Source organism: Bombina bombina, chromosome 2 (assembly GCF_027579735.1).
Source record: "Bombina bombina isolate aBomBom1 chromosome 2, aBomBom1.pri, whole genome shotgun sequence".
In the NCBI taxonomy this organism is placed as follows: Eukaryota; Metazoa; Chordata; class Amphibia; order Anura; family Bombinatoridae; genus Bombina; species Bombina bombina.
The window spans coordinates 993,100,912-993,605,911 of NC_069500.1; the positions used below are offsets into that span (position 1 = coordinate 993,100,912).

The following is a 505,000-nucleotide window of genomic DNA, read 5'->3' on the forward strand; positions in this document are numbered from 1 at the left end:
AAAATACTAATTTGCCTAATAATTCTGCACTCCCTGTATATATATATATATATATATATATATATATATATATATATATATATATATACATACACACAAAAACATACATACACATATTTAGACATGTGTATGTATGCATGTATCTATATGTTAAAGACCTCTGCAGCCCTTCTTAGACCTCATATATTTGAGCCCTTATAACTTTTTATTGCAATTTTTTAAAATTATTTTTATTAGATAGGGCTATTATAAGAGTAACTGTACTATTAAAAGTAATTTTTAATGTTTTATGTGCAACTTTTTCGTCTCGCGTAAAAGTTAACCAGAGCTCTGAAATAGCACAATCCTGACACAAGTTAAAAATTTTATTTTGCTTGAGCGAATGTTTTACTTCCAACTCGTAATACGCACGCTATTTCCGACACATGCAAAAAGTTTCTATAAACCAGTTTTTGCTTGCGCGCAACAGTTAACACACAACTTGTAATCTAGCAAATAATAAATGTTATAAAATTATCAGGGAATGTAATAAAATACAAAGTGATCAACATATGCTGAATGAGAAATGGTATTTTAAAAAACTTTAACTGGCGTCCATAAAAGGATTTTTGTGATATATTATGGCATAATGGAATATTGGGATTGATTAATGAGGTAAAGTTTTATTTTTCTATAATGCGGGCCAAAGTTTCATAGTAATAGCAAGCCTTGTATTCTGATCTGTTGCAGTGCTCACATCTTAATAAAATAGTCACTTTGTACTACTGCATGGCATAAATAATAAATGTATCTCAAAAAGTAATTCAACTAAGAAAATCAGTGTTGTGGTGTAAAGTTCTAAGTTCCTGTTTTTCTAAGATATGAAGAAGAATATAAAAAATGAAAAGCCTGAAAACAACTAAGAGGGAGTTATTTAAAGGAACATGAAACCCCCTTTTTTCTTACATGATTCGGACAGAGCATATCATTGTAATCTATTTTACAATTAATTCTATTATCATTTTTTATTCATTCTCTTGTTATCCTTTATTAGGCACTACTGGGAGCTAGCTGAACATATTGGTAAACCAATTAAAAGAGGCATCCACCAATCAGCATCTAGCACCCAGCTCCTGAACCTGCCTAGGTGTCATTTCAACAAAGGATACCAAGAGAACAAAGCAAATTAGATAGTAGAAGTAAATTGGGAAGTTGTTTAAAATTGTATGCTGTATCTGAATCACAAAATACATTTTTTGGGGTTTCATGTCTCTTTAAGAGAAAAGAAGGTGCAAGTCAATTAGATAGCTAATTGATCACAAGCGGGACAATTTTTATGATAAAATGAATAACTTTTAAATTGTAAGACATTTATATTATTAGATAAATCATTTTCAGTTGGTGGAAACTCATTTGATGACGTGAATCAAGTTGGAAATGTATCTAAAAAGGTGAATTATTTTACAATTGTAATATAACCAACATGGTTATCCCTTTAGAGTGTCAGGAAAAGAAAAAAAAAGAACATTAATAAAGACTGCACAGAGTGTGAGCAAGAGAATGGTTTATTGAAGCCCAAAGATCATTTTTGGTGCATAAAAATGAAAGCTTTTTTAAACACTTCCATTAATTTTCTTTAATCTCTGTCTCAAAAAATTTGGCAACTTGTGTTGTTAGCTCTTGATAAATACGTTTAGCAAATACTAGTGGCATTTCTGTATAAGAGGTGCAGGAATATCACTATAGATTTTTTGAGATATATTGCTTTGCCAAGGGAAAAAGTGGAAGTTGATAACAAAGAGAGAAAGTCATATTGACTTAGAAATGTCAAGGCATGGTAGGAGTCTAAAACAATTATAGACTCTTAAAAGTTTGAATTGAAAAACTCTGAGGTATTTCAAGAGGGTGAAGGAAAATGCATTATAGAAAAGCCGAGGAGGCATTTTGTGACATGAATTATTGCTATGTTTGCCATAGTCAGACATATTTCTAGATTATAGTTATGCATTTTTCCCTGGAGGAGACAGGAACATGGCTGTGCAACTGTGTGGACACTTGAAGTCTAATACAATGCATTTTTACTGTATATAAAACTCCTTTGTTAAAACAAGGCATAAAGAGTCTCCTGTCAAGCAAACTGTTATGTTTTTATTTAGCTAAAAAAAGATGACTCATAGATATCAATAAAAACATCTTACTGTCTACTAGAAAAAAGCTACAAAAATACATTTATGAAGAAAATCTTTAGATAGAAGAAGATTCTTTCTTTATGTATTTAACATTTTTTTAAAGGGTAGTTACGGGTTGTGTAAAACATATACACTAAATTTATATCAGAAGATCACTATTACATAATACAATATGGACATATTTTATCTTATATAATGTCTTAAATTTGAACTGAGTTCAGTTCAGTTGTTAAAAAGAAGGTTTAGCTAGCAATCACATTATTTTAAAGTGTTAAAAGAACATTCTGTCACCAAAATGAAAAAGCTGCATTCAAACATATTGAGTAATTTTGCCTGAATAAATGAGAAGAAAATTTAAACTGATACAGTAATAATGGTGATTCCTACGAATGCTCATCGGTTGCTAGGTACAATGAACACAATTAATTATTAGCGATTGAGTATTAACAGGAACAACCTATCAGCCAGTGAGCATTAATAAGAACTACCTATCAGCCAATGAGTATTAAGAGGTATACAACTAATAATGCTGTATTAGTTTTAATTTATAACATTTACACGTCTTTTACTAAAAAAAATTAGCTAAAAAAAAAAAGTTTAAATGCTCATCTCATATGGATGGTATCAAATGCCCCTTTAAGTGTTGGTTGTGCATATGTATTAAATACTTTAATTTTTGTTTTCTAACTATACATATAGAACAAATTACTTAACCATGTACTCACCATCAAGCCTTGTTCCCCTGGTTTTCCTGTCTCCCCCTTAAAAAAAGTAATCAAGTTAGTTCAATATATTCATTGATCAAAATACATTTGCACAATTCTAGCTAGTCAAGAAATAGTTGGCAACTCTGCCTGACAAAAGTTTTATTAGATTTTAGGTCCCTTTAAATTTAATAGACCAATTATTAAAATGGCTACAAATCTAAGAAATAGCTATTTGTGAGGTCTTAAGCCACTTGTGCAGAATGAACAAACATTATAATGATCTGTTTAAATACACCACAATTTTACACAGTACATAAAACTTTGTGCATGGCAGCCCTTCATTAAACAATATTCATTAGGGCCACATAAAAGATACAAAAATACTTATCTATAACATATGTATAAAAACAGCCTGTTTTCTTTCTTTCCTTTTTTGTTTTTATATCTTAAAGGGACATGAAACCCACATTTTTTCTTCCATGATTCAAATAGAGAATACAATTTTAAACAACTTTCCATTTTACTTCTATTATTTAATTTGCTTCCTTCTCTTGTTATCCTTTGCTGAAAGGTTTATCTAGGAAATTTCAGGATCAGCAAAGAACCTAGGTTCTAACTGCTGATTGGTGGCTGCATATATATACCGATTGTCATTGGCTCACCCATGTGTTTAGACAGCAACCAGTAGTGCATTGCTGCTCCTTCAACAAAGCATACCAAGAGAATGAAGCAAATTTGATAAAAGAAATAAACTGGAAAGTTGTTTAAAATTGTATATTCACCTAAATCATGAAAGAAAAAATGTGGGTTTCATGTCCCTTTAACATTGCTTTTATTACATGCACCTTTTAGGTGTTACTGCTGAACTGAAATTTTGCCTTACACAATATACATGAACAAATGGTTTATATATCTGCTGTTATTTTTAATTACTTTATAGCCCAAATTGATCAAACTGGGAAAGAGCAGTTACCTTGTGTAGTCATATATTTATCAAAAATCATTCTCACACGGCTCAATTTGAGAATGTTGTAGTTATCATATGCGTCATATCAAAGTTAGAACAATTTCGAGCAGGTCTCAGTGTGTACGCCAAAAATAACCTATTTTCTGGCTCTATACATTTGTCAATACTTTCTTTTTGGGACAGGGAAGTGAGTGGTTTTTATCCTATTTATTTTGCTGTGGCCAATTATAGACAGATAAAAATGAGCTCCAGTACATATCAAACAATCTCTGTGTAACATGCAGGAGGGTCAGGATTCTAAATTCCATATAATGAACTTCGGATCTGTATTAAAGAATATTTAAAATTACAGATATGACACACTCACAAGGCCAAAGACAATGCTGAACTTACAGGTACCCCAGATAATCCTCTAGGGCCATCTTTTCCTGTGTCCCCTGGAGGTCCTCTGGGGCCAGGAGGACCCGGAGGACCTGGTGGGCCTGGGGGCCCTGCTTGTCCTTGATCACCCTTTAAAAAAAAAAAGGAAATTAGATTATTCAGTATAACTTTTGTGTGTGTGTGCGCATGTGCATGCACATTTGCATGCATGCTTTTGCATGTATGTATGTCTGTGTGTGTGAGAGAGCGTGTGTGTGTGAGTATGTGCGTGTCTGTGCTTGTGTTAGTGTGTGCATAAACGTGTGTTTGTATGTGATTGTTTGTGTGATTGTCCATGTGTATCAGTTATAAGGCTATTGCAAATCTTGTGGAAAATGTGAGGCTGTATAAACATTAATATTAAACAACCTACTTCTCTGTAAAGTGATATAATTTCAATATATTATCTACTTGGTGAGAAAATAATAATTTGCTGGGGTACAGTTAAAAAAACATAAAATAACTCTTGCTTTTGTCCCACACTCCCTTGAGAGGTCTACAAGCAAATTCTGTGAGTAGGGAAGGGTGAATGTTTTGCAACATTCGAAAACTGTAACAAATTTAAACACATTCGTTGATTTGTTTAAAATGTCTAATGTTTTCTTTCAATGTAATATTAGATTCAAATTTTTCTAATAATTTGATTCGAATGATGCAATATTCAAATTTGAAAAATTCAAATCAATATATTTCGAATAGCATCTCTAATGCTCTCTTTAAATTTAATAAATGAATTATTCAATATTCAAAACAGAAAAATTAGAAACACAAATTGGAATTCCCTTACACATGAACTATTGAACTTCTGAATAGTATTTGTAAATCGAATGCTACATTTGAAATTTCGAATGTGGATATTTGATAACACTATGGGTCCGATTTATTAATGTGCGGGCGCTAGCAGGGGGTGTCAGTCATCCTGATCGTATCTGATCGGGATGATTGCTGTCCACCACCTCAGAGGTAGCGGACGAGTTAAGGAGCAGCGATCTTAAGACCGCTGATTCTTAACTTAAGTTTCCGGTGAGCCTGAAGGCTCGCGAGGAAACAGCAGCATACGCTGCTTCTTAAATCGGCCCCTATGAATATTTGATAACAAAAGTAACATTCAAAAAATGAATTTTACTGGATATTCCACCAAACAAATTGCACTTTAACCACATTCGACAATCCTTATCTGTGAGCTCTTTTTTCAAAATGCTGCAAATTGCCGAAACCACCTACTATTTTGCAGTTTACAGAATTTGTTTACGGCATCTCTTGGGACTGTGGGACAGGCACCATTTGTAGACCAAAGCAACAAGTCTTTAATGCCTTTTTAAGATATCTTGCCAAATATTTTGCACTTTTTTTACCCAACTGGGTATATTCTGAAAAAAAAAAGCCAAAGGTTAACTGACAGCCAACCTTTATATTTTGTAGAACAATTTAGCGATAGATTCATAATAGATTGAGAGCATGCATTTTACAGTGATTTAATACAGCAGGCCAGCCTTAGAATGCAAAGAATTGGCTGCAAGGAAAGACAGTATTTTAAGAAATCTCACATCAGTGTTTACTTCTACTCAGGAGATTAAAACGTTGGATATAGTTTATGTGCATATTACACCTTTTTCATCAAAATATGTACTGATATTTTTTTAATGCCATATATATATATGTACTATGACACAAAAAGTGTTTCATCTCTAGAAGAAACATAAAGGGTTTAAAAATCTATTTTGTAGAAAATAAATGTTTTTATTTCATAAAAAATATTTAAAAAAAAACTCATGGGAAAAAAAATCCCTCTTAAAAGAGCAAACACTACCTTAATCAGACGGCGCTTAATGAGCTGCTGATCAGCAGAGAGAAAGCCATGATTGATCTTAGGAAACACCATCTGATCAGTGAGATGAGGTCAAAGGTTGAAGTTCAGAGATGAGAAAATTGAAGCATAGACATCAGAAGGCCCCAAGAAAGAAATAAAGACATAAGCATTAGATATAAAATATCAAGCGGTTTACACACCGGTAATCTTTGCCTGGTGTGGAACCTTGTTGAAGAATAACAATAATTAATAAAACTAAATATAAAAAATATCACTTTGCAGTGCCATGTGAAATGTCTGGCCAATCACTATGTTTCAGATAATTTAATTTAATAAAACTGTACATAAAATAGATCTTGTTTTAACAGATTTATTTTATCAAAAGTATATTCTTCAAATGCAAGGGTTCCCATTACAAAGTACCAGCAGTGCTTCACATTCAGTCAGAATTTCCAAACAGCATTATGAGACATGTGGTTCTTGAGGCAGAACTGGAGAATATGTTACCATATACTATTATGATTGAATCAATAGAATATAAAAAATGTATATATGTATTTGCCTTCTTGTTAACTGTACAGTTTTTATTGGGGGGTTTTCCCCATTTATTTTAGCCAGCCATGCCCATTCACCAAATGTTCATGTCTTACACCCTTGGAAACTTGACTGAATACAATCACCTGTCATACACAAACCTTTACGGTGAGGATCTGATTACTATGGAGAGCGGCCATTGTGGGGAAGCTTGGTAAACCCTAGAGACACAACATAACATAGCACCAAAACATACCAACACAAACCACAAAGACAATATATAGATAAACTGGACTATAGACAACTTAGTCAACAATACAACTGAGAAATTAATGTTTGTGTTAGAAACATAACATGATAAAAAAAAGCAACAAACAATAACATGACTTGACATCGGACTAAAACTCTGGATGACAGTGATTGTAATGATCTTTGATGTTGGGTTTATGTAATCTCTTTATATCATAACAAGAGAACATATATATATATATACCTAATTGTACTGCTTAATATGATAAGGTCAAAATAGCGTATAGTTTTTGCTAATAAATTATGCAACTAATATATAGTTGAAAAATAGCAATTTCATCAAATTGGATTTTAAGGCAGTTTAACTTATCTCAGGTTACAGTCAATGAATACATGTGTATCGCTGTGAATGTACACATTAACTAAAACCAAAACTAAATCATGTCGCCTATCAAAACAACGGTAGCAACAATGCACATTTTTTCACAACTTTAAAATTTGGATTCATGTAGCTATGATAATTAATTGGTAGAAATAATATTGGAATGTTCATGTTTAGGTAAAAACCTTGGTATTAACAAAAGTGCGTATCTATCTATCTAGTCTCTTTTTACGAAATAGCTACCACTTCACGCACACGTGTTTATTATGTGTTTTGGTTCATTTATGGAAAGTAAAACTGCTAAGTGAAATTGTTACATCAAATGCAAATTGAGCATGTACATAAAACTTTTGGATGACTTCCATAATAAAATGGAGCTGTTTAATAATGAGGAAAATACGTTTATAAAAGGTTTATTGATAAAAATACGGGTTTATGGTCCTTCGTAATCAGAAAATACTGCAAATAGCAGTTAGCATACTGGTGTGTCTATCTTGAAACTGAAAACACTATACAGGTAAAAATAGTGTAATATTCTGTTTTAAAAAAACAAAACAAAAAAACAACAACTATTGACTGTATTGGTATCTCGACAAATGAAAGCTAGATTGACTCATCTGCATAATTAACCACTGGCCTGTTCATTAGTCTCTATAACATTTGTCCACAAAAGTCTTCTGTGCATGCAGACCTTAGTATTCAACTGTAACAGAAAGCAACAAAGAAAAACATGGCTAAAGATGCACAGATTAATTCCATCTATTATCCTATGTTCTCCGCTCCCTGTAGAGCCTAATAGGGACAGAATGAACAGCAATGAATTTTAATGTATTCTTGTTCCCTGACTGGAAGTTGTAAACCACTATACTAGTTGAATTTTCTAAACCTGACAAATGGAATTTAAAATGTTAAATTATGCTAGATTATTACTAAAATGCTTGCTAAATTCATTGTTCAGTATCACATTTCCATAGACGCACTTAAAAACAGGGACTGCTCTTGCTAATCGATGAACATTTTAGTAGATTTTATATTTTGAAAAAATAGAACAACCTATGGTGACTAACATTACTTTATCATCATTAATTTGCAAATTGCTGCCAAATTCTGTAGCACTGGGTACATGCATAAGGGTACACCATTATTATGTATTGTATGAAAACAATGTATACAAAAAGCATACTAAACAAAACAAAGGTTAATACAGGAGTGTATCTCATGTATCTCCAAAAGTGCTGTCACCACTAAGCAACTAATTCACTCCCTGGTAATTTCTTGATTCTACTACTGTAATAACCTACTAACTGGCCTTCCTCTCTCCTACCTCTCCCACCTTCAATCCATCCTAAATGCCTCTACCAGGCTAATTCACCTTTCCCACAGCTCTGTATCTGCTGCTTATGTTGCTGAGTGCCTTCACTGGCTCCAGATTCACAGCAAAATAACATTCATAATTCTCACCCTGACCTACAAAGCCCTTACTAATGCCGCCCCCTTACCTGTCCTCACTAATCAACAAATTTACTCCAGCCTGCCCACTAAGGTCAAAAAATGATCTACTCCTTGCACCTTCTACCATCACCTCCTCCCATGTTAGACTGCAGGACTTCTTTTGTGCAGTATCAACCCACTGGAATGCACGTCCTCGCACTGTCTGATTTTCCCCTAATTTGTCCTCCATTAAACACTCACTAAAGACATTTTTGTTCAAGGAAGCTTACCACCCAACTCAATAACAAATTAATTCCACTTACCTAATAATTGCCATCATCTAACTCTGTACTAAAATCATCTCACCCTTGCATTCCCCACTTACTGTTTCTTACTCTCCTACTCTTCTAGATTGTATGTTCTCACAGGAATAGGGCCCCTTAATTCATCCTGTATTTGTTTGATAAATTTTGCCCTGTCTCTTAAAAATATTGTATCATTGTACTTTGTACACATGATAAGGTATAAATTTCTATATATATACTGTATATAAAATAAAGAACTATACTTTGTATTCAGTATTTTTATTTGTATATAAATGAAACTCTTTGGGGGTTGCTACAAACATTTAAAATGATGATAACAAATTAAATCGAATGGAGAGAGATGTTTATTGTGTGTATTTTTTCCCCTCATTCTGTGGCTAAGTGGCCAATTTAAAAAAGTGCAAGCGGACATGATACGATCTAGCGTATCATGTCCGCCGCACATCGATAAAAGCAGACAGCATACGCTGTCTGCGTTTATCATTGCACAACCAGTTCTTGTGAACTGCTTGTGCAATGCCGCCCCCTGCAGATTCACGGCCAATGGGGTATCAATCAGCCCGATCATATAGGATCGGGCGGATTGATGTTTGCAGCCTCAAATCAGGTGGACAAGTTATGGAGCAGCGGCCTTTAGACCGCTGCTTCATAACTGCGGAAACAGGGGCATCAAGCTCCATTCGGAGCTTGATAATTTGGCCCCTAAATACAAATGTAATCCCATATATGTATTCTCTTATTCTCTGGTAGATGATTAACATAATTGTATTTGGTCTTTTATATTTTGGGACTTATAATGCTAGTATCATTTTTTTATTTTTTTATTTATTGATGTATTTATTTATTGTGGAAAATTAGTAAAAACTTTTAAAAGAAATTTACCACAACAGCTGAATCGCATTCACCGAGATTACGAGTTTTGTGGTAACAGGGGTTACCTGCTCACCACTCACCTAAAGTAACGCTGGTATTACAGGTTTTTTTGAGCTCGCATTCTATTGGCTGATTGGAACAGCCAATAGAATGCGAGCTCAATCCTATTGGCTGATTGGATCAGCCAATAGGATTGAACTTCAATCCTATTGGTTGATTGCATCAGCCAATAGGATTTTTCCTACCTTAATTCCGATTGGCTGATAGAATCCTATCAGCCAATCGGAATTCAAGGGACGCCATCTTGGATGACGTCATTTAAAGGAACCGTCATTCGTCGTGTAGTCGTCGGTCTGGATGGATGCTCCGCGTTGGCTGGCTTCAAGATGGACCCGCTCCGCTCCAGATGGATGAATATAGAAGATGCCGCCTGGATGAAGACTTCTGGCCATCTGGAGGTCCTCTTCTGCCCGTATCGGATGAAGACTTCTGCCCCTCTGGAGGACCAATTGTGCCCGGCTGGGTTAAGACGTCTCACGGTAGGGTGATCTTCAAGGGGTTAGTGTTAGGTTTTATTAAGGGGGGATTGGGTGGGTTTTAGAGTAGAGTTGGGTGTGTGGATGGTGGGTTTTAATGTTGGGGGGGTATTGTACTTTTTTTTACAGGTAAAAGAGCTGATTACTTTGGGGCAATGCCCCGCAAAAGGCCCTTTTAAGGGCTATTTGTAATTTAGTATAGGGTAGGGATTTTTTTATTTTGGGGGGCTTTTTTTATTTTATTAGGGGGATTAGATTAGGTGTAATTAGTTTAAAATTCTTGTAATAATTTTTTTCTGTAATTTAGTGGGGGGGTTTCCGTACTTTAGTTTATTTTATTTAATTGTAATTAATTGTAGGTAATTTAGGTAATTAATTTAATGATAGTGTAGTGTTAGGTAGGTGTAATTGTAATTTAGTTAATGATTTATTTTACAGGTACTTTTGTATTTATTTTAGCTAGGTAGTTATTAAATAGTTAATAACTATTTAATAACTATTGTACCTAGTTAAACTAAATACAAAGTTGCCTGTAAAATAAAAATAAATCCTAAGCTAGATACAATGTAACTATTAGTTATATTGTAGCTATCTTAGGGTTTATTTTATAGGTAAGTATTTAGTTTTAAATAGGAATAATTTATTTAATTGTAGTAATTTTATTTCATTTTATTTAAATTATATTTAAGTTAGGGGGGATTAGACTTAGGGTTAGACTTAGGTTTAGGGGTTAATAAATTTAATATAGTAGCGGCGACGTTGCGGGCGGCAGATTATGGGTTAATAAAAGTAGGTAGGTGTCGGCGATGTTAGGGACGGCAGATTAGGGGTTAATAATATTTAACTAGTGTTTGCGAGGCGGGAGTGCAGTGCTTTAGGGGTTAATATATTTATTAAAGTGGCGGCGATGTCCGGTTAGCAGATTAGGGGTTAAAAACTTTATTTAAGTGTTTGCGATGTGGGGGGGGGGGGCTTGGTTTAGGGGTTAATAGGTAGTTTATGGGTGTTAGTGTACTTTTTAGCACTTTAGTTAAGAGTTTTATGTTACAGCGTTACCCCATAAAACTCTTAACTACTGACTTTTAAATGCGGTAGGAGTCTTGACAGGAGAAGGTCTACCGCTCACTTCTTCCAAGACTCGTAATACCAGCATTAGGCAAATCCCATTAAAAAGATAGGATATACAATTGACGTAAGGGGATTTGCGGTAATAAAAGTGAGTGGTACACCTGTACCTGCCAGACTCGTAATACCAGCGGGCGTTAAAAAGCAGCGTTGGGACCTCTCAACGCTGCTTTTTAAGGCTAACGCAAGACTCGTAATCTAGCCGATTGTGTTTAAACTAACTAAAAATAGAAGAAAAATGTACCAGCTAAAAATAAACTATTAACAAAATAACTTTACATTCCCTTAGTAATAACATTAATTTTTATAAAAATTAATATTTGCACATGCAAAAGATCACAATATTCAAATAAAAAAATAAAAAATACTTTATCACCTATTTTAAAGCCTATGGGGTAAATGTATTTAATGGAGAGCGGACATGATTTGCTACAGTGAATCATGTCCGCACGACATTGCTAAATGCCGACAGCATATGCTGTCAGCATTTATCATTGCACAAGCATTTCTAGTAAAATGCTTGTGGAATGCTGCCCCCTGTTCACTTGCAGACAATCAGCCGCTAGCAGGGGCTGTCAATCATTCATAAATGGAGCCCCATATCTGTTGTCTCTTACTTTATTGATTGTGGTATTGCAGCATTGCAGTTTCAATACAACATGGTAATATCTGCATTAAAGATATACAAATAGAAGATGCAAAAATAGTTAGTTTATCTAAAATATATGGCATATTTCTGCTTATAGATTTTTTATCTGATTGGCTGATTAAGGTAGGAATATTCTGATTGGCTGATTGGGTAAAAGAGCTTTGAACTTTTTTAATTTAGAATAGGGTAGGGCATTTTTTTATTTTGGGGGGCTTTGTTATTTTATTAGGGGGCTTAGAGTAGGTGTAATTAGTTTAAAATTGTTGTAATATTTTTCTAATGTTTGTAAATATTTTTTTATTTTTTGTAACTTAGTTCTTTTTTATTTTTTGTACTTTAGTTAGTTTATTTCATTGTATTTATTTGTAGGTATTGTATTTAATTAATTTATTGATAGTGTAGTGTTAGGTTTAATTGTAGATAATTGTAGGTATTGTATTTAATTAATTTATTGATAGTGTAGTGTTAGGTTTAATTGTAGATAATTGTAGGTATTTTATTTAATTAATTTATTGATAGTGTAGTGTTAGGTTTAATTGTAACAGGTTAGGATTTATTTTACAGGTAATTTTGTAATTATTTTAACTAGGTAACTATTAAATAGTTATTAACTATTTAATAGCTATTGTACCTGGTTAATATAATTACAAAGTTGCCTGTAAAATAAATATTAATCCTAAAATAGCTACAATATAATTATAATTTATATTGTAGCTATATTAGGGTTTATTTTACAGGTAAGTATTTAGATTTAAATAGGAATAATTTATTTAATAAGAGTTAATTTATTTCGTTAGAATAAAATTATATTTAACTTAGGGGGGTGTTAGGGTTAGGGTTAGAATTAGCTTTAGGGGTTAAAAAATTTATTAGAGTAGCGGTGAGCTCCGATCGGCAGATTAGGGGTTAATACTTGAAGTTAGGTGTCGGCGATGTTAGGGAGGGCAGATTAGGGGTTAATACTATTTATTATAGGGTTATTGAGGCGGGAGTGAGGCAGATTAGGGCTTAATAACTTTATTATAATAGCGGTGAGGTGCGGTGGGCAGATTAGGGGTTAATTATTGTAGGTAGATGGCGGCGACATTGTGGGGGGCAGATTAGGGGTTAATAAATATAATATAGGGGTCGGCGGTGTTAGGGGCAGCAGATTAGGGGAACATAGCTATAATGTAGGTTGCGGTGGTGTACGGAGCGGCAGATTAGGGGTTAATAATAATATGCAGGGGTCAGCGATAGCGGGGGCGGCAGATTAGGGGTTAATAAGTCTAAGGTTAGGGGTGTTTAGACTCGGGATTCATGTTAGGGTGTTAGGTGCAGACTTAGGAAGTGTTTCCCCATAGGAAACAATGTAGCTGCGTTAGGAGCTGAACGCTGTTTTTTTGCAGGTGTTAGGTTTTTTTTCAGCTCAAACAGCCCCATTGTTTCCTATGGGGGAATCGTGCACAAGCACGTTTTTGAAGCTGGCCGCGTCCGTAAGCAACGCTGGTATCTAGAGTTGCAGTGGCGGTAAATATGCCTGTACGCTCCCTTTTTGGAGCCTAACGCAGCCATTCTGTGAACTCTAAATACCAGCGGTATTTAAAAGGTGCGGGAGAAAAAAAGCACGCGTAGCTAACGCACCCCTTTGGCCGCAGAACTCTAAATCTAACCGTTAGGATTTATATTTATTTTACAGGCAACTTTCAATTTATTTTAACTAGGTAGAATAGCTATTAAATAGTTATTAACTATTTCATAACTACCTAGCTAAAATAAAGAGAAATTTACCTGTAAAATAAAAACTAACCTAAGTTACAATTACACCTAACACTACACTATCATTAAATAAATGAATCCAATTTAAAACTAAATACTTACCTGTAAAATAAACCCTAAGATCGCTACAATGTAATTAATAATTACATTGTAGCTATTTTAGGGTTTATATTTATTTTACAGGTAACTTTGTATTTATTTTAACTAGGTACAATAGCTATTAAATAGTTAATAACTATTTAATAACTACCTAGCTAAAAGAAATACAAAATTACCAGTAAAATAAATCCTAACCTAAGTTACAATTAAACCTAACACTACACTATCATTAAATAAATTAAATAAATTAAATACCTACAAATAAATACAAATAAATACACCAACTAAAGTACAAAAAATAAAAAAGAACTAAGTTACAAAAAATAAAAAAATAATTTACAAATATTATAAAAATATTACAACAATTTTAAGATAATTACACTTACTCTAAGCCCCCTAATAAAATAACAAAGCCCCCCAAAATAAAAAAATTCCCTACCCTATTCTACATTAAAAAGATAACAGCTCTATTACCTTACCAGCCCTTTAAAGGGCCTTTTGCGGGGCATGCTCCAAAGAAAACAGCTCTTTTGCCTGTAAAATAAAAATACACCCCCCCAACATTAAAACCCACCACCCACATACCCCTACTCTAACCCAAACCCCCCTTAAATAAACCTAACACTACCCCCCTGAAGATCTTCCTACCTTGAGTCGTCTTCACTCAGCCGAGCCGAATTCTTCATCCAATCCGGGCGATGTCTTCATCCAAGCGTGGCGCTGAAGAGGTCCATCATCCGGCTGAAGTCTTCATCCAAGCGGGGGCTGAAGAGGTCCATCATCCGGCTGAAGTCTTCATCCAAGCGGGGGCTGAAGAGGTCCATCATCCGGCTGAAGTCTTCATCCAAGCGGGGGCTGAAGAGGTCCATCATCCGGCTGAAGTCTTCATCCAAGCGGGGGCTGAAGAGGTCCATCATCCGGCTGAAGTCTTCTATCAAGCGGCATCTTCAATCTTCTTTCTTCCGGCTCCATCTTCATCCCACCAACGCGGAACATCCTTCCTCCACGACGAACTCCCAACGAATCACGGTTCCTTTAAGGAACGTCATCCAAGATGGCGTCCCTCAAATTCCGATTGGCTGATAGGATTCTATCAGCCAATCGGAATTAAGGTAGGAATAATCTGATTGGCTGATTCCATCAGCCAATCAGATTCAAGTTCAATCCGATTGGCTGATCCAATCAGCCAATCAGATTGAGCTCGAATTCTATTGGCTGTTCCAATCAGCCAATAGAATGCGAGCTCAATCTGATTGGTTGATTATTCCTACCTTAATTCCGATTGGCTGATAGAATCCTATCAGCCAATCGGAATTCGAGGGACGCCATCTTGGATGACGTCCCTTAAAGGAACCGTCATTCGTCGGGAGTTCATCGTGGAGGAAGGATGTTCCGCGTCGGCGGGATGAAGATGGAGCCGGAAGAAAGAAGATTGAAGATGCCGCTTGATAGAAGACTTCAGCCGGATGATGGACCTCTTCAGCCCCCGCTTGGATGAAGACTTCAGCCGGATGATGGACCTCTTCAGTCCCCGCTTGGATGAAGACTTCAGCCGGATGATGGACCTCTTCAGCCCCCGCTTGGATGAAGACTTCAGCCGGATGATGGACCTCTTCAGCGCCACGCTTGGATGAAGACATTGCCCGGATTGGATGAAGAATTCAGCTTGGATGAGTGAAGACGACTCAAGGTAGGAAGATCTTCAGGGGGTAGTGTTAGGTTTATTTAAGGGGGGTTTGGGTTAGAGTAGGGGTATGTGGGTGGTGGGTTTTAATGTTGGGGGGGTGTATTTTTATTTTACAGGCAAAAGAGCTGTGTTCTTTGGGGCATGCCCCGCAAAAGGCCCTTTTAAGGGCTGATAAGGTAATAGAGCTGGTATTTTTTTAATGTAGAATAGGGTAGGGAATTGTTTTATTTTGGGGGGCTTTGTTATTTTATTAGGGGGCTTAGAGTAGGTGTAATTAGCTTAAAATTGTTGTAATATTTTTATAATGTTTGTAAATTATTTTTTTATTTTTTGTAACAGTTCTTTTTTTATTTTTTGTACTTTAGTTAGTGTATTTATTTGTATTTCTTTGTAGGTATTTGTATTTAATTTATTTAATTTATTTAATGATAGCGTAGTGTTAGTTTAATTGTAACTTAGGTTAGGATTTATTTTACTGGTAATTTTGTATTTCTTTTAGCTAAGTAGTTATTAAATAGTTAATAACTATTTAATAGCTATTGTACCTAGTTAAAATAAATACAAAGTTACCTGTAAAATAAATATAAATCCTAAAATAGCTACAATGTAATTATTAATTACATTGTAGCTATCTTAGGGTTTATTTTACAGGTAAGTATTTAGTTTTAAATAGGATTCATTTATTTAATGATAGTGTAGTGTTAGGTGTAATTGTAACTTAGGTTAGTTTTTATTTTACAGGTAAATTTCTCTTTATTTTAGCTAGGTAGCTATTAAATAGTTAATAACTATTTAATAGCTATTGTACCTAGTTAAAATAAATTGAAAGTTGCCTGTAAAATAAAAATAAATCCTAAAATAGCTATAATGTAACTATTAGTTATATTGTAGCTAGTTTAGGGTTTATTTTACAGGTAAGTATTTAGCTTTAAATAGGAATAATTTAGTTAATAAGAGTTAATTTATTTAGATTTAAATTAGATTTAATTTAGGGGGGTGTTAGGGTTAGACTTAGCTTTAGGGGTTAATAATTTTATTATAGGTTGCGGCGGTATAGGGGGGCAGGATAGGGGTTAATAAAAATATTATAGGTGGTGACGGTGTAGGGGGGGCAGATTAGGGGTTAATAAGTTTAATATAGGTGGCGGCGGGATCCGGGAGCGGCGGTTTAGGGGTTAAACTATTTATTTCGTTGCTGCGGGGTCTGGGAGTGGCAGGATAGGGGTTAATACATTTATTAGGGGTGGCGGCGGTATAGGGGGGCAGGATAGGGGTTAATAGGTATCATGTAGGTGGCGGCGGGGGCCGGGAGCGGCGGTTTAGGGGTTAACAGATTTCTTAGAGTTGCGGCGGGGTCCGGGAGCGGCGGTTTAGGGGTTAAAATGTTTAATATAGGTGGCGGCGGTGTAGGGGGGGACAGATTAGGGGTGCTTAGACTCGGGGTATATGTTAGGGTGTTAGGTGTACACACTTCCCATAGGAATCAATGGGATGTCAGGCAGCAGCGAACTTGAACTTTCGCTATGGTCTGACTCCCATTGATTCCTATGGGATCCGCCACCTCCAGGGCGGCGGTTTGAAAACCAGGTACGCTGGGCCGGAAAAGTGCCGAGCGTACCTGCTAGTTTTTTGAAAACTAGCAAAAGTAGTCAGATTGTGCCGCACTTGTGTGCGGAACATCTGTAGTGACGTAAGAATCGATCTGTGTCGGACTGAGTCCGGCGGATCGAAGCTTACGTCACTAAATTCTACTTTTGCCGGTATCTAGGGCTTGATAACTAAGGCAAATCAGCCTCGCCACAAATACGCTGCGGAATTCCAGCGTATTTGAGGTTGACGGCTTGATAACTAGGGGCCAATATATCTTCAAGTGGTGCAAATCTGTCAAAGGCTCCATACCATCCCTTCAAAGATACAATCACAGTGCAATAAGACAGCAGCACTCACCAAATCTTCATAGTCACAATTTATTGGGACACCAAGGTGAAAAAAAGACATACACATATATATATACCTTCACACATTTAAACACACACACGCCCAAATATACACATGCACATGTAAACACACGCTCACACAAATATATACCCTCATACATTTAAACACACATAAACAAACACACACTCACACATACATATACCCTCACACATTTAAACACACACACATTTACATGTATACACACACACACACACACACAAATCCAGACATTAATGCCAAAATTTGCAAAATGAAATATGAAATTAGAAAATGATTATTAACTTTAGATCATTAGTACCTTTGTGGGATCTGTTCAGTTTAAAAATTGTATTTTTTCATATGTGTGGTACCAGGAAACCTGAAGTTCTTACATCAGTACCCTCATAAGAAGTCAAGTCGACAGTGATTGCCACCTGCTACTTACTGGCACTTCCTAAGGTTACAGCCAACTGCTTCTATTTTGTGAAGTGTCAAATGGACTCCTGGACAGAGCAGTTCTGATGCTGGGTGGATGCCAGCTTCACACACTCTGGCTTTAAATCATAATTATTTTGCATCTCTTTTTCTTAGCTGCTACTGAATGTAATGGTTGATGACTTAAAAGGAAGATTTTCCTATTTTCTTTAAAGGTGTTGTCCAAACATAAGCTATAGATACATATACACACATAATCAAGCAAACACACGCATGCTACACACAAACACACAGGCTACACACACTACACACAAATACACACATCCCATACTAGCTGCTGGCGACATCTCCCCTAATCCTGGTCCCCCACAACTTCCTTGCCCTGCACACCCTGAAGTGTGCCCTTCAATAGACTTCAAAAACAAAACTCTGGTAACCTTAATCTCATTCCTCTTGCATCTAAAGCCACCACCCCCTTCACTTGCGCACTTTGGAACTCTCGCTCTGTTTGCAACAAGCTCACTTCTATCCATGACCTCTTTATATTCCACTCTCTCAATCTTCTGGCTGTCACAGAAACCTGGCTCTCTCCTTCAGACACTGCTTCCTCTGCTGCACTGTCACATGGGGTTGTCCACTTCAGCCACACTCCTAGGTCTGACAATAGACAAGGAGTTGGTGTTGGTATTTTACTTACCTCTCGTTGTACCTTTCAACAAATACAGCCCTTCTCTTCCCTCACATTTTCTTCATTTCGAAACACACATGATTTGCTTATTCTCTCCCCTCTCTTTATGCGTTGCAGTCATATACCGCCCCCCTGGCTCCGCAACTCTATTTCTAGATCCCTTTGCCGCCTGGCTACCTTAATTCTTTTCCTCAGATATCCCTGACTCTCCCACTCACAAAGATGGTCACTCCCTTGATGTGATTTTCAGTTATCGATGCACTTTCTCAAACTTCCCAAACTCACATTTTTCCTCTTTCTGACCACCATCTCCTCACTTGTAACATCAGCTCATTCCCTACAACTCTCCCTGCATCTACCCCTCGCACTAAACTTCACAGAAATATCAAGTCATTAGATCAGCAACAGCTCGCTAGCTCTCTCAAACCTCTTCTGTCTTCCATCCCCTCCTTTTCCTGTCCTGATAAATCTATATGCCACTATAACTCCACCCTTACATCGGTCCTTGATAATCTGGCCCCACATACCATAGCTCGAAAAACATACACTCATCCTCAGCCCTGGCATGCTCTTCTGACACGGTACCTACACAGATGTTCCCATACTGCTGAGTGACACTGGAGGAAATATCGGAGTTCTGCTGACTTTCTTCACTATAAGTTCATCTTGAACTCTTACTATTCTGCCCTTAATCTATATAAGCAACATTACTTCTCTACTCTTATCGCTACTCTTTCTTCAAGCCCAAAACATATGTTCTCCACATTCAATACTCTTCTCCGCCCACCCCCACATCACGCCACAACTTTTCTCTCAGTTCAAGATTTTGCAAGCTACTTTAACAACAAAATCGACTCCATCAGAAATGAAATCAGCTCTCAACATACTACCGGTCTCCCACCCCCTCAAAAGCTCACAATCATCCAAAACCCACATAGCCATAAATTTAGCTCTTTTGCCCCTGATACAGAGGAAGAAGTTTCTGCCCTTATACTATCCTCTCACCTCACTACCTGTCCCCTAGACCCCATCCCCTGACAACTACTCCACTCCCTCTCTACCCTTACCCCTATACTCACACACATCTTCAACCACTCCCTCAGCACTGGTATAGTCCCCACATCTCTTAAACATGCATTAGTCACACCTATCCTCAAAAAACCTTCTCTCGAGCCAACTTCCCGATCCAACTACTGCCCTATTTCCCTACTACCTCTTACCCTAAAGCTTCTTGAAAAGCTAGTATATGCACGTCTATCCCATTTCTTTACATTAAAATCCCTCCTTGATCCACTGCAATCTGGATTTCGCCCCTTCACTTAACAGAGACTACTTACAGCAAAATCCAAAGGCCACTTCTCTCTACTTATCCTCCTTGATCGGTCTGCAGTCTTTGATACTGTCGACCACCCTCTTTTGCTCCATACCCTCCAATCCTTTGGCATCTGCGAAACAGCTCTCCCTTGGTTCTCTTCCTATCTGTCTAACCATACCTTTAGTGTAGCCTTCTTTGGGGCATTCTCTGCCCTGTTACCTCTTTATGTTGGGGTACCACAAGGCTCTGTCCTTGGTCCCCTTCTCTTCTCAATCTACAAGTCCTCACTAGGTTCCTTAATAAAGTCCCATGGGTTTCATTATCAGTTGTATGCTGATGATACCCAAATCTACACCTCTGCACCAGAACTATATCCTTCCTTGCTATCCCGTGTCACTAACTGTCTCTCTCATATCTTATCTTGGATGTCCTCTCACTACCTCAAGCTAAATCTCTCCAAAAACTGAGCTCCTTATTTTGCACCCTTCTTCCAAAATTTCCACCCCCCATGTCTCTATAACTGTTGATAACTCCATCATTACCCCAACCTCACATGCCCGATGTCTTTGGGTCACACTTGACTCAGATCTTTCTTTCACTCCTCACATTCAGTCCTTGGCTAAAGCTTGCCGCTTCCACCTTAAAAACATCGCTAAAATTAGACATTTCCTTACACAAGACACAACTAAGATTTTAATCCACTCTCTCATCCTTTTCTGCCTCGACTATTGCAACTCCATCCTCTCTGGTCTCCCTAGCCTCAACCTATCTCCTTTTTACAATCCATAATGAATGCCTCTGCCAGGCTCATCTTCCTTACACATCGCTCTTCATCTGCCGCACCTCTCTGCCAATCCCTTCACTGGCTTCCTCTTGCCTCCAGGATTAAACACAAAATTCTCACTCTGACACACAAAGCCCTCAATTGCATTGCTCCCCCCTACATTTCAGACTCCAGATACTCTCCCTCCCGTCCCCTTCACTCCGCTCATGATCTCCTACTCTCCTCCTCTCTTGTTACCTTCTCACATTCCCGTTTACAAGATTTCTCCAGACTGGCTCACAACTCTCTGCCTAGCTACACAAGACTCTCCCCTAGTTTTAAAAGCTTCAAGTGCTCCCTGAAGACTCTACTATTCAGGGACGCATACAACCTACACTACTCTTCCTATCTCCACTGCTATCCCCTTAAACCCCATAGCATGTAAGCCTATGAGCCAAGCTGTTTGTAGTCCACCTTCATAAGAACCGACTACAACAGTGCAACTCTCGGCAGGACCCTCTACCCATTTGATCCCTGTAATTGTTTTTATATACCACCTATGTTCATAGCGCTGCAGAACCTGTTGGCGCTCTACAAATACCTGATAATAATAATAATAATGCTACACACAAACACACACTACACACACAGGTTAGACACAAGCACGCACATATGCACACACAGGCTACACACAACTATAAGCACGCACACATGCACACACATGCTACACACAAACACACACATAGGCTACACACACAAACACACTACACACTACACACAAGCGAGCACATGAACACATACACACACAAAAAGCTGGCACTGATAACACATTTTGCAGATACCTTTTACCCCCAAGATGAACGGGGACCGCATCATGCACTTGAGAAAAATATGAGGCACTTGAGAGAAATATGAGGTCACATAATCTATTGTACTCTGTTAAATGTTTGCCAGCTCTAAGCTAATACACAAATGAGTTAACACATAAGTACACTATTCCTATAACTTTTAAAGACAGATATGAAATTCTAAAAGTGTACATTTCATACCACAAAAAATATATTTAAAAGGACATATTAGTCAAAATTGAATTGTGCTTAAATGCATTATGGGCCAGATTACAAGTTTTAGCACTTTCGTTCACAAACACCACCACTTTTAATACACGGTTAGCGTGCATATTACAAGTTAAAAGTAAAATGTTTGCACATGAGCGAAAGCCAACATGCATTCACTTCAGAAATTCTGATATTGTAACTGCACTAACTTCTTCTCCCCATAGACTTCAATAGAGAGTGCAAAATGTGTGATAACCCGACAGGAGTTAAACCTACAGTGCTAACCCGGAAGTAGTTATGAATATTTTACAATCCATTGTTCTTCACATAGAAGAAAATTTATATTTATGATGAATTGTTTGTAATATATATATATAGGAATATCACATTTCCCCCCATGTAAAGAACATTTACAGCACATACACAGTAAACCACAATATTAAATATTAAAATGTTCTTGTTGGGGGCGGAGCCGACTGCCGAGCCGGGCAGACGTACAAGTGGGGGGCTCTCTGTCTAAGGACTTCAAATTAGACATTTCCCCCATCTAAAAGATCAGAAGTCACCCACAAATACTAAGATTTGCTAATAGGCAAGGGTAAATTCATTATCTGCAACCACTATCTACCAGCTATGGACGCCGTGGACACAGTTGCTGAGGTGCTTGGGATCTTAGGGCTAGCACCGGCTGACCGCTAGTACCTACAGCATTTCAGTAGAAGTCTGGCTGCATTCTGAGGGTCGCATTACTAGGTATATCTTACTAGGTATATTCTACTAACATTAGAGCACTACAGAGGGAATTGTCTCGCTGAGATGACCGCTCAGCAGTGGCGCGAGTCGCCATCTTGGATTCTTGGCGCTTCGCTACATGTTATGTGAGCCCTACTATTCAGCACTCTGCTCACTTACTGGAACATCACACAGCCTAGACATAATCCTTCCTTGATATACTGGGGTAAGAAACATCCAGCCTACCTTTTATGTCACTAAATATGGAAGTATACATAAGCACAGCGATACGCAATTTAATTGCCACATTAGAGTTCCAGTACAACGATCTAATACAGGAGCTGAGGTCTGATCCCAGTCCAGTCAAAAACTACTACGAGGAACATGGGACAGATATTGATCATGAGCCTCCACCTGATACTTCGGCCTACTCTTCCGATATGATTCAGCCCTCAGGAAATATTATATTAGAGGATCAGCTGGGGAAAGAAGAATATCTTTCTCCGTTGACTCAGGAGGTCTCTTTGAATGAGTCTGAAGCCTTTCTTACATCAGACTTTCCTTGCAAAGCATACAGCCACTGGGACCTGATAATCTGGGACTTTTTCAGGTTAATGTCGTCACTGGGTTTACTGCAGCATTTACACTGATCAGCCCTGTCTGTATCACCACTGTTTATATGTTGCCTCAAGACGGGCATTGGGTGATATTTTTTTTAGGGCACTTTGTTTTCTTTTGGAGTTACGCCCCTATGACACTGTTTCCCTAACGATTATATTTTTTTATTTTAAACATAGTGACTGAGATATTGTGTGGACCTTTCAGTCATTAATCACAGTTACCCCTCATCATCCCATGGGTTACATAGCTTCACATGGACTATATGATTTCATATTTTCTCACAAATGATCTCTAATATATTGAATACATGATTTATGTCTGCATAGCTTGCCTAGCATATTTTTGGTCCTAAATGTTATGTTGTATAGATCCAGTTTTTATTATTGCTTATATGTGAGATATATAGATATGTGCTTATTCACACTGATACAGACGCATAACCCTTTTTCACAGGCCTTTAGAATGCTAGAGATGGGATTACAGAACTATGTTTTTGAGTAAGAGAGCCCAAATGCTCACATATACAAGCACTATGGAGAGAATTTCTCTTTAGATAGATATTAACATGTCTTACCTAGGACTGTTTTTAGCATGCACTGGCAATGTAGGCACAGACATTCACCCCAGCTTCTTGTCTATTATATACTAATCTATTTAGGTTTCATGTTTATGTTTATTACACATTTGTTTGCATTTTATATTTGGTATAGTTATACCAACCCCATAGATGTATAAGGGCAAAACACATTATAATCCACCTCATTCACTGTTAAATACTTTATATCTCAGTTATGGTTTGTTATAAGCTTCTACGTGGGTGATACATAGCTTTTCACATTTATAATGTCTTTTGGATCATGACATGTATAGTTATTACTCGCAGTCTATGGGTATTATTATGCAAATAACTCCTTGAAAAGGTGTAATACTAGTACAAATCATCTGTTTCTGTTGGGCCCCTCTCCTCCCTTTCCCGCCGGTACTGGTTGCCTGCGGGTCATACCCACATTCCCTTTTCCCACATCGCCTATAGCTGGCACTTTCCTAGGAGAGGGACTCACCCAGAAGTCCCCTTTACTCCATATTTACTGATGCCTTCCCCCTCCACATAATGTTGTTGAGAGCTACTCTTCTTAATCTTATTGAAGGCTAATTTGCTTGTACTTCGTGTTGGATTAAGACTCAATTGCCTTCTACGTAACTATGACCCCTCCCTTTACAATAGCACTTGGTTAAGATATATGGTATGATATGTGGGTCAACTTGTATGTATGACCATGTTCCTGGCGTTAGATTAGAGCTCCTGTAACTATCAAGATCATTTGCCCTATGGTCTTTATTATCCCTGTATCCTAGTCGGTTCCGCCCTCCCCCTCCCCCTCATTGATCTCTTCCCTTAATGTGCTACCAAGAAGTAATTTATAGTTAATGTTATGAATGGGTAATTCCTGCATTTTCTGAATAGGAAACTGTTTTCTCTCATATATCCAGAACCTAACAAATGGTTGACCACACTTGGTATTTTAAACCCTCATTATAGATACAGTCAAGGTACCGTAGCTGTACCTCTCTTGCAACTGTTTATATAGTCATGTAATTTGGTACATACGTAGAGACATTAGCACCAATGGTATTGTGGCATCCTTATATGTATCACTAGGGACTGCCTCTTCATTAATATAACACAGCCAGCTTTGGGTATAGGGCCCGTACCCGGGGGGTAACATTAATTTTGCATATATCTCATATGTATGATGTGTCTATGCTGTAATACTATATGTATATATACTATGGGTACGACTGTTGATAAATAGCCTCTAACATAAGTCTGAGTTGGTCATAGTTAAGCAGCTTGCAGCGACTCATGGGTTGAGTTTCCTAGTTTAAAGGGTTCTGTCCTGGTTTTGCCCCCTCCCCCCCACTTCAACTTTCAGAGGCGTTGATTTGATGTTAAACACTATATCGCCCCCCCCCCCCCATAGCTATAGCTATATTTATCTAGCTACCGTCCACCCTTATTTTAGGTGGACAAATAAGCGGTATTCACTCGCTATTGATATTGTACTGTTATAAGTTGCTCTTATCCTTCTGTCTACAAAGAAAATGAGGCAATTTGCCCTCCAATTACGTGCATTTAGTAGGAGCAACTTGTCATGACTCCCTATAATTTGTAAATTTTCAGATAATAAATACATCTACTTCATAATTAACATATCACTCTATGGCCTAGATTTGGAGTTCGGCGGTAAAAGGGCTGTTAACGCTCCGCGGGCTTTTTTCTGGCCGCACCATAAATTTAACTCTGGTATCGAGAGTTTAATCAAATGCTGCGTTAGGCTCCAAAAAAGGAGCGTAGAGCATTTTTACCGCAAATGCAACTCTCGATACCAGAGTTGCTTACGGACGCGGCCGGCCTCAAAAACGTGCTCGTGCACGATTCTCCCATAGGAAACAATGGGGCTGTTTGAGCTGAAAAAAAACCTAACACCTGCCAAAAAGCAGCGTTCAGCTCCTAACGCAGCCCCATTGTTTCCTATGGGGAAACACTTCCTACGTCTGCACCTAACACCCTAACATGTACCCCGAGTCTAAACACCCCTAACCTTACACTTATTAACCCCTAATCTGCCGCCCCCGCTATCGCTGACCCCTGCAAATTTTTTTTAACCCCTAATCTGCCGCTCCGTAAACCGCCGCAACCTACGTTATCCCTATGTACCCCTAATCTGCTGCCCTAACATCGCCGACCCCTATATTATATTTATTAACCCCTAATCTGCCCCCCTCAACGTCGCCGACACCTGCCTACACTTATTAACCCCTAATCTGCCGAGCGGAGCTCACCGCTATTCTAATAAATGGATTAACCCCTAAAGCTAAGTCTAACCCTAACACTAACACCCCCCTAAGTTAAATATAATTTACATCTAACGAAATAAATTAACTCTTATTAAATAAATGATTCCTATTTAAAGCTAAATACTTACCTGTAAAATAAATCCTAATATAGCTACAATATAAATTATAATTATATTATAGCTATTTTAGGATTAATATTTATTTTACAGGCAACTTTGTAATTATTTTAACCAGGTACAATAGCTATTAAATAGTTAAGAACTATTTAATAGCTACCTAGTTAAAATAATAACAAATTTACCTGTAAAATAAATCCTAACCTAAGATATAATTAAACCTAACACTACCCTATCAATAAAATAATTAAATAAACTACCTACAATTACCTACAATTAACCTAACACTACACTATCAATAAATTAATTAAACACAATTCCTACAAATAAATACAATTAAATAAACTAGCTAAAGTACAAAAAATAAAAAAGAACTAAGTTACAGAAAATAAAAAAATATTTACAAACATAATAAAAATATTACAACAATTTTAAACTAATTACACCTACTCTAAGCCCCCTAATAAAATAACAAAGCCCCCCAAAATAAAAAATTCCCTACCCTATTCTAAATTAAAAAAGTTACAAGCTCTTTTACCTTACCAGCCCTGAACAGGGCCCTTTGCGGGGCATGCCCCAAGAAGTTCAGCTCTTTTGCCTGTAAAAAAAAACATACAATACCCCCCCCCCAACATTACAACCCACCACCCACATACCCCTAATCTAACCCAAACCCCCCTTAAATAAACCTAACACTAATCCCCTGAAGATCTTCCTACCTTGTCTTCACCATCCAGGTATCACCGATCCGTCCTGGCTCCAAGATCTTCATCCAACCCAAGCGGGGGTTGGCGATCCATAATCCGGTGCTGAAGAGGTCCAGAAGAGGCTCCAAAGTCTTCCTCCTATCCGGCAAGAAGAGGACATCCGGACCGGCAAACATCTTCTCCAAGCGGCATCTTCGATCTTCTTCCATCCGGAGCGAAGCGGCAGGATCCTGAAGACCTCCAGCGCGGAACATCCATCCGGACCGACGACTGAACGACGAATGACTGTTCCTTTAAGGGACGTCATCCAAGATGGCGTCCCTCGAATTCCGATTGGCTGATAGGATTCTATCAGCCAATCGGAATTAAGGTAGGAATTTTCTGATTGGCTGATGGAATCAGCCAATCAGAATCTAGTTCAATCCGATTGGCTGATCCAATCAGCCAATCAGATTGAGCTCGCATTCTATTGGCTGTTCCGATCAGCCAATAGAATGCGAGCTCAATCTGATTGGCTGATTGGATAGGCCAATCGGATTGAACTAGATTCTGATTGGCTGATTCCATCAGCCAATCAGAAAATTCCTACCTTAATTCCGATTGGCTGATAGAATCCTATCAGCCAATCGGAATTCGAGGGACGCCATCTTGGATGACGTCCCTTAAAGGAACAGTCATTCGTCGTTCAGTCGTCGGTCCGGATGGATGTTCCGCGCTGGAGGTCTTCAGGATCCTGCCGCTTCGCTCCGGATGGAAGAAGATCGAAGATGCCGCTTGGAGAAGATGTTTGCCGGTCCGGATGTCCTCTTCTTGCCGGATAGGAGGAAGACTTTGGAGCCTCTTCTGGACCTCTTCAGCACCGGATTATGGATCGCCAACCCCCGCTTGGGTTGGATGAAGATCTTGGAGCCAGGACGGATCGGTGATACCTGGATGGTGAAGACAAGGTAGGAAGATCTTCAGGGGATTAGTGTTAGGTTTATTTAAGGGGGGTTTGGGTTAGATTAGGGGTATGTGGGTGGTGGGTTGTAATGTTGGGGGGGGGGTATTGTATGTTTTTTTTTACAGGCAAAAGAGCTGAACTTCTTGGGGCATGCCCCGCAAAGGGCCCTGTTCAGGGCTGGTAAGGTAAAAGAGCTTGTAACTTTTTTAATTTAGAATAGGGTAGGGAATTTTTTATTTTGGGGGGCTTTGTTATTTTATTAGGGGGCTTAGAGTAGGTGTAATTAGTTTAAAATTGTTGTAATATTTTTCTTATGTTTGTAAATATTTTTTTATTTTCTGTAACTTAGTTCTTTTTTATTTTTTGTACTTTAGCTAGTTTATTTAATTGTATTTATTTGTAGGAATTGTGTTTAATTAATTTATTGATAGTGTAGTGTTAGGTTAATTGTAGGTAATTGTAGGTAGTTTATTTAATTATTTTATTGATAGGGTAGTGTTAGGTTTAATTATATCTTAGGTTAGGATTTATTTTACAGGTAAATTTGTTATTATTTTAACTAGGTAACTATTAAATAGTTCTTAACTATTTAATAGCTATTGTACCTGGTTAAAATAATTACAAAGTTGCCTGTAAAATAAATATTAATCCTAAAATAGCTATAATATAATTATAATTTATATTGTAGCTATATTAGGATTTATTTTACAGGTAAGTATTTAGCTTTAAATAGGAATCATTTATTTAATAAGAGTTAATTTATTTCGTTAGATGTAAATTATATTTAAGTTATGGGGGTGTTAGTGTTAGGGTTAAACTTAGCTTTAGGGGTTAATCAATTTATTAGAATAGCGGTGAGCTCCGATCGGAAGATTAGGGGTTAAAAATTTTAATCGAGTGTCGGCGATGTGGGGGGGCCTCGGTTTAGGGGTACATAGGTAGTTTATGGGTGTTAGTGTACTTTAGGGTACAGTAGTTAAGAGCTTTATGAACCGGCGTTAGCCAGAAAGCTCTTAACTCCTGCTATTTTCAGGCGGCTGGAATCTTGTCGTTAGAGCTCTAACGCTCACTTCAGAAACGACTCTAAATACCGGCGTTAGAAAGATCCCATTGAAAAGATAGGATACGCAAATGGCGTAAGGGGATCTGCGGTATGGAAAAGTCGCGGCTGAAAAGTGAGCGTTAGACCCTTTAATCACTGACTCCAAATACCAGCGGGCGGCCAAAACCAGCGTTAGGAGCCTCTAACGCTGGTTTTGACGGCTACCGCCGAACTCCAAATCTAGGCCTATAAGAAGTATAAGTTTTTCAGGCTGTTCAAATTCTTTCACTTTATTATGCGTATATATAGGAAACAAAAGGAAAAAAGAGGTAATGCTTGATTATATGCATTTGATTTTGTACTCGCATACAATGTCCTTTATTTTCATTATGTTCTTCTGGTGAGATTAATATATGATATCTGAATTAAGATTTCTTTATTATCTTATATGAAAAGGTTTCATTGTCCAATGGATAAACAATGTCTTGTATGCAAAATTTACCAAAGTGATGCAAAATGTATATTATGTTTATGTTCTTTCTTTTTCTTGTGTTGCCTCAATAAAAATCTTTGATTCAAAAAAAAAAATGTTCTTGTTTTCAGGTATTTGAGTGGAAATATATATATACACACACAGTCACACACACATATAAACATAAATACACATGTATATACATATGCATATATACATACATACACATGTATATGTACAGTATGTATATATATATATATATATATATATATATATACATTATAGTCATTTCCATTCAAATACCTTGTCATATTGTCATATACCTTATACCTTTTAACCCTTATAATTTTTTATATGATTAATTGTTATCTGATAGTGTTTATATGAGTGTAACAGTTTATTGTAATGTATTTATTTTGTGTTTAATACAACTTTTTCGTTTGCCCTAACCCTTTATGCAAAGTATTCAGTCGTTCTAACCCAAGAATTGCAAATTTAGTTTGCTCTAGCGCAGTCTCATTTACTTTCAACTTGTAATATGGGTGCAAGTTATGGCACCACTTGTAATCTAGCCCTCTGTTTTTTGTTAGAAGAACCTGTGTTGCATTATACTTAAATTAGCAAAAATGCTTCTGGTAAAAACTATTACTGATTTAGCAGCATACACATATATGCTGGTGTGCCCAGTGCATACTGCATCTGCACAGAGAGCTAGTGGTGTGTCATACAATCAGCAGTGGTGTGTGAATGATACTGCATGTGGCATGAGCAGGTTATGTGCCAAAGCCTTTTAGTAGAAGCAGTTTTGCTAATCCTATATAATAAAAGGCCAAGTGTGTTTGTCCGAAGCTGTCATGCACAGTAGAGACAGCACAAGGACAAACACACCTGGCCTTTGAGTCCCTAGCTGATCTGCGCTCTGCGGCAGAAGTGGGCATGGCCGGGCGTGAGCGGGGGCGTGGTCAACGTGAAGGGGCATGGCCGGACGTGAATGGCCATGGCCGGATGTGAAGGGGGCATGGCTGGGCGCGGTTGCGCAATCGAGGGGAGAGAGATAGAGAGGGGAGAGAGAAAGAGAGGGGGGAGAGATAGAGAGGGGAGAGAGAGAGAGGGGGAGAGAGGGGAGAGAGGTGAGAGAGAGGGGGGAGAGAGAGAAGGGGAGAGAGAGAGAGAGAGAGAGAAAGAGAGAGAGAGAGGGGGAGAGAGAGAGAGGGGGGAGAGAGAGAGAGGGGGAGAGAGGGGGGGAGAGAGAGGGGGGAGAGAGGGGGGGGAGAGAGAGAGAGGGGGGGGGAGAGAGGGGGGGAGAGAGAGAGGGGGGGAGAGAGAGGGGGGGAGAGAGAGAGAGGGGGGAGAGAGAGAGAGAGAGAGAGAGAGAAGGGGGGAGAGGGAGAGAGAGAGAGAGAGAGAGAGAGAGGGGGGGGGAGAGAGAGAGAGGGGGGGGAGAGAGAGAGAGGGGGAGAGAGAGAGAGGGGGGGAGAGAGAGAGGGGGAGAGAGAGAAAGAGAGGGGAGAGAGAGAGAGAGAGGGGGGGGGGAGAGAGAGGGGGGGGGAGAGAGAGAGAAAGAGAGAGAGAGAGGGAAGAGAGAGAGTGAGGGGAGAGAGAGAGAGGGGGGGGGGGAGAGAGAGAGGGAGAGAGAGGGGGGAGGGGGGGAGAGAGAGAGGGGGGGGAGAGAGAGGGGGGAAAAGAGAGGGGGAGAGAGAGGGGGGAGAGAAAAAGCAAAAGAGAGGGGGGAGAGAGAGCGCAAAAGAGAGGGGGGAGAGAGAGCGCAAAAGATAGGGGGGAGAGAGCAAAAGAGAGGGGGGGAGGGAGAGTGCAAAAGAAAGGGCGGGAGAGAGAGTGCAAAAGAGGGGGGAGAGAGCGCAAAAGAGAGGGGGGAGAGCGCAAAAGAGAGGGGGGAGAGCGCAAAAGAGAGGGGGGGAGAGAGCGCAAAAGAGAGGGGGGAGAGAGAGCGCAAAAGAGAGGGGGGAGAGCGCAAAAGAGAGGGGGAAAGAGCGCAAAAGAGAGGGGGGAGAGAGCGCAAAAGAGATGGGGGAGAGAGCGCAAAAGAGAGGGGGGAGAGAGCGCAAAAGAAAGGGGAGAGAGCACAAAAGAGAGGGGGAGAGAGATAGAGCACAAAAGAGAGGGAAGAGAGGGGGAGAGAGCGTAAAATAGAGGGGGAGAGAGAGTGCGCAAAAGAGAGGGGGAGAGAGAGAGTGCAAAAGAGAGGGGGGAGAGAGTGCAAAAGAGAGGGGGAGAGAGAGTGCAAAAGAGAGGGGGAAGAGAGCTCAAAAGAGAGGGGAGAGAGCGCAAAAGAGAGGGGGAGAGAGAGCGCAAAAGAGAGGGGGGAGGGAGAGAGCGCAAGGGGTGGGACCGCTATACTGCAAAAAATGGCCCGTGTGAACGGGCTTTAGGACTAGTACAAGTATATTGCACAAATGCTTCTATTCAAAACTGAAATACACTGATGCACATTTAAGTTTTGACTATTATGAACCTTTAAACAAGACATAAGAGTTGCTGTCTCCTTAAAATAACTTGTATGAAATATTTCTGTCTTGATATTGCATTAAACTCATCATCTTCTACTTTTGTGGTAAATGGATTATTATTTTTCTCTCACTACGTGGTTTTTTTTTTTTTGTCTTCATTTATCGAAACCTCACAGTTTAAATATCAACCCATTTAAGTCATGAGGGGGAAAGGTTGTTTCACACATATTAACTGTACCTCAAAATGTATTATTAAGTAGAAGTGAAATGCTAAGAGGTCATTGTTAGATCAGTTTATCAGTGCAGAGAAAGTCTTTGTAAAGCCAGTGACAGTACAGAAATCCATTAGTTACAGTAGATACAAATTAAATTACATGCTAATTATGGCAAATTCACTTTGTTCCACACTGCATTATGTATAGGTACATGCCATTTACTGACATGTCGGAAGCATTATTCTTCTATGCCTACTGCTTCTGTTCAGAAAAAATTATAGCTTCCGTAATTACAATATGATGTCCTGAGCAAAGGCTGAACATCCAAAGTTGCTTATGTACAATAAGGGAAAACAATTGTAATTATTTTAGGAATACTAATTATTCTCAGTATGTGTGTATATAAGATGTATTGGCATATCTGTCTGTCCAATTGTCTATCTATCTATCTATCTATCTATCTATCTATCTATCTATCCATCTATATCTCTTTGTCTATCTATCTATCTATCTATCTATCTATCTATCTGTCTGTCTGTCTGCTGTCTATCTATGTATTTATCTATCATCTATCTATCGATCTATCTGTCATCTATCTAGTATCTATAATCTATCTCTCATCTATCTATCTATCTATCTATCTATCATCTATCTATCTATCTATCTATCTATCTCAGTCTTTCTGTCTGTCTCTCAGCTTATTTTCATAGAACAAGCTGGTAATTTATTATTTTTAAATATATCTACTTATACATCTACTTTTATCATTAAAACTTATTTAAACTGGTTCTTTTACCTTATCCCATATTTTTAGCAGTGAATTATGTAGCTGTTCATAGCTATTCTTACATCCAATCATCAACATCAAATTCTAGCTAATTTCTAGCAAGTGTCAGTTAGCATTACAGTGGGTTTTACTAAGCAAGACTGTGGCTTTATTTTTGTTATTTTTCATCTATTTTATTCAGGAGCGAAGTGTTGCTGCAGTTACTTAATGAAGGACAGCAACTCTGTTTCACTCAATAATTGAATTTATGTTATCTCAAAATTATACGTATTACATTAGTCAGTCAAAGAAGATATATGCCAGTGTAATAGATAAAAACATCAAATATAGGTTTAACTTATTTTAATTTACTTCAATGTTTTGCCTGATTTCCAGTGTATTAACAGTATAATATCTGTAATGATATCAAACTAGACAACTGCATTATATTAGGCTAGTTGCAGCATAAAACAGTAATATGGTGCCTCATGTGACAATGTTTAATGGCCTGCAGGCCATTGTGCAAAGTTTAAACTACAGTATTTAACGTGAAAGTCAATCCTAGCATTTTACAAACGCTAGGATTTACTATTGAAACAAATAAAAGGGACTTTTATTCATGAAGTATAAGATACTTCATGTAGAAAGTGCCTTTATTTTTTTCAATCGATCGTCGTTTTTAGCTGCTACAGCAGCCCACGGCTAAAAAATTTTTTGCTAAGAGGTGACGTTTTCACCTCTTAGCCAATAGCCATGCGGTAAATCTGTCTCCCAAGGGCACCAAGCTGGATTTACCACATGGCTACTGGCTAAGAGGTGAAAACGTCACCTCTTAGCAAAAAAATATTTTTGGTAACTCATAACTGTCCAGGTGGCAACCCTACACAGAACACAGACTTGTATACACTTACTAGAACAAGTATACAATTGTGACTTATTTCAATAAATATATTTATTTCAAGTTTTTTTTCTTTATGCCTTGTTGAAGAGCTGTCATTTGTGTAACATGGGGAATCGTCAATGCTGGAAGTGATCAGCACTCCCCTTGATGCTGATGGGACTTTGCAGTGTGATGATGATTTTATAAGGACTAGGGTTGCCACCCGTCCAATAAAATACAGAACACTTATAAGTTATACATGCTGCAGGGTGTGCCGTGAGGAATATGAATAGTGCTGTCCAGAAACACAATACATGTTCCTCCCAGCACACCCTGCAGCATGTGTAACTCATAAGTGTCCAGGAAAACATGGCTGAGGTGGCAACCCTAATAAGGACGTTACATGCTGCTACCATTTATATCTGTTATAAACAACATATCTGTTTTGTTAAAGGACCGCTGTATTTTTTAGCTTTCATATGAAAGAGCAACATTTAAAACAGTATTTTCTTTTGCTGGTTTTCTCAAAAAAATGTAAGGTAAAAGCATTTTAAATTCCACTTGTAACATATAAATATATTAGTTGTGTACTTCCTGTTAATGTTTATTGGCTAAGTAATTCCTGCTCATGCTCATTGGATGATACTTCCTGTTAATGGTCATTGGCTGATAAGTATTTCCTGCTAATACTGGTTGAAACATAATTCATGTTATGCTCATTTTGCTGACCATGAGCATTTGTACCTAACAGCTAACAATATTAGCAGGCACTGATACAGATGTATTATTTTAAAGATTATTTTTAACAGTTTTTTGAGTACGGGTGCTCCTTTAAAAGAACATTAAACACTTTGAGATAGTAATACAAAATTGTAGACTTTCCAGTTTCCCTGAGTATTATAATGTAATAGATACTACCATGGTGTAACTTAGTTATCCTAGATTTAAAGAGACAGTCCACGCTTTTTTTAAAAGATAGATAATCCCTTTATTATCCATTACCCAGTTTTGCATAACCAACACAGTTATATTAATATACTTTTTACCTCTGTGATTACCTTGTATCTAAGCATCTTCTGACAGCCCACTGATCACATGACTTTTTATTTATTATCTATTGACTTGCATTTTATCCAATTAGTGCTGTGTTGTGCCGAGTCTTAAATAACTCAATGGGTGTTAGCACAATGTTATCTATATGGCCCACACAAACTAGCAGTCCCCTGTTATGAAAAGCAAATAAAAAAGGATGTGATAAGAGGCTGTCTTTAGAGGCTTAGAAACAGGCAGAAATATAGCGGTTTAAATGTTATAAAGTATTTTAATATAACAATGGTGGTTGTGCAAAGCTGGGGAATTTTATTACATTTTCACAACAGGGGAGTGCTAGTTCATGTGAGCCATATAGATAATATTGTGCTCACACCCATGAGTTGTGGCAGACACTGCACTTATTGGATAAAATGCAAGTCAATAGATAATAAATAAAAAAACATGTGATTAGGGGGTTGTCAAAAGAGGATTAGATACAAGGTAATCAAAGAGGTAAAAATTATATTAATATAACTGTGTTGGTTATGCAAAACTGGGGAATGGGTAATAAAGGGATTATCTATCTTTTTAAACAATAAAAGATTTTGAGTTGACTGTACCTTTAAATTGAAACCATGTGTTGCAGAATCTGTTGGCCCACTAAAAATAAATTATAATAATAATAAAATTAATAACAACCCTGATCCGGTATTATTCGAAATTGGCCACAATATACTAAGTTATAAGTCTATGATGCTTATATTTTAATACAGATAATAATTCTGTAAATCTGATGTGCCATTAACGGGACATGAAACCCAAAAATGTTCTTTTGTGATTCAACTTACTTCTATTATCAAATGTGCTTCGTTCCCATGACATTCTTTGTTGAAGAGATACCTAGGTAGATGTCTGGAGCAGTGCATGGCAAGAAATAGTGCTGCTATCTAGTGCTCTTGTAAATGGATAACATTTTTGCAAAATGTCTGTCAAATAGTGCTCCAGACACCTGTAAGCTCCTGAGCTTATGTCCCTGCTTTTTAACAAAAGATACCAAGAGAATGAAGAACATTTTATGATAGAAGTAAATTGGAAACATTTAAAGGGGCATAAAGGAACAATAATAAAATGCTCTCACCTGAGATAACAGTGCATTTCTACAAATGATGCATTTCTATCCTACACAGCAAGAACACAAATGCTGTTTGTCAAGATACAGAAATAACAGGGAGAGGAGGGTTAGGAAAATGGATCTGAGTGATTTAAATGTTTTAGCAGAGCAAAGGTATCTGGTGAATTGTTCAATTTACAAAGGTTAAGATATTACAAAAAGCTGCTGGATCATTACGCTTTTTTTTTAAGGAAAATGTATCCCTTTGGCGTGAACATTCTTAAGATATTATCTACTCTTGTTCAGACCCAGCTGTTAGGAACATTTTCTTGAAGACACCGTGAGGAGAAAAGAGTTTTAAGAAATCGCCTAAGCGGGTGTCCTATGTGGATTATTACCACAGCAATGAGACCTGGGAAATAATTAAATGCCAGCTGTTGGCTGATGATTTTATGATAATTATTAATTTCTTTTTGTTTGCACTGAGTAGATGCATGATCACATGATACTCTGCAATAGCTCCCTTGGTCAGGAAATAGCTTTCTTGCGTTAAATACATGCTGCTAAAAGAGGTTAAAGTCAAAATTACTTTTTTATTATTCAGATAGAGCATGTCATTTTCAACAACTTCAAATTTCTTCTGTTCACTTTTTTTTTTTACTCTTGTTATCCTCTGTTGAAGAGTTAACATATTTAAAGGGACAGTCTAGTCAAAATTAAACTTTTATTATTCAGATAAGGCATGTAATTTTAAACAACTTTCCAATTTACTTCTATTATCTAATTTGCTAAATTCTTTAGATATCCTTTGTTGAAGAAATAGCAATGCACATGTGTGAGCCAATCACACAAGGCCTCTATGTGCAGCAACCAATAAGCAGCTACTGAGCATATCTAGATATGCTTTTCAGCAAGTGATATCAAGAGAATGAAGCAAATTAGATAATAGAAGTAAATTAGAAAGTTGTTTAAAATGACATGCTCTTTCTAAATCACGAAAGAAAAAATGTGGGTTTCATGTCCCTTTAAGCTCTGGAGCAGCAATGCACTACTGGGAGCTAGCTGGTTTTAGGTGACTGTCAATATATGTCCTCTGTCATTGTTCACCTATCTCCCATTAGTACATTGTTGCTCCTTCAACAAAGCAAACAAATTTGATAATAAAAGTAAATTGGAAAGTTGTTTAGAATTTGTCTGTTCTATCTAGATCATAAAAGAAAATATATGGCTTTCATGTACCTTTAATAAATTAGGTGCTTTCTAAGAGCATACTTTGGCCTAGGCAAACAAGGCACTTGCCTCGGGCAGCAGATTGAAAAGGGGGCAGCACTTTTGTGGTGTATATATATATATATATATATATATATATATATATTTTTTTTTTTTATTTATTTATTTATATATATATATATATATATATATATATATATATATAATTTTGCCTCTCTGCTACATGGCTCCAACATAATATTGTAGGTTCACTAAGAATGAAAAGGATCTCCAGCAAGAAAAGCTCTTACATGTAAGTCAATATTACAATTATGTGATTTCGAGTGTGCAATTTAAATTTAAATATATATATATATATATATATATTCAAATTTTCTGCTTTCTCTTGTCATCCTTTGTTGAAACGTTGCTCCTCTCCACATTTTGAGGTAGGCTTAGAAGTAAACACATCTTGTGCGCTATATGGCAGCAGTGTTTGCAACAATGTATAACATTGTTACAAATGCTGAAAACTAGACATTGGATATAAGACAATAAATCATTTCAAAGAAACTTTGAGCAGCACTTTTGGTATTACATCTAGTGTAGAAATACATTTATTTGCAAAACAAATAGCAAAGTCTGATATTTTGCATACTTATGATAAACACTGTTGCCTTATAGTGCTTAAGATGTGTCAGTGTTTATAAACCTACTATACAAAGAGGATGTGGTAAACTGCACAATCAAGGTACAATTTCAGGAATAGTTTGCTAATAGAAAGGTTGGCTGCTCTATGGAATAGTCTTCCAGTAGAGGTGGTAAGGACAAACACTGAAAGGAAATTTAAATGGGTAAATGAACATAGATGAATTACATATTTTAAAACAAACATATTTGTAATATACACATATTGGCAAAAATGCTTCTAGTAAAAATTATCACTGTTTTTGTGTTAACATTTTTCTCTGCAGTGACGTGCAGTAATAGGAGGCAGGGGAGGCACCGTCGGTTCCCCTATCAAATAATATAAAAAGTTTTTAATGATTAATTTTGAAAAAAATAGTTAAGTGTTTTTTTGTGTTTACTTTTTTTGAACACACCCCCAGGTACCCCCACACCCCCCTTACCCCGCCGGCGCCACCATAACAGGATCCCAATCAATGGCAGAATCCTTATCCAACAATCATCCATGTTGCGCAATCAAGGGGCAGTGAGACGTTCAGCTGCCCTCCATTGATTGCGCAATATGGATGCTTCATAGTGTTACTAGCTCACTATGAGCTAGCGCCATCCAGTGGTATCTCATCGGGCACATACCACACTCCAAACTGCCTCTATGATGGAGCTAATCCAGACAGCCAATCAGCTGTCAGCGCTGCTGGGGAGGCGTGCCGGGCATGGAGTTGAGGTAGTGACATTGGTTGGACTGAGTCTGACTGGCAATCTGGCATTGGCGGGAACTGCTGCCAAGTACCCACTGCCGAGTCCTCACATGTCAGTCCAGTCACTGTGAAAGTAGCTGCGGACCGCAGGTAAGTAGAGCAGTCATTGCATTGCAAAGAAGTTAGGGTATGCGAGTGAGGGAAGGAGCCAAAATGCTTAAAATAGGGGAAGTCTAACAAACTGTGTAAGTCAGATAATTTACCTGGCAGTGATAGAGCAGGCAAAGCAGTTGACTGATAGTGCAACTAATCCACCTTAGTGTGACAGTGCTTGCCCAGTTGCCCACACAGCGTAAGGCTGTGAAACAGAGACACAGATGACGATCAGATGTCCAAGCTGAGTGGCTGAAACTTAAGGAGAGGGTAAATTCAGGGGGACTTCCCAACTGGTGATTTGCTGTGTTATATATTTAATCCGGTGCGTAGATGATTTATTTTAAGTGTCTTAATTATTGTTAGCAATAAATAACTACCTTGAGTCTAGGTTGCACTCTGACTTTTTCTGTTTTTGCTATAGAACTTCTGTCCTGGGAACATGTGTGATACAACCCATAGGAGAGCTGCACCTGACCTTCCATTTGTAATTACAGGCATAAGAGATGTTGATTTTCTTCACTCATTAAAAAAATATTTATTTATTGCTTGACAGGGATTGACAGAGATATACTGAGTATGAGTAAGGGAGTGACAGGGACCCACTGACTGGGGACATATTGAGTAGGAGTGAGGGTGTGACATGAACCCACTTACAAGGGAGATACTGAGTGAGGGTGTGACATTATGATGGACCCACTGACAGATAACACACTGAGTGTGACTATGACAGAGCTCACTGGCAGGGGACACACTTAGTTTGGCTGTGAGAGGGCTCACTGACAGGAGACACACTGGGTGTGAGTGAGTGTGACTTTAACAGAGCTGACTGGAGACACTGAGTGGGACTATGAGAGGGATCACTGCTGCGGTGGGGAGCGTACTTCGGAGCTTAGCTGACCAGTGCCCATTTCCAGCAATTTGAGCAAAGTATGCCTTATTGCCTTTTAAGCAGCACTGGCACTCGTGATTAATAATAGCTGTTGTTGTTACTATAGGCATTGGCAAATAGGCAGCAGTATAGCAGCTTGCTTAATAAAATTATATAATTAAATTATTATGGATATCAAAGGTTGATGCTGTGATGTTAGAATATATCACATCACAGCATGAACCTTTGATATCCATATATTTACTGTATAATGGTGGCTGATTTACTTATATATTTTTTATTAAGCAATCTGCTAATGCTAACAGCTATTATTAGATACCATCATTTAAATGTTAGAATATCTCACATCATGATCATGTGAGCAGATATTCTAACATTTAAATTATGGTTTCTAATAATAGCTGTTAGCATTAGCAGATTGCTCATTACTTAAAAAAATTATATAAATCAATATCAGCCAACGTTAAATAGAGATATTATATACAGCTGTGCACCTCTAGGGATATGTATATAGCTGTGTACCTCTAGGAATATTATATACAGCTGTGCACCTTTAGGGATATTATATACAGCTGTGCACCTCTAGGGATATTATGTATATAGCTGTGCACCTCTAGGGATATTATATACAGCTGTGCACCTCTAGGGATATTATATATAGCTGTGCACCTCTAGGGATATTATATACATCTGTGCACCTCTAGGGATATTATATACAATTGTGCACCTCTAGGGATAATATGTATATAGCTGTGCACCTCTAGGGATATTATATACATCTGTGTACCTCTAGGAATATTGTACATATAGCTGTGCACCTTTAGGGATATTATATACAGCTGTGCACCTCTAGGGATATTATGTATATAGCTGTGCACCTCTAGGGATATTATATACAGCTGTGCACCTCTAGGGATATTATATACAGCTGTGTACCTCTAGGGATATTATATACAGCTGTGTACTTCTAGGGATATTATGTATATAGCTGTGCACCTTTAGGGATATTATATGCAGCTGTGCACCTCTAGGGATATTATATACAGCTGTGTACCTCTAGGGATATTATATACAGCTGTGTACTTCTATGGATATTATGTATATAGCTGTGCACCTTTAGGGATATTATATGCAGCTGTGCACCTCTAGGGATATTATATATAACAGTCCACCTGTTGGGGGTACTTGCGGCCCGCGGTATATGTGTTTCTCCGGCGTATCCTAACTAGTGCCTCACCAGACTCTGTCCTCAGCGCACGTCACTGCTCTGCACGTGCATGTGAAGAATAGCTGAATTTTCTCAGTGCACCAGCATTTTAAATACGGCAGCTGCTCAGATCACCAGTGGGGTTTGTATCATATCAGCAATTAACAAATTGAGTAATTACCAGATGATACAAGCACCTTAGGCTCTCTGAGCAAGTGCTGTGTTTAAAATGCTGGTGCATACTTAAAGGGACAGTCTAGGCCAAAATAAACTTTCATGATTCAGAAAGAGCATGTAATTTTAAACAATTTTCCAATTTACTTTTATCACCAATTTTGCTTTGTTCTCTTGGTATTCTTAGTTGAAAGCTTAACCTAGGAGGTTCATATGCTAATTTCTTAGACCTAGAAGCCCATCTCTTTTCAGATTGCATTTTAACAGTTTTTCACCACTAGAGGGTGTTAGTTCACATATTTCATATAGATAACACTGTGCTCGTGCACGTGAAGTTATCTGGGAGCTAGACTGCAAGTCTGTCAAAAGAACTGAAAAAAGGGGCAGTTTGCAGAGGCTTAGATACAAGATAACCACAGAGGTTAAAAGTATATTAATATAACATTGTTGGTTATGCAAAACTGGGGAATGGGTAATAAAGGGATTATCTATCTTTTAAAACAATAAAAAATTCTGGTGTAGACTGTCCCTTTAAATACACATTTGACACAGCTATAGCTTTTATTAGAAGCATTTTTGCTAATACATGTATGTTACAAAAATGCTGCTATTCAAAACTGAAATGCATCCATGTGGATTCCAGTTTTGGCTGGAATGTCCCTTTAAGAAAACCTCTTCTGGTTCTTACTTTCTATAAATATCTATCTTACAATGTTATCTTATTGAGCAAATTCAATAGGGCTTCTTGCAAAACTTCACAAGATAAAATATTATTTTTTATTAATGAAGGTTACACCATTGTTATCTATGAATGAGGTGGATGAATAAATAATAATCAAGAAACTTGAAAGATTTTTTTTTTTTAAAGGGTCATTTAGAATTATACATTAATTTAAACTACACATAAGGATATTATAGTGGTTTACATCCTCACTATATATAATTTATTTTGACTTAAAGGAACATAAAACAGCTTGAGATCTATGCATATCCTAAAAGGGCTAATTAATTAAAAATAGTTTGCATAAAAAAAAAAAAATTGCTGGCAAGTATTTTAAAATAGTTTTCACAAATAAGCAAAATGAATTACATAGCTAAACTGCCTGGAGCAGTCTGCTCTGCCCACCCTTATCAGTGTTTAGACGCAGGCATTGTATTTCAACTGAGGTCACAGCTTCTAGGCACGCTCCAGCAGATAATCCCTATTCACTTTTGCATTCTACCAAAACAACAATATATATATAGATACAGTCATAGAAGGAAATGTGTGTGGGGGGGGGAGGGGGGGGGAGTTAGAGCTTTACAAGTGAGGCACTGAAGTATACATTTACAGGTAAAGTAATTAAAGTACATATTATTATATTTTGTCTCTATCCCAACTTGTTTTATCTCCCTTTAAATCCTAAATGACACAATTCATTGCATCACAAATTCTGAAGAACCTATAGATGCTTCCTGTTTTGCTTTCAGCAAAAAAATGTAGTAATTCAAACTAAGGACAAACTTGCTTGGGGTTTCTTATCTGAAAACCTTTTAAGTGCTCATAGGATTAGGTGTTATACATTTGTGTACTTCTCACTGCATTTTACATTTGAGTTCATTTGTTTATTTATTCTAATGAATATTTCTTCTATTTAATTTGAATAAATATAGCCTAATCATGCAGAACAGTACACCTTATAGTGATAGGAAAACTTTTTTGGGTATGTGGTATTTTTTTTAGTGATGCTTAATTTACATAAAATTTAATTAACTGGTCCTGCAAATAAAATTTGGTTTTGGAAATAGGGAATTCAGTAAATGACAGAAATACATTTGAGGGGAAAATGTGTCATGTCCTACAGCTGAGGAATTAAAAGAACAATTACTTTCCCAAAAAAGTTACCATTTTAGCAGTAAAATGTAGAAAGGGCAATCCTGAAGAATTAAGTTCAACAAATGTCAGTTATGGTCTTAGAATTTGACCCATGAAGAAGAGAAGCCTACTTCAAAAGGCAAAAAAGGAATTCTAAATTACTCTAATGACAAAATCCAATTAAATGCATTATTTAAGAATAATTAAGAATAAATAAAAAATATATCTGCATTGCAACCATTCTTTTTTTTTAAATTCTATGTCAAAGCAACCTTTTTTTGAACATAAGAATCCTGTAACAAATCCTGATTATGATTATGTAACAAGACACATAAATAAATGTTTAAAGGGACATGAAACCTACATTTTTTTGTTTCATGATTGAGACAGAAAATACAATTTAAAAAAAGTTTCCAATTTACTTCTATTATCAAATTTACTTTGTACTCATCTTATTCTTTGTTGAAGACATATCTAGATAGGTAGTATGCTTATGTCTGGAGCACTGCATGACAGACAATATGGTGGTGACGTTGGTGTTCTTCTTCAGACCTTCAACACGGACGTCCTCTTCATGCGGTCTCCAGCCGCACACACTGAATAGTGAATGCAAGGTACCCTTTTATATAGGGGTACCCGTGCATTCCTATTGGCTGATTTGAATCTTCAAAGTAAAATTAAAAACAGCCAATAGAATGAAAGCTTTTTCCTTTAATTCTATTGGCTGATTTGAATTTGAAGATGCAAAATAGCGATATCCATTAAAAGTATAGGCTGCACTCGAGTGAAGTCTGCCACGCTAACCCTTTTCTGTCTTGTTATATCAAAGTGGTGCACTAATGGTAGCACAGGAAGTGAAACTGGTAATCACACACGGTTTCATTAGCACACCACTTGAAACCTAGCCTTTTATAGGGGTGTGATTTAGGGTTTAATATCCCTCTAAAGCATTAAAAATCAAGTGGTTATATGCAAAGTGTATTTATATTATTTAATAGCACAACTTCCTTTGCTTTTACTCTTCCTCCTCTTTTACCAGCGTTATAGATATAAATAAATACAGACATTGTGTTGGGATAAATGGGTACATGTCATCGTAATGGGAAAATGATGTAATGGTATTATAAGAATTACAGATAACAAATACATAATAAGCGGAAGCTTTCTATTATATTATTGTGAGACATATTAAATGAAACAAAATCTGACAACATTCTAAATGGTAAATACGTGTTTTAGTAATAATATACGACTATCTAGCCACACATGATGCACAAACACACATTACATTATGAACACAGTACAATTCAGACTTGAATATTACTGCTGAGAGATTGTGTTTAATGAGAGGATTATTTCCTGTCACTTTCTCAGCATGAATAATAAAATTCACATTACACTGCATGACATCACATGTAATATTTATACCATAAGGGGGAAATGGCTCCTTGTGTATAAAATAATACAATTTCAAGTGTACTCTGTTTTTAATTATGAAGCATGTATAATCTAAAATACAAAACAGATATAGAACTTCATTAACAGGGCAAGTGAGATCATGTTATTTTATTATTTTTATTATTGAGGGAAAATAATTATATCAGGTATTCTATGCTAATATATAAAAATGTATTTATGCTGTATTGTATTTTACTACTTCATTTTTTTATTGCCCCATTAATAATATTTAAAGAGGTTTTTTTAAATAAAGAAAACATTTTGCATATAAAAAGCAGCATGATTTAGATATGTTTAAGATGTTTTTTTTTTAAACCATATATTATTATGAATGTAACAGGAATGCATCTTTTTGCATAACTGACACTTCAATACATGGTCTTTGACAAATTGAATGCCTCACAATTTTACAATATTTCATTCAGGAACCCAGTGTGTTCAAGGTGGGTCTCATGGTGTGGAGATGTATGGAGCGTTTTGATCAGAGGTGGAATCAGGATGATTCAAATGAGGAACTGAGGTGGTCAGGGACATAATCGGGCACTTGAAGATGGGGGTTTATGTGGCCCAAAGTATAAAGGAAAGGGAAAATGGTAGAACAGGGCAGCAGGACAGAGCTTTCAACTGGATCCATCCCTTAAATTTTGAGATGGGAAGAGATCCCAGTTTTATTGGTGGAAAGAGATGATGGCTCCACAACCATGATTGTCTCTTTTATCCAACCAACAGCTAGTTGTTGTGCTCCTACCTAGGTATGCCTTTCAACAAAGGATACCAAGAGAATGAAACAAATTAGCTATAATAGAAGTAATTCGAAAAGTTGTTGAAAATTGTATGCTCTGAATCATAAAAGTTTCATTGTGACTTTATCATTTGAAATAGGGTATTTTAAAATTTGCAAAATAGATGTTATATTGAGAGAAAAAAAGTGTCTTTACCCACTAATAAAGTATCTGCTTATTTGGCAAACAGTCCTTATAGCCCAGTTGTGCACAGACATACACTTCCTGTTAGCTTCAAAAGTTAAATACATAGCTTTAACTTAACTTGTTTTCTATTCAGAACTACTGTTAGCATATTTAAATACAACCTATTTGTATACATGGAGATGTTTTTAGTTTTCTTTACCTTTAAATAAGTTACACTACAAAAGGAGTGTGTGTGTATTCCCTACTCAAATGGTATAAATATGTATAGAGGTTTACAGGAACATATTTGTCGTACAACAATGTACATATTACACTGTCATTACACAATTAGTATACATACAACAAGCAACTAGCAATGAAATCTCCCCACTGCTTCTCATTTTAAGCAATTTATTGAAAACTGAAATTACATTTTCTCATTGAATAAACTTGCTACATAATATTTTATAACTAGTTTTGAAGTTAGAAATCTTTATTAAACGCACTCATTAATTTGTCACATACATTCTGCTATGATATGTCTGCGCAGCTGCACACCAGCCAGCACAAAATGGGACTCAGTTAAATTGTTTCGCTGATCTAATGTTGAAGTATTGTCCAGAAGTCATAAGGTCCCTCACTAGCTGAAAGGAGATAGCCTTAGATATATCAAAAATGTTAACAACTGTATTAACATTGTATCCACTATTTTATTGCTATTTTATTTCAAATTAATTGCAGGAATTGTATGTAGGCAACATTTAATTTATATCTGCTATGTACACCACTAATCATTGATGTGTCAACTGATTTTGTAACTTAAAAACTGTCAGGGAAGGGACTTAAAGGGACACTCAATAAAAATTAAACTTTCATTATTCAGTTAGCGCATGCTATTTTAAACAACTTTCCAATTTACTTCCATTAACTAAATGTGCACAGTCTTTTTATATTTAAACTTTTTGAGTCACCAGCTCCTACTGAGCATGTGCAATAATAAGTGTGTATGCATTTGTGAATGGCTGATGGCTGTCACATGGTACGTGCATGCATTTGTGATTGGCTGATGGCTGTCACATGGTACAGGGGGAGTGGAAAAAGACATAACTTTTAAAATTGTCAGAAAAAAAATCTACTACTCATTTGAAGTTCAGACTAAGTGCTATTGCATGGTCTTGTTATCTTGCATTTGTTGATTATGCAAATCTACAGTGTTGACTGGTCCTTTAAAGGGTCATGAAACCCACAGCGTATACAATTTTACAAAATAAGTTCTATGATCAAATTTACATTGTTCTCATGATATCTAGATAGGTAGCGTGCACATGTTTGGAGCACTACATGACAGGAAATAGTGTTGCCATCTAGTGCGCTTGGTATAACATTGTTGCAAAACTGCTGACATATAGTGCTGCAAACATGTGCACGCTTCTGAGCTTACCTTCCTGTTTTTCAACAAAGGGTAACAAGGAAACGACAATTTGATAATAGAAGAAAATTGGAAAGTTGTTTAAAATTATAAGTTCTATCTGAATCTTGAAGGAAAAAAGGGGTTTATGTCCCTTTAAGTCTAATAAATAACAGATAGCAAAGAAGATTATGTAGCAAATAAAAATTATATCTTTTAAAATCTCAGCTTTATTGAGAAATATATGTTAAAAAAAAGGGTTGCATTAAAGGTGAAACTTCTTGAGTAACCACAACATGAAAGGAAAATTATACCTGCTGACTTTATGTACGTTTTAATAAGTCAAAGGTCAGGTTGTTGGCTGCTAATTGGTTGAAACGCACACAGTTCCAACAGGGGAGTTCACCACGTAATTGCTTACATAATTTTTTTTTTTTTTTTTTACATTTAAATACATATCTGTGGACCTGATTTGTCAAAAAAAAAATACACATTATATATTATACATGTGATGTTCTAAATCAAATAATTTACAATCTATAGGAGAAGTGCAAATGCTAATAAGATTGCACATTTTGCAATGCAATTCAATTATTGTATTTGGTGGGCAAAAATAAACCACTCTACATATCGTTTAATGATATATTAATATCAATAATGATAATTTTATCACAGGATACAGGGAGTGCAGAATTATTAGCCAAATGAGTATTTTGACCACATCATCCTCTTTATGCATGTTGTCTTACTCCAAGCTGTATAGGCTCGAAAGCCTACTACCAATTAAGCATATTAGGTGATGTGCATCTCTGTAATGAGAAGGGGTGTGGTCTAATGACATCAACACCCTATATCAGGTGTGCATAATTATTAGGCAACTTCCTTTCCTTTGGCAAAATGGGTCAAAAGAAGGACTTGACAGGCTCAGAAAAGTCAAAAATAGTGAGATATCTTGCAGAGGGATGCAGCACTCTTAAAATTGCAAAGCTTCTGAAGCGTGATCGTCGAACAATCAAGCGTTTCATTCAAAATAGTCAACAGGGTCGCAAGAAGCGTGTGGAAAAACCAAGGCGCAAAATAACTGGCCATGAACTGAGAAAAGTCAAGCGTGCAGCTGCCAAGATGCCACTTGCCACCAGTTTGGCCATATTTCAGAGCTGCAACATCACTGGAGTGCCCAAAAGCACAAGGTGTGCAATACTCAGAGACATGGCCAATGTAAGAAAGGCTGAAAGACGACCACCACTGAACAAGACACACAAGCTGAAACGTCAAGACTGGGCCAAGAAATATCTCAAGACTGATTTTTCTAAGGTTTTATGGACTGATGAAATGAGAGTGAGTCTTGATGGGCCAGATGGATGGGCCTGTGGCTGGATTGGTAAAGGGCAGAGAGCTCCAGTCCGACTCAGACGCCAGCAAGGTGGAGGTGGAGTACTGGTTTGGGCTGGTATCATCAAAGATGAGCTTGTGGGGCCTTTTCGGGTTGAGGATGGAGTCAAGCTCAACTCCCAGTCCTACTGCCAGTTTCTGGAAGACACCTTCTTCAAGCAGTGGTACAGGAAGAAGTCTGCATCCTTCAAGAAAAACATGATTTTCATGCAGGACAATGCTCCATCACACGCGTCCAAGTACTCCACAGCGTGGCTGGCAAGAAAGGGTATAAAAGAAGAAAATCTAATGACATGGCCTCCTTGTTCACCTGATCTGAACCCCATTGAGAACCTGTGGTCCATCATCAAATGTGAGATTTACAAGGAGGGAAAACAGTACACCTCTTTGAACAGTGTCTGGGAGGCTGTGATTGCTGCTGCACGCAATGTTGATTGTGAACAGATCAAAACACTGACAGAATCCATGGATGGCAGGCTTTTGAGTGTCCTTGCAAAGAAAGGTGGCTATATTGGTCACTGATTTGTTTTTGTTTTGTTTTTGAATGTCAGAAATGTATATTTGTGAATGTTGAGATGTTATATTGGTTTCACTGGTAAAAATAAATAATTGAAATGGGTATATATTTGTTTTTTGTTAAGTTGCCTAATAATTATGCACAGTAATAGTCACCTGCACACACAGATATCCCCCTAAAATAGCTATAACTAAAAACAAACTAAAAACTACTTCCAAAACTATTCAGCTTTGATATTAATGAGTTTTTTGGGTTCATTGAGAACATGGTTGTTGTTCAATAATAAAATTGATCCTCAAAAATACAACTTGCCTTATAATTCTGCACTCCCTGTAGAACAATACTCAAACAAATAAACTCCCATTTGATTTGTTTTTATATTAAAATGCAATAAAAAATATTTTAAATTGCCCACCCTCTGGGAGACATAGGCCTAGATTTGGAGTTTGGCGTTAGCCGTGAAAACCAGCGTTAGAGGCTCCTAACGCTGGTTTTAGGCTACCGCCGGTATTTGGAGTCACTCAAAATAGGGTCTAACGCTCACTTTTCAGCCGCGACTTTTCCATACCGCAGATCCCCTTACGTAAATTGCGTATCCTATCTTTTCAATGGGATCTTTCTAACTCCGGTATTTAGAGTCGTGTCTGAAGTGAGCGTTAGACATTTAACGACAAAACTCCAGCCGCAGGAAAAAAGTCAGTAGTTAAGAGCTTTCTGGGTCTGCCGACTGCCACCTACGTTATACTTATGTACCCCTAATCTGCTGCCCCTAACACCGCCGACCCCTGTATTATATTTATTAACCCCTAACCTGCCCCCCACAACGTCGCCTCCACCTACCTACACTTATTAACCCCTAATCTGCCGACCGCAAAGCGCCGCCACCTACATTATCCTTATGTACCCCTAATCTGCTGCCCCTAACACCGTCGACCCCTATATTATATTTATTAACCCCTAATCTGCCGACCGGAGCTCACCGCTATTCTAATAAATGTATTAACCCCTAAAGCTAAGTCTAACCCTAACACTAACACCCCCCTAAGTTAAATATAATTTACATCTAACGAAATTAATTAACTCTTACACCACTAATTACACCTACTCTAAGCCCCCTAATAAAATAACAAAGCCCCCCAAAATAAAAAAATGCCCTACCCTATTCTATTGGCTGATCGGAACAGCCAATAGAATGCGAGCTCAATCTGATTGGCTGATTGGATCAGCCAATCGGATTGAACTTGATTCTGATTGGCTGATTCCATCAGCCAATCAGAATATTCCTACCTTAATTCCGATTGGCTGATAGAATCCTATCAGCCAATCGGAATTCGAGGGACGCCATCTTGGATGACGTCCCTTAAAGGAACCATCATTCGGCTAGTAGGCGTCGGGAGAAGAGGATGTTCCGCGTCGGAGGTCTGCAAGATGGATCCGGAAGAAAGAAGATTGAAAATGCCGTTGATAGAAGACTTCATCCGGATCATGGACCTCTTCAGCTCCCGCTTGGATGAAGACTTCATCCGGATCATGGACCTCTTCAGCTCCCGCTTGGATGAAGACTTCAGCCGGATCATGGACCTCTTCAGCCCCCCGCTTGGGCTTGGATCAGGACATCGGAGGAGCTCTTCAGGACGGATCGGTGAACCTGGCAGGGTGAAGATAAGGTAGGAAGATCTTCAGGGGCTTAGTGTTAGGTTTATTTAAGGGGGGTTTGGGTTAGATTAGGGGTATGTGGGTGGTGGGTTGTAATGTTGGGGGGGGGTATTGTATGTTTATTTTTACAGGCAAAAGAGCTGAATTCTTTGGGGCATGCCCCGCAAAGGGCCCTGTTCAGGGCTGGTAAGGTAAAAGAGCTTTGAACTTTAGTAATATAGAATAGGGTAGGGCATTTTTTTTATTTTGGGGGGCTTTGTTATTTTATTAGGGGGCTTAGAGTAGGTGTAATTAGTTTAAAATTGTTGGAATATTTTTATTATGTTTGTAAATATTTTTTTATTTTTTGTAACTTAGTTCTTTTTTATTTTTTGTACTTTAGCTAGTTTATTTAATTGTATTTATTTGTAGGAATTGTATTTAATTAATTTATTGATAGTGTAGTGTTAGGTTAATTGTAGGTAATTGTAGGTAGTTTATTTAATTAATTTATTGATAGTGTAGTGTTAGGTTTAATTGTAACTTAGGTTAGGATTTATTTTACAGGTAATTCTGTAATTATTTTAACTATTTTAGATATTAAATAGTTCTTAACTATTTAATAGCTATTGTACCTGGTTAAAATAAATACAAAGTTACCTGTAAAATAAATATAAATCCTAAAATAGCTATAATATAATTATAATTTATATTGTAGTTATATTAGGATTTATTTTACAGGTAAGTATTTATCTTTAAATAGGAATAATTTATTTAATAAGAGTTAATTAATTTCGTTAGATGTAAATTATATTTAACTTAGGGGGGTGTTAGTGTTAGGGTTAGACTTAGCTTTAGGGGTTAATAAATTTATTAGAATAGCGGTGAGCTCCAGTCGGCAGATTAGGGGTTAATAATTGAAGTTAGGTGTTGGCGATGTTAGGGAGGGCAGATTAGGGGTTAATACTATTTATTATAGGGTTAGTGAGGCGGATTAGGGGTTAATAACTTTATTATAGTAGCGCTCAGGTCCGGTCAGCAGATTAGGGGTTAATATGTGTAGGCAGGTGGAGGCGACGATGTGGGGGGCAGATTAGGGGTTAATAAATATAATATAGGGGTCGGCGATGTTAGGGCAGCAGATTAGGGGTACATAGGGATAATGTAAGTAGCGGCGGTTTACGGAGCGGCAGATTAGGGGTTAATAATAATATGCAGGGGTCAGCGATAGCGGGGGCGGCAGATTAGGGGTTAATAAGTGTAAGGTTAGGGGTGTTTAGACTCGGGGTACATGTTAGGGTGTTAGGTGCAGACGTAGGAAGTGTTTCCGCATAGCAAACAATGGGGCTGCGTTAGGAGCTGAACGCGGCGTTTTTGCAGGTGTTAGTTTTTTTTTCAGCTCAAACAGCCCCATTGTTTCCTATGGGAGAATCGTGCACGAGCACGTTTTTGAGGCTGGCCGCTTGCGTAAGCAACTCTGGTATCGAGAGTTGAAGCTGCGTTAAAAATGCTCTACACTCCTTTTTTGGAGCCTAACGCAGCCTTTATGTGGACTCTCAATACCAGAGTTATTTTTATGGTGCGGCCAGAAAAAAGCCGGCGTTAGTTTTTCGGGTCGTTACCGACAAAACTCCAAATCTAGCCGTAAGTGAATCAAGTCTTTCCCATTGGGCTTGCAGTCAGTCACTGAGAAGCTGCATGATAACATTTCAGCATATGCAGATACATAGATTAAAAGAAAAAAATAAATCCCTTTTTAATGGGGCAAATAAGCAGAATTTGAAATGCACAGTACAGCATTGTAAATTATATTAGAAGCGTCTTTAAGTATAAAAATGTTTCCAAAAATGCCTTTTTAGGTTTTCACGACTTTTGTGATACCTTCTATGGTGCATGTCAGTATCTGTCAATACGCAGGTAGGCGATGTGCACAAACACGCACAAAACCTCCCACACATATGGTTACAGTTTGCCTATTTAGCTCATAATCGAAATTTTGTGCAATGCATAGTCAGCTATGAGAAAAAAATAACCTCATATGTTCAGCTTTACTTTAAATCTCCTTACTAATTTTGGGCCTTTAACTTCCACAACGAAATAATGTATTTTATACTAACTCTTTCTAAAGGGAAAAGCTGATACAAGTTATGGAGGGGACAATTGTTGTTGCAGCTGCCTGGATAGTAATGTTTTGCAGACATCAAAACAAATGTTTTTTTTTTACATATATATATACTTTTATGGGCACAACAGATGCACATAAACTGACTTTGCTGAGGTAGTGGCTGGAACATGCAGAGAAAATGTGACAATTAAACAAAAATACACATGGGGGAGAGGCTGTGTTAATTGGTACTATTGCTAAAATAAAAGATTAACTGTTGTGTTTATCAGTGTAACATTTTTGAAAATGCTTACCCGAGGGCCCTGATCACCTTGATCTCCCTGCAAAGGGGAAAGATGAAATGATTTAACAATGGCTGCCCTGTGCCTCTCTCACAAACAGATTTTATAATGCATTGGTTTGCTCCAGTTGCACATTAGTATGGTGTAGCAATTCAAATGATACAACCATTTTATTAATAGTAATGACACTGACCTTGTCACCCTTGGGACCCTGGGGACCCTGAAAGATAATAAAAATAGAAAATGTTATTGTTTGCAAGTATATCACAATGCTGTTTAAAATTAAATTACAAAGTGAATTACATGATCAGAAGTAAATTGGGTGCAAATGATTCATTACAAAGACTCATCCACAAAGTATATTTGTATAGACACCATTAACCTTGATACGGCCAGAAAATGGTGAACTGTAGGCAAGTTAAAATGACAGTGAACACAAAACTCTTTATTTTTCTTTTTATAAATATATAAGTTTAGTTGAATAAACAGCTTTTTGTCTTTTAATGTGGAGCAGCAGGAGTGCACTCTTCTTGGATGAAGGGGTTGGAGGTATGGCTTCTAATTGGCTGCACTGTCCGAATAGTGAAGAAAAAAAAAAAGGTTCACAGCCAGAGGCAGCTGGGCGACTAAGCAAACCAGCAACCTGTGGGTTTATAAACATCAGTTTGGAAAATAACCCCTTCCCGATGTTAGGACGTTCCATGCCGTTCCAACTGTGCTGGGCTTTAGGGCCTTTAAGAAGGTATGGAACATCCTAGCCGTTTGGCTTTTCCTGAAGCCATCACGGCTTGATAAATGAGATCACAGGCTGGAGGGAGTGCCTAGCATCATAGGCACTCCCACCAGACCCGATCCCATCATTGAAATCACGTGATCACACAAACAATCACGTGATTTCAATTTTTACTTATTTGTTTACATCAGAACTTTCTTCCAATGTAGACAAATAAGTCCAGTCAGGAAGGGGTTAAAGATTTCAGATTGAACTTTTATGTTACTACAATAAACACTTGGCATTTACTGTCCCTTTAAAGTAAGAAACACAGAAACAAGAGTTCTAAAGCTGCATCTGAAGCTTCTTAAATGGAGCCCTTTAGTTAGGGCTACTACGTTGCCCATGTGTTCCTGGACAGTGATAAGTTACACACAATGCAGGGTGTGCAGGGATATGAATAGTGTTGTCTAGCAGTACTATCTGCTTTCCAATGGCACAAAACATGCTTCTCCCTGCACACCCTGAAGCATGTATAATTCATAACTGTCCAGGAAAACATGGCTGAGGTGGAAACCTACCCATTGCCTTCAAATTGACAACCTCATTATAGTGCTGGGAGCTAATATATTAGGATAGATAGAAATGTAGGGATGCAGGCAAGCCCTTTAATTCCTGTGAGTTACGTGAGAAACGTAACTCATTTGGAAAAGCAGCATTTAAACAATTTGAAAATATTTTGCCTGAAAAAAAAAATAAGTTAAAACAAATTTACACTACCCTTGAAGATTTGATTGTACTACAAACACAAAACAAAAAAAAAAAACAAGTTTTGCAACCCCAAAAAAGTAAACCACTTTGTCATAGCATTTGAGTAGAGAGGGACATATTGCCTCACAATTGATCACTCAGCTCTGATGATTATGGTGTTAGTGAAAAGAAATTATTATTGAAAAAAGCAAAATGGACAAATACCTTGAAATAAATGAAATAATTGAGTTACAATGGTTCTTTTGAATATTTGTATGGATGGATACTGTATTTCTAGACATTTTTATGTGGAACCCAGTAGATAAAATTGAATAAAAGTTGATCAAAATGAATATAGACTGTCAGATTTCTCCTGGTAGTGGAATCTAATGGTTGCAGTGGTCATGAAAGAGTTATTGGGGTCAATTTATTAATGTGCCAATTGGCCACTAGCAGGGGGTGTCAATCAGCCCGATCATATTCGATCAGGCGGATTGCTGTCCGCCACCTCAGAGGTGGCGGACGAGTTAAAGAGCAGTGGTCTTAGGACCATTGCTTCTTAACTTCCGCTTCAGCCGGAACTGAAGCGGAGTGGGTCGGAGGCAGCATCTGCTGCTTCATAAATAGACCCCATTGACTCAATCCCTTATTCTAGATAATAATTTGTAAGACCTTATATTTGAATATATCAGTGTAGAATTTGCAATACGTACACAAATTATTTTTCACAGATATGGAATCAGGAATTGTATAATAACATAAGATGTATGTGAGATAATGTATTGTGATATACCTTTAAGGTATATCCCGCCTACCTTTCCTCCACCCTATATCAGGCACACCTGAACCATCATTCCTTGCCTGAAAATTGTTTTCTCTTTGGAGCTTATCTGATCGCATCCCTCATGTTGTGATTCTACTTTTGATATTACCTAACTTGCTTCATTTTTACTTTCTCTCTGAACAGCAGTAGTAAGCGAGGATCTTTTGTTGTACACTTTACTTTCAAAATTATTTCATTATTTCTCACATTCTACCGGAATCCTATTATTTCATCAAACCGGATCAAGGAGCCACCGGATCTACTTGCAGCGTCCCGGAAGCCGCACTCACACCAACGCAGTATACCGGTCACAGAGGTAAAACCGTTCTCCTCAAACCTAAGGTAATATTTAATCCATTTACAAAGGATCTGTTCTTAACTTGTCACTCTCTGAAAGCATCCGCATTACCTTGCTGAATCTACCGGTTACTACCATAGTCTGACTGTGCTGTATATATTTTATGTATGAGTGTGTGAGTGCGTGAAGTCATTCCTGAGAATTGCTACAACAAGAATCAACTACTGATGTTTTACTAAGTGTATCAAAATACATAATTACTCCATCATTTCTCTGAACTGTTTGCTTTATGTTCCTTACCTATATTGCAACAATTGTTTCTACTCAAATATTCCTTGCTTCTGCTTGGCATCTACAAAGTTTTCTTTCAGTTAAAGTCTCACCAGTGATTTAACAGGTAGTTCAAACCATACTGCCTGTTTTATTCATTAAAAGAGCAACAAACCCTTAGCTTAAAAACACTGCATAAGTTCCTGCATAAAACAGGACATCACATGTATACTTATTTATATATATATATATATTGTATTTGTTATAGTCTTACATGTTTATTTATAAAGATAATTGTCAAGGTTACTTGTTGCAAATGGTGATGCACAGTGCCACCTTGGATGATATTGCATTAGAGTGGTGAAAATATTTAGGCCTTTGTTCTTTATTGTTTGCATTTGATAGAAGTGTCAGGTGGACACAGAAACGTCATGGACTTTTAATATAGATTAAGAATGAATGCTAGGTTTTATATATAACCATATAATAATATTCTAATATATAAATTGGACCCTGGGAGCTGCTTTAAAAAAGTGAATGCCTATCTTTTTGAGTACTTTTATAGATGAATGATAGATAGATAGATAGATAGATAGATAGATAGATAGATAGATAAATAGATACATAGATAGATAGAGATAGATAGATAGATAGATAGATAGATAGATAGATAGATAGATAGATAGATAGATACTGTGTAAGGGCTTAGAATAATCCAATTTTTTTCATGGAAATTATTTGAAAGAAAGATCTTATTTGTGTTGTCTATCTTTTCATTTCATTGGACTTTGTTGAAAAACCAAGTCTCCTGAGGTCTCTAGCACTACAGTAACTCTGTACATAGCACACATTCTGTTGCTATTTAGATCTTTGTTTTCTGTTTCTATTCGTAAATATTAAGAAAAAGGATGAATTGTGCAAAATCTGATTAGTGTATTGATTTAAAGAGAGGATAACATTCCTTTTCTCAATACATTTTTTCCTATGTCAAACATGCTTTTATCAGAGCTTGGCTTGCAATCATGTTGACATAGGTAACACCACAGAAAATCACAAACATATGTACAATTTGCATTTGTAATTGGATACTAGAATACAATGCGTGAAAATGCTTTCAATCAACTGACTGTCTAAGTTATTCATTTTTTGACATGCACTGTTCCGTAAATACAAAACCCACTCAATAGGTTACAGGGATGAAAGATAAGCTAGTTCTCTCAGTTGCTTTGAACAAAACCACATTTCTTTCTTATAAACGCAACTAATTCATACAACGGTATTAAAGGGACAGTCAACCATAGAATTGTTATTGTTTTAAAAGATAGATAATCCCTTTATTACTCATTCCCCAGTTTTGCATAACCAACACAGTTATATTAATATACTTTTTACCTCTGTGATTACCTTGTATCTAGGAACCTTCTTCCAGCCCCCTGATCACATGACTGTGACTGTTTATTATCTATTGTCTTAAATTTAGCATTGTATTGTGCTAGATCTTAAATAACTTTCTGTGCCTGAACACAGTGTTATCTATATAGCCCACATGCACTTTCTGTCTCTTTGTGTTGAAAAGGGATTTAAAAAGCATGTGATAAGAGGCAGCCCTCAAAGGCTTAGAAATTAGCATATGAGCCTACCTATGTTTAGTTTAAACTAAGAATACCAAGAGAAAAAAGCAAATTTGATGATAAAAGTAAATTGGAAAGTCGATTAAAATTAAAAGTCCTATCTGAATAATGAAAGTTTAATTTATACTTGACTGTCCCTTTAACTCTGTAAATTTGCTATCAGAAAATAAAGGGTGTAATCAACTTTCAGAAAGTAAAGGTTAACTACTTGGATTTAAAGGGTCATCGTTTTGGAATTAATTAAATATTTATTCCTGAAAATAGACCTTATTTTGCATCAATGAATAATATTGCAAAGATGTAATTACAAATGATATTAATAAAGGATTTGTACTGATAATGTATAGATAATTGCTACAAAGAGTGTACAAACAATATATAAAGTGTATAGTTAGAGTTAGACACTTAGGGCACCGTGATCTACAGTTCAAATAAACAAAGCAAACTGAGAGTAGCTGTTAGGGGGAGCTCCAACACCATAATATATTGTTACAATATTCCAAAAAAATTAACAACTTATAAAAAAAGCATCAATAGTATAAGTCCCAATAAGCAAATATCAACAGATATCCTTTGCTTGGAAATCGACTGCTCTCCTCTTCACACTTCAAGTAACAAAAAGATATAGGAGAGCCTCATCTGCATATCAATCAGTTTTCTAAAGAACAATGATGCAAGCAATAAGAATTGGTACTCACATTTGACTGAAGCACCCTTGTGTGCTTGAAGACACTGGCTGATAGATTTAGGTGTATCAGCTCACCTATTCCCAGCAAACTGGAACGCTTCACAGGTTTAGTAATGAACCAAAGCAAGTAATAGTGTGTAGAAAACACTATTTCAGCACTATTGCATGTTTTACTTAGCATATTCTTTAGCCATGACATATATAAGCATGTATCAAATAACACAAATTGTTACAAATGCTTTGATACGAACTAACATATTTGTTACAATCAGCAATTTTCCCCTTAATTACGGTGCTGTGTATCAAGACATCATAATGCCAGTTTACTTGCTGTATTGATTCTCTGTTAAAGTAAGATTGTCTGTTTAAGTATTATAGTTAGCTAACCAAGGTAGTTAGGCAAACAAGGTTTTGGGGTAACCAAGGGGAAATATATTTTATGCTTTTAAGTTAAACCTTTTATTAAGAATGTGTGAGAATCTCATTCAGTGTACAGCTTGCCACATGTTTGCATCACTGGAGCAGCCGCTTCTGGGATTATATGTTTGTGGCAAGTGTGAGCATATTGTCTCTTTAGAAACTCGTATTGGGGAACTGGAGGAACGAATTGCAACACTACATGAAATTCAGACACTTGAAAGGGAAATGGATAGGACTGAGCTGGTTGTTAATGGTTCCAGCAGTGGGAAAGGGGAGGATTCAGATGAGGAGACTCCAGGATGTAGCTGGGTCACAGTCAGAGGGCGAAGTAAAGGTAAGGGGAAGAGATGGGCCAGTTCTGAGCTGGTACACCCCAATAGATTTGCCAGATTAAGTGAAGATGTTGGGGATATCAGTTCAGGGGTGGCAGTGTCAGAGAGGGCTGTGTTGCCTAGTATAGTGAACAGTCCTTTAGCTGTGGAAGAGGAGCATACTATGGTGGGCAGTCCTTCAGTCATGGAAGAGGGGCATACAAGTCAGGGCCAGAGGCAGATGTTGGTGGTAGGAGACTCTATTATTAGGAAGGTTGATAGGGTAATTTGTCATCCAGACCCTTTACATAGAACAGTTTGCTGTCTTCCAGGGGCTCGTGTTAGGCATATTGTGGAGCGTATTGATAGATTGTTAGAGGGATGTGGGTCTGATCCTGCAGTCATGGTGCATATTGGTACTAATGAAGGAATCGGTGGGAGATGGAGAGTCCTAAAAAATGACTTCAGGGAATTAGGTAGCAAGCTTAAAGCAAGGACCTCCAAAGTAATATTTTATGAGATATTACCAGTGCCGTGTGCTAATTCAGTAAGGCAGAAGGAGTTAAGGTCTGTTAATTCATGGCTAAAAACATGGTGTAAAAATGAGGGGTTTGACTTTTTAGAACACTGGGCTGATTTTTCACTAGGGTACAATTTGTACAGTAAGGATGGATTGCACCTGAATGACATGAGTGCAGGTGTGTTGGGGGAAAGGATGGTAGCATGTTTAGAGAACCTTTTAAACTAGGCAAAGGGGGGAGGGTCAGTTAGAACAAAATAGAACAGAGAGATCAGTCTGTGAATATGACAATCCCTTAATATCTCAAGGAAGGGATGACTTAAGAAATGTCACATTAGAAAATATAGAGGAAAGCACACCAAGTAGCAGCAGAAAGCACATGAAAATTAAATGTATGACAACAAATGCAAGAAGCATGACAGGTAAAATGGGGGAGCTGATGCTCTTAGTTGCAGAAGAGGACAATGATGTTATCAGTATAACTGAAACTTGGTGGGATGATTCACATGACTGGGCAGTTAACTTAGAGGGGTATACATTATTTAGAAGGGACAGGAATAACAAAAGGGGTGGAGGAATCTGCATGTATATTAAACCTAACCTTAAACCTACAATAAGGGAAGATATTTATGATACAAGTGACAATGTAGACACCCTGTGGGTTGAAATAAAGAGTGGGGGGAAAAATCCTAAAAAAATATTACTAGGAACATGCTACAAGCCTCCCAACATTAGTGACCCGGAGGAAAATCAACTACTTATCCAAATAGGTAAGGCTGCTAATAACAGTGCTGTAATTATGGGTGATTTTAACTACCCTGATATAAACTGGGCCAATGAAACTAGTAATTCAGCTAAGGGGGATAGATTTTTAAATGTTCTCAGGGATAACTTCTTGTCACAATTAATAGAGGAGCCAACTAGGAGTAAAGCTATATTGGATTTAGTGCTATCAAACAATACAGATATAATATCAAACATAGAAGTTAAAGAACATTTGGGTAACAGTGATCATAACATGGTCACATTTGAAATCTATTTTCAAATGCAGTGTTTTAAAGGCTTAACTAAGACTTTTAATTTCAAGAAAGCAAAATTCAACGATTTAAGGAAATCATTAAATAATATAAATTGGGACAATGTATTTTCTAATAAAAATACAGAGAATAAATGGATAATATTTAAAAATGTGTTAAATAAATATACATATCAACACATACCATATGGTTATAAAAATAAAAATAAAAAAACAAAGCCGTTATGGCTAAATAAAAATGTGTTAAGAGAAATTAGGAAAAAAAACGTAGGGCATTTAAATTATTAAAAGAAAATAGTACAGACTCAGCATACAATATTTATAAGGAATGTAACAAAGCATGCAAAAAAGCAATCAAATTAGCCAAAATTGAAAATGAAAAATTAATTGCCAAGGATTCTAAGTCTAACCCTAAAAGGTTCTTTAAGTACATAAATAGCAAAAAATCTAAGAAGGATAATATAGGTACATTAAAATGCGTGGAGGGTAGCATGATAAATAATGACAGGGAGAAGGCTGAGGTACTAAACCAGTTTTTTTCTTCAGTATACACAAGAGAGGAACCATTGAATGCTACTTTGGAACAGAATAGAACATGCCAGTCCATACCACTAACTGGGTTTTGTTTAGAGGATATCAGGAAAAAACTGGAAAATATTAAGGTAAATAAAACTCCAGGCCCAGATGGAATACACCCAAGGGTGTTAAGGGAACTTAGCACTGTTATAGACAAACCTTTACTCTTAATTTTTCAAGACTCATTATCCTCAGGCATGGTACCCCAGGATTGGCGTAAAGCTGATGTGGTGCCACTCTTCAAAAAGGGAAGCAGGGATGATCCAGGAAGCTATAGACCAGTTAGTCTGACATCAATAGTGGGGAAGATATTTGAAGGGATTATAAGGGATTATATTGATGAGCATATTCGTGTAAACAAGATTATGAGTTCTAATCAGCATGGCTTTAGGAGAAATAGATCATGTCAAACTAATCTAATTAGATTCTACGAGGAAGTAAGTAAAAATATAGATAAAGGGGAATCAGTTGATGTGATATACTTAGATTTTGCAAAGGCATTTGATACAGTGCCACATGAGAGATTAATGCACAAAATTAAGGGACTGGGAATAGCTGAAAATGTTAGCTCATGGATAAATAACTGGATAAAAGATAGGGAGCAACGAGTAGTAGTAAATGGATCATACTCAGATTGGACAAAGGTAATCAGTGGCGTCCCCCAGGGATCAGTACTGGGCCCTGTTCTTTTTAATATTTTTATAAATGACTTGGAGCAAGGATTAAATAGCGACATCTCTATTTTTGCAGATGATACTAAGTTAAGTAAGGTCATAAGGTCAGAGCAGGACGAACTCTCTTTACAAAGGGATTTGCTAAAATTAGAACTATGGGCAAGTGAATGGAAAATGAGATTTAATACGGAAAAATGCAAGGTTCTACATTTTGGAAGTAAAAATAAGCAGGCTACGTATTTTTTAAATGGGACAAGACTTAGCCAAACACAGGAGGAAAGGGATTTGGGAGTAGTAATAGATAACAAGCTAAAGATGGGTGCACAATGCAGGGCAGCGGCTTCAAAGGCTAATAAGATACTAGCATGTATTAAAAGAGGCATTGATTCAAGGGAGGAAAGCATAATTCTGTCATTATATAAAGCCCTGGTAAGACCTCACCTTGAGTTTGGAGTGCAGTTCTGGGGACCAATTGCTAAAAAAGATATTGCAGAAGGGCCACAAAGCTAATAAGGGGATTGGAGAAATTAACCTATGAGGAGAGGCTAGCCAAACTGGGTCTGTTTTCTTTAGAAAAAAGGTGCTTGAGAGGTGACATGATTACTTTATATAAATATATTCAAGGCCCATATACAGAGATGGCAGAAGCTCTGTTTATTCCAAGAAAATTGTTTCTGACAAGAGGTCATAATTTAAGGTTGGAGGAAAGGAGATTTAATCTCCTGCAACGGAAACGTTTTTTCACTGTAAGAGCAATAAAATTGTGGAACTCATTACCAAAGGAGGTAGTGAATGCCAATACCATAGATACATTTAAAAATAGTCTGGATACATTTCTGTATATAAACAAAATTCATGGATATGATTGCTAGTATTAAATGGGTCACATTTTAATGGGGTTATTTAAGCTTAACTGGAGCTTTTTGTAAGTATTTTAGATTTGTATAGGTTGAACTCGATGGACTTCAGTCTTTTTTCAACCTTATCTACTATGTTACTATGTTACTATGTTACTAAGTACGTCAATTGGTCACATGATCAAGTGTATCCAATCAATCAGTGATGTGGATGTATGTACAGTATATGTTTCCATCAACGATGAAGTTATCCCTGTGTCTCCAAACCTATAAGGCTAGGGGAGGAAGTGTGGGGATGCATATCTGCCCTCAATATGAGCTATAATCTATAAGATATCACTATTCTAATATATTGTGACTGTGCACTAGTGCATGGGTGGTTGAGTGCATGAATGCACAAGAATATATGTGTGTGTGTATATATATATATATATATATATATATATACAGGTCCAAGCAGGTGCACTCACTATAGTCAAAACGACAAATGCCGGGGTGCTACGTCCAAAATATGTAACTGTCTTTTAATCCTCTTGTAGAAGAAAAAACACTGCACTCACCGGTCTTGAAAATTATACCTTTAATACATCAGTTCATCATCACATGAAAACCCCAAACGTTTCGGTACCTCACTGGCACCTTTCTCAATGGGCAATATCAAAATGTGCAAATGTTTCCATTTTGATATTGCCCATTGAGAAAGGTGCCAGTGAGGTACCGAAACGTTTGGGGTTTTCATGGGATGATGAACTGATGTATTAAAGGTATCATTTTCAAGACCGGTGAGTGCAGCGTTTTTTCTTCTACAAGAGGATTAAAAGACAGTTTTATATATATATATATATATCATAAAAACAAGTCTCTTAAAGTAGAAAGGTGCGCACTAGATGGAGTGAGCATCTCCACAACATCAAGAAATGTTCATTGAAACCAAGTGTTTCAAGACACAATACAGTAAAACACGATAAAGGCCAATGCTCTTTCACAATCAGCCCCCTTGAAAATATTCCCATTTCTACTCTATATAATAGGTACACCAGATTACGGCTACAGGAAACATATTGGATATTTAGATTCCAGTCCCTCTTCCCTTCGGGTTTGAATGAGGTAACTGATTCTGCTGTATTGTAAAACCATACGATTTCATATACACTTAGAGGGTATCATTATTATTTGTATGTATGTAGAATCACACCCTGCATGCCCTTGTTGTTCTTATCCACTATTTATTTTAATGATATTGTTATAATAATAATGTTATTATAAAATGTATTAGTTTCCCCTTCACTCCAAGGCACACTATTATGGAGTTACTCATTAAGAAGCTCGTTTTATGAGCAATATATATATAAACATACATTCATGCACTCAACCACCCACGTACTAGTACACAGTCACAATATATTAGAATAGTGATATCTTATAGATTATAGCTCATATTGAGGGCAGATATGCATCCCCACACTTCCTCCCCTAGCCTTATAGGTTTGGAGACACAGGGATAACTTCATTGTTGATGGAAACATATACATACTGTACATCCACATCTAATATTTAGTCACTATCATACACTAATTACACATTATTTACAATATGTATAGTGGTATCACATGTTTTCACATTTAGCGCTATTTAGCACAGACACACCAATAGATCTTATAGTGTACAGTTTCCACAACTATTTTAGATTTCATACATCATGCTATATAGAATTATATATCATGTAGAAATCTCCCTTAAAACACAAGGATAATCATTTATGTCCCTCCCTAACTAACACACATAGAGACAGTGAGGCCGAATTATCAAACTGAATGCGGAGAGCAATACACTCTCCGTATTCAGCATTGCCCCAGCAGCTCACAAGAGCTGCTGGTGCAACGCCGCCCCCTGCAGACTCGCGGCCAATCAGCCGCCAGCAGGGGATGTCAATCAACCCGATCATACTCAATCGGGTTGAATTCCGGCGATTCCTGTCCGCCAGCTCAGAGCAGGTGGACAGGGTTATGGAGCAGCAGTCTTTGTGACCGCTGCTTCATAACTACTGTTTCTGAAGACTCACCAGAAACACGGGTCCACAAGCTCCTTATGGAGCTTGATAAATGGGCCCCAATGTCTGTATTTGCAAATTATTCGTAATGATTTTCTTATTCTCATATATATACCTCCATTTAGATTGCGAATAATATAGATCAATATCGGCTATAATGCATTCATCTATAAGAAGGATTTAAATGTCACAACACTAATTACTCTAAAACTGTTGACATTACCAGTTACTATGACAACACATTCTGATTGGACACACTTGATCATGTGACCAGTTGACGTACTTAGTACGGAAGTAAACTGGAATTATGATGTCTTCTATCTATCTATCTATCTATCTATCTATCTATCCTACTATCTATTAGGTACTTATAGAGCACAAACTAATCACCAGTGAGGGTCTCAAAGTGTTATGGGAAAGCAGATAGGATGAGGGGGGAGGGGAGGAGGGGATGGGTGTTTAATTGAAGAGCCAGGTTTTGAGGTCCTTTCTGAACTTTGTAAGGGAGTCGGATTGTCTGAGGTGCAGCGGGAGGGTGTTCCATATCTTTGCTGCCATGTGGGAGAAGGATCTTCCACCCGCTGTGGATTTGCTGATGTGGGGGATGACTGCTAGTGCTTGGTTGGCCGATCGGAGTTGTCCGGGGGGGTGTAGAAATTTATGCAGTGGTTGATGTATTCAAGTCCAATGTTGTGTAGGGCCTTGAACGCGTGGGTAAGGAGCTTGAAGGTGATTCTCTTGTTGATGGGGAGCCAGAGAAGGTTCCTTAGGTGTTCGGTGATGTGGCATTGGAGAGGGATGTCGAGGATGAGTCTGGCTGAGGCGTTCTGGATACGTTGGAGTCTCTTTTGGAATTTGATGGTGGAGCCGGCGTAGAGTGCGTTGCCGTAGTCCAACCGGCTGCTGACAAGGGCGTGGGTGACTGTTTTCCTGTTTTCAGTAGGGATCCACTTGAAGATTTTTCGTAGTAGGTGGAGGATGTAGAAGCATGTTGAGGTGATGGCATTGATTTGTCGGTTCATGTAGAGTGAAGATTGCAGGATGAAGCCTAGATTTCATGTGTGGTTGGTTGGGGTTGGAGGGTGACCGAGGGCTGTGGGCCACCAGGAGTCATCCCATGCTGATTTATTGGGTCCGAGGAGGAGGACTTCGGTTTTGTCTATGTTCAGTTTGAGCCGGTTGTCATTCATCCAGGCGGCGACTTGATACACGGCACCGTAATTAGGGTGAAAATTGCTGATTGTAACAATTATGTTAATTCGTATCAAAGCATTTGTAACAATTTGTGTAGTTTGTTACATGCTTATATATGTCATAGCTAAAGAATATGCTAAGTAAAACAATACACCACACTTATGCAATGAACACACATGTGTAATCATGCATTTTAATAACGCTTTAGAAAGTTACATAATGTACAATGCTTTATTATTGTCATATATACAAAAATGAATGATGTTTTGTTTTTATCCTTATGTCAATATGTAATAAGTCTCTAATAGGAGATATATGTTTCACATAACCAATGATGAATTTGATTGGACCATGCTGTTTTTAAATAGACCATTACAACTGTGTTTGATATGCCTGATGAAATGGCCGTTTGACAAGGGCCGAGAAACGCGTTGTAATAATAAGGGAGCACTGTTATTCCGCTTCACTCTTTATGCTGGTTTTTAACTTGTTTTTATTATAATATGTTTGCTATTACAAGCATAGTGTTAAAAAGGTGTTTTCTACACCGCATTACTTGCTTTGGTTCATTACTAAACCTGTGAAGCGTTACAGTTTGCTGGGAATAGGTGAGCTGATACTCCTAAATCTATCTATCAGTGTCTACAAGCACATAAGGGTGCTTCAGTCAAATGTGAGCATCCATTCTTATTGCTTGCATTGTTGTTCTTTGGAAAAACTGATTGATATGCACATGAGGCACTCCTCTATCTTTTTGTTACTATGATCTACAGTTCTCTGCTCTGGCGAGATTATCTAAGAAGCCTTGTGAGTACTGTGATGCCCCTCAAAGAATTTTATAAAGGCACATTTTAGCTTGATAGCTGTTTATCTTACTATGCAGGTTCTTGATGCGAAGGAAAGACAAATGCTCAATAAAATTAGTCACTAATCAGCAAGCGCAACCCAGGTGCTGAATCAAAAATGGCCCGGCTCCTTAGCTTAGATTCCTGCTTTTTCAAATAAAGATAGCAAGAGAACTAAGAAAAATATCATAATAGGAGTAAATTAGAAAGATGCTTAAAATTGCAAGCTCTTTCTGATTCACGAAAGAAAAAATAAGGTTTTAGTATCCCTTTAAGAAACATCTATTATCAAATATTGCATAAATTGCTTAAACTATCTATTATAAAATGCAAGGACTAAAGGAAATAGCTCAGCGATAAGCACCAGAAATTATGCCCACTATTTTTAGCTAATTGTAGAGCATCCTAGACATGTTTTGGTAACCCACTCATTATAACAAAGCTGAACAGACACGCAGCACAATGTCCCAACGTTCCCAACAGTATATAATAGCTCTGAATATAATTTATACATTAGTAATTTAGAGAAAATGATTCTTTGCTTAAAAATTGTGAAACGAAAAAAGGTAATAATCTACAATAATAGTTATTGCAGAGAATGAAAACCTGTGTATGTAAAAAGCAATTGGAATATAAAAGCTAAAAGATACTAAAAGCATTTTTCATTTTTACATAAAAATATTGTATATTTAATATCTAAGAAATGATTTAAAAAAAATAAAAACAAGAATTAAAAATAAATAAAAAATAAAGCAATAAAATAGCATTTAAAATTAATACACAATAATCATAATTTCAAAGTGCAATTTGTATTCCCTAGGGACCAGGCCTGTAATTTTTACACATCTGTGCTGAAAAGGGTAGAGTACATGCAATGGGCTAGATCTCACTCTATCTGCAAACTTAACAACTGGTAGTAACAGAGGTGCCTGTAGAAACCACTGCTTTCTGAGGAAAATCTGCTGCTGTAAGGTGTCTGGTAGATGGAGAACACTGTAGGCAAGGCGGAAGTTAATCTGTGTCCCAGAGTTAAGTAGTTTAAAGATTGTGGGACCTGCTAATGCTCATCTAGACATCTTGAGGCCCATTTATGGAGCTTGTGGGCCCATGTTTCTGGTAAGCCTTCAGACTCGCCAGAAACAGCACTTATGAAGCAGCTAGAGACCGCTGCTCCATAACCCTATCCGCCTTTAGTTTTTTTACAGGTAAAATAGCTGATTTCTAGGGAGCAATGCCCCACAAAAGGCCCTTTTAAGGGCCATTGGTAGTTTATTGTAGGCTAGGGATTTTTTTATTTTGGGGCAGCTTTTTTATTTTGATAGGGCTATTAGATTAGGTGTAATTCTTTTTTATTTTTGATAATGTGTTTTCCCCCCCGCAATTTAGTGTGTGTGGGGGGGGTGTAACTTAGTGTTTACTTTTTTTGTAATTTGTAATAAGGTTTAATAGTATTTTTAAATAATTTTAGTAGGGTTAGTATTTTTTAATATGTAATTTAGTTTATTTAATTGCTAGTTTAATTTAATTGTAGTCTAATAATTAGGGTAGGTTAATTAATAGTTTAAAATTAGTTTCTTTTAATTCTACAGGTAAGTTTCAATTTATATTAAGATCGGGATGTTGCAATTTTAATTTTAAGATAGCGGGTTGTTAGGTTTAGGGGTTAATAACTTAATTTAGTTATGGCGATGTGGGGGGCTGACAGTTTAGGGGTTAATAGGTTTAGTTAGTGGTAGTGATGTGGGAGGCCAGGGGTTTAGGGGTTAATAACTTTATTTAGTGGCGGTGGTGTCGGGGAGCGGCGGAATAGGGTTTAATACATTTTATTTAGGTGGCAGCGATGTTGGGGGCTGCAGATTAGGGATGTTTAGACTCTGGGTTTATGTTACGGTGTTAGGTGTAAACGTAACTTGTTTTCAACCATATAAATCAATGGGATATCTGGCAGCATCGAACATAAGCTTTCGCTGCTTTCAGACTCCCATTGATTTTTATGGCATCCGCGGCCTCCAGGGTGGCAGGTTGAAAACCAGGTACTCTGGGCCAGAATAGCCGCGAGCGTACCTGTTAGAAATTTGATAACTGGGAAAAAGTGTCAGATAGAACTGAATGTGTATTCAAAACATCTGTAATGACGTAAGCATCGATCTGCGTCGGATTGAGACTGGCGGATCGTATGCTACGTCACAAATTTCAACATTTGACAGTGTGTAGGCTTTGATAACTAGGTCGGATCAATTTCGCAACATTTATGCTGCGGAATTCCGGTGTATTTGCGGTTGACGGCTTGATACATATCCCCCCTAATCCACCATTAACCCACAATGCAATAAACCTAATAAAACTAATAACCCCTAATCCACCAAACCCCCACAATGCAAATTACTAATTAAATTACTAAAACCCCTAACCTAACACCCCCTAAATTAACCCCAATTACCTAAATTAAAAAATACTAAGTTACAATTAAAATAAAAAAGCTAACATTACTTAAAAATAAAAAAACCTGATGGGGCGGAGCTGACCGCTGCTAAGATGACAGCATAACTCCATAACTCCATATACCAGCATGCTATAAATTATAAAAATAAGCATATAGCAACAAAACAGGTTCACTTCATTTAGCATTTATAAGCCAGAGCTCTCAGTCTTTGGATAGAAGCCTGAGGAAACAGACAGAGATCTGAGAAACTAGTTGCTTGTTTATCCATTGTTATGGTCACATTTGTGACATTTTATATTGTATTTTACTGCACCATTAAACTATGGTATTTTAACTCTTTGCTGAGAGCCTGAGCTTGATTGAAATCTACCCTGGAGTGATTTGTTGCACTGCCTTGGTCAGTGAACTGGGACACTGTGAACTCCCAGTCTGCCTCTATAAGCACAACAGAGTGCTGCTTTACTTGTGAGTATAAAATCTGTATTCACCTATTTTTACATTTGTCCAAACTATATCACACGAGGAGGCACCCTTGTCTTTGTGATTTTCTTTGCACAGAGAGAGTATTTAGCAACAAAACAGATGGTCCTAAGATCGATGACTTAACATCGGAGCACAAAAAGTTCCATCCCAAACTGACAGAGAGTTACGTAAAGTATGAAAAAGTGGCTTAAAAGCTAAGTGCGTGAGCGGAAGCCAGGCACCATTGCGAAAGAGAGATATAAATACCGGGCGCAGACAACCTAAAAGAAAGACGTCTAAGGAAACGGCAATCCCTGTGTGCTGGATGAGGATCGGCAGACAAACACAGGCTACTAGAAAACGGCCAGATAAAAGTTTTAATATAGGAGACGTCAATTGGTAACTGCATAAGCTCCAGACTAGTCCACGTGGCCTCATAGCACTCAATTGTGTAGAAAAGGCCAAGAAGGAGAATACAACACCTTGCACAGGTATTATATATCTATTTTACCTACTACAAAACCTCTCAAAACAGATATTTGTCTAAATAGAAAGCAATTGGCCATAATAAAGACTGCTGATAATGGACAGGAATAAAAACCTTGAAACGATTGCATTCAGACATATATTCATGCAATAATCCATAGCATGCCTCATTCCTAGTATATTGGGATATTCATTAAGTATAACATTTGTGGTGTTTGTATACTCACAACATACTACAATGGCCTCAAGGAAACCTACAAAACCTATAAAGTTGGACAAAATAACAAGTTTTAAAGATACCACTGTTGATTTTTTTTTCCATCGACTAGTCAACACTCTATGACATCTGAGCATGATTCAGTGGGTACAGCTTCACCATCCTCTCAATCACCTCTCATGCCAGACAAAACAGCTGGCACACTCTCTCAAATCACAACTTCTCTACTACTGGACATAGCAGAGATAGTCAGAACCCGCATGAGGGAAGAGATGGCAGACCTCAAGCAAGAGATGCATACAATAGGATTTAGAGTGGACACTCTAGAAGAATATACAGATAATATACAAGAATAGGTTAATGAAATACAAGTTTTGACCACACAGCAAGCAGACCTGATTGAGGTCCTCCATGATAAAATTGAGGACCGTGAAAACAGAAGCCGGAGGAAAAACCTATGCATAAGAGGAATACTGGAGTCGTTCTTACCAATATATCTTTCAACTTATTTACCAGCACTGTTTGCTCACCTTAGAGGCGAAAAATCCTCAATGGAATTCACATGGGACAGAGCTCATAGGGCATTAAGGCCCAGACCAGCAGAGAATGCTCCTCCTAGGCACATAATTATTAAACAGTTTAGAGAAAATGAAGAATTACTAAATCTTTAACGACGAAACCAACCGGTTAAATTCACAAGGAACGTCCTCCAATTCTACACAGCTTTATCTCAACGAACCCTACAAAGACGAAAAGAATTGGTACCTTTAACAACCCTTTTAAGAAGCAAAAAGATTCTGTATAGATGGGGATTCCCCTTTCATCTATATGTTTTACATGGCAACAGGAAAATTTCATGCAGGACATTTTCAGAGGTCCCAGACTTTTGCTCATCACTGGATATTGAACCTCCTGCTACAATGATCACTTCTGAACCAGTGTCAACACCTAAACGGAAAAGCTGCCAAGATGGCAATTGCAGGTGGCAGACAATACGATTATCGGCTGGGAAGAATCCCTCAACAAGGTCATCACCTCCACAAAAAAATAAAATGGCAAACCATCTGCAGAGCACAACAACTGACAAAGTTCACAAGAGCTGCTGGTGCAATGCTGCCCCCTACAGATTTGCTAGCGCTAGCAGGGGGGTGTCAATCAACCCGATTGTATTTGATCGGGTTGAATTGCGGCAATTTCTGTCCGCCTCCTCAGAGCAGGAGGACAGGTTATGGAGCAGCGGTCTTTAGACAGCTGCTTCATAACTGGTGTTTCTGGCGAGCCTGAAAACTCGCCAGAAACACAGGCCCTTAAGCTCCATATGAGTGTATCGGATACAGTAAACTGTTGAATTATAAAAATGTAAGATGGAATGGATCGCTTGATAACATCCTGAGACAAAACTGTTCTTAATTTGTTATACTATTAGTTTGAAAATAGTAAAATAAGCTATATGTTATAAATATGTCTTTAAAAAGGCTGGTTATCACCCCAATGTTTAACATAAAAGTGATTATAAGATCTAAAATATATTCTTATGTGCACCATCACAAATTAATTTAATAACACAAAATGCAAAAGGATTAAACTCCCCCCAAAAGAGGTCAATAGCATTAATAGATCTTCATAAGGAAAGAGGGGACATAAATTTCCTTCAGGAAACTCACTTTAGAAAGATTTCCATAGCTCGGCAGACTCACAAAAATGTTAGTATATTGATACATAAACATCTTCCTTTTAAGTATATACAATCCACTATGGACAAAGAGGGTAGATTCCTGGGAGCTTTTGGACTTCTCTATGGGATCCCTATAACCCTAATCAATATTTATGCACCTAATACAAAACAGCTACCATTTTTCAAGAAAACTTTCAACAAAACTTTAGATTTTTCGAGGGGGGGGGTAGTTTTTCTGGGAGGAGATATGAACATCCCATTAGACCCTCTTATGGATAGCTCTAACCCTACTTCTAGAACTTCCAAACACACAATCAAATATTTATGGAAATTAATGAGAGATTATAATTTATGTGATTCATGGCGATTTGTGCACCCCACTAAAAGGGATTATACATTTTTTTTCAGCGCCCCATCACTCATATAGCAAAATTGATTACATCCTTATGAATCAATGCGAGAAAGCAAATATACAGACGGCAAAAATCTCACACTCTGCGTGGTCAGACCACTTGGCAGTTCTGGTCCAATTTCAATGGCCAAATACCCCCTACACCCATTTGTGTGGAAACTAGATGATTCAATTCTAAATACCACTATCTTTGCTGAGAAATCTGAGGAATCCCTTAAAGAATACTTTTCATTTAATGCACAAATAGATAGTGACCCCTTTATGGCATGGGAGGCTCATAAATGCTTTATGAGGGGTGAATTTATTAAATTTAAATCACAAATAAAGAAAAGCATTAGACAAAAGTATAAAGACCTTCATGAATACCCTATAACAAATAGAATATGCACATAGAATATACACATAAACAAGATCCTACTAACGACCAAATATAACACCAGAAAATCCCTACAAAATCTCCTAGCTAACGAATACAATCTAATCGCAATAAAACTCAAAAAACGTTTTTATTATGATAGTAACAGAAGTAGGAAACTGTTAGCAAGAGCTTTAAAACTTAAAAAACTCAAAACATATATACATGAATTAAAAACACCTACCACCGCGGAGCCATGGAGCGGGGAGGATCCTTTTCATACGATCGCCACCGTACACTGAATACTGAATTAAAGGTACGCGTTTAAATATGGCGTCCCTTGCATTCCTATTGGCTGATTTGATTTTTCAAATTCAAATCAGCCAACAGGATGAGAGCTACTGAAATCCTATTGCTGATATAAAGATTTCGCCGCCTTCTCCGCCAGACTTTAAGAATGGTGAGTACCTATTTGGGGGTTAAAAGGGCAGTAAAATAGCTGAATGCCCTTTTAAGGGCAATACCCATACAAATGCCCCTTTAGGGGCAAATGGGTAGTTTAGGTTTTATTAGTGTTAGGTTTATTTATTTTGGGGGTTTGGTGGGTTTTACTGTTAGGAGGACTTAGAATTTTTTTTAAATGCAAAAGAGCTGTTTAGCTTAGGGCAATGCCCTACAAAAATCCCTAGGCTATTGGTAGTTTAGCATTAGATTAGGGGGTGTTTTTATTTGGAGGGGCTTTTTTATTTCCATAGGGATTATGTTTACTTTTTTAATTTTGGATAATTTTGTTTATTATTTTCTGTAATTTTAGACTTTTTTATTTTTGGTATTTTTAGATTAATTTATTTTAATTTAATCTTTGGTTTATTATTAGTATTAAGTACTGTTAGGATTTTTTATTTTAATTATAATTCAGTATTTTATTATTTTATGTAATTTGGGTGTTAGGTTAGGGGGCTTAGTAATTAAATTAGTTATTTGCGTTGTGGGGGTTTGGCGGATTAGGGGTTAATAGTTTTATTGGGATTACTGCGTTGTGTGGGTTTGGCGGTTTAGGGGTTAATAGTTTTATTAGGATTATTGCGTTGTGTGGGTTTGGCAGATTAAAGGTTAACAGATTTATAATGTTTGTTGCGATGTGGGTTAATGGCAGATTAGGGGTAATAGTTTTAATAGGTACTTTGCGATGTGGCTTAATGGCGGATTAGGGAATAATACATTTACTAGGTAGATCGCGATGTGGGTTAATGGCGGATTAGGGGTTAATAGATTAATTAGGCATATTGCATTGTAGGGGGTTGTCGGTTTATTTGGTTAATACAATTATTATTAGTTGTGATGTGGGGGGATTGCGGATATAGGGGTTTTACGTGTCGGGTTTATTTTTGGGAGGCGGATTAGACTTTTATGGAAATTTGATATATATTTTTTTTATTTTCTTAGGTGCCGGCAGTTTCTAAAGTGTCGTAAGTCCCTGGCGACTCCAGAAATGTGTATTTACGCACATTTCTGGAAATTGCTAGTTTATCAGACTTACGGCACTTTATGAACTGCCGGCACCGTATGTGATACCCCTATGTGCGAGGTGAAATTACAGGTAGCGCGGGTTTCAGCAGTTATGCTGAAACTTACGCCGCATATGTAATCTTGCCCCAGAAGTGATAGTGAGCTTTTCTGTGCATCCATGAAAACCTTTTCTATGCTTACCAGATAAATTCCTTTCCTTCCTGGCAGGGAGAGTCCACGACTTAATTCCTTACTGTTGGGAAATATAACACCTCCACCACTCATCTCCACAAATGAAGGAGACATCAGCTGAAAACCCCCAAGGGAACAAGGCAAGGGAGAACCAAGGAAACCGTATGGTCCCCTAATACAAAAAAGAACACCTCCACGAGTGAGTCCAGCTCACAGAGGCCCAAAAAGGCCCAAACAGGGAAAGGAGGTCACGCCTATAACAAGCGAAACCCGGGATAAGACCGGGCACAGAGACCGAACAGATGTCTCTACAACATCCTGCAAGTATGGGTTGCAACTGAAAAGTTAAATTCCTCCCAGTGTCAAGAATAGCAAGGCATTCGACCATGAAAAAATGTGTAATGCACCCAGGAGAGAACCCCAAGTTTGAAACACAGAGTCCATAACAGGACGACACAGACGATACTTGCGAGGAAGAAGAAGCAGTTAGGCAAGAAACAGACCGCAAAAGTAACCCCAGACAGAGGGCACGCTCCAGGCAACCTAAGTCATCAGACCTGCACACAGGTCCCTGAAAAGGGGAATACAAACCTCATCCGAACCAGAAGGAAGAGTAAACTCTCTTCTGAAATCAATGGAGCCAGTTGAAAGGAAAATCTATACCCTAGCAGTCTAAGCTTACAGGATAGACTCAACAAAGCTCACACATCCAAAGGAGACTGTGACCAAATGCAGCTCCATAGACCGCTCAGCCATCCTGACCCGCAGACCCACAGTCAGCTGGACCAACCCAGCTTCAGGGATCCAAAACAGGGGAACAAAGAATCCCAAAACAGGTACAGGAACTAGCGTAAGGATAGCACAGCCATCCCCACAGAGTACAACCCGACTCTGAAAACAGACAACAAGGCCATAGACCTAAAGATCTATCAAAATAAAGGCCCAACAAGTCTGCTTGGAGCCAGCAAGACCCCCGGGGGAACCAATCCGACCTTTCTGCCTCCCATCCAGGAGAAGCCCCAAGCAAGGGCTCTATTGCCATAGGGAGGAGAATATCCCCTAAAGAAAAGGGATGATGCCGGAAGAGCAACAACTGTCCCAACACAGATGATGAAATTCCCAACACAGATGTCCTAGAAAAGGACCCCCTACAAGTAGCTTGCCAAGCAGAGGCATAGGTAAAAAGGCCAAGCGAAGCTTCAGCAACCGGAAGTCTCAGGGAGAAAAACAGGTCCGGGTACCCAATAGTTCAGGCAAACCTTACCCTAGAACTAAACACCCCAACTGGCCAAAAGGCCAGACACAAGGGTATGGATGTATATCGAGAAATTCCAGATAGTGAGAGAACTCGAAAGCCCGCAGGGAACAACCATCACCCGGAAACACTGATCCCTAAAAGGAGATCCACTCACCCGGAGGCAATGGAAGAAGACCCCAAAGGCCTCATATAACTCAGTCAAGAGTAAGAGCTGCATCTATATACACTAGAAAAAGCTTACGCGTACACCTGCAAAGTGTTAAGAGCGGCAACAGGTTTCAAACTGCAAACCTTCCGCTTGCTATACAGCTGTCCTGTACAAGGTGTTGAATCAAGCCCAAAAGGAGAAATCCAGAGGCCTAGAAATAAAGGCCAAACCGCTTAATAGCAGCAAGGGGCATTAAGCACTCCCACCCTCCACCACATGGGGGAGGAAAACTCTAAGTTCTGATGAAATCAGATGTCAGATAGAGTAACGCAGCGGAAAAACTCCCCTGCCCGGTCATTTATGACTGAAGGCTATAAGGACTGAAACAATCCTTCCCACCTCACGGACCCACAGGTCCTCTCAAATGCTTAGCTTAACATGAAAAACAACATTGATAACCTGAGCACACTGCGCTTCTACCGAACCAGACGAGCAGAACAGCGCCACGTGTCTGAACAGCCACAAGACCTTTCTGCCTTAAGAGCTGCAACAGGTTTCAAACTGCAAACCTTCCGCATGCTATACAGCTGTCCTGTACAAGCTGTTGAATCAAGCCCAAAAGGAGAAATCCAGAGGCCTAGAAATGAAGGCCAAACCGCTCAATAGCAGTAAGGGGCACAGAAAGAAACTCCCTGCATCTCCGGACTCTAACTTTCAACCAAGCCCTCTCTGAGAGACTGACAGGACTACTTAAAACTCCTGTACCATGCCAAAGAGTTCTACCCTCCATAAGAGACAAAAACAAAAATTAAGTATTCTGACACTTCTCTGCCATCCTCCTGGGATGAAAGGCAAAGAATGACTGGGGGATGAGGGGAGTGGGAGAAGTATATTAAGGCTTTGGCTGGGTTGTCTTTGCTTCCTCCTGGTGGCCAGGTTCTTATTTCCCAAAAGTAATGAATGCATCTGTGGACTCTTTCTATTTAAGAAGAAAATAAATAATTGAAGTGTATTGTTACTTATAATTACTATTAAACATTTTAAATTATAATGTCAAAGTGTTTCATGCCCCTTTTAAGTCAGAAAATAAACTGCTCTAAATTCCTCACCTTTGTAAAGCTACTGACCATATAAAGTATGTATTCTATGAAAAGTGTAAGCAAGGATACTTTGTATGTTTATACATCATGCTTGCATGAATAAAGATGTAAGGGTAATTCTAATTTAACAATTACAAGCAGTAAATCATACACTATCTTACAAACAAGGGGATTAAACCCTTGCATACGGGGGTTAAAAACATAGGTGAAGTCCTGTTGGGAGCTCCTGAGCACAAAATGACTTGATGATAAGTGGCTACAGACATTAATTGCCTCACCAGCTGAGTAGTACTATACCTATATGTTAAAACCCCTTTTTAACAATTTAGAGCATGCCATTTTTGTTAAAGGTACCCTTTAATATGGATTTGTGCATGGGAAAAGGGCCAGTGATGATAGTAGGAGACTGCAGCAAATAAATGGATGTCGTAAACTGGTTTGTCTAGTCATGCATAAATATATCTGGTGTGTTTTGTATTTATAAAATACTTGAGGCCTAAATGAGTTAATAATACACGAGGAGTAGACAAGGTAAACAGAAAAAACTATGCAATAGTTATTATAAAAGAAATACTACATGCTCTAATTCATTAGAGTATATAATCTTAGCACATCACATCTTTCGGATGGTTAAACACATAGTTAAAGTGCCACCCAGAAACCTCAGAGAACTGCTAGCAGACCCAACCAGTGGCCTAATCAGCAGCGGCAGTCATGCACCCCAGCTGGGTATTTGCGGCTGCTGATTGGCTCATTGGCAGTTTCTGTTTGGGCTCCAGAGCAGTGATTTAACTATGCTATTTAAAACCGTTGAGGGGGTTACGTTTTAAAAACACAGACTTACAGGGTTGCTAGTGCCAACATTAGATGCTTATAACAAATTAAATCATGTCATTCTTCCATTATAATGGTTCTTTAACATGACTGTATGTAATATTATGTGCAATTATATTGCATATAGTCTGTGAATCCACATTCATTTTAAATACTTTTTTCACAACATTTATCAGCAAGAATAAAAACCCACTTTAGAATATCTGGTTTACATCATTCTGTTAATGGGACACTAAAGTCAAGATGAGACTTTCATTATTCAGATAGAGCATGCAGTTTTAAGAAACTTTCAAATTTACTCCCATTATCAAATTGTCTTTTTTAAATGCACACTTACTGCAGCATCATCTACTACTGGGCATGTGAGTTTTCACTGTATACCTATATGAATCTGTGATTGGCTTATAGCTGTCACATGATACAGGGAGCCAGCAAGTTGAATTTAATTTTTAAATTTGTCTGAAAAAAATCTACTGCTTATTTAAAATTCAGAATTGTTATTGCATTGTCTTTTCATTATTATGTAATTCTACTGTATTTAATGGTCCTTAATATCCAGCCAAAAAGAGATAGCATTAGAAATTATACATGAGCTTTTAAGTTAAATGTATAATGTATTTAGTCATGCTGTCTGGTGTACCCATATTTACAACATATTCAGGCTTAACTTTTATATATTCCAGATGTTCATGATGTCACAAAGAAAAAATACACAAACAGTACCCAGAAGAATAAATACTGCTTTCCTGTTTAAGAGATAAGTTTGTATAGCTAAATATAAGTGTGTTTGAAGAGACTTTTTTGCTTACAAGATAACCACATTACAACATCAGTTATGAATAGGTTTTTGTAAAATTAAAGAAAATAAAAGATCATATGAGATTTAGGTAGTAATCCTTCTAACAGATGGAACAATCTGCTCTAAGAATAGCAGGAAAAACAAACAGACATAAAAATAAATAAGGCAATACTATAAATATGTTCTTTTTTATTCAAATAAATAGGTGGTGCTAAGAAAAGTATGTTATGAGTAAACCTGTAAGGAAAGAAGAACAGCAGCTGTGCTGGGTCTATAGTTCTGCAAATTCTCTAACAGAATTTTCCGACAGAAATTTCTACAACTTCAGATTGCTGTAGTCATTTTTGCCCTCCATTTGGTATTTTGACCCCTTATGTTTAATACAATGTTTATGTTGTGAATGTCTTGTGAAGTAATATCTGCTCTGCACACTAACATTGTGAAATGTGGTTTTGTAAACTGATATGGAATTTAGAATTTACATTATGGGGTTGATTTATCAACCCCTTCAGCAGGCTTTGCCTGCCTACGACTGCGGGTTTTCACAAGAGAACCTGCAGTCCGTATTTAACAAACAGCAGTCATCAAACTGCTGCTTCCCTACCCTTTTGCCACCTCTCAGGTGGCGAATTTCAATCTCCCCAGTCTCGTCTGAGCGCAAAATAGTGCTTGTGTGCAATGCTGTATTCCGGCAACGGAATTCAGTCTGCCAGAGGCGAGCTGCGGCGGACAGGGGCGCGTATGTGCACCCCTGTCCGCCTCAGCTTGATAAATCGACCCTTATATATCAGTGGTGATAAAAACACGGCACACATATTACTATAGTTTACTAGTCAGGGGAGAACTGTTACAAATCCAGAAGTAAAAAGTTAATAGTCTATTCACACGCAATTTTTTTATTGTTTAAAAAGATAGATAATGCCTTTGCTACCCATTTCCCAGCTTTGCACAACCAACCTTGCAGTGGTGTATTACTGCCTAGACAGACAAGGCATTTACCGAGGGTGGCAGATTGGGGAGGCGGCAGCATGCATCAAGAATTAGCCCTTTACTGCTCCTAGATTTAGTCCACTCCTCTTACTACCTCCACTGTGCTGTCCGATAGGACCTGCAGCTGCAGTTAGGTTCTGAATGTAGCTGCAGATCCTACCTGGGGCCAGCAGCAGTGGAGCACTTTGGAGTCCCTGCCAGGGATGATGTGTGCTATGAAGACTCTGGAGGTGGGTGGTGGGGGGTGTGGGCAGCAAGATTTAAAGTGCAAAGGCCAGCACAAAAGCTAAAGACGCAACTGCAACATTGTAATATTAACATACTTTATAACCTATAAGTTTGCCTGTTTATAAGCCCCTGCAGGCCGCCCTTATCTCAGTGCTTTTTATTAGCTTTTTAAATGTTGCAAAACAGCCAGATAGGGCTAGTTCATGTGTGCCATATAGATCACATTGTGCTCACTCCCATTAAGAATGATAATGGTTATGCAAGAATCAGCACTGATTGGCTAAATTACAAGATTGGAAAAAGCACCAAGATAAGGGGCAGTCTGCAGGGGCTTAGATACAGGTAATCATAGAGGTAAAACTATATTAATATAACAGTGTTGGTTGTGCAAAACTGGGGAATGGGTAACAAAGGGATTATGTATCTTTTTAAACAATAACAATTTTCAAGTAGACTGTCCCTTTAAGATTACGTTGATATCCCTTTAAATGTTAAAAAAAGGTACTGCAGACACTAAAGATCATTTTTTGAACACACATTGAAAAATGTTTGCTACCTCTCTATTATAGATTACATTTTTTGTAAATCATTCCAATTTATCCAGCTGTCATTTGAATTAGAAAAAAACTCAAATTTGTAAATGTCAAAACAGGAAATTCTTGTTAAACACACAAAAAATCATTACATGTTTTGAAGAGTTTTCACTAATATTTTCATCCAACTTCATGAAACCATTAATTATACAGCAAAGCAAAAGCAATACATGAAAGGTAATTAAATGGACATATAAGTAACAATACCGCAATGCAGGGGTTCTCAAACCTGTCCTCGGGCCTCCCTAACACAAGACAGATTTTCAGAATTACCTTGGGTGAGAGCAGGTTAATAATCATGTTTACTAGTCACCTGATTCTTGCCCCTGTGTTCCAGTTCAAATGTCCTGAAAATCTGGCCTGTTAGGGAAGTCTAAGGACAGGTTTGAAAACCCCTGCCTACTGGTATGTAGCTGAACATTTTTTGTGAGCCAATGAGAAGAGACATATGTGTGTAGTCACCAATCATCAGCTAGCTCCCAGAACTTTTCAACAAAGGATACACAGGCCTCTAGTTATCAAGCTCCGTAAGGAGCTTGATGGCCTCTGTTTCTGGCGAGTCTTCAGATTCGCCAGAAACAGCAGTTATGAAGCAGCGGTCACAAAGACCGCTGCTCCATAACCTGTCCGCCTGCTCTGACCAGGCGGACAGTCATCGCCGGGAAATCAACCCGATCGAGTACGATCAGGTTGATTGACACCCCCTGCTGGCGGCCCATTGGCCGCGAGTCTGCAGGGGGCGGCGTTGCACCAGCAGCTCTTGTGAGCTGCTGGTGCAATGCTGAATACGGCAAGCGTATTGCTCGCCGTATTCAGCGAGGTCTGGCGGACCTGATCCGCAGTGCCAGACCTTAATAACTAGAGGCCCAAGAGAAGAAAGCAAATTTGATAACTGAAGAAAATGTATAGGTTTCTTAAAATTGCATGTTCTAATGCAATATTGATGATGGCTTTCCAGTTTCAATGAAGATTTCTCTCATTCTTATGAAAGAAAATCATCTAAACTTATTTTGTACCCAAACATTTTAAGTAAAATTGTTTATTTTTAAATTGAAACTAATATCACAATATCAGTTGCGTACTTCCTGCTAACGCTCATTGGCTGATTGGGACTTACTATTTATTTTTATTGGTTTACAGATGCTTTTTTTTGCTAATATTCACTGACCATTAATAGGAAGTACCTATAAGCCAAACAATTTAAAAAGCTTTTACTTCATATCTTTAAGCAAAAAATGTCTACATATTTAAGGGTATTTAAGGACCGTCCCACATACGACTCGTCTTGTCAAATTTTTAAAAGCACATTGAGAAAGGCCGCTACTCGGCCGAAACGCATTTGTGCGATGGTGTGAATGGTTGTTGTTTTTAAAATTTAAGTATATTAGTAGTTTCCGTATTTTCTAGCTTGCGGCTACTTAAGGAACTCAGTGCTTTTGGCCATCTCTGTCACCTGAAGCCGGGGTATCCTGATACCGGCCAGGAATACAAGGGGGTGGTTGCACTGTGATCTCCTTCTTTCTATAGTGGCCGCATTATTTGGTCTTTTGGAAACCTAATATATTAGAATTATTTACTAGTGGTTATACCAATTATATTTTAATAATGTGTACAATAAAAATAAAAATTTTTAAATTTCTTTATCTCTTTAGTTGAAATATTTATCAACAAGTATCACAATATATATCGCAATGAGTGCTATTTAACCCCTTCTTGTCCCATCTCCGCCTTTTTCCTTTAATATACTATACATATTAAAACCTGCCATAGGTGACAGAAATGTTTGGCTAAGTTGTCAATTTAAATGAAGATTTAATTGTAGTAAAAAAAAACATTATATCACTTGGACAGTAAATTAGATGCTTTTCATTCTCAATTCCATGATGAAAATGAAAGCTTTGCTAGTTATTAAAACAACAACAGTGTAAATTATGACATGATTTATGATATACTCTGTTGTGCACATTAATATTTTTATCAGTAATGAACAAGCATGAACGTATTTTCTGTCATAAATAATCACTACCTCAGATATGCAAATATTGCTTCAACAAAAGCAAAGATGGAGATAGCTGACTGAAAGCAGATAGGCAGCAACAATTTTGCATCACCTTTTCACTGTTATCTACTAATACAAGGGCATTCAGGAGTGCTAGACCTTTCAGTCTAGCAAAAAGGAAAGTGCTGACATTTCTAAGGTAAAGTTATTACAAAGAAATGAATAGACGTCCATTAACTGTGAGGCGTATTACAGGCTTCACAATGAAGTCAACAACTGTCAATGAAACCATTTGACTCCCTAGAAATCTTGATATTATTGGCAAAATAAATGAATCAGTAAATTTGCTAGAGTCATTTACAAAGCCTTGATTTATCCCCACAGTTCATCCATATAATGTTTTTTTATTTGCAAACAAGGTGATTTCAAGACAATATAGGACTCTATAAACACCATAAAACAATTGTACAAATCATTGACTGCATCCTCATTATCTAATCCAGTCAACTGAAAGACAGAAAAGAGAATTCCATTATAATGTAACTGTTTAAAGGGACAGTTTACTCAAAAATTTTCTCCCCTTTAATTTGTTCCCAATGATCCACTTTACCTGCTGGAGTGTATTAAATTGTTTACAAGTTGCTCCTTTACCCTTATATTGGCATTTGAAATTGTTTATTTAGCATGTGGTATCCCCACCTATTCTGAAAGTTTGTGGCCGCGCGTACCAGCTATAGATAAGCTTTGTAAACACAGCCAGCAGAAGAAATTACACTCCCAGTGTGATAAAGCAGAGATAAGGTAATAAAATGTTGATTTTCCATTGTTCTCTCCAAGTACTGGTGATTGTTTTATGGACAGATATAAGATAAAGAAGCAGGTATATGTGATACAGTAATGAGATCTGATTATACCTACAAGCTCAACCTATTTTATTAGGCTGTGGCTTCAAAACACAAAATCAGAGCTTTAATATACAGAAATAAACCTTAAAAAGCTAATTTTCATACATTTTTTACTCTGCAGTTGGTAAAAAAAGCAATTGTAAACACATTAAGGGAAAAACTATTTTACAGTATACTGTCCCTTTAAGCCAGGGGTGTCCGATTCTTTCATATGAAGGATCACATTACTTTTTTTTATTTCCACTGGTCAATGATATTTTAGAAATTCTAGTATTGGAGGCAAAAAATTGTTTCTGTGTAAACAAACTTCAAACTATCATTTAGCGGTTAATCACATATTGGAAGTGTTATATGTTTTTTCCAGCAGTCACAATCCAAAAATGTTTCTGCTGTGTTAAAGGGACATTAAAAAATAAGGGCTAGATTACAATTGAAGCGCTAACTAGCACTTACGCTAGAGTGTTAATTGCCTTAGCGACAAACATTTTGCGCAAGTCGGTTGCGCTGGTATTACAAGTTGAAAGTAAAAAATTATTGCTAATTCACGCTAACCCGAATCACTATAAGCCCCTACTCTAATAACCCCTAAACTGCTACATAGCCCACCGCAAAGTCACCACTACACTTTTAACCCCTAAACCGCCATCCCCCCACATCACAAACTACCTATGTACACTATTAACCTAAACCACCATCTCCCCACATCAGAATATCTAAACTATACTATTAACTCCTAAACCACTTTCCCCACCACCACAATATCTAAACTATAATATTAACCCCTAAACCTTCTTCACCCCACATTGCAATATCTAAACTATACTATTAACCCCTAAACCGTCTTCCCCCACATCACAATATCTAAAATATACTATTAACCCCTAAACTGCCTTTCCCCCACATCACACTATCTAAACTATACTTTTAACCGCTAAACCGCCATTCCCCCACTTAGCAAAGTAATAAACCAACATCTAAACCTCTAAACTAACACCCCCTAACTTAACCCAAATTAAACTACCCCAAACTTTACAAAAAAACTAACTGCTTTACCAAAAATAAAAACTTACCTGTCAATTTAAATAAAAACCTAATCTTACCTTTAACAATTAAAAAACCTAAACATACAACAAAATAAAAAACCTCGAATTACTAAAAATAAAAAACTTAGCATTGTTAAAAAAAATAAACCCTTACATTACAAAAAAAACTTACATTACAAAAAATAAAAAACTCTAACATTACAAAAAATAAAACCCCCTAACATTACAAAAAATAACAAAGTAATTTCCAAACAAAAAAAAAAATTACTCCTATTCTAATACCCCAAAATAAAAACCCACCCCAAAATAAAATAAAAAGTACAAATAGCCCTTAAAAGGACCTTTTGTAGGGCCTTACTCTAAAGTGAATCAGCTCTTTTTCAAATAAAAAAACATTAACCCCTCTAATCTGAAATAACAATTCCCAAGTCTCATTCCTCATTTGTAACAGTCAGTAAAGTGTCATTGGGTCTGTAATTAATGTCTGCATTTTCCCCCCTAATGCATAACTTTGCACCTTGCAGTGTTAAACTGGATCTGAGTAATTTGTCCAATCCTCCAATTTTTGTATATCACTCATTTTGTCTACCCCCTGGAACATCTACTTTATTACATATTTTTGTATTATCGTCAAACTTTCCCCTGTATCCCATGTACATACATGTTCTTGGCAGAGCTGTGCCAGGATGGAACGAGTCACAGGGACGGTGCTACAGATTATGGGCAGGATCAAGGGGTTTGGTGCTTACGGTGGACAGAACCAATGGCACATTTCACCTTACAGCGGAAACTTCAGGAGGGACTAGTTGCCAACCTGTGCCAATCATGCAATATCTGGGACAGATGGGAGTTCTGATGAAATAAGCACAAGCTGATGTAATGTGCCATGTAGTGTAAAACTATGTCCATGCATAGTCTATTATATAATAATGGTTTTTGTACTAATCTACTAAATGATCTCAGAGTATATATCACTGAGTATAAAATATACAACACAAAATGTGAAATTGCATATACAAAACAATGATACAACTTAAATTCATATATATATATATATATATATATATATATATATATATATATATATAATGCATATATATGTGTTTATCTATAGAGAATGTCCAGACTATTAAGTCCAAGAATGTTAATAATAAGTGTCTATCTATGACACTGATACCAGATAGTAGTTTAATATACAATCTTCACCATGTAGCATATCCGTTTCTAGGGGGTGTTCAATTGCTGGGGCTGCTTTCCTCCTTATACACAGAAGGTACCAATTCATCAGTGTTTCAGGAGGGACAGTGCCACAGGTGTGCTGTGGGTTGGTCGGTTTTGGGTAGGGCTGGTGAAAATCTCTTATCATGGGTAGGTCCAAAGCAGTCCCTGGAAGCTGGGACATTTTTCAGGATAACCCTTCTATTCTGAATCTGTCCACAAAACATCAGAGGGTTCAGCCCACAACTGCTCTTCCCCTTTCTGTCCTAGAAAGACTCTGGCGAATGTTGAAAAAATTATGCAAAAATATATACCGTATGTTGCCTTTTCTCTCATAATGTGTAATATAAAACACTTTCATAACTATTTTTACTCCATTTTTTGTCATTTGAGTCGAAAATTATGTTTTTTCTATGTTCACAGAGGCTGGAGTTTTTTTTACAGGATCCATAACCCTGACCCTACAACAAGCTACACAGTAATTGCTTTAATACAAGAGCTCATTTATATCTGTTGCTAACTGACCAAAGCAGAAGAGATAATATACACATATTCAAGAGGTTTTCAAGTTGTATGTCCCTGACCTGTATAACAATTAAATTTTTTGAGAGTTTTAAATGATATTAAGACATCTTTTGCACATCTTTTAAGACAAGCAAAGGGTTTCATTCTAATAAAGTTAAACCAACTTCTCTTCCAGTTCTATGCACTGATTAATGCACTTGGGAAAGACTCCCATAAATATTGTCAGGTTTCATTGTGCTAATGACTTTCACAGAGAAAAAAAATCAAACAGCAAAAAACACTAATGTAACATAACAATGTTTAGTAACAGCAGTCTAAGGAGAGGAATCAAATTTTGGAGAAATAATAAAAAAAATATCTGTTAAAGAGACATTTTGTTTGAAGATAGACAAATGTTTTCTTCTGAATGTTTCATGATTCATTTTCATGGGATAAACACACCTGTCATGCGATAAAATAAAAACATATTTACAAGAAACTATTTGACTTGATCAGTTGATGTACTTCCTAGTCTTTAAATTGTGCACATGGACCTTTCTCATCAAAACTTAAAACCGATAACAATGATCCATGAAATCGGCGTGACTGTCCGGGGGGGGGGGGGGGATGACAAACTGCCCAGAAAAGGGTAGGGTTGTACACGTTTTAGGGATAACAGAATCATCCTGCAATTTTAAAATTCAGGTGTCTTTGTTATTAAATCATTTTGCATTATATGTGCTGCCGAGAAATGCACCCAACATGGATAAAGATGACTATCTAACAAGGTTATTTCTTAATCACCATTGTATCTGGTTCCGCATACAAGAAATAGCTAAGCAGAAAGCACATTTTTCAGGGGAGGATGGGTATCAACCGCATTTTTTATGTCTGTTATATAGTTTACCACTATAATGTAGGTGGATGTGACTTTACTTTACAATACTATTAAGCTGCAGTATTGCTCTATAGTTTGATGAAGAATAATGATATGGGACTTTAATAGAAGATTTTGGCCTCAAACACAATCTATTGGCTGCAGCTTTATCGGGTCTTTTTCGAGCTGAAAAAGCTACTTTTCAATTTGGCTCGATCACAATAGCCCATTTATAGTTCTTTCTTACAATCTCCAATGGTTTTCAAATCCTCAATAAACGCCCTTTTTCTCCTATGGGGCTGAAAAGTTCTCGACAATTACAATACTTTTTCAAGTCACATTTTAACATCTCTTTGACTTTTTTTAAATTCAACACTTCTAGGCACTTGAAAATACCTCAAAAGGGCATTTTGGACAACTTTATAACTATTTAATGGCTATTTGCAAACAGTTTGTTATCTTGCACATATGTAAAACACTCTGAAACAGCCACAGGATACATTGGAATATAGGGCTCCATTTATTAAGCTGCGTATGCAGCTTTGGAGCATTGATAGTTAAAGGACCAGTTAATACACTAGATTTGCATAATCAACAAATGCATGATAACAAGACAATGCGCAGGCAATGAGTAGAAGATTTTTTTCTGACAAATTTCAGTTATGTCTATTTCCACTCCCACTGCATCATGCGACAGACATCAGCCAATCTCAAATGCATATACGTATATTGTGTGAATTATTGCACATGCTCAGTAGGAGCTGGTGACTCAAAAAGTGTAAATATAAAAAGACTGTGCACATTTTGTTAATGGAAGTAAATTGGAAAGTTGTTTAAAATTGCATGCTCTATCTGAATCATGACAGTTTGATTTTGACTTGAGTGTCCCTTTAAGAAGCAGAGGTCATCAGACCTGATTTTAATAATGCCAGTGCTGTTAGTGACAGACTGACAGTCACAACAGCACAAGTGTGACTTTTAATCAAAAATGAAAATTTTAATTAAATACACGTCATTTGTAGATGTCAGTGTCCTGAAGTGACCATACAAGTATGCCCATCATGCCAAAGTACCTATGGCATTCATAGAGTTAATGAGTGTTGAGGATATATTATGATGACAATAGGTTAACGTCACACATACAAATGAGTATTTTCCTTGCAGAGTGAACAAAGGGGTTACATGAATAGACCTATACTGTAATCTTAAGAGTTGTGAATGGGCTATTGTATCAATCAGTTTCAGCACACCACCTAGTTTCTATTTTAGGAATTAAACTTTCATGATTCAGATAGAGAAGGCAATTTTAAGAAACTTACTAATTTAATCCTATTATCATTTTTTCTTTGTCTCTTGGTATCTTTATTGGAAACAGCAAGAATTTAAGCATAAGGGCCGGCCCATTTTTGGTTCAGCACCTGGCTAGCACTTTCTGATTGGTGTCTAAATGTAGCAAGCGCTATCAAGGTTCTGAACCAAAAATGGGCTGGCTTCTAAGCTTACCTTCAAATAAAAATACCAAGAGAACTTAGAAAAATTGATAATAGGAGTAAATTAGAAAGTTGCTTAAAATTGCATGCTCTATCTGAATCATGAAAGTTTAATTTTGACTAGAGTATTCCTTTAAGTTAATACACTTAACACACAAAAAGGCTTTTTCTGGAGCTTTTTGTTTGAAAAACTTATTTAAAGGGACAGTCAAGTCCAAAAAAAAAAAATCATGTTTCAAATAGGGCATGTTATTTTTAAAAAACTTTCCAATTTACTTTTATCACAAATTTTGCTTTGTTCTCTTGGTATTTATAGTTGAAAGCTAAACCTAGGAGGTTCATATGCTATTTTCTTAGACCTTGAAGGCCGCCTATAATCTAAATGCATTTTGATAGTTTTTCACCACTAGAGGGCATTAGTTCACGTGTTTCATATAGATAACATTGAGCTCATGCACGGGAATTTACCATGGAGACAGCTCTGATTGGCTAAGATGCAAGTCTGTCAAAAGAACTGAAATAAGGGGGCAGTCTGCTGAGGCTTAGATACAAGATAATTACAGAGGTAAAACGTGTATAATTATGAATGTATTGGTTATGCAAACTGGGGAATTGGTAATTAAGGGATTATCTATCCTTTAAAACAACAAAAATTCTGATGTTGACTGTCCCTTTAAATGGAATTTTAGCAAATGATCATTCAAGAAACTCTGTGACCAATTCGGTCAGAAAGTAAAAAGCCTTTTTCGGCAACCAATCACCAATACATTGTTAAAGTTTTGAGTTTATTATGAGCAAAAAATAGTGTAGGATATTTTCAACAATTGTCCATTACATATTTTGTACAATAAAGGACAAATAAGGTCAAGAACCCATTAATCATATTAATCATAAAAATAATTATTTTAACACCTGGGTCAAAACTGTATAGTCATTAAGTAAACAAAAAAGGCGTTGGCAAACTTGTGTAGAGAGTTATATTCCAAAACATGAACAATACGTTTCCCTTTGCTTTAACATTAATAAATTGATTGATTGTGAGATGCTTTTTTATTGGCACTTATTCACCTTTTAAGAGTATATTGCTTTGGAAAATAGTTTGGCTACTTCAACTGGCCTGTATGATATTAGAATCTTTCCTGAGGAAACGGCCATAGCAAAGCTTATTAAAATTCTTTTATATTTTGACATACTACGGATGTGTCTTTTCGCTTTTAATTGATCTTAAAAGTGTTCACTAACGTTGCCGTGAATGGTTTCAATTGTCACAATTAAACCGCAACCTAAGGATCCATGAGCACAAGCTGTCTTTAGAGTCAGTTTCAAGAGGAGCTGCCTGCCTTGATTTTGACTGCTATCACCAAAGGACAATAATCAAACATATATCTTTTTTCCCCAATTTATCTATATTGTTCTTTTTGCACACAGTTGATTTATATATTGTTTTCTGATTTATGCATATCAAAATTAGATAGCTATCTTGTCCAGGTGATTTGTCAGACATCGCTAATACTTGATAAACCCATTATTATTTTTTAAGATATCTCCATATCTTGCCATTTAGGATTTAAGCGCCCCCTATTTTATGATTATTTTATTATTTTATCAAATTAATAGGGAAAATGACTCCATGGAACATTGCTGTATCCTCAAGCTGCAAACCAGGAGACAGTACGGCTATAAATAATACTCAAGAGAATGTTAAGTAAGAAAGCTATTGTTCAGAAAAATAAGCTCTGTTATTCATTATCATCATGTTCCAATTAGCGTCTGCTACTCCTTGCATATCCTTATAATTAGCATTCCCTTATATTAATCATTAATAATAGTCAAATGTGTAACATCACAGCTTTTTGTCAATGCTGCTTGTATTTATCAAGGCAATGAAGTGAATACAGGAAGCCCTTCAAAGAAGATTTTCTTATCAGCTACTTCAAAAAAGTCCCTTAAGACACAAACAATCAAAATGAATTCAAGAACAAACCATGTACATTGTATTAATGAGAATGCTGCAAGTGCCATAGTGTGTCAAAAAGTTACAAAAGTGTGAGTGTGAAGCAAAGATTAATATCAAAATCATTCTCTGTATCATGTTTCTCATGAGACTGACAATGTTTTCTCTGTATTCAGGTATTGATTTAAAGGGACAGTCTACCATAGAATTGTTATTGTTTTAACAGATAGATAATCCCTTTATTACCCATTCCCCAGTTTTGCATAACCAACACAGTTATATTAATATACGTTTTACCTCTGTGATTACCTTGTATCTAGGAACCTTCTTCCAGCCCCCTGATCACATGACTGTGACTGTTTATTATCTTTTGTCTTAAATTTAGCATTGTTTTGTGCTAGATCTTAAATAACCCCCTGTGCCTGAACACAGTGTTATCTATATGGCCCACATGTACTTTCTGTCTCTTTGTGTTGCAAAGAGAGGATTTAGAAATTAGCATATGAGTTTGTCTAGGTTTAGTTTAAACTAAGAATACCAAGAGAAAAAAGCTAATTTGATGATAAAAGTAAATTGAAAGTTGATTAAAATTAAAAGTCCAATCTGAATAATGAAAGTTTCATTTATACTAGACTGTCCCTTTAAAGGGACAGGAAACCCAATTGTTTTCTTTTTATGATTTTAGAAAGAGTATTTTGCTTCTATTATCACATTTTTTTTTTGTTTTATGTCCCTTTAACTTAAAGGTATATTAAAACCATGCGTATGCATAGTATAGATCTGTATTTATCAATAAACCTTTTAAACTGTTTAAATAGTAATTTTGTTAGCAATATCCACAGTGTTTTGCTCTTTCAGATTAGTCCAGGGATGCAGCCCCTGGAAAAAGTAAATAGTATGTATAAATTACCACATTTGCTCTGGACAGTTAGCACTAAATTTTAATAGTGCACTTTATTTAATTACAAAAACTGTTGATAACACCTAGGTGTCCAACTGTAGGGGGCGCTATAATGAGGCTATTAGTATGTTAGGCATATAGAGAGTACAGAGTGTGTGGATCTAGCACAAGTATAACAATCTGTAAGTGAGGTACAATGCAGTTGGAATAAATGAGTGGTCACAGTGTGACCTGTATAATTAATATACATAAACATACAATACAAACAGGCGACTAAAATCATCAGTCATATCATATATCACTCCAAAGTGTATAAATAACTTAGCTGAGTCTTTATAAGGTGTTGTAAGACAATAATCGGGATTGTCCTTGTACTTTCAGTAGTTAAGGTGACTCGTCTGTGTATGGCAATCCAAATGTGGCTAATGGAAATCAGTTGAACAATGGTGAGCAGCTCCTCTCATAGATATACAGCGAAAAACCAGGAATCTGTGAAAGGATCACAAAGAAAGAGGGCGCCTCCTAGTGCAACACTGTGAGATTGGTAAAATAGCAAATCTTGTGATATAATAAATACTCACACACGAAGCAGCACCAATGTGCTAATTGACACAGGCTGGGGAATCACAGTGACCCAGCTACACTGATCCTGCAGCAGGATGATGGGATCCAGGATATCCAAGCAATGAGGTGGAAAGGATAGGCTCAGGCTTCCATAAAATACAGCATATTTATTAAAATGTATAATAAAAACAGAGGGGTGTATAGACTTCACCCAAAATGTAAAAACAAATGTTGAGACAGAGCACAACGCGTTTCTCAGCCAAACTGGCTGTTTCCTCAGGCATCTATCTAACTAATGGAAGCTCTGACCTTTTAAGACTGTGGGTATACCTAACAACCCCTCCCACCACATATTAAAGCAATTAACACTTAACTGATGACAACACAGTCCAGCATATGTTGAATATAATCATTTACATGTATCGGATGAAGCTATATTATCTTTTGATCTCAGCCAACTTTAAAGATTGCATATAAAAATATATATTTTTTTATAAATACGAATATCAAGGCTTTGATCCTTTCATAGAGAATGGAATAAGATATGATTTGCAATGATGTGCACAGACATTCACCCTTATGGAGCCAACAATTCTTTGATTGCTCAAAGCTGTAGGTCATTGTGTTTTTATACTACTTATTTTTATTTTTTATTTTTTATTGTTTTATTAGATGATAGCAACAAAATGATAACCTTTTATTTTGGTTTATGTTAACATGTACAATAATTATGTATTTATTTGTGTAAATTATTATATTCAGCAAATGCTGGACTGTGTTGTCATCAGTTAGTTATTAATTGCTTTAATATGTGGTGGGAGGGGTTGTTAGGTATACCCACAGTCTTAAAAGGTCAGAGCTTCCATTAGTTAGATAGATACCTGAGGAAACAGACAGTTTGGCTGAGAAACGCGTTGCAATCTGTCTCAACATTTGTTTTTACATTTTGGGCGAAGTCTATACACCCCTCTGTTTTTATTATACATTTTAATAAATACGCTGTATTTTATGGAAGCCTGAGCCTATCCTTTCCACCTCATTGCTTGGATATCCTGGATCCCATCATCCTGCTGCAGGATCAGTGTAGCTGGGTCACTGTGATTCCCCAGCCTGTGTCAATTAGCACATTGGTGCTGCTTCGTGTGTGAGTATTTATTATATCACAAGATTTGCTATTTTACCAATCTCGCAGTGTTGCACTAGGAGGCGCCCTCTTTCTTTGTGATCCTTTCACAGATTCCTGACTTTTTTAATTACAATCATTATGTAGTATTGCAGAATACATTGTATTTTCTTTGCCCAAAAACCCCCAATAGATAATACATTTGTATTTGGACTAGTTCAACTTGATAAACTGACAATTTTTTTCACATTTATTGCATTCTTCGGAAAACAATAGACAAGCAGACCATTTCATGAACAAATAAAAAAACAAACAAATGCATGCAACAAAAAATTAGTTGAATGTATTCACTTTTATTACATTAAAGGGGGAACAAGCATTTCTGCAGCTGAAAAAAGCTTTGAATTTACACGATTTAAATATGTCAGCTAATAAGTTTGAAAGCTTTACTTTTTTTTTGCCATTCCCAACCTCATAAAAAATGCTGCTGGCTTGTAGCAGTAGCACTAGGAACTAGTTTAGCATTGTTTAACTCTGCTGCTCTAAAGAGGAATCCCATAGAAAATAGCAGACATAGATTTTCATTAAGAATTGAAAACGACTATCAGTCTGAAACCTTTATGTCTGTAAACATATCTAAAAAAACTGAATTTAAAGATGCTGAATTTATCCCCTGACAAAAAATATAGTGAAGAAAAAAATTGCGGAGTTGCCAGTCAATAGTGATAAACTACATGTTCTAACAAATTAAAGCATGTATGTTTTTTTCATTATAAGGGCCCTTTAAAGGGACATGAAACCCAAAATGTTTCTTTCATGATTTAGATAGAGAATACAATTTTAAACAACTTTCCAATTTACTTATATTATTTAATTTGCTTCCTTATCTTGTTATCCTTTGCTGAAAGGTTTATCTAGACAAGCCCAGGAGCAGCAGAGAACCTAGGTTCTAGCTGTTGATTGGTGGTTGCATATACTGTATATATCGATTGTGATTGGCTCACCCATGAGTTCAGTTAGAAACCATTAGTGCATTGCTGCTCCTTCAATAAATGATACCAAGAGAATGAAACAAATTAGATAATAGAAGTAAATTAGAAAGTTGTTTAAAATTGTATTCTCTATCTGAATCATGAAAGAAAAAAAAATTTGGGTTTCATGTCCCTTTAAGGAAACCTGATACAGGAAGGTAACTACAATATGATACCGAACACTTTGATCGATAAGGGCTTCTAAATCCAGACTTTATCAATAGTATTTTTTTTTTTAAAAACTAGAGCAGTGATAATAATGAGCATTATCAGGCATTCTTTAGTATTTATCACATTGTAGGATTGTTGCACTAGGAATTCTGGTATAATGCTCTGCGTGTATTTTGATATCCTTTATTTAATTAATTGATTTTCACTTTTTAATAAAATAAAATAAGCTCATATCATGAAAAGGTAGCCTATATTAGTAATGGTCTCGTGGAGAAAAATATATATGTAGTAAAATAAATATTTAAGAGGTATTTATAAAATAAAATATAATTGCTACATGCTAAGTAGATGATGTGGTTGCACTAAAATCAAAATTAAACTTTCAGTACACAGATGGAGCACGCAGTTTTAAGAGACTTCCAAATTTACTTTCATTATCAAATTGTTCACAGTCTTTTTAGACGCCCACTTTAGGAGAAACCAGCTCCTATTGAGCATGTGCAAGAATTCACAGTGTATGGTTATATGAGTCTATTATTGGCTATTGGTTGTCATGTGATACAGGGTGCTGGTAAATTTAAATAAATTCTGAAATTTGTCAGAAAAAAATCTAATGGTCATTTAAACTTCAGAGCTATTACATTGCCTTTTTATTATTTACTTGTTCATTATACATTTCAACTGTATTTAGTAGTCTTTCAAGGTCATCTTAATTATACTTAATATTGCACAACTTACTCCATAAGAAGGTACAAATTAGTTACTAATTTATGCCAGCTAAGACTTCACATTGTGGGCATTTGTGTCTTGAGAACTTTAGTGCCAAAAGGCATTGCCTGGATTAGAAAAAAATAGATAACACTACCAAAAATGAGTCAGGTAAGCATTACTTTATTGCAAGGTTCATCCAATACTAAAAGAATATTTGATGCTCTAACACAGCTGGAAAAATATCTTCTTCTCCAAGCTATGATGTATTAGGTTCTTGATAACCATACAAAATACCTGATTCCAAAGCACAACAGGAGATTAGTTCCAGCAAATCAGGTCACTTGCAATTAAGATGCAAGTATATACCAACAAAATTAGTCATGTAACCTTTAGGAAACAGTTTTTATATTCATTGTATTACATTGCAATCTGATATTTTGAGTTTTTAAACATTTCAATTAACTTTTCTTGATGTTGTTGGTTATTAACATAATACAAAAAAGCATTGAGCACATGGTCTTCATAATGAAAAATGTTATTATTAGCACTAAATAAGGCAGAGGCATATTAAATGTGATAATTAAACCAATGAATCCTGTCCATGAATATGTTATAACATTTTGATAAACAGATATGGTGTAATATGTTTTATTGTATCTTTTGGCCATTTTAATTTGAATCAGATTGTTTTGTTTCTTTTATATAGTGGTTCATTTAGCATTACCATTGTATTTGTTGTTCCCCCTTTTTTTCTTTTTGCTTTCATTTCCTTGGATTTCTTAAACCGGACAGGTGGACACATTTTTTTAGAAAAGGCAAGTAGGCAGTAATATTAAAATATCTTATATTTCCTCTTTTTTATTTAAAACTAATACAAGTATTATCAATTATGAAATATCACACCGGAAAATTATAAATGTAGTTGTAAATATTTATTTTAATTAAATAACAATTAAGCTGTAATTTAAAAAAAATAAAACAAAATGTTAACACATATACAATGAAACAAAACAAAAAGTTTACACTACTTTTATAATTCACTATATAAAATAATCTTTATAGCAGGTTAGTGGAAATTTACAGTAGATATATTTTATTTTGTTTCATTGTATTTTGCGACAACAGATATGGGAGATAATAAATTAAATGAACACTCAAGTCAAAATTAAACTTTCATTATTCAGATAGACAATGCAATTTTAAACAACTTTCCAATGTACTTCCATTAACAAAATGTGCACAGTCTTTTTATATTTAAACTCTTTGAGTCACCACCACCTACTGAGCATGTGCGAGAATTCACAGAATAAATGTATATGCATTTGTGATTGGCTGATCGCTGTCACATGGTATGTGTATGCATTTGTGATTGGCTGATGGCTGTCACATGGTACAGAGTGAGTGGAAATAGACATAACTTTTAAAATTGTCAGAAAAAAAAATCTACTACTCATTTTAAGTTCAGATGAAGTGCTATTGCATTGTCTTTTTATTATGCATGTATTGATTATGCAAATCTACTGTGTTTACTAGTCCTTTAATATTTCTATTTAAAAAAAAAAGTCACAAAAAAAAAATTCATGTTTTAAAAAAAAAAGAAAAAAAAAGAAAGAAAATGCCACATATTGTTTTCTGTAAATATTGTCAATGGATACAAAGGAATATTCTCCACTACAGAAAAAAAGCATATAGATTCAGTATGTGAATAAAACACTATACAGGAATTGTAACTAGTTCATGATGCTGTTTAATAAAGGTTAAATTTTATAGTCTACCCAGTACAATGAGGTGACAGTAGCCAGCAGCGTACTGAAAATTGCATGTTTTTGTCAGTGTCTTACTGAATCTATTGATATAGTCAACATTTGATTAGAACAAACACATTTGACCAACATCCATTACCTTAAAATTATTGTTTATAAACGTTCACCAGTTCCTAGCAGCACACACACTTAGGAATAGTTATTAAATTCCATTCTATGTCAACAGTCTATGTAATATAATTATAATCTGCTATGCCATTTCATAGTTGCTATATGAATCGGTTATATAGTGATATAATACATTTCCATATCCAGATCTGATAGTCACAATATGCTGTAAATAAAAGTGATATAATACATTTCCATATCCAGATCTCATACACACAATATGCTGTAAATAAAAGCTGTGGTCAGTGTCTAAAGTGGTATCATGGACAAATTGCCAAGTAAAATCTATGCATGAAACTCAAAAAAGCACTAAATATTTTTTTGTTATGTTTTTTTCAAAGTATATAATATTCCATAGCAATATGAAAATGCCAAAGATATGTTGCAGTTCAGAGTTATTTATGTATAAAATATTAAATAAAAATGTTTGGTTATTTAGTTAGATCATTTCAACTAACAAAATATATGATCTGCATTAGAATATTGAGAGAATAGAGATGTTTTATTTGCATTGTGTATACTGTACATGTACTGAGTGATTAATTTATTACTGTGAATAAAAGTGTTTTGTGAGTATAGAATGTCATCCTGTGATGCTAAACAATAAGGTCATTCCTCAATCTCATTGCTTGAAAGGTCAGTGATTATGTGAATTATTTCTGTTATGTTAGTGCTGCTTCGTGTATTGAAAATAAATTGTTGTTTCGCTGCAAATGGTTTTGTTAGATCTATTTTACATTTTCAGTATTGTTGTTCCTCTAAACAGTGCTCCACTTATAAGATTTTTTTCATTTAAATTGATGTAATTTCAGAAATTTTCCTGAAAGCATATTAGCAAAAAGTAGCACAAGTACATAATGTTGTCTTGTATTTAATTTATTGTTGATCAAGGGGTTACACTGTAATTTCATTGCTATATATAAAATGTATTGCTGATCAGGATTTGCTTAGTAGAATACAAAGATGGGATGAGCTAAGAGATTGTCTTGATAAGCCTAAATATTGTTCTTTTTAATCACTAATATACTGCAAACATTGTAAAAGTTGAATTATAGGGACAATTCACCCAAAAATGTTCTCCCCTTTAATTTGTTCTCAATGATCCATTTAAAGGGACAGTCAAGTCCAAAAAAAACTTTCATGATTCAAATAAGGCATATAATTTTAAACAACTTCCTAATTTACTTTTATCATCAATTTTGCTTTGTTTCTCTTGGTATTCTTAGGTGAAAGCTAAACCTAGGAGGTTCATATGCTAATTTCTTAGACCTTGAAGGCCACCTCTAATTGAAATGGTTTTTCACCACTAGAGGGTGTTAGTTCATGTGTTTCATATAGATAACATTGAACTCATGCATGTGAATTTACCGAGGAGTGAGCACTGATTGGCTATAATGCATGTCTGTCAAAATAACTGAAATAAGGGGGCAGTCTGCAGAGGCTTATATACAAGGTAATCACATAGGTAAAACATGTATTATTATAACTGTGTTGGTTATGCAAAACTGGGGAATGGGTAATAAAGGGATTATCTATCTTTTTAAACAACAAAAATTCTGGTGTTGACTGTCCCTTTAACCTGTTGGAGTGTATTACATTGTTTACAAGTAGCTCCTTTACCCTTATTGCAGCATTTGAAATAGCTGATTTATCCTGTGGTATACTCACCTATACTGAAAGTTTCTATACTGAAGTCTAGACTATTGACAAGCCTATGTAGACGCAGCCAGCTGAAGAAATTACACTCTCATTGGGGTGCAGGATAGGTAAGCAATAAAATGATAATTTTCCATTGTTCTGTCTAAGTATTGAGCTTTGGTTTACAGAAAAATATAAGATAAAGATGCAAGACTGTGTACACAAATTTATAACATAATGATATGATATTAGCACAAAACCAGCTACTTCATATATACAAATAAACCTGAAAATGCAATTGCTCATACATTTTATACTCTACAGCTCGTATAACAAGTTATTGAAAATGCATTAATGTAAAAACTATTTTACAATGTACTGTCTTTTTAATATGAACTTTGCTCATTTGATCCCTTAATCAATTTATAAACTGGAAAATGGTAGAATGTTCTTCCCTTAAAAAGGGAAATTACACAACAGCCATGAGATCTATTAGTGAACAATTCTTCTGGTAGATCCTGTTTTACTTTGGGCGCACATATAATATATGATGAAATTTTAAAGGGATATTAAACTCATAGCATATAATAGCACTTAAATACTGCATTGCATAAGCGCCAGATTATGAATGGCGCGTTAACAGTTACATGCAAGCGATAAGGGGTTTACTATTGCTGTTTGTGCAGAGTGCAGGGTTTTCTGCATGTATTACAAGTTGAAAGTAAATGCGATCACTTGAGCTCAAATGAAGTTAATGCGCGTCAGGTTAGCACAACCTCAGTACTCTGGTTAACTGTTTCGCGAAACAAAAAAGTCTCACAAAATACATTAAAAATACATTACAAAGTACAGTTACACTCATAATAACACCACCTAATAAAAAATATAAAAAAAAAATATTGCAGAAAAGGTTATAAAGGCTCAAAGATATGAGGTCTCAGGTGTTAGGGAAAAAAAGGCAGGCAAAGGGCTTTAACATAGAAATACATACATACACATGTCTAAAGATTTATATGTACAGGCGTACCTCGAAAATATTGCAGGGTCGGTTCCAGACCACCACAATAAAGTGAATATAGCAATAAAGTGAGTCACACTAATTATTTTTGTTTCCTAGTGCATATAAAAGTTATATTTACACTATACTGTAGTCTATAAAGTGTGCAATAGCATTATGTCTAAAAAAACAATTACATACCTTAATTAAAAAATAGTTTATTGCTAAAAAATGCTGGTGGTGTTTATCTATAGGTGTGTATATATATATATATATATATATATATATATATATATATATATATATATATATATATATATATATATATATATATATATATATATATATATTCATATGTATGTGTGTGTTTATGTGTGTATATATGTTGGAAAATGGCTCTGATAGACTTGCTTGATACAGGGTTGTATACAGTGGGTATTGAAAAGAATCACCTCCCTTGAAAAGAATCACATTTTGTTGCTTTGCAGCCTGAAATAAAAACAGATACAGTTTGTGTTTATCCAGTTGTAATTGCTCAGTGCAACTCATAACGTCCAAGTGAAAGATCTAACACCAACATGTCAGGCAAAAATAAAGACAATTCAAAAACAGAATCACTGAGTTGGTAAAAGGATCACCCCCTCCTAAAATTACTTGTAAACTCAATCAGGTGTAGCTAATCACCTTCTCAATGGCAGACACAAAGCCATTTAACCTTCAACTGTGATCAGCTGTGGGCATATTGATTAGCTCAGCAGGAAAAGTGCTTTCCTGGAGCATCTCAGTCCCTGGTAGTGCAACTAAAGCAAACAATCAACTATGGGTGGCAAGGCACTGTCAAAAAATCTCCGGGATAATGTTGTGGACAGGCACAAGTCAGGAGATGGATTCAAGAAATATCAAAGGCTTTATCAATGCCTAGAAGTACAGTGAAGTCTATTATTAAGAAGTGGGAGGTATTTGGTACAACACAGACCCTCTCTGGATCAGGACGTCACTCCAAACTGGATGAAAGAGCCAGGAGGAAACTGGTCAGAGAGGCTACCAAGAGGCCCACAGCCACTCTGAAGGAATTTATGACAAAGAGTGGTCATTGTGTGCATGTGACAACAATATCAAAAATTCTTTACAAATGTGGCTTGTATAAGAGGGTTGCAAAAAAAGCCACTCCTCAAGAAAGGCCACATGCAGTCACGACTGAGCTTTGCCATAACACACCTAGGAGATCCTGAGGTGTTATGGTCAGATGAGACTAAAATTTAATTATTTGACTTCAACACCAAACGATATGTCTGGAGGAAATCCAGTACAGCTCACCATCCAAATAACACCATACCTACAGTAAAGCATGGAGGTGGTAATAAACTGTTACGGAGGTGTTTTCTCTGGAGCACTTGCCAGGATAGAAGGAATAATGGGTGGGGCAAAATACCGTCAAATTCTTGAGGAAAATCTGCTGCCCTCTGCCAGGAAGTTGTCAATGGGAAGGTTTACCTTCCAACATGACAATGCCTCAAAGCACATAGCAAAAATGACCACACAGTGGTTGAAGGAGAAAAAAGCTGAATGTCCTTGCATAGCCTAGTCATAGCCCAGACTTAAACCCCATTGAATATCTGTGGCATGACTTGAAGACTGCAGTCCACAAATGGTCACCATCAAATGTAACAGAACTAGAGCAGTTCTGCAAAGAAGAGTGGGCAAATATTGCACAGTCTAGATATGCAACATCCCAACAGACTAAAGGCCGTAATTAAAGCAAAAGATGGTTCAACAAAATAATGACACAAGGGGATGATACTTTTTTCAACTCAGTGTTTCTGTTTTTGAATTGTCTTTATTTTTGTCAGACATGTTGGTGTTATATCTTTCAGTTGCATGTTATAAGTTGCACTGAGTAATTACAACGGGATAAACCAAAACTGTGTCTGTCTTTATTTCAGGCTGCAAAGCAACAAAATGTGATTATTTTCAAGGGGGGTGATTATTTTCAATACCCACTGTAAACCTTCAATTTAAAAAAGAAAGCAATATCTGAAAAGCGCAATAAAGCAAAGCACAATAAAAGGAGGTATGTATATACAGTATATATGTATATATATATATATATATATATATATATATATATGTGTGTCTATATATGTGTATTTATGTATTTATATATGTATATATGTATTTACAGACATAAAGTATATTCACATATAAACACATATAATACATATGTACACTAGGGATGGGCGAATGTGCAAATTTTCGAATTTCGAATGTAGAACGAATGTTATTACCGAAATTCGAATTCTAAATTTGAATGTTGATAAGAACGAATATTCTTAAAAATTCGAAAATCGAATGTTATTTACAGTTTTCGAATGTCACTTTCGAATTCGAATGTTTATAATTATATCAAATGTCTACATTCGAAATTCGATTTTTTTTAATTTGAATATAAATTTGAATTTTTCGAATTCAAATATAAATTCGAATTTTTCGAATTCGAATATTGCATAATTCGAATATTACATTTAAAAGCATTAGAAATACTATTACAATCTAAATTCGAATTTTTCGAATTCGAATACACGTTTTGCATAATTTGAATATTACATTTAAAGAAAAAGCATTAGAAATACTATTACGATCTAAATTCGAATTTTTCAAATTCGAATACACGTTTTGCATAATTTGAATATTACAGTTAAAGAAAAAGCATTAGAAATACTATTACAATCTAAATTCAAATTTTTCGAATTCGAATACACGTATTGCATAATTCGAATATTACATTTAAAGAAAAAGCATTAGAAATACTATTACAATCTAAATTCGAATTTTTCGAATTCGAATAGTGCATAATTAGAATATTACATTTAAAGAAAAAGCATTAGAAATACTATTACAATCTAAATTCGAATTTTTCGAATTCGAATATTGCATAATTCGAATATTACATTTAAAGAAAAAGCATTAGAAATACTATTACAATCTAAATTCGAATTTTTCGAATTCGAATATTGCATAATTCGAATATTACATTTAAAGAAAAAGCATTAGAAATACTATTACAATCTAAATTCAAATTTTTCGAATTCGAATATTGCATAATTCGAATATTACATTTAAAGGAAAAGCATTAGAAATACTATTACAATCTAAATTCGAATTTTTCGAATTCGTATATTGCATAATTCGAATATTACATTTAAAGGGACACTGTACCCAAAAATTTTCTTTCATGATTCAGATAGAGCATGGAATTTTAAGCAACTTTCTAATTTACTCCTATTATCAAATTTTCTTCATTCTCTTGGTATCTTTATTTGAAAAGCAAGAATTTTAAGTTTAGATGCCGGCCCATTTTTGGTGAACAACATGGGTTGTCCTTGCTGATTGGACAGCACCAATAAACTAGTGCTGTCCATGGTTCTGAACCACAAATTGGCTGGCTCCTTAGCTTAGATGCCTTCTTTTTCAAATAAAGAAAGCAAGAGAACGAAGAAAAATTGATAATAGGAGTAAATTAGAAAGTTGCTTAAAATTGCATGCTCTATATGAATCACAAAAGAAAAAATTTGGGTTCAGTGTCCCTTTAAAGAAAAAGCATTAGAAATACTATTACAATCTAAATTCGAATTTTTCGAATTCGAATACACGTATTGCATAATTCGAATATTACATTTAAAGAAAAAGCATTAGAAATACTATTACAATCTAAATTCAAATTTTTCAAATTCGAATACACGTATTGCATAATTCGAATATTACATTTAAAGAAAAAGCATTAGAAATACTATTACAATCTAAATTCGAATTTTTCGAATTCGAATATTGCATAATTCGAATATTACATTTAAAGAAAAAGCATTAGAAATACTATTACAATCTAAATTCGAATTTTTCGAATTCGAATATTGCATAATTCGAATATTACATTTAAAGAAAAAGCATTAGAAATACTATTACAATCTAAATTCGAATTTTTCGAATTCGAATATTTTCAAATGTAATCGTAAAATTCGAAACCGAATATTCGGAAATCGAATGTTAGAATGTTATGTAAACATTCGAAATTCGATTCGAACGAACGAATGTGTTAAAATTTGTGCCGTTTTTCGAATGTTGCGAAACATTCGCCCATCCCTAATGTACACACATTTAGATATATATATATATATATATATATATATATATACACAGAAATAAATACCTTGCACCCGGTCAGCACTGAGGTATTTATTTTTGTATCTGTTGGGGACTCTGCACAGGCAAATTGACTGACAAGGGTGTGCAAAGGTGTGTATATATTATATATGTGTATGTGTGTGTGCATTGGAGCCCTTTGTAGTTAAGAAGATGAAAACATGTCAAATTATATTAATTAAATATTTATATTTAATAAAGTGTTATACTGTGTATTTACATAGCAGAATGTTTTTTGTATTTATAAATAGATGTTCCTATATGTTGAAACACTTGAAAGTGATGCAGCATAGCTGTAAAAAGCTGACTAGAAAATATCACCTGAACATCTCGAAAGATATTTTACCTCAAAATGTCTTAAGTATTCACACCCGATTGTAAAGGACTTTAAGCAGCAAATCAGTATGCCTGTCCCAGGACTTGCAAGGCAGAGTGCCTCATGCACACTCATGTTATTTTCTTATTCAGTTTAAAGGGACAGTCAACACCAAAATTCTTATTGTTTAAAAAGATATATAATGCCTTTACTACCTGTTCCCCAGCTTTGCATAACCAACATTGTTATATTAATATACTTTATAACATTTAAACCTCTAATTTTCTGCCTGTTTCTAAGACCTACATCCAAGAAGACAGGAGAGCAAAACCAGAGCCAAGAAGCTTGAATCATATTAGTTTATTCGGCAAAGTTACACAGATGTAAAGAAGGCAATCAAAAACATCTGACGCGTTTTGTGCATTTACACATGCGCTTAATCAGAAGCATGGAATCCTAAATAGAGGCTGGTAGCCAATCACCATCACAGGTACTTATTCAAATAGTAAAGTGTCAAATAACCACTGGTTTCTAAGTGTTTCTAAGACACTACGGACAGCCTCTTATCACATGCTTTTTTTTTTAGCTTATCACAACAGGAGACTGCTAGTTCAGGTGGGCCATATAGATAACATTGTGCTCACACCCATGAAGTTGTGCACAACACAGCACTAATTGGCTAAAATGCAAGACAATAGATAATAAATAAAAAGTCATGTGATCAGGGAGATGTCCTGGTCTGAGCAGGACTAATTGCGAATATAGCAAGTAGTGACATATTTGGTGCAAAGTGGAGAAGCAGCGGTCTTAAGACAGCAGCTTCATAACTGCTGTTTCCGGCAAGCCTGAAGGCTCGCGCGGAAACAGGGGCATCAAGCTAGCTCCTTTTAGCGCATTGCATACCTAGAGAGCAAAGTAAACTTGAGAGGAGAAGTAAAATGAAGCTCCTCTTTAGATTATATGCTCTGTCTGAACGTTTAATATTGAGTTTCATGCGCCTTTATTAACAGAAAAACCTGGCAATGTAAATAATAATGATGGTGCATCACGTTGTATTAAACATTTTACAGGAACTACACAGTAATGACAAATACTAACATCTCTAATAAAATTACATACCTGAATGCAAAATCTTCTTTCCTGTTAATGCATTGTACCCTGACAATAAATGAAGCATGAATATGTCTACTTACAGTTAGATAAGCTCATATGGTTGATTATTCATATAATGTTTGGAGATTTAAAAAAATGTGTTTAACCAATTTGAAAAGATGCAGGATACTTACTGGAGGTCCTGTAAAGAAAAAAAAAACACAAACAAGCTTGTTAGCAGTGGCAGAAACAATGTAATACAAATATTCATGTGAATAAAGCAATATTAGTAAAAATGCAATATTCATTTATTTTTTTATTCTTATTAAGCAACACTTTTAAGGTAAGAACTAATTAGAAAATATAGCAACATAATAATTTCATAAGAGTTTTAACAAAATTAATTATACATTAAAATTCTGGTTTCCTTAATAGCTCATTAAGAAACCTACAATTTGCGTGATCACACTCTGGGGCATATTTATCAAAGTGCGAGCGGACATTATACGATGTAGATTATCATGTCCGCTGCACATTAATAAAAGCCGACAGCATACGCTGGCAGCATTTATCATTGCACAAGCAGTTCGCCAGAACTGCTTGGCAATACCGCCCCCTGCAGATTCACAGGGAGGTGTCAATCAACCCAATCATATTCGATCGGGTTGATTTCTGTCCGCCGCCTCAGAGCAGGCAGACAAGTTATGGAGCAGCGGTCTTTAGACTGTTGCTTCATAACTTATGTTTCCAGCAAGTCTGAAGGCTCGCCGGAAACAAGGGGCGTCAAGCTCCATTCGGAGCTTGATAATTCGGCCCCTCTAATTGCAGTTTGATTCAAGTTCAAGGGCAATTAATTTAGAGAGCTAAGAAAAATTATATGAATGTTACACAGATACTCCAGAGCATTTTTTCCCCATAGGACCTTAGCCCCTAAAGGTTAGGATTCTGTAAGTGTATTTGTATTGTTTGTTGAATGTGCAATTAGAAATATCTATAATCTTCATAGTGGGTAATTTTACGCAAATAAATGTGCTTGCAAAAAAGTGCAATTCGTGTTGTAAATCATATACATAAAGATAATACAATTGGTTTATACTGTATATTTATTTTTGTGTATAATATTTATTTATAGTAGACTAATTGAAAGTAAATTGGTTGGTTATCTAGCTGTTAAAGGGACATGATACACTAGATTTTTCTTTGCATAAATGTTTTGTAGATGATCCATTTATATAGCCCATACATTTTTTTTTAAAATATATAGTTTTGCTTATTTTTAAATAACATTGCTCTGATTTTCAGACTTTTAACCAAGCCCCAAAGTTTTAGGAGAATACTGATGTATACCTACTTCAGCTTGCTTCTGTTTGTGTAAAGGGTCTTTTCATATGCAGAGGAAGGGGGAGTGGGGAGTGCCTGCTTTTTCCCACTTGCAGTGGGTGTTCCAGTTACCTTTTAAACAGTTATCTCTGTCTCTTTAAATGTGTATATGAGAGTGCTGAATTCCCTATCTTTTTATAAGGATTACTTCTCCTTATTTTCTCCCATAGTTATATAGGGTCTGCACCTCTAGTTTGATTTTACTACACAGAGCTAAAATATTGGTAAATGGCTCCCTTATCTCCATTTTTTATTACCTTTTAAACAGAGCTAAACTGGAAGCTTCTAAGTAAGTTTTTAAATAGTTTTATACTGGATTTTTATATCAGTATCTGTGCATATTATTCTTTATAGTAGTGTCTATTACATGCAGTTATATGCAAATTGGTGTATACTGTCCCTTTTAAGAGATATATCTAAAGATAATATGTGCACTATATAGTATGGTTATTAACTGTAACAGTTAATATTTTTTATTAAAATAATAGTATATATTATATCATTATTATTCATTGTGTATTTTGTTATACACACACTTAAATTTTACATAATGCATCCTACTAAATTTCATAAATTACAAAAATTTTAAAAGGGCTATAATAGTCAAAAAATTACATGTTCTAATTCATTATAGCATGTCATTTTAAGGCTATCGACCCTGCACTACTATGAATTTAACCCCCCCAGTCGTTAAACACACAGTAGAAACACCACTGAGAGTCAGCCGAGCAATTCTAGTCCCAAGCGGAAAACCACTGGTGATCTAATCAGCACCATTAGTTACACAGATGGGTTGTGCAACTAGTGCTGCTGATTGGATCAGTTGCGGATTTCACTGCAGATAGTCTTAAAGTGACATACTCTAAGAAATTAGAGCATGTAAGTTTTCCACTATTATGGCCCTTAACATGATCCAAATTCTCTTCACAACACATTGCAAAGATGCAAAAGGGAGCATTCCATGGGCATTTCAGGTGATGCCTCGCAAGTATAATTCACAAAATGACAACAGGGGCAAAAAAGAAGCGCTTCTTCAAATTAGTATAAAAATGTAACAGTTAATCTTCCCAAAAATAGAAAGTGGCAATGAAACAGTCTTGCTTGCTGCTACACAGTAAGGTTGTTAGTTCAAATTCAAATAATAATCCAATGTTTTCTCTATATGTTACACTCTGGCAATCTTCAAAACTGCTGCTCTCATGAACAGGCTGCTTGTCCTACAGCTGAAGGAAACAAATCGTGGTGGGGGAGATCTGGAGCGCAAGATGAAAGAGACAAATATAGTGTCAAATCACAACACACTATTTTCTAATTAATAGTGTGTTGTGATTTTACACTTTATTTTGCTTGTTCATCTTGTGCTCCAGATCTCCCTCACCCCGATAATTTACAAAATGCTGTATGATTTGGTACCAAAATAGTACATTCTCATACACATTTGTCTTGATATTCTTTCATCAGGGAGATAAGTTTTCCCCTTAAATGTCTCTCTCTCTCTCTCTCTCTCTAATTCTTACTTGTCCACTGGTATACTTTATGTATTGAAGTAGTGGACTAGTAGAACTTTACAGCCCTACTCATAGATACCCTGAAAAACTGTACTTTACAGAGAGGGTAGCATATCAGTCTTATTATGGATTTAAAGAATTCTAGACAGTGTTACAATATGCACAGAATTACTTATGTTTAAAATGTATAGGTTTATAGAAAATAGTCTAATTGAATCATTACGTCAAATGTACCATGAAGCTTGAATTACATAGAGAGACAGTGTTTTTCTGAAGTGAAGCATGCTGGGAGATACTTAGTGGCCCACTGTACGCTATAGGTGTGCTTTGGCATCCAGCTGTGTAATTTATACAAGGCCACAGTTAGTTTGGTCATGGACCACCAGGTAGCAAGTTTAACAGGATTGAATTCCGCCGTGGAGAAGGACTTTAGAGAGCTTCTTAAAAAGTGAGGTGTTTGGGTCTTAAATCCTCTGCTGTTAGAATTGCTTTTGTGTATATAGCAAATGTATATGTAGGCACAGTATCCTCTAGAGCTTTCCCTTCATCACCTGCACCACCAAGCCTTCTATAAAAAATGCAGCTATTCGCTTGCTGTGAAATATGTTCACCTTGCACTGATTAGCTTAGTCTACATAAAGCATACCTTCAGGGTACTATGAACTAAATGCTTGGCCAATCAAACCCCATATTTTGCAACCTTATTAAACCGAGTGGCTACAGAGTCCCAATCAATGCTTTCAATTAGCTTTTCTGACTTGCTCTGATATCTGAGTAATACAAGATGCTGCGACAGCATAAAAGCGCTAACAGATGTATCTTTAATTCTTTTTTGATATTGGATTTCTTTTTTTGCAAGGCTGATTCATAGCTAGTAAACACTTTTTCTTTTGTAGAAAAATTGCCTTAGTATGCAAAGTCTGTTTTATGAGACTTAACAGGTACATTCATTTTGTATTTCTTCTCGCAATAAATGATTGTATTTATTAGATGTGTGCACAGCACTATTTTTTAAGCCCAGTACGGCAGGTGCAGATCAAAAGCTGGCAACACATTGCCAGAAATGTTAGTGTAAAACACTTGCCTCTGTAGGAGTATGCAGACATTGCAATATTTCTTTATTGAAAACCCTGGAGCTACAAATATAATTAAATAAAATATCCCATTCATCTCAATGGTGTAATATTTAGCGAAGTGAAGGTGTTCTGTTTGCAAGCTTTTCTAATTTAAAGGGACACTGAACCCACATTTTTTCTTTTGTGATTCAGATAGAGCATGTAATTTTAAGCAACTTTCTAATTTACTCCTATTATCAAATTTTCTTTATTCTCTTGGTATCTTTATTTGAAATGCAAGAATTTAAGTTTAGATGCCAGCCCATTTTTGGTGAACACACTGGGAGGTAGTTATCAAGCCGTCAACCTCAAATACGCTGGAATTCCGCAACGTATTTGTGGCGAGGCTGATTCGCCTAAGTTATCAAGCCCTAGATACCGGCAAAAGTAGAATTTAGTGATGTAAGCTTCGATCCGCCGGACAAAGTCCGACACAGATCGATGCTTACGTCACTCCAGATGTTCCGCAAACAAGTGCGGCACAATCTGACTACTTTTGCTAGTTATCAAAAAACTAGCAGGTACGCTCAGCACTTTTCCAGCCCAGCGTACCTGGCTTTCAAACCGCCGCCCTGGAGGCGGCGGATCCCATAGGAATCAATGGGAGTCTGACCATAGCGAAAGTTCCTGTTCGCTGCTGCCAGACATCCCATTCATTCCTATGGGAGATGTCTACACCTAACACCCTAACATGTACCCCGAGTCTAAACACCCCTAATCTGTCCCCCCTACACCTCCACAACTAAATAAATGTATTACCCCCTAAACCGCCGCTCCCAGAGCCCACCGCCACTCTAATAAACTGATTAACCCCTAAACCGCCGCGCCCAGAGCCCACCGCAAGCTATAATAAATATGTTAACCCCTAAACCGCCGCTCCCTGTCCCCGCCGCAACTATAATATATGTATTAACCCCTAAACCGCCGCTCCCAGACCCCGCCGCCACCTACATAATACCTATTAACCCCTATCCTGCCCCCCCTATACCGTCGCCCTCTATAATAAGGTTATTAACCCCTATCCTGCCCCCCCTATACCGTAACCCTCTATAATAAAGTTATTAACCCCTATCCTGTTGATCCCGGACCTCGCCGCAACTAAATAAATAGTTTAACCCCTTAACTGCTGCTCCCGGACCCTGCCGCAACCTATATTAAACTTATTAACCCCTATCCTGCCCCCCCTTCACCGCCGCTACTTTAATAAAATTATCAACCCCTAAACCTAAGTCTAACCCTAACACCCCCCTAACTTAAATATTAATTAAATAAATGTAAATAATATTTCTCTTATTAAATAAATTAATCCTATTTAAAACTAAATACTTACCTTTAAAATAAACCCTAATATAGCTACAATATAAATAATAATTATATTGTAGCTATCTTAGGATTTATATTTATTTTACAGGCAAATTTCAATTTATTTTAACTAGGTACAATAGCTATGAAATAGTTATTAACTATTTAATAGCTACCTAGCTAAAATAAAGAGAAATTTACCTGTAAAATAAAAACTAACCTAAGTTACAATTACACCTAAAACTACACTATACTTTAATAAATTATTCCTATTTAAAACTAAATACTTACCTGTAAAATAAACCCTAAGATAACTACAATATAATTAATAATTATATTGTAGCTATTTTAGGATTTATATTTATTTTACAGGTAACTTTGTATTTATTTTAGCTAGTTAGAATAGTTATTAAATAGTTATTAACTATTTAATAACTACCTAGCTAAAAGAAATACAAAATTACCTGTAAAATAAATCCTAACCTAAGTTACAATTAAACCTAACACTACACTATCATTAAATTAATTAAATAAATTAACTACAAATAACTACAATTAAATACAATTACATAAACTAACTAAAGTACAAAAAATAAAAAAAGCTAAGTTACAAAAAATAAAAAAAATAAGTTACAAACATTTAAAACATATTACAACAATTTTAAGCTACTTACACCTAATCTAAGCCCCCTAATAAAATAACAAAGCCCCCAAAATAAAAAAATGCCCTACCCTATTCTAAATTTAAAAAGTTCTAAGCTCTTTTACCTTACCAGCCCTTAAAAGGGCCTTTTGCGGGGCATGCCCCAAAGAATTCAGCTCTTTTGCCTGTAAAAGAAAAATACAACCCCCCCCAACATTAAAACCCACACCCACATACCCCTAATCTAACCCAAACCCCCCTTAAAAAAAACTAAGACTACCCCCTGAAGATCATCCTACCTTTAGTCGTCTTCAGCCAGCCGACCCACCGATGGAACCGAAGAGGAGATCCGGAGCGGAAGAAGTCATCATCCAGGCAGTGCTGAAGAAGTCTTCTATCCGATGAAGTCATCATCCAGGCGGCGCTGAAGAAATCTTCCATCCGGGCGATGTCATCTTCTAAGCGGCGTCTTCAATCTTCATCCATCCGGAGCGGAGCGGAGCCATCTTCAGACGAACCGATGTTCCAATCACCCAATAGAATGCGAGCTCAATCTGATTGGCTGATTGGATCAGCCAATCGGATTGAACTTCAATCTGATTGGCTGATTCAATCAGCCAATCAGATTTATCCTACCTTAATTCCGATTGGCTGATAGAATCCTATCAGCCAATCGGAATTGTAGGGACGCCATCTTGGATGACGTCATTTAAAGGAATATCTATTCGTCGGTAGTCATCGGGAAGAAGAGGATGGCTCCGCGTCGGCTCATCTGAAGATGGCTCTGCTCCACTCCGGATGGATGAAGATTGAAGACTCTGCTTGGAAGATGACATTGCCCGGATGGAAGATTTCTTCAGCGCCGCCTGGATGATGACTTCATCGGATAGAAGACTTCTTCAGCGCTGCCTGGATGATGACTTCTTCCGCTCCGGATCACCTCTTCGGTTCCATCGGTGGTTCGGCTGGCTGAAGACGACTAAAGGTAGGATGATCTTCAGGGGGGTAGTGTTAGGTTTTTTTAAGGGGGGTTTGGGTTAGATTAGGGGTATGAGGGTGGTGGGTTTTAATGTTGGGGGGGTTGTATTTTTCTTTTACAGGCAAAAGAGCTGAATTCTTTGGGGCATGCCCCGCAAAAGGCCCTTTTAAGGGCTGAAGGTAAAAGAGCTTAGAACTTTTTTAATTTAGAATAGGGTAGGGCATTTTTTATTTTGGGGGGCTTTGTTATTTTATTAGGGGGCTTAGATTAGGTGTAAGTAGCTTAAAATTGTTGTAATATGTTTTAAATGTTTGTAACTTATTTTTTTTATTTTTTTGTAACTTTGCTTTTTTATTTTTTGTACTTTAGTTAGTTTATGTAATTGTATTTAATTGTAGTTATTTGTAGTTAATTTATTTAATTAATTTAATGATAGTGTAGTGTTAGGTTTAATTGTAACTTAGGTTAGGATTTATTTTTCAGGTAATTTTGTATTTCTTTTAGCTAGGTAGTTATTAAATAGTTAATAACTATTTAATAACTATTCTAACTAGCTAAAATAAATACAAAGTTACCTGTAAAATAAATATAAATCCTAAAATAGCTACAATGTAATTATTAATTATATTGTAGCTATCTTAGGGTTTATTTTACAGGTAAGTATTTAGTTTTAAATAGGAATAATTTATTAAAGTATAGTGTAGTTTTAGGTGTAATTGTAACTTAGGTTAGTTTTTATTTTACAGGTAAATTTCTCTTTATTTTAGCTAGGTAGCTATTAAATAGTTAATAACTATTTAATAGCTATTGTACCTAGTTAAAATAAATTGAAATTTGCCTGTAAAATAAAAATAAATCCTAAGATAGCTACAATATAATTATTATTTATATTGTAGCTATATTAGGGTTTATTTTAAAGGTAAGTATTTAGTTTTAAATAGGATTAATTTATTTAATAAGAGAAATATTATTTAAATTTATTTAATTAATATTTTAAGTTAGGGGGGTGATAGGGTTAGACTTAGGTTTAGGGGTTAATAATTTTATTACAGTGGCGGCGGTGTAGGGGGGCAGGATAGGGTTAATAAACTTATTATAGGTGGCGACGGTGTAGGGGGGCAGATTAGGGGTTAATAAGTTTAATATAGGTGGTGGCAGGGTCCGGGAGCAGCGGTTTAGGGGTTAAACTATTTATTTAGTTGCTGCGAGGTCCAGGATCGGCAGGATAGGGGTTAATAACTTTATTATAGAGGGCCACGGTATAGGGGGGGCAGGATAGGGGTTACTAGGTATAATGTAGGCGGCGGTGTCCGGGAGCAGCGGTTTAGGGGTTAATACATTTATAAGAGTTGCGGCGGGGTCTAGGAGCGGCGGTTTAGGGGTTAATAACTTTATTTAGTTGCGGGGGGCTCTGGGGGCACCGGTATAGGGGGTAGAACAGTGTAGTTAGTGTGGGTGCTTAGTGACAGGCTAGCAATAAAGCTGTGAAAAAGCCGAAGAGCAGTGAGATCGGATGAGTGATAACTCTTACAATCCGCTGCTCATCGCCCCATACTTGGTGCGCAGCTTTTTGACAGCTTTATTGGTAACTTAGGCGAAATTTTGCAGGTCTGCGGCGGCGATGGTAGGCGAGCTTAGGCGGGCGTATTGAACTGGCGAAGACAGGTAAAGTAGACGCGTTGATAACTACCCCCCCCATATGTTGTTCTTGCTGATTGGTGGATAAATTCACCCACCAATAAACAAGTGCTTTCCATGGTCCTGAACCAAAAAAATAGCTTAGATACCTTCTTTTTCAAATAAAGAAAGCAAGAGGATGAATTAAAAATGATAATAGGAGTAAATTAGAAAGTTGCTTAAATTTGCATGCTCTTTCTGAATCATGAAAGAAAAAAATTGGGTTCAGTGTCCCTTTAACCTTATGGATACTTAGGGCTAGATTTATCAAAGCTGAGGCGTACAGGGGCACGTATATGCGCCCCTGTACGCCTCAGCTCGCCTGTGGTGGGGCAAAATTACTGCAGGTAATCAACATTGCACACGAGCACAATTTTGCGCTCGCGTGCAATCCCGCCCCCTGCCTGCGCGCATCCAATCACGTGTGGGAAGGAGCTGTCAATCTCCTCGGTCGGACTCGAAGAGCTTAGGGAAGCAGCGGTCTGGTGACCGCTGCTTGATTAATTATGGCGAGCCGTAGGGGCTTGATAAATCGAGCCCTTAAAATAGACTGCAACAAGACAGGGGATATGAAGGATACACATTTTCTATGTTATCCTGCAGTACAAGTATTTGCTCAAAACTAGCGTTGTTCAGACCTACTCTAGTTTAATAGTTTACACAGAACAGCTAAAGCACTTTTTTGAAAGCAGTCTAAATAATGATGTAGTATAAGTCCTAAATGGTTTGATAAAATATAAATATTTCATGAAACAGAGACATGGTGGAGCAGTGGAATGCTGGAATGTTAACAGAAAAATAAATGTTTTTTGTTGTTTTTTTGCACACAATAAAAAAAGACAGTTGTAAGGTCTGAACTATTTTAAATGCACAATACAAACATAGGATTTTCAAATCACATTAAAGGAATATTAAAGGGACATAAAACAAGTTGGGATAGAGACAAAATAATATAATATGTACTTTAATTACTTTACCTGCAAATTTATACTGCAGTGCCTCACCATTAACCCTTTCTTTTTAGTTTCTGAATTGTAAAGCTCTAACTCCCCCCACACAATTCCTTTTATGGCTGTATCTATGTTTATTGTTCTTTTGGTAGAATGCAAAAATGAATAGGGATTATCTGCTGGAGCATGTCTAGAAGATGTGAACTCAGTTGAAATACAATGCTTGTGTCTAAACACTAATAAGAGGGGTGTTAGCTGCTCCAGGCAGTTTAGCTATGTAATTCATTTAGCTTATTTTTGAAAATTAGTTTAAAATACTTGCCAGCAATTTTCAAACATTTTTTTTATGCAAACTATTTTAAATAAATTAGCTTTTTTTTAGGATATGCAAAGATCTCAACCTGTTTTATGGCACTGTAAAACCCACATTTTTTTCTTTTATGATTCAGATAGAGCATGCAATTTCAAGCAAATTTCTAATTTGCCCCATTATCAATTTTCCTTCGTTCTTCTTGTATATTTATTTGAAAAGCAGGAATCTAAGCTTAGCAGCCGGACCATTTTTGGTTCAGCATCTGGATAGTGCTTGCTGATTGGTGGCTAAATGTAGCTACCAATCAGCACGCGCTACCCAGCGTTCTGAGCCAAAAATGGTCCGGCTCCTAAGCTTACATTTCTTCTTTTTCAAGTAAAGATACCAAGAGAATGAAGAAAAATTGATAATAGGAGTAAATTAGAAAGTTGCTTAAAATTCTCTCTGTCTGAATCATGAAATAAAAAATGTGGGTTTAATATCCCTTTAAGAAAAATGTAATTGAAGTTTTACATCAAAGAATACAATGACATGTAAACCCACCGGCTTCTCCTCTTCTGCCCCTCTTGCCTCGTTGTCCTGGAGGGCCTAAAAAAAAAATATATATATTCAGTTTTTTCTGGCATGTATTTACAAATGAATCATTTTTAAACTGAACACATGTAGAATTTTCTCCATTAAGTTATCTTTGGCTGTGCACCTACAATACACATTTCATCCTTATATTTCAAAGTGCTTTGTAAGAAAGGCCTTGGTTTACTTAATTTATCTCAATTAAAAAAAATATTTCCTATTTTCTCTACTTTGAAGGGAAGATGCTTAAAGGCTGAACTGACCTTGTCAGCAGTTTTAACCTTTGACCTGCACGAGCATAGCAAATAGAAAGGTTGGAGCCTACAAAATTATATCTAAGCCCATCCGTGATTTTACTATTACTGCTTACGACAAGCAATTATTCATCTGATTAATGAATATAAATGAAATGAAGAGTGAAATCTTAGAAACAATGAAGGTAATTTATTAAAACCGTGTGACTTTTCAAGAGTTGCTTTTAAGTAGGCCCATAGCTTAGACTGGTTAAGAAATACTAAATAGACTTTGCTATGATTGAGATGTGTGGTATCAATATCACCTCAGTGCTTGCAAACACTTATATAGTCATATCTTTATGTGCTTATATAGTCATATAGCTCATATCTATGTTATCATTTCTACAGGGAAGGTATTGCATACAAATAGTTATTTACTCTATCAAAATTCATTAAATCTCCTCCTCTCCTCTTGAGAAACCACAACAAGTTCATGTGTACAGTAGCTCCACTCCTACTGTTGCCCCCAATACCTGTGTTATTCACTAGCACCTATTCACTAAAGTTCTCGATTCTTGGTGAATAGGCATCTTATAACATAGGAATCAAGATTCTCCATTCCAGATTTAATGAATAAAGGGAGCAGTCTTGTAGTTGAAATAGTTTTTTTTTCAGTTTTGACATAAAAGGATAATGTTTTGGGTGCTTGTAGCTAATCATAATACTGTTTTCATTTGGTATTTCACAAGAGTTAGAAATGCCCTACTTAGCACAAGAAACTGGCAGCACATAATCCAAGGGCTAAAAGAAGCTTTCAAAGCAGCCTTGTGAAGGTCCTGTATGGTCCTTTGATATAAATAGAGCCACAATTAGCCTCTACTCTTGTATCCATATCACACATTCCCCTATATTTGTCTGTGATACATATTATCTCATAGTGGGAATAATCACAAGTCTTTAGAAGCATTTATCTAACGATAAAGAATGCCATTTTGAGGGCAATGCGCATACAAATGCCGCTTTAGTTGCAATTGGTAGCTTATGTTTTTTAGAGTTAGGTATTTTTATTTTGGGGGGTTGGTTGGGTGGTGGGTTTTACTGTTGGGGGGAAGTATACCCCGAAGTATACAAGAATCTTCCTTTCTATTGTTTCATAAACAGGAGCAGGTATACAAATAATTTATCATTTTGTCATAGTTAACCTGCCACATATCTGTATTTATTTGTGTATGTTTTTAATGAAATAGAAAATTCACTCTTCTTCCAACAGAGGGAGCTTGAATGACCTAAGAGTAAAGCAGAGAAGAAAGAGTTGAAGGGGAGGAGTTAGTCCACCTGGTTAAGGTATTTAAAAGTGTTAGGCCTAGATTTGGAGTTCGGCGGTAGCCGTCAAAACCAGCGTTAGAGGCTCCTAACGCTGGTTTTGGGCGCCCGCTGGTATTTGGAGTCAGTGATTAAAGGGTCTAACGCTCACTTTTCAGCCGCGACTTTTCCATACCGCAGATCCCCCTACGCCATTTGCGTAGCCTATCTTTTCAATGGGATCTTTCTAACGCTGGTATTTAGAGTCGTTTCTGAAGTGAGCGTTAGAGCTCTAACGACAAAACTCCAGCCGCCTGAAAATAGCAGGAGTTAAGAGCTTTCTGGCTAACGCCGGTTTATAAAGCTCTTAACTACTGTACCCTAAAGTACACTAACACCCATAAACTACCTATGTACCCCTAAACCGAGCTCCCCCCACATCGCCGCCACTCGATTAAAATTTTTAACCCCTAATCTGCCGACCGCCACCTACGTTATACTTATGTACCCCTAATCTGCTACCCCTAACACCGCCGACCCCTATATTATATTTATTAACCCCTAACCTGCCCCCCACAACATCGCCGCCAGCTACTTAAAATAATTAACCCCTAATCTTCCGACCGCAAAGCGCCGCCACCTACGTTATCCCTATGTACCCCTAATCTGCTACCCCTAACACCGCCGACCCCTATATTATATTTATTAACCCCTAATCTGCCCCCCACAACGTCGCCGACACCTGCCTACACTTATTAACTCCTAATCTGCCGAGCGGACCTGAGCGCTACTATAATAAAGTTATTAACCCCTAATCCGCCTCACTAACCCTATCATAAATAGTATTAACCCCTAATCTGCCCTCCCTAACATCGCCGACACCTACCTTCAATTATTAACCCCTAATCTTCCGATCGGAGCTCACCGCTATTCTAATAAATGGATTAACCCCTAAAGCTAAGTCTAACCCTAACAGTAACACCCCCCTAAGTTAAATATAATTTTTATCTAACGAAATAAATTAACTCTTATTAAATAAATGATTTCTATTTAAAGCTAAATACTTACCTGTAAAATAAATCCTAATATAGCTACAATATAAATTATAATTATATTATAGCTATTTTAGGATTAATATTTATTTTACAGGTAACGTTGTAATTATTTTAACCAGGTACAATAGCTATTAAATAGTTAAGAACTATTTAATAGTTACCTAGTTAAAATAATTACAAATTTACCTGTAAAATAAATCCTAACCTAAGATATAATTAAACCTAACACTACCCTATCAATAAAATAATTAAATAAACTACCTACAATTACCTACAATTAACCTAACACTACACTATCAATAAATTAATTAAACACAATTCCTACAAATAAATACAATTAAATAAACTAGCTAAAGTACAAAAAATAAAAAAGAAGTAAGTTACAGAAAATAAAAAAATATTTACAAACATAAGAAAAATATTACAACAATTTTAAACTAATTACACCTACTCTAAGCCCCCTAATAAAATAACAAAGCCCCCCAAAATAAAAAATTCCCTACCCTATTCTAAATTAAAAAAGTTACAAGCTCTTTTACCTTACCAGCCCTGAACAGGGCCCTTTGCGGGGCATGCCCCAAGAATTTCAGCTCTTTTGCCTGTAAAAAAAAACATACCATACCCCCCCCCAACATTACAACCCACCACCCACATACCCCTAATCTAACCCAAACCCCCCTTAACTAAACCTAACACTAATCCCCTGAAGATCTTCCTACCTTGTCTTCACCATCCAGGTATCACCGATCCGTCCTGGCTCCAAGATCTTCATCCAACCCAAGCGGGGGTTGGCGATCCATAATCCGGTGCTGAAGAGGTCCAGAAGAGGCTCCAAAGTCTTCCTCCTATCCGGCAAGAAGAGGACATCCGGACCGGCAAACATCTTCTCCAAGCGGCATCTTCGATCTTCTTCCATCCGGAGCGAAGCGGCAGGATCCTGAAGACCTCCAGCGCGGAACATCCATCCGGACCGACGACTGAACGACGAATGACTGTTCCTTTAAGGGACGTCATCCAAGATGGCGTCCCTCGAATTCCGATTGGCTGATAGGATTCTATCAGCCAATCGGAATTAAGGTAGGAATTTTCTGATTGGCTGATGGAATCAGCCAATCAGAATCTAGTTCAATCCGATTGGCCGATCCAATCAGCCAATCAGATTGAGCTCGCATTCTATTGGCTGATCGGAACAGCCAATAGAATGCGAGCTCAATCTGATTGGCTGATTGGATCAGCCAATCGGATTGAACTTGATTCTGATTGGCTGATTCCATCAGCCAATCAGAAAATTCCTACCTTAATTCCGATTGGCTGATAGAATCCTATCAGCCAATCGGAATTCGAGGGACGCCATCTTGGATGACGTCCCTTAAAGGAACAGTCATTCGTCGTTCAGTCGTCGGTCCGGATGGATGTTCCGCGCTGGAGGTCTTCAGGATCCTGCCACTTCGCTCCGGATGGAAGAAGATCGAAGATGCCGCTTGGAGAAGATGTTTGCCGGTCCGGATGTCCTCTTCTTGCCGGATAGGAGGAAGACTTTGGAGCCTCTTCTGGACCTCTTCAGCACCGGATTATGGATCGCCAACCCCCGCTTGGGTTGGATGAAGATCTTGGAGCCAGGACGGATCGGTGATACCTGGATGGTGAAGACAAGGTAGGAAGATCTTCAGGGGATTAGTGTTAGGTTTATTTAAGGGGGGTTTGGGTTAGATTAGGGGTATGTGGGTGGTGGGTTGTAATGTTGGGGGGGGGGTATGGTATGTTTTTTTTTACAGGCAAAAGAGCTGAAATTCTTGGGGCATGCCCCGCAAAGGGCCCTGTTCAGGGCTGGTAAGGTAAAAGAGCTTGTAACTTTTTAAATTTAGAATAGGGTAGGGAATTTTTTATTTTGGGGGGCTTTGTTATTTTATTAGGGGGCTTAGAGTAGGTGTAATTAGTTTAAAATTGTTGTAATATTTTTCTTATGTTTGTAAATATTTTTTTATTTTCTGTAACTTAGTTCTTTTTTATTTTTTGTACTTTAGCTAGTTTATTTAATTGTATTTATTTGTAGCAATTGTGTTTAATTAATTTATTGATAGTGTAGTGTTAGGTTAATTGTAGGTAATTGTAGGTAGTTTATTTAATTATTTTATTGATAGGGTAGTGTTAGGTTTAATTATATCTTAGGTTAGGATTTATTTTACAGGTAAATTTGTAATTATTTTAACTAGGTAACTATTAAATAGTTCTTAACTATTTAATAGCTATTGTACCTGGTTAAAATAATTACAACGTTACCTGTAAAATAAATATTAATCCTAAAATAGCTATAATATAATTATAATTTATATTGTAGCTATATTAGGATTTATTTTACAGGTAAGTATTTAGCTTTAAATAGGAATCATTTATTTAATAAGAGTTAATTTATTTCGTTAGATAAAAATTATATTTAACTTAGGGGGGTGTTAGTGTTAGGGTTAGACTTAGCTTTAGGGGTTAATCCATTTATTAGAATAGCTGTGAGCTCCGATCGGAAGATTAGGGGTTAATAATTGAAGGTAGGTGTCGGCGATGTTAGGGAGGGCAGATTAGGGGTTAATACTATTTATGATAGGGTTAGTGAGGCGGATTAGGGGTTAATAACTTTATTATAGTAGCGGTGCGGTCCGCTCGGCAGATTAGGGGTTTAATAAGTGTAGGCAGGTGTCGGCGACGTTGAGGGAGGCAGATTAGGGGTTAATAAATATAATATAGGGGTCGGCGATGTTAGGGGCAGCAGATTAGGGGTACATAGGGATAACGTAGGTTGCGGCGGTTTACGGAGCGGCAGATTAGGGGTTAAAAAAAATATGCAGGTGTCAGCGATAGCGGGGGCAGCAGATTAGGGGTTAATAAGTGTAAGGTTAGGGGTGTTTAGACTCGGGGTACATGTTAGAGTGTTAGGTGCAGACGTAGGAAGTGTTTCCCCATAGGAAACAATGGGGCTGCGTTAGGAGCTGAACGCTGCTTTTTTGCAGGTGTTAGGTTTTTTTCCAGCTCAAACAGCCCCATTGTTTCCTATGGGGGAATCGTGCACGAGCACGTTTTTGAGGCCGGCCGCGTCCGTAAGCAACTCTGGTATCGAGAGTTGCATTTGCGGTAAAAATGCTCTACGCTCCTTTTTTGGAGCCTAACGCAGCATTTGTTTGAACTCTCGATACCAGAGTTAAATTTATGGTGCGGCCAGAAAAAAGCCTGCGGAGCGTTAACAGCCCTTTTACCGCCAAACTCCAAATCTAGGCCTTATTTTGCACATGTAAAATTGACATGACTAAGGGTATGTGACCCGAAACATAGTCATTTGTATACCTGCTCCTGTTTATGAAACAATAAAAAAGAAGATTCTTGCATACTTCGGGTGGTGCTGCCTATTCATTTTATTGTGAATACATAGATAACAAATCTATCCTTGAAAACACTACAGAACAAAAGCATTTTTTTCAGTGTATGATGCAAGCTTTAAGGATATCATCCTCTCCAAAATGAGACATATTCCATTGGTTCATACATACAGACACTTGTTTCAGAAATGTATATCAAAAAGTGAATATATATTTTAAGATTAATTATTAATGGAATTATTTTGTACAACTCATTGTAAAACATTTTTAATTTTTTGGATGCATCACACAATACTAGACACCCCACAATAAACAAATACACACATACAGACATGGGTAATGGCAGCAGCTAACCTTATTAACAAATACATACAAAATAGTTTTAACCACCTTTAATAACTTATAAATATAACATCAAATAATTGTTTACCAGAGGTACTGTCCCCGAATTTAAAAGCAGCTGTGCCCCCCAGACCAATGTGTCTCCCATTATCGGAGAGGTACGGCTTCAGACTCCATTTAAAGGGACAGTCTAGTCAAAATAAAACGTTCATGATTCAGATAGGGCATGCAATTATAAACAACTTTCCAATGTATTTTTATCATCAAATTTGCTTTGTTCTCTTGGTATTCTTTGTTAAAACCTAAACCTGAAGGCTGCCTCTTATCTGAGCGCATTTTGACAGTTTTTCACAGCGCTAGTTCATGTGTGCCATACAGACAACGTTGTGCTCGTTCCCATGGTGTTATTTAGCACTGATTGGCTAAAATGCGAGTCTGTAAAAAAAGAACTGAGATAAGGGGGCAGTCTGCAGAGGCTCAGATACACAGTAATTACAGAGAGAAAAAGAGTAATAACATAACCATGTTGGTTATGCAAAACTGGGGAATGGGTAATAAATGGTTTATCTATATTTTTAAACAATAAAGATTCTGGAGTAGACTGTCTCTTAACTATCAAAAGCAAGCTCTAATCCCGCAACGTGCAACAACCTAACATCCATTGAGGGAGGAAGCTACTTCACTTTCTCTAATATCCCTAAATCCAACCCCTCCCTAACCCTACCCATTCCCTCTCCTAGAACTACACCTCACCTGCTTTGGTGGGGGGGCCATATACCCTTTCCTCAAGTTCTGTTGAGGAACTTGCATTTCAAAAATACAAAATAAAATTATAAAGCCAGGAGGGGTATCTCCTATTTGGCATATACCTGAAGAATAGATGTTGTAACTATGCAAAATTTCAATTCCACAATACTGAACATTAATTTTAGAATAGAAAACAAATGTTGTATGGTATTTAAGAAAAACATCTAACAATATTAAATTAAAATATATTCATTTTCTTGAGTACACTAAGAATGAAATGTCCTTAAAAAGAGATTTATCTTCTTTTTATCTTCATGTTGGTCTTGTCTTTCACTGCAATGTTAATTTCTGCAGTCTGCAGGAAGTAATGCGTTGAAAAGAGCGACGGGACACCTTGTACAAGGTAGTGATGTGAAGTTTTGGCATTCACTGTTGAAAAGATTAGGCTACTTCTCTTTGCATCTGAGAGAATTGAGCAGACATAGCTCAGTGTTCAAAAAAAGCTGCCAAAGGTCTTAAAATGTCACTGGAAGAAAAAAAAATATACACAGCATTTGTGTGTGGGCTAATGAAGTCTGTCTCTGGCAATCAAAGGATTATTTTTTCGAAGAAAAGCAGCAGCACACTTTCGAAAGGACAGCTGAACAGAGAATCTCTCATCAATGTTGATACTGTTTCTTAATGACCGCTTGCACCAGCATGCTCTTGAAAATGTCATCATTTCTTGCAGAAGGCAGAATTGAATGAAATGAAAAAGCTTGTTCCTCTTTTTTGAGCTAATTTGTTAATACATTTGAGGGTGGCCATTAAAACACACACACACACACGTTGTTATGATGATATCACTTCCTTCCATGCTGAAAATAGTTATAACCCATTAATAATTTTCTTTAATTCAGATGATATGTAGGCGTCTGCAAATATCAAATACAAGCTTTATTTCTTTTAGTGACAGAGCTACTTATAACATGGACTAGCCTTCACAATGACTTATTGTACTACTGCTACTTGCTTGACAAAAAGTCAAGGTTGTAAGGAACAGTGTCACTTGTATTAGCCTCATGGAATTCCCAGACAAGTATAATACATTACACATAAACCCAATCTACCAATAAAAACATAAAACCAATATGCACTGTTGTCAATTTTTGCAGCATTTCATTGTATTTTAAAAATGTAATATAAACGCTGAGACTTATAAAAATGGACAATGACATTTATTTAAAATGCTGCATGAAATAATAACCAATAGTTTTCTTGTCAGGATTGGGAGGTTTCATGGGGAGTTATTGATGTCTGCTGCCATGACTGGGATACGCAGGGGTGGAGTTGGGTATTTATGGACAGGAATTAGCATTTCCCTGACACTGCACCATATAATGTTTAAGGAAAGATATTGGTGAGGTTCCAAAACTTTGACAATCCAGTAAAATGGGGGGCTGTTGAGAACTCTGCATCAAGAAAACTCATCCTGACTGTGTTAACTTCTGTTTTTTGTTTGTTTTCTCAAAAAAGATTTTAATCAATCAATTGTGTATCAGTTTGCAAGTCATGACCAGCCATTTTGTAAAATAAACATTAAAAAAAGTATTGTGATTCTGAAAGAGAGAATTTGCCAGGTAGTGCCCTCTTATACATCCACATAAATGCAGGAATAGCTTGTGGAAGATGAGGTCTCTTGCAAAGTACTACATACACCCTTGATTCTTATTGTGGTCCTCTTTTTGAACTCCTAAATATTAGGGTTCAGAGCCACTCTTGAGTAACAGCTCCATTAGGCTAAAAATTATATTAATTATCGCCTAGATTTTAGGTTCTCCGGCCAAAGGGGTGCGTTAGCTACGCATGCTTTTTTCACCCGGCACCTTGTAAACAACGCTGGTATTTAGAGTTCACAGAAGGGCTGCGTTAGGCTCCAAAAAGGGAGCGTACAGGCATATTTACCGCCACTGCAACTCTCAATACCAGCGGTGCTTATGGACGCGGCCAGCTTCAAAAACGTGCTCGTGCACGATTCCCCCATAGGAAACAATGGGGCAGTTTGAGCTGAAAAAAAACCTAACGTTCAGCTCCTAACGCAGCCCCATTGTTTCCTATGGGGAAACACTTCCTAAGTCTGCACCTAACACCCTAACATGTACCCCGAGTCTAAACACCCCTAGCCTTACACTTATTAACCCCTAATCTGCCGCCCCCGCTATCGCTGACCCCTGCATATTATTTTTAACCCCTAATCTGCCGCTCTGTACACCGCCGCAACCTACGTCATCCCTATGTACCCCTAATCTGCTGCCCCTAACACCGCCAACCCCTAAATTATATTTATTAACCCCTAATCTGCCCCCCCAACGTCGCCGCCACCTACCTACAATTATTAACCCCTAATCTGCCGACCGGACCTCACTGCTACTCTAATAAATGTATTAACCCCTAAAGCTAAGTCTAACTCTAACCCTAACACCCCCCTAAATTAAATATAATTTTATTCTAATGAAATGAAATAATTCTTATTAAATAAATTAATCCTATTTAAAGCTAAATACTTACCTGTAAAATAAACCCTAATATAGCTACAATATAAATAATAATTATATTGTAGCTATTTTAGGATTAATATTTATTTTACAGGCAACTTTGTATTTATTTTAACTAGGTACAATAGCTATTAAATAGTTAAGAACTATTTAATAGCTACCTAGTTAAAATAATTACAAATTTACCTGTAAAATAAATCCTAACCTAAGTTACAATTAAACCTAACACTACATTATCAATAAATTAATTAAACAAACTATCTACAATTATCTACAATTAAATCAACTAAACTAAATTACAATAAAACCCCACTAAATTACAAAAACAAACAAACACTAAATTACAAAAAATAAAAAAAGATTACAAGAATTTTAAACTAATTACACCTACTCTAAGCCCCCTAAAAAAATAACAAAGCCCCCCAAAATAAAAAAATGCCCTACCCTATTCTAAAATAAAAATTTAACAGCTCTTTTACCTTACCAGCCCTTAAAAGGGCCTTTTGCGGGGCATGCCCCAAAGAAAACAGCTCTTTTGCATTTAAATAAACATACAATACCCCCCCAACATTACAACCCACCACCCACATACCCCTAATCTAACCCAAACCCCCCTTAAAAAACCTAACACTAAGTCCCTGAAGATCTTCCTACCTTGTCTTCACCACGCCGGGTATCACCGATCCGTCCAGAAGAGGGTCCGAAGTCTTCCTCCTATCCGGCAAGTAGAGGTCCAGAAGAGGCTCCAAAGTCTTCATCCTATCCGGCAAGAAGAGGAGATCCGGACCGGCAAACATCTTCATCCAAGCGGCATCTTCTATCTTCTTCCATCCGGCGCGGAGCGGGACCATCTTGAAGCAGCCGACGCGGATCCATCCTCTTCTAATGACGTCCTAAGTCCGAATGAAGGTTCCTTTAAATGACGTCATCCAAGATGGCGTCCCTCGAATTCCGATTGGCTGATAGGATTCTATCAGCCAATCGGAATTAAGGTAGGAACAGCCAATAGAATGCAAGCTCAATCTGATTGGCTGATTGGATCAGCCAATCCGATTGAACTTGAATCTGATTGGCTGATTCAATCAGCCAATCAGATTTTTCCTACCTTAATTCTGATTGGCTGATAGAATCCTATCAGCCAATCGGAATTCGAGGGACGCTATCTTGGATGACGTCATTTAAAGGAACCTTCATTCGGACTTAGGACGTCGTTAGAAGAGGATGGATCCGCGTCGGCTGCTTCAAGATGGTCCCGCTCCGCGCCGGATGGAAGAAGATAGAAGATGCCGCTTGGATGAAGATGTTTGCCGGTCCGGATCTCCTCTTCTTGACGGATAGGATGAAGACTTCGGAGCCTCTTCTGGACCTCTTCTTGCCGGATAGGAGGAAGACTTCGGACCCTCTTCTGGACGGATCTGTGATACCAGGCGTGGTGAAGACAAGGTAGGAAGATCTTCAGGGGCTTAGTGTTAGTTTTTTTTAAGGGGGGTTTTGGTTAGATTAGAGGTATGTGGGTGGTGGGTTGTAATGTTGGGGGGGTATTGTATGTTTATTTAAATGCAAAAGAGCTGTTTTCTTTGGGGCATGCCCCGCATTTTTTTTATTTTGGGGGGCTTTGTTATTTTTTTAGGGGGCTTAGAGTAGGTGTAATTAGCTTAAAATTCTTGTAATCTTTTTTTATTTTTTGTAATTTAGTGTTTGTTTTTTTTGTAATTTAGTGTTTGTTTGTTTTTTTGTAATTTAGTTTAGTTGATTTAATTGTAGATAATTGTAGATAGTTTATTTAATTAATTTATTGATCGTGTAGTGTTAGGTTTAATTGTAACTTAGGTTAGGATTTATTTTACAGGTAATTTTGTAATTATTTTAACTAGGTAACTATTATATAGTTATTAACTATTTAATAGCTATTGTACCTAGTTAAAATAAATACAAAGTTGCCTGTAAAATAAATATTAATCCTAAAATAGCTACAATATAATTATTATTTATGTTGTAGCTATATTAGGGTTTATTTTACAGGTAAGTATTTAGATTTAAATAGGAATAATTTATTTAATAAGATTTATTTTATTTCGTTAGATTTCAATTATATTTAACTTAGGGGGGTGTTAGTGTTAGGGTTAGACTTAGCTTTAGGGGTTAATACATTTATTAGAGTAGCGGCGAGGTCCGGTCGGCAGATTAGGGGTTAATACCTGAAGTTAGGTGTCGGCGATGTTAGGGAGGGCAGATTAGAGGTTAATACTAGTTATTATAGGGTTTGCGAGGCGGGAGTGAGGCGGATTAGGGATTAAAGGGACACTGAACCCAAATTTTTTCTTTTGTGATTCAGATAGAACATTCAATTTTAAGCAACTTTCTAATTTACTCCTATTATCATTTTTTATTCGTTCTTTTGCTATCTTTAATTGAAAAAGAAGGCATCTAAGCTTTTTCTTAGTTCAGAACTCTGGACAGCACTTTTTTATTGGTGGATGAATTTATCCACCAATCAGCAAGGACAACCCAGGTTGTTCACCAAAAATGGGCCGGCATCTAAACTTACATTCTTGCATCTCAAATAAAGATACCAAGAGAATAAAGAAAATTTGATAATAGGAGTAAATTAGAAAGTTGCTTAAAATTTAATGCTCTATCTAAATCATGAAAGAAAAAATTTGGGTTCAGTGTCCCTTTAATACATTTATTATAGTAGCGGTGAGGTCCGGTCGGCAGATTAGGGGTTAATAATTGTAGGTAGGTAGCGGCAACGTTGGGGGGGGGCAGATTAGGGGGTAATAAATATTATGTAGGGGTCGGCAATGTTAGGGGCAGCAGATTAGGGGTACATAGGGATAATGTAGGTTGCGGCGGTGTGCGGTCGGCAGATTAGGGGTTAAAAAAATTAATAGAGTGGCGGCGATGTGGGGGGCCTCGGTTTAGGGGTGCATAGGTAGTTTATGGGTGTTAGTGTACTTTAGAGCACAGTAGTTAAGAGCTTTATGAACCGGCATTAGCCCAGAAAGCTCTTAACTCCTGGCTTTTCTCTGCGGCTGGAGTCTTGTCGTTAGATTTCTAACGCTCACTTCAGCCAAGACTCTAAATACCGGCGTTAGAAAGATCCCATTGAAAAGATAGGATACGCAATTGACGTAAGGGGATCTGCGGTATGGAAAAGTCGCGGCTGGAAAGTGAGCGTTAGACCCTTTCTTGCCTGACTCTAAATACCAGCGGGCGGCCAAAACCAGCGTTAGGACCCCCTAACGCTGGTTTTGATGGCTAACGCAGAACTCTAAATCTAGGCGTATGTTTTTCATGATTAAGGTTGAATGCACATTCAAAAATATCTGTTTACTTATAATATCAAATTTACTTGGTGATCTTTGTTGAAGATCATACTTAGGTGGGCTCAGGATTCAGCATGCAAGTGACTGGAGCACTATATGTTAGCAGATTTGCAACAGTGCTTTACACAGTGTAACACATTTTTTAGCACTACAATGGGTATTGAAAAGAATCACCCCCTTTGAAAATAATCACATTTTGTTGCTTTGTAGCCTGAAATAAAGTAAAACACAGTTTTTGTTTATCCAGTTGTAATTAGTCAGTGCAACTTATAACATCCAAGCGAAAGATATAAAACCAACATGTCAGGCAAAAATAAAGACAATTCAAAAACAATCACTGAGATGCAAACAGGATCACCCCCTTACTTGTAAACTCAATCAGGTGTAACTAATCACCTTCTCAACGGCACACACAAGGCCATTTGACCTTCAACTGTGATCAGCTGTGGGCATATATATTATCTCAGCATGAAAAGAGCTTTTCTGGAGCACCTCAGTCTCTGGTAGTGCAACTAAAGCAAACAATTACCTATGGGTGGCAACGCACTGTCAAAAGATCTCCGGGATTGTCAGGGTGCCAGGAATCAGACTGAGATGAGAAGTGCAAAAATAATCACACCTTTATTAATAGCAAAAAATAATAAAAAGTCCACAAGTCAAATAACAAGCCAGGAGTCAAAACCAGAGCTGGTAGTCAGACGAGCCGATTCAGGAGCCAAAGCGAATAGTCAGATGAGCCGGAATCAGGAACAAGAAAAACAGCAGAGTCAGGAACAAGCCAGGGATCAGGAACCAGGAAGGACATCAGGCAGCCAGGTAATACACAGGAACTCTCACAAACAGGTCTGAGACAACGCAAAAGCAAAGCATACTGAACAGAGGCCCTTTAAATAATAAGTGATGACATCACAATTCTGAGACTGCATCCTGTCTCACATGGATGATGCACACGAGTCTGGCCATAAAAGGAAGTGCAGGAAATGAGCAGCATCCCCCACAATGCACCATAGTCAGGAAGAGAGGTGATTAACATGGCTGCCAGCAGCACATGGCAAACACAACAGGGAAAAAACCCTGACAGGGATAAAGTTGTGGACAGGCACAAGTCAGGAGATGGATACAAGAACATATCAAAGGCTTTATTAATGCCTAGAAGCACAGTGAAGTCTATTATTAAGAAGTGGAAGGTATTTGGTACAACACAGACCCTCTCTGGATCAGGACTTTGCTCCAAACTAAATGAAAGAACCAGGAGGAAACTAGCCAGAGAGACTACCAAGAGGTCCACAGCAACTCTGAAGTAGTTGCAGGAATTTATGTCAAAGAGTGGTTATTGTGTGCATGTGACAACAATATCACAAATGTGGCTTGTATGGGAGGGTTGCAAGAAAAAATTCACTCCTCAAGAAAGGCCACATGCAGTCATGACTAAGCTTTGCCATAACACATCTAGGAGATTCTGAGGCCACATGGAAAAAGGTGTAATGGTCAGATGAGACTAAAATTGAATTATTTGGCCTCAACACCAAACAATATGTCAGGAGGAAATCCAATACAGCTCACCATCCAAATAACACCATACCTACATTAAAGCATGGAGGTGGTAATATCCTGTTATGGGGGTGTTTCTCTGCAACAGGCACTGGGGCACTTGTCAGGATAGAAGGAATAATGGATAGGGCAAAATACCGTCAAATTCTTGAGGAAAAGCCCTAAACCCCTAAACCCCCAGCCCCCTACATCGCAACAACCTAAATTAAACTATATTAACCCCTAAACCTAACCCTAACATAACCCTAACACCCCCTAACTTTAACATAATGAAAATAGATCTAAATTAAATTTACAATAATTCCTATTTAAAACTAAATACATACTTACCTGTGAAATAAAATCTACGCTAGCTACAATATAACTAATAGTTATATTGTAGCTAGCTTAGGTTTTATTTTTATTTCACAGGTAAGTTTGTATTTATTTTAACTAGGTAGACTAGTTAGTAAACAGTTATTAACTATTTACTAACTACCTAGTTAAAATAAATACAAACTTACCTGTGAAATAAAACCTAACCTGCCTTACACTAAAACCTAACATTACAAAAAATAAAAAAAAACTGTAAAATTACAAAAAATAAAAAAACCTACCATTACAAAAAAAACCCCGAAATGATCCCAAAAAATAAAGATTATTCCTATTTTAATACCCTTTAAAAAAAATACCCACCCCAAAATTAAAAAGCCTAATCTAGAATAAACTACCAAGGGACCTTAAAAGGGCCTTTTTTTTTGGGGGGGGGGGGCTTAAAAAGGGCCTTTTGTAGGGCATTGCCCTAAGTTAAAACAGCTCTTTTGCTACAAAAAAAACACCCCCCTAAAAAAATACATTACACAAAATAACAAACAAATTTTTTTTATTCCTATTCTAATACTCATAAAAAACCTAATCTAGAATGAACTACCAATGGCCCATAAAAGGGCCTTTTGCAGGGCATTGCCCTAAAGATAGCAGCTCTTTTAGTGATTGTTTTCAATACCCACTGTATATGGCAGCAATGTTTGCCCAGTGTGTCATATTTTTAAAAGCATTGTTGCAAAGCTGTTGCCATATAATGATCCAGACATGTGCTGGCTCTTGAACCAACGTAAGTATGCTCTTCAACAAAGAATACCAAGAGAAGAAGAGAAAGTGCATGTAATAATAGCAGTAAATAGGGAAAATAAATGTTTTATTTAAATTGAGCGCTGAATCTGAATAATGAATACAAAACATTTCAGTTTCAGGTCACTTTAAACTAATGGAGCTGTAACTCAAAGGTGGTTCTTGAATATAACATTTGGGAGTTTTAAAAAGATGACCACAAAGCTAAGAATCAAGGGTGCAGGGGGGCACTTTGCAGGAGACATCCTATTTAACTAGACATTCCAGCTTCTGTTTTTTTCCTGCTCTGCGTACAGCGCTGGACAATGTATAAAAGTGCGCTATTTTGCAACTTCATGGCAGCTGACATCTATGAGGTGTGGGGGTGCTACAGTAATATATGGGGGAATTAATATCCACCAAACTGCTCAGAATGAAAGAGAAAATTACATTTAGTGAAGCTATTCATTGTGTCTGAAGAGGAGAAGTGAATAAGGATATATTTTTTCACTACCAAATGTGCTGCTTTTAATTTTTCAACTGAACTTTTGCAAAACCGCGACATACAAGGAAAATAATATGTTAACTACTCACAGACCGAAAAATGATGTTGATTCCATTTCCTTATACTGTCTTTTAAGACCAGGAAGCAGACTTTGGCACATCGTATTATAATCTTACTGTACATTTCACTATGAATTATTTTGTTCTTTACCTGTCTGCTTCAATTTTTAAGCACTTACATTAAGAAACTTGCTCTAAAGGGAATGAACTGTAAAGATTAATGATTGCAAGTTATACAAAAGACAGCCAAAGAATAGCCTTATAGTCTAGCTTTATTTAGGGCCATCTTCTTTCAACAGAAATGGCAGCATTGTTATACAAAGTATTCTAGAAACAATTTTAAAAAGTACATTTAATTCAGGCAACCCAAAAACTTATTATTGTACTTATGACCAAAACATTTTTAACATTTCCACTTTGTAAAAAAGGTTCAACATCTTCAAAAGTAAAAAATAAATTGCCCATACAACTGGTTTATTAAAATACAGACAACTTTTAAGTAAAGACAAAGGGCAGGTGATCAGAAAACTGGCCAGCATGGAGGAAAATCAAGCAAACTCTTTGGGTTTCATTTATTAGGCAGCGGAAGTTAAGAAGCAGCGGTCATAAGACCGCTGCTCCTTAACTTGTCCGCCACCTTTTAGGTGGCGAATATAAATCATCCGGATCCAATCAGGATGATTGACAGTCCCTGCTAGCGGCCGATTGGCCGCCAGTGAGCAGGGTGCGGCGTTGCATAAGCATTTTACTAGACTGTACATATACGGCGCAGGCTTCAGTGCTGAAGCCCGCGCCGCCCGTAATTTCACCTTGCACATCGGGGTATTACATATACGGTGCCGGCAGTTCATAAAGGGTCGTAAGTCGGATAAACTAGCGATGTCCAGAAATGAGCGTAAATACAAATTTCTGGATTCGCTAGTGACTTACAGCACTTTAGAAACTGCCGGAGCCTAAGAAAATAAAAAAAAAACATAAAATCTGCCATAAAAGTCTAACACGCCTCCCAAAAATAAACCCGACACGTAAAACCCCTATATCCGCCATCAAACCCACATCTGAACTAATAATAAAAATATTAAACCCTAAACCGACAACCCCCCAAACGCAATATGCCTAATTAAACTATTAACCCCTAATCAGCAATTCACTGACATCGCGATCTACCTAATAAAAGTATTAACCCCTAAATCCGCCAACCCCAACATTGCAAACTACCTATTAAAACTATTAACCCCTAATCCGCCATTAAACAACAACACAATAAACCTATTAAACTATTAACCCCTAACCCGCCAAACCCACACAACGCAATGCTAATAAAGCTATTAAACACTAAACTGCCAAAGCCCACAACGCAAATAAGTAATCACTAATCCCCCTAACCTAACACCCCCTAAATTAACCCCATTACATAAATTAAAATAAAACTAAATTACAATTAACATAAAAAACCTAACATTACTTTAAAAAAAAGTTTAAGTTTAAATTAAACTAAAATTACAGAAAATAAAAAAGTCTAACATTACAGAAAATAAAAAACAAAATCATCAAAAATAAAAAAATTATACCTAATCCCTATGAAAATAAAAAAGCCCCCCAAAAATAAAAACTCCCCCTAATTTAATACTAAACTACCAATAGCTCTTAACATGACTTTTTGTAGGGCAGTGCCCTAAAGAAATCAGCTCTTTTTCTTAAAAAAAATACTAAGTCCCCCCTCTAACAGTAAAAGCCCCCCACCCACCAAACCCCCTAAAATAAATAAACCTAATACAAAAAAAAACTAAACTACCCATTGCTCCTAAAGGGGCATGTGTATGGCCATTGCCCTTAAAAGGGCATTCAGCTCTTTTACTGCCCTTAAAAGGGCATTCAGCTCTTTTAAGAAGGCCCATAACCCTAATCTAAATTTCTCCATTTTCGCCACGTAAGTCCTTGCGCTGAATATGTGATACCGATTTGCAATGCGGTTCTATGTTAGCTAATGTGAGTAAAAATTGCGAGCAACGGGGGAAATATACGTTCCGTATTTATATGCGACGCCGTATATGTAATGCCAAAATCGCGTAAAAAAAACGGTGGTGCCAGCGAATCATGTCTGCTCAACTATTAATAAATCTACTGCTTTGTTTTGTTTTTAGTATTATAGTGTAGTACAGGTGTCTCTATTTCACGCCCAGAACCCTGTACAGTGAGATAAACAGCTGTCAAGATAATCTTGTCAGACTAAGACTATAGGGCTTTAGATAATCTGGCTCAAGGTCTTTAAAGGGACAGTCTAGTCAAAAATAAATTATTGAGATACGGCATGTCATTTTAAACAACTTTCCAATTTACTTTTATCATCCATTTTGCTTTATTCTCTTGGTATTCTTAGTTGAAAGCTAAACCTTGGATAGGCTCATATTCTAATTTCTTAGCCCTTAAAGGCCGCCTCTATCTGAATGCATTTTGACAGTTTTTCACAACTAGAGGGCGTTAGTTCACGTGTGCCATATAGATAACATTGTGCTCTCACTGGTGTAGTTACCTAGGAGTCAGCACTAATTCGCTAAAATGCAAGTCTGTCAAAAGAACTGAAATAAGGGGGCAGTCTGCAGAGGCTTAGATACAAGGTAATCATTGAGGTAAAAGTCTATTAATATAACGTTGAATATGTAATAAAGGGATTATCTATCCTTTTAAACAATATAAATTCTGGTGCAGACTGTCCCTTTAACTAGATACTTTGTTTTATAACAGCATGCCTACAAATAATTGACAAATTATATAACAACTGTGTTAGCAATCTATTTATGTTTAATTTCAGGTAAAACAATTATGTGCTATAGTTTCATGTCAGTTAAAATTGTTTTCAATTTCTACTTAAAGGAACAGAAAACCCCAACATTTTATTTCATGATTTGGATAGAAAATACAATTTTAAACAACTTTCTAATTTACTTTTATTATCAGATTTGCTTCATTATCTTGTTATCCTTTGCTGAAGGAACAGCATTGCACTACTCGTAGATAGCTGAACACATCTAGTTAGCCAATCACAAGAGACAAATTAATGCAGGCACCAATCAGCAACTAGCTCCCACTAGTGTAGGATATGTGCATATTCTTTTTCAACAATGGATACCAAGAGAACAAAGCACATTTGAAAATAGAAGTGAATTTAAAAGTGTATTAAAATTACATGCTCTATCTGAATCATACAAGTAAAATTTTGACTTTCCAGGTATTATTTAAAGGGACATGAAACTCAAATGATTTTCTTTCATGATTCAGACAGATCATACAAATTTAAACAACTTAGTTCTATTATCTTATTTGCTTCATTCTCTTGTTATCTTATTTTTTGTTGAAAGAGCAGCAATGCACTACTATTTGTGCAGCCAACAATCAGCAGCTTCTGAGCCTACCTAGGTATACTTTCAACAAAGGATACAAATAAAACATAACAAAATAGATAATAGAAATAAATAGGAAAGTTGTTTAAAATTGAATGCTCTATCTGACTCATGAACGAAAAATTAGGCTTCATGGCCGTTTAATGTAATGTCATCTCTGTTAAAACAAATCTGCAGAGCTCTACATAAAGCGTACAATATAAAAACAAAATCAAATGTACGTTTAGTATCACATTTAAATCTTTCTCTTGAATGCAACTTGTTCCCTTTTCATGAGGGCATACTGATATAGGCTCAGGGACATGCACATGTCTTGATCACTATGTGGCAGCAATGTGTATAACAATGTTATACAAGCAACCTGTAGAGGGAGCTTGTATAACACCAGGGAACACTTACATCTATGTCTTTACTTATTATTACTGCACTCCCTGTTTTGATGTCCCCTTTTAAAAGGTAGATGCACTCTGTGTGCACAAATAGGGGCATGTTTATCAATGTGCGAGCGGACATGATATGAAGTATCAGCATATGCTTTCGGCATTTATCATTGCACCAGCAGTTTTTGTGAACTTCTGGTGCAATGCCGCCCCTGCAGATTCGGGGCCAATCGGCCACTAGCAGGGGGTGTCAATCAACCCGATTGTATTCGTTATGGAGCAGTGGTCTTTCCATACGGAGCTTGATAAATATGCCCCATAGCCTTTTTTATTTAACAGTGCTTCTAGTTATACAGAGGCCATGCTCAATATGTTATTTTACCTTAAAGGGACATTAAACCCAAAAAATGTATTTCATGATTCAGATAGAGAATACAATTTTAAACAACTTTCCAATTTACTTCTATTATCTAATTTGTTTTATTTTTCAGACATCCTTTGTTGAAGAAATAGCAATGCACATGGGTGAGCCAATCACACGAGACATCTATGTGCAGCCACCAATCAGCAGCTACTATGCCTATCTAGATATGCTTTTCAGGAAAGGATATCAAGAGAATGAAGCATATTAGATAATAGAAGTAAATTTGAAAATTGTTTAAAATTGTAAGCTCTTTCTAAATCATAAAAGAAAAAAATATGGGTTTAATGTTCCTTTAATATTTTACTATAAAGTGTCTGAAGCTACTGTCCTCTAAAGATTACCTACTTTCAGACATTATAAAGACAATTGACTAAGGCAACAAGATTGACTTAGACTGGATATAATCCAACAAATGTAACTACTCCTATAGTTGCTCATCAGTCAAGGGTATTACAAGAATGCTACAGATAGCAGTAAAGATATGACAGCACCGCAAACCATACCTTACTGATAGATGGGTGTTAACCCTTTACGTGTCAACAATTTTACTGCTGCTAAGTAGATATTATATGCCCCCTAGTGGTATAATCCAAGTGGTACATCTACACTTCAACACAAATAAAAGATAATACAACTAGGAGGGTATTTCAACATAAGTCACAATAATTTATCCTATTTATTTTAGGAGAAAATACCAGTCAACCCACGTGCAGTAATATATAAACCCACCTCACCAATATTTCTACATACAATGCACACAATATAGTATTGGTTGCTATCTATTTCAATACTAGATAGCAACTGTATTGGTGGTGTTATATATCTGCTATACCCAGTAGTATTAAATACGCTATTGATTAAGAAACTCAAGGCTCCTAAGTGTGATTTTAAGTGTGTGTTTTCCAATTTTAACTTGCCTCAATAAAAGTTAATTTTTGCCTTCAATCTTTGCACAATTTTGTTTGGACTACCTCTATATAATCTCAATCAATCCCCCTGAGTGCTTTATATGTAGTCTTTTCAAGATACGGCTACCCAGCCTATCTTGTAGTCTGTTTGTTGCAAGTTCTTACTACATAGCACCAACTTTCTACGATTTGATGAATGTGAGTAATTTCACACTCTATATCAGAGAATACAGGGGAAATATATAAATTGTTAAGGTGTAGTGCCATTGGTAACTCTCCCCCTCTTCTAAAATGTCCTCTAAAGATCCCTCTATATGCTGCTTGTATAACTCTTCTTTACATACTGCTACCATGGAGTGGTAAAGAAACAATCCCCTGAGCCTACTTTAGAATACACTCAATGAAAGGGGCCAGGCTTTAACAATAAAACAATTAATAAACAGGGATACCAGTGTACATTTACTAAAACTGATTAAGTAATAAGAAAATAAAATCATATAGATTTTCTTGTAACCCTATGTCTAATGATTATCTTGTACGCCCAGGACACCATCTTGCAAAAAGGTCTCAGAATTTGAGGCTTAAACTGATTATCTCTGCATGAATTATATTTCACAATAATAAAAACAACTTTGGGACAGACAAAACTAATATTATCTCAGCATAGATATATTAAAAGCTTGGCCAACAGTAATATTATTTATGGTATTTAATTTAATCTTAGACTGAATTACATGTGAGATAAAAACATCAGACATAGAGCTTCAATTGTGAAAATAACTGGAAATATTGGAGCCCTGAAGTCTAAATATCATTACACTGGAAGAATATGTGATATAGAAAGTTGGCTTTCTGCAAATCTGTCTTTGTGATTTTAAGGTCAGCAGGTAATCTGTCCCTTGGCACCCATGTAAGAACAGTATAAGCAAGACATGTAGAGAATATGGGGCCGAATTATCAAGCTCTGAATAGAGCTTGATGCCCCTTGTTTCCGGCGAGCCGCTGCTTCATAACTTGTCCGCCTGCTCTGAGGCGGCTGACAGAAATCACCCAATCGAATACGATCGGGTTGATTGACACCCCCTGCTAGCAAATCTGCAGGGGGTGGTATTGCACCAGCATTTCTGGTGAACTGCGTGTGCAATGATAAACGCTGACAGCATTTGCTGTCGCAATTTATCGATGTGCAGTGGACATGATACGCTACATCGTATCATTTTTCGCTCGCACTTTGATAAATATGCCCCTATGGCTTTAAATGAAGTAGTCAATATTGAGTTTGTTTACTGGCCATAGGTATATTTAACCTAGGATTTGTACTAACAACATCTGTTGGCGCTCTACAAATAACCAATAATAATAATAATAATAATAATAACTACAAAGACTAAACTGAACACGTTACATGCATAATAATACGTGCATATATATATATTTCCACTAAGCAACTAGTTATATACAATGATATAGTCAACAAATTATTTCAAAGGATGAATTCCTGTCAGTGTAGTAGTGTATTCTTGTATTAAAGGTTTTCTTGAAACTGATTACTTATTTGTTACCCCATATCAAATTAGCTTTATTGTCTTGGTATTCTTTGAGTAAGAGCACAGCTCATAGGATCTCAGGAGCATGCACGTGTCTTTCCTATGGCAGCATTTTTATACATTGTTGTGAACGCTGCTGCCAAAAGATGCTAGACATGTACATGCATCTGAGCTCCAATGAGCCTCCCAAGGTTTACCATTAAACAAAGGATACAAAGAGAATAAAGAAAATGTAATAATAGAAGTAAATTGCAAAGTTGTTTAACTCCTTAACTGCCCTCAACCACACTTGGTCGTCAACCACACTAGGCGTTAAGTGCATATGACAACCATGTGTTGCTTCCGGGAAGGGGATGCTTTTGGACCTCATCGCGGTCCTCCCTGCATTTTAACCGATTATAACTGCTTTGTGCAGTTTTTTATTAAAATAATAAAGATGCTCATATTTTTTTTAATGTTTTTTATTAAAAAAATAAAGATGCTTATATTTTTATTTAATTTTACTCTACTGTCCTCTTTATTTTGAGGACAATTGGGGCTACTTTTTTTCCTTAACCAGAGATCTGATATCTGGTTAATGATCTCTAGTGCAAAGTGAAACCGCGAGCTTGGGGTTACTTTAACCAGCCACTTGTGATGGCTGAGTATTTAACGTGTGCCCATAAGCTTGCCCCTTTATAGGCCTACGCTAAGATAGCTCTAAGCGCCCCACACTTAAATCAAATGTGTAAAATTAAGTTAAAAGGGCCTAAATATTTTCTTTCATGATTCAGATAGTGCATACATTTATTAATAATAATAATAATAATGTTGCTTTGTTCTCTTGGCATCCTTTAATGAAGGAGCAGCAATGCACTACTGGGAGCTAGCTGAACACATCAGGTGAGCCAATGACAAGAAGCATGTGTAGTCAAAATCAGCAGCTAGCTCCTAGTAGTGCATTGCTACCCCAGAGCTTTCTTAGGTATGTTTTTCACCAAAGGATTTCAAGAAAATGGTACTAAATAAGAAAGGTTTTTTTGTTTGTGTTTTTCAATTGCATGCTCTGTCTGAATCATGAAAGTTCAATTTTAGCATTACTGTCCCTTTAAGGTAAGATTAAGACTATCTATTTTTTTGAGCAAAACAATGCAAGTAAATTTAGTGCAATGTGATACAGTCTCAGTACAAAATAAGGCTGCATAATATCAGGAACTGGACTCTGTGGAAAAGTGCTACAGCCCTAAAAATCCTAGTTTTGAATGGGGTCTGATTATTTCTGTTCCCCTTGATTACCAAGTGCTTTTGCCCCACATAAAGCAGCAAACGCTCTTTACAGTCTACAAAATGTAAAAAAAGATGATTAACAATATTATTAGAGAGTAAAAGTGTGTATAGGTGTTGTATGCATATCTACTGAGTTGACTCACTCAGATATTAACAGTCTTAATCATAGTCTCATCATAATAATAAATATTATATATAATTTACCGGTTTTTCACATAAATGAAAATGTAACCTTATAGTATAGTATTTTGAGTCTGAATTTCCTATGTTTAGCTATGGTAGTTATATTTATTAGCTAATGAGCAGTTAATTACATAAGAATTTATAATGGATGAATATCCTGTTAGTTTTAATATAAATGTACATTTTTATAACTTGATGTTAAAAAAAACAACCTAGCTTGAAACTAAACCAGTTTTGTCAGTAGTGTACTTCCTGTTAAGGCTGATTACCTTATAGTTACGTCCTCCTAAGGGTCATTGGCTGATGGATATTTTTTGCTAATGCTCATTGGCTGACCTTAAGCATTTGTATCTAACAACTAATGAACCCTAGCATGAAGCCCACAACTGATACACCTGTATTAGTCTCAAGTAACATTTATATAACTTACTTCACATTTAAAAAAAAAAATGACTATTTTTAAATATTTATCTTTTATATAATTGATAGAAAAAAATAAACACAGTGTCCCTTTTTAAAAGGACAGTAAAGTCAAAATTAAACTTTCATGATTCGGATAGAGCATGCAGTTTTAAATAACTTTCCAGTTTACATCTTTTATTTAAATTGCTTAATTATCTTTGTATCCTTTGTTGAAAAACATACCTAGGTAGGCTCACTGGGAGCTAGCTGCTGATTGGTGGCTGTACATACATGCCTAGTGTCATTACCTCTCCTGATGTGCATGCCTAGCCTCCAGTAGTGGGTTGATGCTTGTTCAGCAACAGAAAACCAAAAGAACAAAGCAAATTAGATAGAAGTAAAATGGAAAAAAAAAATGCATTCTCTTTCTAAATAATGAAAGACATATTTCATGTCCATTTAAGCACTTCATCATACATACAAAATATATATTTTAAAGATATTTAAATAGTTTTCTAGTGCACTGAAATATGAATGAATTATCCCCATGCAAGGGACAGGGGGTGTCATCGACCCATGAAAAACTTTTGATAACTGATTTATTGCACAATATTTTCAAGTGGATTGGAAAACCTTAGACTTTAAAAGCTTAAAATTTGAAAATAAGTAAACAGTAATGATAAAAACAGGAAGTTTTGGCTTCCTCCAAAAACTTTTGGGGACAAAGGGACAGTGTGTTAAAACGGGACAGTTCTGTTAAAAACAGGACTTATATATAGTGCCTCTTACACAATACGTGACTTCTGAGTTGGTGACACATTTGAAGCATACCGTGCCAAATTATTATCAGAATTCATCTAAATGGTATATATTTTTTTAACCATATATAAATGTTCCCTCCTTAGAGGTTATTCAGTATCAACACAGTGTACAAAAAAGCAAGCACCTGTACACCTCTCATCAAGCTACTCTGCAGAGTCAGTAAGCATTTCCATGTTTCCATTCATGAAGTGTTCTGAAAAAAATTTGGCTTTGAACTGAAGTATTTTTCTGAGCATTAGTTACCTGTTAAGGATTGTGAAAACAGCAGTCACATTACAGTGATTATTCTTCCAAGTATTCCCCTGGAAGCATATCTTAGAAAGCTAGTCTCTATGGTCATATCTTAGGCTTTTAAAGTCTAAAGTTTTGCTCTGTCAACATTTGGTTCTTATAACAGACATAAGAATATTATTTGCAGGCCTAATGTGAATTTACAAAAATGTTGACTGACTTATGTGAAAAGTGGAAAAGAAAGTTCCCCCAGAAGGATATCTTATAATCTCTGTGTTATACATTAGGCTGAGCACATCCTGAAAGATTTTAAGCAGTTAGTTGGCTATCTTCAGCGGAAGCAGTAGCACCTACCAGCAAATAAATCATCTTATAGTGCATTAATCGACAGCAGGAAACACATAATATCTACATAAAAGAGAAGTCCAACCTAGACAAAATATAACAAGGGACATCTCAAGACCATTGGCTATTACCGAATATCTCGCCAGACTCTTAACATAGAAATCATATTTTCTTCTTGGGGAAGTTAGCACATCAACATTCAGAGAAATTGCATGTGAGGATCATTATAACCTCATGACTACTTTCAAGAGATTACAGTACCAATTTCCTATTTAAAAACAAGGTTGATTCTGTATTTCATAATAACTGAGTGTAGATGCTGTGCTTTTTAAAGGGACATGGAAGTCAAAGTCCAGGAACTACGTTTAAACAAAGGATACTAAGAGATAGAAGTACATTTGAAAACAGAAGTAAATTGGAAAGTGCTTACAAGTGTGTCCTTTATCTGAATCATAAAACTTCAATTTGGACTTAAATCCAGCACTGTCTGGTTATCAGCACAGCAGGGATATTTGGCTGAGTAGGGAGTCGAACTCTCAGTGATCTAAGATTAATGGGGATGGGCTTGATCAGATCTTAGCTGCCCCCTTCTCCTCCTTAGCGGCACCATTTCTCATTTAAATTTAAATATCTAGCTGCTGTGTCTTTATGCCAACCTTGCTCTTACCTCTTTTCTCCCTTCCTTCTTTTTTTCATTACCCCATGTGCTGTATACAGTCTCATATGACAAAGCACTGCTTACAGGGACAGTGAAAGGGAGGAGAAAGCTTAAAGGGACAATCAATCGAAATTAAACTTTCATTATTCAGATAGAGCATGACATTTTAAACAACTTTCCAATTTACTTCCATTAACAAAATGTGCAGTCTTTTTATATTTAAACTTTTTAAATCATCAGCTCCTACTGAGCATGTGCAAGAATAAATGTGTATGCATTTGTGAATGGCTGATAGCTGTCACATGGTACGTATATGCATTTGTGATTGGCTGATGACTGTCACATGGTACAGGGGGAGTGGAAAAAGACATAACTTTTAAAATTGTCAGAAAAAAAATCTACTTCTCATTTGAAGTTCAGACTAAGTGCTATTGCATTGTCTTGTTATCTTGCATTAGTTGATTATGCAAATCTACTGTGTTGACTGGTCCTTTAAAAACCTAACTGCCGCATGTATGCAGATCTTTCTCAATGCTAATGTATGTGTTAGATTTATTATATACTGACATTATAGTGGCTTAATATGAATCTGTTATTAATAAATGAATTTGCTCAGTTACTATTTGTCAAATGGTTCATTTTGCCTAATATCTTGGTATCATATTCAGTGGTAAACCACTTTTAAAGATGCAGAATTATGAACTTCGACCCCAGTGCATCCTGGGGATCCAATAAGTGGAAATGGGTACAGCATGGTGATTGGGAGGACAAATTGAAATACTTAGGCTCTGGCTCTACCGACTCCTTGGAATGCAGTTAATCTGATAGTTTAATATTTTCTTCTAGAAAGAACACAGACAAAAATGTATTACTAGAATATAACATTTTAGAATAATAATGTTCATTACAATTTAAGTTTTATTTTTAGTTTACAGAAATATGGCTATTTGTATGAGTAGAGTGACCTCAATAACATTATACATTTATTTTTATTGTTGCATTTTAGAACAGGTAAAGGAAACCATCCTAAAGAATGGTATAAGTATGACTTCCACCAAGAGAGATGATCTACACACTTGACTCCTTAACAGACTTGGCAAGCTTTCATGATTATGATGACAGATGAAAGTATTCACTGAACTTCAAGGTTTTGCATTTCAGTTGTGACGGCATTGAATGAGCGAGAGGGAAATGTAATACTGAAAGATTAAAAGCGGCACATTACAAGTCAGGAACGTCGGTCTAGTCAATAATCTGCTTCTGCAACACATGCCTCCCCGTTTTTTTTACACATAAGTCCCTTCCTTAGCTGAATGTATTCTGTTCAAAGTCTTGTCAGATGTTCCACTAAAACAACAAATATATCATTTCAAGAAGCCCATTATGGCAGGTGCATGGGATGATTTTATCACAACACAGGAACGAGAGAAGCAAAATCGTTTTATAATACATTGAGCACGGTGTGCATAGTCAGCTGTTTCCATTATAAGGCCTCATTACAATCCATCTTAAAAGTGCTATGTGACAACAATGAGTACACGCCCTGGTGAATTGTTAACTTTTTTATAATCCATTACTAATGCCACCTTTTGAGTTAGTATAAAACTCCTCAAGTTACATACACAGAATAGCAGAGACATCTAGTCAAAGGGACATAAAAACATCCATGTTTCAAATTGAGCATGCAATGTTTAATATACTTTTCAGTTTACTTGTGTCATCAAATCTACCTCATTCTCTGGGTAACCTTTGTTGAAAAGCATACATATATAAGCTCAGGAGCAATGCACTACTGGGAGCTATCTGTGAAAGATGACTACACACATATGCCTCTTGTCATTGCCTCAGATAGCTCCTACTAATGCATTGCTGCTCTAAAGTTGACTTTATAGCTAGCAACAGTACAATAATAAAATGCTCTATCACATTAGAGCATTTTCGTTTTACACTTTTAAGTCCCTTCAAATGGACGAAAAACTGTAAGAAACAGGTTTATGACTGACTCTTTAGGGTTTTCACAGATTTTCAGCGATACGTAAGTAAACTAATATAATAAACTAGGAGAAAGAGAGAAAAATAGAGATAATACTCTCTCTTTAAAACGTAAGGGAATACAGCACTCTTTTCATTAGTAAAATATAATATAATTTATTGGTATACAAATTTAAAAAAAAAGTCATAGTAATACCTACACCACAGTGACGTGCAGTGAGGTCAGAGGCTGGTGAGGCACTAGATATGATACGACAGAGAAACACATGTACAGAGGGCTGCAAGTACCCCCAACAGGGCAGGTTTAAATGATAGCTGAACCAGTGTACAGATGACATAATCAGGTGATGGGTGAGAGCAAGTTAGTAACCACTGAGTTACTGATCAGCTGATTACTTCACATGTGCACTGATTCAGCTATAATGAAAACCTGGCCTGTTGGGGGTACTTGAGGACCATTGTTGAGAAACACTGCACTAAAGCACCAGCTCATCGGAAATGTATTGATTACCTGGAGAATAAAGCACACATACTCTGCTCACTGACACCCACACACTCTGCTCACATACACACTCACACAATTCTGTGGCACAGTGCCAGTTACTAAGCAATTAGAATGGTACACAATCTCTTCTCTACTCACTACTGTATTGTAAAAATAGAAATAATTTACCATACAAATTTTACACAAAGGACAAGTTATCAATACTGCCAACACAGCTGCTGCTGCAATATGGTGTTCAAGAAATGCACGTGCACATCCCACTTAGGTATGCTCTTCAACAAAGGACACCAAAGGATACCAAAAGAATTAAGTACATAATAAAAGTAAAATAGAAAGTTTATTTATTTATTTTTTGTGTGCAATTTCTATCTGAATGATGGAAATGTAATTATGACTTCCATGTTCCTTTCAAAAACTTATTTGATTTGCTGACATGGGGCCAGTAACAGTTGATGCTAATTCTCAAAATATAAATAACTAGAAAAGTCTATTAAAAAAGCATGCTCTACATCAATAAAAGTTTAATTTTAAATGTCTCCCTTTGACTATGTGTTTAACCAGTTACTTTACAGTGGCATTATTTCTAAAAACATTTAATTGCAATAATTACATATATTTTTTAAATGACTCATCTCCTTTTTATTAATATAAACTTGTATAAAAGCAGCACATATTAAAAACACAATGCAACAGCTTTCAAATGATTTGTGAATTACAAGTTAACAGCAGTCTTTAAATAAATGGAGACACAGAGAAAAATAAAAATAGATACTGCATCCTCTGACTGAACAGACATAACATATATGGAGTTTGTACCTAATTAAATCAAATAACCATGAAAAAGGGAGGCTTAGCAATATTCAATGTCAAAAACTTTAATTTAAATAATGTGGACACTGCACACTTAACTTCAAACTCTGGGTTTTAAATTATGGATTTAAATTTGAATTGACCCTTTGACTTCCTGTCAGTATTGGGTTATGCTTACTTACTGCCCCCCCCCCCCTGTTAATGAGCTGTATCTGAACATAATTTGTGAATCACAAGAGATGTACAATACTACTTTACTCTTCTGCTTGGGTTATGCTTACTTACTGCCCCCCCTGTTAATGAGCTGTATCTGAACATAATTTGTGAATCACAAGAGATGTACAATACTACTTTACTCTTCTGCTTGGTGTCATCTGTCCTTAGGTTACCTCAGCTTCCAGTTGTGTCACATGACCCTGCTCACTGCATCCTCCTTCTGATTAATCTATATATTCTTAACTTGCTAGGAGGCATTAAGAGGGGTGCCTCCTATTGGTCCCAATTTTTGCTGCTAATATATTGACAGAAGACAGGTGGCGCTGCAGCACAGCTTTTCCATTGACCCATGTACTGCAATGGAGAGAAGCATTCCTGTACCTGCCTCTTCATAGCATTACATGGGGGGGAAATATTTTTTTTTTGTTTTGTTTTTTTGTTTTAATTAAAATTTAATTAAGCTTTGGCCACATATGGCAGGGTAGGCACTGCCTCCCCTGCCTCTTATGAGCGCACGTCCCTGCTACACCATGGCACCACATTCAGACGTTTTTGGAATTTGTATAAGTTAATTATTTTATATTTTACTAATGAAAAGAGTGCTGTATTCCCTTACTTTTTTTTTTTCTAATTTTTTATTATGAGTCAATGTTCAATAACATCATATTAAGATCAATATAACATTACATACATTAAAAAAGAAGAAAGATAAGAAATAATACAGCATATAATATCCCTTGCTTTTTTAAAGGAAAGCACTATATATATATATATATAATTTTAATACTCTTTATCTCTCTTACCTACTATTTTTAAGGGAATAACATTTTAATAATATTTGAAGTGTCAGATTATTTAACCTTTTGTGAGCAGACCGTTTTTCAATTTTCTTTACCGTTAGGGACCAGGGTTATTTTTACATTTCTGCAGTGTTTGTATTTAGCTGTAATTTTCCTCTTACTCATTTACTGTACCCACACTTATTATATACCGTTTTTCTCGACATTAAATGGACTTTCGAAAGATACCATTATTTTCATCATATCTTATAATTTACTATAAAAAAATATAAAATATGATGAAATAAATGGAAAAAAACACACTTTTTCTAACGTTGACCCCCGAAATCTGTTACACATCTACAACCACCAAAAAACACCCATGCTAAATAGTTTCAAAAATTTGTCCTGAATTTAGAAATACCCAATGTTTACATGTTCTTTGCTTTTTTTTGCAAGTTATAGGGCAATAAGTACAAGTTGCACTTTGCTATTTCCAAACCATTTAAAAAAAATAGCGATAGTTACATTGTAACACTGATATCTGTCAGGAATCCCTGAATAACTCTTCACATATATATATATATTTGTTTTTAGTAGACAACCCAAAGTATTGATCTAGGCCCATTTTGGTATATTTACTGCCACGATTTCACCGCCAAATGCGAACAAATAAAAAAAATCGTTAACTTTTTCACAAACTTTATGTTTCTCACTGAAATTATTTACAAACAGCTTTTGCCATTATGGCACAAATAGTTGTAAATGCTTCTCTGGGATCCCCTTTGTTCAGACATAGCAGACATATTGGCATTACTTTTTGGTAATTAGAAGGCAGCTTAAAGACGCTGCGCACCACACTTGTATTATGCCCAGCAGTGAAGCGGTTAATTGGGTAGCTTAGGGAGCTTGTAGGGTTAATTTTAGCTTTAGTGTAGTAGACAACCCAAAGTATTGATCTAGGCCCATTTTGGTATATTTCATGCCACTATTTGACCGCTAAATGTGATTAAATAAAAAAAGTGTTAACTTTTTCACTAACTTTAGGTTTTTCACTGAAATTATCTACAAACAGCTTGTGCAATTATGGCACAAATGGTTGTAAATGCTTCTCTGGGATTCCCTTTTGTTCAGAAATAGCAGACATATATGGCTTTGGCATTGCTTTTTAGTAATTATAAGGCCGCTAAATGCCGCTGCGCACCACACTTGTATTATGTCCAGTAGTGAAGGGGTTAATTGGGTAGCTTGTAGGGAGCTTGTAGGGTTAATTTTAGCTTTAGTGTAGAGATCAGCCTCCCACCTGACACATCCCACCCCCTGATCCCTCCCAGACCCCTTTCAAACAGCTCTCTTTCCTACCCCACCCCACAATTGTCACCGCTATCTTAACTTAAATACTAGCAGAAAGTCTGCCAATACTAAAATAAAAGCTTTTTTTTTTTAGCATTTTTTTTTTATATATAAATAGTTTCTGCAGTGTAGGTTCCCCCCCTTACCCCACAACCTCCACAATCCCCCCAAACAGCTCTCTTAAGCTTCCCCAATTCCTATTTGTGGCCATCTTAGGTACTGACAGCTGTCTGCCAGTACCCAGTTTTTGATCAAATTTGCTAATTATTTACATTTTATTTATTATAACCCCATGTTTCCGTAGTGTAGCTGGCCCGCTCAATAGCCTTACCCCTCCCAGGTCCCTTTCCCAACAATTATTCCCACTTCCTCTTCAGCCCCCCCCCGTGCACCCCGTCTACCTCTGAGGATTCCCGGAACGGTGGCAAGAACTACTCCAGCGATGGCCCACCCACCCACCTCCCTGCTATGAATCCCACCCATCAATGATCTGCCCCATCGCTGGCCGATGCAGAGAGGGCCACAGAGGGGCTCTCTGCATGGGTGGGTAAAACAAAGGTATTGCATTGATGTCTCAATATCAAGGCATCACTGCAATACCTTGAAAGGGGCTGGAAGCGATCACGATGGCTTCCACCGCTTGAAACCCATGAGGACGTACAGGATACGTCCTTGGTCATTAAGTGACAGTTTGTGTAGGACGTACCCTGTACATCCTTGGTCATTAAGAGGTTAAATATTGTTGGATTTGTTATTTTTCATAACTATGATTATTTTTATGCTTGTGTTGTATTTTATAATATGAGAGTCATGGTCCATACATTTGGACTTTTCTCTCTTCTCTATACAAAAAAAATGCTTTTAAATAAATACCAGATAATTTAATGGAGATTAAATATTGCAGAAAGTATAATAACGGAATAACAGAATTCAACCAAATATTCCTATTTTGTTTTAATATATATAAATTAGAATCAAATTTAGAGAAAATAAAACTCTCATAAATCTAAACGATTTAAAGGGATATTGTAGTGCAAAAATGACATGCATGAGTGTGCAATTTGTGCATTTTTGACCCTAACTAACAAATGTCCCATTTGTGAGTGGCAACTATTGCAGCTCCAAAGCAGAACAGGGTCTGTGATTGGCGAATGTGTGACACTCCTAGATTTCTGTTTAGGAGCTGCAGTGCTTATGGTTCCCCAGCAATACTTTACCTGTGCATTTACATGTGTGATTTTTACAATAGAACACTTCTGTCATTTGGTTCTGCTGTGATCTTGTGAAACAATGATATGCTCGTAATATAGGCTTACACCTAGCACACTACCTTGGGACACAATAAGCTGTACTCAGAAATTGAATAACGCTCATTGTTATTCAGCAAAAACACTGCTGCAGGAAACAATGTAGTTTTATTAGGTTTTATTGACCTTTGTTTTCACCTACGCTGATAAGATTAGACTTGAAAAGATTTCTATTTGCATCACATTCAGACTCCAAAACAAGACAGGTGATATTTGCTAAAACCATACAATTTAATTTTAATATATTCAGTTCTTAAAAAGGCTGCTGGGAAATCTAAAGTGGAATTTTTAGATATCAAGACTACCAGTTAACCTTTTCTGTCCAATATATATATATATTATATTCAGTATGCTGTATTGGTTTAACCCAGTAATTTGGTACAGCTGCTGTGTTTTGTTAAAAAAATAAAAGTTCAAGAAAAAATAAAATCCATAAAATAGCTTCTTTAAAAGAAATCTTTCTAAACGTTATATTGTTTAAGCTATTGCTATGCTCCATAAACTAAGCACAATAGTTTTAAGCTTTAAGTGTAAAGCCTATGTTAGACATAGCTATAAATTTAGCACGTTAAAGAAAAGTACTTCAAAGCTAGAACTGATCAAAATGTTATTTGTAGCTTGTGCAGGTTTGCAAAATGTCCACCACAAAAATACTAGATAACTAGCAACTGACAAGAGAGGGGCCTACTGCATACCTCCCAACATTTCAAAATTCAAAAGAGGGACCCCCCCCCCCGCGGCAAAAAATTTAAATGTGGTGGGCGGGGCTTATAAAATCATAAGACCAAAGTAATATAAATAAAATTCTAAATAAAGTCATAGATTTTAATACACTTAGGCAGCAAATCAAACACAAGCTCAAACCACTGGTATGGCTATGTGAGCTATGTATTTAATTATCCTTTGCAAAGACAGTGCTAACGATTTTTATCTTAATTGGACATTTAATAATAAATTCTTTAAAACTGCTCTCTGCATTCCCCATTAATATTCTAGATTCTGGCCTTTAAAGTCAGCAAAAATGCACAGTAGCACACTACATAGCATACACTTACACATGCAGATACACACACACACTACATAGCATACACTTATACTTGCAGGTACACACACACTACATAGCATACACTTACACATGCAGATACACACACTACATAGCATAAACTTATACATGCAGATACACACACACTACATAGCATACACTTATACATGCAGATACACACACACTACATAGCATACACTTACACATGAAGATACACCCATTACATAGCATACACTTACACATGAAGATACACACACACTACATAGCATACACTTATACATGCAGATGCACACACACATTACATAGCATACACTTATACAGGCAGCATACACGTATACAGGCAGATACACAGACACTACATAGTATACACTTATACATGCAAACACACACACACTACATAGCATAAACTTATACATACAGATACACACACACAGTTATGGATACAGATAGACACACGCACTACATTCATTGTATCGGGTCCTGGGGTTGGCAAGCACATTAGCTGGCAGTCTGCAGCTGCCACTGTTCGTTACCCTGGTATTAGCACTGCTCATTGTATAAAACTGAAGGCATGCTAGTATTATCCCCAGGGGTTAGACATCATCACTACCAGAGGTAGGTTAGAGAGGTCACCATTAACCGTGGTCAGAGTGTATACAGCATTCTTACTCCTGCTTAACCCACACACCATTCCTTTTCCACAGGGAAACAGGTATCTAACCCTGTGAAAGCAAAGCCAGCTGCTTCTTAGTATGGGCCCAACAGAATTAAAAAAAAAAAAAAAATCGGGACAGATGGCTAGCAACTCGGGACAGAGGGACAGACCCCTAAAATCGGGATTGTCCCCCGAAAATCGGGACAGTTGGGGGGTATGCAGTAGATAATGATCTAGCCATGATTCTGCAGAACCTGCCACCCACATGCCCATAGCAGACTTCAGATTTGACCCCGTCCCCATGGCTCCTGTCCGTCACATGCTCACATAAGCCAAGACCCTTGCCCACATAGTTTCTGTCATCCATGTGCTCACATCAGACCAGACCCCTGACCCTGCAGCTCCAGGCAGCTACAAGTTAAATCATATATCAGATCAGACCCCTGATCATGCACCTCATGCCAACTATACTCTTACATCAGACTTTTAGTTGACAGCAAAAGACCATAAAAGACCTGCTCTTATCAGATATCAGGCAAGATCCCTTGTCATGCAAATTTTGACAACCTCATGCTCACATAAAACCTCTGATAAGATCCCAAGATCCCGCAGAACTGTTGCACTACATTCTTACATGCAAGACCCCTTATCTTGCAGTGCAAGTCACATGATCATATCAGACCGCAGACTTGAATACATGGCTCTGCTGACCTTGTCAGCAACATGTCTACATCAGATACCAGTAACCTCCCAACATTTATAGTTAGTTATTGTGTAGTTGGGACTGTGTCAGGGATGGGGTCATGGGCAGATAATGGACAGGATCATGGATGTGCCTGGCAGGATGGTGGGTGTGTCTGGATGGTCTATGGGTGGGGCTAAGGGAAATTCTGAAAATCGGGACAGAGCTAAGAATTAGGAACTGTCCCTTTTAAATAGGGACAGTTGAGAGGTCTGTGTTAAAACTATAAATTTCCTGTTTACTTTTATTTACCAAATTCGCTTAATTCTTTTGGTATTCTTTCTTGAAGTCGCAATACACTATTGGGAGCTAGATGAACACATTGGCAAGCAAATGATAAGAGGCATATATGTACAGCCTTCAATCAGCAGCTAGCTCCCAGTAGTGCATGGCTGCTCCTGAGCTTACCTAGGTATGCTTTTTAACAAAGGGTACAGAGAAAACAAAGAAAATCAGATAGTAGAAGTAACTTAGAAAGTTGTTTAAAATTGCATGCTATACATGAATCATGAAAGTTAAATGTTTACTTTAATGTTCCTTTAAGAAAACACACAATATAATGTACATTCATTATTTTTGCATGCTGTATGTATGATTTGCCTTTGAACTGTACTTTTCCCATTCCATCTGGAGGGAAAGATCATACTTAAATATACTGCAAATTGTCTGACCCTGCTACATACTACACAGTGATTGATTATATCAGTGCAGGGCCTCTTTTATACATAGCCTTAACCAGCCATGATTTTCAAGATGTGTATCTTTATGGTGTTCTGAAAAGAGAAACTTTGCTTTTCTTTCCATTAAAAAGACAATTTTAAGCACATGCCAAACATCTATATTCTTCAAAGGTATTCATGTTTAATATTAATGTAATATCCCTTTAAGTCATATATTCGACCATATGGCCATCACATGAAGAACAAAAGTAAATTCATATGTCATTCACCCTTTGTTTACCAGAGTGCTCCAACACCTATGGTTGCAGCTACCAACAGCCAATTGGTTAAATAAATATATATGTTTATAATATTCTATATTTTAATTAAATTATATTAACTCTTTGCTTGTACATACATACATCTAAATATGTTCTATCTAGCAATTACCCTTTATTTACTTCATATTCCTATTTATAGCTATTGCTCATTCATCAAAAGGTCAAATGGGTCAGAGATTATGAGCATTCTATTGTGTGTGAGCTACTTTGTGACAGCTCTCCCCACTCAGGAAATTTATGCACTAAAATGAGAATTGTCCAGTCTGTCTTTAACTCATAAAGAGGCTATTAAGTTTAAGATCCTGCTGTAATTGTCATTGTGGTCCGCATTTACCCTTAATGGCAATTCCCATTGACATTACTAGGAGTTATACATGTCATTCCCCAACCAACCCCAATGGAAACTAAATTTAACTGTCTCGACAGTGAGTCAGAAAGTAAAAACTGTAGTGTGCAGCACAATATAGATGTCTTAGCTTTAGATTTTATAATATGTGTCTTAATATACCTTTTTTTTTTTACCACCAGTTGTGTAAGTGCTTAAAGGGACATTAAACCCAATTTTTTTCTTTCATGATTTAGAAAGAGCAAGCAATTTTACACTACTTTCTAATGTATTTTTATTATCTAATTTGCTTCATTCTCTTGATATTCTTTGCTGAAAAGCATATCTAGATAGGCTCAGAAGCTGCTGATTGGTGGCTGCACACAGATGCCTCGTGAGATTGGCTCACCCATGTGCATTGCTATTTCTTAAACAAAGGATATCTAAAGAATAAAGCAATTTAGATAATAGAAGTAAATTGGAATGTTGTTTAAAATTGTATTCTCTATCTGAATAATGAATGAAAAAATTTGGGTTTTACCAAAAATAACAGGTAAAAAAAAAACGAAAATGAAATAACCGAAAATGCCATTTTTGGCTGAAACATTTCTGCGGCCGAAATTTTGGTGCATCCTTTATCCAAACCGATTGGGACCAGAATTTGTTTGGGTTTCAAAATAGTTTGGATTTGAATATATTTGTATATTTACATCTGTAAAATGGGACAGTGTGGAAAGGGGATGGGACCAAGTGTTTACAACAATATCTTATGTCACTTAGGCAATATTTACATGTCATTATATAGCTTATACATGCAACCTAAAGGTAGATTTATCATTTGTATACAGTACATGAGGAAGATAGTACAGTATTGTAATCAGAAAGGTCAACTACAGGTAAATTGTTTCAGTACATACAGCTATTTAATTTGTATTTTTAAAAATATGTATAAATTGAGAGAAGTTTCACTAATTTATCAAAGTTTTAAATTAACAATAATAATGGTGCAGACCCTATAACAGCCAACTTTGTATATTGACAAAAGAAAGTATGGAAATTATATTGTATTCCATAAACATAAGGGGATTTATTACTCTTTTATAATAACAATGTTATTGTCAATAAAACCTGGACACAAAAATCGACATAGCTAAAAATATTATAAAGAGTGCTGAATCCCCAATACGTTGTTTATATTATAGGTTTTTCTGTACAAAAAATAGGCTTTATGTAATGGGCAACAAAGCATTGAATTTGGTTACAGGTAAATAAATAAATTAATTTAAAAAAAATGGGGAGGGAACTTATTGCTTAACTCCAAACTAGGAACATTCATCTAAAACAATATACCCTGTTTCTGGTGCAGAGCCTCTACAAAATCTTAGTTTAAAAATATAATCAAGAAAATGTTGTGTTCTCTCACCACTATTAGAAAAGAGAGGGAATACAGCTCTCTACTTTTATTACAGGGTACTTATATAATAATGTCTCAACAAAGAGTTGCAAAGGCCACTGATAATCAATTACCATATATATATATATATATATTTGCTTTATTTACTTACAATAGCATAGTAAGATAATACACATACAAGCTGACATTGATTGGTACCTGATAAATACAACAAAAAAGAATGTGACATTGTTTGTAGCTGACAATAAAATCATTACATAGGTTCAGAAAACAAATTTAGAAGCTCCTTCAAATCCTCAAGGACACAAATAAAAAATGTCAAAAGTCTACACAATACATTTTTATACAGTTTGATTAATGTAAAAGACAAATCTTTCAACAAAGTCAAACAAGCTAAAACATTTTTGTGATGGTTTTCTGTTTTGAATGTCTTAAAGGACCAGTAAATACAGTACATTTGCACAATCAACACACGCATGATACAAAGACAATTTAATAGCACTTAAAGTGTCAGTAAACCTAAAAAATAATGTTATATAATTCTGCACATAGTGCAGAATTATATAACATTATTTTAGTGCTAAAGTTATTAAAGCCTTTTTTCCCCTTGAATATTTTAAAAACATGCCGCTTTTACAGACCCGCTCTCTGCTGAGCGGGTCTTTTTTTTTACTCAGCGCATCGGGCCAGCTGTATAGTCACAGCCCGGCCCGACTGCGCCATAAGACTAAGTGCAGCTCGCTCCTGCTCTGTCTGACAGCAGGAGCGAGCTGCACTTAATGTTATGGCGCGGTCGGGCCGGGCTGTGACTATACAGCTGGCCCGATGCGCTGAGTAAAAAAAACAGACCCGCTCAGCAGAGAGCAGAGAGCGGGTCTGTAAAAGCGGCATATTTTTAAAATATTCAAGGGGAAAAAAAGTCTTTAATAACTTTAGCACTAAAATAATGTTATATAATTCTGCACTATGTGCAGAATTATATAACATTATTTTTTAGGTTTACTGTCCCTTTAAAGGCCGATTTGTCATCGGTCTGTCAGACATGATCCGCTCAGCGGATCATGTCTGACAGTCATGGATGAATACTGACAGCGTCATTGCACAAGCAGTTCTTGTGAACTGCTTGTGCAATGCTGCCCCTTGCAGATTGGCCGCTAGCAAGGGGTGTCAATCAGCCCAATCGTATAGAATTGGGCGGAATGATGTCTGCAGCCTCAGAGCAGACGTACCGAAACAGGGGCATCAAGCTTGATAATTCGGCCCCTTAGTCTGAACTTCAAATGAGTAGTAGATTTTTTTTCTGACAAATTTCAAAGTTATGTCTATTTCCACTCCTACTGTATCATGTGACAGTCATCAGCCAATCACAAATGCATATACATATATTCTGTGAATTCTTGCACATGCTCAGTAGGAGCTGGTGACTCAAAAAGTGTAAATATAAAAAGACTGTGCACATTTTGTTAATGGAAGAAAATTGGAAAGTTGTTTAAATTTAAATACTCTATCCGAATCATGAAAGTTCAATTTTGACTTGAGTGTCCACTTAAGTAAGAACTAATGGGATGTTATTACAAATAAAGCAAGCATCTACTATTGCAATGCAAACATAAATGATAACGAAGCTACAATTAAATATAATTCCCTATTCATAAGAATATAAACTTTGGAGCTATCCTTCTGACATAAAAGACTCATGCAATGCTATGAATTATTAGATTGTATAAATGTACCAAAATTAATTATATTTCTATCAATAGATTTGCCCGCAACATTATAATAATGAAAAATAAACATAAAAGAAAATTATACCATGAATAGAAAAGCAGAAAACTCTGCAATAAACCAAAACCATTTATTTATATTGAGAAAACATGATAAGACATAAGATAGTAAATTTAATGAATAGACACACGTAATGTGCCTTCTGTATACACACATTCAAATATATAAAATAATAATATATAAGGATTTACCAAGGACAAACTAAAAAAACTAATCATCAGCCTATTAGAATGATTTGTTTTTATACAGTTGCACAGTTCCAGTGTCATGGATTCTTTTACCTGCTGGAGTTTCTTCTATTAACCCACTACAACAGCGGTAATGAACTTTCATTATTCCCAGCAAGGCTAGTCACTATTGTGTCCTGACAATCTATTAGAGAGTTGCTGTTCTAAAATCATTCTAGTACAAAGGAGCAGCATTCACTCAAGTCTATTCATATAAGCCCTAACGTGCAACAAGGTTACATTTTATTGTAACCCTGTGCATATATAGAAATGATGAATTATAAATATTTTTTCACATGGAAGAAGGATTCTATAGTCATATTTGAAGAGTTATTTGTGAATATCTCATAAATCAACCTTTATCCCCAGTACTAATATTTGTGTTGCAGTTAGCAAGAAAAGAAGAGGCATTATTTGGTTATTGAATAAAGACCATGCAAGGGTTTTTATGTCAAATGGCTCAAAATAGATTCAATCCCCTCACTGACTTCCTCTTGCCTCCAGGATTAAACACAACATTCTCACTCTGACACACAAAGCCCTCAATTGCACTGCTCCCCCCCCTACATTTCAGACCTTGTCTCCAGATACTCTCCCTCCCGTCCACTTCGCTCCGCTCATGATCTCCTACTCTCCTCCCCTCGTTACCTCCTCACATTCCCGTCTACAAGATTTCTCAAGACTGGCTCCCATCTTATGGAACTCTCTACCTCGCTCCACAAAACTCTCCCCTAGTTTTAAAAGCTTTAAGTTCTCCCTGAAGACTTTACTATTCAGGGACGCTTACAACCTACACTAACCTTCCTATCTCCACTGCTATCCCCTAAAACCCCATAGCATGTAAGCCTATGAGCCCAGCTGTTTGTAGTTCACCTTCAAAAGAGCCGACTACAACAGTGCAACTCTCGGCAGGACTCTCTCTCCCCATTTGATCCCTGTAATCGTTTTTTATATACCACCCATGTTCATAGCGCTGCGGAACCTGTTGACGCTCTACAAATACCTGATAATAATAATAATAATTTTAAGCTATGTTCTGCATCTTGCAAGCTCAATCATGATTAAGATCTATTCTCTGACACCTTACATGGCCAACATTCCAAAATGTTTAAATTTGTATACAAATTGCATAGCATATTGGAGTTTTTTTTTTTTTTTTTTTTAAAGAAAAGCCACCAATTGAATTAGGGAAAAAAATAAAGTAAATTTAGTTGAGGTTATTTAAAGTGTAGGTTATTTCAAGAAGACATTTATGGAACCAAAAGATTTCGGGTAAAAGCAAAGGTAAAACATGATAGAAAATTAATTCAGTTTTGATGATAATGATTATGGGGTTTTTTTACTTAAAGGGGCATTTTAAAACAACTTTTCATTTTATTTGCTTAATTCTTACTAATAGGAACTAGCTGAACCCATCTGGTAAGCCAATGACAAGAGGCATATATGTACAGCCACCAATCAGCATCTAGATCCTTGTAGTGCGTTGCTACTGTTAAGGATAAGTACATATTTATTTTTTTCTATGTGTAGAACATTGGAATGTAAAATATGTGAAATGTGCTTCGGGTTCCACGTTTTAGGTCTAACACAGTGTCGTTTTAGCGCACATGAAGAATTTGTTATTTTAAGGTGCGTTATGTAAATATTAAATATAAAATATTTAAAAGTATTAATAATAATTAAAGTTACTGTAAAATATACAGATATATAACTATTATTACTGTTTTTAACATAGAAAAAAATATACTTTTTATTTCTATATATATATATATATCTGATAATGTGAATGTAAAATATATATCTATATGAATTAATATATATGTATATATGTATATATATATTTGTTTAAAATAAAAATAAAAATCTGCATCTACATTGGAATGTGAATTATTAATAACTCCTGTCAGGTTAATGCACAAGTGATAAGTGTTAGGTTTTTTTCTTCTTCGCTCTCTATTAAAGGGATATGAAACCCAAAACTGTTATTTTGTGATTTAGACAGAGCAAACAATTTAATTTTTTTTTCCAATTTACTTCTATTATCAGATTTGCTTAGTTCCCATGATATTCTGTGTTGAAAAGATACCTATGGCATCTGGGGCAATACATGGCATAGTGCTGCCATATAGTGCTCTTGCAAATGAATAACATTCTTGCTAAACTGCTGCCATATTGTGCTCCAGAAAAGAGCCGGCTCCTAAACATACAATCCTGCTTTTCAACAAAAGATATCAAGGGAACAAAGAAAAACTGATAATAGAATTAAATTGGAAAGCTTTTTTTAACATGACATGCTCTATCTGAATCATGAAAGCTTTTTTTTGGATTTCATATCCCTTTAAAGTCTATAGGAAGAATAAGTTAGCTCCTTCATGATATCCAAAGACCTTAAATTAGCGCCCATCTGGTTTTCCATCACACTCAAAAGTTTTACTTCCAACTTACAAGCACTAACACCTGCACGCAAAATCTTTACTTCTGGCGGTGTTAAGTGCTACATTTTATAATTAACATAAATAATCCTCACTCCCTAGCAATCATAAAAGAAAACTGAGATGATTGTATTTAATTTGTGTGCAAGTTTCACAGAAATGTTTATAAACTTTTAACTTTATTTTAGATTTTTTTATTTAGCCAAAATAATATGTGATGTGATATGTGAAGTGTGCATGCAGACGAACATTAACATTTAAAAAGCTGTGCAATCCCATTTAAAACAGTCAACAAATCCAATGTAGAGTACAGGTATTTAAAAAGTCAAAACATTCATTGAAAATATGGTGAAAATATGCTTTCTTATTAACTGGAGTATGTGTGGATTGCTGAATTGCGTTTAAAAAGCCTAAAAGTGGAGTTAAAAGGACAGTCTAGTCAAAATAAAACTTTAAATTTTACTTTAATTAGAAACTTTGATTTGTTCTCTTGGTATTATTTGTTGAAAGCTAAACCTAGGTAGGCTCATATGCTAATTTTGAAGCCCTTGAAGGCTGCCTCTTATCTCAGTGCATTTTGATAGTTTTTCACAATTAGGTAGTGCTAGTTCATGTGTTATATAGATAGCATTGGGCTTACTCCCGTGGAGTTATTTATGAGTCAGCACTGATTGGCTAAAATGTAAGTCTGTCAAAAGAACTGAAATAAGGGGCAGTCTGCAAAGGCTTAGATACAAGGTAATAACAGAGGTAAATAGTGTATTAAAATAACTTTGTAGGTTATGCACAACTGGGGAATGGGTAATAAAGGGATTATTTTATTAAACAATATAATTCCTGGAGTAGACTGTCCCTTTAAAGATTTAAAGGATTTGAAATATGTTCAAATTTGAAAATCCAATGAAACCCCTAAAAAGAGCAACTTATGTGACTGGCTGAAACTTTTACACCAAGAATGCCATTAATAAGAGAAACAAAATAATTTAAATACTTTATTCTGCTTATTAGATTTTACTTTTGATAATGAAATATTTGCAAAGTGCTATATAATCAATACACAAAATAATTGCTTTGCTAGATCTATGTATCTAAGGGGGTTATGTGACCATTTTCCAGGACAATTTATCAAATGAAATTATTGTAAACTCTCAATACAAGGCACTGTTGAAATAACAATTCTTCAAACTAGACCTGTCAAATATTTTTTTTTCTCAACATGAGATATAAAACGGACAAATCTAAATGGAAAGGTTGATATCTGTGTCCCAGATGTCTCTTGCTATATTTATTTTCACATCATATGCTTTGTCTCTGTAAAACTGTAGAGACGCATGAAACATTCAGAGTCAACTGAATTTCTCATGACTTTTTGCCAGTATCTCATACTAAAATCAAGGCCATGCATAGAGAAGCACAACAGGATTCTTATCCCAATATAAAAAGACCCATCTGTGGTTTGGCCGAATGCCCTGCATGGTAAATGAACTATGTCCATCAGTTTAAATCTCCTGGCACAGTTTGATGTTTTCTTCTCTGGCTGTTTAAACGTATTGGAGCAAAAAGTGTTTGTTTCCATCAAACAAGTAAAAATGGCAGTGCATTTTGTGCTTATTCAATACATGCATTAGAATTAGGCTTTTATTTTAAACAAAGGTATGGAAACATTACCTATGGAAAGCTAAATGTAGCGTATCTATACTCTAATCTTGCCATGCTCAGCTTTTTTGACTTGTGCATGAAAGTCATTGTAAAGTTTGGGGAGTTCTGGCAATGAGTTAAAGGGACACTGAACCCAAATTTTTTATTTCATGATTCAGATAGAGCATGCAATTTTAAGCAACTTTCTATTTTACTCCTATTATCAATTTTTCTTCTTCTCTTGCTATCTTTATTTGAAAAATAAGGCATCTAAGTCTTTTTTGGTTCAGACCTCTGGACAGCACTTTTTTATTGGTGGATGAATTTATCCACCAATCAGCAAGGACAACCCAGGTTGTTCACCAAAAATGGGCCGGCATCTAAACTTACATTCTTGCATTTCAAATAAAGATACCAAGAGAATAAAGAAAATTTGATAATAGGAGTAAATTAGAAAGTTGCTTAAAATGTCATGCTCTATCTGAATCACGAAAGAGAAAATGTGTCCCTTTAATAATAAGTTAGGTTCTACTAGTATGAATGCAAAAAAAAAGCTCTGGTGAATTATTATTGCTGGAAAACCCAACCCAACAAAGTGCAAGAACAGGAAGTTAAAAACCTATGGAAAGCAAATTAACTATGTTATACTTGTTAGAACTTACTACTCAATGTATGTTTTTTATGTTTCTTCTTTATTTTAAATTGATGGATGATGATTGAAGCTCTGGTGTTTACGTATCAAAACTGCCCTTTTATCTCTGTTATATGGGAGTTTATATTAGATACCACCACTGTTTTCTTGACTATCATCCTTTATCCCTTTCTTTTATGGCTAGTGCCCCAGCTGAGCTTTCTATTAATCAGTATTTACAAATCAAAGAGAAGTCAGTTGTGAGCTCCTCTTCATTATTTAACAACAAATTTAGGCTTAGAGAGATTCATTCAGATGCATTTAATTTTATGTGATATGAAAATTTCAAGATTTACAAAGCTTAACTTCTTCAAATTCCCCAACCCAAACAATATGTCTGTCATTATTGATGATCTAGCAGGTTGGAATGTTAGCAGAAATTCAATCACAGCATATGAGAAGGAGGACTGGCTAAACTTAATAGAACTGACTGGCTAAACTTCACAGGCAAATAATTTTCATAGGGCATAATTTAGCAACAATGTTTACAATGCCTGAGATAAATAATGGAAAGTGGAAGAGAGAACAGGGAAAAGAGTGAGGCCTTGATATTCAAAACCTCTCCGCTCAGGTGAGATATTCTAAAATTATCCTCCAGCACTGCTAGATCCCTAGTGAAATATTCAAAAGGCAGATTTTGCTTTGCTTCTCCAAGGGGCATTGCTTGCAATTCTGTATGTGAAGGAGAGGCAAGCCCAGTGCAATATAGCATTGCATGACATGACAGTTGTCCTGCATTTACACTTTGTGCTTTCTATTTTACATCAATTTACACTTCAGATTAAATTTTATTACATTTCAACTTTCTACTTTCTTAATACAGCAGTGTATTAAGAATTGTGATTTTTAAAATTCTGATTATGCCTTCACAGTTTCTGTGTAACTAACAAATTAGGCTTATACTTTGTATGTATGTACTGTATGTGTGTGTGTATATATATATATTATAAACAGTATATGTGTGTGTGTATGTGTGTATCTTTTATAAATTACATTGTACTTTGCATGTCTTTTATTTCAATTAAAACAGAAAAACTGTCAGCTTCAGTTTCCCAGAGAGCGTCATTACTTTCTATGGGCCAGATAATCAACCATTCTCTAGTTTGGAGAGAGAATATAGTGCTGACTTCACAGGGGCAGAACTCACTGAATTTTCTAAGAAAGGGGGAGGAACCTGGAAATCTCAGAGAGATGAGAGATGCCTTCCATAGAAAGCAATGAAGCTCTCTGGGATACAACATTTTACATGGGAGAGAGAAAGTAACTGGAGAACCCCAGAGGCTGATATAAAAGCTCTGTTTGAATCAATTCCAAATTAAACTAAAATGTTTTCACTACAACTTTACTTGCTTTTGTCTATATTTTAGTATATATTACTTTTATGTTATAAGTGTATTGTGAATTTTGAGCAGACTTCGCCTGCATACAACTGGCGAGACAAATCAGTGAGACCAGCTTGTTTAAAATGCTTAGAAAATTTCACAAGACTGATGAGAGAGCTTCAGACATACCCAGGGAACTGCCCTGTCCCTCCCACTTTCTGGAACTGTCAGTTTACAATGGAGAAAATACAATGCAATGTAATTTGTAAAAGATACACAAAATATACAAATAATGATTCTAATCAACAGAGAAAGAAAAAAAAGAAAGCAATAATAGAGAGAGAGAAGAACAGAAAGAGATATATATAGAGATATATGACTTCAACTGCCCAAATTTAACATTGCACAAATTTATTACTTGTGCAGCACTGCCCCCTGCTCCCAGGACTGTCAATCACCCCAAGCAAACAAGTTGGATGACCACCACCTTTTAACTTGCTGCAAACAGGCCCACAAGGGCTCCAACGTAGCTTCTACTGTTTGATAAATAAGGCCTCTTATCTTCCCCGTTGCACATTCCTCCTAGAATAGAAACATAGAAACATAGAAACATAGATATTGACGGCAGATAAGAGCCATAGGCCCAGCAAGTCTGCCCCACCTTACCTAACAGTATAAACTTATCTAGTTCGTAGGATAGCCCTATGCTTGTCCCATGCATTTTTAAAGTCCCCCACAGTGTTTGTTGCTACTACCTCTTGAGGAAGTTTATTCCATAAATCAATCACTCTTTCTGTAAAGAAGTGCTTCCTCAAATTACTCCTGAATCTACTACCCTTTAGCTTGAGCTCATGACCCCTTGTTCTTGAATTTTCCATTTTATGTAAAATACCCACAGCCTCAGTTTTACTAAACCCTTTAATGTACTTGAAAGTTGCTATCATATCACCTCTTTCCCTTCTCTCCTCTAAGCTATACATATTTAGGTCATTGAGCCTATCCTGGTAAGTTTTATTTTTTAGACCATGTACCATTTTGGTAGCCCTCCTTTGCACAGATTCAAGTTTGTTAATATCCTTCTGAAGATATGGCCTCCAGAACTGCACACAATACTCAAGATGAGGCCTAACTAATGATCTATAAAGTGGCATAAGAACCTTACTATTTCTGCTGCAAATACCTCTACCAATACATCCAAGCATTCTGCTAGCCTTACTCGCTGCCTTACTACATTGTTTACTAAGTTTTAAATCATCTGAAATATTAATTCCCAAGTCCTCTTCCTCGTCTGTAACAGTCAGTAAAGTGTCATTGAGTCTGTAATTAACATTTGGATTTTTCTTCCCTAAATGCATTATTTTACACTTTGCTGTGTTAAACTTTAGATCCCAGTCGTTTGTCCAATCCTCCAATTGTTGTATATCACTTCTCATTTTGTCTACCCCCCCTGGAACATCCACTCTGTTGCAAATTTTTGTATCATCTGCAAAGAGACATACTTTCCCCTGTAGCCCTTTGCTGATATCGCAGATAAATATGTTAAACAAAACAGGCCCCAGAACTGACCCCTGAGGAACACCACTAGTAACAGCCCCCTCTGCTGAATGAACTCCATTTACTAAGACACTTTGTTTTCTGTCCTTAAGCCAGCATTCCACCCAGTTCACAATTTTTGAATCTAGACCAAGGAGATATAGTTTGTGAATAAGTTTATTGTGTGGGACGGTGTCAAATGCTTTGCTGAAATCTAGATATGCTACATCAACTGCTCCTCCCTTGTCTAATACTTTTGTTACATAATCAAAGAAGTCAATTAGATTAGTCTGACATGATCTCCCTGAAGTAAAACCATGCTGATTTTGGTCCTCTAAATTGTTTGTCTTTATGTAAGTCATAATTCTTTCCTTTAAGAGGCTTTCCATTAATTTCCCTACTACTGAAGTTAAACTAACTGGCCTGTAGTTGCCAGATTCTTCTCTACTGCCCTTTTTATGAAGAGGTATTACATTTGCTATTCTCCAATCATCTGGGACAGCTCCTGTTAATAGTGACTGATTAAACAGATCAGTTAATGGGACAGTTAGCACTGAACGAAGTTCTTTTAAAACCCTTGGATGAATATTATCAGGACCCACTGCCTTTGTAACATTTATTTTTGATAATGCTAACAAAACCTCATCCTCTGTAAAAAGATTACTGTTAAGCTTGTTTCTATTTTGCATAGCATCCCTTAATGTAGACATTGTATCTTCACAATCTTTAGTGAAAACAGAACAGAAGTAATCATTGAGACAGTCTGCAATCTGCTTATCTCCTTCTATTATTCTACCATCAACTGGTTTCAATTTTACTATTCCTACCTTATTTTTTCTTCTTTCACTGATATATCTAAAGAATGTTTTGTCCCCATGTTTTACTGACTGTGTTATCTTCTCTTCTGCATCAGCTTTAACCTTCCTAATTAACTGCTTAGTCTTTTTTTGTTGGAGTCTCCATATTTTCATATCATCATCTGCTTGTGTGTGTCTGTAATTTTTATAAGCTATCTTTTTTGTCTTTACAGCATGTGCTACTTCTTTGGAAAACCAAATTGGTTTCCGCTTTCTTTTACTTTTACAGACATGTCTAATACAGTGTGCGGTTGCATCTAAAATGGCACCTTTCACAAATTCCCACTGTTCTTGAACCCCTGTAATAAGATTTTTCCCCTTTAAATAGTTTTTTAGGTATTCTCCCATTAATGAAAAATCTGCCGTCCTAAAGTCTAAAACTTTTGTTTTAGTCTGGGTGTACAGTTCCTGAACATGAATACTAAACCAAACAGATTGATGATCACTGGATCCTAAGTTCTCACCTACAGACACATCTGAAACTGTATCACTGTTTGTAAGTATTAGATCTAATATAGCTTCCTTACGAGTTGGTTCCTTGACTAATTGTTCAAGTGATTCCCCTAGCAGAGATTCAAGAATATACCTGCTTCTAGCCGATCTAGCAGAAGGAATCTTCCAGTCTATATCTGGCAAATTAAAGTCCCCCAGTACTATAACCTTACCCTTCATGGTCATTTTGGTTATTTCATCTAATAACAGATTGTCCAGTTTTTCATCCTGCAATGGAGGCCTATATACAACCCCTATTCTAAAAACATTTTTATCTCCAATTTCCAAAGTCACCCAAATACTTTCCACCTCATCATTTGTTCCTACAATTTCAGTAACCTTTATATTTTCATTTACATACAAAGCAACTCCTCCACCTTTCTTTCCTACTCTGTTCTTTTTAAATAACCTGTATCCAGGTATGACTATGTCCCAGTCATGCAAATCATTGTACCATGTTTCTGTTATAGCTACTAAATCCAAGTTGTCCCTAGTCATTATTGAAATGAGTTCAGGTAATTTATTTCCTAAGCTGCGAGCATTTGTGCTCATGGCACGAAGAATTTTTCTACTAGAATTTCTAGAATTGTTACTTGGACTAACAGTTTTGGCATGCTGTGGGGGGCAGGTGGATATATTAATGCTACCCCCCTTTATTAGTTTAAATGATTTCTAATAAAGTATTTGAACTCCTCTCCCAGATACTCTGTTCCTTTAGCATCCAAATGCAAGCCATCTCTCCTAAATAACCTAGTATCTTTCCAAACAGAGCTATAATGGCCAATAAAACCAAATCCTCGTTCCCTGCACCACTTATCTAACCAAGAATTAAATGTTGTTATCCGCTCCATCTTTCCTGCTTCCTGGTCATACACAGGTAAAATAGCAGAAAATGATAGAGTTGATGCCACAGTCTCTAAATGATTACCTAGGTCACAAAACTCTTTCTGAACAGCAGCAACATGATTACTAGCCAGATCATTTGTTCCTAAATGAACAATCACATCCAACTCACTTCCCTTTCCTGCTGCCTTAACAATTCTCAAAATACGATTCCTATCCCTGTGAGCAGTAGCTCCTGGAAGACATCTAACCTCCCTTGTTTCTCCTTTACTTTCACCTAAATACACATTCCTCAAAATAGAGTCACCCACTAACAGTCTTTTTCTCAAAAACACATCTGCAGTTCTTTCCTGTGTTATGTTACCTGGAGAATCAGGTGCCAATAGATTTAAATTACCTGTTACAGCTTCAGAGGGCTCAGAAACAGCAATCTCCTCATCACAAGTGTATTCGGCAAGAGCAGCATAGGAGTTTTGCAATGGCAGAGGTTGTGGGCAATGCTTCTGGTCTACTGTTCTAATTCTTCCAGAGCCTACAGTGATCCATCTGCCTCTCCTTGCTGATCTCTGGGGTAGAGGGGCTTCTTTCAGAGGCAGCTTTGTAGAGGTAACAGGTATGTTACTTACCTTAGCTTGAAGTTTAGCTATTTCCTCCCTTAACAGGGAAAACTGCTTACAAACAGGACAGCCCCTAAATCTCCAAAAAGTAGAACGATTAAAAAGTGCAAAACACCCATTGCACTGTATCTGAGACATTTTAAACTATTCAACACTTTAACAATAAGAAAAATATAAGTATTATTTTCTACTGAATAAGCCTGAATAACCCTGAATAACTCCTGAAATAACTCAAATATCCTTATGTATTTAATCCTTTTGTAGTTTGATCTCTTTGCTAAGAAGCAGAGCTAAATGTTTAGCAGAGCTAAACAGATCTCTTTAAATACCCTCAGAAAGATAGGGTGGGGTCCCTCCTAATTGCTCACCTATGCAAACAATGTAATTGTTATCTAATTGCAATACTAAAAACCAGAATACAAAAGAATGTAAATTAACTCAAACCTTTAACTATTCAATTTCTGTAGTGAAACTAATTCACAGTTCAGGTCTACCACCTTTAACTATTCAATTTCTGTAGTGAAACTAATTCACAGTTCAGGTCTACCACCTTTCTGAAATAACTCAAATATCCTTATGTATTTAATCCTTTTGTAGTTTGATCTCTTTGCTAAGAAGCAGAATGCTCAATTATATTTAATATTTTGATCATCCTTTTATTTTGTTTTTAGACACAGTCCACTCTTTTAGTCTTTGCTACAGTACAGTGTCATTGGTATTTTTCCAAAAGGGTAGATGCTCCATAACTTCCTCTCTTATGCCCTCTCTGAAGGCTTATCTCAAGGCTCTCTTTTGTCCCCAATTATACTCTGTACACACCTCTAATCTGGTGAACTTGATCTACTCAGTGCTGCCTTACACCGATGACACACAAATCTATACATCCTCTCCTGCTGTTATTCTCAAGCTGTTATGTTTAATTTAATTGGTTACTTTCTGGTATAACCTTGTGATATCACTCTGCTTCTGCTTAATAAAACTAGACAAGTCAATTAATAAATTCATCATATCAAGCCTGTTGTACTCACCTTTTATTCAAACCCCTATCAATTATTTACTTGGTCTTGTCAAGTCCAGTTATGTAACATTGTTAAAATGTGGTTATTTATTAGGAATGAGAGTGCAAACATCATTACCTTCTTCTGTACTATCTCTAGAATTGACTGTTTCAACTGTTTACTATCATCCACTTTACTTACTCTGCGAGCTGTTCTCAACTTGTTTTCCCACCTTTTATTTATCATCTGCTGAACTTCTTTCGAAATCTGTGTATTGCCTCCCAACAACACGAATTATATACATTATTCATGTTCACCTTGTAGCTGCCCCAACCTAGCTCTCTAATCTGAATTCCAAATACACTCCCACCCAACACCTCCATTCAGCTAAACATGTACACTGTGGAATCTACCCTCACAACCAGCAGTGGGTTGGACAATATTATTTGGGAATTCATTAAATTGACCAAAAAAGCAATGACAACATCTTTCAAACTCAGAGAAACTGGTACATTTAAAGTTTAGGAGTGTTCCATAATGGATGGGGTTTGCATAGCACCCAACAGAAGACCCCCCACACCCCCACCAAACACATACACACACACACAAGAATGGCTCCTCTCTGGAGTTCTCTAAAAAAAACTTCAGCTCCCTCTGAACATAAAACCCTTTTTAGCATTTATTTTTTACATCAGCAGGACCCTCCATTATTCTTATAACTCTCTACCAACTCAACTTATCTGCTGCCAGAATTCAGGGGGTTATATCCTCAAGCTGGAAAGGTAGTGTATTCAAAAGCAATTAGCATAATGATTTCTTCAAATAAAGGATGGCTGAGTTGTGAAATAAGGACAAATAATGTAAGGAATTCAACAATGCAACAAAGTATTAGGCTATTCTTCAGAAAGGAATATGAATAGGCTTACCATAATTTTTAGAGGTGAAACTGGGACCACCTGGTGCGGTGCCAGTGGGGGTGTGGTCAGGAGCGTGGTCAAGGGGGCGTGGCAATTACCGGTCCTTTTAAAGTAGTAGCTTTTATGTGTGTAATGTTTCATGGATACTCTACCCTTCCTCAGTCAAACAAGTGAATCACACAGTTTAAATAGACCATAACACCACCCCCTAGTGAAAAAAAGGCACCATTACGTTGTCATGGCAAATAAATCATTAATCTGAATCTCAGATTCTAAATAATGCCAAACATCAAACATAATGATCAATTTCACAATTTAATATCTGCAGTGTAATATGTTTTATGTGTCTAATTAAGGAACAGAGCCAAATACTTATAAGGCATAAATACAACATTGAATGAAAGTAAAAAAGAAACACGTACCTGCTAAAGCTGTTTAAGAGGCTACTCTATACCATAATGCAGGAAGATTATAGCCAAAATGCTATCCTGCATGAAGTAAAGCAAGATCCACGCCAATCCTGCCTGTCTGTACTTCCTAGTCATACCCATATGATTCCCCTAAAGGTGTATTACCGGCAATGACACCAAGGGTCGGGGGGGAGAAGGTGTTAAATTCTTAGAAAAATAAACCAAGTAGTACTACAAAATTTAAAAAAAACCTACGCTGCTCACTCAGCCTGTATTACTAAATGTAAACTTTGAAGGACACAAACGTTAAGCTAAGCAGGGCTGTATGTAACAAAGTACCAGCATCCAACTATGCTGGAGAGCCACAGTCCAGTCATTTTGAATAATGTGTCCGGGTTTCAGGTGGTCTGAAACCCGGACACATTATTTGAAACCTGGAGGTGGCAACCCTACTGGGACAGAATGAACAACTGGGTGGGACACTGGGACAGCGAATCCAAACCGGGACAATCCCAGTAAAAGTGGGACTTCTGGTAAGCCTAAATATGAATATACTTATACACATAAGGCTTACACATGCTGTGGACTTCTAGGTTCTTATCTGCTGTCAAAATGTATGTTTCTGCTTCAAATACAATGTTTTATGTATTTTTAATAAACAGGATAGGCAACTGATTATCAATTAATGCTAGTTCTACTTTATTTTATTTATTAACATGAAAAAGTGAGGCAAAGAAAAGGCTTTGAAATAATACTTTACACCATTATAGCATAACTCATTAACTGACAGAGTGGATTGCAGGGCACCTGCTAGAAACGAGATGTAATCTTCTTTGGCATCCAAGGGTTAAAAAAACCCAATAATGTCTAAGTCTCTAAGAGAATACAGATCTTTGCTTGTGATGCATATAGTTCTGCTAAATGCAATGTAACTGAAAAATATGGTTAACTGCGCAAAACTTTTACAAAAAGGGCGATTTATTTGTCTTTCAACAGTGTTTCCCCCCCCCCACATATTTTGTATAGATTTCAACAGCACGAACCAAAAATAAAATATGGCGGATAATTGATTCAATAATCATAGTTGCAGCCATGTTGGATTTTATACTTAACCAAAAATATCAATTAATGACATGAAATTTTATAGTTCATGTATTTTCCAAACACTGAACTACAATCATAAGTGAACAAGCTGATTGCCATATTTTTTTGCGTACAAGTTCTATAGTTTAAAAGTCTTTTTTTAATGAAATTTAAACTTCTTACTAAAACAAAAATAACAGTATGTATTAATGTATAAACTCAACATACACAAACACTTTAACTCTTTGTGAAAAACAGCAAACACAGGGCAAAGAAGGTTTAGAAGAGGACGTGTTTGCTGTATTTAAAGAATTCCAAACAGTCTGCAAAAATCTACTGCTAAATAGTTTTTTTGAAATGAATATGATTTCCACTGTTGAATTGTTCTTCCTTTTAACTTTTCTTTTTCCAGAAAACAATTTATTTTTTATATAATCCACTGGCTAACACAATACTGCCCTTTCTTTACAAAACTACAACCATTTTTAAATATTTAACATCCAATCACATTTTAAATTTTCATTTAATTTTGATTGAGTACAGTAGATTTGTATTTTAGAATTAATTATTAATAATATAATATTTTCTAATAAGAATACACTGGTCATTTGGTAATTGGAATATGACTTTTTCTTACAGCATTGTCTAGGAATCTTTTTTTTCTGATTTGCGTTGGCAGAATAAATTGCAGGAGTTTAATGAACATCTATTGTAATGCTGTGATTTGCATAGTCCAGCTACAACAGAAGACAGATGAGTAACTTGGAGACAAGATGCTTAATATTCCCTGCAGGTACCTTATCAAACATGCTGTGGCATTTACATTATTGACAGTTCCAGCATGTGGTTGATACAGGGAAGCAAATATAAACATGTCTATCATAGGAAATATACTTTGCCAAAAGCATACAGCTACAAAGATAAATATATAGGTATATGCTTTGACATTTATTTTATGACACATTGGACTGTCACACAACAAGGAGCGTGCACATGGCTTTACCACTATATGAGTCACATTGTAATAAACATTGTTGCAAACACTGCTACAATGTTGTGCTCAAAACACACAATCCCGAGCCTACATCAGTACGGCCTTATGGGAATAAAGTAAAAGTCAACAAAGGATACCGAGAGAAAGAGGTATATTTGTCAACAGAAGTAAATTATTTTCTAACCCCTTCATGCCGGAATCAATGTGTTAACATCAGAATAAAGCTGTAAAAATGAAATCACAGGATTTCAAGGCTGACATCAGATCCTGGGGGACTGCCTACGCTGCTAGGCACGCCCCTAGTCAGATTATTGCGTCTGTCAAAGGGGGAGGCTGCAGGAAGCAAAATAAGGTAGGACGTTCCAAACCGTCCTAATGGCATTAAAGCTCAGCGCTGTAAGGATGGCCTTGAACGTCCTAATGGTGTGAATGGGTTAAGAAGTATACTCTCTGAATAATGAAAGCTTAAATTTAGCTTTAATGTCCCTTTAAGGGTTCCTTATGGCAAATGCCTGATTTCTCAACTCAGCTTTGTTTGTGTGAGTGTGCTGATGTATGCTGTTTTATTCCTAAAATACAAAAATAAACTTTTATCTGGGCTGACCTCAATAAATTACAACTATAGCTATTGTATGTCTAAGAAATAAACTTTTCAGTTATAAGGGCCGATTTAAGAAGCTGGGAATGCAGCGCAGACCGCTGCTCCTTAACTTATCTGCCACCTCCGAGGTGGCAGACAGCAATCAACCCAATCAGATACGATTGGGATGATTGACACCCCCTGCTAGCGGCTGATTGGCCACGAATGTGCAGGGGGCGGCATTGCACACGCATGTGCTGTCTGCATTTAGACACAAGAAATGCTTGTGCAATGATGAATGCCGACAGCGTATGCTACAGAGGATTATGTCAGCCTGCACAATGATAAATTGGCCACATAGCCTTAATTAATCTAGACCATTGTATATTATGCACTGTACATCTAAAATGTTCCTTTCTAAACTGTCTTGAAATAGTGTGAATAACAAAAACTTACAGGGCGGTTTTGTGGTTTATTAAGTCCTGTATAAGCAGTTGCAAAGGCTTTACCAGTGCTTTTCACTTTGGTTAACATTTCCAGCATTAATTGAATTCTCACTTGAGCACAATAGTTAAACATGATCTTTTAATATGAGCATGGATTTCCTCTATGCAGTTGTCATTGAAGTATAGGGATTGTCATGTCGTGCAAGTCTACTCATGAAATATTTTTTATCACCGGACCTTGAGATATTGTTTGTGTGACTCACAATAACGATAGTGTTTAACTTCTAATCTAAGCCTAAGTGGTTTAAAGCATTTTTTTTTTTTTTTTTTTAAAAGTACTGTAATACAGTCCAGGTATATACCCCTTAAAAAAACTTTTTTGTTTTATCTCCTTTCCTGTAGCCAAACATAGACAGATTTAAAATGAGAGTAAATTAAACAAAAGTAAACTTTTATGGTGTAGATAAAGCATACAGTTGCATTCCAATTTACTATTGTTAGCAAATCTGCTTTGTTATTTTGGTATCCTTTGTTGATGAGTAAACCTAGGTAGGTTTATAGGAACTTAAGAGTGTGCGCATGTTTATAGCACTCTGTTTGCAACAGTGTTTGTAGAGATGTTATACATTTCAAAGCAGTTTTACAAAAACACTTGAGTTTGCAAAATTGCTTTTAGTCATATTGTTTAAAGGGACTTTCTAGTGCTCTATTTTGTAAGAACATTTTAACATCAAAAGTATTTTTTTCTTTTACTATAAGTAGGTTTAAATACATAGTAAAAGTTAGGCTCCTGTGCCACTCCTGATAAAGATACAGCTGAAGAGTGAATGAGAAGTAGGTGTACAGGGAGTGCAGAATTATTAGGCAAATTAGTATTTTGACCACATCATCCTCTTTAAGCATGTTGTCTTACTCCAAGCTGTATAGGCTCGAAAGCCTACTACCAATTAAGCATATTAGGTGATGTGCATCTCTGTAATGAGAAGGGGTGTGGTCTAATGACATCAACACCCTATATCAGGTGTGCATAATTATTAGGCAACTTCCTTTCCTTTGGCAAAATGGGTCAAAAGAAGGACTTGACAGGCTCAGAAAAGTCAAAAATAGTGAGATATCTTGCAGAGGGATGCAGCACTCTTAAAATTGCAAAGCTTCTGAAGCGTGATCATCTAACAATCAAGCGTTTCATTCAAAATAGTCAACAGCGTGTGGAAAAACCAAGGCGCAAAATAACTGCCCATGAACTGAGAAAAGTCAAGCGTGCAGCTGCCAAGATGCCATTTGCCACCAGTTTGGCCATATTTCAGAGCTGCAACATCACTGGAGTGCCCAAAAGCACAAGGTGTGCAATACTCAGAGACATGGCCAAGGTAAGAAAGGCTGAAAGACGACCACCACTGAACAAGACACACAAGCTGAAACGTCAAGACTGGGCCAAGAAATATCTCAAGACTGATTTTTCTAAGGTTTTATGGACTGATGAAATGAGAGTGAGTCTTGATGGGCCAGATGGATGGGCCCGTGGCTGGATTGGTAAAGGGCAGAGAGCTCCAGTCCGACTCAGACGCCAGCAAGGTGGAGGTGGAGTACTGTTTTGGGCTGGTATCATCAAAGATGAGCTTGTGGGGCCTTTTCGGGTTGAGGATGGAGTCAAGCTCAACTCCCAGTCCTACTGCCAGTTTCTGGAAGACACCTTCTTCAAGCAGTAGTACAGGAAGAAGTCTGCATCCTTCAAGAAAAACATGATTTTCATGCAGGACAATGCTCCATCACACGCGTCCAAGTACTCCACAGCCTGGCTGGCAAGAAAGGGTATAAAAGAAGAAAATCTAATGACATGGCCTCCTTGTTCACCTGATCTGAACCCCATTGAGAACCTGTGGTCCATCATCAAATGTGAGATTTACAAGGAGGGAAAACAGTACACCTCTCTGAACAGTGTCTGGGAGGCTGTGGTTGCTGCTGCACGCAATGTTGATGGTGAACAGATAAAAACACTGACAGAATCCATGGATGGCAGGCTTTTGAGTGTCCTTGCAAAGAAAGGTGGCTATATTGGTCACTGATTTGTTTTTGTTTTGTTTTTGAATGTCAGAAATGTATATTTGTGAATGTTGAGATGTTATATTGGTTTCACTGGTAAAAATAAATAATTGAAATGGGCATATATTTGTTTTTTGTTAAGTTGCCTAATAATTATGCACAGTAATAGTCACCTGCACACACAGATATCCCCCTAAAATAGCTATAACTAAAAACAAACTAAAAACTACTTCCAAAACTATTCAGCTTTGATATTAATGAGTTTTTTGGGTTCATTGAGAACATGGTTGTTGTTCAATAATAAAATTAATCCTCAAAAATACAACTTGCCTAATAATTCTGCACTCCCTGTATATGCTAATGCTCACTAGTCATATACTGATCTAGAGTCGAGTAGTGGTGTTCCAGAAGTGTATATTTGACTACATGCAATAAAAACATAGTAAAAGAAGAGATATAGTTGAAAAAAAGAAATGATCTCTTGAAATACGGTATTTTATTTTTAAAATGGAATTTCTCTTTAAAGGGACATGAAACCCATATTTTTTCTTTCATGATTCAGATAGAACAAGCAGTTTTAAACAACTTTCTAATTTACTTCTGTTATTTAATTTGCTTCATTCTATTGATATCCTTGCAGTAGCTTCTGATTGGTGGCTGCACATAGATGTCTTGTGTGATTGGCTGACCTGTGTGCATGGCTATTTCTTTAACAAAGGATATCTAAAGAGTGAAGCAAATTAGATAATAGAATTAAAATTCTGTCCTCTATCTGAATCTTTTACTGTGCACAAAAACTTTGGCCCATATTTTTGCAAATCAGAAGTCACACTCTCCAATTCCTTTTTAATTTACATACAATTAATAAAAAAAAAATCATATTTATAAATGGGTCAGGAATTCCATTTTTACAAACACATTCTACATGCATAATGGAATATTGTGTTGGTATAATGGAATTTATTATCATGTATGCTTTGGATATCATTACTAAGCTAAAATGATAAAAACTAATGTACCATTAATAAGCTCCTTTGCAGTTCAGTTGTAATAATATCATCATTTAATAGAACGGAACACTGAAAATATTTTTGATCACATTTCTCAAATTTCCATTTAAAAAAGCTGAGTCTTCCAAGAAAATCTCATTAAACTGCCATGACAATGGATAACTTTGTTAAAAGTATCGTCTCATAAAAGGAAACACATGCGCTGGTCTATTGCATGCTGAGCACTTTAGATCAACAAGATAAAACTTACAAAATCGTATGTACATTCTGTTTGCCACTGTAACAATTTGCTACTAGGGACATTGACACAAAACCATCAATATTTTATTGTTAAAAAACCCTTCACAACAAGACAAATCTTGTAAACAGAGATGTGTTTGCAATTGTATATGCTAGTAACGGGTTAATATTTATCCTTCAGGGCTAGAGACAGACCATATTTTTAGGATTTTCCTGAGTGAATCTATATGTCAGGGTCATTAATGATTATTATCTTTTGTTTAGAAAACACCAACATATTCCACAGTGCTATGATATGCTAGATCCTATGGCATGCACTGCCTGTGATACCAGCTTGTACCAGCGGATCAAGTAGCGCATTAACAGCTGTCTCACCTGAAGCACTGGTAGCACTAACCAGATAACTGTAGGCAGCTCCCTCTCCATGTGCTTTTAAAAGTTGTACACATTTTTCAAAGGCATAAAAGAAATACGTTTAATTAAAAATAAAATAAAAAAAATACAAATATTTATCTAAATATTTAAAGTCAGCGGAACACACATGGTGAGCCAATGACAAGAGACATATGTGTGTAGCCACCAATCGCCAGTTAGCTCCCATTAGTGCATTACTGTTACTCAGGGCTAGATGATATAAACTTCGCCAGATCAAACCTAGTTTTTCTAGTCGACTCTCACAGGGGCTGCCCTGGTGGAATGGTCGTAAAAAAGGGGCAGTCCCTGTGAGTGGCGAGATGGCTCCTATTGAAAGTAATGGAGCTCACTGGATAGGGACACTTCAATCTTTAGAGCAATTTTAGCAGTGAGCAGGGGGCGCACTTTAAAAATTAAATTCTGCAGCCAACATAAATCACATTACAAACCAGAAAACACAATGAAATATCTATTAAGGGGGCGCACAAATGGCAAATTAACAGTAATATATATATATATATATATATATATATATATAAAAAAAAAAAAAAGAAAATATGTATATATACTGTTTACAACAATACAAAGATGTATAATGAATGTCCCAAAATAGGGTCAATGCAAATGCACTATCCACAGTGTGTAGAAAACTCCACAGGTAACAGGATAAAGATGGCTGCTCTCCTCCTCACAGATGAATCTGGGTAAAGCTATAAAGTGAGACATAAAACAGAGGGGCGCCTCATGGGGCCTATTTATCTTGATGTGAGCGGACATGATCCGATATTGCGGATCATGTCCGCTGCACATTGATAAATGCTGTTGGCAATGCCGCCCCCTGCAGATTTGCGGCTGCTAGCAGGGGGTGTCAATCAAGCTGATCGTATTGGATCGGCGATATCTGTCCGCCACCTCAGAGCAGGCGGACAGGTTATGGAGCAGTGGTCTTTAGACCGCTGCTTCATAACTTGTGTTTCTGGTGAGCCTGAAGGCTCGCCAGAAACACGGGGCATCAAGCTCTTGATAAATAGGCCCCCATGTGTAGATCCACCAGATATGTGAAGAATGTGTGCAACAGAAGCCAAAAGGGTACTCTTATTTAGCAAAGGCACCCTAGTGTGCTAATGGTAGCAGGCTGATATCTTGGGGTGTATCAGCTCACCCTCTCTCCTGGCAACACCGGATCAATCACGATCAGGATACAAAGCTTCTCAACTTTGTAGCACTCCAACAGGAAGACATAAGGTGCTGTTCACTAAGCTCAAATTTAAAATAGGTTTATTAAAAACAACTCATTAAAAACAAAAGCAGTGATTATAAATATGGGTGTCAAGGTGGTACCCCCTAAATGCAACTTGAGCTTAGTGAACAGCACCTTATGTCTTCCTGATAGAGTGCTACACTGCTGTGAAGCTTTGTATCCTGATTGTGATCCATCCGGTGTTGCCAGGAGAGAGGGTGAGCTGATACACCCCAAAATATCAGCCTGCTACCATTAGCACACTAGGGTGCTATTTCTAAATAAGAGTACCCTTTTGGCCTCTGTTGCACACATTCTTAACATATCTGGTTGATCTACACATGAGGCGCCCCTCTGTTTTATGTCTCACTTTATAAATCACATTACACTGTTTCTGAGTATAGCATCTTATGTTCACCTATATTTTCATATGCATTTGTTTTTCTATTAGGGTATTAAAGGGACATTATGCACTCATTTTTTCTTTGCATAAATGTTTTGTAGATGATCTATTTATATAGCCCATAATTTTTTTTTTTACAAAAATGTATAGTTTTGCTTATTTTTAAATAACATTGCTCTGATTTTCAGACTCCTAACCAAGCCCCAAAGTTTTATGAGAATACCGTCAGCTACCTCTACTCCAGCTTGCTCCTGTTTGTGTAAAGGGTCTTTTCATATGCAAAAGAAGGGGGAGGGGGGGAGTGTCTTATTTCCCACTTGCAGTGGGCTTTCCAGCTGCCTTTTCAACAAAGCTAAACTGAGAGCTTCTAAGTAAGTTTTTAAACAGTTTTATACTGGATTTGTATATCAATATCTGTGCATCTTATTCTTTATAGTAGTGTTTATTAAATGCAGTTATATGAAAATTAGTGTATACTGTCCCTTTAAGTATTCATATTGTTTTGAGAAAAGCTTGCAACCTTTTAGTTGGCGAGAAAAAACTGTGAGATCTGCAGTGTGAAAATCTTTACAGAATTATGCTGGAATTAGAGAGACATTTTCATATATGCCAATGGAACGCCCATGTTCAGCCCATTTTACAAAAAAACAACAATTACGCTTTACATTTTGTACAAATTTCTGTGTGATTTTTGCACTCCCACTGCAATACAATTACGATTTATGCTATGCATATTTAATACAATTTATTCTTGTGTAAATTACATACAAATTTAATTTTTTTGTTAAAATACGTTTTTTGGTGAAGAATTTTGTTACGATTTTTGATGCACCTTAGCAATACAATTTTTCCCTGCTTATTTGTGTGTGAATGGTTCTAATATTTGTTTTGTATGATGTCTAAAATACGAATTTTATTGTGTACTTTTCATATGAAAATGCAGAATAAGCCCTTTAGCGAGACACCCTGATTTCAGGGTAAAAAGTGGCTTTAGATCATTCCACCAGGGAAATAGAAGGACTGGCGAGCATTCTTTAATAATCTCGCCAGATTAGAGAGCTTTCAATCATCAAACCCTCAGTCTATCTAAATATAATTTAAGACAAAGGATACCAAGAAAATGAAGTCAATTTACTAACAGAAATAAATTGAAAAGTCTCTGAACCATTACATTTTATTTTTGACTTAATGTCCCTTTAAGGTTTGATTGAAATCTATTTAATGAAAAAGGTACCTTTATACAAGGTAGTAATTATTTAGGAATTGTCTGTAGACTACAGCCAGTTGTTTAATATTCACTGTCTTGGAAAAGGCCCTCTCAAGGGCCGAAACGCGCTGACCGCTACCAGACCGCTACCAGGAAGCTTGTATTCGTCCCTTAAAAATTGTAGAACAAGAAGAGACAGCGCAAACCAAACAACTGGATCCTAAGGTGCCCACCTTTTATCATCTCCCTAAAATTCATAAGGATCTACTAAATCCTCAAGGACGACCCATTATCTCGGGTATAGGATCCTTATGCCACAATTTGTCTAAATATGTAGATTATTTCCTCCAACCCCTTGTCGTCAAAACAAAAGCCTATCTAAAAGATACTGCAGAGACGATTAGAATTTTTGAGGGTTTGGATTGGGGTGATGATTTAAGGTGGGCAACCTTTGATGTTTCATCTTTATACACAGTTATTCCCCACAGTAAAGGTTTAGAAGCAATTAAACTGGCTTTTAAAGGGTATGATATCCCTGAGATCCAAACAAATTCAGAATCCATCTTATTTATATTGTCTCATAATTACTTTGAGTTTAGTGAGAAGTTTTATCTACAGTTGAAGGGGACTGCAATGGGGACTACGTTTGCCCCTGCATATGCGAATCTTTTTATGGACAATTTTGAAAGAAAGTTTATTTGGAACAACAATCCCTATATAAATAATATACAAAAATACTATAGGTATATTGACGATGTCATTATACTTTGGAAAGGGACAGAAGAAACCCTTTCTGACTTTACGGATTATATTAATAAGAATGATTTTAATTTAAAATTTAGTGGAAATAGTTCCAATAATAGTATAGAATTTTTGGATATTATTTTGTCTGTTGATACTATAAGCAATAAGGTGTTTGTCCGTTATTTTAGAAAACCAGTAGATAAAGATAGCTTTGTTGATGCAAGTAGTGCCCACTTGAATAGTTAGAAAAGTAATATCCCGGTGAGCCAATATATTCGTATTAGACAAAACTGTACTAATATGTCTGATTTTGAAGAAGAAGCTTCCCTTTTAGACAATAAATTTCTAAGGAAAGGTTATAGTATGGAGATTTTAGAAAAAGCTAAAATAAAAGCCATTAATTGTGATAGAAGGAATCTAATAAATAGGAAAACACAGTTTGATTCCATTTCTATGTATTCCAAAAACTATAACTATAATAATAATAATAATTCAGTAGGCAATAATAACAAAAACCCTACTTGTTTTATTACTCAATTTAACAAAGGGGCACCCGTTATTACCAACATTTTGAATAAACATTGGGGAATTTCAAAATCTGATCCCATTTTAGGTAATATAATAGGCGATAAACCAACAATTACGTTTAAGAAAAATAAAAAAAAATTTGGCCCCTAGCAAATTAAGAAACAATGACCCTAAAAAAGTTTAAATGGAGGTCTACAAAATTGGTTGTCAGCTCCAAGAGGTACTTTTAAATGTAATAAACAAAATTGTTACATGTGTCCCTTTATCAAGAAGGGTGATACATTTTTCAATTATAATGTTTCTGAATCTTTTAATATGAGACATAGATGCAACTGTCAAACCACCTATACTGTGTATCTTCTTTCCTGCAAATGTGACCATATTTATATTGGTCGTACAAAAAGAAAAACCTCTAAAAGATTTAGTGAACACCTTTATAATATAAGAACAAAAAACAGCGTGCCTGTTCACTTTACATCTATACATGGTAGTGATGTATATGATTTACACAACCAAATCATTGACTGGGTACCCCCAGGAACGACCAATAGATTACTCCATTTAAGGAGGAAAGAAACCGAATGGATTTATAGGTTGAGAAGTCTCGCTCCATTAGGTCTCAACATTGATCTTGATGTACAAGCGTTTTTATAAAGTTTTTATAAAATGTTTTGTAAAGTTGTTAATTTTGTTTGTGTGTATGAGGTTTTCTATTTAAATAATGGTTCCATCTAATTGTGTTTTTATTTAATATTTCCTGTGTTTTTAATTATATTATGTTTTATAATAAATATTACTTTTATTTTTCGAATGCTATGAAAATCGTTTTTTAAAAGTTTGTATTTTTATCTAAAGATGAATTTAGGTATTTACATACCTTTTAATATATTCTCAATTGCCATGTGTATATTCGTATATGTGATGAATTTAAATCAGCATGAATTCTAACGAACATGAGTTTTATCAATTGTGTTAATTGAGGACTTGTATATAAGGACTATTATTACCAAGGACCAAATACTCTTGAGAAAGCCGGGGTGTCATCAGCGAAACGCGTTGAGCTATTTTGGTCTGTCCGAGTATCCATAGGAGAAGGAGAAAAGACTCGCAGTGACGTTTACAGGTGGCTGCGTAACTATAACACAAGCCGGGAATCTTTGAAATCTGAATACCCGGATCACGCATGCACTGGCAGTTTTACGCTGTGAGAACATTGAGTTCCTCTCCACATTATTGGGGTTTATTTTATCTGTCTTTCTAGTAAGTGTACATTACTGGCGTGTTGCAATTCTGTGCATTAAATACTACCTTGAATCGGATTTGCGCTGTCTCTTCTTGTTGTTCTACAGCTTTCCGTTTTTTATCTGTGGAGAAGAAACCCATTGATCTGTGTACAGCGGCATTTCCTTCGGCTCAATCTAGCCAGTCCTCGGCTTACTTCAGCTGTTTTATGTATTCAGAAATGTTTCTATCCTGTTCCAAAAATCACCTTGTATGGTAATTAGCGCAGCCTTCTGTTTTATTTGTGCATATGTTCCCTTAAAAATTGTCTACTGTATTTGGTGAGTTATTTTGCTAGTAAACCTCACCTTCCAGGCGATTCTGCATATGCTGTTTTTGTATTTCACTTTTTAGGTACCTTTACACAGAACAATTTTACGATTCGTATTTCCACACCTACCCCATTCACAATCCAGAATTGTTGTGACATTCCCAGGATATCACGGATAAGTATTACTTTCAATTCCACATATAGCTTATATCAGGATAAAATTTTGGACACTAACTTTTTCAATATATAAATTTTATTCTTATTTTTCCTATTTTTTCCTCATTTTTTCTTTTTTCTTTTATTTATTTTTCACGTGTACACGTTATCTTTTTTATCACTCCCAGGAGATTTAGGACATTCACTTGAGGACTTTAACACAAATATCTAGACCTTTTCCCTTTTTTCTTTATTTTCTTTACTTTCTATATTGTATTATTTATATGCTATAACCCTGTACTTTATTATCCTCCATTAGCCAGGCCAACTGTGTTTGGAATTTGGCTTTTACATTGCTCGTTGATTTTGACATAGTTCATTAATTTTAACATTGTTCATTGTTAACTGTCCTTTGTTTTTTCAATCATATCTTATAGAGATACTGATTGGATATATGCTACTTTTAAAGCTATATTAAATCTGTTATACTTCTACATTTGCCACCCTCTGTAACTTTTTTCACTTTTGTGATCATTTTTTAACATCCCTGACTGCATACTTTAGCCTTTGACGCTCCTATTTATTCATCTTTTGCTGTATATAACTTGGGATCGAGTTAGGAGATCCACAAATAGTGAGCCTGTATGCTTAAAGGGACACTGAACCCAAATTTTTTATTTTGTGATTCAGATAGAGCATGCAATTTTAAGCAATTTTCTAATGTACTCCTATTATTAAATTTTCTTCATTCTCTTAGTATCTTTATTTAAAAAGCAAGAATGTAAGTTTAGATGCCGGCCCTGATTGGTGGATAAATTCACCCACCAATAAACAAGTGCTCTCCAGGTGCTGAACCAAAAAGGCTGGCTCCTTAGTTTAGATGCCTTCTTTTTCAAATAAAGATAGCAAGAGAACGAAGAAAAAATAATAATAGGAGTAAATTAGAAAGTTGCTTTTTAAAATTGCATCTGAATCACAAAAGAAAAAATTTGAGTTCAGTGTCCCTTTAACCAGGCGCAGTCTACTATATAACTTTTGTAATAATATTCACTGGAATCCTTATGGTTTTTTGAAAAAATTTCACAAATGTAGAAAGTTTTACTGCCAGAAGGAAACAGTTATTTTCAGACTATTGAGGATCATTTCAAGTAGAGTGAATCTTTTCCTGATCCCTTTAATAGTGTGGGTTCTTCAGCTTACAAGCGTTCAGTCTAGGAATGCTAACCAAGGCAGGAAACCAGATGCACATGACAAACACGTTAGAAGAAAAAAGAAAAATGCTATTGACCTCACATATCAAGATAGAAACAGGTTAATTTGCATTGTAATAAACCAGACAAGCTACAGATGAAGTAATTATCAAACCTAAACTGTCATATTACGTTTCACATTTTGTTTGACTGTTACATTTTCTTGCAGTGACTTCAAAGTTGAAACCTTCACCACTAATACATTCTATAGATACTAATCTGAGAGCCTATAGTATGAGCACGATCAGAGCAGAGAACAAGCCAGTGTGACTGAGGTCAAGGAGCGATTCTCCAGTATCTGACATCACCAAGATTGCAGGATGTGCTTTGAAGAAATAATGAAATGAGGGAATACACACTGATTTTCAATTTTAGTTTACACTTCACAGAAATCGTAGCAACAACAGTAATTTTGAGAATCATAGACCTGGCAAAAACATTATGTTTAAAAGGCAGACCTGAAGTATAGGTTAAAGCGACAGTCTAGTCAAAATTAAACTTTCATGATTCAGATAGGGCATGCAATTTTAAACAACTTTCCAATTTACTTTTATCATCAAATTTGCTTTGTTCTCTTGGTATTCGTTGAAAGCTAAACCTAGGTAGGCTCAAATGCTAATTTCTAATCCTTTAAAGTTTATCTCTTATCTCAGCGCATTTTGACAATTTTTCACAGCTAGATAGTGCTAGTTCATGTGTTCCATATATATATATAACATTGTGCTCACTCCCATGGAGTTATGTATGAGTCAGCACTGAGTGGCTAAAATGTAAGTCTGTCAAAAGAACTCAAATAAGGGGGCAGTCTGCAGAGGCTTAGATACAAGTTAAGGAGGGCCCATTTTAAGCACCATCTAAAGCACTTTAAGTGGACATTAACGTAATTTTATATATGCAAATGAAATTAAAGGGAAAATTAAACCCCAAACGTTTCTTTCATGATTCAGATAGAGGGCCCCCATGAATTAAAAGCTGTGCAGACAAGGTTCTCAACTTGAGAATCTGTCCACCTGCCTTTGTAATGAACGGACGGCAGACCCTGTACATCAGCTGTCAGTATATATAACATTACACACTCGCTAAAGTGTGTTATGCCCCCCCTTCTCGCGTGTGACCAATTGCACAAGAGAAAGGCCTGTCAATCATCCCGAGCGAGCATTTTCAGGGTGATTTCAGGGTGATTTCAATCCGTCACCTCAGAGGTGGCGGAGAGGGTACGAAGCAGTGGTCTGATGAATGCTCGCACCCGCAAGGGCTCAAAAGCATCTTACGCTGCATAATACATTGAACCTATATTATAGAATTCAAAAAATCCAATTTACTTATATTATCAAACAGTCTTTTCTTCTTTTTGATATCCTTTGTTGAAAAGTTAGGTGTCTGGAGTATTATATGACAGCAATTATGCACAAATTCTATTAACAATGTTATATATTGTGCATTTAGTGCTCAAAAGCAATCTTGCAAAACTGCTGCCATTACAGTTCTCCAGACACCTAGCTAGGTATTCTCTTAAACAAAGAATACCATGAGAATGACGTAAATTTGACAAGTAAGCCCACCCCCTGCTATCACACAGCAGCCTTGGTTGCAGGCCTCTATGAATAAGACAGCACCTGCAAGGACTTCAAAGCTGCAAATTCAGCTTCATAAATGAGCCCCATTGTCATTTTTGTAGAAATCATTATTTTATTTTTAATGGAATCCAGTTCATTGTTTCACTTCTTTATTTAATTTGCCTTTTGATTCTAAATCAATGCACAATAAGCTGTTTAGATGAACATAATGTTACTTAAATTTATAAAAAAAATTAAAAAAAATTAAATTTTTAGATGAACAAAGATTGATTGCTGTTCAAGCCAAACCCCACTAGTGTTCAATATGTCAAAATTAAATGTGCTGGCTCCACAGCACTGACAAATGTTAACCACACAAATAACTGTAAAAAGAGCTACCTATGCGCTTGGCAGTGGGTCAGCCAGTACACTAAATTAGTGGAAACAAAATCATTTTTTCCAGTCATACATTAAGTATTTTATATCTATGATGCTAAAATAAATACTTAGATCAACAGACCACCTGTGAAAGTCATTTCCCCACAGAGGACATTTTGTTTATCAGTTTTACAGAAAAAGATATTCAATAGTTTAAATAATGTTTTATGACTTAAATAAATGATATAGTCAACAGAAGTTGTCATATAAACATATTCTCTTATGGATCAGTGTTACTGAGACACGGTAATAAGTTTGTTTTGTATGTGTCATTGGATTTACCTTATTGGTATAAATAAAAGAAAATGTATTTGTAAACTAGGATTGGTTCTTGTGCTTCATGTGCAGTGATTCATAGGGGTGACATTTGCCGCCTCGCTTTCCCCTAACATGGGCGGAACAAGTCTCCTGGCTTGGTACATTGTCTATATGCTATGTGATAATGCTGTGTAATTAATTATAAGGTTAGCGTTTCACATAGGATAGGCATTCTTTAATTTCATTACAGTCATTGTCCATCCATACCACCTTTTATTCCATAAAAAAACAACTGTATCTGTAAAGAAGTGCTTTACAAATGACTTTTTCTGAAAAATGTTCAGCTTTATTAAATACTTTGATGTGCAGTACACACCTGCATAACTGTACAGAACACAGGGCAAGCAAAAAATGCTGTATGCACCATACACGTGGCAGCTCAAGCTTTAATCAGCATCAGACTACTGCTACTCAAGCTTTAATCAGCATCAGACTACTGCTACTCAAGCTTTAATCAGCATCACACTACTGCTACTCAAGCTTTAATCAGCATCACACTACTGCTACTCAAGCTTTAATCAGCATCAGACTACTGCTACTCAAGCTTTAATCAGCATCAGACTACTGCTACTCAAGCTTTAATCAGCATCAGACTACTGCTACTCAAGCTTTAATCAGCATCAGACTACTGCTACTCAAGCTTTAATCAGCATCAGACTACTGCTACTCAAGCTTTAATCAGCATCAGACTCCTGCTACTCAAGCTTTAATCAGCATCAGACTACTGCTACTCAAGCTTTAATCAGCATCAGACTACTGCTACTCAAGCTTTAATCAGCATCAGACTCCTGCTACTCAAGCTTTAATCAGCATCACACTACTGCTACTCAAGCTTTAATCAGCATCAGACTACTGCTACTCAAGCTTTAATCAGCATCAGACTCCTGCTACTCAAGCTTTAATCAGCATTAGACTACTGCTACTCAAGCTTTAATCAGCATCAGACTACTGCTACTCAAGCTTTAATCAGCATCACACTACTGCTACTCAAGCTTTAATCAGCATCAGACTACTGCTACTCAAGCTTTAATCAGCATCAGACTACTGCTACTCAAGCTTTAATCAGCATCAGACTACTGCTACTCAAGCTTTAATCAGCATCAGACTACTGCTACTCAAGCTTTAATCAGCATCAGACTACTGCTAACTTAGATGCCTTGCCATGCTTGATACATGCTTTTAATGGATACAAAAGTTTTTTTCTTTTCAGCCTAATTCAAGGTTGTTTTAGGTTTCTGAGCACTAAAATGATTTGTAGGCCATGATATCCAAAGTATCACCCAGTGCAAAAGACCTCACTCTGGTTTAACAATCACCCACTCTAGTAGGCTTTGGTATAAATTGTATTCCTAGGGGCCAATTTATCATGGCCCAAATGGGGCCAAATACCCATGTTTCCGCACGAGCCTTCATGCTCGCCGGAAAAGACCACTGCTCTTTAAGTCGCCCGCCGCCTGAGGCGGCGGACAGCAATTCGCCCCGCATATGATCGGGTTAATTGACACCCCTGCTAGCGGCTGACTGGCCGCAAATCTGCAGGGGATGGCACTGCACAAGCAGTTCACCAGAACTGCTTGAACAATGATAAATGCCGATAGCATATTCTGTCAGCATTTATCGATGTCTGGCAGACATGATCGCTACAGCGGATCATGTCCACCAGACAAATGATAAAATCGTTCCCTCAGTATTTGTACTAAATTAGTATCTGCTTCATGATTATCCCTAAAGTGCCTACCTACAGGGTTTTTTGTATCAGGGTCCTCAATCAATATTAGATGCTCCAGAAACCTGTCTCTTATAGTTCTCTTGGTACGTCTTGTATATTGCTTCTGACAGGCTATACAGGATATGAGATAGATAACGTGTGTTGTATTACAGTATATATGGCTCTTAATTTTATAAGTTGTACTCATTGCTGTAGAGACAAAAGATTCTCCTTCCTTAACATACAGGCATGTTTTACATCTCCTGGCCCCGCATCTGAAACAACCTTTCCTTCTTGATAGCCAGGGTTAGCATCTAGTTTTGGTAGCATAGATGGTGCTAACATATTGCCAATAGTTTTTGCCTTTTTGACACAAAATTACAACCATTGGACATAATCTGTTTTAAAATGTGATATTCATGCAATTGCATTGATTTATGATTTTACATATCTTTTGATAACCATTACTAAAACTGGTCACAAGACATGGTTTAGTGTAAATCCTATTTTTAACAACTTTTTAATTTTATTTTATTATACTGTAAAAGTGACTGAACCTTAGCATGGCTCTGATCTAAATATAGCTCTGATCTATGTATAGGCTCTGATCTATGTATAGCCTCTTTCCTGCAATCTTTCTATCATTTCTTCCATACGTTTGTCACACGTTTCTTTTTGTGTGCAATTTCTTTTAATGCGTTTGAACTGGCCCTTAGGAATAGGCCTCAACAAATGTTTAGGATGGCAGGGATCATATCTAAGTATGTTATTACCTGCTGTATCCTTCCTATAAATTTCTGTTTCTAAACATTTCTTTTTGGCGTCAACTTCTAGAGCAACATCCAGGAAATGAACAACAGATTCATGTTGTTAGTGTTTATGTATTGGAAAAAGTTATTTACGAATTCTAATCTCCATTCCAGACCAATAGCAGGTCATCTTTATATCTGCCATAATATACAATATGCTTCTTAAATGGTTAGAATCACCACAGACACAGGACCTTTCCCAAAACCCCATATAGAGGTTAGCATATGAGGGCACAAATTTGCCCCCCATAGCTGTCCTGCGTCTTTGGAGATATTAACAACTTTCAAACATAAAATATTGTGTGTTAGCAGATATTCAATAGACTATACAAGAAATTACTTTAAATCACCCAGTGCAGCAACTTATGAGTATAGAACCTTAGAGGGACAGCAAACACCTTGAGACGCTAACATAAAATGTATAATTATGCTTAGTAAAGTAACTTTTCAATACAATTTCATTATTCATTTTGGCCCCTTTTCCTGAAAAACAGGAATCGCAAGCCTACCCTTGCTACATAACTGTACCTAATTGGGTTAAGGAGATAGGATAAAATACAAAGCAATTGTGATTTTGTTAACAACTCGGCTCCGGCAAATTGTGTCTACTGCAGTAACAAGACTGGATTGGCTGCTACAGTTAAGGTAAGTGGCTGCAGTTTAACTTTTGAAACACAATTGTGGCAAATAAGGAGTAACTCACTCAGCTATTCCTCTGTGGTAGGTGGTAGTTTCAATAGGCAAAAACATCAATTTCAAATGACCAAATAAAAGTTAAGGATCTATTTGTAAACAATTTAATACACCTTAGCAGGTAAAGTGGATATTTTTTTTTTTTATTGGGGGGGGGGGGGTCATTTTATATTATAATGTCCCTTCAATGAACAAATGACTTAAGAATGACTAAAAAAAATCTCTATGCTTTCATATAATGTTTTTTTTTTGTGTGTAAATTCAAACAGATTGGAATGTTGCCCAAGATTCTTAACTTACATATGCAACCTATTGGGAGTAAACTTTAATGGTAATGTCAATACTATAAAGTATATGTATCTGTAGGGTACAGTTAGCTTGGTAATTTTATTCCTCCAGTCATCTAGTACCGGTACGTGAATATAATCACTAAAGACTTTAGAACATTTATGTCATTAACTGAACAAAAATCAACAATTAACCAAAACTGTAACACGCTAAATTTTTATTTTTCTACCTAATGAATTCAGACATATCTAGAGAAAACAGAAATTTGGGAAAAAAAATAAAGTCAAGGTAAATTAAGAAATTAGTTACACTGATATGGAGTTTGTGGAAAAAGGTCTTTCATATGAACTTAAAGAACCGTAAAAATGATTAACTTGTAGCCATATCAAATAAATAAATAAAATACTTCAGCATTTTGAAACACGAATTTGTGAAATACACTGCACCCTTGACAGTTTTAAGTGTTGGAAATTAACATAGATGGTAATAAAAACTATTTTTTAGTTAGAGTTACATTAATAGTAAAAAGGAGAACTATCCAACGTACATACATGGCGGATATGATACATTATTAAACAAAGTCTGTATTGAGAACATGCCAGACACCTCTAGGTTCCACCAGAACAGCTCATGAATTTCATTTCCATTACGGTCCCTTCCATTCCTTACTATTACTTGGCACACTATTGCACTAGAGGGAAAAATGTAAAGGAATTATTATTTTCAGAATGAATATGAGCTGAATTTATGTGTTTTACTGTTCCAGCTTCCACCATAACTTTCTTCACGAGTACCTGTAAATCCTTATGCTTTACTTAATGTCTGTTTTTTTTTTTAGCTTCTGTGATTCAAGTCATGAGCAAATCAATTTCCATGTCTGCATATCTTGTATTTTATTGCTTTAAGAAAGATTGGTTTATGTGAATGTGTATACTTGTACACATTTAATTAAAATTTCAGCAGATGTAGATAAAAATAAGCAGAGAACGGGGAAAAAGCAACAGGGAAAATCTATACAATGTACAAAAAAAGTTATTTGTATATTTAAACCTAAATAGAGATAACAGTCATATTTAAATAAACAGCAGTGCATAACATTTCAGATAGATGCTTTGTTGCAATGTAAATAATTCTTTTAAAAGTTGTATTTTCTAAGGTTGTAGAAGACTCCATTTATAAAGCAGCTTTTTTAAACATTGCGGGGCAGGCAGATTAAAAATGACCCTGGTTGATCTATCTGCTTGACTGAGAAGCCCTGCTCTAGCATAACTGGTTGTTTGAGAGCAGGGGGCAGGGCTGCACAAGTGTTTGCTTGTGAAGTCATAAATTTCACCAGCAAATGCTGCTTCACTGACTGTATGTGTAGGTGGACAAGTTCCCTGCCTGAAAACATTCACTTTCATTCAAGGGACAGTCTACTCCAGAAATGTTATTGTTTAAAAGATAGATAATCCCATGACTACGCATTCCCCAGTTTTACATAACCAACACAACTTTTTACCTCTGTGATTACCTTATATCTAAGCATCTGTAGACTGCCCCTTATTTCAGTTATTTTGACAGATTTGCATTTTGGCCAATCAGCACTGACTCTTAAATAACTTCACAGGAGTGAGCATGATGTTTATCTATATGGCACACATAAATGAGATAAGAGGTGATCTTTAATGGCTTAGAAATTAGCATATGAGCCTACGTAGTTTAAGCTTTCAACAAAGAATATTAAGAGAACAAAGCAAATTTGATGATAAAAGTAAATTGGAAAGCTGTTTAAAATTGCACTCACTATCTGATTCATAAAAGTTTAATTTTGACTAAACTGTCCCTTTAAATGAGCCCTAAAACACATGCATTTGTCTATTTATATATCAGATCTGAATGGGATGATTTAAAGGGATAGTATAGTCAAAATTAAACTTTCATGATTCAGACAGAGCAGGCAATTTTCAGCAACTTTCTAATTTACTCCTATTAACAATTTTGCTTCATTCTCTTGGTATCTTTATTTGAAAAAGCAAGAATGTAAGCATAGGAGCCGGACCATTTTTGGTTTAGAACCTGGGTTGCTGATAGGTGTCTAAATGTAGCCACCAATCTGCAAGCACTACCCAGTTGATGAACCAAAAATGGACCGGCTCCTAACCTTACATTCAAATAAAGATACCAAGAGAACAAAGAAAATTTGATGATAGGAGTACATTAGAAAGTTGCTTAAAATTGCATGCTCTATCTGAATCATGAAAGTTTAATGTTGACTAGACTATTCATTTACTCAACCCAAGAGGTGGCGAAATGGTTAAGTAACAGCATGATTAATCTCATGATTAAGATAGGACAGGTAATTTTAAACAACTTTCCAATTTACTTTTAGCATCACATTTTCTTTGTTCTCTTGGTATTTTTTGTTGAAAGCTAAACCTAGGTGGGCTCATATGATAATTATTTAAGCCCTTGAATAATGCCTTTTATCTCAGTGCATTTTCACAGTTTTTTATAGCTAGATAGCACTAGTTCATGTGTGCCATATAGATAACATTGTGCTCACGGCTGTGGAGTTATTTATGAGTCAGAACTAATAGGTTAAAATGCAAGTCTGTCAAAAGAACTGAAATAAGGGGGCAGTCTGCAGAGGCTTAGATACAAGGTAATAACAGAAGTAAAAAGTGTATTAATATAACAGTGGTGGTTATGCAAAACTGGGGAACAGGTAATAAAGGGATTAACTATCTTTTTTAAAAATAAAAATTCTGGAGTAGATAGACTGTAGATACTTAAAGGGACAGTCAACACCAGACTTTTTGTTGTCTGAAAAGATAGATAATGCCTTTATTACCCATTCCCCAGTTTTGCATAACCAACACATTTATAATAATACATGTATTACCTTGTATCTAAGCCTCTGCAGACTGCCCCCTTATTTCAATTCTTTTGATGTTAGCCAATCAGTGCTCACGTAAATTCATGTGCGTGAGTTCAATGGTATCTATATGAAACACATGAACTAACGCCCTCTAGTGGTGAAAAACCATTCAGATTACAGGCGGCCTTCAAGGTCTAAGAAATTAGCACATGAATCTCCTAGGTTTAGCTTTCAACTAAGAATACCAAGAGAACAAAGCAAAATTGGTGATAAAAGTAAATTGAAAAGTTGTTTAAAATTACATGCCCTATTTGAATCATGACATTTTTTTGGAGACTCAACTTTCCCTTTAACTAGCTTTTCAGTCACGGATTCATAAATGAAGCCCAATGTAAATAGCAATCCCTGGCCAGAATAGTCAACCTGTACTTCTAAAAGCAAGTTAATTCAAGGGACAGTATACTTGAAAATTGTTATTGTTTAAAAGGTAGAAAATCCCTTTATTAGCCATTCCACAGTTTTGCATAACCAACACTGTAATATTAATATACTTTTTACCTCTATGGTTACCAGTATCTAAGCCCCTGTGGAAAGCCCCTTATCTAAGTGCTTTTAACTATCTTTATTTTTAGTCAATCAGTGCTGGTTCTTGTATAACCATTATTATTCTCTACCGGAGTGAGCACAATGTTATCTATATGGCACACGTGAACTAGCACTGTCTGGCTGACTTTTTCCTTAAAGGGACATGAAACCCCAAATTTTTCTTTCATGATTTTGATAGAACATACAATATTGAAAAACTTTCCAGTTTATTTCTATTATCTAATTAATTTCTCTTAGTATCATTTGTTGAAGGAGCATCAATGCACTACTAGTTTCTAATTGAACACACGGGTGAGCCAATGACAATCGGTATATACAGTATATGCAGCCACCAATCAGCAGCTAGAACCTAGTTTCTTTGCTACTCCTGAGCTTACCTAGATAACCCTTTCAGCAAAAGATAACAAGAGAAGGAAGCAAATTAAATAATAGAAGTACATTGGAAAGTTGTTTAAAATCACATGCTCTTTCCGAATCATGAAAGAAAACAAAATTGGGTTTCATGTCCCTTTAAATGAAACCCAAACTTTTTCTTTCATGAGTCAGACAGAACTTACATTTTTAAACAAATTTCCTTATTACTGGTATTATCATTTTTGCTTAATTCAGTTAGTATCCTTTATTAAAGGAGCAGCAATGTACTGCTGGGAGCTAGCTGAACACATTGGCAAGATAATGAAAAGAGGCATATATATGCAGCCACCAATCAACCCCAGCTCCTGACCCAACAAAGGATATTAAAGAAACTAAGCAAATTAGATAATAGAAGTATATTAAAAAGTTGTTTAAAATTTGGATGGAAAAATTGTGGGGTTTATATCCCTTTAACTCAGGGCCGGCTCAAGATATTGTGCTGCCTGGGTCCAAGATTACAATGACGCCCCCCAATAATAACATTATTGATTAACATATCAACCTACTAGCCTTGCCACTGACCTTACTAAGCCTGCATACCTGCATGCAACCAATGCTTATGCACAATTTCAGCATAAGTGGGAAATAAGTTAGGGGGTTGATTCTGTGTCTTTGTGCATTCCCACACGGAGACAGAAGACAGGGGTCTGACAGTGACTGACTCAGTCAATAAAGTGCTGCCCCTTGTCAAGTGCTGCCTGGGTCCCTTGGACCCACTTGGTCCCATGGTTGAGCCGGCCCTGCTTTAACTCATGGCATAGCAAACTCGTAGTTCTCTGAAAAGACCTCTTTATTGATCCCAATTATTATAAGTATAAAGATTGTTCCAAATTTTAGTGAATAGATTTTACAGACTAACAGGAATTGCAGTAAATATTCTCACTGCAGATTCCTTTGCTTTACTTTCTGTAAGGATAAAGTAGATGGTAATTTTTATTTCCACTGTTGTATTTATAAAAAAGGTTTTTCAGAAGTGCTTCACAAAATGTGTTGTAAATTTTACAATCATTTTTCATTAAATGTAAATCTTTGCCAAATACTAGTGACATTTTACCACAGTACCGCAGAAGCTGCTTTTAATTCTATAAAACCATAACCCTGAGACAGAGATTTAATGTAGAAAAAAGACATAATAGTAGTTAGAGAATGATCTCATCTTGAACTTCTAATAAGGCTACATATTGTTTTAAACTAAAAACATACTAAAAGCTACTTGTACCAGAATATATTAAGGCACAGCTATATGTTAAACTCCAAATTAAAGGGATATTGTATATATAAAACATATGTATATATATATATATATATATATATATATACACACACACACAGACACCGTCTTTTTTTCTTAAAGAAACTATTAAAGGGACACTGAACCCACATTTTTTCTTTCGTGATTCAGATAGAGCATGACATTTTAAGCAATTTTCTAATTTACTCCTATTATAAAATTTTCTTCATTCTCTTGGTATCTTTATTTGAAATGCAAGAATGTAAGTTTAGATGCCGGCCCATTTTTGGTGAACAACCTGGGTTGTTCTTGCTGATTGGTGGATAAATTCATCCACAAATAAAAAAAGTGCTGTCCAGAGAACTGAACAAAAAAAAAAGCTTAGATGCCTTCTTTTTCAAATAAAGATAGCAAAAGAACGAAGAAAATTTGATAATAGAAGTAAATTAGAAAGTTGCTTAAAATTGCATGCTCTATCTGAATCATGAAAGAAAAAAATTGGTTTCAGTGTCCCTTTAAGTAGATGTTGGGGCATGAAACACAAAATTTATATCTCAGGAGTCAGGTAAAACAAATTTCCAATTTACGTCTATTATCTCATTTGCTTTCTACTTTTCTACCATTTGCTATCAATGTAGGCTCAGTAGAAGCAATGTATTACTTTGGAACAAGCTGCTGACTGGTGGTTGCACATAAATGCCTTTTGTCATTGGTTCACCCACTGTGTTGAGCTGGCTCCCAGTAGTGCATTGCTGCTTCTTCAACAAAGGATACCAAGAAAACGAAGAATATTTGATAATAGAGGTAAATTGGAAAGTTGTTTACAATTGTATGCTTTATCTGAATCATGAGAGAATATTTTTTGGTTTTATGGCCCTTAAAATTTAAATTGATACTAAAACTACAGTATTGGTTTTGTTCTTTCTACTAATCCTCACTGACAGATAAGCACAACTGCCTCTGATTTACTGTTGGAGCACAGAGCTCTTCAAGTATAAATGTTAAATTATTTAGAACAGGCTTTTTAAAAAAACAGAACACTGAAATACATTTTGAAATGGCCTCTTTTAGATGAAACAAGAAAAAAAAGTTAACCACAATGATTTTTATAAAAAAAACTAGTTGATAAGCTTGCCCAGAGGGCAGTCTATGTGTGAAAAATGTACCCCCCCCCCAGCTACAAAAAAATAAAAAAGTAAAAATAAAGAAAAAAACAACAACACTATCCAAAATAACAAAAATTAAACCTTATCCCTATGAAAATAAAAAAGTCCCCCAAAATAAAAACACCCCCTAATCTAAGAATAAACTACCAAGAGCCCTTAAAAGTGCTTTTTGTAGGGCATTGCCCTAAAGAAATCAGCTCTTTTACATTAAAATAAACAAAGTCCCACTTAACAGTAAAAACCCCCCACCCACCAAACCCCCCAAAATAAAAAAAAACTAACACTAATAAACCTAAACAACCCATTGCCTCTAAAGGGGCATTTGTTTGAGCACTGCTCTTAAAAGGACATTCAGCTCTTTTTCACTGCCCTTAAAAGGGCATTCAGCTCTTTTTCACTGCCCTTAAAAGGGCATTCCGCTCTTTTGCAATTTGCCTAATAAACCCTAATCTAAAAAATAAAAAGACCAAAAAATTAAAAAAATAGGTACTCACGGTTTCAGAAGTCCGGCGGAGAAAGTCTTCTTCCAGGTGGGTATATCATCTTCATCCACAGTGAAGGCGGCTCAATGAGCTCAATGTTATCTATATGAAACACATGAACTAATGCACTCTAGTGGTGAAAAACTGTCAAAATGCATTTAGATTAGAGGCGGCCTTCAAGGTCCCAAAGGGTTTATTCCTGTTTTGCCAATCCTCCAATTGGATGGGCTAAGTCATTACAATGTCATGACAGTAATCACCTTGTAATTATAATGCAGTTCTGTTGTGCTGCTATAGAACAACATATCAGCCAAGTTGTAACCTTTTAGAAACAAATTAACATAATTTTTACTGCAATTATTTTTAATTAGCTAAACTCCACCCACCATTTCTTTATTTGGAAGAGCCAATCTGAATTTTAGTCCACAGACAACAAGGCTACCCACAGTCATAAAGTTAGTATAAAATGCATTATCTTGCAGTTGTTATCTGATAAAGTCAATTAGGGACATTTATTTAGTAGATTTAAAGGACCACTAAAGTCAAAATTAAAGTTTCAGGATTAAGATAGCAGACAACATTTTAAACAACTTTCTAATTCCCATCCATTATCTACATATGTACAATATTTTTATATGCACACTTTCTGAGGCACCAACTCCTACTGAGCATGTAGAGATATGGGGGTGTTACAAGCGCCTACTATATACCTGTAGCCCAGGGGAGGTGCGTCTAGCAGGCACCTAAAATAGTATGGATAAAGGAAAAAACCCAGGCGCCAACTATACGAAGGCAGGTAAATACATATACTAACAGAAATTGATTTTAAAACAATTTATTACATCCAGATTGGTGTGTGTAGTACATCCAAAATAGTGTATACAATACAATAAATTATATGGTACAATAAAAAGTACAATAAAAAGCAGTAGAACCAAATTTCATGGATCCATGATGGTTTCACAATTAATCAAAAATACAAGGTTAAGTACATAAATAAAATCAAAAGGATGTAAAAACAACAAAGCCTTATTAGATGCTAAAAATATAAGGAACCTTCTAATAAAAATATTCCAATGAGTTAAAAATGATTGAGATGTCAATAGGTGTTCCTGGTGTGGGGAATAGAGATAAATAGTTGAAACAGATGATCTCCAAAATCTGTAAAAGCTATGCAATCCTTAAAGGTGTATATACTTTGTGGGTAAGAAAATCAGAACATATTGTGAAAAAATAATAATAATATTAAACCTCATGAAAAATTGTCTTGTGGACAAGTTTAAATATTGCCGGTGGTGAAAGTGCCGGTGAAGAAAGTGCTAAAATCAAATGGTACTGAGGACAAAAAAACTTTTAAAAACTCCTTAAAAAACTTGTGAAAGTAAAAACTGTGGATGTAAATCAAACCCAATTCATGTGAATATAATGATATGAAAAACAAATCCAAAGAAAGTCAATCCAAAGAAAAAATAATAAAAGTACTATAAATTCCAAAGAGACACCCCTGAGAAAAAAATTCCTGCAATCAAATAATGGTCTAAAAGATATAAAATACTTAATGTAGTAGCAGAAATACCATATTAAGAGGACTGTCCGATATAAGATAGACTGAAAACACAGTAATACACCTGGACAAAAACCACACAAACTCTCTGCTTTATTGCCAAAAAAGAATAGGTAATCATCATTAACAGCAAGAATATCACATATGATAACATAAGAGATTAATCGAATATTCTCCCACTGTCCCCCAAACTGTTAGAGACATCAGTTGACTCGTTAAGTGTTTCTACATTTGCTCCAATCAATAAGGCAATCGTGGACAACACCCCCACATCGACGTAAATGTCTATACACATGAACTTAGATTGCCCAATCAAAACTGCTCATTCCCGTGACGTCACGACCAATCAGAGCCAGCAAAACACGGAGTTCAGAAAGGATAAAATGATATAATATCTTTTTCCATTTTTCCTTCACTCCAATTATTTCAATTTTTATCACTCGATCCAATAGCGGTAAATGTCCGAAGTAGATTTAAACCCCCGCATATCAAATTAAATTATTTTATCTTTTATTGAAATCGGCTCTAACCGGAAGTGACGACACGCTATACGTGAGAAAGGTAAATACATTTTATACTTAAACATCGAAGATAACACTTGAATGTAAAATAAAAATAACGAATCATGTTGATATTAAAGGATCTTGCAAATTGAAATAAAACATTGAAATTAAACGATAAGCTACCACAGGGCACTAACAAATACCGGAAGTGAATCAATCTCCGGCTAAGGGTCAAACACCCGATATAAGGCACCTATTTACAAAGAAAAAAACAGTCTTGAGAAAGGCCTGACACGGGCCGAAACGCGTAGACACTGGTAAGCCTTATTCTGAATGTGACTTTTTTATTGTACTATCTACACTATATTTGTTATTTTTTTTCCAGGAGGCAATACATTTATAATTTCCTACTATCAACTTTTAACGGTGGGACTTTCACCTATCAAGAAGATTAGGAATCTGTTCACCTATCAAGGGGATCAGGAATCTGATCACATTTTTAGACCATTATTTGATTGCAGGAATTTTTGTTGCACACATCACGGTTCCCTAAACGTTTTTTCTCAGGGGTGTCTCTTTGGAATTTATAGTACTTTTATTATTTTTTCTTTGGATTGACTTTCTTTGGATTTGTTTTTCATATCATTATATTCACATGAATTGGGTTTGATTTACATCCACAGTTTTTACTTTCACAAGTTTTTTAAGGAGTTTTTAAAAGTTTTTTTGTCCTCAGTGCCATTTGATTTTAGCACTTTCTTCACCGGCACTTTCACCACCGGCAATATTTAAACTTGTCCACAAGACAATTTTTCACGAGGTTTAATATTATTATTATTTTTTCACAATATGTTCTGATTTTCTTACCCACAAAGTATATACACCTTTAAGGATTGCATAGCTTTTACAGATTTTGGAGATCATCTGTTTCAACTATTTATCTCTATTCCCCACACCAGGAACACCTATTGACATCTCAATCATTTTTAACTCATTGGAATATTTTTATTAGAAGGTTCCTTATATTTTTAGCATCTAATAAGGCTTTGTTGTTTTTACATCCTTTTGATTTTATTTATGTACTTAACCTTGTATTTTTGATTAATTGTGAAACCATCATGGATCCATGAAATTTGGTTCTACTGCTTTTTATTGTACTTTTTATTGTACCATATAATTTATTGTATTGTATACACTATTTTGGATGTACTACACACACCAATCTGGATGTAATAAATTGTTTTAAAATCAATTTCTGTTAGTATATGTATTTACCTGCCTTCGTATAGTTGGCGCCTGGGTTTTTTCCTTTATCCTACTGAGCATGTGCAAGATTCACAGAACATACATATATACATTTTGTGATTGGCTGATGGCTGTCACGTGATGTAGTGGGAAGGAAAGTATACCTTTGAAATCTGTCAGAAAAAAATCTACTCACTTGAAATTAAAACTATGTACTTTTGCATTGTCTATTTATTCTACATTTAAGTTCAGGCTACAAGTAGCACCCTAAACAGTTACGGGCAAGCGATATTGGGTTTATCGCGGCTGTTTGCATGCGTCGGATGTAGCGCTTCTATTACAAGTTGAAAGTAAATGCGAACACGTGAGCGCAAATGCGATTTACGCTATAATAATTACTGCATCCTCAGAGCTCTGGTTAACTGTAAAGTCTCACAAAACACATCAAAAATACATTACAAAGTACAGTTACACTCATACTAACACTATCTAATAAAAATTATTAAAAATAAATAAATTGCACAAAAAAAGTTCTAAGGGTTCAAAGATATGAGGTATTAGGTGCTATAAAAAAAGGCAGCCAAAAGGCTTTAACATTGAGATACATACATATACCTGTCTAAAGATGGATATGTATGTATATAAATATGTTTATATGTGTGCACAGATGTATTTATGTATTTATATGTGTATATATATATTTACAGACATATATACACATATAAACACATAAATACATATGTGTGTGTATATATATATATATATATATATATATATATATATATATATATATATATATATATATACATATATAGAAGTGCATTGGAGCCATTTGCAGTTTGTAGATGAAAACATGAAAAAACATATTTATGCAATATTCATACTTAATAAAGTGTCATACTGTGTATTTACTGTAAATGTTTGACATTGCAATGTTCTGCACATAGCAGAATATGTTCTATGCATTCTTAAATCGATATTCCTTTATATATATATCTGTATCTATCTATCTATCTATCTATCTATCTATCTATCTATCGATCTATCTATCTATCTATCTATCTATCTATCTATCTATCTATCTATCATGTGAATATATATATATATATATATATATATATATATATATGTGTGTGTGTGCGTTAATATATATTGTACCAAAATACCATCAGATATATGTAGAACATATTCTGCTATGTGAAGAACATTGGAATGTGAAATATTCATATTTTCATGTCAGGCTAGTGCACTTAAGAATATAGGATCGGGTTTGCACGTAAGAATGGTTTATTTTCCCACTTTTTTGCTCCATTGAATTCTATGGGGGGGAAAAACCTTATCGCACACACAATATTCTATGTTCGGCTTGTTATGCGATTTGGGTAATACGAGCGCAACCAGATACGCACAAAAATCTTACTTCTAGGGCAGTTACCACTAACTAAGAGCGGGAGTGTTAAATAGTGCTCCACTTGTAATGTGGCCCATAGTTGGTGCACACACTAAACTGTTTCAGTTGAAAGATTGATTAATTGGAGAATTGAAATGTACCACACCTCAAAGTTTATGATCCCAACCTCAAGTATCAATGACAGTACCTACAGCCTTATAATCTTTTCTCAATTTAGGGAATAAACCTACAGTGAAATACAAGCAAGTTGTTTGGTGATACTTAATCAGTAATAACCAATCAGATGTGAGCCCACTCAACTGATTAATTTGATTAAAGGGACACTAAACCCAAAAAATTTCTTTCATGATTCAGATAGAGAATACAAATTTAAACAATATTACAATTTACTTTTATTATTTATTTTGCTTCATTTTTTAGATATCCTTAGTTGAAGAAAAACAATCCACATGGGTGAGCCAATCACGCAAGGCTTCTATGTGCAGGAACCAATCAGCAGCTACTGAGCCTATCTAGATATGCTTTTCAGCCAAGAATATCAAGAGAATAAAACAAATTATATAACAGTAGTAAATTAGGAAGTTGTTTAAAATCGTATGCTCTTTTTAAATCATGAAAGAAAAAATGTGGGTTTCATGTCCCTTTAATGAATCAGGATTGGGTAAATTGTTTATCAATAGAATAGGGCTGGACTCCATGTGAAGAAAACCTAGGGCAAAAATGCACTATGGGACCTAGCTGAACACATCTGGTGAGCCAATGATATTAGGCATATGTTTGTAGCTACCAATCACTATAAATACTTTTCAACAAAGGATACAGAATGAAGTAAATTTGAAAGAAGTAAAACTGAAGCCTCTTAAAATTGCATGTTGTAGTTCAATTTTGACTACCGTTGTCCCTTTAACAGAATTCCTTAATTTTGTAGAGATAAAATATACTATGTTCTGCTACAATATTATAGTAATGTCTCATGAAATTTACAGGTTTTAGGGCTTCTGAAATGTAATCCTATACTCGGTTGTACAATCCATGATATCAACCCAACTGGATGTGTTGAAATATCAATGAAGTATCGTAAAAGATGATGTTCAATGTGGATGCCAAAACCACAAGTATATTCCAGATTCTGAAATGTAGTGAAAATACAGCATATTTTTAAGAAAACAAAACACTTCCATTTCTGTTTCAGAAATAGCTGCTGAAATGTAATCTGTGCTAATTGCTCTAAGTAAACAAGCAAATGCAATTCTTAGAGCAGAAGATGACGTTTATTTGAAATTATGAGGCACTAGTATCCGGTGCAAGACAGATGTTCTTTCGATATCACTCAGACCACATCTACACAGAAGTAGTTTATCACCATCCAATAGGATGAATGTAAATGTTTTTGTGAATCCAGACAACTTTTCACAAAAGCATTTGTTTCCTGAGAAATTTTGGATTTATAACCTGCTGCTTTCCTTAGACAGACATGGTAATTCTAAATATCTGGTTTGTAGGTTTCAAGCTACCTTATGTGCAAGTGTTTGAACAAACAATGTTAGGATTTACTTTAAACCACAACTACAAAAATGCTCATGAAGAATAAATATTGTACAGCTGCATGTGTTTTATAAACCTCTCACATAAACTTCTCTAGAAAGTAAGCTCTTACAAGTAGGGGTCTTTTTTTACTTCTGAAGAATCAAACATTTAAAAATATCTTTTAACATAATACTTACAGTATTTGTATAATTCACCCTTATATAATATCAGGGAATCTGCTAACAATTGATACATAAACCAGCTAGCTAAATGAGTAATTAAGAGTGCTGCATTGATTATCTAAATGGGCTAACCTGATTGGCCTGCTCGAATTCTGTGGGGAGGACTCTAGGTTATATATAAGCAGAAAGCAATAGGCTTCATCTTTTCGGCCCTGTTTTTAAACTACTCACCCTAGCAAACCTTTATTTCTAGTTTCTCTTTCTTCTTTTGTAGGTTTTCCAGGTTAAAATAGTGAAGACCTGTTCTAAAGAATAATTGCAACTGGGTAACTTAGACAATTTAGCAGTAGCCCCGTCAGTGTAGAGGAGTTTGGAAGTAGTAACTGTTAAGGGCAAATTTAAGGAAAGGACAATCTGTAGGGCATTTGGGGCTGACCAACAAGAAATATCCTGGGTGTGGCTGTGTACACAAGGGGTTTGTGGGAAAGGTGGCGATCTCCTCATAAGCATTTAATAGCTGGGTTGTAGTTAGAAGCTCTAACCCTACAATCAAAATATTAAACATTATGGTCTATAAAGTTATCAGATTTGAATAGTCCTGTGTTTTATTTAATCTTAAGGAGAGTTTGTATCTACTTTAGCGAACAAGGCATACAATTTTAAAGCCTGTTATATAAAATATAAATAATAGATATGGGTTATATCTATGTTTTTAATATCTAAAATGTTGTGTCTACATTTAACATGTGATAAACTATATGCAAATGTTTAGTATATCAAATTCCATGTTGACTTTAATAATTTTCCAATAAATTATTTGTCTTTAAAGAAATAAATTACCAACTAATAGTAAATATATATATATTTACAAGTGATGCTTTTTACATAATATTATTAATTATTCCAGAACAATCTGAGCACTTTTTATCCTTTACTCTTTTAGTAATTGAAGAATTAGTCTCCTATACAGCACATTGGCTACTGATGTGTACGTGAGGTTAATGAGTAATGGAACCAAATAATTTGGAAAGCAGCTGCAATAACAGAAAGATTCAAAACCTTTTCCAGGTTCCATCTACTCTTAACCTCTTTCTGCAGTACATGTCTCAGAATTAGAACTGCACTACAAAACAATGCCTGTGACCTGGCTATACAAGCTCAGTCATCCACCATATGTGGAGAAACTGTCTGCGACTTTCAGTCTAGACACATTTATTAATTCATAATATGTATCTATATCTATCTATCTTATCTATCTATATCTATCAATCTATCTATATATCTATCTATCTATTTATACACAATATCAACACTGTATAATCCTTTGTGTTTTACTTGACCAACACATATCTTAAATATAAATATTGTCAATCAATTATCATATAAAGATAGATGATAATACAGTTATGTTTGATGATAATATCAATGCATGTGAAATAATTCACTACATTTTTATAGACAAATATTATTATGGTAACATTGTTGTTACATTATTTCTATTGTGGTCTACACAGTTACTACTAATAATATATAATATGTTTATGGCTGTGGTCTGTATTCTATTTTTTTATATAAGAAATATCTATTTATATTTGTAGCCTATATAATTATTATGCCATTATGGACAGTGACCTACTTCTTTAGATGACTTGCCAACTTGTGAACATTGATTACTTTTCGTAACATTTTGAGGCTTAGGCAGAATTATTATTTTTTTATTTTGGAGGCGGACAGCAAATAAATAAATAGAATAACATTGTAAAATAATAAACCAGTGGTAATATATGCAGCAGGAGAGAGTTGCTAGTTGTACACATGAACTACACATCTTTCTAAATATGGTGACTCACAATCATAAAAAAATACCTCAAGTGGGTGCTTACGTTTGGCTATAAAGGCCATTTGACTCCCCTTCTTGCCCCCATCTTGCCCCCTTCTTGCCCCCATCTGGACACACATCAGATGTTATTAATATTAGCATTAAGGTTTTTAAGCTGGTTTGTTTAAATTCAGTCAGACGACAATGTGGAACAGATTACCTTATTGCAGTACAGTGTCAATCATATACCTTCAAGAATGAGGGTAAGTATAAAGCCGTTAGAAATCCACAGGCCAAGCAATACAGAACATGGTTCTCTACCTTAAAGAGGGGTAAAAGTGCAAACATAAGATCCTCTAATTACTATTACTATTGCACTGTGTGTGCTTAAAACTAACTGTTTAAACCCCAGCTCCAGAGCATTATGTACTACTGGAAGCTAAAATAATGCATCAGGTGAGCCAATGACAAGTGGCATATGTGTGTAGCCACCAATTAGCATCTAGCTCCAGTATTGCAATTACTGCTTCTGAGCCTGCCTAGGTATGATTTTCAACAATAGGTGCCAAGCAAACCAAGTAAGTTTAATTAAAGGTTTCTTTATTTTTTATGTCAAATATCAAACCATCCCATCTTCCTGACATTGGTGTTATAATAAACAGATCTCTATCTATCTATCTATCTATCTATCTATCCATCTATCTATCTATTTATCTATCTAATCTATAATCTATCATCTATCTACCTATCTAATCTATCATCTATCTATCTATCTATCTATCTATCTATCTATCTATCTATCTATCTATCTATCTATCTATCTATCTATCTATTTGCATGTCTGTCTGTTTAATCTATCTAACTATCTATCTATCTAATTTATAATATATCATCTATCTATCTATCTATCTATCTATCTATCTATCTATCTCTCTCTATCTATCTATCTATCTATCTATCTATCTATCTATCTATCTATCTATCTATCTATTTGCATGTCTGTCTGTTTAATCTATCTAACTATCTATCTATCAATCTAATCTATAATATATCATCTATCTATCTATCTATCTAATCTATCGTCTATCTATCTATCATCCTGTCTGTCTGTCTATCTAATCTATCTATCATATCTATCTATCTATCTATATCTAGCTGCATGTCAGTCTATCTAATCTATCTATCTATCTATCTATCTATCTATCTATCTATCTATCTATCTATCATCCTGTCTGTCTGTCTATCTAATCTTTCTATCATCTATCTATCTATCTATCTATCTATCTATCTATCTATCTATCTATCTATCTATCTATCTATCTATCTATCTATCTATCTATCTATCTGTCTGTCTGTCTATCTAATCTTTCTATCATATATATATATATATATATATCTGTCTGTCTGTCTGTCTGTCTGTCTATCATATCTATCATATCTATTAAATTAATTAGTAACATGTAAGCCTCTTCCTCCTCACTGCACAAAGTAGTAGATTCTGTGAACATATAATTTGCTGTTTTTTTATGCTGACTGATAAAGGAATAAGAACCATTTTTAGCATTCTTCCCGATTATTACCTGACATACTTTTTATGAGACATACTTAAGCACCAGACTAAGTAATCGTTCTGAAGACCCTGCACAACATAAGGGACACTTTGTTACATTTATTTTGCTAAAGTATAATTGAAAAAAATATATAAAACTCTCAACAACTTTATAGATTGTGGAGACAATGGAATTTCACAGCTCACAAGAGAATTCTAAAGACAGATGTGTTCCCTGTTTACAAAGGCTTCCTTTCAATATTCTCACTTAAAAGAGCATAGAGCTGCTTTAATCACTACCAGAAACTTCAGAACTTGACACTGTTAGATTCATAAAAGGTACAAAGGTTAAGAAAAAAATGCCCAACAGTCAACACATTCTAATCTATTAGCAACAGTTATGTTCAATTTTAGTGCAATTACACAATCAAATGCAGATTCTTCATTGATGGTTCTATATTCTATACCTGCTAAAAAAACACCATCAGGATAAAAGGTGAAAGTTTTTTTCTCCCATCACTGCTGTACTGTTCAATTTTTAATATTAAAGGGACAGTCAAGTCCAAAAAAAACTTTCATGTTTCAAATAGGGCATGTAATTTTAAACAACTTTCCAATTTACTTTTATCCCATATTTTGCTTTGTTCTCTTGGTATTGTTAGTTGAAAGCTAAACCTAGTAGGTTTATATTCTAATTTCTTAGACCTTGAAGGCCGCCTCTAATCTAAATGCATTTTGATAGTTTTTCACCACTAGAGGGCATTAGTTCACATGTTTCATATAGATAACACTGAGCTCATGCACGTGAATTTACCATAGAGACAGCTCTGAATGGCTAAAATGCAAGTCTGTCAAAAGAACTGAAATAAGGGGGCAGTCTGCTGAGGCTTAGATACAAGGTAATCACAGTGGTAAAAAGTGTATTATTATAACTGTGTTGGTTATGCAAAACTGGGGAATTGGTAATTAAGGGATTATCTATATTTTAAAACAACAAAAATTCTGGTGTTGACTGTCCCTTTAATGAATAAAAGAGATTGGAAGGAATGACTAGAACAATTTAGCATTGTTTTTCTTTTACATTATTTCAAGTTCCAACAAGATTTCTATGTTAAAATATTAATTTTCATATACATATACAAGCTGAACCTGGCACTTAAAATAAATTTACTGCAAACCCTCAAAATGTGAAGCAAATTAATTTAGTACTTTTTGAGTTGTTAAAATGTGAAATTTACATGTTTTAATACATTTGAATTGTTTAAACAAAACTATTGCACAAACCATAGCACCTATCTTCATGAAATGTATTTTGGGGCAGTGTACTTCACTAGAGTGGTCGGTCTGTAGTTAAAAAGCTTTAAAGGTTTGTTTGTTTTTTCTTTTATATAGTGCTCATGCATGCTTGAAATAAAATAAAAAAGTTGAACCTAAATATACCATTTCCAATACCAGATAAAAATATCAAATTTGTTTTAACTATCAAATTAAAATGATTTCCATATCAAATTCCTAAGTTAAATTGATTTGTATTTTTATAATAGTACATTTGAGATATATATGATTAAGTACTTGTTTTACTAGACAGTCAGACTCTCCAAAGTTTAAAATCAATTGTAATATATGGTCATCAAAATTGGAATTATTTTAGCTAGAGTCTACAATGTTTCACTTTAAAGGGACATGAAACACAAACACATATATACTGTATATATATATATATATATATATATATATATATATATATATATATATATATATATATATATATATATATAAAATTAAAAAGAACATTTTCTTCTATGTGAAGAGCATTAGAATGTGCACTTGATCTTACGGGGTGTCTGGTTAGCACGCAAGCAATCAGTGTTAGTTTTTTTCCCCATAGTGTGCTCCATTGAAGTCTATGGAGTTAATGCATTAGCACGGTCGCAATATCAGTCCTGAAGTTAGCTTGTATTAGTTTTGGATAGTATAGGAAAAGAAGGAGAAGGCGCTCCAATGACGTATTATCTCAAGGGCAGCTGCTTGATGAAGCAAGAGTTCCTTGCGAAACGTGTTCAGCTTGTTTTTAATGTGCTACACTGCACATTTTAATAAATACATTTTGCAATTCAATACTTTTAAATTCTGAAGTGTATTATATTTTGTATTGGGATTCCGGTTTGGTGATAATTGACACTGTGGGTTTCCTGGACATCACTGATGCTGTATGAGAGCTAGCTGGGAAGCTCCTAATTTCCTAGACTGTATTATTTTGCACTTTGTGATAAGCGCTTGAAGCTTGTGAGTATATTTCCTATTGGGGCCTTGAGTGTGGTTGGAGGGACTATACCCTTGAGATAATATGCCATTGGAGCGCCTTATCTTTCTCTTCCTATATTATCAAGATTTATCGTTCCTGTGAAGAGCTGCTCTTTGGTGGGACTACCAGAATCATCAATCAGCCTTGGGTGGCGCCTCTAAGATTCTTAATATCACTGTGTTTACAGTGTGAACTGAGTATCCATTTTCTACATGTATTAGTTTTGCTCACATGCAAACATTTTACTTGTAATACATGTGCAAACCTGCACGGGTTAAAGTTTACTTATAGCGGTGTTTGTGTGAAATAGTGCACCATTTGTAAACTGTTTAATAGTTTATATAAAGACACAAAATATATGCCATCTCTAGAGAGCGGCAAGAGACACCCAGAAGGCGCCTCTAGAACTGTCTTGATTCTGTGGGTAACTACTTGCTTTAAATACTGATATCACCACCTAACTACTACACGCACACACTTACATACATTTAAAAGGCCACTAAAGTCAAAAGTTTTCATGATTTAGATAGAGCATGTAATTGAAAAAAACATTTCCAATATAATATCCATTATTAAAACATGCACTTTCTTTTTATATGCACACTTTCTGAGTCTCCAGCAGCTCCTACTGTGCATATGTAAAAGTATACAGTATATATATATATACACTATATATATATATATATATATATATATATATATATATATATATATATATATATATATATATATATATATACAGAGAAAAGTGCACTCACAGGAATGAACTAGCTCAATACCATTGTTAGCCTGTTCTATGGCGATTTACCACCTGGGTGCAACTTCTTTTAGCCCAGTAATGCTTTTCACAGAGTAGAACTTTCCTGTAGTATATCAGTCTGATCCCACCTATTACGGTCAGTCCAGCGCCGAAATACCAGGCAATTCCTCTCTGAACAAGGAACACAGCAACCCCAGACAATTTTTACGTCCTTCATTGGGCCTCATCAGTGAGGTGTAGCAGTATTCCTCTATGCACACTGAGCAAGGGGCCCACGTCTGGTTGCCCCTTTTTCCGATAGGGAGACTAAATACACACAGAGAAAAGTGCACTCACAGGAACGAACAACTAGCTCAATACCATTGTTAGCCTGTTCTATGCCCAATGAAGGCCGAAACGATCATCTGGGGTTGCTATGTTCCTTGTTCTGATGGGAATTGCCTGGTATTTCGGTGCTGGACTGACCCTAATAGGCGGGATCAGACTGATCTACTACAGGAAAGTTCTACTCTGTGAAAAGCATTACTGGGCTAAAATGCTGCATCCAGGTGGTAAATCGCCATAGAACAGGCTAACAATGGTATTGAGTCAGTTATTTGTTCATGTGAGTGCACTTCTCTCCGTATGTATTTAGTCTCCCTATGGGAATAAGGGGCAACCAGACGTGGACTCCTTGCTCAGTATGCTTAGAGGAATATGGCTACACCTCACTGACGAGGCCCAATGAAGGCCAAAACGGTCATATGGGGTTGCTATGTTCCTTGTTCTGAGGGGAACTGCCTGGTATTTTGGCGCTAGACTGACCGTAATAGGCGGGATCAGACTGATATACTACAGGAAAGTTCTACTCTGTGAAAAGCATTACTGGGCTAAAATGCTGCATCCAGGTGGTAAATCGCCATAGAACAGGCTAACAATGGTATTGAGTCAGTTATTTGTTCATGTGAGTGCACTTCTCTCCGTATGTATTTAGTCTCCCTATGGGAATAAGGGGCAACCAGACGTGGACTCCTTGCTCAGTATGCTTAGAGGAATATGGCTACACCTCACTGACGAGGCCCAATGAAGGCCAAATTGGTCATATGGGGTTGCTATGTTCCTTGTTCTGAGGGGAACTGCCTGGTATTTTGGCGCTAGACTGACCGTAATAGGCGGGATCAGACTGATATACTACAGGAAAGTTCTACTCTGTGAAAAGCATTACTGGGCTAAAATGCTGCACCCAGGTGATAAATCGCCATAGAAAAGGCTAACAATGTTATTGAGCCAGTTGTTCTTTCCTGTGAGTGCACTTCTCTCTGTATGTATTTAGTCTCCCTATGGGAAAAAGGGGAAAATGGGCAACCCGATGTGGACTCCTTGCTCAGTGTGCTTAGAGGATTATGGCTACACCTCACTGATGAGGCCCAATTAAGGCCAAAACGATCATCTGGGGTTGCTGTGTTCCTTTTTCTGAGGGGAATTGCCTGGTATTTCGGCGCTGGACGGACCCTAATAGGCGGGATCAGACTGATATACTACAGGAAAGTTCTACTCTGTGAAAAGCATTACTGGGCTAAAATGCTGCACCCAGGTGATAAATCGCCATAGAACAGGCTAACAATGGTATTGAGCCAGTTGTTCTGTCCTGTGAGTGAACTTCTCTCTGTATGTATTTAGTCTCCCTATGGGAAAAAGGGGAAAATGGGCAACCCGATGTGGACTCCTTGCTCAGTGTGCTTAGAGGATTATGGCTACACCTCACTGATGAGGCCCAATGAAGGCCAAATTGGTCATATGGGGTTGCTATGTTCCTTGTTCTGAGGGGAACTGCCTGGTATTTTGGTGCTAGACTGACCGTAATAGGCGGGATCAGACTGATATACTACAGGAAAGTTCTACTCTGTGAAAAGCATTACTGGGCTAAAATGCTGCACCCAGGTGATAAATCGCCATAGAAAAGGCTAACAATGTTATTGAGCCAGTTGTTCTTTCCTGTGAGTGCACTTCTCTCTGTATGTATTTAGTCTCCCTATGGGAAAAAGGGGAAAATGGGCAACCCGATGTGGACTCCTTGCTCAGTGTGCTTAGAGGATTATGGCTACACCTCACTGATGAGGCCCAATGAAGGCCAAAACGATCATCTGGGGTTGCTGTGTTCCTTGTTCTGAGGGGAATTGCCTGGTATTTCGGTGCTGGACGGACCCTAATAGGCGGGATCAGACTGATATACTACAGGAAAGTTCTACTCTGTGAAAAGCATTACTGGGCTAAAATGCTACACCCAGGTGGTAAATCGCCATAGAACAGGCTAACAATGGTATTGAGCCAGTTGTTTGTTCCTGTGAGTGCACTTCTCTGTGTATATATATATATATATATATATATATATATATATATATATATATATATATATATATATATATATATATGTGTAATTTGTGTTTGGCTGATGGCTGTCACATGATACAAAGGGGAAGGGAAAATTGGCTTAACATTGACATTTGCTAAAAAATCCTCTTCTAATTACTTCAATTCAAAGTAAGTGTTATTGTAATTTTTTTTTATTGTGCATTTGTTTTTTTTCAATTCTATTGGTCCTTTAATACAATTTAGCAGGTATCATCACATAACCAGTTCATGTATGAATGGAACACAATGGCTCTATTACAAGACAAATCAAACTCTCTTATTGCATCTTCATTAGCGTCACTTTGTTTAATACCTTTATGTGGCTGCTTATGTTTCTTGGTCTTTTCTGTCCATGGTTACAGCTTTAGACACTTTATAAAGGTCAGACTCTTCAGAGAGGCCTATTTGATACTCCTTTACCTTGTAATACATTTCACTTTAAGATTCTCTTGCAATTTTTCTTAATTTGTCGCATTCAATCAAGAACAGACATTACTTCTACCAGACCTTTCTATGAATTTGCCCTGTGCATTTCCTTTCATTTTTTTTCATTATCGTTAATGGTGAATGAGTGAATGGTTCTGTGGATTAGTTTTGAATGTATTGAAAGGAAAAAAATAAGTTTAACATAGGATAATCATTTTGTATGATTGTTCTAAAATCCAATACATTCTTTTATAGAGCAAGACAAATATTAATATTTGTTTCTGACATATGTAAAATAACATTTTCTGTAAAAATGTTCACAGCTTTTCACATTTTTGTTTTTTTACTTTCTTGGAAAACAATTTAGTCAAATATATTCACATAGTGAAAAGGTATTTATGTGATCTCCTGGACTTGTTCTGAACATTTCTACCTTATTAAATGCTGAAGGTTCACATTTAAATCTCCTCAATTAGAGAAAATGATAGCTACTTTGAGTCTATTATTTCTAGTCTCTAAATGACATGGTAGCAATTTTGGAAAGTGGGGAGTGAGTAATTTAGAAAAGTGGCAACAGTTCCTCTTAAAATATGAAGCCAAAATTAGTAGCATGGACACTAGATTATAAGAGATTAGTTTGGATAGGAAACATCACAAAATCCAACAGGTTAGATTTTTTTATATTTACAGAAAACGTTTTAATTCTACAGATGTCAGAAACAAATCATTTAACATGTCCTTTGCCTCCTGTTCCTGGGGCTTTGAATACAATAAATTGGACTAAAAATCCTGTGCAGCTGAAAGTCATCAAAGTGCTTTTTTTATATATAATTTTTTGTTCTCAATTTTACCCAAACCAATTTCCTCATTTGGCAGCAGTAAAATGGGCTTCACAGACATTTTAAGATTATTCATGCCATTCTCAGGAGTACATCCAAGTGTTAACCATAACCAAGGTTGGATCTACATATTTGCTTCCCATAAGTACATATTCTTTATGTAATATAGATGGATAAATAAATAGATACATTAATCTTTTCTGCTTTGGTGTTGCTTGCTAATTAGCCATAAATAACTCTGGCTATTGCACCAATCAAATAATCGCTGGATATCTTGTAGCAAGTTCAACATTTGGTAATTTTCATACAATAACAGGAAAAGTTAGCAAAATGTGTAATTAAAAGTTATTTTGCAACACATAATCTTTTGGGCTAGATTACAAGTGGAGCTCTAATTTATTGCACGCGAGTAAACGGCAAAATTCGCTCGTTACAGTTGCGTGATAAATAACCAGCCATTACAAGTGGTCAGACCTCTGGTATATTTTTAACATGTCCCCCAATGCCCCCAAAATACAGTGTTAGGTTCCTTTTTGTAAATAAAAAATGAGCATCTTTTTTTTTTTTAAACTGAACGAAGCACATTTTAGAGGTTAAAGCTTGTTCCTTTACATTGCAGTCAATGGGGACTCTATAAATGTGCTTATATATTTATGTTTTAATATGTCTATATACACATATTAACACACATATATATATGTATATATTCATATAAATATATATTTACATTTTCCTGCCCACTGCTGCGCAACGTAACCCCTTCGCTGCGTTAGGTTCTCATGCTATGTCTCACGGCATGAGAATAAGGCTCCCATTGGCACGCAAATCTTCCGTGCAATGCTAATGGGAGGTCGCATTGGCATTGCACCTAACTTGTAATACCAGTGCACATTTTTGTGTGCTGTTATTACTAAGTGAAGTGCAAATATCGCCTTCGCAAAAAGCGATATTTTACGCCCCACTTTTAATCTAACCCTTTATTGGATTTTGGGAGAATTAAGGTCACAAGTTGAATATTGAAGATCCAATGAGCTGACAACCTGTACATGTTAAGGAGTAAATTACTATGGGCCAAATTGCAAGTGGAGCTCTAAAAGTTAAGTGCAAACGATAAGGGTTATATCACAGGTGCCAGGTTTTCTGCTCTTATTATAAGTTGAAAGTAAATGCAATTGCTTGAGCGCAATGGCAATTTACGCTAGAGAAATTACCACATCCTCAGAGCTCTGGTTAAAATCACACCATGTAATAAAAATGATTACAAAAAAATATTGCACAAAAAGTTATAAGGGCTCAAAGATATGAGGTCTCAGGTATTAGGCAGGCAAAGGGGTTTAACGTAGACAAACATACATATACATTTCTAAAAATGTATATGTATGTATATGTAGACAGTATACATATATATGTATATGCATTTACAGACATATATGCACATATATATATATATATATATATATATATATATACACATAAATACACATGTACACATATATAGACATATATATAAGTGCATTGGAGCCCTTTGCAGTTAAGTAGATGAAAACATTAAAAACATATTTATGCAATATTCTATTTTAATAAATGTTTTAACTATGTATTTACTGTAAATATTTCACATTTAGCAGACTACGTTCTAAGTATTTATAAATAGATATTCCTATATATATATATATATATATATATATATATATATATATATATATATATATATATATATATATATATATATATATATCTGTATATATCTATAACTATATATAATCATGTATGTATATGTATACAGTATATAGGTATAAATATATGTTGTACCCAAATACCATCAGATATACTGTATATAGAAATATGTATTTATGAATAAATAGAACATATTCTGCTACATGAAGAACACTGTAATTTTAAATATTCCTATTTTCATGTCGGGTTAGCGCACTTGAAAATATGCAATCGTGTTTGAGCGCGAGTAGAGTCTTAGATTTTATTCCCACCGTTTTTGCTCCATTGACTTCTATAGGGGAATAGGTTATAGTGCTTGTGATATCATGTTTGGCTTTTTGCGCTCGTCGGGTTTACTTTCAACTTGTGAGTGCATCCCGATGAGCATGAAAAGCTTACTTCTAGCGCAGGTAAAGCTCGACCGGGAGCATTAAATAATCCTCCACTTTTAAACTGGCCCTAAATGTTTACCAAATTGAAAATAAGCCAACAAATGTAGTAAAGTATTTTTGTTTTTAAAAGCTTGGAATGTAGGCCAATTAGTTATTTTTTTGCCTTAGTTTAACAGGGAAAAAAAAGATCATGACTAACCTAATTAAATTCCTTTTGTATCCACAATGACCTCTGTAATATGGGGCAGGCTTACACTGGACAGATTGCATTGCTAACTATCTCCAGACATCTGATTCATTTTCCTGAGTTCCAAAAGAAAGAGGATTTTCTTCCCATAAAACAAAGGGGGGAAAAGCTGCTTCTACAACCAGTAAAATGACAGCAACAAATTGTTTTCCAACATTGAGGAAAATGTGCAAAACAGATTTCATACACTTGATATAACACAGATTTACAGGACAAAGTGTTCTGATACTGCAAAACGTAGAGCAACTGCTGATATCCATTAGCAAGGCAGACTTCAATACAGCCCACTTCCAGAAGGTGTATGCACTGAATGTATATCAGTATACTCTAGCTAAAATATGTAACTGATTGTTATCACAGACATTGTTTCAAAGGACATTCCCACAAACCCAGCATCTCTAATATTAAATCTCCTACCAAGCTACAATCACATGCAGACCAATGAGGTTTATTACATGACACATGGTAATGTTCATGGTAAAAGGAAAAAAACATGTAGAAACATATAACAAGTCATTATGACACAACTTAACAAAAGAGTACATTGCATCTGACACGATCACACACATATTCAAAGCGAGAGAAGCACTCAACCAGGAATAAACCACAGGTCAGTAGCTTGTTCTTGGGAGCAGCTTCTTTTAGCACAATTGTGCTTTTTCCCTGGTTGAGAGATTTGAATATGCTAATTATGACCCTTAGATATTCAATATTCTCCCTAAAGGTGATGGCGAGAATCCAGACATGGCCTGCACCAATAATGTGGCCCACTCTAGGCCAAAATCTACATTAGGGGTTGCCATGTCTCTCATTCAGAGCGGGATTGCCAGCTAATATACTGCAGGAAAGTTCCTCTCCATGAAAGGCACAAGCTGGGCAAAAATAGGCTGCTCCTGAGGTAGTGGCTAGCCCTAGAACAAGCTGTTCTTTTGTGCATTCCCTGGATAAGCTATTCTTAAGGGATTAAAGGCTTACCATGTCGTATCCCAGGAAAGGAGGGGGGAACACATAACTCATAACCTTATAACTAGTTTAAACCGGCCCACGGGGCCAACCTTGAATAATGACAGACACATTAGTTTTGGGTAAAATTTGGACCATCACTGGTCCCCTTTATTAACCTATTAATTTAGGAACAAATAATAAGTAAATAACCGACAGATTAATAACAGATGGCGGTAAATGAGAGGCTAAGACTAAACCCCGGACTGAAGAGGAGAGCGGCCCGATCTAGGCAACAGCAGAGTCACTCTGCTCGGGATCGAGATGCTACTAGGGGTGTTCCGAGTTCTCCTGGCCTACCTACCCAGAGGGAGGGGCACTCCAGTTAACTGAAGTAATCGGCCGCACCCTCATCAGCCTGGCCATCACTCCCACCGTTCACCATCTCTGTACGCTCCTGGCCGCAAACCTCCCGCAGTTAGGGCTCTGTGAGAAACCTACCGACCATGAGACTCAGAGACCACCAGCCGCTTAAGCAAGCTAGTCACCAGAGGGAGGTAAAATTACAGCTATGGGCTTATGGAGATTAGGACACCTATCCCTATCTCAGCCATAGCGCCCTACCTACAGTATCCTACTCATGCCGCCATCAGTGTGGGAGGGTGGGCAACTTGTCAGCTTCTTGTCCAGGATCAAAGATGAACAGGAACTGCAGACACCAGCATAAGAAAGGTAAGCCACTCCCTGCCCCAGCAACATTGTTGCAACTTACACAAACAACTCCCCTCTTTCTTCACTCTCCCTGACAGCCTTAACCCGTATGACGCTGCAAGCCTATTTGGCTCTACACTTACTTTCTTTTTGCATATGATAGCACATATATGTATGCTGTTTTTGCCATTTTGTTTTCTATTTATACATGTGCATTTACCTGTACAGATAAAATGTAAGTCTACTTATTTTATATTGTGTTCAAGACATTCCCATACTCCCTCTATCTTTTACTTTGAAACTTAAGTTACAACAATTTATCATCTACCTTGTTTTGTTCCCATACCTGTTATATCCCTAATCCATTTTTTAACCTCAGTTGCTGACTTTTAAATTAGCACTTAGATCTAACTTAGGCCCAGTCTTTAGCAAACTCCTAAAAGCGTGTCTTTTAATATAAAATGACAATCAATAACATGTGTAACTTTACATAGAAATACTGCACACTTGTGTGCTTTGGGAGCTTTTTTATGAGTATTATAATATATGTGTCTCTCCTTCACACCCAGTACCCTGTATAATGAGATAAACAGCTCTTGAGGAAATATTTGCTTTTCTAAAATTCTTTGAGACCTCACAGTACTGATGAGACATTTTAGATAATCTCGCCAGAGGGGAGAACTTTAGATCATCAGACTCTAAGAGAGAAATCAAGCAAATGTTTGAGCATTACATTCAAATGTGTTTGTCTTTTTCACATCTATAATAACACATAGCGAGATAAACAGCTCTAAAGCAAACATTTGCTTTTATAAAATTAATTCAGGAACCTCATAGTACAGGTTATATTTGTTAGACAATCTTGCAAGAGCTTCAGTGAATAAGGTCCTTTGTGACAGCAAATAGCCACCAGCCTAATTACTTGCCCACTGTTAAAAGGTTATGGTCAGTTAATCCTTTGTTTAGTCAAATGGGTGCCCTAGGCATTCTTATGTTTCTTTACTGATTTTGAGTAGTTGTTCCAGAAACCTTATTATGGGGGGGCTAGGTGAATAATCCTGGTTGAAGTTGTGAATGTTCCACAGGTGGGGACAGGGTGGGTGGTGGCATAATGATGGGCATTTCATGAGCAGGTACAGCCACCAATAGACACAGTACATCCCCACGTTGTCCTCTGCACATAGAAGGGGTTACTGCAGACACCTCAAAGTATGCAAATCCCAAATATTCCACAGCACCAGGAATGTAGATACAACTTTTATTAGAACATAAGTACCATCAGATATCACAAGCTACGTTTCAGGTTAACAAACCTTATTCATGCAAATAATGCATGATTAAGGGTTGTTAGCCCAAAACGTCGCTTGTGATATCTGATGACCCTTATGTTCTAATAAATATTGTATCTACATTCCTGGTGCTGTGGAATATTTTGAGATTCGTTTCATGGGCAGGTTCAGAACAGGGGAGGTGGAGTCACAGGTGTTCTGCGGACAGAGTCAGGTTGTCTGGGGGTGTGGTTAGATAGTTGTGACCTGCCTAAAAGTACAGGGGCAGGGAGTACTCATTGCTATCTTTTTATCCTCCTCCTTAGCCAAATAGGGGTGCAAAATAGAAGATTGGGGGTGCATTGCATACTTTGCTCCACATCTAGAACCACCATGGCTGATTTTCTTTGTACTCCAGTGGAAGTATATTCTGTAAAGAAGCACTTTTTTATAATTAATCTAGTATCACAAAACCCCTGATTTTGTCCACTTTTTTTAAATAAAGTTTTATTTTTCCAAAATATATCAAATATGGGAATGAAGAAATCATTAAAATTTATTAATACAAACTATGCAATGTATCCCCAGAAAACTCTCTAAAACATTGACATTTAGTTTTTAGTCAGTCTGTGCATATTTTCTATAAACAGCAATGACAGCAGTGCTTCATGTGATCAAGGCCTGCATATGACTGACAGTAAGGCAGGCATACTTAAACTTCTTGCTACTTACAAACCTATATTTATAAGATGCTTTCAGTGCAATACATATAACTGTTCAAGCTGCCAACTCTATTTGCAAAATAAGTGACAGCACATGATTTTCCCATAGATTTCTTGCTGTTTTGTTACCTCCTCCTTTATCATTATGACAGATGGGTTATGGTTGATTTTTCCAATTTTGTCACTTTTTTGTATGTGGAGAAATCCAGTAAATCCTTTGAGAAGAAGAGTTGATTTCTTTTCAAACTTAGTAAATATACAAGTAATTATAAGCCCTATTGAGGGTGCTATTTGGAGGCCTGAACTTCTTAGCAGCCATTCTACTCACCTATGTTAATATATTTCAAATAAAGTAGGTTTGCAAATAGTAACACCATAAAATATTTTAAAAAATAATAATATTGGCACTTGGTTCAATGATAACTACAACTTTTTAACAAAAAATATTTCTTAGCTCCAGATTAAATATCCATATTAAAGCTAAGTTTTCTTAAATGCATTCTAAAAAGGTAACTTTCTATCTAAAATAAATAATTAGATTAAAAATAAATTCAGTAAACATTTATATGGTTTTACTGATATATTTTCTTTATATAAAGGAGATGTTGATTTTCTCACCAAAGGAAGGAAACTAATAAGACATTGAGCTCATCTATGCATTTTATGATTCTTCAGATAATTCTTATAATTCTTCTAAGGGGTCATAGGTCTAATAATCATCTTCAGGTCAGGACCACAGGAAAAAAAAGGATGCTAGCTTATTTTCAAATAAAAAACAACAACATTTCTCCTGACTTTTGGTCAAGAAAATGAGATATGTTAATTTAGGGCCAGAATACAAGTGGCATGCTAAATTACTTTTACACTCACACACTAACTGCGTTCAAAATAAAAATGTAGCATGGCCAGGTTAGAAAGTGTACCACAAGTTGAAAGTTAAAAGTAAGCACGAGACCGAAAGTCTGAAGCGCTCTAAATTCAGGACTTTGGATACTGTGACCGCACTAACTTCTCCCCATAGACTTCTATGGGATGCACTGTAAAAGAATCTAACACAGTTGTTGCTGGCACGCTAACCCGACTCCACATTAGACCAGAAGTCAGTTTCAAATACTTTACATTCCAATGTTCTTCACATAGAAGAAAATTATTTTTTTTATTTTAATATATATATATATATATATATATATATATATATATATATATATATATATATATATATATATATATATGTGCACATATTTGCAATATAAACAACCCCACTAGTAAATATACTAGTTTTAGATATGGCTTTGTTCTGAAGGGCTAGACTGTGAAGCATTGCACATGTTATATATTGAAAGTAATTGGGTTTCTGCTTAAGCGCAATTGAAGTTAACCTGCATTGGGATAGAACGACTTCAGAGCTCTGGTTAACTGTTAGGCTTGACTATATTGTTACACAAAACACATCACAATTATATTTAAAAATACAATTACAATCATAATAACACTAATACATATGTATTTATGCATTTATATATGTATATATGTTTCTTCAGACATACTGTAAATACACAAATAAACACATAAAACATATGTATACATACATAGGCATATATATATACATATATATATATATATATATATATATATATATATATATATACGTAGATATATTTATATTTTACCAAAATAACATCAGAAATATATATGTATCTAAGAATAAATAGAACATATTCTGCTATGTGAAAATCAATGGAATGCGAAATATTAATATTTCATGTCGGGTTAACGCACTTGAGAAAATGCAATATAGTTTGCACGACTTGTTGGGTGTTTTCTCCACTTTTCACGCTCCATTGAAGTCTATGGGGGAATAAGTTAACGCGGTTGCAATATTCTAAGTTCGTTTTTTTCCGTGCGTCGGGTGTGCTAATCTTATACTTTCAACTGATAATATGAGTGGGACCTGACTCTCGCAAAAAGCTTAATTCTAGCGGAGTTAAAGCATGAGCGGGAGCGATAAATAGCACTCCACTCGTAGTACTAACTTACTCTACGTAGCAGAATATCATAGGCAAGACAATGTTGTTTCCGATGTTTATTTGCGCATATCCTACCTTCTTGTGATTGATGTATGTGAGTTTATGACTCACTCTTTCTAGTTACTGAGCATTAAATGCAGCACCGTAAAGTAAATTCACTACTTCGCCACAGAGATAAAAAGCCAATAACATCCACATACAAGAATAAACTTTTATATCTGTTGAAAGAACCTTATGAGTTCAAATTTGTTCCTATATTTAAAGTGACAGTATACACCAATTGTCATGTAACTGCATGTAATAGACACTACTATAAAGAATAATATGCACATATACTGATATAAAAATCCAGTATAAAACAATTTAAAAACTTACTTAGAAGCTCCCAATTTAGTTCTGTTAAAAAGGTAACTAGAACACCCACTGCAAGTGAGAAAAACAGACCCTCCCCTTTCCCTTACATATGAAAAGATCCTTTACACAAACAGGAGCAAGCTGGAGTAGGTATACATCAGTATTCTCCTAAAACTTGGGGCTTGGTTAGGAGTCTGAAAATCAGAGCAATGTTATTTAAAAATAAGCAACACTATAAAAAAAATGTAAAAAAAAAACTGTATGGGCTATATAAATGGATCATCTACAAAACATTTATGCAAAGAAAAATTGAGTGTATAATGTCCATTTGAACAGCCAATAGGATTTCAGTAGCTCTCATCCTATTGGCTGATTTGAATTTGAAGATTCAAATCAGCCAATAGGAATGCAAGTGATGCCATATTTAAGTGCGTAACTTGCATTCAATATTCAGTGTACGGCGGTGATCGCTCCATGGCTCTGTGGTCGCCGGTTTTTAGTTCCCACGGTCATCTCCGCTCCGCGCTGACTTGGTCCTGGATGAAAGTGGAAGATGTCGGCGGTTTTAAGAAGACTTCACCGCCGACTGGAAGAGGACCTTTTCCGCTGGACTTCAGGAACAGTGAGTACCTATTTGAGGCTTAGAGTTAGGATTTTTTTTTATTTTTTAGATTAGGGATTTTGGGCACTGAAAAAGAGCTGAATGCCCTTTTAAGGGCAGTAAAAGAGCTGAATGGCCTTTTAATAGCAATGCCCATACAAATGCCCCTTTAGGGGCAATGGGTAGTTTAGGATTTTTTAGTGTTAGGTTTTTTTTTATTTTGGGGGGTTTGGTGGGTGGGGTGTTTTACTGTTAGAGGGGGGACTTAGAATTTTTAAGGTAAAAGAGCTGTTTAACTTAGGGCAATGCCATGCAAAAGGCCATTTTAAGGGCTATTGGTAGTGTAGTTTAGTTTAGGGGGTGTTTTTATTTTTTGGGGGTCTTTTTTATTTACATAGGGATTACGTTTAATTTTTTAATTTTTGATAATTTGGTTTATTATTTTATGTAATTTTAGATTAATTTCAACTTATTTTTTTTATTTTTAAAGTAGGTTTTTTATTTTAATTGTAACTTAGTATTTTTTAATTTAGGTAATTGAGGTTAATTTAGGGGGTCTTAGGTTAGGGGGCTTAATATTTTAATTAGGTTAATTGTGATGTGGGTGAGTGGCGGGTTAGGGGTTAATACATATATTATGGAGATTGCTAGGTGGGTGAATGGCAGATTAGGGGTTAATAATTTAATTAGGCATATTGTGTTGTGGGGGGTTATTGGTTTAGGAGTTAATACTTTTATTATTAGGTGCGATGTTGGGGGATTGCGGATATAGGGGTTTTTACGTGTCGGGTTTATTTTTGGGATGCGTGTTCGACTTTTACGGAGATTTAACTTTTTTTATTTTCTTAGGTGCCAGCAGTTTCTAACGTGCCTTAAGTCACTGGTGACTACAGAAATTTGTATTTACGCACATTTCTGGACATCGCTAGTTTATCCAACTTACGGCACTTTATGAACAGCCGGCGGGGTTTATGTGATTCCCCGATGTGTAAAGGAAAATTACGGGTGACGCAGGTTTCAGCAGTTACTCTGACGCCTGTGCAGCATATGTAATTTCGCCCCTGAATATAATAACATAGTTAATGCAACGTCTTCCAATCATTGGCTATAGAAATCACAGGTGCTCTGTTATTGGCTGAAAGTCTATAATTATTATTTTCAAAACTGAGAAAACTATAGACTGTAAAGGTTTCATTATTTCATAGTATACCATTTTCTGGAATTAAATTTTTGGAAAAATAATGAAAAGTGCCAAATGACCTAAAGGAGGAAATGTTTATATTTTTGACAAATTCACGTCATTTTATGACTTAGCAACTTTATAAACAGTTAAAATGCATTGTGCATAACCCATGAGACCTGTGACATAATTGCATAAGTATGCAGTCACATTATGTGCAGTGAACTGCATACAGCATAGCATACATAAATCAACAAAATATTTTATCATATTTTTGAGAATGACTTTCTGTAATAAATAAATAAGAAGTTAACAATTTCTGTAATGTAACAGGTATTAAATGCTTAATATAGTTTTTGTAACAACCCTATGACTTGTATTTAACTCATTTCTAAATGAAAGTACACATTAACTTAAAGGGACAGTCAACTCCAAACATTTTATTGTTCAAAAAATTGATAATCCCATTATTACCCATTCCCCAGTTTTGCACAGTCAATATGGTTATATTAATATACTTTTAACCTCTGTGATTACCTTGTATCTAAGCCTCTTTTGACATACCCCTGATCACATGACTATTTATTTACTATCTATTAACTTGCATTTTAGCCAATTAGTTCTGGGTTGTGCGCAACCCAAGGGAGAGAGCACAAGTTTACCTATATGGCCCACATGTACTAGCAGTCTCATGTTGTGAAAAGCAAATAAAAAAGCATGTGATAAGAGGCCGTCTATAGTGGCTTAGAAACAGGGAGAAATGTAGAGGTTTCAATGTTATAACGTGCATTAATATAATCATGTTGGTTGTGCAAAGCTGGGGAATGGGTAGTAAAGGTGTTATCTATCTTTTTACACAATAACAATTTTGGTGTTGGCTGTCCCTTTAATGTAACTGGTCTATGAATAGATCTGGTTACACTGAAATCCCTTCAACAGTACAGGAAAGAGTAAGGTATCTTTTCTCTAACTTACTATTAATAACTCTGTCTCTTCATGTGTTACCTTGAACCTTAAGAGAATAGAACTTATATATAGCAAGAGGAAACATATGTACATAAGAGTGGCTCTCCTTATTTATGTGGTGTACTGGCAAGTCCTTAAATAAAATGCCTTCTGCTATTTGTATTCTGATCTGGCCCTCCAAGCAAAAACACGTAGCCTTCGCTTTTATTTTGCCTTTACTTTATGGTTTTATTTAGGAGGGTGGTGACAGCTGCCCTGCAGTAGCACATAATTAGGAACCCTTGGCTCTTTGGCTTTTCAAACAGAGTACTGCCAACAAGAATTGGAGTTTCCATTTTTCAGAACTCTGTTCTGTAAAAAAGTGTAAAATATCACCGGCGGCAACGTTTCTTATATTAATTCAAACCAAACTATTCCTTTGTTATAGGGATCTACATGCGCTTCAACAGCACTTTTTGAGATTCATAAAGTGTCAATTGAGAATTTAGCTTGAAAGAAAAGGTAAATAAAACTTGGAAGAGTTAAAAAGGTCTAAGTTGTTAGCAATAGTTATATTAAAAGCATGTTTATTTCAAGTGAGAATTAAATGGAATTCTCTTTATGTACTTTTACTATAGGGTAAATAGAAAAATGTTCCTTATGTTATGCTACATGCAGGACACAGGGTCTAAGTGCTCACATTATTCAATTAGTGGTGTTTAACTTGGACAGCATTTTCGTCTTCCATGAGTTAAAGGGACATGAAACCCAAAAGTTTTTTTTCATGATTCAAACATAGCATCCAATTTTAAACAACTTTCCAATTAACTTCTATAATCGAATTTGCTTCATTCTCTTGGCATCCTTTGTTGAAAACAATATCTAGGTAGGCTCAGTAGCAGCAATGCATTACTGGGTGTTAGCTGCTAATTAGTGGCTGCACATATATACCTCTTCTCATTGGTTCAGTTGATGTGTTCAGCTAGCTCCAAGTAGTGCATTGCTGCCCCCTCAACAAAGGATACCAAGAGAATTAAGCAAATTTGATAATAGAAATCAAATGGAAAATTGTTTATAATTATTTGCTCTAAATCAGGAAAGAATAATTTTGGGTTTCATATCCCTTAAATGTCCATTTAATGATTTTTAAGACAATGAGATACTGCAAATGTACTTCTGTCTGCTTTGGTTTGGGATAAAGGTGTCTTGTGTGTATGTAATTATCCTAAAGGTCACCTCAGTATAGGAGGAAGTTGTTGTGTATCAGAAAATGAACTTAGGACCTGAAATATCCAATCCACTTCTTGGCTATTCTGCTATTCCTAAAGATACTGGAATATTACATGAGCGTATTACTGATCCAGTAATGCTGTTTAACACTAAACAATATCTAGTTGTAGATAAATAAATTGCATATGTCCTCTTCTGATTGATGTTACATGAGTAAAGAGGAACATAAACCCCCTTTTTAAATCTGGCACCTGTGTAGATTTTAAATACATTTTAGAAGTAAAAGGCAAATTATGTTTTATTTATTAATTGTTATTATTATTTATTTATAATGCGCCACTGTATTACATGAATGTAAATAAACAGGAAAACACATTAATACTTGCCACTTATGCACAGGGGTACAATAAAACAGATTTCTACTTAGAAATGCATACTAGTAAAACAAGTCAGTCCTGGTCTGAAGTACTTACAGTATAAATGGCTATAGAGGAAGGAGATAGAAGGTATGAAGATAACGTGGAGGCAGGCCTGCCATTTGGGCAGGGAAAGAGGGGCACACGCACTGGGGCCTGCACTTTGGGTGAAATTCACATGCAGTATTTAGTCTATGAAGAAGTGTTTATGGTATCAGAAGGTGTAATATATAGTGCTAGTCTTTATATAGGACACACTACATTTTGGGACAAGGGTGAGCCATACAGGGGGCAGGAAATAAATGTGTATTTTTTAGCTGTACAAAACAAAATGTGAGCAACATAATTGCACTTTAAAGGGATACTAACCCCAATTTTTTTCTTTTATGATTCAGATAGAGCATGACATTTTAAGCAACTTTCTAATTTACTCCTATTATCAAATTTTTCTTTGTTCTCATGTTATCTTGATTTGAAAAAGCAGTAATAAAAGGTTAGGAGCTGTCCCATTTTTAGTTCAGCACCTCGGTAGCGCTTGCTGATTGGTTTGCTACATTTAGCCACAAATCAGCAAGTGCTACCCAGGTGCTGAACAAAAAATTGTCCGGCTCTAAAGCTTACAGTACTGCTTTTTCAAATCAAGATAACATGAGAACAAAGAAAAAATGATAATAGGAGTAAATTAGAAAGGTGCTTAAAATTTCATGCTCTATCGGAATCACGAAAGAAAAAAATTGGGTTTAGTGTCCCTTTAAGGCCGCATTATTAATACAGGTAAGAGAGAAATACTGAAATCACTCAAACATCTTGTGGTTAACTAACCAACACTTAAAGACCTTTCTTTAAATCACAATCTACCAGAGTTGGCATAGAGATTCAATTTATAGAATATGTATTTATGAAGTACTTTGCATCCCTCTATAGGCATCATTTAATTTAAATAAACCTAAAGAAGCTTGTAAAATATGAAGCTTTTGCAAGCAATTCTTTTCCAGTAATAAACAGAAAGAATTGTCTGAATAACAGAGAGGCTGCTGCATGGGGTGTACATTCCTCAAGATGCTTTGAAATTCTTAGAAAGAAGATGAAGTTGGGCTTTTTAAAGCTTGCATATTAAATAAATAAGTTATCACACACACACATATATATATACACTTTCTGAAAGCAAATTGTCCATACAGTATTGACACAGTACCCTTCCCAATCAAAATTGTCCAAATGAAATGCTTGAAAAAACATCCTTTGCCAGGGTATATAGGTGTCAAATCTATCCTGTAGCTTTTGAAAGCCTATACAAGAATTCATATCTGCACATTTTTTTTTCTCTAAAATATATTTTTCACTAGAAGGAATTAAATATTTTAGATTCCTCTTATACAAGGAGCACTGTTAAGAGTAATTATATGGTTATGTTCCTGTGTCAAGGATACTTTAGGATTTGTACTAACATCTAAACTGCGTGTAATGTATAACACTGTAAAAACATGTTTTCATTTAAATAAAATGCAACATTTGACTGCAAAGTATAGGTGAAAACAACAGCAGCTAGAACTTAAGAGTGTGTGTAATTAAAATAAAGAATAATGGGATAATACTTTGAATCGGTTTAAACAACATAACTCACAGTCTTTGTTCCTGCATTTTCAACATTAAAGGGACACAAAACCCAATTTTTTCATGATTTAGAAAGAGCATGCACTTTTAAACAACTTTCTAATTTACTTCTGTTATCTATTTTGCGTCATTGTCTTGATATCCTTTGCTGAAAAGCATATCTAGATAGGCTCAGTAGCTGCTGATTGGTGGCTGCACATAGATGCCTCATGTAATTGGCTCACCAATGTGAATTGCTATTTCTTCAGCAAAGGATATCTAAAGAATGAAGCAAATTAGATAATATAAGTAAATTGGAATGTTGTTTAAAATGGTATTCTCTATCTGAATCATGAAAGAAAACTTTTGGGTTTAGTGTCCCTTTAAGTTTTCAATTTATTAAGCTCCATATGGAGCTTGATGCCACGTGTTTCCGGCGAGCCTTCAGGCTGCCCGGGAAGCAGCAGTCTAAAGACCGCTGCTCCATAACCTGTCCGCCTGCTCTGAGGCGGCAGACAGAAATCAACCCGATCGTATCAAGGACTGCTGGTGCAATGACAAATGCCGACAGCGTATGCAGCGGACATGATACGCTGCATTGTATCATGTCTGCTCGCACATTAATAAATTGACCCCAAAAGCTGGTGCTGAAATCTCAGCCGCATGTTGCAATTACCCCTAAAAATATATAAATTCTACTTTGCAGATGGACTTGCATTGTGTGTCACCCCTATTAGATACACCTGACAAAGTACAGTGCTTTCCCCTTGGATGTTTCAGTAAACATCTTCAACCTAACATGATACAAGCTTTTGTTTTCATATGTTTAACACAACTACCATTACAGTCACAGTAATACATTATAGAATATGTTTCCATGAAATGTCATCAGCTGACACGCAAATCTATAGCAAGACACCGAACTGTCATCAGCTTATGTATAAATGTATAACTAGCCACTGAACTGTCATCAGCTTAAGTATAAATGTATAACTAGCCACTGAACTGTCATCAGCTTATGTATAAATGTATAACTAGCCACTGAACTGTCATCAGCTTATGTATAAATGTATAACTAGCCACTGAACTGTCATCAGCTTATGTATAAATGTATAATTAGCCAATGATTGTCATCTGCCGAAGTATTAATGTATAATTAGCCAATGATTGTCATCAGCTTATGTATAAATGTATAACTAGCCACTGAACTCTCATCTGCCGAAGTATTAATGTATAACTAGCCACTGAACTGTTATTAGCTTATGTATAAATGTATAAATAGCCACTGAACTGTCATCAGCTTATGTATAAATGTATAACTAGCCACTGAACTGTCATCAGCTTATGTATAAATGTATAAATAGCCACTGATCTGTCATCAGCTTATGTATAAATGTATAACTAGCCACTGAACTGTCATCTGCCGAAGTATTAATGTATAATTAGCCAATGATTGTCATCAGCTTATGTAAAAATGTATAACTAGCCACTGAAGTGTCATCAGCTTATGTATAAATGTATAAATAGCCACTGAACTGTCATCAGCTTATGTATAAATGTATAACTAGCCACTGAACTGTCATCAGCTTATGTATAAATGTATAACTAGCCACTGAACTGTCATCTGCCGAAGTATTAATGTATAATTAGCCAATGATTGTCATCAGCTTATGTATAAATGTATAACTAGCCGCTGAAGTGTCATCAGCTTATGTATAAATGTATAACTAGCCACTGAACTGTTATTAGCTTATGTATAAATGTATAACTAGCCACTGAACTGTTATTAGCTTATGTATAAATGTATAACTTACCACTGAACTGTTATTAGCTTATGTATAAATGTATAAATAGCCACTGATCTGTCATCAGCTTATGTAAATGTATAACTAGCCACTGAACTGTCATCAGCTTATGTATAAATGTATAAATAGCCACTGAACTGTCATCAGCTTATGTATAAATGTATAACTAGCCACTGAACTGTTATTAGCTTATGTATAAATGTATAACTAGCCACTGAACTTTTATTAGCTTATGTATAAATGTATAAATAGCCACTGAACTGTTATTAGCTTATGTATAAATGTATAACTAGCCACTGAACTGTTATTAGCTTATGTATAAATGTATAACTAGCCACTGAACTGTTATTAGCTTATGTATAAATGTATAAATAGCCACTGAACTGTCATCAGCTTATGTATAAATGTATAAATAGCCACTGAACTGTCATCAGCTTATGTATAAATGTATAAATAGCCACTGAACTGTCATCAGCTTATGTATAAATGTATAACTAGCCACTGAACTGTTATTAGCTTATGTATAAATGTATAACTAGCCACTGAACTGTTATTAGCTTATGTATAAATGTATAAATAGCCACTGAACTGTTATTAGCTTATGTATAAATGTATAACTAGCCACTGAACTGTTATTAGCTTATGTATAAATGTATAACTAGCCACTGAACTGTTATTAGCTTATGTATAAATGTATAACTAGCCACTGAACTGTTATTAGCTTATGTATAAATGTATAACTAGCCACTGAACTGTTATTAGCTTATATATAAAGGTATAAATAGCCACTGAACTGTCATCAGCTTATGTATAAATGTATAACTAGCCACTGAACTGTCATCAGCTTATGTATAAATGTATAACTAGCCACTGAACTATCATCTGCCGAAGTATTAATGTATAACTAGCCACTGAACTATCATCTGCTTATGTATAAATGTATAACTAGCCACTGAACTGTCATCAGCTTATGTATAAATGTATAACTAGCCACTGAACTGTTATTAGCTTATATATAAATGTATAAATAGCCACTGAACTGTCATCAGCTTATGTATAAATGTATAAATAGCCACTGAACTATCATCTGCCGAAGTATTAATGTATAACTAGCCACTGAACTGTCATCTGCTTATGTATAAATGTATAAATAGCCACTGAACTGTCATCAGCTTATGTGAAAATGTATAACTAGCCACTGAACTGTCATCTGCCGCAGTATTAATGTATAACTAGCCACTGAACTGTCATCTGCCGCAGTATTAATGTATAACTAGCCACTGAACTGTCATCTGCCGAAGTATTAACGTATAACTAGCCACTGAACTGTCATCTGCTTATGTATAAATGTATAAATAGCCACTGAACTGTCATCTGCTTATGTATAAATGTACAACTAGCCACTGAACTGTTATTAGCTTATATATAAATGTATAACTAGCCACTGAACTGTTATTAGCTTATCTATAAATGTATAACTTGCCATCAAACTGTCATCAGCTGATGTATAAATATATATCTAGCCACTGAACTGTCATCAGCTGAAGTATAAAAGTATAACTAGCCACTGAAATTTAAAAATGTCATCAGCTAATGTATAAATGTATAACTAGCCACTGAAGAGTCATCAGATGATGTATAAATGTATAACTCGCCACTGAAGTGTCATCAGATGATGTATAAATGTATAACTCGCCACTGAAGTGTCATCAGATGGTGTATAAATGTATAAATAGCCACTGAACTGTCATCAGCTTATGTATAAATGTATAACTAGCCACTGAACTGTCATCAGCTTATGTATACATGTATAAATAGCCACTGATCTGTCATCAGCTTATGTATAAATGTATAACTAGCCACTGAACTGTCATCTGCCGAAGTATTAATGTATAATTAGCCAATGATTGTCATCAGCTTATGTATAAATGTATAACTAGCCACTGAAGTGTCATCAGCTTATGTATAAATGTATAAATAGCCACTGAACTGTCATCAGCTTATGTATAAATGTATAACTAGCCACTGAACTGTCATCAGCTTATGTATAAATGTATAACAAGCCACTGAACTGTCATCTGCCGAAGTATTAATGTATAATTAGCCAATGATTTTCATCAGCTTATGTATAAATGTATAACTAGCCGCTGAAGTGTCATCAGCTTATGTATAAATGTATAACTAGCCACTGAACTGTTATTAGCTTATGTATAAATGTATAACTAGCCACTGAACTGTTATTAGCTTATGTATAAATGTATAACTTACCACTGAACTGTTATTAGCTTATGTATAAATGTATAAATAGCCACTGATCTGTCATCAGCTTATGTAAATGTATAACTAGCCACTGAACTGTCATCAGCTTATGTATAAATGTATAAATAGCCACTGAACTGTCATCAGCTTATGTATAAATGTATAAATAGCCACTGAACTGTCATCAGCTTATGTATAAATGTATAACTAGCCACTGAACTGTTATTAGCTTATGTATAAATGTATAACTAGCCACTGAACTTTTATTAGCTTATGTATAAATGTATAAATAGCCACTGAACTGTTATTAGCTTATGTATAAATGTATAACTAGCCACTGAACTGTTATTAGCTTATGTATAAATGTATAACTAGCCACTGAACTGTTATTAGCTTATGTATAAATGTATAAATAGCCACTGAACTGTCATCAGCTTATGTATAAATGTATAAATAGCCACTGAACTATCATCAGCTTATGTATAAATGTATAAATAGCCACTGAACTGTCATCAGCTTATGTATAAATGTATAAATAGCCACTGAACTGTCATCAGCTTATGTATAAATGTATAACTAGCCACTGAACTGTTATTAGCTTATGTATAAATGTATAACTAGCCACTGAACTGTTATTAGCTTATGTATAAATGTATAAATAGCCACTGAACTGTTATTAGCTTATGTATAAATGTATAACTAGCCACTGAACTGTTATTAGCTTATGTATAAATGTATAACTAGCCAGTGAACTGTTATTAGCTTATGTATAAATGTATAACTAGCCACTGAACTGTTATTAGCTTATGTATAAATGTATAACTAGCCACTGAACTGTTATTAGCTTATATATAAAGGTATAAATAGCCACTGAACTGTCATCAGCTTATGTATAAATGTATAACTAGCCACTGAACTGTCATCAGCTTATGTATAAATGTATAACTAGCCACTGAACTATCATCTGCCGAAGTATTAATGTATAACTAGCCACTGAAATATCATCTGCTTATGTATAAATGTATAACTAGCCACTGAACTGTTATTAGCTTATATATAAATGTATAAATAGCCACTGAACTGTCATCAGCTTATGTATAAATGTATAAATAGCCACTGAACTGTCATCAGCTTATGTATAAATGTATAACTAGCCACTGAACTATCATCTGCCGAAGTATTAATGTATAACTAGCCACTGAACTGTCATCTGCTTATGTATAAATGTATAAATAGCCACTGAACTGTCATCAGCTTATGTGAAAATGTATAACTAGCCACTGAACTGTCATCTGCCGCAGTATTAATGTATAACTAGCCACTGAACTGTCATCTGCCGCAGTATTAATGTATAACTAGCCACTGAACTGTCATCTGCCGAAGTATTAATGTATAACTAGCCACTGAACTGTCACCTGCTTATGTATAAATGTATAAATAGCCACTGAACTGTCATCTGCTTATGTATAAATGTATAACTAGCCACTGAACTGTTATTAGCTTATATATAAATGTATAACTAGCCACTGAACTGTTATTAGCTTATCTATAAATGTATAACTTGCCATCAAACTGTCATCAGCTGATGTATAAATATATATCTAGCCACTGAACTGTCATCAGCTGAAGTATAAAAGTATAACTAGCCACTGAAGTGTCATCAGATGATGTATAAATGTATAACTAGCCACTGAAGTGTCATCAGATGATGTATAAATGCATAACTCGCCACTGAAGTGTCATCAGATGATGTATAAATGTATAACTCGCCACTGAAGTGTCATCAGATGATGTATAAATGTATAACTAGCTACTGAAGTGTCATCAGATGATGTATAAATGTATAACTAGCCACTGAAATGTCATCAGATGATGTATAAATGTATAACTAGCCACTGAAGTGTCATCAGATGATGTATTAATGTATAACTAACCACTGAACTACCATTAGCTGATGTATACATGTATAACTAGCCACTGAAGTGTCATCAGATGATGTATAAATGTATAAATAGCCACTGAAGAGTCATCAGATGATGTATAAATGTATAACTAGCCACTGAACTACCATTAGCTGATGTATAAATGTATAACTAGCCACTGAACTACCATTAGCTGATGTATAAATGTATAACTAGCCACTGAAGTGTCATTAGGTGATGTATAAATGTATAACTAGCCACTGAAGTGTCATCAGACGATGTATAAATGTATAACTAGCCACTGAAGATTCATCAGATGATGTATAAATGTATAACTCGCCACTGAAGTGTCATTAGCTGATGTATAAATGTATAACTCGCCACTGAACTGCCATAAGCTGATGTATACATGTATAACTCGCCACTGAACTGCCATTAGCTGATGTATAAATTTATAACTAGCCACTGAAGTGTCATCAGACGATGTATAAATGTATAACTAGCCACTGAAGATTCATCAGATGATGTATAAATGTATAACTCGCCACTGAAGTGTCATTAGCTGATGTATAAATGTATAACTCGCCACTGAACTGCCATTAGCTGATGTATAAATGTATAACTCGCCACTGAAGTGTCATTAGCTGATGTATAAATGTGTATCTAGCCACTGAAGTGTTATCAGATGATGTATAAATATATAACTAGCCACTGAAATGTCATCAACTGATGTTTAAATGTATAACTAGCCACTGAAGAGTCATCAGATGATGTATAAATATATAACTAGCCACTGAAGAGTCATCAGATGATGTATAAATATATAACTAGCCACTGAAATGTCATCAACTGATGTTTAAATGTATAACTAGCCACTGAAGTGTCATCAGATGATGTATAAATGTATAACTAGCCACTGAAATGTCATCAACTGATGTTTAAATGTATAACTAGCCACTGAAGAGTCATCAGATGATGTGTATATATATATAACTAGCCACTGAAGTGTCATCAGATGATGTTTAAATGTATAACTAGCCACTGAAGTGTCATCAGATGATGTATAAATGTATAACTAGCCACTGAAGTGTCATTAGCTGATGTATAAATGTATAACTAGCCACTGAACTGCCATTAGCTGATGTATAAATGTATAACTCGCCACTGAAGTGTCATTAGCTGATGTATAAATGTGTATCTAGCCACTGAAGTGTCATCAGCTGATGTATAAATATATAACTAGCCACTGAAATGTCATCAACTGATGTATAAATGTATAACTAGCCACTGAACTGTCATCAGATGATGTATAAATATATAACTAGCCACTGAAATGTCATCAACTGATGTAAAAATGTATAACTAGCCACTGAAGAGTCATCAGATGATGTATACATGTATAACTAGCCACTGAAGTGTCATTAGCTGATGTATAAATGTATAACTAGCCACTGAACTGTCATCAGATGATGTATAAATATATAACTAGCCACTGAAATGCCATCAACTGATGTATAAATGTATAACTAGCCACTGAACTGTCATCAGCTGATGTATAAATATATAACTAGCCACTGAAATGTCATCAACTGATGTATAAATGTATAACTAGCCACTGAACTGTCATCAGATGATGTATAAATATATAACTAGCCACTGAAATGTCATCAACTGATGTATAAATGTATAACTAGCCACTGAAGAGTCATCAGATGATGTATACATGTATAACTAGCCACTGAAGTGTCATTAGCTGATGTATAAATGTATAACTAGCCACTGAAGTGTCATTAGCTGATGTATAAATGTATAACAAGCCACTGAACTGTCATCAGCTGATGTATAAATGTATAACTAGCCACTGAACTGTTATTAGCTTATATATACTAAATGTATAACTAGCCATCAAACTGTCATCAGCTGATGTATAAATGTATAACTAGCCACTGAACTGTTATTAGCTTATATATAAATGTATAACTAGCCACTGAACTGTCATCAGCTTATGTATAAATGTATAACTAGCCACTGAACTGTTATTAGCTTATATATAAATGTATAACTAGCCACTGAACTGTCATTAGCTGATGTATAAATGTATAACTCGCCACTGAACTGCCATTAGCTGATGTATAAATTTATAACTAGCCACTGAAGTGTCATCAGACGATGTATAAATGTATAACTAGCCACTGAAGATTCATCAGATGATGTATAAATGTATAACTCGCCCCTGAAGTGTCATTAGCTGATGTATAAATGTATAACTCGCCACTGAACTGCCATTAGCTGATGTATAAATGTATAACTCGCCACTGAAGTGTCATTAGCTGATGTATAAATGTGTATCTAGCCACTGAAGTGTTATCAGATGATGTATAAATATATAACTAGCCACTGAAATGTCATCAACTGATGTTTAAATGTATAACTAACCACTGAAGAGTCATCAGATGATGTATAAATATATAACTAGCCACTGAAGAGTCATCAGATGATGTATAAATATATAACTAGCCACTGAAATGTCATCAACTGATGTTTAAATGTATAACTAGCCACTGAAGATTCATCAGATGATGTATAAATGTATAACTCGCCACTGAACTGCCATTAGCTGATGTATAAATGTATAACTCGCCACTGAAGTGTCATTAGCTGATGTATAAATGTGTATCTAGCCACTGAAGTGTTTTCAGATGATGTATAAATATATAACTAGCCACTGAAATGTCATCAACTGATGTTTAAATGTATAACTAGCCACTGAAGAGTCATCAGATGATGTATAAATATATAACTAGCCACTGAAGAGTCATCAGATGATGTATAAATATATAACTAGCCACTGAAATGTCATCAACTGATGTTTAAATGTATAACTAGCCACTGAAGTGTCATCAGATGATGTATAAATGTATAACTAGTCACTGAAATGTCATCAACTGATGTTTAAATGTATAACTAGCCACTGAAGAGTCATCAGATGATGTATATATATATATATAACTAGCCACTGAAGTGTCATCAGATGATGTTTAAATATATAACTAGCCACTGAAGTGTCATCAGATGATGTATAAATGTATAACTAGCCACTGAAGTGTCATTAGCTGATGTATAAATGTATAACTAGCCACTGAACTGCCATTAGCTGATGTATAAATGTATAACTCGCCACTGAAGTGTCATTAGCTGATGTATAAATATGTATCTAGCCACTGAAATGTCATTAGCTGATGTATAAATGTATAACTAGCCACTGAACTGTCATCAGATGATGTATAAATATATAACTAGCCACTGAAATGTCATCAACTGATGTATAAATGTATAACTAGCCACTGAACTGTCATCAGCTGATGTATAAATATATAACTAGCCACTGAAATGTCATCAACTGATGTATAAATGTATAACTAGCCACTGAACTGTCATCAGATGATGTATAAATATATAACTAGCCACTGAAATGTCATCAACTGATGTATAAATGTATAACTAGCCACTGAAGAGTCATCAGATGATGTATACATGTATAACTAGCCACTGAAGTGTCATTAGCTGATGTATAAATGTATAACTAGCCACTGAAGTGTTATTAGCTGATGTATAAATGTATAACAAGCCACTGAACTGTCATCAGCTGATGTATAAATGTATAACTAGCCACTGAACTGTTATTAGCTTATATATACTAAATGTATAACTAGCCATCAAACTGTCATCAGCTGATGTATAAATGTATAACTAGCCACTGAACTGTTATTAGCTTATATATAAATGTATAACTAGCCACTGAACTGTTATCAGCTTATGTATACATGTATAACTAGCCACTGAACTGTTATTAGCTTATATATAAATGTATAACTAGCCATTGAACTGTCATCAGCTTATGTATAAATGTATAAATAGCCACTGAACTGTTATTAGCTTATATATAAATGTATAACTAGCCACTGAACTGTCATCTGCTTATGTATAAATGTATAACTAGCCACTGAACTGTCATCAGCTGAAGTATAAAAGTATAACTAGCCACTGAAATTTCAAAATGTCATCAGCTGATGTATACATGTATAACTAGCCATTGAAATGTCATCAGATTATGTATAAATGTATAACGAGCCACTGAAGTGTCATTAGCTGATGTATAAATGTATAACTAGCCACTGAAATGTCATTAGCTTATATATAAATGTATAACTAGCCACTGAAATGTCATTAGCTTATATATAAATGTATAACTAGCCACGGAAGTGTCATTAGCTTATATATAAATGTATAACTAGCCACTGAAGTGTCATTAGCTGATGTATAAATGTATAACTAGCCACTGAACTACCATCAGATGATGTATAAATGTATAACTAGCCACTGAAGTGTCATTAGCTGATGTATAAATGTATAACTAGCCACTGAAGTGTCATTAGCTGATGTATAAATGTATAACTAGCCACTGAAGTGTCATTAGCTGATGTATAAATGTATAACTAGCCACTGAAGTGTCATTAGCTGATGTATAAATGTATAACAAGCCACTGAAGTGTCATTAGCTGATGTATAAATGTATAACAAGCCACTGAAGTGTCATTAGCTGATGTATAAACATATAAATAGCAACTGAAGTGTCATCAGATGATACATAGCTAGCCACTGAAGTGTCATTAAATAATGTATAAATGTATAACTAGCCACTGAACTGCCATTAGCTGATGTATAAATTTTTAACTAGCCACTGAACTGCCATTAGCTGATGTATAAATTTTTAACTAGCCACTGAACTGCCATTAGCTGATGTATAAACATATAACTAGCCACTGATGTGTCATTAGCTGATGTATAAATGTATAACTAGCCACTGAACTGCCATTAGCTGATGTATAAATGTATAACTAGCCACTGAACTGCCATTAGCTGATGTATAAATGTATAACTAGCCACTGAAATATCATCAGCTGATGGTTAAATGTATTACTAGCAACTAAAATGTCATCACCTGAAGTATACTAGCCAATTAAGTGTCATTAACTTATGTATAAATATATAACTAGCCACTGAACTGTCATTAGCTGGCTGATGTATAAATGTATATCTAGCTACTAAAGGGTCATTAGTTGATGTGTAAATGTATAACTAGCCACTGAAGTGTCCAGAGCATATGCACAACTGTATAACTGACCACTGTTAGTAAAATAAATTTTCTTAACAACTCAAAGACTCGTGCACTCAACCATAAAATAGTTAATTTGGTTGAAAATGGACTGTTACAAAAATCTCCTAATAGAAATATAATAATTGTAATTGCATATCAAATTGAAAACTCAGTGGAAGAAATGTTTCTCACGGTGTGAGTCAAACAGTAGGAAATTCACTGAACAAGCAAATCCTTTCAGCACAACTTGGCAACATATAGTTCACTGAAACATTTCTAAATATATATAAGCATCCGTAGGGTGAGATTTAAACACCATTAAATTAAAATATTTGTGCAATAAAAAGTGATGGCTTAAACGCTACAATATGTTCTTTCACTATCTTCATGTTGAAGAGTAATTGAACAAAAAGCATCCTGGTTCCCCTCAAGGGCATGTCCCACAAAGATCCTCATTATCGTCATTTTCAACTTGGAAGCCAAACTAAATAACAAAGAATAATTTGCCAATTAGGACTTCCTCCTTCTTTTTCTTTTATTCCTTAAATGCCTTTCTGAGCTTTTTTTCCCCAGTCAAATACATTTAGTTGCAAAAGTCTAAGTAAAAGAATGTAATTTGGGACTTAGTGTGGTTAGCCTGTCAGGAAAGCGCGCTGATGCACAATGTAGAAAAATGCTACACAGTCCTTAAATGAACAGAAACCCACTTCCCTACGGTGGTTTTTGAGTTGTTCTTTGTTTCATATTTTTGACTTCCAGGGACAAAATGTTTACACTTTCTCAGGGCCTGGTAATTTCACCTAGATAAAATGTGACATTTATGGAAGCAAGAAACTAAAACCTGTCTTTTGAAATTAGGAAACCTGTGTTAAATATTTTGCTGCAGTCTCACAAGCTTGTGCCACCACTTGCAGAGGGACTCATTTGGATATGGACACAATTCAGTATTTACAGACACCATTCTGTTATATTGTGTGTGCATATTTTATGATTTGTGTGCCCAGTTTAATCTAGTTGTGTTTTCAGTATGTGTGATGAGTATTGAATAACAGCAGGGACAAAGTCTTCAAACATTTAAACAGGACACAATTGGTTTAGCGAGTACACACAGAAAGACAGGAACTTTAGGCAACATGTTATTTCATTGTAGCCTTGTCTGTTGTGGCTCTAGATGTAGTAAATTTAATCTGCAGTAAAGCACGGATAATAATGGTGGTAAATAACACAGGGAAACAAGCAAGGTGCTGCATCTTAATGCAAATGACAAAGGAGTCAGGATGGCAAGTCAGGTCTAGACAGTTTGTTTTCTGATAAACTACAATAATATTAGATAAATGCCAAAAAATGACTAGAAGCAGGTCTGCAATATACTTTCACACAGGGTTTACCTGCATATAGTAGAAAAGTTATCACACAACTTGTCTCAGAAGTATTTTTGCAAACAAAAGTGTTATGCAAAAAAATTATTATAATGAAATTTGAAAATCACTGTCTTTTATGCACCAGTATTTTTTTTTTTCAGTAGAGATATACACGAGACCAGTTCAACTTTTAGCTATTAATATGTTACAAATCAGTTCCCCCTAAAGGTACATGTACATTCAAAATGTAAATTTCTCCATAATTAACTACTATATATTAACATATACAGTATCTTGATTTACCTAATATTGCCTTTTGTAAAATAATTTCTTGTAGCTCAGATAAAGATCATATACTATGCATCATGGGCTAAAAATGCAAATAAAAATGTTTTAATTCATATTTTTTAATCCATCAAACATAGATCAAAGAATAACTCACCAATGTTGATAATATAAGCAAGTTAAAGGCACATACATAAAAAAATTGACCATAATTCAGCTAGACTATACAATATAAATAACTTTCCAATGTATTCCTGTTTTTAGAGTTATCTCTTGATCTTAGTATCTTTTGATGAATCTTAGCTCCTTTCCATTAATACAGATGCAGTTGGCGGAAATCTTGGCCCTGCAGAGGGGGGGAGGGCATTGGTAAAAGGAATCAGTCGTGAGTTTCAGTGCCATTGTGCCACTGCAGGGCCACATCACCAGCTGGGAACTAGTGAAAGTGGGAGAAGTGGGAGGCCACGGAGCATCCTGTGCGCACAGCTGCTCTGCTTCAGGCCAGAAAGCTGGGGGTCGGGGGCCATGGAACGACCTCTGCGCACAGCGCATCTTGCTAGGCCTCTCCAAGACAGGCCAGGCAGTGGGGAGGAGGGAGTTGTCACTCAGCACTGCCTGCTGCAGCTAAAGCTCCCCCCACATTTACTTAGATAACATTGCTGCAAACTTTGCTGCCATAAACATATATTCTCCTGGGCCTACCTCAGTATGCTTTTATAAAAAGGAACTATGTTTTAACAAAGGATACCAAGAGAAAATGTTACATGTAATAATTAAAAAAAAAATTGCGAGCTCGCGGTAGCTATTAGCGTTTATAAAATTAAGAGATTTGAAACTGCAGACAAGAGTTAAGAAACAGCAAACTTGAAACCACTGCTTCTTCCCCCATTACGCCAACTGTTATGTGGCGTATCTCAAACCCCGCTGATTTTTCCGACTGGTGAGATTGACAGTTTATTGCTACCTGTAGTGTGCAATGATAAAGGTATGCCCATGTCAACCCACTTGTTGTTAAATCTGGGCCTATATGTTCCATTTAAATATATATATATTATTTTTATTTTTTTAAATCCATTTTAGTCTTTAAAGCAGCTCAATTTGTATATCATCCAAAAGATCAACTATGAATCCCTGCTGAGGGCAAAAAGCTTGTTCAATGCTCCTATGATCTTTTCAGATACATGTTTCTGCAGAGATCTACAAAAGAGCATAAAAATGGTAATCAAATAGCCTCAGGAACAAAATTGTCTATGGTCTCCCTTTAGCATTGACCTTTGTCAAATTTAAAATATGAGTGGAAGTAAACTAATAAAAACACTGTCTAACATGTAGATGAAAAGTAGAAAGGAAATATGAAAATATTTTTTGCACTAATATATGTTGAGCTAAATTGATTTAAATTTGTGTTGAATCTAACAGAAAATAAGTAAAAAGCCCTAAAATGGGCTTGCAGCGCCCTAAGGGTTAAGGCTGGAAGGGAGTGGGATAGGAGAAGGGGATTAGTTGGAGAGCTGCAACAATGTTGCATTGGGTAGGGAGTGTCTTTATCTTTATATTCTGCTTGTAACGGTTCCTGTTCCTCTTTCCTCTAGAACATGAAGCTGTCTAGTTGCCTTCCTTCCCTCCCTGTTTGGATGACAGCTTGAGTAATTGTGTAATATTGATAAGGGCTATGGCTAAGATAGGGATAGGTGTTCTAATCTTCATAAATCCATAGCGTTAAAACTTACTTCCCACTGTTGACTAGACGGTTTGAGTGGCCTGATGGTCTTGGAGCCTCCTGATTGGAGTGCCTACTAGCACCCTCGCAGCTGGAAGTTGCGGCCTTGGGCGCATGGAGAGGGAGAAGGGGGGAGTGAAGGCCAGGCTGATTAAGAGAGGGGCGGATTGCTTCTGGTGCAACTGAAGTGCCCCTCGCTCCATGTAAGTAGGCCATAAGATCTCAAAATCCCCTTAGTATCATCTCCACTTGAGCAGAGTCACTCTGCAGTTGTTTGGATGGGGCCACTGACGTCTGCAGTTCTGGGTAGTTTAGCTTCTCGATTTCCACCATCCTAGTTTTATAGATCTTTTCCGTTTAAATTTAAATTATTTTGCTAATAAATGTGACCAGTGATAGTCTAATTATTTTCTTAAAGTAATTTAAGTATTTTAAATGAAATATCACCTGAAAAATCTAGGTGAGTATATTCACTCTATAAAATAGAAAGTATAACTATTTATTATTATTATTATTATTATACTTCGGGGGTTAATATACCACAAGGAGAACATACTAACTATTTATTTAGGCTGGAAGTTATTTTATAGGTATAAATCCTCTTGATTTAGGAGGGAAATTAGAATCACTTATTCAATTTCACTCTCATTAATCTACTTTCAAATACAGTAGGTGACAAAATTCAACAGTCTTTTTCCCCTTTTCATGAGCTATTTTCAATTAGTGCCTTCAGAACTAAGAAAACATTGACAGATGCAATAGTTGTAAACTGTGGACAGTGATCTATGAGTACATTTTGTTGACTAATTTAAGCAACATGTGGCTAATGTCTCTCAAGGTAACTAAATGCTGACTGACTTGTATTAATTTAGAGGTAAAGTTGAAATAAAATGCCCTTTAAAATGTCCTAGGATGCATATGAAAGAGCATCATTTACACATGTCAAAAATATTTTTTGCCGAAATAAAAAATGTTTAGTAAACACTGAAATTATGTTGAAACTAACTTGAATCTAATGCTGCAGTATTGGTTTTGCACTTCCGACTAATTGTCACTGGTTGATAAAGACAACTGCATTAGTTTATTCAGGACATGATTGTTTTGTTAATTAAAAACATCTTGAGATGTCATCTTTCTATCTTTAAGATCATTGATGGCTGCAGAACATTATTTTAGAAGCCTTATGAGCCGCCTCTACATTTATGGCTATGAAACACACACATAATAAGATTTCCTAAAAATGTCCAGTGGCAGAAGGCCTGATTTAGGTAAGATTGCAGGGTACCCTCTGTCTGCTGTTACCTCTCCAGAGGGAACTTTTGAGTTCTGGTCAACTTGTTTGCCTACCCACCAAAAATCCCTGAAGCACACATTTGTAGTTTCACATTTTCATGGGGCCACAAAATGTATGCCACACATTCTTAGTTCTGCTTTTTTCCCAGGGGGCTACAAAGGCTAGTACAGAGGGCCAAATGTGGCCCATAGGCCACCAAATGGTTATCCCTGTTTTAGAAGAAAATTATTGACTACTATGTGCATATAAAATATAAAAAGTTTAAGATATTAAATTAATTCTTTGAGTGCATATCTTAACTGCACTGATTCAACCACCTTAAAGGGAAACCCAAAATATTTATTTCATGATTGAGAAAGAGCATGCAATTTTAAACAACTTTATAATTTGCTTCTATTATCTATTTTGCTTTATTCTCTTGATATCCTTTGCTGAAAAGCATATCTAGATAGACTTAGTAGCTGCTGATTGGTGGCTGCACATAGATGCCTCATGTGATTGGCTCACTCATGTGCATTGCTATTTCTTCAGCAAAGGATTTCTAAATAATGAAGCAAATTAAATCATAGAAGTAATTTAGAAAGTTGTTTAAAATTGTATTCTCTACCTGAAACATGAAATAAAATGATTGGGTTTAGTGTCCCTTTAAAGTTGTTTTCCAACATGTACACACACCTAAAATAATTAATTTTGACATTTATAAGAAACTGTTCAGAGCTTTAAATAATGGAGTTAATTGATATATAATTTTTAGGCCAATTTACCATGAATTTACAACATTAACAAGTACTCATTGGTGTGGAGCTCATCAATCTTCTTATGTGAAAAACAATGTAAATCTAATTTCGAAGTGAACAAACGTTCCAATTCTGTTTACTAATTCCTCTTGCAGGAAAACCTACCGTACCTTGTTATGCAGCAATGACCTTTAATTGAGAAGTAATTGCAATAATGAATATGAGAGAAAATTCATGAAGCATGCTGTTTATTCAGAAACCTTCCCACGCATATTATTCAAAAGGGATGACGCTAACATTAATCGTCAGCTATCAAACCAACAAATAATACGTTTAAAAAGTTCAGCTTGCTTAAAGGTAAATGGAAATAGGCCAGTAATATTTTTTTTTACTAACTTTATATAGATATTATTAATTTGCTTTGAGCAATTGATAAATACAGTTAAGTAGGTCAATGTAATGTTGCATCCAAAAAATTTGTTTTAGACAGAATTCTGATCTAGGTCTTATAATTAAAGAAAAATATCTTCCCATAAGCTTCCTATATAGATATCATTAATGTCTATTTTAGAGCGTTTCTTTAATTTTCTTGAATATTATTGTTGAAGTTGCATTTATTGTAAAATAGTGAAGTTAACAACATGAGGATAAATTGAATCATAAGGTACTGTTTCTATCCTATTTATATTGAATCTCAGTTAATAGCTAATGTTCTTAATATAAAAGACACCTGCAGTTTGTGATTGGCAGCAAAAAGCATAACATGACTGGGGCTAATGGTTACACATTGCATTGGAGAAGCAGACTGGAATGCACTTAGACAACACAAATTATCTCTTACTTTCAATGTTATCCCAGACCGGTAGGGTAAAATAATCAGCAGAGTACCAGCTTAATGCTGCCTAATGTCAAAGGATCTGCTTATGTCAAAAGTAGTCATTATATACAATGTCTGCTCCATCTCAGGAAAAACACTCACTGCAGATATACAAAAGTACTTGCTGAAAATGGTTTGCAGGGGAACACTGTCTTCAGAGACCCCTCATTCATTACATGGATTTCAGGATTTATAAAGGCTGCCCTATTACAGCAATCATGTCAGTAGGGATTCAATGCAAATGCAGAGCAAGCTTATTAGTTAGCCAAAAGTAAGCAGTACGTTCAGAGCTTGCTTATGGGTCTTGTCTGACAAGCACAGAAGTTGGGGGAAATTAGGAGCAATGATTTAGATTTTTTGATTCATGATATAAAACAAATATTTGATTATTGACCTCATTGCACTACAGATCTTTATTTTCTACAATTTAATCTGACAACAATGATCTTTATTTAATATAGACCCATGCCTAAAGTGGCATTACAACTAAAAAGTCCAGGTGGCTAGAAAGCACCAGATATCAATACTATATACATTCAATTCTTACTGCAGTGCTACTTCCTTCCCTGCTCAGGCTAATTATGGGCAGTTATAAATGAGTAACTAAAGTGCGCAACCATGTAATGTCTAGAACAGTGGTTCTCAACCAAAGTGACCTCAAGGCCCGGTAAATTTTAGCTAGACATATCCAGGGCCCGGTTGTTTATATATATATATATATATATATATATATATATATATAGATAGATAGATAGATAGATAGATAGATAGATAGATAGAGCAGCAGGGGCAGGCTGATCAGCCAGGCAAATAGGAACTGGGCCGAGGGACAGGCAAGTTGGGGGGCCCACAAATGGCATCTCCACGGATCCTGGTGCATTCCTTAAGCTGGAGTTTTCAGTTGCCCTATCAGTAACTAAGCAAACAAAGTGTGGGTTTAGTGGGGGCCCTGGCGGGGGTCTGTCGCTGTGAGGGCCATGGAGTGTGGGGTCTGGCCCAGGGGGTTGGGTGCCCTTTCTCTGGACCTTAATGTTGGAGGTCCTGGCTCTGGAGGTTGAGGGGCCTGTTGGGGGCAGGGCAGGGAGGCTACCATGTTCAGTTGCATAAAATTGAATACATTTTGGTCAGTGTGAGACAGTGTTCCTGTGGCCTTGATTGGTATCAGTCTGCCCCTGGTGTGCAGTGGGGGCATGACAGGTCGGGTCCCACCATCAGGGCTATCACGGCCAGGGTCTAGAATATAACATTGTTAAAGGGACATGATACCCAAATGCTGTATCACTGCAAAAAAATTGTAAAAAGATGACTAGAAAATGTCACCAAAACATCTCTATGTAAAAAGTTGAAAACATTAATTTCCCTCCTCAGTTTAAGGAAGTTTACTATGAAATCTCACAAGATCACAGTAAAGCAAAGTTTAAACTTACCACCAATAAAACTGATAGGCTGGGTTTTTTCACCATGCAGATGACAGTGAAATTAGCTGCTCTCTAGTAACCTGAATTAAAAATATTTTAAATTTTACATAGTGATATTCTTGATATTTTCTTGTCAGTATTTTATAGATATGCTGCATCACTTGCATATTATTTAGCATATGGGTATTATCTAGAGATGGGCAAATGTAATGAAAGTGCAATTAGTTCGGTAGAACGAAAAGTCCTGTAGAAATTTGTTATGGAAAATTGAATGTTGATAAGAAGGAAAATTCAAATGTTATTTGTGGTTTTCAAATGTTACTTTTGTTTTCGAATGTTCAGAATTAGATCGAATATCCACATTCGAAATTTCATATGCAAAATACAATTTAATAAATACTATTCAGAAGTTCAATAGTTCACGTTGTTGGGAATTTTGTACATTGATACATAATAGATACAAATATATTGATTCAAATTGTTTTATTTTGAATATTGCATGAATCGAATATTAAATTTAAAGATACCATTAAAAATACTATTATAATTATATTGATTCAAATTGTTCGAATTTGAATATTGCATAATTTGAATCAAATTATAAGAACAATTTGAATCAAATATTAAATTTAAAGATAGCATTAAAAATACTATTATATTAAAGGGACAGTAAAGTCAAAATTAAACTTGTATGAATCAGATAGAGCATGCCATTTTAAACAAAGTTCCAATTTACTTCTATTATTAATTTTGCTTAGTTCTCCTGGTATCTGTTGTTAAAGAGTTATCCTAAATTATCTCAAAAGTGTGCACGTGCCCTGAGCCATCAACAATGGATACAAAGAAAACTAAGCAAAATTGGTAATAGAAGTAAATTGGAAAGTTGTTTAAAATGCCATGCTCTATCAAATCCATATAAGTTTAATTTTGACTTTACTGTCCCTTTAAAGAAATGTTAGAATGTTGTTCAAACATTGAAATGCTAAACGAATGAACGAATGTGTTAAAATTAATTTCATTTTTCAAATGTTGTAAAACATTCGCCCATCTCTAGTATTATTCCCCTTTAAGTATGGTGTCTTAGAAAGTCCTCAATATTTAGAATTAAATTACTGGAAAAGGGGACAAAACCTGAGTTTTAAATTATATCTTATACATTATTCTTTATGCCTAACTAATCTAATTGGTGATCATTCTAAAAGGATTAAAACACCAATAAAAATTATGTTTCTGAAAATAACTGAAATATTGATGCAGCATCTTTATCATTTTTGTTTGAAATTATGGATTTTTTAAGTTGCTATAATGCTACGTCACTTTTTAATTATATACCTATTGGCTAAATATTTCAGCCATCTGGTTATTGTTGTGCATATTACTTAATATGATTTTTTGAAGCCTCATGTTTACCAGCAATATGCAGCCATTATGGCATTGTCTGCGTGAATGAGTGAGGTGTGTTTGTTTAGAATAGTAGAACTGTGAATATGTAAATGTTTGTTGCTACATTCTGATTTACCTAATTTTAATAATAAATGTATATATATATATATATATATATATATATATATATATATATATATATATATATATATATAAATAATAAAAACATGAACATGTTGTACCAATTGTAGGTAATGTTTGTAAAATGTAGGACATTATTTTTAAAAGACCATTGTAAAACATAAATGACATTATCTTAATTGTTAGAGCATGTAATTTGGGAATTGCTGATCCTACCCTACTACATGTTTAACCCCTAAAAAATGGGTTACATACATAGGTAAAATTTTGCTTGTGAGCTGCAAGCATTGCAGCTTCCAAGCAGGAAACCTGTATGATGTGATTGGTAACTATATACTGATCCTGATTGGCTCCCCAGCTAGGTTCTTATCAGCTTCAATTGTTGCGCCTCTCAAGCGAGACTTTTCTTATGTTTTTTATTAACCATTTCTGGGGAGTAAGCTAGAATGAATAAAGCAAACATGATATGATCTAATGATGTAGAACAAAAAATGTTTGCATTAGAATGTTCCTTTAAATGCAGAATGTTCCTTTAAATTCAGCGATAGAACTGAATTCTGCTAAAGTTAATTTATATACTTTTTAAGATTGCACTGTATGTTGTGTTGAGAAAAGTATCCTCCATAAGTCATCAAGGAAGCAGAAAGGCAAATCTAGTTTTAACAAGGCATATTTTAAAATCAGTTAATATTGTTACAAGTGCATGTATTAGATAATTTTGTAAAAACCTGTTTCCCTCTGTGGGCATTTACAGCTGACTATCAAGCAGTAATAACGTAAAAAAAAACAGGTGTATATAATATATACATGATTCTATAGTCTCGGTGAGTCTTTTAATGTGAAAAAATCCACTTAACATTCTTACTAATTTGCATATAGCTGACTCCAAAGTCATATTGAGAAGCATTTGAGGACAAGGCCAACATTTATGAACAGGGAAATTAAACAGCTGCTCAGGGACAATTCACTAGATGCATGACAAGTCTCAAAAATCCACTGTCATTTTCTTCCTGTTCAATGCAGGGGCATAAAAAACCCCAGAGCAGAATGGGGTACATTTTGAAGGTCAGTGGATTTCATTGCACCCCATCCCCAAAACTTGTAACCCAAGTTATACATACATGCTCAAATAAAATGATAGAGGGTACACCATCTCACACACACAAAAACATCCATACAAATACGCACAAGATATCAGAGACAGATCACCTCCCCCCTGAAATGCAAACAGACACCATCCTGCATTTTTGGTGGCAATATCATTACTTCTATCATATACCTAGGCTGAAAAATATGTGTGACAATCCCATCAATGGTTATATACACAGCAGACCTATGGAGTGAGGGGATGGGGCTATCAACCCAGCCTCACATTTTTTAAAGGTAGAGAAGGAGGGAACAATTATTTTGCAATAGATATGATTGCCAGGTGGAGATGAACCTGTTTGAATGGACAATAAAGCTATGGATGGTTATTAGCAACAAGGAATACAAGGTGGCAATATTAAAAATGCAGTCACCACACTTAGGTCCTTATATTCAAAACATTGTCAGACTCACAAGAAAATGCCTTTTTGACCTCAACAGTCTCACTGTAATGCTCGTAGGATATTCTACTACCAGACCAAACTTGGCCAGTAGTCTTCTTATCCCGGCGTTAAGCTGAAATGATAGGAAACATCCCAGAGCAGAGGAAGTTTGCAAAATGAGGTAAGCTGTACTCTCAATAATAGCTAGAAGACAGACAAGGAAACAGTGGTTCCAATCAACTTGCAAAAGGCTCTCCAAAAAGTAAAAATGAATTGTGGACCTCTGTTGGAAACAATATTCACGGGAATGCCATGAAGTTGTACCACATGCAACAGAAGAAGAGACAATAATTCTTGGGCAGATGGCAGTTTCTTTAAGGGTCTGGATCGATCCACCACAACCCAGATAACCATATGAAGGAGGGAAGTCTACAATGAAGTCCATTGTTATGTATGTCCACGGTTGTTTGGGAATGGACAACGGTTGTAGTAAGCCATGAGGCAAGGATCGGGGAGTTTTGTTGGCAGCACAAGTTGTGCAGGCTGTCGCATAATCCTGAGTGTCAGACTTCATAGTAGGTCACCATACATGTCAGAAAAGAAGCTTAAAAGTCCTTGTGAAACCTGGATGTCCTGAACGTTTACTATCATGAGCCCAGGATAGCACAGGAGTGCATAGGTTCAGAGGTACAAAGAAGATATCGGGAACCATGGGGGCTTTAGGAGGCTTTCTAGACTGGGCATGTTGCAGTTGTTGAAGAAGAGATGTGTTCAGTTGAGCAACCACACAGGAGGGGGGTATGATGTGTTCAATAGGAGCTTCAGAGGAATCACTAGACTGAGGAATCTGACGGGAAAGGGCATCAGCCTTCTTGGTTTTGGTCCCAGGAAGATAAGAGACCACAAAGTTAAAATGAGAAAAGAACAAGGCACACCTGGCCTGTTGAGGATTGAGTCGATGAGCAGTCTCTAGGTACATCAAATTCTTGTGGTCATGGAGAATCTGAATGGGATTGGCGGTACCCTCTAGCCAATGACACCATTCAGTCAGGGCCATTTTAATGGCTAAGAGTTCACGATTACCCACGTCATAATTCCTCTCTGCAGGAGTAAAGCGTTTAGAGAAAAAGGCTACAGGGTGCAACTTGGTGGTCAAAGGATCCCTTTGGGTTAGAATTGCTCCAGCTCCTATCTCGGAGGCATCAACCTCTAAAGTGAACTGCAGGTCAGGATCAGGATGGTGGAGCACAGGAACAGAACAAAATGCCTTTTTCAGACGAGAGAAGACATCTATCAACTCAGTGAGCGGAGCGACAATTTGGGAAAAGTTCTTTATAAACTTGCGGTAAAAATTGGAGAACCCCAAGAATCTCTGTAGTTCCTTTAATGAAGTGGGTTGAGGCCATTCCAGAACTGCGGTGAGCTTAGAAGGATCCATGGCAAAACCCTCCTTTGAGATGACATAGCCAAGGAACTGGATCTGAACTTGATCATACTCACATTTTTCCAGTTTGGCTACCAGAGAATTGTCTCTAAGAAGTAGAAGTACCTGTCTGACGTGTTCATGATGCTCTTCCAGGGTGGAGGAGAAAATAAGGATATGATCCAGGTAGGCGATTGAGGAGGTCACAGAGAGTGGATAAGTCCTCCCTTTAGGAAGTGGGGCTCCAGGAAAGAGGTCAATTTTGCAGTAATAAGGACGGTGGTGTGGCAGCACATCAGCTTCTTTCTTTTTAAACACATCTGTGAAATCCACATATACTGAGGGAAGGCTTGAAGGGGTCTCTAGACTGGCTATGGGGATGCAGAGCAGAGGAGTAATTTTAGTAAGGCAGGAGTGGAAGCAGGAGGTACCCCAGGATGCCAACTGTCTCTCAGCCCAGTCCAACTGTGGATTGTGTATACAAAGCCAAGGAAGACCAAGGATGACAGGCTGTGCTGGGGAATGAATGACATCAAACTGCAACTGTTCGGAAGGACTCCCACAGTCAGGGTTAGGGGTACTGATTCGAAATGGATTAACACTGAACCAAGCGGAGTGCCATCCAGAATAGTTATTTTGAGACAATGGCCTATGCTGGAATACCGCAGCGTATTTGTGGCGAGCCTGATTCGCCTTAGTTATCAAACCCTACAGACCGGCAAAAGTAGAATTTTGTGACATAACATACGATCCACCGGACTCAGTCCGACACAGATCGATGCTTACGTCACTACAGATGTTCCGAACGCAAGTTCGGCACTATCTGACTACTTTTGCTAGTTATCAAAAAACTAGCAGGTACGCTCGACACTTTTCCGGCCCAGCGTACCTGGTTTTCAATCCGCCGCCCTGGAGGCGGCGGATGCCATAGGAATCAATGGGAGTCTGAATGCAGCGAAAGCTTATGTTCGCTGCTGCCCGATATCCCATTGATTCCTATGGTAATGTCTACACCTAACACCCTAACATGTACCCCGAGTCTAAACACCCCTACTCTGCCCTTCCTACACCGCTGCCACCTACAGTAAATTTATTAACCCCTAAACCGCCACTACCGGACCCCGCCGCAACTAAATAAATTGTTTAACCCCTAAACCGCCGCTCTCGGAGCCCACCGCCACCTACATTATACATATTAACCCCTAATCTGCCCCCCCTACACCGCCGCTACTATAATAAACATATTAACCTCTAAACCTAAGTCTAACCCTAAACCTAACACCCCCTAACTTAAATATAATTTAAATAAATATAAATAAATATTCCTATAATTAACAAAATTATTCCTATTTAAAACTAAATATTTACCTATAAAATAAACCCTAAACTAGCTACAATATAACTAATAATTACATTGTATCTAATTTAGGGTTTATTTTTATTTTACAGGCAACTTTGTATTTATTTTAACTAGGTAAATTATTTATTAAATATGTATTAACTATTTAATAGCTACCTAGTTAAAATAAATATAAAAGTACCTGTAAAATAAAACCTAACCTAAGTTACAATTACACCTAACACTACACTATAATTAAATAAATTCCCTAAATTAACTACAATTAACTACAATTAACTACAATTAAATAAAATTAACTAAAGTACAAAAAAAAACCCCACTAAATTACAGAAAATAATAAAATAATTACAAGAATTTTAAACTAATTACGCCTAATCTAATCCCCTAATAAAATAAAAAAGCCCCCCAAAATAATAAAAAGTCCAACCCTATACTTACTTAAAAGGGCTTTTTGCGTGGCATTGCCCCAAAGTAATCAGCTCTTTTACCTGTAAAAAATTGACAATACCCCCCCAACATTAAAACCCACCACCCACACACCTAGCCCTACTCTAAAACCCACCCAATCCCCCCTTAAAAAACCTAACACTAACCCCCTGAAGATCACCCTACCTTGAGACTTCTTCCCCCAACCGGGCCGAAGTCCTCAACGAAGCCGGGCAGAAGTGGTCCTCCAGACGGGCAGAAGTCTTCATCCAGGTGGCATCTTCTATCTTCATCCATCTGGAGCGGAGCGGGTCCATCTTCAAGACATCCGTTGCGGAGCATCCTTCCAGGCCGACGACTACCCGACGAATGAATATTACTTTAAATGACATCATCCAAGATGGCGTCCCTTGAATTCCGATTGGCTGATAGAATTCTATCAGCCAATCGGAATTAAGGTAGGGAAAATCCTATTGGCTGATGCAATCAGTCAATAGGATTGAGCTTGCATTCTATTGGCTGTTCCAATCAAGTCATTGGTGTTACAAATAAAGTCTTTTTATAATTTTTAAGACTTTGTTCCACAAACTTTGTTGCTATACATTTGGATGCATTATCCAGTGTGTGATCAGCACGGATCTTTTGTGTAACATCGACTGCAGATGTCTGATACTTTAAACACAGCACTGCGATACACAAGCAGAACACCAGACACCATTGGTTCTAGCGAAAAGGAGAAGCAGCCAGATACAGGCATTCCATCCAGAACAAGTGGATCTGCGAGTGCGCGAGAGAGAGTTAGCTGGACGACTCTCCAGAAGACACTTGTGACACTTTTCAAGTGTCTGGGACTCTGTAAGTATTAGCAATACTTGCGCACTTGGCGTGTCTTTGTCACTGATTGTGCACTATGGTGGCACCTTCTTTTGTATCATCCATTTCTGCAGATTTATTAGAGTTGCGGCGGGGTCCGTGAGCAGCAGTTTAGGGGTTAATAGCTTTATTTAGTTGCAGGGGGTCCGGGAGTGGCGGTTTAGGGGGTAAAACAGTGTAGTATAGTGTGGGTGTTTAGTGACAGGGTAGCAAGAAAGCTGTGAAAAAGTCGAAGAGCAGTGAGATCGATGACTGTTAGTTATCAACAGTCCGCTGCTCATCGCCCCGTACTTGGTGCGCGGCTTTTTGACAGCTTTTTTGATAATTTTGGAGAATGTATTCAGGTCCGCAGCGGCGATGTTAGGCGATCTTAGGCGAGCGTATTGGTGCCGTTGAATGCAAGAAAGTTGACGGCTTGATACATAGAGGCAATTGTACGGTATGGGTTCCCAACATCTGTCCTTGGAGATAAACTGCTCTTGCTACCTCATTTGGGTCCATGGCCCAAGTATAATGTAATGCTCGTGGGATATTCCACTATCAGACCAAACTTGGCCAGTAGTCTTCTTATCCCGGCTTCAAGCTGAAATGATAGGAAATATCCCAGAGCAGAGAAAGTTTGCAAAATGAGGTAAGCGGTACTCACAGTAGGCAGGGTAATCTTTAGCGGTAACAGGAAGGAAATCCAGCAGAATGGCAGTTCAAGGATAAACCAATAGAAGGACCGGAAACAGGCGGGAATCAGGAACAAAGGAAAACCAGTAATATACCAGTTCAGGGATAAACCAATAGAGTGGTCAGGCAGGCACCAGTATACCAATAGTTCAAGGGTTAAGCATGCAGAGTGGTCAAACAGGCAAAGTTTAGTAACGTTATGGCAATCCAGTTATTTGGGGGTTAAGCAAGCAGAGTAGTAAGACAGGCAGAGTTTAGTAACGTTATGGCAATCCAGTTCTTTAGGGGTTAAGCAAGCAGAGTAGTCAGACAGGCAAAGTTCAGTAATGTTATGGCAATCCAGTTCTTTAGGGGTTAAGCAAGCAGAGTAGTCAGACAGGCAACGTTCAGTAATGTTATGGCAATACAGTTCTTTAGGGTTAAGCAAGCAGAGTAGTCAGACAGGCAGAGTTCAGTAACGTTAACAATCCAGAACATACAGAGAATAGCACCCAGGAGCACACACAGTAACACCTATACTTGAGCAGTGATATGTAGAAAGTGAGCAACTTACATAGGTTCAGGATTCGCGCCACAGAGATCCTGACCGGCTCCAGAGGAAAAGAGACGTGCGGCGATGATGTCACCACCGCATGCACACAGGAGCCGATTCTCTTCCTAGCAATGGCCAGAGCAGCAAGCGCTGCATCCCTGGCAACACAGCCAGAGCGGCGTGACACTCACAGTCTGTGGGTCTGGCGATATATTCCCAAAAAGTAAGCTTCAGGAAAAGTTTGCCCACTTCGCCACTCATCTGCAATCTCGGCGAGGAAGGGGTACTGTCTTCAAAGTATGTTTTTGAAACATAGACTGTGCGTTCGCTAAAACAAATAATGGTTTCGGTATAATAACACCTTAAATTATGCATATGTAAATTAAGCTTCACTGTAAATTCTTGCTACTGAAAAGCTGGCAATGCTGTAAAGTAAAGGGGAATTTGGATTTCATGATATTAAAGGCTTATTACCAGCACAAATACCAGAACAAACTAAACATAATTTTTTGGTAACAACTGTATCTCCTTGAAAGTGACACTTTTTCATATAAAGTTTAAATCCTTGAGATAACTGTTTATTGAAATACGATAAAAAGGCTTGTTACCAACACAAACCGGAACAAACACATTTTTTTTGGTAACAATTGTATTTCTTTGAAAGTGATACCTTCCAGACTAAATTTATTTCTGGAGATAAATTGTTTATTTCTCTACAAGCTTGCTGAAGATTTTCAGCCCTAAAGACTTTTAACTATAAGGAGTTTAGTTATAAGGACTCTATATAACATATATGTTTTAACATTATGTGATACGGCTTAAGAAGTTTGGATATCTGTATGTGTGATTGTGTTGGAATAAATATGGAGTGTGGTATTGAACTGTTCAGAATTTTAAAGATTTATGTATTTAGGAGACTAGAAAAAGTTTTCAAGTATTAAGATTTTAGAGTATAAGGTGCTTGTTTAAATTTGGTATTGAAACATTTGTGGATTGGATCAGTTTTTTAATATGTTATTTTAAATTTGTGGATTCATCAAATAAAATCGTTTAATTACTACATTGTAGAGGTGGAAATTGGATCTGTTCAAAGGGTTTTAGTAAGAATATATCCCCATTTAAAAAGAGAAATTAAAACACCCTCTAGGTTATTTGACCGATTTTCGGTCTAAATAAGGTTAATTTTTTAAAGTTTTTGTGAGAAAAGAAAAGTTAAAAGAAAAACATAATCCCACAGCTTTTAGCACCATCTAAACCCAGTCTGCTTCTTGTATAAAATATTTACTACCTGGGAAGGAGGTAGTTACATTAGATTGGCTTGGTGGGAGGAGTCTAGCGCTTCACCTCATATTCACTGTTTAAAATTATCCCCTGCATTCGCCGGCACCAATACGCTCGCCTGACATCGCCTAACATCGCTGCCGCGGACCTGAATACATTCTCCATAGTTAACAAAAAAGCTGTAAAAAAGCCGCGCACCAAGTACGGGGCGATGAGCAGCGGTCTGTTGTTAACTGACAGTCATTGATCTCGCTGCTATTCGGCTTTTTCCCAGCTTTATTTGTATACAATCACTAAGCTCCGCCACTATACTAAACTGTTTAACCCCTATCCCACTGCTCCCGGACCCTGCTGCAACTAAATAAAGTTATTAACCCCTAAACTGCAGCACCCGGAGCCCACCGCCACTCTAATAAAGTTATTAACCCCTATTCCTCCACTCCCAGAGCCCACCGCCACCTACATTATGTTATTACCCCCTAATCTGCTGCCCCCTACACCGCCGCCACCTACATTATACTTATTAACCCCTAATCTGCCACCCCCTTTACCGCCGCCACCTACATTATATTTATTAACCCCTAATCTGCCACCCCCTGTACCACCGCCACCTACATTATACTTATTAACCCCTAATCTGCCACCCCCTATACCGTCACCACCTACATTATGTTATTAACCCCTAATCTGCTGCCCCCTACACCGTCACCACCTACATTATGTTATTAACCCCTAATCTGCTGCCCCCTACACCGCCGCCACCTACATTATGTTATTAACCCCTATCCCGCCGCTCCCGGAGCCCACCGCAACTAAATAAAGTTATTAACCCCTAAACCGCGAGCCCCCCACATCGCTATAAACTAAATTAACCTATTAACCTTTAAACCTAACAACCCGCTAACTTTATATTAAATATTAACTCATCACTATCTTATAATCAATTTAAACTTACCTTTAAAATGACATTAAACTATATTAAATTAATAATTAATCTACCCTAACTTTTATCATAAAATTACATCAAACTACAAATTAAATTAACTATATTATATATTTAGAAACCTAACCCTACTCAAATAATTTAAATCTATACTAAAAAATTACTAAGTTACAAAAAACTAACTACTAAGTTACAAAAAACTAACTACTAAGTTACAAAAAATAACAAACACTAAGTTATACAAAAAAATAAACGCTAAGTTACAAAAAATAAAAAAGAAATTATCAAAGATTTCAACTAATTACACCTAATCTAACGGCCCTATGAAAATAAAAAAAAATAACCTACAATAAACTACAAATAGCCCTTAAAAGAGCCTTTTGTGGGGCATTGCCCCAAATAAATCAGCTCTTTTACCTGTAAATAAAAAATACAAATACCCCCTTAACAGTAAAACCCACCACCCACACAACCAACCCCCCCAAATAAAAGCCTAACTAAAAAGACTAAGCTCCCCATTGCCCTGAAAAGGGCATTTGGATGGGCATTGCACTTAAAAGGGCATTTAGCTCTATTGCACCGAAACCCCTAATCTAAAAAAAAACCCACCCAATAAACCCTTAAAAAAACCTAACACTAACCCCTGAAGATCCACTTACAGTTTTGAAGATCTGATATCCATCCTCCAAGAAGCCGGCAGAAGTCTTCATCCAAGCCCACAGAAGTCTTCACCCAGACGGCATCTTCTATCTTCATCCATCCGGCGCGGAGCGGCTCCATCTTCCAGACATCCAACGCAGAGCATCCTCTTCCATCCACGTCTTCTTCGGAAAGAATGTTACTTTTAATGACGTCATCCAAGATGGCGTCCCTTAGATTCCAATTGGCTGATAGAATTCTATCAGCCAATCAGAATTAAGGTTGAAAAAAATCCTATTGGCTGTTGCATTCAGCCAATAGGATTGAACTTTCATCCTATTGGCTGATCCAATCAGCCAATAGAATGCGAGCTCAATCCTATTGGCTGATTGGATCAGCCAATAGGATGAAAGCTCAATCCTATTGGCTGATTGCAACAGCCAATAGGATTTTTTCAACCTTAATTCCAATTGGCTGATAGAATTCTATCAGCCAATCGGAATCTAAGGGACGCCATCTTGGATGACGTCATTTAAAGGAACATTCATTCCGAAGAAGACTTCGATGGAAGAGGATGCTCCGCGTCAGATGTCTGGAAGATGGAGCCGCTCCGCGCCGGATGGATGAAGATATAAGATGACGTCTGGGTGAAGACTTCTGTTGGCTTGGATGAAGATTTCGGCCGCTTGGATGAAGACTTCTGCCGGCTTCTTGGAGGACGGATGTCGGATCTTCAAAACTGTAAGTCGATCTTCAGGGGTTAGTGATTTATTGGGTGGGTTTTATTTTTAGATTAGGGGTTTGGGTGCAATAGAGCTAAATGCCCTTTTAAGGGCAATGCCCATCCAAATACCCTTTTCAGGGCAATGGGGAGCTTAGGTTTATTTAGTTAGGTTTTTATTTGGGGGGTTGGTTATGTGGGTGGTGGGTTTTACTGTTGGGGGGTGTTTGTATTTTTTTTTTTTTTTTACAGGTAAAAGAGCTGATTTATTTGGGGCAATGCCCCACAAAAGGCCCTTTTAAGAGCTATTTGTAGTTTATTGTAGGTTAGGGTTTTTTTATTTTTATTTTGGGGGGGCTTTTTTATTTTCATAGGGCCCTTAGATTAGGTGTAATTAGTTTAAATCTTTGATAATTTCTTTTTTATTTTTTGTAACTTAGTGTTCATTTTTTGTGTAACTTAGTGTTTGTTATTTTTTGTAACTAAGTTGTTAGTTTTTTCTAACTTAGTAGTTAGTTTTTTGTAACTTAGTAATTTTTTAGTATAGATTTAAATATTAATGGGAAATTTATAATATGTAGTGAAGTTAATTTTAAAGGAACGGATGATCAATAATAAAAGAAAACATAATAGGAAATAAAAAGAATAATACTTAGTGAGAGGTGAAGTGAAATTATCAGTGAACAGATTTACAAGAATACTGTACTAACTGAAAAGCAGAATCAAACACCTGTAACAATGGCCTCCTTTCCAATCTATTTGAATTTGACATGGTAAAATAAAATTCTATTCAGCATAGGTAGTTTTGATTCCATTTCATGTCCTTTAGAAATGTATGTTTGGTATGTAGGTATACTACCCAAGTTACACATGGAGATGTTTATCCTCTGTTTCGTTAAACACATGAAAACTATTCTGCAGATAATGCAAAAGTAAAACAAGGACATCAATTTATTTCATAATGATACAAAAGACTGCTTAATGTGTTTAAATATTTTTTTTTCATTTCATTTAATAATATTGGTTCATGACATGTGGGCAATTAACAATTTAATTAGCATAATTATATAATTAGCATTTTAAAAATGTCCTAACACATAACTGCAGTCATAAAGGAACATTCTGATCATCATCTTTAGTTGTTCATGTTTCATATTTTAAAAATAAGATCTGTGTTTTCTCTTTATTAAACCAGAAAACTGTACTGTTTATTATCATGTCAACATGTAAACTGAAAAGCTAAGAAATGCCATGAAAAAAGGCTGATTAAGGCTGTCTAATTAGATATATCCCAAAATAATGCACATGCCCAAGTAAAAAAAATTCTGACGGATAAGAGATTTTTCAATACAAAACATCTGCATTACAGTGATGCAAAGTACAAAATTAAAATAAAAAAATGAGACTACGTGAAAACCAAGCTCTATTATGGACCAGAATGGCCTTGCAATGGAAAACCCAGCAAAACAGTTTGCACAAATTTTCTACCAGATTTCAATAGACCCCAAAGTTAAAAAAACAGCATAAGATAAAATGCTTTAGTATCTGTGGTGAACATACAAATTTAGAACCCCCCCACCTCCACAACAGTTTCTCTTAATATAGTTTAAAGGGACATTCTAATCCAAAAACGTTCTAAATCATTGCAGCACATCATTTTTGCTAGTTTATTATGGGCAAAATTACAAGTGGTGCACTATTTAATGCATTGGCTTGTTATGTATTTATTAAATATAAAATATTGAATAGTATTAATAATTAATGTAAATAATTATTATAGATATACTAAAATATTCTAAAAAAAAACCCCAATAATATATATATATATATATATATATACATACATATATTTATTTTTATTTTATTTATTTATTTTACAGCAACTATTACAAATAATAATAATTATATTTTTTTTCAATATTTTATACTTACATAATGCACCTTAAGAAAACTAATTCTTCATGTACACTACCCAACACTGGGTTAGACCTACAGCGTGCAACACAAAGCACTTAAAGCATATTTTAAAGTCCAATGTACTTCACACGTTATTTTTATTTTTAAACATATATTTATATATATATATATATATATATATATATATATATATATATATATGCAGGAAAAGTGGCACACACCAATAAAGCAGCTACCCAGTGCACTGCCAGATAAAGTATTGCATGTAGGTGATATTCCAAATACACACACGGCTTAAGTGTTTTTGGTATCCGGAAAAACAGCTGGCAACACAGGGAGTTCAATCAAAAAACCTTTATTCCAATCCAAGGAAAAAACAGCAGGGCCTTAACCCATAACGTTTCGGTCTACATTTAGACCTTTATCAAATGGAGCCCATGTAAGAGATACAGTACCTAAGATGTGACCCACCATATATACATGTAGTTTGGCGCTAATTATGTAAATATGGTTATCACTACATGTATATATGGTGGGTCACACCTTAGGTACTGTATCTCTCACATGGGCTCCATTTGATAAAGGTCTAAGTGTAGACCGAAACGTTATGGGTTAAGGCCCTGCTGTTTTTTCCTTGGATTGGAATAAAGGCTTTTTGATTGAACTCCCTGTGTTGCCTGCTGTTTTTCCGGATACCAAAAACACTTAAGCCGTGTGTGTATTTGGAATATCACATATATATATATATATATATATATATATATATATATATATATATATATATATATATATATATATATATATATCTGATAATGTTAATGTAGAATATACAGTATATCTACAGCTATATATCTATATGAATATATACAGGTACAGATATATTTATATACAGTATATATAGTAATATCAATTTAAAAATGCAAATAACATTTCCCCCTATATAAAGAACATTTGAATGTTAACTATTTACAGTAAATACACCGTAAGGCAATTTATTAAATATTATTGGATTCATATTTAGACACACACACACACACATATATATATATATACACACACACACAGTCATGGCCAAAAATATTGGCACTCCTGCACCACTTCGCCCAGAAAATTGTTGCAATTACAAATGTTAAGGCATTCTCATGTTTATGATGGTGCATTATCTGAGAGAAATTCAGGGGTGCCAATATTTTTGGCCATGAGTGTATATATATATAGGGGTTAGGGATAAAATCAACACAAACAAAAGTTGTGTATATATAATAGCCCTTTGCAGTCAAATACATAGTCATATACCATATAGCTTTAAACCCTTATAAATATTTTTTATTAATATATTTATGACTATTTTTATCAAACAATGTTAGTGTGGGTGTAATTATTTACTTTAATGAAATAATGATGTGTTTGGTACAACTTTTATTTTATCCCTAACCCTATCTTGCACGTTAAGTTTGATTGCACTCGAGCAAACACGTTTACGTTCCACTTGTAATACATGTGCCAATTAAAGCAACATTACTATATCAAATGTGCAATAAATTTAGTACTTATAATCTAGCCCTGTGTGTTTCACCCACTCAAAGATGTTAAATACATATGTAAAGTTCTAAGATATTTATTTTTAATACAGGGTACTGTATTTGAAATATAGTATTTGTCTGCACATTTCTGTAAGTAATAATAAATATGTATGGATGAACCATTTGGTGTAATGTTATCATACATGTTGATAATGACTACGTCGTTCCTATATCTCTATGATATCAAGACAAGAGAGAAGGCTCAGCTGTGTCCCTACCATGAGGAAGTACTGAGATGGAACTGAGCAGTTTTTTTTACTGCAGCCAACAATATTAAACACATTGGGTTTTAAGAGTGCCATACCATTCCTAACGTTGTAGCAAGTATCAAAGGCACAAAAATAACTGAAACGCCAGTGTGTGTGTCACCAAAGTTTTAAAATGCCTCCATATGATATTACAGATATGCTGACAAGCCACCTGTTAGGTTAACGTAAAACCTCATGCCAACGTGTCCTTGTCAGTTCCTCTATTTACTATACGCCTAAATACTTTCTCTTTATTGTCCAAATTCTTTATTGTACACAAACAACATGTTTAAAGGGACATTAGAACCACTTGTTTTGTGTAAAAATTGTGCATTATCTTACGCTCCCTAGAGAAGCCAAAAAGCAAGTTATGTAATTTAGGGTTTTAAAATGCTGCAGATTGCCTAGACCTTGATTTAAGCAGGTTACAGAATTTGCTCCTTAGCATCTCTAGGGAACATGGGACAAGTGAAGCGCTAATTAACGCTCCCAGTCAAGCGTTAACTGCGCTAGAAGTAAGCTTTTTGTGTGTGTCAGGCTGCGCTTGTATTATGAGTTGAAAGTAAACTGTTTTCACTTGCACGCTAACATGATGAGTGCAAAAAGCCAAACTTAGAATATTGCGTGCATATTTCCGTCTTCCCCCTTAGAAGTCAGTGGAGAAAAAAAAGTTGGAAAAAAACACCCCAATCTCGCTCAAACCCGATTGCATATTCTCATGTGCACTAACCCAACATGAAAATATGATTTCACATTCCAATGTTGTGCACATAGCAGAATATGTTCTATTTATTCAAAAATAAATATTTCTACATATATCTGATGTTTTTATGGTACAATGTATCTATACATATATATATATATATATATATATATATATATATATATATATATACACAGTATATTATATATAGGTATAGATATATATAGACACAATTGAGAAAGGAATATAGAATAGCGCTGGAAGAGTGCAGAAGCTAGTGATACTTCAATAACCATAAACCAATGGATACATATGATCAAATATGATATAAATATATATTAAATATTTATCAAATATTTAATTGTGGATATCAATATTTGTATAGGAACAGGAACACTAGTATCAATATGCACTGTTCAAATGAATATCAGTATTCCATAGCTCCTCAGACCAATAATAAAATATAATATGAAGAGCACTTTATTATCAATAATATTTAAAAACAATAAAATATCATGTTATGTTATTTTATTGTTTTTAAATATTATTGATAAAAAAGTGATCTTCATATTATATTTTATTATTGGTCTGAGGACCTATGGAACACATTTGATCAGTGCATATTGATACTAGTGTTCTTGTTCCTACAAATATTGATATCCACAATTAAATATTTGATAAATATTTAATATATATTTATATCATATTTGATCATATGTATCCATTGGTTTATGGTTATTGAAGTATCACTAGCTTCTGCACTCTTCCAGCGCTATTATCTATTCCTTTCTCTATTTTTTCTTTTACATTTAGTCTTGCTGGTGGTAACAAGACACCTTCATAGAATTGGCAGCTCTATAGCGTGCATTCATACTGACTCCAAATTGAGAGACCTAAACTACTTTAAATCAAGTTAGTTATTCGGGACAGCGCTTGAAATATACCCCCTTTTTTGTTATACATACAGACATATATATATATATACAGTGTATATATATATATATTTATATATATATATATATATATATATATACATATATATATATATATATATATTTTTTTTTTAAATACATAAAACATATTCTGCTATGTGCAGAACATTGGAATGAAAATATCTACAGTAAATACATAGTTAAAACCTTGATTAAAAATTAATTTAGAATAAATGTGTTTTTTCAAGTTTTCATCTGCTTAAAGGGATACTAAACCCCCATTTTTCTTTAATGATTCAGATAGAGCATGCAAGAAAGTTTCTAATTTACTTCTATTATCAATTTTTCTTCGTTCTCTTTATTAAAAATGCAGGAATGTAAAACTTAGGAGCCGGACCATTTTTGGTTCAGAACCTAAATGTAGCCACCAATTAGCAAGTGCTATCCAGGGTTCTGAACCTAACATGGGCCAGCTCCTAAGCTTATACTTACATATAAATCTTTAGACATGTATATGTATGTATGTTTATTTTAAAACCCTTTGCCTGGCTTTTTTTTTCTTCTAACACCTGAGACCTCATATCTTTGAGCCCTTATAACTTTTGTGTGCAATATTTTTTTTAAATAATTTTTATTAGACAGTGTTAATAAGAGTGTAACTGTACTTTGTAATGTATTTCTGATGTGTTTTGTGCAACTTTTTAGTTTTGTAAAACAATTAGCCAGAGCTCTGAAAATGCAGATCACGTTTACTTTCAACTCGCAATACTAGAAGTAAGCCCGACACAAAGCACAAAAGCGAGGTTCATGAGGACATGTTTTGACAAGTTTGGTTTGGAGGAACTCTAGTGGTCTGTACAGGATTGGAACACTAATTCTGAGCCAGACCTTCTCATCCAGCATCAGTGCCTTACCTCAGAAATGCTCTTTTGGCTGAATGAGCTCAAATTCCCTCAGACCCATTCCAAAATCTTGTGGAAAGACTCCCCAGGAAACTGGTAGCCTACCAGCTCATATAGTTGCTTGCGATGGTCAGGTGTCCACATATTTTTGACCATATCATTTTTGTGTAGACAATTTCCATTATAGCTATGTTACTTCCAATACCAATATGCATGACACACATCTATATGGTGCAATCTGCCCTCAAGTAACAAACACTATGGGGCCGAATTATCAAGCTCCGAATGGATTATGATGCCCCTGTTTCCGCGTGAGCCTTCAGGCTCGCCGGAAACAGCAGTTATGAAGCCGCGGTCTAAAGACCACTGCTCCATAACTTTTCCGCCTGCCCTGAGGCTGCGGACATCAATCCACCCGATCCTATACGATCGGGCTGATTGACACTCCCTGCTAGCAGCCAATTGGCCGCGAATCTGCAGTGGGCGGCATATGTGATCGTATCATGTCTGCTCGCACATTAATAAATAGACCCCTATGTCTTTGACTACATAGGTCTTAGTTTGGCGTATGTGCAAATTACATGCATGCTATTCATACATGGCATGAACTATCTATTTGAATAGCGTGCCTCAACCATTTGGTCTCAGTGCTGTTCTCCTTCATCATTCTATTTCTGCTATGTTCTGGTACCGTACAAAACATTCTTCAACTGTGTATAAAGACTAGAACATATTGTCCTTACAGTCTTGATTTACCACTCCTCTTCATTCCTGGCAGTACTGCTCCTCTAGCCTTCCCCTGGTGTGTCTCTAGGAAATTCTAGAATTACCTTACATTTTCGCTATACGCACTTTTTCTCAAACAGGGCCAGACTGGGAATAAAAAGCATCCCTAGAAAATTTGGAGACCAGCCCTATTTTCCATTGAGTTATTACAATGTGCATGGCACATTTTTCTCAAAGAGAATTACTGGGATACTACTTCTTCAATAGTCTTTTTCAGAATAATATTATTAAAAAAAAAAAAAAAGTGCCAGATTGTTGTTATATAGGCAACCTAAAACGCAATTAGGCCCATTAATCACCCCTTTAAATTTTAGCTTTCCAACCCCAACTGCTGCAGCCCACCAGGAAATCTCCTGGTATCCTTGTAGGCTAATCCGGCCTTGTTCTCAAATACATTTTCCATCCTACTGCTGACTACCTACTCCTCCATCCATGCACTCAGCTTTCAAAATTACAGAAAACATAAAGAGAGCTTAGAAACTTGCCACATTTTGTCCCCACCTAAACTCCACATATCCTGGATCAACCAGGTGCCATTCAAACAAATCTAAACCCCAGCCCAGACTGCTATGATTCCACCCTGAGCTGCCAAGATTCTGTATCCCCAGGCTTCCAGTACCAATTAAGGTAAGAGATATTAAGAGGTATAGAAAGTGAAATATTTTTCACTACTGGATTTGAACTGGACACCAAAGATTAGTGGATAGGTCTGTTTTTCTTTCTTTCCTTTTTTATATGTTTATGTCAGCATAGGAAATTCTATATACATGCACTGTTTACTTAATTGCTTAAAATTCTGCCTAATACTTAAAAAGCAATTTGTACATAGCTCTGCAATTTAACCAAACATTACTGCAGATGTACCACTCAATTGACGACCGTTTGCAGCCAGCTCTGTTATTTAAAGGTACACTGAACCCATATTTTGTATTTCATGATTCAGATAGAGCATGACATTTTAAGCAACTTTCTAATTTACTCCTATTATCAATTTTTCTTTGTTCTCTTGCTATCTTTATTTTAAAAGCAGGAATGTAAATCTTAGCAGCCAGCCCATTTTAGGTTCAGCACCATGGATAGCACTTGCTTATTGGAGGCTTACATTTACCCACCAATAAGCAAGCATAACCCAGGTTCTCAACCAAAAATGGGCCGGCTCCTAGGCATCCCATTCCTGCTTTTTAAATAAAGATAGCAAGAGAACGAAGAAAAATTGATAATAGGAGTAAATTAGAAAGTTGCTTAAAATTGCATGCTCTATCTGAATCATGAAAAAAAAATGTGGGTTTAGTGTGCCTTTAATTTTATGCATCATACTATTTTTGTTGAACAACAGACTTTCCTTAGCATTTTACAAGATGCTAATGTGCCAGCAGTTAGGAATGAAACAGTAAGTTGAATTGTGGTGGTAGAATAATAGGCTGCTGAATATTGATTAAAATGATTGCCTTTATTTTGCACGTCTATATCTGACTATCTGTGTTTGCTTATCAATCGCCCGGTGATTAGCTCGTTATTGCCATTTACATGTTTTTAACAAGCAGAAATGGGGCCAATACTCAGCAGATTGCTGCCTTGTACATTCTAACGTTTTTTACAGCTCAGTGCACATAGGATTTTCAGTCATTTTCTACATCCTTTATATCATAGGGTTAGGCAATTTCACTGCAGAATAGCACCTGACCATACTGAAGCCTGTCAAAGTATCTAATCAAAATAAAAACTATCGTCTAGCACCATATATTTAGGCAGTGTAACATTTACATGACATATGCTTTCTTGTTAATAACAGTCTGTTTCATTTCTCTATATTTCGGGTCATGAAGCTTCATTCTCTGCAGTAGAAATTACGCACAGGTGAATCATTCAAGCTTCTAGAATGGCAACTTGTGATTCCTATTTTGACAGAGCTTTTAATTTCCACAACCAGCAGTCCCCAACCCCTCTCTTAGCGAATGTTACATCATCAGACTCAATATCCGTAACACTTTTTTTGTAGCTAAATAACTTCTGTATTTTGCGCAGAGAACGTTATTTTGGTCAAATTTATTAACTTATTAATTTATTATTATTAATTTATTAAAACGTATGTATTCTCCAAAGCCCATTGAGATGCTGTTGTAGAATTCCAAGCACATTTTACACAGTTACATTTTACACAGTAACTGTTTGATCAGTGCAGGAGCTCATTTTTATTTTTCCTTTACCAGCCATAGCAAAAGAGATAAGAGAAATATACTCAAGATCCTTTTAAAGGGATTAAAGGGGTATCAAGATCAATGTCTCTGGTGGCCACTGGCCAAGTGTTCTTCTCCCATGGGGGCCACTTGAACTGAGTAAGTGCTCCAGAACTGGATATACTAAGAACTGGAAGTGACATTTACCCAAGTAGTAGTGCATGGTGGGCGTTGTAGCCCACAATAGACATACACAGTTGTCTTTATTTATCTTGTAAGGGCCAAGTGAATAGATCATTCTGGAACTGTATACACAGTAAAAAAGTGACATTTATCAAAGAAGTGCATGGTGGGAGTCTACACTGGACATTTGTCTTTATATTTATCTTGTGAGTTCCTATATAGAACATCAACTAATTACACCTTTTAGGACACTAAAAAAAAACTGACAGCCCAAATGAATTGTATACCTATTAAACAAGGGAGGGCCAGATGAAACTATCTTGAGGGCCACATATGGCCCTGGGGCCGGTACTTTGAAACCACTGGATTAAACCATATATACTGTCACTGGCCAGACAGTTGTAATAGCAGTGCTATGTTCACCGTCTCTTCAATGGAGTCAGTGCAAATACTGTTCTCAGTAATTTGGATTGTTGATTATGCAATTTTGATTGAAGTATAGACATTTATTTTTAATCCTTTGATATTATTTTTTTAAAGCCACGGATACAATATTTCCAACCCTGTAGATTTTTTTTAATGTATTTTGCAGTTTAAAGGTAGCAGCTTTCTAAAATGGCATAAAACCTAAATGGCTAGACATTGTATGGATATATTCTAAGGTGGTATATAGCTATATCTCTCTGAGTGTATGTTTTAGCTATATATATATATTATTATTTTTTTCTGGCATTATACCAAAATTATGTTTATTGGTTTCCAAAATCTGCAATACAAATGTAAATCCGAATTCTATATTTTAGTTTTTATTAAATATTGTTATAAAACTCCAAATTCTGCAGAAATAGTTTTTTGATTTTTTTTCTTTATATAAGTCATTAATCTAGATACCCTTCCAATAAGGAGGCACATAAATGTGATGATTACACTTAGATCGCTTCAAGGCTGTGCTTTAGCTGAAAACAGCACTTGCATGATTATTTTTACATATATTTATTTAAAACATACCTGTATTGAAAATCAAGGCATCATCTTTTTTTCTGTTTTTTATTTGTTTATATCTTTATGCAGAGAATGTATAACCTTTTTTTCTGAACTGGAACCACTCTGATGGTGCATGTTAAACCAAGTGTGTTAAACTAATATATATTTGAGATTGCTCTATAGAGCTTTGATTCGCACAGTCTGTTTGGCTCACGTGTGTATTTCTATTTGCTTTTGTGCACCTACATTTGCAGGCAGCCAATTTTGCAACTCACAAAATGAGATAAGGGTATGGATATAGTACAGCTATCACATGTGACTATCTAGGTAAACACCACTGGGAATTTAGTGCAAGCACAAGAATATTAGTTAGACAAAGATTTATTTCACTCGCTTCACATGCATAAGTAGATCATTCTCACTATGGTAGACCAGTATGTGCGCCCCTGCCTTAGAACCACCTCTATATAGCCCATAAAGGTGTTTTTTTTAAATGTATAGTTTTGCTTATTTTTAAATAACATTGCTCTGATTTTCAGAGTCTTGACCAAGCCCCAAAGTTTTAGGAGAATACCGTCAGCTACCTTCTCCAGCTTGCTCCTGTTTGTGTAAAGAGTCTTTTCATATGCAAAAGAAGGGGGAGGGTCTTATTTCCCACTTGCAGTGGGCTTTCCAACTACCTTATCAACAGAGCTAAACTGAGAGCTTCGAAGTAAACAGTTTTATACTGGATTTTTATATCAGTATCTGTGCATCTTATTCTTTATAGTAGTGTCTATTACATGCAGTTATATGAAAATTAGTGTATACTGTCCCTTTAAACAAAACAGCTTTATTTATTACCTATCAAAAACAAATGGCAAGAAGGGAATAAGACAAACGTTGGATCAATGGATTGTACCTGTATGTATAATGAAAAGGCATCAAGGACAAAATATACAAAGAATTTCATAGTTAACATAAAAGATCTCTAAAATGACTAGAACTTTAAGACAGCTACACAGGCTAATAGATTAACCACATAAATTGGCAACTGTGTCATAATCCAGTACAGGGTTACATAAATATAATCTCACTTATAGTAGTTAAATGCATATAAGGAAATTATACAATATATACACTGAATTGTTTTTGTTTCTCTTGGAATTATAGTAATCCATTATAATTAGAACAGATTATTCCATTGCTGATTTTTAAATCCTTGACTCCAGTGTAAGAGACCACCTGCAGATCTGACTGTTACCCAGCTGTGCAAACCTGGGACGTTATTAGGCAATGATTTTCCTTAAGTCATATAATTAAAGTCTCCCTTTGGAAAATCAAGCACCCAGCTAATTGCTAGGTCAGTGACTTGCTGATGCTTAATGCTGAGAGACGGTAGTTGCAGAGATAATTGAAAGGGCAAAGGATAAAGATAGGACACTGATATTCAGTTAAAAAAGCTTTTAATAGTAAACGGATACATGTAAACATCACAGTATTTACCCTGAAATAGGGGTTTATGTATCAAATGGATGATTAAAGGAAAATTAAAATAGTATGTGTGTGTGTGTGTGTATGTATATATATATATATATATATATATTTATTTATATATATTTATATATATATAGATATATATATAGATATATATGTGTGTGTGTGTATATATATATATACTGCATTGCAAAAGATCTGTATACAAAATAAAGGTTTTAAAACATTTTATTTTTCACCACTTGAAAGACCTCTTGAATTGTGTTTACCTAATTTCCTTTCCTGTAGCCAATTAGGGATAGATATAAATTATATAAATGATGTCTGTATGAAGCAACGACTGCACTTTGTAGAAGGGTCAGGGGTCTGAATTCCATGGAATACACTTGAAAAACTACATTTTACAGATTTATATTACAGGCAAACAGCAAAAATAAATATTGAAAGTGACTTGCAAAGTTTTTTTTTTCACTACAAAATATTAAACTTGTGGAATTACATTTTCTGTTTGATTTTCTTTTACAGGAGTTAGTCAAAAGTCAGTAGTCTTATGTTTTTAGATGAAAAAAAATATCTACTAATTATCAATAGATTTTACACATGTAGAGCTCTCAATTGTGGAATTGTCCCAATATTATGACCTCAATACTGTGCTTATAAAATGCATTTAGTGTTTAATGTCCCTTTAATCACAATCAATAAATATCTAAACAGCCTGAACTAGAGATGCAGAAACCTGTATTAAATACGTCCTGCAAACAAGCCAAGAAAAGGTAAAATACCATTAAACTTACTTTTATAAACAAATATCAGATAAATTCTACTCTGTAAAAGATCTACAAGCAAAATAAATATTATAAAATAATGTGTTTCTTATTTTGTTAGCAAGGGTTTGCTGTGTTAAAGAAGTCCAGGTATATATCTCTTAAAAACCCGCTAGAGTATGTTTACTTGGACTTCTTTGATTTGTCTGGTTAGGGCCAGAAGTAAAGAAACTCCTGCACCAATTTAATCAATCACTGTGTAGGTAGCAGATTTAAGGAGAAATGTAAAAAACTGATGATAGAGCTGTTGATCTTATTGATGGACAACGAGGCACATGGGATTTTACTTTCTATTGTTTACATAGTGTTTGCATAGGCAGTACTGAAATATTGACATTGTAAGTATAGGTGGTGATTTCAACAGGCAAAATTGTCTATTTCAAATAGCAAGATAAAAGTAAAAGAGTGATTTGTAAAAATCGAATACACTCCAACTTTTATAATGGATAATTAATTGAGAACCAGTCAGACAGGAGAACATATTGCAGTTCAATAAATGTTTTTCTTCTTATATCTCTGATTTTAACTCAAAATAATTTCTCAGCATATGTTAAATACATAAACATACCCAGTCCTTGCCCTCGACCTCTGCTCTGATGTACAGCTTATTTCATATCATAAACTTCTCCCATTCACACTGAGAACTACAGTAACATACATTCATCATTTTAGACTGAAATGTGCAGTAAAACCATTCTGGCCTTCAGAACCCTTCCTATTGCCAAGGAGGGGCTGAGGTAAGATAAGACTGCACTGACATTTTGAGATTGTCATTTTAATTAATGTATTTCTCAAAGTATTTATCTTCTTTGGCCAAAATTAAATAACAAACAGTAAATAAATGTATTGTTTTAATACACTTATATTTTAAAGTGAGCATAAATGACAGTTTAACATTAAAATGTATACATTTTTAAGTTACAAACGCATTCTCTGCCTAAATAGTGTGCATTTAAACTTTTTGAAGCCTTTCATGACTGTCTATAAAGTAACAGTGACTGATTTGCCAGAATAGCAGGCAAAGAAATATTGAAAGTACATTGCAAATGGATTTTTAACTATGCATAATGAATCATTTTATGGGGAATTCAATTGTGAGTTTAACATACTGCAAACAATTCTGCCATATGTTATTAAATTAAGGAAAACCTAGAGGACAAACTACTTTTAATAAAAAAGGAAATTTCAATTATCTGTCTGAATCATGAAATGTCCCTTTAAAAAGCAACCTCTCTTCTTCACTAATGCAGGACATTTCATATAGTCCTACTACTGGAGCAAGTAAGGGTCAACTGGTCAGACCTTGGGGTATGCTGAACTTGGTTATTCATTGTATATGTATCCCTTTAAGTACTGTACATTTGCGGTTATGCAGTGTATAGCATACATGACATATGTCTGTATGTTGATAAAATATACTGCATAGCATTGACTTTGTTTATAAAGCTTGTGTTTGTTATCATTTTGATTCAATGCCAATCATTTTGCTATGTAAATGCAAACACTGGAAAAACATTTCAGTTAATTGAATAGTCATTCCCAAGGCTGTACAATAAAGCTCTATTGTTTGGTGACATTCTTTATGTACAAATGAAGCTTGCTAGAAAGTCACTGAGAAAAACATTTCCAGAGTCTGGGCAGTGTGAAAAAAATATCAGACCATAGAACGAGTCAAGAAGATCTCTCATGAGCCTTGAAACCTAACAACTTCATATTCCTTTGTATCATGCCACTGAAATGGAATTGGAATATATTTAACAGTGACGTTTGTTACAGAGTAAATAATCTATAAATTGTACAAAGACATTTGTTAAAGTGCATTTTAGTGACCAGGTTCACTGTATTTAAATTAATGTGACATCAGATATAAAGGTGAATTCATTAACCCATTATTTTCTAGGGGGAATGTCTTCAGAGCAAAAAAAAAAAAAAAGCAACTGGTTAGCAGCATAAAGGGACAGTCTACTTCAGATTTTTTATTGTTTAAAAAGATAGATAATCCCTTTATTACCCATTCCCCAGTTTCACATAACCAACAATGTTATATTAATATACCTTTTACTTCTGTAAATACCTTGTATCTAAGCCTCTTCTGACTGCCCCCTTATTTCAGCTCTTTTGACAGACCTACATTTTAGCCAATCAGTGTTGACTCATAAATAACTCCACGGGAGTGAGAACAATGTTATCTATATGACACACATGAACTAGTGTTGTCTAGCTGTGAAAAACTGCCAAAATGCACTGAGATAAGAGATGGCTTTCAAGGCCATAGAAATTAGCAAATGAGTCTACCTAGGTTTAGCTTTTAACAAGAATATCAAGAGAACAAAGCACATTTTATGATTGAAGTAAATTGGAAAGTTGTTTAACCATGAAAGTTTAATTTTGACTAGGCTGTCCCTTTAAAGTAAAATAAACTTAAAGTAACAGCTTATGGTAATGATACAAGTCAGCAGCAGCACCAAAAAAAAAAAAAGATTAATTAGATTAATGATTTGAACAACATGAATGAAACAACCCATTTTATGCTGCTCCAAATCCGGAATTCCAAAATCCAAACTTTTTTTTTGTATTTATTCTGTTTTATTATTATTATGACAGCTTTGGTACAATGACATAACAATTCCGTTACAAAAAAAATAATTTGTCAAGACATTTCAAGCCATCACATTGTAACGTGGTAAATCATGACAAGCTGCAAAGTCTGTGAAACCAATATGTCCAGAATGAACCCACCTGAAAACAGCGGGCTCACAGCCATTGTGAGAACAAATACAATTGCTTGATGACAACAAACAGTATCACCAAGAAAGCAAAAAATGGTATAACAACAACCAAAACATTACCGAATTACATAATGCAAATGAACAATAATCACATATATCTTCAGGTCCTACTATATCCCTCAGCCTTATTTTTATGTGTTGGCAGTTTAAGTGATATGTCGGTCTAAGGAATAAGCATAAATGTGTCGGGTGGAGGCGAAACTACTTTGACTGTTCCCTCCAAGAGGCTCAACCAAAGAAACCAGTTCTCTTATGTCACCCCAGAATCCTGTGCAGAACTCCTCACGTCAATCTGTAGGTCATGTTGGATCTCTTCCCGGATAAATTTTAAATCAAGAAAAAAATCCATTTTGTTAGCTTTAAAGTATCCGTATTCTTCCAACTTCAATGTATCAGTCATATGTGTGAGTCAGCTACTCATAGTCGGGCAGCTATATGACTTCCAAAGTCTAGCAATTAAGGATCTAGCAGAATTCAGTGTCAATTGGATTAGTCGCAGTCATAATCTACATTTGCAAACAGGTGACAAGTTTAGTAATGCTGTCGTTGGATCTATTTGGTATTGTTCGTCTTGTCCTATTATGACTTTTATGATGCTTTGAATACCCTCCCAGAAAGGTTTTATTTTAGGACACTCCCACAAAATATGTAACAACGTCCCCCTCTTCCCACATCCTCTCCAACAAATGTCTGAGGAAGCTGGAAAGATGCTTTTAAGTCTAGCTGGTGTCAGATACCATCTGGTCAACAGCTTGTATTTTGTCTCTAAGAATCTAGTTGAAGAGGATGACTTCCTTGTATTCTTAAATATATTTTTCCAATCTGCATCTGTGAGTGTCCTTTTCAAGTCCCTATGCCACCGTTCTGTATAGTCTGGGTGTTTCGGCTTCTGGGCATTAACTAGAAGTTTCCTCGCCCAAGATAGAGTATGTTGTGCTGGAGATTTCATTGAGCATACTTGTTCGAATGGGGTTAGATTTCTTGTGAGTGTCTGTTTAAACGGATGGGTTTGTAGGAAATGGTGTACCTGGTTATATTTTAACCACTTGATAAAAGCTCCCCCTAATATTCCTGTAAGTTCAGATCTATTTTTGAGTTTACCATCCCTGGTCAATGTGCATAATGGAACCGTATAATCCATTTCCCAATTAGTCAGGTTGTTTAAGTCAAACATCACACCTCCCAGGAGCTCGGCATTCGGGGAGATGGGGGACATGGGTGATTTCAGTGTTGAGATTCCCAAAATCCAAACTTTTTAATTAATATTTTTTTTCAAAATAAAATTATTTAACAATTACTTTTTTTCCCCCTGCCTGTAAGTCACAATCTTCTCTGCCTGTGTCTTAAGTTTTTTTTTTTGTGTTCTAAAATGCAAATAGTAGTCTGTGTTTATTTAAAACAATAAATATACCTTTTTGATTACAGTACTGTTATATATTTTTTGAGGAAACTATGTATACAAAAGTATTAAAAATTATATAAAACTACCTGTATAAGTTGCATAATGACATGTAAATGACACAAGATATTGTTGTTTACAATTGGTTCTATCCCCTTTTGGAAAAACTGTCCAAATTTACCGATGCAAATATTCCAAAATCCAAACTATTCTGAAATCCAAACCTTTTCCGATCCCAAACAGTCTGGATAAAGGTTTTTCTACCTATATCACAATAAACCCATAACCTGAACATTTTAATAAAAAGTTGAGCAGTTAGTAGAATAGAGGTTACTCATAGTGCTTCATTTTTTAACTCAAAAGTTAGTGTAGCCAATAACAGAAACCTTTATCGCCCACATTGTTTATAATTAAATGACCATTAAATAAATTATAATTGTATATTCCACAAATGCACAATAAAAAGACAATGTAATAGTATTTAATCGGAATTTCAAATCACCAGTAGGTTTTTTTTCTTGAAAAATTTCAAAGATTGCTTCCATTTCTTGATAAATGAAGTACATTGGAACGTTATTTACATTTTGTGTTCTCTGTATGAAACATTAAAGTTTATTTATGACTTTAGTGTGTCCCTTTAAGGATAATAATGACTTAAAGTGATAGTAAACCCCCAAATTTTCTTTTATGATTCAGATTGAACATACCATTTTAAACAACTTTCTAATTTACTTCTATTATCAAATTTGCTTCATTCTCTTGTTATCCATTTCTGAAGGGACAGCATTGCACTACTGGCAGGAAGCTGAACACATCTAGTTAGCCAATCACACGAGACAAATGTGTGAAGGCACCAATTAGCAGCAGCTCCCTCTAGTGTATGATATGTGCATATTCATTTTTAACAAGGGATACTAAGGGCTCGATTTATCAAAGTTGAGGCAGACAGGCACATATACGCGCCCCTGTCCGCCTCAGCTTGCCTCTGGCAGGGCGAATTTCCCCAGAGGAAATTACCATTGCACACAGCCAATCATGCGCGGGCAGGAGCTGTCAATCACCTCAGTCAGACTAGACCACGGAGATTGAATTTCACCACCTTTCCAATACACATCCATTAACAAAATGTGTACAGTCTTTTTATCTTAAGCATGTGCAAGAATTCACAGAATATACATATATGCATTTGGGAGTGGAAATAGACATAATTTGTCAGAACTAATTTGTCAGAACTTATTTGAAGTTCATACTAAGTGCTATTGTATTGTCTTGTTATTATGCATTTGATAATTATGCAAATCTACTGTATTTACTGGTCTCTTACTAACTAGCCTTTACCATATCTAATGCAATCTGACATTTGCCGAAACCTTGTCTAAGTTGCCTGAATGAACTTACATTTAACTTGCTTCCAGAGGGCACTTCAATAAGGGACTCTAAATACAATCACGAGACATACACTTTACCATACAGGCATTACATTACATATGGATTTGTTTTTACAGTACCTTAACTGTCCCCTAGAGCACAACACTTAATGGCTATAAAGACAAAGAAAACGCCAACTCCAACATCCAGATCACGCAACAGCAATGTGCTATGTTGTGGTCTTATAAATTGCAGTATGATGTCTGGTAACCATTTTCTGCCTAAGGCCAATAATATCCAACTCTAAAAATATTTCTACTATACACCCTGCCCCAGGTCATACAGTGGCAAATCAAATTAACATCATCTATTGTGGTTTTAATGGATAAATTAAGCAAGCGTGTATGTAGTGCATTTATTCTTTAGAGACTTCTCTGGGCACTGTACAAACTCAGTGACCAACAACAGATAATTTACTATACTATGTTATTACAGACCTTTGCCTCTGCCAGCAAACCAGAGACATCCATCATACTGAATTGTTCAATTTATTGCAGCAAACAAACAAGTGCTTGGTTAAAGATACTATTTGTCACTGACTGATGGGGTGGTCAAACTTGCAATGAACAGTAAAAAGTAAAATAAAAAGGTGCCAAATTGTTCAGTTGGTTGACGTGAAAGTATAAAAGTAATTGATATCATCAATGTAAAATAAACAACCAAAAACTCACACTTTTCATTATTATGTGCATAAACATAAGGTTGTTTTATGGCTGTTCATTTATTTTTGTACTCTAATGAAAAGACACTTGTCAATACAATAACATCACTTTCAGAAAAGATTCAAATAAAGACAGAAATACATGCTATGCTAGGTGTGTCCTAACCTTCTCTCAGCCAAACTTTAACTGAGTATAAAGGAATTTAAGATAATTTGTTTTAGAAACAAATAAAGCAGTAGGAAAAAGGGAAATATTATTTATTTTACATGATCAATTTTTTTTCCCACTACAGAGCTAGTGTATGTATTATCACAACAAGATTACCCAAACATTATTAAGTTCCCCATTTTAATATTACTATGCAAATTATTACTAACTAACAGAGGTTAAACCAAAACTAGTGCTGGCTTCACTCATTTATTTCTGACAGTTATATATATATATATATATATATATATATATATATATATATATATATATATATATATATATATATATATATCATTATGTAAGGGGAGCCTCCTTTCATAATGGCTGGTCCGTATGTTTGTCCTCCCCAACCGTTGTCATCCCTCTTACAATATTGACTTTTTGAGGGCTTTACAATTATTTTTAAATCCTAAAAGCATATTTTGAGACTTGCCAGCTTTCCTCCACAAAAATAGTGGACAACTGGCAGGTACAAAGGAACCAAGGAACTTTGATCAGAACTCAGATCAGACTCATGGCCCTACTCCCCCTATAAGTCATAAGTCCACAATAGTCCTCAGAGTGGAACACAATGCCCATGTGACCTTAAATAAAAGATCCATGACCCTGAAGATCCTGTCAGCCATATGTGAACATCAAACTACAGATCAGACTCAATGGGGTAGATGTATTATTAGTCACTGTAGCTGTTGGCACTTGTGAAATGCTTGTGCAATGCCGCACCCTGCTCACTGGTGGCCAATCGGCCGCTAGCGGGGGCTGTCAATCATCCTGATGGGATTGGGATGATTTCAATCCGCCATCTAAAATGTGGCAGACAACTTCCATTTGAGACGAACCTGAAACAATGGAGCCCAGTATATTAATTTTATAGTGCAGACAGTTAAATATGAGACACCTGGCAACCTATATATTCTGTAAAGTGTATTGCTCCTCTATCCTGACTTAAACAAAATATCTATCACTCAAAATGTTAGTCTGCTCTTTTTAGTATGCTACACTGCCTAGTACTGTTTGAACGTTCATTTTGATGCTTCATTCAAACAGAGAAAAATATCTAAATGTTTAAATACCGCTGAGTTCTCAAGAAGACAGATGTGAGCAATTCTGAGCTCATGGAAGTTTATCGTTAAAGTGATGCATTTATTAGCAGTTGAGACAACCGGCATTCCCAACAGTAAAAAAGTTTAATTTCTTGGTTGGCATTACCCATATTCACTTTAATAAGCAATAAGAACATTCAAAATGTATTTGCATTACTCTAGTGATTCTATTTCTGTTTTTAAATATTTCTCAAGTAATTTAGTGATATCTTAGATATCCAATTCTATATAAATAGGAAATTCAAAACAAATAGCTACAGTCATTGACATACTTAAAGGGACACTCTGCACCTTAGTCATTTTTAAAGTCTTACCTTAGATTAAGCTGCAAATAGTCTCCTGCACCCCTTTCTATATGATAAAGCAGGAATGGAAAAAAATATTTATTTTAAAATGAATATTGTTTCTGGCCACTTTTAAATGGCGGCCAAGCTCAGTCCACTGATGACATCATGATATGGGCTACATCTAGGCACTATGCTGAATAGCATTGACAGTCTGTTGAATCCAACCAGTGAGCCTTTTGTGATTGGATGCCATATGCAGCCCAGATCGTGATGTCATCAATGGGCAGAGTTTGGCTGCCATCTCATAGTGTCCAGAAACAATATTAATTTTAAAATATTTTTTTTTACCTTTCCTGCTGCATGATATAGAAAAGGTTCAGAAGGCTGGTTGCAGCTTAATTTATGTATATATGTAGTCATATGACCTTTATTTAAAGGGGCTTTAAAACAAAAAACTAAATCCATCTTGAAATATTTACTTTACTGATTATTTTAAGCTCTTTGCTTAGGTGAGATGTTCTAAAAAGATATACCAGTGCTGATTTTTGAATCTCATTAAGGGGCATACCCTGGAAGAAGTATAGTAGCTTAAATAAAAGGCTGCATTTCTTGAGCCAGTTAAAGGGACAGTATAAACTCATTTTCATATAACTGCATGTAATAGACACTACTATAAAGAATAAGATGCACAGATACTGATATAAAAATCCAGTATAAAACTGTTTAAAAACTTACTTAGAAGCTCTCAGTTTAGCTCTGTTGAAAAGGTAGCTGGAAAGCCCACTGCAAGTGGGAAATAAGACACTCCCCCCCTTCTTTTGCACATTAAAAGACCCTTTACACAAACAGGAGCAAGCTGGAGAAGGTAGCTGATGGTATTCTCCTAAAACTTTGGGGCTTGGTTAGGAGTCTGAAAATCAGAGCAATGTTATTTAAAAATAAGCAAAACTATAAAAAAATTAAAAAAACAACTTTATGGGCTATATAAATAGATCATCTACAAAACATTTATGCAAAGAAAAAACAAGTATATAATGTCCCTTTAAGTTTGTTTGTATACAAATATTTCATATATTCTAACATTTCCTGAAGGCTTTTGGGTACCAGGAGGCGAGGATGACTTATGGGCTCTGGCTCACTGGTGGGTCGGGTTTTGCAGAGAAGGTGTGTAGTGGGTGAGCTGGGTACTCCCTGTAAACTGCAATATTTGCCCTGCCCAAAGAATCTGCTGGAGGGACAGCAGACAGACAATCCTCCAAAATTCAGAATGGTTGGGAGCTATGATATATGTTGAATGACCCAATAAGTTAACAGCCTAGAATTAATATTTTTGGAGTCCTGGCCCCTGCATACCAGGTTATGTCAAGGCAGCAAACATATCCAACTGCTCTAAAGTTAACTTAAGGGAAACATGCAAAAATAAATCACGAGTGTGAACGGCTTTGCTTTTTAACCCCTTGAATGCTAACGACGGCTCTGAGCCGTCGCAAATTGTCTCAGTCAGGTGCTAACGACGGCTCAGAGCCGTCACTAGCACTCTCCCACCTTGAGGGAGATCTGGGGGCTCTCACCCACTCCTACCCCGTCGATCAGGCCTGTATAGTGACAGGCATCGCCGGGGCTTCACGTTTTGTGCGGTGATGCCATGTGCAATGACGTGATGACGTGACCATGCAACTTTATTTAAAAATCACAATGACAAGTATAGGGAAAGGGGGCATGCTGCTTAGAAGCCTGTATCTCAGTCATCTAAGCAGCTACAGACCCCCAAGACCCACCGTTGGAAAGGTAATCGCCTATCCTTTCTAACGGTATAAGTATTGGGGAACTAAAAAAAAAAGTAAAAATATATATATATTTTAAAATAAAAAACCCTCAAATCAGCTTAGCACCCAGGTGGGAAAGTGCTTAGCACGCAAAGGGTTAATTACTTCTTAAAAGGGCATGCAAAAATGCATGCTCTAATTTTTTAGGTAAAATCTTTTAAGCATTACAACTCCTAAGCTGAACACGGCCGAGGTTTGGTCATGTGACTCCTGTTCACAGGTGGTTTCCTAACTTTAGCTATGTTTTTAACTCCTTTGCAGCTAGGGTTAGTAATGTGAAAATGGTATGTTCTAACAAATTTTTTTTTTTTTTTGCATTAGAACATACCATTAATTTAACATTTTATAATACATTTCATTTTGAATTTAATGTCTTTTTAATATAAGGCAAGCAATCTAAAAATAGTTTAATCGTCTGAGCACCTTGAGCACTGAATGCATGTGTGTGTTCAATGATTACCAATGTTTACCTGCAATCTATATAGGATAACATTTCTGTAAAACAAGCAATTAGTAACAGAAACTTTCAAAGGAAACTCTTAAATCCCCTATGGAATAGTTGCACGTTCTCACGGATTTAAAATCTCATCTGACAGAATTTTGGACAAATATCTGTACAGTTTTTGTAATATAGTTACATAGGTTCTTCTATGACAAAAAAAAAAAACTATTGCAAATAAGGTAGTGATTTTTAGTCAATGCTAGAATTTGTCTAAATGCTTACAGTAAAACGACGGGAACATAACTAAATGGATTCAGTAGCATGCACTCAATTCCCTGCTGGATAGAAAATGTGTTTCACTTGGCTCTGGAGTGGTATCAATTGTCACAACCTGCACTCAGCATTATTTATGTTAAAAAAAAAAAAAAAAATATTTTCTTTCAGATGCAGCAGTAAATCACAAATTACCTTCTGCTAACATGACTACATGGTATTTACAATTTTTTTTCTTCTTTTCATAAGAACTGGGAAGTATTTGAAATGCAGTTGAATTTACTCTTTGACAAAGTTGGGAGTATAATCAGGGTATATAATAATTGTTAGCATTGGCTCTTAAATATAAAATAGTACAGCAAAAGTTTTACTGACAAATTTGACAGCGTGTTTATTTAAGTTATGCATAGCACAGACAGAATATCTATTGCAGCATCTATGATTTGTCTACACTTAAAATGGCTGGATTAAACCTCTCTTGTAGAGGTCTAGGTTAACCTGGTTAAGGTTTCTGTAGATCTCTAAAGAGAATTTCATTTCAAGCCAAATAAAACACCTGATCATGTATACTGCTATGAATGTCAATGACAATTGGTTTGACTTTGGCTGCATTAACCTGCAACAGTCCATTGTAAACAGGGAGGGGGAGTTAAATTCATATTGATTTTGTCTCCTTAGCAAGTAGGGTCTGATCTTTTTTAATTCCCAGTAGTTGATTGATTCACAACTGCAATGTGTTTGTGAGCTTCACATTTTCATAGAAAGTGCTTGAGGTTTTTATATACACAAATAATTGTTACTTAATCATCTCTATTGCTATATATATATATATATATATATATATATATATATATATATATATATATATATATATATATATATATATATATATATATATATATAAAAAAATGAGCTTTGTGGTGATCCCAATGGAAGACATAAAAACATGCAATAATTTCACCACATCTTTTCACTTCCTCTATATTACAGTAGAGAAAACATAAAAAAGCTTTACACCATGCTGAGTGTTCTTTATACAACACTATGACTATATAAAGCCCTTTATGGGTGATTTTAACTTCACATAATTCTGAATATTCCAATATTAGCTTCTCATAATGGATTACCCCCTATTAGCTCTTCCATTAATGTTAACATTACACATACCATCTACACCCTAACATGTCCCCTTCTCCAACACATTTCTGCCAATAAGACACTTATAATATTATTTTAGTATCATAATTTTAATATCTTTGCATCATAAACATATATTTATTAGTTACAAAAATAGTTTCTAGATACATTGTTTTATGTGATTTACTTTCCCTTTAATAATACTGTTCTTCTTGGGTAGTTTTCCCTATTTTGTTATTTATTTTATCATTTTGTTAAACTGGGACACATTTTCCAAGTTGATAGACCTCCCTTTGCAGTGAATTACTTTTTATCTTAGCATTTTGGAAAATTATTCACTCTGTAAACTGTGTGTATTATTAATATTTAGCTCTTCTCTATGCAATAGCATTGATACATCATACTTGACAAAATATTGGGTGATCAAAAATTTTATTTGAAAGATATTAAATCGCTGGTTTAGGCAATTTACAGCAATCTGAAAAGTTAGGTTACAGATTCGTCTTTTCTGCCTTTCTAGTGAGTGTGAGACAATGGGGCCGATCTATCATGAGTCTGGTGGATATGATCCGCTGTAGAGATCATGTCAGCCAGACATTTTGGTGAACTGCTTGTGTAATGTCACCCCCTGCAGATTTGCAACCAATCGGCCGCTAGCAGGGGGTGTCAATCAACCCGATCATACACGATCGGGCGGATTGATGTTGACCGCCTCAGAGGTGGCAGACGAGTTAAGGAGCAGCGGTCTTAAGACCGCTGCTTCTTAACCCCTGTTGCCGGCGAGCCTTAAGACTCGCATGGAAACAGATGTATTTGGCCCCATTCGGGCCATGATTATTCGACCCCATGCATAGTTTTTACACAAAAAGTTTTACTTATGTATGTAGCTATATTGATGTTTTTTCCAATCTTTAGTATTTGTGTTTACTCTGTATATCTAATTGGTATTTGCCAATTTATGCATGCCACTTAAGCATTGTATTCATTTGTTTTAGGATATTTTTCTTTTAAGCTTTTGAAACAAAATATCATTTCTATCTTTTTCTACATATTTTCTGTAGTGCACGTAACATAGAAAAACTTGTAATTAGCATAATATCCAACTCTCTTACTCCACCCAATACTTTTAGAATATTAGTTACTCATACAGAATGACAATTTGATCTCTTTCTATCCAATCACATCCATGAACTACATATATTCTTACTCTGTATTCACTCTCAAACACATTAAACGATCTCTGCCAAAACGTAGAAATATATTCCTGCCTCCCCATATGTTTTTTAACTTTAAAAATGTATTCTACTAAATTTTTTACCAAAAGAGATATTGCATGCCTGATGTTTTTTGCTAGCACAGAACTAATCAAGCAGCGCTACCGCCAAAAACACTGCTTAGTGTAAAGAAACAATGTACACAGCAAACATTGTACACAGCAAATATATTTTACATGGATGAATCCAATCATCAAGTCAGAATTTGAATCTACAATATCATCTACATTGTTTCAATACTTCTTTTACTGCTTTTTGACACTTTGGTGAAATTATAATAAATAAATAAATATATATATATACTGTATATCAGATATGTGTGTGTGTGTTTGTGTATATTTATATATATATATATATATATATATATATATATATATATATATATATATATATATATATGTGTGTGTGTGTGTGTGTGTGTGTACATATATATAAATATGTGTGTGTGTGTGTGTGTGTATATATGTGAATGTGAATATATATATATATATATATATATATATATATATATATATATATATATATATATATAGGTGTGTATGTGTATATATATATATATATATATATATATATATATATATATATATAGATTATTTATGAAATATGTTGTAGTTCTTTATATTAGGCACTTTCAATTACCTCATATAGTATGCCCCTGATTAAAGTTTTGTGAGTTCACAAAATCCTAGCACCTATATAGAATGATGAAAGGCAAATGGCACTGCACAGGTTATAACTGAAAAATGTCTCCAATATGCATTCACCTACTAAATCCCTTTAACACTTAATATCTATGTTTCATAAAAAGATAGGTGAGTGAGATTAGCCTTTCACACAAAATCGGAACTCTGCTTGTTATGAGCCTAACACCTCTATAAACAGTTCCAGCTAAAGTCTGAAGGTTAAAAAAATGATGAAGAGCCAGTCTATTTCATTTTAATTACTTTAACATTGATTTCAGGTTATATAACAGTAAATTAAGGGCATATGTTTAATGTGTTAAATATAACAGAGGAGGAGCAACTAAGTTAATTTACACAATTATATTTTGGTTTTGAAGAAAAAAAAATGTCATCACATGAAATTTAGGATCATAACTTTGTTTCATGGAACCTACAGAGACAACACTTCATAATTTTCAGTGCAGGAATGCAGGTGAGGAGGAAATTAAACAAGAATTCTATATACATTTTCCTGATGTTTTATTCATTACAGAAAAGTAAAATTACATTTGCTCCCCTGCTACTCTAGAAAGATATTTAGACTGACAGGCAAAATTTAGGTAGTGGATTTTTAAACATTCACTGCTGGGAAAGGATCACTACACACAGCTTGTACACTCAACCTCTCAGTCTGGTAGTTAAAAGCTACAATAACAGGGATACACTATGGGGCAAAAGTGTGGATTTACTTTGAAATCATGCCCATGAGGTTCTTTAGAATATATTAACTGACCTTAATTTATCCCTGATTTACAACAAATTAAAAAGTATATACTTTCTAGCAGAACTGAAGATCTTATGAGGTCTCTGTAGCAAAAGCAAATTTTACTCACAGTTATATATAACATTAGTTGAAGAAGCATTATTGTTTTATCTATGTTAACAATTTAGGGCAATTATACTATTTTTGTATACTCCATTTGAAAGAGCAACATTTAAAAGTGGAAATAAACTGAAGTAATAGAAGATACCATGTTTAAATGCTGCTCTTTTATGTGAATTATACTTTTTTCACAGTGTATCTTTAACCCCTTAATGACCACAATGTACCCTGTATGTCACTGGTCGTTAAGGTTTTTATCAGGACATAATAGCATTAGTCTAGCAAGAACACGCTATTAATGCCCTCCCTCCAGCAGGCTTTGTGGAATAGAGCAGTCTCAATGCTGGTGGCAAGACCGCGCTATAAAACAATCAAGTCCCAAAAAAAGACCAGTGACATACAGGGTACGTCTCTGGTCCTGCTGGTCCTTAAGGGGTTAATACAAGGGATATTCAGTATTGTCTTTTTATTCCAATGTTTGGACAATATCCAAGAATTGTTGCACTGGTTTATGGGCATGCCCAATGAAGGAAATGTGTTATATCCCCATATTTTCATCTTACTCTCACATACAGTGTACACCTTACATGGCGTTACCATTTTCAATTAACCCTATAAGCCACCTAGGCTGACTTTTAAACCAAAAATAACATTAAAAAAACATATACATAAAAAGTCCCACAGTTTAAACAAATAACTTATATGGAAAAACTGTTTAAAAGGGAAAATACCCAAATTATTCATGTTACACACCAAGCACACAACGGTAGAAGGAAAAGTGCAGACAAAATAGCATTGTTTTATATAAAATAATAAGACTGTCCTTTGGCCAAGCCAGTACATTAATCTGTTTTCACTAATTGCTTCAGTTAATTTGAGTGTTTAATTTATTTTGTCATTTTTAATGATATATATAGATAGATAGATAGATAGATATATATATATATATATATATATATATATACAATTCTATACAGTAAAAATGTGCACCTAGACTTTTTTGGGGATGTGGGATATGCACACAGTTTGTTTCAATGTAAAGAACCATATACCTAGTTAGGGCTGAGTTGATCATAGATAGATATAGGAAAACAAACAATCAATATATATAAATGTTTTTTAGTTTGAATCTATTAATGTCAATGACCAGTAAAGTTACTTAGAATACTCCTTTCATTACCACATCATGCTGTTTGTCTGTAAACTTAAAAGGACACAAAAGTCAAAATTGAACTGTTTTATGATTCAGATAGAGCATGCAGTTTTAAGATTTACTTCTGTAATCAAATAATTATTATCATTTATTATTATCATTATTATTATCAATATCATTTATTTGTATAGAGATGTAAAATTCCATATCAGAAATTTGTCAAATTATGCAGTATTTGTATATGTGCACTTTGAGGCACCAGCACCTACTGGGCAGGTGCAAAATATCACAGTATATATATATATATATATATATATATATATGAGTCTGTTATAGGTTGGTGGCTGTCACATTATACGGGGGGCTGGCAAATTAAAATTTAAAATTTTGACAGAAAAAGAAAATCTACTGCTCATTTTAAATTCAGAGTGTGGCCGGCATTTATCATCTGCCGGACAGACAGTGTTCGTTCACGTAAACTTGTCTGCCTGAGATCGCAAATTGCGGGCAGCATATTGCAGCAAAAGCTTGTGCAATGCTGTCCCCCTGCTTGTGCTAGCCCATTGGCACACCAGTAGGGGTTGTCAATCAACCCTGGGTTGATTTAATCCACCAACTAATAGATGGCGTACTGGTTAGGAAGCTGCAGTCTGATTATCGCTGCAGGCTGCAGGCTTGCTCATGCGAACCTGCAGCGACTGGTCCCGAGAGCTGCATATGCAGCTTAAAGGACCAGTCAACAGAGTAGATTTGCATAATCAACAAATGCAAGATAACAAGACAATGCAATAGCACCTAGTCTGAACTTCAAATGAGTAGTACATTTTTTTCTGACAATTTTAAAAGTTATATGTCTTTTTCCACTCCCTCTGTACCATGTGACAGCCATCAGCCAATCACAAATGCATACACGTACCATGTGACAGCCATCAGCCATTCACAAATGCATACACACTTATTCTTGCACATGCTCAGTAGGACCAGGTGACTCGAAACATTTTTAAATATAAAAATACTGTGCACATTTTTTTAATGGAAGTAAATAGGAAAGTTGTTTAAAATTGCATGCTCTATCTGAATAATGAAAGTTTAATTTTGATTGAGTGTCCCTTTAATAAATGGGGGCCTAAGTGCTAATACAATGTTTTCTTATTATGTACTTGTTAGTTATATAATTCTAGTGTATTTAATTGCCCTTTAACATTTCTGTATCTATAGATAATTCTCCACACAAATTAGACATTATTGTAGCTGTAGAAAAATAATTTGGTGAGCCTACTAACTAAGAGTTAATATTCTGTTTGATAATATATATTGTGCCAGTATCCCTGTTTTGCTTATATTAAACTCAAGCATAATAAGTTTTCCCTTGTATTTGACACATAATTTATTTTTGTTATTTCTGTTCAATTTCTTTTTGAATATCAACAATCTCATGCATATTTCTTGACATAAGTAGTGGCAATTTCATTTGACGTTCATGCTGAGTTGGTCCCCAGATATATATTTTTTTATGGTACACATTTCTCTGTACATTATAATTTACAATAGCTTAAACTAAACTTTACTTTTATAAATATTTTTTTTTTTATAAAGTTAAACCATTTTGTATTATCCACAAGTATTTTAATACAGATGATATCCCAAGAGGCCCAACTACTGAGCGGACATATAATACAAAAAACTCTTCAGCAGAGAAATTCGCCTCTGCTTGTATAAGCTTCAGGCAAAACCCTAGTAGGTACCATCTGCTATCAATACCATGCACACGCTTCTCAGTCGGGATGTGTTTGAGGCCAGGTTTTATCTTGTGAGCTAACAGAAGATGACAAGCTGAGCAGTTCATGAATTTTCCTTGCATGATTGATTTAGCCTGGCTGACCGGAACCATGCTAATGAGTTGGTGCCACTGTTCACAACAAAAACATTCTCTGAATAATTTAAAATTTAGAGTCTTTTGCGCCCAATAATTTGATGCTTTGCAGATTATGCTTTCTCATGCATTTTTAGCATTGACTGTTTAGCTGGAGAATTTTTCAGATCACCTATTCTGTAATGAGAATGATCAAGCAAATCACATAGTACAGAATATTGAAATGATGGTGCAGGATGTAAAGTTAAAAAGCAATTAAATGAATGGTTAATCAGGATGCACATAGGGTTGGCATTCTACTGCTATGTATTTATGTAAACAAAGAACAAATATAGAAATAAAGGTCTATGTTATGAAATTAATTTAAGTGTGTGGGAATCTAATGTCAAATCAATGATCAATTAAGTCAGCCCCATCAGCTTCAGTTATGCTGCATAATTATTTATGATAACTTTCAAATAAATGAAACCACTCTAGAGCCATAGGCCCCCCTTATTAATAACGGCAGTCAATGCTCTCAGGTAACCTACCTGTTGAGATTGTGGGGGATGGGGGGCGTGACAGCATCCACAGCTCACATTTGTCATTACACAAGCAAACGCTCATTCAGCCCCGCCCCCTGCTCATGCGTGTGATTGCAGGGGTTGTCAGTCATTCCATGCAAATTAGTCCGTGTCAGCATCATAAATGGAATTCATAGCAAGTATTCTATCAAGAGCAGTAGATTTTATATATCAAGACTTGTTTAACAACTTGCATGAGTGTCTGCAGAGGTGAAGCAAGATGATAAAAATAATAAAACATAATAAAAGGATAAATGTAATAAAAGATCATAAAAATTGCTAAACTGCACAAATATTATTAATTTTTTGGCACCACATTTCTGCTACTTTTTCCTATATTCAGTAGTTATAGTCTATTTTTCAGGAGTTTTGGTCTATTCTCAGCCAGATGCTCTGCAGCATTAAATACTTGTCTCACATCTTCCCTAGAATGCAGCATCAACAGAGAAAGCAGAAATGTTACAGGCAGAACAAATTTAATGGGTCTTTTGTGATACTGGTCAACAGAGTCATTTCACTGTCGTTTATCTACCGCTATACATGACTTGAGGAAGGAAATCATAAACAACACAACTCTGAATGAAAACAAATATCAAAGTTTAAACTATTTTTTAAAACAATAATCTAGTGAGAAGTAAAAATTGAAAATTATTATTGCACACTGGTTTTCCTTAAAATAAATGGACATATTAAAGGGTCAGTAGACATCTAGCAATTACAGGAGTTTTCTGCAATCTTGCAAAATAAATTAACATAGTGGGTGTGTTTGAAAATGCTGTGAATGAATAAAAATTTTGTTTGCTGCAAATGTTTTCAATAGTTAAACTTTACACACCACTTGCTTTATTTGGAGGAGCCAATTAGAACATGTTACTGGAGTAGACAAGACTAGACAAGGTCAATGTGTTAGCAAAATAACCAGTGCTCTACACCTCTTTATCTGATAATCTCTTATGAAGCCAATTTGAGACAGATATGTGGCAGGGTTTGGCATTTGAAGCCAGCCCTGTGCACTCCCGGTGGTCAGAATTGGAAAACTTAATTTCTAAACATAAATTAAATGAGAAATGGGCTAAATAATAAAAAAAATAAATCACTACATATACTGTATATAAATATTTTATATTAAAATTTCAAAATGTTACTGTCCATTTATTGGACTCCATAAGAAGTTTAAATACATCAGTAATAAAGGACATCACTAAGGGGACAGCCTACACCAGAATTTTTATTGTTGAAAAAGATAGATAATCCCTTTATTACCGATTCCCAAATTTTGCATAACCAACACAGTTTTTTACCTCTGTGATTACCCTGTATCTAAGCTTCTTTAGGCTGCCTCCTTATTTCAGTTCTTTTTACAGACTTGCATTTTAGCACTGAGATAAGAGGAAGCCTTGAAGGTTTTAAAAATTAGCATATGAGATTACCTAGCTTTCAACAAAGAATACCAAAAGAACAAAGCAAATTGTGTATAAAAGTAAATTGGAAAGTTGTTTAATATTGCATGCCCTATTTTAATCATGAAAGTTTAATTTTGACTTGACTGCTCCTTTAAGATATGTTCATAGACCACATTTGTTTTGTACTACATTTATGATGAGGCTTCTAGCCTGCTACTAATCACACTCTCATATATATGTTTTCAAGTCTCTGTCTGCAGCCGGGACAGAGAGGTATAGTAATTCTATTCCTCTCAGAGATATGTGTATGTATTTCAGCAATCCTATGGAGATGCAGTTGCTAGTAGAACCTAGACTAGAGATTTGTTTTATCTTTTTTGCTATAACATAATTCCCTTTTGCAAAGCATAGAAGAAATCCAACAGGAGTTATTCATATTTTACATTCCAATGTTCTTCACATGCAGGAATATGCTATTTTTATTTTAAATACATATTTCTACATATATATATATATATATATAAATAAATGTGTATATATATATATATATATATATATATATACAGTCCCAGTACGAATCCACCCTCCTATGGTCAGCTACATGGTTAGTCCATGTAACATAATATCATACCAAAATTATTATTATTTATTAATAAACTTGACTCTTGTTTTTGATAAAAATCCTGGTTTATTACTGTTTTTGATATAATATATATATATATATATATATATATATATATATATATATATATATATATATATAAATATATTATATATAACCATACATGTATATTTATTCCTATAGATATATAGGTATATATATATATATATATACGGTATATATATATATATATATATATATATATATATATATATATATATATATACTATAATTGCATTTGTGATGTCCTTTGCCGTCGGCAGTTGCGTACGCATCCTCAATGGAATGTTGGCAGCGCGAGGCAGCCAAAAGAATTCACCTGGATGCAGCAAAGCTGCATCCCGAGGAATTCCGAAAATGGCAGGGTCCTGCCATTTTCGGAATCCACCGGGATGCAGCGAAGGCAAACGGAACATTACAAAAAAAAAAAAAACACTGCCTGCACAAAGTATAACAAAAGAAAACCTAACCTCCCACACAAAGTATTAACACCTAAACTGCAAACCCACACATCGCAAAATAATAAAGTAATTAACCCCTAATCCACAAATAACCTAACATATTAATCCCTTAACCGTCAACCACCCACATCGCAATAAACCTAATTACCCTATTAACCCCTAAACCGCAAAACACCCACATCGCAATAAACCTAATTACCCTATTAAGCCCCTAAACCGCCAAAACCCACAATGCAAATAACTAATTAAATTACTAAGCCCCCTAACCTAACACCGCCTAACCTAACACCCCCTAAATTAAACCCAATTACTTAAATTAAAAATACAAAAGTACAATTAAAATAAAAAACCTAACATTACATTAAAAATAAAAAAACTAAGTTTAAATTAAACTAAAATTACAAAAAATAAAAGAGTCTAATATTACATGAAATAATAAACAAATTATCAAAAATTAAAAAAATTAAACCTAATCCCTATGAAAATAAAAAAGTCCTCCCAAAATAAAAACACCCCCTAATCTAATGCTAAACTAACACTAGCCCTTAAAAGGGCTTTTTGTTTGGCATTGCCCTAAGTTAAACAGCTCTTTTTACAGTTACAAAAAATTCTAATTCCCCCTTAACAGTAAAACCCACCACCCACCAAACCCCACAAAATAAATAAATTTAACACTAAAAAAACCTAAACTATCCATTGCCCTGAAAAGGGCATTAATTGCCCTTAAAAGGGCATTTAGCTCTTTTGCTGCCCTTAAAATGGCATTTAGCTCTTTTAAGTATTGCCCATCCCTAATCTAAATTAACAACCCCCCCAAAAATTAAAAAAAACCTAAGTCTAACCCCCAGGTCGGTACTCACGATTCTTGAAGTCTGGCGGAGAAGGTCCTGTTCCAGGCGGTGAAGTCTTCCAAGTGGCGACCTCTTCTTTCTTCTTCCAGGAACAAGCTGGCGTGGAGCTGAAGACCGATGACCACGGAGCAGAAGACCGGCGACCCTGCAACTGAAGACTGGCAACTCTGGAACTGAAGCCCGGCAACCGTGGAGCCATGGAGTGTGGAGGATCCACTTTGTACGATCTGCGCCGTACACTGAATAGTGAATTCAAGGTACGCGATTAAAGATGGCGTCCCTTGAATTCCTATTGGCTGATTTGATTCTTCAAATTCAAATCAGCCAATAGGATGAGAGCTACTGAAATCCTATTGGCTAATTCCGTTCTGCAGTCGCCGGTCTTCAGTTCTGCTGTCCTGGATGAAGAAAGAAGTGGTCCCCGCTTGGAAAAAGATGTCGGATGCTTGGAAGAAGACTTCAACACCTAGAAGAGGACCTTCTCCGCCGGACTTCAGCAACCGTAAGTACCAACCTGGGGGTTAGACTTAGTTTTTTTTTTATTTATTTATTATTTTTTTTTAGATCAGGGATGGGCAGCAAAAGAATGCCCATACAAATGCCCTCTTCAGGGCAATGAATAGTTTAGGTTTTTTAGTGTTAGGTTTTTTATTTGGGGGGTTTGGTGGGTGGTGGATTTTATAGTTAGGAGGGACTTTGTTTATTTTTAATGTAAAAGAGCTGTTAAACTTAGGGCAATGCCCTACAAAAAGCCCTTTTAAGGGCTATTGGTAGTTTAGCATTAGATTAGGGGGGTTATTTTGGGGGGGCTTTTTTATTTTCATAGGAATTAGGTTTAATTTTTTTAAAGTTTGATAATTTTATTTTCTGTAATATTAGATTTTTTATTTTCTGTAATTTTAGCTTAATTTAAATTTAGGTTTATTTTTTTTAATTTTTGGGGGTTAGACTTAGTTTTGTTTTTTAAAATGAGGGTTTTTTTTTAGATTAGGATTATGGACACTTCTTAAAAGAGCTGAATGCCCTTTTAAGGGCAGCAAAAGAGCTGAATGCCCCTTTAAGGGCAATGCCCGTACAAATGCTCTTTTCAGGGCAATGGGTAGTTTAGGTTTTTTAGTGTTAGGTTTATTTATTTTGGGGGGTTTGGTGGGTGGGGGGTTTTACTGTTAGGGGGAACTTGAGCCCCTCCAAAAAGCCCTTTTAAGGGCTATTTGTAGTTTAGCATTAGATTAGGGGGTGTTTTTATTTTGGGGGGGGGGATTTTTTATTTTCATAGGGATTAGGTTGAATTTTTTTATTTTGGATAATGTGTTTATTTTTTTCTGTAGTTCTATTTTTTTATTTTTTTTATTTACATCACATAGACTGCCCTCTGGGCAGGCTTACCAACTAGTATATATATATTTTACATTAACATTATCAGATATATAGAGAAATAAATATTTAATAATAAAAATTATGTTTTTCTTTTTATGTAAAGAACATTGGAATGTAAAATAACTATTTACAGAGTATTTTCAATGATCTCTGATCTCTGGTTAATTTTCTGGTAATAACCACTCACTTGTAATAGCTGTTTATTTATCGCATGCCTGTAAACGGGCAAGATAAATTAGAACTCCACTTGTAATCTAGCCCATTGTTGCAAAAAAAGTACTTTCAAAGTCCCTTAAATCTCTATTGAAACTATATCAAATTATGATAAAAATACTTCAATCACAGTGGGGAAAACACAACTTCTCTTGCCTTTCTGTGCAGTAAGATTTTCTTAACCCCATTTAAATGACCCTGTGTGTATTGCTTCATACTAAAATCTTCCTGAGCACATGCAGCTATTTTGGCAAAGTTTAAACTGCCTGTAATTTTGTATCTCAGGACAGGAGGCTAATTCTATATGTATCTAGTTTCTGCTAGCTGTAAAGTATTTTCTTGTATTACAGCTCAATTCATTTTACATAATAAAGCCTAACACGTAATGGAATGAAAAATGTAAGCATAAATATTCCAAAAGTCCAAAAATGTAAATCTTTTAATGAAAGAAAAAATAGTGAAACTTAAATGTTAAAATAGAATTCCAATCAAAATTGAAATGCACATAAATAAAAATATTTAATAGAAACATATTTCAAATACACATATAATGGCAAAAGATTGTTTTAGTGCATATGAAACATAGCTAGATATTCTCAGTTCATCAGAATGTTAAATGCTGCAGCTGGGGACTTGAATCATGTCAGCAATGATGCAAATATAGTCATTACTAGATGATACAAGCACATTGGGCTCTTTAAGCCGGTGCTGTCTTTAAAATGCTGGTGTATGGAGCATACTTAAAGGGACACTGTACCCAAATTTTTTCTTTTGTGATTCAGATAGACCATGCAATTTTAAGCAACTTTCTAATTTACTTCTATTATCAATTTTTCTTCGTTCTCTTGATATCTTCATTTGAAAAAGAAGGCATCTAAGCTGAGGAGCCAGCAAATTTGTGGTTCAGAACCATGGACAGCAATTGTTTATTGGTGCTGCCCAATCAGCAAGGACAACCCAGGTTGTTCACCAAAAATAGGCCGGCATCTAAACTTAAATTCTTGCTTTTCAAATAAACATACTAAGAGAATGAAGAAAATGTGATAATAGGAGTACATTAGAAAGTTGCTTCAAATTGCATGCTCTATCTGAATCACAAAAGAAAAAATTTGGGTACAGTGTCCCTTTAAAGGGATATAAAACCCAACATTTTTCTTTCATGATTCAGATAGATTATACATTTTTAAACAACTCTCTAATTAATACTTATGTTGTCAATTTTGTTTCATTCTCTTAGTATCTTTTATTGAAGAAGCAGCAATGCACTCCTGGGAGCTTGCTGAACATATTTGTAAGCCAATGAGAATGGGCATACAAGTTCAGCCACCAATCAGCAGCTAGCTCCAAGCTCCTGGCACTATCTAGATATACGTTTCGGCAAATGATATTAAAAAAAATAATTTTGGGGTTTCATGTCCCTTTAAGTACACTCTTTAAACAGCTATAGCTTTTACTACAAGCATTTTTGCTAATACACGTACAGTATATTGCAAAAATGCTTATATGCAAAACTAAAATGAACCCATGTGCATTTCAATTTTCTGTAGAACAGATCTTTAAATACATTAGACAAAATTACCTTGTAACAACTGTGACTATTGTTTGGTTCAAAAAAATTAATCAGACCAATCCACAGATGACTAAACCAAGATAATAAAATGCCAAACTATCATTTCAACGAGAGTGGTCCCTATCAGTTAATGAGATTTTTATTTATTTTTTTGTGTTGTGGATTTCAAAACTGTGCTTCCTCAATATGCTGAATACTAGCAAATGTAAAGAAAGGACTGTACCAACTAAGGTAGACAATTCTCTATTAAGCAACAGAAAGTCAATTTTTTTTAGGGACACAGAGTATCAAATCTCTAGATAAGAAATGTCCTTGCTTTTCTTTTTTTAAATTGAGAAATAAACTTTGGCATCAACATATTTTTTCCATTGAATGTCCCTATTTTTATAGGATCCTTTTTGTTTTGGTATTTCTTTATCATCCTGTATTCACCAGAACCAACTGTGTGTTGTTTAATTGGCAGACAAAGGGACATGTTTGTGTGAGTTACATATGTTTTAATTATTTATCTAAGCAGATCACAATGTGTGTTCTTCAGTTAGTGCAGGTTCTGTTTCTTACGTAGTGAGAAAATAGGATAAGTTGCCTAGTTTTTGGCTAATAAAAATGTTATAATGAAGCACTAGGCAAATAGATAATTATTCCATTAACTTTAATGGCCACTGTTTTTACTACACGTCTTGTGTTAATATTATTTTCCCATGTATGTGATTACAATCATCATAATAAAAGCACTATGAATATTTAATTATTTGAAAATAAGATAAGTTACCGGCAGCTCTCCCTAATGTTTTTCTGCTACCTAAATATAAGAATGTTATGTCTCACACCCTCGTTAGCAGTATTTACTAGCTAGAAGTTCTCCCTCCCGTGCTGGAAACCACTGCAAGGTGACAGTCTCCATCTGTGCCCTGATAGATTAATGTGCATGGCTGATGATTTTGGAATTTCTCCAAACTGGCGCAGGAACTACATCCTCTACAGTACTGTTGAGGGTCTTGCAAACAACCTGTCTTCAATGGCCCTTTCTGCACCTGACATGACAACTGTTTGGACAGATATGATCACTGCTGATGGTTTCAAAGCCCTGTACGATTAAACTATGTAGCCCAGTTTCATCCTAGTTCTGCTGTGGTCACCCGAGACCTCTGATATGCTGTTACGATCCTAAACATTTGCTTCAGTTCACTGGGTCTTCAGAAACTGAATCTGTCATCAAAACCATGCATATTTATATTTTCAAATTAGCTTAAAATGTTTCTGGCCTTTAGTTTCAAACATACTATTGAGACAAGTGTGTGAGGAGGAAGCCAGCCCTACCCCAGCGTACTCAATATAACATATTAAAAAGTTAAGCAATTTAAGATGCCAATTGAGAGGTTAAAGGAGACAATTATGTAAATTATAGGTACCAAGCAAGAGGATAACATTTGAAAGAGTGGTTGATGCACAGAACAGTTTCCTGGTTCAAAAAGTAGGAACTAATACTAGAAAGAAAATAAAAAAAAAGTCAGATAATCTACAAAAGTGGGCAAATACATTGAAACGTTACTGTCTTGGCAAAGGAACAATGTAAGTAAGGTAGTGAATTCTATGTCCTTGCACACATTTCTGAACAAATAATTTAAAGGGATACTAAACCCAAATGTTTTTCTTTCATCATTCAGATAGAGCATGTAGTTTTAATAAACTTTCTAATTTCCTCCTATTATCAATTTGTCTTCGTTCTCTTTCTATCTTTATTTGAAAAAGCAGAAATGTAAGCTTAGGAGGCCAATTTTTTGGTTCAGAACCTGGGTAGCGCTTGCTGATTGGTGGCTAAATGTAGCCACAAATCAGCAAGCACTACCTGGGGTGCTGCACCAAAAATAAAGATAGCAAAAAGGACGAAGATAAATTGATAATAGGAGTAAATTAGAAAGTTGCTTAAAATTGCATGGCTCTATCTGAATCATGAAAGAAAAAAATTGGGTTTAGTATCCCTTTAAATACATCTGTTGTAAAGGACAACTTTACAACTGATTTGTATTTAGAAAAAAGCCAGTTGGGAGATTTCTCAAAGATTCTGCTATTTCAGCCATGTGCACCAATCCTCCCCTACCGCCATTTTCTCTAGGTTTAACTGAGGTATATGTGGCCTTTGTGAAGCATCAATGTATAATATGGATTTCAGAATTATATCTATGTTGTATAAAACTTTGTAATCTGTACTTTCGATTAAAGAAACTTTAATGTTTTATCTTCCTATATAACTGATGTTTTGAGATTGTGTATAATTATTAGAATAATTATTAACATCATCATTTATTTGCGCCATCAAATTCAGCATTGCTGGGCTAGAGAATAGGAGTAGATAATGACACTGATTCATGGTAAAAAAATATATATAATATATATATATATATATATATATATTGCCCAGGTAAAACCCAGGTACCCAGGTAAAACAGACATTACCCAGGAAGAGGATTGGTGGTGCACCTTCCTTGAACCCCCAGGTGGAGGCAAAAGAAATAGTGTAGAGGGGGGAATTACAGTACATCTGGCTTTACCCACAACCGCTTTGGTAATTTCCATTTTACACGAGTAATCCTAGGATTACCCGGATTTATTACTTTAACCGTAACATATATCTATCTATCCAAACATATATACATATTCCTTGAAGTTCCTCCTCAGGATCTTCATTATACGGATGCTACAGCCTGAACATCTTCTCTACTGACAAGCCATGTATGAACTCCTATGTAGTGCTTTTTACTACACACTTAAAATACTTTGTATTGTGTTTATATATATATATATATATATATATATATATATATATATATATATATATATATATATATATATATGTATATATATATATATATATATATATATATATATATATATATATATATATATATATATATATATATACATATATATGCACTTTAGTGATTTTATCAAATACAATATCACGCTATTGGTGCTGGTTTATGCTCTCTTATTGTTACATGCCCCAGAGTATCATGGAAGGCTACCATATTGAAAAAGGCTGTAAAGCAACTTGACCCCAGTCCCATTAAGGCTCTCCTTATGACTTGCGGAACTTGCATTATATGACTGGGTTACATGCACATGGTGTATCACGGAAGGCTACCATACTAGAAGAGGCAATGAAGCAACATGACCCGGTGCAATTAATGCTCTCCTTACAACTAGAGGCACTTGTCCATATAGGATTGGATTAAAAATTAAAGAGTAAAAACAAAAAAATCAAAAAGGAAAGAAGGAACACTGACAAGGCACTTCAGTTTTATACTTGATACTAAAGAATTTTCTGTACATCTCTGGGGACTTGCTTATACTTTTATCTCTACAGCTTGGAGTAAGACAACATGCATAAAGAGGATGAATGGATATTAAATAAATTTCTTGTTTTTCACATATGTAACTTTTTTATAATGAACTTTTTTTCATGTTTGAAGAGTCATATCCCTGACACCAACAGAGTTGTATTAATTGTCTTTATTAGTCAGCAGGCAACATATCTTTGGAAATGCAACAAAGACTTCTTATCACGTTAAATACAAATTTAAACTACTTTAACATAACTTATTTATGTGCAAAAAAAAAAAACTTAAACTGCTATATGAGAGAATATTTGTATTATTATATATTATATTAGTAAAATTGCTACATTTACTGAGTTGGACTAAAGATTGTGATTATAAATCTGAATATAATTTCCCTCTGTGCATAATGAAGAACAGAGTCTTAAAATTTGATTTTCAGTTCTAGTTTTAGCCCCAGGCAACCACCTGCACACTTATTTTTTTACTAAGAATGTAAAAGGGTGAAAAACACTTTGGGAGAAAGTTGTTATATTGCAATGTTGTTAAAACACAATTTCCTTAGTATCAAAATTCTTCAAATTAACACACAGATTTGTTTAAGAGGTAACAGAAGTGGGCCAAATATTAAAGCCAAGAAAAATACGTAATTAGATGAATATACTTCATGCTTGGTTTTCAAAAGTTATGTAACACAGAGATAGAGATATACACACACACACACACATATATATATATATATATATATATATATATATATATATATATATATATATATATATATATATATATATATATATATATATATATATATATATATATATATATATAATATTTGCTTAATTATAAGACATAAGTCATCATCTTATAATCGAGGTCATCTTACTTTTGAGCCTGAACCCGGACAAAATTGTAATTAATGGACACCAGCCCCTGTGTTCACTACAGTATCACAGGCAGTGAGACTAAGCTCAGCAGTAGCAGCTAGATTTATCTTTGAGCGGCCCCTGTCTCTTCCCTACAATAAAATTGAAACCAGGCAGACCGGGTAGTAGCAGCAGCAGATAGATTCCGTGCAGCTAAAGGACCGGCAAACTCACAGTCACATCACAGGCAGAAGCCATGTGACTGCAGTGAGTGACATGATTGGTCCTTTAGCGAACTAGATCATTCTAGCTGCAGATTAGCTACCAGGTAATAACAGTAAATGTGAGGTGACAGCTTACTTGAATTCATGATAAGGGGGAGCAGCTCAGCTCTGGGTGCAGCAGAGAGAGGGTTCAGAATTAATATTAGGAGGGTAAAGGTGAAGAGACAAAGGGGGCTATTTGTGAGGCAAAAGTAGACTGAGAATTTTCATAGGTGCAAGAGGAGAAATGCAGCATAGTGCTTAGTTAAACCTTCATGTCTCATTTTAAAGGGACATTGTACTAATAATAATAATAAAATGTTCTTATTGCACTGATGTTGCACTGATAAAGCAATGTTTTATGGCAAAAACTGTGTTCTTTTTTATGGGGGGGCAGGTCGTCTTATAATCAAGGTCCTTTTAAAAAAAACAAAATATACACATTTGGGGGGGTCGTCTTATAATCAGGGTCATCTTATAATTAAGCAAATATGGTAAATATATATATATATATTGCTTCCATCCTTAACATTTCAAAGATGGCAGTTCATAAGAACAAGGTCAAGCAGCAGACATTGGGAACAACAAAGCTACAGATCAGCAGAGAGTTAAAACAACTCTCGACTGCCCGGGATGACCACCAACTCATTTGATTGTCAATCAACAACCGTAGGATTACATCAAGTGACCTACAAAAAGAATGACAAATGGCAGCTGGGGTGAAGTGCATGTTGAGGATGGTTTGAAACAGGCTCCTAGGGGCAGGGCTGAAGCCATACAAAGCTAGAAAAAAGACCTTCATCAATGAGAAGCAAATAAGAGACAGGCTTAACTTGGCAAAAGACCCTAAGGTTTGGACTGTAGAGGAGTGGAGTAGGGTCATCTTCTCTGATGAGTACAATTTAAGCTTTGCCCAACACCAGGTAATCTAATGGTTAGATGGAGACCTGGAGAGCGTACAAGCCACAGTGTCTCGTACCCTCTGTGAAATTTGGTGGAGAATCAGTGATGATCTGGGGGTGCTTCAGCAAGGCTGGAATTTGGCAGATTTATCTTTGTGAATGATGCATGAATCAAGCCAAGTACAAAGTTATTCTGAAAGAAAACGTGCTTCCTCATGCTCTGACAATGTTCCCTAACTCTGAGGATTGATCCATGCCACACAGACAGGTCAATCAAGGTGTGGAGGGAAGACCACCAGATCAAGACCATGCCATGACCAGCCCAAACTCCAGACCTGAACCCCATTCAAAACCTCTGGAATGTGATCAAGAGGAAGATGGATGGTCTTAAGCTATCAAACAAAACCAAGCTGCTTGAATGTTTGCACCAGGAGCAGCATAAAGTCACCCAATAGCAATACTTCACAGTGGTAATAAAAAACAAAAAAAACATGCCTTTAGAAAGCCCTAAAATACCCATAGACAGCCAATTGATTGCATCTGAGAGATGCCTCTCATTTTATCCAGTAAGAACATTGCCACTTCAAGCAGCGCAGAGTTAAATCATCCAGATCCAATCCGATCTGGATGATTGACAAGACCAGTTCTTTGTGCTTTGGTTGCACTAGAGTAGGGGTTTGTGGCTGCACAAGCAATTGCTAGTGCAATGTTAAATATTGGCAGCAGATTCTAGGCAGATGAGGTTCCAGAGAGTGAACCTTGTCTGTCTGGGTATTTAATAAATGGGGCATATGAATCTAGATTTTTTTTGTGTACAGTTCACATGCTGTGACTAAATACTTAAAATAAAGACCATTTGTATCTATAAATTTAGATTTTTCACATGCAGCCTGTTGCACAGAATTTTCCAAAAACTTAAAAGTTATGAAATATAAAAAAGTACAATTCACATTTTGAACCTCCAACAAGGACTGATTTTTTGGATGACTGAAATGTCTTTGTTTTACATTAAAAAGAAAATGACCCAGAAAACACGTCTTTAACTGGTTTCTGAAATATTATATAATAAGGCAGAAATAGTGCAAGAAGATATTCATGAATTCATTTTAGCTGCTGAAGAGCATGTGAAAAATGAAAAGGTGTCATATTCATTGTCATCAAACAGTATAAATTAGCAGTAATATTATTTACATGTGCTGCAACATAATAAGCTTTGTTCTGTTTCTCAATTATAAAAATCCCAATTACATCCAACAAAAACAGTGGGATACTTGTCATCAGCTTGATATAACTAATGTGACTTGAAATGTAACTGTATTCGACCAATGGTTTTTCTCAAAGCAAAAATACAAGATGTGTGTTTCTTCGTATGTATATAATGAAGAGATGATCCCTGTCATTTAATAGTTGCTTAAAGGGACGTGAAACCCAATTTGTTTTTTTGACGATTTAGATAGCGCTAATGATTTAAAAATTAAACGTTCCAATTTGTTTCTAATATCTAATTTGTTTTGTTTAATTTTTTTCCTTTGGCTCTTTTTGGAGCTGGATACATCCATGTAAAAGTACAACACACAAAGATCTGTACAAATCTGGATGTAGGTGTATGTAAATGTGTTAAAGTGTGCGCAAGAGGCACCAAGCTGCTCCAACCCTAAAGTCCCTCAAACTTAGGGAAAAAAAGATAGGCCAAAGATTGAAAAAACAGGAGAAGCGCTAGTAAAAGCTAAAGGTGCTAAAATAAAAATTAAGTTGCTGTGCAAAATAAATAAGTAAAATAACTTGTTTTGTAAATAAAATTTAATTAAATAAACATATAAGTATAAATCCAGCAAAGATAAAATGAAAGGATATTAAAATCGGACGTCTCCGATATGTTGAAGCATAAAACAAGACTAAAACAAATGAGACTAAAACAAATGACTACTGTTGCCAATATGAACCTTATTACAATAATGGGTAGAGGAAGTCGACATAGTAACTAAAAGTCCACAGATGAGACAAAGAGAGGATCAAAAACCGGGTGGGGATAAACCCGTTGTTACCTTCAAGGATACCGTCCGTGTATTACAATCACCTCCGTGAGGCGTATGTGTATTCCGTGACGTCACTGATCAGAGGGCGTCATCTCTGTAGAGAAATTCTATTCGTCAGAATAACTTGGCATATGAACTATAGCGGCCGCTATATTGTAGAAGTTGGACCCCGCTCGTTAGTGCAGGATTGCACGCAGGCTCGTAGTGTATCCAAATTTCTTCTGGAGACCTTGTAGCAAAAGGATCTCAATGTGTAACTTAAAACCTGCTTAGCTGAGGCACACAGCCCTTCACAGTGCAGTCCCCTTGCTTTCCGTAGGTAGCTGGAAGGATTCTGATGTGCAGCTTGTAACAAATCTGGATGTATCCAGCTCCGAAAAGAGCCAAATGCCACTGCCTGCTGCCATATTCTACATTCATTTTGCAAACAAATGAAGGATACAGATTATCTCCCATGCCTAATGAAAAGCATACCTATGTAGGTTCAGAAGTAGCAATGCACTGCTGGGAGCTAGCTGCTGATTGGTGGTTGCACATATAAGCATTTTGTCATTGGCTCACCCAATGTGTTCAGTTAGCTCTAAACACTGCATTTCTGCTTCTTCAACAAAGGATACCATGGGGTAAATATATTAAATGTTGAGTGGACATGATTTGCTATAGTGAATCTTGTCCACTTAAAGGGACACTGAACCCAATTTTTTTCTTTTGTGATTCAGAGCATGCAATTTTAAGCAACTTTCTAATTTACTCCTATTATCAAATTCTCTTCATTCACTTGGTATCTTTATTTGAAATGCAAGAATGTAAGATTAGATGCCGGCCCATTTTTGGTGAACACACTGTGTTGTTCTTGCTGATTGGTGGATAAATTCACCCACCAATAAACAAGTGCTTTCCATGGTTCTGAACCCAAAAATAGCTTTGATGCCTTCTTTTTCAAATAAAGAAAGCAAGAGAATGAAGAAAAATTGATAATAGGAGTAAATTAGAAAGTTGCTTAAATTTGCATGCTCTATTTGAATCATGAAAGAAAGAATTTGGGTTCAGTGTCCCTTTAACATCACTAAATGATGACAGCATACCCTGTCGGCATTTATCATTGCACAAGCATTTCTAGTGAAATGCTTGTACAGTGCCGTCCCCTGCTCACTGGTAGCCAATCGGCCTCTAGCAGGGGCTGTCAATCATCCTGATCATATGGGATTGGGATGATTTCAATGGTGGAGTACAGGTTAAGGAGCAGCGGCCTTATGACTCATGTCTCTTTAATGAGAAATGGTTGTATTTGCTAAAAACATGAATGCCTGTAGTCTTGATTTTAGTCAACATATAAGCCTTGGTAAAGAAAAATAGATTGGCTAAGAAAATGAATAAGTAAAGAATATTTTAAAGAGACATTAAATAATTTGTACTTGCATGATTTGTTTTACAGTCTTAATAGCTGAGTTACATTTTTTTTATAATGTGTTATCACCTTGTTTGCTGCAACTGTTTATAATATCAAAATTCCACTACACTTGCCTTATTTATAGGAACTAATATGTTGTTACTGGACTAGACACAGTTTTGTAGCAGTGTTAGACTGGAAAGGCTGTGTTGTGCATTACAATTATCAGAACTGGAAAAACAGAATGTTCAGACTTAATTGACAGAAAATGAGGGGCAAATACAAAATTAAATTACTACACATAATTAATTAAACATTTAATTCCTTTGCATGCGTGAAACACAAAGTTATGCACAAGTAATAGTGCAATAGTAAAATGTTCTTTAGAGAGTTTTATTTTTGCATTTTGATGTCCCTTTAAATGGAGATTTTATATATTCATGATATAAAATGTTTGTCCCTTTAAGTTGCATTCAATAAACTAAATAGAGCAACAGTAACACAGTCTCTTTAATCATTCAATACTGTTTTTAATCTGCACATTTTAGAACATTTACTCATTATCCTACATTGTTGCACAGAATATGCATTTTGTTATCATCCCATTTATAGAATATAAGGAGATGTTTAAATGTGTTTTAAAATGAGATACAGAGCCTTAAAGTATCTTTTTATCCACTCAATGCAAATTACAATGAGATGGAGACATAAGTGCACATTTATCTCAGACTATATTCTTAAACTCTTTAAATTCCTTAAATGTATTTCCTCTAAAGTCCCTTGTTAAATTGTTATTTAATGTAGCGTTGTCTGACATGAGGTCCATACTTATTTTATGTTCCTCTGCCTCTGTTTTATAATTCACCAAAGTAATTACCACCCCCAAGGAGTAGCCACAAAATTTGTACCTTATACTACAAATTGTGGTGGTCATTTTTAATGAATCTATTGTCTTTTTTGAAAAATTGTAGGCAAATGCCAGATTAGTACATTGATCTGATCTTAGGGAAATACGCAAAATAATGTTTTCTCAATGTCTGCTTTGCAGGATATTCTATTTAAGAATGATTGTTTAATGTCAAATATATTGTTTTTAACTCCTTATGCTTTGTCCTTATTTGTCTTATATACAAAGCAGTAATAATTTGTAACAAATGGGTTAGAGGGAAATATTGAGATAACTATCAGTATAATCAGAATAAGCAGCTTACATATTCAATGGGGACTTTAATGGATATACAACTCACTTATTTTCCCTAAACTTTACTGATTTTTTTCCCTAAAATAAATTTGACTGATTTTTTAATGTTCTACTTTTAAAGGGACATAGAAGTCAAATTAAACATTTTGAAACGTGTTTCACTCTTGTATATCCCCTACTGAAAAGCATACCTAGATATGCTTAGGAGCAGCAATACACTACCAAGAGTTAGCTTGTGATTAATTATGCACAAGTGCCTCTTGTCATTTGCTCATCAGATTAGAGCATTGTCGTTTTGCATACTTATGTCTCTTTAAGGAAGAAATACAGAGAGATAGCTAAGCTATATAAATACAAACATTGACACATACAATTCACATATTCCAAATTACTTATTTTATATTAAACACTGCTTTTGGACTCTTTATACATTATTTCTATAGAAACAAGAGTGAATTATTATTGTTGACTGAGACACATCATTATATTTTTATTTGCTCCCTTCATAATATTTTTTGGTTTAAACTTTACTATAAATATAATTAGAGCAGAGATATTTAGCTCAACAATATATTTTACATTCCAAGAAATGCAGCATCCATCTGGTTCAACAGCAGTTCAAAATACAATGTAAAGCAAGAATTTAGTCAAGTGATGAAAAGGCACCAATTAACTGACTATTTTGTTTGGAGACCAATGTTCAGTCTCCATAAAAGAAGCATATTAGAAACACCAGCTATGTAATATAGAAATCCCAACTGAATTTCTGTTTCTCACAGACCTTTTTGTTGTCTGTCATCATATCTGCTTACAATTCCTGTGCCCTCTCTATTATGTCATTGGCACCGAAAGTGCAAACAGCAGTTGTGATGCTGATACTTTTTGCACTTGTCTAGTAACTTCCCCTGTTCCTGTCTGATTTCCATTTCCAAGTGCCTTGTGCCGTACATCTGATACTGAGACCAGTTGTTTATTCTCTCAAGTCGTTTATACCTCATTCTCCATAGTAATGAACACAGCACTGAATTTAGTCATTGTAGTCAGGGTCTCTTTGATCTTAACCATCAAAACACTACGTGCTTCAGATTCTTTCTCTGCCACCCAGTCAGTCTTGTAAATGTAATAACTACTATCTATCTATTATATATATATTTATATATACACACATATTTTATATATATATATATATATATATACACATATAAATATATATATATACACACACACACATATATATTTATCGATCTATCATTTATCATATATATATATATATATATATATATATAAAATCTATAATCTATCTATGTCTGTCTGTCCATATCTACATACATACATATACAATAAATAATCATTGTAAATGGACAACATGCATTACTGATTTGTATATATCCAAAGCAACATTTTAAAATGGAGTTACCTCTGTGAACAGATGCCTAATAAGCTACTTAGTAAAGGGACACTTTTCTTGCTAAGTAAATTGCTGTAAATTTGTGGAGCCATTTATTTTCTGCCAAACAAGCTTGGCAGCACTTTTTCAATATTGGTTCTATACTTAACGTATGGGGTCAAATTTAGTTTATTAAATTCCACAGCTTGAAAGATTTGATAACCCCCCTAAAAAAAATCACTTGTTTATGTATTACTAAGTACCCCATAAAGTTTTTATATGGAACGCTGTCATCCAATATTCAATATTCAGTCACTTAACAGATACTAATGCTACCAGCTCAATCATTTAATATATATAAAAAAATAATAAGTGCTTTTACTCTAATAAAAAATGATCAAAGTCAATAACCCAAAAAACACACATGCCAATATATGGTTAATACCCCTGTTCAAATCCCTAAAAAAGACAAAAACATATTACACACCTGTTGGCATCACCAGACATTTTTAAATGGATCAATAAACATACAGACTTTTCAGCCTGTGATGTTATTGCTAAAGTTCAGAAATTAACATTTTGTTTGTCGTTCATCAGGCACATGTGGTTTTTGGTTTAAAAAATCAGTTGATTAAAAAAGAGGCAAATAACAATTGAATGTTGTTTTCGATCTGGAGGAATATTAACGGCAGAAGCATATTAGGATTGTGATAACTGGAAAAACACACTAATACTAATCAAATTACAGAAATCCTGTTCAATATTTTGATTAACCCCTAAGTTAGCAAACTTTGTTAAGTTTTATTGTTTCAGAATACTTCCCTAGAATATTCTCCTGAGAATGTGTATTTTACTTCCTTTGTAGTAGCCATATTAGGGCTAGAGGTTAATGAGCTCCTGCACTGATCTAATGAATCACTGTGTTACATGCAGCCAGGCCAGGTAACTGAAGCACAGAAAAGTAAAATTTGCAGAGTTAAATTGCAGAAGTGGGCACAATAAATAATTTATTTGTTTTGCACATATCTTTTTTAATGCTTAATTATTTTTTTAAGCTGAATTTAAATTTAAATGAACATGAAACCAAAAAATATTCTTTCATGATTCAGATAGGACACGCCATTTTAAACAACTTTCTAATTTGCTTCTATTATCCAATTTTCTTTGTTCACTTGGTATCTTTTATTGAAAGATACTTGAGACGTTAGCTAAGTAGTGTGTACATGTCTGGAGCACTATAAGGTAGCACTAATTTCTGCCACTTAGTGCTCCGGACACCTAACTAGGCATATCTTCAACAAGAATACCATAGGAATGAAGCAAATTTGATGATAGAAGCAAACTGGAAACTTATTTTTAAATGGTATGCTCTGTCTGATTCCCAAAATATAATTTTGGGGTTTTATATCCCTTTAAGGTTCCATTAAAAGCTATTTTAATGTTATAGTTATGAATACCATCGCTTTATGTGTAGCCATTAGCTTTATAACAAACTGCCACTATTCTGTCAGAAGAGCAATTCATGTTGTGAGCTTATAAGTACAGCCACTTTTCCAAATTCTTGTATTAAGTTTTCCAGGGCAAGTGATGACCTTGTAATTAAAGAACATAGTGCCTCTTAACCGTTACCCAAATAGGTTCTCCTCACCCTCACATTCATTATTTTTATATGAAACCTGACATGTCATAAGATATTGCTGGTATAAATCTCTGTTGACACAGTTAGTGTCTGTCATTTATCACTTCAGTTATTACCTGCTACATGATTTCTGGTTCTGATATTGCATATGGGATTTCTTATTAGCATGTTTTATAGCTACAGGGTCACATGAAAATATACAGACAAGTCAATAAGAGATTCAGAAAAAAATATATCAAATAAATAAACTGCAAAAGTCAAACCTAGAAGACAACTATTAGTAAATGAAACTCAACATTTTATTCCTCAATAAATGTTTATTTGTGCATTTAAAAAAAAATTGCAGCATACTTTCATTATTTTATTTTGCTTGCTTTTCTTGTGACTTAAAGGGATATGAAACCCAAAATTTTTCTTTCATGATTCAGATAGAGCAGGAAATTTTAAGCAACTTTCTAATTTACTCCTATTAACAAATTTTCTTTGTTCTTTTGGTATGCTTTGTTGAATGAGCAGCAATGCACTACTGGATTCTAACTGAAAACAAGCATGAGCCAATGAAAATCGGTATATATATGCATCCACCAATCAGCAGCTAGAACCTAGGTTCTTTGCTGCTCCTGATCTTTCATAGATAAACCATTCAGCAAAGGATAACAAGAGAAGAAAACAAATGAAATAATAGAAGTAAATTGAAAAGTTGTTTAAAATTGTATTCTCTATCAGAATCATGAAAGAAAAAAAAAAATCAGAAAATTGCAGGGTCTCCTCCCCTCAAGAGGAAGGACAGTATTATATAGAATGCAGACTACTACATGCTGAACGGTTATTGGTTAATGTGTCCAGGAGTTAATTTCCATCTGATGATGAATAATGGCTGATACATTAATAAAACATTATGTTAATGTATATTTAAAGGAAGAGTCTACTCCAGGAATTTTTATTGTTTAAAAGATTGATAATTCCTTTATTACCATTCACCAGTTTTGCATAACCAACATGGTTATACTAATACACTTTTTACCTCTGTGATTTCCTTGTTTCTATGTCTCTGCAGACTGCCCCTTATCTCAATTATTTTGACATGCATGCATTTAAGCCAATCAGTGCAGACTCTTAAATAACTCTGCGGGAGTGAGTACAATGTTACCCATATGACAAACATGAACTAGCAGTGTCTAACTGTTAAACACTGTTTTAATGCACTGATTTAAGAGGCATATGAACTTTCTACAAAGAATACCAAGAGAGCAAAACAAATTTGAATATGAAAGTAAATTGAAAAGTTGTTTAAAATTGCATACCCTTTTGGAATCATGAAAGTTTACTTTTCACTAAACTGTCCCTTTAAGTTTTTTTAGAATAATCAAAATATAGATTGTCATTTACAGCAAAAAAATAGTGGAACTTATACTTCAGCCATACTGGAATTACCTGCATACAGGGCAATGCCATAGTGCATAGGGGTATCCCTGGGTTGTACTACAATATCAAAAGCTTGTAAATGTTGCTAATAAAATATCAGTTTAATTGCATTAAAGATTTAATTGTTTATATGTACCACACAAAAGTGACTTAAATATGACAAATCATTCATTATCAGTGTTGTTTTTAACTATTAGTTTATTTGCTATGTTTTAACCCCTTAAGACCGACGACGTACAGGGTACGTCCTCTTAAAAAATACAGTTAATGTCTGAGGACGTTGTCAATCTGGGAAAGCGGTGGAAGCGATCCTGATCTCTTCCAGCTGCTTTCCAGTTATTGCAGTGATGCCTCGATATCGAGGCATCCTGCAATAACACCCCTTTGCCATCCGATGCAGAGAGAGCCACTCGGTGGCCCTTTCTGCACCGGACATCAATGGGCGGTATCGTTGGTGGGTAGGAGCTGAAGTTGGAGGCGGGTGGGCGGCCATCGATGGGCCATGTGATGGGGGGGCGGGATTGACGGGTGCACGCGCTGAAGCGCGCGCATGCACGGGGAGGGGCGGTGGGGGCGTGCACGGGGAGGGAGCGGGTGGGAACCGCTACACTACAGCAGAAATTTAAATGTGAAAGGGGAGAGGGAAGCGTTTTTAAAAAAATAACTTAGGGATCTGGGAGAGGGTGAGGGGTTGATCTTTGGGGGGGGAAGCTACACTACGGAAAAAAAAAAAAAATTAAAAAAAAAAAAGATTTTATTGTAAACTGGGTACTAGCAGACAGCAGCCAGTACCCAAGACGGCCCCAAATAAGGTAAAGGGGGAGGGTTAAAGAGCTGTTTGGTGGGGGTTCAGGGATAGTTGGGGGCTAAGGGGGATCCTACACAGCAGCATATGCAAATATGCTGGGGAAAAAGATAGCTTTTATTTTAGTGCTGGCAAACTTTCTGCCAGTACTTAATATGGCGGGGACAATTGTGGGGTGGGGAGGGAAGAGAGCTGTTTGGGAGGGATCAGAGGGTCTGATGTGTCAGGTGGGAGGCTGATCTCTACACTAAAGCTAAAATTAACCCTGCAAGCTCCCTACAAACTACCTAATTAACCCCTTCACTGCTAGACATAATACATGTTTGATGCGCAGCGGCATTAAGCGGCCTTCTAATTACCAAAAAGCAATGCCAAAGCCATATATGTCTGCTATTTCTGAAAAAAGGGGATCCCAGAGAAGCATTTACAACCATTTGTGCCATAATTGCACAAGCTGTTTGTAAATAATTTCAGTGAGAAACCTAAAGTTTGTTTAAAAGTTTGTGAAAAAGGGAACGTATTTTTTTATTTGATTGCATTTGGCGGTGAAATGGTGGTATGAAATATTCCAAAATGGGCCTAGATCAATACTTTGGGTTGTCTACTACACTACACTAAAGCTAAAATTAACCCTAGAAGCTCCCTACATGCTCCATAATTAACCCCTTCACTGCTGGGCATAATATACATATGGTGCGCAGTGGCATTTAGAGGCCTTCTAATTACCCAAAAACAATGCCAAAGCCATATATGTCTGTTATTTCTGCACAAAGGGTATCCCTGAGAAGCATTTACAACCATTTATGCCATAATTGCACAAGTTGTTTGTAAATAATTTCAGTGAGAAACCTAAAGTTTGTGAAAAAATTTGTGAAAAAGTGAACAATTTTTTTTATTTGATTGCATTTGGCGGTGAAATGGTGGCATGAAATATAGCAAAATGGGCCTAGATCAATACTTTGGGATGTCTTCTAAAAATATATATATATATATGCATGTCAAGGGATATTCAGGGATTCCTGAAAAATATCAGTGTCCCAATATAACTAGCGCTAATTTTGAAAAAAAGTGGTTTGGAAATAGCAAAGTGCTACTTGTATTTATTGCCCTATAACTTTAAAAAAAAAAGCAAAGAACATGTAAACATTGGGTATTTCTAACCTCAGGACAAAATTTAGAAACTATTTAGCATGGGTGTTTTTTGGTGGTTGTGGATGTGTAACAGATTATAGGGGTCAAATTTAGAAAAAGTGTGTTTTTTCCATTTTTTCCTCATGTTTTATAATTTTTTTATAGTAAATTTATAAGATATGATGAAAATAATGGTATCTTTAGAAAGTCCATTTAATGGCGAGAAAAATTGTATATAATATGTGTGGGTACAGTAAATGAGTAAGAGGAAAATTACAGCTTAACACAAACACCGCAAAAATGTAAAATTAGCCTTGGTCCCAAACGGACAGAAAATGGAAAAGTGCTGTGGTCATTAAGGGGTTAACATATTTTACTCATTTTTTTTCAAAAAGTATTTTATATGTAGTTGCTGCAATTAGTTTACTACATACTACTGAGGAAAATAGAGAGTGGGAGCATTTGAATGCTATTGCATACGTTTGGCATCTGGGCAGAGATTCTTCCTCCAGCATGCGTTTGTTCTTTCTTGCATCATTCTAGGACCATTTCCTCAAGACACGCCAAGTCAAGAAACCAGGTGGCTAGGAGTACTATTTTTCTTGGACATAAAAGTGTCAGGCTTGGGGTGGTTCTGGTCAATCTAAAGTTGTATTTATTTATTTTTTGTTTTAATAATGTGGATCCAAATTTAAGTCCAAATGGGCACCTTTGTGCACGGTGGCTAGCTTTCCTTTCAACAGTTAACATTTTTACTAATTTAGTGCTTAATCAAAATCTTGTTCTTGTTTTCAGTAGATAATGATTTCTGAACGTTGGACAGTATTATTAGTGGACTTTTCCCAATCCCAAAAGGACTCTGCCGTTAATACCCCTGAAGCTCAAAATCATTAACTCCCTAAAACAACACAAGTTCATTATCTGAATCAATAATCTTGTGATTTTTGAATCCAGAATAAAATGTGCACAAAATGGTGATGTAGAAGGTTTAGCGATTACATCGATGGTTGATGGGCCTGAATGTTGATTTATCAATTTTTAAAGCATATAGTGATACTAATATGTGAAGTGAGCAACTAACCTGCTCTAATCCCAAACCACAGAGATGTTGTGTGTTTGTCTGCTTAAGGGATAGCATAAAAATGCTTATTGTGAATGTTTTAACTGTTTCTGTTTGATGATGTTCATTTCTAATGTTATCCAGTATGATGTAGGGGTAATGTCAATGTGTTTTTAAATCACACAAAAACAATGTTATTTTAAATAAATTTATTGTGTACTCAGTAATAAGTTTAAATGTGTTATCAGGGGTGTATCATTTGAGCTGAGGAATTCAATAAAAAAAAATTACCCTTGTAAATGTGTCATATGCATTGATTGTGATCAATAAAACAGCACTTGCACAGTTTAGGACCCATTTTCCACAACCTGATGAAGTGTTGACAATAAACAATTAAAATGGCAGATTGTGATCACTTCAACACATCAATAATTTTCTAACAATACATTGTAATCAAACCAAAAGTCCTTAGTGATTTTGGATTTATCTAAAAAAAGCTCAATGGAATAGCCTAGTCAAAGTTTTATAGCTTCTCAAATACCTATTGTTATATGTTTGTGGGTGGATAATTGTACTGATGGACAAAAGAAATGCGTTTTTGAAAGAAAATATTCTCAAAATACTGTAATTAGCACTAGATGCACTAAGTGCTTTTGTCTGACAGGAAAGCAAAACTACTGAGCATGTATGAAAGGCAGATATCATGTGAACGATTAAAACAGCCAGAAATGGATACTTTTAAATAACCTATTTTATATATGCTACGTTTAAAGCCTTAGCAAAAAAAAAAAAAAGAAAAGATTTTTCACTTTAGCATGATAAAGATATAGAATTTCTATAATTTAACAAGAAAAAAAACCTGTCTTAAATATTTGGAGAAAGAGACAAATCAATATACTAAAAAAACATACTGCTAGATTACGAGTTTTGCGTTAGCCTTAAAAAGCAGCATTGAGAGGTCCCAACGCTGCTTTTTAACGCCCGCTGGTATTACGAGTCTGGCAGGTACAGGTGTACCGCTCACTTTTTTCCCGCGACTCGAGCATACCGCAAATCCCCTTACGTCAATTGCGTATCCTATATTTTGAATGGGATTTTCCTAACGCCGGTATTACGAGTCTTGTAAAAAGTGAGTGGTACACCCTCTACTGTCAAGATTCGTACCGCATTTAAAAGTCAGTAGTTAAGAGTTTTATGGGCTAAAGCCGTAACATAAAACTCTTAACTAAAGTGCTAAAAAGTACACTAACACCCATAAACTACCTATTAACCCCTAAACCGAGGCCCCCCCCACACCGCAAACACTATAATAAAAATGTAACCCCTAATCTGCCTAACTGGACATCGCCGCCACTTCAATAAATGTATTAACTCCTAAACCGCCACACTTCCGCCTTGCAAACACTAGTTAAATATTATTAACCCCTAATCTGCCGTCCCTAACATCGCCGACACCTACCTACATTTATTAACCCCTAATCTGCCGCCTCCAACGTCGCCGCCACTATATTAAATTTATTAACCCCTAAATCTAAGTCTAACCCTAACCCTAACACCCCCTAACTTAAATATTATTTAAATAAATCTAAATAAAATAACTACAATTAAATAAATTATTCCTATTTAAAACTAAATACTTACCTATAAAATAAACCCTAAGCTTGCTATAATATAACTAATAGTTACATTGTAGCTAGCTTAGGGTTTATTTTTATTTTACAGGCAACTTTGTATTTATTTTAAATAGGTAGAATAGTTATTAAATAGTTATTAACTATTTAATAATTTCATAGTTAAATAAATACAAATATACCTGTAAAATAAACCTAACCTAAGTTACAATTACACCTAACACTACAATATAATTAAATAAATTAACTACATTAACTACAATTAAATACAATTTATTACAATTTTAAAAAATAAACTAAAGTACAAAAAAAATAAACACTAAATTACAGAAAATAATAAAATAATTACAAATTTTTAAACTAATTACACTTAATCTAATCCCCCTAATAAAATAAAAAGCCCCCCAAAATGATAAAAATCCCTACCCTATACTAGATTGCAAATAGCCCTTAAAAGGGCCTTTTGTGGGGCATTGCCCCAAAGTAATCAGCTCTTTTACCTGGAAAAAAAAATACAATACCCCCCCCAACATTAAAACCCACCACCCACACACCCAACCCTACTCTAAAACCCACCCAATCCCCCCTTAATAAAACCTAACACTAACCTCTTGAAGATCACCCTACCTTGAGACATCTTCACCCAACCGGGCCGAAGTCCTCAACGAATCCGGGCAGAAGTGGTCCTCCAGACGGGCAGAAGCATTCATCCAGACGGCATCTTCTATCTTCATCCTTCCGGTGCGGAGTGGGTCCATCTTCAAGACATCCGACGCGGAGCATCCTCTTTGTTCTTGATCCGACGTCTGAATAACTGGTCCTTTTAATGACGTCATCCAAGATGGCGTCCCTTGAATTCCGATTGGCTGATAGAATTCTATCAGCCAATCAGAATTAAGGTAGAAAAAATCCTATTGGCTGATGCAAGGATTGAGCTCACATTCTATTGGCTGTTTCAATCAGCCAATAGAATGCAAGCTCAATCCTATTGGCTGATTGTATCAGCCAATAGGATTTTTTCTATCTTAATTCCAATTGGCTGATAGAATTCTATCAGCCAATCGGAATTCAAGGGACGCCATCTTGGATGACGTCATTTAAAGGACCAGTCATTCAGTTGTCGGATCAAGAACGAAGAGGATGCTCCGCGTCGGATGTCTTGAAGATGGACCCGCTCCGCACCAGAAGGATGAAGATAGAAGATGCCGTCTGGATGAAGACTTCTGCCCGTCTGGATGAAGACGTCTCAAGGTAGGGTGATCTTAAAGGGGTTAGTGTTAGGTTTTATTAAGAGGGGATTGGGTGGGTTTTAGAGTAGGATTGGGTGTGTGGGTTTTAATGTTGGGGGGTATTGTATTTTTTTTTTCAGGTAAAAGAGCTGATTACTTTGGAGCAATGCCCCGCAAAAGGCCCTTTTAAGGGCTATTTGTAATTTAGTATAGGGTAGGGATTTTTATTATTTTGGGGGGCTTTTTTATTTTATTAGGGGTATTAGATTAGGTGTAATTAGTTTAAAAAAATTGTAATTATTTTATTATTTTCTGTAATTTAGTGTTTGTTTTTTTCCGTAATTTAGATAATTGTATTTAATTGTATTTAATTGTAGTTAGTGTAGGGAATTAATTTAATTGTAGTGTAGTGTTAGGTGTAATTGTAACTTAGGTTAGGTTTTATTTTACAGGTATATTTGTATTTATTTTAACTTTGAAGTTATTAAATAGTTAATAACTATTTAATAACTATTCTACCTAGTTAAAATAAATACAAACTTGCCTGTAAAATAAAAATAAACCCTAAGATAGCTACAATGTAACTATTAGTTATATTGTAGCTAGCTTAGGGTTTATTTTACAGGTAAGTATTTAGTTTTAAATAGGAATAATTTATTTAATTGTAGTAATTTTATTTAGATTTATTTAAATTATATTTAAGTTAGGGGGCGTTAGGGTTATGCTTAGATTTAGGGGTTAATAACTTTAATATAGTGGCGGTGACGTTGTGGGCGGAAGATTTGGGGTTAATAAGTGTAGTTAGGTTGCGGCGACATTGGGCACAGCAGATTAGGGGTTAATAAATATAATGTAGGTGTTGGCGATGTTGGGGGCATCAGATTAGGGGTTCATAAGTATAATGTAGGTGGCGGCAGTGTCTGGAGCGGCAGATTAGGGATTAATAATATTATGCAGGTAGCGACGATGTCTGGGGCGTCAGATTAGGGGTTAATAAGTGTAAGATTAGGGGTGTTTAGACTCGGGGTTCATGTTAGGGTGTTAGGTGTAGACATAACTTTTATTTCCCCATAGGAATCAATGGGGCTGCATTAGGAGCTGAACGCTGCTTTTTTGCAGGTGTTAGGTTTTTTTCAGCCGAATCTGCCCCATTGATTCCTATGGGGAAATAGTGCATGTTTAGCCAGCTCACCACTACCGTAAGCAGCGCTGGTATTGAGGTGAGATGTGGAGCAAAATTTTTCTCTCCGCTCACTTTTTTGCGGTTAACGCAGGGTTTAAAAAAAAATGTAATACCATCGTTGTTTGTAGGTGAGCAGTGAGCTGAAACTGCTCATTAGCACTGCACAGCCTTACCGACAAAAACTTGTAATCTAGCCGATAGGTTTTGCCCATTTTGTTCACACTGATTGTAGAGCACAAAACACTTTAACTAAGCATAAAACGTATAAAACTAAAAATCCATGAAAAGCAGAGAATTTCTGCAATCGGTCTTAAAGGGACAGTCTGGTCAAAATGAAACTTTCATGATTCAGATAAGGCATGCAATTTTACCTTACTAGTTAAAGGGACATTATACACTAGATTTTTCTTTGCATGAATGTTTTGTAGATGATCCATTTATATAGCCCAGCTGGGTGTGATTTTGTAACAATGTATAGTTCTGCTTATTTTTTTAATAACATTGTGCTGATTTTCAGAGTCCTAACCAAGCCCCACAGTGTCAGAAGTATACACGCGTTTACAGACTACTTCTGGCTCCTGTTTATGTTATCTGTCTTTTCATATGCAGGGAAGGGGGAGGGGAGTGTCTGCTCTTATTTTTTCCATCCCCTCTCACTGGGTGTCCCAGTCAACCTCATCAACAGTGCTAAACTGGGAGCTGTAAATAATTTTTGGAAAGGTTTTACACTGGATTTTTAGATCAGCATCTGTGCATATTCTTCTTTATAGTCGTGTCTATTACATGCAGTTATATGAAAACTGGTGTACACTGTCCCTTTAAAGGCTCCTAGTAATATTATATGTAAATGTAACAACTAGAATATTAATCACATCCCCCAGAGATATTAAGAGTCATCTGTGATAACTGTAATGATAATTGAACAATAAATCTCGTTACATCCATTTCTAAAACTAAGGTGACTTATAGACTTGACCTTGGTGTGCTGCAGGAAGGACACGGCTGTGGGAATTGCAAAGCATAGAAAGAACTAAAGAAGAGAATCCCAGTTATCTGACCTGGGTGACATGTTGGAACAGCTGAGTTAATTTGCCACCCAGTGTCTCTCTTTAGTAAGTTCTTCCATTCTTCCTTCTAGAAAAAAAGCATACAAACCCCTGAAAGATAAAACCAAGTCCTCAAAAGTGCACAGCTAACAAAGGATAACTTTCAAAGGTCCTCATTCAATAATATAATTCAATGGTATAATTACTTGATAGTCCAAGAGTCAGCTAGGCTACATTTCCTAACAGCTTTTGATACAGTAGGTAATAAAGCAGCAGCTGATTTACTGTTTTTTAATGATGTCCTTCCAATGACAACATTAAACACAGAGAATAAGTGACACTGTGATGCAACAACGGTGCTGTACTTCATGTACCATTTCGATGTCACTATTGAAAAGGACATTAAAGTTATTTTTAATATATGGGTTAGAAATGAATCACTGCATTGCTAACAATCTACATACAAAGTAAACATTTGTTCTGAAGTCCAAGACACACCCTTTTAAAAGACTCTTGAGTGGTGATTACCTTGTCTAGTTTGGCCAATTAGGGACCAGTATAAATAAGCTTCTGTACATATGAAACAGCATGTACGTATTACAGAGAATGAACTCCAGATTTTCTGGGGGATTTGGACAAAAAAAATACTATTTTTAGATTTAAATTATAAAAAGCAGGCAAATAGTTTATGAAAGTGCACTATATATTTTTTTTACATAGCCTAATTAAACCCTTTTGGTCAGATTACAAGTGGAGCACTATTTAGTACTTACGCTAGAGCGCTAATTGCCCTATAAGTAAACTTTTTGCACGTGTCAGGTTACCCTCATATTATGAGTTGAAAGTAAAATGTTTGCGTTCTCGCGCTAACCTGATGCGTACAAACATGTTACTTCTAGCTCAATTAGAATATCGCGAGCATGATAAACTATTCCTCCATAGAAGTCAATGGAGAAAAAAAACTAACACCCTACTTGCAAGCTAACCCGAACTCATATTCTCATATGCACTAACCCAACTGCATAATCTCATATGCGCTAACCCGATCACATATTCTCAAGTGCGCTAACTTGACATGAAAATATGAATGTTTTATTTATTCATAAATACATATATATATACAGGGAGTACAGAATTATTAGGCAAGTGAGTATTTTGACCACATCATCCTCTTTATGCATGTTGTCTTACTCCAAGCTGTATAGGCTCGAAAGCCTACTACCAATTAAGCATATTAGGTGATGTGCATCTCTGTAATGAGAAGGGGTGTGGTCTAATGACATCAACACCCTATATCAGGTGTGCATAATTATTAGGCAACTTCCTTTCCTTTGGCAAAATGGGTCAAAAGAAGGACTTGACAGGCTCAGAAAAATCAAAAATAGTGAGATATCTTGCAGAGGGATGCAGCCCTCTTAAAATTGCAAAGCTTCTGAAGCGTGATCATCGAACAATCAAGCGTTTCATTCAAAATAGTCAACAGGGTCGCAAGAAGCGTGTGGAAAAACCAAGGCGCAAAATAACTGCCCATGAACTGAGAAAAGTCAAGCGTGCAGCTACCAAGATGCCACTTGCCACCAGTTTGGCCATATTTCAGAGCTGCAACATCACTGGAGTGCCAAAAAGCACAAGGTGTGCAATACTCAGAGACATGGCCAAGGTAAGAAAGGCTGAAAGACGACCACCACTGAACAAGACACACAAGCTGAAACGTCAAGACTGGGCCAAGAAATATCTTAAGACTGATTTTTCTAAGGTTTTATGGACTGATGAAATGAGAGTGAGTCTTGATGGGCCAGATGGATGGGCCCATGGCTGGATTGGTAAAGGGCAGAGAGCTCCAGTCCGACTCAGACGCCAGCAAGGTGGAGGTGGAGTATTGGTTTGGGCTGGTATCATCAAAGATGAGCTTGTGGGGCCTTTTCGGGTTGAGGATGGAGTCAAGCTCAACTCCCAGTCCTACTGCCAGTTTCTGGAAGACACCTTCTTCAAGCAGTGGTACAGGAAGAAGTCTGCATCCTTCAAGAAAAACATGATTTTCATGCAGGACAATGCTCCATCACACGCGTCCAAGTACTCCACAGCGTGGCTGGCAAGAAAGGGTATAAAAGAAGAAAATCTAATGACATGGCCTTCTTGTTCACCTGATCTGAACCCCATTAAGAACCTGTGGTCCATCATCAAATGTGAGATTTACAAGGAGGGAAAACAGTACACCTCTCTGAACAGTGTCTGGGAGGCTGTGGTTGCTGCTGCACGCAATGTTGATGGTGAACAGATCAAAACACTGACAGAATCCATGGATGGCAGGCTTTTGAGTGTCCTTGCAAAGAAAGGTGGCTATATTGGTCACTGATTTGTTTTTGTTTTGTTTTTGAATGTCAGAAATGTATATTTGTGAATGTTGAGATGTTATATTGGTTTCACTGGTAAAAATAAATAATTGAAATGGGTATATATTTGTTTTTTGTTAAGTTGCCTAATAATTATGCACAGTAATAGTCACCTGCACACACAGATATCCCCCTAAAATAGCTATAACTAAAAACAAACTAAAAACTACTTCCAAAACTATTCAGCTTTGATATTAATGAGTTTTTTGGGTTCATTGAGAACATGGTTGTTGTTCAATAATAAAATTAATCCTCAAAAATACAACTTGCCTAATAATTCTGCACTCCCTGTATATATATACACAGTATATATATATATATATATATAATTATATATAGGAATAGATATATACAGATATATATAGGAATACCTATTTAGAAATATAGATAACATATTGCCTTGCGTGAAGAACATTGGAATGTTCAATATTTGCTGTAAATACACAGTACAACACTTTATGAAATATGAATATACACAAATACATATACATCTTTAGACATTTACAGTATCTCACAAAAGTGAGTACACCCCTCACATTTTTGTAAATAGTTTATTATATCTTTTCATGTGACAACACTGAAGAAATTACACTTTGCTACAATGTAAAGTAGTGAGTGTACAGCCTGTATAACAGTGTAAATTTGCTGTCCCCTTAAAATAACAACACACAGCCATTAATGTCTAAACCGTTGGCAACAAAAGTGAGTACACCCCTAAGTGGAAATGTCCAAATTGGGCCCAATTAGCCATTTTCCCTCACCGGTGTCATGTGACTCGTTAAGTGTTATAAGGTCTCAGGTGTCAATGGTGAGCAGGTGTGTTAAATTTCGTGTTATCGCTCTCACACTCTCTAATACTGGTCACTGGAAGTTCAACATGGCACCTCATGGCAAAGAACTCTCTGAGGATCTGAAAAAAAGAATTGTTGTTCTACATAAAGATGGCCTAGGCTATAAGAAGATTGTCAAGACCCTGAAACTGAGCTGCAACACGGTGGGCAAGACCATAAAGCAGTTTCACAGGACAGGTTCCACTCAGAAAAGGCCTTGCCATGGTCGACCAAAGAAGTTGAGTGCCTGTGCTCAGCTTCATATCCAGAGGTTGTCTTTGGGAAATAGACGTATGTGTGCTGCCAGCATTGCTGCAGAGGTTGCCTGTCAGTGCTCAGACCATACACCGCACACTGCATCAAATTGGTCTGCATGGCTGTCATCATAGAAGGAAGCCTCTTCTAAAGATGATTCACATGAAAGCCCACAAACAGTTTGCTGAAGACAAGCAGACTAAGGACATGGATTACTGAAACCATGTCCTGTGGTCTGATGAGACCAAGATAAACTTATTTGGATCAGATGGTGTCAAGCGTGTGTGGCATCAACCAGGTGAGGAGTACAAAGACAAGTGTGTCTTGCCTACAGTCAAGCATGGTGGTGGGAGTGTCATGGTCTGGGCCTGCATGAGTGCTGCCGGCACTGGGGAGATACAGTTCATTGAGGGAACCGTGAATGCCAACATGTACTGTGACATACTGAAGCAGAGCATGATCCCTTCCCTTCGGAGACTGGGCCACAGGGCAGTATTCCAACATGATAACGACCCCAAACACAGCTCCAATATGACCACTGCCTTTCTAAAGAAGCTGAGGGTTAAGGTGATGGACTGGCCAAGCATGTCTCCAGACCTAAACCCTATTAAGCATCTGTGGGGCATCCTCAAACGGAAGGTGGGGGAGCGCAAGGTCTCTTAACATCCCCGAGCTCCATGATGCCGTCATGGAGGAGTGGAAGAGGACTCCAGTGGCAACTTGTGAAGCTCTGGTGAACTCCATGCTCAAGAGGGTTAAGGCAGTGCTGAAAAATAATTGTGGCCACACAAAATATTGACAATTTGAGCCCAATTTGGACATTTCCACTTAGGGGTGTACTCACTTTTGTTGCCAACGTTTTAGACATTAATGGCTTTGTGCTGAATTATTTTTAGGGGACAGCAAATTTACACTGTTATACAGGCTGTACACTCACTACTTTACATTGTAGCAAAGTGTCATTTCTTCAGTGTTGTCACATGAAAAGATATAATAAAATATTTACAAAAAGGTGAGGGGTGTACTCACTTTTGTGAGATACTGTATATGTATGTATCTCTATGATAAAGCCCTTTGCCTGCCTTTTTTTTCTAACACTGGAGATCCCATATCTTTAAGCCCTTATAACTTTTGTGCAATATATTTTTTAAATCATTTTTATTAGATTGAGTAACTGTAGATTGTAATGCATTTTTATGTGTGTTGTGACACTTTTTATTTTTGCAAAACAGTTAACCACAGCTCTGAAGTCGCAGTAATCATTCTAGCGTAAATCCCAATTGCACTCAAGTGATCGCATTTATTTTTAACTCATAATACAAGCTCAATTTAACCTGCGCGCAAACGATCGCTAAAACCCGATATCGCTTCCGCACAAACGTGTGCACTACACGTGAGCTTAATATCCCAGGATGACAATGCACTATCTCTAGAATGATGCTAATGTTCATGCTGCTTATTGCTATAAGCTTATTTGCGATGAACTTCCAGGAGCTGGAATGTTATCTTTTAAAGGATTATTAAACATTTTGAGGTTGTAATATAAATATATGTTTTCATTATGTATGTTTTCCCCCTCTTCCTTTGATTTAATTCTGACAATTGTGTGCTTTCCAATTCTGGTTGAAAGTGCAGTATTGGTTGCACACTCTAGTGGCCTATTAATAACTGTCCTTAATTGGTCTCAGCAATCAGCAGAAAGAGAAACCATGGTTACAACATGGCAGCGCTCATTGTTTTATGAATAAAACTTAACACTTGTTTTTTCAAGACTTACAAATCTAATATAATTTAAAAATATAAATCTGCCCATTATTTTCAGACAATTCTTTGCTTAGGTTGAAACTTAATTGGTGAGATTATGGTAAAATAATGCTACACGTTACTTTTCAGTGGGCTCAAAAAGACTTTGGGTCAGATGCACTAAAGATCATTCATATAATGAGATGCTGGTACAAGATTCACTGGTTAAAGGGACACTCAAGTCAAAATAAACTGTTATGATTCAGAATGAGCATGCAGTTCCAAGACACTTTCCAATTTACTTCTATTATCAAATTATGCTCAGTCTTTTTATATTCACACTTTCTGGGGAACAAGATTCTACTGAGCATGTGCAAAAGCTCACAGGGTATACGTGTACTAGTAGGTGATTGGCTGATTTATGCCACATGATACAGAAGACCAGAAAATAAGCGGAAAAAAACATTTGTCAGAAAATAAATCTACTGTTTATTTGAAATTCAGAGTAGGTGTTAACTAATTGTCTTTTTATTATGCATTTGTTAATTATGCAATTCTACTGCATTGAGTGGTCCTTTAAGTAATGTCCCTTGTAGCTTCATGAAAATAAAACTCCTATTGAAGCTGTGTAGTTCATTTAGGTGCATGCAAATCATTTTGGGATTAAAAGTCGAGAATACTGAAATGCAATTAAATAGGAAATGGAATGGAATGATGTCTTGTATTTTATATGTTGCATAGCTAATAATATAATTATTAATGTATTGCTGTTTAGAACTGTATTCGTACATGTACTGTTATATAAAATATAAAATCTGAAGCTCCTATTTCCCAGAACTGCTGACTTATTGTATATAGTTAAGGCTCAGCTCACTTTCTCTCTGGAGTTTATATTTAAAAGTTATGTGTGATGTGCTAATAAGTTTACATTTTAAAAAAAATCTTAAGAGCCATTTTATTAAAATCTATCAAATATGAGGATTTTTTCAACATAATTATTAGCTAATTAATTATTTGATGAGGAATGGAAAACAATGGTAAAATCCCATATTGTTTACTGCAATTTTAAATGAACACGTTTTAACACAGAAACATACATTATTACAGCTCATAGGAACCAGCAAGTCTGGCCATATTTCCTATAAGGTATAAGGTTAATTAGTCCATTGGATAAGAACCAGCAAGTCTGACCATATTTCCTATAAGGTGTAAGGTTAATTAGTCCATAGGATAGCCTTATGAATATCACAGGCATGCTAGATAATCCTACATTGTTTTAACCACCAATAATGGAAGTTTTTTTTTTTCCATGAATCAACCAATCCATTCTGTGAAGAAGTGCTTCTGCAGTTACCATGAAACCCACTACCTTAGCAAGTGATCATGATCCCTTGTTCTGATGTTGCTCTTTTTGTTATTAATACGTTTCTATCATATCACCTCTTTCCCTTTACTCTTCTAAGCTATACATTTTTAAGTTATCAAGTTTAATTTTTTTAGACCATGTACCATTTTAGGAGCCCTCCTTTAAACAAATTACAGTGTATTTTTATCCTTCTGGAAATATGGCCTCCAGAACTGTACACAATACTCAAGATAAGGCCTATCTGGTGATCTGTAAAGTGGCATAAGAAATGTGCTATTTCTTCTGCAAATGCCTCTACTTATACAACCAAACATGCCTTATTTGTGCAATACAAAATTGTTTAACTAATTTAAAATAATCTAAATTAATAATTCCCAACCCTGCTCCTCTTGCAGCAGTCAGAAAAGTATCATTAATCTGTCATTAATATTTGAATTTTTCTTTCCAAAATCCATAATTTTGCACTTTGTGATGTTTAACTTTAGATCCTAGTTATTTGTCCAATCTTCCAAATTTTTTAATATCACTTCTTATTTGAACACCCCCTGGTACATCAACTCTATTACAAATGTTTGTATTGGACGCAACCAAACATACCTACCCCTGCAACCCTTGCTGATATCCCTGATAAATATGTTAAACATTTTATCTTTCCTCAAAAAAGAGGACATATCTATTAAAGTAATTTCTATATTTATAAATATATCATATTAACATATTATGCCCTACAAGATTTTATATATATATATATATATATATATATATATATATATATATATATATATATACAAAACACGGAAGGGGACAGCACTCTCAGGCCGTAACGGGTACACATCCCATGACCCTGCAACATGCACAGCCCTGGGTGCACAATAGCACTCTCAGGAAGCTGCACTGTCCACAGAGTCACAGGCAGTTAACCCCAGACAGGTCTGGGTGCAAGTCCCAAAAGGGAAAATTACAAAACAAAACGAATAAATATAACACACAGAGAAAGTCCAGCACTCACTTACAAGCTGACAACTAAGGTAAAAAGTAAAAATGGAAGAGTTAGTTACCGCATCTGGCCAAATGGGACAAGCCCAAGTACCACGTCAAGGTCTCTTCCAAAAACCTGGGTCCCTAAACAGCCACACAATGCAGGCTCACAATCCAGATGCGGTAACTAACTCTTCCAAAGGGGATCATGTGACTAGCACTACTGGTTGGGACAGTGTAAATTTTCGTTCAGGACCATCTTGATAAAGGCTGAGGCTAAAACGCGTAGATGGAACTCAAAGGTCCGAAATTCTAACAAACAGAGCGCTCTGTTGTTTGCTTGATGAATCTAAGCACCACCATTTGCTGTAAGGAGATCACGTGACTAAGTGATGTCACAAACCCGGAAGCAGTCGACGAGAGACACAAGGAGAACGCTAACTTGAGTCACTGCACTGCTCCGGAGAAGACAGCTCTCACTAAATACCTAGATCACACAGGAAGGTGAGTAAATGGTCTGTCAAATACAGGTTTATACCACTACACAGCGAATACCCAAAGTGGAACAAGAGGTAAGTGATCTGTGAAGAACGGAGGGAAGATGTATACTTGAAGATACTCCTATATCGGATTGTACTACATTTTTTTCTGTCATATTTTGATCAGACTGGAGCCTGTTAACTTGGAATATTACCAAATTTGGAGTTTTAAGACATTCATCTGAATAGATATATAATGGAGCCTTTAAAGAGACACTTTACTGTTCTCTCCAAAAGGGAGTGTTTTTTATCTGCTCTTATATTATGCATAGGTTGTTTGTTTAAAATCAGGCAGTGTTTTACTTGCACATTTATAAGATGCCCTTTATTTAGCTGCACCTTGCTTAAAGATGCACTTTGTTTGAAATTGCACTTTATATATTATATTGCTAATCATTGTATTGTACAAAGATATTCTACAAGTTTAAGAATTGGTATAATCGTACACCACCGGTGGTTTTTAATTTTTAATATATATTTGTAATTGATTCTATTTAAGTAAAAGCTCTTGTTTTTTATAAAGTGAAGAGAGTTTTTCATTATTGCTTCAAAGTGAAGAGAGTTTTTATATTTTTATATATTTATTATATACATTTCTATATTCTTTATATTTTTAACGCATGACTTTTCATAGTTCGTCAGAATACCTCCAGTGTGATAGTGTCTAGCTGTTTAAGCGCAAAAGATTTATTTTCTATGATTAAACCTTTATTTTGAGTAGAACTGCAGAGAGCTACTCCATTTGTCTTTTTTTGCCCGACACTATCATCCTTTAACACCTACCCATAATTTACTTATACTAGTGTAAATTTCCATTCAGGACCACTTGTACTCTGAGGATTTTGAGCGGAACTCTAACTATGTGATTAACTTTCTGCAGGGGTTAAACACTTAGTTTTCAACTAGTTAAGTAGCTGCAGCTACTTAGCCTCTCCCCCACCTAAAGTTTGGAGAAGTTAAATCATCCCTATCCAATCTGAATTTACAGGGGGGGGTGTTTAGATGAAATTCCTTCATATGGACGGCAGAACATTTTGGAGTACAGTGTCCAGTCTCCATTTAGATAGTTTGAAAATAAAGCAAATATAACTTTACATATTGTGTAAATGACATTTGTGCTTATTTTACATTTGATATCTGTGTGACTTATTTTTCCCAGGCTTTGTAAAGCACTGCCAGACCTCTACATACAAGTTTGATTTATTTTTCCTTGTAAGAAAAGTTAAACAAGTCTTATTTTGTGTAGGGCCTGATTTTATTTACAGTTTCCCACAAGCTGCCATCTTGAAAACATCACATTACACGGAAGCCAAGGCAAACAAACAAAATTGTGTTTTATTGGGTCCCACATGCTGCAATGTTTCCACCTAGTGCAAATATCTACTAAGAAACATTCAAATACTTGGAATTTAGAAACAAATTTTCATTCAGCTCAGTCCAACAAGTGTGTCCACATGTTTTCAATATAAGTAAGTCCCCTTTAAAAGAAGTGGTATTAAGCATAAGATTTCCATTGTACATATTCACATTCCATGTCTTCATCACTAGGTTCTTCCACACAGGTAATTGCTTGAACAGAGTTGCTGGAAATAGAATGTTATGGGGTCTGCAACCTCTCGTAAACCTCAAACTCTTTTCACGGTTTGATTTTTCTATGCAATCAAGTTTGAGCCTAGGAAAATGATCCAGATATTCATCATTTAGTTTCACCGTCTACACAATTAATCATTACAATAGTGTTAGGTTAATATTCAGCATCAGCAAGCAACTTAAAAAAAATCTAAACTAGAAAACCAAGGCAATTTTTTGTATTGCTTTTAACCCATTGTTTGCCAGATATGTTGCCAATATTGGTCACATTCTTTGGCAGACAAGGGGTTAAATCGCTGGTGAAGTATCTGCCATACTGGTGCATAGCACAATTTAATTTAACTTTCAGACAACTGAGAAGAGGAAAACTTCAAAGAAATGTATGCTTTGAAGACTGCGTGAAGAGAAGGCATACAATTATCAATTTTCTGTGTATTAAACGCAGAACACATTTTATATGCCTATTGAACACATCTTTGATAAAGAAATCAAAAGATTTTAACATTTTCTTTATGGGAGACCTAATAAAATTTGCTGAACAAAGAACTACAGATATTCCCATATAACAATGGTTTCAATGAATTCCAATAATACAAAGATTTGAAAGAAAAAAAGTTTCTCATTAGAGTAATGGCAAAAGATGTTATTTTATATAAACAGTACATCTCTGCAACAATATTTAATTTTTTCATGGAATTAAAAGTGACGTTTATCAATCTTAATATTTAAAACAACATTGTAGTACACATTTTTGCAGCCTCTGGTCAGCCTTTTTTTATTTTAGGTGGAGAATAACAAAGCAACTCAGAGGCTATATTGCCCAAACTATTAAAGTTTATGAGAGTATACTTCTAGCTGGACAGAGCAAAACATAAGCATTACTACCGTCATGTAAAACTGATCTACATTTTTATATTACAAATATTTTATTATAATTACATATTCAATCAATTAGATCTTTGGTCATGTTAAGATCTAAAAAAAACATAATGAAAGCCCCTATAAAATTCCTTTGAAACACTGTTACATATTGTGTGCTCATTTACACCTTATATGTAATTTGAGCAGCTTTGACAAATTAAAATCAATGGATCTTATAACACTAGTTAGATTAGATTAAATCACGTACTTTGATAAATGTTAGTTTGTATTATATTAAAAAGCATATAAGTGTTTCCCAATTATAAATACATTAAACAATGTACATGGTACAATATTAAGCTTTTAAATAATATCTTTAGGTAATGTTAAATATTGTGTAGGCATTTCTATATTACATATATGTTTTAAATTGACACTGTCCCATTGCATGTCATTTTAAGCAACTTTCTAATTTATTCCTATTATCAAATTTTCTTCATTCTCTTGGTATCTTTATTTTAAATGCAAGAATGTAAGTTTAGATGCCGGCCCATTCTTGGTGAACAACCTAGGTTGTTCTTGCTGATTGGTGGATAAATTATTCAACTAATAAAAAAGTGCTGTCCAGAGTCCTGAACCAAAAAAGCTTAGATGCCTTCTTTTTCAAATAAAGATAGCAAGTGAACGAACAAAGTAAATTTGCTTAAAATTGCATGCTCTATCTGAATCACTAAAGAAATTTTTTTAGTTCAGTGTCCATTTAAGTATATTTTTCAACATATGTTCTCAATTTCCATAGTAAAAAATAGACCTTGTAAAATCATATATTATGATATCTATCTGACTGTGTGTCTGCTCATCTGTCTGTCCATCTTTTTATCTGCTCTATCCATACAAGCACACATATTTTTTTTGTTCAAATATAAGTTTATATCTGTGAGCATCTCTTCATATTTAAAGATAACCAAAAGCACAGAGCTGCAGACCTTGAATCATCTCTTAGCAACAATGGATTTGTGGAAGGGCTCATAATTTAACAAGTTACTCAGATAACTATGCCCTCTTGCAAGCTCACTGAAACATAATATATCTATTTTGCATTAGCTTATTTTGTGTGCAAGAGATCCGATCCTTGTAATGGATGCGGGAAGATTAGTTTTGATTCCTAAATCATCACATACTAATCCAAAGTCATCTTCACTTTGGAAGATCCTACTCTAAACCCATGCCCAAAAAACTGCCACAGGGTAATAAAAATAACACTGAAGTCTAATGCTTCTCAAGTTTAATGTGGTCATACCACAGTTGTCTAGAAATTGGCAGAGAATCTGGTATTAACGTACATATTTTTTTTATCTCAATGTGCAGTATATTTAATGAAAGTGCAATAACTACAAAACACATCAAAAGGTTTTAGATTTCTATCTGGTTGTTTAGAAACAGGTTAAAATGCCCCTGTGGCAGTGCTGGAAATCCAGGGCTGCAGACCCTGCAATGCTGGGTGGCCCGCAGGTAAGTGGAGATCACCCCCTGTCCAGCTTTTAAGGGCCAGTGGGCTGCAGTGTGTGTGTGTGTGTGTGTGTGGGGGGTGTTAGGGGTTATGGTTAGGGGACAGTGGGGCCACAACAACAATTGCTGGGGGGCGTAGAAAAAACTGCTCTGCCCCTGACCTACCAAATAAGTTAACATAAGAATTTACGTGTGGCAGGGCCAGGCAGCATTTCATTGTTTTTCAATATTAACAATGTATTGACCCTTACGAGATACAATACAGCTAGCCCCTACTTTTTTCCTTTATAATGGGCAGCATAAGCATTAATGCCTAAATACAAAAATGACATATGTTTTAAAGTTCTCCAAATACCTCTACAATGAGGCCAAAATGTAAGGATCAATTAGAATAATCAATAATTGACTGAACCTGACTTACCTGTGTGCATATTTCAGATTCTAGTACTGGAGATAAATTAATCTAGAGTGGAGGCTACTAATCTTTATTCGAAATGATACAAAAAAAAAAGATTTTTAAAGCTGCCTTAGCTGTAATATTACTATTTTACTGGCCAACCAATAATTTAGGGGTTTGTCCTTCATTGGTCAAATAATGAAACGTTGTTATAATTTCACTCTTTCTTATCATTTTTTGCAATATAATCTTCACTGCTCAGCACAGCTTTTAAGATCCACTATAAAGTCTCTTCATAAGTAGTGACACATATGGTATCATTTTTAAATCTCAATGGACACAGCATAAGCCAAAGGATATGTGGCACCTATGTTACCTGCACCTGGTAGACTGAGATATCCAAATATAGTACTAGCGTTGACAAGTATAGTTACAACAATTTCCTTTCCTTTTCCTGTAGACAATGGGGCCCATTTATAAAGACCGCTGCTCCATAACCCTGTCCACCTGCTCTGAGCAGGCGGACACACATTGCCGAAAATCAACACGATTGAGTACGATCGGGTTGATTGACACCTCCCTGCTGGTTAGCCGCAAATCTGCAATGCTGGTGCAATGCTGAATACGGAGAGCATATTGCTCTCCGCATTAAGCGAGGTGTGGCGGACCTGATCCGCACTGTCGGATCAGGTCTGCCAGACCTTTGATAAATATCCCCCATTGAGTTGAACTGGAATACCTTTCCAACAAAGTGCAGATCCCAAATAGCCATGTGACCCAAAATTCCCATCTCATACCTTCTCAAAACATTTAAATTAAACTGCAGGACATTTTCCAACAGCATGTTTTCCTCTAAAACATGGATTCCTATTTTCCATACAATTCACATTTTTTGTGTGTTAAAATTTACCTCTAATATCATTCCTCCTATAAAAATTTTTTTACTAATAATTATACTACTATTTTTCTAAGATTTATATAAAAAAAGCACTGGATAACTACATTGTGGCTCCAAAGTATTAGAATGTCATGCTCGGAACTATTTAATATTTTATTTTGTTTTGATTTATCTATTTAACAACATTGACAGCATAACTGCATGATACATCCGATTACATACAGCCATGTTTACAGATATCACAGTTCTTCTAATAAAAGACATTTTAATTTACATTCAGACTGACATCTAACTCCGGATTGATGTTGTCTAACATCCGGTGTAGCTATTCCTACAAAGTCTTTGGAATATAAGATCGCAACTTCTGGGTGCAATGCCAAACTGTTGAGAATGCCCTAAGTTTCGGAAGTTGAACTAAGCTTGCCAGCTGCCCTTGTATCTCACAATATGCACATATGATACTGTCAAGTTAAAGCATTTCATATCAGATAATCAATTAGCTGTTAAAATAAGATAAAAAAAAACAGAAGCTTAGAAATCTTGGCACCATCCTTGCAATATATAAGTGAAAGTAATGTACATAAAATAATGGACAAAACTTCTAAATACAGATAAAGTTTTAATAAAGAGTATAGTATTTATTTACAGATTTAGCTTATTCTTTTTTAATCTTTAAACACTATTTTAAAGGTTGTATTCTGGGTTTAATATTCTTCAAAGAAAAAATAACCAAATATTTATAAATGTAAGATTCTGCAACAACAAAGTCCCTGTGTTGGTATCCAGGAAATTCAGCTATGTGTAACCAGTACACCCATGCTCACAAGTACATAAATCCTGACAAACTCAGAGCACTCTGAGGTAGCACAAGTGCAAAATGTGTCAGATCAATCAAGTGTAACCTCACTGACACCAATCTCTTCATTCAACATTGGAGCAGACTTTCTTTGTTGTAGTTTACAGTAGATAATATAAAACATCTCCATAGAAGGTAATGGAAATACTTGTTGTTACCCCCATATTACAACAGTAATAGAAACTAGACCATAGAATTCTGTGGTGTTCTTATTTTGATTAACTGTTCTAATAAATTTTGAAATTGTTAGACTCCTATTTATAAGTGTGCAGGAACACAGTGTTTTCAGGCAGGGAACCAGTCCCTATTTAGGAAATACCAGAATTGATCATTGCACAAGACTTCGCAAGAGCATGTCTTGTTAATCAGCCTGGACGAGATGACATCTGTAACCTCTGAAATTACTGACATATTAAAAAACAGCTGTTTTATTCATTTATTTATTTTTAAACCTAGTTTATACAATCTAAAAAAGATATTACAATAATTGGAGGTGCAGCTCCTCAAAATCCATATACATCAGTTCTATTTTTTCAAGAAAAGAAAAACACAAAAAAAGCACAATACATCTAAGCTCTTAATTTAAGTCTGACACACAAAAAAGCAAACTTTGCAATGGTGCTCTTTTTAAAAAAAGAAAAAGAAAAGCCCTTCTTCCTTCCACTCCCTGCACCCCTCTCAAAACTCCTTTCTTCCATAACTTTGTATGCCCTTCTTAAAAAAATATATTGGTATATTCTCCCACACTAACTTTAAACATAGGGTATAAAATAAACTTCTGAACTTTCATTTTGCATGCGTTAATATAACAGTCCCATGTCTTCAAAAATTAGCACACTTCATTTTCCTTCTTGACTTCTAATACACAATGCTCAAATATCAAAAAGTTTTGAATCTTATTTTTTAATTCCCCTATTAGTTGAGCCTTTTTAGAAACCCATTGTCAGGGTGCCAGGAATCAGACTGAGACGAGAAGTGCAAAAATAATCACACTTTTATTAATAACAAAAAAATAATAAAAAGTCCACAAGTCAAATAACAAGCCAGGAGTCAAAACCAGAGCTGGTAGTCAGACAAGCCGAGTCAGGAGCCAAATCGAATAGACAGACGAGCCGGAATCAGGAACAAGGAAAACAGCAGAGACAGGAACAATCCAGGGATCAGGAAAGACGTCAGACAGCCAGGTAATACACAGGAACTCTCACAAACAGGTCTGAGACAACGCAAAGGCAAAGCATACTGAACAGAGGCCCTTTAAATAATAAGTGATGACATCACAATTCTGAGACTACATCCTGTCTCACACAGATTATGCACACCAGTCTGGCCATAAAAGGAAGTGCAGGAAATGAGCATCATCCCCCACAATGCACCATAGTCAGCAAGAGAGGTGAGTAAAATGGCTGCCAGCAGCACATGGCAAACAAAACAGGGAAAAAACCCTGACAGTATCCTCCTCTCAACGACCCCTCCCCCGCGGGAGGACAAAAGGCTTATTGGGGAAACGGGCATGGAAGGCATGGAGGAGGGTGGGAGCATGAACATCAGAGGAGGGAACCCAAGAACGCTCCTCCGGACCGTAGCCCCTCCAGTGAACCAAATACTGTACACGGCCCCTGGACATACGAGAGTCAATAATGCTGCTGACCTCATACTCCTCAAGGTTGTCAACAAAGATAGGATGGGGACGAGGTAACACAGTGGTAAACCGATTACAAACCAATGGTTTCAAGAGGGAGACATGAAAAACATTGGAGATGCGCATTGCAGGAGGAAGGTCAAGAGCGTAGGCCACAGGATTGACCCGTTGGAGTATTCGAAAAGGACCAACATAATGGGGAGCCAGTTTATTGGAAGGCACACAAAGGTTCAAGTTGCGGGAGGATAGCCAAACTCTCTCACTAACCTGGTAGGAAGGCGCGGGCAGACGACTACGATCAGCCTGGAACTTTTGGCGCTGCATAGAACGATAAAGGCAATCCAGAATCTGCACCCACATGGAACGGAGTTGCCAGAGATGCTCCTCCAAAGCCGGAATACCCTGAGACATGAATGAATCGGGAAACAAGGATGGTTGAAAACCATAATTCGCCAAGATTGGGGATAACTTGGAGGAAGCATTAATAGCACTATTACGAGCAAACTCTGTCCAAGGTAACAGTTAAGACCAATTAATGTGGTGATCTGAGACATAGCAATGGAGGAACTGTTGCAGAGATTTATTAGACCGTTCCGCAGCCCCATTGGATTGAGGGTGATATGCCAAGGAGAAGGAAAGCTGGATCCCCATTTAAGCACAAAAGAAACGCTAAAATCTGGAGACAAACTGGCTACCCCGGTCCGACACTATCTCCTTGGGTAATCCATGTAAATGGAAGACCTCCCGGGCAATAATTGAAGCAAGCTCCTGAGCAGTAGGCAACTTCATCAAGGGAATGCAATGTGACATTTTAGAAAAACGGTCAACCACCATAAAGATAACAGTATTGCCATTGGAAACAGGGAGCTCGACAATGAAATCCATGGAAAGATGTGTCCAAGAATGCTCACCATTAGCAATAGATTGAAGAAGACCCACAGGAAGACGTTGAGGAGTCTTATTCTGTGCACAAACTGAGCAGGAGGCAACATACGCAGCAACATCAGAACAAAGACCTGGCCACCAGAATTGTCGAGTGACAGACCAAATCATTTGGTTCTTGCCTGGGTGACCTGCAGCTTTAGGATAGTGGTAAGTGTGCAAAAGTTTAGTTTGAAGATTCTCAGGAACAAAACACTTACCACTAGGTTTCTCAGGAGGTGCATTGGTTTGTGCAGCCAGGATCTCCTCCCCCCAAGGGAGAAGTCAAATTAGTACATATGGTAGCTAAAATATGGTCAGGAGGTATAACAGGAGTAGGTACAGACTCCTCCTTGGACAGAGGTGAAAATTTTCGAGAGAGGGCATCAGCCCTAACATTTTTACTACCAGGCAGGTAGGAGACCACATAATTAAACGGAGACAAAAATAGCACCCATCTGGCCTTTTGGGGCGACAAACGTTTTGCTTCAGATAGATAAGTTAAAATCTTGTGGTCAGTAAGAATGAGCACTGGCAAGCTAGTACCCTCGAGAAGATGCCTCAATTTCTTGAGTGCCAAAATTATGGCCAGTAATACCCTGTCGCCAATTTCATAATTGCACTCCGATAGAGACAATTTCTTAGAGAAGAAACCACACGGATGCAAGGAACCGTCAGGTGTAGGTCGTTGAGACAAGAGGGCACCTACTCCAGTCTAAGACACATTGACCTCAAGAACGAAAGGCAGGACAGGGTTAGGATGAGCCAGAACTGGAGCGGCAGCAAAGGCAGTCTTAAGACTATCAAAGGTCTTAATTGTAGTAGGTGACCAATGGAGTGGATCATTCTCTTTACAGGTCATGTCTGTGATAGGTTTGACCAAGGAAGAAAAGTTTTTAATAAACTTTCTATAGTAATTGGCGAACCCCAAAAAAAGTTGAATAGACCGAATACCAACTGGGCGAGGCCACTGCAGAACTGCAGATAACTTGTCAGGATCCATGGAGAACCCTGCAACGGAGATAACATAACCTAGGAAGGTTACTTGAGTCTGATGGAACTCACATTTCTCGAGTTTACAAAACAGGCCGTTCTCACGTAGTCTCTAAAGAACCCGTGTAACATCAGAACGATGAGCCTCAAGTGTGGGTAAGTGTATGAGGATGTCGTCTAAGTACACCACAACACACTGTTGCAACATATCTCGTAGGACATCATTAATAAATTCCTGGAAAATAGCAGGAGCATTACATAGGCCAAAGGGCATTACAAGATACTCATAATGCCCGCTCCTGGTGTTAAATGCTGTTTTCCATTCGTGGCCCTCCTTGATCCTAACGAGATTGTACGCTCCTCTCAAATCAAGTTTAGTAAAGACCGTAGCTCCCTTGAGGCGGTCAAAGAGTTCCGTAATGAGCGGCATAGGGTAAGCATTCTTAATGGTAAGACAATTAAAACCCCTATAATCGATGCATGGTCTTAACTTGACACCCTTTTTATTCATAAAAAAGAAGCCAGCCCCTGCAGGAGAGCAGGATTTGCGGATGATCCCCCGCCACAGAGCATCGGCAACATACTCCTCCATAGCACAATTCTCTGCAACAGACAGAGGGTAAACCCGGCCCCGAGGAGGAATGGCTCCGGGTTGCAGGTCTATGGCACAATCGTAAGACCGGTAAGGAGGCAATGTACTGGCATGCACCTTGTCAAAAATGTCTATGAACTCTCGGTACTCCTCTGGCAATTGAGATACCGAAGAAGTGCACAAGACTTTAACTGGTTTCCGAAGACAAGTGGAAATACACGCCACTCGAGACTGGGATTGTGCTTTTGGAGCCAGGGATAACCCAGAACAACTGGAAAATGCGGAGAGTTTATCACCTGGAACTGGAGGGTTTCAAAATAGAGAGCCTCAACAGCCATGGAAAACGGAGCATTTTCGTGAGTAACGAGTGCGGGCTGAAGAGGCCTGCCATCAATTGCCTCAATAGCAAGCAGAACGGACCGAGGCAAAACAGGAATGGAATGCTTTGATACAAAAGCACTGTCAATGAAATAGCCCACAGCACCGGAGTCAACAAGAGCCTGGGTGACTATGGAGGAGTCCACCCAGGAAAGGACAACCATGACCAAAGGTTTCTCCTTAAGCAGTTCTGGTTACAAGGATAAACCACCGACAGGACCTTAGGTGTGAGTGTTTCCCGACCGTGTAGGACAAGACTTCAAAAGTTGGCCCTGTGACCCACAATAGAGGCAGAGCCCCTCCCTCCTCCTAAAGGCCCTCTCCACCGGGGAGAGACGCGTGAATCCCAACTGCATCAGCTCAGCAGTACCTGGTGACTCGGAACCAGGAGGCATGGGAGGAGAGGGAGGCATGGGTGGGAACGAACACGTAGGAGACAACGGAACAGGAGGCTTCCGCAAGCGCTCCTTGAAAGAGGGCCTCTTTCTGAGTCTGATGTCAATTAGGATCAAAAAAGACACCAATGCCTCGAGATCCTCTGGTAAATCTCTGGCAGCAATTTCGTCTTTACTTGCATCAGAGAGCCCCTGAAAGAAAGCGGCAACAAGGGCTTCATTGTTCCAACCAACCTCTGCGGCAAGCATACGGAACTCAATAGCATACTGAGCAACAGATCTTGTACCTTGCTGAATGGACATGAGTCGTTTAGCAGCAGAGGAGGAGCGAACCAGAACATCAAATACCCTTTGAAAGGAGGCCACAAATTCAGGGTAATTTGAAATGACAGGTTTATTAGTCTCCCACAAGGGATTACCCCAGGCAAGAGCTGTGTCAGAGAGTAACGAGATGAGAAATCCCACCTTAGCTCTGTCAGAGGGAAACGCCTGAGGTAACATCTCAAAGTAAATGCCCACCTGGCCCAAAAACCCTCTGCACTGAATAGGATCACCTCCATATCACTGAGGTAGAGGTGCAGAACCAGACATGCTCCTGGTAGGACTAGGTGCAGCAGCGGAAACAGGAGCAGCCATAACTTGTGGGACACTTTGGTCCAAATGTGCACTGCGAGTCAGCAGGGTTTGCATGGCTAGTGCAAATTGATCCAAGCAGTGATCCTGTTCATCCATCCTGGAAATGATGACAGGTAAAGGTGGATTATTAGCACCATCAGGATTCATGGCCTTTGCGTAATGTCAGGGTGCCAGGAATTAGACTGAGACTCGAAGTGCAAAAATAATCACACTTTTATTAATAACAAAAAAATAATAAAAAGTCCACAAGTCAAATAACAAGCCAGGGGTCAAAACCAGAGCTGGTATTCAGACGAGCTGAGTCAGGAGCCAAAGCGAATAGTCAGACGAGCCGGAATCAGGAACAAGGAAAACAGCAGAGTCAGGAACAAGCCAGGGATCAGGAACCAGGAAGGACATCAGACAGCCAGGTAATACACAGGAACTCTCACAAACAGGTCTGAGACAACGCAAAGGCAAAGCATACTGAACAGAGGCCCTTTAAATAATAAGTGATGACATCACAATTCTGCGACTGCATCCTGTCTCACACAGATGATGCCCACCAGTCTGGCCATAAAAGGAAGTGCAGGAAATGAGCAGCATCCCCCGCAATGCACCATAGTCAGCAAGAGAGGTGAGTAAATTGGCTGCCAGCAGCACATGGCAAACAAAACAAAAGTAGACACCCATCTACTAAGGAATATACTTCTAGCTACCAAAATTGAAAAATCAGTCAGCTCTCTATTCTTATATTTGATGTTCTTGGTCAGCAAGAAGATAACTGTGTAAAGATAAAGCTTGACATTTTCTTTCATAATCTTACTTAGCCAAAAATTGATAGGATGGCATGCACTGATTATTATGGTGAGGACTATTTAATATTTTATTTTGTTTTGATTTATCTATTAAACAACCTTGACAGCATAACTGCATGATACATCCGATTACATACAGCCATGTTTACAGATATGACAGTTCTTCTAATAAAATACATTTACATTCGGACTGACATCCAACTCCGGATTGATGTTGTCTTACATCCGGTGTAGCCCTTCCTACAAAGTCTTTGGAAGACAAGATCGCAACTTCTGGGTGCAATGCTTCACATTTTCTTTCATAATCTTACTTAACCAAAAATAGATTTTGCCCCAGAACTGATTGATTGACCAAAAATAATGTACCAGCTCCACAATCAGTGCATTACATTTAATACATCTATCCAAATAGCCCCTATTCCATCTATGTAATAAAGAAGGTGTCAAATACACCTGGTTAATAATATTAACATGCAATTCTCCTATTCTTGCAGATTTTGCAATGGCCTGCAATTTTTTAGAGCGCTAATTATACATTCTCATTCGTTTGAAGCAGCCCTTTTATATGCCAGTTTAAAGTTAAAGGGACACTAAACCCACATTTTTTTCTTTAATGATTCAGATAGAGCATGCAATTTTAAGCAACTTTCTAATTTACTCCTATTATCAAATTGTATTTGTTCTCTTGCTATCTTTATTTAAAAAGCAGAAATGTCAAGCTTAAGAGCCGGCCCATTTTTTATTCAGAACCTGGGTTATGTTTGTTTATTGGCTTGCTAAATGTAGCCACCAATAAGCAAGTGATATCCAGGGTTCTGAACCTAAAATGGGCTGGATTTAAATTCCTGCTTTTTAAATAAAGATAGCAAGAGAATGGAAAAAAATTGATAGGAGTAAAATTAAAAAGTTGTTTAAAATTGCATGCTCTATCTAAATCATGAAAGAAAAAATTTAGGTTTGGTATCCCTTTAAATTCCGCACATTCCTGACACCATCATTCTCCAACAGTAGTTTGTATAAACTAGAGATTGAACGATAGCCTATTTTAAAAAGTTGAATACAGTTATCATAAACTGACCAGTCCCAAGCAATCCCATTTTTAGTTAACGTCTTATTAGCAAAACGTGTAATTTGTAGATAAGCAAAAAAATCTTGTAGGGGCAAGTCTTGTTCCATACTCAAAATCTCAAATATTTTAATCTGCATTCTGCCATTTAGATATTAAAACACTTGATTTATTATTACCAAGCCATTCCTTTTCTACCTATAAAATTCTTCTGACCTTAGTCTTTCTTTTGTCTGCTACTTTAGACATTGTTTATTGTTTGTCACGTGGTTAACACTTAATCAAAAGGTACTCTGAGATCCTCACCTAATACCCAATCTTATACAAATTGACTGCCATGCTTTAATTGCATTAAAGATAGATGTGTTGTTTTAATCTCTGAGGGGAAATCTAAGAGAGCATTTAATGCATAAGGTTTCACAATTGAATATTCTAAATCTTTCATTGAGCAGTACTCCACCTCTGCTTGCCATTCCAGAGCTATTTTTGATAAACAAACCATATTATTGCTTTGCATATCTGGTAAGGCAAAGCCTGCAGCATTTTCTTGGGAGAACTAATGTATTCACAGCATATCTTATCCTTTTAGCACCCCAAAAAAATCCCTTAAGGTTTTATTAAATACCTGAATATCTTTTTTTTTTTATAATGGCACATTTTGTAGTAAATATAAAATTTTGGGGAAGAATCATCATTTTTATTAAGCCAATTTTACCAGATAAATTTAAAGGTAATTTTTTCCAAACAGACAGCAAATGTTCTATTTTATTAAAAACATCCCTGAAATTTAGCTTATACCACACATCCGGATTCTTATGGAACCGTATTCCGAGATATAATATACAATCTGCTATTTTAAATGGAACCTGAACTAGCAAATCCCTTGTTTTTCTTAACCAGATCAATTCTGATTTCCCGTAATTGGTTTTATATCCTGAAAATAGACCAAATTTCTCCAGACAATCTGCAAGAATAGGTATATTTCTAGACATATTCCTTATGAAGGCCTAAAGATCATCTGCATAGAGTAGAGTTTTTATTTCAATTTTATTACAGACAGCTCCTTCTAGTAATTGTCATAATTTAATTGCTAAAGGCACAATCACCAAATTGAACAATAAAGGTGAGAGAGGGCAACCCTGTCTCGTATACCTATTTAATTCTTAATAAACAAAGTGATCTATCAAACCTCAATTCTTTAATACTGGAAACAGATGATTCCATTGGACTGCATCAAATGCTTTTTCTGTGTCTGTAGCTATCATAGTAGCATCCAATAGTTTTGCCTCTCCCTTGCGGTCTTTATGTATCAAAAAATGTTCCATTAACAAGCAAACATTTCTAGTATTTGCTATGGTGGTTCTGCCATTCATAAAGCCTACTTGGGATGGATAAATAAGATCTCCAATCACAGCCTTAAATCTATCTGCTATTATTGAAACCATGATCTTGTAGTCCATGTTTAATAAGTAAATGGGTCTGTATGCATCGACAGATTCAGGATCTCTACCTTTTTAAAGATCAATGTAGTCACTGCTCTTGAAAAATTCTTTGTGATTGCGTAAAATAAAAATGAAAGAGCTTTGCCAAGGCAAGCACATTTTCCGCACTCAAGATTCTATAAAATTTAGCTGGAAGTTGGTCCAGCCCGGAGCTTTGTTACATGCCGCCTTACTTATAGAAATTTTAATTTATTTTTCTGTAATTGAAGAATTTAACTTAGTTAACTAATATTTATCTACCAGGGGATCACTACATTTTTCCAAAACTCATTCTTAGCAGTTTTATCTATCTTCCCTGCTCTATAAAATTCTTGATAAACTGATTGGAATACATTACATATATCCTTCACTTGAGTATACCGATTCTGTTGAAAAATAATAGATCCTTAAATGTTAGTTTTCCTCAGTGACTTTACTATTCTTGCTAAAAGTTTTCCTGTCTTATTTCCAAATTTCATATAATTGGCCTTAGATTTAATACTATTATTTTAAAACTGAGAAAGGTGTCTATTTCAGCTTTGGCTTGGTCAAATCTATCCCAATCCTTCTTTGTGCATGACTACAAAAATGAATTATATCTATTTCTCAATTGATTATTAAGATGCATTTCTCTTTTCTTAGATTTTTTCTACAATCTACTCATATAAGCCAAAATATCCCCTCTAAGTATAGCCTTTGCTGTTTCCCAAAAAAATCTTCCACTTTCTCATTATAATCTGCATTAAAATTAGCATATTCAGACCATTTATTTTTTAACATAGATATAATAGAATTATTATTTGTCATATAATTAGGGAAATAAACATTATTTGCCCTGGTAAAACTCTGTTTACCTACAATAAATATATCTTGAGTAATTTGAGAATGATTGGAGATAGTAAATTGCTTAATATCTGCTAATATATCTATATAAATCAATTAATCTGTTATTAAAAAATAATAGATTCTTAACATAGAGCAGAATGTATTAGAATTGCAAGTATACTCCCTTTCAATTGGGTTATGTAATCTCCATACATCCCACACTTTAAGCCCAGAACTGAATTTCTTAAATAATTTTGCTTCTTTCTTTGAACGGCTATCCTGGAACTCTTCCTATCCATTGGAAATTATGGTGTCAGGTTAAAATCTCCTGCTATTATCAGCTGCTTTATGAATGCTACAAAGCTGCATTCACAGCTTCATAAATGGGACCTTTAGTGTCAAGTTCTATTTCTCACAATAACATGTCTCCCAACATTTGCATTCTTCAACCCAGGACCAGGAGGCTGAGGGCAGATTATCTGGATGTGGAGTTGTGACATTTTTGTGAGTGGTTTAGCAAGAGATGATGGGAAAGCATCAGTAGAACAACAGAAAAATCTGCAAAACTAAGCCTTTTCTGCAATTAATAACTCTTATACTAATTGGTACAGCTCCTCAGAATAAAATGATCAATAAGGTATTCTAAATGAAATCTGTGAATCAAGTCTTCTTTTTTATCCATTTAAACTGAAATAACTCTGTATAACTGAAGATAGTATAACAGCAGAAAGCTAAAGCTAAATGTATAATATTATTTATGCCCAGTAGATGTGATTATTTCCTGAACACTAAAGTCAGGTGGGAATCTGAGTCTGCTGCAAAAAACCCCAGAGTGATCTAACCCTGAAACCCTACAGACAGGAGAGACTGAGATAAACTAGACAGTGTGCAGCTATATGGGGAGCATATGTAGCTGAGTTGCTAAAGGTATTTTTTTTTTGATGATTTTTATTCTAACATATAAATGGAAATGGAATGTTGCACAAGAATAGACGGCAGTGCAAATAAGAGGATTATATAGAGGCAAAAAAGAGATGGGTAGTAAAACCAAATATACTACTAAAAACAAGCCACTATAAATATCTAAAAAATATATTTAAACAATTACATTAACTTAGCTCAAGTCAAAGCTGTTTAAAGGGATATTGCACTGTAAAATGTTATTCCCTTTATTCTGTTTCCATTGATCCATAGTGAAAAGCTCAAAATGCATTCAAAGATAATAAGATATCAATACTATTTAAAAATGTGGTATTTTATATATATATATTATTTGCTATGTAAATGTGTTGTGCTTTTTATTACAATAAAATATAGCCTAAGGCCGTATGCATTAGTTAAAAATGCTGATAAAAGTATTACTATATGTATCTCCCTGCAGGTCAGGCCATGGTGACTATGCAGAGATAATTTGACTGGGGTGAGGTCAGGATATGGCTGTGAACAGATGGTTTTCTTAGGGTGTGGTTAGGGTATGGCTGTGCAGAAATGGTTTTCTTAGGGTGGGGTTAGGGTATGGCTGTGCACAGATAGTTTTCTTAGGGTATGGTTAGGGTATGGCTTTACACAGATGATTTTCTTAGGGTGTGGTTAGGGTATGGCTGTGCAGAAATGGTTTTCTTATGGTGTGGATAGGATATGGCTGAGCACAGATGATTTTCTTAGGGTGTGGTTAGGGTATGGCTGTGCACAGATGGTTTTCTTAGGGTATGGTTAGGGTATAGCTGTGCAGAGATGGTTTGCTTAGGGTGTGGTTAGGGTATAGCTGTGCAGAGATGGTTTGCTTAGGGTGTGGTTAGGGTATGGCTGTGCAGAGATGGTTTGCTTAGGGTGTGGTTAGGGTATGGCTGTGCACAAATGGTTTTCTTAGGGTGTGGTTAGGGTATGGCTGGCACAGATGGTTTTCTTAGGGTGTGGCTGTGCACAGATGGTTTGCTTAGGGTGTGATCAGGCCATGGCTGAGCACAGATGATTTTCTTAGTATGTGGTTAGGGTGTGGCTGTGCACAGATGGTTTGCATAGGGTGTGGACAGGGCATGGTTCTGAAGTTCAGGGCATGTTTGGGAATTTAATGCTGATGTTTAGATGGTTTAGTGAAACCAAACCTAAATAGGGTTGAGAAAAAGGCAGTTGGTACCAGGAAAAGGCTGTTACAGTGTGATACATTCTGAAAGACAAGCTTCATAAAAATAAAGAAAATTAATATAAATATTTAGGAGCCCACGCTCCTGGGTTGACATGATTTTTCTACCCTGCATATAAATAAAGTCCCCAAACACCCTATGACGATGACATGTTTCTTTTTTTATTACAGGGTCTATGTATTGAAGATTTCTTGAACTTGTATTTGGCTCCATTCAGCACTATTTCCTAGAATTCATGTGTTGTACTTGGCACATGAAACAAAATAATTTACTGAGATTATTTTTTTTTTAAGATTAATTACCAGAAAAGGGCAAAAAATAGTCAAACATTACCTTCTCAAAAGACAACAATGTATGTGTACATCTGTTAGAGGCGTTGAAAGCTTATTGCAAAAGATTATACTGTGTTTACAGCACAGAATGTTATGTTTGCACTTTTATACTGTAAGTGCTCCTTACCAAACTGTAAGATGCCAGAGTACTTACTATAAAGTGGCATTAGTACAAATGGAATAGTTCAGACACCACCATAGTTGTTTCTTATATTATTTATATGAAACCACCTTTCTATCCATACATTATTTCTCATTTTAGGGAACTTAAATAGTGCTTAACAAAGGTACAATGGTTTTTGCATGAAGTCACTGAAGCATTCCTGGCTCCATAACTACTTTTGGGACTGTGCATCCTTCACAAGAAACCAGGTGATTTACTAGAGCAGCAGCTCAGGTCTTTGTTTGCTAACAGTGATTTGTTGCTATACTTGATTCTAGAAATCTTCTCATAAAACACAGAGAAAGGACGAGATGGGTCAAAACCTTGTATGTTTATTTAGGTGTGCTGAGGCTACAGAGAATTGTGTATGATAGATATTTTACTTTTAGAGCCTTGAAATCATTTATGTTCTGCCCCTGGAACATTTTTTTGTTTCACACAATCATTATATTTTCTGACAAAATGAAATACCTGCTGTAAAATGTACTGCGGAGAGCCACTGCTATTCTAGTTTCTAAATCATATATATATGTGTATATTTACATTTTTATTTTAGAATCTTTATAGGACATATTAAGCTGTAATAAGTCTCTGCTGGACTAACTGTCCTAGATATTTTGGATTTTGGATAATTTATTTAATATTATATAATGAAATTCATCAGACAGAGCATGTTTATAGAATATTTAAAGATAAATATTTTGTTCAAAATGACTTACAGTTAGTTTCTCATATTATATAAGTTATACATACTAAAAAAATAATGTCTATCATTAAATATTTGAAGATATTCATTAATTTGCGTAATTTTTTGTTAGCCACTCTATTGAGAAAGCTCTCCGGCATGAGAACAAAATATATATCCTCTATGGACCCCAAATAATGTTTACTGTATCCATAAGAATGAAACCTGAAGTCTTCAGCTAGCACAAAGTATACAGAGCAGCATGGAGAATAAGATAATCCTTTTTGTTCTTGCTATATTGTATGTGCCTCTCTATTGCAGCAGTCTATATAATAACATAGTATTTTAGGTTTCTTTTTTCTACATCTTAGAATTATAATATATATAGAAAAGTTATGACCCTCTATCAAAGCTCTGCATAGTCATACTAAAACTTATATTAGGGGGTCAATCACAATCTATCTGTTATTTTTCTGGGCCAAAAGGCCAATTTTCAATTCAATGTGGTCACAACTGCATGTTTATGTCTCTTTTCTGCACCAGTGATCATGTTTTCAGCACTTAAAGGGACAGTTTACGCAAAAAATAATACAATTTTAAACTAAGAAGAATAAAAATGTAATCATCGTATGGCTGATTATTGTTTTGTAATCGTTGTTTGATGCAAGAAATCATTTTTTTAATTGTCCGCTTTTTAAATTTGTAACCTAAGCCAGTGACGTGCAGTGACGTCAGAGGCTGGTGAGGCAGTGGCTAGGATATGCCTTCATTCCTTTGATATCCTTAGTTGAAGAAATAGCAATGCACATGGGTGAGCCAATCACATGAGGTATCTATGTGCAGCCACCAATCAGCAGCTACTGAGCATATTTAGATATGATTTTCAGCAAAGGATATCAAAAGAATGAAGAAAATTAGATATTAGATGTAAATTGGAAAGTTATTTAAATTTGCATATGGGTTTCATGTCCCTTTAAATGGTGTCTTGGAAAACTGGTCAACTTAGTAAACATCTGATTTTAGTCTAAAAGGATTTTAACAGAAACTCTTGCCAGATAACACAATGCTTGCTCTGATTATGAGATCTAGAAATCCATGCCCATTAAAACATGTTTAAAACATACTTTTTACTTTAATGCTGCAAATTATGCTTATAGATTCTTTCATTATTCAGTAAATATAAAAATGTCTTGATCCAGTGGCGGCTGGTGAAATTAAAAGATGGTGGGGCGCTTGACCCCACACCTTTAAATAAAGCCACACTATCAGATGGAACTACCAATTCATTAATTAAATAAATAAAAGGTAGAAACACAGAAAATCACTCGGGGGGAGAGAGACACAGAGGGTTAGAGAGAAAGAGAGAGAGACACAATCATACACAGAAGGTTAGAGAGAGAGAAAGAGACACAATCACACACAGAGGGTTAGAGAGAGAGACACAATCACACACAGAGGGTTAGAGAGAGAGAGACACAATCACACACAGAGGGTTAGAGAGAGAAAGAGAGAGAGACACAATCATACACAGAAGGTTAGAGAGAGAGAAAGAGAGACACAATCACACACAGAGGGTTAGAGAGAGAAAGAGAGAGAGAGACACAATCATACACAGAAGGTTAGAGAGAGAGAGAAAGAGAGACACAATCACACACAGAGGGTTAGAGAGAGAGACACAATCACACACAAAGGGTTAGAGAGAGAGAGAGAGAGAGAGAGAGAGAGAGAGAGAGAGAGAGAGAGACACAATCACATACAGAGGGTTAGAGAGACACATAAGGGATGAGAGTCAGAGGGGGAGGAAGAGAGACAGAGAGAGAAAGAGACCATGGGGGAGAACAACACATAAAGAGATGCATAGATAGAGAGACACACACACACACACACACACAAGGGGGGGGGGGGAGGGACCACTGCATTTTAAAGTAATAAAACAGCAGAGCTACAGAGAGTTCAGAAAATGAGTCTATAATTTAGTTAGTGGGTGTAAAGTTTGAGTAAACAAAATACAAAAATGACCCTGCTGTAAAAGAGTAAAAAAACACTAAACCACATTCATTAAATTATCATTTTCACTAACAGAATCCCTTTCAGTAAAATCTTACTTTAACGAGATGTGCCTGAAACACTGCTCTCTGTGCCTCTCTCTGCCTCTCTTCCTGCTCTGTATAAGGATTCAGGAAGTTACAGTGGCACATTCCACTGCACTTAGAGGGGAAGAACATAACTCTCTTTTTAACTTTAGCAAAGCTAGCAGCTTCACAGGACAGCAACACAATATATGAAAGTGTTTTTTTTCCATTTTTGTTTTGTTTTAAATGATTTAACATCCAGCCCCAACCCTAAGTTCCACTTACTAATGCCTCTCGCTGGATTGGTTCAGCCCAAATAGGACTGCCTCAAATAAGCAGTCAATGGGCCATGCAATGATCTTAACCACTTTTATCCAGTAGGTGGCGCAGCATGTTGTGTAATGGTGGGCAGACCTGCTTGTGTCTCTCCATTACACAACATATAGCTGTGAGAAAAAAAAAATGCTGGGGGAAAAAAAATTACAATTTTTTTTTTTATTTTTAAAGCCAATAAAAAAATATATATTTTTGCCCATATGAGAGGTGAAGCACTGCCTCACCTGCCTCTAGTGACTGCACATCACTGACCTAAGCCCATAATAACATTTTGTGGCCATGCTGCCAGTCTAAAGATATTGCTTCCTCTAATCACACATGCGCTGGCCCTGACGGTGACTATCTGGCTCCATGGGAGGAGATCTGTATTTTTTTGTTTAAATAGTACTTCTTCATATGTTTGCTAAAAATTGCACGCATATGATTAGACAGGGGGCAGGCTGAAAATGCTATGTTGTATATCCCTTTTAACCGGGCGTTTCGGGATCGTTGAGGACTGTGTGTGAAATACAAAATAAAAAAGGTATAAATATTTATTTTTACATATTCAATTTCAGTATGCATTAATATGAATAATCTCTGCACATCGTTTTGCTGCTATAAAATAATGTTCCTAATTTGAGTAAACTGGTCCTTTAACGAAAAGCCCTATTTTTACTATGGGGACAAAAAGTTCTCTGAGATCACAATCCATTTTCGAGGGACTTTTCAACATCTTTTATGACTATTTAAATTCAACACATTGAGGCGCTTCAAAAAGCCTTGAAATGGTATTTTAGACATCTTTAACACTATTAGACTAGATGGAAAAATAAAACACTCTGAAATGGCCACAGGAGACATTTTAGAGATCTAATAAAATACATGGGCCTCTAGTTATTAAGGTCTGTCGGACTTGATCCAACAGTGACCTCACTGAATACGGCGAGCAATACGCTCGCTTTATTCAGCATTGCACCAGCAGCTCACAAGAGCTGCTGGTGCAACGCCGCCCCCTGCAGACTCGCAGCCAATAGGCTGCCAGCAGGGGGGTGTCAATCAACCCGATCGTACTCGATCGGGTTGATTTCCAGCGATGTCTGTCCGCCTGCTCAGAGCAGGCGGACAGGTTATGGAGCAGCGGTCTTTGTGACCGCTGCTTCATAACTGCTGTTTCTGGCGAGTCTGAAGACTCGCCAGAAACAGGGGCCGTCAAGCTCCATCCGGAGCTTGATAACTAGAGGCCAGAGTATCAATTCATTAAAGCTCTATTCATCACTATTGTTCAGACTGTATACACTGGACAGGGCACTCATTTAGATATAGGTTTATATACATTTGTAATATAATACAATATAAGGGGGTGCTTGTAAAAGAGTAAAACTGATTAATAGTTGGCAGTATACAGTATGTCTGATACAATGTATAATATACAAATAACCATATTAAGTATACATACAGATTTTACAAAGAAATGTCCCAAGTGAACAAAATATACTTCTTGGATATAGGAGAACCCTCCTTGAAATAAATTATCGTATGTTGGCTGCCTCCTCCTCACCGATTGATCCGGGTTAAAGCTGTAGAATATAAAGAAGAACAGAGGGTGCCTCATGTGCAGGATCATCAAACACAAATATGAACTCAATATAATATAGGCCAAATGGGTACTCACATATTAATAGAGCACACCAATGTGCTAGTAGGTGCAGTCTGTAGAATTATCGGGTGTAACAGCTCACCCACAGCTGGGATTTTCTGTGTGCTGCAATGGATATAAAGCATAGATAGAAGGCACTACATGTGCAGATCAATCAAAATATAACCATATATTTTGCTAATGTCAAATGGGTACTCGCATATTCACCAAGCACACCAATGTGCTGGTAGATGCAGACTGACAGATTTATAGCAGGTGTGTCATCCCCACTGTGGTTCTCCCAATGAGCAGGATCCAGGTGTAGGGAAGTGCCAATAATTGTACTCCAATTGGAACTCAATAATCACAGGCAGGTAAACTCTTTCCACTTAATTTGGATTTTTATAAAATATGATATTTATTAAAAAGGTTTAAAAACAAATACAAAAGTGGAAAAAGGGTATCCAAATGTCCCCCTATACATGCAACGCGTTTCTCTGCACTATAAGGCCATTTCCTCAGGCATAATACTATCATAATATCTATCTATCTATACAATCTTCTATTTTTTTCTATGGTACAATCATTCACAGGATTCTACTGTAGACATCATTGAAGCAGTAAAGTATGTCCCTTTCCCACAGCATTCAATTTGATCTCCCAAAACATAGATCTCTTTCCTACACCCATATGCTTGTTTGTTCTGTTCTTCATAAATATGCACACACGTACACATTGAATTAAACTTTTTTCTGTCCACAAAAAAGTAATACTGTGTTCAACAGATTTTGTGCATCCTGGTTACTAGTGACCATATTTACAAGCATTCAAACCACAGCATTTTAGTATTAAGCCAGTTGGAATTTATGTCTGTTAATGTCTAAAAGTTCACAAACAGTGCATAAGCAGCCCTGTGTTTTCTGAGAGAAGTACGAGCATGATCTCAGCTATCTGAACTGTGGCTTTATTATGTGGCTCCTTTGCATTATATTTTATAGATTGAGTGATTTGCTTTTCAGTAGACATCTGTTCATAAATCTGAGCTTAAACAGGCTCTCGTGCACAATGTATGAAAAAGTCATATAAAAGCTACAGAAAAAAAAACAAGCACAATTATTTTACCAAATGATTGCAACTGGCAAAAATATAAAGGAACATATTTAACCACTAGGAAATATGTCTAGGATATACCTTTAAATTATTATGTGCATGAATCAATAGTGCAGCATAATTTATTTTATATTAGTATTGGTTTGTATTTACATTTCTATACAAAGTTACATATACGATTGATAGCAATAAAATAATCTAGAATATAAAATCATTTTCTATAGGTCTATAGTTTATTACAGTCTTTAAAGAGACACGAAACCCAAAATGTTTCTTTTGTGATTCAGACAGAGCATACAATTCCATTCTTTGTTGAAGAGATACCTAGGTAGGTAATGTGCACGTCTAGTGCACTACATGGCAGGAAAAGTTCTGCCATCTAATGCTCTTGCAAATATAAAAACCTCTGAACTTACTTTCCTTTCAACAAAGGATAACAAGGATTCGGATGGAGCGGAAGGGGCGGAGCGATGCACAGTGTCAGCGTGGCGATACTCAGAGCGGGAAGGAGTACAACCGCTTCCTAATACACCGGCAAGCCATCCTTGGGGCCGTGGTTCTTTAGACGGCCGGCGGATACCAAAGCTCTGGCAGAGAGCAGCTTGCAGTCCAGATCTTACGCAGGGGAACAAGGCTTCTTCCCCAGGCCTATGCTGACCGATATCTGGCCCGCGGTTAAAGGTATCACTGAGGAGGTCACAGGAGACACAGCGCTACAGTGCAAACAACGGTGAGACCAAACGGCTGAAAACAACGGACTCAAGAGTGGTGAACTGCACAAATGGTCACGCTAGCAGTATGACAAGCCTGGAGACCTGTTGTGACAAAGAGGTATCCCAACCGCGATTTGGTGGACTCTGGTAAGGTAACCGGAGGGGGGTACGCTGTAAGATAAGAAAGCCGCAATCTTCCACAGTCCCTGCAGAATTAAAACAGCCCATCCGCAATTTGATGGACACTAGTAAGAGAGCTGGTGAGGGGCGAAAGACTGCAGAGAAGTGAGACACTTACAAAACGTCTATAGAAAGGAGCTTAAAGCAGTAAATTGGCCTTGGCTGTGTATCAATATGGAATATCTGGTGGAATAGAGCTTTGTCATACTGGGGAACTTGCAGCAATATTAATCTTAGACCCAGGAACTGATTAACTGTTAAAATTTTGGCTAAAAAATATAAAGGGCCCTACTGGAGTGATATCTCTACGGAACAATCTGCTGTAATAATCAAAGGAAACGGTAGAGAGCCCTGTCACATTGAACTGGCAACTATATTTATAGACAGGGACAAAAAGGTTTCAAAAAAATCTTATGAGTGCATGATAAACCCTAATCATGGCAGTCTTACTAAAAAAAGGCTGCATCCTGTGTTGAATAATCACCTGTTTATTGTTTCCAAAGAGTTTAATCTAAAGTTTGCAATGGTTTTTTTTAGAGTTAAACATGTAATGATATTGGTTGGTTAAATGCAAAGAAACAAAAGGAATTGCTAAAATCTATTTACATGTTGTATATACCCTGCACCACTAATTAGAGATAGTAACTTTTAAAAGAAGAAAAAAACAGGAAAAAGAGAAAAGGGGAAAAAAAGGAAAATAAAAAAAATAAAAAATTTTTATTTTGGATGGGCTTACCCTATTGTATTTCACTATGCCTGCATAAATTCTTTTCCTTGTATTTATCTTACTAAAAGTCTTCCACAGGCCACTTATATTTATTTACCGTTTTGAATAAGAAGGCCTGAATGATTGAAACTTAGGCTTACTAGGTTTGAAATTACATATAGCATTAAGGTATATTACTTTGGGAGTAGTTGAAACTTGCTTAGCCAGGTTTGCTTTTGGAGGGGTTTACTCTCTTGCATGTCATGATGCATATATAAATCCTCTTTATTGCACAGATCTTCTTAAAGGTCCCCTATAAGTCACTCATATTTGCTGCCCAGAATAAGAATGCTTGAGAAGAGTGGAACCTAGGCTTACCAGGGTTGGAAATATCTATAGAATTAAGATACATTTTTGGAGGGTATCTGATATTGGATTAGCTGCTTTGTTATTTTCTAAATTAAGTAGACTTAAGGAATGTTTTTTCTTCCATTTTTCCTCTTCCTATAAGGACAATTGACTTGTATGTACAAGAGGGAACGTGTGTGCACGTGTAGTTAAAAACATATATATACGTAGGACACAGTCTAACACAAGTACCCACAATTTCTTATTTTTCAAGTTCCTTTGTTTAAGCACTTATTTTTTGCTGTTTGTTGCCTTTTATCCTATCTTTTTCTCTTTTCAAGTAATAACACATCGCATTAAACTTTCTGCATATGGAGAGATTTATCACCAATTACAAGACACAATCACCAAACATGCCAGTCAAAGCCAGAGATAGGAAAAATAGAACTAGTACTGACAACGCAGGGAATCTGCCTTTAACAACCAATACAGCAGACACTACCAGCCTAGAATCACAGGATATAGTAAAACAGATAGCAGAACTTATGCTACCACAATTTGATCAAATCAAAGCAGATATAAATAATTTGACAACAGAAATTAAACAATTTACATTAAGACTTAATGAAGCGGAACAACGTATATCCGATCTAGAAGACGCTAAGATAATGCAAGAGCACATAATGAAGGAACAGAACACACAGATAGCAAGCTTACAATACAAACTAACTGATTTAAAAGACCGTTCACGTCGCAATAATGTTAGAATCCTGGGCATACCAGAAGCGAGTGAACCTCAAGATTTAATACACCTGGTCTCATTGTTAATACCCCAGAGACTTGGAATAACACCTAATTTATTACCACTAATAGTCGAAAGAGCCCATCGCTTAGGACCACCTAAGACCTTACCAGATGGAACAACTAAAACAAGACCGATCATAGCCAGATTTTTAAACTTTCAGGATAAGGTAAAATTTATGCAATGCTATAGACAGAAAGCGCCATTAATTTTTTAAGGTAAATCTATCTTAATGTTTCAGGATTACTCATCTGAGACATCACAAAAACGGAAAGAAGTAACCCCAATATGCACAAAATTAATTCAGGCAGGGATTAAAGCTACGGTCATCTATCCAGCAAAGATTAAGATTTTAACAGAGGGAGAGAATAAGATACTTAATACCCCAGAGGAAGCTAAGGAATTTGCAAAATTGAAAAGCATTGCACTTTAAATTGAACAGGAATAAAGAGAATGATACTAAATCACTTATAAATATGTCAATATGGAGTGCCAAAGTATATTGTTTATTGTGCTGAATTCGGCCAAGGAGCCCGATGCGGTTCAGTATTATTGTTTTTTAACTGTGTCTTATTGTTTGGTGGTGGAGTTTTGTCTTTTTTTTTTTTTTTTTTTTTTTTGTTGTTGTTCTCTCCGAACCCCTCCTCTCCCCCCCCCCCCCATTACACACCCCTCTTTTTATGGAAAGATCTTAGTGACAGATAACCTATATATTTAAAAATGAATAATATACTTAACCTTGCCTCTTGGAATGTTGGGGGGATAACCTCACCACAGAAACGCAAAAAGATATTAAAACAGTTAAAAAGATATAAAGTAGACATTGCTTTCCTTCAAGAAACGCACTTGAATGAAATCGAACTAGGTAAACTCAAAACTGACTGGGTAGGCGAAATAGTGGGTACACCGTGCTTGAATAGGAAAAAAGGGGTCGCTCTTCTGTTTCATAAAAAAATTAAATTTAAAGTACTTAATACGGAGATAGACCAAGATGAGAGATATCTTATCATGCAACTTGAAATAGCAGGGACGAGATTTACATTTTGTAATATTTATGGCCCTAATAAAACAGATAATGCCTTCTGGGTAAAGTTACAAAGAAAACTACTACCCCATTTTTCAGAGAATCTAATTGTGGCAGGCGATCTAAACTTAGTTAAATACCCCACATTAGATAGATTAAAGCCATCACTAAATAAAAATAGTAAACAAGAAACGAAAATATTTAAAAACTTTTCTAACTTACTACATCTTAACGACATCTGGCGGATTCAAAATCCAGACCTGAAAAAATTTACATGTGAATCATACGCACATCGCACATTGTCTAGATTAGACTATTTTTTAGTAAGTGATAAAATGTTGCGTTTAGAGTTGAAACCCGAAATACAAGAAATACTCATTTCAGACCATGCCATTATTACTTTGCACATTAAATTTTGTAACCCACAGGAAATGAATCTTGGTAGTTTTTTTTTTCCCAGGCATCTTGTTTCAAACACACAATTTAAGGCATGGATAAGATTAAAATGGATAGAATTCATGCAGAATAATGAAACAAGTGAAGTTAAAACAGAAATACTTTGGGAGACTTTTAAGGCAGTGATAAGGGGTGAAATAAAAGCATACTTGGTAGTACAAAAACGAAAGCAAATGGCCAGGGATTTAGAACTTGCCTCACAGTTACGTAATGCGTTTAATTCCTATATTAGTGATCCATCCGAAGTGCTCTGGTTATCATACCAAAAAGTTAAAAAAGAAAGAGAATTATTTCTGACACAAAAGGTGGCACAAGATGATCTCAGGAAGAGGTTTTTTTTCTATAGACATGGGGGAAAAGCAGGTAAAGCTTTAGCCAATCTAACTAGAGCAAAAAAAAAGAAGGAACCAATTACAGCCATTAAGACCACAGATGGTCGTATTATAAATAAACCAGCAATTCAAAGTTATATCTGTACATACTTTAAGGAAGTCTACTCAGAGACAGCAATAGATACGCAAGCTAAAAATGAGTTCTGGGATAAAATTAGGGTCCCAAGGCTAGATAAATCGAGTTTGGATGAACTAAATCTCCCCATCACTCTACTTGAAGTAACTATTGCAATTAAAAAATTGGCAGCTAATAAAGCTGCTGGCCCAGACCAACTCCCTGCCGAACTCTATAAACTACTTGCGGAGGATATTTCCCCACTATTAGTTTCCTTATTTAACCAATTTTTTATTAAAAATAACTTACGGTCAAAATATTTTGCGGCATCACTTATAACTCTGATACTTAAAAAAAACAAAAACCCAGAGGAAATAGGTTCATATAGGCCGATTTCACTATTAAATAGTGATTATAAACTTTTAATGTCTATAATGGCACATAGATTTAAACAAGTCATTGGATCCCTCATTCACAAAGATCAGGTGGGTTTCATGCCAGGCCGAAACTCATCACGCAATTTACGCAAACTCCAGCTAGTATTAAATATATACCAAAAACAAACAGAAAGGAAATTATATACTACAGACATAGACGCAGCAATAGTATCAATTGATGCAGAGAAGGCCTTCGACTCCATAACTTGGGACCATCTATTTACAGCATTAAAAAAATATGGAGTCGAGGGCCCTTTCTTTCAATTTATACAAGCATTATATCATTTATCGTCTGCCGCAGTTATTATTAATGATACCACTACAGACTACTTTTCTTTAAACAAGGGTTCAAGGCAGGGATGTCCATTGTCCCCCTATCTATTTAATCTAGCGCTCGAGCCTCTGGCTATCCAGCTCAGAAAAGAACTGGAGGGGATTAAAATAGGTAAAAGAAAGATAACAACATTGCTATATGCGGACGATTTATTAGTACTACTATCCAATACAAAAAAAAATATCCCCGCCCTAAATCAAATACTACGAGATTTTGGGGTCTTTTCAGGCTATAAAGTCAACCTTACAAAAACAGAAATTTACTGGCTAAATAAAAATAAGGACTCATTACAAATCTCCCCTTTTAAAGAAGCAAAAGATCACTTTACTTATTTGGGTATTAAACTGTCAACTAATTTTGAAGACTGGTATGATTTTAATTACCCACCAATCTTCCTTAAAATAAAACAATATATGGAAAAGTGGGCCAAATTTAAACTCACGTTGACAGGCAAAATCAATCTAATTAAGATGCTATTATTTCCCAAATTGTTGTACCTAATGCAAAATCTACCAATATTAATAAAAAAAAAGGATCTTAATAGATTTAAACAAGAATGTATACAATTCCTTTGGGGGGAAAAAAGAAAGGCAATCTCATATAAGAAACTCATGCTGTTCAGAACCGAAGGAGGGCTAGCGTTACCCGACATAGAAATGTATAATTTAGTCTGTATTGGCAAGATTGCCTTAGACTGGCTGACTGAAGCTGATTATTATGCAGCTCTGCCGTTAGAAAGAGTCTTAGTATACCCATTTTCCCTTACTGCCCTTCTTCATATACCTAGAGATAAATGGCCTTATAAAATTAAATATCTGCCTACTGTCCAGATGGTAATTATTGCATGGCAGAGAATACTACAGATTTTCGATATTGATAGTTCTTTCTCCATTTATTTACCCATATTGGGAAATCCTAATTTTAAACCAGCACTGGATTCAAGTATATTTAAGACCTGGGCTCAAAAAGGGATTACCAAGGTATATCAATTTATAGATAAAGAATTATGGACCTGTAAGACCTTTACTAAAATAAAACAAGAGTATGAGATAAAAAACAAAGAATTCTACGCCTTTCTACAAATTAGGCATTATCTACAGGAAATACTACAAAGTAATCTGGCGATAGATGCCTGGGACCCAATAGAACCTATTTTAAATCTCTTTAAGGCAGGCAGGTATAGTATCTCAACAATATATAGGCTGATTATTTCTAATAATGGCCTCAATAATCTACAAAAACTAGCAGAAAACTGGCAGGTATCGCCAGAAAGAATCCAAGAAAGCTTTAACCTTATAGATAGAGCAACAGTCTCCACCTCATGGAGGGAGACACATACTAAATTTATAAATAGAATCTATATTACTCCACAGGTAAAGGCCAAATGGGATAAAACTATGACACCCTGCCAGAAGTGTAAGAATAATAGCGCAGATTTGCAACACTGTTTCTGGTACTGTTATAAAGTTAAAAAATTCTGGTACCAGATAGGTAACTGGGCTAGTAAAATTAATCAATGTAATTTTCAAATAACGGATAAGAATGTTTTCTTTTTCATTAATCAAGAAGAGACAGCTCTTAAAAACATCCGCCAATTGAATACTATAATCATTACAGGAAGGCTCTTAATTCTGAAATATTGGAAGTCTAAAAAAGCCCCAAGTTTGAAAGAATTTAAGCAAAAGCTCCAAAATCAAATTATTTTGGAACAAATGGATACGTCAGTAAACTCAGAAGCTCAGGTCAAGAGATTTTTTTGCAAGTGGAAAAGTGTAATTGTTGATATACCAGAAAACATGCAGAGACAGATAATTGCACCTTTTAGGGGTACAATATATATGGAACAAGCTATAGCGAATAATGAATATCCTGGGTAGTCAGCCATTGGGGGGCGGTGTGGAGACGGGAGACAGAGGGGTTCGGAGAATTATTATTTTTATTTTTTTTTGTGTGTCTCGTGTTGTTCTGTTTTGTCTTGTTTTGACTCGTTTTTGGTTGTATTTCATTTTTATGATATAAGAAAATTCCCAATTTCAACATGCAAATAAGGTTTTGGTAACAATTATTGATTTCACAGAAGTATCTTCCTTCTCTCATTAATGTAATTAGATACACATTCACAAATGCCTGGAAACAGTGTGTTTTGTTTAAATCTATGTATAAAACTGTGATGACAAAAAGTGTGTTGTGATACTAAGAGTAAGTGTATCGACTGTACTAGGGACTCCTGATGTTCTTATTTTGCCTTTTTTTTTTTCTTTTCTTATCAATGGAATGGAATGTTGAATTGGTCAATAAATAATTATAAATAAATAAAAACAAAGGATAACAAGGGAATGACGAAAATGTAATAAAAGAAGTGAATTGGAAAGTTGTTTAAACTGACATGCTTTATCTGAATCATGAAAGAACAATTCTGGGTCCCATGTTCCTTTAACTTGTATATTGAGTGAATCCCACATAAAGACGCCTTTGGAAAGTATGTGAAAGCAATAAAATGCACCATAGCTTTACAGTGTTGAAGTGGCAAACTACCAGATATGTCTAAGGAGTTGTCACCACCACTACTAAAATGTACTTAATCGTGCCAGCAAGGCCACTGTGGGAATAAATGCAAGGCGTTAAGTGACCATTTACCCTACTGCCTTACTGCTGAGCAACCATTTTACAGCAAGTAGTAAAAATAAGATTCTGTTGAAAACATTTATAATTTTATAAATCGAATGGATCAAACAAGCAGAATAAAAAAACTGATGCCAAATATCCAATAGTACAAGAAGCTTATTGAAAGTATGATTTTTACTGCTATGTTTCCCCATTAAAAAACATTTGCAAGCTTATAGGAAATTGTATTTTTCCCTCCAGCTGAAAAGACATAACTGTAGATGCAGAGTGCTACATAAAGTGATAGATATGAAGGTGCTGGAACTTGATAGAGATGTTCAGTATTGTTGGAGCATTAACACATATGTTTAATATACAGTATCTGGCACTTTATTCACAATAATCCATGCATACATAATAATGCTATGTATTGGTGCTGTGTACATTTCAGTGATCCAGGATGCAAAGTGTATCCAATTTCAGTGCACTTAATATAATATATTGTTTAAAATGTTACTCTTTTTTCCATTAAAGGGCCAGTAATTATATTTTTTATATAAAAAAAATAGCATTGGCAAGTGATGCACATTAAGAGCAGTGCATAAATAAACCACTTCAAACGTCCAGTAGACTTCATGTTACTGCTCCCCAAGATATTAAAATGTTCTCTGAGCTAACCAATCACTGTGTAGATTTATACAGGTTATGTTAAATGAGATAATACTTAAGTATGATGGAGACTCTCCAGTCTCTATGGCCTAGATTTAGAGTTTAGCGGTAGCCGTGAAAACCAGCGTTAGAGGCTCCTAACGCTGGTTTTAGGCTACCGCCGGTATTTGGAGTCAGTCAAAAAAGGGTCTAACGCTCACTTTTCAGCCGCGACTTTTCCATACCGCAGATCCCCTTACGTCAATTGCGTATCCTATCTTTTCAATGGGATCTTTCTAACTCCGGTATTTAGAGTCGTGGCTGAAGTGAGCGTTAGAATTCTAACGAAAAAACTCCAGCGGCAGAAAAAAGTCAGTAGTTAAGAGCTTTCTGGGCTAACGCCGGTTTATAAAGCTCTTAACTACTGTGCTCTAAAGTACACTAACACCCATAAACTACCCCTAAACCGAGGCCCCCCCACATCGCCCACACTCGATTACATTTTTTTAACCCCTAATCTGCCGATCCAATCAGCCAATCAGATTGAACTTGATTCTGATTGGCTGACTCCATCAGCCAATCAGAATATTCCTACCTTAATTCCGATTGGCTGATAGAATCCTATCAGCCAATCGGAATTCGAGGGACGCCATCTTAGATGACGTCATTTAAAGGAACCGTCATTCGTCGTTCAGTCGTCGGCCAGGATGGATGTTCCGCGTCGGAGGTCTTCAGGATGCTGCCGCTCCGCTCCGGATGGATGACGATAGAAGATGCCGCTTGGATGAAGACTTCAATCGGATGGAGGACCTCTTCTTGCCCCGCTTGGATGAAGAATTTGGCTCGGCTGGGTGAAGACGACTCAAGGTAGGGAGATCTTCAGGGGCTTAGTGTTAGGTTTATTTAAGGGGGGTTTGGGTTAGATTAGGGGTATGTGGGTGGTGGGTTGTAATGTTGGGGGGGGTATTGTATGTTTTTTTTTACAGGCAAAAGAGCTGAATTTCTTGGGGCATGCCCCGCAAAGGGCCCTGTTCAGGGCTGGTAAGGTAAAAGAGCTTTGAACTTTAGTAATTTAGAATAGGGTAGGGCATTTTTTTTTTTTGTTATTTTATTAGGGGGGTTAGAGTAGGTGTAATTAGTTTAAAATTGTTGTAATATTTTTCTAATGTTTGTAAATATTTTTTTATTTTTTGTAACTTAGTTCTTTTTTATTTTTTGTACTTTAGTTAGTTTATTTCATTGTATTTATTTGTAGGAATTGTATTTAATTTATTTATTGATAGTGTAGTGTTAGGTTTAATTGTAACTTAGGTTAGGATTTATTTGACAGGTAAATTTGTAATTATTTTAACTATTTTAGCTATTAAATAGTTCTTAACTATTTAATAGCTATTGTACCTGGTTAAAATAAATACAAAGTTACCTGTAAAATAAATATTAATCCTAAAATAGCTATAATATAAATATAATTTATATTGTAGCTATATTAGGATTTATTTTACAGGTAAGTATTTAGCTTTAAATAGGAATAATTTATTTCAGAAGAGTTAATTAATTTCGTTAGATTAAAATTATATTTAATTTAGGGGGGTGTTAGTGTTAGGGTTAGGGTTAGCTTTAGGGGTTAATACATTTATTAGAATAGCGGTGAGCTCCAGTTGGCAGATTAGGGGTTAATGTTTGAAGTTAGGTGTCGGCGATGTTAGGGAGGGCAGATTAGGGGTTAATACTATTTATTATAGGGTTAGTGAGGCGGATTAGGGGTTAATAACTTTATTATAATAGCGGTGCGGTCTGGTCGGCAGATTAGGGGTTAATAAGTGTAGGCAGGTGGAGGCGACGTTGTGGGGGGCAGATTAGGGGTTAATAAATATAATATAGGGGTCGGCGGTGTTAGGGGCAGCAGATTAGGGGTACATAGGGATAATGTAAGTAGCGGCGGTTTACGGAGCGGCAGATTAGGGGTTAATAGCAATATGCAGGGGTCAGCGATAGTGGGGGCGGCAGATTAGGGGTTAATAAGTGTAAGGCTAGGGGTGTTTAGACTCGGGGTACATGTTAGGGTGTTAGGTGCAGACGTAGGAAGTGTTTCCCCATAGCAAACAATGGGGCTGCGTTAGGAGCTGAACGCGGCTTTTTTGCAGGTGTTAGGTTTTTTTTTTCAGCTCAAACAGCCCCATTGTTTCCTATGGTTGAATCGTGCACGAGCACGTTTTTGAGGCTGGCCGCGTCCGTAAGCAACTCTGGTATCGAGAGTTGAAGTTGCGTTAAATATGCTCTACGCTCCTTTTTTGGAGCCTAACGCAGCCATTCTGTGGACTCTCAATACCAGAGTTATTTTAAAGGTGCGGCCAGAAAGAAGCCAGCGTTAGCTACGCGGGTCGTTACCGACAAAACTCTAAATCTAGCCGTATGGGATTACAAGAATAAGCACAGACGTATTTGATTTAGAGAGATGACTCCGGTTAATGAATAAAGAGAAAAAGTTTTCCTAAACTTTAAAAATGCACTATATATATATATATATATATATATATATAAATAAATATATATATATATATATATATATATATATATATACACATACACACACACACACGTGTATGTGTATGTATGTATATATAACTTGCAAATAACAGAATATGGGCAATGCAAATATTTGGGAATATTGCATTAAAGCATCTGATGAAAGTTATTGTGTAAATTACATAGTTAATATCTAAATGATTATCACTGTCATACTTAATCCCTCTATTTTGAATTATGTTTATAAAATGTCCCATACTCATATATACATAATTTTTTATTTGTATATATACTTATATGTTAACAATATCCAAAATCATGTTAGACTTTAATTGTTTTGATGTAACTAAAAATAATAATAAAAATGATATCCCATTTTATTATATAGGTGATATAATTAAACTCTCGGTAATGTTAAATTTGCTCTTTTGCAAATATTGATTCTTCATCTGTCACGTTTTTTTTTATTTTCCTGGCCACATTTACAGTCAAATCTCTGTAAAGAAAGATATATCTTGGAAAGTCAACCATCTATGTGTTCATTGTGAGGGTTTCCTATTTCTGTTCCTTAATCGGATCTCTTACCAGCCCTCACATATGTTCTTTCATTCGGAACTAAAAACACGATTTTCACAAGAGTATATTAGGTAATTGTATTTGCTTTTGGACTCTGCCGTTGCTAGTATTCCAAGGAGAGATGCTGCGAGCCGCAATCCAATTATGACCAGATATGAATTCCTCAATAGACTTCTATGTGATCAGTTGTGAAAAGCATTAAAGATTTTTACATTTCCCTTAATGGGATTAAATGAATTAGAACATCAGATTTATCATATTCCTTCTGTTTGCTACTAAATTACATCACTTAACTCTGTCTTCAAAATTCATAATGACAGTTCTCTCATCAGACGCGCACTTGGTTTGGCAATGGCAGAAAAAATACAACGTGGCAATATTTTGTAATAAGATTACCAACCTTCTGGTACTTTGGAAAATAGCAGTAGCACACAGCAATTTGATAATGCAGAAGTTGAAAAACTAGATTTAAAAAAAAGGATAATAGAAATAATGTGTTTGGAAATTATGCTAAAAGATAACAGTGGGTCAAAGAAAGATCTAAAGTTCATCAGGAAATGAAAATGTGCTGCTTTAAATGGGCATGAAACTTAAAATGCAATGTCCAATATACATTCATTGTGTACTTTGTCTGATTTGCTGTAAAATAATTACAAAAGTTGTTCCACATACTTCAGTATGAAGTATAACATCCTATTTAAATATCCCTTGTTAGAAGCCAAATCAAGGGAGATCATATAAACATATTGAAGAAGTTTTTCAAATTAAAGATCCCTGGACTACAAATCATGCTGACTGTAAATGCCTTCATTTTACATGCAGACAAAAATTGACATTACTGGACCTTTACATGGACAAATGGCAACTTTACACTGGAGAAGGTAACAGCAAGTAGGTGGGGCACTCAGCAAATCACAAACATATACTGTATAATTAAATGATATGGGGTATGTCCTATTGCCTTTGAAATGTTTACTACTTTGTTTCTAAGGAATTATTCATTAAAACCTATTCTTGATAATTATTGTCATTCCTTATTATACAGACTTATGAATGAACAGGTTTTCTATTGAAATCTTTATTTATGTTCATACAACATCTCTAGCTCTGGAGCATAAGGAAAAGGGCCACCTAATCAGTTATTTCATGATTAAAGGGACACTGAACCCAATTTTTTTTCTTTTCTGATTCAGATAGAGCATGCACTTTTAAGCAACTTTCTAATTTACTCCTATTATGAAATTTTCTTCATTCTCTTGGTATGTTTATTTAAAAAAGCAAGAATGTAAGTTTAAATGCCTACCCATTTTTGGTGAACAACCTGGGTTGTCCTTGCTGATTGGACAACACCAATAAACAAGTGCTGTCCATGGTACTGAACCAAAAATATGCTGGCTGCTTAGCTTAGATGCCAATTATTTTTCAAATAAAGATAGCAAGAGAACGAATAAAAATTGGGTTCAGTGTCCCTTTAAACAAATACTGCCATATATACATGTATACATGTTATGTTTTCAGTTTTCATCTTCATACAAAGGTTTCATACTATAAACAAATTATATATATAAATACATATATATATATATATATCTATGCATGAAACGCATCTGCGTGTGATCCTGTTCTATTTTCTACCTGAGGGCAATGATCGTTGCTGGTTATTTGCCTTGTATGTTTTTAAACTTTGGAATAAAGATTTTTGTATTTTTTATGGAATTCTACTCATCCTTATTGTTGCATCTTGACATCACCTATACTGTGCTCTTTATGGCGCTTCTACATATTGGATAATTTGTTGATATTTTGTTTGGGGCATGTTTGGCAGTTCCGTCCATAGGAGCAGCCTAGGCATTGGTCAACGAAGGGGGTGTGTCCCCGCCCACACTCCATTATGCCGATTCTATAGAGGATTACGGATGTAAGCAGGTGAGCGCTCTATATACACAAATTATCTGTATATATATATATATATATATATATATATATATATATATATATATATATATATATATATATATATACATACAGTTGTGCTAATAAGTTTACATACCCTGGCAGAATTTATGATTTCTTGGCCATTTTTCAGAGAATATGAATGATAACACAAAAACTTTTCTTTCACTCATGGTTAGTGTTTGGCTGAAGCCATTTATTATCAGTCAACTGTGTTTACTCTTTTTAAATCATAATGACAACAGAAACTACCCAAATGACCCTGATCAAAAGTTTACATACCCTGGTGATTTTGGCCTTATAACATGCACACAAGTTGACACAAAGGAGTTTGAATGGCTATTAAAGGTAACCATCCTCACCTGTGATCTGTTTGCTTGTAATTAGTATGTGTGTATAAAAGGCCAATGAGTAAACTCTGAGTGTGTCTCCTTTTATCTGATGAAACAACCTGTTTGAGGTTGAGAAACGCGTCATAAGTATTAAAAGCCATTTTATCTGAAGTTGTCTGTGTTGTGGTTTATCAATACCAACTGAACAACACACAAACGATTACACCTCTGCAGCACCTGAAGTCCAGCCAACAGGAGACACACTCAGAGTTTCAACTAGGACAAGTGCCTATGGAGCTTGGCTTCCACAGTGTACTAGCCACTGATAAGTGCTAGCCTGCTTTCTTGCACTGGTCACAGCACAGTGTCACACCATCTGGTAAGCATAATACTTACTTATATCTATACCTACATATCCAGACGGTATCACGCTATTGTGGCGCCCTCTTTCTACTTTCTATTTTAACAGTTGTTCCACACTCTCTGGGATCAAGAGGAGCAGCCCTACTCACGTAACAGGAGGATACCTTTATCCCTTCAATTTACCACCAGTTTATGGACATGAAACAGGACTAATACGGTAGACTTGATCTACTATACTTTAAGTGTATCACCTGGTTTTATATTGAATATTGCTTTTTTATATTTTAAATATCAGCGCTCTTTTATATCCCTTTATTGGGATATGTTCACAGTTGATTGATAATAAATGGCTTCAGCCAAACACTAACCATGAGTGAAAGAAACATTTTTGTGTTATCATTCATATTCTCTGAAAAATGGCCAAGAAACCATAAATTCTGCCAGGGTATGTAAACTTATGAGCACAACTGTATATATATATATATATATATATATATATATATATATATATATATATATATATATATATATATATATATATATACATATACATACATACAGGTTAGGAGCTCTATCAGTTTTCCCACCCACAGTATCTTCAGCCAAGACTATTGTTAAACCATGAAATGACCACTTCATGGCCTAATACCCCCACTGTACATTTATATATATTTCTACAAACTTTTTTTATGAAACTAGGTTACAATTACACATTTTTGGTTGTGTGTAAAATGCCCTTACTCACTGAAGCATTTTACTATTATATTACTACATGCCTCCAGATATCTGTTTAACCATTGTACAGGCATTAAACACTTAGTAAAGTTCCTTATGAAAGGGAAGTACAATTCCTCTCCTTAACTAGATATGGCCAGGGAGCCAATCAGGAATGGCATACGTATGTACCTGCCAATCATCAGCCTGTGTCCAGCTCAAGTGTGAGATTTTAATGATTTGTTGAACCTATTTGCATGAATTAAAAAGATAGAGGCACCCAGTAGTGTAATAGTAAATGGTTTTTTTTCTGAATGAAAGCCTAGACCCCAGTGTAGCACTCACAATACTAAATTTAAATAATGTTCAAGGATGAATATTTTTTTCAGAAAGATCCCTTTTGTATTCTGTTGCATGCCAAGCAACACAGAGCTGGCAAAGCATATATGTCTTGGATAAAATCCAGAATGTCTCCCCACATGCTTGTAAAGTCACTTGCTCAATTATTTTAAACTTCAATAAATTTTACAATTTGTTCACATGCAGACACTTTAACATTGCAATCTAAAAAAAACTAAAAAAGAAAACTAAAATAAGCAAAAGTATAACTATAAAGGCATTAAACAAAAATAAAACAAAATATAGTTTTTTCTGTACACAGAAAAAAAACGTTTTAAGGAAGGAAGAAATGTCAAATGTCAAGGCAATTATGGATTATTTCATTAATGACAGGAAGATATTGATTAATCTATCACAAACAGATTTGCAAGAACAAAGCAAAATTGATGTTTTCATAAATTCATCTTTAAATTGAAGTTGATGTAAATGTTTGAATATGCTATCTCTAGAGGATATTCTAATTTCATATTTTTATATCATCAGGAGTCATTCTCTTTGCAAAGCCTGGCTTGTACAGTGATCAGTACAATGAGTTTGTCATGTATTATATTCAACACAGCCCATGCAAAATGACCACTGTCTTATGGGGTTTAATGCACTTTTTTACTTGATGAGAAATACCAGTTCATGACATATGTGCATTTAACAATTTCCTGTTATTTAGCATAATCACCTTTAAGTGATTCCGCATATGGATAACATGCCACTTTAATCCCCCTCAGTCATGTAAAATGTACTATAAAAAGGCAACATTTTAAGCTTTTCTATTAAAATAGATGGAAATTGCCCTTGTTCAAGTGAAAAATGAAAGGGACATTGTACTACAATATTTTTTCCCCCTTTACTGTGATCGCAATATCGTTTTACCTGCTGAAAACCATAGAGAAAGATAAGCAAACTACTTTGCACAAGTCTTCTTCTGCAGATTTTTTAAAGGGTGATATGTTTTTCCTGGCGGTTGAGATATATCAATATGGGTGACCAATCAGTGAGCAGTATTTGAAAGGTGTCTTAATAACTACACATTAATAGGACAACTAATCTTCTACTTTCATTCACAAAGGCTATAATTAGCCTAAGAGCAGCTTAAAGCATTCTAGGTTTCTATTGCAGGAGTTCCTGTTTGAACTGAGACTGAGACATCTAAAATGACTGAACAACTGACTGACAATGAGCCCAGTAACCCTGACATTTCGATCTCTTGGACTCAATCTAAATTGTTAAAATATTTCTGACTTTAGTGCTTGGGTCTTTGGTGTTGCCTCAATAAATGCCACTGATTTCTTGAAATTGAGTTTAGCCTCCCAGAACAATGAATTATGGTCTGCTGAAAAACACAACATTTTGGTTCGCTGAGCAGTAAAATTCTAATGGACTTCTGCAAACTCAAGCAGACTCTACTGCCTATAATTGCCTGGTAATGATGTGTCTGATGACCAGGTGGCACAGAGTCTTTTTTTACTATTTATCTTGCAAGTAGACACAGATGTGCTCATCTGTTTCAGAACATTTACTAAACTCTCCTTATAGAATGTGTACTCTTCAGCCTCTGACAACATCAAGCTGTTTTCACTTGATCTCTCAATGCTTATATTTTTTCTCTGGACATTACTTTTTCATTATCTATTGCTACAGATGGTTGTGAACGTCTACGTTTGCTAAATTTGATTTTAGTAGACTAATTTTCCTTTAATATGTGCAGGCAGGTTTTTTTCATTTTGTTTTGTCGATTGATTCATGCTGTGCTAACTTAATGCTTTTTGTATATGTCATTTTATTTATGTAATATTCTTCCCTATTATAATTGTAACAACAAATATCACATCTTCTGTCTCATTCTCCCATAAAGCTATAGTTCAGTGATGGGCAACTTCCTAACAAATGGGGGTCACAGATCAGTATTTTAGAAGCTATAAGGGCTGCAGGTCAATATTTTACAAGCCTCAAGGCTTTCATTTATGGCTACACACAATTATAATATGTTTCCTAAAAATGTCCAGTGGAATAGGCCCTGATTAAGGTAATGTTGCAGGGTACCCTATATCTGCTGTTTTCCTCTTTACACGGCTCTTTTGAGTTTTTTCCCATTACCAGAATTCCAAAAACCACACATTTTTAGTTTTGCAAAAAAAACTGTTGTACAAATTCTTAGGTTTACTTTCCCCTTAGGGGCTGCACAGACTAGTGCAGAGAGCCGCATGTGGCCCATGGTCCTCAGTCGGCTATCCCTGCGCTAGGTTTTAGCACACTGTATTCTTTTTTACTATTTGTATCAATATATATCACTATATATATTTTTTACAAATTGTTAGAGCTCCTAACTGTACCATATTCTGTTTGGGACCTCTGGCCCTCATTCCACTATTTTTTTTCTGTTTTCATTAAATCCTACCCAGAAATATCCAACTCTGGAATTCTTACCACCATAGAGCCCAGTCACCCACTGACCTCCTGTATGTATTCCTGCACAACCCTGGATAGGCTCCTGGCTACTCTGCCCTGCCTTTAGGGCATTGCGACTCCAATTCCAAATTAAATAAATATTGGGAGGTATGCACATTTTGTGGGCACAATCTCAGTGCCATGGGGTTTGATCTCACTTTTACACTCACTCACTGCTTTGTCTTCACACTGGTACTCTTGTACTTGCACAAGAGACATCAACTATAGCCTACTTTTCATTGTTGTTGTAAACTACTTAAACTGGTGGTAACAACAAGTATCTCCATTAAAATCTATTGAGAAGTTTTATGTTACCACTAGTTTACACAGTTTACAACAGCAAAGGATACCAAGAGAACTAAGCAAATTAGAAAATAAAAATACATTGTACAGTTGTTTAAAATGGTATGCTCTATCTACATCATGAAAGAAAAATTTGGAGTTTCATGTCCCTTTAACCCCTTCACTACCAGGACTTTCAGAAACAAAACTTGCCCAAAATACTGGAGAATTTTTTAGCATTGTTGCTATATATATATATATATATATATATATATATATATATATATATATATATATATATATATATATATATATATATATATATATATATATATATATATATATATATATTTTATTTTATTTTATTTTATTTTATTTTATTTTTAAATAGACAATCCAAGGTATTGATCTAGGCCCATTTTGGTATATTTCATGCCACCATTTCCCCGCAAAATGCAATCAAATAAAAAAAAGTTAACAAACTTTGTGTTTCTCACTAAAATTATTTACATACCGCTTGTGCAATCATGGCACAAATGGTTATAAAAGCTTCTCTGGGATCACCTTTGTTTAGAAATAGCAGACATATTTGGCTTTGCTATTGGTTTTTGATAATTAGAAGACCGCTAATTGCAGCTGCACACCACACTTCTATTATTCCTGGCAGTGAATGGGTTAATTAGGTAGCTTGTAAGATTTATTTTAGCTTTAGTGTAGAGATTATCCTCCCACCTGACACTTCCCACCCGCTGATCCCTACCTGATCCCTCCCAAACAGCTCTCTTCCCTCCCTCACCCCCCACTGGTCATCTTAGGTACTGGCAAACAGTCTGCCAGTATGAAAATGTAAGGCATTTTTTTAAATAGATTTTTTATATATTTTATGCAGTGTAGGATCCACCCTTACCCTCCAACCTCCCTGATTCCCCCAAACAGCTCTCTAACCCTGTCACTGTGTGTAACGATCTGGCATCTGCCCTCATATGGAACCAGAGCACCGATCACACTCCGGTTCCATATGCGGGCAGATGCCTAGAGCTCTAGAACTCCAGCTCTGGGCTGTAACTTAAAGGGACATGAAACCCAAAAAAAATTATTTCATGATTCAGATAGAGAATACAATTTTTTTTTTTTATATATTTATTTATATCCAGCAGAGTGTACAAGTAAATGATTTCAATCTCCCTGCACCTCACAGGGCCAGGTAAGATTTACTATATTACACAGTAAGTACCTTTAGAACAACAAATTTCATTTTCTCTTATTAATCATTGTGTTCATTATGCAAAATAAAAAAAATATTTATATATATATATTGGTACACCAAGCTGGGATTTTCCCATTTTCAATACATAGAATGCATCCTTAAGAATTCTCTTTAATTTAAACAATAACACACATAATGCACTTTTGTGTAATAATACTGCATCATCGATATTAGTGTAACACTAAAAAAAAAAAAAGACCAAAATCTAAATTACTATCTTTATAAGAGTCCTCTTATTTAACTTACAATTCTAATAAGCGAAAACCTATGTGTCTTCTGCAGTTCATATTCCCTAATATAATTCTTGAAACAGAACGAAGCAGATCCAAACAATGAATAGCCACAAACATATCAAAACGGAAAAAAAAAAAAAAAAAAAAAAAAAAAAAGGATGAAGGAAAATAATAATAATATCTCTCCTCCTCCCGATCCCCCCCCACTCCCTCCTGATATCACCAATTATCTAGTAAAACTATTTCCGAGTTTCTGAACGGAAAGATCATATGATCAATTTCTGAAGGTGTAAATATTTTAATAAATTTTGCCCATTTCCTGAAAAAAGTTACTATTTCTTGTTCTGAGTTCAAATCTGTAGCTAGTTGTTCAATTAAGAATTGTTTCTTGAGATAATTCCTTACTTCTGCAATTGAGGGTACAAATCTAGTTTTCCATTTTTTAAAGATTAAGTTTCTGACTGCCAAGATAGTTACATTTACCATCCTGGCATCAGAAAAATTCCTATTATTGGATATCAGGAAGATAATTATGGGGAATGTAAGCGTAAAAGATGTAATTTTCATCACTCTAAGCAACCAGAATTCAATCTTTTTCCAGAATTGATTGAGTCTGGGGCAGTTCCAAATCATATGAGCTAAATCTGCTGCTGGTAAATTGCATCTTGGACATTTGTTAAATTTATTATACCATTTATATCCTTTATCCGGGGTGAAATAGGACTGATACAATAGTTTTATATGGGACTCTCTCCAGGTTTCAGCTATGGAAGACTCAAAAAGTAATCTCAGAGATCTGACCACATATGTATCGTCTAGTACATCTATCTCTAGGAGATTTGTCCATTTTGAGGCTATTTTCTCCATGTTTAAATTTCCTTTGATTGAAACAAGATGCCTGTACCATGGGGCAATAGAGAAGTGCCCTGTTTTGCACAAGATTATCCAATTATCCAGCTTACCCCAAGACCATTTCCAGCTAAATTTACTAATGAGATGAGATGCATAATGTCTGGTTTGTAGATAAACAAAAAAATCTTTATTATTAAGTTTAAACTCCTGTTTTAAATCTTCAAAGGATTTGATGTTTCCTGTCTCTGAAAAAATTTGGGATACCCAATGAAAACCTTGGTTATACCAGTGTTGTAATATCGCTGACTGTGCTCCTTCCTGAAATTCGGGGTTCCCCAAAAAACTTTGAAATCTAGGAATGTTGGTATCTACTTCAGCGCGAGCTCCTATCTTCCCCCAAGCTAAAATTATTGAATATATAGTTGTGAGATTTTTCACTTGTTTAGGAATACTTTTAGGCGGGAGATGAAGCAGTGCTATAGGCTGCAATGGATGGATCATATTTGTTTCAAGCTCATAATCTGAAAAATGATTTGACTCCGCAATCCAGTCTGCTGCTATGCGTCCTAAGAAAATTAAATTATATAAATATATGTCAGGTAATGCTAGACCAGCCATTTGCTTGGGTAAATTTAGTCTCTGTAAAGAAATTCTAGGTTTTTTTGAATGCCAGATAAAATATCGGAGTGCGGTGTTAAATTTTTTAATATCATATCTTTTCAAGATAATAGGAAGATTTTGAAACATGTAGCAAAGCTTCGGGAGTAGTACCATTTTAAATAGCGCAATGCGACCAGATAGGGATATAGGCAAATTCTGCCAGCTCCTCATATAGTTGATAGATTGTGAAAGAGATTTAGTGATATTTAAAGAATACCAATCTTGTGGGTCCGCGGATATCAAGATGCCCAAATATCTAAAAGATTTAGAAACCAACTTGAAAGGATATTCTTTCAGGGAATTTTCTGTTTTTCTTAGCCACAGAAGTTCTGATTTTGATTTATTCATTCTATAGCCTGAACAGGAACCATACAGATCAATTATATCTAGAAGTGATGGGATATTCTTACGGGTATTTGATATATATAATAGTAGGTCGTCTGCATATAATGCCACCTTAACTTCTTTTTTTGAGATTCTTATGCCTTCAACTAATTGTCTAATTTTATTAGCTAGTGGTTCAATTGCGAGATTGAATAATAACGGAGATAGTGGGCAACCTTGCCGTGTACCTTTTCCTAGTCTAATTTTTTCCGATAATATTCCATGTATAACTATAGACGTGGAAGACTGTAAGCATATATTTTTAACTAGGTTGAGGAAATTATTCCTCAATCCAAATCGTTCTAATGTATCTAATAAATACTCATGACTAACCCTATCGAACGCTTTCTCTGCGTCAATTGCGAGTATTGCTGCGTCTGAAAAATCTGCAGGGATCCTATCTTCTGAATTTTTAAAATAGTCTATGATCATTAAAAGTTGTCTGATTTTGGCGGCAGAGCTTCGTTTGGTTAAGAACCCCACTTGATCTTTATGGATAATCTCGTTTAACCCCTTTTGAAGTCTTTTAGCTATAATAGTAGTTAATATCTTATAGTCTGTGTTTAATAATGCGATCGGTCTATATGATTCTCTATTATGTGGATCCTTTCCTGGTTTAAGAATGAGTATAGTATGGGATTCCACAAAGTAGGGGGATAACTGAGCATTTTCCTGATAGTAAAAATTATAAAGTTTAGTCAAATGGGGGGTTATTAAAGATTCCGAGGTCCTGTAAAATTCGTTTGGTATTGCATCAGGACCAGGAGATTTCTCAGGCTTCAGTGCCTGAATAGTTTGAGAGACTTCTAATTCGGTAATCGGGGCATTTAACGCAACGTTAAAGTCCTCGCTAGCTCTTATATTAGGTAAATTTTCCCAAAATCTAACCTGAGCTGCTTTCTCAATCCGAGAAGATGAGTAGATAGATTTATAGTACTCAAAGAAGGATTCTGAGATTTCTTCCGATGTATTGAGCCGCTTCTTCTCAACCTGTAAGAATTCGATTGTATTAGATTGTTTAGAGTTCTTCACCAGTTTGGAAAGCAGTTTACCAGACTTATTGCCATATTTATAGAGTTTATATTGGTATTTCAACTCTGTCTGTATTGTATGAGTGGTCATAAAGGTATCTCGTTCCCGTTTTGCTTTGATATATTTTTTCCAATTTTCCTTGGTCGGGGATATCAGGTATCTATTATATGAATTTGTTACCATAGCTGTTATCTGCCTTTCCTTTGCTCGGGAGTCACGCTTAATTTTTGTTGTATAAGCAATAATATCCCCTCTTAAAACGGCTTTTGCTGCCTCCCAGAGAGTCGAGGGGTTAGATACTGAGCCCTCATTTAGTTTAAAAAATTCCATCAATTTGTTATTGAGCCAGTTTATGTATTTTAAATTTTTACTTAAATATTTTGGATAGAAGAAGCGAGCCCCATTTGGATTAGAGTTCTGAATTGGGATATCTAGCATTATAGGGGCGTGATCTGAAATGCAGATTTCTGCAATCGCCGCCTTGGCCCCAGTATGATATAAGCTATCATTGATTAGAAAGAGATCAATTCTTGATAAAGATTTGGTAGCTTTTGAGTAACAAGTATAGTTCTTAGTATCCGGGTTCTGAGCCCTCCACACGTCCCTAACTGCCAGATTTAGAAATATGTTATTATAAAGTTTTGTTTCTAGATTATCCTTTTTGGTCTTCCTTTGTGGGTCCCCACGTCTAAGTCTATCCATAGGGAACCGAGGAGACATATTAAAGTCCCCAGCTAGGATCACATGCCCCTCTGCTACCTGAAGAATTTTAGTCTGGAGAGAGTCCCAAAACCTATTGTCAATTATATTGGGTGCATATAGATTACAAATAGTATATTTTGAGTTTAATATTTTAATTTTTAATATTATATATCTGCTTTCCGGGTCTATTATTGTTAACAGTTTATCATATATCAGTTTTTTCCCAAGAAGAATAGCTACACCTTTTTTCCTATTTAATGAGGGGGTGAATATAGCTTCTGCCACCCATGCTGATTTTAATTTTAGTGATTCCTCAGTGTTTAAGTGCGTTTCCTGTAATAATGCAATAGAGGTGTTCAATCTCTGAAGGTGTGATAGAATTGTCTTCCGCTTAATGGGGGAGGTTATACCTCCTATATTCCAAGATGAAATTCTAAGCTTATTTTTCATAAGTTTTTACCTTAAACATATGTTGACATTCTGGGGAGATAGAGAGATCCGGAGGAAGGGGGGAGAGAGAGAGAGAGAGGGGGAAAAAAAAAAAAGTATATTTTTCCTTAAAACATCCTTTAATAATTAGTTTTAAAACAAGAAAAAACAAAGTGAACTTAATCAAAAAACAGCAACTAGTATAATAACATGAAAATAAAATGCTATAATTATCCATTGCAGCCATGTTCTGCTAATTTTTTTTCTGCCTCTGCTGCTGAGTTATAAAAGAAAGTCTGACCTTGCAGAAACAATCTGAGTCTAGCAGGATATATAACTGTAGCCTGCCACCCTGCTTTTATCATTTTGCCACAGACTGGGGAGAGTTCCCTCCTCTTCCTGGAGGTCTCAATAGAGAAGTCCTGGAACAGGAGGATTTTATTGCCTTCATATAGAATGGGTTGGTTTTTGCGATAATATTGAAGGAATCGCATTTTATCCTGAAAATTCAGGAATTTAGCTATGATTGGTCTTGGATTGGTTAGATTAGCGGAGCTCTCTGTTACTCTCCCCAGTCTGTGGACTCTTTCAATTAGGGCAGGAGATTGAGTTTCTGGCATTTTTAACATTAAAGGTAGGGTATGAGTCATAACCTTCATAAGGTCTTCTTGTTTAGAGGAATCTGGGAATCCAATGATTCTCAGATTGTTCCTCCTTGACCTGTTCTCTAAATCGTCTATTTTTGCCTGTAATTTAAAAATCTCGCTCTGGTTGTTCTCTATTTGAGGTATATATGTATTTGTTGTATCTTCTAACTCTGAGATGCGTTCCTCGACTTCCTGAAGTCTTTTAGCAAATTGTCTGATCTCTATCGTTAGTGAAGTGATTTCTTGCTTGATTTCATTCTTTAAGGTGTCAAATTTGGGTGATATGGCCTCTAAAATGCTATTTACTAAAGCTTGATTATCTTGAAGGGTTATAGATTTTTGACTTTTTGATGGAGTAGTTTCTTCAGAGATTTCGGGTGAGGGTTCAGAAAGATTCTTATTTCTGCGTTCCCTATTTTTCGACGTCATGCCTGGATTGTGTTTAGAAGTGACAGAAGGAGATGTGACGTATTTATCCATAAAAAGAATACTCTTGTGCTCCGTGTGTTATTAAGAATTGAAGTGGGGTGTGTAACAGTTCTCACTAGGGGTGAGGGGGAAAAAGTTAAAGAAAAAAAAAAAAAAAAAAAAGTGAAGGTGGGGGTGATATTCTCTAAAAATCAGAAAGTGAAGTGTGCAGTGTGAATCACCATATTGTGAGTGTGGGGAAAAAAAAAAAAAAAAAAACTATAATCAAGGATTAAAAGTGGTAATAAGACCAGGAGATGGCGGCGAAATAAGGGTATCTAATACCTATACATTTATTCCGATTTCTCTTCAACCTACAGCTAACGCTTCGTCTTTCTGTACTGTTAATAGTTAAATTATAGTACTTTTTGTAGTATAACCTTTAATCACCTTTATTTTTTATTTATCTAAATTATTTCATCTAGGTTTAGCTAGAGGAGTATCCACTTATTTTATACACGCCCACTCTGAGTTAAAAGAGCTTATCCAATATTGTTTATACAAGGTAAGTTATTACCTAACCTTTTGCTTTAATTCTATAGGCTTTTCTTTTCTCTTTCTCCTTTCCTCTCCCTTTGGGACTATAAATCTATTAATCTAGAGTTCTAAAAAACCATGATATGCAATTTTCATTTTAAGAGTGTTCTCTTCCTTTCTGCCGCTATTCTCAAAATATATGTGGGTATTGCAAAGTATTATATGTATATTTTTGATAATAGTAAATTCCTTAACTTGTGTCGCCGCTATTACTTAGCTTGTGCTTAATATCTGACAATTTCCTGGGAAATGGTTGATAACCACTTCCAGGGATGATTTACCCTTGCTGGGTTATAGATTTTATCCTTTAGCTCCTTTAAGAATCATCAGTATATTTAATATTTACTTTGCTGGTTCTAGTAATCTATATACTGCGTTGGCTTTGTATATTATTTGTCATCCCTCTATGATGAGTGATCTAATTTATGCCAGGGAAGTTTTTCTTCCCTTTTTACTCTCTTCTCCCCCTTCCTCCCCTCCCTTCCTCTTGAAGCAAGAGATGTTACAAAGCCTCTCAAAAACAGTGGATTATCATATTATTGATAACATAACCCCACAACTGAACCACTCCAAGACAGCAAAACCATACCCTATAAGGGTTTTACATGTAAAGTCCTTTTTCTCCTTTTTTTTCCCTTTTTCTTATATACAATAATTAGCAGTTCAGTCTTTGGTGAGTTAGAGTTGTATAGGTACAAGGGCTTCAGAATTCTGGTTTTATGGCAGTCTCAGAAAATTTATATAGGTTTCCCTTGCCACTGAAAAACACAACTACCCCTGGATATGGGATATAACCTGTAACTTTTACTCCTCGGTATTGTGACTTTATTGTGACTTTAATAGTCCTCAGTGACCAGCCGCTGCCCTTGTCAGTTTTCCATTTTTAAACATAATTACTCCGAACCTGGCCAAATGTATAGGACAAACTTAAACAGTCCGTATCAAGGGAAATCAAGTTTACCCCGCACTCACCCCTGCTGCGGCGAAGGACTTCTCTCAATCCTTGTTTTGGGGATTTACAACACAGAACTGAGCCCAGCGGTCCGCGGTGTCTCTTTTCCTTCCTTTTGCCCAGACTCCTTACACGTCCTGCTGCATTCCGGTTCTCGCACTATCCTTGCGATCGCACCTGGGCTGGATTATTGCTCTCTGCAGCCGGGTCCTATGGAGATCCTTAGCTGTAGGGGAGGGACCGACACAACCTTGTAAACTACGAACCCTGCCGACTCCCCACACGCAGCACCGGTGGGTGGGGAGGGCAGTTTTGAGTCCAGGTCACAAACGACAAACCCTCAGGTAAGCGGACCCCCAGAGGGAATACAGGTGTTACTCGGTCGGCTCTAAGTTCCCTCCTACAGGTAACGGAGGTAGCGGAGTACTCCTGCAGCGAGAAATATAGTTACTCCAAGCGGATCTCAGGCTGTCAGCATCTCCCCACTCGCAACATCGGTGGTTGGGGAGAGAAAAGATTACGAAACACCTTTCAATTGTAGCGCTGATTCTCCTGCACACTATGCTCTCCTCCGGTGTCTATGGGCATTAGGGTGAGTGCGGGCCGTATGTATTTTTTCCACAGATATCTTGGTGCAATAAAATGAAGGCAAAGCTTGGCTGTCCACCCCTCTCTCCTTTACGGAACAGAAAAAGGAGAGGAGGGGTAAGTAGTTGTATTTTACCGTAAGGGAGCTTGGTCTTACCGCCAACTGAGACCGGCTCCAGGTAACATAGTTCTTTATCAGCGTAGCTGGAAACACACGCTGTAGAGGGAAACACCAGGGTGAAAATCTAACTGGCTGCAGGGTTTGAAAGGACAGGTGAGACAAGTCCTTCTCTCCTACACCTCAAGGTGAGCTCCTGGCGCGAACATCCGCCTCTGAAGCACCTGCAGGGGAATGAATCCTGCTCATGCACAGACTCCTCCTCTTCCCTCAGACAGGACTTTACCAGAGCATGCAATCTAGAGAATACAATTTTAAACAACTTTCTAATTTACTTTTATTATCTAATCTGTTTAATTCTCTTGGTATCATTTGTTGAAGGAGCAGCCGTGCACTACTGGTTTCTAACTGAACACATGGGTGAGCCAATGACAATCAGTTTATATATGCAGCCACTAATCAACAGCTAAAACCTAGGTTCTCTGCTGCACATGAACTTTCCTAGATAAACATTTCAGCAAAGGATAACAAGAGAAAGAAGCAAATTAAATAATACAAGTAAATTGGAAAGCTGTTTGAAATTGTATTCTCTATCTGAATCATGAAAGAAATTTTTTGGGTTTCATGTCCCTTTAACACCTGAGACTGCTGGAGCTTCCTGAAGCTCAGACGTATATATATGTTGTGCGGTACGATAGGCAAAGTACGCACAATGTGTATATATATATTTTTTTTAGGTTGAAAGAGTTAAGGCCCATTTAATTTATATTTTTTAATATTTTCAACCACAGACAATAGTTTTTTTACCAGGTATACCAAAACTTTTCAAACATAATTTTGGTTTTGCACATGCACAAAGCACATAAATATTATTCCCCCTACTGGATGACATTAGGAAGCAACATCACCATGCATACACCTATTATTAACAGTTCAATACTACAGTTCGGTACTACAGTATTGGCTATCGGAAAGTAAACAGGGCGCAGCAACAAAAATCAAACTCTCAGTGGAGGAAGAGAGAGGGAAAGCCTGGCTTATTTAAAATGGTTTTCCTGCAGCGTACTTGAACACAGTGAACTAGGGATGTGCATTCTCATCCTTCTTTAGGAAGAAAAAGTAGGCCGCTCGTGGCATTCGGTTCTTTCGAGCCAAACTTCTTGTGTAAGTTTAACACACTGTACAATGCAAATCTTAGTGTGTTGAACTTTCAAAAGAATAAATCCGGCTCTGAAAAGAGTTGAATGTTACGAGCGGCCGCTTTCTTTTGTATTCAGATCCTAACAAAGGATCCAAAATGTACATCCCTACAATAAACTCTTATCAGCTGAGTACATTGTCCCTTTAAATATTTTCATTCAATTTTTACTACTCTATATAATTCTCTGGCACCAAATACCTCCTAAACATATTTTTTTATGTTTTAAGGGGGCTTGTATATATAGTTAAAAATATACAGTATATATTTTAAATGATATAACATAACTTTAAAACTTTTTAGCTTGCTAGATATTTTTCGGAATGCTGCAAACATTTGATCAAATTTAAAGAACCATCAAACATGTTTTATATAGCATGTGCAGAACAGATGCTATTCCAGAATATCTTGTCACTTTTTTTCCATTGTTACTATTACTTTGTTTTTATTAATCACCAATATACTTCAAAATCTATCCATAAAAAGGCAAGATATACATTGCTATGCTCTGAGTTGCTAATATATGTGTATAATTTAGGAAAACATAGTTTATAGCATCAATATCACATAGGAGAAAGCAAATGATGTATGTTGCGAGGAACTATATCTCATATAAATTCCGATTGTACACTGGTTCTTTTAGCCAATCATAAACTATCAGAGTTGTGTCATATCCTTAACTGCTCCATTAAAGGGACATTAAACACTAAATACATGCTAGATAGAATGATGCATTCAAAGAAAAGATTAGTCCATGACTAACATGTAGATGTATTTTTTAAAGTTTCATTAGTTGTTTAATAAGTGACAAAATAAGTGTAAAGTTTTAGTGTCTATAAAACACTGGGAGCTGCCATGTTGTAACTTGTGTTACCTTATCTGCTGTGGCCAATTAGGGACAGTTATACATAGGTCATTAGATTGTGCAGCCAATGGTTGTGCTGGATTTAACAGTGTTCTGCACTTCCATTTCTAACAGGAACTGAAAAGCTCACAATTTCAGAATGGAATTACAGGCAAATAGGAAAAAATAAATAATGAAAGTATATTGCAGAGTTGTTTTATATATACAATTTATCATTTTATATTACCATCTCAAAGTGTTTAATATCCCTTTAATTGAAGCAGTAAAACACAAACTAAGCAGAATAACATTCATATAAATGTATTTTGTTTATAAGTGTACTTTTTAAAATAAAATTTATATTATATTATTATATGTAATCAGATCTTCTGCTATAGATTTAATAAATAGTACAGAAACAAACTGATATGGTAGAAGGAGCAGTCTAGCAACATTGGATTGATACTGGTAATAAGAAGCCATGCTTTTGATAAGCATGTTTATTAGTAATGCATATATACTGTACATGGGTACCATAGGTGCATGTTACATTAAAAAAATATGTCTGAGGTCCCTGCCCACATAATAGCTTACAGCCCAGACAAATGTAAAGACATTTTAAAGGGCCTTCATTTAAATCCAAGTTTAGCATTCTAAATGATCTTCTTTGCCATACAGCATTATTTTACAGCCAGCACATAGACACGAGTTCTGATCTGCTACATGGGTACATTGTATGAAATCCTCAGCCAATATATTTGTATATATGTAAGCAGGTTTTAATGCATGAGTAACTGTATGCTTTACACAAAGACGTAGACCCTTAACAATAGCATAAATGCTATTTCTCATTTTGCTAAAGGACTTGTGATGTCACAGAAAGTCAACTGGAAACTAGCCACTGCTTTGCTTTTAATTAAATAGTTGATAACTCACATCAGCATTATATCATGTAAACTTTCAACACTTATCATGTAACATACAACATCAAACAACACTATACAGAGGTATATTGATTTTGATTTTTAAAGGGACAGTCTACACCAGAATATTTATTGTTTTAAAAGATAGATAAACCCTTTATTACCCATTCCCAAGTTTTGCATAACCAACACAGTTATATAAATACACTTTTTACCTCTGTGATTATCTTGTATCTAAGCCTCTTCAAACTGCCCCTTATTTCAGTTCGTTTGACAGACTTGCATTTTAGCCAATCAGTGCGGGCTCCTAGGAACTCCATGTGTGTGAGCACAGTGTTATCTATATGAAACACATGAGCTAACACCCTCTAGTGGTGAAAAACTGTCAAAATGCCCTGAGCTAAGAGGTGGCCTTCAAGGGCTTAGACATTAGCATAGATTTAGCTAGATTTAGCTTTCAACTAAGAATACCAAAGAACAAAGCAATGTTGGTTATAGAAGTAAATTGGAAAATTGTTTAAAAAAACATGCCCTGAATAATGCTATCTGAATAATGAAAGTTTGTTTTGGACTAGACTGTCCCTTTAATTACAGTTTTCATGGCAGCAGAAAAGCTGTCTGTAGCTTGTGGTCTCCTTTCAGATACGTTTTTATGTTGTCATTAACCATACAACATACTTTGACATGCCTAAAGTGCTTATTCTGCCTTGGTTTTTTTTACAATAATGTAGTAAGCAATATTGATTTTGCCACCAATTTCTCCACCTTCAATTGAAACCAAAAGACTGCTGTGACATCACAAGTCCAGACATCCCAAGTCTCACGGAAGCTCCGGGAGTCTCCCGAATTCAAATACCTCCTCCCTGAACTCTCCCGGAAGGCAGCTGAACCCAAGTCAAGTGGTAATTTATTAATATTATTTCTTCAGCTAACAGAGCGTGCATAACAATTTTTTGTGTGATATCTGACAACACAAAACAAATCGTTATGCACGCTCTCTGTTACTAGGCAGAGTACTCTCACTGTGCGTGTTCTACGTTTTCGTGATTGGCTACTTTACTGGTCCACTTCCTGTGTTGCTGTGGTAACCACCCGGTACAGCTAGTAGTTAGTGCAGACGCGGTCATAGGATTGAAGTAAGTGGGACACATGTCAGATCATGTCGTTAATAGTACTGTTTTATGTTATACGCATCTAGCCTGGTAACTAACAAGACTTAATCAACTGGATTTTAACATCCTCAAAGCTCAAATAAGAACCCAAATCTAGAAAGTTAAGAGGGTACTGAATTGAAAATGACAGGAATACAAAATAAAGGTGTAAAATAATGTAATATTGTCACTTTGTTGATGATTTGCATGGCATATTTATAATTTATGTGACAGTAGTTTTGGGACCTCTTTTTGAATCTTCTATCACTACTTGGCACCTTTGACATGCTTTTTAGCCAGTCAGAATAAAGAGTCACACACTTTAGGGGAACTATGGATATATATATATATATATATATATATATATTAATAAAGAGTCACACTTTAGGGGAACTATTTTATATATATATATATATATATATATATACATACAGTAGTAGTTTAGTCTATCACCACCATTTTTTGTACATATATACACATAAATGTATAATACATTCATGTGTATATATGTAGAAAAAATGGTGTTTTGAATGTTTTTTCTTTTGGCAGATTTTTTATTGCACATGTAATTTTTTCCCATACTTTTTTTTTTTTCGTGGGGGCGGGGGGGGGGGGTTGGGATAGGTGGTGGGGGTTGAGGTGGGGGGACCTCCCTGAAATTAGTTTTTGCAGGTTGGGATGTCTGCAAGTCCTTTAGCAAAATGGGAACTAGCTTTTATTTTTGACAGTGTTTTGCAACATGCTATACGTTTATTTCCAAAAAATAAAATTGTACTCCCATAAAACAAAATTGTACTTAAAAAAATAATAATTGTGTTTGTAATCAAACATTTGTATTCTAAAAACAAAATTGTATTTCCCCCCAAAAAAATGTATTTCTACATTTAGATTTGTATTTGTATGTCACAATTTATGTACAATAATAAGGAATCTCACACACTTGCCTTTTTGACAGCAATCTTATTCCGTATTAGAACAATAAAATCAGATTTTACCGAAGCTAAAATTACAAGAGATGCAAAGGAATAATTTTGGTTGTCTCAAATCAAGACCTCTTTGGGGGAAAATTCCTAAACATTTTATTCTAGTTTGTTGCTGTAAATCAGTATACATGAAATTCAGCAATGATGTTGCGTTTCTTTTTACTATCAGATAATATATATCTCTAGCTTTTGCATTTTGTCAGACAGACAATCAGTGAACACTATATACACTTTACAACTTTTTACATAAAATGATAGAAGAATTTATCATTTCCCAAATCCATCTCAGTTTTAAATAGAAGCAATTCTGATGTACACATTTTTTTTATAACAAAACTTTTACCTGTTTCAGTTATATCTTTATTTGCAAACTTAATATCTCAGTCAGTGGTAGCTTGTATGACAAAAAGATGACCAGGAACGGTGTTTGAATGCAGGTGCACAGAGCATATCTAGATATATGTATAGATATAATGTAAGCATTTCTACCAAGACAAGCAAAATACTTCTACTGGTTATTCAAACAGACTTACATTCAGGGATAGGCAAGGTGTCCGTACACGGACACTGGTGTCCGTGACTAGCCCTTGCAGTGTCCGCCACAACCTTAGTATATCTTTTCTTTCTGATTAAATAATAGGAAGAAAAAAAATATGTAGTGTGAATAATGTTAGTGGCTTGTCAAGAGACTGCTAGCGATATTGGGTGATAAGTTATGGAATAAATAAAGCCTGAGTGAAATACTGGATGTGTGTCTGCATCTGTATAATAACACCCAGCTCTATACAAATACACAGTAGTGACACTGGCATATGGGTATAGCTAGAGGAGGGCTGGTTATTGAATCAGCGGTAACTGCATCAGTATAATAACACCAAGCACTATACAAAGACACAGTAGTGACACTGGCACATGGGTATAGCCAGAGGAGTGCTGGTTAAAAGGATCAGTGGTATCTGCATCAGTATAATAACACCCAGCACTATGTAATGAGACAGTAGTGACACTGGCTCATGGGTATAGCCAGACAAGGGCTGGTTATAGGGTCAGTGGTATCTGCCTCAGTATAATAACACCCGGCGCTATATAATGACACAGTAGTGACACTGGCACATGGGTATAGCTAGAGGAGGACTGGTTATAGGATGGATCAGTGGTATCTGCATCAGTATAATAACACCCAGCACTATATAATGACACAGTAGTAATACTGGCTCGTGAGTATAGCCAGAGGAGGGCTGGTTATTCGATTAGTGGTATCTGCATCAGTATAATAACACCAAGCACTATACGACTGCCCTGTCGCACCCCATCTTCTCAAAGATAGAGCACCTTATGTCACTGACAGTTTAGAATCCCTCCCTGGTTTGAAGTTTCAGTTTCGTTCATTGTTTACTGTACTGTTTATATTACTAAGTATGCTATATTAATGTTTATATTGCAAAATTGTTAATGTTTTTTAAAACTGGCGGGAAGCATGACCTTTCTCTGCTTGACTCCGCCCCACAAAATTAGTTGTGCCACCCTGGTTGATGTACAAGTGGAGACACTCATTGTGAAAGTGACTACCTGATACTTTTTCTTAACCTAGCCCCTAGGGCCCTTGATCTCTCAGTTAAAGCACGCACCATAGACTTCGTGAATATCTGCACCTGATTATCAGGGAGAATCCTCCGTAACTCAGCCCCACTCCTTACCCAACCCTTATCCCTTTTAGACCCCACAAACACTGCCAAAATGGCACCCATCTGAATAGCCACATTAAATGCACAAGGTTTAAACTCCCCCACAAAGAGAAAACTTTTGCTCAACTACTTGCATACACATAAGGTCCACATACTGTTTCTCCAAGAGACACATTGGATGGGAGATTCATATACTATTACAAAATCCCAGAATTACCCAACATGTGAAATTGCATCCAATACAGAAGGGAAGTCATGGGGGGTAGCAATTCTGATTAGCAGAGATTTGACATTCACACCAGAATACATAGAGAGAGACCCCGAAGGTAGATTTCTAATATTAGTTTGCAAACTAAATGAAATACCATACACCTTGGTTTCTATCTACACCTTAAATGTGAAACAAATTCCGTTTGTGCGTACCCTTCTATCCCGGATAGAAAAACTCAAACGAGGACATCTAATTATAGGTGGGGACCTCAACATGGTGTGGGATCCTCAAAAAGACAAACAATCTATCCTCACCACACATGCAGATAGAAACATTTCTTCAACCTCTAATGCGTTCTGCAAACTTATGTATCAATTTGACCTCTATGATGCATGGCATTGTTTAGCACCCACCCAAAAAGATTTTACGCATTATTCTAAAGCCCACAATTCTTACTCGAGAATTGATTATATTCTATGTGATTCATGGTCCCTAGATAAGTGTATGAACCCAACCATCCAACCATGTACGTGGTCAGACCACGATATGGTGTACATAGACTTCATTGAACTGCAGTCCCTAACCACCAGACCCCCCTGGAGACTTCCCAAACAGCTCTTAGCTGAGGGAGAACTCCCAGCGCTCAATAGGACAATAACCGACTTTCTGACGCACAGTGACAATGATACCACAGACTTGGACATCGTATGGGCAGCCCTCAAAGCTTACCTTAGGGGATATTTCATCAAACAATCAGCCCACCTCCGCAAATCCGGTGGTCACCCACTTGCCAAACTGTACGGAGATCTCCGAAAAATGGAGACCGCTAATAAGTCATGCCCTGAACTCCACATAGCCCAACAGATATGACTAGTCAGAGAGGAAATTGCTAAAAGGGAAACTCTGAAAGTACAAGATAACTTACACAGACTCAAGCAGCTATATTACTACAAAGGCAACAGAGCAGATAGATTGCTGGCAAATAAATTGCAGAAACCTACACAACAGAGTAGGATAGCCTCCATCAACACACAAAAAGACCCAGTCTACTCGCCCAAAGAAATAGGAGTAGCCTTTGAAAAATATTATTCCTCCCTATATAATATTGCAACTTCAGAAAAAAGAGATAGAGCCAGCACGGGAGACATCCGTGAGTTCTTGGAGAGTCTAGATCTACCCACACTAACAGAGGAAGCCAAAACCTCACTGACGAAACAATTCACAATAGAGGAAGTTAAGGCTGCCATAGCTGATCTATCTCCTTACAAAGCCCCAGGACCAGACGGGTTTACAGTCACCTTCTACCAGGCCCTGAGCTCTGTACTTTCTCCAATTGTGCTCCGATTATTCATGAACTAGGCACAGACAGGCAGATTTCTGCCGGAATTCCTTGAAGCCAATATTATTACAATACACAAAGAAGGCAAGGACCCTACTTTGTGCCCAAGTTATAGGCCTATCTCCCTTATTAACGTGGACGCCAAAATGTATGCCAAAATCTTAGCCAATAGGCTGAGTAAACATCTACAGACCATTATCCATCTTGACCAGGTATCAAAAGACAAGGCTCAGATAACACCCGCCGCCTCTTAAATATCTATACAGAGGCAGCCGACCTGGGTCTCCCCATACTCACCCTGTCGCTAGATGCCGAGAAGGCGTTTGACAGGGTGAGGTGGGAATATTTATTCCAAACTCTCACAGCCTTTGGTGTGCCCGACACTTACGTCAGGGCTGTCATGGCCTTATATTCTTCTCCCACCGCCGTGGTAAGGGGCCTAGGGTTTGTGCCCTCTGTCCCCTCTCCTGATTGTTCTAGCAATCGAGCCCCTTGGGGCAGCCATCAGGAGATGCCCTGCAATTCAAGGGCTCCAAATCCACGATACTGTTCAGAAATTAGCCTTGTTCGTGGATGACCGTACGGTCTTCCTCACAGACCCCCTAGATTCCCTCCCTCCACTGTTCCGGTTACTAAGGCGATTTGGCGAACTTTCGTACTACAAAATTAACGTCAGTAAAACTGAAGTATATTCTATAAACATCCCTGCCAAAGACAAAAACAAAACCCAACTCCTTTATTCCTTTAAATTGTCCACTAGAGGTGTGCGACATTTGGGAGTGTTCCTCTCCCATTCCAAAACTATAACCATTAAAGAAAATTACGAGAACCTGCTGAAGGAGATTACATTGGATCTTAACTCCAAGAGGTTCGGTGAGATCTCTTGGCTGGGCAGAGTGGCAGCCCTCAAAATGATGGTGCTACCTAAGCTCACATATTTTTTCCGTTGTATCCCAATCTCAATTCCTATGCCCCTGGTTCGAAAGTTCCAGACCCTATTTAATGCCTACACCTGGCACAATAAGAGACCTTGGGTGGTGGATCACATCCTTCAGGCCCAGTCGAAAGAGGTGGTATAGGCCTTCCAAGCGTTAGGAAATACCATGAAGCCGCGATGATCACCCATGCCTCGGCATGGGGTAATGGTCTCCCTGCAACTAGATGGAAAGAGTTGGAGCAGGCTTCACTTCCGGCATTTGTGGACCTAGAGGACCTCCTCTGGCTATCCCCACATTGGCAGTCAAAAATCGTCATCTCCAATAACATAGTTAAGGGGTGCCAGGAGAGATGGCTGAAACTAAGACACAGCAGGCTTATAGCCCCTCACCCCTCACCAGTACACTCCATGCGAGGGCTCCTCTATGGGCTCACACCAGTTCGTGGCCTGCCACGGATATTTGTACCTTACAAGACTTCTATGAAAACACATCCTGCTATGCTAGCTTCACCCTCGCTGACTCCAAGGTTTCATTTTGACCTACTGCGAATCCGATCTCTAATGAGATCCTGGGGCTTCCTAGAAGATCAACTTCGCGATCTAACCCCTTGGGAATCGTGCTGGAAAGCAAATCTCCAACTTTATAAACCTCTTTCTGCGCACTACAAATGTTTAATTGCGGACAGACCCGCTAATTTAATAGCCGCCTCAATTATATTGTTACTAAGATGAATCATAAGTTTTGGTAAAGTTTGAAGAGTTCCTGAACAACGGCCTCTGTAAAAACGAGGTAACATTGAAAATAGAGGTGCTGATACATCTCTAGAAACAAAGTTTATGTTTTCATGTTATGATGTTATAATGTTATGTCTTCAACATATAATGCATAAGCTGTATGTGATTTTGAATGCCTCAATAAAAAATTATTCTATATAAAAAAAAAAAATAACACCAAGCACTATAAAATAATGTTTTTAATTTCAAATGTACCTTGGTGTCCTTCACTAAGGTCTGTACTTTAGAAAATGTCCGCCACAGCCTTTGTCTGTGTCTATCCCTGCTTACATTTTGACTATGTTCCTTTAAGCACAAAACAGCTAAAAATTGTGTTTGTTAAGAAAACATTTTTTTTGCCATTTAAGGTACATTTGGGAAGAAGAGGGATGGCTCACTCAGCTCTTATTTACCTGCCATTTCACTTTTCTCTCTACATCTGTTTTTCTCCATATAACTTAATTACACCCTTATCGTGTATAGAAAAAGTGCTGTGTGCAGGATTTTCCCGCAGAGCACAGTATGCAGTGTTAAATGGCTCGTAAGGTGCACCTCCCTTTACAGAGCGCCATGCCTCCCTGAGGTGAATCAAGCTTTACATTACTGATTTTAATCTTTCCAGGTTAGAGGATCTGTAACAATACCATATCTCAAAGGACAACGTGGTAGAAAGTGGTTACTATGTCTGGTATTTCATTTGTAAAAAATCTAATCTTGATAAAGCTTAACAACCCACATGTAAGATCTAGTTAACTTGTTTTATGGCAATTGTTGCAATTGCTTAAAAAGATATTAAATTTCATATGTTTCATGCATAATTTAGTGCAAAAAATACACTCAGACAGCTTCACATTTTAATGTCAATATTTTAGATAGTATTGTCCAAATAATTATCCCATTTTGTTTTAAAATATATATCTATATTGATAGATATAGACAGATATTGTATATATAAATATTATATATAGATAGATATTTGTGTGTGTATTTGTATATATATATATATATATATATATATATATATATATATATATATATATATATATATATATGTGTGTGTGTGTGTGTGTGTGTGTGTGTATACACATTTTTATGTACACATATAAACACATAAAAAAACTTTCTAACTTGTTGTAATATGAGCAATGTTTACCACGGCTGTGATATCCATTGAAAGTATATGACATGCTAAAGGGATGTTGGACAAGCTAAACATTCTCTGGTTACGCTATTTTATCATGATCTTGGGATATTCATAGTGCACCCTGCGCTATCAGTTGAGATCCACTTTGAATCTAGTCCAAAATGTGTAATTATTGAAAATATGACAACATTGATTATGTATTTTGCCTATTTGTTCTTTAAAAAGAGAGGGGGGGTGTGTGCTGGTTGCATTCTCGCAAAATAGAGTAAAGCTGAAATTCTATATGCATCAAATCTTCTGACCAGGCTACATACTACACATGACATAGGGTAGTGCATAAACACATTTACAGCTATCCTAATTGGACCACAATCTAAGGAGACAAGAAAAACAATGCTCAAAAAGGGTTTTTAAGTGGCTCATCCCTGACTTTATCTTTATTCACAAAACGTTACAGGCTGTGCTGGCAAAATGTCAATTTTAAGTGATTTTAAACCCAATAATTTTCAAGGTCTATTGCAATCCCATGCTTATTTGCCAATATACACTGTGCATATACATGGAAAAAAAAGTTCTGTAATGTATGTACCTGAAAGTGTGTGGCAGCATGCACTGTATGCATAAAGAGATTGCAATGTATGTACTGTATGCAATGTATGCATAAAGAGATTGCACTGTATGTACTGAATGCACTGTATGCATAAAGAGATTGCACTGTATGTACTGTATGCACTGTATGCATAAAGAGATTGCACTGTATTTACTGTACGCATAAAGAGATTGCACTGTATGTACTGTATGCACTGTATGCATAAAGAGATTGCACTGTATGTACTGTATGCACTGTATGCATAAAGAGATTGCAATGTATGTACTGTGTGCACTGTATGCATAAAGAGATTGCACTGTATGTACTGTATGCACTGTATGCATAAAGAGATTGCACTGTATGTACTGTATGCACTGTATGCATAAAGAGATTGCACTGTATGTACTGTATGCACTGCATGCATAAAGAGATTGCACTGTATGTACTGTATGCACTGTATGCATAAAGAGATTGCACTGTATGTACTGTATGCACTGTATGCATAAAGAGATTGCACTGTATGTACTGTATGCACTGTATGCATAAAGAGATTTCATGTTATCATGGTCTGGACATTTGCTGCACATGGTCCTAATTTAGCTGTAGTTGAAAAGGTTCTAATTTATGGCACAGGAAACTTAACATGTGTTGCTGCATTGCAGTTGCTATAGCAAAACTACACTAACCTCAAATTCATCTAAAAATAATTTAACATATTTAATTTACATTTCTTTAAAAAAAAGTTAAATTCATGTTGTTTCTATTAGTCATTAGTTGAAAAGAATAGCATTTTTCATGTACTTGCATGTCAGACCTGAAAGAAGCTCTGGCAGGAACAGGGTGGTTTTGAAAGTGACATTCGTTTCTGGTCACCTTGCCTCTGCTGGAATTATTTGGTTGAATCTATGAAAATCAGTCAAAAATACCAAGAGTGGGCTTTCATTTCCTTTTCCTGAACTAATATGAAGTCCCTAGACAGAATTATCAATGCTTACCATCTGCACCAACGCCGCTAGTCCTCATAACATATCTTTTGCTGCTAAACTGAATATTTTCTGCTCACCTACTGGAGATTAATTTGGCAACAACATTGAAAAAGTATAAATGAAACCGCAGCGCACTTAAAGGGATATGAAACCCAATTTTTTTCTTTCATGATTCAGATAAAGCATGCAATTTTAAGCAATTTTCTTATTTACTCCTATTAAAAAAATTTCTTTGTTCTCTTGGTATGCTTTGTTGAATGAGCAGCAATGCGCTACTGGTTGTTGACTGAACACATGGGTGAGCCAATGTCAATAAGTATATATATATGCAGCAACCAATCAGCAGCTAGAACCTAGGTTCTTTGCTGTTCCTGAGCTTTCCCAGATAAACCTTTTAGAAAAGGATAACAAGAGAAGGAACCAAATTAAATAATTGAAGTAAATTGGAATGTTGTTTAAAACTTTATTCTCTATCTGAGTCATGAAAGAAAAAAATTGAGTTTCATGTTCCTTTAACAGGCAATGTGTTCAATACTAAACTAGACTTGCTTCATCCATGGCATCATCAATAAACTCTTACATGGTTCAGTACCAATGTAAAAGCATTGCATATTATGCAGGGTTTAACCAGTAATACAATGTACTTGTCTCATAAGTATGAAGTGTAAATCTAACTAAAACCTTTCATTCCATAGCATTTTTGTGTGTTTTGTTATGGAAACTAGCAAGTCTAGTTTCAGCCCTCAAAGAGCGCTAAAGTTAACAATGCTATTTTGGATTGCACTCTAGCACAACACTGACCTCTTACAAGCACAATGAGCACTCTAATAGCACTCCCTGAGTAAGGCCATTAAGTATAGGCTATGCCTAAAAGGTTTCAGCCACATTAAAGCGACAGTCTAGTCAAAATTAAACTTTCATGATTCAGATAGGGCATGCGACTTTAAACAACTTTCAAATTTACTTTTATTATTAAATTTGCTTTGTTCTCTTGATATTCTTTGTTAAAATCTAAACCTAGGTAGGCTCATATGCTTATTTCAAAGCCCTTGAAGGTCGCCTCTTATATCAGTTCTTTTTTACAGTCTTTTACAGCTAGACAGTGCTAGTTCATGTGTACCATATATATAACATTGTGCTTACACACGTGGAGTTGCCTAGGACTCAGCACTGATTGGCTAAAATGTCTGAACTGACATAAAGGGGCAGTCTGCTGAGGCTTGGATACAAGGTAATCACAGAAGAATATTAATATAACATTGTTGGTTATGGAAAACTGGGGAATGGGTAATAAATTGATTATCTATCTTTTTAAACTATAAAAATAGACTGACTGTTTAATTGCTTTGATTAAAATATTTAACCATCCTCTTGTAATACCAGGTTGTGTGTTATTCTTTGTGCAATGTTGTGCAAAAGATAAAGCACCCTGCATTTTCTATTGCAATTTTTTATTGTAATATAGCCCAATGTGTATTAGAATTAAAGGGCCAGTAAACCTAGCAAATAATGTTATATAATTCTGCACTTAGTGCAGAATTATATAACATTAGCTTAGTGCCAGATTTCTAAAGTGAAGAGTTAAATAAATATCTCACAAAGAAAACAGAACGCCGCTCTTGGCTCTACTGAGCAGGTCTGTTTTCTTCTCCTAAGCGCATCTAGGCATGCTGTCTAATCACACGCTATTAAACTCAATATAGCTCGCTTCCGCTACCAGACCAGAGCGGGAGCGAGCTGCATTGAGTTTAATAGCGGGATTTGGCGCACTGTGACTAGACAGCGTGCCCTCAATGCGCTTTGGAGAAGAAAACATACCCACTCAGTAGAGCCAGGAGCGGTGTTCTGTTTTCTTTGCGAGATATCTATTTAACCCTTCACTTTAGAAATCTGGCACTAAGCTAATGTTATATAATTCTGCACTATGTGCAGAATTATATAACATTATTTGCTAGGTTTACTGGCCCTTTAATGTATTTGGTCAAATACAAGAATTCTTAAGACCAATAAATAGACAAATACATTTTCCACTGTAGCATCATGACAAACTAGCATATGATCTGAACCAAAAGACTTCTCTGCGTCACAAATAATATTTTAAAATAAATAATATTTTAACACCAATATCATCACAGGCTAATCTATAGACTATTGGCCATAAATACATCATCTGCACACTTTTTAAATTGTATTAGTTAATGTATAATTTACTTTATATTTTATCATTCACAAACACATGATAGTTATAAGTATTTGTAAATAAGCAGACTTGACATTTAGAAAAAAAAAATTACTAAATTTTAACTACATGAAAATTCATACAAGAGCGATTCAATTAACCTTCTGCAGTATGCACCAGTAGGCTGCTCAGTCTGGCATGTTTTATGGAAACTACAGTCACGATATTGCTTGTCCATTTTTTTTTTTTATCCAGCAAACAGATTTACAAACGAATGTTCTGCTTTCCTCTGTTTTTCTATATCAATCAGTGTTAAATGAGAACACAGCAGTGCACATAAGCACCACATAACCAGTTGCTTTGGCACAGTTTCCATGCTGGCAGGTTTGTCTAAAGTGAGAGTCATCCAACATACCTGTTGACTGGGTATTTGTTTATTTTCCTGGCAGACTGATTCAGCAAGCTCTCACAGACAACTTAAGAGCCCCATAATCAAATTGTGTCTTGTTGGTGATTTACAAGGATCAATTGATGACTCCTTCTCTTCCTCAGATTTATTGTAACTGGTTCCTATTTACTTCAATAAACTGCATTCTTTCTAGTGCCTGCTGGAAAGCTTTATTTTTCCAACTTGCACAACAACATAGATGGAAAACCGTCTCAAAATAAAAAAGTCCAGAGAAGCTCCTTCATAGGTTCAAACTCAAAATTCAAAGAAATTATAAAGATTCAGGAATCTGTTAAAAATAACATCTCTTTAGTGAAGAAAACAAAGACATTCATGAAAATGTTTACCTATATAAATACATTTTCTGAATATAATTTGCTGCGCTTCAAGATTCATATTATTCACTATTTTATGAAACCTACACCCAGGAGCAGAATTAAAAGGGTCTCAGAGGTCTTATTTGAGATTAGGCCACCAACTCTAGGGGGTCCATCTGACCTTGCAATCAGTAGTGGCACCCCTAAGGGGGTAGTTTGGGGTACACTCTGTGTGCCCTCTGTGAAAAAGGCTCACAATTTAAGGAAAGTGCATGGTTTTGCCTTTGCAATATGTGGAAGGGGCATATTACTGCCTAGGCCAAAAAGGATAACCTAGGGCAGCAGATTTAGGAAGGGTGGCATTTTTTGCACCCTCTGAAGAAGTGGCAGCTGAATAAACTTTCTAGTAGTTGTTATATAAGTACAGTCAGCATTGTACTCATATAACACAACTACTAGAATGTTAATTCTACTGCCACTCCACCATGTTCCAGAGCTCTTTTTTCTGTTCTGTGCCTTCGCTCTTAGCACTGTTAATTGTTGCACCGCAGCGCTGGTTGGCAGGAGGCAAATAAGATACTTATGCAGCCTGTGTAACTATGAAAATGGACACACACATTGCCATTTAACTGCATGCCTCAAAAAAATATAAAAAGAAAACCACCAAACAATTCCCCATTCTAAGAACCTGCAAACAGCCGCATCACAGAGATTTATCTTACAGAGCTAAAAATGATCAGGATCCATGCATTGCCCTTTGAAGCTATTTAAAATGAATTAACAAGAGGTAGTATGAGCTGTGTGGGACATTTGGGGAAATTAGTAGGAGGCATTTGAGGATCAGTTGAGTAAAGCTAGTATGGTTAGTAGCCATGTGAGGGGCAGCTAGAATGGTTAGTAGCCATGTGAGGGGCAGCTAGAATGGTTAGTAGCCATGTGAGGGGCAGCTAGAATGGTTAGTAGCCATGTGAGGGGCAGCTAGAATGGTTAGTAGCCATGTGAGGGGCAGCTAGAATGGTTAGTAGCCATGTGAGGGGCAGCTAGAATGGTTAGTAGCCATGTGAGGGGCAGCTAGAATGGTTAGTAGCCATGTGAGGGGCTACTCATGGGGAGAAAAAAAGACATAGCTCTAAATATACTTTTTTAAAGTAAACCAGTGTGCCATGTCCCTACCTGCATCACTTGTCAAAAAATAAGCCATGCTGTTGCACCAGGTTCAAGTAGTGCAGTAAAATGGCTCACCTTTTGAAACAAATGATGCAAGTACACACCTACCTAACATATTATTTTGTATTTATATATGTTATAGGGGAATTCAAGATTATCTGGGATCACTTTACGATCTAGAAAGAAATATGGGCAGACTTGATAGGTCTTTTGGTTCTCCTCTGCCATCCAAATGTTCCTATGTTTCCATATTGTGCACCCAGTCTAATCAGTGAACACGGAGTACTAATGACTCCTTGGCTGTAACTGATTTACCTACATTCGTGTGTGTGTAGATTATTTTTAGTTTCAAGAATTTCTGTAAATGTGTAATATAATCATCAACTGCTGCTTTAGAAAATAAAGTATTAAGTATTATTTTTTGCCTTTGCATTACTTATTCTGTTAAATTCACATACAGATTAATATTTTTTTAACTGTTGGATTTAATTATTCAGAAAAATCTAAGACTGCTCATAAAACATTTGTTTGTATTCTTTGCAAAACTTTAAATGTTACTTTAAGACTTCTGCCCCTTGTGCATATTGTGCATTATACATTTAGTTCAGATTGCTGTCCATTATACATATTTTTGGGTAATTAAAATGACTGATGTTCTACATGTAATTTTTTTATATAAAGGGGGGGCCATGCCTAAACAATATTACTGGCACATGGCATGCAGTACTGCCCTAAGCTACTGCCATTCTGCTCACCGCTTGCTTCATACAGCCTGCAAAATATTTTTCTAGATTGATATTTCCAGTTTGTGCACAAGCCATCAAAGGTTAGCCACCCCGGGTTTATGCTCATTGTCATTGACACAGAACAAGACCTTACCCACCACTGTAAATTCCTACTATATTCCATAATCTGAAAATGTTCAGCTATTTGACTGTGTAACTAATTTAACGCCATAGGAGATGGTCAGGCATTGCTATACAATTAATTGCAGCCCATCATGGAAACTAAAGAGTTAACAAAAGAGCTCTCTTTCTGCTTATGATTACATTACCTGAAATCGAGGAGACAGCATAATTTTGAAAGCCATACATCAGTCAACAAGCAATCCTATTATTTTACCTTAGTCTTTATTATTCTTATTTATCACACATCTGTCACTTCCTGCCATGGTAAAACATTACTGCCCAACACAAATCATGTCCTGCTACCACTTCCATCAACAAAGCCATTATTAATTATTCTGCAGAAATGTATTTCAGATCACCCTCAAACAAATTACTCTAGTTTAAGTATTTATATTTTTTATATCTTATAAAGCTATAGTGTAAGTCTATGGGCTTGATGATCAAAAGCGGTTTGCATAGTTTTGTAGATATTTTTCATTCTAATATTGGGAATACTTTACTAAGTTTTTTATTTAGTGTCATGAGGATTGTTCATGGTCTGCTATAAAGGCCCAATTTTCAAAAACTCACAGGCATGGAGAAAAATCATCAGTTTATTTTATTGATCACTATATTGTAAAGTAAGTGTCTCTACTTCACATAATATTAGTGTAATCCCCTTAATGAGATTTAGGGGCCAAGTTATCAGTGTGCGGGCGGACATGATCCACTGTAACGGATCGTGTCCACCGCACATCAATAAATGCCGACAGCAAACGCTGTCGGCATTTATCATTGCACAAGCATTTCTAGTGAAATGCTTGTGCAATGCCGCCCCCTGCAAATTCGCAGCCGCTAGTAGGGGGTGTCAATCAACCTGATAGTATCCGATCTGGCTGATTGCTGTTCGCCGCATCAGAGGTGGCGGACGAGTTAAGGATCAGCGGTCTTAAGACCGCTGCTTCTCAACTCCTGTTTCTGGTGAGTCTGAAGGCTCGCACGGAAACAGTCAATTCGGGGCATGATAAATCTGCCCCATAGTTCCCAATGTAGTTGTTTTTAAAACAATTACTGAGGGGTCCTGTAATACTGACAAGTCAATTTAAAAGAATATCACCAGCCAGAGAGCTTCAGAAAGAATTATCTATATTAACTATTTTGTATCCTTCTATTTTTTTATTGTCCTATTATGAGAACAAATATACTTACACACATGTATATATAAAATTATAGTTATAGTGTTGAATATCTTTTCATTTTAATGGATGCTTATTTGTTAATTTGAACATGGTGGCATATTTCTCAGCTATGCAAATATTTTTATTGGTCTGGAAGGAAATACCAGTTACAATCCAGAACATAAACACAGGCGAGAATACACTGCAAATAAACTAGCATGACATCCATGAATTAGTCAAGGACAGCCCAATGCCTCTCTGACAGTGACTCGCTGGAATCTTGCAATACATACATGTGACTTACTTTTAGATAAGCAAACACAAAAATACACAGGATGATAAAGGGATACAAAAAGAAAGAAGAAATCTTTTGTAGGAGGGCCGGGCCTACCTGAATGATTTATTGGCTGAGGGGGTCTCGACTTACATATGATGGGTGTCATTGTTGTCCTTTTTTTCTATCCTTCATTAAAATGTGGTAGAGGTTCCTGCTGATTTTTCTAAACCTATGTCACGGTTATAAGTATTATGTATCAAAACCAGATCTGATCATTTTATTTGGTTAAATTTGGCTATTTGACTTTTTCTTAGCTTAGATTGAATCAACTTAAAGGGATACTTAACACAATTTTTTTCTTTCATGATTCAGATAGAGCATACAATTTTAAGCAACTTTCAATTTACTGCTACTATCAATTTTCTTCGTTCTCTTGCTATCTTTATTTAAAAAGCAGGAATTTAAAGCTTAGGAACTAGTCCATTTTAGGTTCAGAACTCTGGATAGCGCTTGCTTATTGGTGGCTACATTTACCAAACCAATAATCAAGCATAACCCAGGTTCTGAACCAAAAATGGGCCAGCTCTTAAGCTTTACCTTCCTGCTTTTTAAAAAAAAAGATAGCAAGAGAATGGAGGAAAAATTGATAATAGGAGTAAATTAGAAAGTTGCTTAAAATTGCATGCTCTGTCTGAATCACAAAATAAAAAGTTTGGGTTCAGTGCCCCTTTAAAGAAAAAAATGGGTTTAGTGTCCCTTTAAAGGGAACTTAGCTTCTTAGTACTTTTTGGAGCATGTGTGTAATATTCTTCTTTAAACAATATACTGCAATGTTTTGGGAATATGTAATAAGCCATGCAAGACTTTTTGTTGGTTATAATTTCTTTGTTGTATTTAAAGAATTAAAATAACTAAAAATGATTTTGAAGAAATTAATAACACATGCCAGACATTCAGGATACTGCTGGTGAATAACAAATATCTTCTTGCATTCCCACTCCCAAACCAGATCAAGCATATGAAAAAGTGTCAAACATAAAAAAACTTATTCAGGTTACAAAAATATTAATGTCAGCTGTTTGAATTGACAATGAAGCCAATGGGTAGGCTGAGCATAACTGGTTTCTAGAGATAAATTGTTTACTGGTTGTGCTGTACTCAAAAGGGTTGATAAAGTTGGCCTGCATTTCACCGTTTTTTGTAAAAACAAAACATAGGAAATACCGCAAAGCAGGTTGGGTATTTTTTTTTATTATTATTTTTCTGTTTTTTAAAAAACAAAACAAAAACTAAAGCCTATAAGAAACAGGAGTATTGCATGGTTTTCAGAGATCTTCACAGAAGCATGAAATAAACAGCAAAAATGAAAGAAGGACATTAAAGATAATCAACTCAATATGATGTTGCATACATTTTAATGCAATAATATGAATTCATAATATACCGTATTTTTCGCACCATAAGACGCACCTGACCATAAGACGCACCTAGTTTTTAGAGGAGGTAAACAAGAAAAAAAATATTCTGAATCAAATGGTGTAGTAAACTATTTAATAAACTCTATACTCTATATTTAATCCTTTATTTCCAATAAATCAATAAGGGAATTAATCCCTGTATATAAATGTGTTGGATAGAGTAGGTGCTGTGTAGTTAAAGGCTTATGAACACAATACAGTAGAGGAAACCTCTAACTGAAAAGACTACATCAATAGCACTCAACGGGTTAATATGGAGTGGATTATCGGGTATGTAAGACACTAGTAGATAAGGCAACTAAGGTAGCTGAATTTACTAAGTGAGCAGAACGGCTCTACGTTAAAATATAACTTTTATTAAATAAACTTAAAATAGCTGGAAAGTGCAAAGTTAAAAAGCGCACCCAGGAGCTGAAAATCTGGTCAAATGACCTAATTGCAAATTGGCTACAATTTTACGGTAATTCTTTTATACCATCAGCTAATAATCTTCCCTTGTTCTGATGTAGAAACGAAGTTAGAAGGTACGTCAGTATTAAGAGTGAACAACTTTATTATCACAAGGTTTCAATGAAAGAACTGTATACTATCAAATACAGTGTAGTGAGGATAAGAAAGTTGGTTTAACCACCCAAATAAATGATAGCCTACAGTATGAGTCTGGATTAACCAAGCCCAACAAGGGCTCAATACAGTACAGCTTTGGTATCCAGTAAATATTGGAGAGTACGGTATATCGTGTCCCTAACTATAATAATATACCGTACTCACTGCTGTTGTGAATCTAAGTTTCCCAGCTCTGACATCTATCAGTTTTTGCACTAACATATTTATCTTGTTCCACAACGCAATATTTACCATCCACAGTATCTGATAAGATAAATTATAAGTATCCGGGTAATTTTGTGGCAGTCAGAGCAGCAAGGTTGTGAAGGTGTCCTCTGTGATCCTGAATTGCTGCACAGTGTCTGCGGGGTGCTGAAATAAGTGAACCGGAAGCTCCTGTGTAAAGGCCCCGGGATCTGCAGTTAGTGCTACTGAGAAAGCAACAGGCGAGAGGATTCGCTACCCCTCTCGTGTTCAGTGAAAAATAAACACATCGTGTCCCTACTATAATAATATACCATACTCACTGCTGTTGTGAATCTAATTTTCCCAGCTCTGACATCTAGCAGTTTTTGCATATTTACCGTAGCTTGCTCCACAACGCAATATTTACCATCCACAGTATCTGATAAGATACCGGTAAATTATAAGTCTCTATTTGTTTTAACATCTACGGTACTTACCGTACCATCTGATGTACAGTGTGAGTCTGACACCCGGTTTCCCAGCTCTGACATCTAGCAGTTTTTGCACTAACATATTTAGCTTGCTCCACAACGCAATATTTACCATCCAAAGTATCTGATACGATAAATTATAAGTCTCCATTTGTTTTAACATCTACGGTACTTACCATCTGATGTACAGTATGAGTCTGACTCATACTGTACATCAGATGGTACGGTAACTACCGTAGATGTTAAAACTGCTAGATGTCAGAGCTGGGAAACCGGGTGTCAGACTCACACTGTACATCAGATGGTACGGTAAGTACCGTAGATGATAAAACAAATAGAGACTTATAATTTACTGGTATCTTATCAGATACTGTGGATGGTAAATATTGCGTTGTGGAGCAAGCTACGGTAAATATGCAAAAACTGCTAGATGTCAGAGCTGGGAAAATTAGATTCACAACAGCAGTGAGTACGGTATATTATTATAGTAGGGACACAATGTGTTTATTTTTCACTGAACACGAGGGGGGGGGGGGTGGCGAATCCTCTCGCCTGTTGCTTTCTCAGTAGCACTAACTGCAGATCCCGGGGCCTTTACACAGGAGCTTCCGGTTCACTTATTTCAGCACCCCACAGACACTGTGCAGCAATTCAGGATCACAGAGGACACCTTCACAACCCTGCTGCTTTGACTGCCACAAAATTACCCGGTACCAGTTAGCCTAAAAATGCAAGCACAGGGCCTGCATTCGCTCCATAAGACGCACAGACATTTCGCCTTACTTTTGAGGGGGAAAAAAGTGCGTCTTATGGTGCGAAAAATACGGTAATTAATAATTTCATAACATTTTGATTCATTTTATACTTAGCATGATTAAACATCCAAATACATTGTTGCAATTTTTCTTTCATGATTTAGATAAAGCATGCAATTTTAAGCAACTTTTTAATTTACTCCTATTATACATTTTCTTTGTTCTGTTGGTATCTTTATTTGAAAAATCAGGAATGTAAGCATAAGAGCCGGCCCCTTTTTGGTTCAGCACCCAGGATAGCGCTTGCTGATTGGTGGCAACATTTAGCCACCAATTAGCAAGTACTACCTAGGTGCTGAACCAAAGATGGGCTGGCTTGTAAGCTTACATCCCTGCTTTTTCAAATAAAGATACCACGAGAACGAAGAAATATTAATAATAGGAGTAAATTAGAAAGTTGCTTAAAATTGTTGCTCTATCTGAATCATGAAAGAAAAATTAGGGGTTCAGTATCCCTTTAAACTATAATTAGTCCTTTTTTTCTTAGGTACAATTCAATATTTTATTAACATGTGAACTAGCATGAAAAATAACTTTTAATTTTAAAAAAAACTGCCTCAAAAGTGTTTTTAATAAATTCAAGCTACAGAACTTAAAGGGACATGCCACCCACATTTTTTCTTTTATGATTTAGAAAAAGAATGTAATTTTAAACATCTTTCTAATTTACTTATATTATCTAATTTGTTTTATTCTCTTGATATTCTTTGATGTAAAGCATATCTAGATATGTTCACTAGCTGCTGATTGGTTGCTGCACATAGAAGCCTCGTGTGAGTGGCTCACCATGTGCATTGCTTTTTCTTCAACTAAGGATATTTAAAAAATGAAGCAAAATATATAATGGAAGTAAATTGTAATGTTGTTTAAATTTATATTCTCTATCTGAATCATAAAAGAAAGATTTTGGGTTTAGTGGCCCTTTAAAGAAAAAAAGAAAAAGAAAAACACCCATTAATGATTTTATTGACTGATAGGAATACCATTGTTGAATTATGCAATGTGTAGGTCGTCGTTCCATGAATCAGATGCACTTGAAAACCATTCGATAAATAGATCATTGTGGTGTTAACACATGGAATTGAATAGATTTGAATTTAAAAAATTCCATTATGATGGGTTTTATTCTAAGCTTCTTTGCTATGAGTAGAGCGAATTTCTACTTAGGTGTGTAAAACCATAAACCATTAAACCAAAAATCTCAATTAATAAAAATGTTTAACCCCTTAAAGGGACACTCAATCAAAATTTTTAAACTTTCATGATTCAGATAGAGCATGCCATTTTAAACAACTTTCCAATTTACTTCCATTATCTAAATGTGCACAGTCTTTTTATATTTAAACTTTTTGAGTCATCAGCTACTACTGACCATGTGCAAGAATAAGTGTGTATGCATTTGTGAATGGCTGATGGCTGTCACATGGTACGTGTATGCATTTCTGAATGGCTAATGGCTGTCACATGGTATGTGTATGCATTTGTGAATGGCTGATGGCTGTCACATGGTACAGGGGGAGTGGAAATAGACATAACTTTTAAAATTGTCAGAAAACAAATTTAAATCAGGTAGCCCTCAGTTTACGCTGCGGTTAGGTTCCAGAAGGAATGGTTGTAAATCAAAACCGTTGTAAATTGAAACCCAGTTTATAATGTAAGTCAATGGAAGTGAGGGAGTTAGGTTCCAGGCCCCTCTCAACATTGTCATAAGTAACACCTAATACATTTAGGGTTGCCACCTCAGCCATGTTTTCCTGGACACGTATGAGTTACACATGCTGCAGGGTGTGCAGGGAGGAACATGTATTGTGTTTCTGGACAGCACTATTCATATTCTTACCTGCACACCCTGCAGCATGTGTAACTTATAAGTGTTCTGTATTTTAAGGGACAGGTGGCAACCCTAAATACATTATTTTTAAAGCTTTGAAATGAAGACTTTAAATGCTAAACAGCATTATAAACCTAATTTAATAATCACACAACACAGAATATATAATTAAACTAAGTTAAATGAACAAAACCAATTGCTAAACAGCATTATAAACCTAATAAAATAATCACACAACACAGACTTTACTTGCATTCTTTTGCAAACAGTTCTTTCTATGCATTCCAATCTGGACTGATTTATAGACAGGAAGATCTTGTTCCTTTGAAAGCTGCTCCATAGCTCAGGCCATAGCTCACCTACTAGCTATTTTAATCAATGCACTGCTTCTCAATGCTTTTCAATAGCAGTCACATGACTGAAAAAAAAGGTTGTTATTCTGAAACGGCGCAAATTGAACCGTTGTAAACCGAGGGCCACCAGTACTCATTTGAAGTTCAGAATAAGTGCTATTGCATTGTCTACTGTGTTGACTGGTCCTTTATTGACCACAGCACTTTTCCATTTTCTGTCCGTTTGGGACCAAGGCTATTTTTACATTTTTGCAGTGTTTGTGTATATCAGTAATTTTCCTCTTACTCATTTACTGTACCCACACATATTATATACCATTTTTCTAGCCATTAAATGGACTTTCTAAAGATACCATTATTTTCTTCATATATTAATAATTTACAATAAAAAATTATAAAATATGAGGAAAATTGGAAAAAAACACACTTTTTCTAACTTTGACCCCAAAAATCTGTTACACATCTACAACCACCAAAAAACACCCATGCTAAATAGTTTCTAAATTTTGTCCTGAGTTTAGAAATACCAAATGTTTACATGTTCTTTGCTTTTTTTGCAAGTTATAGGGCAATAAATACAAGTAGCACTTTGCTATTTCCAAAACACTTTTTTTCAAAATTAGCGCTAATTACATTGGGACACTGATATCTTTCAGGAATCCCTGAATATCCCTTGACATGTATATATATTTTTTAGAAGACATCCCAAAGTATTGATCTAGGCCCATTTTGGTATATTTCATGCCACCATTTCACCGCCAAATGCGATCAAATTAAAAAAAAAGTTACATTTTTCACAATTTTAGGTTTCTCACTGAAATTATTTACAAACAGCTTGTGCAATTGGTTGTAAATGCTTCTCTGGGATCCCCTTTGTTCAGAAATAGCAGACATATATGGCTTTGGTGTTGCTTTTTGGTAATTAAAAGACCGCTAAATGCTGCTGCGCACCACATGTGTATTATGCCCAGCAGTGAAAGGGTTAATTAGGGAGCTTGTAGGAAGCTTGTAGGGTTAATTTTAGCTTTAGTGTAGTGTAGTAGACAACCTAAAGTATTGATCTAGGCCCATTTTAGGTTTCTCACTGAAATTATTTACAAACAGCTTGTGCAATGATGGCACAAATGGTTGTAAATGCTTCTCTGTGATCCCCTTTGTTCAATGGCTTTAGTGTTGCTTTTTGGTAATTAGAAGGCAGCTAAATGCCGCTGTGCATCTCGTGTATTATGTCTAGCAGTGAAGGGGTTAATTAGGTAGTAGGGAGCTTGCAGGGTTAATTTTAGGTTTAGTGTATAGATCAGCCTCCCACCTGACACATCACACTCACTGATCCCTCCCAAACAGCTCTCTATCCTCCCCCACCCCATAATTGTCCCCGCCATCTTAAGTACTGGCAGAATTCTCCCAGTACTAAAAAAAAACGTATTTGTTTGTTTGTTTTTATATATATATATTTTTTAAAAGCAATATTATGCTGTGTAGGATCCCCCCCTTAGCCCCCAACCTCCCTGATCCCCCCCCCCCCAAACATCTCTCTAACCCTCCCCCTCTACCTTATTTTTTCCATCTTGGGTACTGGCAGCTGTCTGCCAGTACTGCCAGTACCCAGTTTAGAATAAAAACATTTTTTTTTTTATTTCGTCCCTATTTTTCTGTAGTGTAGCTTCCCCCCAAGACAATCCCCCCACCCCCTCCCAGATCCATTAGATCCCAATTCCCTCCCTCCTCTCTCCCACTTTAGTTTAATTTTTTCCATAGTGTAGTGGTTCCCACCTGCCCCGTGCATGCGTCCGCCGCCCCCCGTGCAAGCGCATGCGTCCGTGCGCGATCCCGATGACCACGCCCCTGATCCCGCCCGCCTTTACACATCAGAAGCCATCGATGGACGCCCACCCGCCTCCCACATCTGCTCCCATCCACCAACAATCATGGCCATTGATGTCTGGTGCAGAGAGGGCCACAGAGTGGCTAAAAAAAGTTATTGCAGGATGCCTCAATATCGAGGCAGCACTGCAATAACATAGAAGCGGCTGGAAGTGATCAGGATCGCTTCCAACGCTTTCAAAGACCAGCGACGTACGGGGTTCGTACTTGGTCGTTAACTGCATTTTTTTGCAGGACGTACACTATACGTCGTTGGTCGTTAAGGGTTTAAAGGACCAATCAATACAGTAGATTTGCATAATCAACAAATGCATGATAACAAGACAATGCAATAGCACTTAGTCTAAACTTCAAACGATACGTAGATTTTTTTTCTGACAAATTTCAGTTATGTCTATTTCCACTCCTCTTGCATCATGTGACAGCCATCAGCCAATCATAAATGCATATACTGTACGTATATTCTGTGAATTCTTGCACATGCTCAGTAGTAGCTGGTGACTCAAAAAGTGTAAATATAAAAAGACTGTGCATAGTTTGTTAATAGAAGTAAATTGGAAAGTTGTTTAAAATTTCTGCTCTATCTGAATTATGAAAGTTTATTTTTGACTTGAGTGTCCCTTTAACTATTTACCTTTTTATTAATGTAAGTAAAGTTTCCTTAAATGTTTAAGTAATAATGGCTAACGTGCTTTTGTAAAACAGATACTCCATAAATTAGAGACTAGGCAGATCCAATTCACTGCAGATTCCAGTTTTAACACAACACAAGAAAGATGCATTCAATTCAAAATTCCTTTAAATTTGAAAGCACAATATTTAAGCATAATATTTATTTATTTTGCATGGAAAAAAAGTTGTACATTGTACACTAGATTTTTTCTTTGCATAACTAATCTATTTATTTAGACCATCTGGGAGTGTTTTTGTAACAATGTATAATTTTGCTTATTTTTTAATAACATTGTGCTGATTTGTCAGACTCCTAACCAAGCCTCACAGTGTCAGATGTATACGTGCGTTTACAGACTCCTGCTGGCTCCTGTTTATGTTATCTGTCTTTTTCATATGCATGGAAGGGGGGAGTGTCTGCTCTTATTGTTTTCCCAGCCTCTTTCACTGGGTGCCCCATCCTAACCTCATCAACAGTGCTAAACTGGGAACGTCTAAGTCAGTTTTTAAAAGGTTTTATATTGGATTTTTATATCAGTATCTGTGCATATTCTTCTTTATAGTAGTATCTATTACATGCAGTTATATGAAAATTTGTTGTACGCTGACCCTTTAAACCCTAGATGCTGTTAGGACATTTCATGCAGTCCTAAAAGCGCTGGGCTTTAACGCCTTTTGGACAGCATGGAACTTCCTAACTTTTGCGACATCCTGCTGCCCCCTTGTAAAAATGGAGGCGCATTCAACTGGGGAGGGTGCCTAGCAGCACACGTAGTTACCCAGGAGTCAATCAGCTCTATTTTGAGTCACATGATAGTCACTTCTTTTTTCACTTTTGTTTACAATCCCAACTAGGACAGTTGCCTCCAGACTGAAAGGGTTTGCGTTATTTGTTTTTGAGACAACATGAAATGCGTAACTAGTCCATGGGAAAGAAGCTTATTGGTTGATATAGAACATCCGAATAGCACTACTGGTGGACAGTGACACACATATAATATCAAAACAGTTATTTGGGAGGGATTTCAGCAAAAAAGGAAAAAAGTGTAATGCATTTTAAACTGTCTTTTTTTATATCAAAGCAATATTTTAGTTCCTCTAGATAATTTTTTTATGGAACTAGCCAATTAAAGGAAATCATAGATAAGTTTCACACTATCTGCATTTCATAATTCTGAAACAAAGTAGGGTCAATAACAAACACATTGTCTCTTCTATCAAGTGAGCATTGAACCAATACTCATTAAACCAAGTTGGGAAGCCAATTTGTTTGTTTAAATGTAACCTCGGTACGCACAACAGTTTATTTTTATTCAAATGTTATATAAATCATTTGGATCTGTCTGATAAAATGGTTTCGAAATAGCTTACCATGTTAATTACTAATAACAATTTAATTCCACTGTGCTTTTCTAGTGTTTCTCAACTCCAGTCCTCAAGTACTCCGAACAGTCCAGATTTTTATAATATCCCTTTAACCTCTTAAGGACATATGACGGAATTTTTCCGTCATAAAACAATTGAGCAAACTGAAAGCTGTGTCCTTAAAGGGTTAACCAAAGCACAGGTGAAATAATCCACATGTGTGAGAGTAGGTTAATTACCATAGTTACGGATCAGCTGATTATTTCACCTGTGCTCTAACTAAAGGGAGAGTAAAATCAAAATTAAATTTAAATGGATTGGACAGAGCATACATTTAAACAAATTTCCAGTTTACTTCTATGATCAATTTTACTTTGTATTCTAGGTATCCTTTGTTAAAGAATAATCCTAGCTGAGCTCAGGAGCGTGCGTGTGTTTTTAGTCATCCTGCAACATTGTTTGCAACAATATTTATTGCAATGTTATACATAGCTGCAAACATTGCTGCCATGGAATGCTAAAGACAAGCACCTATGAATCAACAAAGGTTTACTCTTCAGCAAGGGATGTCAAGAGAACAAAGCAAGTTTGTTAATATACGTAAATTGGAAAGTTATTTAAAACTGCATGTTCGATCTGTATCATGAATATTTAATTTTGACTTAACTCAAATATCATGAAAATCTAGACTATTAGGGGTACTTGTGGGTTGGAGGAATACTGTTTTAGTGGATTTGAAGAGTAAATATATTGCTACCCAAAGATAAATATCTCACATTTCGTCACAGTCCAAAACCATCTGAAAAATGCTGACAATGGTGCTTGTATGGAAACTAGTGCTTCTACAGTATTGACAATATGTAGAATAGAATACTATATAAGTTACATTTAAAGAAAGGAACTAGCCAGTTAATAAGTCAACATTGTGAAAATATAACAATTGCAAAGAAATGTGAGTGTAAACAATATAAACTAGATCACATTCAAGTTGTAAACATAGTAACTGATAGTAACAGAATGTTCACAGAAATTGTTGTTGATACCTGTTTATAACCGATTAGTGATGTAACTCAGTACACTAGTGAGGAAGCTTTGACTTGCTAAACAATAATACAAATGTTCCCTACTGACAAGCCACAGGAAAATATATAGTATGCATAATATAAATAAAAAGAAATACAAATTATTTATTAGAACAATGCAGTTTAATAACACAGTGCCATTCACAAATACACAATGACTGAAAAGATGGATGTCAGCTGCTATTTGAAAAGGTTAATTTTATTTATAATTAATGGGGGTTTTGTACCAAAAGTGATTACAGCAGCTGGAAAATATTCATATCTTGACATCATAAAAACAGAAACATATTTCTAACATTTACAATAAAACTATTCTCAGGACACTTAACCTTAGGCGGACTTCCGGGGAGGAGCGTGAGAGAACACACGCGCGCTCTATGCTCTGCGCACTAAGCAGCAGAGAGTTTTTGCATCACCCCAGCTCCTGGTCCCCATTGGCAGCGATGATTGCGGAAACCTAGGGGTGACAGAGTTCACGGAGCACTACGGAAGTCTGCGTTAACCGCCAAGGTCAGGTGGTACTGACCGCATCCAGTCACTTACTCCTGCGGGCAGAGGAAAAGCTGGTGGAGGAACCCTTTCTGCTGACGCGGTGCAGCAATAGAGGAGGAAGGTGCCGGTCCCAGCCCAGGTCCTTACTAAAGAGTAAGCGAGACAAGTGCGGGAAATTCAGCAAGATCTGACTCAGTGTCGGCCCCACGGGAGGTTGGCGCGAACGGGAGGTGTCTCGTTTGGATCGACGTCCAAGTGAGGGTGACGGAACACATGAGCTGCATGCCCTGAGGCAGAAAAACCGCAAGTACAAGTACAATTTCATTATAAAACAGCATAGAAGCCAGCACTTTATACTGTAAGCCTAATGCAAGCTGAGAGTTATAAGGAGACATATGGGGACATATGATACACTAAGTCTATAACAGATATTGTGTCTCTGCATATGATTTAAAGATCAATCTTTGTTTGCACACAAGTAATGGCATACTCGAAGAGCCGGTGTTTAACCGTTGGGTGAGGAGGCCTATATGCAGCAAGGCAACTTTAACAGTCAGCTGCTTGGATAAAGTTATCTTTGCCTCTGGGAATACTCTGTTATGACTTATCAAATCTCAGAAGGTTTTATTATATATCTCTTAAAAGTTATGATATAACTAACTTAAATTTGTGCATACATTGAGGGCCTTCTGAGAATGCAGCTGGGAGGCCTATAGAAGCTAAAGGAAGCCAAACAACAGTTTCTTATAACATTCTTGAAGGCTTGTTATTTCGCCTGTCCGGCTGTTGGTACACCCTAGTCAGCAAAGATAAAGGCGTGCAGGTTTAAAATCTACCTGGTGGACATAAAGGTTTTAACTCTATCTGTGGATTAAATAAAGGGTCAAAGGACTATATTGCCAAAAATACTATGAGACACTGTCTATATATATCCATTTATACCTGGATTACTGCAAATCTGCCTCCTGGTCTCTAGCAAGAGGCAATAAGACACTTGGAGAAAGAGAGCATCGTTTTGCAGTGACTAAGAGTAGATTGGCATAGTCTGAATACAGATTATCTTCCTATATTGTATGCAAGGAGGCAGAGGACTTTGGCCCAGTTGATCTGCTGCTACATATTTCTTTTTGTTTTCATGTATATCTTTGCTTTGTGTTTCTGCCATTTATTTTATATATATGTGGATGTCTGCAATAGCTGTCATACCTAATTTTAGAGCTATTCATTTTCGAAAGAGCAATATATCAATTTGACGATATAAGCATAAATACAATTAGCATAAGAAGTTATGGGGGTGTGAAAACATATAATTCCCTTAAAAAGTAAAGCACTTTTGTTTTTTACACACACACACAAGATTGTTTGAAACTGTTCAGGCTTCGTGGGAAGGAGCCGTTTTCAATTCACACTTTGAATAGAGGTCACATAACCTCCAATTTTTCTTTTTTGTTTTTCTTTCTCCTCTCTCTCTTTTCTTTTTTTCTTTTTTTCTTTTCTCTTTCTTCCACACTTTTCACTTTTACTTATATATTGTGCACATACATGCCTATAGGTATATAGGCATATACAAGATTCACCACTTGTAACAATTTTGTTTTTATACACAACACTTCATGGAAAGGTATATGACTAATATGAAACAAAGATCCCCAATTATGCCCGTCAAGAGAGATAAGAAAGGCAATAAGCCATTAAACGAGGCAGTAGCAGATAGCCTGCTGGAGACATCCGTGGTGGCCACCGCCGGCACAGACATACAGATCACGAATAATCAGTTAGCAGAGCTGATTGTACCACAACTTGAGTCATTGAAAAAAGATTTGGCTGGGTTGACGGTGGAGATCAGGCAGTTCTCCAGTAGACTGACAGAGGCAGAGACTCGAATATCAGAGTTAGAAGACTTATATACTATACAGGAAACAAATAACCATAAACTCACAGATACCATTAAAACTTTGCAAAACAAAGTTGACGATCTTGAAGATAGATCGCGCCGAAACAATGTGAGGGTGGTGGGCTTGCCAGAAAATAGTGAGTTTACAGACCTGATACAATTTGCCTCCACTAGGTTACCCACGCTATTGGGCCTGGAATTACAGGGAGATAAACTTGCGGTAGAAAGAGCACACAGGGTCGGTTCAAGTAGGTCAGATGCAGATAATAAAAAACGCCCTAGAATGATAGTTATCAGATACCTGTGTTTCCAAGATAAAATCAGGGTTATGCAGCAGTACCGAAAGATTAAATCACTTAGTATTGAAGGTACACAAGTTCTATTATTCCAAGACTTTTCTACCGATACGACAGCTAGAAGAAGAGAAATGTCACCATATTGCTCAGCCCTTATTAAGGCAGGTATAAAGGCTAGCCTCAGGTATCCAGCAAGGATAATTATAGAAGAGAAAGAAGGACAAAATCTGTTAAACACCCCAGAAGAAGCTAAGACATACTGTAAAACAAAGAATATCAAGGTGTAACTAGGTAAATACACCAGCACAGTTAAGATCAAGATAGCAAAAGAGATATACAATGAATGGCAGTGAAGGGAAATTACCAGCTTGCACAGATATAGTAAGCTTGGGTAGTGAATGGATGAAGGTTTTATTTGTTATATGTTGTGGTTTTCCCCCTTTCCCCGTTCCTTTTTTTCTTTCCCCCTTCCCTCCCCTTTTTTTTTTTTTTTTTTTTTTTTTTTTTTATATTTTTTTTTAACGCACCCCCCCGGGTACCCCTCTAGAGGCGGGCTGGCTTAGAAGTAAGACGAATTTAATTCTTAGATGAGTAGAAGTTTAAACTTTATTTCCTGGAATGTTGGAGGTGTGTCATCTCCAGCAAAGCGCAAAGGTATTTTAAAATCAATCAAGAAAATAGATCCAGACATAATACTATTACAGGAACTACACCTAAAGGAAGATGAGATAGTAAAACTTAGAGCGAATTGGGTGAATGAAATAATAGCAACACCATGCACACATAGAAAGCGGGGGGTCGCAATTATATTCAGTAAAAAAATTACATATAAAGTAATAAGTAAAGAAATTGATACAGCCGGCAGATTTTTGATTGTTCAAATCGAAGCAGCACACAAAACATGGACAATCTGCAACGTCTATGGGCCTAACGAATTCGATAGGGAATTCTGGGGTAGTATCAAGCAAAAATTAATCCCTTATTTAGGGCAGAATATAATATTAGCAGGGGACTTCAACATGGTGCTACATCCTGAAATAGATAGGTTTCGACAAAAGAGTGCTTCAAAATATAGGAAGGAGGCTACATTTTTTAGAGAATTTTGTGCATCACTAAAGTTAAAAGATATCTGGAGAACACAACATCCAGATATGAGAGAATATTCCTGTGAATCGAAATCACATAGGAACTTCTCTAGAATCTATCTTTTTTTAATAGAGGAGCATCTACTGAAGGTAGATATTATATCCCAGATATTTGATTTCACATTATCAGACCATGCAATTATTAGTATCATCTTTAAACTGAATGTGCAGGAAGGGCCGCATGTGAATACATTTAGCTTCCCAGGATATATGATAAATAATAGTCATTTCTGCAACTGGTTAAAAGGGAGATGGAGAGAATATCAAAATTTGAATAATACATACAGTCATAAGATAGAAATATTCTGGGAAGCAGGGAAAGCGGTCTTAAGAGGAGACATTAAGAAATATATGGTAAATCTTAAGAGGAAACAGCTAGCCAGAGAGATTCAACTATCTAACCAGCTGCGAAATACATATAGAAACTATATAAACAACCCCTGCAATAACACATGGAAGAAGTATACACAGGCTAAAGCAGAGCGGGAGGCCTTTTTAAATAATAAATGGGCACTGGAAGATATTAAATCGAGAAGCTATTTTCAGGGGTTTCAAGGAATTTCGGCTAAACATTTGGTTAAAATCAGAAAATTTAGGAAGAGTAGGAACATGATCTCTCTAATAAAATATAAAAAGGAGACTTATACAAAAGCCTCAGAAATTAGAGAAGCATTTTTTAAGTATTACCAGACTATATATTCTCAGGGAACAATAGACAACATAGCTAAACAGAACTTTTGGAAGAAAGTTAAATTACCGAAAATTACTAAAGATGCACTAGATAAACTAAACCTAGAAATAACTACAGTAGATATAATTACGGCCATAGAGAAGACTAAAGCAGGGAAAGCCCCAGGTCCGGATGGACTCTCTGCAGAGTATTATAAAATAATGAAATTGGAAGTGGCAGAAACGTTAAGTAGTTTGTTCAATAAGTACTATATACAGAATAATAAACATTCATTATATTTTACAGATTCAATAGTTTCATTAATTTACAAGAAAGGGAAACCTCCAGAGGATATGGGTTCATATAGACCCATATCCCTGCTTAATCAAGACTATAAATTATTCATGTCCATCATAGCTAATAGATTGAAGTTGGTTATCGGAGATTTAATCAGCCCGGACCAGACAGGTTTTATGCCGCTTAGGAACCCAGCAAAAAATATGCGTAGAGTCCTTACTTTACTTGATTACTACTATAATAAAATCCACAGTAGAGGCTCTCATTCCCTGCCAGACATGGCCTTGATAACGATAGACGCAGAAAAGGCGTTTGATTCCATTATATGGGACCATATGCTTACTTCTCTTGCCCAATTTGGATTCCAGGGTAACTTTGTTGATACAATTAAACTAATATATAAGGAACCTAGGTCACAACTTCTAGTTAACGGTGAATTATCGCCATATATAACTCTGCAGAGAGGAACCCGGCAGGGGTGCCCATTATCCCCCTTACTTTTTAACCTCGCGCTCGAACCATTAGCTGTACTTCTTAGGCAAGAAATGGAGGGTATTCAGTTGGGCAAGCAGAATATAGTCATAACGTTATATGCTGATGACATTATGCTTTTTATTAAAGACTCCAGTATAAATATTCCAAAAAGTATGGAGATAATTATGCATTTTAGTAAGTTCACTGGATACAAGATCAATGCTCAGAAATCTGAGATCTTATGGATTAACAAGAATAAACATAGCTATACGCGTCACCCTTTCAGGGAGGTAGATAGTATAAATTATCTCGGGGTGTTCATAGGCAGAGATCCAGGGGAATGGTATGGCTTAAATTACACTAAAATGTTTGCGAATCTAGAGGTTGAATTCCAAAAGTGGAACATACTTTTTCTTTCTCTTTCAGGAAAAATTATGTTGATTAAAACAATCTTGTTCCCGCGGATCTTATTCCTGTTACAAAATTTACCTCTGGTTATTCATAAAAAGGATATAGTTTTATATAACCGAGCATGCACATCATTTATCTGGGGCAATAAGAAACCACGCCTGTCAATTGAGAAATTGTCTATTCCTAAAAAATTTGGTGGCATGGCCTTACCAAATTTAAGATACTATAATTGGGTTACGTTGGCCAAATATGGTGCGGACTGGCTGACGGAAGCACAGTATGTCACATATTTCGACATGGAGTCTGATTTAATTGCACCCTTTAGCTTGAAAGCAGCTCTGCACCATGTATACGCCAAACTACCCTCTAATATCAAACAATTAATTACATTCTCAAATATTGTGTTAGCTTGGCAGAAATACTGCAAGATGATGGGAGTAGACTTCCAGAAATCCCGGTTTCTACCCATTATTGGGACCCCCGCATTTTCTCCAGGTATATATAATGGGGTATTTAAAGAATGGCATACTAAAGGTATTACATATTTCTCGCAGCTTCTTAGGTTGGACAGTAATATAATTCAATTGTATAGCGTGATATCAGATAAATATAATCTTCCTTCAAATAATTTCTTTGCTTATCTCCAGGCCAGAAGTTTCATAACATCATTAATGGGTTCAGGCATACCAGATTGGAGCTTACATGAGATAGAGCCAGGCCTCAAATTATATAAAGCTGGTGTTAGATCAATTACTTTTTGGTATGAGGCCCTATATTCTAAACTGGGGGATAGACATCTATCTCGAATTAAAGAGACCTTCCAAAGATATTTCACTAATATACAAGAATCTGATATAAAGAAGAGTCTAAGTCTATGTGAGGCAACTACATCTAAGACGGGTTGGAGGGAAGCTCATATGAAATTAGTAAATAATTTTTATTTAACACCAGAAAGGATGAATAAATGGGTGCGTGACGAACCAAGGTATAGGTGTTTCAAATGTTGTGCTGTTAAGGCAGATATGTTGCACTGTCTCTGGTCATGCCCCAAGATTAGACAATTCTGGGGGAAAGCCAATTTTTGGTTGAATAGACATTTGCAGCATGGCTGCGAATTTACCCCCAGAAAGATTTTTTTTTTGTGCCATGATCAGACATGTTACGGGGATCAGCTGTTGATTAATACCGTTATCCTAGCGGCCCGTATGTTAGTCTTCAAGAAATGGAAGTTAATAAGTGCCCCGAGTATAGCTGAACTCGCAAGTGCAATTAGACTACAAATGAGGATAGAACTATACGACAAAAATTTAGTATCAGAGAAATATCTCAAGAGATATTTCGGGAAATGGTTAAAGTTAATTCAAAAGTGGCCATTGGCATCTCAGAAACAATTTATCACCCCTCTGACAAATTCTGTAGCGTTCCTTTCACTGGTCGCGGGGGAGATCCTCCCGCGGCAGTGGATAGAAGATCAAAATAAATGAAGTGTGAGCGGTCAGCGGAGCTGGGAGGGGGCCCCGGGGGAATGGCAGGGGTTAAGATACCAATTGTTTTCCCTTTCTCCTTTTTTTTTTTTTTTTTTTTTTTTTTCTCCCCTTTTGTCTATTTGTTTGTTTGTTTTGATTTATCCCCATTTGGTTATTCGATTTTCCTTTTTCTTAGAAATGATATAAAATGTGAAGTACTAGAAGACAGAGTATGAAAGTTGAAAAATTGTCTTTAGATAAACGATTATCTTTATTTCCTTTTGTTTTCTTGGCATATTTAATTTCATAAAAGATGTTTTCACAATGTTACATATATAATCAGATACAACGATGAATGTTATGTCTTTTTATGTACGAAATGATGTACTTCACCAATAAAATATTTAAAAAAAAAAAAAAAAAAACTATTCTCAGGACAGCTTTTTAATTAATTTATTAGCTTTATTTTTAAAGAAAATAAAATCCTGTAAATTCATTATTAAAACAGATTTATAATATGAAATAAAAGGGACAATGAACTCAAATTGTAAACTACATGATTATGAACCTTCATATCTGAGAGTAATTTTGCTATGGAAACTGCAGCTTTAATTTGTCAATTGAGCATATTGTTTTATGCTTTTTCTTTTTACTGATTTCCCTGTCCCCCAGAACAAAAAGAACTCTTTTAACCAATCACAACTAATACTCAGATAAAGCATGAACTCTGTTTGCACATGTGCAGTTAAGGAAAGAGAATGGAGTAGCCTGATCTCTTATCTTCAGCACTTTCAACTTAGTTATGTAGTAATAATTTAACAGGTATTTAAACAGACAAACATATATTCTTTTCTAATCTCCATATCATAGCTAAATACAAATATATATTTATATAATTATAATATTAACAGCGAAAATTACCAAGTATGCTCACTGCTATTGAAAATATTTTTTTCCCTATCATGATTGTTGATGCAAAACTGATAATCCACCTTTAAAAAGCATGTGACTGCTGAGAAGATCACATAAATTGGCTAAAATCATTAAAGAAATAGTCAAGTCAAAAATATATTTTCATGATTCAGATAGAGCATGCAATCTTAAGCAACTTTTTAATTTAATCCTTTTATAAAAAAATGTTTGTTCTCTTGGTATCTTTATTTGAATGTAAGCTTAGGAGCCCGCCCATTTTTGGTTCAGCACCTGGGTAGTGCTTGCTGATTGGTGGCTACAATTAGACACCAATCATAAATTGCTACCCAGGTGCTGAACCAAAATGGGCTGCTCTTATGCTTACATTCTTAGTTTTTCAAATAAAGATACAAAGAGAACAAAGAAAAAATGATAATAGGAGCAAATTAGAAAGTTGCTTAAAATTGCACGCTCTATCTGAATCATAACAGTTTAATTTTGACTAGACTATTTCTTTAAAGGGATAGGAAATTAAAAATGAAACTTGCATGATTCAGATAGAGCATTTCATTTTAAGACACTATTAAATTCACTTCTATTTTCAAATGTGCTTTGTTCTCTTAGTATCCTTGTTAAAAAAGAAAACGCACATATCCTACACTAGTTGGAGCTAGTTGCTGACTGGTGCCTGCACACATTTTTCTCTTGTGATTGGCCAACTAGATGTGTTATGGATAAAATCAACATTCAGTGCCTGACTGGCTGTCCCTACCATTAGTCATTAGTAATACTATAGCAGGGGACATTGGAAACATGAATGGTCAGACCCCCTGTACATCATTTCAAATAAAGTAGCTAATTAGCCAAACAATATGAGTCTCTTTCCCTTTCATGTCCCTTTATATGGCGTCTAACTAAAGAACAAACACAAATCAGTTTGTTTGCACATATGTTCATTCTTCATTTGTTTTGTTCATTATTCTATTAATTGATTCATTTTTTGGACAAATCACAAATCACAATATTTGCGCTCCACTCGCAATTGTGCACTGGTATTAGAGGTGAGGCGCAATGTGCACGCGACCTCGCTTACGCATAACCCCTAAAAACTGCTTCATGCAGTTTTTTTAAAACAAAATAAATATGCTACAATGGATTTTTATACAAAAGAAACCTCACACTTTATATTGGGGGCAATTGGGGGACATTTTTAAAATTAACCAGAGGTCTGACCTCTGAGCGCTAATTGCTCAGTAGCATTAACCAGCCACTTGTAATGGCTGGTTACTGCTTTTGTTTATTCATGTTTATACTTATCTGATAAATATGTATATTATGTTGTGCTTCCGGCTCCATGTGAGAAAGAGCAATTTAATCAGCATTATTAGTAGAGTTATGGGTGTATAAATGCCACAAACACGCAACACTTTCACGTATGGGCATTATTTTTAAAAATTCCTTTTTTTGCGGGGTAAATTAAGTTTTTAATTTTTGTAACCAAATTTATTGAGCTAACACTTAATAGCGTAACTTTGTCTTTCTTGGACAAACGCGTTGTGATGTTTACACTCTTACATATCTCCGACCTACGTTTCACTCTTCTCAGGTAGCTTTTTCAAGGAGATACGTAGAAGTAGTTTCTGACCGGCTAAACTGAAAGAAGCACTTAGAAAAATGGCATTTGTTGCAAGTATATTATGAACTTGTAAAAAGACGTTATATGCCAATTACCTTGTGTCTACAGCCGCGTCTAGATCCCTGAGTGGCATAACCCTCCTAATGTTTTTACCACCTTCACTGCGCTGAAGTTCTGATACCATCCCCCATTGAAGCCTATGGAAGTGCCCTCTTGTGAGTGCAATGCTTCCCAGCTGTGCATGTAGTGAGGAAAGAATGAAACACTGAGTCCCGGTGTAGCGTATCCCAGCTGTTAACTTGTAATACCAGAGCACATTAGCGTGCGCTGACATTACAATGTGGAGTGCTAATATCGCTTTCATGAAAGCAAAATATAGCTCTCCACTTGTAATCTGGCCCTTTATAATAATAGCTGTAAATCAAGTGTAATACATGCTAAATGCATTACAATTCATTTTATGAGCAAAACAAAAAAATAATTTCCCTTTAGCAAAGGTCTGTTTTTGTAAAAGAAAATAAACCAAATTAATGTAAAATACTAACACTGCAAGATGTACCAAGGACATTTGTATTTAACCACTTCTTTAAATTTTTGTTTTACATAGTGTAGGGATATGGAAATTACATCAGTCAGTAAATATGTAAACTACACAATGATCTATTCAGTGTTCATCTGCTAGTTATTTCATTGAAATGTATCAGATGCAACCCTCTACCTCATCTGGATTGTTTTGGTATCTAAAATAACAAATGATTTGGCTTTTATTGTACCTATAACCCATCTGGTATACACTGAGCAGATATACTGTATATGTTGACTCTTTTTCATTTTGACATGTATATAAAATGTGTTGACTTACTAGGATCACAACTCATTAACCACTGGTAATATGGCTTCTTAAAAAGAAGCACTGTTTCTAAATAAGACAATATGATTAAAACAAATTCTAAAGGCAAGGTGTTCTGCCTCTAATTATTACAATGTTAAATAGTAAAGCAGCTTCCTGTTATTGTCAATAACATCTCAATGTTTGTAGATAGTGGGTGACATCATAAATCATCAGGCATTCAAAGTACAGATGGGCATACTGGGCATGTGACTATTGGATGCAGATCCAACAATAAAAATATATATTAATAAAAATGTTCTTCAAACAAAATCAAAGATTTAAACTGATGTGGAGTTTGGTGAGAAACTATTCCTCAAACAATAAAATGTGTTATAAATATATAGTATAAACAATAAATTATCCACATTTGTAACTTGTATCTTCTTTACATAACAATGCATTTTGTTAATTTTTACCAAGATGATAATGCCCTGACTAAAAACCAAAAACTGTTAAAAAAGCAAAAACATGTAAGATAAACGTTATATTAAAGGAACAGGATACTGCAACACACTTTGGAATATAAAATATTAAACAAGGGAAGTTTTAGCTTGATTGGTGTACAATCTGTATTGATAAGTGTGTTGTTCTTAGGTTGTAACAAATCATTTCAAACCAAATAGATTATTTTTTTTACTAATTATAATAAAACCAGTAAAAACAATAAAATTACTCAGTTACTAAAAGTAAGCATATTAGGGTCAAATCAATGATTTCCATACATATTGTATTGAAAGGGACAGACTACTTGAAAATGTTTATTGTTTAAAAAGATAGATAATAACGTTATTACCCATTTCACAATTTTGCATAACCAACACAGTTATATTAATATACTTTTTACCTCTGTGATTAACTTATATCTAAGCCTCTGCAGACTGCTCCCTTATTTCAGTTTTTTTGACAGACTTGCATTTTAGCCAATCAGTGATAACTCATAAATAACTCCACGGGAGTGAGCACAATATTATCTATATGTCACACATGAACTAGCACTATCTGTCTGCGGAAAAACTATCAACATGCACTGATACAAGGGGCGGCCTTCAAGGGCTTAGAAATTACCATATGAGCCTACCTAGGTTTATCTTTCAACACAAAATACCAAGAAAACAAAGTAAATTTGATGATAAAAGTAGATTGGAAACGTGTTTAAAATTGCATGCCCTATCTGAATCATGAAAGTTTAATTTTGACTAGACTGTCCCTTTAATTTACAACCAGCACTGATAGCATGTTAAGCATGTTATATTTACTTACAGTCAACAAGTTATCTGTTGCATTCAGTCCCAGCCAAAAAGTTATCTCAAATGAATGAAATATAAAAAAACTAAATAGTTACATTAAAGGGATACTAAACCCAACATTTTTCTTTCACGATTCAGATAGAGCATGCAATTTTAAGCAACTTTCTAATTTACTCCTATTATCAATGTTTCTTTGTTTTCTTGCCATCTTTATCTGAAAAAGAAGGCATCTAAGCTAAGGAGCCAGCCAATTTTTGGTTCATGACACTGGACAGCATGTATCCACCGATCAGCAAGGACAACCCGGGTTGTGAACCAAAATTGGTCCGGCTTCTAAACTTACACTCTTGCTTTTCAAATAAAGATAGCAAGAGAATGAAGAAAAATGATAATAGGAGTAAATTAGAAAGTTGCTTAAAATTGCATTATACCAAATTTCTTTCTTTCATTATTCAGGTAGATAATTCAATTTTAAACAACATTCTAATTGACTTATATTATCTAATTTGTTTCATTCTTTAGATATCCTTTGTTTAAGAAATAACAATGCACATGGGTGAGCCAATCACAGGCATCTATGTGCAGCCACCAATCAGCAGCTTCCGAGCCTATCTAAATATGCTTTTAGCAAAGAATATCAAGAGAATGAAGCAAATTAGATAATAGAAGTAAATTAGAAAGTTGTTTAAAATTGCATGCTCTTTCTAAACAATGAAAGAAAAAAAATTGGGTTTAATGTCTCTTTTTAAGTCTACATTAAGCAAATTATACTACACAATCCTTAGCTTTAGTCTTTCATCCAGTTAAATATGAGAGAGCGACCAGGTGAGAATTCTCCACAGAAATCAAAATGATGTTGATCTTGGAGTTAAAAAATGCTAAAGGAAAAAACTATTGATTTTCATACCATTTTAATAGATATTGAATCTTATTTGTAAAAGAGTGTGAAACAGTGATTAATGTTCCAGGCTGTCTCTCTACTATGTGAGCATTGGCCCATCCAGCTCAAACATCACCCCCAGATTAGATTCCTAAACTGGTCCCAATTTTCCAAGGTAAAATATTAGGATGTAAATGGTATTTGTTTTTTTTTTACCTGTTTCTTATTAACTTTGGTAGATCTACAATGTATCAATGCATTATTAATTATATTAATTATATTTTAAAAACCTCTAACTAACAAACCCCTTTGTCACCAGGCATTGCATAGCAATGCATTATAGCCCTCTCTGGCAGCTAATGCACTTAACATTGAGATTGCATACTTTTGAAATGCTAGTGATGATGTACAAATGGATCTGTAATACCACTGAGAAATGGACTGAATTGCATTTGTATTGTCTCTACCCTTCAATTCCCAGCACAAATGTGCACAAAATGACTGCATATGGGAAATAAACACATACATGCTTATTTATGACTGTTGTTTAGGAACCCAACTAAGCAAGGCAAAATAATATCTACATTTTCTCCTTTTCTATTTGGATTCATTTTTTTCAAAATACAATATATGTATTTGTTTTATTAATTATTTTAAGTAATAAATAATTTGTGTGCAATTCATAGACATTTTAAATGTCTCTCTAGTAATGTTTATATATATATATATATATATATATATACACACACACAGTATATACAGTATATATATATATATATATATATATATATATATATATATATATATATATATATATATATACTGTATACAGTATATGTGTTTCTGTCTGTCCATCTATCTATCTAATGTATTTAATGTATAAGTTGATAGATAGATAAAATAGTTTATAGATGGATAAATAGATAGAATTCAGAAATTCACAAGAGCATTACCATAAAAGGCCATTGTCAACAGCTCATAGAGCTTAGAAGCATGGTCTGTTTAGATAAATAGAAAGACAAACATATCACACAACATGCAGACTGGCTTAAAGGGACACTGAACCCAATTTTTTTCTTTCGTGATTCAGATAGAGCATGAAATTTTAAGCAACTTTCTAATTTACTGCTATTATCAAAATTTCTTAATTCTCTTGGTATCTTTATTTGAAATGCAAGAATGTAAGTTTAGATGCCGGCCCATTTTTGGTGAACAACCTGTGTTGTTCTTGCTGATTGGTGGATAAATTCATCCACCAATAAAAAAAGTGCTGTCCATAGTCCTGAACCAAAAAAACCCTAGATGCCTTATTTTTCAAATAAAGATAGCAAGAGTGCGAAAAAAATTGATAATAGGAGTAAATTAGAAAGTTGTTTAAAATCACATGCTCTATCTGAATCATGAAAGAAAAAAATTTGGGTTCAGTGTCCCTTTAAGGATGGGCGAAGAAACATATGGATGGACAGACATTGACAGACTAACATACAGACATATTTGCAGGTACACACACTGACAGACAACCAACGAGAACATGACATCCAAAGCATTAGTCCAGCATCTCCTGAGCTGCTTAAAAATGAAAGAAGATAAGCTTCAGACATAAAAGAGCAGAGATGAGCAGAGTGGATGCTGTGATTCTGTGTGATGCAAGAGACAAATTTGCCACCCATATTCACCCACTAACATCTTGACACAACATCAGCTATCATTTATTCTGCCAGCAGACACATAAATGCCAGCCTGCACCTGCAGAATGATTGATAGAGAAATGTGCTACACAGAGGGAAAAAAGCAAATATTTTACAGTTCAGTTTTTTTTATATTGTACGCAGTGATAAATTTGCTGTCAGTTTCAGTCCATGCAACACTAAAAAAGTGTAACTGCACAAACTGAACTCAGAATGAATTTATACTGGCAAGTGACCCCTTATAGGTCACCGAAGTTCTAATATATATATATATATATATATATATATATATATATATATATATATATATAGTAATAGGTGATCCCCAGAAGAGAGGACAAAAGACGGCTGAAAAATCATCATCCACGGCTGGTTCAAAGAAGGTGTTTATTAAAGCAAGGTGCTAGTACATAAGGTGAGAGCAAAGCCTTAACACCTGACGCGTTTCGCGCATGCGTACATGCGCTTCATCAGAGGTGATATGTTCAAGGTGTGCATTGACCTATATGCAGCAAAGGGACCAATCATGTTATCGGTTCAATTAAGAACTATTGTCTACACCTATGAGTAAGGTAGCTGAAACCTTTGCTGCAGATTGGTCATAAATTTTGTTCCTTTAATTACTAAGTCAAATAACACAGTAAATAGTTATACAAATCTTCTAGTACTAGTACAATTGTTAATATATATACATATACAAACTATTCATTCTAAGTCTATGTGAACTAAATTCTAATAGCCAATTTAAATAAAAAATATATAAATAAAATAAAAATAAAAAGTATTACATAAAAAATTATTAACAATCACATTGGTCTTCAATTAAGCAATAATATGCAAGAATAGCTTAGAAAGTAGATATGGAGATTTTTCAGAGATGCAGGCATATATATATATATGTCCTAAAGCTTAAATGTTTTATTATTAAATCTTAGAAAAACGGACATGATCACTGCTTCTTGGAATATTACTTTCAATACTTAAATATGTAGAAACAAACAAACATCTTCAACGTGTGAATAGAATATTTTTATAAGCCATTACTTTCTGTACATGTTACTAGCGTAGACAAGGCTGGCTCATTTAATTTTGTCAGCAAAATCTTCATTGTTAGTTCATTATCATATCCACACTGCTGAGGCCAGTTGGGGACTGATATGTGGCAGATTTAGCCTTGTGAAGTCTGCCATGTGCACTTCCAAATCTCAGAACAGGAAAAACAGCAATTTTCAGACTTAAATTACATGAAAAGTTAGACAAATAAATAATGAAATTATATTGCATTTTTTTATTCATAATTACACATTTTATAAAGCAAAACAAATATGTTAAAAACAATAAAAAAGAAATACAATTATGGTTTTAGAATGGATTCCTTTAATTTTTCACAAACAGTCAAGTCCCAAAAAAACTTTCATGTTTCAAATAGGTCATGTAATTTTAAACAACTTTCAAATTTACTTTTATCACCAATTTTGCTTTGTTCTCTTGGTATTCTTAGTTGAAAGCTAAACCTAGGAAGGCGCATATGATAATTTCTAAGCCCTTGAAGGCCGCCTCTTATCATATGCTTTTTTATTTGTTTTTCGCAACAGGGGAGAGCTAGTTCATGTAAACCAAATAGATAACATTGTGATCACGCAAGTGGATTGTGGCAGACACTGCAATAGTTGGCTAAAATGAAAGTCAATAGATAATAAACAAAATATCATGTGATCAGGGGGCTGTCAGAAGATGCTTAGATACAAGTTAATCACAGAAGTAAAAAGTATATTAATATATCAGTGTTGGTTATGCAAAACTGGGAAATGGGCAATAAAGGGATTATCTATCTTTTAAAACAACAAAAATTCTGGTGTTGACTGTCCCTTTAAAATGAAGCTTGCAGAAAATATAAGTGCATGTACAATGAATGATACTGTATTAGTAGTACTCACTGACTTGTAGGTATATCACTGTATTAGTAGTACTCACTAACTTGTAGGTATATCACTGTATTAGTAGTACTCACTGACTTGTAGATATATCACTGTATTAGTAGTACTCACTGACTTGTAGGTGTATCACTGTATTAGTAGTACTCACTGACTTGTAGTTATATCACTGTATTAGTAGTACTCACTGACTTGTAGATATATCACTGTATTAGTAGTACTCACTGACTTGTAGGTGTATCACTATATTAGTAGTACTCACTGACTTGTAGTTATATCACTGTATTAGTAGTACTCACTGACTTGTAGGTGTATCACTGTCTTAGTAGTACTCACTGACTTTTAGGTATATCACTGTATTAGTAGTACTCACTGACTTGTAGGTATATCACTGTATTAGTAGTACTCACTGACTTGTAGGTATATCACTGTATTAGTAGTACTCACTGACTTGTAGGTATATCACTGTATTAGTAGTACTCACTGACTTGTAGGTATATCACTGTATTAATAGTACTCACTGACTTGTAGGTATATCACTGTATAAATAGTATTTACTGACTTGTAGGTATATCACTGTATTAGTAGTACTCACTGACTTGTAGGTATATCACTGTATTAGTAGTACTCACTGACTTGTAGGTATATCACTGTATTAATAGTACTTACTGACTTGTAGGTATATTACTGTATTAGTAGTACTCATTGACTGTATTAGTAGTACTCACTGAGTTGTAGGTATATCACTATATTAGTAGTACTCTCTGACTTGTAGGTATATAACTATACTGCTGTATTTGTGTTAATTCTCTTACATTACTATTTTTTGTTTATTTATAATAGTCATCTCCCACAACCAATGGCTAAAGGTTTTGTCCTACCCTAAGAACCAATCATTTTGCGACTGACTGCATCTGTTATTTTTTATATCATATGTAACTTACTTTTGGTGCAAGTAAAAATGGATTACTTCAAAGTGACTGTAAAGTCAAAATTAAACTTTTATTTTTTATTTCATGATTCAGATAGAGCATACAATTTTAAACAACTTTCCAATTCACTTCTGTTATTAATTTTGTTTCATTCTCTTGGTAGCTTTAATTGAAGGATCAGCAATGCACTACAGAAAGCTAGCTGAACACATTAGTAAGCTAATAAAAAAGGAATATATGTTCAACCTCCAATCAGCTACTGAGCCTTCCTAGTTAAAAAAGCATACCAGAAAAACAAAGCAAATTAAATAGTAGAATTAAACTGGAATGCTGTTTTAAATTGCATGCGCTATCTGATTCATATGAGTACAATTCTGGGTTTCCTGTCCCTTTAACAAAGGTTATCAAGAGAACAAAGCAAATCTGGTAATAGAAGTAAAGTGGAAATGTATTTAAAATCACATGCACTATTTGAAATGAAAGTTGAATTTTCACTTTATAGTCCATTTAATGACAGATAACATTTTTAACCCCTTCCTATAAGACACACTCAGACAGCACTGATTATCCCTTCCTACTACACACATATACAAACATGCACAAACACACACCAATGTTTAAAACCTTCCTGCCACACAAGCAACACAGATTAACCATTTACCTGACTTGTTCTGCATACTTCCTGTGAACTGTATGGGTATGGATCTGCTCCAACTTGAGTATTAAAAAAATAAACTGATTATGCCAGTGTGAGAACTCTGGGATCTGAAATAATTCTATGCAACACAAAAAAGCCTGAATTTATTAAATCAACAAAATATATGCTATAATTTATCACCAGTTTTAAAGCATTTAAAATGCATCTAATATTATTTTAAGATGGCTGATTTTTATGGTCACAGAATGCTTTCCAGCAAACATTCCTATTAGAAAAAGCTCGTTACAGCAGGATCATAGGTAAGACAAAGCAAAGAATAAGAACAATTAGTTATGATTTGTCAATCTTTTGAGTACATTTTTTTTATCATAATAGTAGAATATAGTAGATGTTGTGTGGATATGTTCATTGTGAATTGTACTTATATGACCTAAGAGTTAAAATTGTAATTCATTGCTTCTAGAGTTATTAATTCTCATTTATTGATGCAGAGTCCTACCTATTTAGTCATTCAAAAGCTATGTAAACAGTGTCCTTGTGGAGTAATTAAAGGGGCATGTCATGTTGTTGGATACCTTACCAAATACACCAACCAAGAGGAGGAAAGAAATCATTACTATCCTAATTGCAAATCATTTCAATATATGATATATATATATATGATATATATATATATATATATATATATATATATATATATATATATATATATATATATATATATATATATATATATATATATATATATATATGATATATATATATATATATATATATATATATATATATATATAAAATCAATAAGTAAAATGACTCATTTATGTTTTTAGATATTGTAACTTGACTGACATAGTAGCCATTGAATAGCACACCATACACGGTTTCTGACTTAAATTGTTGGGGTCACTCAACACTTGTATAAAATCTATTTCATTTTATCTGTTTTTGGGGTTAATTTAAACCATAAGTCTAGTAGATAACTGAGTAGATTATTGAACACGAACTGCCCCACTGGAGTTTAGTTGCTATGTGATACATACAGTATATCATATCACATTGTAGTAGTTTATTTATTAGACATGCAATGCTTCATATTGCACAGTACAAAGTAAACTTCCTTTGTGGCCTAATGCAATAGGGAAAGTTCACACTGTTATATGCTCTAATATCAAAATTGATGCATAGTTTTACATAAGAAAAAAAAAAAAGGAGTTTAGCAGGCAGGTCATGTTCCATATTGCAATATCAGAGTTTAACAAGCAGCTAATGTTTTATACTGAAGTATCAGAATTAAGCAGGCGGGTAGTAATTTACATTGCAATATCAGAGTTTAGCAGGCATGCTTTGTTATTATAAAGTCTGACATTGCAAATGATAGAGTCTGTATGAAAAATGTAATTTGATATCCCTTGTATGGATTCCTGCCTGCACAATAATATAGGATGTTGCAATACGGATCACTGCCTAATCAAAGTCCAATATTGTTATATGAAACACTACCTGTCCTACTGAACTCTGACTTTGTAACATGTGACATTACCTGATAGTTAAACGATGATATTGCAAAGTGAAATACAACATGCCAATAAATTGTAATACTGAAATATGAAACAATGCCTGCCTGCTACACTCTGATTTTATAGAGCAGACAATGTTCTATACTGTAACATCATTGTTTAATAGTAGATACTCTTTGAAATAGCACAGGCAGTATTATCCAATCAAAATTGAGTATGATAGTCTGGTATTGGGATACTTCCCACTTTAGCTAAAAAAAGATATTAAATTTTAACAATTTTATAAAGATTATTGTTTTTACTAGCAATTCTTCATTTTATAACTGAAGTGTAATAGGTATGGTTTTGGGTTAAGGGGTTAATTGAGGTGTGGGCATTTTGGGGGTGGTTCATTTCGGGGTGTAATTTCAGGGTGGGTCATTTTTAAGTAGATTTATTTTAAATGGTTTAACTTTTAGAAGAACATTTTAAGCTTGTAATGTCAGTGGTGGGTTAGGGGGTCAGTCAGTTTGGGCATCAGACTGTTACAGTTAGGTTTTTTCTTTTATAATAGAACTTTAGGTAATATAGGGCAACTACAACATAAAAAATATATTTATTTTATGATGCTTAAAATTGCATTAATTACTAGCAGTGTAGTGATAGTTTGCAGCATTTTAGTGAAAGTTATAAGAAGCTATGACTAGAGTGCTGGTGCATGGCTAAATAGGACAGCTCATGAGACACTCCTTGAAGTGACAGTTAGTACATAGCTCTTCTACATAAAGTGACCAGTATAGCTTCTTGGACGCAAAGGGACACAAATCCCTCTGAGATTGTTACATTTTGGTTCATTTATAAAAGGCCCTAATTGACCTTTGCAATTGTTATTAGAGAAGGATATCAGGCTTTTTAACCTAGGATAACTTGTTTAAAGGGACAATATACACCAATTTTCATATTACTGCATGTAATAGACACTACTATAAAGAAAATATGCACAGATACTGATATAAAAATCCAGTATAAAACCGTTTAAAAACTTACTTAGAAGCTCACAGTTTAGCTCTGTTGAAAATGTTAGCTGGAACACCCACTGCAAGTGGGAACTAGCAGACACTCTCCCCTCCCCCTTCCTTTGCATATGAAAAGACCCTTTAAGCAAACAGAAGCAAGCTGGAGTAGGTATACGTCGGTATTCTCCTAAAACTTTGGGGCTTGGTTAGGAGTCTGAAAATCAGAGCAATGTTATGTATAAATAAGCAAAACTATCCATTTAAAAAAAAAAAATGTATGGGTTATATAAATGGATAATTTACAAAACATTTATGCAAAGAACAATCTAGTGTATAATGTCCCTTTAAAGCACAGCAATGCGTATTACTTTAAAAAAAAAATGAAAATTTACAATTATTTCTTCATTATTTTAATTAATAATGCAATGCTTATAATATAACTGCATATTATCCTCAGGCTAATCCTTGCTTTGAAAGACATCATTTTGTGTGGCAATTTTTAGTGTTTAGTTTCCATTTAACATTTTATCCTTCCAAGGTTGCTAAAATGAGTACCATTCATTTGTGTAATAATAGCTACTATTTAGCATTGAGAATTATCAGTTATAGAAAAAGGTCTTTATGCTGACTCCTTTGAGACCCATAGAGGAAAATAATGCTATATTAATAATACAATCAATTCATTTTGTTCATGTATGAAATGCATATCCTAAATTATAAAAACCCAGGTATGTTTGTCCAATGCAGTCATGCGCATTAGAGACTGGAGCGTGAGAGAAACATACCTGGCCGTAAGGAAGATCAGTCAGTGACCGCCGACTCTGCACGAGACATGCGCATTAGAGACTGCGCGAGACAGGCCTTAACCTCTCTGCTACAATCTCGCTAAAATTAATGAGATTGCACTATTTCTGCATGCCCCACAAGTGGGTCAGTGCAGAAATATTCTTGCAGAGTTACCGAAGCAGAGAGGGACACTCTGTGTACCTTTCTGCATGATCGGGCAGCGGTAGTGCCGATGGAGGGTTAGGAGGGAAGAGGGTGGGTGGCCCATCGCTGTAGGGGGGCAGGAGCGGGTGGGAACACTGCACTACAGAGAAAAAAATGTTGAGAGAGGCAGGGAAGGGGAAGGAGAGGGGATCCAAGTGGATGGGTATTTTGGCCCATGTACACAGGCTTTAGAACTAGTTATATATAAACAGGTAATAAGCACTCAAATGCAATCATACAAAAACAGAGGGACCTACACATAGACATTTTTAGGAGCTTTCTCGACTTCCTGTTCCTAGTCTCCCTAGTCCCTTCCTTGACCAATCAGATGCTGCTCTGTAGTAATATGCACAATTCTGTGTAGCATAGTCCTATATACCAATAAGCTCAGGATAAATACATTATTCAAGTCTCTAGTGTCCGAGGGTTAATAAAGGAATGTACATTTTGTAGAGGGATACAACAGCAAGAACAGACGATATAAATAATGCAATTAAACAGCAATGTGTGTTTTTACTATGTTTTAATGAACATTGTAAGTATCTGGCTTCTGTCCTTTTAAATGACAAAAATAACTTTAATTTTGGAAATCTAAAAATCCATTTTAAAACACCATAATACACAAAATATATATGCTCTTATGGTTGATTTGCACTGATATTTGAGTGTAATTGTATGAGGTACATCATTCTGTATTGTATTTAGATGACTCAATTACCTTTAAGGAGATAAGGTAAAAAAAAAAGCTCACAATAGCATCTTTAATAAAGTTTATGTTTTACTAAAACTGTCCATGAATTTTACAAAAAAGGCCAGTCTTAACATCCCACCATCACAAATCATGAAAGCAACTGAAGAAAAAAGCATAGAAGTCTCCCCTGCTGGGCCTCTGAATAAAAGTGTGTGTTCAATTCATGTAGCAACATTGCTGTCAGACAGAGAAGACAATGTGATAGCTGGCTCTATTCTATGTTATATGCTCTCAGGGGAAGAGAGGTCTGACCATTTGCCCTGAAGTGGACCTCCTAAGAGCTCTTCCTTCCAGACCACTTTAGATTTCTTCAGGCTTTGAACCAAATATTATCTAAAACAATAGGTTCCTGTCTAACACAGAGGTTTCCTGTGGTTTATAAAGAGCGAGCCAATGATAAGCCAATAAACACTCATGTGTGTCCCAACATAATGCAAAATAGAAATGTGAGTAACCCTTTTGTGGTTTGTTGTGAGTTAAGAGAACACTGCAGTGTTGTCAAAGAGAAAATACAGTATGACGCCGAAAGAAGTTTAAAAAAAGGGAAAAAATGAGATGGATGGAAATCTTCCATCCTTCTAAAACAAGTGTCCTTTAACAAATTAAAGCGTATTCCCAGAGAGTGAATAACTGTGTGTTGATTACACTCTATGCAAAATCTATTCCTACGTAATTATAGGCCGGTATCTAGTAATTAACATTTAACACAAAAGTTAAATGAGTAGAAGCTCAATAAATCTAACAAATATCTTCTATTATTGATGATGGTGGCTTTGCAAAGTAATATGTACAAACAGGGTTTGCTAAACCTGAAAAAAATATCTAAAAGCTATTATGAAATAAATACATAAATAAATAAAGGTAAAAAAGCATTTCTAGAGATGGAAATTCAGTGTTAAAAGATCAGCATTGTGCCAAAGCAAAACCAGAGCACTGCATCTCGTATTGCACAAAGCTTGTATCAAATGGTCTGAAATGTTTCAGTCATCAGATCCAGAGGCACTGCAGCAACTGTTTTGTTACTTGATACAATGTCTTGTCCCTTGGTAACATTTTATCATATTCCTAAGCTAACCCATGGTCTGCAGTAGTATTTCTTTACACTATAGCACTGGTGACAGAACACTCTGAGATGTCAGACACCCCAGAGAAGGATTTCACCCCCTATTACAGCTGATTACCTAAAAGGGAATACACTGTATTTACTATTATTTTTCAGCATATATATATTCTAATGAACTATGAATTTATATTCAATGAATGTTGTGCTTTTCTACATATTTATTGGAGGACAAGCTTTTGTAGCCTTGAAGTGTTTTAGGGACAGATGTTATAGTACGTTACACATATAAACCCATAAGCTCACTTCATTTACATTGTAGCCATTGCACTGCAGTAATGGGTCTCTGATTTTGTATAAATTTAAAAGATATGTCAGAAATATCCACAAAGAAAAAAATACAAATACAAATGTGACATGAAAATGCATTTATAAATACCCTGCTGCCTACAGACACATTTATTCAGAGTGGACCCTGTCAAATGACTCTTTAGCTATTTTTGTTACATTGTGTGTATTGTATACTTGAATGGTAAATAATGAACATTAGTGGCTACACTTGTGGTCTGGTCAGTATTTTAAATGGATTAAAATGATGCAGCAAATATATAAAAAACCTACTAGAAAATATCACATTAACACCTCATTGTTAAAAAGCAAAAAAAAATCTCATTTCAAGATGGTCCCCCAGCAACCACATCCTATTGTAGACAGACTAAAAACATTTAAGGCTAGATTATAAGTAGAGCTCAAAATATAGCTTCTGTGAAAGTGATATTTGCGCTCCACTTAGTAATACCAGTGCACGCAAATGCGCTGGTATTAGAAGTTAGGTGCAATGCGAACACAACCTCATGTTTGCATTGCACGGAAGCTTTGTGCTCTAATGGGAGCCTCAGTCTCATGCTGTCAGACTAGGGTGATCACATATCCAAACTGCCATTCAGGGATTCCCTCCCCAGCCCCCCCCCCCCCCCACGGGACGCTTCCCCAGCTCCCCCCCCCCCCCCCGGGACAACCCCCAGCGGCGCGCTCCCCCCCAATAACAAAAAGGTGATTTTGATAGGATTGTGTTATCTGTAAGCAAGGAATTATTTTATTTTGTGCTAGTTTTAAAGTCTTTAAATTATCTTATTTATATGTGGATTTTAATAATAACATTTGCGGAACATTTTTTCATCAACTTGTATTTGACACCTTTTTATGAATTAGATGGTAGTATTAATTCCTCCTAATTATTGATCTAGTCAGTCTATAAATAAAGAAGAGGTATCATAGAGGTTTGCTTTCAAGGTTTGCTTGCTACATAGTGCCCTCTTTAACCAATATCTGTCTAACATACCTGACGGTGATTGTGGCGAATGGCGATAGATACACATCTCTGACTGTACAGCACGCTCTCCTCGTTGGCTCGGCTCCAGAGTCCAGTCCAACTGTCGAGGGCAGGCAGGGGCACTTGTCTCCACGGTCTCAACTCCACCAATGTCCATGGTGACAGCATTATATAGACAGTGCACACTAAAGCTAGACTAGACTCGAGCCGTGTGACAGCAGAACCTAAATTATGATCATGAATTTCATATCCAGATTCCGGAAGAGGCTCCCTCATAATTGGCGGGCGGTGCCTCTGGTCTGGAGTCTGGCCTCCTCTTCCCCTGGATGTTGTCTAGTCTCATAGAGGTCTCATGATCTGTGCTGCGGGAAGCCGGCAACAAAAACAAGCCGCCCTAGAGTGAGTCAATCCGACGCCGCGCGGCTGTGACGTCAATGTTGCTGTCAGTGCTGTCAGTTTCACTTCCATTACGGGAGTCCGGGACATTGAATAAAGGTACCCGGGACCGGGGACAGACCTTTAAAATGCGGGACTGTCCCTGGCAATACGGGACACGTGGTCACCCTATGTCAGACACGGTATGAGAACTAGATCAGCGAAAGGGTAAGTCGTGCAGCAGTGACCTTTTTTTCTATAACCCTGCACCCGCCAATTTTAACCCCTCAAAACTGCTTTTTGCAGTTTTTTTTCATTATTTAAAAAAAAATGCTACTAAAAAAAAAAAAGAATATTCTTTGGGGGCAAATGGGGGTTATTTTGAAAATTAACCAGAGGTCTGACCTCTGGTTAATTTTCTGAGCACTGGTTATTTATTTATTTATTTATTTATCGCACACCCATAAATGGGTGAATTTGCCCAATTACGGTCTATGATAAATTAGCGCTCTACTTGTAATCTAGCCCTTAGTCTGGATGCTTTTCCTTGGGATAACAAGGTAGTGCGTAGCCGTACAGGCATAATCACTTTCTTTTCCTCTTCAGTCAAAATCATGCAAGATTATATCAAATCCCAGCAAACTAACTGTGAACTAATGATGCTGATTGGCTGTTCATTATTTTCACCATGCAGATGAAAGTAGGAGGAGGATATAGAGGGTTCTACTAAGTCTAAATATAAAAACCCAGATGTACATCATAAAACTTCTCACAATTGCATCAAGGAGTATTTTTTTGAGTATCATGTCCATTTAAGCAGAGAAACACTAATAGGAGACAATATTTTAGGGGTTTTATAAATAATTTTTTCCAAAGGGTTCAACAGGTGGAAGTCTATGTCATAGAGCAGGGGTCAGCAACCTTGGCTCTCCAGATGTTTAGGAACTACATTTCCCATGATGCTAAGTCAGCTGACCCCTGCCATAGAGGGATGATATAGAAGGCACCTTTTTTTGTTGCAGTAAAGGGGTTATTGCACAAGAGTTATCAAACAACATGTCCAGAGACAAAATCTATAAGACTGATGTAGAGAAACATAATGCACGTGCTATACAGATGGTCATGACTATGACGTAAAGACATGAGACCTGTTTTTCTTCAATATTATGAGTCACAGAACTTCAAACATCTTTTTACTAAACATCAGATGGTTCACTTACCTTAACAATTTAAGAAGAAAATAAACAAATCTGATATTATATGAATATCTAGAGATCAAAGTTACAGCTATATCATGCTAACTATTTGTTTATCAGGTTTATCTAAACTATACTTCAGGTTCCGATCTGACAATTTCATAATCAGAAGAAAGAGATCAAGCTAAGAGAAATATGGTTAGTGCATATAATCTCTCAATAAATTCTTTTTATCCTGGACTACACACAATGAAAAGAAAATATTCTTATCTTCCTTAGAAGATAATTAATTACAGTATAATTGCATAATCAACAAATGCACAATAAAAAACAATGCAATAGAACATACTGTAAACTTCAAATGAGCAGTAGATTTTTTCAGACAAATTTAAAAATTCTATTCCATTTCCCAGCCCCTGTATCATGTGAAAGTCATTAGATGTATATATCTATCCAATGTGATCTCTTGCACATGTTCAGTGGAGCTGGTTAGGGATGGGCAAATGTTTTGCAACATTCAAAAAATTAAAAACATTTCAACACATTTGTTCATTTGTTTTCGAATTTTGAATGTTTGTATAACATTCTAACATTTTTGAATGTAATAGTATTTATAACGCTAACTTTAAATGTAGTATTGAATTCAAATTTTCCTAATTCAAATATTGCATTATTAGAATTATATTATGCAATATTCAAATTTGAAAAATTTGAATCAATATATTTGTAAGGTATTTCTAATGCTCTATTTAAATGCAATATTCAAATTATGCAATATTCATATTAGAAAACTTTGAATAAATATATTTGTATTTGTAATAGTATTTCTAATGCTCTTGAATATAATATTCAAATTATGCAATATTCAAATCAATATATTTGTATCTTTTATGTATCAGTTCACTAAATTCCTTACCACATGGACTACTGAACTTCTGAATAGTATTTGTTAATTAGAATGTTGGGCACAGCACTATCAGAGTTATTCACTAATCCTCTTCTAATATTAGGTGCGCATAGAAGGGTTACTGCTTCACCCTAAATTGTACAGCAATACATTGTCAATTCCATAGCACCACAGAATTTCTTGATAATCAAGCATGATAAGGCCAGTGGGGCCGAAACATTGCATGATGTGTTTAATCTGTGAATAATAAATTAAGAGACTCCTCATCAAGAAAATCGACAATGTTTTGCTGTAACATTTCAAATGTGGATATTCAATCTAATTATGAACATACGATTACTGAATTTTAATGAATTTTCGTTCAAATCAACATTTGATCAAAAACAAATGTCCACTTTCAACCATCTTTATAGCTGGTGCATCAGAAAGTGTGCACATAAAAAGACTGAGTACAATTTGATAAAGTCAATAGTCTGAATCATGAAAATGTATTTTAGATTATAGTGTGTCATTAAAGATGGTGATATACGCAATAAATTCAGATTCACTGGGTTTGATTCAAAAACTCACTAGGCTGTTGAAGTGCCATGTTGTAAAGAAGAGATCATGGGGCCGATTTATCAAGCTGCGTACGGAGCTTGATGCCCCTTGTTTCCGGCGAACCAGAAACAGAAGTTATGAAGCAGTGGTCTAAAGACCACTGCTTCGCAACTTGCCCGCATGCTCTGATAAATGCAGAGAGCGTATGCTGTAGGCATTTATCAAATGTGCAGCGGACATTATCTGCTAAATCGTATCATGTCTGCTCACACTATGATAAATATACCCTCATGTCTGAAATTCATAGAAGCTTGCTTACTCTAACTATTCCAGCAGTTTGTTAGTGGGCATTCCTGACATTAATATACAGGTATATAGTTTTGTTAAGTGCCCCAATGCATGATACCTAGCACAGCAAACATGTAAAACCAATAATTAACAATTGGATCAATAAGAAGGTTTTGTAAATGTTTGTAATTGTACAATATTTGCTTGTTGGTTTAATTAAAGGGACATTAAACACAGAATTTTTATAAAATGTTTAATTATATTTTATTACATCAGCTATATTTAGTAAAACAACTTATATTTTGTTCCCTTTTCCTGTAATTTAATTCTGATACTGAATATTGTGGGTTTCTCAACTTCCTGTTAAAAGTTGAAGTGGAGACACAGCTGCATTCCACACAGTCATTGGTTGCACACTCTATTAAGACATTTATAACTGTCCCTAATTGGCCATAGCCGAAAAAGAAACCTAATTTACAATATGGCGTCACCCATTGCTTTATGGACATTAAAATGTTACCCTTATTTTTTCAATATTTAAACAACTAATATAATTTTAAAAAATACATGTTTATATTATTCTCAGGCTTATTTTTGTTCAGAATTTATCATTATATCAATCATTTATTTTGTGTTTAATATCCCTTTAAGCTAAAACAGTCTAGTTGAATCCTGGATAAATGAGTCTGGTTTGTTATAAGTTTGTCACTTTAGAGGGAGAGATGTCAGAAAACAGCGTATTAACTTGCAGAAGGCTTGCATGCTATCAGCTCATATCCTTTATCTACTAAGAGGGGTTGCAGTATTTCCCGTAAGGTGATGCTTATTCAAAGGACCATTAATTAAATGCAACACAGCGGATAACCACATTATTTTGTTCCTCCCTTTTAAAGGACCAGTCAATACAGTAGATTTGCATAATCAATAAATGCATGATAAGAAGACAATGCAATAGCACTTAGTCTGAACTTCAAATGAGTAGTAGATTTGTTTTAAATAAATTGCAAAGTTATGTCTATTTCCATTCCCCCTGTATCATGTGACAACCATCAACCAATCACAAATGCATATAGGTATATGCTGTGAATTCTTGCACATGCTCAATAGGAGCTGGTGACTCAACAAGTGTAAATATATAAAGACTGCACATTTTGTTAATGGAAGTAAATTGGAAAGTTGTATAAAATTGCAAGCTGTATCTGAATCATGAAGCTTAATTTTGACTTGAGTGTCCCTTTAAATGCTTGTTCTAATATTTAGTGATGTAAGCAGTACAGATGTGTGATACTCACTGCTTTGATTAGACAGAATACTGGCCAGGGCCGCCATCAGGGGGTGACAGGGGTGACTCCTGTCAGGGGCCCAATGGGCTAGGGGGGCCCCATGAGGCAAGAAGTAAAAAAAAAAAAAAAAAAAAAAAATTTTTTTTTTTTTTTTTTTTGGCAGCCACCAGTGGGTACTACAGCAGAGTGCTAATTGAGCATGGGAAATGTTATTACAAGGAGTAAAGTATTAGCATTTGAGAGGATTTCTGAGTGTGCACTAAACCACTATGCACAGTGTGAGACAGACTTGGTACTTTGTTTGTAGAGTGTGTGCCTGAGTCAGACGGCTGATCACTTTCATTTGCAGAGGAGGTAGGAATTACTTAGCAAATGTTTTTTATTTCTTTGTACAAATTAAGATTGTAACTTCAGTGTGGTAGTAGCTGTATGGTGGGGCCAGGGGTCCATAAAAACACATTTTTTTAGCAGCAGTGTATTTATGATTATTTGACAATGCTGTAGAAATTCTATATTTAAAACCATGCAGAAATGTTTCCTCCTCAATACACAAATGATGTATATTACATTCCAGTTTACTGCCCCTTTATGCAAGGACTTTTCAGATACAAGGAGGCATTTTATCTAAGATTTTTACATCTGCATAACATGTTATACTCTCAGACTAAGATTGCTCAGTGTTGGAAATGAGACAGGTTAACTTAAAACTGTTCAGTTTACTCTACAGCTGACATAATTTTGAAATGCATACCAACAAGCTTAAATCCTGCATTTAACCAGATCTAATGGTATGAGTACCACAGCTTATGGTTCCACCAAGACCATATACAGTACAGCATTTTCAAAATCCACAAGTACAGCTGACAGATGGGAACATTTGTACACTATATTTGAAGTGGTGCTCTTGGTTGCGGAAAATGGGGAAAATATCAAACAAACATATGTCAACCTTTTAAAAGTACTTTTCTTCATCTAGCAATCTACCCAGATCATTAATGTACAATTTTGAATTCACATAATTATTTTTGTTTGCACATTTACAAATATGATTCTTTAAAAAGTGATCTCTTAATTTCTGCATTTTTTTATCATGCATGTCACACACTGTTGATTTAGGGGATGCAAGGTGCATAAATGTTTCCTCCTGTGAGTGTTTCTGTGGGTGTCTGTGCTTTGGTTTGTGTCTCTATAAGTGTGTATGTATTTTTTTTTCTGTTGGTATCTCTGTGAGGGTGGGTGTGTATGTCTTTGTGCATTTTCTGTGGATGTCTGTGAGGGTGTGTGTGTGTGTATGTATGTCTGTGTTTTCTGTGGATGTCTCTGTGAGGGTGTGTGTGTGTGTATGTATGTCTGTGTTTTCTGTGGGTGTCTCTGTGAGGGTGTGTATGTCTTTGTGTGTTTTCTGTGGATGTCTCAGTGAGGGTGTGTATGTATGTCTTTATGTGTTTTCTGTGGGTGTCTCTGTGTGTGTGTGTGTATGTCTTTGTGTGTTTTCTGAGGCTGTCTCTGTTGGTGTTTCCTTGGGTGTATGTGCAAGTTTGAGTTTGTGTGTGGGTGTCCATTGTATGTTCCTTTTTCCGACATTTTGACCTTACTACTGATTATTCACATCTTTCTACAGACTTTGAGACTTATGAGACCTTTCCGGAAGTCACCAATCTACCATTTAACCTTTAAATTGTTGTTTAGGCAGTTCAGGGCCCTTCCTTTCAGCCACTGTAAAGCTGTTGTCATCATTTAGTTGGCATCTTCCTTTACAAAAAGATAATTCAGAACTCCATATTTTGTTTTCTAAATCTCCTTTTTTTACAGAACTGTAGTTTACCTCATTACTTGTCAGGGCAATGTAAACAAGTGCTAAGTGTCTGTTTGGGTGTCTGTGTCTGAGTTTCTTTGCGTGTTTGCTAGAGTGTCTGTATGTGAATCCTTATGTGTGAGGGTGTGTGTGTGTTTCAGTGTATTTTTCTACCTTTACAACATTTCCAAGTTTAAATAGACAATTAAGAATAAAGTGCATATACGTTTTTGTCACTAGGTCAAAAATTGCACATGTCAAAGGAGGGCGGGGGGGCCCTGATCGATGGTTAAGTCAGGGGCCCCAAAATTTCTAGTGGCGGCCCTGATACTGGCACTAGCCATTTGGCGACCAGATGGATGACAACAGGTATCACTGCAGACAAAGGAATTTAAACAGTAAATGCCCGCAGCTCTTCAGCTGATCCTCCTAACAGAGAAATAATTACAACTATGCAAGGTCCAGGAGCCAATGCATTACAGAAATCATCTTGCTTCTGGTATATTACTTGAGGCAGTCACTTTCATAGATGCAGTTGTTGGAAACAGAGACACAGCACCTAAGATTCCCATAGACCTAGTCATACTGTAGAAAAGGTAGCCTGCACTAATTACTTTGGAATGCATAATATAAAGGGGCACAGCTAGATTTTCACAATGCTGCAAATCATATAGCTGGTTTAGGCAATTTGCTGTATTTTGATAACCTATTTTACAGGATTTGCTTTTTGGTCTCTTTAGTGAGTGCAGTGTTTTTGTACAAAAGAAAGAGGATTTTAATGTGCCTTTAGGTAAAATGTTTTCCGGGCTGAATGGCCGTAATACTAAGAATGCTGTATACAAAGAAGGAAACAGTGCTATCTAAATCACTAAAATGTATGCTTTTCCACAAAATTAGCTCAATTGATAGCTCTTGCTTGTTCTAAATCTACAGCACACTAAGTTTAGATCACATTTACATGTCTAGGCTAAAGCATCTAAAGCCTATTAAGGCTTTATATTGAGGAAGGATGTTGCACACCTCTATCTGCAATACACTCATAATGACAGTGTTTAGTAAATTATGCATATAGTTTTCCTACGTTTATATGTGTAGTACATCCATTATGTATAATGACTTAACGTGCGGCTATACCAGTTAGCCGCATATGTATATCTATCACTGTATCACCCATAAAATTATACTGTGGTACTTGATTGCTTTTTTCTGGCTGCCAAGGAGTTAAGAAAAAGAAAGGAAATATATTCATGATAAAATAACATTACTGTATCTAGGCACATAACACAGAGAGACGTGTACAAATATCTCATCTATTCTAACACTTAAGGGGTTACTAGAAGCACAGTAAAACCTTCTCTTCTTTGGTTCTAGCACACTGAACAAATATGAAGCAAAACAGGTCCATTTTTCAAAATGAAAGAGCACCACGTTAGAAGGGAAGGCTGATAGATGATATGGATTAGATCTGCCTTCAGAATAACAAACAGCATTATTCCAAGCAAAACAGCCAACGCGAACATCAGGGTCAGCGCCGTCATTTTCTGACATGCTTAATAAAACTTAGAAAAACTCACAAAATATAAAAGAGGAGCTAAATGCTCTCAGCATCTGTGTGAAACTATAAGTCATTCCAAGTCATTTTTTTATCTATTCTGCTGAACGTTTTTCTATTTTAAAGTAAACATTTCATCATTAAAGAAACGCACAAATGAAGAAAAAAATATGCAAAATGATTTCATTTTTAAAGACATAAAATGAAATTGTAATATACTATATAGTTATTTGATTAAGTAGTATGAGATTAGTAAACTAATCGAATTGACACAATTGCACATTGGTTCTTTTATGAGACATTAAACATTACAATGTAATTACCCGTAAAATGTTTCATTGACAAGAGTAAAATAAAATGTTATATACTTTTTTTATTTATTTTGCCCCCTTCCCTGTAATTTAATTCTCTGAAAATTGTTGTCTTTTCACTAATTCACAGGCGCTGAAGCCCTAAACCCTAACACTGCAACATGGTGCAAAGTGACTGATTGATTTCCCTCGAAGTTAATTTATTTCTGCCCATAAAGCCCACAGCAAATGAGATGAAATAAACATCCTGAAGATTTGTAACAGTGCAAACTTTGATAACAAAATGACAGTTTAAAGTGTTTGGTTTTTTAACATTAATTTTCTATTCAGATCTTTACCAATGATGTGCTGTATATGCATAGCACTGCTCCATAACCTGTCCGTCTGCTCTGAGGAGGCGGAGAGACATTGCTGCAATTCAACCCAATCGAGTATGATCGGGTTGATTGACACCCCCCTGCTAGTGGCCGATTGGCCGCGAATCTGCAGGGGGCGGGGTTGCACCAGAAGTTCACAAGAGCTGCTGGTGCAATGCTGAATGCGGAGAGCATATTGCTCTCCGCATTCATTGAGGTCTGTCGGACATGATCTGCAATGTTGGATCATGTCCGACAGGCCTTTCATAAAAAGGGGCCTAAGCCTCTTCTGACAGCCCCCTGATCACATGACTTTTATATTTATTATCTATTGACTTACATTTTAGCCAATTATTGCTGTGTTGTGCACTACCCACAGGCGTGAGCAAAATGTTATCTATATGGCTCACATGAACTAGCACTCCTCTGTTGTGAAAAGCTAATAAAAAAGCATGTGATAATAGGCTGTCTTTAGTAGCTTAGAAACAGGCAGAAATTTAGAGGTTTAAATGTTGTTAAGTATATTAATATAACAATGTTGGTTGTGCAAAGCTGAGGAATGGGAAGTAAAGGCGTTAAAAAAAAAAAATATATATAACAATATTGGTGTTGACTGTGCCTTTAAACTGAATAGGGAAATAACATGAGTGTGCATGAGGCACGCTCCCTTGCAAGTCCTGGGACAGGTATACTGTCCCTTTAGGTTCAGCTTACATAAATATGGCTAGATATGCAGCTCTATTTGTAAGTACTCTTGATTTATTACCAGTATGCTATATATATTTGTTAAGTTATAGTCCCAAGCTAGACGCAGATCTGGTCGGTTCTCTTCAAAGATCTCTTGATCCTAAGCTGGTCACTATCTGTGGCAGCTATGCCAGGAACTCAAGCAGGACAGAAGATCCAGACATTTTGCTAAGATGTCTCCAGAGATCCTAAGCTCATAATGGTTCTTTTATTTGGTCCCATAAAAACAATAATATTTCTATTAATAAAAGTTGATAATTGGTTTTGTTGTTTGATTGCACTTCCACTATTTTAAGGAGAAATAAAGTTGCAGTGAAAAAAGTGCTCTATTACAGGGACATTAAACACTAAATAAATGCTAGATAGAATGATGCACTCAAAGAAAAGATTAATCTGAGAATAACAAGTAGATGTATTTTTAAAAAAAAGTTTTTAAAAGCTGTTTAAATATTGACAAAATAATTGTAAAGTTTTATTGTCTATAAAACAATGGAAACTGCCATGTTCTAACTTATGTTACCTTCTCTGCTATGGCCAATTAGGGACAGTTATCAATAGGTCACTATAGTGTGCAGCCAATGGCTGTGTGGAACATAATAGTGTTCTGTACTTCCATTTCTAACAGGAGCTAAAAAGCTCACATTTTCAGAATGGAATTACAGGAAAAGTAGACAAAATAAATAGAAAGTATATTGCAGATTATATATACAGTATATATATATATATATATATATATATATATATATATATATATATATATATATATATATACTGTATATGATTTATCATTTTATTTTACCATCTCAAAGTGTTTAATGTTCCTCTAAGTTAGAGTTTTTTTCTTATTGCATTATTGCCTGCCCATAAAAAAGGAAATAAGTTAAACACATAGTTATACTAAGCTCTGGAGCTGCAAAACACCTCTGATCCTGAGCTGAACTGGTGATCCTTTAAAAAAACGTATCAATTGATTTATCTTCAAAATTCCCCAAGACTTTAATGGTAGTTGTCTGTTTAAAAACATTAGATCAGTTTTTCAAAGGGATTGTGATTGACTCCATAATTATAAGCAAGCAAAGCTGAACTATTTTTCAGAGTAACAATTTGTAATTCAGCAACACTGTGAAAACAATAGCAAATAGAGCTGTGCTCTCCACAGGACATTCTGCAAGTTGGGTGACATTATGAAGTAGCCAGGTGGCATTATGAAGTAGTCAGGTGACATTATGAAGTAGCCAGGTGGCATTATAAAGTAGTCAGGTGGCATTATGAAGTAGCCAGGTGACATTATGAAGTAGCCAGGTGGCATTATGAAGTAGCCAGGTGGCATTATGAAGTAGTGGGTTGCATTATGAAGTAGTGGGTTGCATTATGAAGTAGCCAGGTGGCATTATGAAGTAGTGGGTCGCATTATGAAGTCGTCAGGTGACATTATGAAGTAGTCAGGTGGAATTATTAAGTAGTCAAGTGGCATTATGAAGTAGTGGGTCGCATTATGAAGTAGTCAGGTGGCATTATGAAGTAGTCAGGTTGCATTATGAAGTAGTGGGTTGCATTATGAAGTAGCCAGGTGGCATTATAAAGTAGTCAGGTGGCATTATGAAGTAGTCAGGTGGCATTATGAAGTAACTAGGTGGCATTATGAAGTAGTGGGTCGCATTATGAAGTAGCCAGGTGGCATTATGAAGTAGTCAGGTGGCATTATGAAGTAGTCAGGTGACATTATGAAGTAGCCAGGTGGCATTATGAAGTAGTGGGTCGCATTATGAAGTAGTCAGGTGGCATTATGAAGTAGTGGGTTGCATTATAAAGTAGCCAGGTGGCATTATGAAGTAGTGGGTCGCATTATGAAGTAGTCAGGTGACATTATGAAGCAGTCAGGTGGTATTATGAAGTAGTCAGGTGGCATTATGAAGTAGTGGATCGCATTATGAAGTAGTCAGGTGGCATTATGAAGTAGTCAGGTGGCATTATGAAGTAGTGGGTTGCATTATAAAGTAGCCAGGTGGCATTATGAAGTAGTGGGTCACATTATGAAGCAGTCAGGTGACATTATGAAGTAGTCAGGTGGCATTATGAAGTAGTCAGGTGGCATTATGAAGTAAATAGGTGGCATTATGAAGTAGTGGGTCGCATTATGAAGTAGCCAGGTGGCATTATGAAGTAGTCAGGTGGCATTATGAAGTAGTCAGGTGACATTATGAAGTAGCCAGGTGGCATTATGAAGTAGTGGGTTGCATTATGAAGTAGTCAGGTGGCATTATGAAGTAGTGGGTTGCATTATAAAGTAGCCAGGTGGCATTATGAAGTAGTGGTGCGCATTATGAAGTAGTCAGGTGACATTATGAAGTAGTCAGGTGGCATTATGAAGTAGTCAGGTGGCATTATGAAGTAGTGGGTCGCATTATGAAGTAGTCAGGTGGCATTATGAAGTAGTGGGTTGCATTATAAAGTAGCCAGGTGGCATTATGAAGTAGTGGGTCACATTATGAAGCAGTCAGGTGACATTATGAAGTAGTCAGGTGGCATTATGAAGTAGTAGGTTGCATTATAAAGTAGCCAGGTGGCATTATGAAGTAGTGGGTCGCATTATGAAGCAGTCAGGTGACATTATGAAGTAGTCAGGTGGCATTATGAAGTAGTGGGTCGCATAATGAAGCAGTCATGTGACATTATGAAGTAGTCAGGTGGCATTATGAAGTAGATGGGTGGGAGAAATTTAATATTTTTGAAAATTATATAATTTTCTGCTATCCAAAGCACAAATTAATTGCATAATTTAACATAAACGTATTTAATGATAATTTGTGCAATAAAAATAGAAGATTTTTATTATTAGCTAATTTTAGGGTTAATATTGTAACAAATTTTAGCCACGTGGTCAGTAAAAGCAGCCAGGTGGTGCACCTGCTAAAAAGGTCCAGGGGAGAACGCTGGAGAGTGGACCAAAGGTAATATTTAAAATAAATACTGCAAACTATTCACATAATGTACTCAAGTAAGATTTTAATCCCAAATATACTGTATATGATTTGTTATATTAAGGGACACAGTCAACTTGATTCACTAACAGCATCTCCACCTCTCCAGCCTCACCAGTTTCTATGTCAATCTATGGGATTTATTCACAAAGGCTTTCAAAAAGTAGTTGATGGTACTGGAGTAAGCCATAAACCTGCCAGTGTTCTTGTTTCCTATGAACAGGTACACCATATGCAATATGTATTGAGATTGACAAACAATCATCTTTTTTCCTTAAATGAAGTAAACAGCTGTCTCTGGATGGCTCCCTATAGCCTCTGTACTTCCTTTTCAAGCAGTGATGTCAACTCACACATACTTTACTATCAGGAAATGTTCACTTTATGTCTGAGGCAACAGAGATTCAGGAAAACGTACAGCAGTGTACCACATTCTCTGTCTCTCATTGTGAGCATGTAACTAAATACGTGCTGAAGTCTGAATGTGAGCTTGTATGCAGATGTCCTATAAGGGGCAGGTTGGTCAGTAACTAACAACCATTTTATGTGTGAGTAAAGGTTTGTCAAATAAAAGTCCTTGTTACTGATTTACATATTCAATAAAAATACATTGTATGAGCACCAGTTAAAGGGACAGCAAATTAATTTTATATATCAATCATATATATCAGAAATTAAGCACATCAGTGTGAAAGATCAACATGCAAAATAAATATATATATAAAAAGCATTTAAAACTGATATTATTTTTTTAACTTATCTAATCTGATTTTGCAAAATAGGAATAGATATAAATGAGCTACTGCACTGGTCAAGCACTACCTGTATTGAATGTTGCAGTGTCACAGTTGTGAATCTTGGAAAATCAATGCCAGCTTCAAGAGACAGGAAAGCCCCTTACCACCATCACCCACATCATTATCATACCCACCTTACTGAACTAAACACATGCACCATAAACTACTTTTTATACTTCCGCTATAACTTTTTAATATAGATATGAAATTCAAATTCCCGCACTCCGCCACCCACTTCAAAAGTCAATTTTTCTGCGAGCTAACGGTTTGAATTAAACTCCATCTAAAATATCACTAACATTGTCTGTTTTTATGAAGGGGAGAGTTTAATATCACTTTAAAAGCACATTACATTTAAAATGTTATTCTCTATAAAATATGTAATTATGTGTAGCAAAATAATTGTATAGTAAAAAAGGTAAGATAAACATACTTAATACACTTTTCAGTGGGCATATTCTTGCTTAGAGGAAAAAACAATGCAATTCATGTTAACTAAATGACAATTTAATTGTAATTCAGTGTTTATATGATGATAAATACTGTGCATACATAAAAATAGATTAATGTCTTTTTAAAAGATTTCTTGGGCCTAGTATGAAAATATTAATTATGACCCCTAAATAATCAATTAGCCAAACAATTAAAAAGTGGCGCACAGTGCTAATAATGACAAACACTTCCAGATCCATGAGAATTAAATTACTAAATTATTACTTGCTATAGTGCACTAGTTAAAGCCTACAGTCATTGTAAGCAGACCGGTAAGCCGAAACATTCCCATACGTGCACGCTATGATTTGCACAGTAAATTTAGTTTTTCACTTCAATGGGTTTATTAAAAGCTTGACTGGAAAGTGTTACACTATACACTGTGATGTGAAGGGATTTTAGGTAATCTGTGATAGACCTGTGGGCAAATTCTGATACTCATTTTATATGTGAAGACAAGTTGTAGAAAATCTATCTTTTTTTTCTCTTACTGTCTTATCAATTTAGGTAAATTTAATTTAAATTCCGCTTTGTTTTGTGTTTGCTCATATTTACATTTAAAATGGATCTGTGAAATAAATCATTTCATACACACTGCATACCAAAATAATGCCATTAATTTTTAATCTTTTATTTTTTCCTGTTTTTTTATACTTAAAGGGATATTAAACACACCAATGTATATCATGAGATATACTGTATATGAAAGAGAACTATTTTAGAGGTTTTTTTTTTATCATTTATGATTTTCTGTTTCAGTGAATTAAAGGGCTGTAATAGTAAAAAAAATGATATGCTCTAATTATAAGACTGTCGATCCTGCACTACTCTGTGCTTAACCCCCAAAAACGGGTTAAACATAGGGTAGAAGAACTGCCGGGACATGCAGAGCACTGCTGGTCCCAAGCAGAAAACGCTGCTGATTGGATCGGTGGCGGTTTCTGCTTGGGATCAGCAGTGCTTTATTCCTGATACACACTATTTAAATTACTTTAATTGCTGTTTAATATTTGCTCACTGACCAGGAACACAAGTTAACATAATTTGTGACAAATTAGCCAGGGAAACTGAAGTATGATCTAGTACAATCATCCGTTTGTGAACAACACTATGTAATCACATATTATCAAGGTTAATAATATTTTTTCGATAGTCATCAGTACACCGGTATATGTAAAGTGTAGGCATGAGATATGCACTCTCACATAGGGCCTAATGATCTAAAGGTCTCTGGGCTGGTGAGATTCTTTAAGAATGCTCGCCAGTACTTCTATTTCCCTGGTGGAATTATATAAAGCCCCTTTTTACCCTGAAAACAGGGTGTCTCGCTAATGGGCATATACTGCATTTTCGTTATGGTGAGAAGTTACATATATTACAAAAATACACAATAAAATGCTTATTTTAAAAATCCTACAAAATTAATAATTGAACCATTCACACAATAATATGCAGGAATAATGGTATTGTTCAGGTACATCAAAAAAACATAACAATTTTTAATAAAAAATCACAAAAACTAATTCATAAAACTTCAAAAAAATAAATGTTTTACATATTTAAAAGGGGGAAAATGCTGTCATGCATAAACCTACATGTTCAACGCCTGCAAAAGGGGTAAATGCATAGTCAGCTCCAGAGCAGCAGCGCACTACTGGGTCCTAACTGAACACAGTAGGTAAGCAAAATACATGGGGCATAAGTGTAAAGCCACCAATCACCAGCTACCACTAGTTCCCACTAGTGTGTTGTTGCTCCTGAGCCTACCTAGGTATGCTTTTAAACAAAGGATACCAAGAGATCAAAGTACATTTTATAGCAAAAGTAAATTGAAAAGTCATCTAAAATTGCACACTCTCTGAACCATAAAAGTTTCATTTTGCCTTTCATGGCCCTTTAAGGTGATATGTAGAAGGGTTATTTAAAAGTAAAAAAATAATTATAGGTATATTAGTCTTTGCCATCTGTATGCTAAATATTTAGGGCAAGATTACATATGCGGCCTCGCCTGCAAAAGCCGTCATTACCGGCGGGTATTGCTATCACATATACGCCTGCGTATATTTCACCCGTCACCCGCAAACTTTACTTCCATAAGCTAACATAGAACCTCGTCGCAAATCGGTATCACATTTTCAGCGCAAGGACTTACGCGGCAAAATTGGAGAGATTTTACTCCTTTTTCATCTCGCCACACATAGGCAGATGCAGCAAGCCTTATGCTGAAAATGTGAGCACCTAACGCATGCGCAATATCTTTCTACCAACCGCCACCGCAATAACTAATAAAGTATATTAACCCCTAATCCACCAACCCCCACATCGCAAAACATCTAATTAACCTATTAACCCCTAATCTGCCAACCCCCCACAACGCTATATACCTAATAAAGTGATTAACCCCTAAACTGCCATCACCCCACAGCGCAATATACCTTAATAAACTATTAACCCCTAATCCGCCATACACCCACATCGCAAAACACCTATTAAAACTATTAACCCTTAAACCGCCATCCCTCACAAACAAAATAAACTTAATTAACCTATTAACCCCTAATCCCCCAACCCCCCACCACGCATTAAACCTACTTAACCTATTAACTCCTAATCCGCCAACCCCCACAACACAAATAACTAATTTAATTATTAAGCCCTCTAACCTAACACCCCCAAAATTAACTCCAATTAAATGAAATTAAAAAATACTAATTTACAATTAAAATAAAAAAACTAACAATAAAATATGAAAATGAATAAATAGGCTTTTAGATGAGTGAATTCAAGTTTAATTCAGAGTTTAAACCATGGGGATTAAGGGTTTTGAAATGGTATATAAATTCTGCTTCTTTTTTAGATAGTAGTGTGCTCATATTTCCTCCTCTTTTGCCCAAATGAAGTTTCTTAACACCCCAGAATTTGAAATGTTTCAAATTACCATGGTGTATCTGTTTAAAGTGGGTGTATAGATTAGTGTTAACCGATTCATGTTCAATTTTGAGGATATGTTCATGTATCCTATCTCTTAGCAGTCTACTGGTTTGGCTGAAATATTGTAAATTGCAAGATCAATGGATGCAATATATTATATTTTTGTCTGTACATCTGATTAGTTCATGTATTTTAGTATAGTAGTAACCTGTATTAGGTGATATTCTTTATTTTTAGTGCTATACTTACATGCTTTGCACGTATTGCAAGAGCAAAAAACAACAAATTATTTTCCTCTTAGGTCTCTATCTTTTTGGAATCTGGTTCCTTTATATTCACTAGGGGAGAGTACATTTTTTAGTTTTTTTGCCTTTCTAAAAATAATTTCTGGTTGATTTTTTACTTTATTCCCCAATATATGGTCTTGTTTTATAAAGTGCCAGTGTCTTCTTAGAATCTTTTTAATCTCAAAGTGTTGAGAACTAAAGTCTGTGATAAATCGTCAATAATGTCTCTCTATCAATTTTGCAATCTCATTTTGAGTTCTCTCTATTGTTTTGGGGTCATAACCTTTTTCAATGAATCTCGTGGTGAGGATTTTGGATTGTGATTCATAACTTTCTACTGAAGAGCAGTTCTTTTTTAATTCTCATGAATTAGCCTTTGGGTATATTAGATTTCCATTGACCCAGGTAACAACTTTCATAGTGTATATAGTTGTTTGCATCAATGGCCTTAAAGTATGTTTTAGTATGTATTTGGTTCTCAATTATTTCAACTTCAATGTCCAAAAAATGCATTTTATGGCTGCTATATTTATGAGTGAATACAATGCCAAAATTATTGGTATTCATATCAACCATAAAAGAGTCTAATAGTTTGATGTCCCCTTTCCAAATTATAAATATGTCATCTATGTATCTGCAATAGTGCAAAAGGTTTGCCCCCCAGGGGCCTTCATCTATATTTATTTCTTCGAAGGGCCCCATAAATAGATTTGCATAGATGGGGGCGAACCTTGTGCCCATTGCCATACCCTTTGTTTGTAGAAAGATCTCTTAATTGAAAAGAAAACTATTGTTATTAAGAATGAAATTGATACATTCTAGTATAAATTTATGTTGAGCTAGAGGGAGGTCTTTATCTCTATCTAGGTATGTTTTTACAGCTTGTTGACTGATGGAATGGGAAATGTTTGTATATAAAGAATTAACTTTGCATGTCACTAGAATGTATAATTCTCATGCCAATTAAGGTTTTTAATAAAATTCAAAAAGTGAGTGGAATCACGTAAATAGGCCGGTAGACTGACAACATATTTTTGTAGGAAGAAATCTATGTACTGTGACAAATTAGATGTTTATGACTCAATTCCTGAAATTATGGGACGGCCTGGTGGTCTCTGAAGATGTTTATGAACTTTCGGTAAAAAATAAAATGTGGGGGTCTTAGGCTAAGCTATAGTCAAGAAATCAAATTCGGAGTTGTTAAGGATACCTTTATCCCTGGCGTCTCTTAACAAGGTACCTAATTTGAGTTCTTGTTGTTTCAGAGGATTATTTTTAAGTTTTATATATGTTGATGTGTAATAGTCTATTTGATTCTGGTGTCCATTATGACTTTGTCGGACGGTTTCACCACTATTTCTTTGTTGGGCTGGAGTTTAGAGTGTAGTATCTTTAAATCCCTGGTTTTTTTATTAACTTAGGGCAATTCCCTACAAAAGGCCCTTTTAAGGGCTATTGATAGTTTAGTTTAAATTTGGGTTGTTTTTAATTTGGGGGGGGCTTTTTTATTTTCATAGGAATTAGGTTTAATTTTTTTATTTTTGATAATTTGGTTTATTATTTTCTGTAATATTAGACTTTTTTTGTGCAAATTTAGATTCATTTAACCCTAGTTTTTTATTTTTAAAGAAATGTTAGGTTTTTTATTTTAATTGTAATTTAGTGTTTTTTAATTTTAGATAATTGGGGTTAATTTAGGGGGTTTTAGGTTAGGGGGCTTATTAATTTAATTAGTTATTTGTGTTGTGGGGGTTGGCGGTTTAGGAGTTATTAGCTCAATTAGGTTAATTGCAATATGGGGGGTTGGTGGTTTAGGGGTTAATAGTGTTGATAGATACTTTGCGTTGTGGGGGGTTGGAGGATTAGGGGTTAATAGTTTTATTAGGTAGTTTGCGATGCAGGGGTTGGTGGATTAGGGGTTAATAGTGTAATTAGGTAGTTAGCGTTGTGGGTGAATGGCGGATTACGGGTTAATACATGTATTAGTTAGTTTGTGATGTGGGGGTTGGCGGATTAGGGGTTAATGCATTAATTATTAGTTCCGATATGAGGATGATGGTGGATATAGGGGTTTTACATGTCGGGTTTATTTTTGGGAGGCAGGTTAGGCTTTTACAGGAGATTTGACATTTTTTTTTTATTTTCTTAGGCGCCGGCAGTTTCTAAAGTGTCGTAAGTCACTGGCGACTCCAGAAATTTGGACATCGCTAGTTTATCTGACTTACGGCAGTTTATGAACTGCCGGCGGGGTTTATTGGATTCCCTGATGTGCGAGGTGAAATTATAGGTGACGCGGGTTTCAGCAGTTACCCTGAAGCCTGCGTCGTATATATAATCTCGCCCCTACTTTGCAAAGCTTCTGGTTAGTTGCTACGTATGCACTAACTACAGAGAAAAGCACAGTTTGCTATATAAATCTACCTCAATAACACACTGGGCTCGATTTACCAAGCGACAGTGGACAGGAGAGTACATATGCGCCCCTCTCCGCCGCAGCTCACTCTGGCGGGCAGAATTCGGTTGGCAGAATTCAGCATTGCATAAGAGCGCTATTTTGCAGAGTATAAGGGCTTTCTGACACTATAAACATGCAGAACTTTGCTCATGTGAGATGACTATATATGAATGAACAAGGTAAAATGATACAATCCAGCTAGTTACTCATCTATGTCTATGAAAATTAATTAAGGGATTATCAATTACTTTCTTATAGGTGAACATATTGAAGAACCAGCTTTAGTAATTACATCAGGTTTTTGTAGTTAAAAACATCTTTTTGGCACTTCAGTTCAAAGGACAACATATTTATTTCAGATTTGTATTTCCACATAGTTTTTAAAATTATTAAGGTATTTTCTTATAAATTGTTAATAGGGTTCACAATTTAATATATAAATTTCTCTGTAACATCAATAATATTGTATTAGAATACTCAGATTCATGTCTGACTTTTTTTTTGTATACTACATACACATAGGGATATTCATTAACAATATCACTGTATATACTGGTGGAAGCAACCAACAGAATTCCAGTTTTGCATAAGAAAATTAAAAAAACAAACATTTTACATGTCAAAATTATTATTTTTTTATATTAGTCCAGAGGCTGACATATTTGTTTCAAATTTAACACCACAAAATGTTCTGTTGCTTAGAAAAGTAATTCTAATTTAACTCACTAAAGATTCTATCAAACTATATTTTTATTTATTTTTAACTCTCCATTGGTGAAGGAATTTGTAGGTACTTTCAAACCACATAGGATCCCAATACAGTAATGAAGATGAACTGTCTAATTATACTGCTGCTTGTTTTGCCAAGATCATAAGCTCAATATGCAATACAGAAAAACTGTTGAACTGCAAATTTCTTTGGGTGTCTACTAGTTTATTTCTCTGTTTCTTTTAGATGTTTTTTCTATAATTTATTTTTGTTTTAATTAACTGCATTTACACATAAACTTGTTCAACCTGAGGATGATAGTGACAAATAGAATGTTGATTAGCTGCTTTTATTCTTGATACATTTCCTGATTTATTTCTATTATACAAATATCCCCAGAATACTGTAAAGCTGTCATCTCACCAAGCTCATTAGTGTGACTGGAGCCTTTCCTATGCATAAGTAGCAGAGAACAACACTGTGTTCCCTGCTATCAACAAGGCCTAGTGGAATAGTGTGCTGCTGACAGCCAAGTGAACCATAGGAAGACAAACTAATGTCTGTATCTCTCTGGAAGTATCAGTGACTGAGCAGCTAGCTCAGGAATATTATCCTATGTTATATTTTAACAAGTAGTTCTAGCATCAAGTGCTATGATGTTCAGAAAACCACAAGACAATTTTTTTTTTGCAGCACCAGTAAAAATACAGATCTAAGAAAATGTTCATAGTTTTTGCAGCCCCAGTAAAAAGAGGAACTAAAAAATGTTTTGCAGTAACTGTTGGTCCCGAGCAGAAACTACCGTTCTTCCAATCAGCAGCACTCACAGCTGGGTCATGTGGCTACCACTGCTGATGATAGTGGAATTTTCACTTGGGACCAGCAGTGCTCTGAGGCTCCCAAGTGTTTTTTTAACTATGTGTTTACACCTTTGTGGTAGGTGTTGTAGTATTGCTAGTGATAAAATGACATGTTCTAATGATTAAGAGCTTATTTTTTTTCACTATAATGGATCTTTTATAAATTCTCTGGAGAGTAAACAGCAGGCAGAAGGTACCCTGCAACAATACCTAAATCGGACCCTTTTTCTCTGGAAGTTTTTAGGACATATAGTTTTAGCTGTGTTTTTAATAGTTATACATTTATATGTTGCTCTTAATGCTTCAAAACCATTGATCTACTGCCCCTATATGTGTTTTTACTGGGATGTGTATTTGTGTGCATGTGTGTGTTGTTTGTATTTACAAATAAAAATATAATCAAGCACATATCTCCATAATTCCAACTAGGCCTATTCCTGGCTGCACTAAATATTACATATATCAATAATTTAAAAATTGTAATAAAAAACATTTTTCATTTAATGAATTAAATGTATCTTTATTTTTGTTTCTCTACAGAGGTGATCACAGATAAGGAGCCCAGATGTTAAATGTAAATTTTTATAGTGTAAGATCGGGTTACCATAGCAACAAACTTGTTATGGCACGATTTTAAAGAAATCCATCGGATGAAAGCGTCAACACAACATTAACTTACAACTACACGAAAAGAGCGACTGCACACATTGCACAATATTTGTCAATGGAAACCTGATACTAAAATGGAGCCATAAACTACTTTTAGCTTAACATTCCATTTTTACTGACTCAATGGAAGCAAGCCCATAGTTGGAGGGAGGAGTTGGGAAGATTAAAGATGGAGGGAGGATGGCAAAAAGAAGAAATTAAAAAGGAGGGAATAGAGCAAGAGATATATTACAAACAAATTGTGGTGAACTGGGTACTCATTTTCAAATGTAGTGGTCTTTCCCTAATGTTTAGTGTTATTTGTGAACAGGCTTTAAACCTCATTAGCGATATTTTAAGACAAAGTTTAACCCTGACCCCTCAGTAGGCATTACTGCATTATTTAGTTAAAGGGTTGATAAGAACCATAAATACATTATAAATATTGCTACATTTTTGAAATTTTCATTACCTCATTTTGAAATAATAATGAACAAAATTAGGTACTATGACCAAATGACCGAATTAGCTGCAAAATTGTTAGATAACTAGGAAGAGGCTCTAGCAATTTGGTAAAATTGGATCTTATTGGAGGATAGAACACATCTAGAGTCTAGGAACAGTTCAAATGTTTGAATAAAAACATTAGGCAAACCTGATTGTGGTCTATTGTTGCTGTACAACCCATTTAAATTGACACTACTAATACCAGCCAACTTCTGCTCTATCTTCTTGTATTAATGTATTACATTATTTACTCTCAGTCTCTATCTATGATGATTATATAGTAACCTTTAGAGCGGAGATAAATAATTCTAATGGACATTCTAGAACCTCCTCACTCAACTCTTTTTTACCCTATTTTAGAGACTTTGCCATCATGATTTAACAATTGTGAGACTAATCAAAATTTGGGTAGAAGTTCATTTTACTGTATCATTTTCTAGCAGACTATAAAGCTGTCAATTGTTTGATAATATGAGGATGAAATGTCAAGGAAGGAGAAAGTCTCCCTTCTATATTGTAATTTTAGCAACAAACCAGGTAATATACAATCACAGTAATGTGAGAGCTGCACATTACGTTTCTTACCACATTGGGCAGAACAAGTACATAAAAGTTTTCTCCATCAATTCACCCAAACTCCTTTCAGCTTTTGTGCATATATGGTAGTTAATATGTATATGAATTTTCATTCTGATTGTCTACTTTGTGATACAAGTTCAAGAGGATGTCTGCTATAGCTCTTTAATGAGCACTTACAAAAAATGAGCATGTTTCATATTTTTTTTTAAAAAAAATCAATTGTTCTGTATATAATAAAATCAAAACGTTGGCTCGATATTTTTCATGCCTGATATACTTTGGGGCCTGGTTAGTAGTGTCTGAGACCATTGATCAAATACATTAATGCATTTTACTAGACAAGTACATTTCATAATCACAAATTGTGTTAAATGAACATTACACTGAACTAAAATATTTCTATCATGCATTGTAAAATGCTGAAATTATATTTTTGCCTGAAAAATGTTCAGTAAAATTGACTTAAATTTAAACCAATACAGCGGTATCACGTAAGGCTCATAAGTTCATAAAGACAACTCATACAGATGTATTGATGGAGAGAGAACGCCTCTTCAGTCTTGACAAGAAAATGTAGCTAGGATGGGAACACGAATTTGAAAAGAGTTAAACAAATCTGCAATGCATTTTAAATAGACCTCTTGGATAAAAATGATTAGTTTCACTCTAATAAAATATTGACTAGCGTAAATTTTAATTTATATACTTCCTATTTACCAAAACTTGTTTTTTTGTAAGAAATAAGCTATCTTCATTCTCATTACTTAAAGGGACACTGAACCCAAAATATTTTCTTTTGTGATTCAGATAGAGCATGCAATTTTAAGCAACTTTGTAATTTACTCCTATTATAAAAATTTTTTCGTTCTCTTGCTATCTTTATTTGAAAAAGAAGGCATCTAAGCTTTTATTTTGGTTCAGAACTCTGGATAGCACTTTTTTATTGGTGGATGAATTTATCCACCAATCAGCAAGTACGACCCAGGTTGTTCACCAAGAATGGGCCGGCATCTAAACTTACATTCTTGCATTTCAAATAAAGATACTAAGAGAATGAAGAAAATTTGATATAACAAGTAAATTAGAAAGTTGCTTAAACTTCATGCTCTATCTGAATCACGAAAGAAAAAAATTTGGGTTCAGTGTCCCTTTAAGTGTCATCTTATTGCATATTAATTATAGCATAAATACAAGCTAATATTCTATTGTTCCTCAGAAGCAAATCACATGCACAATGCAGTAACTTTATTATTTCAGATTTATTATAATTTTAGGAATATGAACTGACGATTTTTAAATCAACCGTTCCATGGTTACTTCTCTCAAGGAGGTTGAGAACTTATTAAGTTAAATATTATCACCAGGGTAACAGGAAGAAGAAAATTAAATATCTCTGTATTTTTTTAACCCTTTGAGTGCTAAGCACTTTCCCACCTGGGTGCTAAGCACATTTGAGGGTTTTTTAATTTTACATTTTTAATTTATTTTATTTTTTTTTAGTTTTTTTCTTTTTATTTCAGATCCCCACTTATAGACTTATACCATTGGAAAGGTTAGGCAAATACCTTTCCATGGTGGTCTTGGGGGTCTGTAGCTGCTTAGATGCCTGAGATACAGGCTTCTAAGCAGCATGCCACCTTTCCCTATATTGTCCATTGTCTTTTTTTACATAAAGTTGCGCGGTGACATCATCACGTCATTACGCGTGACGTCACCATGCAAAACGGAAAGCCCCGGCGATGCCTGTCACACTACAGGCACGATCGCAGGGGTAGGAGTGGGTGGGAGCCCCCAGATCTCCCTCAAGGTGGGAGAGTGCTAGCGACGGCTCTGAGCCGTCGTTAGCACCTGAGTGAGAAACTCTGCGATGGTTCAGAGCCGTCGTACGCACTCAAGGGGTTAAGAAAGTTGTTTTTCTTTCTATTTCCCTTTTTATTTTATTGGTGCTGAGTGGTTATATTCCAGTAGTATGACCTATTTGTATCTTTCAACACTACAGCCTCAGAGGCCCACAAAGCATGAGTTCAAACAGATGGAAGATGAATTTCTTTGCTAGTAATAGAATCACAAAATTGGGTCTATCCAACTAGTTTATTGACTTTTAAGGGTTTGATACCCATAATATACATCGGCTGTGCAAAGATTGCTTTTCTTTTCAGTGAAAAGTATTTGAGTGTTTTCTGGGTTATTATCAGGTAAAACTTTCAAACAATCTCTATGGCCTAAACTTTCCCAGTGTCACAAGAAGTTTGTAGAGCTCAAAGGGTCAGTTGTCACTGAGTTCTATAAAAACGAATCTGAACTTCGAGGTTCCTGCATAATGCAATTTATTTCCATAGATTGTGGCTGTCTTGAAACCCACTTCTCTCAAGACTGTATCAGGGCCAGCTCAACGATGGGACCAAGTGGGTCCAATGGACCCAGGCAGCACTTCATTGACTGAGTCACTGTCAGACTCAAACCACTCCTGTCCTCTGTCTACGTGGAAGAAGTCGCAGGCTTCCAACAGCATAACCTGATCATGCACGAAGGCACAGAAAAAGTCAGAGGCAACAAGTGCATCACTTCCTTAATTTGCTTCCTACTTATTGCGCATAAGCATTGGTACAGGTAGGCAGGCTTAGTAAGGTCAGCACCCTGGCTAGTAGGTATATGCATCAGTTTATCATCTATATACGCAGAGACAAAGAGAGAGTCAGAAAGAAAGACAGAAAGAGAAAGGCGTTGAGAGGGAGTACAGTGACAGATGTGATTTAAATGTACAAATATACATTTTCTTCCAAGTAAACTATATTATACAAAAAGTAGGCTGGATTTACCCACTTGAGTCTGCTATTTTGTTTCAGATAATCCAGTCTCAAATACTCAGGTATTCTTAGAGAGCTATCCGCACAAACACACTGAATTAAAGGGACAGTCAACACCAGAATTTTTGTTGTTTAAAAAGATAGATAATCCCTTTATTACCCATTACCCAGTTTTTCACAACCAACACTGTTATATTAATACACTTTTTACCTCTGTGATTAAGTTGTATCTAAGCATCTTCTGACAGCCCCCTGATTACATGACATTTTATTTATTATCTATTGACTTGCATTTTATCCAATTAGTGCAGTGTCTGCCACAAGCTACGGGCGTGATCATAATGTTATCTATATGGCTCACATGAACTAGCTCTCCCCGTTGTGAAAAGCAAATAAAAAAGCATGTGATAAGAGGCGGCCTTCGAGGGCTTAGAAATTATCATATGAGCCTTCTTAGGTTTAGCTTTCAACTAAGAATACAAAGAGAACAAAGCAAAATTGGTGATTAAAGTAAATTGGAAAGTTGTTTAAAATGACATGCCCTATTTGAAACATGAAAGGTTTTTTTTTTGGACTTGACTGTCCCTTTAAGTAGGTGACTATGTATAAGCACATGAAACACACCTGTACAAACAGGCAGTTCATTACAATATGTTTTATAGACATTAACACGGGTTTAGAGTCATTATTAATGGAGAATCATTCCCTAAAGGAACAATCTTTCCAATCCATAGAGTATGTTTTTAATTAAATGGAGCAACAGATAATTCACAAGGCTTTAGTGATTTTTCTATAATATGAAACTGAGAGATTGCTATCTATGGCAAATCCTTTTTCATCTCTTTATGAGTGGATATTTATAGCAAATACTTACAGCACGGTTGCTTTGTTTGAACACAGACCCTGCAACATGCATTCCTATTCCATTCTAACTGTACTTCATTTTAAACACTAACAATTGTAAATATTTATGTAAAACAGAAAATATTATACATATAAACATTAAAAGGGATATAAAAGTCAAAATTTAAATGTGTATGGGTGCATTTCAATTTTAAATAAAAGCATTTTTACAATTTACTTCTATTAGCAAAAATGTTTCTCGTAAAAGTTATTACTGTTTTTCAGTGGCATATGCACATATCCTGTGAGGGTCCATGCACCAGTACTCAGACTCTATAGAGCTGGGGGTGGTGTGTACTGTGCCCATGGACACTTCATTTGTGCCATACAAGCCCCTATTGACTCTCTGAGAGGGTATGGTGTTTGAATACTGGTGCACAGGCCCTCACCAAATATGTCCGTATGAATGAAATACTGTAATAACTTTTACTTAAAGGGATACTGAACCCAAATTTTTTCTTTCATGATTCAGATAGAGCCTGCTAATTTACTTCTATTATCAATTTTCTTTGTTCTCTTGCTATCTTTATTTGAAAAAGAAGGCATCTAAGCTAAGGAGCCAGCAAATTTTTGGTTCAGTACCATGGACAGCACTTTTTTATTGGTGCTGTCCAATCAGCAAGGACAACCCAGGTTGTTCACCAAAAATGGGCCGGCATCTAAACTTATATTCTTGCTTTTCAAATAAACATAGCAAGAGAATGAAGACAATTTGATAATAGGAGTAAATTAGAAAGTTGCTTAAAATTGCATGCTCTATCTGAATCACAAAAGAAAAAAAATTGGGTTCAGTGTCCCTTTAAAGGGACAGTCTACAATATAATTTGTTATTGTTTTAAAAGATACATAATCCTTTTATTGCCCAGTTTTGCATAACCAACACAGTTATACTAAGACACTTTTTACCTCTGTGATTGCCTTGTATCTAAGAACCTTCTGACAGTCCCCTGATCACATTGTGTTGTGCTAAATCTTAAATAAGTTTCTGTGCCTGAACACAGTGTTATCTATATGGCCCACATGAACTGTCAAGTCTTTTGTTGTGAAAAGCAATTTAAAAAGCATGTGATAAGAGGCAGCCCTCAAGGGCTTAGCAATTAGCATATGAGCCTACCTAGGTTAAGTTTTAACTAAGAATACAAAAGAGAAAAAAAGCAAATTTGATGATAAAATTAAATTGGAAGGTTGATTAAAATTATATGTCCTATCTGAATAATGAAAGTTTAATTTTGACTAGACTGTCCCTTTAAAAGCATTTTTGCTAATGGAAATATATTGCAAAAATGCTTCTATTTCCCCCACCCATGCACATTTCAATTTTGACCTTTATATCCCTTTAATATATTATGTATGCTCTGGAACCTTTTAGTTGCCAAACACCATTCTTGTTAGTTATAGTGTATAATATAATACAATATTGTTATAGGCCAGGTCTGTTTTGCTGTTGAGACCTTTGAGCTGCTACAAATAAAAAACACAACCTTTTTGTCTTAAAGGGACATAATACTCATATGCTAAATCACTTGAAACTGATGCAGTATAACTGTAAAAAGCTGACAGGAAAATATCACCTGAGCATCTCTATGTAAAAAAGGAAGATATTTTACCTCACAATTTCCTCAGCTCAGCAGAGTAAGTTCTGTGTAAAAAGTTATACTCAACTGCTCCCAGCTGCAGGTAAAAAAAATTAAAAAAATGAAGAAATGAACAGCAGCCAATCAGCATCAGCAGTGCTGAGGTCATGAACTTTTACTGTGATCTCATGAGATTTGACTTGACTCTCATGAGATTTCATTGTAAGCTTCCTTTACCTGATTGGTGAAATAATATGAGAGTGCACGATGCTAGTCCCTTCAGATGTCCCGGGACAGACACACTAAAATGCTGCTTAGAAATCCTTTACAATGGGAGGTGGCTACTGAGGAACTTTTGAGGTAAAATATCTTTCTTTTTTACATAGAGATGTTCAGGTGATATTTTCTAGTCAGATTTTTACAGCTATGCTGCATCACTTTCAAGTGTTTAAACATTTGGGTATTATGGCCCTTTAATACTGGCTGTTAACTGAGCATGTCACTTGCCTCGTTTCACTTTCATTGAGAAAACACTCCTACAAATACTTATTAGATCAGTGAACATCACATTGTGGACCAGATCATGAGTGGAGCACTAACAGTTACGCACAAGGGATGAGGAGTATACTGTATAGCGGGTGAATGTGCACTCGATCACTTGAGCACAATTACAGTTAATGCTCGTCAGGTTAGTGCGTCCTCAGAGCTCTAGTTAACTGTTTCGCAAAATAAAAAAAGTGTCATAAAACACATCAAAAATACATTACAAATAACAGTTACACTCATAATAACACTATATAATACAAATTATTTTTTTTAAAAATGTCCAAAATATTACTAGGGCTCAAAGATATGAGGTCTTAGGTGTGAAACACATTAATACATATGTACACACATATAGACATATATATAAGTGCATTGGAGCACTTTGCAGTTAAGTAGATAAAAACATGAAAAAACATATTTACGTATTTACTATAAATATTTCACATTCTAATGTTCTGCACATTTCAGAATATGTTCTCAGTATTTGTGCATAAATATTAATATATATATCTGTATATATTTATATATATAATCATGTATTCTATGTGAAGAACATTGGAATGTGAAATATTCATATTTTTATGTTGGGTTAGCGCACATGAGAATATGGGGGATCGGATTTGCGAGCGAGTTGGGTATTAGTTTTTTTTCTCCTTTTTGTTTCTCCATTGACCTCTATGGGGGAATAGGTTATCATGAACGTAATATTGTAAGTTTGGTTTTCTGCGCTCGTCTGGTTAGCACACAAGCGAACACTGTTTACTTTTTTTAGCGCTGTAGAACCTGTTGGCGATCTACAAATAACTGATAATAATAATAACTTTCAACTCCTAATATGAGCGCAACCCAATGTGCACAAAAACAAAATTTATGCTTACCTGATAAATTCCTTTCTCCTGTAGTGTAGTCAGTCCACGGGTCATCCATTACTTATGGGATTATAACTCCTCCCTAACAGGAAGTGCAAGAGGATCACCCAAGCAGAGCTGCTATATAGCTCCTCCCCTCTACGTCATACCCAGTCATTCGACCGAAACCAAACGAGAAAGGAGAAACTATAGGGTGCAGTGGTGACTGGAGTTTAATTTAAAATTTAGACCTGCCATAAAAAACAGGGCGGGCCGTGGACTGACTACACTACAGGAGAAAGGAATTTATCAGGTAAGCATAAATTTTGTTTTCTCCTGTTAAGTGTAGTCAGTCCACGGGTCATCCATTACTTATGGGATACCAATACCAAAGCTAAAAGTACACGGATGACGGGAGGGACAGGCAGGATCTTTGCACGGAAGGAACCACTGCCTGAAGAACCTTTCTCCCAAAAACAGCCTCCGAAGAAGCAAAAGTGTCAAATTTGTAAAATTTGAAAAAAGTGTGAAGTGAAGACCAAGTTGCAGCCTTGCAAATCTGTTCAACAGAGGCCTCATTCTTAAAGGCCCAAGTGGAAGCCACAGCTCTAGTAGAATGAGCTGTAATTCTTTCAGGAGGCTGCTGTCCAGCAGTCTCATAGGCTAAACGTATTATGCTACGAAGCCAGAAAGAGAGAGAGGTAGCAGAAGCTTTTTGACCTCTCCTCTGTCCAGAATAAACGACAAACAGGGAAGAAGTTTGGCGAAAATCTTTAGTTGCCTGTAAATAAAATTTCAGGGCACGGACTACGTCCAGATTGTGCAGAAGTCGTTCCTTCTTTGAAGAAGGGTTAGGGCACAATGATGGAAAAACAATCTCTTGATTGATATTCCTGTTAGTGACTACCTTAGGTAAGAACCCAGGTTTAGTACGCAGAACTACCTTGTCTGAATGAAAAATCAGATAAGGAGAATCACAATGTAAGGCCGATAACTCAGAGACTCTTCGAGCCGAGGAAATAGCCATTAAAAACAGAACTTTCCAAGATAACAGCTTGATATCAATGGAATGAAGGGGTTCAAACGGAACACCCTGTAAAACGTTAAGAACTAAGTTTAAGCTCCACGGCGGAGCAACAGTCTTAAACACAGGCTTAATCCTGGCCAAAGCCTGACAAAAAGCCTGAACGTCTGGAACTTCTGACAGACGTTTGTGTAACAGGATGGACAGAGCTGAGATCTGTCCCTTTAAAGAACTAGCAGATAAACCCTTTTCTAAACCTTCTTGTAGAAAAGACAATATCCTAGGAATCCTAACCTTACTCCATGAGTAACTCTTGGATTCGCACCAATGCAAATATTTACGCCATATTTTATGGTAAATTTTCCTGGTAACAGGTTTCCTCGCCTGTATTAAGGTATCAATTACTGACTCCGAAAATCCACGCTTTGATAAAATCAAGCGTTCAATCTCCATGCAGTCAGCCTCAGAGAAATTAGATTTTGATGTTTGAAAGGACCCTGAATCAGAAGGTCCTGTCTCAGAGGCAGAGACCAAGGTGGACAGGATGACATGTCCACTAGATCTGCATACCAGGTCCTGCGTGGCCACGCAGGCGCTTTTAGAATCACCGATGCTCTCTCCTCTTTGATCCTGGCAATCAATCGAGGAAGCATCGGGAAGGGTGGAAACACATAAGCCATGTTGAAGGCCCAAGGTGCTGTCAGAGCATCTATCAGAACCGCTCCCGGGTCCCTGGACCTGGACCCGTAACAAGGAAGCTTGGCGTTCTGGCGAGACGCCATGAGATCCAGATCTGGTTTGCCCCAACGCCGAAGTATTTGGACAAAGACCTCCGGACGAAGTTCCCACTCCCCCGGATGAAAAGTCTGGCGACTTAGAAAATCCGCCTCCCAGTTCTCCACGCCTGGGATGTGGATCGCTGATAGGTGGCAAGAGTGAGACTCTGCCCAGTGAATTATCTTTGAGACTTCCATCATCGCTAGGGAACTCCTTGTCCCTCCCTGATGGTTGATGTAAGCCACAGTCGTGATGTTGTCCGACTGAAACCTGATGAACCTCAGAGTTGCTAACTGAGGCCAAGCCAGAAGAGCGTTGAAAACTGCTCTTAATTCCAGAATGTTTATGGGAAGGAGACTCTCCTCCTGAGTCCATGATCCCTGAGTCTTCAGGGAATTCCAGACAGCGCCCCAACCTAGCAGGCTGGCGTCTGTTGTTACAATCGTCCAATCTGGTCTGCTGAAGGGCATCCCCTTGGACAGATGTGGCCGAGAGAGCCACCATAGAAGAGAATTTCTGGTCTCTTGATCCAGATTCAGCATAGGGGACAAATCTGAGTAATCCCCATTCCACTGACTTAGCATGCACAATTGCAGTGGTCTGAGATGCAGGCGTGCAAAGGGTACTATGTCCATTGCCGCTACCATTAAGCCGATTACCTCCATGCATTGAGCCACTGACGGGTGTGGAATGGAATGAAGGACACGGCAAGCATTTAGGAGTTTTGTTAACCTGTCCTCTGTCAGGTAAATTTTCATTTCTACCGAATCTATAAGAGTCCCTAAGAAGGGAACTCTTGTGAGTGGCAATAGAGAACTCTTTTCTTCGTTCACCTTCCACCCATGTGACCTTAGAAATGCCAGTACTAACTCTGTATGAGACTTGGCAGCTTGGAAACTTGACGCTTGTATCAGAATGTCGTCTAGGTAAGGAGCTACCGATATTCCTCGCGGTCTTAGTACCGCCAGAAGAGAACCCAGAACCTTTGTGAAGATTCTTGGAGCAGTAGCTAACCCGAAGGGAAGAGCTACAAACTGGTAATGCCTGTCTAGGAAGGCAAACCTTAGGTACCGGTAATGATCTTTGTGAATCGGTATGTGAAGGTAGGCATCCTTTAAATCCACTGTGGTCATGTACTGACCCTTTTGGATCATGGGTAAGATTGTCCGAATAAAGAAACAATCAGTAGCACTAAGGGTGTGTTACTACTAGGGGGCGCACAGGACCTTATATGATTATTATGTAAATAGGCTAAGAGAGAAGAGAACAAGATATTACATATAATAACTATAATAAAATATACTATACGGAATAATGTAAACAAAAGTGAAACAATTCTTATAAATATGGGACTATGAGAAACATAGGATACAACACAAATAATAACAAATACAGTAATAAGAAATTCCTGAAAGGTTCTTATCTGGAAATGCTGTCTTCTTCTGCAATGTTATATAGATGGTAAATGTCCCAATTGGGGTGGGTATAGTCCCAAATGATGAATGTGATCAAATACCAGGATGATCAATGATCAGGAACACAGATGATGACTGGAGTCAGCTGCTTTGTCAGGGAAATCAGGATCTAAGAGCAAGTTTTCTCTGTGAAAAAAATCACAAAAAGACAAAGGCGCCTCCTAGTGTAATACAGTTGGTGAAAGAGATTTGATAGGTAATCAAAAAGGTACTCACAAGTGGAGCAGCACCCAATTGTGCTAAATCAAACAGACTGGGATCTCACAGTGTCCCAGCTCACTGACACTGCAAGGAAACTGGTTTCTCCAATGTCTTGCCGGACTGACAGAGCTCAGACTCTCACAAAGAGGTTTACATAAAACCAAATTTTATTAATAAAATAAAAATCTCAGTGTCTCATGACACTAGATATTAAAAGAACAAGCAACGCGTTTCTCAGACTGCTGTCTGTTTCATCAGGCTTCTATTGATACAATGAGAGTACTGGCTTAAATAAAAACATATGACCAATCCCAGTTCATTAACCTCTGACACACCCAACCAGGTGTACTAAGACCTAATTGGTCTCAATATAACCACTGACATAATAAACAAAAGATTGTCCGAATAGTTTCCATTTTGAACGATGGAACTCTTAGGAATTTGTTTTGGATCTTTAAATCCAAGATTGGTCTGAAGGTTCCTTCTTTCTTGGGAACCACAAACAGATTTGAGTAAAACCCTTGTCCGTGTTCCGACCGCGGAACCGGGTGGATCACTCCCATTAGTAAAAGATCTTGTACACAGCGTAGAAACGCCTCTTTCTTTATCTGGTTTGCTGACAACCTTGAAAGATGAAATCTCCCTTTTGGAGGAGAAGCTTTGAAGTCCAGAAGATATCCCTGAGATATGATCTCTAACGCCCAGGGATCCTGGACATCTCTTGCCCAAGCCTGGGCGAAGAGAGAAAGTCTGCCCCCCACTAGATCCGTTTCCGGATTGGGGGCCCTCACTTCATGCTGTCTTAGGGGCAGCAGCAGGTTTTCTGGCCTGCTTGCCCTTGTTCCAGGTCTGGTTAGGTTTCCAGCCCTGTCTGTAGCGAGCAACAGTTCCTTCCTGTTTTGGAGCGGAGGAAGTTGATGCTGCTCCTGCCTTGAAGTTACGAAAGGCACGAAAATTAGACTGTCTAGCCCTTGGTTTGGCTCTGTCTTGAGGCAGGGCATGGCCCTTACCTCCAGTAATGTCAGCGATAATTTCTTTCAAACCGGGCCCGAATAATGTCTGCCCCTTGAAAGGTATGTTAAGCAATTTAGATTTAGAAGTCACATCAGCTGACCAGGATTTAAGCCACAGTGCTCTGCGCGCCTGAATGGCGAATCCGGAGTTCTTAGCCGTAAGTTTAGTTAAATGTACTACGGCATCAGAAATAAATGGATTAGCTAGCTTAAGGACTCTAAGCTTTTCTGTAATCTCATCCAACGTAGCTGAGCTAATGGTCTCTTCCAGAGACTCAAACCAGAATGCCGCCGCAGCCGTGACAGGCGCAATGCATGCAAGGGGTTGCAATATAAAACCTTGTTGAACAAACATTTTCTTAAGGTAACCCTCTAACTTTTTATCCATTGGATCTGAAAAAGCACAGCTATCCTCCACCGGGATAGTGGTGCGCTTAGCCAAAGTAGAAACTGCTCCCTCCACCTTAGGGACCGTCTGCCATAAGTCCCGTGTGGTGGCGTCTATTGGAAACATTTTTTCTAAATATAGGAGGGGGTGAGAAAGGCACACCGGGTCTATCCCACTCCTTGTTAACAATTTCTGTAAGCCTTTTAGGTATAGGAAAAACGTCAGTACACGTCGGTTCCGCAAAATATTTATCCAGCCTACATATTTTCTCTGGGATTGCAACCGTGTTACAATCATTCAGAGCCGCTAATACCTCCCCTAGTAACACACGGAGGTTCTCAAGCTTAAATTTAAAATTTGAAATGTCTGAATCCAGTTTATTTGGATCAGATCCGTCACCCACAGAATGAAGCTCTCCGTCTTCATGTTCTGCAAATTGTGACGCAGTATCAGACATGGCCCTAGTATTATCAGCGCACTCTGTTCTCACCCCAGAGTGGTCGCGTTTACCCCTAAGTTCTGGCAATTTAGATAAAACTTCAGTCATAACATTAGCCATGTCTTGCAAAGTGATTTGTAAGGGCCGCCCTGATGTACTTGGCGCCACAATATCACGCACCTCCTGAGCGGGAGATGCAGGTACTGACACGTGAGGAGAGTTAGTCGGCATAACTTCCCCCTCGTTGTCTGGTGAAATCTTCTTGACATGTACAGATTGGCTTTTACTTAAAGTAGCATCAATGCAATTAGTACACAAATTTCTATTGGGCTCCACATTGTCCTTTGAACATATTGCACAAAGAGATTCCTCTGTGTCAGACATGTTTAAACAAACTAGCAATTAGACTAGCAAGCTTGGAAAATACTTTTCAAATAAATTTACAAGCAATATAAAAAACGTTACTGTGCCTTTAAGAAGCACACAAAACTGTCACAGTTGAAATAACAATGAACCGGATTAGTTATAATAACCAAATTTTCACAGTAAATGCATTAATTTAGCAAAGGATTGCACCCACTAGCAAATGGATGATTAACCCCTTAATACCAAAAAACGGATAACAATTAAAAATATATACGTTTTTATCACAGTCAAAGCACAGTCTCACAGGTCTGCTGTGAGTGATTACCTCCCTCAAAACTAGTTTTGGAGACCCCTGAGCTCTGTAGAGACGTCCTGGATCATGCAGGGAGAAAAAGGAAGACTGTGACTGAATTTCTACTGCGCAATAAAGCGCCAAAATAGGCCCCTCCCACTCATAATACAACAGTGGGGAAGCTCAGTAAACTGATTTTATTCAAAAACAAACGACAGCCATGTGGAAAAATAATGCCCATAACATTTTTCACCAAGTACCTCAGAGAAAAAACGATTAACATGCCAGTAAACGTTTTAAATATAAAATTATGAAATGTTATTAAAAAGCCTGTTGCTAGTCGCTTTCACTGCAGAATAGGCTATAAGTTATATGTATACAGTATTTTCTTAGTGAAGTGCCATTCCCCAGAAATACTTCAGTGTAAACATACATACATATCAGCCTGATACCAGTTGCTACTACTGCATTTAAGGCTGCACTTACATTACATCGGTATTAGCAGTATTTTCTCAGTCAATTCCATTCCTTAGAAAATAATATACTGCAACATACCTCCTTGCAGGTGAACCCTGCCCGCTGTCCCCTGTTCTGAAGTTACCTCGCTCCTCAGAATGGCCGAGAACAGCAAATGGATCTTAGTTACGTCCGCTAAGATCATACACAAACTCAGGTAGATTCTTCTTCTAATGCTGCCTGAGAAAAAACAACACACTCCGGTGCTGTTTAAAATAACAAACTTTTGATTGAAGAAATAAAAACTAAGTTTAACAACCACAGTCCTCTCACACGTCCTATCTATTAGTTAGGTGCAAGAGAATGACTGGGTATGACGTAGAGGGGAGGAGCTATATAGCAGCTCTGCTTGGGTGATCCTCTTGCACTTCCTGTTAGGGAGGAGTTATAATCCCATAAGTAATGGATGACCCGTGGACTGACTACACTTAACAGGAGAAAAGCTTACTTCTAGCGCAATTAACACTTGAGCGGGAGCTTTAAATAGCGCTCCACTTGTAATCTGGCCCTGTATGTTTTATATAACAGTGACTATGAACATGTTTTAGATACCTGAGCCATCTATCAGTTTGTATAATGCCAGTGGTCTGTAGTGCCACTAATCCTACCCAGCTAATATAAAGTATTATATTTCCTAGTAAGACAGCATGGACATGATCTGCCAGTAGTACTGCACACATAAAGTCCACTGTCATAGGCTGCTTGATTCCTTGAGGCCAGTGCTCTGTCATTCAGGCAGTGATTGTCACAAGTTAACCCTGCCGCCATATACACATAGAGGAAGAGAGATCCAGTCCTGAATTCCATTCCTAAACTTAGCCTTTCATCTCACACTAGGATTCCTGAGTGTCATTTATAAATGTTTTTCCTATAAAGTCCCTGTATGTTCTTCTGTCAAAGGCTATAGCTGTTATGTTACTACACAACATCCCAGATATGTGATCACCTAGTAAACAACATTACCTTTAACATTAACAAGTTTTGCTCAAAGCTTCAGGATTATTTAAACAGCAATTAAACAAAATGACCACAAAAATAAAAGAAATATGTAAAGGTTATGAGTTCAGCTTACTTCATTATACAAATTGCCTTCATATAAAGCATTTTAAAAATACATGATCAAACAAACGAATAGTACCTCTTACAGGAATAACATACCATTTGAATAAATAACGTTGCTACTGCAAATAATGAATGGAAAACTGCATTTTATTTAATAAATTTGTCACTTTAGCCACAAATGGTTTTGGAATATACCAAATCAATGTATAAAAAAGGAAATATACAACTGTCATACACACAAACACGCACAAACCTATCATTGTACAAAGACCTGCATGCTTGCTTTTCAGACCAACATCAATGTATATGTTAAAGGGATATAAACCCCATGTTTTTCTTTCATGATTCAGATACAGCATGCAATTTTAATCAACTTTCTAATTTACTTTTATTATAAAATGTTCTTTGTTCTCTTGGTATCGTTTGTTGAGATAAGCTCAGGAGCAGATGTTTTGCAGCAATTGCAGAGCACTAGAGGGCAGCACTATTTCCTGCTATGTAGTGAACCAGAGACTTACCTATGTACAGTATATCTTCAAATTGAATACCACAAGAACAAAGCAAATTTGATAATATAAGTAAATTGGAAACTTTTTTAAAATTCTTTGCTCTGTCTGGATCACAAAAGAACATTTTTGGGTTTCATATCCCTTTAAAAACACGCAGGATATGTTTAAAGGGATACTAAACCCACATTTTTTCTTTCATGATTCACATAGATCATGCAATTTTAAGCAACTTTTTCATTTACTCCTATTATCATTTTTTCTTCGTTCTCTTGGTATCTTTATTTGAAAAAGCAGGAATAAAAGTTTTGGAGCCGGCCCATTTTAGGTTTAGAACCTGGGTTGCACTTGCTGATTGGATGGCTAAATGTAGCCGCCAATCAACAAGCCCTATCCAGGGTACTGAACCAAAAATAGACCGGCTCCAAATATTTCATTCCTGCTTTTTCAAACAAAGATACCAAGAGAACGAAGAAAAATTGATAATAGGAATAAATCAGAAAGTTGCTTAAAATTGTATGCTCTATCTGAATCATGAAAGAAAATATTTGGTTTACTATCCCTTTAAGCAGATTATTCTGTTCTTTTCTTTATTTAGTCTATTTTGATAGTCTTTCTGATTCTGATATAACTACAGAGCAAGTACATTAAGATTTGCACGTTTATAGTAACTTTTTCCCTGTGTGTAACCTAGGACTGCATATATACAGCACAGGGCTACCATGTGTATTGCTATCAGAACCCCCAGAGCTGTGAAAATATAGTTCATCTGATTACAAATACCTGCTGGGCAGTTACACTCTGCTGGTGCATCTCTTGAGACTCGAATTTTTGCCATGTGTTCATATGACCTCTGTAAAAAAAAAAAAAAAAGACTCAGGGTCTTAGCAACTGAATCTGCTAGTTGATGGATTTTGCAGTTCTCAAACTGTACACATTTCAGACAGGGGCTACAAAAATATATACATTCTTTGGCAACGTCTATATCCCCAAGTCATGCTTTTTATATTAAAAAAAAGTAAAATGTTCATGTAATATGATCAGGGAGAAATCAAGATACCTTATACAAGACATTATGAGACATCCTTAGTGCACAAGAGCCCTTTCTACATGAGGAATGCATTTGTTAATGGTGAAATGTTGAAACGGATATTACATTTGCTCCACTAATTGGAAATTACAATGTGTATGTAAAGTGACTTTATTTTACTTGGAAAAATGTGCTGGGACTTAGATCTGATAGAGACGGAAGGTACCTTCATTTTATATATATATATATATATATATATATATTAAAGGGACAGTAAAGTTAAAATAAATTTTTCATGATTCAAATAGAGCATATAAATTTAAACAAATTTCCAATTTACTTCTGTTATCAAATTTGTTTTGTTCTCTTGGTATCTTTTATTGAAGAGTAAAGCTAAGAAGGCTCATAAGAGCTTAGGAGTGTGCACGTGTCTTTAGTACTCTATGGCAGCAAGGTTTTGTAACATTGTAATACAAAACTACAAATAATGTTGCAAAACACAGCTGCCATAGAGTACTAAAGACACGTGCACACTCCTAAGCTCTTATGAGCCTTGCTAGTTTTACTCTTCAATAAAAGATACAAAGAGTACAAAGGAAATTTGATAACAGAAGTAAATTGGAAAGTTGTTTAAATTTATATGCTCTATCTGTATCATAAAAGTTTAACTTTAACTTTACTGTCCCTTTAAAGCTTTTAAAGAAGTAAAAATTACAACTCAGGACTGCATAGGGCTATTAGGATATGTAACTAAATGAAAATATGAGGATGCTGATGTACTGGCAACTACTGAAGCTGGAGGTACATTCCCCTCATTGGCAAAAAAAGTGCAATGTATTTAGGGCCAGACAAGTTGTGCGCAACTGTGCGCTAAAGGATTTTTTCCGCTTGCGCGCTAACTGCACTCAAAGTAAACTTCTCATGGACTATAATCGTAGTTATAAATATTTTATCCAATATTCTTCACATGTAGGACATTTTATTTTTATTTTTAAATAGATATTTATATATATAGTGTTTTGTTTTTAATGCAAACACACGCATATATATATATATATATATATATATATATATATATATAAATATATATATACAGTATATATATCCCTATATATCTAATGAATATATACAGGTATAGCTATATATACATATTTAGAAATACAAAGAACATTTTCTTCTAAGTGAAGAACATTGGAATGTACAATATTTACAGTGAAAACACAGTAAAACATAATAATATTGAAATTGATTAAACATTATTTTTATGTTTAAATGTATTTGATTGGAAAGGGCTCCAAAGTTATATATATATATATATATATATATATATATATATACAGTATATATGTGTGTTTGTGTTTATATGTATATACATGTACATATATACACATATAAACACATAAATACACATGTATATTTATATATATATATATATATATATATATATATATATATATATATATATATATATATATATATATATATATATATATATAAATGTGTGTGTATATATATAAAGTTACATACACATGTCAAATATATTGCCATATACCATATCCCTTTTAACCCTTATAAAACAGTGTAATAGTTTATTTAAATGTATTTATGTTGTGTTTGGTGAATATTTTTTTTTACCCTTATACTTTACGCTAGGTCTTTTAGTCGCTGTAATCCGGTGAGCGCAATTTTTTTGCACTAGAGTGCATACGCTTATTTTTTACTTGTAATATGTGCGCTAGTTAGCGTGACTGCGATATTGCTTATCGCGTCCTTTGCTAACAATAGTGCGCCACATGTAATCTAGCTCTTAATCAGGTATTGAGTACAACTTTAGAACATTATTCTGCAGATTAAACCAGAATCAGTATTCCTTTTACTTAACACATAGGGAATACTTTTTTGAAGCTATTTATGACTTTATGCACTGAAGAATAAAGTGTTTCACTGCATTTATAAATATTCTGTGCACACTTCTTTTAGTGACAAATTAGACAGATTAGTAGAACTGTAAAATGTTGCTTTCAGGCATAGTGTATGATAAAATAGTTATTTATATATGATACTGAAAATGTTCAAGTTTACAGTGAAACAGCATAATATAGTTATTGTGGCTGTACAAAACAAAATAATGTAATTATCTATAAATAATTGCACATTTGGTCAATAAAACACACGTGAACAACCACTTGGCATGTAACTGACCAACCCTGGAGATCTCAGAAATGCTAGTGTGCAAAATAATACGCTGAAACACTTCTTGTACTTGAAATATCTAAATTATAAGCAGAGGGTGTGTTTACAAGATTATTATTAGTATTATTATTAATACTAATTTAGTAGAGGATATATTTGTGTATATTACTTGTGAAAATTGAAAACTGTAGCAATGCACTCAGTAACCATTTCCATGCTTTATTATAATATTGTGTGGATTTTTATTTTGGTGCTTTAGACTATATAATTGGCATGATTGCACGATTTGGCAACACACCAGCATCCATCCACCTCCTGCATCTCGGCACTATATAAAGGAGGCTTAGTGGTGTCATGAAGGTACTCATCAAACTGTAACAGCTGTATGACTTAACACTAATACTGTGCACAATGCCACCATAAAATGGATATTTATTAACAGTGGGCTTCACAGACGCACTTTTTAGTCATGTTACATTAGATAATGTTCCTTTCTCATCATTAAGGAATCTCAATGCACTAAAATGTACGCAAGGAAAATAAGCATCTTAGTAAAATAGCAACTTCTGTCTTAGCAGAGGCTTCAATTCTCATAAGCAATGATGTTTGGGACTTGGTAGGTATATAGTTATAGTTACACTTATTACACTATGCAACTATATCAGATCACCATTAATCCCTTTATTGTTGGATCATTAACAACCTTCAGTCAACAGATAAAATATGAGATATGCAAAGCTCATTAGTCATTACAGATTACAGTGGGACAAACTGATTTACATATATAATATTAAGGTGGATCAATCAACCCATATTAACTAAAACATCAAAATCTGCCTTCCTGGATATAATAAAGAAAAGATGCCATAACACAAATTAGGTTTAACCCTCAAAGAGACTGTAACATAGCAGTTAATAAATACAATGACCTAAAACAATTTAGAAATCTGTATAATGTATATTTTAGCAAGTTAATGAGTGTTTCAGCATGCTCGTAATAAAAATGTTATTGTCAGTGACCTAATAATCATATCACAGGTTTAAAGCTCATGCCACAGGCTTAAAGTTTAAAATCCTATAGAACTGACATAAAAAAATGAATAAATGAAAAAAAGCACAGACTACACCAACTGCAACAGAAATACCCATCCTCTATGCCCATTATACCCATCCTCTATGCCCATTAGCAATGTCTGCCAAGGCAAATTAGCCACCATACACACCTGGGACAGAAGTCGGTCCACTTTCTCTTGCACTATTGAGTTAAGTTGATCCATAGAAAATCCTGGCACCTGCAGTGAGATCTCCCCTGACTTCCCATGCTCTATAGACAAGACTCTGCCCTGTAGGTCGCTGGTCTTTACATTTATATAAAGGCACCATGCCAGGGACATCAGTGATAGCACCAGTGTCCCCATATTGAGCACGTTCTTTGCCCAGCAGCTGGCATTAGCTTCAGGTCGTGTCCCATCAATCCTATGATAGTTGCCCTCTGCAATTTGCTCAACTTCCTTCTCTTTTACCAACATATTTTAGTGCCTTTAATGAATCTCCCTGCGGTGAGTATCCTGATCACACACAACACAGTAGTTATAGTCTTCTGTATTCTGAGCGTTAGGTAATGCTCAGCTGTCCTCCACTGGTGCTGGAGAATAAGTTCTGTTAAGCAGCACAGTAGCAATGTGCAAAAGAAAATCAAGTACTATATTCTGCAAATAAATAAAAAAAAAGCTGCAAAAATAATGTGGCACGTTCCCAAACCACTTGTAAATGCAGACTGGTCACAGTGGGCACTTGTTGCTTTGTGGTAGTTTTTCTGGGTGGGTTTGCAGTGCACCCTATGCCTTATCTTGCATTCCCCCTTTTGAATGGAGTTGCACAAAGCACAGGCAGTTGTAATGAAAGAGAGTGATAGAGGTTGAATTCGTGTTTTAACAGCAGCTATGTGGAGTGTGTTTTCCTGCCCCCTTGTGTGCTTTAAATATCCAAGCTCTCTGTCGGTAGCAGCAGCAGCAGCAGCAGCTAGCAGTGCCCAGGCTATGAGAACACTCAGCACCTCCCAACCCAGGGCACTCACTCCCCTAAATATAAATTATCCACCTACAGGGGCATATTTGCATAAGTGATGCTCATCACTAGAGATTCCACTTGCACGTGGCCCCTCTGGGCACCTCATTGGCTGCCAGTTAGGGGCTTATTTGAATAATAGCAAAGCTGCAAGCATGGGGTTCACAGAGGCAGTGGAGGCGTGAGACTGGCACTACACAGCTTCAAAACTATGTTTAGCAGGACTCATTTCTGTGCCTTGTGTCCAGCAAGGTGGTCAATATGCTTATGCATGCTAGAGCTAAAGAAATGCAATCCAGTATGATTTGTTTTGTATAAATCTGGTAAAATATGAGTTTAATGTTCTAAATTATTTTTTTTAGCCATACAGCATTATTTTACTTCAATCATTGGTATGGGGGTTCAATTGAGGGTTTCACTACTGCAGTGTTTGTGTCTCTAAAAAAAAAACCGGAAGGCATATTTTTGGGTGTAATACCTTTGTTTTCTCCAGACTTTCCCCAACCAGCACTTAGACATGAGCTCTACTCACCTACATGGATACTTTGTATGAAACCCTCAGCCTACACACTAGTGTATGTTTCAGGATGTTTTTATACCTGTAACTATTGACTGTACACAGAGACTTAAAGGGACCTTGCCAATAGTAACTGCACTGGCACAAATTGCTTAGTAAAAAAATAATTCACACAGCACAACCTTAAAGGTACAGCTCACTGCACACTCTAAAGTGACAGACACACTAACACAATGCACACAGCCATAAAGCACACCAAATACAGTCTTAAAAGATTAGATCACAGTATGCATACACACAACATACACAGCCTTAAAGGGGCACTCCGACTTAAAGGGGAAGGTGTGCACACACACAGACACAATGCTCACAGTCTTTAAAGGGCAACTCACACTACACGCATAAATTCTTAATGGTACAGACGCACAAACACAGACAACACACATGGCTTTAAAGGGACAGATACACACACACAATGCACACAACCTTAAACCACTTAAAATACACTCTTAAAGGGACAAATCACAGCACACACAAACACACAGCACACCCAGTTTTAAAGGGGTAGTTCACACTTAATGTGCACTGTTTTTATGGTACAGACACACACAGAGAGTGCACACAATTTAAAGGAAAAGCTCACACCATGTGCATACTGACTTTATGGTACACACACACACACACACACATTATGCACACAGCATTGAAGGAACAGCTCACACCAAGCGCACCCATGTTGTAAAAGGGCTGGCATATGCAATACACACAGCTTTAAAGCACACCCAAAAACACAGTTTAACAGGGACAAACCACAACACACACAAACACACACAGCAAACACAGCCTTAAAGGAACATAAAACACTAAATAAATGCTAGATAGAATGATGCAGTCAAAGAAAAGAATAGATGCATTTTTTAAAGTTTCACTAGTTGTTGTAGCTTAGGTTACTTTTTCTGCCGTGGCCAATTAGGGACAGTTATAAAAAGGTCAGTGTGCAGCTAATTTGGAACATAACAGTGTTCTGCTCTTCTATTTCTAACAGGAACAAAAACGATCAGAATTTCAGACTAGAATTACAGGAAAGGAGGACAAAATAAATAATGAAATTATATTGCAGCGTTTTATTTATTTATTTATATATATATATATATATATATATATATATATATATATATATATATATATATATATATATATATATATACATACATACACACACACACAATTTATTATTTAATATTAAACTCTCAAAGTGGTTACTGTCCCTTTAAATAGACTGCTCACACAACAAGTCTTACACAAATACATGCACACTGTCTTAAAGGTACATGCACACAAAAGACATATAGCATTTAAAAGGACAAATCACACTGCATGCACAACCTAACACAGACTTAAAGGGCAGAAGACAGTATTTATAAAAACATACACAACATACACAGCCTTATAGGAACAGCTCACACCACACACACACAGTCATTAAGGTACAGGCACACACACAATTCACACAGCCTTAAAGGTATTGAGATAGCGTACACTACATGTACAGCACACACGCAGTCTTAAAGAGACAGTAAGCCCCTTGTAATTACAAGACATTTCTGTTGTGTTGCTATAGAATAACATATCAGACAAGTCTCAGGGCCGGCTAATGATACTGCAGGACTTGATAAGCTGGGCAGCATTAACATTAGCGTGCACCCCATTTACCAGAGAAGGGTTAGGGTGGGCAACATCGCTCTAGTGCAACCTATACCTTCAATGAATATCGTGATTGTGCTATATAGCGCTCATATTACAAGTTAAAAGTTATAGGTTGTGCTCGAGTGAAAGCTGAAACTGCAATCGAATATTTAGTGTGACTTGAGGCCTGAAGTAATATGTAAGGGTTAAAAAAGAAATGTTCGCAAAACACGTCAAAAACATATTAAAATAAACTATTACACTCATAAATAAACTTTTTAATATAAAAATATAATTTTAATATTGTTAAAAAGGTATATAGTATATGTATGTGTTTGACTGGAAAAGGCTCAAATATATATGTATTTATGTCTAAATATGTGTGTGTATGTATACATTTCTATTTATGGCTATATATGTGTATACTTGTGTATTTATGTGTTTAGATGTGTAAATATTTACTTTTGAGCCCTTCCCAGTCAAATACCTTTAAACATGCAATATCATTTTTAACATTTTTTAATGTGTTTTACTAGAAATACTTGAAATTCCTATATTCTTCATTTAGGGAAAAAAATATTTTTATTTTTTAATAGATTTATATTTCTATATAAATAACAAATACTTTTTTGTAGCATGCTTCATTGAAGTCTATGGGGAGAAGGAGTTAGCGCATTTGCAATACCTAAAGTCCTGAAGATAGTGCACCTGAGTCTTTCGCTCACGTTCTTTTTACTTTCAACTTCTAATGCTCGCTCTAATCTGGCTGTGGTAATTTTTAGAAAAACAATTAGCGCTCCACAAATAATCTGATCCATAATGTTTTTAAAACAAATTAACATACTTTTTACAGCAATTATTTTTGATTGCCAAACTCAGTTCACCATTTGCCTTATTTAAGTATAGCCCCGGTTATAATGTTAGTATACAGCACATTGTTTTGCAGTTGTTTTCTGATACAGCCAATTAGGGAACAATATGTGGCAGAGTTAGCCTTGAGAAGTCAGCAGAGAACAGTTGAAGTTCTGGGAATTAGAAATTGTTTAATTTTCAGAACTAAAATTACATGAAAGTGGGGCAAATAAATAATTAAAATAAATGGCAAAGCTGTTTCATTGCACATGACTAAACATTTTATATGCAAATCTCTAACACCGAGATTACGAGTTTGGCGTTAGCCTTAGAAAGCAGCGTTGAGAGGTCCCAACGCTGCTTTTTAACCCCCTCTGGTATTACGAGTTAGGCACGAAAGGGTCTACCACTCACTTTTCTTCTGCGACTCGAGGCTACTGCAAATCCCCTTACGTCAATTGCGTATCCTATCTTTTTAATGGGATTTGCCTAACGCCGGTATCACGAGTCTTGGAAAAAGTGAGCGGTAGACCCTCTCCTGTCAAGACTCCTACCGCATTTAAAAGTCAGTAGTTAAGAGTTTTATGGGCTAACGCCGGAACATAAAACTCTTAACTAAAGTGATAAAAAGTACACTAACACCCATAAACTACCTATTAACCCCTAAGCCGAGCCGCCCCCCACATCGGAAACACTTTAATAAATATTTTAACCCCTAATCTGCCGATCGGAGATCGCCGCCACTTCAATAAATATATTAACCCTAAACCGACGCACTCCTCCCTCGCAAACACTAGTTAAATATTATTAACCCCTAATCTGCCGTCCCTAACATCGCTGACACCTACTTACATTTATTAACCCCTAATCTGCCACCCCCAACTTCGCTGCTACTATATTAAAGGTATTAACCCCTAAACCTAAGTCTAAACCTAACCCTAACCCCCCCTAACTTAAATATAATTTAAATTAAATGAAATACATTTAACATAATTAAATAAATTATTCCTATTTAAAACTAAATACTTACCTATAAAATAAACCCTAAGCTAGCTACAATATAACTAATAGTTACATTGAAGATAGCTTAGGATTTATATTTATTTTACAGGCAACTTTGTATTTATTTTAACTAGGTAGACTAGTTATTAAATAGTTATTAACTATTTGATAACTACCTAGCTACAATAAGTACAAAATGACCTGTAAAATAAACCCTAACCTAAGTTACAATTACACCTAACACTACACTATCATTAAATAAATTACCTAAACTACCTACAATTAAATACAATTAAATTAAATAAACTAAATTACGGAAAGAAAAACACACTAAATTACAGAAAAAAAAGATTTACAATTTCTTTAAACTAATTACACCTAATCTAATCCCCATAATAAAATAAAAAAGCCCCCCAAAATAATAAAATTCCCTACCCTATACTAAATTACAAATAGCCCTTAAAAGGGCCTTTTTGCAGGGCATTGCAAAGTAATCAGCTCTTTCACCTGTAAAAAAAAATACAATACCCCCCCAACATTAAAACCCACCACCCACACACCCAACCCTCCTCTAAAACCCACCCAATCCCCCTTAAAAAACCTAACACTACCCCCTGAAGATCTCCCTACCTTGAGCCGTCTTCACCCAGCCGGGCACAAGTGGACCTCTAGAGGGGCAGAAGTCTTCATCCGATCCGTGCAGAAGAGGTCCTCCAAGCGGCAGAAGTCTTCATCCAAGCAGCATCTTCTATCTTCATCCATCCGGAGCGGAGCGGGTCCATCTTCAACCCAGCCGACGCGGAGCCATCCTCTTCAAACGACGTCCTAACGAAGAATTAAGGTTCTTTTAAATGACATCATCCAAGATGGAGTCCCTTGAATTCCGATTGGCTGATAGGATTCTATCAGCCAATCGGAATTAAGGTAGGAAAAATCCTATTGGCTGATCCAATCAGCCAATAGGATTGAGCTCGCATTCTATTGGCTGATTGGAACAGCCAATAGAATGCAAATTCAATCCTATTGGCTGATCCAATCAGCCAATAGGATTGAACTTCAATCCTATTGGCTGATCCAATCAGCCAATAGGATTTTTCCTACCTTAATTCCGATTGGCTGATAGAATCCTATCAGCCAATCGGAATTCAAGGGATGCCATCTTGGATGACGTCATTTAAAGGAACCTTCATTCTTTGTTAGGACATCGTTTGAAGAGGATGGCTCCGCGTCGGCTGGATTGAAGATGGACCCGCTCCGGATGGATGAAGATAGAAGATGCCGCTTGGATGAAGACTTCTGCCGCTTGGAGGACCTCTTCTGCCCGGAGCGGATGAAGACTTCTGCCCCTCTGGAGGTCTACTTGTGCCCGGCTGGGTGAAGACGGCTCAAGGTAGGGAGATCTTCAGGGGGTAGTGTTAGGTGTTTTTAAGGGGGGATTGGGTGGGTTTTAGAGTAGGGTTGGGTGTGAGGGTGGTGGGTTTTAATGTTGGGGGGTATTATATTTTTTTTATAGGGGAAAGAGCTGATTACTTTGGGGCAATGCCCCACCAAAGGCCCTTTTAAGGGCTATTTGTAATTTTGGGGGGCTTTTTTATTTTATTAGGGGGATTAGATTAGGTGTAATTAGTTTAAAAAAATTGTAAATCTTTTTTTTTTCTGTAATTTAGTGTTTTTTTTTCTTCGTAATTTAGTTTATTTAATTTAATTGTAGGTAGTTTAGGTAATTTATTTAATGATAGTGTAGTGTTAGGTGTAATTGTAACTTAGATTAGGATTTATTTTACAGGTAAATTTATATTTATTTTAACTAGGTAGTTATTAAATAGTTAATAACTATTTAATAACTATTCTACCTAGTTAAAATAAATACAAAGTTGCCTGTAAAATAAATATAAATCCTAAGCTAGCTACAATGTAACTATTAGTTATATTGTAGCTAGCTTAGGGTTTATTTTACAGGTAAGTATTTTGTTTTAAATAGGAATAATTTATTTAATTATGTTAAATTTATTTAGTTTAATTTAAATTATATTTAAGTTAGGGGGGTTAGGGTTAGGGTTAGACATAGGTTTAGGGGTTAATACATTTAATATAGTAGCGGCGACGTTGGGGTCGGAAGATTAGGGGTTAATAAATTTAATATAGTTGCGGCAACGTGGGGGGGCAGATTAGGGGTTAATAAATTCAATATAGTTGCGGCGACGTTGGGGGGACAGATTAGGGGTTAATAAATATAATGTAGGGTTCGGCAGTTTTGGGGGCGGCAGATTAGGGGTTCATAGGGATAATGTAGGTGGCGGCGGTGTCCGGAGCGACAGATTAGGGGTTAATAATATAATAAGAACGGAAGAGCTGCACAAAAGTTCAAATATCAAAGCAAATTTATTGCATACAGATGAAAGAAGCAAACATAGCAAAAAGGTGTCTGACGCGTTTCCCGCCCTCTAGTGGCGCTTCATCAGAGACATAATGAGCATGTACACAACCTATCCTTATATCAGGTAATACCTGCCCACACTCTTGCCCACACATAACTAAATTTAAAACATAAAAATAAAGTACAGTGAAAAACAAAAACATGAGTGTATATAAAAACAGAACAAAATACATCTCATTTACAGTGCTGTCCCTGTACTAGTACACAACATTCTACTAAGACTTTCGGCCATTATAAGCAATGATGTTCAAGAGTAAAGAAAATAAAAAAAATAAAAAACTTACTTAATACAGTCAAAGAAAAAACCTTATATGTATATATAACAAGAACAAAAACAAAAAAAGATAATTCAGACAATTCAGACAATTCAAACATTAAAGGGACACTCCAAAAAGTTTTTTTCTCCTATTTACTCAGAGGGCACCTATTACATATGCTAAAAGACGCTGGTGCAAAAAAGCACTCCACTATAACAGAGACACTTTCCATATATATAAGCTGTTGTACAAGGAGCTTATAAAAGTTCTCTCTATTTGTCAGCACTTGTTATTGTGCAGTAATGCACCAGCATCCATCAGCATATTCAAAATTCTCATCGTGACAGCAATATCGCATCACTAATACATATGCGCTAGCATCTACCCATGTGTCCAATATGTCCCATATTATGTGCCACAATAGATGCAGCAATTATCTGGCTATTCACATAGTCAGTCATAATAGTATACCCTGGTGTCATAGTTATTAGATCTCAAAATACAATATAATATAATACACCATTTTGGGTACGGTCTCCTACAAGGTTCAACTCTAATGGTATCTGTAGATAACGAAATCTAAAAGTTAGTGTGAAAACACATACAATGATTAAATATATCCAAAATACCTATTGGCTTGTGCCCAATGGTGTCCCCAAAAAAACCAATATAGCTACCTTAAGTTTTGCAATATACAAATATCATGGAAAAAGGAAAAGAGGAAATCCTCTCCTATATCAGATATAGCTATACGGTCAGATGCACCATGTACACAAACCAATTACTCACATATTGGATGAACCCAATGCAAATAGGCAGATGCCCAAACTCAGACCCCCCAACTAGGTACAGAACAATGACACTTAATTCCTTTAGCATGATGTCTGAAACTAACTAATGCAGGGAATTGAGAAACATACATATCTATATTTATATTTTTATTTATTTATTTACACATAGAAGGGGGGATAACTCCATGTTCATTCATCTAAGCGATCAAAAAAATGCTGACTAGCCTCATTCAAACCCATGAGTCATGGGATAGTGGGAATACTGGTGTTAGTAGTAATAGTAATAGATTAGACAAAGTAACTAATGTCCCATTCTTTATTTAATCCTAAAGGGACCCTGGTCTTAAGTTTAAATATCCAGTAGAGTTCTTTCTTGTCCAATATCTTAAATCTATCACCACCTCTAATCGGGGTTAATGCTTTATCAATTGCCTTGATGCTGAAATCTCCAACATTCGTGAAATGTATCCCATTGAAATGCTGGGCTATGCTTGAGTCTTTGTTGTAATTCTTAACATCATTAAAATGTTCTCTTGCTCATGTACCCAATTGTCTACTAGTTTTTCCTACATATTGACAATGGCATATCAAACATTCCAATAGGTACACAACGAATGTTGATCTACAGTTGGCATAGAAGTCTATATCATAGCTACATCCATCAACCGTGGATTTGAACTTTTTGTTCCCATCAATCATGTTACAAGTCAAGCAAGCCCTGCCTCCACACCGAAAATTGCCTATTGTATTAAGCCATGTCCTCATACTCCTTGTTCTCATGACCATGCTAGGTGCTAATGATTTTGCCAAGGTGACAGGTTTTTTTGAGACAAATTTACATCTACTTATTGTATCCTTCAGTATCTCATCTGTTGCCAAGAGCTGTAAATTATTTTTAAGTATCCTGACAACCTGTGGAAATTGTCTGGTGTACTCTGTAGAGAATAAAACATCACCTTGTTGTACACCTACCTTATTATCTTTTTTGTTTAATGTATGAGCATTAGATTGTCCTATCTCTAACCTAGCTGCATTAAGGAGTTCCGGATCATAACCCCTTTTCTCCAGCCTTTTACACAACTCTAAAGACTGTTCAAAATAAACATCCAAGTTTTTTGTATTCCTTTTTAACCTGATAAGTTCACCCCTTGGAATAGCACGTATTAGATGTCGTGGATGACATGATCTTGCATGTAAGATCGTGTTGCCAGCACTCTGTTTTCTAAAAGTTTTTGAGATAACATTGTTTATAACATCACCACTCAGCGTGACATCCAAGAAGTCAACACTTATCCGGTCAAATATACCCACAAACTTTAGACTCATCTCATTAGCGTTGAGATATTTCATCAAAGCATCAAAGCGGATCCTTGTAATAGGATCGTGGAAGACAAAGATCACATCATCGATGAATCTCTTGTACACAGAAATACTCTCAGCAAAGGGGTTCATAGCATCAAAAATATAATTAACTTCCTAAAAGCCTACATACAAGTTAGCAAAAGAGGGGGCATACTTAGCCCCCATTGCTGTGCCACAGCATTGTAAGTAGTATAGGCCGTCAAAGGAGAAAAAATTATGCGTGAGTAAAAATGATAAAACTGTACATATAAAATTAATTATAACTGTACTGTAATCAGTAAATTTATTTAAGAAAAACTTAACCGCCTGAATCCCCTTTGCATGTGGTATGACCGTGTACAAGGACACAATGTCCGCCACCACCCACGTATGCCCCTCCTGCCACTCAACTCCATCCAAACATTCAAGCAAATGATGCGAATCTCTGATGTATGAATGCAGACCTTTCACAATGGGCTGTAAGATATCATCCATCCATTCGGACACAGGCTCTAAAAGTGAGCCTATGCCCGAAACGATGGGCCTGCCCGGAGGATTGACCGGGTCCTTGTGGATCTTTGGTAAGAAGTGGAAAAGGGGCACAACTGGGTGGTCAGGGACCAAGTGTCTTATATCATCCTCATTGAGCACTCCCATCTCTGCACCATCATCCAGTAAGCTCAAAAGCTCCTTTCTAAACTGGTTTGTAGGATTGCTTCTGAGTGGGATGTACGTGTCAGTGTCCTGAAGTTGGCGTTGCGCCTCCGCAAAATAAGCTTCTTTGTCCATAACAACAATATTGCCTCCTTTGTCGGAGTTCCTAATCACTATGTGATCATTATTTTGCAGAAGGCACAGAGCCTCCCTTTCTTTAGTGGTTAAGTTCGACACCTGCCTATTTGCATTGCTGTCACGTGCAGTATCAGCCAAGCTAACTATTTGCCTCTCTACACTTTTCTGAAATAAGTTTAGCGCCTGTCCCCTATATTGTGTGGGGTAAAATGTAGATTTACCCTTCTTGGGTCTATTTGGTACGGTTATGGATGAAACATTATCACTATCAGTATTCAAAGTCACCAGGGTATTTAACACACATGCATCCCTAAATGGGACACAATTATCAGCTGCCCTGGTATTCTGTTCTATAATCTCATGATCTGAGCACGCCCCAGGATTTAGTGCAAAGAATCTTTTTAAAGCTAATTTTCTTACAAATTTGTTTATATCCAGCAAAGTGGTAAATGCTGAGAAATTACGTGTTGGGGCAAATCCCAGTCCCTTGCTAAGTACACTAACCTGTTCTGTGCTCAGATCATGAGATGAAATATTGATTACACTTAAGTCAAAAGTCCCATTTAAGTTTTCTTCTTTCTTGGAGTTTTTCCTTTTTGATCTCCCTTTGGATCTCCTGACTCTCCTAAAGGGGTCTTTTGATCCTTTTTCGAATTCTTGGGACATGTTGACCTTTCTTCTGCATCTGTCTCATCCGCCGAAGTACCCTGCAGAGAATGGGAACAAACAGAAGAGATAGAAGAGGTGGGAGAGAGAGAAAGAGAAGAAGCCTCAGAGGATTTGAGGGACTCTGGATCAGTAGTTTCCCCTTCTGTTGATGTGAAGACAACTTTTTTATTCTTTCTCTTATTGCTTTGCACTATTCCCTGAATCGAAGACTTACTACGGAGACATTTGCGTCCGCTACAGCGGGTGACGTCATACACCTGGGACAGACTTCGGCAGAGAACTCCGGGAGCTGTGCAGCCGCAACTACCTCCGTTAATAGTATAATGTAGGTGTCAGCGATAGCGGGGGCAGCAGATTAGGGGTTAATAAGTGTAATATTAGAGGTGTTTAGACTCGGGGTTCATGTTAGGGTGTTAGGTGTAGACATAAAATTAATTTCCCCATAGGAAACAATTTGACTGCGTTAGGAGCTGGACACTGCTTTTTTGAAGGTGTTAGGTTTTTTTTTTCAGCCAGCTCAGCCCCATTGTTTCCTATGGGGAAATCATGCACGAGTACGTCTAGCCAGCTTATTTAAGCAACGCTGGTATTGAGGTGAAATTCTGCTCTACGCTCACCTTTTTGCGGCTAACGCCAGGTTTAAAAAAACCTGTAATACCAGGGTTGTCTTAAATGAGCGGTGAGAAAAAACTGTGAGTTAGCAACGCACCCCTGTTACCGCAAAACTCGTAATCTCGGTGTAAGTTTTCACTGTCCATTTAAAGGGATGGTTCAGAGCACTCTCACAATGCACAGTCACAGCATTAAAGTCATAAAGGGACAGCTCATAACACACACACACACACACAAACAGCCTGTTCAATTAAGCAAATGTGTGCGTGGTGTGAGCTGTTCCTTTAAAACTGCATGTGATGTGTTTGTTCGTGCTGTGTTCTGTCCATTTAAGATTGTATATGGTATAGTTTGTGTGTATCTGTTGCTTTAAAGGGACATTCCTGTCAAAATTTAAATGCACATAGATGAATTTCATATTTGTATAGAAAGATATATGTAATATACATGCATACGCAAATATGCTTCTAGTAAAAGTTATAACTGTTTTACAGTTAACATTTTTCTCTGCACATGCATGTGAAGCATAGCTAGATATTCTCAGTGTACCAGCATTTTAAATACTGCAGCTGCTTAGAGCACCAGTAGGGCTGGTATCATGTCAGCTGTTAACAAATTGAGTCATTACCAGATGGTACAAGCACCTTAGACCCTCTGAAGAAGTACTGTGTGTAAAATGCTGGTGCACACTTAAATACGCTTTTGAAACAGCTATAGCTTTTATTAGAGGCATTTTTGCCAATAAATGTATATTACAAAAATGCTTCTATTCAAAATTGAAATTTATCTATGTGGATTCCAATTTGGGCTGGAATGTCCCTTTAAGGCTGTGTATGTTATCTGTGTGTGGGCAAGATTTGACCTGTCCCTTTAAGGCTGTGTGCACTGTTTTTAAGTCTGTGCATCCCTTTTAATCTCTGTGTGCTTGGGTGTACTTATAAAACAGTGTGCCCGTCACTGTTACACATTTATAAAATAAAAACATGATAAAATGTATACAGATATGTAGGCTGAGGGTTTCAAACAATTAATGTAGCAAGGCAGGTGAGTAGAGCTTATGTATATATAAGTGCCAGTTGGGGAAATTCTATGGGAAAAACCGGGATTTTACACCCCAAAATATGGCTTCCTTTTTTCCCCTAGAGACACAAACACTGCAGAATGGTTGTTAGACCTAATTTGATACCAATTTTTGAAGCAAAATAATTCTGTATGGCAAATAAATTAATTTAGAATGGTAAAATCATGTTTTATCCACCTCTTCAAATGTAATGTGTTCCATTAGTATCATTTGTTGAAATTCAGCTTAGGAGCACTGTATAGCAATAGTGTTCGTAGCACTGACAGACAATCTGTAGAGGCAGCTTTAGAGAGCAGGAGCTCTAGTAAACAATGTTTTTTAGCTAGAAGCATTGTTTAACCCCTTAACAACGGCTGCCTTACCCTTTACATCAGCCATCACAAGGGCTTACAGGGCTGTAGGAGTGAGAGGCCATACTGTTTCTACATGTCTCACTGCCTGAGGTGTGCAGAAATAGAGTGGTCATGATGCTGTCAGCTCTGGAAGCCCCTGTGGTAGCCAATGTACAGGGTACTACTGTCATTTAAATGGGGTTATTAACACAAACTAAGAGTGTATCTATCTTTGAATAGAAAACATCCAAACAATGTGTGTACTGCAGTAGTAAGCGAAGGCAGGGATGTTCCCTGCTGCTGTCACTCAGCACTGTCTGCTGCAGCTAAAGCTCCCTCTACAGGCTGTTTGTGTAATATTGCTAAACATACTGCTGCATGTAGTTCACAAGACTCACACATACTCCTGAGTCTGCCTCAGCACATCCTAATGGAAAAGGGCCAATTTTCAATAAAGGATACCAAGAAAAGTAGACCAATTTTTTTAACAGAAGTAAATTATAAAGCTTTTTTATGAAAAAAACAAAAAAAAAAACAAGTATGCTTTATCTGAATAATTAAAGTTGAATTTTGGCTTCTCTGTTGCTATTTGATTTGATTGACTGACATTTTTTAACTTGTTTTTAAGCAACTATAAATTTACTTCATACAATGTAAAGTCTCTTAAAGGGACATAAAACCCCAAAATTTCCTTTTATGATTCAGATAGTGTATACAATTTTTAAACAACTTTCCAATTTACTTCTAGTATGAATTTTGCTTCAGTCTGTTGGTATCCTTTGTTGAAGGAGTAGCAATGCACTACTGAGAGCTAGCTGAAAACATTGGATGAGCAAATGACAAGTGACTTTGTGTAACCACCAATCCCCCAACTAGTTTCCAGTAATGTAGGATATATACATACCTATGTATGCTTTTCAACAAATTACTTCAAATATTACAAGTACTCTATTTAAAAAAAAAAAAACTAACATTATTGCAGCAAAGTTGCATTTAAAATATATGTGTACATTTAGATTTAGCACTACGGTTAGTATAAAACTAAGACTTGTTGTAGTCAGGTTTTCAAGTTTTAACTATAGCAAGTGAGGAGTATGCAATATCCCTGATCTTTGCTCTAAAGTTGGCTGGATTTGGTCAACTTAAAAGATCATTGAATACAGTACAGTAGAAATGCATAATCAACAATTGCACAATAAAAATACAATGCAAAAGCATTTATTCTGAATTTTACATGAGCAGAACATTTTGGCTGACAAACTTAAAAATGTAATTCAGTTTGCTGGCCCCCTGTATCATGTGACAGCCATCAGCCAAAAACATACTCATATACATAAACACAGTGAACTCTTGCACATGCTCAGTAGAATGAGCACAATTTTATATTGGAGATAAATTGAAAAGTCTTAAAAAAGTAAAAAGTTTGTAGATGTATCAAAAAGAATTATTATTAGAATTATCACAGCTGGAGAATCTTAACACTGGGAGGATGGAAGAGTTACTTCCCAATGCATTTTGTCTGCGCAAAACCTTGCAGGCTTCCTCAGGGGTCTTTGGAAAAAAACAATCTCCTTTTTTTCCAAAGGCCCTGAGGAAGTCTGCAAGGTTTTGCGCAGATAAAACGCATTGGGCAGTAACCATTCCCTCGTTCCAGTGTTAGAATTCCCCAGCTGTGACTATTCTAACTTTTTGATACATCAAGAAACGATTCACTTTACAAAGGGACGTTTGGCCACCCAGCAAAAACACATTGAGGCCATTTCCTATCATATGGGATTGGATGAGTTCTGAACTTTTTATCTTGTTTTTCTAGTAAGTGCAATTGTATTAGCAGGTTTTTTTTCTTTTGTAATAAATGATTATGTGAATCTGAGGTGTGCTGTTTCTTTTGTATATATACAGATTGCTTTTATTTATATATATATATATATAATCAAAATGGTGGAGAGAGTTTGCACTCACATGTATAATCCACAACTGCCACGATGTCAGGATCAAAAATCAGTCAGATCCAATATAAAGGGAATCTGCACTCACTGGACTTGCAAACATCAATAATATTTTGTGAAAAATAAAAATACTTCACAATAAATATGTTTGCAAGTGTAATGAGGTCAGATTCACTTTATATTGGATATACATATATAAATATATATTTATATTCAATAAAATAATATAATATACTGTATATACTGGGAGCTCTTGCACATGCTCAGTAGCAGCTGGTGCCTCTGAAAGTGTGCCTATAAGACGACGGTGCACAAATTAGAACATCTCTTACATAAATCATGAAAGTTTAATTTTGACTTTAGCGTCCCTTTAAACAGGGATGTACTTAAAATCTTTTGTCTCCAGCCCTCAGGGATACCTGGTGAACTGAACAAACCTACTTTATATGAAAATAAAATTTGATATTTTAAAAAGCAGTGCTTCTAAGGAGATTACAAAACAGCTTCAGAATGAAGCCAGTTCATACTCAATTTATAACATATAGAATTATTTATACTGTTCATCCATATTCTATAATCACAGAAACTAAAAAACAATTTAATAAATTAAAAGTTGATTTCTTTATAATTACTTGGCCATATTGAATTCTTCTCTTAACTGTTTTTTCAATTCCGTTCATACTGTATTTATTTTTATTGCCTAATCCTATTTTACAAGTTAATGAACCTTTCTTCTGTTGGTTTATAGAAACTTCTGATATAATGACACCCTAGAGATCTATATTAAAAAGCAAACTATTGTGTTTTTTTTCATAAAAACTAAAACAGTAGCCTATTTTACAGGACACAAGCACAAGTGAGACATGTCGTATTCACCATTAATAAAATTCCTATTTCCATATGAAGCAATGCACAGTTTAAAAAATGACATTTTTTTCTAAAAAGCAGGATGTGTTTTTATGTATGGAGTTGCTCAGAGTTAAACTTATATCTTTGCAAAACAAAAAGCCTCTTTCATACTCTCAACTCTTTATGTGATTTTTCTAATAGAGCTATCCCATCTGGAATTTACGTAATATTATATGAATCATATATCTTTTGAGTGTAAGCTAGTGTATATTGCTGTATTACTAAATCAAACTGAGTGTTTTTTATCCACAACATTAACTGTTAAGGACCGGGAATTTTAGAGAAACATTTGCGCAAAGTACCAGAGAATTTGTATTATTTTTGCTATTACTCAATTTAAACAGAAATAGAGCCTTGTTTTATGAGTTACCAGTCAACACTATAGATACTGTATTTATATATATCACCTTATTACATAGTGTAGGAAACCATCACTCCCTCACTAAATATTTATTTTACCGTAGGTAGGGAATCCCCCCTTCATCCCCTCCCACAATGCAACACCTGCCCACCTCCCTCCTTCCATCCCACATTACCAACGGCACCACTGCAAGCCGATGCAAAAAGTGGCACTGAGTGTCACTGTTTGCATCAGCGATCTACCTTTATATGGTAAATGGAGCACAATTAGCGCTCAGTTAGCATATGAAGCTATTTGTAAACAATTTAATACACTTCAGCAAGTAAAAGGGATCCATACAGGAAGAGAAGTGCTCTACTAGGAAAGAACAACAGCTCAGAAGCTTGTTTTATGGCAAGTTACCACCTAGAAGCAGCCTCTTTTAACCCAATCGTGCTTTTCACAGAGGATAACTTTCCTGAAGTTTATCAGTCTGATGCTGCTGAGTAAGGTCAGTTCAGCCCCTGGAATACCAGGCAATCCTCCTCTGAACAAGGAACAGGACAACCCCAGACGATCGTTTCAGCCTTCATTGGGCCTCATGAGAGAGGTGCAGTCATATTCCTCTAATTAAGGTGTTTATTTTAAACTTAGATGTTCTTTTAGATGTTTTTATATTATAATATAATTAATATTGTTTTTTATGTTCTTTTAGATGTTTATTTTAAACTTACAATTGAAATTTTGAATTGGGTGTAAACCTGCTCTCCTCCAATGGGGAAGCAGGAAGCGATACTGATTTGTATTTAAAGGCCGCCTGTGCAGCGGAAAGGTATGCTTTGGTTTGTTAAGCACATTTATTGCTCTTGAGAAAGACGGCTGGGACCATTGAAACGCATTGAGCCAAATAAAGACACATTTTTTTACTGAATCTGTGATATTGTCTTTTCATATTGGGAAGGAGCCGGTAACCTGCAATATACACTGTGAGTAGATATTCACCTTTGTATGGTGTATTGCCTGATATTTCAGCACCACTATTTTGCACCTAGAGTTATACAACCGAGGAAGGAAAGGAAGACACCAACGACTGATACAAGTTTGCACTAAGCTGAACCAGTGCCTCCAACTAGCACACCTGATATTCCTCTAAGCACATTGGCAGTGGCATCGCTAGGGGGGTGCAGGGGGTGCAGGCCTCACCCGGAAATACAATGTAGAAATGCATATATTTTTTTTATTAGAGGGGTCAGCATTTGTGAACATTAGTGGGACTGGGAAAGTTGTAGACACACTTACTTTTTTTGCCCCTTGAGCCAGCGCTGCAATTTCCACAAATAGTTTTCCTGGCTGCTTTTGCTTGTTTGTACTTTGCTCCTCCCCTGCCCAATTTCCCTATGAATGTTGTGGGCATGCCGTGAGGCTTGCGAAGTTGCGCTGCTAGCCTAAACCTGCCTGCCTATCTGTGCTCACTGCTCAGTGATGTGTGGAGCAGTGGAGTCACTTACTGCTGTGCTCTAAATGGGAACCGGGCAATCGTGAGGGGGATGCCTGGCACCTGACTGCATGACTGTCTGACACTGTCTCTAAAGTGAAGGAGCCACGTATATTGCCCACCAGACCGGTATGGTTACGGTACACTAAGTGCACACTGAAGAGGTAGGAGGGGAGGGCGGGCGGGAGTCTGGGGGTGGGCACTGTCAGACTTTTGTGTGTGTGTCTAAGTGTTTGTGTTTGTGCCTGAGTGTTTATGTGTGTGTGTGTGTGTCAAAGTGTGTTTGTGTGTGTCTGAGTGTTTTTGTGTGTGTGTCAAAGTGTGTTTCCGAGTGTTTGTGTGCGCATCTGAGTGTGTTTTTAAGTGTGTCTGAGTGTGTGTTTGTGTGCCTGTGTTTTTGTGTTTGTGTGTGTCTGCTTTCTGGGGGGGGTGACACCATAACTTACCGCACCGGGTGACACCAACCCTAGTGACGCCACTGCACATTTGGCAAGGAGCCCACATCTGATTTCCCCATCACTCTTAGGGAAACTTCCCCAGGGTCATAAAACAAATGCAAACAGAAAGAGAAGCACTCTACTAGGAACAAACAAAAGCTCAGTAACTAGTTCTATGGTGAGTTACCACCTAGGAGCAGCCTCTTTTAGCCCAATTATGCTTTTCTGAAGTATATCACTCTGATCCAGCTGAGTAAGGTCAGTCCAGCCCCAGAATAACAGGCAATCTTCCTCTGATTGGCCATAAGAAGCAGTAGGCACGCCGCCCGGGGCTGTGCACTGTCAGACTTTTGTGTGTGTGTCTAAGTGTTTGTGTTTGTGCCTGAGTGTTTTTGTGTGTGTGTGTGTGTCAGAGTGTTTTTGTGTGTGTCTGAGTGTTTTTGTGTGTGTCTGAGTGTTTTTGTGTGTGTGTCAAAGTGTGTTTCCGAGTGTTTGTGTGCGCATCTGAGTGTGTTTTTAAGTGTGTCTGAGTGTGTGTTTGTGTGCCTGTGTTTTTGTGTTTGTGTGTGTCTGCTTTCTGAGGGGGGGTGACACCATAACTTACCGCACCAGGTGACACCAACCCTAGTGACGCCACTGCACATTTGGCAAGGAGCCCACATCTGATTTCCCCATCACTCTTAGGGAAACTTCCCCAGGGTCATAAAACAAATGCAAACAGAAAGAGAAGCACTCTACTAGGAACAAACAAAAGCTCAGTAACTAGTTCTATGGTGAGTTACCACCCAGGAGCAGCCTCTTTTAGCCCAATTATGCTTTTCTGTAGTATATCACTCTGATCCAGCTGAGTAAGGTCAGTCCAGCCCCAGAATAACAGGCAATCTTCCTCTGAACAAGGAATGTGACAACTCCAGATGATCGTTTCGCTTCTCTCAATTTATATATGCAAATTATGTCCTTAAGGGATGTCTCCCTAAGGCTGATACGGAAACCAGATGTGGACCTGTTGCTCAGTGCACCTAGAGGCATATGGCTGCACCTCACTGACATGGCCCACATTAGGCCGAAAATGTACATTTGCGGTTTTGCCATTTCTCTCATTCAAATTAAAGGGGAGAAAAAATTAGGGTAAACTGTCCTTTTAATAATTATTGTGCAAGTGGTAGTATGGTGAGTGCTACAATACTCAGAAAGTGTGGATATGCAAAAGGGACCACACTAACAATTATTCATATCAGAGAACGTTAAAGCACAAAGACAATCGAGCATAAAAATTTCATTCAGGTAGTGGAATTTTTAATCTATTTTTATAGCATTTTAAGGTGTATTTTGAATGCACAAAAGCAAGTTCTAAAAGTTAATACCAAGTTTTCAAAAACATTAAATAAGAATGAATTGTGCACAAGCACACAATGACCTCTAGTTATGAAGCCGTCTACTTTCCTGCATTCGCCGGCCCAATACGCTCACCTAAGCTCGGCCACCGGAGCGATGAGCAGCGGGCTGTTGTTAACTGACAGTCATCGATCTCGCTGCTCATTGGCTTCTTCACAGCTTTCTTGCTAGCCTGTCACTAAGCACCCACACTATACTATACTGTTTTACCCCCGATCAGCCAATAGAATGCGAGGTCAATCCGATTGGCTGATTGAATCAGCCAATCGGATTTTTCCTACCTTAATTCCGATTGGCTGATAGAATGCTATCAGCCAATCAGAATTCGAGGGACGCCATCTTGGATGACGTCCCTTAAAGGTACCTTCATTCTTTGTTAGGTCGTCGTTGGAAGAAGATGGCTCCGCGTCGGCTGGATGAAAGATGGCTCCGCTCCGCTCCGGATGATTGAAGATAGAAGACGCCGCTTGGATGAAGACTTCTACCGGATGGAGGGCCTCTTCTGCCCCGCTTGGATGAAGAGTTCGGCCCGGCTGGGTGAAGACTGCTAAAGGTAGGGTGATCTTCAGGGGGTTAGTGTTAGGTTTATTTAAGGAGGGTTTGGGTGGGTTAGAGTAGGGGTATGTGGGTGGTGGGTTTTAATGTTGGGGGGGTTGTATTTTTTTTTACAGGTAAAAGAGCTGATTACTTTGGGGCAATGCCCCGCAAAAAGCCCTTTTAAGGGCTGGTAAAAGAGATGATTACTTTGTAATTTAGTATAGGGTAGGGCATTATATTTTTTGGGGGGGCTTTTTTATTTTATTAGGGGGCTTAGATTAGGTGTAAGTAGTTTAAACTTCTTGTAATTTTTTTTATTTTCTGTAATTTAGTGTTTGTTTTTTTTGTACTATAGTTTAGTTTATTTAATTGTATTTAATTTTAGGTAATTTTAGTTAATTAGTTTAATTAATTTAATGATAGTGTAGTGTTAGGTGTAATTGTAACTTAGGTTATGATTTATTTTACAGGTAATTTTGTATTTATTTTACCTAGGTAGCTATTAAATAGTTATTAACTATTTAATAACTATTCTACCTAGTTAAAATAAATACAAAGTTGCCTGTAAAATAAAAATAAATCCTAAAATAGCTACAATATAATTATTAATTATATTGTAGCTATCTTAGGGTTTATTTTACAGGTAAGTATTTAGTTTTAAATAGGAATAATTTAGTTAATAATAGTAATATGTAGTTAGATTTATTAAAATAATATTTAAGTTAGGGGGGTGTTAGTGTTAGTGTTAGACTTAGGTTTAGGTCACTCAGTTTTCCCACTTATCTAGATACCAGCTTTTTTATCTGGACAAATAAGGATATATGAGTCCTGAAACCAATAACACAACAAAATGAGGCTAGTAGCTAGTTACTACAATGAGTTGATACTATGGTCTTATAATGTTAGTGGTCTCATGATATGTTTCTAGTTTCTGGTGATAGGGTGGTAAGTGCCTCTTTAGAGTTATCAGAAATTCCCAAAATAGAACCAATTTTGGGAGGTATTACTGTTATCACTACACCTGGAAGCTGGAAAGACATAGATACATTCTGTTTGAAAGAGAACGTATTTTTTAAAATAGTAGGTTACATATCCCAGTGCAATGTGAGGGATACAGAGGGGATGTCCATTTCCTTGTGATTTTGTTCCATATGAGTATGAAAACAGTGATCACCTGCTAGCCACCTACCCCCTCATTTTAGTGCACGTATAGGGTGCTAGGGCCCCTTTAAGTACCTAACACCCTTACAATTTACCTAGAAGACAAGTAATTCTCTTTCCAATTACAATCACCTGCTACCTAGAGCAGCATAAGTTTCCTTATTTTAAAAATGACGATCACCTCTTTTATATACCTCTTTTATATGAAGGGTATTCTGTGTGTGTATATATGCTACTTAGGGGATAGAGGGTTCTTTTCTTTAACAATACATTGCATGACATGAGTAGGAGACCCTTTATTGGCTCTGCCCATTTTTTCATTTTAAAACCAATTACCATCTGCATTTCTAGGTAGTTGATAGCAGTTGGATGAGAGTGTGTCCAATTTGGAATTGGAGAGTGAATATGTTGGAAAACATGTCAAGCACAGGTCATGTTTCTTGGCACAAGTGTGGTAAGGATCTCAGTGGTATCTTAAAGACAAAGTTTATTTCCAAGTACTACTTCAAAGAGTGTAAGAACATACCTTGTTATACATTTGTGTTTATGTATAAATGTAGGTAGATAGATAGATAGATAGATAGATAGATAGATAGATAGATAGATAGATAGATGAAAGATATAAATTAGATAGATTGAAAATTGGCAGTGATCCTGTCTTGTCCTATACTTTCGTGTCTCTTACTTCCAGCAATTATACAGTTGTACAGATATTGTATATAACTATAGGTTTCAGCAGGTTTCTTGTCAATGTACAAGAGCTAAGCCTCATATAACTGTGTGTTTGTTATCAGTGTATAAATTCTCAGATTTACCATTCAGTGCATTATATCCTTCATCAGCGTATAAAAACTCAGTATTATTAAATTATGCAGGCTATTCCTTATCCATATATACTGTATGTTTTTATATTGTATTCATTATCAGTGCATAGATGCTCTTCATTAAACCACAGTGTAGCATGTTTGTTATCAGTTTGTAGATGCTCATTGTCACTATGTGGTGCATTATTCAGTGACATTTTGTTTTGTATAGATTTTGTATAGATGCATTTTCCGGCTGTGTTTATTAGCAGTGTATAAATATTTGTCATCTTTATACAGCACAGGGTGATACTGATTATTGCATCTCACTCTCTGTGCATTACCATTAACCATTTCTTCACCAATACTTAGTGCCGTACAGTGTTTTTTTGTTGTTCATTCTACGACCTGCCTCCTTATCCAGCAATCACTTCTTTATTTTGTTCTATTTGCAAATGATGCTGATGGATTTATGGCCCATAGAATTATACGTGTTAGCCTTTGTCTGTTATATTTCTGCATTTAGCTAGCATTTCTGCTCTGTGTACTCTGTTCCCGCAGGTGTCTTTCTGCCCTGTATGTGCCCACTTTGTTCTCTTTCTTGTTGTTGATGGGCAGTTGTTAATATACTGGCCTATACATTCCAGCACCCTCCTTTTGTAACTTTATTATTATTATTATTATTATTATTATTGGTTATTTGTAGAGCGCCAACAGATTCCGCTGCGCTATTAACAAAGGCGGAGTGCAACAAAACAATTATAGGGATCAAATGGGTAGAGGGCCCTGCCAAGAGTTGCATTGTTGTAGTCAGCTCTTAAGAAGGTGATCAACAAACAGCTGGACTCTTAGGCTTACATGCTAAGGGGGTTCAGGGGATAGCACTGGAGGAGAGGAACTGGTATAAAGAAAGGTTAGCGTAGGTTGTATGCATCCCTGAACAGTAAAGTCTTTAGGTAGCACTTGAAACTTTTAAAACTAAAAGAGAGTCTTGCGGAGCGAGGCAGAGAGTTCCACAAGATGGGAGCCAGTCTGGAGAAGTCCTGTAAACGGGAGTGTGATGAGGTGACAAGAGAGGAGGAGAGTAGGACGTCATGAGCAGAGCGAAGGGGACGGGAGGGAGAGTATCTGGAGACAAGGTCTGAGATATAGGGGGGAGCAGTGCAGTTGAGGGCTTTGTATGTCAGAATGAGAATTTTGTGTTTGTTCCTAGTGGCAAGAGGAAGCCAGTAAAGGGATTGGCAGAGAGGTACAGCAGATGAAGAGCGACGTGTAAGGAAGATGAGTTTGGCAGAGGCATTCATTATGGATTGTAAAGGAGCTAGGCGGTAGGTGGGGAGACCAGAGAGGACAGAGTTGCAGTAATCGAGGCGGGAGAGAATGAGAGAGTGGATTAAAATTTTAGTTGTGTCTTGTGTAAGGAAGTGTCTAATTTTAGAGATGTTTTTAAGGTGGAAGCGGCAGGCTTTAGCCAATGACTGAATGTGAGGAGTGAAAGAAAGATCTGAGTCAAATGTGACCCCAAGACATCGGGCATGCAGGGTAGGGGTAATGATGGAGTTGTCGACAGTTATAGAGAGATTGGGGGTGGAGAGTTTAGAAGAAGGGGGAAAATAAGGAGCTCAGTTTTGGAGAGATTTAGCTTGAGGTAGTGAGAGGACATCCAGTTGGAGATGTGAGAAAGACAGTTAGTGACACGGGTTAGCAAGGAAGGAGAAAGGTCTGGTGCAGAGAAGTAGATTTGGGTGTCGTCGGCATACAAATGATATTGTAAACCATGGGACTTTATTGGGGAACCTAGTGATGACGTGTAGATTGAGAAGGGGACCGAGGACAGAGCCTTGCGGTGACAGAAAGTGGTGACGGGGCAGTGAAGGCTACACTAAAGGTACGGTTAGACAGATAGGAAGAGAACCAAGAGAGAGCTGTGTCACAGATGCAGAAGGATTGGAGGGTTTGGAGCAAAAGAGGGTGGTCAACAGTGTCAAAGGCTGCGGACAGATCAAGGAGGATAAGCAGAGAGAAGTGGCCTTTTGATTTTGCTGTAAGTAAGTCTTTGGTAACCTTAACAATTGCTGTCTCTGTGGAGTGATGGGGATGAAATCCAGATTGCAATGTAACTCACAATACTATCTTTTAAACAAGTTATCATACTGTGGCTTACTATACCTATCTATGGCACTTTTAGCACTGCCTCTCTGTGCCTCTCTGTGCACTCTTTCTAAATTTCCTAATTTATGCAGACACACATAATATGTATTATTACTGTAACTGGCTAGCTCCAGCATATTCTGCATATATCCCATTCTATAGTGTGTGGAAAAGGCCTGGATAGTGGGGTAGGATAACTATGTTACTAAGTTGAGTGAGGCACTTGGAAATCTCTAGGGGCACCACTGAAATAACACTGGTCATTCCTGCAACCTGATTTTCATAGTGCCTGATTGACCAGCAGTACAGCTAGAGGTTCCCTTTTACTGAGGCCTTTTCTGCTAAGATACAGCTTCATTTCCTTTACATCTAACTTCTTGGCTGTTGTGTTCTCTTCTCCCCCTTTCTCACTCTGCGTGTGGTGCACCCATCTGCAGGGGACATGTATCTGATCATTTGGAAATGTTGTTTAAAGTGCTCTGCAGGAACCTTAAATTTGGTCTGAGATCTCATTTGAGCCTATGGCTGTCATAAAGTAGGCAGTGAGATCTTATTTGGGCATATGGCTGGCATAAAGTGGGCAGTGAGATCTCATTTGGCCATATGGCTGGCATAAAGCAGGCAGTGAGATATCATTTGGGCATATGGCTGGCATAAAGTGGGCAGTAAGATCTTATTTGGGCATATGGCTGGCATAAAGTGGGTAGTGAGATTTAATTTGGGCATATGGCTGGCATAAAGCGGGCAGTGAGATCTCATTTGGGCATATGGCTGGCATAAAGTGGGCAGTGATATCTCATTTGGGCATATGGCTGGCATAAAGTGGGCAGTGAGATCTTAATTGAGTGTGCAGCTGGCAAACTGTTGCCACTATCTTTAATGAATACATATTTTTCTTGTTCTTATTAATGACTTATTTATTAATTAATTATTGATTTGTTCTGCACAAAGATCTATATTTATACAGCAAAATATGTCCAATGCTGCAAATTAAAACAGTACCTGTAACAAAACTATTATTGTACTTTTGTGTTTACAAGATCTCCCCCTGCTGGACTGAAACCAAATGCAAGTCACACAAATATGAATTTAGATCATGTAAAACAATCTTACACACATTTTTTGTTTAGTTTTTTTGTGTGTGTAGTATTATTATTTTTTCATTTATATACACGTTGTATTCTAGTTTTGTTTATTTATATGCATTCTATTTCTATATTATCTGACAATAAAAAATAATGTGTCCTATTTTAGAAGCAGCTGTTGATAAATGATGACATCACTCAGGCGCCTATTGTTTCACTGCATTAACAGCTGCCATAGAACATTTGAACCTGTGTATCCTTGGGGATTGGTGAGCCCAGTGATCTTACCGAAAGATCCAAGCAAGATAGAGAAATGTATACACTGAGCAATACAGAGATCTACAAAATGAGAGAATAGCAGAGAGAGTGGATCAGGAAGCTTGTAAGACATTATAGGGATATTAAAGTATTTTGCTTTAATGTGATCTCATTGGATTTCACAGAAATCATTCTAGAATTCATAGTAAAAATTAAACTAAGGAGCAAAATAAAATGACTGTGCCTGCACATAGCAGATGCATGCTCTCTTGCAAGTCCCGGGACTAACATCCTGATTAGTTGCTTAAAGACCCTTTACAATAGAATGCAGCTACTCAGTAAATTTTAAGGTAAAATGTCTACCTTTTTTTACATAGAGGTGTTTGTGTGATATTTTCTAGTCAGATTTTTTTACAGCTTTGCTGTATTACTAACGATTACACATTTGGGTAACATATCATTTTAAGTGCCTGTCTGCCAGGTTAGTAACTAGGCACATAGCTCTCTCTTTCATTATTTCCAACATCTATATATGGCTCAGCTCCAGCAGCAAAAGGGTTGAATTGGGTTTGTGTATAGCAACGCAGAGGTTATGTTTAATACATCTATGGAATTCTATTCCTTTTTAGCTGTTTAGGCTTTGGGTCTTTAGGACCTATGCTTTATTTCCCTCTGTCTTTAAAAGCCCTGGAAAGCTCCAAGCAAACTAAAATCTTAAGACAAAATAGATTTTCATGCCATGCAGTCTTGTTTATTCTGCAATATCACACTTCACTGTTTATGAGACTGGTATCAGCAATAACTTTTAGAACCTAAACTTCAGTTGTAAAGAATGCTGTGTAGTTTTGCTTATTGTAGCACATCATACAAAAGCATACATTAAATTAAATTAATGCAATTTATAAAATTCATTTTTGAATAATATTTGGGGAATGCACCAGATTAACAGGTTGCAGCATCATAATTTTCATAATAGAGTTAATTAAATTACATTGATTATAAACTGTATATAATTAGTTAATCTTCATATAGCTGCCTATTTTGTTATATGTTTGACTATAGAACCTGTATCACGGTCATTTTACAAATATTAAGAGCCGTCCTTTAAAGAATCTCAGATACAAAGGGGCCTATCTATCAAGCTCTGAATGGAGCTTGATGCCCCGTGTTTCTGGCGAGCCTGTAGGCTCGCCAGAAACAGCAGTTATGAAGCAGCGGTCGCAAAGAGCGCTGCTCCATAACCTGTCCGCCTGCTCTGAGCAGGCGGACAGACATTACCGGAAATCAACCCGATTAAGTATGATCGGGTTGATTGACACCCCCTGCTGGCGGCCCATTGGCTGCGAGTCTGCCGGGGGCGGCGTTGCACCAGCAGCTCTTGTGAGCTGCTGGTGCAATGCTGAATACAGCGAGCGTATTGCTCGCCGTATTCAGCAAGGTCTGGCGGACCTGATCCGCACTGTCGGATCAGGTCCGCCAGACTTTCTTAAATAGGGGCCAAAGTCATTTCAACCCATTTATCAGGCTGATCAGGTGGTTCACTGCTGTAATTTCCTTAATACTTTATACAGGGACAATCCTAATGCGATATTCCAATCTTTTTTAAGCACTTTTTATAAATTTTTTGGACTTTTCTGTAACAGATTTGACTCTTAAAAACAGATTCATACTGTATGTCTTGTCCATTCCCACATTCATTTTATTTTCAGCTTTCTTGCTCATGCTCACCTGTGATATGTGAAAACTGAATTTGTGGCTATTTACTCTACAGGCCATGTATTCTCCCAGTGGAAACTTAAACATAGTGGGGAAAAGAAACATCCTGGTTGATAAGTAAATCATAAAACATAGAACAATTAGAATCTGGTCCAGCTAGTGATGTCGCGAATTGTTCGCCAGCGAATAGTTCCCGGTGAACATAGCATGCTCGCGTTCGCCGCAGCGGGCGAACATATGCGATGTTCGATCTGCCCCCTATTCGTCATCATTGAGTAATACTTTGACCCTGTACCTCACAGTCAGCAGGCACATTCCAGCCAATCAGCAGCAGACACTCCCTCCCAGACCCTCCTACTCCTGGACAGCATCCATTTTAGATTCATTTGGAAGCTGCTTTCTTAGTGAGAGGAGGGACAGTGTAGCTGCTGCTGATTGAATAGGGAAATTGATAGCTAGGCTAGTGTATACAGTGTCCACTACAGTCCTGAAGGACTCATCTGATCTCTTCTGTAAGGACAGCACCCCAAAAAGCCTTTTTTAGGGCTAGAACATCAGTCTGCTTTTTTTTTCCTGTGTAATCTAATTGCAGTTGCCTGCCTGCCAGCGTGTGTGTCAGGCTCACAGCGTATACTGTGCCCACTTGCTCAGTGCCACCACTCATATCTGGTGTAACAGTAGTGTAAATTTAAAAAAAAAAAAAACGTTTTTGACTGTGATACATCAGTCTGCTAGTGTAATCTAATTGCAGTTGCCTGCCTGCCAGCGTGTGTGCCAGGCTCACAGCGTATACTGTGCCCACTTGCCCAGTGCCACCACTCATATCTGGTGTAACAGTAGTGTAAATTTAAAAAAAAAAACTTTTTTGACTGTGAAACATCAGTCTGCTTGTGTAATCTAATTGCAAGTTGCCTACCTGCCAGCATGTGTGCCAGGCCCACTTGCCCAGTGCCACCACTCATATCTGGTGTAACAGTAGTGTAAATTTTAAAAAAAAAAAACTTTTTTGACTGCGAAACATCAGTCTGCTTGTGTAATCTAATTGCAGTTGCCTGCCTGCCTGCCAGTGTGTGTGTCAGGCTCACAGCGTATACTGTGCCCACTTGCCCAGTGCCACCACTCATATCTGGTGTAACAGTAGTGTAAATTTTTAAAAAAAAACTTTTTTGACTGTGAAACATCAGTCTGCTTGTGTAATCTAATTGCAGTTGCCTGCCTGCCAGTGTGTGTGTCAGGCTCACAGTGTATACTGTGCCCACTTGCTCAGTGCCACCACTCATATCTGGTGTAACAGTAGTGTAAATTTAAAACAAAAAACATTTTTGACTGTGAAACATCAGTCTGCTTGTGTAATCTAATTGCAAGTTGCCTACCTGCCAGCATGTGTGCCAGGCCCACTTGCCCAGTGCCACCACTCATATCTGGTGTAACAGTAGTGTAAATTAAAAAAAAAAAAACTTTTTTGACTGTGAAACATCAGTCTGCTTGTGTAATCTAATTGCAGTTGCCTGCCTGCCAGCATGTGTGTCAGGCTCACAACGTATACTGTGCCCACTTGCCCAGTGCCACCACTCATATCTGGTGTAACAGTAGTGTAAATTTAAAAAAAAACAAACTTTTTTGACTGTGAAATATCAGTCTGCTTGTGTAATCTAATTGCAGTTGCCTGCCTGCCAGCGTGTGTGTCAGGCTCACAGCGTATACTGTGCCCACTTGCCCAGTGCCACCACTCATATCTGGTGTAACATTAGTGTAAATTTAAAAAAAAAAAACTTTTTGACTGTGAAACATCAGTCTGCTCGTGTAATCTAATTGCAGTTGCCTGCCTGCCAGCGTGTGTGTCAGGCTCACAGCGTATACTGTGTCCACTTGCCCAGTGCTACCACTCATATCTTGTTTAATAGTAGTGTAAGTGTACATTTAAAAAAAAAAAAAACTTTTTGGACTGTTAAACATCAGTCTGCTTTTTTGTGTCAGGCTCACAGCGTATACTGTGCCCACTTGCCCAGTGCCACCACTCATATCTTGTTTAATAGTAGTGTAAGTGTACATTTAAAAAAAAAACTTTTTGGACTGTTAAACATCAGTCTGCTTTTTTGTGTCAGGCTCACAGCATATACTGTGCCCACTTGCCCAGTGCCACCACTCATATCTTGTTTAATAGTAGTGTAAGTGTACATTTGATGATGTTTTAAAGCACGTTATTCCAAACAATTTAGGAATGTTAGGTGATTTATGCCCTTTATGGATTAAAACCAGACTCTGCATCAACTATGTAATTTTCCATGGGAGTTTTGCCATGGATCCCCCTCTGGCATGCCACAGTCCAGGTTTTAGTGCCCTTGAAACAACCTTTCCATCACTATTGTGGCCAGAAAGAGTCCCTGTGGGTTTTAAAATTCGCCTGCCTATTGAAGTCTATGGCGGTTTGCCCTGTTCGCCCGTTCGCGAACTTTTGCGGAAGTTCGAGTTCTCCGTTCGCGAACCCAAATTTTTAGGTTCGCAACATCACTAGGTCCAGCCCCACTCAAAAGCTCTGTGGTTCTTTCTCATCTTACTCATTACCTTGGGCTGTAACCTTTCCTCCTATCTCATAATTCCCCTCATGCAGCCCCTTGCACATGCTGTTCATTCTTTACAAAAGCACCAAATAATCTAGCATTGTTGGATTCATGTAGTAATTAATTGACCTGTAAATGTAATTGTTATTGCTTATTTACTAAGTAGCCGCATCCCATCTTAAAGGAACTTCAAGCAGCCAATCAGAATGGATGTCCTGGGACTTGCAAGGTAGCGTGCATTTGGCATGTGCAGGCAGTCACTTAATTACCACCCATAGTTTAAGGAAGTATACAATGAAAGTTTATTGAAATCCCATGAGATCACAGCGAAGTAACGTGCAAACTCAGCACTGATGATGTTGTTTGACTTTATTTTTCTCATCTTTCAGATGACATAGTGATGCTCATGTGATATTTTCTAGTCCACTTTTTACAGACTTTCTCCATCACTTTCAAGTGATTTAGCATATAGTTAGCATGTCCCTTAAATGTATGTTATGTTTATATTAATATATCTGCTTGATATATTATTTATAGTATTGAGTTAAATGTAGTAAGGGAGTGCAATACAGTTTATTACACTGAGGTCCTCTTTTAATTATTTTTACAATTGCCTCAATGTCCTTATATCCTGACACTTAAAGTTAATTTAATAACATTTGTTATTGTTCATTGGTACACAGTTTATATAATGGCAGTTTGATTTTCACACTATTTGACAAATAACGTTTTTGTGCTTTAATTGGCAGTGTATTGGTTAATAAACAGTCTTTCCACTCCAGTAAATGTCTGCAAATGCAGGATAAACCAATTTCCTTCATGATAGGTAATATGCATGTTTGTTTTACTATAAATTAGATTTAATTGCATTCTTCAAGCAGGTTTTTTCTTATTTATTTTCATGCAGTGAAGCATACTACATAAAGCAACACACACAGGTAATTACATAAATAGAGACAAACTACTTAAGACTCCAAGTGATCGCTATGTCTGCAAGTTTATCATTCTCTATGTCACTATAGCCTCTAGCTGTAAGAATTTCATTAAGTTACAGATTACTCAAAAAAGTTTAGATAATAGACCACAAAACATTAGAGCGTGCATTACTGTTGAGACATTTCAGAAACCTTTTTTTTAATAGTCTTTGCACAAGGGATACTTAAAGAGACAGTTTAGTCAAAATTCAACTTTCTTGATTAAGATAGGACATGCAATTTTAATTTACTTTTATCATCAAATTTGCTTTGTTCTCTTGGTATTTTTTGTTGAAAAGTAAACCTAGGTAGGCTCATATGCTTATTTTTAGCCCTTGAAGGCCTCCTCTTATCTCAGTGCATTTTGACAGCTTTCACAACTAGACAGCTCTAGTTCATGTGTGTCATATAGATAATATTGTGCTCACTCCCGTCAACACTGATTGGCTAAAATGCATGTCTGTCAAAAGAACTGAGATAAGGGGGCAGTCTGCAAACGCTTAGATTCCAAGTAATTACAGAAGTAAAAAGTATATTAATATAACCGAGTTGGTTATGCAAAACTGTGGAATGTGTAATCAAGGGATTATCTATCTTTGTAAACAATAACAATGGACTGTCCCTTTAACCTCAATATTTTTTATCAATCCATTCAACATTATTAGCTATATTTACTATTACTGCAGGCTGACAGATTTGCAAATAGTGAACTTGTTGCCTGCAATCACCACTTATATATAAAACACATATCATAAATATATGAGCTTATAGGACATTTCAACCCAAAACCATGAGCATTAATATGTAGTTCCCCCTATGCAGGTGAAAAAGTTAATCATACCCAGGGTATGATGTGAGGGGGTGAAATGCGCATCAGGCATTGATAATGTTGTCTCCCAGAGCAGTATCAAAGCAAATATTCTTTGCAGCACTTATTTGCACAAGTAGAGATGTCTGTACGTATACTGCAGTCAGTTGCTCAGAAGGTATTGTTGGAATTTCTATTTTTGGAGGCTGTTAAATCTTAAGTTTTGCGAGACTTAAAGAAGTTGTCTCAAATCATGTAATTGCTCTTCTTGTTAGTTGGTGATAGTGGAAAAAATACAAGATGAAACAATGCTGATTGTGTTATGGTGCTCCATATTTTGTTACATTTACACACACTTCTCGATATACCTATGCATTCCGTCTGCACAACTGTCGTACTTCTTCAGGGTCAAAACATATTACGAGTGGGGCCCTATAATTTGTGGACGAGTGATATCGTGTTTTCGTGTTTGTTTGCGCGCAAGTTAAATTGCGCTCAAATTACAAGTTGAAAGTAAATGCGGCCGCATGAGAGCAATCACAATTTACACTAGAGTGATTACCGCAACCTCATAGCTCTGGTTTTGTGAAACAAAAAAGTGTCACAAAACACATCCAAAATAAATTACAAAATAGAGTTACACTCATAATAACACTAATATAAAATATTTTAAAAAATATTGCACAAAAAAGTTATAAAGGCTCAAAGATATGAGATCTCAGTTGTTAGAAAAAAAGGGCTGCAAAAGGCTTTAACAAAGAGATACAAACATATTTACATGTCTATATACCCTCACCGGCCACTTTATGTTGAAATTCTTTTTATTTATTTAGTTCCAGCATAATATATAAAATACATAAACAACATCTTGGGTATTACATATCATACTCCAAGTGATACCTTTGTAGACAGAGTTACAGACCACATGCAAATATGGGGGCGATAATCATACA

General features: G+C 36.1%; 2 protein-coding genes across 2 annotated transcripts in view; both read right to left on the reverse strand.

Moving 5' to 3' along the window:
• Window positions 1-53,252, reverse strand: part of COL25A1 (collagen type XXV alpha 1 chain) — a 220,349-nt gene extending 167,097 nt beyond the window's left edge. Inside the window, exons 1-6 of the mRNA XM_053700184.1 lie at window positions 53,205-53,252; window positions 52,693-52,719; window positions 52,512-52,538; window positions 6,073-6,144; window positions 4,236-4,352; window positions 2,894-2,929 (exon numbers count right to left, since the gene is read on the reverse strand). Of these exons, the coding sequence (XP_053556159.1) occupies window positions 2,894-2,929; window positions 4,236-4,352; window positions 6,073-6,144; window positions 52,512-52,538; window positions 52,693-52,719; window positions 53,205-53,252 (327 nt within the window). The remainder of the gene's footprint in view (window positions 1-2,893; window positions 2,930-4,235; window positions 4,353-6,072; window positions 6,145-52,511; window positions 52,539-52,692; window positions 52,720-53,204) is intronic.
• Window positions 53,253-104,304: 51,052 nt separating this feature from the next.
• Window positions 104,305-473,043, reverse strand: LOC128649957 (collagen alpha-1(XXV) chain-like). The gene is made up of 4 exons (XM_053703536.1): window positions 472,256-473,043; window positions 468,593-468,662; window positions 114,928-114,972; window positions 104,305-104,719 (listed from the first exon to the last, which is right to left on the reverse strand). The coding sequence occupies exons 1-4, from the start codon at window positions 472,559-472,561 to the stop codon at window positions 104,643-104,645; spliced, it is 498 nt and encodes a 165-aa protein (XP_053559511.1). The 5' UTR covers window positions 472,562-473,043; the 3' UTR covers window positions 104,305-104,642.
• Window positions 473,044-505,000: the final 31,957 nt, after the last annotated feature.

Excerpts from the sequence above, each read along its gene's own strand:
- LOC128649957 (XM_053703536.1), bottom strand. The coding sequence starts at position 472,561 with ATGTTGGTAAAAGAGAAGGAAGTTGAGCAAATTGCAGAGGGCAACTAT. Across the intron at positions 468,663-472,255 it reads TGGACCGACTTCTGTCCCAG|AGGTCATATGAACACATGGC; the intron begins GTGTGTATGGTG and ends TTTTTTTTACAG. Across the intron at positions 104,720-114,927 it reads GGGCAGAAGAGGAGAAGCCG|GACCTCCAGTAAGTATCCTG; the intron begins GTGGGTTTACAT and ends TTTTCTTTACAG.